Genomic DNA, 566021 nt, shown 5'->3' with positions numbered 1-566021 from the left:
GCTTCTTCCTGGTTATGGAGGGAAAGTCTTCTCAGACAAGAGGGCCTTGCAATGGGGCTGGAAGGGAGTCAGACTGGATTAGGCTGCTGTCAAAGAGCTCATTCCAGACCTGACCTGTTTCTAGCAGCACTCGCTCATTGACTCTGGATTGCTTCCTTTTACACCCATGTGGATCTCACCCCCTTTTCATATTTTGACTGTAAGAGGCTGAGTTCAGCTCTCATTAAAATCAATACCTTTGTTTCTAATTGAGAGCAGCCGCAGACTCCAAATCTCTTGATTAACATGGTTAAAAAACTAGTAAATATTTTCAAAGCTGGTCAACAGTTTAGGCCCTGATTCAACAAGGTGCTTAAGGACACACATATCTTTAAGTGTAGGCATGGGCACAGTGAGGGCAATGCTTCAAAACCTGACTGAATCAGGGCCTTGCAGCCTAATCCAAAGCCCTTTGACGTCAATGAAAGCAAGCCCATTGAGTTCACTGGGCTTCACCGAAAGGCCTGAGGGACTTAGAAAAGCAGAGGACCAACACTGCGATCCTTCATCAAGCCTGAGTTAGGTGCCTAGACTCACTACTACACACTGAATGGAGAGAGGTAGGTGTTCAAGTATGCAACCCATAAAAGCCAGCTGGCAAGGCAGGGAGTGGCCTAAATCAGCCAATGGGAGATGCTCAGAACAGAGGTGAGTGCTAAGCCCCGTCCCCTCTCGGGGATGGGTGCTTGGAGTCAGGCAGCTTAGCTGGAGGAGGAGGCGGCATTCACCTTATACCTTTAAAAGCCAGTGGCTAGAGCACTTGCCTGGAGACCCAGGTTCCCCCTCTCTGCCTGAGGGGGCGAGAGGATTTGAACAGGGGTCTCTCACCTCTCAGGAGCATGCTGTTACTGCTGGGCTCTGAGATATTCTGAGGTGGGGCTCCCTTATCCTCTCCTTATGAAGCTGTCCCATAGGCGAGCTGTTCCTGCACCTTCTCCTGCTGCCGGTAGGCAGCTCCTGTCGATGTCTACCAGAGAAGTCACATGTGGGGCCTGAGGTGGCCAAATGCCAATCTCTCCTGGTTGTGACTGGCTGTGGGGCTTAGGTGGCTGGGTGCCAAGAGGGAGGTGGTGGTGCACACTCCCAGAGGCAGGAGCATGGACGTATAGGGAACTTTTAGTTTGAAAAACTAGGATGCAACAGGAGTTTTGTGGAGCCAAAACTGGGATTTAGGCCCCTAAGCCCAAGACTTGAACAGCGGCGTACCTCTGCGGACCTGGGCCTTCGTGTCTGAACCTGCACCATGAAGTCACTGGAAGCTTTCCCACTGACTTCAATGTATGCAGGATGAAGCACTCAATGAACTTATCTCCCTTAAAAAAAAAAAAAAAATCAATGAAGAGGCCAGATGGGACCACAGAGATGAATCCCTGACTCCTCCCTCACCTTTCATGGGCTATTTTCAAAATGGAATATAACTGAAATGTTCATTAACCAAGAACAAAGCCAGACAGCTGCTTTCTATCTACCTATCCTAGGTACTTGTATAGCCTGCGGTAGTCTCTCAGCACCTGACAAGCTTTAATTTATCAATTCTCCCGACAGCCCTGAGAGGCAGGGAAGAGCGCCCATCCCCTTCCGCTATCTTCTGACACAGCATAGCCAGAGGCTAGCGACCGTTGTAAAGCATACGCCCGCCTGTGGAGAATGAAAAGAGCTACACGGCTGCTCTGTTGCGACACAGCTGTACAAAGGGAGCAGAGCCCCACGCAAGGTCAGTGCTAAAATGCCTGTTGACTTAAGTGGGAGCAGAGCTCAGTTAGGCCAAGGCTGAGTGCGGTTGAAAAGCCCACTCTTAATTTCTAGAGCAAAACCAGGTGAAGATACTGCTCTCCCTTGGAAAGCGTCCGTGAACAACCACCCAGCGCATCTGGCTTTTATCAAAATGGTTGGCCAAAGCTCATTTTCAACTAGTGTTATTTATTTAGGGTGGGGCCTGCTGTGTTGCTTTCCAAACACTCCACCACAGCGGTTCATGGCATGAGCTTTCTCTCCAGCCCTTTACCCTCCCCCTCCCTTTGTTAAATGAGGGGGAAACGAGCCAGAACTGGGTGACTCATGTGGGAAAGGGAGTTCAAAGAAACACGCCTTGCCTCAACCAGACAGGTAGGGCCACACTACACCTACGGGACCAGGCTATTTCTAAAGCTTGCACTAAATGCACAGAGAGGTTTGCAAAAGCATATGGGGGAGGCATTCCATTCACTACCTTCATACTCTTTTTGTCTTGCTGGATTGAACCACAGGACGAGTGTGTGTGTGAAACAGGCACACCTGGCCAAAGTCTGGTTCGTTGGGCTTTGTTTTGCTGGACGAGGGTTTACTATTTCTCAAGGGTGCTCCAAAATAGGCTAGCCTGTCTCCTTCACAGCGAGTCAAAATCCTGAAATGACTGCCAGCCCAATTGGTAGTTATATGTGGTATAAAGCAAGGCAGAATGGAGCAGCCTATTGCATACAAAAATTAAGATGGCTGTGCTGTTTGTTTCAACTCTTACACTGAAACTTTTCTTCAGCAGGTAGGGTGACCAGATGTCCCTATAAAATTGGGACAGTTCCCTACATCTGGGGCTTTGTCTTCTAGCTGCCTATTACCCCTCCACCCGCTGTGCTGATTTTTCACACTTGCTATCTGGTCACCTGATCCACAGGAGCCAGGGGAATGTGGAAAATGTGAATTAAAGCTGATGGCAGGTTTGTTTCTTCAGCCTGAATTAGGGTTTCCTTAGAACTTCCCTTCCCTGCAGTTTTCTGACAGCTCTGGCCAACTTGGAAGAAGCTAGCAAAAAAGGAGGAACAAAAGATGAAGAAAAGGAGAGGGGACAGGGCAGCACAAACAGCAGTGAGCTGGGCAGGACTATCATTCCTTTCTCCAGTTATTACTTGGCAAGGCAGGATCAGAGTTAACTTCCAGGGATGTTTAGCCCTAGATTTTTCAGAAGCAATCAGCACCCATCATGCACTGAGCTCTTTTGAAAAGCTGGCCCCAGAGGTAGGTGCTGAGCACAGGACTGTCTAGACTGTGGGTGTTAATTTCAAGCCTGAGTACTAACAGGGTTGCAGCTGTGGAAGCCCTTGTGTTGCCTGTGGAGCCCTGAAAAAGGAGCAGGTGGGTTAGATGAGACCTCCCCCCTGAGTAGGGAAGGGGAAGAGTTGTTGTCTGTTAAGGAAACTTGTTTTTCTGTAACTCTGGATTGATAACAGGAAATCTGGTCTGTTTATCTGGTGTGGATGTATCCTTCTTTTCTTCATTCTGCTGGCTGCCTGCCTCCCTCTTCCTGTTGTTTGTAAGGTGGATAGAGAAGCAATTATGGTAAGGTTGTGTTCTTTTTAGGCCTCCTAAAACAAAAGGGCCCCTGTTAAGTTGCTGGAGTTCCCAAACTTCATTGCACAGTGACTCTCTTCTGACAACAAAAATTACTACATGACCTCAGGAAGGGGGACTGAAGCCTGAGCCTGCCCCCGAGCCCTGCCACCCAGGGGAAGTGGGGGGCAAAGTCCAAGGGCTTCAGCCCCGGGTGCGGGGGCCTGTAACTTGGGCTTCAGTTTTGGCGCCGGGTGGTGGGGCTCGGGCTTTGGCCCTTGGCTCCCAGCAAGTCTAACACCAGCCCTGGCGACCCTATGAAAATGGGATCATGACCCACTTTGGGGTCCTGACCCACAGTTTGAGAACCACTGAGTTAAGGGCTCAGAACAATGAGGCATAACTTAAGAATAGAAGTAAAGATCATCTTGTGTTTAAAGTACTGGTAGGAAATCAGTGGATATGTGTTCTCCCTCTGTCCTGCTGCAGGCTTCCTGTGTGCTTACAGGCAGGTCATTGAACTTGACTGTACCTTATTTTCCCAGTCTATAAAATGGGGTTAATATTTCTCTACCCGTACAAAGCTATTATGAGACTGGATGTCTGGAAAGCATGTTTGATCCTTCAAGAGAAGGTGTTTTACAAATGGAAGTATCTTACATTGTACTAGTAAAGTTCTGCTGTTTGGTTGCAAGCAAGGAGCTTGTTGTCTCTGTTCTTGCATTTTTCTGCAATAAATGCATCTTGTTTAAGGGTCTGGGATTCCATATATCATGAGAGCAAGGAGGAAGAGGGTAGAATTCAGGAGAGACTGAGACGGAGTCTAGGGAAGGGATGATAGAAACATTCCGGAAACAGAGAGCGAAGTCGAAAAGAGCAAAGAAGGTGCAGGGGGCGGGGAAGAGACCATGCGATGTGGGGAGAGTACAAAGGGGATAAACATCTCAGACCCAGCATAAGAGGAAGGGACTTGTTGCTTTTCTTCCTGTGCTTCTACTTTTTCTTTCTTTGAAAAGAGAATAATTATTTTAAAAAATCACTCTGAAGAATGGCGGGAAAAGAAAATGGCCGGGGGACGATGATTTAGAACTGAAAGGAGAGGGAAAGCCTGGGCTAAAAAAAATAGAATAAGGGAAAGTGAGACTTGTAGGTTAGCAAATGTTCTTTACGCGTCTCTGTTTGATGGCACTTTCTTTGCAGACATCTGGTACCTACACACTTTGGGGCAAGGAATGGATAGCCTTTTTCTGCAGTTATTGATCAATCGACTCCAGAAAGCATGCTAGAGCGATCTGTCTGGAGTCTGTTGATAAATAACTGCAGAAAAATGGAAAGGAACCTAAAATTCAACCACATGCTCCAGCAGATGGAAACCTAGCTGTTTGTTTGTCTGGAGAACTGTCTCAGCACAAAACTGACTTTACTGTTGATGGCCATGCTCTGCAGCCAAGGAAGTGGATCGCAGCTCAGAGATCCATCCTCTCACAGCCATCTGTTTGTTTAAAATTAGTCAGCTAAATCTGATTAGGATTATTTCAGTGCTGCACCCCAAAACCCAAAGGCCTCAGTGTGAGGAATTGGGCGCTGTAGATGCACTGAGGACTTCAGGACACCCACCTGAGTATGAGAAAGAATGGCCCAGAGGCAAGGCCACTAAGAGGAGTTTGGAGACCTGCATTCGAGACCCTTCTCCATCACCCTTCCTGTTTGATTTCGGGCAAATCGCTTGCTCTCTGTGCCTCAGTTCTCCATCTTTAAAACGTGGATAATAGCACGTCCCTGCCTCACAAGGGTGTAGTGAGTACATTAAAGATACTGGGGCCATGGAATTACCTTAGACACATGGAACCCTTTTCCTGAACACTACACGGGCTTTATTATAAATATATTCACATGTGTTTGAGCCCTGGTCTCCGCTTGAAGGAAAGAGGACCATTTCCAGCACTTTGCCCACAGCTTTGACCAAATGTTTTGGTAATTTCCAAGAAGCTGATACAATAATAGTCACTTTCCATACATATGTTACCATATGTAACTCTTTCTTTTTATTAAAAAAAGAAAAGGAGGACTTGTGGCACCTTAGAGATTAACAAATTTATTTGAGCATAAGCTTTCGTGAGCTACAGCTCACTTCATCCACTGAATGCATCCGATGAAGTGAGCTGTAGCTCACGAAAGCTTATGCTCAAATAAATTGGTTAGTCTCTAAGGTGCCACAAGTACTCGTTTTCTTTTTGCGAATACAGACTAACATGGTTGCTACTCTGAAACCTTTCTTTTTATTGCATCTTGAAACCAAGTGTTTGTACCAAAGAGATAATATGATACAGTTGGGCTGTTGCATAATTGCATAAAACAATAAAAAAATCTTCACCAATAATTGAACATAGTGGGGGGAAGGCAAAGGGATCGTAATAATACCACCCATGGTGTCTCCATCTTGAAAATACAGACTTGAAGAGTAGATGGATCGAATTCAAAACCCAGCTGTAGGGTTACTTGAAAATTTTCTGTGTCTTCTTTCTGATGAAACATTTTGGCTAAACAAATTATTTTGTGTGGAAAGCATCTGCTTTTCTCAAAAAAATGTGGTTTTCCCACCTCAGAAAACAACCTCCCATTAAAACTGGGTGGCGGGGGGTGGAAGTGGGAAACATCTGAAAATATTCAGACTTTAGTTGCCAAAAACTGGGGCAAAAGCAGCTTTTGGGTTTTAATAATATTCTCTATGGAAAACTTGACAAAAAATGAAAGCAGCTTAGTATTAATCAAAAATGTGGGGGCAGGAGGGATCAACGTGTGTTCTGACTAGCCCTTCACAGCTCTGACCGGCCACAAGGCTGAGTCAGTAGAGAGCCAAACACTTTCACATAATGTCTGGGTCTGGACCTTAAGTCCATTTTTAATCCTCGTAAAGGAAGAGCAGCAGTGAAGAGTAGTTTCCCCTTCATAAATAGGGAATGTGTCTTTGAATCTCTAAGTGTGTGCTCGCTGCGGCGGGTCAGGGCTTGGAAAAGTGAAAGGCTCATAAATTCATACTTAGCGCTGCTTAAAATCAGACAGGTGTCTGGGCACCCAATAGCTCCCATTGAGTTCACATTGTCATTGTCTTGAGTGGGAGCGGCTGGGTGCTTAGTACTTCACAATTGGGCGGGTGAGTAATGGTGGCTTCAGGGGACTCTTGGTTTTGAATATCTTGGCTTTGTATTTTTATTTTTAATCATCCCCAAGGAAAAGATTTTCCTCATCTTTCACTGCTGAAATTTGTGGCCCGCCCTCTCTCTTTCATAATGGGAAATCTTATATGAGATCCCTCAAGTTCAAGTTGCAGTGGAAGGAGAAATCTGCAGAGGCTCTAGCTGCCTGTCACTTCCAGTTTACGCGAGTGATCCTGCTGCCAATTGTTCTAGATTCTTTGGAAGTCAGTGGAGGGGTGACAGTTTATAGCACCTGAGGAACTGGTCCCTGGTGTCTTAGTCTGGGTTTCTGAATGGGATCACTTCTGCTCTGCCCCATACCCTAGAAATCGGGCAGGAGGATTGAAGAGCGGAGCAGAATTCACTCTTGGAATTCACTCCCCCAGACCTGGCATGACTAGCACAAGCATATTCTGATCACGCACAAAATATTTCCTGTGAGGGATCTAATAGCCCAGCCTGGCGTTGCAGGTGCGGGTTGTCACTGTGTTTCAAAGGAGACTGTCAATGACTATTCGTGACCAACCATTACAAGAAATACTCTGGGGTTCTTTGCAAGATAAAGGGTATTTAATACTCTAAAATTCTTCATGATAAAGGCAGGCCTCAGTAGTGAGGTTACTGGACACAGACCCTCTAGTTCTCTCTGTTTCCAGTTCTCAGGCTGGCTAAACGCAGCCTCTGCTGCTGTGTATCACCACACAAGGCTCCTCCAAGTCCTGGACTAAAATAAGCAGTCATGGAAGGGATTTCTGACTACATTTCAAACCCCATTGCCCTAACTAAATTCTTATATTCCTTCTGCAACTTAACTGGATGGGGTATTTTGCTTTCTTGCTTCACTTCCTCTCTTAAATTGTTTTGTAGTGTTATGTGATGTTAAACAGCTTCTGCATTCTACCCCAGAGGTGACTGCATTTCACTGGTGGGTGAAGTGATTACTGTCCCAAAAGCCTGAACTTGCTGGCTCTTCCCAGCTGGGAACCGGCAACAGAAGCAGGTGGGTCACAGCCCACAGTTTGTAGTGTACTTTGCGATAAAAGGGACTTTATGCACTTGTGGAAAGTATTATATAGGGTTTTCCATGTTCAACAGCAATTTTCCCATTGGCAAGAAGCAGACAAGTTTCTTTCTGACTGGCCTTGGTTTTGGGAAATCATTTCTGCAGTTTTCCAGAAGCTTATATAATGTTTCTTGTCCTTATTTTTTCTTGATGTTTCCCATCCCATGAAAACACTTAACACATTTGTGTCTTGAAATCCTGTGTCTGTGTGCATGAGAAATGACATAGCACAGTTACCTAAATGACAGCAAGGAAAGAAAACAAGCTTTGCAGTTTAACAATTTAAAAGAGAGCAGAGAGGAAGGAGAAGATCTTGTGGTAATGCTATCAACTGTATTGCTGTTTTTATTTTTGTATTTACGGCATCATTCTTCTTCTTTGGCTGATTCAGCAGATGTGACAACATAAACAAAACAATTTGCCCGTGTTCCCAGGGACCTGTAAATCAGGCAGCATAGATATTATCTTTTGCAGCAGTAGGAGAGAAAGTCTGTGAAGTAGAGCAAAAGCAAGTGTGTTGCTTGCAAAGGGTCATTAGAGCCACCTGGTGGTTGTGAGCTGGAATATGCGAATACTTCAGGGAAGAAGGTTCTTAAAGATTCAGATCGGGTGCGGCCAACCTGAGCCTGAGAAGGAGCCAGAATTTACCAATGTACATTGCCAAAGAGCCGCAGTAATACGTCAGCAGCTCTCCCCACCCGCTCCCAGCTTCTCCCACCCACTGGCAGCCCCGCTAATCAGCGCCTCCTCATTCCTCCCCACACCTCCCGATCAGCTGTTTCGTGGCATGCAGGAGGCTCTGGTGGGGGAGAAGGGGAAGGAGTGAGGGCACGGCAGGCTTGTGGGAAGGGGTGGAGTGGGGGCAGGGCAGGGGGCTGAGCAGTGAGCACCCCCCGGCACACTGGAAAGTTGGCACCTGTAGCTCCAGCCCCGGAGTCGGTGCCTAGACAAGGAGGCGCATAGTAACCTCTGAAGAGCCGGCCACTTGTGGCTCTGGGGCCCCAGGTTGGCCACCCCTGATTCAGATCTTTTTGGGAAAGTCAAACAGTTGGTACTAAAACAGCACCCTTTGCCAAGCTCAATAGACTAGTACTGCATTAAAACTGCACTCCTGGAGAAGTAGCTATTAAGTTATCCATGCTATTGGGTTTCTGGGAGATCTGAAGAGTTTAAAAAATAAAACATTAAGTTTCACTCAGCTACAACACAAATTTGGTATTTTGAGGTCCAGTATAAGTTTGTTGAAATGCATATGTTATTCTTAGCTGTTTTGTACATAGTACAGAATGGAAAATGATCTCGCACATAGAGTAGTGACTGTAAGAGAGGGAGTCACCTATGGTTGGAGCAGGAGTCAGGTCTCCTGGGTTCTGTTACTTACCTTCTTCAGAGGGGTAATCACTTCATAAATGTTTCCAGAGATCTTTGAGATCAATGGAAGATGAGATCAAGTGCAATGTAGTGTAATGCTCTGCAGCTATAATTGCAATGATTCTTTCCTATGTTCTACCTACCATGGAACAGTCACATGTCCAAAGACACAAGGAAATCAGTCCTCATCCTCCTCCGGTCTGGCTCTTCCAGATTGGACCTGTTCCTCTCTATCCCCACCCACCTCTTCAATCAAGTTTAATTACGTGTACCGGTTTTTGGGCTCTCTCTCACTTGTGTTCCCAGCTCATAATTTTTCTCATGAAGCTGATGATGAGAATATTAGTGTATGCAGACAAATGGTGCCCTCTTGTGCTGAAAATGAGAAACAAATGAAAAGATGGAAGTAAAACAGAAAAGCAGTCCTAACGAAGATGCATAGTTACGCAGCTCATAAAGGAGAACATGGAGGAACTTTTAACGGGAATATCCTCCAGCCCACAATTCTTATTTACATAGAGAGCACATGCTGTCTTTCTTCTAGAGTCCACTTCTCGGTTGACTTAGACGGAGAGCTAGTGGGACTTTAGCTATTGTGGACAGGAAAATAAGTTGTTGTGTAACCCAATATAATTTCACAGGGCTTTGTGCCTGGTGTGGACATGGCAAGTCATCTTAAATATGAGTTAGCTGGTCATGATGAACTGTAGGCTCCCTGCTAGGCTCTCGATGTGGTCTGAGAGTGCTATTATATTCAATTGGCACTGGGCTGACAGCAAAAAAGACTACTGAAAAGCACCAAGCAATGTATCAGGACTATTTAGGGGTCTCTCTCTCTCTCTCAAATGCCTACTGTTAGCAGTTGTATTCAGGTGCGGTTTTTTGGGAACTATTTATTTGGAAAGCATTAACAGGTTTACAAATCCTCACCAGAAACAAAACCATAATCATTACAATAGTAAGCCTCTTTAAAGAGAGGCTATCCGGGAATATAGTCATCAGAGCTCTCTGTTTAAGAGGGAGTTACCATGTTGCAGGGTGAGAATCATTGCAATACCCATGACATGTCATTTTCAGTGACTTTTCTGAAATTGAAATCTCTGGTCTGTTCAATGTGTACCCAGGCATGTCCATCAAACATTAGTATTTCAGAAATGCATAGGCTTGCTTTTTTTGGCATGTGAATGCACTGCGTCTGAGTAGTGAATAAATAGGAACCAAATATCTGAGCATCTGTTTGTCCGTTGTCTATTTTGCTGGGTATGTAACTGGGTGCACTATTTTTTCTATAACCCCTCCCAGCGTGCGTGATTTGAACCATCCCTCTAAAGCTGGATTATTTTCCTTTCTCCAATGAGAGCCGAGCTCAACTGCTTATTTATATGCACATGAGATCTGCCAATGGGTGAGTAGAAGCAGCCCCATTTTGCCATGGAATTACTGTTATTAGTTTACGTTACAGGCTTTGCTGCCTGTGTGATCTGTAGTGGGGACTGTGGATTCCCTGCAGTCTGCGGAAAACAGCTTTCCTCCCTTAACAGGACACAGCGTGACTGATCAGGTTTGGGCTCTGCAAAATGGGCAGCCCTGACACCCTGTCCCTGTAATGGGGATGCTGCTGTTCCGTTCACGTATAAGTATGCGGCACCTACATGGTAAGGGACGTTAACTAAAGCTCCCAAGGATGAAAGCTGCACTGCTCGGCTCTGCGTCAGTCAGCGCTGGTGGTGTGTGCGAGCGCGTTGGTGAGGTTTGTTTTCGGAGGGGAAGAGGTAACGGTGATACCTGTCGAGGTAGTGCTGACTGCTGCTGGCAGATCTTCACGTTGGGCCATTGACTCGATCCTGCAAGCCTTACTCATGTGGGTAATTCTTACTCGTGCAAGAAGTCTCCTTGTTTTCAGTGGCACGGCTCGCTCGAGGAACACTTCGAGCCCTTACTGTTCCTTGCGTCACGACTGGACCATAGGCTGTCTCTTGTGGCCGGAGCCCAGTCACTGGCGCTTCGGTCAATACCAGCACGTAAAGTGGAGGGATTTTCACCTGCGCTCTGGATCTCACCACTTGAGAGTGGGAGGCGAGGAAGAGAAACCCCAAAGAGGCATTTGGGGAAGCGGTGACTTCCAGTGCCCCCTTCTCTTTTGAAGTGCCGCTCTACCAAAACCTTGGAAGAACGAGCCCGGGGGTCTGTCAGGAGAGGGTGGGTGAAATACAGACGCCTGCCCTCTAGAGTTGTTAACTTTTTGGAAAACCAGCCTGTCACGGTTCCTCCCCCACTCTGAACTCTAGGGTACAGATGTGGGGACCTGCATGAAAAACCTCCTAAGCTTCTCTTTACCAGCTTAGGTCAAAACTTCCCCAAGGTACAAAATATTACATCCGTTATCCTTGGACTGGCCGCTACCACCACCAAACTAATACTGGTTACTGGGGAAGAGCTGTTTGGACGCGTCCTTCCCCCCAAAATACTTCCCAAAACCTTGCACCCCACTTCCTGGACAAGGTTTGGTAAAAAGCCTCACCAATTTGCCTAGGTGACTACAGACCCAGACCCTTGGATCTTAAGAATAATGAACAATCCTCCCAACACTTGCACCCCCCCTTTCCTGGGAAATGTTGGATAAAAAGCCTCACCAATTTGCATAGGTGACCACAGACCCAAACCCTTGGATCTGAGAACAATGAAAAAGCATTCAGTGTTTTACAAGAAGACTTTTAATAAAAAATAGAAGTAAATAGAAATAAAGAAATCCCCCCTGTAAAATCAGGATGGTAGATATCTTACAGGGTAATTAGATTCAAAAACATAGAGAACCCCTCTAGGCAAAACCTTAAGTTACAAAAAAGATACACAGACAGAAATAGTTATTCTATTCAGCACAATTCTTTTCTCAGCCATTTAAAGAAATCATAATCTAACACATACCTAGCTAGATTACTTACTAAAAGTTCTAAGACTCCATTCCTGTTCTGTCCCTGGCCAAGACGACTACAGACAGACACAGACCCTTTGTTTCTCTCCCTCCTCCCAGCTTTTGAAAGTATCTTGTCTCCTCATTGGTCATTTTGGTCAGGTGCCAGCGAGGTTACCTTTAGCTTCTTAACCCTTTACAGGTGAGAGGAGCTTTCCCCTGGCCAGGAGGGAGTTCAAAGGGGTTTACCCTTCCCTTTATATTTATGACACAGCCCCTGAAATTTTGGACTCCCCACGCTGTTGTAAGATGATGACATGCAGAGGCCATCAGTACTGAGCCTACTGCTTTCTAGGCTGCAACGGGGGCTCCAGGGCAGCACGAAGCCTTGTTATTGTCTTGTTTTAAACACAAAGCAACCCCGAGGAGAACTTAGATGGTAAGCTTCTGGAGGTCGGGACTGCTCGGTGTTTGTGCAGTGCCTGGCACAATGGGGTCCTGGTGTATGACTGGCACTCCGAGGTGCTGGGAGAACACAGATAGATCGTAGAACGCTATGGCATTCATAGAATCATAGAATATCAGGGTTGGAAGGGACCCCAGAAGGTCATCTAGTCCAACCCCCATCTAGTTCCTCCCTCTTTCAAGTTTTTTTTTTATATGCTCACTTCAGGTGTCTGAGAGAGGGAGTTGGGTCCAGTGGTTAGAGTGTCAGCCTAGGTTTGATAGACAAGGGTTCAAACTCCTGCGGTTTCGTGGCCAAGATCTGGGTTCAGTTCCCTGCTCTGCCGACGACTTCCTGTTTGGCCTCAGGCAGGTCCCTTAGTGTCTCTCTGCCTCGGTTCCCCACGTGTCAGTTGGCTACAATCCCAGTAAAACACTGCATCCTCCAATCTCTTGGAGGTTTATAGGAAGAAAGGTTCTGTAGAGGCAGGTTATCCCATAACTGCTGTTGCAGTGTTTCTATTCAGATTTTTCACCTTCCTCTGAAGCATCTGGTACCAACTGCTGTTGGGTGCAGGCTGCTCGGCTGGATGTACCACCAGTCAGATCCAGTACGGCAATTCCTCTAACTAGTACTGGAGTGACACAAGGCAAAGCTGAGGGTCATTCATGTCCTAACCCTGGGGTACTAAACCTGAGGCTCTTGAGTCACGTGTGGCTAGCCCTGTATGTGGCTCTCTTGGAGGGCCTGAGTGAGGCATTGCTTGAAATCCAGACATTAATACCATGGAGGGAGGGAGAGGGCAAGACGTGGCCATTTAGAACAAAGCGACATGGGCCCATGTAGCAGAACAGGCTGCTCGGTCTCAGGCCCTGAGCTCACAGCCGTTAATTGCAGCAGTGTTGTGAAGAGAGAAACAGCAGTGAAATCAGAACAGCCTCTCTTCCCATCTAGCTAGGTACAAGTCCTTCCTGAATGCTCATTGATTGATCTGAGCTCCCAGACCATGCACAGGGAAGGTCAGCAGCGTATGGGGAGGTCCTTTATTAGCAGGGTGGTGAGGCTCACTTGCTCAGCCCCTGCCACTCTTGAATGGATCTGTGCCATAGAGATTGGAATAGCAGATTTTTGCCCAGGGACTAGATTTAGTCAGAATGGCATCGTTGGCCCTGAACCCCCAAGGGCCAGTACACCCTATTGCAGCCTGACTTGGATCTCTCTGGCACCGGTGTCAACCAGGAGCAACTCCGTCAAAGCATATAGCTATGCTGGTGTGAGAGGAGAATCAGAGGTTCTCTCAGCAAAGCTGAGAGGCTTATGAAGACAGATGGGTTATATCTGTACTTGTGCTGGTAGCAAGCTAAACTATATGACCCTTCAGGTTTGTGTGGGTTCTGGCTCATATTCTAGCCCTTGATTTAGCTGTTCTGATGAATGTAACCATCATTAATTACTGGAATTTCTTGCCTGGGGTAAGCAGAACTCTGCAAGGCTGGAATACATCTTTCGGACTCTTTGTGAGCCTGTGAGATGAGAACATGCTGCCTCAGCGACTGGAGGTTGACAGCCACACCGCTAGCCCGCCACTTGAGAATTGCTCGTTAATAAATAATGGCAAACAGATTATTGCTGCATGCTGAATCCACTGGATGGCTGAAGGTGTAAAGTGAAATCGTTGGACTCTATGGCAGTGGGGTGTATGCCCTGATCTAACAATAGCACAAAGAGAAATATGACGCATCAGAAGGCCGTACTCCGGGTCTTCACTGAAAACGTTAAACTAGAGCAAGCAGTTGTGAAAAGTAGTGCAATGGAAGAGGAGAGTGATGCAATGATGTGAATTGCAATTATGGTTCTAGAGAGGCTCTCCTGTGCAAGGGATCCACTGCATATACGCAGATATATTTATTTGATACCAGTGGGGGATGGGTATAGACTTGTGTGTAGACTTCAAATTATATAGAGTATTATAAACCACAGGAGCTGCTCCTGCTCTACATACACCTGCTGTGAGTTAATAGGAGATGACAAGGGAATGCTGGTCCTTGTTTGTAACACTTTCACTCGCTGATGAGACAGGACCTGCAGAGCCATTGGGCTGAACACACGCACAGGAAGCCAACTGTCAGGGAGATATAAAAGTTGCATTGGCCACATGGGAACAGGGCAAGCAAAGGTGAAAAGCAGAAAACGTAACTGACAGATCTCTCTATATGTGTATTGACAGAAGGGGAAATCCCTCTTTGTTGGCTGGAGATGTTAGCTTCTGATACCTCAGTACCTGTCACTTCACTTTAATTTTCAGCTGCGTGAGCAGGAACTGCTGGTGGATCTCCAAGCTCTGCATTGCCCTGGAGTTGTGGCAGTGTTGTCACAGGGACCCATCCTGGCAACTGTGCTCTGGGTTGGTCATACAGATTCGCAGTTGGTCACCGAAACTCAGGTGTAGGGTTACTTCTTTACTGTCCAGTTCGGTGATGTCTGCACTCTCTCTGCAATCAGTTTCCTCCCCTCTGATCAGAACATGATTCCTTTTGTTTTCCTCCTGCTGCTGGTCCCAGCTGTTTCACTACTTTATGCTGATCATTCGTTCTGAGTGGATCAAAGATCTCTCAAGATCTCGTGTTCATCTGCCATTATTCTTTTTGCTGAGTCACATCGACTCTTACAAGAGACTACCTCCCAAATCTCCTGTAAAATGAGTAATCTCAGTGGATCCTCCAAATTTGTTGCACTCTGAGTGGAAGTGAAGAGTAGGGATGAATATGCAGACTCCATAACATTAGCTTGAGATGCTGGGTGGAATTTCTTTGCAATAAGACTTGAAACTGTCACAGAAACTTCTGGTGCAGGCGGGGCAAGGCTGTGCTTGCTATAAAAAGCTCTTATTTGCTCTGAACCTTTGAACGGAGCTTCTCTGAATATCCAGTAGTTGTTTTCCTCCACCCTCATTAGCTCCAATGTCTCACTCCCTCTACTGATGTAAAAGTTTAGAAGCATAGAACAAGTTTTGAAAAGTTAGGTAGGGTTCTGAATTGGAACTATGGATCCAAATATGACGTTTCCCTCCACCTCACCTTCCTACCTCCCAGACTTTGGGGAAATTTGAATCTGAGTCTGAATCCAGACTTTCGAGCTTGACTCCATCTCTAGCATCAAATAAGAACAACTTAGAACCACAGCCAAAGTCTGAAATTGATTTTTTTTCTTGGATGTCCAAAAATTTGAGTAAACTTAAAAACATACTCCTTGTACTTGCTGGTCCCAAAAAGAATCAAAGAGCCAAAATGCCACAAGAACAACTTTTCTGGTGGTGTTTACAGCACAACCAGAAGCAGGTAACACTTGTAATCCCCTGAAGGGTTTTTGTGAGGCCCCTTGTCCAATTTTGCAGACCCAACAGCTTCTGATGCTGAATAGAAAGATTCAGATTAGGATCTGAATTTCTGAGGGCTGAGCTGAATCTGGGAACTGTTTAAAGTCCATCACTGGTGCTGAGGGGGCTGTGGTTTTGGTTGGCTTTGCACATGTTAATTCTGAAGAGCCCTATAATATAGTCATCTCTTGATTTGATTTTTTTTATAGTGTGTTCACATGACTTCATGGTTGATCAGAGAATGGTTTATTTCTCCTTCTAACAGCTGTGGAGTTTAACTGTAAATCTGTGAGTCTGAAATCTTTGGCCAGTTTTCTTCATATTTATCGGCACACAAGCACTTTTGGCCTTTGATCAAGATTAGATTGATTAAAAGATGTCCGTATTTATGACACTTCTGCATGTAATGTTGTCACTTACTGGGAATGGCCAGAACTACCAAAGTGTTGATTCATTACAAAGCCCAACATCGGACACGCACACAATGTCTTTTGTAACATTTCATGACTGGTTGGACATTATTAAAGGTAGTTTCTAGTCTTTTTAAAAAAGGATGAAATGCCCCGGGGAAAATGGCATTTTCCCACATGTTTGGGGGAAGGTAGCTAGGTAACACCTTCTTCTGATGTGCCTGTGACCATTGATAGTACATGCTGATCTAATCATGACTGTAAAATTCCTATGACATTTATTAAATGGTTAATATGTTGTTATAACTGGAATTTTAACAGAAAGGGCGACCACAATTTCTTTACAAGGGGTAGCTGATTTGTCAAATCAATTAAATCAAACTTTACAACATGAGTTTTAAAGGGGCAGAGTGACAAGTGGCCAGAGCACTGATTCCTGACTCTGCAAATGATTTATTATTTGACCTTTGGTAAGTCACTTAGGATCCCACCCTGCAAAGACTTACCCACATGCTTAACTTTATGCAGTGTGCTTATGCCCATTGATGTCAGTGGGGCTACTAAAAGTGCATAAAGCTAAACATATCCACGAGTCATTGCAGGATCATGGTCTGTGCCTCAGTTTCCCCATCTTTAAAAAGAGTGTGTGGAGGGCAATAATACTTTTCTCATGGGATGGTGGTGAGGTTTAAGTAACTAATTGTAAAACACACTGAGATTATCATATTACGTGCACTCAAGGTACTAATACAAATAATAATCTTAAATGAGCATTGAGAAGTCCAAGATACTTAATTCCCAAAAGTTTCTGAGGTAGGAGGCTTGAGTACTTCCGCCTCCACTCCTGCCCTTTACTATGTAATATTTTTCTGTGTTTTGAATTTAGTAACTCCTTATGGGCACATACAGACAAAAATCACTCTTCCGTTTCTGCTGTATCTATTCCAGAATAGAATCCTGAACACACCTTCCTGCCTACCCCACAATAACACCTGCTTATTATTTGGGAATTTGCAAGTTGAAGAAGAGGTCACTCTCTCTTATAAAGGGCACCTTACTCTTTAGTGCTTCTTTGTGGCCTTGATCTTGCAATGAGCTTAATGCAGGCAGACCCCTGTGCCTGTACAGACCTTCAATGAAATCAGTGGGGCCTCACCTGCCTGGAGCTTGCTGCAGAACCAGGGCCTTAGATGGAACAGTTTATTCTTTGCTATGCTCTCCTCCTTTGCCACCTGGTTCTTTAGATGAGTCTGACCGTGGATGCTGGACAACTGGGTTGGGTGTGCAGTTCTCTCTTTGGTGAGAGCATCTGAGTTCTAAAAGCAGCTGCATTAACTTGTAAGTGCATTAGTGGCGTATCTCTAAAGCTTTTCTCATTAGTGACCAATTAGGCAAGCCCTGATATTTTCCTAGTGCGCATTTTGGGGGAGGAGGGGCATAAACTCATTGCAAGGGACTGATGTGTTGTTTTTTGTTTTGTTTTTAAAAAACCTCAGGTGGGCTTTGCCTTTCTCCTGCCTCTGCTTCCATTCCCCTGTCCTCTCTGTAGTTCGTTCCCAGCCGTACCTGCCAGGGCTCTCCCCGAAGTGTTTATGTTGCACCTGCAAATGAGAATTTGATAAGAAATTCTTGCAGTGATAAAAAAAATGCTCCCAGGTCAAAGCTGCAGTGGTAAAATTAATTGTTCAGAGACCATGTGTCTCAAGCCATCTATAAAAGCAGTATAAGTTACTGCTTGCAATACCACCTGTGTGATGCAGCTGTCTCAGCCACTTTCCTGGCAGAAAAAAAATGATCTTTAGGAGAGGTTTTATTTGGGTTCAAGCCATGCTCTCTGGAGGTTTTGTTTTTCAGCTAATTGAAAACATCTACAGTACTCCTGCCAAAGAGATGCTAGCGTGAGCCAACCTGGCTAAGAGGGCCCCTCGCCTCAAAACTATGAATCACTGATGATTGCGTCTCAAATCGAGACCTGAATATAAGGTTCTGCTTATCAAATGAAAATAGTAGCAAACAGCAGGATCAGAGGGGTGACAGCTTCTTGAGCTTGATCCAAAGAATTGTCAGTACATTCTTGTTCCTAAAATTATTTTCTGAAACAAGAAGAAACTTGGCTGATTTCAACTACATCCAGAAAGGCATCTGTTTCCATAGATGCCATATTGGCCCTCTCCCGCAGCCCTTAATTACACGAATAGGCTCAATGACTTCAGTGGGGCTACTCACTTGAGTAAGGGGTTGGAGTATTGGGCCTAAGTGCTTTATGAAGCAGAGATTTGGTTATATTTGTAAATTTTCATCATCATTAACCATTTTATTTAAAAGGGCGGATGGTCTGATGGTAAAGCCCTGGTCTGGGACTCGGGAGGTCAGTTTATGATTCTGTAAGACTTCATGTGTGACTTTGGGCAAGTCACTTAATTCCTCTGTGTTTCAGTCACTCATTTCCATTTTACAAGTAATATTTCTGCTCTCCAAGGCAGGGGTTGTCTTTTACCATGTGTATGTACGATGCCTAGAGCAATGCACCTTCGGTCTCAGGTTGGTGGTGCAAAACCAAAATGTAATAAATAACCTAAAATACAAAACCCGAATGTAATCAATATACAAAACTCAGAGCAAATGTTAAAAAGCCAGAGTGAGCAAAGCTTCAGCCCCTTGCAGCGCTTTCTGGCTGTGTCTGGTAAGGGCAATGTGCACTTTTTTCTTTCTCCAAATTTCTGATCCAGTTGCCCTTTCGTCTATGGGAAAACAAAACAATCCCTCAGACACAAACACGTCATTTCTTTCTTTCAGAAGGCACACAAGAGATACCAACAATGACGGGGCTGGAGGTGGGCAAGGATGGGACTTCAACATGGGCAACATTTTCAAAAGTGCTTGAGTGTCTTAGAGCCTACAGTCGGGTTTAGAATGGATTTATAAAGTTAGGTGCCTAACTCCCAAGTCACTTTTGCTCTTGTAAAACCCATGAGGCAACTATCTGAACCTTTAGGTGCCTGCACACCTTTGTATACCTGGCTCTAGGTTCTACTTCTAAGGCCCGGTCTCCACTAGAAAATTAAGTCAATTTAACTACATTAGTTAGGGGTGTGAAAAATCCAAAGTCCCCATGTAGACAGTGCCAGGACGACTGAAGAATTCTTCCATTGACCTAGTTACTGCCTCTCGGGGAGGTAGATTACCTATGCCGACGGGAGGGAGTCTCTACACTGAATCACTACAGCTGCGCACTGTGCTGTGGTAACATTTTAAGTGTAGTAAGCACTTTTGAAAATATTACCCCAATCTTTAAATAACGTTCCTGTATTCATTACCCATCAGATTGGAAAGCCAGAGTTTTCTATTCTGTGGGGTGATTAGAGCAGAGGGAAACACTTTCAGCAAATAGTAATTTCGCTAAAAAATACTCTTCCTGAGGCACCAAAAGTAACTCATGAGTTCAGGTCTTATTCAGCAAATCGTTTTGGCTGGGGGGCAGGGTGAGGGGAAAAATTCTGAAATGTCAATGTTTTGTGTCACATTTTTGAAACAATGTTTTGACATATTCTGTTTCAAAATGACACGTTCGAAACAAAGTGTTGTTTCCCATCAACATTTCCTTGAGGAAAGGTGTTCAAAATGTTTCGTTTGACTCAAACAAAATGTTTCCTGTTTATTGTTTGACAGGAGAATCTGAAAAGATTCAAAACAAGCCTATTCTCTCCCCCCGCCCCGTATATATGGTTTCAGTTCTGCCACTAAACTGAAAAAAATCCATTATTTGCTCAGCTGTAGGAGCTTTAGTCCCGCTTTATATCACTAGCGAAGTGTGTTACTGGCCATTATCAAAATTTGTAATGATGAATTTCAAGAATGTGGCAAGGGGAATCCAGCTACTGAATCTGATCGGCATAGAGGTGGTAGTCTCCTTTAACCCTTTGGTTCACTCAGCAGGAGAATAACCAAATATGTGTAACTGCACAGACCCTTTATGGCTTCACCTTGCTGTGGGTTTTCCGTTTCTGCTGCTGGTTTTTTGTTTTTTTCCCCCTGAAATCCATTGTCTAGTCTAGTTTGCCTTGTGGAGTTTTCTCTCACAGACTTGGTTTAAAGGGGAAAATGCAGTATATGGCCACCGAGCTGTGATAAGATCACTGGATTCTGCAGGCATCCGTAGATCACGGAGATGTAGGACTGCACAGACATGACACATGCCTGGTCCAAAGCTGTTCAGACGTTGCAGAGAAATGAGACAGAATTAACTGAAATCTGCTCTAACAATCTTCCTCACAGGTGTGTCAAGAGGGGGAAATTCTCTTTACTGTTTGTAAACTGTTTTTTTTTTTTTAAATCCTCAGATGAAAGCTTCTCAGCTAGTGTAAATCAGCATAGCTTCTTTGAAGTCAATGGAGCTATGCCAATTTATATCTGCTGAGAATCTGGCCCAGACTGCCTGTGGGCCCATGTGAAAGGCAGCATTTCATAGTGAGGTTGAACTATAATAGAGCGGGTTCTGCTGTTTACTATGAATAATGCAGTATTACCAAACACAAACATTCAAAAATCATTAGTCAGCCCTCCCCCACCCCCAAAAACCCATGATACTGGCTTAAAAAAACATGAGATTTTAAAAAATAATACAGTTGGGGTCGTTTTTACTTGCCTTCTGGTTTTTGAGCCAGTCGAGGCATGTTTTCAAGATTTTTCTCTGTAGCTATGAGGTCTAAAAATGTACTTTTAAAATGAAAACACAGATTCTCAGGTAATCACAGAATTCCAGGAGCAGGTGTATTAAGAGTTGTCAGTACTGATAATGCTAGTTACCGGTTACCCCTTTTTGAACGAATGAATCCTTCACAAACTGACCCTAAATCACTGAATAGTGTTTTCAGAATAGATCTTTGCTTTGGCATTGTTTGAAAACCATTCCCTTTCACTCTTTGCCATTTCATATTCCTGCTATGTGGGTGATCACCTTCGCCGCATGGTATTGTTTCTGTTCCCTGGCTGGTCAATCTCTCGTTAACAAGTTTCCTTCATCCAGTGATGAATAACAAACCAAACACTTCCAGGAGGAATTCTCTCTCACAAGCCATTTCTGCTAAAAAGGATAAAACTTTCAGGATTCATGAAAATTGATAGGAGTTCTCAGGCATCCAAATACTTCCCAAAGCAGGATTTTACAATTTATAGGAACTGGCACTGTGCATTTTTATGAGTGAAAATGTACATTATTGTTGTTTATGTGCAACGCAGTAGCTGCCGGAGGTCTCCCACCATCAGGAATCAGGGTCCCATTAGTGGTAGACACTACACACACACACAAGAGGAACATGGTCCCTGCCCCCAAAGAATGTATAGGCTTGAATAAGGTTTATTACTGTTAATCCAGCTCTAATTGAATTATAACCCAACTCCAAAATATAACACATCAAATACACAGAGGAGTGCATGCCACAATCATGTCCTACGGAAAGAAACTTTGGGCCTCTTGTCAGGGACGCAGGTTGGATATTTGTCACTGCAGCTAGTTGCTGTGAAAGGTTGTAGTGAAACTGTTACGGTCTGGCTGATGGACATTTAAAAGACAGAATGAGTTGGGTTTTAACTGTCACTGAAATGTTTGTGCGCGCACCCACGCAGTCCTGGGAGACGATTTTAAAACTGTCCCACAATAGTGAGGGAGCCTCCCTCCAAGTGAGCATGACTTGGCAGGTTTTTTGCATATTAGTCCCCTGACTCTTTAAAATAAGCCCCAGGGTCTTTTTTTTAATGGTTAAGAAGTTTGGACTGACTCTAAAACTTTGCATGGGAGGTATTTGATGTCTTGTGTTAGTATTTGTCTTGCCCCATTCCCTCTGTATGTTCTTCTGTGTGGGCCCCTATACTTGGTAGAACCTCCCTGAGTGCCTCTGCAAGGCTTTACTCTGCCCATATTTAAGACTCTTATCCACCATGTTGCATGTAGTAGACTTCTCACCCACTCAGGATCCAAAGAGGTTTTTTTTCTATTATCAGGCTCATTCTTTCTCACCTATGCACCTGCACGTTGCATAATTAGGAGGGCCTCATGGGTCATCTTTTGTATGTGTCACAATCAATATCTAGATTGTTGAGCCCACTAACTGCTGCTTCGTCAAGGGTAGCAAGAGCTTGCAGTCCACTCTCCAATCTTCTAATTGTACCTCCTCCTCCACGTGTTTGGCTGTCTGCATCACTGCCCTGCAGTCACACTGTGAAGGTTGGACTATGCCAAATTTCTGCATTGTGGCAGCCGCTTCGGCTGTTTCAGTTAGCAGCCTGGTAAGCCCAGTCCAGGATCTGTGTCCCAAGTTGCAAACAGGTGGATGTAAAATAGGGCTTCTGAAATTCAGCCTGCTTGTCTTATTACCCCATCACGCCATAATCCCTAAAACTTCATGGGAAACTATGACTGATGAAAACAACCACAGCATGCAAGGCATACACTGGTTCCAATAGGTGCAAGCAGGCAACACACATTTCCTACAAGAAGATCTGCCCACCTCCAGAAGAGACCACCTACAGCTGTGGTTTCTCAGATGAACAATGGCACGTCAGGGCCGACAGCCGTGCCCTCACATGGCAGAAACTCTGGGATAGGCCTTGTGGTTAAACCATGTGGCCGGAGTCAGGAGATCTGGATTCTGTTCCTGGCCAGGCCACAGACTTCTTTTGTCACCCTGTGTAGGATTTATACAAGGTTTATGCGCTTGGCAACATTCAGGGCACACCCGGAGTGTTGTGCTGGACCTGTGCACACACAGCTCCTTTCAAGGGCATCAACCTTGGAATCTCGCCCAGATGACATGAACCGTGGGAAGCCTCCCAGGACTGGGCTCAAGGCCCGAGAGCAAGGAATGCGGTAGATAGAAACTGGTAAATAAGAATGTGAAACAAAGCCAGTGTATTCCTTTTATCTGTTGGAGAATGTAATGCGCGGGGGGAGAGAAAGAATAAAGGGGGAAGGTGGAAAGCTGACAGGCAGAAGCCCGTTAGCAAACCAGCTGCTTGCTTGCTTAAAGCTCTGTGCTGTCTTGTCATTGAACCGCCACAACTGGCGCCAAACGTGGGGCCCTCAGCACTCACCTCGCCCAGCAAGGGTTTCAGACGCGTCACTCATCCGCTTCGCGGATCCCGGTGAGTATTTTTCATTGTGGTAAGTATGGGAAGCTCCCTCTCTGCTTTGCAAGTGCAACACTGCAGTGAGCTACAGTATTTGCTGCGTAAGGCTCAGCACGACTGCCCCACTCGAGAACTCACTCTCCTGCTACAGGAGGTGAGTGCCCAATGCCCGTGGTACCCTGAAGCTGGAACCCTTAAGCTAGCAGACTGGGAGCGGTTGGGCCAGACATTGCACAAAGAGCCTTGGGCGCCCATGCAGGCTTTACATGCCTGGCACCTCTGCCGCGACGCGATACAGCATGTCGCCTCGGACAGGCCCTCCCTCGCGAGGCTGGTGATCTCGCCACTCCCATCCGCTCCTGCAGCCATCCCCCCTCCTGGCGATGCGACACAGCGTGTCGCCTTGGAAAGGCCCTCTCCCGCGCCAACAGAGGGGCTGCCGATCCCGCCACCCCCGTCCGCTCCTGCAACCATCCCTCCCCCTGCTTTGCCCCCAGTGCCTCTATTACCACCGCCTCCCTGGCCTTCCCCACCGGAGCCGGTGTGTGATCACCATCCCACCGTGGTGCCCCATGTTCCGGGGCCGCCCGGAGGGTCGTCCGCGTCTGCTCAGCGGCTTTCGCTGGTGCAACAAATGGTTCACGCAGCGAAGACTCGCTCAGATATTACAGCAGAGGAGTTGGCTGATCTGGTCTCAGTTTGTCCGGTGACCTGGCAGGATGATGGCCAGGGCAACCAGGTTGCGAACTGGGTCAGTTTGCCCTACTCGGTGATCAGAGACGTAAAGAAAGCGATTCGCGAGTTCGGCCTCACTAGCACGTATGTAAGTGGTCTCATTGAAGGGCTAGGTACTGGGTACACCCTGGTCCCGGAAGACTGGAAGGCGCTGTTGCACATGATGCTGACGCCAGTCAGTATGTTATTTGGCTTAGTGAATATCGGCAGATGGCGGAATGCCAAGCCCAGGTATATAGAGAGCAAGGTGTCATTTATGAGCAGTTGGCAGGGGAGGGGCAGTTTGCTACTGTTCAGATGCAGTCTCAACTCCCTCAGGCCGTCTTCCCCATTATTTCCACCTGCGCCCAGCATGCTTTCCGGAAGGTCCCGGATTCAGGCAAGCCTACCAAAAGCTTTGCCAGTATCCGTCAGGGTGCATCAGAGTCCTTTATGGATTTTACCAACAGATTGCAGGAGGCTATCCTCCGACAGGTGGATAACCCTGCGGCAGCTCAGGAGATCCTGTTAAAAATGGCGGTTGAAAATGCGAACGAGGATTGCCGCCGTGCTCTCCAGGCTGCACAAGCCTCTGGGATTCTAGAGCTGTCGGACATGCTGCGGGCGTGCCAAAACATCGGCACACAAGCACATAAAGCTGGAGTTCTGGCTGCCGCCCTGCGGAAAAGCAGGAAGGAGGGGAAGCGTTGTTACCGCTGTGGAAAGGAGGGTCACTTTCAGTGGGAGTGCCGCTCATCGACGGCGCCCGCCCGCCCCTCAAAGAAGTGCCCCAAGTGTGGGAAGGGTTATCACTGGGCTAATCAGTGTCGTAGGGGGTCGGGAAACCGCGCAACGGGTCCACCCCGAACCCAGGGCCAAACGGGGGTGTTTCCCACTCAAACAACCGTTCCTCTGTCTTAAAATCTGTAGACTCTATGAGGGTGGTGACTGCTGGAAGTGCAGGGCTTGATTTGATCATGCAGGAGGATACTGACTTTCGGCTGCCAGGGGAGGTCTGCCCCATACCTACGCAGGTGACGGGACCTCTCCCTGCCGGCTTTGTGGGTCTCGTTCTCCCTCGCTCACATGCTGGGAAACAGGGCTTTTTTGTCATTCCAGGGGTCATTGATGCTGATTACACCGGCATTATTAAGGTTCAGGTGTGGACTCATCTGCCACAGTCGCTCCCGCGTGGACGCTCAACTGCACAATTGATTTTAGTCTCCTATCAGGTGCCAGCTGCCGAGGATCGAACTCGGGGCGGAGGCGGCTTTGGATCAACGTTGTCTCACTCGTCGTCTCACAGCACGTCCTCTCCACTTGTTGCTCTGACAATGTCAGTCCGCCCCTCGAAACCTCAGTTAACACTTCTCTTAAATAATGTTCCTTTTACAGGGCTGGTGGACACTGGAGCTGACATTACGGTGATTCGTGATCTGGAGTGGCCGGTCGGTTGGCCAACAGTTCCTTCTAAAGAGTCATGGGGGATCGGGGGTAGCAAACCCGGGCACCAAAGTTTGTCTTGGGTCACGGTCTCTAAACCAGGATTGTGCCCTTGCTACAATCCGCCCTTTTGTGCTCCCTGTCCACCTCAATATTTGGGGCCGTGATTTACTTACAAAGCTGGACACCACCCTCGATATTAATATATAATGGCCCGAAATCCTCCCTCACCCACCTTGCCATCCGCATTACCATTAGTATGGCAATCCTTAGAGCCCGTATGGATTGACCAGTGGCCCCTCCCCCTAGAAAAGCTGAAAGCGCTTCATTCACTTGTACGATAATATTTGCATGCACAGCGCTTGGAGAGCTTTACTAGTCCTTGGAACTAGCTGCTGTTGTTTTGGCCTTTTAACTTTTTGCTGATTGTCCCTTTAGTTTGATCGTGGACACGCATTATGTTTATCAGGTAATTGATCATTTACCCCTTGCCCTTATTACCCCTCAGGTCGATGCAGACCTCCTCCGTCTGTTTTTGTCCTTACAGTATCTCCTCACCACTCGTAATTTCCCTTATTTTGTTGCTCATATTCGCAGTCATACCCCTCTGCCTGAGCTACTCACTGAGGGCAATGCGCGCGCCGATCGTGCGTTACGTGGTCAGGTAAATTCCCTTTTTTCTGACCCCATTGAAAGCCATTCCTTTTTTCATCAGTCTGCCTCTGTTTTGGCCCGACAGTTTCATATTCCTGCTGATCATGCACGTTCTATTGTTCGTTCCTGCCCCCACCGTGCCGCTGCTGCCCCTACCTTTTCTTATGCCGTTAACCCCAGAGGTACCGCAACGAATCAGCTGTGGCAAATGGATGTCACTCATGTGCCACAATTCCGCCCCTATTCGTTTTTACATGTTTCCATTGATACCTATTCAGGATTCCTCTGGGCAACCCCACAGTGTGGGGAAGCCACTCCCAAAGTTGTTCACCATTTGCTAGCCTGTTTTGCTGTTATGGGTCACCCGAGCCAGATAAAAATAGATAATGCCCCAGCCTATTGCTCCACAGCCCTCTCCATCTTTTGTGCCCAATGGGACGTCTGTCTCAAACACAGGATCCCTTATAATTCCACAGGCCAAGCTATTGTTGAACGTGCAAATTGCACACTAAAAACCTTGCTCGACAAACAATTAAAACAAGGGGAGCTGCGTCTCCGAACCTTAGGAGACATTCAGCAACAATTGCATATCCTTTTGTTCACTTTAAATAATTTAACGCTGAACGCAGATCAGCAGCCCCCCACGGATCGGCTTTTTCACAAATCCGAGGTACTGGGAAAGACCGCGTGTCTATTACCGTCAGCTGCCCGATCCGCAATGGCTGGGCCCAGTGCCTCTAATTACTTGGGGTCGGGGATATGCTGCTGTGTCTCTCCCTGCAGGACCGTTGTGGGTTCCGGCCCAGTGTGTCATTGACGGCACCAGGGGCTGTCAAACCCCATACCGGAGTTTCAGCTGACCTTGGAGGAGAACGCAGTGCCTCCCGGGTCGACAACGGCGGGACGGAAACGGAGGAGGCGTAGCGTCCCAAGCCAGCCTGTGACATGGGGAGCAGTAAAAGCATTGGTCGCCGTGGCTCAATGAAGACTGGCAGCAAACCAACAGCCAGAGACTTCTGAGACTTTGTTTGTGGCAATTCTTGCCCAAATTACTGCTAATTCTGTATTGATTGTATGCCTTTTGTGCCTGCTATTTCCTGTAGGGGTTGCCTCGGAAGCGCTTTCTCCGTTACGAGCCCGAATGATATATAACCTATGGGAAAGATTGGCTTCAATAGCAAATGTTACCCACTTTTGTTTATTTGATTTTGTAGCAGCTGAAGAATTGTTAGGTACGTGCCTTAATCCAGTATGTCATCACCCTGAGGAAATTGGAAATGAGATGATGCTCGCTGCTTACGCGAACCTCTCTTCCCAGTACTCTAGCATGGCTAATTGGGGCCTGGCCAATTACACTTTACCTTCTTGAGCTTATTTTTTGCTGTTGCTGTGTGCAATGTATTTCCTTTTTGTTAAGGCTTTGTCGAGAACCGCCCTGGCAGGCTCCACGAGTTATGACCTTGTCTGTCTGGGAGTTAATTGGCTTGCAAAAGCAAATTGATGGCTACCATGAGATGGCTGAGCACAAATAAACAAAAAAGGAGGGGATGTAGGATTCATACAAGGTTTATGCGCTTGGCAACATTCAGGGCACACCCGGAGTGTTGTGCTGGACCTGTGCACACACAGCTCCTTTCAAGGGCATCAACCTTGGAATCTCGCCCAGATGACATGAACCGTGGGAAGCCTCCCAGGACTGGGCTCAAGGCCCGAGAGCAAGGAATGCGGTAGATAGAAACTGGTAAATAAGAATGTTAAACAAAGCCAGTGTATTCCTTTTATCTGTTGGAGAATGTAATGCGCGGAGGGAGAGAAAGAATAAAGGGGGAAGGTGGAAAGCTGACAGGCAGAAGCCTGTTAGCAGACCAGCCACTTGCTTGCTAAAAGCTCTGTGCTGTCTTGTCATTGAACCACCACAACCCTGGGCCAACCCACCTGCACTGGGCTACCATGATCTCTGGCATAGTTGCAGGCTTCCATGCTCTATTCTGTTGTTCTGTGCATACTAGCAATAGTTCCTTAATTATGCTAAAGGACTGTAGCACAGTGTAGGTTATGTGTTATAGACAAATAATAACATAAGGGAAGCTTCATGTCCGCTCAGGAGGTATGTTTCGCACTCGTGCTGCAGAGTTCTGAATGACTAATGAAATTCCATACCAGCCTGTTGTCAGATACCATAGTGATGGATGGGTACATTACAGACAGATTAACAACTAGCTTCCTAAATATAATAGGCCTGAACTACCGCTCTTAAGAATTTAAAAACAAGCCCCATTGATTTTGTACTTGGGCCTTTCATTTATTTTTTTAGGCTGGGACTTTCATAAGTGTCTTAGGGAGTTGGGTGCCTGAATCCCATTGAATCTTGTCCATCTCTGTGTGAAGCGGAGGGGTGGAGCCAAGGTTCTCCCTGCCCCTCCCTATATAACCCCAACCTCCTTGTTCTGGAGAGGGTGTCAACAAGGGAGCAACCTCACTTATTCCTGGGTGCCTGGACCAAAAGTCCCATTATCCTATGCAGAGATGAAACGGGAGGTTATTCCCTTGTGCAGGCAGGTACTTCCCTGTCGTTTTTACGTTGAACCCTATTTGTGAGGCTCTGAGTTGCCTCTTTCCTTTACTTAGTAGCCTTGGACTACCTTATCCTTTGATACATTCCACGGTCCATTCTATTGTTATGCCAGTGGTGATTATAAAAACGATAAACCAAATGTAGGTAATCTGTTAAAATGGGGCACTTGAACCCTACTTCCTAGACTGTTGGACTGTTCCATGCTTAAGTTAAGCTCATCTCCCACTGCATGGAATTAAAGTTCTACTTCCACAAATACTCTCAGAGAATATACACACATATATAAAACAATAAATCTAATTTAGCATTTTTATTATGGCCCTGAAGAGAGATTTGAAGGCCCCCTCATTCTCACTGATTTCTTTTTTACAGCTTCGATAATCAGTGAAAGAAGTTGTTTTTTTTCTTTTTTTTTTGTCTAGCTCCCCAAAGTGCCTGCAGTAACATAGCCCGTCCATAAATCTATGGCATTGCCTGCCAGGCCTCAAACCCAAACCAAACCACCTCTTTTACGGTAATATATGAGGGTCCTAGGCAGGGATGTTCCCAATGTCCGCTAAATTAAAAGTCATTGGAGCAGGTATGTTTAAACAACAGATTTACAGCAAGCTTCAAATGAAACCAGGATCCCACACAGCTGTGCAACATCTGCACCCAATTTTCTCCTATCCAACGTATACTGAAGATAAACAGTCTCCCCCCATCCCTCCCCTCCCCGCCTTTCCACCACTGCGCACACAGAAATACACCAAGCTCTGTGGACTTTGGTCCTATGCTTACTGGAGTCAACGACAAAGCTCCCATTGGCTTTAATGGCTCAGAATCTATATGTGAGGATATGGAGAAAGGAACTCTGACCACAGCTTCTATTGCATCCTTTTGTCCACTTCTCCCAGCTCAGATCTGCTTCACGGCGCTGGCCCAAGCGATCAATGCAGAGCTATTCAGAACCTCACAGTATTTGCCTGGATATAGAATAGCTGACACTAAGCTAATCTGTGTAACAGTGAGAGCAGAGAGTAGCTGTTCTAGAACTGCTGTGCTCTATTATTACTCTTGTACTGAAGAATAACATAACTTGTTGCAATGACATACATAGGTGGTATAAGTTTGTTGAATTATCTCATGACTGATCCCAAGATATCATATTGTGAATGTCTCACAGTAACTGTTAAGAAAATGGGTTATATCTACAGATGGGCTGAAGCTAAAACACTAGCACAGAATATCACTTGCAAAAGAAGGATGGATGTGAATACAAATCCAGATCTGGAATTATGTTTTTCATAGCTTAGCCCCTCTCTTTGATGGGCCAAACCCAGAATTCAAACACCCTTGCAGTGGTAAGAGTAGATAGGAGCTAAAAATCCAGATCTGAATTTTACAGATTGAGCTCTCCATTAGTTATAACAAGATGTGGAACACTTCAGAAGTTAACTCCGATCACCAGGGTACATAGAGAGGCAATGGAGTTCCAAGGGGTGTAACTCGGGGCAAGGGAAGGGAAGGGAGTGAGACTGTATTTGTGACTATACTGTATTCTCAGACATTCCATTAAACTGGAGTTAAGGTTGACACTGTATCAGTAAAGGCAGGGAAACAAGAAAATTGTGGTTATCAAAAAACATTAGAAGGCCAGACAATTCAGGTCACTCTGTGCCAACTGACTTCCAACTGCAGTGTTTAATCAGCTCTAAAATGCAGTTGTAAACTTTTGATCCTGTGCACTGTTTCTCAACTAGATGAATTCAAGAAACCACAGCTTAATTCTCTCCCGCTTTCCAGTTAGGATGCAGCCAAAACGACAAGAGTTTTCTAACTCTTATGAATATCTACTTTCTACATTTGTAATAATTTGTAATCTGCTTGTCTTATTAAAATGTCAGTGTTGATGGAGCCAATTCTCCAAGGGCCGTAGACTCACGCTTGCCAATTCGCTCGCTCCAATTCCATTGCTTGTGGATTTTGGAGGGGAGGGAAGTGTGGTGGGCAGTGGGAGTGGCAAAGTCGGGCTCTGGTGCATTCCTGCCTGTTTAGGCCACTCTGACCATGTGAAGAAACTGGAAAACAGCCAGTTGAGAATTCTCCTGGCATGAGGAGCTTTTCAGCTGGTGCAGAGGCAGTGTACCCAGCCCCAGTAGAAGGGGCATGTCAGATGTGGAGACAGTGTGTGGCTAGCACGTGGTATACTCAGGCTATTTTTAGGGACCATTACCAACTGGTGGAGTTTAGAGCAGCTCAGGGTCTGCTCTAAAGTACACTGGGGCCAGGATTGATGCAGAACCAGCTTGAGAATCGGAGAGCTATAGCCTGCTCCCTGCTGCTCTCAGTGCAGCAGAGAGTATGGTCTAATTATGGGTGATGGTGCTGCTGTCCCATAATATTAACCCTCAAAGGAGGCAAGGATTTAAGGGACACCGAGGCAAAGCTATCCTCTGGTCCTTAGTACTGGTTGCTCTGTGTCAGGGTTGAGGCATACTGGGGGCAGCTCGCGGTGTTCTGTTTCCGAGGCTAAAGAAAGAATCGGGACTGTCAAACCAGCTGCTTTCAGAAACACTAAATAAAAAACTGTGATGGTGGGGGAACATCATGCATGCAGGTGGGGAAAAGGTTTTAAAATCTGCACCGGGGGTGTGTGAACCCCCAAAGGGCCTGGTTTAATTACAAAAGGCTTGAACAGACCCCAGTATAAGTTTGAGCAGAACACACTGGTTTTGCATTATTTGTATGGTTTAATGTGTTCCCAAGACGGGCATTTATGTGTAACTTTTCTTGGAGAAAGAGTTTGTGTATCACAAATAGGTATTAAAGACCATAAAGAAAGCCGATCATAGAGAGACTGCATCAAGGTGAAAGGCCTCCCTAATGGAGGCTGGGAGGGGTTCTCTTTTATCAGCTCACAACTCCATCCTGGGTTGACTCATGGCCAAAAGGACACCAAGGCCCAAATGCAGCTAACCAGCCATTCAGACAGAGCCTCCTAAAGGAGAAGTTGTGCAGGTACTTGGTGAACTTGTTTTGTAGAGGTGAGGAGGAAGAAAATGGGTCTCTGAGGTCTGCCTGCCTTAATTTGTGTAGAAGGTGGGTGTGGTTGAGGCAAGCATTATGTTGGTTTGTTGGGAGGAAAAAGAATAAAGATATTGGAATTTCTTCTCTCATTCTTGGAGGAATGACCCAGGTTTCATCCATTTCCGTAATTTCAACCAACCCTTCCCCCATCCTCCCCCAAGAAAGGTGTGGAAGGGGCAGCCAAAATCCAGATGCAGAGTCTTGGGGTGAAATCCTAGTGTATTGAAGTCAATGGAAAAGCTCCCAGTGACTCCAGTAGGGCCAGGATTTTACCCTTGAAGCCTTGAATCTACTGGGCCTTAAAGAGCATTTAATTCTGGATATGGCATAGCCCTAGATTCAGCTTTATAGTAAAGGGATAAATTGTGTCTACACAGACTGCATGCTATGCCAGGGAGTAAAGATTGCCCCAAGCCCCTGTGCAGGCTTGGAATTGGGGTTCAGGTGTCTAAGAATAAGCTGGTCCTGCTTCACTGCTTACTCCTGTCAGGTCACCGAATGAGCAAGGCTCTTATTGTCTATAGTTCTTATATGGCTCCTGTTTGTGTGGTACTGGAGCACAACACCATCTTGAATGTCTTCATCCTCTCAGCCCTCCTGTGAGGTAGGGGCATTATGCCCATTTTACAGACATGAAGGTAAATGGGCATTATGCCCATTTTACAGGAAATGAGGCATAGAGAGATGACGTGACTTTCCCAAACTCACACAAGCAGTCTGTGCCAGAGCAGAAAACTGAACCTAGATCCCCCGAGTTCCAGGCAGGTACCCTAATCACAGGACCCTCTTTGCTTCCCCACTCTCTGGCTAGTGCAGCTCAACACAGTAACTTGCTGCTCATCTAAGAAGAACAACAAATGAATGCCCAGCAGCATCTCAGAGCAAGGAGAGAAGCAGGGAAGGAATTGTCACTCGGGGCAGTGTCTGGGTCAGAAAGCCTCCTTGGATGATACAGTTTGTGCACCACCCCATGCTCTGCACCGTGCCCAGTCTAACACACAAAAATCAATTCGCCCTGCACATAGATCATGTACTCCATCTGAAAGGTCTTTGATCTTTGGGTTAGACCACATATGTTGCTTAGTCACTTCATGCTGCCAATACTGTTGAAATAATCATTTTAACCGAGACTATCTGAAGGATCTACAGTAAATAGATCAATGTGGACTTCATATTATTCTGTTTCAAGCTACTGGTCTGGGTGCCATAGAACTTTGGCTTCAATACGAACAAATAATATATCTAAGAAATAAAATATATGTTAGTTCGGGTGAGGAGGGGGGTGAAGCCAAAATAATCTTTCAGGAAGCTATTTGAGAAAATAAAATTCCACAGATTTTCTATCTCTGAAACTTTTAATTTACAAAATTCTCTTAGTTACCTTTGAAAACAAACAGAAACTTCATGGAGAAATGGGATGATCCCCTTCAGAATTAAGAGGATGGACTGGAATTAAGAATTTATAGTCAGTTCGCTCTTAAAAAATTGTTTTGCTGGGTTGGCCTTCTATCAACAGTGTCTGCTTTGATCTCGCTCCCCTGCCTGTGCATAATATACTTTAAAAATGATTGAAAATACTGAAATGTAATCACCAATAAATGGAATTTATGGAATTAAATGCTGAAAGGACGAACATGAAAACAAAACTCTTGGAAAGAACTGCTAGGTTTTAGACACAGTGAAGTCTTTAAATCATGATTGAAGGATTTCAGTAACTCAGCCAGAGGTTATGGGTCTATTACCAGAGTGCATGGACGAAGTTCAATAGCCTGCAATGGAAAGGAGGTCAGAGTAGATCAGGGTTGGGCAAAGTATGGCCTGCAGGCCGGATCCGGACCACCAGCCGTTTTAATCCTGCCCTTGAGCTCCAGCTGAGGAGTGGGGTCTGGGGTTTGCCAGGCTTCAGCCAGGGAGCAGGGTTGGGGGCCCGGAAGCAGTGGCATGTCATCCCCCCCAAGCTCCTACGTGTAGGGGCAGCTAGGGGGCTCCAAACACTGCCCCCTCCCCAACCACCACCCCCGCAGCTCCCATTGGCTAAAAACCGCGGCCAATGGACACTGCAGGGGCAGTGCCTGCAGATGGGGCAGTGCGCAGCACAGCTGCCGGAGGGTGGGGGGCAGGCCACTGCTTCCGGGAGCCACTTGAGGTAAGCACCACCCAGAGCCTGCACCCCTGAGCCACCCCCTCATGCCTCAACCCCTTGCCACAGCCCTGATCCCCCTCCGAACCCTTCAGTCCCAACCCAGAGCACCCTCCTGCATCCCAAAACCCTCATTCCCGTCCCCGCCCCCGCACTCCACCCCCCTGCCCCAGCCCAGAGCAGCCTCCCACACCCTGAACTCCTCATTTCTCGCCCCATCCCCAAGCCTGCACCCCCAGCCAGAGCCCTCAACCCCTCCCACACCCCAATCCCAATTTCATGAGCAGTCATGGCCCGCCATACAATTTCTATACCCAGATGTGGCCCTCAGGCCAAAAAGTTTGCCCACCCTTGGACTAGATGATCAGGATGGTCCCTTCTGACCTTAAAGTCTATGAGCCTTCTGCAAAGGAGTAATTGATTATGAAATATTTCTTAGCTGAGCTTTTGTATTTTGGGTTCTGGGAGAGTGTTTAATAAAAAGAAATGTTAAAAAAGGACATCCATCCTAAATTATAACCAGAAAGCTGCAGAAGCATTATATAGCTCAGATCTTTGAGGGCTAAATATTTAGAGTAAAATATTTTATTATTGAGACTTCAGTGAACTAATCTCTGCTCATAGACTTTGATGAAATCTGCCCCAGTTATTTCCTAGTGATGAGATGCTACCATAGTTTGTATTTTGCCCTTGTTCTTTGCAACTTTTTTCCCTCCCTTCCTTTTAGCAAACACAGTCTCAGTGTTAATACACACACAGTTGGTATGTGATTAAATGGCAACCTCCTTTGGTCGGGGATCTTGTTTTCTTGCTTGCTTGTAAAGTACCACACACAGCTATGTCACTAGATATCCCACTTAGTAAAAATAGCTCAAAACTAACAATCAGTGAGACAGTTGTTTGTTCTGGAATTTTATATGAGACAGACCCTTAAACATGTTAACGGTGGATAAAGGGGCGGTGGAATTTTACAGATATGCTCCGGGTTTGGGAACAAGGCAAACCTTATGGGATGTTAAACCTGTTCCTGAAGGGAGGAAAGTTGTTTAAAAGGAGGAACAAGATGAAGCAAGTAAGAAAGAAAGGGACAGAGGCAACAACAGCAACACGAAGGGAATATCTCTGTTACAAGTGCTACATTGAGAGCTGCAGGCACAGCACGGTGGACACTTGCCACAATGATGGAAGGGGTTTCCCATCGCTGTAGTAAATCACCTCCTTGGGAAGCAGTAGATCGGTCAACAGAAGAATTCACACCCCTGAGTGATGTAGCCAGGTTGACCTGAATTTTAGGTGTAGACCAGGACTAAACTTAGAAAGATCTAAAGGGTTGACTTAGTTATATGACCTTGTTTTTTGCTTGTTACTAAGTATCTAACAGCTTTCAACATTTGGGGTGGGGGGTGAGGGAGGCGGGAGCTTTAAGGTCAATATCTTTAGTAATTTTATCTATGCTACTCAACATGAGCTCCAGCCGGGGGACAGAGTCCTGCTGCGAAATTTGGGTATTGCTGGCAAACACAAGATAGCTGACAGATGGAAGGCAATACCTTACCTGGTGATGGAAAAGCTGGGAGATCTGCCGGTCTACAAGATCAAACCTGAAGACGGTCCAGGGCAAATAAAGACGGTGCATGGAAACCTTTTGCTCCCTGTGGGAGAATTGGTAAGCACCCCTTATGAGATGGGCCACGGCAGGGCCGCCGGGCAGAACAGAGGTGCTAGACCAAAGCCGCCATCCAACACAGACAGTGGGCCCCCTGCAGCTAACTTACCCCTATTCTGCACATCTGAGAGTGAGTCTGAGGAGGAAGACACAACCCTGGTGTATCCTGGGATGGAAACAAGATTTCAGTCTCGATCAGCTGAACCAAACGAGAGTTTTCCCTCTTCCGCCCTAAACACAATGGCGGAACTATTTAGGCCCCTTTCTGATACCCCGGTGCTGCTGATGAGACCCCCCTGTGATGACACACACAGGTTATTGGACAATGGGGACAGACAGGTAGAGGATGTCCTGGGCACGTTGGACCCTCCAGCGTTAGCACTAGGAGTGCAGGAGCCTACGCCAGTAGCCGAGGGACCCTCCAGGGAAGCCTCTCCATCCGTCACTCAAGAGGATGTTCCCCCTACCTCGGCAACAGAGATTCTCAATAGACGAGACAGGGTGATAAGACCAGTGAAACGGTTAACTTATGATGCACCTGGGGTGACTAGTGAGGAGCCAATACATTTAGCACACAGGCTTGTGGAAGCTAAAGTGGGCTTCCTGAGGCCCTTTGGAGGAAACCAATGAGTTGGTATAAAGGGAGTGTGATTTGTCGGGACGACAAAGTCTCGGCTGGGGGGAGGATGTAAGCAGTGTCAGGATGAGCTCCACCCTGACATCTGGTGGTGAGGTGTGGCAAGTTGTGGAAAAGAACTTCAGGGGCCGATCTCATTTGCATAGGCACACCCACCACGCCTAGAATGAGACCATAGCTGCCCAAATGGTCACTTTGGCTGCTGTGGGATCCCCAGTGTCTCTGTTATTGGGGCAGGAAGAATAAATTGTTATTACCCTGATTATGGGAACTGTGCTTGGAACTGTACGTGGCCTTTTGTTACGATGGAGGGATTCACCATCAACTAAGTAGCACTCGCTAGGCAAGGGTCATGGGTTCCAAAACTGTGTGAATGGAGAGAGGCTGGGGACAAGTATTAACACTTGGTGGCATGGGCCCCTTGGTGAGGGCCTTACATGCTGATTGCACTTCCTCCTCTCTCCACTGTGGAATATCAGAGCTAATTTTGGTTTCATTAGAAGTCTAGTTATAGGCTGCTGAGCTCACTTTGGGCTGACAGTGCACCAGCACTGGGGCTCCCCTACTATAAGCTGAATTCACCTAAGAGCTGAAATCACTGAGTGTTGTGTTAAGTAGTGGGGGAGCCTGAAGATATATTGTGGAGCAGTTTGCGGGACGGCTGGTGAAGCAGTTTGACGCGGAGCAGTGTGTGGATGGCAGGAGCTGCTTGTGGGCCGTGGAGCTGAGTGAAGGAGTTCGTGGGGCGGCTGGCGGAGCGGAGCGCAGCTGAGTGAAGGAGTTCGTGGGGCGGCTGGCGGAGCGGAGCGCAGCTGAGCGAAGGAGTTCGTGGGGCGGCTGGCGGAGCGGAGCGCCGCTATGGAGCTATGGGGCGGTCAGCTTCAGATCATGTAAGGTGCCTCTTACCCCCGTCCCATTTCCACCCAGGTTGGGAGGTAAAGCTCCGCAGATAAACTTTCGAACTCTAGGGCTGCCCTGACCAGGGACAGAGACTTTTGGGGCATTGGACTTTTGGGACTTTGGGTGATTTGGGGTTGCTGGACTCAAGAACCAAAGGAAAAAGGGCATGCCCCAATTTGCTTGGGGTGGGTTTTTTTTGCTCATGGGTTGTGTTATGAATCCTGTTGGTGGTGTGTCCCAAACATAATGCCACATTGTTTCTCTCTGTTATTAAAAGGCTTTTGCTACACTCAGACTAGGTGCTTGCGAGAGGGGAAGTATTGCCTCTTGGAGGCGCCCAGCGGTGGGTGGTATATATTTATCCCAGGTCACTGGGTGGGGGCTCGAGCCGGTTTGCATTGTGTTATTGGAATGGATCCCCTAGATATTGAACCCGGCCCTTGTTGCTGCCAACTCTGACAGGCAGAAGGGTTACACTTGTTACTAAGTATCTAACAGCTTTCAACATTTGGGGTGGGGGTGGGGGGTGAGGGAGGCGGGAGCTTTAAGGTCAATATCTTTAGTAATTTTATCTACGCTACTCAACATGAATGCATAATTGCTCTGCTTCCTATGTATTTGTAGGCAGATTCACCTCTGGTTTACATTGACTTGTGTTGGCATAAATCAGGCTGCATAACTCTTCCTATCCTTTTAGAGATTTCTCCTGACCGGGCTCCTGTAGGCTTTCTGTAGGAACTCAAGCTGTCCATGAGTGATGGTCATGGAAACTGATCCTCGCTGTCATGGGGAGGAGCAAAACGCATCTCTCCGCACCAGGCAGGATTGAGCTAGCCTATTCTTGGCAATATAGAGAATCTACTATAGTAGCAATTGGTGGGGAGGGGGAAGTGTGATAAGTGTTTACTTGGCAGACAGAGTTCACAGATACAGTGTCTGATCCTTCCATGCCTTGCACCTTGAGTGATCATTTTCTCCTATTCATTGAAATGTAAGGTGACACTGAAGCAGGAACAAGTAAACCATGACCATCTCTGGTCATGACAGGTGTTCGTCCAACCTGTTCTTAAAAACCTCCAATTCCACAACCTCCCTTGGAAGCTTGTTCAAGAGCTTAACTACCCTGAGAGTTAGAAAGTTTTTCCTAGGATCTAGCCTAAATCTCCCTTGCTGCAGATTAAGCTGAGGATGGACTTGTCCTTCCTTCCGTGGACACAGAGAACAGTTGGTCCCTGTTCTCTTTGACACCCCTTATCATATTTGAAGACTGTTACCAGGTTCCCCATCAGTCTTCTTTTCTCAAGAATAATCATGCCCAGCTTTTTAAATCTTTCCTTATAGGTCAGGTGTTCTAAACTTTTTGTCATTTTTGTTGCTCTCCTCTGCACACTCTCCAATTTATCGACATCTTTCCAAACGTGTTGCTCTCGGAATTGGATGCAGTATTCCAGCTGAGGCCTCACCAGTACCGAGTAAAGGGGGACAATTACCTCCCTTGTCTTACACATGACACTCTCTTGTCGTTAATACACCCCAGAATGATACTAGTCTTTTTCAGAACTGCATCGCGTCGTTGACTCAACTTGTGATCCACTGTAACCTCCAGATCCTCCTCGGCAGTACTGCTTCCCAGCCAGTTATTTCCTATATTGCAGTTGTACATTTGATTTTTCCTTCCTAAGTGTCGCTTTGTGCTTATTTTCCTTGGATTTCATCTTGTTGATTTCAGAACAATTCTCTAATTTGTCAAGGTCCTTTTGAATTCTAATCCTATCCTACAAAGTGCTTTCAACCCCTCCCGTCTTAGTCATTGGCAAATTTTATAAGCATACTCTCGACTCAGTTATCCAAGTTGTTAATGGGAAATAGTGACTAGTACCAGAACCACATGGCTGACCCCATTAGATACACTTCCCAGTCTGACAGCGAACCATTGATTAACTACTCTTTGAGTGCAGTCTTTCACCTCGACCACATTTCCCTAGTTTGCCTATCAGAATGTCATGTGGAACTGTGTCAAAAGCCTTACTAAAATCGAGATGTATCACATCTACAGCTTTGAGGCCAGTAACCCTGGTTTTAAAATTTGGTTTAAAATGCTCCTGTTTTGATTTAGTGGTATTTGATGCCCACGTCACACAGGTGTAAATGGCTATGCAAGGTATAAGGCAATGGACAATCAAGCCCATGTATAGCTTAAATATGGTAAACAAAAAGAAGCCATCTTCTTGCAAGCAGAGTTCAGAAGCATCCCCATGTGATTACTCTATTAATTATTGACTAGGATGTGTTTGTGGCTGCCGCCACAAGGAGCTGTCTGTGATTTCCAGGCATACAAGAAGAGGTGTTCCCTGCCATGAGGAACTCCTGACCTAAAGAAGGAAGAGAGACTGAGAGGCGTAGGTCATAGAATCATAGAATCATAGAATATCAGGGTTGGAAGGGACCCCAGAAGGTCATCTAGTCCAACCCCCTGCTCGAAGCAGGACCAATTCCCAGTTAAATCATCCCAGCCAGGGCTTTGTCAAGCCTGACCTTAAAAACCTCTAAGGAAGGAGATTCTACCACCTCCCTAGGTAACGCATTCCAGTGTTTCACCACCCTCTTAGTGAAAAAGTTTTTCCTAATATCCAATCTAAACCTCCCCCACTGCAACTTGAGACCATTACTCCTCGTTCTGTCATCTGCTACCATTGAGAACAGTCTAGAGCCATCCTCTTTGGAACCCCCTTTCAGGTAGTTGAAAGCAGCTATCAAATCCCCCCTCATTCTTCTCTTCTGCAGGCTAAACAATCCCAGCTCCCTCAGCCTCTCCTCATAAGTCATGTGTTCTAGACCCCTAATCATTTTTGTTGCCCTTTGCTGGACTCTCTCCAATTTATCCACATCCTTCTTGTAGTGTGGGGCCCAAAACTGGACACAGTACTCCAGATGAGGCCTCACCAATGTCGAATAGAGCGGAACGATCACGTCCCTCGATCTGCTCGCTATGCCCCTACTTATACATCCCAAAATGCCGGGTCGGGGAAGGGGGTCCAACAAAAGGTCCTGTATATGCCATCTACACATCACAATCTTCACCTTCGCCAGGAAAAGAGGGGAATGAAGTCATGCATCCTTTGCTACCTACACCGACCATTCGGAATGATCAAGACATGTCACTTCTGCTGGGATATGTGCCACATTTTTTAATTCTTTAAATTTGGGAAGCAACCTCTATTTCAGTGGTTTTCAAACATTTTTTCTGGGGACCTAGTTGAAGAAAATTGTTGATGCCTGCGACCCAATGGAGCTGGGGATGAGGGGTTTAGGGTGTGGGTGGGGCTCAGGGCTGGCGCAGGGGGCTGGAGTGCAGGAGGGGGTCAGGGCTGGGGGTGCAGGCTCTGGGGTGGGGCCAGGGATGAGGTGTTCGGGGTTCAGGAAGGGGTTCCGGGTTAGGGGAGCTCAGGGCTGGGGCAGGGTATTGGGGTGCGGGGTTTGGGCATGGACTTACCTCCAGCGACTCCTGGTCAGCGGTGCAGTGGGGCTGCAGAGGCAGGCTTCCTGCCTGTCCTGGCCCCATGGACTGTGCTGTGCCCCGGAAGTGGCCAGCAGCAGGTCCGTCTCCTAGGCAGAGGCGCGCAAGTGGCTCTGTGCGGCTCTTGCCTGCAGGCACTGCTTCCCCAGCTCCCATTGACCAGTTCCCAGCCAATGAGAGTGCGGAGCCGGTGCTCGGGGCAGGGGCAGTGCACAGAGCCCCATGGCCCCCCTGCCTAGAAGGCGAACCTGCTGCTGGTCACTTCCGGGACACAGCGAGGTGTCGGAACAGGTGGGCACTAGCCTGCCTTAGCCAGGCAGCACCGCCAACAGGACTTTTAACGTCCCGGTCAGTGGGGCTGACCAGAGCGACCCAGTGCCTTACTTGCTGCGACGCAGTACTGGGTCGCAACCCAAACTTTGAAAAACACTGCTCTTTTTGTGACTGAGGGGTATAGCAGAGAACTAAGTAACTATTGGCTCCTTCTATCTCTGAAGCGGCTGGTGTTGCCTTCACCATCTCACCCACTAGATGTCAGCACTGCACAGAAGAATAAAAATACAGTGCCAGGAAAAACAAGAGCATTCCTGAAAGGGAAGGAGAACAAAGATGCAGCAGGGAAAACATTAACCAGATGTGCAAGGTCTGGATCCCCTGCCAAACTTCCTTCAAACTGGGGGTGCTTGGGGCTGTCTCTAGTTCAGGTCTAGTTTCACAGTCTTGTTTCCAGTACTGGGAAGAGCTCTGCCAGAGGAGATAATCACCCTCTAACTGGACCTGCTCACATACGGATACAATTTTGGGTCTATATTGTGCCAAGCTTTTGCACGTGTGCGTAAGGAAGGAGGAAGTACAAGTACAAGGCATCTTTCCTTCCTCCCTTTGCATGGCTATGGAGAGGCTGGACGCAATAGTCCTTGAACTCAGTTGTGCACAAGGATTGCAAGAGGCTATTATGATATAATAATATTGAGGTGATCATAATGATACCACATAGCTGTTAGACAGCACTTTCATCCATAGATCTCAGAGTGATTTACAAAAGGAGGGAAGGATCGTCATTCCCAGATTACATATGGAGGAACAGAGAGAAATGAAGGGACTTGCTCAAGGCCCCACTAGCAACCATTGTCAGAGCTGGCAATAGAATCCAGGTCTCCTGAGTCCCAGTCCCGGGATCTAATCATACAGGTAATAGCAACTCCAGCTGGTGGAGGTAGGCATTTCCTTGCACTCTGCTGTGGCTGCCCAAGGAGAGGAACAAATGCCATATTGTCTAGTGGGGGTTAGCAATAGCCAGGCTCACGGTATGCATCAGGGAGCTTCAGGAGGCCGTTGTTCCTCCTTCGTGCTCCCTGGACCGACCGCAATGTTGGACCAGGGCACAATCTTTCCCTGGGTGGAAACCTATCCTCTGATGAACCAGGAACCCTTGACACTGAAAACACCTTGAAGAGGAATGTCGAAACAGTGCCCAGCCTGTACAGTAACCTAAAAGCACTGTGCTTTCTCTGTGACTTTCAGTACGGCCCCTGCTGCTCTCTCTGTGTGTGTAAATGTTGTCTTCCTGTTCTTGCTCACGACACAGTTTCTCCTCTTGCTTGACTCTGCAGTGTAGTCATAATAGGGCATTTACGATATCCGTCTGTTGCCGGGGAAATAATTGTTAGATCAGTAATTCAACATTTTATCTTCACTGTGGGATGGAATAGGAGAAGATGGTTGTTAGGGAGAGAGGCCAAATACAAATATCTACAGTCTAGGGCCAGACCTGAACCTCCCTGAATTCTGAGGCAGGATTGGCTCTAAGTGCCTGGCTCCAAACTTCCCTTTACTGTTTTTGTTCTGGGTGGAATCCAAAAACTGGAAGGGAACCAGAAGGCCAGAAATTGTGACAATTATAGAATCATAGAAATGTATGGGCTGGAAGGGACCTCGAGAAGTCATCTAGTCCAGCGTCCCCCCCCCCCCCCCCCCGACCAAGTAACCTTAGACCATCCCTGATAGGTGTCTGTCTAACCTATGATGATGGGGATTCCACAATCGCCCTTGGAAGCCAATTCTAGATCTTACCTATTCTTATAGTTAGAAAGTTTATTTCTAATAGCTAACCTAAATCTCCCTTACTGCAAATTAAGCTGATTATTTTTTATCCTACCTCCAAAGGACATGGAGAACAATTGATCATGTCCTCTTTATAAGAGCCCTTAACATGTTCAAAGACTATTAGCCCCCCCACCCCCAGTCTTCTTTTCTCAGGCTAAACATGACCAGTTTCTTAAATCTTTCATTATACGTCAGGTTTCAGAGTAGCAGCCGTGTTAGTCTGTATCCGCAAAAAGAACAGGAGTACTTGTGGCACCTTAGAGACTAACCAATTTATCTGAGCATAAGCTTTTGTGAGCTAGAGCTCACTTCATCGGGTCAGGTGTTCTAAATCTTTTATCGCTTTTGTTGCTTTCTGACTCTCTCTGGTTTGTCCACATCTTTCTTAAAGTGTGGTACCCAAACCTCTACACAGTACTGACATGAAGCAGAGGATGAGTGGGCATTGCTATTTATTTACCTGTTTATGTAAGAACATAAGAGTTTCTTACTGGGTCAGACCAATGGTCCATCTAGGCCAGTATCCTGTCTCTGACAATGGCCAATGCCAGAGTTTCAGGGGGAGTGTACAGAACAAGGCAGCTGGCGTAATCCACCCCATCTTCCCCGCCCAGCTTCTTGCAGTCAGAGGGTTAGGGTTGCATCCCTGACTATCTTTTCTTGTAGCCATTATGCTCCATGACTTAGCTAGTTCTTTTTTTAACCCAGTGCTACTTTTGGCCTTCACAACGTCCCATGGCTCTGAGTTCCATGGCTGACTGTGCATTGTGGGAAAAAGTACTTCAACCTGCTGCCTATTAATTTTATCAGGTGACCCCTGGTTTTTGTATTGTGGGAAACGGTCAATAACATTTCTCTCGTCCCTTTTTCCAGATCATTCATGATTTTGTGAGTCTTAGTACCAGGACGTTCTCAAACTAGTCTGTGGAATTGTGTGTTTTATCACTGTTACCGTACTCCTTCCTTTTGCAAAGTCATTGGCATTAATCCAGATTTTCACTGGTGTAACCAAGACAGATTCTGGCCCATAATAGTGCCTGTGAAGCAAATCTATTTTGGTACTGGTTGTCCAAGAGAAAACAGAGTCAGCTATTTGATACTCCTGAACACTCTTGTTTAATTAAGACGTATAGACTGTTGCAATATCCCAGAACCGTGGATCGGATTGTCCACAAAATATCTCCTACCTGAGGGAGGGAGATACTGCTTTTCTAAGCAGTTTAAACATGTCAGCCTGATCTATAGTAGAGAAAATTGCTCAATTTAAAAAATTCCAGCCAGTTTTCAAACCACCTGGAACTGAAGTTAGATCAGAGCAGAAGGGTGATCCAGTGGTTAGGGTACTAGCTGGAGATTTGGGAGACCTGGGTTTAATTCCTTGCTCTGTCACAGACTTCCCATGTGACCTTGGGCAAGTCACTTAACCTCTCTGGGCCTTAGTTTTCCCCAGCCATAAAATAGGCAAAATGGCACTCCTTACCTTCATGTTGGGCTCATAGCTGGTCTATATAATAATGTAGTCTTATGACTGTTTCCTCCCCAACTTTAATGGATTACCAACACCACTATAAAACAGAAGCGTGGGAATGGCGAATCGGGCTCATTGTTGGACTCTCTTCTCTAGTTTACTGCATATAAATTACTCCCATTTACATCATTGTAAGGGGGTGGCACGCAGGCCTGAAGAATCAGGCTAGGACCAGCAGTACTGGATCAGCCCCACTGGTCCTTTGTGTCCAGTCTATTGCGCAGAAAGACCAGTCGACCTTTTGGCAGTGCCGGCTAGCTTTCTCCAGAGTGAGCCAAAACCCTTCGTCCTTGTCCTGCTATCTTCCTCCACCCCTATTTAACTTGTTTTCCTTTTTATGGTCGTTAAGTGGGGAGGAAAAGTGCCGACTAAAGCGTCTCTAACGCTGCAAATAAAACAACGAGCTCTGCCCGATGTGCATGGTGGGATGGCTGCACTGTGAAGCAAGGACCCTCTCTGCCCAATTTGTTTCACCTCTTCTTGTGCTGGACCCCGTCACATGGTGCCAATGCACTTGTTTGACGCATGAGAGCCAAGCAGGTTCAGAACTAGCTGATAAACCTGTTTATCCCATGTTAAAGGGGAAAATATCGCTACTTGTCATGAACGCAGCTGGAGAGAAACATCCCTAGATAAAACCACATAGACGCGCAATGGGGGGAACGAGGGGGCGGGGACCTTTCATGAGTGTGGAGGCAGCCAGCACTCTGCATGGTTTATAGCACTAAATTAATGCAGCGCCCAGGTGGCAGTGTAAGGCTGAGAGCCATCGACCAAGCACTGAGTTGTCTAGCTGCAGCACAGCTACACAATCATGTGTGCTGATCACAAGAACTCTGTTGGTACTGGTGAGATTAAATCCACAGGGTCAGATCCTCAGCTAGTGTAAATTAGAGTCACGCCCACAGTGTACAATGGGAGCCTAAATGTGTAATTACTTATGTATGGGAGTAAGGACTATATGTGTATAAGGACAGCTTTGCAGGAAAGGACCCAAGTTCTCAGAAAGTATCTTTTTTCACATCAGCCAAATAATGTATTAAACTGCAGTGTTAAAGGATAGTAAAATTATTATTATCCTATTGTTTCAGCTGGTCAGAATTTGGGGGAAATTTTGAAACTGCTTTGCAGGGGTTGGAATAAACCCATGTTCTTTTCTTTTTTGTTTTTAATGAGAGATTGAGACCTTTTAATGTTTTTAATTGTTTTTAATGTTTTAATCACAGTCTAAATCATTAACAAAAATTTTCATTGACCCAAAACAGCATACTTTTCTTTTATTGAACATGATTTTGATAAAAAATTGAGACAAAAAATAATGAATGTAAAACGTAAAAATGGAAAATTTCAAAAATGTTAAGTTCCTTTTCATTGTTGAAAATATTTTTTTATGTTTAAAAAAAAAATTCAGCTTACTGATGATCTGATCTCAGTCGTCAAAATCTCCACTAGTTAAACATCCCTGTTCAACAAACTGTCAGGGTTTTATGTGCTACATATCATCCAGACACCTGATTATCTCAACATATTTGATGTTGGCCAAGTCAGGGAGGTAATCACGGTTCTGCTCTACGTAACATGCAAATCATGTTGCAGTGCTCCCATCTGTAAAGGCCACCATATTTTCCTTTACGCATCACTATTTAGTCTTTCATTTCTCCATGTATAATAGATTCAGTACATTTTTTTTAAAAAGGCACAAATAGATTTAACAACAACGTTTTATATTCCATCTTTCTTACACACGGTAGGCTGGGCTTTGCTCTCACGTTAGTTTGACACCAATGTACCTTCCGTGGAGTGACTCACAACTTATACTAGGATAAGGAAGAAGAAGCTCAAGCTTGTATCCAAAAATACTTCAGAGTTCTACAGTACAAAACAGTAGACAGTGTAGGGTATAAGTTACAGAAAGATGTGTTGTATAGTAAATAAATAAATAAGAGCATTTGGTAATCATCATGCCACTCACAAAGGACTTGATTCTGCCACCCTTTCTCATAGAGTCGCTTCCTACTCTGTAAGGAGTCCCGTTGATTTCCCAATGTTTTCTGTTTGGAAATAAGGATGAAATTCAATTTCCTTTTGCATAAAAGCCTCTTAATGTCACAAACTTTTATTCTCTTTACCAAGAGGAGCAAACTGCTCAGGACATTGAAATGCCGGTCAACCTACTGATGAAATGTAAAGGCAGGGCAATAAATTGTGATGAAATTTGCCCAGTGCTCTAATTAGTGAAAGATTTAAAAATTCAGATGTCATAAAAACAAGGTGATTAGAAGCTGCCATTGCTGAAAGCCAGCAGAAGAGAGGCTTAGTGACATGTGCTAGTAGAAGAATAAACAAGCAAAATCTCTCATTTTCTGTCAGCTAATATCAGAACAACTGCACCTCAAGGCAGGATCAACAGTGCAATCTTCCAACCAACAGAAAGATTAGTTTCTAGGTCAATCACTATCTGTTCTAAGATATGAACAATAGCCTGTGAAGTTGACAGTAGTGCAATGAGTTACTAGCACTGTATATTTAGCTTATTTAAAGAATTTAAAGAATTTAAAAAGAATTGTGGAAAGTCATATGTTGTGGGAGAGGAAGCCACGTGTTGTGTTTCCAGATTGATGCCCCCTGGCTCCCCATGTCCGTGACACCAAAAAATCCTGATATACCATTTAGAGTGCGGGTTTTTCAAACCTCGGTGTCCAATAGTACAGCCAAGTCAAAAGTGGTACGGCCTTGGAGGGAGATTATTAGTATGGAAAGTTCAAGCAAAGAAGACATCTCCCGACACATACACACAGGGCAGGTGTCCTTGAATGGTATTTCCCACATTTGCCCAAAATTTAACCTGAAGACCAAATGTTGTCCATTTCTGACCTCATCTTGAGCGATGAAGCGTGACTTACAAATCTTGGCATACAGTCTTTGTTCTTGATCTAAGCAAGAGTCTATTTGGGTCAAGAGAGACTACTGCATGCTGGGACCTGTAGTCTTTAGGGCTGCAACTGCACACTCAAGAGGAGAGCATGAAATCTGCTCTTTAACAGGAACATTTGGTGCGTGTCAGCTCCTATGTCAAGTTGGACAAAAACTGGGAACCCTGCCCCTACATTAGTAGTTGTGCCATTAAACTTTCACTAAATTCTGCGGGAGTAACGGAATTAGGCCCTTGCCTGGGACAAGGAGAAGTCTGGTGGCTGCCAATACACAGAGTGTGTGTGGTTTTTGACAGAAAGGATGAAAGGGGTTTTAAAGAGAGGAGATATATTTGAATACAAGGCCAGTTAATAAGTAGTATGAGTGAGTGCCTCTCTCTACCCAGCATTGCTGATATTCAGCTTTGGAAACCAGATATAGGAGATTTCAAATTCAAACAAACAAACAAAAAAAAGAGAGAAGAAAACGCTCTCTTCCCTGTAATTCAGCATACTGCCTGGAAAATCTAAGTTTTACATCTGGTTGTCATAGAAATCAGTGGGCATCCCTTGTGACCCATAGAAACAGATTGCTGGAAACAGGACGCTGTCTTGGAAAGAGTAAAGTATATGTGCCTCCTCTTGGGTAAAACTCAGGCAGTATAAGTGATGTGGCAGGAGAGCTTTTAGGGATCAGACACAGAGTCAAGTCAGAGTCTGAATGATTGGTTAGTGAGGAGAGACGTGAGAGCAAAATCCTTTCAGATGAGCTGTCGGACAGCTGATATTCACTTACTGTATTGGGCTCCACAGAATGTACTGGTCTCTAAAGACAAGTATGACACAGGAACAAGGAGCTCCATCTGTCCCACTGTCTGTATTACTGGCTTTATGGTGATGGATATAGAGGACCCAACTCTCCCTTCACTGCTGCCTAAAACTTTACTGAGTGTGCACTCCAGTAACTGAATGAAGTCCCTTCATTTTCTTGTTTGCCTCCTTGATGCTGAAGGGGCTGAACTGGGCAGACCACTTCTTGCTAATCTGTGAGTGCGTGAAGAATTTACTGCCTTTTTTTACGCCAGTCTTCACTAAGCAGGGGAATTGTGACCTGGTGCTTAACAGAATTAATATTAACAAGGGGGAAGGGTCTCAGGCCAGAGTGGGGAAAGAACAGATGAAAGAATACTTCAGATAAATTGCATGTATTCAAGTTAGCTGGGCCGGATGAAACTCGCCCGAGAGTACTTAAGGAAGTAGCTGAAGCAATCTTTGAACCATCAGCAATTATCTTCGTGAATCATGGAGGATGGGCAAGGTGCCAGAGAACTGGAGAAGGGCAAACATAGTAACTTTTGTCAAAAAGCGGGGAAAGGAAGACCTGGGAGATTATTGACCAGTCAGCCTATCTTCGATACCTTGAAAAATACTGAAACCAATTATTAAACCATCAGTTTGTTCAAACCTGGAGGTGATAAGTAATAGCAACTTTGCTTTATGCTGGCTGGTGACTGACTAACCCGGCCATTGCCATTGACCGAGCAGAAATGCAGGTGCCAAACTGAAGTCAGAATTGCTGAAACCATCACAGTGATGTAAGTGGGGACCTCACCAGGAGATGATGGTGTGGTCCTGGTCAGAGGTACCATTAACTAGGGAAGTGTGGCAATTTATATGGCCCTTCTGAGCACCGCACAATCTTTAAGGTATTTCTCCTCACAACACCCATATGAATAGGGTAGAGCAGTATGATTATTCCCATTTTACAGACTGGGAATTGATGCATAGAGAGTGAGTGGCTTGTTCGAGGTCACTCAGGAAGTGTGGAGCAATGCAAGGACTTGAACCCAGATCTCACAACTTAATATCCTAACCATGATACAATCCTTCCTCTCAAAAGAGCAAGCTCATTCCCAGGGCTGTATCTGCCACTGGGGCTGCAGTGTAGCACCCAGTGGAATTTAATGCTTCCCTTCCCAATGTGAATTCTTGAGAGAAAAGGGGTGCAGTGGAACTGTCCTTGTTATCCTCTAGTTTGAATCCCCCCATCCCAGTGAGCAGTGGCACCTGCTGGTAAAGGGAGGTGAAACTTGCAGTTCTGTACTGTGAGGTTGAATCTGGCCTACTGTAAGTGGCATGTGACGTGAAATAGCTAACAGGTGGCAAAACTGGATAGAATTTGGATATGGAAAAAAATTATTAGGGCTAAATTTTTCCCTTGGGTTCATGCACAAAGATTCCAAGATTCCATTTATTTCAATGGGAGTTGTGCGCATGTTTGCAAAGGAAGAACATGACTAGTTATTCAGACAGATGTATTCCTTTCTCATAATGAAGAGTAAGCGAGAACTTGGACAACACGCTACATTTACATGAAATATCCGGACTGCAATAGTTACTACTTAATGACAGTGATGGGATTTTAATGTCTATAGGGGGAGAATACTATATCCAACTTAAATTACAATAGGGCCAGCCCAGTGGCTTGGCAGAAGCTCTGGTAGTTGTAATATGGAAGATCCAAGCTTTGTAAATGAGTTTGGTTGCTTCCCGCCCTGGGTTTTGGAAATCTAAGTACAAGTGGGGAAGGATGATGAGTTGTTGCTACTTAAGCTGGCCAGAGCCTTTCACCCAAGTCTGTTTGGGTAGCAAAATAACTTCATCACCACTGTCGCACGAGGAGAAGGGGTAAAAGGAATGCGGGTGTGCCTCAGGTGTAGATGGTAAGAGAGCAGGTGTTCCCAGCGACAAAAACAAAGTTCAATAGATAAAAGAAAAAAGTAGCGAGAGGGAGGGAGTGACCATATTGAAGAGGTGACTTTCTCGCAGGAAACAACTACAGGACTAACCACTAATGGCCTCATTCATCTCTCATTCACGCTGGTGTAAATCCAAAGTAAACCCCTGGAAGTCACTGGAGTTACACCAGAGTAAAATCAGCGTACATGAAATTGGAATCTAACCTGACCATAAAGCTACGTTTTTATGTATGTTCTTAACCCCGTATAAATTAAAAAGTGGGAGGGAGTGGGTTCAGAAAGCTACGGAAGCGATAATGGACAACATAGAGGCAACTTGGATGGATCAGTGAAATGTATATTGTTTCTGAAAGAGCAGAAAATAGCCTGCTTCTTCTTATCTGAGCAGGCACTGAAAGGCTGTGGATTCTGGCCCTGCTGCAGTATGATTTACTCAGCACAAAGCAAAAGCCCCAAACAGAACAAACCAATACCGACCTACACAGAAGACAGTTGTGCAGCTGCCTTGAGGTCACGTAAATATTAGTTCTCTGGCTCCCATGGTCTGCTGCTCCTGATTTTCAGACTTTTAAACTCCTCACTGCTGCTGCTGCAAAATGCTTCAACTCTAGGCTTAGGCCTTTCCCGTTGTTAGTTTCTATTTCTGTGTCGAGCTCCGCTGTGTGGCTGCCTGCCATTATGGGAACGTATAGATAGAGTTAAGATGAGACTTTCACGGGTGCAGATTATTCCCCAGCTGGCTCCTGCAGCGTTTCGTGGCCTTTCCTCTCTAGAAGACAGTGCTGGCCACTGTTAGAGAGATGATTCTGGAGCAGATGACCCACAGGTCTGATCCAGAATGGCAGCTCCTGTGTTCATCTGCTGCTAGACGACATGTCGTGGCGGGGGAGCAGTGTCACTTAAATTAAAATGGAAATGACAGGAGTAACTGCTCCGTTCCTGACCAGTTTTAAAGGGTACACATAGACCTGGCTGTCCATAGTCCTTTTCTTGCTCATATTTCCAGAATGAAGTTGTCAACCAAGGAAAACACCAGTAGTTTTGCTCAACAGCCGCTTTAAAGCCCAGTTCAGCCAGGTACATAAGCACATGCCAAACTTTAAGCCTGTGAATAGTCCAATTGGCTTCAGCGGGGCGACACTCACATGTAAGTGCCTTGATGAATCAGAGTGGAAATTTCTTCCCCAGGTTCTTGCCCATGAGATCAGTTGAGGAAGAATTGTGCAGCAGGACTTTTAACTACGCTCAGTGGAATCTTCCTATGGCTTACCTAAAAGCTGACTGTCGGATGTAGAGTCATGATGGAAGGCTGAATTAAGGTACTTCACAGCTGCAAGAGGATGTTCCCTATTAACACACATCCTTAGAGTAAGGATTAATCCAGGAGACCATAAACTTTCCATAAGTCAAGAGCCACAGAGGCAAATCCTGCTGGGTTAGGCCTTAGAGGATTCCCTTATTATCAATATAAAAACCACTACTGTTTTTCCCTGAGTAGGGGTGCAGCATCAGGGCCTGAAGGGCCATTGCTGTTAGCTGTCGTGTAAAGCAGCTGTATAGACAGCACTTTGAAGCTGCAGCTTGGGCTGGAGCATGGTCTCTGAAGCCTGTGGAGGGGGTGGATGTCCGAGCCTGAGCTCCAGCCTAGCCTCCAACTTCAAACCCTTTAAAGCCTGACTCAGAAGAGACCTAGAAACATCAGTCTTTATGATAACAAAGATCATAAATGGCAGTGCTTCCCCTTTTCAGAGTCAGCCCTCCAGGAGTGGAAAAGGACCGGGCACTGAGGATGGTTCTCCTGACACAGGAAACAATGCTGCTTTCGAAAGGGGCAGGAAAGGTAAGAAAAATACAATTAAAACACTGCTGTCCCTTCAAGAGAAATGCAATGAGTAGAGTAATTGTGGGTCTGTCTGCACTGCAATATATGCTCAGGGTTAGTAGAACTTTATGTAGCGGACTCTGGCTTTGTTAACCTAGGGCTTGAGCAGCCTTTGTAACCCTCGGCTAGGAATTGTTGAACCCTGGGTCCCAGTGTGGGGCTCTAGGATATGCACTGCACTATGCAGGCCCTTGTCCAACCACCCACATCCAAGATTCAGAGTAACAGCCGTGTTAGTCTGTATTCGCAAAAAGAAAAGGAGGACTTGTGGCACCTTAGAGACTAACCAATTTATTAGAGCATAAGCTTTCGTGAGCTACAGCTCACTTCTTCAGATGCATATCGTGGAAACTGCAGCAGGCTTTATATATTGTTTCATATTCTCTGTGTATATATAAAGCCTGCTGCAGTTTCCACGATATGCATCTGAAGAAGTGAGCTGTAGCTCACGAAAGCTTATGCTCTAATAAATTGGTTAGTCTCTAAGGTGCCACAAGTCCTCCTTTTCTTTTTTCCACATCCAAGAGTTTGTAGTACGCTCCCAAAATATGGCTGCTTTGGCCCCTTGTTTGTAGCGCAGTGTGGGAAAACTTGACTGTCCATCAAATTTGGGTGTCCAGAGGACAAAGAAAGTCAGCCCACAGGGTACTTTGGGCAGATTCCCAGAGCACAAGTCTAGTGGGGCTGTGTCTACAGTGCAGAGCAATAGGGTTTGAATCCTGGGTCCCTGCTTGACTTAGGCTTGGACCCTCCACCTGGGACCCTGGGTCCGAGCCTTGGATTAGCCTGATTTGTGTGTAGACAGAAGTGGTGGGTTAGGGTTGAGCCTGAGTTTGAACCCTAGGCTTACACTGAAATGTAGACATACCCAAAGTCTTATTCTACAGCTTTCTACTATTGTTTGCAGTGTTGTTGTAGCCGGGTTGGTCCCAGGATATTAGAGAGAGAAGTTGGGTGAGGTAATCTCTTTTATTGGACCAATTTCTATTGCATAGCTCAAAAGTGTGTTTCTTTCACAAACAGAAGGTAGTCCAGTGAAAGATATTACCTCACCTACCTTCTCTTTCTATAGCTTCTAGGCAGAATTATAGAAATCTCATTTCACTTTTAGGTTGTCATTTTCTCCCTTCCACTTGCTTTCTTGTTATCCAGGTGTCTAATTCTATGGTTCCTCCTCACTAAAATAACCCTTTGACGTCAATGAATCTGTTCACGTAACAGTCATGTGATCACCCACTAGGAATGTGATATGTGCCTTGAGGAAAATGACAGCCATAAGAGTTCAGAGTATTTGGGAGAATGGGACTCGTCACAGCCTGATAATAAATAATTTGCAATGATTAGAAGTCTGTTTGTGGAAGTTTTGTAAAAAGCCAGCATCATAGTCTCTACACAGAGATCAAGCTGCAAGCATTTTATTTGCCAGTTTGGGCTGTTTTCTTGCTTCAAAATGGGAATATCAGGTATTTACAGTGCACCCCTAAGCTGTTGATGTTCAACCTAGTGATTATGAGCACCATTCAAGCAGCCAACATTATTTCAAGTTATTTTTTGCCCCAAGTCAAACCACAACAGGATATCTTGCTGTACTGTGTATATGATTCAATGGAACTTCAAGTCTTCAAACAAATATATTCCTAAAACAAAAGCTGGCAAATAAGACAACAGAAAAATTAGCAATTATAATATATTATCACTTTCTAAAGGTCAAAATCTGCTTGCCTCATTCACTTGAGTAATCCTTTCACTTCACTGGGACTGTTGGTGTGAATAACAGGCACAAATGTGGTTCATTAATGTATATGGAGTTAAATCTACACATTGACTGAAACTGATGTTACAGCAGGGATCAGTTTGGCCCTGAAGACCAGATTCTTAACTGGTATAATCAGCGTTTCTCTGTTGATGTCAATGGAGTTAAGTAACTAAGGATCTGGCCCTAAATCATTAGTTTTCGCTGAGTCTGATCCAAGCCTATTTAATTCAGTGGGAATCTTTCCATTAATTTCAATGAGCTTTGAATCAGGCCCTACATTTAATTTTCTACAGCCACAATTTTTATGTTTTAAATGATATTCACTACATCATGAGCATAATTAGGTATATTTATATGTATTTTGTAAGTGTTTCTAAGATAAGTGCATCTTTGTAGGTTGCTAAAGTTACAGGCTAGCTACCAAATTAAAAGCCCAATTCCCTGGGGATACTGAAAAATATTTCCAGAAACAGGAAAGAGGTGGTACTGGTATTATATAAATCCCTAGCTGCTCGAGTCACAGCTGCAAGGAAAAACAGTATTTTTAATACCATAGAGTTTATTCCACTTTATTATATAACAATACAATGGAAAGCAAGATCCCGCTTTTCCCTACTGTGTAGGTAATATTTCTCTGATTAATTTCTTGATAGAGACAGCAGTGCAAATGGAAAAGATAAAACTCCAACAGTTGTACTGTATTTTATGCTTTTATTGTCATCGCAGCAGTTTGAGAACAAGAATGAAAATTAGGTATTAAAACCTAATTATGTACATCTTTATAGGGGCTGATGGAGAGTTAGAGGTAAATTGGTTTTCCAGAGTGACATCAGTTCTGTCTGCCTGCTTTTGAAAGGCCAGTTGTGTGAACTTTGTAATACTTCTTTCCCATCGCTGTAATAATTTTGGGTCAAGAGGATCCTAGTCAGTGTCTTTTGTATCCAAGAACTCCTTTTTGTGTTTCCCTGTACCATCTTCTGGGACACCTCTCTGCTTAGGTTTTGGTTCACCTGAATGCTGCTGGAATACCCAAGGCAGTATGGGATAGCCCATGGCCTTGTTGTGTGCAGTGTTTGTAGAGTACTCTGTTTAGACTGTATTCACTTCTGTACGCCTCAGTCCTGCAGTCAGTTCTTTTAGCATGGACAACTGTACCTTTGCAGAAGCCATTGAAACCAATAGGGCTCCTACAAGTATGGCTGTCATCCCTTTTCTGGGTGCCTCTCCTGTTTTCTTCTGCTGCATTTTTTACTCTTCCCCCTTCCTCACTTGCTGCCCCTACTCCATGGTATGTACGTTCTCCCAAGCATAGCTGGCAGCTTAGGCTGAAAACCAGACCACTCACTCAGGGCCATGAGTGGAAGTGGTGAGCTGTTTCTCTTGTCAGGTTCTTCTCTATGTCTCATCTATGCATATGACCATCCCAGCCTTCTTCACCAGCTCCCTCACTTTCTCTCAGCTCCTTCCCATGCAATTATTGCTGTTGAGATTACTGAGAGCACTCAGCGGGGGCTCTGCAGGGGCAGTCCATGCAGTGGCTACGTCTACACTTGGAGCTGGGGGTGTCATTCCCAGCTTGAGCCTAGCTCTTGTTGAGCTAGCACCACTAAAAATAGTGGTGTAGCCACGTGGCCCGGGCGAGCTGCCCCAAGTCTGGGCAGGTTTGTATAAAGAACAGCTAGCCCATGCCACTGCCCGCCAGTATCCATGGAACCACGGCTAAGCTACTATTGCTAGCATGCTAGTTTGATGATAGCTAGTGTGAGAACGTGTGTGTGAGCTGGGAATCACGCCCCCCAGCTCCAAGCAGAGACACAACCAGTGGGTGCACAATACATGTATAATATGACATGTATGATATATTCAACAGGGTCACGTTTGCTTCCTTTCAGATGGCCCCAGCCTCCCATCCCATTAACCAGGGATACTAGTCCAGTGACCATCCTGATTAATTTAATGACCGGCCCAGTTACCACGGATATTCTGGGAAACTATTCCAATTAATTTATTGAGAAAAATGTCACTGAAACCTAGTGCTTTGAAAATGTAAGAGTTGAAATCATTAATACTGCAGCGACTGTTTTGGCCACAGTGTATGTGGGTTTCCAGTGATCCTCCAGGCTCTTCCTGCAGCCTGGTATAATGCACATTGCTTTTATTGACATTTTATGCAAACGCCAAAGCTTTGTGAAAATGACATTAATAGTCCAGTTTGACTTAAAATGGTCCCGAGAATTTTTTTCAATACACTGGTAGTTTCACATATAAAAACATGTTTTCTTCAATATTAATTACATCGTATTATGGATAAAAATGCCTGACTGATCTTTTTGCTCAAAATAGTTGTTTATATTTAGATTAGGTTTAATGGCATCTGAAAGCCTTTTTCTGAGACCTGGATTGTCTTTAGGAAAATCAATGAAAATGTATGAAAAGAAGAAAAGAACTGTAGTACATGTTTGTTGCAAAATCTGAAATTACATGGAATTTGATTGGTTTCAATTTTGCTTTACAAATGCAAAACTTAGCTCAGATTCACTAAGGGATCCACAAACATTTCATGTGACCCTAAAGCAGCATAGGGTTTTGTGTGAAAACCACACCATGATTTTGAGGCAAAGTCTGGAGAAAACTAGTGGTTTCACCTGGAGTTTATTTTGGAAGTCTATGGGAGCCCCATATTCAAAGCAAAATTCCAGGGAGTGTAATCATGTGGACTAAAACTGGACAAAATGGTTTAGCACCGTGGTACTACCACAGTGAGACTTTATCTATAAAATTGCAGCCTGGAACTTTGTGGCCTAGATCATGCCCGTGAAGAACAACAGTGAAAATGCTGAGAGCTCTTTGAGATCCATAACTACAGCATTATAAGCCTATTGCTGTCATAAATAGGGATTGAGGGAATGGCCCTCAATGCTAAGTGACATTGCAGGAATGGAATGCATGTTCCCAATTCAGGACAGAACTTATGTATGGGCTTTACTTTTAAGTGCTGTTGTGAAAAGAGACAATTTCCTTAATCTTGGCCTCTGCTTGTAAATCAAGGACATCAAGAAGAGCCTGAATTCCCTATTTCATGTGAAAATCATAGAACAGCTTCACGAGAACTGGACATAATTCAACATACAATTGATTTGGACCAAGGGTACAATCTTCCACTTGCAGAAGTTTATGGAACCATTCTTTAATTCTGACTGCAGGTGGGAAAGTCAGGTCACATCATCAATTTTTGTCTATTGATATAAAACAGTCAGGTTTCTTGGTGTTTCCTTATAGGAAAAATCTGTGCTAGTTATAATCTTTGTGCATTCTCTTCAAGAACACCTTAACTGAGGTATGGTTATTTTCATTACCACATTGGATGGCAGCTGACTCTGAATCCAGCTATAGGTTAACTTAACAGGCTTTCCTGACTAGAAATTTGATTTCCACCAATGTCTGTTATAAAAGGCTCTTGGGATTTCTGTGTGTTGGCAGTGGTATAGATCCTGACCCCAAATGAGGAAACAAAGGCCTTTACATCCAACACCAGTCTCTGACTCCTGGTTTTGATGACCTTTCCCATCTGCTCTGGAACATGAAGCTATGCCTTTCCATGGCATTAAACTCAGGTGGGCCACCTCTGGCATATCACACTATAATCATATCTGAGTTGAGCATGTAGCCAGAGAACAGTGGTCTCAAATGTGGAGGGTTGCAATGCCTCCATGAATGGCAGCCCCCCAGAAAATACGCTTTATATTAGGCTATCCCAAACCAGCACAACTGATGCTGAGTGTTTGCCTTTGCCACACCCAGGTAATGGATGAAAATCTTTTGGTGACCTCCCATGTCACCGGCATCCCTGATAACTCATGTCTCCTCCTTGGCCTTTAGGTTCCTCCCCTTGCGTATACATAGTCCTTTGCAACACGCCCTACTGGGAGAGGACACCTCAGTCCATGTCCTTTTGACTGAGACTGATGTATGGTTTGGGGCTTCAGATGTACCTATTTGCCCTGCCTCTCCCTCCTTGGAAGTTTTGAAAGACTTGGCTTTGTTGAGGGCGGATGGCATGAAACAACCATACAATAGTAGTTTTCTTAAAAACCAAAATGCATTCAAAATAGAGAGAGAGTCAGATTCAAACAAAAAGGGGTGCACAACACACCTGTGATGGGGTTTACAAGCTCCGCACAAAACACAGGCAGGAAGGGGTTAAGAACCCTCCTGGTCTGCATGTAAGTTAGGACAGACCGCCCGCAGCTGCTGTAGCTAATGAGGGCAAGCCCAAGCATAAAGAGGGAGGGAAGGAAAAGAAGGGAAGAAGGGCGTGAGGTAGCAAGGGAGCGACACTTGCTGCCAGAGGAGCACCAAACTGCCTGTGAGAGTCTCAGCATCTCCTGGAAGTACAAGGGAGCTAGCTGGAGATGGAAGCCCTGGTAACCAAGGGATTTTCAATTCATTTGTTATGTTTATGGACTCTGCCTTTTTTCTGGTTGATTTGATTTAAGCTGCTGCTGTTTGGGTCCAGGGTCGACCCAGGCCACTCGAGCTGAGACTTTGCACAAGGCAGTGTCCATCTCTGCTGACAATATCTCATCTATCTAAATACTTTGTAAAATCCCAGTGCGGCAGATTCCGTTTAGTTTAGCTACAGAAAAGAAAGAACAATCTCACACGCGTAGAAAGCAGGTCTCTTCTCTGACCTCCCTTCATCATGCTGACAGCTTGTCACTACTGTGTCCAGACAGCTTCCTTTGTTTGTCTCTAAGATCTGTTTATGAACCCCTCAATCCAGGGCAACATCCCTTCTAAAACAATTTTCTGAAGATAAAACACACACCAGAGGTTAGTGAGCAGTTGCCTTCCCTGGTAGATTGCTTAGGGAGGGGAAGAAAGTTTTTTAGCTGTGATTAATAGCTGCTTTTCCAATAATTAACTACTGAAACCAAGATCACACATTTAATCTGTTTGCAGTTAATCCAAATCTCTTTACATTTTAGAATAATTTTTTCCTTGCTTTGTAACTTAAATTATTGATAAATCCCAAGCCTTCTGTTGCACTCTCATCTGAAGTTGTGTGTCCAGTTTTGATCGACTCACTTCAAGGAAGAGGTGACTTCAAAAAGGACTAGAACAGAGCAACAGAACAACGGATGAGTATTGTTGGATTTAGAGCTGGGCTTCAGTGAGATTACTTGCATGCTCAAACTCCAATGTTTGCAAGAACAGACAGCTATTTAGGCATCTCCGTGGCTGTTTCCAAGTGTAAATGCCCAATTTATGAACCCAGCCACAGCATCTATGTGCGTGTTTATGCACAAGAATCTCATGGTTTTGAAAATCTAATGCTAAAAAAGATAGCCTGATATATTTTTATTATAGAGTTAATCCAAATTACCAGAGAGCAAAGACCCAGGGTAAAACTCAAGCCATTAATTAATAAGAATAATAATGATGATTAATGTTATAGGTGTTTTTCGTGGAACTATTAGAATGCTAACTAGAAAGAACAGTCTTGCCCTTTGTGAAAGAAGACCCAAATTGTGGACAGCAACCCTTTTGCACTAACCTGCCCTGAAGGAGGTATGAGACACGGGAAGGGAATAAAACTAGAATCAAGAAAAATGTAATAAGCTTAATTTATATATGTATGCCAGATAAAGTTCTTTCCTAAAGCTACATCAATCAAAGCATACCCAGAAATGTATTCACTCATCTTGGGGGAACTAAAGAAAATGATCTGAAAATATTTTGCTCCTGAAGCAGACCTCAGTAACTTATTTAACTGTCTAGTTTGGTATTTCTAGAAATATTACCGTCTTTGAGAGCGCTGTAATAATTCTGTACCAGGCTGCCTTTCTGCACCCCATTATTCTGTCTCTCTAAATTAATTGCTTTTCAGTTCACAGATTCTGCTGTGGATATGAATCATTTTCAGCATAACCTAGAGGAATTTCTGGCAATTACACTATTTAATGATTGGTTACAGATAAATACATGTTACAGAAAGTATGAGAAAAATATGCAGTATTGTAAACCTGGGTTCTGTTCCTGGCTCGGCCTCTGACATGCTGTGTGTGTCCTTTGGGTAAATTGTGCTATCCCTCTGTTTCCCCACACACGCTTTGTCTCTCTTGTCTAGTTAGGCCATATCTGCACTACAAAATTATGTCGATCTAACTTACATTGGCATACAGCCTCCACAGTTATAAAATCACTTGTGTGTGCACACTTGGCTCTTTTAGGGTGACCAGATGTCCCGATTTTATAGGGACAGTCCCAATTTTTGGGTCTTTTTCTTAAATAGGCTCCTATTACCCACCACCCCCTGTCCCGATTTTTCACATTTGCTGTCCGGTTACCCTAGGCCAGGGGTGGGCAAACTTTTTGGGCCAAGAGCCACATCTGGGTGGGGAAATTGTATGCAGGGCCAGGGCAGGGGGCTGGGGGGCAGGAGGGAGTGTGGGATGTGGGAGGGGGTGCAATGTGCAGGAACCGGCTCAGGGCAAGGGATTGGGGCAGAGAAGGGGTGCAGGGCGTATGAGGGGGCTCAGGGAAGGGGATTGGGGTGTGGGAGGGGTGCAAGGTGTGAAAGGGGGCTCAGGGCAGGGAGTTGGGGTGCAGAAGAGGTGCAGCAGGGGGGTCAGGGGAGGGGGTTGGGGTGCATGGGGGTGCGAGGTGCGGGCAGGGGGCTTAGAGCAGGGATTTGGAGGGCGGGGTGCAAGAGGGGTTCGGGCTCCAGCCCGGGGCTGCTTACTTAACGTGGCTCCGGGGTGGCAGTGGCATGCACCGGGGCCAGGGTAGGCTCCCTGCATGCATTTTCGGCCCCGCACTGCTCCGCTCCAGGAAGCGGCCGGCACCACATCCCTGCATGGCCCCTGGGGGAGGGGGAGGCACAGGGCTCCATGTGCTGCCCTTGCCACACCTCCAGGTACCTCTCCTGAAGCTCCCATTGGCTACAGTTCCCCATTCCCGGCCAAAGGGAGCTGCAGGGGGTGGTGCCTGGAGGCAAGGGCAATGCACGGAGCCCTCTGCCTCCCCTCCCCCAGGGGCCCCAGGGATGTGGTACCGGCTGCTTCTGAGAGCGGCGCACGGCCTGCGGCACTACGGGGGTAATCCCACGGGCCGGATCCAAAGCCCTGATGGGCCAGATCTGGCCCACGGGCCATAGTTTGCCCAACTCTGCCCTAGGCTCTTTGTGCGGGCGGTGCACATCCTCACCAGGAGTGTTCGCATCGATTGTATTGCCAGTGTGGAGCATTGTGGGACGGCTCCTGAAAGGCAGTAGCAGTCGATGTAAGCAACATGGTGTCTACACTGAGTTGACCTAATTACATAGACTCTGATGCTACATTGCTTGGGGAGGTGGTGTTATTAAATCAGTGTAGAGAGAAACTTATGTCGGCAGGGGCCAAATTTAAGTGAAGACACTTGCACAGCTCGGTTGACACAAGGCCGCTTACGTTGACCTGACCCAATAATGTAGACCAGGCCTTAGGCTGTAAACTCTTTAGGGAAGGAACTGTCACTTACGGTGACTGTACAGCACCTCACACAATAGAGCCTTGATCTTGGTTAGGAACTCTTGAAACATGTCATAAAATATGCGGTAGAGGTACAAAAAATTTCCAAAATCAGATTTCCAGAAATGTCTATATGCCAACCTTATCCATTCCAAGTAGTACCTACCTCCTGGTCCTATGTGATCTCTAGGCCTCAAAATCCTGGCTTTGATGGGTTTTGCCTGAGTCCTGCAAACATCTACATGTGTGGAAGCAATGGGATTACTCACAGTAGTAACGTTAAGCAAGTGCATAAGTGCTTTTAGTCCTGAGTCCTTAATCTGAGACTGTAACTGCCATTGATCTAAGTGTATGATTATAGATAACAGACTGTAAAGCTAAGTTAAATTTGTGCCTAAAGATAGTCCCCTAAAACTGTACGCAACCACCTAAATTATAGACTTCAGTAAGTGTGCAGCACCTCTGACAATCAGGCCACTTACTGGGGAGTCTAAATATGGTGGTGGATTGCACATCACTCCCCCATCCATTTGCCGTGACGCTGCAATCCCCCAGGAAGTCCAGCAAATTGAGGAAGACCATGGAGGGCACCAATCCTTAGGTCTCATCTGTTTGCTGGATCAGAAAGAAGGCCCTCAACCATAAACTGGTTATGTATCCCAACATCCTTTCTTTGTCTGCTTTGTCTAGAGAATCCCATTTGAACCTTTGAAGAGACCGTGAATAGGAAATCTGTCAGACAGTGGGTCTCCTACCCAGGGCATAGGTGAAGCTTCAAAGGGCTGATAACCAGAGGAATTACATTAGCACAACCCTTCCTCCAAGAGAAGTTACATACAATGTCACAATTTCACTTTTAATACAGGACCCCAAAGGTATTAAAATTAATTCAGTAAGATTTGTCCATCATATTGCAGGAAATTGCCACATGCCCCATTAATTTGGCTACAGTGCTATTTTTATTCACTGTGGGTAAATTTCACCTTAGTTGCGAGGCTTTCTGAGCTAAGTTCTACCACATTAGAGCTATGCTTAGGGCTGTAGATGAAACCATTTACAGAGGTTCCTCCTCACAGCATGACAGAAGGCCTCTGGAAATTAGCATTACCCTCGTAGACTCTGTTGTTCTCTCATTCTGCACTGGGTCTTTCACAAGGTATTTGTTTGTGACTTCTTGTGAACACCATTCAGCTTTCCAAGCTTCATCAGGGTTGAAGTCACATTGTCGAAGGTTAAACGTGCAGGTCCACAAGGGCTTGCACAACTTCAGGTGATGGTGAGGGACATCACTGAGGTCCTGGTGGATGGGGAGATATTCATTTTCCTCAATTTGCTGGACTTCCCAGAGGGTTGTGGCATCATGGGGAATGGGTAGGGGAGTGATGTGTGACAGCACAGGCAGCCAGGCTGTTGGAGTCGACTTGAGGGTTCCAGTGATGCAGTGTTCAGTTGGACATCAACAAGTTGAGTGTGGCTACTTCTGGTTCATACCGGTGCACAGTACTTGGCTACAGAGTACACAAGTGCAATTGCTGATGTCTGTAGCACTGATGCTGATGCTCTCCAGCTTGCCAGTTTCTGGACCAAGTGGACGCTTGTCTTCATCTTGGTGGCGACCTTCTCCAGGTGGTTGTGAAAGGTTAGCGTGTGGTCCAGCTTCACTCCACAATAAGTCGGAGTGGGGTCATGTCACAATGTTGCCACGGAAGCTCACTTTCAGGTTGCGCTTAGCATTCCTGGTATCAGCATAGAATTCAGTGACTGTTTTATAGGGGTATGGCTTGAGCCTCCATTTCAGAAACATTCCTCCCTGGTGTTTAGGTCCCCATTCAAAGTTGACTCGGTATTGTTGAAGGTGGTTGCTTGTGTTGCCAAGGCAAGATCATATGCAAATTTGTGCAACTTCATTGGCAGCATGTCACTCATATAGACATTGAAGAGCGTCGGCGTGAGTACTGAGTCTTGTTGCAGTCTGTTGTTGAGGAACCAGGGCAAGCTGACTTTGTTGGCTCCAAATGGACACATAGCTGCCTATTGCTCAGCATCATCCATAGCAGCTGTAACATTTTGAGGCAGGAGCTGATGCTTGTAAGCTTCAGCATCAGGTCTTTAATTCAGATCATGTTGTAGGCCAATGACAGGTCTACAAAAGCTGCGCTGGTCTTGGATTTCTTCTGGAATCCAGCCTCAATGTGCATTGTAAGGACTAAAACTTGGTCGTAGCAACTGCATTTAAGCCAGAATCCCTCTTGTTCTTTGGGAATCGCTGATTCTCCGGAGGATGATATGTTCTAGAAGTTTGTAAGTCATGCACAGGAGTGATATTGGTCTATAGCTTTCCCGGTTATCACTCAGCTTGTCCAGTTTGAGTATAGCAGTGACCATTGCCTCCCTTCATGCTTTTGGGATGCATCCAGATTCCATGGTTTTAGTGTACAACTTCGCCAGCCGTTGGAGTCCCTTGGGGCCCAGCTGATGAAAAAATTCTTCAGGGGAAACCATCTCCGCCGGCTGCCTTTCCTTTGTTCATTGAGACGAAACTCTCCTTTACTTCATGTGTGCTGATGGCGGTGGGGTATTGTGGAACAATTGAGGCCATTGTCCAGTGTAGTTGACGATGGATTTCTTGCTTGGTGTTGGGCCTTTTGTGCTCTCCACCAGTTTGGAGGCTATGGAGTTGGGCCGGATTTCTGAGGTCCGATATGCCATCAGATTAGTGGCTCCAAGACGTAGTAGGGCCCAGGCAGGGTGGTTAGCGTGTGTGAAGTTCAGACCTTCAACGCACTCAATTCACCACTGGTGTGTGGCTCAGTCTACAAACTATGGTAGGGCCTTCACAACCTGTGGGCTGCCCAACTGGTTGTACTGCTGGAACAGGTCCTTGGTCTCTTTGTCCAGCAGGGAGTGCATTCTTCCTGGAAGCCCCAGGGGATGCTCTTCTTTGCCACAGCAACAGAGAGACCAACGAACCAGTGATAACATTCCAGTGTTGTGAGGATTCAGATCACCACTCTTTCTACAGCTTCCCTATAGCAGAATCTGCAATCAGTATAAATCTGGAGTAACCCTACTGGTCTCTCTAGAGTTATTCCACAAATGGAAAATTAAAAGCTCTCCCATTTGCAAGTGTGATCATCCAGAACAGACCCTGGAACATATAACGACACAATGCCCGATTCACATATACTGAAGGAGGCATCACAGCGATACACTCCACTATTCCTGATGCAATTTCATGGTTTAACCATTTACATGTTAAATTATAATTGTTGTTGTACATCTACATCAGCCATATGAAGAAAAGATTCTCTCATTTAATGGTGGTCCCTTCCCTCCAAGTCAGGACTGAAGCACATTGGCAGTGCAGCAGATGAAAGTTTATGCAACTGGTGGGGCTGATCTGGTGGATTTCAGTCTCCAGGGTGAGTAGTCAAGCACCTTTGACTCATGAGCACTAAAATCCATACCACACTTTTTCATTTTAATGTAGGTATTAGAAGCATGTAATATTACCTGCTATCCACTCAACGCAGGGAATAATAGTGAACTAATGAATACGGTGTCTGCCACATGCACTGTTAAGGGCTTCATGCTCCTCTCTGCCTGAGGATCTGTCTGCATTACTGTAACTTGGAATCCTATAAAACTTTGATCAGTCTGGTTCCCTGAATGTCTGTCTATTCATACCAAGCAGCTGTTCAAAAAAAAAAATAAATAAACTCACGACTTAAATGATGAAAAAGGAAAAACATCCCTGCACTGCATCCGAATGGTTTAATTCCCCTCATAGATTCACACGACAGAGATTAACTTTGATGTTCTTTCCTTCCAACTCTCACCAAAGCATGGGCAAATTGTAGAAAGGAGGATCTAAGCACCACTATTGAATAAGTTGAGAGTTAGGACACAGTAAAATGGCTGTTTCATGTTACAAACATCTCCTTTCTAACTGCAAAGATCACTTCTTACTTGAGCAGTAGAGGGAAGAGTGAGCGTTTCATGCTTCTTTTGTCACTGTTTGTTTTATCTCTGCGATCCTGACATCAGGATTTCAGTTTCATGTGTGAATTGCCTGGCAGCTGCCCTTAGATTGTCAAAGCTGAGCAGCAGGTAACACACACCTTTGGTTTGAAATGCTTAGAAATGCTCTCTATATACACGTCCCGGCAGGATTAAAAAAAGGAAGAAAAGAGTTCAAATGTCATTTCCGCTTCTTACGGAGTTTAAAAAAAATCAGTGTACATCATTTTCATCAGCCACTTAAATGTTTAGCTCATTAGTTGTCATCCAATGTTCCAACCAGAAACTAAATATTAAGCAAAAGCACCACTGTGTTCTTTCCTATGTCACTGGGCAAAATGGGAACCGGCTCATTGAAACCCAAGCAAGTGGAGTGGCCAGGTTGGCATGCAGCAAATGTCTCCATCAGTTCTTCTGGCAACAGCAAGTTGTTGGAGGAGCCAGGGTTGGGCGTCCATGCAACAGGGAGAGCTTATGTTTTTGAAAGTAAGGTGCTGGAGCTGAGAAGAAAAGAGGAAGAGTTGTGAGAGAGCAGATGTTGCACCATAGAGCTCCAGGAGCAGCTGGCTAAGCAAACCAAAGCCATTGCTAACCTCCCCAAGGAACTTCAGAGCAAGTGTCCCCAGCTGAACAAGCTGTTAACACACGGGCAGGGAACTCCCTCCCTTCATCATAAAGTGGTTTTTAGGATTAGCCAAGCTGTCTCGGACTTGTTCTCTGTTAATAGGAGAGATGCTAAGGAAGGCATATGTGCAGAGCCAAAGACCAGGACGCAGGATCTGAGCAAACAGCCCAAATTTTCCTTTCAGAATGCAAGACTCCAGGTGAGCTCGTTCCAGGGCATTTGTAACTCTCTGATTGGTCACTTCTACCATTGCATTTCCTCTTCCCATTAACTCACTATTTTTCACAGGGCATCTTCGTTATACATGATGGCTCAGTGCATCCATCTGTCTTAGATTTTCACATCATGCTTCTCACCATAGTGTCTAAGCGCTGACTAGGTTTACGTTTTGTGCTGTGCAATGCAGTGAAACAATTTGGGACTTTCATTTTGCCTCACTGTTTCATAGAGTTCACTGGGCCCCACTCTGTCAGCATCAACGCTGAATTTTGACAAGAGGACATGAGAGCTACTTAGGCCTAGATTACGTCTTTAAAGGCTGATCCAAAGCCCACTGAAATCAATGGGAGTCTTTCCACTGGCTTCTTTGGGCTTTAGATCAGACTGTAAAGGCCCATCCCTCTGGAGGGGAATTGTGGGAACTTTGCTGCAGTAGGAGCTCTGCCATCCTTTAAACACATCCCAGCCGTGTCCAGCAAACTCTGCAGACCTAGGGGGAAGGAGAAGTTCCTTCCATGGCCCTACCGCTTGCTCCCTTTGAGGGAAGCCGCCACTATCTGGCAACAGAGCCTCTGTTCCCTGGCCACTTTGTGCCTGTCTCAAGGCACAAGGACAAGCAGGAGAGAAGCCCGTTTATACCTCTCTCACTCTTACACGCCAGCTCAGGTCTAATGGCAATGTGGCCCTTTAAACAGCAGGCAGCTACTAGCATGCAGGCTGCAGTCTGTCCTCCCTCTTTCCCCAAATCGTGCACGCATCATGAATTTTCATTTTGTGAAGAATTCATCTCTTCTTTGAATCTGTACAGTAAAAGATGCGATTAAAAATGGTCATGCTGGATTTAGCCCTCAAACATGTCCAGCATGCTACGTTAGAGGGTCATGCATGAGCCAGAAAGGATGGATAAGTCATCTCCAGTAGCTGATGATGGTAACCCAGAATAGGTTAACACTGGTAGCATGAAGCTCAGTCCTTTGCCATTTGCAAAAATACTTGTGTTTTGAAGAAGGGTTTTCTCCCTCGCTGCGTATCTTCTCCCATCTTGACATTGGTAGTAAAGTCCAGCTGCTGAATTTCAGAGGCAGGGAAGCTAGGGTATGCAGAAGGAAGGTCTGACTCAAACACATTTATTAGTGATAACAACAAATAGAACCCAGGAAAATACAGTTCAAGTCACCCTAAAGGGCCAGGGTGTCTCTCCCCCTTGGACTAGCAGCACAGCCCAGCCAGAAGGTAGCCATCATTGGTCCCACCTGGGGGATGTGTCAGTGGGTGTCTCCAGCTCCTCTGCCCCCAGAGTAAAGATTGGGGTGGGGGGTGCTGGGACCAGAGGTGGATTTCAGCTGCTCTCCACCGATTCTCAAGGAGTGTGCAGTCCTTTTGGGTAACAGAGGCAGCATGGATGAACTCGAGCAGCCCCGTGGCTACTCTTACTTATGCTGGGACTGGTGGAGACTGGCCCACAGCTCTCACTAGCTCCTTGACCTGAACCCCCTCGACTCAGGTGGATCTAGGTGCAGGAAAGAATCTGGCCTGGGCTATGTTCTTTCTGAGTTTGCTCTAATGTGAAAGTTTTATTTTAAAAGTTGTAGTGGGCTTCTGAAATCCTTCCATACGTTTATGTCAATGTCCTCAATAGATACATTGGGTTATGAAAGTGTCCTAGACAAGTGTAGAGGAAGGCTTGCTATCTAGGAGTGTTCCTAAAGATTTGAGTCTGAGCTGCACTGATGAAGACATTTCTGGTTTCTCCGTCAGGCCTATACTCTGTAGCAATGAGGCTGTGGAAGCCCCAGAGACTCCATGGCCAGAAATCACACTTTTTGCTTGGCCAGGAGTCTTTCAGAGTGATTTTGCAGTATGGTTGTGGGAAACTGACTGTGCAACTCCCATTAAGTTGCGCTGATAATTTCACTGCAGTGAAAGTGAACTGGCCACTGAATCAGAGATAATGATCACCTATCAATAACAGATGGGATGGTTCTATATGGTTGATGCTCCAACCGGCAGAACGGAGGACATGGATATACTGGAGAATAGCAACGAGTCAGTTTAAATAAGACAAAGAAGGGGAAAAAAGTGAAGGGTAAATTATTACTTTTTGTGTTTTTACAATATGCCTGGCTTACCCGCCGATGCGTATGCTGCCTCTGCTAGCTGCAAAACAGGGAAGTGAAAAAGTTTTCCCTTACAAATTGACAGGAATTGTTAGGCAAAGAGAAGAACTATGTCTCAGAGGAGTGTATCTTTTAGGAGGAGAAACTATGGCAGAACTATGATTTATATGGTATTATCAAAAGTCCTCTAACATCAACGGCTCGTGAAGAGGTACATTTTCCCACATTTCTGGCTCTATTGTTTAAAATTGCAACCTTAACGTTACATTTAACAGTGGGTTTGACATACACACCATTGGTTTCTGAAGACTAATTCAAACTGTTACATTCGGGAGAGTTACTTCACCTTCTAAAAGATGATTATCTGGAGAAGGTGGGAGGGAGGAGAGGAGCTGAAAGAAGAGCTAGTCCAGCTGAGTGAGAGTTCTCTCTCCCTGCACCAGCCCAATCCCTCAGCCTGCATCACTCTTGTGTGCAACGTTTCTTTTTCATTAGTTTACAGGCTAAATTTTTACTATCTTCCAATAGGGTTTTAAAAAAAAGAAGAGAGAAGCTGAAATTTTAAAGTTAAAACTAAAGAATTTATGTGTGTGTGTGTGTGTATATATATATATATATATCAAAATGTGTTTAAACCTTCGTTTTATTTATTTCCTACCCGGTAAGCTGGATGCTTAATTGAAGGCAAGGGTTTATTCCATCAAGTTTGGTCAGAGGAGTTGATCTTCAGGTCTGCAACTGACGTGAGAAGCAGATCACTAAACTTGGCCCAGTGAAAAACCTGGATCTGCAAACTAAACACACAAGTGAAAAACAAAAATGGTGATGGGGTGTTTGAGAGAAGGCAGAAGGGGAAAATATCATGCAGTTGATGGAAAACATAGAATAATAGGATCCTGCTTTTCTTTTCATCCCAGGCCTGGTAAATCCTGACTGAGGCCCTGGGATCAGACCTTATTTTTGTGCATAAGCAGCAGAAAAGTGTGTGCAGATATGCAAGTTAGGGGTGAAATTAACCCAAGTCCAGAGAAGCTGCACAAATCCATTTAAGTCACGTCAATTTCCTTCCTCTTGATCTTCAATAATTTAATTAGCCCTTCAGAACAAGGACTATGCGGCTAACATCTCAGGATTCCTGATTGGATGTGAAACACAGTGACTGAATTTTTTTGACATCATGGTCATGCAAAGAGCAGAATTCCTGCTATTCACAGTAAGTGCTGAGGTATGTGTACACCTGCGAACTGGACCATACCTACAAAGTCTGTTGTTAGGTGTGCCAGACTTGACCATGTTCCCATCGCATTTATTTGAAGGAACAGGTGAAATCAATAGGTAAGGAAGAATATCTAAGCCAAACACACTTATTACATGTATGTATTTAGTGAGATTGACCAACAGCGTTTACATATTTTAGTAGCACTTCTCTCTTATTTAAAAATATTTTATTGATGCTGGAATATAAGAGACTTCAATAATGCAAAACAGTCATGCTGCTGCATACATACACATATAAATGTTCTCAGCACAACTTAGTTGATTTATATACATTTTTCTAGTTCAGGTGAAATTACAAGCCAATATAAAACACTCACATTTTTATAGTGCATGATAACGGTTTTCTTTTCCCTAAAGGGTCTTGGTATAACACAGCTAAATAAAGCAGAAATTATTTTCCCTCCCTATAATTTTTATTTCTTTTCTTTCCCCTTTTCTCCCCCCCCCCACGCAAAATTGTTTTAACCTCTGAATCAAAGTCCCATTGAAGTTAATGGAAAGACTCCTGTTTATTTCAATGGGTTTTTGGATTAGACCTTTATTTTGTTCATTTTGATCCCGGTTTTACAGAAGTCAAGTGATCCTTTTGACACTGACTTAAATGGGAGCAGGATGAGGCCTTTTGTCTGCTTTTGAGCTCTTTCATTTCCTTCCTTCTCCCCTTTTAGCTTTGTTATTACTTTATTTTTGCCTGTATTTCTTTTTATTCCTCTTTTCAACCTTCCTCCTTGTCCCATTCCTTTGGATGCTCTTTATATTCACGGTATTTCTTCCCCCCTTTCTCCCCACTCCCCTGCGTCTAGCATCCCATGATGGCAGTAAATACTGAATTGCCTGCCGGTTGTCTACTTCGTATTGTCCTGAGTGGATGTAATGTGGAAGCAAAGTGGAATTCCTGATTTTTGTTGCATTAGACGCTACTATTAAGTATCTAAACTATCCCAGAATGATTACCATTACGTATTATTTTCCATGAGTTCTTTGCAAAGGAAAATCTTGCTTCTCAGATGCACTTGTCAATAGAAAGTAAAAATGCAGCTGATTTTGGATATTGAAGCCGGGTTCAAGATTTGATATTAAAATACTAATTTGACAGAGCTGGCTAAAGGCTTAGTTAATTAAAGAACACACATAGATTTCCTTCATAGGAGCCAGAATGATTCCTGAAGAAAAACACGTATGTTACTGTACACACATTGTATTTATAAGGCATACTGACAAGGGGTCAGAACTAAGATCATTTTAATTTGGGCACATCTTACCTTTTGCATACTCAACTTTTTGAAATCTTAATAATTTTTAACATACTTTTGCATGATGTTCCCTAAGTTCATTTCAAATGAAAAAATCAAAAATATCCTGTCACATGCCACTATTCACTAGGTAGCTTGAGAACATCGGTTGTGTTCTATTCCTGGCTCTGGGAATGGAGTGTGGTCCAGTTGTTTGAGAAGAATAATTACCGGTAGTGATAGTTAGAATTGCGGGGGGCTATTTTTTTTTATAATGATGCTTTGTGTTTATATAAAGCTGACTCATTGGCAGGTCTGAAGCACTTCAAAGGTGGGTGTGTAGGAGTAGCTCCATTTTACAGACAGGGTAGCCACGTACGTCAATTTGGCATATTTTGTTTGGACAAGGGGAAAAACTTGAGTTACCAATTATAACTTTCAAATTGTTATTCTTCTCCTACAACCAACCTAACATTAGGTTTGTGTCCATGCTAAATTTCAGGGTTCAGACTTCAGCTCATTACCCTTTTTATTTTGTTGAGAATTTTTTTACAAAGAAAAAATGTATACTTTTTTCTCATTCTTACCTTAATTGAAAATGTCACAAGAGATTTTGCTCGCTGTTTCTCGGAGTTAAAAAACACCACCCCACCTTTGGGCAAGTATAGTCAGTGTTAGCCCCCCAAAGGAAATAATTTGGAAAGTTATGAGGTGTACGACAACTGTCAAAAACCCTGTGTTACAGACGTAAGGATGTTATTATGCATATGTATTATCTCTGTTTGTATTATTTATTCTATATATTGTTAAGGCATCCATCACCATAGAATCATAGAACTGGAAGGGACCTCGAGAGTCTTGCCATTTAAGTCCTGCCTTGAGTGCAGGGACTGGACAAGTATTATAGGCAGGACTATAGTATCTGGGCACCCTTTAGAAGGACTAAAGCAACCAAGAAACAACTCTTCCCTCCTTCCGTCAGAATTGCTTTCTTAAATAGATTAAATCCAGATAGTGGCCATCCATATGACCATTTGCTAATGATCCAACAGCTCTGGGGAAGGCTCGGTATCAGGCCTAAAGGTGGCAAAGCCTGGCTCAGGTGGCTCTTGAGAAGGAGCAAAATCCGTGGACAAGGACTGTCTATTGAATGTCCCGTCCATTGTAATTCTAATTGTACAGTGATATTGCTGTGCCTAGATCTTTGCTGCAGTTACAAAAACATGTACAGACAAACTGGCATAAATGGTTATTTTTCATTAGGAGCCAGGTGCCATACTGTGGTCCCACTTGTATAAAATACTTGCAGAATATTCCTACCCAATATGGAAGGAGCAATTTCAGCAGGAAGGGGGACCTACATAAGTAATAATTATTGATTTTACATTAAGTTCAACTCTTACAAAATGCAAACCACTTTCTGAACCAACTATAAAAACACGTCATTATCACAAAGTTATCATATTATGTTTTCAGGACTTTTGAGTAAAACTTACTGTATTGTAAGTAAAAGGAGATTTATTTATTTATTGTAGGGGATGACTGAGTGTGAATACTTTTTACGAGAGTTTGGAAGCATGACTATTTTAGGTGTGAGGTACGTACAAAAATGAACGGTTGTGATGGCTTTAATTTTCAGGCCTTAGCACTAGAGAGAGTTAAAAAATGTCTTCCCCTCCCGCCAGAAAAATTTAATTTTTTGGTGGAAATTTAAATATCAAAAAACTTTGGCCAAAAACCAAAACATTTTGGGTCTGGGGACATTAAGTTTTGTTGAATGAAAAACTGAAATTTTTCTCGGAAAGCAGACGCTTTTCACAAAAATAAATTCAAAATCTCAAACCACTTGAGATGGAAAATCTTTTCCTGGCCCTACCTAGCATTTTGACTCCAGTTATTCATGTACTATAATGGAGGAGCAACATTTTGGGGAGAGGAGGATCACAGATGATTCCGTTTTCCCCTGCTCACTTGTGAAGGCTCTACCTTGCAGCTACTGTCCTCCCCCAACCCGTCAGCAATCCTTAATATGCCTACCCAAAAGGGATGATAAAGAGCAGTGGAAAGCTATCCCTCCTGCTGAGGGCTGACAGTGATGACCCTACTTCGCTTACCATTTTTATCCAATCAGGAGCAAGAGATCAAGCTTGAAACTCTCAAATAACCAATGGATACTGAGGCTGTCTTGTGCTTGATTTGTAACTGATGCTGTGTGGAACATCTGATCTCTCAAAACATTGTTTAGCATGGAAACAATCCTATAGGTGAAGCTAATGCTACAGGAAAGGTGTGGTACACCTCTGTATTTGCGAGCATTTGATCCATGTTATCTATCATAGAAATCATTACCCAGAAAATCCTAGTGTCCTGTGGACCAGATTCTCAGCTGGTGTACATTGAAGTCAGAGGAGCTCAACTGATGTACACTGGTTGAGAATCTGGCCCCAGGATTTTGTGAAAAATGTTAAAGTATATATCTGGCATCCCACAACCAATTGAAAACTTTGCTTTTACAAAATAGCATAGTCTAATTGCATTCCAGAGTAAAACAGATAGCTTTGCAGTAACATCAATGCTTGCATAGAAATATCTGTTTATCAGACACCTTTCTCTTTTTTCAGCTATTATGTGCATAATCTAGGAAAGTGCATGCTCAACAAACAAGGTTTCTAGCACAAAGTGAAATGTAAAGATTGTATTTTGATATTACAGCATTGCTTTAGGGAAAAGCTACATTCTTAGGATTTCTATATCAGCACATAAGTACAGTGATTACCAGGCCTGTTTGATTTTTTTTTTATCCTCTTATAGTTGCCATTACTCATTTTCAAGCATAGGATGAATAATGAAGCAGATAAATCAAAATCCTAAAGGGAGATGATCATTCACTCTGAGATTGCCCTCTGAAGATCCTCCGACATGACCTTATCCCAGAGACAGCTTTATATCCTTTTATGAATCCAAGCAAGCATGGACCTTGGAGGCTTTTGGAGTACTGAGGTGGGATTTATTTTGTTAGACCCATGAATGCATAATGACAGCATGGGGACTTTAGGACATAGGTTGCCCTTCTGTTGAGCTAAGGATTAAGATCTGTTCAGTGATGGATTTGTAAAATCCAGAGTATTGCCCCATTCAGTTTATTGCATATTCCGGTTGGCATGTGTGCAAATCTGCTTTAAATTTAGTGCTGTCTAGGAAGGCTGGAAGCTAAGTGGTTATTCTCTGCATTGCAATGTTGTAAGCCTCAAGTTTTGATTCTCCCCTGAGTCTTAATTCCTTGTTCCTGTAGGGGCTGAACGAGTTCATACTGGGTACTGACAACCACCCCTTGAGCTGATTTGGGAGAGGCATTGATTGGGTGGTGGTATACCCCCCACCCCCCGAATGGATTCACCCAATGGTGACTTCTTTCTATCCTCCCCTTCCAACTGAAATCCAAATGCTACTTTTCCAGAGGCGGCTGAATTATGTTGTGTTCTCCTCAGAACAACTCCACTCATCCATCATCATTTACGAGAATTGAAAGTTGCTTTGGGAGAATGGTCCCTTTGTCACAGGTCTTCAGATTATGCACACTTTGTTTTTTCCCCTTTGACGGTTGTAGACACTCTTGTAAGCCAATTTCATCAGCCTCTCCCTGGACAGCAGTAACTTGCTATTGGCAGGCATCTGCACTTGGGTGTGACATAAGGCAAACACATTACTATATACCCAAAGGTACTGTACAATAATAGGGGTGTTTGGATCTCAGATAGCAAAAGGCTTATTGGTAAGGGATGATTGTTTACATATGCACTGGCCCCTAGTCCTCCCTGTGGCGTCCTGTACTTTTCAACTCCAAGTGTTCTGAAAGGCAGGAGCAGGGTTTTTGTGTCAAGGTCTTCTCTTCCCTGGGAGTCTGCTGAAACTCAGCTAGGGTGACCAGATGTCCCGATTTTATAGGGACCGTCCCAATTTTTGGTTCTTTTTCTTATAGAGGCTCCTATTATCCCCCACCCCTGTCCTCATTTTTCACATTTGCTGTCTAGTCACCCTAAACTCAGCAGATCCATATAGAGGACGAATTGGCTCTCTGGGTGGTGTCAGGCAGACAGGGAGCAGCAGGCCCACCAACATGGGGGCAAATGGGGCAATTGCCCAGGGGCCCGGGCCATTTAAAATGGCTACTGCAGCAGTGGCAGTGGCCAGGAGCCCCGGGCCCTTTTAAATTGCCCGGGCGGCCCGCCAGGCTCCTAGGTGCATGCGGGGTGGTACCGGTGGCAGTGAAGGCAGCTGGGCGGGCATGTGGAAGCCCTGGCCACGCTGGAAGAGCGCCCGTTGACTGTCCAGCCCGTACCTCTGTGCTAAATCCAATGGTTTCTAGTCTGTAACCGACTTCAAAGCCTTTATGAAGCAGATGGAGCACAAGCACCTAGAAGGTTTCATTACACTCCCTGCATTGTTCTTTCTAAGTAAAAATGTCTCTATGTTCCTGTGAGAAAATAACTTCATTGACGTTTTCTTCTGAAGTTACCCTACCCCCGCAACGAACAACTTGTTTTATTGTGTATAAAACTGCCGAACGTAGTCTGGCATCACGACAGTACAACAGCCAGACCTGACTATTGTATAGTGTATATCACACGCATTTGTACTGAGTCTAAATTAGAGATGGATCCAAGCCAAAATGCTAAAAACCTAGCCCCCTCCCCCTCACACATTTGAAAATGCAAGCCTGTCTATTTTGAAATGACCTTTTTCACTGGCAGTATAGGGCAGAATTTTCAAGCGAGATCACTGCCCGTAATCAGGGTCAGATATTTCACAAGAATTCAACTCCCGTTTAAGCCCAAAAGAAGCGGTCAGTTTTTCAAAGTTGCTCAGTGTAACATGGGAACTGCTGGGTGGCCAAGCACTTTTGATGATCTAAATAAGAGGTGGCTCAATGGGAGTTGAACTCTCCTGAAAATCTGGTAGCAACTGTGGGTGCTGGACACTTGAAAATCTGGGCCCTGATCTCTTTTGAAAATATGACTCTTTACTATACAGTAATCCTAGTATCATTCCACAATGTCTTCCATTAAATCACGAGACAAAATGGCTTTACTTTTTCTAAAGCCATCACTAAGTTCAAGACATGGGCATTGGACAGAGAGGTGTTCCAGAACATCATGAGAAAGACAACACAGACAAGACATGAACCATGCTGTCAAGGTTCCTCCCCCACTCTGAACTCTAGGGTACAGATGTGGGGACCTGCATGAAAAACCTCCTAAGCTTATCTTTACCAGCTTAGGTCAAAACTTCCCCAAGGTACAAAATATTCCACCCGTTGTCCTTGGACTGGCCGCTACCACCACCAAACTAATACTGGTTACTGGGGAAGAGCTGTTTGGACGCGTCCTTCCCCCCAAAATACTTCCCAAAACCTTGCACCCCACTTCCTGGACAAGGTTTGGTAAAAAGCCTCACCAATTTGCCTAGGTGACTACAGACCCAGACCCTTGGATCTTAAGAACAATGAACAATCCTCCCAACACTTGCACCCCCCCTTTCCTGGGAAATGTTGGATAAAAAGCCTCACCAATTTGCATAGGTGACCACAGACCCAAATCTGTCCAGATCTCCTTGGATCTGAGAACAATGAAAAAGCATTCAGTTTTTTACAAGAAGACTTTTAATAAAAAATAGAAGTAAATAGAAATAAAGAAATCCCCCCTGTAAAATCAGGATGGTAGATATCTTACAGGGTAATTAGATTCAAAAACATAGAGAACCCCTCTAGGCAAAACCTTAAGTTACCAAAAAGATACACAGACAGAAATAGTTATTCTATTCAGCACAATTCTTTTCTCAGCCATTTAAAGAAATCATAATCTAACACATACCTAGCTAGATTACTTACTAACAGTTCTAAGATTCCATTCCTGGTCTATCCCCGGCAAAGACCCAGCATACAGACAGACACAAAGACCCTTTGTTTCTCTCCCTCCTCCCAGCTTTTGAAAGTATCTTGTCTCCTCATTGGTCATTTTGGTCAGGTGCCAGCGAGGTTACCTTTAGCTTCTTAACCCTTTACAGGTGAGAGGAGCTTTCCCCTGGCCAGGAGGGATTTCAAAGGGGTTTACCCTTCCCTTTATTTTTATGACACATGCCGAAAATTCCTTAGAAGCTAAGTGTAATGTAGATCCAGAAAACAGTTTAAGATACCTGGAGTATTCTTGAAGATCTTAAGAGATACCTGTGCAGATGCAATGATACAGTCAGTACAATTGACTGTCAAATAGCATAAATTCAGCTGTGTTGCATTTTTTGGATTCACAGAAACAATTTTCTGATTTTGATATGTTCTAAAACAAAATATACTGGATATTGGATGTTCTTTAAGCTAGTAGGCAAAATGCACAGCAAGATCTGGAATAGCTGGAAGTTGAAGTTCATAGAAATTCAAATGGAAAGTAAGACAAAACTTTTTAACAGAGAAAGTAATTAACTATTGGAACAGATTATCAAGGTAAGTGGTAAATTCATCACCACTTGTAGACTTTAAATCAAGACTGGATGCCTTTCTAAAATATTAGTGGCTTCATATACAAGGTATTGGGTTTGAAAGTCTTCACGTATGATGCAGGGAAGGGTAATTCCCTCAATGGAAGGACTCACAAGGTGAAATGCTATGACCTGTCTTATGCAGGAGGTCAGGTGAGATCTCCACAATGGTCCTTTCTGGCTTTAAAACCTGTTCATCTATATTTTAAAACTAGGAAATTGAAAACCAAAGCAAACATTACTTTAAACAATTAAGAAAAAATTGAGTTGCTCTGTGACCATAATCAGCCAATATTGTTAGTTTTTCTTTTTTTAATCTCCTGCAAAAAATGAATATTTAGGTGTAGTTCCCAAATGAGCTATCAGATCTGACCCTGTAAAAGATGTATTCTAGGTTCATTCCTTCATTGCTTGTCTCTATATTTGGCATGCTTCTCTAGATCTTTTTCTCTTGTGACCCATTTGTCAGAGAGGCGTCAACTCTTGATTCTTTGTCCTGTTGTATTTTTTTCTTGTTGTCTGCAAGAGTAGTAAGTTATCATTGCAGTTGGATTCTGTTTTAACAACAATCTTATCTTTCGGTTTGACTCTGCATTGTCTTGAATGCATTTGAATACACTAGAGGGGTCATGTGTTTGTTTATGTTTGACATTGAACCCCTGGATTCTTTGCACATCTTTTAAACTTCAAACCAGTCCGTGCTACTATGAGAACTTTTTTCTATCCAAGTACATGAGGTAGATTTTTTTAAGATACCATGTACTTTTAACTTGCTTTGTTTGATCAGTGTGTAATCCCAGGAAATGCACGTGTGATTAATACTTGAGCCATCCAAGTTTGTGGTTATTACACGTGGTATGCTTTGCATTTTTTGTAGGTGTTTATGCCAATGTTAAATACTTATTAAATACTATTAGAGCAGAATGGTAATGATTCACCCCTATTTTGCACTGATGTAAATGATTACCAGGATTTTGCCTTACTTAGCAAAACGATTGATACAAAAACAGCGTGGAGAAAAGATCTGGAGGAAAATACAAAGGTTAACTACTCGAACTAAGTGTTTTGTTTTGTGTTTTACTTTGAAGAGTATCCCTTACCTCAAAAGGGGGAGGATAGCTCAGTGGTTTGAGCATTGGCCTGCTAAACCCAGGGTTGTGAGTTCAATCCTTGAGGGGGCCATTTAGGGATCTGGGGCAAAAATTGGGAATTGGTCCTGCTTCAAGCAGGGTGTTGGACTAGAGGACCTCCTGAGGTCCCTTCCAATCTTGATATTCTATGATTCTATGATAAACTAGCCAAGTGTATAGACTGCTTGGAGTGATAAGAGATTTTAAAACTAAGCTAAAGATTCTAACATACATATTTTCAAAATAATCAACATTAGCCTAATTACAGCATTAAGCCATACAGAGGTACAAGTACCATTGTTGCACAATAAACATGGAACCCAGTTATTATGATTTTCAAAGTCCAAGATGAATTCACATTTGGAGTTAGGGAAATGCAAATGAAATAATTTTATCTGACCCAAGTGTAGTCTATGCTATTCCTCCAACAAAATCCACTGTTACACCTACGGTTTAGATTTTAGTTAAAGACTTCAGAGACTTTAGTTAAAGAGCCCAGAATCAAACTTCATATATAACCACACCTGTAATTCTGATATAATACGCTACTGAGTTTATTTACTTGATTTAAAAGCCTATGTAGTTTGAGAGCCTAGGAATTGCATCATGGTATAAGGTGCCTGTAAGCTGCCACATTAAAAATATACTGGAAAACCTTCCCTGTAAGGTTGGCTAATAGTAAGTCATGTTTCTGTCAATCATAAAATATTGTGCAAAGTAATAACTCATTGATAAGTACATGTGGGCTATTTTTTTACTTAAGTGTAAATTACACCAGCAGAGTTCAGTTTACAATTCATGGAAACCTTTCCCCGTAGTTTATCAGGAATATGCGATGATAACACTGTTCTGGCCTACCAAGATTTCCGTTATGAAGTCATTTTGGATAGAACTGCTTGCTCCTTGTCCCCTGGGTATGTTAACTCTGTAATATAAAACTATCACAGGTGGTACAAATTAATAATTCATCTTAATTTCAGATTTTTTGTATTCACCAAAGAGGGCAATATTTTTCTTTTAAAGGAGAAAATGTGTTTCTAATATAGCATTTGTAGAGAAGTCAGAAGGGAAATCCACACTGACAGCAAATAATAAAACTTAGTGGCATTAAAAATAAATGTATGTTTGTGATATCTCTGGCATCTACAAGAAGTACAATTCATAGATAAAAGGGTTTAAAACCCATTATTAATTAGGATCTAGTCCAAAGTTGCTGTCCAAGGGCTTGATTCTCTGATGCCTTAGTCATTTACACCTGTGAAAACTGGTTTCCTACACTACCATTTGCATCAACATACAGCGTGAGGTAGTGGAGAATCTGTCCCTAAGGCCTTAATGTATCAAACCAGCCTTAGCAAACTTCACTGTTCTTAGAGGGCTGGATCCACAGTTGTGGCTACGCTGTACTAAGGCACAGGGCAAAGGTAGCTTTATTATAATTTATTATTTGTCCTGGGATAGCGCCCGCAAGCCCTAGTCCTCTACTAGGACCCCAGTGTGCTAGGCGCTGTACATTCACCAAACAAAAAGACTGTCCCTGCCCCCAACGAATTTAGAATCTAAGTATAAGATAAAAGACAACAGGGGGCTGCAGACAGACAGACTGGCAGGGAGGCACAAGTAAACAACTAAACAATGCCAGGCATGATAAGTGCAACAGCTGCCTTACTCGGGTCAGGTATATTGACATAACACAGTTAAAATCAATGAAAAGGCAGTGGAGATGGGAAAATATCTGCGCCTCTGCTCAAAGCCAATGTCCGTTGTTCAGTTTCACATGTGTGCATTAAATTGTTATGGTTTGACTAGTAGTGGTTTCTGTGAATGCCTTGAGGATCTGTTTATGTAACAAATAAATCTCTGACATCCCATCGTTATTATAAAAGAAGGTGTAAGTTTATTTATAAAAATATGTGGTGGGAATTCTCACAGACCTGAATTAATCCAAAAATATTCAAATCCAGAATATTCAAATTGTCAGTTAAATTTGCTTCCAGGCCCCTTTGTGTTAATCTTCTGTGAATATTTGTGTAAAAGGTTGGGTGAAGATTGAGCCTGGAATGCAGGGCATTTTGTCTCTCTGGCTCACAATTCTCTATTAAAAAATGGAGGGGGCTTCAGGCTAATGATGTGTGATACCAAGGTTCTTGAACAGTTGCTGCTGCAGGTCCCAATCCAAAGCCTATTAATGTCAGTACCATTGACTTCAATGGGCTTTGGCTCAGGTGGCTCAGTTAAAGCAAATGGAAAAGGAGTACTTGTGGCACCTTAGAGACTAAGGAATTTATTTGAGCACTGAATGCATCCGATGAAGTGAGCTGTAGCTCACGAAAGCTTATGCTCAAATAAATTGGTTAGTCTCTAAGGTGCCACAAGTCCTCCTTTTCTTTTTGCGAATACAGACTAACACGGCTGCCACTCTGAAACCTGTCATTAAAGCAAATGCTGTTTCCAAGGGAATACAATAAATTGCAATGAATGGGGAAATATCCCCTTTGGGAATCATGTGGCGTTCTTGGGGGTAATAAAGTGCATTGCAATTGGCTCAATAATATTTGCCCAGAATAATATTGTGCCCTGGGCATACAGGCTGATGAGTCACTTTTCAAGTATTCATTTCTAAGCTACAGACAAAGTGACCTTGCCATAGCAAAGCATGCAATGCTTCAAAACAGTGTGCAACTCTAATGTGCTTCTGAAATCTTTCTAATCTATTTCAGTTCCTAGAGATGATGTCAGGTCAGCAAACCTAATTGCCGAGGAAAATGATGTGCCATGCTTTGTTATAGATAGTGAGTAAGTACCATATTGTTGTTGAACAAAAGAGCAACCTTTTCTTTAACAACTTTCTCAAAGAGTACATGTCCTGTTTCACTTGCCTCCACTTGAGTCCTGTTATGAGATCTGACAACTGATTACATCGGAAGTTCTCAAACTTTTTTTCCATGGTGTGGACCATGTCCCAGTGAAGAGATTATTTTATGGACAGCTACTCTCCCATACAGGATTGTATAACAAACTACAGCAAAAGGATTACCTGGAAAAATAATCTTAGGAGAATATGTATTTTTAGCTCCCTTTAATGAAATGAGTGGACATCTATAGAAACAGCTGGAAGACCAAGCACCAGGTAACCTGCCAGCTTTCCAAAAGTTACCATTAAGTGTTCTGCAAAGCACAAGCTGTCCGCAGACCACACCTTGCAAACTGCTGAGCTAAAATCTGTTACAGAAAATTTCGGCCTCTTCTAAATTGTAGAAGCCCATATCTGCCAGAGATCTATTATATAGTATCTCTTATGATACTTGTTTATGTATCCTAAAAGTATGCTTATAATTTGCAGCTATTTTCAAAGAATGGCCATGCAACATTGTCATGAAAAAGACTGGATATACCTGTAACTGTATGGTACTACTTGGATTCTAACTGATCTTGCCAGCTAAAAGGAATTATACCAGCTTTGGGTTGGAGATCTCCAGGAAATGCCTAAGGGTATGTCTACATAGCAAAAGAAAAACCTGCAGCTGGCCTATGCCAGCTGACTTGAGCTTATGGGACTTGGGCTGTGGGACTGTTTTGCTGCTGTGTAGACTTCCTGGCTCAGGCAAGAACCCAAGTTTTGGGACCCTCCTGCCTCTCGGGGTCAACACAGCAGTGAAATAGCCCCACAGCCCAAACCCCATGAGCCTGAGTCAATCACGGGTCTCTAGCTGCTTTGTAGACATACCCATGATGCTGTAGAGCAGTGCTACTCGAAGTGGTGGTCTGCGGACCGGTGTCGGTCCGTGGAACATCAGCTGCCGGTCTGCGCGCACATTGGGAAAAAAATTGCTGGTCCCCCACGTCAGATAGTTTGAGAAGCACTGCTGTAGCTGACCCTCTTCTCTTTGTGATGGCCAGATTCTGTCATCCTACTCACCTTGTGTAGTACCTGATTCGGTGACTAGTGCTATGGGGCTATGGGTGGAGAAGGGTACTACTGATCATGAGTAAGAGTGGCAGAATCCGGTCTCAAATTCAATACTGAACAAATGCAGCACCTTAGTGTTAAGGGGTTCTGCGCTTCAGAAGGTTTGTTCTTCTGGCTGAAGTGTAAAAGCAAGGTCTTGACCAGCTGTGGCCTTTTAAAACCCTAGAGCACTTACTATCAGAGTTTGGGGTGGACTCAGCCTGGGTAGTTAGTTGGTGTTGACCTAAGTACTGTCTGCAGTGGCAATTGGATAGAATATATATTTTGCTTTCTTTCTTTTCTTTTTCTGGATGCTGTTAGATGTCCCCAGAAATGACTGCATTTAAGTGACTAGCAAAGTGATCCCTCGACATAGTTTCTGTATGTTTTCTAAACTTTGAATTCCTTTGGGATGGAAGGCCCAATATAAATATTATAATAAATAAGTAGTTCTTAAGACTAAAACCAATATAACTGTTTCCCATTAGGTGAATGACTGATATTGATTAAATTTTAAGTGTGTTTAATTTCTGAGTATATACTGAGTAAACCCAAAGATTAGAGCAATAGCCCCACTAGGCAATTAGGTTTATTGCTACTAGAGGAAGTAGCTAAACGAGAAGTCAGATGTAGAATGAAATAACAATCAGACATTCATCAGAGGCTAAGTTTTTATAGTGGTGACTCATCCTTTCACAGTGAACCAGCACCATCTAAAGGGTAATGTCTCACAGCCTGTGTCAAATGACTCGAGCTGATGGGACTGGCTCCGCAGGGCTAAAAATAGGCATGTAGCCGTTTAACCTTGGTATGAAGCCGGGGCTTTGAGATCTTCCCCCCCCACACACACCACCCTCGCTGGGTTTTAGAGCCCAGACTCCAGCCTGAGTCCAAACGTCTACACTGCTGTTTTCAGCTCTGCAGCACCTGCCCTATAGCCTGCATCAGTTGACCGAAGCTCTGAGACTTGCTGTCATGGGATTTTTTTTGGGGGGGGGTTTTGTTTTCTGTTTTTTGTTTTTTTGCTGCATAGACATACCCTCATATATATTCACAGTTGATCTGGAGAAGCTAGTATTAATACCAAGGGAAATAGATTCACACCCATGTTGTTCTGTGATGTCTTCAAAGAATAAAAGATCCAGCTATTGCAATGTGGTTCCAGCAGTTTACTATGTTCGTTCATTCACGTTTTCGAACATTCAGTCAGACTGTCGGAACCTTCAAAGAACTCCAAAGGCACCTTGAGGGTTATGTGGCTAACCTGGCCCATGCTGATGGGAAAAGTCACATACTAAGTAAGTCTGGTACAGTTTGTCAGATGTGTCTCTGCTAAGAGATCCTACAGGAGTTAGTTGTTCTTATTACGTCACTGATAGTGGGTAGTAGGGATGGAGCTTAGATACTACAGCAGTGCGTTTCTTAAAAATGTACAGATAGATTATGAGTGAGTAAAAGTCTTCTCTGAAAAAATAAGGACCTCAATATCTCAATTTCCAAGCCAAGTGCTAAATACAGACAAGGTGGAATATATGGGTAATTGGTTATTTTTGTGTAAATGAACATAGATACAACAGCTGTCTCCTTATTTCTATATATATGTGCCTTACCTTTCAGACAGAGAGAGAGTAGGCACCAAACTAAGGTAATTATTAGAGCTGGTAGAAAAATTAAAAAACAAATTTGCAAACATTTTTGAAGTTATTTCCAATTTTCAGTTTTCTTCACTAAAAACCCATCAAAACCTTTCCTGAAAACATTATAGAGCTTGTTATAGAATTTTTTTAGTTAATCAAAAACTAGATTTTTGGTTAATGGAAAATTTATAGAGCCATTTTTTTCTAAGTCACCTAAAGTTTTCTAAAGTTCTAAAGACAAACGTAGAGAAAATCAACCATTTTGGGGGTTTGTTTTGGATTTTTTTTTAAAAAATTTGGTGTTTTAGGGGGAAAAATGATTTTTTTGATGGACTAAAGTTTTCATTTGAACTTTTTGCCCAGCTCTAACAATTCTCAGAAGGATCCATATTTCTGAATGAAGAACCCTAATTTAAATGTTTAAAAGAAGATGTTAATGCTGGTGACCAGATAGTTAGTCCAAAGCTGACCAGGAATTGTTCCAAAGGGATCTCACTAAACTGGATGATTGGGTGACCAAATGGCACATGAAATTCAATGTTGATACATGCAAAATAATGCACATGGGAAAAATAATCCCAATTATGCACACAAAATATGGGGTCTAAATTGGCTCTTACCACTCAAGAAAGATCTTGTAGTCTCTAGAGAATTAACCAGTTAATTGTATCTATTACATCATCCTTAAAATGGTGATATGCATAGCATATCGCTTGAAAGAAAGAAACAAAAAAAACCTCCTTTTGTATCCTATTTTTCAGATTTTAATATATCACTTAGGTATATAATTTTTAACTCTGGTCAATTCTTGAAACAGAAGTTTCATCGGGGCCGCAAGGACATGGTGCTGGCCACTTCCGGGAGCAGCATGGGGCTAGCGGCACCATGGGGGTGGCAAGCCCCGAGGGGCTGGATTGGGTCCAAGGGGCTGGATTGCCCACCCCTGCTTTAACCGCTTATGCTTTAACATAAAACACAGCAATTACAGTAATCTTTCACTGTCTCAAATATGTGAGGCCAATAGAAATTTGAGCCTCTCATGGGTTCTCTCCACCCCTAAATGTCCAGCAAAAGGGGCAATCATGAGCTACCTGCATCAACCCTGTCATATACTAAACAGGCACAAACACCTACTTGCACCTTTTTTTCTCTATGGGGCCCTCCCTGTACAACAAACCCCTTTCTAGAAAAAATCTGCCCTTTCCTTTCCCTGCTGGGAGCTGCATTCCTCCCCTCAAATTCCCTTTGAGTCTCACTCAAGTTCAGAACAGACTAAGGCAAAGCAACAGAATCTTCAAACCCTTTCTCTGGAAACAACCTTTTCCTTTCAGCTGGTGAGGGACTGAGGGCATTTCCCGCCCCTCCAGCCCTTCCTGCTGGCCAGAGACAAGTAGGTTTACCAACTTCGGTTGGATGAATTCCTGGAGGGTTTCATCACATGACATTATCTTTAATTAAAGATTAATCTTTAATTCCTGGAGACTTCAGGACAATCCTGGAGGGTTGGCAATCCTACAGACAAGCCAGGTGAGGCAGAGCCAAACTCCTTCTGGCCGCAAGTTATGCTATTAACCTGCTTAGGCATGGCTAGTATAGTGTTACCAATTAAACCACCATTGGGAAGTAGATTTCTAATACCACCAAGAACTCCTTTAAAATTCTCACACTCAATTTAGACGTAGGCCAAAGGTACAGTTACAGGCAATTTGGCCACAGCCAATAGACTGAAGTTTTACCAGGAATTCTATCTTCCTCCCTTACCAAACTTTCCCTGACCCAAGTGACTTGGGACACAGTGTCCCTCCAGCCCTTACAAGCTATGCCAATTACCTTAGCATTTTTAATGAATTCTTCACTACCCTCCCAGGCCTCAGTCCTAATCTAGTTCACAAGGATTTCTTCCAGCCCCGCCACTGCCTATGGAGAAATGGTGGTGGTACTCACAGGGGAAGGTAGGGTTTGTGGATTGTGGGGTTACTTTGAGCCTCAGGCAGTTTAGTTTTATATGGCCAGGAGCCCCACAGTGATGGCAGACTTATTGCTTTCACTTTTGATGAGATTTTAAACCCTGGGCTTCCTTGGGGTTTTTTGTCCAAGCTGGGTTCCAATCCCCTCTTCCCATTTAACCTGGTGACATGGGGAATTCCCTTCTCCTGGGGTTTGTGGGCCCTTGATTCTACATGTTCATCAGCAATTTCTGCAGCCTCTAAAACTATGGGTGTTTTTTTGTCACAGATGGCTGCCTTTACTTCGTGTGTAACTCTCCATAACGATTGCTCCTGGGCCGTCAGATCAAATGGTTTTCTATAATCACCTTCAGCCCCCCTCCCCCATTTTCTCATAAAATTACATGTTGATGTACATATTAAACATGAGTGACACTCAAACATTCTGAGGTTTCTATACTTCTCTCAATGGGGTACTTTTAGATCTTTTCAATACATTTTCTTTAAATTTCTTGTATACCTCAGCATCACCTTCTTCCATACTATTTAAAACTTGTCATGCTTTCCTAGTTAATCTGACTCTGTTTATCCTCTGGAATATTGCGCGTCCCACATCGTGTCTGAAAGGTCGACAGGTTCTCTTCTCTACAGTCACTTTATAAATTGGGCAGACTTTCTCCCACTCCCTCGTGTTGTGGGGGGTATACGCACTGGATGAGAAGCCCCTTTTGCTGCTCCAGTATTTTGAGCTGCATTGCTGGAGCTTCCATCAGCCTCCTGTGGGCCTCTCCTGAGCTTCTTCGTTGGCGTTAACTGTTGCTGTTTGTTCCATGCATCTCTGATGGGCCTGGGATGCTCCGGTGTCCCTGATCCACAATTCCACTAACAGTCTCTGGTGATTGCATTCTTCCTTAGGTCCCAGGTGCTGCAATTGGATCAGTTCCATTGCGGTGGTCACTTCTGCAGGGTCTGGGACAGGATGGTTCTCACCTTTTGGATCTGGCTCCATTTCATCTTCTTCCTTTTCCACCGAATCAAACCGATGAGTAAAGCTCTCAGCTCTTGATCTGGGGGTTTCTCCTTAAAGGATATTCCCACAACAAACATAAATATTCAAGGTTTCACACTAAAGACAAAGCTCGTAGCCAATCCTACATGAAGATTTATTAAATAGGAAAAGGAAATTAGAGTGATATTTACAAGGTTAAAGCAAGCAAACATAGACAAACAAATGAGTTAGTCTCAGGTTTCAAAAGTTATTATAGGCTTCTATAATCAGTAAACTCTACTTGTCCTCTAAGGCTAACCCCAGCTAAGCAGGTGGGGAATCTCTTGTTTATGCTAGAAACTCCTTGCACCCCACCTTCCCCCCCCCCCTGAGTCCAAGCAGCATAGAGATGCTTAGTTCCTTTGGTTTGGGGATTTATCCCTCTCCTTCCAAGTACTCTGAGCTGCAACCTCATCTGATGAGAGGAGTCCACTTGCATGACTCATCTTCACAGGGAGGAGAGCAGAACAACAAGAGTCTTTAGTCCTTTTGTTGATGGGTTTTCAATCCAGATGTAGGGAGTTTCCAGTTGTAAGATCCAATCCTAACCCATCTGGTATTGAAGGGTCTCCTCTTTGGGGAGGGGCATAACAATTTGTGTAGAAGAGCAACTCCTCACACTAATTAACGTCCCTTTCCTGTTTGGTGATTTATACAGTCACAGAGGCTCACAATACACCCACTCAAATATTACGTTACAATATGGACCACGGATATTGCAAGTAAGATTAATGCATTGTTGGGGTACCATTAAAAGTAACTATAAACCAAGGCCTAAAAAACCCAGAGCACCTAAAATTTTGTAACAGGAAAAGCACTGATAAGATTTGGCTGTACAAATTTTTTTGGACTTTGAGTAAAATAAAAAAATCGCCTGACAAATTTGTGTTTGCAGAAAATAAGAGATGTTAATGTTAAAGAATCCTAGTCTGCTCTCTAAAATTCCCTTCTTAATAGACTAAGGGGAAGGGTAATATACACAGACTGATCTATAACATTGAAATGAAGGATTGTTAAAGATAAGATTTAAAAGCTTTGTTAGCTAAATTTGTAATGAATTGTAAGTAGAGATATTGAGTAATTAGAGATAAGGTAACAGGCAGGCCCAGGTTTTGCCTGGCATGAGTATATTTTTGTTAATTTATTTTTGATATAACTGGCTGATTTGTTTAAAAGGCTGTTGACAGGATAACTAATGTGTCATGTTAGAAGATGTAAGTAAAAGATATGAATATGTAATGATAAACAAAATCTTCCTTTTCTGGGAAACGTAAAATCAGGATGCCCCAGGGCAAAAGGACCCAGAAACTGTAAATTCAGTGGGAAAACTGGACATTAGGTCATTAATGTTTGTGCATGTGTAATGTACAGGTTATATAAAATTCAATGGATAATGTGTTGAATGCTGATGGGAGGAAAATTAGGAAGTGAAGAATGTAAAAATGCGTAAGAATGCATGTAAATAGCTCCCCCCAAAACTGGAGAAACACTGGATTAAAAGCTGAAGAACAATAGTAAAGGACCAGAGCAGGAGCTCAGAGGAGGTGACGAATGTCGTGGAGGAAGGATGGACTTCTTGGCGCCCTGGAATGCGGTCATTTGAGCCCATTTATCTATTCTGTCTTGTCTGTTATTACTTGTCTGGCATGAATGCATGTGCCAGACACTACAAGTGGTAATAATTCTGTCTGAAATTGTATTGAATAAAGGCAAAACTGATTGAGTCTAAATGTGGGGGGAGGCGGGGATGAGACTGTGCTCCCCAAAACATGTCACAGCTCACAACCATTCAATAGATTTTGAACACATTCTTATGCCTATTTCTTCACTATTAACCCACAAGTGAGCCAGACACATTCCAGCTATGTATCTGTCAGTGTCAGGTGAGACATGGGGACCTCGGTATGGTCTAGCACCTGGCCTGCCAATGTCTCTGCAGAGACCCACAAGGCAGCTGATTTGAGCTCATGGTAGAGTGGTTTTGAGATATGGTCACTTGTTCAAAGGGAACTGGCTTAAGACCCCCAAACTGCCATCAGGGGCTGTGGTTTTGAGATATGGTCACTTGTTCAAAGGGAACTGGCTTAAGACCCCCAAACTGCCATCAGGGGCTGTGACCTTTTGGTTATGAGACTTGGGTTGGGTGTGAACCAGTCACCTCAAGAAGGCTCTATATTTCCTAGCCATCCAGTCCCCCCCCACACCCACAGTTTGAAGGATACATCATAACGGAAAGCATCAGAGAGCTGCTAAAGTTTTCAATTACTTAGAGCGAGAAAGCGAATAGCAACACGAGCACAGCACATTTCGGGCACCTGTTGTGGCTGTGGGGTCTGCCTGCTGCCTTGTGACACCGGTTCAAAGAGAGACAGGGGTGGTTATAAGGTGCCAGCTGTGTTGGTACCTGGAGCCTGCGGGTACTAACGGCGCACAGAGAGCTACCCTGGGAGGCTTGGCTGCTCCCTGACGTTCCCTATTTTTCAAGCACCGATTCTTTGTGCCTCCCTGAACCCCAGCATGGAGCATTCCACTGAGCAGGTGTTTCCAAATGAACTGGAGGAAGGAGGTTCTGCCAGGCACGGTCCCTCACATTGGCAGTGCTGTCAGGTTCATACCAGTGTGGGATGGGAGATGAAGCCCCCCCACCCCCCATGCACTGAGAGGGGCACAACTGCCTGGACGCCAAAGTACTTGACTTGGAGTTTGAGCAGCATGTGTGGTTAAAACCCCTCTTGCCAGCAATCTGCCATGGGGATCTCTGCCTGGCTTAAAATACCCATGTGGAGTGGCAGAGCTATGCCACGTTTGAGAGATGTTGGAGCGAATTGGTTACAGGCTGACCAGTCGTGTTACCGGTGCTCCCAACACCCAGTGCTTTCTGTGTCCTGCAACATCTTCCCTTCCCTCACCACGTGGGTTCCCCGCTATGTACCATCTCTGCTGCCCCCGCTGCTGTGCTAGGGGCTGCGAGACTCCCATCATGGCCTGTTCCCCGTTTCTGAAAGGGCTGGGGGATGCCCGGGTCTTGTTGGCTGGTGTGTGCATGGTGCTAATGACACCAAGAATAGGGGCTGCCTTTGTGCAGCTTTTGGGGATCTGCTGTGGAAAGAAGAAGCGAGGGAGACTAGCTAGTCCTCAGTCAGGGGCTAGCTCAGTGCTTAGACTGTGCTGCTAACAACACCAAGGTTGTGAGTTTGGCTCCCTGTGCAACCTTGGTGCAGTCCTCAGATTGTCGCTCCTGCTCTTCTGCTGCTGCTCAGTGAGAGGCAGACCAAAAAAGAGGGAGGCAGCCAACAATGAGCTATTTTCTGCTGGCGAATGACCCCGTGTTGGCCTCTACCTGCTTTACAAAATAGCTGTGGGAGGTGCGCAGCTTGTGGCCCTGCTAGCTCGGTTGGTTAAAGCGTGGTGCTTGCGACCCCTGAATAAACCCCGTGTCCTTCACGCTCACTTACCTTCCTGATGCCCAGGTGACCCCCCACGACCTCCAGCCTTGCTCGCCATCACCCCACGTGACCTCACGGCCTTGATACCCAGCCACACTGGTCCCTGTGTGACACATTGACTCCAAATGCACCCTGTGTCACGCCACTGTCGCCGGCGTGACGCTCACTGACCCAACTGATAACACCCGCTGCCTCCAAAATAATCGCCTGTGAGCTCTGGGAGACCCCCCATTGACTCCAGCCAAGCCCTCACTGATGACTGTGTGACTTGACCTCTTCCAGTGTCACCATCACTGATAACGTCACAATACCCAGATACCTGTAAGTTTAGCCACTAGGACCCAATGTGACCCCAATTGCCTCCAAATTATTCCTCAAAGACCCTGCATAACCCCCACCTTATGGGCCAAGTCCTCACTGACCTGCTTCATAATCCAATTTATTTCTATATTTAGCTTCAGTAAGCTTAGATGACCCCCATTGATACAAATGATCTCTGGATGACCTGATGTGACCCCTCTGCCTTAATTAGAGCCACATAATCCTTGTGCTGATATGACCACGCTGCCCTCATTGACCCCTTCATGACCCTAATTGCTTGGAAATTCAGCTTTTGTGACCTTAGATGACCTCATTTATTCAAAATATTTCTTTGGTGACCCTGAATAACCCCCTTCTTAATCAGACCCTTGTGCTACTTGTCCTCATATGACTGCACTGACTTCATTTCTGCCCCATTGACCTCTTCATGACCCCTCTTGCTTGTAAATTCAGGTTCTGTGACCCAAGATGACCTCATTTGTTCCAAATAGTTCTTTCATGACCCCCACATGAATCAGAGCCTTATGCTTCTTGTACTCATATGACCTCACTGACTTCATTCTTACTCTCATTGACCTTTTCATGACCCCCAATTGCTTGGATAATCAGCTTCTGTGACCATAGATGACCTCATTTATTCAGAATATTTCTTTGGTGACCCCACATGACCCCACATTAATTAAAGCCGCCTGCTACTTGTCCTCATATGACCTCTCTGATTTCATTCCTGCCCCTATTGACCTCTTCATGACCCCAATTGCTTGGAAACTCAGTTTCTGTGACCCTACATTACCTCATTTATTCCAAATATTTCTTTGGTGATGATGACTAACCCCCTCATTAAACAGATCCCCAAGGCGAACTCTCCTCATATGACCTCTCTGACTTCATTCCTACTCTCATTGACCTCTTCATGACCCCAATTGCTTGTAAAGTAAGTTTCTGTGACCCAAGATGACCTCATTTGTTTCAAATATTTCTCCGGTGACCTCGCATGACACCACATATATCAAAGCCTTATGATACTTGTCCTCATGTGACCTCTCAGACTTCATTCCTGCCCCTATTGTCCTCTTCATGACCCCAATTGCTTGGAAACTCAGGTTCTGTGACCTTGCATGACCTCATTTGTTCCAAATGTTTCTCCGGTGACCCCACATGACCCCACATGAATCAGAGCTTTCTGCTACTTGTCCTGATATGACCTCACTGACTTCATTCCTTCTCCTATTGATCCTCTTTATGACACAATTGCTTGGAAACTCAGGTTCTGTGACCCTACATGACCTCATTTATTCCAAATATTTCTTTGGTGACCCAGCATGACCCCCACAGCTACAGAGCGTTTTGATACTTGTCCTCACATGACCTCACTGACTTCATTCCTACTCTCATTGACCTTTTCATGACCCCAATTCCTTGAAAACTCAGCTTCTGTGACCCTAGACGACCTCATTTATTCAGAATATTTCTTTGGTGACCCCAGACGACCCCACATTAATCAGAGCCTTATGCAACTTGTCCTCACATGACCTCACTGACTTCATTCCAAGCCTCATTGACCTCCTATTGCTTGTAAAGTAAGCTTCTGTGACCCAAGATAACCTCATTTGTTCCAAATCTTTCTCCGGTGACCCCGCATGACCCCACAGATATCAGAGCCTTAAGATACTTGTCCTCACATGACCTCACTGACTTCATTCCTAACCTCATTGACCCCTTCATGACCCCAATTCCTTCTAAATTCAGATTCTGTGACCCTACATGACCTCATTTGTTCCAAATATTTCTCCGGTGACCCCGCATGACCCTACATGAATCAGAGCCTTATGGTACTCTTCCCGATATGCCCTCGCTGACTACATTCCTACCCTCACTGATGTTTTCATGCCTCCAACTGCTTGGGAACTCAGGTTCTGTGACCCTAAATGACCTCATGTGTTCCAAATATTTCTCCGGTGACCCCGCATGACCCCATACATATCAGAGCCTTATGATACTTGTCCTCACATGACCTCACTGACTTCATTCCTACTCTCATTGACCTTTTCATGACCCCAATTACTTGAAAGCTCAGCTTCTGTGACCCTAGATGACCTCATTTATTCAGAATATTTCTTTCATGACCCCTCATGACCCACATTAGTCAGAGCCTTATGCTACTTGTCCTCATATGACCTTTTTGACTTCATTCCTGCCCCTATTGGCCTCTTCATGATCCCAATTGCTTGGAAACTCAGGTTCTATGACCCTATATGACCTCATTTGTTCCAAATCTTTCTCCGGTGACCCCGCATGACCCCACAGATATCAGAGCCTTAAGATACTTGTCCTCACATGACCTCACTGACTTCATTCCTAACCTCATTGACCCCTTCATGACCCCAATTCCTTCTAAATTCAGATTCTGTGACCCTACATGACCTCATTTGTTCCAAATATTTCTCCGGTGACCCCGCATGACCCTACATGAATCAGAGCCTTATGGTACTCTTCCTGATATGCCCTCGCTGACTACATTCCTACCCTCACTGATGTTTTCATGCCTCCAACTGCTTGGGAACTCAGGTTCTGTGACCCTAAATGACCTCATGTGTTCCAAATATTTCTCCGGTGACCCCGCATGACCCCATACATATCAGAGCCTTATGATACTTGTCCTCACATGACCTCACTGACTTCATTCCTACTCTCATTGACCTTTTCATGACCCCAATTACTTGAAAGCTCAGCTTCTGTGACCCTAGATGACCTCATTTATTCAGAATATTTCTTTCATGACCCCTCATGACCCACATTAGTCAGAGCCTTATGCTACTTGTCCTCATATGACCTTTTTGACTTCATTCCTGCCCCTATTGGCCTCTTCATGATCCCAATTGCTTGGAAACTCAGGTTCTATGACCCTATATGACCTCATTTGTTCCAAATATTTCTCCAGTGACCCCGCATGACCAAACATGATTCAGCTCCTCATGCTACTTTTCCTCATATGACCTCACTGACGTCATTCTTACCCTCATTGACCCCTTCATGACCCCAGTTGCTTGTAAATTGAGAGTCTGTGACCCTAGATGACCTCATTTATTGAGAATATTTCTTTGGTGACCCCGCAGGACCCCACAGACATCAGAGCCTCATGATACTTGTACTAACATGACCTCACTGACTTCATTCCTAGCCTCGTTGACCTCCAATTGCTTGTAAAGTAATCTTCTGTGACCCTAGATGACCTCATTTGTTCCAAATATTTCTCCGGTGACCCCGCATGACCCCACAGATATCAAAGCCTTATGATACTTGTCCTCACGTGACCTCACTGACTTCATTCCTACCCTCATTGACTACTTCATGACCCCAGTTGCTTGTAAATTCAGATTCTGTGACCCTAGATGACCTCATTTATTCAGAATATTTCTTTTGTGACCCCGCATGACCCCACATAAATCAGAGCCTTATGCTACTTGTCCTGATATGACCTCACTGACTTCATTCCTTCTCCTATTGACCTCTTTATGACCCAATTGCTTTTAAAGTAGGCTTCTGTGACCCGAAATAACCTCTTTTGTTCCAAATATTTTTCCGGTGACCCCGCATGACCCCACAGATATCAGAGCCCTATGCTACTTGTCCTCATTTGACCTCCCTGACTTAATTTGTACACTGATAGAGCCCTTCATGACCCCAATTGTTTGGAACAGAAGGTTCTGTAACCTGAGATGACCTCATTTATTCCAAATATTTCTTTGGTGTCCCTGCATGACCCCACAGATACAGAGCCTTATGATACTTGTCCTCACATGACCTCAGTGACTGCATTCCTACTCTCATTGACCTTTTCATGACCCCATTGGCTTAAAAACTCAGCTTCTATGACCCTAGATGACTTCATTTATTCAGAATATTTCTTTGGTGACCCCGCATAACCCCACATTAATCAGAGCCTTATGCTACTTGTCCTCATATGACCGCTCTGACTTCATTCCTGCCCCTATTGACCTCTTCATGACCCCAATTGCTTAGAAATTCAGGTTCTGTGACCCTAGATGACCTCATTTGTGCCGAATATTTCTTTGGTGACCCCGCATGACCCCAGATGAATCAGAGCTTTTTGCTACTTGTCCTCATATGACCTCACTGACCCCTTCTTGACCCCCACTTTCTTGTAAATTCAGCTTCTGTGACTCCAGACTACCCTAATTGATCCAAAGGTTTCTTTGATGACCCCGCATGACCCCCCCCCCATTAATTATTGTCATATAATCCTTTCCACATATGACCTCACTGACTTCATCCCTACCGTCGTCAACTTCTTCATGACCCCAATTGCTTGGAAAGCCAGCTTTTGTGACCCTCGATGACCCCAATTACCTCCATATTTTTCCTTGTTGACCCTGCATGACCCCACCTTAATGACAGCCTTATGCTACTTCTTCTCATATGACCTCACTGACTTCATTCCTACTCTCATTCACTCCTTCATGACCCCAATTGCTTGGAAACGCAGGTTCTGAGACACTAGATGACCCCAACTCCTCCAAATTTTTACTGATGATGCTACGTGACCCCTGCTTTCCTTAGAGTCACATAATCCTTATCCTCATATGACCTCACTGACATCATTCCTACCCTCATTGGCCCCTTCATGACCCGAATGGCTTGTAAATTCAGCTTCTCTGACCCTAGATGACCCAAATTGCCTCCAAATTTTTCTTCATTACCCTACATGACCCCCGCTTTAGTTATAGCCACTAATCCTTGTCCTCGTATGACCTCACTAACTTCATTCCAGCCCTGATGGATCCCTTCATGACCCTAATTGTTTGAAAGTTTAGCTTCTGTGACCCTAGATGACCCCCAACTGCCTCCAAATTTTTCCTTGATGACTCTGAATGCCCCTTAATCAGAGTCTTATTTTACTTGTTCTCCTGTGAACTCAGTGACTTGTATGTACCCTCACTGAACCTCGACATGACCCCAATTGCCTCCATATGTTTACTTCATGACCCTATGTGACCCCCACTTTAGTTAGCGCCATTAATCCTTGTCCTCATATGACCTCAGTGACACCCTTCCTATCCTCTTTGACCCCCTTCATGTCCCCATTTGCTTATAAATTAAGGATCTGTGACCCTAGATGGCCCCAATTACCTCCACACAAAGCAGGCACTCTATGACTGATGGTAATCTAGTTACACTGGTACTCTTATCACCTGCTCAGACCATGCTTGGCCCCGAAAGTCATTGTGGTGTATGTTGCTTTTTCCCAAAAGTGGCAGTGTAGGGCTAATCTTTGTGGTCAGTCTAGCTCAGCTGGTCAGAGACTTGTGTTTCAAACACTAACATAATGAGATGAAGCCCCAGACTGGCAACTCATTTTCAGGAGGTGGTCAGTGCTCTTTGGCTGCTCTCCAGCACTTTATCCTTCTTGTGGGCCAGCTCGGTCATCTGGTTACCATGTGGTGCTATTAACACCTTCTAAAAAGAAGGAGCAAGCGTGTCCTTCCGTGTCTCCTGACAACCTTCTGCTGGAGAACAGGATCCATAGTGCCAATTACTGGGGAAATGGGTGCCTTGGTTTCATGAGTGCAAATGAGCAAAACACATTTTTGCTGAGTAGTTTATTTATTGAAAATGCTGTTTTGTTCAACCTGAAACTATTGGTGAATTCATGTCTCATTTCCTCAGCCTTGTCCAGTGATCCAACACACAGCAATTATATTGTTTGGAAACATCAAAGCAAAATATTTTGTTTCCATTTGAGTGAAAGTTGTTTGGTTTTTTGATTCACCAACACATTCATACGCATTACTTTGTTTTGCCTACCCAAGCAAACCTGTTTTTAGTTTGCCAAAATTGCCAGCAAATTGAGCAAGTCATCCTTCCCCCAGCTTTATTTGTGAAGGGCTTGTTTGGAGTCACGTGTCCAATTGACAGGCAGCAAATCTCTGAGGGTGGGTTGCAGCCGATTGTCAGGTGCTGGAGGGGATGTCAGGGGCAGGTCTTGTACTCCTTGCGGCCTTTCCCTTCCTGCTAAGGACTCCCTGTAGAAAACTCCCTCCATCCATTTGCCACTCACTTTCTGTTCAGCCTGCTCAGCTACTGGTTGCTCCCCCATGGGTTACATGCTCTGCTCCCTGCTATGACCTCAGCAGGTCACATCTCTGTATTAGCCACTCAGCGCGCACTCTCCCAGCCTATCCCAGCCCTCCTTGTCTCCTGATCAGTCTAGTCCTCACACATGCAATGACCTGCATCGGCTCTGCCCTCCTATGCTCTGCACTACTTCTAAGCAGCCTGTTCTTCCCCAGAACCATGATCCATGTGAGAGGGCCTCTCTGACCATGTTTACTTGAGGTGGGACCATCGCTGCCTCTGGCTAACCTGCAAGATAGTTTTCTCCTCACTGACGTCACCTCCTTAGGTGAACCCTTCCTTGCTCCCAGTCCCAGCCCTGACTCCCACCTGGGCTACAGGTGCCTGGACAGTCCCAGGTTCACTTCCCTTTTCTGTACCACCTCATTTATCCAGATGTGTTCTCTGCTGCTACATCTGGCTGGGAGAGGTCTTTCCAGTGACCTCCCCTGGCTGTCTTTTGGCACGTGCACTCAGTCCAAGAGCACCCTTGTGCTTTAGAAACAACCAACAGATGCCTTAACACAGGAGTGGCAACCTATTGGCCACTGCTTTATCCATTATGCAAGAAAGTATGGGGGTGCCTGGCATCCCTTTTCTCTCCTGAGTTGGGTGTGGTTCGGTGGTTCACAGGTTAGTCCTTTGTGCAGGTCTCAACTGCACCTGTCTTTTTTGACAGATAATGTTTTTTGCTGCGAAGTGGTTGAAAGGCTTGATATGAAATTCCTAATTTAAGAATAGTTGAATATGAAAACCAGCACTAGTCGTTCAGTGTGAAAAGATACGGATACCTTTTGCAAGGTTCCTTTGATCTCTGTGGGCTGTTTGACATTTCAACAATTTTAATAAAATTGTTGCATTAAAAAGGTCAGCAAAGACTTATTTCAAAAAAATTGCATGCAAATGAGTCACAATCAGCGTAGCATAAAGTTGCATTAACACATAGCATGTCAAACAGCAGAGTACATCAGAAATCAAACTTCTGTGGTCATTAAAAGTCTGTGTGACCAATACAAATTAAAGGTAGCAAAAAGGAGCCACAGGCAGATATTTTAGCTATGAAGTAAAACAACTGTATTGAATAAAGGAAAGATAAGGACACCAGCCTCCTGAACACCACCCTAATGAGTGATGTGTCTGAGTCAACTCCCCTGATTGGAACAACTTGAGCTTTGTGGTGAAGATCCAGATACGAATCTGAATTTCACAGAGAGCCAAAACCATGACGGCAGAATTGAGCACCTGATTTACACTAAACATTTGAATTTTGTGACCTGAGGCCTCTCTCTCATAACTGCTGTTTGTATTCTATAGCACTTTAAATATTGGACCAGATACTAGTGTGTAGATTACAGCAGTATTCATCAGACTCAACGGTATCCTGATGTTTTGTTCTATCTCCTCAGGACAGCACTCCATCTAGTGGTGATTGTTCTATACTGGCAACTCACTCCCTGCACATGAATGGACACAGAAGTGAAATAGAAAACATGGGTAAGTGCTTTACTGAAGATAACTGGAAAGGGAGACAGGTCATCAGCACTTGCAGGTGTAGTGAGACCTACAGTTAACTCTGTCCCCTACAGCACAAGCTAATGCACTAGATGCTTTGAGCATGAAAGTTAGCCAACAGAGCTAAATCACTTTGACGCAGAAGGAAAGTTTAAATTCAAATATACATTTATTTAAAGAATCCCTATCCTTCTGCCATCCAAAGTTATGCTGGTAGGCAGGCTTAAATCTCAGAATAGTAAACATTTCCCATGACAAAAGAGCCAGGGAAAACTTGGATTTTGTCTGGTTTGTACATAATTGATACTGTTTCCTTCTAACTTCAACTAGTTTAGTTCAGGCAAGAGATTCAAAGCAATAGATGTTGTGTGGAAAGACCTAGAGTAATTCAGGCAGCCAGTAGTTTTTGTATTGATTTCCTTCAGCTTATAAAATGCCCCTATTGAGTGCTGTAGATCTATATATGACCTCTAAAACCAATACATGTTGACCTACATAAAGGGTGGTGGGGAAGTCAATAATGTGACTTGAAGATCAGCAAATTCAGCCTCTCTTGGGAATAGAGGGAGAGTAAATCCCAAGCCCAAGACATTCCACTGGGAATGCTTTCCTTCATAGAATCATAGAATCATAGAATATCAGGGTTGGAAGGGACCCCAGAAGGTCATCTAGTCCAACCCCCTGCTCGAAGCAGGACCAATTCCCAGTTAAATCATCCCAGCCAGCGCTTTGTCAAGCCTGACCTTAAAAACCTCTAAGGAAGGAGATTCTACCACCTCCCTAGGTAACGCATTCCAGTGTTTCACCACCCTCCTAGTGAAAAAGTTTTTCCTAATATCCAATCTAAACCTCCCCCACTGCAACTTGAGACCATTACTCCTCATTCTGTCATCTGCTACCATTGAGAACAGTCTAGAGCCATCCTCTTTGGAACCCCCTTTCAGGTAGTTGAAAGCAGCTATCAAATCCCCCCTCATTCTTCTCTTCTGCAGGCTAAACAATCCCAGCTCCCTCAGCCTCTCCTCATAACTCATGTGTTCCAGACCCCTAATCATTTTTGTTGCCCTTCGCTGGACTCTCTCCAATTTATCCACATCCTTCTTGAAGTGTGGGGCCCAAAACTGGACACAGTACTCCAGATGAGGCCTCACCAATGTCGAATAGAGGGGAACGATCACGTCCCTCGATCTGCTTGCTATGCCCCTACTTATACACCCCAAAATGCCATTGGCCTTCTTGGCAACAAGGGCACACTGCTGACTCATATCCAGCTTCTCGTCCACTGTCACCCCTAGGTCCTTTTCCGCAGAACTGCTGCCTAGCCATTCGGTACCTAGTCTGTAGCTGTGCATTGGGTTCTTCCGTCCTAAGTGCAGGACCCTGCACTTATCCTTATTGAACCTCATCAGATTTCTTTTGGCCCAATCCTCCAATTTGTCTAGGTCCTTCTGTATCCTATCCCTCCCCTCCAGCGTATCTACCACTTCTCCCAGTTTAGTATCATCCGCAAATCTGCTGAGAGTGCAATCCACACCATCCTCCAGATCATTTAGGAAGATATTGAACAAAACCGGCCCCAGGACCGACCTTTGGGACACTCCACTTGATACCGGCTGCCAACTAGACATGGAGCCATTGATCACTACCCATTGAGCCCGACAATCTAGCCAGCTTTCTACCCACCTTATAGTGCATTCATCCAGCCCATACTTCCTTAACTTGCTGACAAGAATACTGTGGGAGACCGTGTCAAAAGCTTTGCTAAAGTCAAGAAACAATACATCCACTGCTTTCCCTTCATCCACAGAACCAGTAATCTCATCATAAAAGGCGATTAGATTAGTCAGGCATGACCTTCCCTTGGTGAATCCATGCTGACTGTTCCTGATCACTTTCCTCTCATGCAAGTGCTTCAGGATTGATTCTTTGAGGACCTGCTCCATGATTTTTCCAGGGACTGAGGTGAGGCTGACTGGCCTGTAGTTCCCAGGATCCTCCTTCTTCCCTTTTTTAAAGATTGGCACTACATTAGCCTTTTTCCAGTCATCCGGGACTTCCCCGGTTCGCCACGAGTTTTCAAAGATAATGGCCAATGGCTCTGCAATCACAGCCGCCAATTCCTTCAGCACTCTCGGATGCAACTCGTCCGGCCCCATGGACTTGTGCACGTCCAGCTTTTCTAAATAGTCCCTAACCACCTCTATCTCCACAGACGGCTGGCCATCTCTTCCCCATTTTGTGATGCCCAGCGCAGCAGTCTGGGAGCTGTCCTTGTTAGTGAAAACAGAGGCAAAAAAAGCATTGAGTACATTAGCTTTTTCCACATCCTCTGTCACTAGGTTGCCTCCCTTCAGACAAACACTTTAGGGAATTCACAGCTGGTGTGTCCCAGCTTATCTCAACTAAGCAAAAACACAAGGAGGGAGGAAGTCAAGAAACCCATACTCAAACCCAAACCCATACCAAAGCTCTTGTAGTTCAAAATCAATACTGTACCTTGGGTTGCATCTGGAGTTTTGCTGGAAACCAGGGCTGATACTGGAGTACAGGTGTAAGCTGCTCTCTGTGGGGAAACACCAAGCAAATGGACAGATGTATTTTGCACCAGATGGAGTTTCTGAGAACTCTCCAGGTGCAGCCCTTTATTTTTCACAAGGGGTTGTAACTTCAGAGAGCATTGCTCTGACCCAGTCTGGAGGCAAGAAAGGCATTCATGACTGAGGAGGGGTCTGCATCTGAAAGAAGAGGATATAATTATAGGTCCCTGAGCACAGCTGAGAAAAGCAATCTAACCACCCAGAAGCAACTGAGGATCCTACCAAGTTGCAACCATAGACTGAGAACAAAAAGCAGGGAAGAGACCAGAGACACCCTTTATCTTTTCTTCCAGCCTACTGACACGCTACCTGTGGGTAGATATTACCCCAGTTAGCACAGATCTGACATGCTTTCAATCCTCCTATGAGGTGGGGAAGTTGTACTATCCCCATTCTGCAAATAGGTAACTGAGTCAGAGACTAAAGACCTGATTTTTTCAGAGGTAGATTTATCCCCTAGAGATGCAGATGACTTGTATTTGCATCTTTGGGTGCCTACATACCTTTGAAAATCTGACCCTAAGTGACTTACCCAGGGTCCTTGAGGAAGCCTGAGACAGAGGAATAGAACCAAAATCCTCTGAGTCTTGTGCTAGTAGTTTTCTATCAACCAGCTCCTCCTCCTCCATTCTCTCTGGTTTTTGCAGCATAGCACAGCCATGGGAGAGGCTTGGGGTTTTTTATTTTTAAAGTGAAATACAATCAAATCAATGCCTATTGCAGTCTAGTCATTCTGCCTCCTTAAAATTACCTTGGCAGCTTCAGTGGGATTAGGACTCTAGCATTTTCCGTTAGATTCTTTACTACATGTACTAGGGCTAACTGCAGCCTTGGAATGAGTAGGAATAACTCATTAATATATTCCAAGTGTCTATTTGGATTGACGTTAATGGAGCTACATCCACTGACTGTTGGACATTTTCCACATTTCACCCTAGAGGTGGCTGCATTTCCATGTGAAATTAAATGATCCCAGTGTATAGTTTTTTTAGCCCAGTGTTTAGGCTTTTTGGGGCTAAAAGGTGCCTTATAAATGTAAGATTAATGATTGGCCAGATTCTTAGCTGGTATAAATGGTGTAGCTGGAGACAGATAGATTTACACCAGCTGATGAGTTGGCCCTTAGTCTATTTTCTGAGCAGTGCAACCATTTTTTTTATCCTGTAGAAGTCAAATGTACTGTGACCAAAACTGCATAATTCTTCCCTGCAGATGGAATGCAGGGGGCAGGTTTGTGGGGAACAGAAATAAGAGGGGAAAGCAGTAACAAAAGCTAGCACTGCGGTGAGCTAAAACATATTTGATGCTAAATTAAATCCAGCAGTCCCTGGTTACTGTCATATTTCAAAAAGACACAGCACTTTCTGGGCAAATTCCCTTGGAAATCACTCTAGCCTGCGGCTTGCTAGAAAAGGCTCGTTGACCAGAATTGGAGTCTGTGATCTGCCTTACAGTAAAGGAACCTCAAAGTGAAATACAAGGCTGAGAAGAGGGACGCATCTTTTCATAGAGAGGGGAAGAAGGTTTTTATATGAAGTTTCACAGATCAAAGTTGTTTCCCTACAGTCTTAGAAATACACTGTGTTGCCGCAAATTTCAGTTTAATTGAGAAAGCTGCTGCAAACAGGCAGATAAAATGTTTCTCTCAAAGGGAGAATTTTTTTTCACTTGTGTATTTTGATTCATGGTTAATGAACCAATCCCATGCTGTGGTGATAGCTGCACCACAGGTCAGGTTGCATTTCAGAGTTCAGCTATAATAGGAGCATTCAATCTTCATTTTGTAGACGTCTTATTGAAACGGTGCAACCCCAGCACAGAATATAAACTTTGGCTATAGTTGAATTTTTCCAGGTGGCTTGAAAGTTCCCTGAGCTGGGAAAGAGAAGACCAGGAGTTCAAAATCTAACTTCTAAGAGCTGGTTAAATTTCCATGCAACCTACTACCCTTTTGACTAACTGCATAGAACCCGAACCAAGGAGACAGGGAAGTCAGGATCTAGAATGTCCCTTCAAATACACCTGGAGCCAAATGAAGATCAGTCTTGCTGAGATCCCAAGCAATATCACCCATACTTTGAGAACTACAATTTGTCCTCCATGAGCCTCTTGTGGCTGGAAGGTTGGGGAGCCACTGTTTTATCTCTAGTTGGCCGCTCAAGTGACTTCCTCTGAGACCAGTGTTCAGTGGATTGGACCAGCTGGGGAAATTTTCTTTTCTTCACTCCCTCCCTGATATTCTAGAAATCAGAGGACTGAGATACGATCCTTGTTGCCTGTATTGTGTGCAAAACAACTCCCTGGGTAGCCAGTTTAGTTCCAAGAGAGTGAAAGCAAAGGTACTGGAGTGATCACTGGGTCATAACAAACCACTTTACTTTTCAGCTATGAGAGAGGTAGTTAGTGATTTGCTTCAAAGAATGTGAACTCTTTATTTGCACTTCCATGTCAGCTGCCACAGGGATACAGTTGGGAGCATTTCAACAGCAATCCAGTCAGACAAGATTTGCGCTAGATTTGCATGGCATCATGCATCCTTTGATAGAGCTCACAAATCAGAGCTCACAAAACTGAGATCACTGTAAATACTCAGACTGGGACCAGTCCTCAGCTTGTGTAAATTGGTGTAGCCCTGTTTGAAGTCATGAGGTGAAATCCTGGGCCTACCGAAGTCTCCCATTGACCTCAGTGAACCTGTATTTTACCCATGGAGTTGTAGTGATTTGCACCAGCTGAAGCTGTGACCCATTATTGGCAAATGTCACTTCACAGTAGAGATGATTCACTTTGTTGAGCCAGAAGCCATTACATATGCAGAGCTGTAGTCAAGGAATGTTGACAGCTGAAATGAAGACTGCAATTACATTATTGGCCTGCTAGCATTAGACACAGCTGTGAAATCTATTTCTTTAGTCACTGGGGGAGTAAATTCAGTCCCATGTAGATTGGCTTACATATTGCATTGCTAAACAAAAACACCGTTGTTCAATAAATAAGTCTGTCCCTTCACATTGCACTGTGGCTCCAGAAGACATCGCGCATACCACATTCAGTTGTTTCACTACAAATGTCAAAGGCTTATATTACTGGGCTTTCCTGACCTACTTAATCAACAATAAATATTATTATTATTAATAATAATAATAAAAAGGTCAAGCCCTTTATTGCTCATCTAAACCCACACCCATGATAATTTACATTAGTGGTAACTCCAGGAAAGTGGCCCAATTCTCCAGCAGTTTCAACTGTAAATACTTAACATCTTGCCCAGGTCAAACTCTTCTGTAGTGGGGTAGGTGTCCTAGCTGGTTAATAATTCTCACTGGATTAGCTTCAGATGTGCCTGAGGCCACAAATAAAGTGGATTTTGATGCATTATTTCCATACTGTCACAGCTGCAGTCAGCAGGGCTCTTGAGTCAGATCCCCTTTATCAGAGACAGGGGAAGCTAGCAGGACAGTCTGTGAAACTTGCTTCCCACCTGGATCTGAAATAGCCCAGATTTCTTAACTTTCCAGCCAGGGTGCAAAATGTCTGTTTGTCAGGGCTTTTGGAGGGGGCTGAGGGTGTTTCCTATAATGCTGAAGGGGTGGCAAGGAGTCTCTAGAGGTGGCTGTCTGGTTGCATTGCTGTTGAAATGGTCACTTTACTGCTGCTAGGAAATTATTGATTGTTTTATAATGCTAGGGTACCTAGACCAAGAGCCTCAAAGGTATTTAGATGCTAACCATTTTAGGGGACCAGATACCTTTGAGGATCTAGCCCTCAGCAGCTTGGATAAGTGTGTTTTTTTTATTTTAATTCTAAATATATTTTAAAAATCTGTTTTACTCCCCAATAGACATTTGCCCACATTATGAAACGTTGCTGACTACTCACACTACCAGTTGGAGTCTGTGCTCTGGAGAGGCCTGCAGTGAAATGCTGTCAGAAGGGCTGTTTCTGGTGGATGCTGGCAGAGCTTTGTGTGGAAAGCGGCCAGTACTAGCTACCCTATAGATGGTCTTTCTCTGGTGCTTGATTTCTCAAGAGTGGGAGTCACAGGTAGACGCACCAGTAATAAAAGGTGTTCTTACAGAATATAAATGGGCTCGGTAGCTGGCATGTGGCGTAATGGAAAAAGGGATCAAGTCCATTCCTGGAATAACTCTGACAACAGTAAGTTACTGCAGGGATGAATTGCTCAGTCTTACCTGACCAATGTGGTACCCATAATAGCTTGTGTAGAAAGAACTCTGGTTTGGTACATATGAACTCCCAGCATCAGCTACCACACAGACCAATTCTGCCAGTACTAGGCTGGGAAGGGAAATCTGCCTGTGAGTTGGCGGGAGGGTGTTGGGAGCAGATAGAGGAGTCAGAATTTTACTGTGGTATGTGATACCACTAGGTGTTCAATGAGGGTCCTGTATCACCCAGCTGCCTTTATTTATTCTATCAGTAATGGATTGTGGGGCAGTAAGACAATAGGTTTGATCCCCCCTTGGTGCAGGTGGTGGGTGTGTGTGGTGACAAGGTGAGAAATAAGCTGCATCAGTTGTGGAGGGCCTGGGAAATACCTAAAGCAGGAGAAGGGCACAGAAGTTATTGTAATTGTAACTATCTGATTCTCTGCATGCAGGTTCTTTGCTGTCCTGCATTGCCATAGTTTCTGTGCACCTCCCACCTGAAAAGGATGCAACACTGGCTCTCTCCTTGTTAGGCACAACCCTGTGTTGAGGTGGAATGGAGCTGTCCCTTGCCAGGACAATGCATTTCTGAGGCTGGCGACGTAGTGATGGAGATCCTCAGCGGTACCCAGGGCTCCCTGGACTGCACTTCTACCCATCTCTGATGTGCTCCACACAAGGAGGGGAAGGCTCTTTACGCTCTCTCCACACTATGCACTTGTGTAAGGTCCAGGCAGAATCCCTGAGAACCTCTGGATGTGGCCCAGTTCTAAAAATGCATCAATACTTCCATTTCAAATGTGAATTCATGGTATCCCACAAATGTAGGGCTGGAAGGGACCTCGACAGGTCCTCTAGTCCAGTCCCCTGCCTGAGGCAGAGCCAAGTAAACCTAGATCATCCCTCATAGGTGTTTCTGACCTGCACGTGTGAACTTCCAGTGATAGAGATTCCACAGCCTATTTCAGAGCTTAACTACCCTTCGATTTAGAATTTTTTTCCTAATATCAAACTTAAATCTCTTTTTTGCTGCAGATTAAACCTATTACTACTTGTCCTACCATCAGTGGACATGGAGAACAATTGATCACTGTCTTTATAACAGCCCTCAACATATTTGACTGTTATCAGGTCCCCTCAGTCTCCTTTTCCTCAAGACTAAAGGTGTTTAGTTTTATTGACCTTCCCTCCTAGGTCAGGTTTTCTAAACCTTTTATCATTTTTGTTGCTCTCCTCTGCACTCTCTCCAATTTGCCCACATCTTTCTAAGTGTGGTGTCCACACAGCTGAGGCATCACCAGTGCTTAGCAAAGCAGAATAATTCTGTTAAACTCCAGAATTATATTAGCCTTTTTTGCAACTGCATCACATTGACTCCTACTCAATTTGTGACCCACCATACCCCCTCAATTATTTTCACCAGTACTATTGCCTAGCCACTATTCCCCATTTCGTATTTGTGCATTTAATTTTTTTCTTACTACAAGTAGTACTTTGCACTTTCTTGAATTTCATCTTGTTGATTTCAGACCAATTCTCCAATTTGCCAAGGTAACTTTTGAATGCTAATCCAAAATGTTAGTAACTTCTCCCAGCTTGGTGTCAACCACAAATTTTATAAGCATACTCTTCACGCCATTATCCAAATCATTAATGAAAATATTGAATTGTACCAGACCCAGAAAAGGTCCCTGCAGAGCCCTACTTGATACATCCTCCCAGACTGAGAGCAAACCATTGATAACTCCTCTTTGAGAAGTCTTTCAACCAGTTCCAAACCTACATTATAGTCATTTCATCTTGATCACATTTCACTAATTTGCTTATGAGAATGTCATGTTGGACTCTGTCAAAAGCCTTACTAAAACCAAGTTATTTCATGTTTATTGCTTCCTCCTACCCACCAGGCCAGTAACCCAGTCAAAAAGGAAATTAGGTTGGTTTGGCATGATTTGTTCTTGACAAATCCATTCTGACTATTTCTTATAACTCTGTTACCCCCTAGGTGCTTACAAATGGATTGTTTAGTAATGTTCCAGTATCTTTCCAGGAATCAGTTAGGTGGATTGGCCTATATTTCCCTAAGTCCTCTTTCCTCCTACTCCTTTTCTGAAGAGATTGCTTGCCTTTCTCCATATTTTGACTTTTTGTAGGATTCCTTTTTTATTTCAGGTCACTAAAAAAAACAAACAAACCTCCTGACAGCACCATGGTGGCCTACTATTCTGCCCATCTTTCTTTCACCTGGGGGGATAATTTGATAGCCATTAATATGATCTCATTGAGAAACTGCCAGCTCTCTTAAATTCCTTTATCCCTTTGATTTTCTTACCTACCAGTTCTTTGCATTTGTTAAAGTTTGACATGGGCAGACTCAAATCTAAAATGCCTGTTCCGTGGTAACTTCCTCCACCTTTTGAAACAAAATCGGCCCCAATACATTCCAAGAACTTATTAGACATTTTGTGTTTTGTCATATTTACTTTCCCAACAGACACCTGGATAGTTAGTCCTTCATTACTACTCTAGTTAGATGAGGCACCAAAACAAACCCTTGTATCAGAGGCCTGGACTAAAGTAATGGTCAAGACTTTGTAACATAAAGCAAAGTTAAGCTGTGAGCAAGAGGCAGGCCCTGCTCAGAGTCTGGCAAGGAGAGGGCTGATGTTGCAAAAACACACATACCTAAAAGGTACTGGACACTAGAGATATAAACATATGCCAGGATGGTAACAGAACACTTGGATACCAGCACATTCCACACAATAACCAGGAACATGCTGACCCATCCTAAAGACAGGGGCAAAAGGGTAATATGATGGATGGGGTTGTTTTGATCAAACCAACATGTACAAGGTGATAGGCAGCACCTTACTATGTAGAGCGGTTGTACCTCAATACGTCAGGAGTGAGGTGTAATTTTTTTGTACCAGTGTATAAGAATGCACCTCTGAGGGGTGTCTTTGGCTAAGGGGGCAGCAGTAAACCCCTATGACTGACCTGGTCCATTGTCAGGGAGCATATATGTACTAGCAGAACTGTAGACATTTGATGTAGGGAGCTAGACACTGTGTTTCATTTGGCAATAAACCTGGCCGGGTGCCTTCGTACCTTATCAGAGTCTGTGGTCCTTGGGGTTCCTCTTGGGTCTACTGTGCTATCTATCTGTGCAGAGCCGGGGCAGCACACAGAAGGAACACACGCACGCAGCCGACTGTTATCGACATTGGATAGAGCAGAGCACCACACTGGTGATGCTTGACAACAACTACCAAGTCTTGTTTTGGATATTTTTGTTTAAGAAATATTCATTTACCTCCTCTTCCTGATTTGGTGGTCTACAGCAGTGGTTCTCAACAAGGGGGTATCAACTCATCTAGATATTTCTAGGTTTTTTGCAATAGGCGACATAAAAAGCACCAGCCAAGTCAGTACAAACTCACACTTTATACTGCTTATTACAAATTATATGAACTATACACTGAAATGCAAGTACAATATTTATATTCCAATGGATTTATTTTATAATTAGATGGTAAAAATGAGGAAGTGAGCAATTTTTTAGTCAGCGTGCCAAGACACTTTTGTATTTTGTCTGATTTTTATAAGCAAGTAGGTTTTAAGTGAGGTGAAACTTAGGGTACATAAGACAAATCAGATTCCTGCAAGGGGTACAGTAGTCTGGAAAGGTTCAGAGTCACTGGTCTATAGTAGATCCCTGTTTTTTCTCCCCTTTTACCTTTACTCAGAGACTTTCAACTGGTTTGCCTTTCGTGACCTACTGGGGACTGCATCACATTCAGGTGCATTGCTGTATGCCAGAATACTAGTTATAGGCCAGATGCAAATCTCTAAGAAATGGAAGGAATCCCCTTGACTTCACTGGGCTGTGGATCAGGTCCTACACACTACAAAGGAGCTGTAGCTCACGAAAGCTCATGCTCAAATAAATTGGTTAGTCTCTAAGGTGCCACAAGTCCTCCTTTTCTTTTTACTACAAAGGTGGTTATTGTCAGAACAGCTAACCATTAACTGAACATTCAGGGCCCACTCCCCAGCCATGATTTACTTCATTTAATGAATGCAATGTCTAGTTGAATTTTTGGCTGCATTCCCAAGTGCTGCATGTATAAAGCACTGCAGAGTAAATAATCCTTTGAAGACTCAAGTACAAAAGGAGAAAATGAAATTTCAAAGTGATTTTATTTATTTTTTTCATAGTTTGTTGTGAGATTCCCATTATTGAAGGGAAAGGATACATAGTGGGCAAGCTTACACATCAGTAGTGAAATGTGTCCTTCACAGTGTCACTGCAATGTACCCTTGTGATCTGGTCAAGGATCTATCATTTCATCTTGCAACTGTTGTGCAAATTGATTTGTCTGAACAGCATCAAAAGATGGGAATTAAATAAATTAAAAGCATCTGTAAAAGTTTTTTTCCATATACAAATAACTTTTTTTGGTAACTTTTTTTTAAACTTACTGATGCTGTCTGTACACACTAACTTCTAAACTAAAAACATTTACAAAGGTTTGGTTTGTTTACAAGGAGAAGATGGGTCAATACTTTAAAATGACCCTGCAAACTGTTAAGCATCTCCCAAGAGATGGGAACGTAAGGAGGTGGGCCTTTGGTAAAGGGAGTTGGGCCTTGGAGGCACTTAGCACCTCTTGGCAGATGCTCAGAACTCACAAGGTCAGGCCTCCAAAAACACCCACTCTGGCAAATCTTCACACGGTGGAGTGGTCTCGTTGGCTCTACTCCTGTGTGAGTAAAGATACTCGCAAGGATTTGCAGGCTAGGCCTCATACTGCACAATGTATTATGCAACTCTAAGGTTCCTCATTTAGGCTTGAGGGTAGCTCAGAAGCCTTCAGCACTGACCTCACTCTGCTCCCACAGGGAAGCTTTACTGCTGTCTTCAGGGGACCAGAGTGAGGCCAATTCTGAGTGCTTTTGAAAACCCAGCTAAAGAGGCATAGGGCTGTAGCTCAAGTTGTTCTCTTGTTTGTGTTCTGAGCGAGCCACAACAATAATGCACTAGTATGAGATGCCATTTGTTAGTTGAGAGGCAGAGCCATTTATCGAGTAACACAATTACCAGACTATGGGCAGGGTGGTTACCCCACATTGAACTAAGCATGAATCAAATAGGGGAAAAATATTATTTGGAAAATCATTTTAAGGTCCATATTGATGCAAAGCGATATATAGAAATTGCCCACATGGATTAATAAATGGCTAAGGAGACATTGCTTTATTCAGAAGCTTTCACTGGAAAGTACAAATGAAAAAGTTTTGTGCACAAAACATCTGTCACTTATCCATGGTTAACAAGAGAGGGGTTTCCTGGGGTGATTGCAGTGTGCATGTGAACACAGGTGAGAAAGTAGTAGGTCTGATAAGAGTCAGAGATGGTTATTTTTCCTTTGTAATGATAGTTTGAATTTGAACTTAATTACACCACTGCAAATTCGGTTTAACACCTTTGAAGTCAATGGCATTAAACCAGTGAAATTGAGCATCAGAGCAGAATTAGGCAAAATAGAGTTGCAAACATTAGACTAACTAAAGCCACTGATGCTGTAACCACTTCCACCATCAACTGAATGTGACTCCTGTTTTAAAAGTCATAACATTTAAAAAACAACACAACTGTAGGACACAGTTTGAGACCTTATAATTAGGTCTGGATTCTGCATTCAGTTACGCCAAGCAGAATTTGGACCTCAGATAGTGGCGAAGCATTCCATGGGACTTCTGTTAAAATCAATGGGACTAGTCACATAAATAAGAATGGCAGGATAGGACTTTCTTTACCCTTAATCACTACCAGTACCCCAGAAGGGGCATCAAAAGATAATGAACGAAATCTCAACAGTGCTGTACAACAGGATGGTTGTAAGAAGCCAATAGGACCATTGACTGCAATGGCATTTTGAAAAGCAGATTGTGAACTCATGTACCCTTTGATAATTGAAGGCCTTTCTTAATAAGAATTTGACAGGAATGGAAACAGCAAGAACAACCATGTTCAAAGTCAGCTCCTTGCTCTACTGAAAAATCTAGAGAAGAGAATCATGGAAGGAAGAGAATTCCTTCTAGGAGCTGGTAAAGGCCAGCTCTCATGTTTGTATACTGAACAGTTATGTATTGCGGTAGCCATTTTTAATTTGATACACTTCTGTGGTGGTTTGGAATTCTTTATTGTTGCTTTTGCAGGTACAGAACTGATGGAACATGGGGCCAAAATCCTGAAACTCACATAAAAGTTGTAAGTTCCGAGACAGCCTATGAAACAGATAAGTGACAGCCAGATGGTGCTCTGTTACATGCCTCTGCTAATTCAAAGTAACTGATGTTAATGGGGATGCTCTGGCTTGGACAGTTGTAACTGAGAGCATGTCTTCATTGCAGATAGAAGGTGTGTTAACTCAGGTTAAAATGGCATTGTTCATTGAAGCATACTCCTCCCGGTTAAACTCATCCTGTGGCAGTCTCTCCTTCTTTTGGTCAGACGCAATGACCCTTTCCTGTCTTAGGCTCCAGGCTTACACCCTACACTGACAAAGGCTATATTCTTCTTTTGCATCTTTACTAGAAGTCTGGGTGTCTTGACTGCCTAAATTATGCCTGCCTAACTGGTTGAGATGCCTTTTACATTGTGGCAGGATTTAGGCCCATGAGTCTGTTCACTCTCTTTCTCTCAACAACACACAGCACATAGAAAACCTAGGATAAGAATTTTCTAACATTCCCTCCCCACCCAAACTGCTGTGGAAAAAATTCTGGCTGGCTGTGGAATAATATTTTTCTCCATTCCAGGTTAATGAAGTCAATAGCATAAAATAGTCCCCATTTCTTAATAACAAGAATAAAAGTCTTTTTTTCCTAATAGAAGTAGATACATATATTGACTAAGACAGTTGCATAACAATTCCCTAATATAGAACTGTTAGAATTGCAGGCTTTCTGGAAGGATGTTGGTAAATAAATCATCCCTACTGTAGTGTATGGCACAAATTGTCTGCCCTGTAGAAGGAAAAACATTGCAATACTTACAAAGACAAATTTAGGACAAAGTCCACCCTCATGTACAGATGAACGGCTTCCACTGTCTTCAATGGAAAGTGAGGGTGCATATCACAATAAAGAACTTAGCCCCTAATGACCATCAACAATATTACATGGGAAGAGATGGGAAAGAAACTGTGTCTTCAGCTGGCACCTAAACCTAAAGGAAAAATATCAGAACTCCTGACTTAGCTGCCCACTAATGCTCTATGCAATTTTCTTTTTGACAGTTTTGATAATGATTAGTGACTAGAGCTGGTCAGGGTTTATTGTTATAGCAGCCACAGACGTACTTTTTGGATCAAATATGGATTTTTTTTAATTTAAAAAAATTTCAAATGGAGGTATGAATCCCTTTAGCATTCTTAGACATAATCTGCACCCCTCCAGGGGTCTGTGGACCACAGTTTGAAAATCACTGTGCTAGGCTTTTGGGTCAACTGTTTCCCAATATACTCTGGCATGAGAGAATAGCCTCTCTGTGTGACATCACAACTTCTCATGCAGCATAATTGGGACTTAGATCATCTAAACTGAGGGGAGGAATGTCACATGGGCTGAATTCTAAAGAACATGCTAAACAAAAATGAATATACATGCAAAATCAATGATGTCATATCAAGGAAATAAACGTTTAAGCTGGATTTTCTAAGGCTCTTAGGATAAGTTAGATTTGTTCAGGTTATTTAGCACCTGCTGAGCTGTTCAGTAACCCAAGGCCTAGCTTCAAATGTATAATGTATTTCTTAATCTCCCTCCCCATTAGTCATTAGAAGAACAGAGACAAAAATCAAACAGTGGCTGCCATTTTCAAAGCCTTGTACAAAAATAAGTCAACGTTGTCCTCCTGCCAGTTCCAAAAAATCTTGAACAGTCCTTTGTAAATTTCACTTTTCGTTTGTACATTACAACAGAAATAGTTAGTCCCAGTTGCCAAAGCTTACTTCTCAGTCGGACCCAAGGGTGAGTTAAGTTTAAAGTTCCCCTGCCTGGGTATCTCCATTCAGTATCTTCGCTCTTATTCAAGTTTTTATAAACCTATTTTTTGAATGAAATGCATTGGCGGGGGAGAAAAGAAAAAGCAACAGCTCAATTTAGACATTTCAAAGGGCTCATCTGGGATGTTATCTGCATGCACAGGACTCCACTGTCATGTTGGGGTAGACCTTAAGCACCACATTCTTATTTTCGTCAAAGAATAGGATGCTGAGAGAAGACATTTTGTCAGGAACGCAGCAAGGCTCAGGAATACCAGGGATGACCCCAACTGCTCTCACTATGCTCTGGATGGTGGCATGGTTTGATGGCTTCAAGACCTGCATAAGAAAGAACAAGAAGAGAAGGAAATTATAAGGTGCATGTTAAAATGTAACTGTACTGTTTACATGGTAACACTGTTCTTCATTGTTTGGGTCAAAATATAGCCAATTCCCTGAAAAAAGACAGCGATGACCCAAAAAGGCTAGCTAGCAGAAGCAATTCTGCGTACCTCTTTTAAAGACTTCTCAATTGTCATGGTATATCCCTGGAGATATCTTCAGGGAATACCACTCTTGGATTAATTTTACTGGCCACTAGGTGTCACTGTTGCTCTACAATTCAGCTAGAGTTTTCTTACTCTGAAGAAAGTGGCCCTTCACTTCTTGCAGGAGATGCCTTTTAAAGGGACACATCCCATCTCGGGGCAACGGCTGCATGAGAAACATAGACCAAGACACTTTGTACTGATGGAAATGGTGGTGTAAATTATATGTCGGATGTAACTTAGTCAGAAAAGCAGCGCAAGTGGGTATAAATGTACCTCTGATTGGTAACTTACACCATCATTGCACAACTAGACCCAAAGAATTCCACCAGTAGTACACCTATTTACACTAAGGCAAAATTCTGCTCTCAGTCACTAGTGTAAACCTGAAGGTACCTGGAATTACATTTCTATAACCGAGCAGAATTTGGCCCACTGATTATAACTAGAAAACAAAATCAACTGAGTTAACTTCATTGTCCAATATGAGTAAACAAATTTAGACCAAGATTTTAAAGACACTTTCATTTTCAGTAACTTAACTAGGCGTACTAGTAACACAGGAAAACACAGTAATACAGCAAAAAACAACAATATGATTTTTTTTGTTGATACTGTCCTTTAAGAAAGATATTCAGAACTTCATTTTATAACTCATCTCAGACCTAAAACCTGGGAATCAGAGTTAAAAATACTCCTAGTCAAATGTCAGGCATGTATACAACAAGGTTCAGTGGACCAAATATTCAGAGAGCCTGCAATTTTTCTGACACAAAAGATAGAATTTGTGTCTGCAAACATCAGGCTCAGGGATGAGCCATCTAACTACCTGATTTGCAGGCCCAAATGATTTTCCATGGAAAAAAGCAGAGGAAAAATTTGGAGATTCTGGCTCATTATGTCATAGGCACAATATAATTAGGAATATCTACTTGTAGTGAAGTTGGTGATGTGCAGGAATCTCCAATGCCTGCCTCCATTTAAGCAAACAAATGCCAACTGTATTCTTCTGCTTTATCTCAGAGACAGGTGATCCTTAAATTCCAAACACAATGAGTCAGAATGGACATTTTCCGTATCATGTTGCTAGAACTATTCTCAGCGAGCAAAGGAACCATTTGATGCAAGATTCAAAAGGATCCATTTGGGAACATCCCACTGTTGTTTTTGTGTTAGGGTTAACATAATCCAAACTTTTTTTTCTTCTACAGATGAGAGAATCTATCTCTGCACTCTGAGTGACTGAGCAATGCCTGGGACCCATCTTGAGTTCCCTATACTCCATTTTAAGGTAGTTAGATTTGAGGGCAGTCAGGCTCACAACTTCAAACGTATTTAGGCACCTACCTTCCACTGAAATCAATGGGAGTTAAGCACCTACATACCTTTAAGGATCTGGGCCTCAGGAAGCACTCTGTATCTACCAGCAACAAGGCCCTTTTTTATTTTTATTTTTTTTATTTTATTTTTTTTAAAAAAACAAGAGTTCGGTCAAATTCTCTTTTTAATTTCTTGCAGGAAGGTTCAATAAGCTTTACATTACTATGATTTTAAATAGAAAAAAAAAAAAAAACTACCACAGACCTCCATGTCCCCAGTGCAATAAGGCATGATGGAGTGCCTTAAAAGCCAGGAATTCTACGGAGAGCCCTCTTTACAGCCATAAGCCAAATATGGTTGAAAAGGGACTCCTCAAAAGTACAGTTATCCAGACTCATGGATCCTGAAGCGAGACAGCTTTTTAAAGAAAGAGAGACTGATTTCCTCTGCAACATTTTATAGAGCATTTTAAAATTTCACTGCTCCCACCACCGAAGATTTTTGTATAAATTGTGAAGTCAGAAAGCAGGTGATAGATAAGGTTAAGGTTGCGTTCTGCCCCTGTTCCAGACACAGCTCTCAATGAGCATTCTGCACAAAAAAGTCAAGGGGCGCTTATGGCCCTTGATAACTCAGGGTTCCTGTTGCTCTCGCCAAAAATCAGTAAGAATCCTATTATTGATAAAACATCCAGCATGTCTATTGGATGGAGAGGAATTGAAAATGGATTTTCATATTTTTGCTCAGCTTCTTACTGGGAGCCCTGAATGGCTCTTCAGACAGGGAACGTGTGCTACCACAAACTCACTACATGAGGCGCAAGGCAGCAGAGGATCACTGACCGCTCACCATCACTGAAATGGGGTGTAAAGTGGCGGCCGTTCTGCACTAAGAATGCTTCTCAACTATCTGAAGGAGGGGAAGTGAAGATGAATCACTTCTAACAAAAGTTGCTATTTGGTGTTTTCTTTTAGTTTCCTAAAGACTTTGCATTTCTCCCCACTCTTATGGTGTCCTTTGGTCAAGTTTGAAACTATCAGCCATAATTATGTCATGCAAAAGAGGAGAGCGGGGATTCACCGGTTTATGGTACGCCTGTCCTTAATAGCGGAGGTTTTGGTTCAGCTAATCAGTAGATCTGACTCGGTTTGGGTGGGGTTTTAAACTCAAACCCTGGACTACTCACTTTAGATGAAGCATTGAGCTATACAATTGCATCTCACTAATGCTCTGAATTAAACAGATTAAAGTACGTCCGTTTACAAGATTTATTCCAAAAATGCTCAGAGCAAAGGGCTGCCCTAGGCATTGGAGGGAGCTTTGGGTGAGGTGGATCATCTGGCAAAAGGTTTCAGTAAGTGTCAACATTATTTGGTACTGGGCAGATCACACCTATTTCCTTAAATATCTGACATGTCTTGTGTGTTACCCTCTAGCCCACAGAAAATATGCAGCCCCTAAATCTTAAGGGTGGGATTTTCACGACACTCAGGCTTGGGCTAACTTTGCTCTCATTGAAGTCAAAGGCCAACTTCACTGGCAGTAGAGTCAGGCCAAGGCTGAGCATTTTCAAATTCCAAACAGAAAGGGTTAAACTGGCATATGCCCTGCATCGGGAGTGTTACATCATCTTTGCCGGAAGGCAGCCTGCTCGGTCTGGTTCCTACTAATGAAAAGCAGGCGTGATCTCACATGAGATTTTCTGTTAGAGTGGGAGTGGCGTAAGGGAAAAACCCGGTAACCTCCAAGCGGCCAGATCTGTGAACGAGTCCAGCTGTGGTTAGGGCTGCACCTGCTAAGCTGCACACATCCTTGAGAGACTTGCTGCCCAGTTGAATTTCATTAGAGATGCATTAGGAGTGGAGAGAATGATGTCAGCGACAAACTTTCATTCCTGACCTGGGAGAGGGACTGTCTGGCCTGTATGCTCTATGGTATTCTGCAAGTTCAGCACATGTGGCTTTGCCAGCACTCTCACCATTTAACCGAAACAGGGAGAGGGTAAGGCTGGGAATTTGGGATGGGGATGGGAGGGGAAGAGGCACATCTTTTGTTAATTACCCACCAGGTTTGTCAACCAGGCTAGATGGAGCTCAGTTCTTCTTCACCGAGGGACCGCTGTCGAGCCATCAGCACAGATGAATTTCTGGTATTACCTGACAGCTACAGTATCCGTTTGCAAATACACTGCTCTCATGAATGTCAGTGGGAGTTGTGTGCATGGATCAAGAATACTACATGGCTCTCAACCTACCTGTTTCTCCTTGTCATGTATTGAATTTTCATTCTCACTAGAAAACCAAAGTGGATTTTGGTTCACATGGTGCAAATTGTATTTCACACTGCACATGTGCACACCAGGCACAGTTTGGATCCCAAAAATCGATGGGAATTTGCGGTTGACTTTCATGGAACCAGAGGCATGACACTGTCACCTACTTCCATAATAAACTAGATACGCTCCATTTGTACACAGGAAAGAGTTATTCGAAGGTCACGTTTAAGTTTATGTTAAGGAGCCAATCCGACATTCCTTATGTACCCCAAAAGTGGGAGTTTTGCATGCTTAAGAAATGCAGGATCAAGCCCTACATTTGGACCAAGCCTTTAAAAATATGTTCAGAGATGAAGAATGGGTTTATGGTTAAGGCACTGACCTTGGACTCAGGAGATCTGAGCTTAGTTTATGACTGTCACAGATGTCCTGTGTGACGTTGGACGAGTCATTTAATCTCTGTGCCTCATGTACCCACTTGTAAAATGGGGTTAGTAGTCCTTCCTTTGTTCATCTCATCTATGTAGACTTTAAGGCAAGGCAAGGCAAGGACTCTCTCTTACTTGTTTGTACAGGGCCTAGCACAATGGGACCACTGGGCACAAAGTAATACGTACAATAAATAGCAACCATTACTGTGAAGTGCATTTAGTTCTCAGAACCAAATTAAGACCTGATGCAACTGAGCTCAACCCTCTGTGGACTCACACCTGCTTTCACTGAGCATGAATTTGACTCTAAATGTTTAAAGAAGACTGTTAAGAAACGACTACGGTTTCTCCGGTAAATTGGCAAAAGATGGGAAATCTTCTCTGAAGTCTGGATAAGCACACTGTCTCCCTTTAGCTTCTCTACACATCAAATGGCAGCTTTGTTAGAATCAATTCATCTTCACTTCCCCTCCTCCAGACTGCTGAGCAGCACGTGTAGTGCAGAACGGATGCCACCTTAGACCCTATTTGGTGGTGAGTAATCCCTTATTCTAGGTTTTCCACCTCCTGTAGTGATTTACACTCGTGCAGTGAATACAAACTAGTTCCGATAGTAAAATGATCACAGCAGAATGGGAGGGTTGCATTTGCTTTTCACTACCAGAGGTGCAAGGCCCTGGGAATCAGGCCCAAGTTTTGTGAAGTGTTTTTGGGCCCTTCAGGGTGCTACACAAAGAAGGTGCTACGTACAGAAAGTGCATGTTCTTATTACCCTTTCCATTTTCTGGGGTTTGGCAGTGTGTGGGATAAAGGGACCTCTCTTTTACCTCGGGATCTCCATATTTAAAAAAAAAAATATCGTAAATCCTTATAGGAAACTTGCTTTCTTTGTTATGTTAACAGGCATTTAGCAGCAACTGTGGGTGAAATTTTCAGAAGCTCTCAGCATTGGCCAAACCCTTGACTTCAGTGGGAGCAGAGCTGGCAAGAAGCGCTTCTGACAATCCCACTGTGCACCTATGGTGTATTGAAGCTCAATTTGCAAAAGCTCATTTGTTGTTGAAGGTGCACGTTCTTATGTACATGAAGTTTGACCCAAAGCTCATGGATTTCAATGAAAAGACTCTTATTAACTTTGATGGGCCTTCAATCAGGTCTATTTTGAATACGTGCCATTCACCTGCTACATGGCACAGGTGCCTTCTTACCAAGCCATCACGGTACCATCAGGTGAATTCGTGTTTCTGAATGGGTGCCAATTTTGAAATGGCCTGTTACTTATTGGATGTGAACTGTTTAGCTCAGCCCTTGGTGGAGTGTCTCTTCACTGGGAGTTGAAGGCCCAGATCTTCAAAGGTATTTAGGCACCTAGCTCTCATTGAAATTAAGGGGAGTTGGGTGCCGAAATACATTTGGGGATCTGGAGCCCTGCAGAATGAAGCCATAAGAAAATACTATTTTTTTAAATCAAGAGACCCTAAACAATGTCCAAGGAACCGGTCCACTTAACTATGCAGATGCAGCTTCTATACCAGCACACTGAAGTGTAGTGTTTATAGGGAAAAAACTGTTGTCCACAAACAGAAAAATAGCGTCGTCGTCGTCAGACACGATCCAAATCACATAGAAATCAGTAGCAGATTTCCAGTGGGGTTTGAAGCAGTCTCATACAGAATAACTGGCAGCTTAAAATTGTTTTCCTTGTTTGTTTTACTTCTTTCAAAATATCCATCTGTTTGCCCATATTACCCGGCTCACAACATGCCCAAGTTCGTTTAAAATGTAAAGCGCTTTCAGGTAGAAGGAGCAGCTGAGAGAATTAGTTTAAAAATTATTTGTGTTTTTGCATTCCTTTAAATTAAAATAGCCACACTGATCTATTTCAAACATTGCTACATATATGAATTATTTGCTCTCGGTCCAAGGTCAATCCCCAGAGCAATTTTTTTTTACAGTTGCGTTTAAAAACCTTATAAACAAGGTTGAAATTGGAAGTGCTGACACAGCCCTTAACCAGAGTGATGCCCAGGGCATTGTTATAACTTAATGTCCTTAAAGTTAACATGGAAAAAGTCCAGCTCAAATTCCTGTTGAAGTTAAGGGTCTGTTTCAAACCCATACGTGGGGATACAGGTATGATAGAACATGGATGCTATCAATCACAGAGGGAGAGGCCAAAAAGACCCAGTAGAACATTTTACTACCACTGAAAGACAATCATCTTGTTAAAACCTTTTATTGGACCAACTTCTGTGGTAAAAGAGACAAGCCTTCGAGCTCCACGGGGCTCTTCTTTAGGTCACTGTGGCGCTCAAAAGCCTGTCTTTTTCACCAACAGAAGTTGGTCCAATTAAAAAGGTTACCTCCCCCACCTGTTCTTTCTAATAACATGGCTACAAGAACACTGCAAACCTCATTTTCCGTTTGAACTCTTGGCAAAGGCACAAAACTGAAGCCAGCCCTCAAAGTTTTAGAGGCTGATCCTGCAACCTTAATTCAGGTGAGCAGTCTCCCTCAAATCAACAGAACTGCTCACATAAGTAAAGGCTTTCTGATCAGGCCCATTTCGGACTAAATTATCCTGGATGTTACCATACATCTCATCCGTCTTTCACTGAAAAAAAAAGACATCATTCTGATTAATCCCAAAATTCGACCCCGATTTGAAATCATTTTGCTTTCAGTGCCAACCATTAGTTACATGAAAAAGAGAAAATGGTGAAGGTAAGGCTATGGGAAGAACCGTGAACCCTACGTCTACTGTAGTTTCCAGCTTCCAGGAATAATTTGTGTGTGTCCCCCCTCCCCATTTTGGGTGTTTGTTACATACTGCATCCAAGGCTGGGAGATGTGGGCATGACCCTCCAACGGAGCTACGCCAGAAATAAATTTGGCCTACTGATTTCAAGAAGCCAAGCTCATGCAACAGTTTTGGGGCCAGATGATGGAACCCTTACTCACCAGAGTAACCCTTACTCATACCCATAGTCTCAAAGCCATAGGGGCAACACTAAAGTAAGGGTTCCAGGATCAGGTCCCCTGTGCTTATGTATGTATCTCAGGATAGCATTGGACAGAGGATACAGCTCTTTGGGAAATGACTGTTAAGATTTTGATTTGATTAGCTCCTGGGCTGATACTCAGAGTCCCATCTACTTCTAGGACTCTACGCCCCCCTGCCCCTTTCAGACCAGCTTTTGCCCCACTCTGCAAATATTTACTACCAAGAATAGTGCTTACTACTCTGAGTGGTCCCATTCATTGGTTTCTATTGGGACGAACTCAGTATGGTAATTGCTATACTTGGTCATAAGCATTTATAGGATCAGTCCTTTATTATGCTTGATTAAACTGGACGGTCACCAGTTCACACATTATTATTACCCAATAAGCAATTTACAGCACATTTGGACTCTGGACAAAAATAATTCTTCTATAGAACTTTGATTTTATATCTTTGCATAAAGCAATTCTGACTTCATATTAGCTATTTTTAACAACCATCCCTTAAAGAAGAGAAATAAAATATTACTTATTTACTACAGTCTAGAGCTTAATAGGAGCCAAGCCGATGTAATTTTACTGATGTAAACAAATATGTGCAGTTCATAAAACCTAGATGTGTTTTCCTGGAGATAGGAGAATAAGGCAGCGAGAGGAAAAAAAAAATACTGTACCTTTGGAATGGGGAATTGGCATTCACCTGAGCAGTAATATGCATCAAAGGATTTAGGGGAAATAATCCATTCGCTCCAGCCAATGTCTGCAAAATCCACTTTGAGATAGCGTCGCGTACAGTGTCTCGGCTCGTTCCATTGCTTCCTTCTTGCCTTCTTCAAGGTTTGCTCGTCAAACTGGAGTGTTTGGCTCTTCTGGTGGTTGTTCTTTCTCTGCTTCTTCTTACCCTTTGTCCTCTCTGCCAGCTGCGGCTGGAGGGTTTTGTAGGGTTTCCTGTCTTCCCATCCCTCATCCTCATTGTACTGGTACTCGGCACCTGGGAGCTCGTTGTTCTGCAAGAGCAACAGGATGTTGGTGGAACGTTTCTGTCGCTGTTCACCAAGGCTGCTCTTCGAGTGGCTTTTGGGTCTGGGGAAGCCCTCAACCAAGGAATTTCGGTGTCCTTGCAAGCTAGAAACAACACTCTCTGGTTCTGAAATAGCAGAGTCATTGGCGTACACCAGGATGTAAGGTTCATAGCAGGACGGCATCCTCCTCCAGGAATAGCGGCCAGTCAAGGCCATTTTCACACCAATCAGAAGTTCATCATTCTGTTTTGCCTCACTCAGGATATGAGTAATGTCCTTCCACTGCCAGGAAAGGACATCCCGATAAGCTGTGGAAACATTTATTAGAAAACGTCCCAGGGTTCGAGTTTGGTTCCCATCAGAAGGAAAGCTCAACACTGAGAGATCTATTTGAATTTCAGGTTTCCTGTGTCCATAACGAGAGCAGCCTCCGGATCGGGGACAACTCCAAGTAGCATTTAGAAGGTCCCCAATATAATAATGCAACGAAGCTGACAAGATATTTTCAGACTTGGTTAGGGAGGTCAGATTAAAAACATGTGGCTCTTTGCTTCCTGGGCTCCCTAGAAGAATAAATATTCACATGAGAACATAGGAAATTCTAACACCACAAAAGACCAAAGGGCCAGTGTTACCTGTTGCTTTGTATTATCTTCACTAATCCCATGGATAATTCCCCATTGACTTTAATGGGAGCAGGAGCAGAACATCGCATTTGAATATACAATCCCCACACAGTCCTCCCCATCCTGCGTTCGATTTTAAAGAACACACTTTACTGTTCAGTTCTCACTGGCCAAGTGTCCGCATCACAGAAAATTCAACAGCAACTAGCAGTTTTGTTGGAACCTCAGGAAAGAGGCCAAGGATTGACTGAACTTGGAAACTAACCAGGTACTTATACATCATTAGACTATTTGAGTGCCTAGCACATATCAGTGAGTGCATCCACACTGCACCCTTCTGAGGTCAGGAAGCAAACAATGTCACAGGAAGCAGGATTGCTTGAAAGGATACACTGAAGATTGCAAAAGAACATCCAGGAATTTGACAGCCAAGTGTATTTTTTAATGTCTGTTTATTTAGCATGTGTGCAAATGGCTAGCTTGACACCCTTAGAGAACAAACATTCTTTCTCTGTCCAGGAGAGGTCTGGCATGGGCAGTTGCAGTTTAGACCTCATCCAAAACCCACTGAAGTCAATAGAAAGAGTCCTAGTTGACTATACTGGACTTCAGATCAGTCTTTTTAAGCTTCAGCGTATCCAATTACCAGTATGCTTCAACCCTAACATCTTCCTACCAACGGAGGATAGGTGTAGGGAATGAGCTAGAACTTAGAAGAGTTGGGCTCAATTCCCAGCTTTCTTGTGTGACTCAGGCAAACCAGCGGGGCTGGCGTTATCAAAGGTGCCCAATTGAGTTAGGCACCCAAATCCCATGGAATTTCAATGGCGCCTTTGAAAGTTCCATCCTTAATCTCTCTGCACCTCAGCTCCTCATCTGTAAAATGGGGACAACAATTTTGGATCTTTATTTTTTGTTTAGTGTCTAGGTGTCATTCAGAAACGTACGTGTACAATGTGCCAGGATAATTACTAATATAAATTGGGATGTGTTACACTTCCTTCTTCAAAATATTGTAAACTTCAAAAACTAAAAAAACAAACAAACAAAAGTTAAGCGCTATAAGTGTTCTGCTACATCAGGGCCCGGGCACAAAGTCTACATATCATGCAAATCCCACTCCGAATAGAACCCTAGTGCTGGCCCTTTAACCAGGGTAAACTTCACCCTGTATTTGTAGATTGGTTCCCGGCATGCTAGAGCAGTGGCTCTCAACCTTTCCAGACTACTGTACCCCTTTCAGGAGTCTGATGTATCTTGCATACCCCAAGTTTCACCTCTCCTAAAAAACTACGTGCTTACAAAATCAGACATAAAAATACAAAAGTGTCACAGCACACTGTTACTTAAAAATTGTTTAGTTTCTCATTTTCATCATATAATTATAAAATCAATTGGAATATAAATATTTGACTTATATTTCAGTGTATCGTATACAGAGCACTATAAACAAGTCATTGTCTGTATGAAATTTTAGTTTGTACAGACTTTGCTGGTGCTTTTTATGTAAAACAAGGCAAATATCTAGATGAGTTGATGTACCCCCGGAAGACCTCTGTGTACCCCTGGGGGACATGTACTCCTGGTTGAGAGCCACTGTGTTAGAGCACTACATGTCCATTGGGCTAGAGACTGGAACAGCAACAACTACAAAATTAGGAGAATAATCAAAAACATATACCTAAGTAAAAACAAAGCAAGCCTCTAAAGATGTGGAAAAGCAAAAGGCTTTCTCTCTAGTCCCACCAGCCCTCAAAGTACATCAGGAGCCATAGTATGGTTATTTTAAGGCTTGGGTAAGGCAATAAGAGAAGAAATATTTCTGCACAATTGGCTAATCCATGACATGATATTTTACAGATCTTTATTACAAATTAATGGCATTCGTACAGCATCCTGGTTTTAATGCAGACCACAGTCCACAGCATAAACTTTCCTCCAGAATAAGCGGGTCACGTTTTGATCCAGTGCACTAAATGATGTCACATTTTAAGGTGCAGAAGTCAAAAACAACCTGTGCACAATGTTTTAGAGATAGGAGGAGGCTGCTAAAGAAGAATCAAGATCTGAAACAAGGTGTTAATGAGAAAAGACATTGATGTTATTGGAGTGGAAGGGTCAAACACACCCTCTTTCCTGTATGCATAATCAACAAGGAAACAAACCAAGGGCAATAATTCCATATAGCCACAATGTTACCGTGCCAGTGAGCAGGTTCTTGTGGAAAGAGGGATTTCCACGGCTTTCAAACTACAGAGGTCAGTCCAATAGGTATCTCGCACAACCCAAAGACACACTACAACAGGGGCCGGGAGTCACCAGGGCATTTAAGCTTGTGTTTGGATTATCAGCATAAAAGTGATTCCATTGGGTCACAACGAGCAACAGCAGGTTTTCTGTAAAACAAGTTCTATGCTCAGATTGCGATGACGTTTATATTGGTCAAACTGGCAGAAATATAGATTCTAGCGTTAAGAAACACCGGAGAGCTGTAAAATTGGGCTGTATGGAAAATACAGCTATAGTGGAACAGGCAACAGCCCCCAGAAGGACTGGAAACAAACCAACACATTAAGTTTAAACCTTCTTTGACGTCATGGCAATCCACCTTCTCAAGAGTCTGAGGAGGGATTTTAGCTCACAGGGTTTTGAAAGAGTTCCTTCACCTAAAAGAAATGACAAAATAAAATCCAGAAGTGCCCATGTAAATAGGGATGAGCAGGTCTTTGGATAAAGAAAATGACTGCTGATATTAACCTTTGCCCAAGCACTTCAACTGAACACAAATCAACACTTTCTCCCCCTCTGATGTTCCAAAAAGTTTGGGGTTTTGGGGGAAGATGGAACTCTGGGCTTCCAGATTCTGACTGGCAACATAAAAATTGCCAGTAAGGTCTGAATAAAGCCAGCAAATGAAGTAAAAAAACCACATCTCTTTCCCATTTTTTGCTAATAGAGCCCAAGTGTTTTAGGAAAAGCGGGTAGCGCACAGTTAAGGGATGGAAAACATCTATTCTATTATGTTCATTGTTCTGCAAAGGCAAGGAAGAATAGTTTATGCAAAATTTCTGACCCAGCAGGAAGAATTGAGAATCCCACGCAAACAAGAACCTGTTTTCACATGCTTTCTGATGGGTTTTGTGGATTCGAGATGTTCAGGTAGGTCAACTTCCAGGTGCTTAGATTAAATGAACTAAACTGCAGAATGCTTTGAGATTCACCCAATTTGTGTCTATGAATCATTATCTGAACACTTGGTTTTCAACAGATTAGATCCTAATTTATTTTGTTGTAGAAACAGGGCAGGCACCGTCTCTTACTACTTGTCTGTACAGCACCTAGCACATGACCACCTGATCTCCGTTGGGGTCTGTATGAACATGTGAATAATAAATACATCTACAAATAATTAATTACATCAATCTATTCATAGGGACAATTATGTTATGAGTGTATCTGTTGAATGAGCTTATTTTTACATGCAGAGTCAAGTTTTTCCTTTTTGGATTTTAGCAATTCTATTCATAACAAAAATGGTAGCAGTTCAGAATCTCGGAACAAAAGAAAATGGGAACACAAATTAATCTGTTCTTGCTTAAAAAAGAAAAAGAACTAACTGATTTGTGATACACATGAAGGGGGCAATATGTATTTTGATTAATAAGCAAAACCAGACAAGCCATTCTTGCACTCTTAAAAAAAAAATAAAATAAAAAATATTTACCATCAAACATCACGTGCTACCAATAGATGGTGCTGCTTTCATACAACCCGCTTATGGAAAGACTGCAAGGAACTAATCCAGTTTCCCACCTGCATGTAACTCATGCCGGCTGATTATTAGCTATTGTCACGAATGTGTTCTGTATTTGGTTTTTGAATTAGATTAAAACAAAAAAATACACAAAAATATATGTCTTGGTTTGACATCACTTGGGAACAGAGTTCAATTCACCCTTCATGCAACAGGGAAAATGGATTTCAAAGCATGGGCAGCAGACAAATTAAAACAACCCCCTGAAGTATCAAACAAAGGATGAAGATTTAAAAGAGGGTTTAGGCACAAGGTACCTGATCCTGCAGTTTTTTTCTCAGGTAAAACTCTCAGGTAAAACTCTCATCGAGACTGCAGCACTTAAACCCGAAGAACATAAGCTACTAAGCACTGGCTCCCACAAACACTACAGTTCAAACTCTTGATTAAAGTCAAGAGCTACTGAGGAGCATGTTACAGAATAGGAAGGTCCTGTAGGATTTTTTTTTCTTTCTACAGTCATGAACCAGACCAGCCTTTCTCCCTACTGACTTCAATAGGGAGACTGACTTACACCAGCTGAGGATTTGGCCTTTATCATATGAATAATGGCTAAGAGGTTTCTTTGTAAAATAAATATAATTTTTTTTAAAAAAATGACACTTTGGGCCTGACTCCCATTTACATGGCAGAGTGGTTTAAATGAAATTAGGCCTGATAATACCACTTAGCTCTTATACAGGACTTTTCATCAGTTGATTTCAAAGCTGCTAATCGATTTCAGGTGTCCTGAGCCCCAGTTCAGTGCTCAATCTGCTACTCCACACTGTCTCCTCCCAATAAGAGGATTTAAAGAGTTTACATACAGTATAATCTATTGAAACAGCAGTCTATGTCTCAAACAAAATAATTCTACAGGTCAGAAAATCTAAGCACTCTCAAGGGATGGCATCAGAACAGCCCTTTGATATGCTTTCCACATCAAACAAAATGGTGGAACACTTCACTGCCTATTTGCATAGTCAATCCTTCCCTGTTGCTATTCAGTTGTGTATGAAATGTTCATCAACAGACCTGAATACACATCTCCGGGTATTTTATGCCGAAGAGAGAAAGCCCAGAGCGGAGCGTTTACAATACTGGAGATGGGCCTGGTGCCCTACACTCCTGCCAATGCTTTCTCTCAGGATCAGGCGGCATTGGGAGAGGAGGTCTTACAACGGTTGAGTATTACTGCTTTGCATATGGTTACTGAAGCGGATAATCAGAAGGAGAGATCAGTTTATTGGCTGAAAATATGGAGCCAGATTCTCCCCTGGCACCTAGATACCACAAGGTCAGATTTAAAAGGAGACGATTGTTCCCATTAAGGCATCTAAATGAAGTGGCCAGATTTTGCCCTTGTATGCTCAGCACTTCGGAAAATCAGGCCCTATGGTTTTCAGCCCCTTGTAAATTGCAATGGACAAGACAGACTTCAAACACACTTATTGTTATTATTGTGGTACCATGTAGGAGCCCCAGTCTGGACCAGAGCCCCATTGTGGTAGACACAGAACAAACACACTTTATTGCTTACATTCATGGAGTATATTCTGGGGAGGCAGATGTGGTCCAACCACTAGGGCATCAGACTCACCTGGCCTTAACTCCGAGTCCATATTGACTCACCATGTGACAGTGAACAAGACATTTAACTTCTCCGTCTCAGTTTTCCTGCGTGAAATCCTGACCTCATTGGAATCAATGGCAAACCTCCCCTGGAGCCAAATCGCACCCGCCTTCTGTAAGAGCACAAGAGATGGAGCTCCACAAAGACGGGTAAGCCTTGTGCGATCTATAGCAGGAAGGTTCCCTCTAAGTAGAACTAAATATGTACATATTCTGTGTTTAGTACGACAGACTTGTAGACAACACCCTTAATCAATTCAGCATTTGCCTTCAGGGGAGGTCTACACTATGGCAGGGTTAGACGCTCTGAGATAGATCCACTGGCGGTCGATTTAGCCGGTCTAGTAAAGACCCACCAAATCAACTACAGATTGCTCTCCAGTCCATCCCTGTACTCTACCCCCAACGAGAGGAGCAAGCTAAGTCGATGGGAGATTTTCTCCCATCAACCCCCTGCAGTGTAGACCCCACGGTAACTAGACATAAGGTATGTCGATTCAAGCTATGTTATTCACATAGCTGGAGTTGCGTAGCATAGGTCGACTTACCGCAGTAGTGTAGACATAGCCAGTTTCTACACAGTGATACCAGAGATGCTCGTGAAGTTACCCATACTTCGAATGGGAAACAGACCCCTGATGGCACTGTGCGGTACCTTTTCGTATATGACGATTCTTCAAAGGCAACCGTTGTGCTTTCTCTTCCTCCCACAAGAGCCCACAGCTGTTTGTGCTGCTTACTGCCCTTACTAGCATAAAAAGTATTTAAAAGGCAAAACTGCGAAAACTGACATCACCAGCATAAACATGTATTCATGTTACAAGGGGCATTCCCAGGCATCAATAAGCTGGAACCAGTCCACTAACATGTGGTGTGTTTACCTTTATAGAGGATATATTGACATTTTTATGGACTGCCAAATCTATCCCATGGGTGAAAAAGGATGCAATAATGAGGGCTATTTAGCTATACAGTCATCATTATCCATAGTTTAAATTAGATATTAAAGCAGTTTACTTGCACCAGTATATAGTTAAGAATGTATCAGCATTTTCATTATAAAACCCTGTTTTCATGGGTTCATAGCACAATTGAGCTGAAACTTGGAACAGAACATCTCAAGGCCGGGAATACAATTTCTGATGCCAAATTTCTTTCCCCCCTAACTTTACCCTATCCCTTCCTATCAACCTTCTCCCAAACTCCCCAATTAATTTAGATGTTTCTAAATTTTGCATGTAAAAGTATAAAACTTCCCAATTTTGTTAAACATAGCACTGGATTCATTTTTTTAAAAGAAGAAGTTTCGGCTGTAATATTGATCTGATGGTTGATACCTGGAATTTAAAAAAACCCCCATCCTTCTATTAAAGTTATAATAGCTTTAATAAAAAAAAACTCGGAAAAGCAACAAACATGCAAGCTCAGTAACTAATTTACAGGAGGTGTTTTATGACTGGAAAGATTTTAGTATGCATCTTACACGTCCTAAATGTACTATGTCTTTTGTAAATTAAACACAGAGGTCATACCAGCTCTGAAAGTAATATATGGTTTATAGTACCCATCCATGAACTATGGACTTCTTTCTTTAAAAAGAATTGTTCCACTATATGGGCTCAATACTGCAATCCACATGTAAAGTAACTGCAGAGGTAGGTGTGTGTGTGTGTAAAATCATCTGTAAAAGTGGATAATATGGACTCAATACTGCAATCCACATGTAAAGTAACTGCAGTTATGTATAAAATCATCTGTAAAAGTGAATAAATAGATTTTCATGCCTGGGCTTGTGGATTTTCATCCCAATTTCATAAGGGTGAATTTATTTGCTCTTTGATAGATATACATAGATATATAAGGCCTGATTCTCCTCTTGTTTACACCAGTTGTACAGTACTGTAATTAAATTTCCTTCAGGTGAGTTACTTCTTATTTACACCACTGTGAGAAGAATGTCAGACCCATAGCGAGTGTACTCTTATGTAGCAGAAAGACTAATATCAGTAAACTGGTTAAACGATGGGTTTTTCAACTAGATAACACATAGGGCCTGAGTCTCCTATCACTTACATTGGTGCAAGTCAGGAGTAACTCCACTGAAGTCAATGGCAATACATCAGTCAATAAATCCAGCCTAAGACCAGAATCTACACCAGCCAGAACAAATTCTGGGCATGATCCTGCAAGCCCTCGTCCTGTGTAGCTCCCATCAGTTTCCAAGCAGAGAAGGTTTATCCTGGGGAGGCAGATGTGTTGCTAACTCATAATGTCTCACCTTTCAAGTTTCTTATACAAAGAACCCGATTTTGTTTGTATTTCGTCTGAAGTGGTGGGACTCAAGGGGTCACCAACAACTTAAAATATATATATGTCACACTTCTATCAGAATGTTTTGAAAGCTGCTGTTGCAAATGACCCCTGAAAGAGGTTAGAGGACAAAAAGTAGAGTTTTCTTTATTTTGTTTTTCAGTCTGACTGCAGTTAATGATTAGTCAGTTTCACTATACTCAGTTTCCCGAGGTGTCCATGCGTGGGTGTTTCGTGCCACAACAAAGGGAAGGAAAACCGTCTTAAAAATAGGAAAAGGTGGTTATAAAACCACAAAAATTGGCTCATGAGCAGATGTAATACCTGAAATTACTTTAAACACATTTAAAAAAACAAAAACAAAACTGACTCCATTTCAAGTTGATGGTCTCCCCTTTCATGATGCTCTGGTAAAGGTGTTTTAGTGTGCATTTCAGAAGTCCCATCTTCCAAGGTTGATAACTCAGACAAACATTTTTTCTGGGTTGTAACTTTTCATTCAGGGCCAGAACCTCACGTAGTGTAAATTAATACAGTTCCATTGAAATCAATGAAGCTACACCAATTTACACCAGCTGAAGAGCTGGTCCCCTAATGTCCTAGAAACCTGATAAAAAAAAACAGGTGGGTTTTTTTTCCGTTTGGTTGGTTTTTTATTGTTTTTTCTCCCCCCTCCTATCTTTCTTCTTACAAATGTGATTGCAACAGCACTTAACGAGCACTAAGAAACCATTAAGTTAAAATCAAGTTTACATGTCAGACTTATGTTTACAAAACTAAGAACAGTACTTCAGCTATAACTGTACATTTCCTTAATCTACCCCTTGTTATGCTTAAATCTTCTAGCTCATGTGGTATGGAGAATAACTCACTCTTGGGATGTTCTGAGACAAAGAACTATAAGCCTTATTCTCTGCCTTACTCCGGCGAAATTTGTCTTTGAAACAAATGAGGAGTTTTATCGGAGCAAGGACTGCAGATTTCATCCCATGAATATCTCACTACTATGTTTCTGACTGCACTCTAGTTTACAGTCTGATCCTGCTCTCATTGAAATCAATGGCTGAACATCCATTGAATCCTATGCAGGATCAGCCTCATACACAGGAAGAATCAAGAGTAACTCCATTCAAGTCAGCGAGAGGAAATTGTGCCAGAATTTGACGTATTAAATGTGTTGTATATTCCCACATATTTAAATTTAGTTCATTGTTTTTACTTGGTGAGGGACTTTTAAGGTTCTTACTGATTGATGTAAAAACTCAACAATTAAACTTTTAAGTTGATTTAACTGTATTTTTAAAAAAATATTTTTATTTGCCTAAATGAAAAAGAACATGTGAAGAAATATCTAAATCAGAAAAGAAAAACAATTACATAATTCAGTCCATTTCTCTGCCATTACAAGATTATCCCCCTATAAGCAAACAATTTCAGTTCAGCGTAGGGTGGACTCTTCAATCCCAACTTCCTTACATACTTCTGAAAACTCCATCCGTAGCAGGCAAAGTTTTAATTTTACAATAATCATTAAGTTTGTTTTCATTACTTATTTTTGCATCCATATTTTCAACTGCCCTTGTCACTTCGTAAGAATTCAGCTTTCAAAAGTGATGCCCTTTCTTTTGTTTGGCTAAAAGATTGGTAGGATTTCTAGTGATGGTAGCCAATTTTTGGACTCATTAGACTACATGTGTTATCTTTATAAAGTCCAGAATGTTTGCCAGCTGGGTTAGTTGGAAATCTAGCAAAGAACTTTCCTTTATGTCATGTTATCAAAATTGTATAGTAGCCAAAAGTTCTTAATGAAGGTAAAGTGTTGTGGACAGCAAGCTTTCAAGAACTTCCATATGTTTTATCATTTGCTATTTTTGATAACTGTATTTTCAGAAAAATTAATCTACCTCCTTTCTCAGTTACACTGTAAATTAGATCAGTGGAAATATCTTTTTCTGAACTCTTGCTCTGGTCCTATGAAGGACCCCATTCCATCCTCATAACTGACACAGGCAAACCTGCACTGATTGCCATGGGAGCTTTACTGGTCTCATGAGTATAAGATCGGTCCCTTATCAGTTAGGGATATCATCCTAAATTATTGAGGGAATGGTGGCAATGAAATTTAAATACCGTCATATGAACAGGAATGGGAGGGGGGGAGAGAAGAAAGGGAGAGTTGAAATTTACACGGAGAATGTCTTAATAAGCTAAGGACAGAATCTGGAAACAAAACAGCTTAAAAGGGAAATACTGTGAGTGTCCTAATTCTATTGCATTATAAGCCAAATATTAACTACTTTTAACCTTAAGTAAATATAAGATTTTTTTCCCCCCTGCCATCCTCCCCCCCATCATTTGATCTAAGGTTTTATAGAACTGCAAGTTTCTGCCATCAATAACCTTACAAATGAGCTGCTGTATCCTAAGGGAAAGGGAAGACAACCCCTAACTGGTTAAATATGTTGCATAAATACTTATAAAAGTGTCAGAAAACTTATAACCACTTCAAATTTATTGCCTTGGCACTTGAACTGTGAAAGTATTGGGGGAGGAGGAAAGGGGTTAGTGAACAGTGTGTTCATAGGACTGCTGCCACCCACAGTCAAGTAACAGTATAAATATAATCAGAAAGACCACAGAGATAGGATTTCAACCAAAGGCCTTCTAGGTTTAGAACAATAAATACCTTTAATCAGGTGTGTTTAAAGGAGCAAATACCACTCAGTCCAGATTGTACCATTCTCTTTTTCAGCATATTTCAGAATCAGGACATGTGCATCAATAGGAAACATTGAGAAGGCTGCAGCCCGCTGCGTAAGAGACCATGCTTTTAAAAAGATAGGACAGGTAGGATTAAAAGTAGGTATTCCCTGTCCCTCAGCACTAAAACCGTACAGAAGCAGCTTAATTGGAACAATGTAGGGAAATCTGTACAGACCTCAGGTCCACAGGCTCTGACACCAATAGATTTAGGGTCTGACCCTGCAAACACTTATTATGGGTTGTCCTGGACAGACCATCTCACAGTAGTAAACAAGCAGTGAATGTTTTCAGGATTGGGCCTTAAGTCTCTTGCTTCCAGAGGAATTTGGCTACTCACAGTAGTTTGCACTATGCCCAGTGTAAGCACGATCAGGTCCTTAACAACCAATCCATACTGTAGCCTTTAAAGAATCAAAGGCTGGGATTTTCAAAGAAGCCTCGGGGGGAGTTCAGCAGCCAGCTCACTGAATTTCAATGGGAGTTGGGGAACTACTTCTCTTAGGCGGTTGTGAAGTCCCAGACAATGATTTCATTGGGACTTTTGCATGTGAAACGACAGCAGGGTTGATCAATTAGTGTCATGAAAAATATCTGAGTAGTAAATGAGGCTTTATAATGTGTCTATAGCAAGGCACATATTGTAGGGATGGAGAAGTCTAATGGAATATAATAGTTTGGAATCACAACACTGTATTTCAGGTTTCCAGCATTTTTTTTTGACTCCTACATATTAAAAGCTCCTGAAATGACCAGATAGCCAAACAATCAGGAACAGATGATACTTCTTCCCCTTTGCTGTTAACGCTTGCTTCTTTTGGTACATAGTCTGGGTGGATTGCCAACGTACAAACACGCTTGGGCAAACGGTACAATTTCCAAAAGCATCTACGTGACTTCAGAGCCTGAGTCCCATCGATGTGCTTTGGAAATATTTAGCTATTCATTTAATTTCATAACAGCAAAGATGTGCAATTTTTCAAGCTTTCATTTTTTCTTTAAAGATCTGAATTAAAAAAAAAAACCTAGCCCATCAACGATGTGCTACTTCATGGCAAGAACTAACTGCAAAGGGCAAGAAGCCAACAAGTTGTGTCAAAATAGGCAATGTAGATTTTCCCCTCGCTTTAGACAGATATTCCCAAGTAAGAAGCGACTTTCAATATTGATAGGTTTACTGGTGCATTTCAGTTTAAAGCCGAAACCCCAATTATGCCAAAAGAGATAAACTCCACTTAACAGAGCTCCTGAGGGGTAAATTATTCTGTATGCACGACTGTATTTAAAGTAAAACCATCTTCTTCTTCCTGTATTTGTTACTAAATAGACCTTTGCTGCAATCAACTTTAAGTAATTATATTTCTATATCTAGCTGCCTAAGAGAGCCCAAAGCCACTTTACAGTCCTAATATATGTGCAAAATACTCCTTGAGTTCAATGGGAATTATAGAACAGCTATAGGGATAACCCTTAATAGGATATACACAGTACAACTTAGCTAAACTTCAACTATCTGCAACTTCCTGTTATCCAAAAGAGAGTCATGTCCCCTACTGCCTGTTAATTACACTGAAAATCCCCTCAGTTATGCAAATCCTTGATTAGACAAAATCCCCATGATATTTGGTTAATCAGGGTTGTACTGTATCATACATGGCACTCCGCTACCAGAGGGATAGGAGCATTAGCAATATAAAAGTATATAATTAGAACAAAATAGATAAAACACTAATTAAACCATCTATATGATGCAGCGTATGCATTACATCAGAAGACATATTGGTATATGTGTAGGGAGCAAGACTTGTTTGTTTCTTTCACCTTCAAGTTACAGTCCCTGAAGTTCCCTGTCAGTTTAAACATGATGTACTCTAGGGCCCTGATTCTGCAAAGACTCATGCACATGCTAAAGCTAGGCCCCCACTCTGCAAGACCTTATGTGCATGCCTATTTCATTCTCCTGAGCAGGCTCATTTTAAATGAGTTGCTTTCTTGAACCGTAAATCCTGTATACTACAGAAACATCTTGCAGTTTGCAGTGCAGCGGCCAAATGCTCACAGGTCATCCTAATGCTTTCAACAACTGAAACGTGCAACTTCAGTTTGATTTGAAGGTGTAAGTCAGGGCAGCTAGAAAGAGGGGATTTTTGCATTGAAAAGTCTAAATGGTATATTAACTGTAAATGTCATTTGGCCAGTAAAGCTCCAGAGTGTATTTATATAGTCATCCTAAGGCTTTCACTGATGAATGGATTTTTCAGGAGCTGTGCATGTTAGAGCTTTGGGGAAATCTCTTCACAGTGGTTTCAGACGGAGGACGAACATTATCAGCACCTTAAAAATTATGGGCCTGATCCAGTCCCCATTAAGGTCACTGGCCAAACTCCTATTGACTTCTACAGTGCAGGATCGTTTATTAACGTTACTTGACATTTCCTGAACTCGAACTGGATACAAGTGTTGTCAATTTGACATTACATATATTTGGTTTTATATGCAAATACTTTACTAAACAGCTTATTTTCGGCTGTGTTGAAAACAGAGCGGGATTAACCTCTCCAGCTGCTGAAAAAGGAGCACCCATCTCTAAACTCATGTAGGATCCAGCGATTATTATACGCACATATCATCACAGGGTACGGCTAGAAGGTCTCTGGCATGGGCATTGCACAGCCAGCCCTGCAAAATACACACACCAAAGCCAAACCCCCAAAAGAAAAAGGAATCTCGGACTATAGGTAAACTGTTTCCAGATGGAGCTTCTCTGCTTTTTTAAAATTTGGATTATTCTCACTCTGCAGACCTACAAGCTTCCCTCCAGTGCTCAAACCCAGTGCAAAGCCCGTTACATTTCCCCCAGCCCCTTTGCATGAAGTGTCAATTGCCTTTTCAATGACAGCGCGGTCAGCTACACCAACAGCCTTCACCTCTCTCCTCCCACCCTCCACAAGTACTCACAACCACACAGCAGCTATAGATCTACCAAGCCGCAGTGGGAGGGAGAAGCCCCCAGTTTTCGGGGGGGGGTGTCACATTTAGGGGGTTCCAGTAAGGCAGCCTTAGAAGTTTCTGCCTCTTGTGAGGAGGGCTCGGTGTGGCTTTCCAGGCGGGCGAGGCGCTATCTTGAATTGGACCAACTTCTACCGGCGACAGAGAGGAGCTTTGGAGCTTACTCAGAGCTCCTGACATTTCAGATGGGGGGGGGGTCTGTTCCCCCCATGCATTGCCCCTGCTTTTGACAGCCCGGGAGACACACAATGGCGAGAGACTCGCCCTGGGATCCAAACACCTGCCGGGGCTCCGGGGAGGGGACCGAGGCCGCGGGGCAGCGGAGCGGGCGGAGGGGAGCAAGGGGGCCCGTACTCACCCGCTGGCAGGGCGCGGAAGCTGCGGACCGTGTTGCCCTCCCGGAGGTGCGGGGGCTGGCGGCTGGGGAGCTCCTGGCGCCGGGCGCCGCTGTATTTGTCGTAGAGCCGGAGCATGTGTTCCGAGACCTTGTCGCCCGGCGGCGGCTGCTGCGCGGGGCCAGGGTCACCTGCCGCCCGGGCTTGGCCGCCCGTGACCCCTCCCAGGGCAGCCTTCCTCCGCAGCCCCACCAGGTGAGCTCGCAGCAGGTCCCCCAGCGCCAGGCACAGGCAGCTCCAGCCCAGACAGAGGCACAAGAGCGAGCGGGGCGCCCCAGCCATCCTGGCCAGCCCCCCTTTCCGGACAGCCGGGCGTGCAGCGAGCCCCCTTCCCGCCCACCCCACAGCCCGCAGGGGAGCGGATCGCCCGCGAACCAGCCCCGCAGCGGCTTCACCCCCCGCCCCAGCCAGAGACAGCGGGGACCAGCCCGCGGCGCGGAGCGGGGCAGGGGGGGGGACGGGGCAGTTGCGCGCTCTGCAGCGGGGCTACGGCTCGGTGCTGCAAACCCCGGGATCCTGCAGGCAGGAGGCTTTAAAACAAAAAGGCATGCGTGCAAAAAAAAAAAAAAAAAGGAAAAGGAAAGCAACCCCCCCCCCCCCGGCCCCGGTCGCCGCCTTGCCTGGTGTTTGCAATGAGCTCCGGGGCGGGGGAGGGGGGTTCCCCTTCCTCGGTGCGGGTGGGGTGGGTTGGTTGGTTTTTTTTTTGCAGGGGGGGCCGCGGTGGTTACTATTATTGCAGGCGGGTGAGGGGGCGGTGCTCAAGCGGCGGCGGAGCGCAGTCTGAACTCGCAGCCTCCCCGCTCCGCGGGCTCTCGCTCCGGCCGGGAAGGGTGCGCGGCGCGCCGAGTCCCCCGGCTCCCGGGGCTGAGCCCGGGGTCACCCGCAGCCAATCGCGCCGCCGGCTCGGCCGGAGCCGGCTGCGAGCCAGAGGCAGAGCGAAGGGGGAAAAGCAGCCCGCAAAGGCAACCCCCCGCGCGAGAGCGGCGGTGCTCGGCGCGGCCGGCTCGGTCACTCGCGCTGGTCGTGTCCCGCGGGGCAACGGGGGGAGAGAAACCTCCACCCGCCCTCTTCCAAGAAAAAGACCCGGGGCGTGGGGGGCGGCTTGCGGCAGTCGGGCGGAGAGAGTTTGGGGACGTATCAAGGGCTGGAAACACGTGCGCCCCGCGCCTGTGCTCCAGGTGATCGGTAACCCGGGAGCTCTGCCCACCTGACTCGGAGACCAAGCCCCGCTGCCCGGCCGTGGGACGCCTCCTTAAACGTGCCTTGGTTTTGCCCCGTCCCCGGCTAACGTGCGCAGCGTTGGGAAAGGTGGCCAAGCACGTTGCGAGAGAATCCCAGCAGGGGGCTGAGGGAGGAACAGTTTATTCCAAGCATTAAAGCCTCTTTCTTTCTTTTTCGATGCGTTCATGGGAGTTAAAAGCAGGGAAATCCTGCGCGCCACAGTCTGATCCGGATGCAGCAGGGCATCCCACCTGAGCAAGATCCATGCAAAGGACTTCACGTGCCTCGTTCATCAAACCTTTTCACAGTCACCCAGAGGGAAATAATCGCCTCCCTTTGCCACCCTCCCCCCCCAACTGCCACAATATACTCATTGTACGTGCAATAATATCCCTTTCAACTCAACTCCGATTACATTCTGCAAGAGAAATGCAGTCATTGTCATCTGGAATCCTCCCTTCACACATCTGGAAATGAAAACATACAAACAAATCAACACATGAAACGAGATAAAGTAGAAAAATCCCCGCCCTTCCAAAGTTTGTATATGCATCTGTTCAGGCTTGGAAAACAAGTATCTTTCTGGTCTGAAGAAGGGAAATATGAAATGATACTGCATTTAGTACATGGGATTTATCACTCAATATTTTTGCCATTGTCTTCATATTCTCACTCTGTACAATTATGCATTACTAATGTATATACTGTAGTTTATATCTTTCATGTGCATATTATATAGCCATATAAACGGCAAGCCCATACACACCTATAGGCTAAAATTTTCATCATTGCATAAGAGAGTTAGACACCCATCTTTAATTGATTTTCAGTGAGAGTGGGGTGCCCAACACATTTAAGAGTTTTTAAAATTCCCACCCATTAACTACAATACACGCATGTATATATGTATGTGTGTATATAAGGGGACAATCTTAGTAACATCACTACTGTACCATATATATAATATGGGGGCAGGTTAATATACCACATATATGGTATATTAACGTGCCCAGTTCCCTTCCTCCTCTCCCTCCATCCACAAAATTGACTAATTATTTTGGATGCCTTCGTTTCTGGGTGGCCAAATCAAAACAAGATCAAAGGATATGATTTTCGGAGGATGGGTGGTCAGTGATTCGTTCAAAAAGCTAGACACTTCTGAATATCTCAGATGTATACATATGCAGTAGTATGTTACCTCATGCTTTTCATTTTACATAAGCATGTAATTATCAACATACATTAAATTATGGCAATTAAACACACAAAAGTGACACAATGCAAAAGTTAAGGTGTTATGGGGTGGGTTTCTTTCTTAAAGAGAAAAAGTATTCCTTGCTTCTGAAACTGAAAATGACTTGAATTGATTTTAGCTAAAAATTTCAACATACACAATCACATCTAGGTGAGATCAAGCAAGGAAATCTTCAGTCTAAAACAGGAGCAAGTAAAGATATGGGTTAGAATCAAAGTGCCATTTCAGCTTTAATTATAGTGTTTAATTATAGTGTTCTCTGCTGCTGCTGGGAGATATCATGAGAAAACCATTTAAATAAAACTGTAAGAGAGTGACACAGTCTGGTTTAAGCCTACACAGGCAAAGTCATTCACAGTTAAAAATGTACTTTGTTGTGCCTAGGTGTGAGATGACATTTCCAAAGCGTGAAGGATCTTACAGATTCTGGCCTTGATTCTGTTCTTACATCAGCATAGATCAGGAGTGACTCCCCTGTCTTCATAGCGGTATAAAACCAGTATAAGAGAGAGCAGAATCATACCCACTGTGTGTACAGCCTAAGCAAAACTGGGTTAGCTAAGGAAGGAAACCCATCCTGGCATCTCACATTCCTTTTGTGGATTTATTTCAAATCCTTTAACTTTGTTGTAAAGCACTGTTTATGGGTTCATTTCTTTTGTTTTTATTTAGTTTTTAAAGATTGCAATAATTAATACAAACCAAGCATGTATGATAGTTTACACAGTAAACCACAATGTGTCTACTCCACAGCTATTACAATCAAGGATCTAAGAATGTATTTAGGGACCTGAGAAACAATAGTTACACTGACTCTTTATGGTCTAGTATGTTAGATCCTGAATCAGGCCTTCTTTACACACAGTTCTGAGCCCTGATCATGCAGTTCTGATGTATTTAAACTCCCATTGACTTCAGCTGAAGTTATACATGTGGAAAGCCTACAGGACTGGGCTCAGACTATAATTATGAACTTATTAAAAATGCTACATAAATACAAATTGGGGGTCAAATTCTGCTTGTTTATGAATAGTTCCCCTGACATCAATGGGACAATGTATGTGAGTAAAATCAGCAAGACTGGCTCAGTACCTGTGTTTGTACTAATCTGCAACATTTGGAGTTCAAAAAACAAACCAACCAACCAACCTCAACCCCCCATAGACTGAATTTATTAAATAAGCAATAAAGTTCCTACGAGTACGAGGCTAAATAGAGAGAGGGGTGTTTTTTCTAGGGGATTCATTTCAAAAGGAGGAAATTTTAATGTCTTGTGGTCTGATTGTGCAACTCGTACTCAAGCTGAATACAACATAGTCATGCAAGTTACTGGTAATCATCATGAATAAGGGTTGCAGATTTAGGTCCTTAGACTTTTGGGGTCTGGCTGATTCCTGTTTCACAGGTTTAACACCAAAGTATTTTTATTAGTATTATTTCTATTGCAGTAGTGCCTAGGGACCATTATCATGGACCTGGACCCCTTTGTTCTAGGCGCTGAACAAAAGGACGGTCCCTGCTTCAAAGAGCTTAGAATCTAAACTTAACTGTTGATTTACACCAATGTGAGCTAAGCATCAGGCCCTTGAAGTCTACGCAATTTCTGCTGCTATGTTGAGGAATTGTGAGGATTTGTGGGAGGGCTAGGTTCTTAGCATCTAAAAATTGGCATTGTGCTTATGTTATAAACATCCTGGCAGTTAGAGAGCCTCATAGGACTGACAGGTTCACCCTCTGGGTGCCCATGAAATGATCTGATAGTGAACTTTACAGAAGCAGACCTCACTGGGGAAGGTTATTCGATCGTTCCCCATCTCGAAATGCCATTGCATCCATATATCAATGCAGCACATTCATCTTCCGTGAACAATATTCCTAACTATACGACACATTTCTGTGTGATTGTAACAAAATCCAAACAGCAGATATGCTGGGTTATTTAGGCTTAAATCAAGTCCCATCTGTTTGTATAACCCTGTATGTGTCATTTTTGGGAGGGGAGGGGAAGTGGAAAGAGAGAGAATCCAGCAGTGGACTGGGAGAGCGATACAGCCGGAGGAGGACATGGATGATGAATTTACAGCCTGCCTGTCTACGCTATCAGCATCTTTGACAGGATCATGAAATCAGCATCGTCAAAGCATGAGTCTGCTGTACTGTTGCTGCTGCTCTGATTGACTGCAAAGAGCACAAGAATATACGGGACCAAGAAAAGCCGGATTCAAATGTGTTGGGAATATTCAGACTTTCAAGTACCTACAAAATACATTGAATTGCAGGGTCTTTGTCTAAAGTCCCCTTTCATGAGTGCTTGTTGAACTACCCTGTAATCTGGGGGCAAGACGAGTTTTATTTTTCCATGGTTTGCCATATTTTGTATTGCTTCGTGTCTTCCGATTATGGACTGCTGCTAAATTCTAGCAAGATAGCGATAGGGCCAAATTCTGGCTCTCCACACCTCCGCTGTGGGAGGAGTGGAGCTGTATCAAGTGAGAGGAAGGTCCCTGAAATGATTCTAGCTGCACAGGGCAGATGCAAAGTGAGGTCCCTTAAGTTGCCAAGGCAGCTGACCCAGGAGCTGTTCCCACCAGGTTTATGCCAGCAGAGAGTTTTCTCTTCCCCGTCTGTACAAAGGGACAGCTGGATCAAATTTCAGTGGCATTGTGACTATGCAGCCTGCTCTGGCAGCAGCCGTACGGATTTAGTATAGACCGCTGCTTAAAAGCAGTCAGGCCTGGCCCTGTGCACCCCTCTCTACCCCAGCTCTGCGGCTTAAGGAACTTTGAGCAAGTGAAAATAACCTTGGGGAGGAGGGCTGTTGTTCGCTCCCTCACTCCCCCCACTACCCCAGCTCCTGCTAATTGGTGCCGTTGGAGATAACACCAATTTTTTGTGTTGTAGATGCCTGTTCACTAGGAGCCGGCCTGAGATCACCAACCCGTTTCACACAGGATGTTGCAAAGATGACAATGAGTTCAAGCCACTGCCAGTCTGGACCATATCCAAGCCAGTAATCTAGAGCGGAGAGGTTCCATATCCTACTGCCAATCCCCCGAGACATCTAGGTCTCACTGGTTGTGCTTAAGTAAATATCTAGTGTAGTGCTTATTGGTAATGACCTAGTAAGTGAATAAAAATTTGGCAGAAAGAATCTGTGCTTAATTCAAATTATATAACTTAAACTTTGTGATGGTGATTTCGTACCCATACTATTAACTGCAATTTGTTTTATGTGACTGTAAATGTCTGGTTACATTTTACAGAAAATGTTACAGGCTACAATGCCTACATGATTACCCTGTGGATTTTAGTCACAGGAACTCTTACACTGTAAGGGTGGGAGTTAGGTGCCCAACTCCCATTGAAAAACCATGGGAATTGGGAGCCTAACTTCTACTAATGCTTTTGAAAACCTCTTCTAAAATCTTACAAAATAAGGGCTCAGTTTTGTGCTACTGAAATCACTGGGTATTTGCTATTGACTGGGGAGAATTTTCAAAAGCAGCTAGAGGATTTAGGTGCACAAGTCCCATTGACTTATCACTTGAAAGCCAGTGGGATGTATGCTTCTAAATCTCCTAGGTATTTTTGAAAACTCTTCCCCTTAAATGGGACAGACTCAAACCCTAACATTATTATGTGTGGGGCACAATCATTTTATGTTCAGGGTCAAAATCACCCCACATTGGAGGGAGGTTTCAAAGCAGAAAGAGAGGGTCAAATCCTGAGCCTCCACTATGTCCCCTTTGAGCTGTTCCCACTCCTCTCCCAAGGTGTCATGAGTTGCGTACTCCAAAATGGAGGTATTCAAAATAAGTCTTGACATTTTGGTCTTGTCGAACAGGAGGCAGCCAATCCAAGAGAAGCATCTCAAATCACAGGTTTTGAAGACCGTTCTTTCACGAATATAAGCCTATTTGTGAATACCAGTTTCAGCACGTTATGGTTTTTAAGGGTATGTCTGCACTGCAGCTGGGAATGAGCCTCCCAGGCTGGGTAGACAAACATGTGCTAGAGGGGCTCAAGGTAGCATGCTAAAAATAGCCATGTGGACGTTGTGGCAAGGATGGCAGCTCGGGCTTTCAAGCCCACCCAAGCCCTTGGTCTGAGCTCGGGCGGCTAGCCCCAGTGTCCAACGGAGCTGCTAGTTTTAGCATGCTAGCTCAAGCCCTGCTAGCACAAGTCTGCTGACCCCAGCTGGGAGGCTAGCGCCAAGTTGCAGTGTAGACATACCCTAAGTGGCTGGCACAGAGACCAGTTTCCTATCATGTCCGCTGTGGGTTGTGTTTTTTTCTGTCAGTGTTTATTGCGAAGATAAGGCCACATTAAAAAGAGAGAGAGGGAGAGAGAGATGCATGGAGATTTGGCAACGTGAGGAAATGGGTTCCTTTAAAATCAAACATTTTGATTTGAATAAATTGTGGTTGGTTGGTTTGGAGTCTTAGTATGGCCCCATGTGAAATTCTCAATGGGCACCTTTTCAGCTCGGTTTCTTGAATAACGTTTTGCAAACGGTAATAAGGGCTGTGGAAAGAAGCTGTGGTTTGGTTTGTGGTGGATATTTTGATCCTGGTGCTACTTTCAGAATGGAAACGTAGTAACGCAAGGCTTTTATAATACCAGCTGTGGCCTCAATCCTGCTCCCAACGAAGTCAGTGGGAGCTTTGCCATTGACTGCAGTGGGAGCAGGAACAGAACGCAACAATAGATTTAACAGTATCATTGGGCTTGGCTTTAATTTCAGAATGAAGCTGAGAGACGCCCTAATACATTTGAATGAGCCTTTCCCTGACTAAATGGATAGTAATTTTTTTATTGGGGCCTTAGCCTCCTCTGGTTTTAATTTAGTTATTATCTAGTCCAGTGGTGTTCAACCTTTTTTCATTGTGGACCCCTAAACATTTCAAATGGAGGTATAGACCCCTTTGGAAATCTTAGACATGGTATGCGGACCACAGGTTGAAAACAACTGATCTATTCCATTAAAAAAAAAAAAAAGACTTCAGAGGAATGAGCTAAATGCCCATCCGGCAAAGAGAAAAAGGATGCTACTTTTAGAGACGAGCTTCTGGAAAGAAATTCCTTGAAGTTCCTGTATTAGAAAGAAGGACGGATCTCGGCCAGAACTTTGGGGAGATTGTGACTTTCTCAACTGACACCTTATCTGTAAAATGGACCAAACCAAAACATTGTATCTCAATTTCTTCCAAAAGTTGGGAGAATCCAGATCTTGACCAACCTGGTCAAGAGATATCTATCAAGAGATCATAGAGCCAGTATAATAACTAATAGCAGCTAGCTGAAGCTAAACACCTCTGTTGGTGTCAACATGGTTTCTAAGAGCCAAATTGTGTCTGGCCCTTATGCGTTTGCATAATGGGGTTGAGCGCAGGCTGGCCACATAAAGTCTCCCCTACTGACTGTGTTAGAGCCAGGCATAATTGTTAGAACGGTAGGTGCCAACAATTCATTTTCTGAGGAACCAATTGATACATCTAAGCTGCTTCTCAACTAAAATACGACAATTACTGCAATATAATTTAATTCAGAGAGCATCTTCTGTATGTACATTGTTAATATAGGGTCAAATCCTGTGGATCTTACTCAGGGCCAAATCCTCAGCTGGTGCAAATTGGCTTATCCATTAAATCCATTAACTTCAATATAGCTGATCTCTTCATACCAGCAGACTGTCTGGCCCTTGTTTATCTCCCCCTTCCCCACCCCCAGCCCTAATTAATGCAAAACTCCTATTTGGATCCTGGGGGATTTTCTCAATGGGCTCAAAGCTGAGCAGGGGCCTTAGCATTTGACCTGTAATTATGTTCACAATAGGTGCCCTTAAACATTAACATTTACTACACCGTAGTATTTTTACTTTAAAGCAGGTTTGCCTACATTTTAAAGGGCCCAACGCTATTCCAGTTGAAATCAATAGGAATGTTTCCACTAAGCTAAATGGAAGCAGAATTGGGCTCAAAATGTGTAGCTCTTTGAGGCATTACAGCTTAATGTAATGTAAATCATATTGACTTTTTGGGTCAGATCCTCAGCTGGAGTAAATCAGTGTAGCTTCATTGACTTCAGATTCACCTGGTGCAAACCAGTGTGTGTCTAGCCCTTTCAAGAGCAGCAGCTGTTAATCACAACTGTTAAATTTAATACTGGGAAATCTACTTTCTGGGCCATAAACACCACGGGTATAAATGGGCACAGTTCCACTGCATTCAGTGGAAATGTGTTATGTCAGCCGTGAATTCCACTTTCTTCCTCCCCTCTCCCCCTTTCTTAATGGGTATTTGTGGTTTTTTCCTGAGATCTCTCCAGGTGACCACACCCAACCATGTATTCTGATGGGCTTTGGAAGTCTTCATTGTCAAAGAACAACCAGGTCATCTGGAGGAAACCCAAAGGGTTAATGCGTTGAACTCTGGTTGGTGTTGATGGAGGAGCCGTAAAAATGATTTGTGGGCAAAGTGCAATGAGATCTAGTCTGAACTTGGGTGTAATAGCACTGTGCATATTTTACATATTTAATCAAATAAAACATCACTGTTCTGATTTGCCCAAGACAGTGACTCAGTGGCATAATCAAAGCAACTGAATGGAATAAAAGCTTACCGACCTTTCCTTTGTTTATAAAAACAGGACAGACTTTTCAAGATGATACACTGACCGCCTCCAAACCTCAGAGGGAATACAACTTTCTAAATCACATCTTCGGTACAAATGTAAGAAGCAGGTCTCCGGCAGCCTGGAAGACAGGTCTCTGCACAAAGCAGCAGAGGAGGCATGCAAAGCTAAAAAATATGAAGACAGGCAAAAATTACAAACCTCACCACATGGGACAAATTTTGCTCACACAGTGGTGTAAGCCTCGAGAGACAATTAGTCTCAGCGGAGTCACTGCGGATTTACAGCAGTGTAACTGAGATCAGAATCTGGCCTGCTGTAGACTATGAAAAAAATGATATGTTATCAGAATGAATAGAAAAGATACAAAAGGGTCAAATTATAGCCATGAGGGGCCTGATCCTGGATGGGGCAGGTGCACACACAAAACTCTAATTGGCCATTATGTATCTGAAGCAAAAACTGGCTCAGAATATTTAATGTAAAGGAAATTCTGGCCATGCATATAAGACAGCCTGGATACTCTTCCTCCCAGTTTATTAACACATGGGCAGCTTGCTTTATCATTGGAGGTGACTTGGCCACCCTCTCTCAAGCTGTTGTAGGCTGGGTCATTTTGCATTTCTCATTTCTCCTTGTGCTACCCTGGCATCAAACACAAACATCACCACCACGGAAGGTCCTCACACATGGCTATCGGTGCAACTCAAATCTGACCTACTCTTTCCACCTTGGCCCCAACCATTCTTTGCCACTGAACCTCAATCCTGTCTGCTGTCTCCTTGCTGAGATTCCATTTTGTGGTCCATACGTTCTGCTACTGCGGTGCACCTTGTAATAAAACACAGGAGTGCTGGGAAGGAGCTAGTCTTTATTTCTTGGCCTCAGTCACATTATGGGTCTCAGGGCCAATTAACTTCATTTGAATGATGTGTAACCCTTCTGCCAGTGTCCTCAGCAGCAGTAAAAGCCAGGTTCAATGCTCTCTAGCAATTGCTTTTAAAATAACAAAAAATGAGCGGAAGCCTTCGCTTGAAATCTTGAGCCCCCATTCCCTGGCTTTAAGAACTTTAAATTTAACACACACACACCCTGTAGGGGTGTTTCTTTCCCCTTCCCAACCACTTAGGAGTCCTTGGGAATAGGAAACCACACAGACCCTTTTTGGGGGGAAAACAAGATAAATCTCTGTTTACATAATAAAATGAAATTAGCAAAATCCAAACAGTGCATTTGGGCCGACCACACCAAAGTACTTATTAATTGCCCAGAACTCATATTCACAGAGCAAAGCCCACTCACCTGTACCTCATTCACAAATTCAATTAGATTTGGGGTGGTCATGTGGGCATCAGGAGGTGGCTTTCCTCAAGCTGTCCACTGCAGCCAGCTGAAGTTCGCACCATCAGCTCCTGGTCAGGCCTGCTGCTGCCAGGTCCTAGTTCACTGCAGTCAGCTGCTCCAGCACAGTTGCTGTCAGGTCCAGTCCCGCAATAAACTCTACAGCTACTGCCAGCCCGTCCAATCTCATAAAGACAGCTCCATGCAGGTCCACCATCTCTGGACAGGCAACCGAAAGCAAAACCCTCCCCAGGGCACAGCCTCCAATCTTTCTGACATAGTCTCTGCTCCCTTTCTTGATTTGGGCTCAGTACACTGCTGTCGGCTCAGGGTGATTCATTTTCCCCAGGCTAAACCATTCACAATGTCTCCCTCCTTACATAAATATATTTCCATGCACTATTTAATGGAGTTTCCAAAACCCAGAACACAAAGTAACTCCAAACAATACATCATAAACCACTGTATAGAACCATGCTGGGGCAAAATTATAACTTGCAAATTAATCCTGCCAGATCTAGCGTTCCATATTCTCCGATGGGGGAGCAGAGAGCTTCTTTTCCCTTCAAGACTTCTAGCTCTGGGGCTTACAGATGTGCAAAAAAAAAATAGATTTCTGCTAGACCGGGCACCGGGGAGAAGCTGGCACCAAGCAACATTCATTGGGGTGCTCAGTGTATCCTGTGCTTGTTCTGGTAGCAAGTACTTCTCTACCCTTTGGTGGTGATCTCCCAGTGTAACTCTTCTAAAGGCCTGAAAGATCCCATGTTTCTCTGATCACAGAGAACATCCGCTGTGGGCTCTGGAATAATTCTGCTTTGAGCTATGAGATGGGATAAAAGGAACCTCAAGAGAATCTTGGCCAAATAAGAAAAGCAATGGTTTTCCTTCTTGTAAAGAGTGTGTACTATACACTGGGCTCTAATCAGCATGGGCTTAGTGCATTTTGCACCTGTGTTTTTGTTTTCTTTGCAATGGGAACAGTTGCTTGGTCTGTGGTGCATGTCCCTGCCTGCCTCGCAGAGAGCAGACCGCAAGTTTTCTTCATTTGGGTCAGGTTTCTGTTCTGTATGTTGAACGCTGGTGTTAATGGAGGGATTTACTCTTCAAAACTCATTCAGTGATGGCCAATTTGAGAATACCATCAACAGCTGGAAAATAAAACATTTATAAAGTGAATGAATGTGTAAGTGTTGCATCCCATTGGAGGCTTTGTGAGCAGTTTACACTGGGTGGGGTGAGTTCTTAACATGGCACAGGACGCTGTCTCTTGCATCTTATTCTCTCTGTTTCCTTTGTTCAGCTTCATGGGACGTGGCTTGGTTTGCGAGGCTGCTGCTGCAGTTGTGCACCTGAGAGTGCAGAAAAGGCTGCTCGGCTTCCCCAGCAAATGCCTTACTATGTAGCTATAATGTTTGAATCTGGGTCCTAACTTCTGCCAGCGTTCAGGGCTGTTTGGCTATGGGTGTTGGACTGGATCATTATGCTGGCAGGAAACCTGCCCGTTGCGGAGATTGAAACGTCAACAATGTTAGTGCTGTTCAGATCTCTGTTACTACAGTGGAACAGTAATATAGTTATCACCAAAAACAAAGGGCATGATTCTTAGACACACAAACTCCCTCTGCTAGTGTAAGGGGACATAGCGTAACTGAAACCCAGGGCCAGAACGTATACTTGTGCCCTAGGAAAGAATCAGACATCACAACCAGGGAAAAGCTTCCAGTGTGATAAACAGAAACGACAGCCACAAACAAAAGAAAAAGGCAGATGAGTCTAACCTGATTCCCTTAGTGAGACATGCTAGGGAGATTTTTTTAATTCATGCACAGTAAGGGTATACATGGAAATACATCAGAAAGGAATTTTGTACCTCAACATCTAGTATATATTTTTAAACCCACTCTGCTATACGGTCTTATTTCCTCCTTTCCCGCTGTCTTTTCTGTGTCCATAAACACTGAGTTGTGGATCATTTCAATCCATTAATTTTCTTTTGAACTTAAAATTAAGAAGGTGAATTTTCTTTTGTACTTAAAATTCAGAAGGTTACGGTAGCAAAAGGCATAACATATATGGCAGCTGATGGGTAAAGATTGAGTAAGGACCCTACATTCTTTAAGGGAAGTTATGTAGCAGTTGGCATCAGTTTAAAAGTGAATCAAGCTACAGTAATGCTATGGGGGACTTATGTACTTGGAGACAGGCACTGTTGTTCAGTCTGCGAGGGGAATAGGCTATGTTTCTGGGGGAAGGGGCCTACGTGGTTTGCCAAGATCACCCCAAATCTTTATTTTCAGTTGAAACTGGTGTCCTACAGGTTTCCAGCTCTTGTGGTTCAGTTTATTTAGTGTATCAGAGAAGGGTAGGCAAGGAAAGCAGGGACAAGAATGGAGATGTTAACCAGGAAGAAATTGCCTTATATGATGTTCAAAGCATTGTTAAAAAAACAAAAACCTTTGTAAAACCATGACTAGGGTCCAAGGTCCATGCAGTTTTGCATATTTATATCAAATTCCACATAAAAACAAGAATATCAATTTCTAGGGATAAAGTAAAAGAGCAGAATACATAACGTACACAAAATAATATTTATAGACCTTAGCTATCTGTAACCAGTTTAAATATGCTTCACACAAAAAAGCCACTGGCATAAAATAACAACTGTATAGATCCACTGTTGTTGTAATATAAATTCACAACCCCCCCCCACCCCGTAATTCAGTGTAAACTCTAGTACAATTGTATTGAATGTACACTTGCTCTATCTTACATAACTGTCATGGTCAGAGTGGATGGTTTGTATTCATTGCTGCTGAAAAGTTAGAGTGCAGGAGGGACATTCAGGGAGTTTTCATGCAGTTATTTCTTGAAAAAACGATTTCTTTGATTACCATGTTTGCCACACTGGTCTTGCTATGTATCTAGCCAGGGCAGCACAATGACATGATATTGGGAAAACTCAACAGTCACAGGGGAAAGGTAATAATTTAAAGTGTTTCAAATGTTGAAGGAACATATCGGCGGTTAGGGAAAATTAACCAGATTGTATGAAATCTGGGCCCAGATTTTCAAAAATGCTCATGAACAGATTTTCAAGTGATCCCCACCCATAATGGAGGCTAGATTTTCCAAAAAGCTTAGCTCCTAGGGAGACACCTTAAAACTCAGCCTTGCCATGGGACTAAGTTATAATCACTTCAGATTTTGCATTAGTTAGTATCATCCTGGTTCTAACTTTTTAATTTGATTGCATGCAGGACACTAAGGTTATCAGTTTTTTTAACAACCATTGGATTAGCCCATGGTCTGTGGTGGATGTGGAGACTTCTCCATGATTGGTCGTTTTGACTGGTTTACGAGGCTGCCAGTGATTTTGTAGATTCAATAATATTCCCCTCCTAATTACATATAGTTTTATGTTGTTGTTGTTAAACTTTTCATCAGAATCTTATTTCAAATTAGAAACTGCGCAAAATCAGTATTCCCTAGGAGGCTAGTGTCAACTTCAAAAGATGAGGCTGTTTATATTTTACAAACATCTCAGTTGTATGCCTTTAAAGACACACAAGTCAACTGTTGCTCATTCATTAGTGCATTCACTGATCATCACATTAATATGTACAGGCTGTAATTTAAAGCCCATTTGAATCCAAATTTCCTTCTTTCCCCCTGCAGGCACAGACATGGTGTTCTCCTAATCTTGCTGTAATTTACCAACATCAAAAGTGTTGGTTTATAGGACAAAGGTTAGAGAAAGCTGAATTCACCTTGAAAAAATTATTTCCACAACTCTGGAAGTTTAATTCTGTTTACCTTTATTTCATCTCCCCCCACCCTTTTATTCATAATTTCCTCCATGTTCCAGGGGCTTTTCCCCACCTTAGATTTTTATAACTTTAAGATCTGATTAGACCAAGAAAGAATCATTAAAATTCATGGGTTCAGAAGTATGAAAAATTCAATCACACTTGTTCATTTTCTTTCTCAGAAATGTCCCATCCACCAGCCTTTAGTGTTGGGGTTTCCTCTTCTCCGGCTTGCAATGGAGACAGTATCAGTATTTTACACTAGCATAACTCCATTGACTTCAATGGGATACTCTTGATTTACACCAGTATGAGTGAGTGAAGAATCAAGCTGTCACAGTTTCAGGAGAACTGCACCTGTGTTCTCCCCTCTGGGGTCCACTGCAGGAGTGCCCAGTCAGGTCTCAGGTCTCCAACCATCACCTGTCTCTGTGCAAGGATCCTTGTCCCACTTCCTTTTGATCAGAGGTTTAAAGGCTGCACAGCCCCTGCCTTAAACTGTGATTTCCCCAGCAAGCCAGGCTGCTTAATGGCCAGCACCCATCCTTCGCTCTCTCTCTCCAAGTTCTATGAACAGTGTATTGTGAGTGTCCACACAGCTCTTTCTAAGCAAGCATCTTTATGCTTAAGGTAAAAGCATGATAGAGAAAACCTAATAAAAACCATAAACAGATTTAAACATGCATTAAAGATACCAGGAGTCACTCATCAGTCTTATGGCGTCTTTGTGGGCCAACATCTTTCAAACCTTCTGCAAGGGTTGGGGGCCCCATTGGACAGGAGGTCCTGTCCATTTGCTGGGTCAGAAAGAAGGCACTGAGTCAGTTTAAATGTAGTATTTTTATATCAAAAGCCCTTTCTTTGTTTGTTGGGCTGTGAAACATCCAATTTGAACCAGTATATACAAACCTCCCACCTCTCTGGAGGTGTTTATCACCCAGAAGATTCACCTGAATCACCTCCCACCATTTTTGGTTCATGGAGGAATTGTGGTAACCCTCCCCCTGGAGCTGCATACAACCTCTGGTCCACAGTGATACGTACATTTAATATAATATGGTCTCCAAAGGTATTGCATGGAGTTGCAACATCTGTCACATAGACCACAGATTTTTATTGTAAAATTAGCAATAGCCCAGTAATTTCATTTTGCAAAACTTTCATACCCAGCTAAAATGCATCAAAAGATTTTATATTTGGATGATTAAGATACACAACATAAAAACATCTACTTCACTTGTGACCAATATTGTAAAAAAAACGCCAACAACTTGGGGATAAAACCTTAAATGTGATACTAACAATATTCCACTAGGCCTTAAGATTGTTATGTATGTTCCTTATCTGAAATATACTGCTGCAATACAGGTCTAAGAGATTGTGTGATGTTGCTGTGCACAGATAGGTTTCACCCAAGACTGGCTGCATTTCAGTGGTAAATGAAGTGAGTCCTGGGGGTGGCCCTCAGAGTGGTCACTAGGGGATCAATTGTGCCACAGAGGCACAGCTCTGTGAAGGGGAGCCACACTGTCCAAGGGGGAGCTCCAGGCAGGAATCTGAACCTCCTGCTAGACATGGTAATGTTCTTGCTACTGTACTTCCCCACGTATTCAGCCAGATCTGATGGCTTGTGTGAAATGGGAAGGAGTTGGGGCCATGACCTCACTTCTTCACTCCAATTTCCTTTGCAGTGTCATGTGCCCCAAGAGCACTAGGAAAGGGCAGTACTTGTGATCTGGGGAGTGCAATGGCTGTGATGGCACTCCACTACTTCCCAGGGGCATGGTAGGGCAGGGTCTCCTTCCGCTCAGCATCCCTGAAGTAGCCTAACCCAGGCCAAAAATCACCATCCCATTCTACTGGAAGATCAGTTTCACACATGGTAAAGATCTCTTCAAACTGATTTATTTCTCTTACAGCTAGAATAAAAGTTGGTAAACAGATGCTTGAGGGAAGAGCCAATGAGCTGGTGTTTAGGTCTTTCTTCTGAGGATATGGTCATAGATGACTACTTGGAGGTAGAGATCTGTCGCAATAGGTGTCCGAGTTGTGCTGTCTCCTGGGTAAGCCTGAGACATGGAATATTATAGTTAACCAAGCTGTCAGGACAGACAAAATATAAACCATAAGAGTTACATGTATTTCCTCCTCGCTTCCCTGAAATATGGAACCTACCAACTCTGTTCAGGTTAGGTATGTAGTTTCTTAAATGCAGATTAATGTCTAAGAGCTAGCGAATAAATACCACGAACTTACCATCATTTCATATAGGATAACTCTAGGTAAAAGAAAAGGCACACTTGTGCAATCAACTGATCAAACAGATCCCAGTTGTAGAAAGCACACAGCATTGGCTTAATTTTGCTCAGACTGAAACCAATGGTAAAACTCCTTTTGATTTCAGTGGCAGCAGATTTAGGCCAATGTTAAGTGCTTTTGAAAAATCTCTCTACTTGGTTAGTGTTATAGAAAAACCCAAGACAGATGGACAGACAGATAGTTGCTGGGGATGCACATACACTATATTCTGCAACATACAAATACACAGTACATATTTCTGCAGTGTTTACATTTTTAAAAATTATAAATGAACAAAATATGTTACTTGGTGTAGCACTGTGAGTGCAAGTATCTTTCACGTAGAAATAAAATATCTGGTTATTTGTTACAGATGTTCTCCAGCTGCAGGGCATTAGATCAATGGCCCACTTTCAATGCAACCAAACACATTTTTAGGTATGCATTTTTGACTGTCTAACAAACCAATGCACTCATTTTAAAATGTGTATAATTTGACATTTTATACTGTTGCTATTCATATGCAGCCATCTTTCAAGGGAAGCACTTCAAAGAAACCATCATCCTAGATCTGTTCTGTACAAACCCAAACAAATTATTGCCCAGCTTATTTCACATTGGTTTTGAGAGGAACCAAAGCATGGGTGTGTTTGTCATATTCAATCTACAGTCCAAGGGCTCAGATGTAAAGTTTAAAAAAGGGCAATCAAGATCAGAAGACTATTGTCAATTGATTTCAGAGGAACATTGTTTATAGGGTTATAACCCAGTCCTCTTCCAACATGCAAGGAAATAATACATGCAGCAATTTAAATAGCCTTCAGCGATGGCTCAAAACGGGGAAGTCCTGTGTGACTTTATTGTACACAGTATGTTTATTTTGTACAGATTTCAAAACACTTCACAAAGTTAGGTAACCATCACAGAACTAGATAAATAGCAGCAAAGTCAGCTAGAAAAGGGTGCCGACAAAGGAGAAAAGATGTTTTCAGCTGAGATCTGAAATGAGATGGAGAGTTAATGAGGCTGAGAAATACAGGAAAGATGGATGTTCTAGATGGGAGGCGCTGCAGAGAAGTGGGCTTTTGCATCAGCGTTGGTGACACTGGGCCAAATTATACCCTCATTTATATCCACGCAAGCACATAGGGTTGAAGCACATAGGGTTGCCTAGGTGTAACTGAGGGCAAAAGTTGGCTCCAGACATGGAATGATAGAGAGGAGGCCAATGCTACTCTAGAAGAAGAGATGCAGGAAAAGAAGGGATAGACTCTAAGTCTAGGAGGTAGATTGGAACAAGTCAAAGGACAAATTTTAAAACAAAGAGGGCAATTTGGATGCTGCAAAGAATGGGTATCCAGCAGAACAGTACGGGGCGGGGGGTGTGTGTGTGTGAAGTCATGCTCCATTGTACATATGAAAAGCTCAGAATGCAGTTCACGGACAGTACATGCTGCATCTTTGGGAACAGAAGTAGGAACTTCCATTTGTTCAATCAATTCTGCCAAGTTCAATGTAACTGGATAAAAGTCAAAACCTCTGTTGGTCGTTTTGACTTACCTCAGTGACTGTATAACCCAATATCCCCAGGAGCACTATATTACATTTTGAAAGCAAGTTTGTTTCCTCTCATCACTGGTCCAGGTTCAGTGGGTCAGATTTTCCATTGCCCTGCTCTTTATACCTAGCCATTTCCACCAGGGCCAAGTCAGTGTAAAACATGACTGTTCTGATTTGGTAGTTTTGGGCCTAAGAGTGTGAAGTGCCCAACTCCCTTTGATGTTCAATGTCTAACACCTGTAGGCCCCTTTGAAAATCCCAACCCTTAGTTTTTTGAATGTTCTGGCTGCTCAACATTGACATCACATTAACATAGGACTAAGGGCATTTTAATGTATACTACATCCAACAATGACCCGTGAGTGATTCCACACACACACACCCCTCCATTTTATGTTTTCAACAATTGTTCGGCATAATTATTTTTAAGTAAAAATAAGTTTTTTAGAATAAGGAAACCAATTCTGCTTCCACTGAAGTCAATGCCACAGCTCCTATTGACTTCAATGGGAGTAGGATCAGATCCATTATTAAAGAAAAAAGCAGTCTCTAACATGTGCTTATGCCACATTTATTTTATGACACAGAGTCTACAACATTGTTGATAAAATTCTCTTCACTCATTACCATACTTTTCCCTCTCAATTTCCCTGGTACACAGCCTTACGCAAACATCAGTCTTGTCCTGTGTTTGCTTCAATTGCAAACACTTCTGTGCTGGGACAAAGGCATTTTGCTATGCGGATGAGACTAACTTATATCCACGAGAGGGAGCACATACTGACAATTTTCTCGTGTGTGTGGGACAGCGTATTAGATGTTTAACCCTTACTCTGACATAACCACCTCAACCTTCTTCAAGGCCAGTGTATTTTATGGGAGTTTCTTCCCATAGGAATTTTCAACCCGGATAACTCCCTCTTTACACTACTCACTTGGCCGGCCACATACTGTGTTTTGTATTTTCCGGAATGATCAGAATCTTTTACTGTCATCAGACTGTTTTTGCCTCTCTGGGAACATGAACAAAACATCCAGCCAAAGGATATTAAAAAAGTCCTAATTCTTTAAGCACAGAGTCACACGCTCTGATTCCATTGCATAGCAAAATAGACAAGTATACCTTTCTGATTTTGTCTTTATTTCTATGTTGCACGCAATGCTCTGACAGTTGACTTGAGCTACGTTTTGTATTAATCTGTAAAATGTGGACAAATCTGGAAGCATCTGACTTTTAGATTTCACTCAGACCCACTGGGCCAAATTTTTTCAACTTGGGTGCCTGAAGTCAGGCAGCAAAAATCTCTGCAAGTCTACTAAAATGAGTGGCCTGATTTTCAGAGGTGCCTGGACAGTCTTTCAACTTTTGAATTTTTTAAAAAGATGTGGGGTTGTGACCCACACTAGCCCTGCTCTCTGAGTGCTTCTGAAAAGGAATCCATTTTGTTTCAGTTCACTGAAGAAAAACAAGGCATTAGGCTGTGATTCCAACGGACAGTTCCCTCTGGATTTGGTGGCAGTGGATTGCCCAGGCAGGAGCTGGGATTTTATAAATGTTCTATGGCTCCGCCCTTGTTCTGAAGGAACTTCACATTTTTTTATCCACTAGTCGGCACATTTCATAAAGGAAAATACAACTTTTAAGTAGGGGTCAAATTTGGGCCTGTCAGCCAAGTGATATGCTGCCAACATTTTAACAAGGGCCTCCCCTCAACAATTTTCCACCTCTTCTGGAGATGCATGTGATGATCTCTGGATAAAATACCCCATTCCCTCCCCCCACTAAAATCCATCTGTCCCTTCCCCAATCCTGTATTCTTCCGGGACCCAAATCCATCAGTCCTTCCAATCCCTCCCACCTTCTGCACCAGCACCTCTCAATTCACTAAAAGAAAAAGGCGGACTTGTGGCACCTTAGAGACTAACCAATTTATTTGAGCATAAGCTTTCGTGAGCTACAGCTCACTTCATCGGATGCATGATTCACCTTCCTCAGCACTTCACTCAGGCTCCTCTAGATGGCTTCCTTACTTGGAAGCAGGAGTGGGAGGAAGCAGGCTGTCCTGAGGCCTCCACTGGAAGCAGTGGGGGCAGGTAGATCAGAGACCTGTCCTGAGGCATCTCTTGGCAGTGTCTGACTGGAGGGGGATTGGGTGGGTGGGCAGTAGGTCACCTTCGGTGGTAAATTGGGAATGGGTCCTCTTTGGTTCTTGAAGTGGACAGGTCTCTCCTGACAACTGGGGGTCTTCCAGAGCTGGTGTGTGGGAGCGTGAGGGAGCGGATCTCCCTGGCTGCTGTGTAGAGGAATAGAGTTCCAGGCTCCCTCCCAATACCAGCTCTTCAGACTCTGGCCTGGGGTTCGGGAAGCAGGCACCAGTGAGAGGACAGGTGGGCCACGGTAGCTGCACAGGTCCCACTTGGTGCAGCAGCAGCTTGGTTTTCCTCATGTGCTACTGAAGTGCCTGACAGAGAGGGGAGAAGACTGGGGTGGGGGTTGCCTGCTACATGCTCCATGCAGATATAGGGGCATTTGTGGGAAAGACACAACTACCTCAGTAATAGAAACAGTGGGCCCCACGCAAAAGGGGTTGAAAATTCTAGCGCACAGAGCAGGTTTTAGCATTCCTAGGCAAGCACAATCCATTTCTGCCCAGGATTATTGCACCGCTACCTCCAGGGCTGGCCTTAAGATTCTGGGGAGGGTAAAGGGATTCACAAAATCAAACTAATTGTCTCATTTACCATAAAAAGCATGTGCGTGTGTGAGAGAAGCTTTAGGTCCTCTCCCCACAGTTTCCTGCTGCAGAAGTGGCACGGGCTGCATAGTCCTTTCAGTCTTAGGAAACAAACAGTTTATGTTTTCACTGCTGTCTTCACAAGGAAAAGGTTCTAGAGACTTGCTGTTAAAAACAGAGTGAGCTGAGGTTATCCTTTACGGGACCTAGAGGCCAGCTGTGTTAGTGAGGGGATTGCATGCGTGTGAGCCTGAAGTATAAGGTGCATATTGATAAATAATTAGTTTGTAACAGGACTTCAACAGATATGGAATCAAAGAGCCTTGTGTAAAGGAAACTCTGAATATTGAAAAAAGGGATTTACCTTGGGATCCACATTGACGATTTTCCTATCACATTTGTTCTTGAAGAGTAATCCACATGCATTTTCGGCAATCACTTGGTAATTTGGACTGGCATTTGAAGTGCTGACATTTCTATCCCAGTTGTAAAAGCTGTGAAAATATAAAACATAAATGCTATCACTTTAATTGATGTCATACTTTCAAATTAAGAGTCTGATTCAGACCACCTTACTGATGCAAAGTAGTTCCTTAGTCCACAAATATCCCCACAGAAGTCAGTGAAATTCACTGTGGAGTGAAGTGCTACTAAAAAGAGTAAGGCTGTCAGAATCTGCTTCTACATGTCTTTTCTGTTGCATTCAGTTGATTAAAAAAGAGCCTCTGGCAAACTAAAATTGGACCCTGTGGATGCTAGCATAATATATTTAGTAGTACAGTACTGCTACTAAAAGATTCATGAACAGGGTTACCTATTGTAGGAAGCAGTGTTGGTTGAACACTACTACTGTGACAGAAACAGCTCTGCCAACCACCTGAAAGTGCTTAGACCACATTGTGGGAACTAATTACTTCCTCTTTGTATCTCATTGTAACTTGTCACTGAATGGTTGCTTTCTTGTTCTCCGATTAATGTAATTTTGGTAGAATTTTAGCTGCTGTACTGCTCCTTTTGGGCTATATACAGATCGGGTGCTGAGCATGAGTGTCCAAGAGGAAATTCATTAACACGATGAGAAGCTCCTTAAAAAACCTGCGCACTTCAAGCCTGTGATTGGTTCTAGAGCCAATATTCAAATAGGCTTATTATGCTTGCAGGCCTCTTTGTTACATGCCTTGTGTGTGTCAGTACTGAACTCCAAGCAAGCGAAAAATCATAATTCTAATGTGTCAAATAAAAAATTAAAACAGAACAATTTGAGTAATCAATTAATCAGTCTTTGCTAGATATATTTTGAGATTTCTGAATTCTAGCAGACTCATATCTCTTATTTTCCTCCTTCTAATTTTAAGAAATAATTCTTTGGGCAAGTGACAATGAAACCAGTGAAGGATCTGCCAAGTTTCCGAGCATGTGGGATGTACCAAAATGGCTGAGAGATTCCAGCCCTGCTTCTGCATTTCTTAACAGTGCTGATTTTATATTATTTGTTGGCATAGTAGTGGTGCAGCATGCTGTGTTAGGGAAATCTAAAGAGAAGAATGTGAGACAGACTTATTTCTCATCAACCAGCTCTAGCCTGGGCAGATTCTCCCCTTGGAGATAGGCAGGGTCGGTAAAAAGGCCCACCCAGATAATGGAATGAATAGCACAGGCACTGAACCCACTTTGTGTTCTCTTTGTACCTGGCACTTACACAGCATCCTCAGTCTAAGGATCTCAGAGTGCACTGCAGATATTTATTAAGCCTCATCACGCCTTTGTGAGATAGTTAAGACAAGTATTATTAGAGCTAGTTAACAGAAGGGGGAACTGAAGCACAGAGAAATTCAGCGATCTGCCCAGGTTACACAAGTCAAGGGCAGAGGTGTGACCAGAACCCGGGAGTCTAGAAGCCCAGTCCTAACCAGTAGAGGGAACCCTGTATCTTTGGATGGAGTCCTGTAGCTGTCTCACACTAGTTGTAGACTGTGTCAAGGCTCTTCAGCTGTGACAATCCGGGTGAAAGCTGTACACTGGATTTTGGTCCCCACTTGCATTGGAATCTGGCTGCTAACCTATTCCAGGGGGTGAAACTCACCCTAGTGAACAGGACCTTGCTCAAGGCCGGATGCTCTCTACAAGTTCATTATACAAGTTTAGGTGAGGCTTCAGTGGTATATAGGGCCCTCAGTGCACTGGGGTAAGATTCACCCATAATGCACCAAATGTCTGACACTGCCATGAAAGTGATATTTCCTACAGAGACTGCCAATCACCTGCTGACCAAAAGAAACAGTGACAGACACCAGCTGGGTATGGGCTTTGTTGGCCCAGACTTAGCACTGGCCACTTAAATCAGCAACAAAAGTAAAAAGCAAAGCAAAGCAAAGCAAAACAACAACAGTGTAAAAAGGATTTGTGCCTGTTCTAGCCCCACTCCCATCCCATGGGGTTAGATTATACTATAATGGGTTATTTTCCTCAAAACAAGGATCAGTTCCTTGATTCGGTTCTCTAGTATTCCCTCCCTACCACACATATACCAAGATCAAACTATTCCCAATAGCAGATTGGGAATTCAGTCAAAAGCTAATTATAAACAGTGATGGCTTGACAGCTTTTTCCAGTTTGTGATTCTATGAATTTGCAATGTGAGCTATCCAACTTCACTTCCCCTTCCTATAATTTAACTCCCGACTTTTTACAGTTTGGCAGCAAAAGAAGGGGTGGTGACGGGGGAGATGTAGGACAATGAAGGACAAAAGAAATGGAAATCAAAACCAAAACACTCACCGTTACCCTGAACTAAATGACATCCTCATGATTTGTGCCCTCCAGTAGTATCATAGCGGTAATCATTTTAATAGGGGGAAAACTGGCATTCTTCACGTGCTTGCCAAGTATGATGACGTATCAACGTATTTAGATTGGGTTTGGCCTTTCAGTCCTTTCATAGCTTTCTGGAGCAAGTGAGGTCAACGTCTCAGTAGGACATGGCACTGTGTGATGGAGCACATGTGCCTGACTCCGCCCCAACCACTGGTTTCTAACAAGGTGCATGGCTCAGGCCCCTGGTTAGACAGAAACATGCTACTTTTTTCAAGGAAAACAGGTTAAGACGCTGGGGTTTGGCTTTCCTTTTAAACTTTAAGCAGCTTTGATTGAAATAAGCACATTTGCCAAACGGTTGCCATGTTACAGTGTGATTCGTCATGGTGCTTTGGAAAACCAAGGCAGTTCAATTTGCTAAGTAGCTACTGTGCAGTGTAACTGTTTTTCATGAAGGTTTTTGCTTTGATCACTGTTGGTATATTGTTATCATAAGAACGGCCAGACTGGGTCAGACCAAAGGTCCATCTGAGCTGGATGTCTTCCCACAGTGGCCAATGGCAGGTGCCCCAGAGGGAATGAACAGAACAGGTAATCATCAAGCGATCCATTCCTTGTCGCTCATTCCCAGCTTCTAGCAAACAGAGGCTAGGGACACCATCCCTGCCCATCCTGGCTAATAGCCATTGATGGACCTGCCCTCCATGAATTTATCTAGTTCTTTTCTGAACCCTGTTATAGTCTTGGCCTTCACAACATCCTCAGGCAAAGAGTTCCACAGGTTGACTGTGCGTTGCGTGAAGAAATACTTCCTTTTGTTTGTTTTAAACCTGCTGCCTATTAATTTCATTTGGTGCCCCTAGCTCTTGTGTTATGAGAAGGAGTAAATAACACTTCCTTATTTACTTTTCCACACCAGTCATGATTTTATAGACCTCTGTCATATCCCCCTAGTCATCTCTAGTTCCAGTCTTATTAATCTCTCCTCATACAGAAGCCGTTCCAAACCCCTAATCATTTTTGTTGCCCTTTTCTGGCCCTTTTCTAATACCAATTTATCTTTTTTGAGATGGGTTGACCACATCTGCATGCAGTATTTAAGTTGTGGGCGTACTATGGATTTATATAAAGGCAATATGATATTTTCTGTCTTATTATCCCTTTCTTAATGATGCCCAACATTCTGTTCGCTTTTTTGACTGCCACAGCACTTTGAGTGGATGTTTTCAGAGAACTATCTACAATGACTCCAAGATCTCTTTTTGAGTGGTAACAGCCAATTCAGACCCCATCATTTTATATGTATAGTTGGGATTACGTTTTCCAATGTAAATTACTTTGCATTTCTCAACATTGAATGTCATCTGTCATTTTGTTGCCCAGTCATCTCGTTTTGAGAGATCCTTTTGTAGTTCTTCACAGTCTGTCTCAACTATCTTGAGTAGTTTAGTATCATTTGCAAATTTTGCCACCTCACTGTTTACCTCTTTTCCCAGATCATTTATGAATATGTTGAATAGGACTGGAGGAAGAAAAATACCTGTTGAAAGTTAGCTAAAAAGATATGGCCTGATTCTCCTCACAATCCAGTGTAAATCAGGAGCAATTCCACTGAAGTTAGTGAGTTGCGCTGGTGTAAATGAAAATCTGGCTCACGGGGTCAAATTATTTCTGGATCTCATTGGGTGGTGGGATAGGGTGACAGGAGTCTTTCCCCTCTCTCAGTGCACCTGCAAAATAGGCAGCTATGAAGCTGGATTCTGATACCTTTCATCACCAAGTCTAATACTGTACTCATGACTGGTCCCATTGAAATCAATGGGATTGCTTGTGGAGGGAGGGGGTGATGAAGGGTCTCAGAAGCTGGTCTATAATTTGACTCCTCACTGTGCTCGGGATTGCAAAAAGCGAGAGGGTGTCTAGCACTGCAAGCAGAGCCAACCTTTGAAAACATTTCAGCTCTGCCTTTGATAACAAGATAACATTACCATGGTGTTAGCTGTATCCCTGTACCAGCGTGATTGGAGCCATAATGTTATTTAGTCACAAAGGCATTTGAAACGTTTTCAAGGATGACCTACTGTATCAGCCCAGAGGAAGTACACCTGAGTAGGGAAGGGATGCAGCCATGGTTCACCTGCCTGCTAAAAGCTGGACAGCTCCTGCAGGGTTGCTCTGGGGCAGTACAGATCAGACCTTTTTAAAGGTGTTGCCAGAGTCTCTTCTCTGTATTTTCCCCAGCAACCCTGGAAACATAATCAGGGAAATCCTGGCTCCATTGAGGTCAATGGCGCTAGGATTTCACTCAGTATCTCCCTCCATCACTACTGGAATGCTATACATGCATTTTAGCCCATCACTCTAGGAGATCACAGAGCCACTGTGTGGTCCACAAGCACACAGAGTAATACAACTCCATCAGAAATACGTCCATACTAATCAGTAATGGCGCGTGTTTTAAACATGTCCTGCCGCTATGCTAACTCCAAAGGAGCTGTCAGATGTATCTATCCTTTGCTTTGTCCCTTTAAAAATCCCTAGATTTGTTTTTACTTAATAGGCACTCTAGAAAGTCGCTAGGTACACATTACATGAGAGCTCTGAAAACATCCGTCTACTCTGTCCCGCCTAGATCATCCAGGGCAGGTTTCCATTCACTTTGAATAATAAAAGGAAATGATCAAGCACACAAATCTAGACAGAGAGCCAAAATCCTGCCCCAGCACCAGCAAATCAGGGCAGCGAGGATCAGCAGACATGCTGGCAGGTGTGTCCTCTGTAAACAAATGGTAAAGATTAATGCCAATATATCTTTATTAAGTGATGGGAGGTGTCCAGTGGGGTGCCACAGAGATTGGCTTTAGGCTTGATTTTATTTAACATCTGAAGTGGCGTGCCGGAGCAGTTCTAAGATCAAAGGGTTTGCAGAGATCCTGTTGGTGATGTAACCCTTTGATCCTACTCACTCCTCGCTCCACTGACTCCTGATCCCCCCCAAGCCACATGCTGCTCCACCTCCCCTCTTGGTTCTGCCTCTTAGATTGCCCCTTTTCACCTGCACCAAGTAACAAGAGAGAGGGCCTAATTTTTAATGAGGAGGAGAACCTGCAGCTGCCATTGACCTGATTTGAAGCTATGTGCATGCTTAGCATGTCTGAGAATCAGGCTTGATTGTTTATGGTGGTACATGGGCATATTACTAGGAGTACAGGGATGAAATTGAGCAGAGATAAATTTGTAAAGGTTGTACCGTGAGGGAGAGGAAAGTGATGAAAAACTGAGCCACTTCATGTTTTTTAAACTCTAAAATATTCTCAGATAGTTTTTTGTAAGACACGTAGAAGGTAGAGACTATTCGATGCTGTGATGTGATACAGGATTGGCACTTGTTTGGGATGATCTATGTAACTCACCTGTGGTTTCACTACTCGAGAATTATGAAGCTTCTTCCAACACATGCTGCTAAAACCTTTATATGACAACCATGCCTGGATCTGTATCTTTACAGATATTGGATCAGATTCTCCCACTCCACCTCAGAGATACCTACACCATTTCGAAGTGGGTGCAAAGTGCTGGCCACTGTCAGAGACCGGATACTTGACTAGATGGCCCACAGGCAGGGCCGACTCGAGGCACCAGCAAAACAAGCAGGTGCTTGGGGCGGCCTATTTCTAGGGGCAGCATTCCGGCGCCGGCCATGCCGCCCCTAGAAATGTGCCCCCGCCGCTCCAGCTCGCCTCCGCTCCACCTGCTCCCCTGAGCGCACCGCCGCCGCTCCGCTTCTCCCCCCTCGCTCCCAGGCTTGCCGCGCGCCAAACAGCTGTTTCACGTGGCAAGCCGGGGAGGGAGGGAGGAGAAGCCGAGCAGCAGTGTGCTCGGGGGAGGCGGTGGTGGTGGAGCGGAGGTGAGCTGGGGCGGGGAGCGGTTCCTCTACCACCCCCCCCTGTTACTGCCTGCGCTCCCCCCCTTGCTCACCTCCACTCCACCTGCTCCCTGGAAGGCGCTGCCTCTCCCTCGCCTGAGAGGGAGGGGGGAGAAGCGGAGCGGCGGCATGTTCAGGGGAGCAGGTGGAGTGGAGGTGAGCTAGGGCAGGGGAGTTGCGGGGGGGTAAGCTGCAGGAAGCAATGGGGTGGGGGGAAATGCGGCGCACCCAGGGGAGGAGGTAGGGCTGGGGATTTGGGGAAGGGGTTGGGAAGGGGTGGAGTTGGGGTGGAGCCAGGGGCAGGGGGAGAAAAAAGCGTGGGCGGCCACAAATTTTTTTGCTTGGGGCGGCAAAAATCCTAGAGCCGGCCCTGCCCCCAGGTCTGATTCAGTTTGGCAATTCCTAGGTAAAGTGATGTGAAATGCTACCATTCTGATTTACTACCATGTTATACCCACTTTTCACAAATATAAATTACCACACAAGGTGCAGTGGAGAGGCAGGCCCATAAATTGATTGCTCATTTTTTGCTGAATCAAGGGACCTGGTGATTCCGGTGAACAGGTCCTCTCTGTTTTCATTGCACGGGCAAAACCGGTGCAAGTTTTCTTGCCATTGTTCTACTACTACTACATGTCACTGTTGCTCTGAAAGTGCCACATCTAGGAATGAGGAAATACTTCGTTCCCATTTAGTTCTCAACTTTTCTGCTGGAGTCTGCCAACAAAGTTGCCACTTCATAACAATTGTGAGGGTGGGTTTGTGTTGTGGACATTTGTCCAGTAAGAACAGCCTGGAGACAATCAACTGAAAGACAATCAAGTTCACTGAGGACATTGAACAGCCAGGAAATCTGGGGCTGGATTTGAACCGAATACCTGTAGATCACGTTCTTTAACTCATTCCTAGTCATCTGATCTGTAAATCAGAAGCAGCCAAATATTGGCCAGCTGAGGGTTGCAGACTAATTGTTATCAAATAAAGTACCTGTTGCTCTTTTCTGTAATATTATAATGTGGCCTTTATAGACTGCAAGACCTAGCATGCAATACTCCCTCTTGACCAGTATAGTCTCTACTGTGATCAGAATGGAGCATTGCATAGAAATTTATGGTATTCTCTGCCTTCTTCACTTCTAAATTAAAGATGTGGGTGGCTGCAGGTCACCTTATAGGAACTCTGAGCCACATCTGGTATGTGAACTGAATTTTGGTCAGCCTTTCTGTAACTTAATGTGGCCTTACGGAGCTGGCCTAGCATACAACAGCTCTGAGCTGTAAATCAATGTGCTTTCATTTTTTGTGGGCATTAGTAAGTGTCCTGAATATGATAGTATTTAGAAATCATTCTGGTAGCTGAGATATTTTTCATGTAATCTGCTCAGCACTTGCATCATTTCTTTTGAGCTATTATTGTATGGCATTTGCATTTTGAGGATGAAGGGCAGAATTAATAAAAAAAATATGAAAGCAATAGAAAGAAAGGAAATTAAAGTCCTCAGGGTTCAGGCCCAATCCCAAGACATGACGAAATTCCTGTCAGATTCCAGAAGCTGTCTTCTAATCACTCAGAATTTATTATCTTATTAGTTCTCACCACTTTTAAAAGAAGAAAAAAAATATAGCCATGGAAACCAGAAAGCTTTACCTTGAATCCAAGACAAAGAAGCTAAATGGGAGCATGCAATGACTGAAGGAACAACAGGATTAGTAGTTTATACATATTGTGCAACCAACAGAGTCATTGAAGACCTTTTGGAAGTTATATATAGCTAATAGATATTAACAGATATCAGCAATGTCTTTCTTCTTTTATATCCAACTATAATTTAAGATAAGATAATTAATAGCCAATAAATCAAATAATTTGGGTTTTTTTCTTTCATTTTTTAAGAGTTTTGGTAGGAAGCACAGAAAACCAAAAATACAAATCTCTATTATGGAAGATTCCACGGTCTTGTGTTAAGAGTGCAAAAGTGTCACTTGCAAAATGCAGATGCGCAATCCAATATGTTCTAGTCTCACAATAACTGTCCCAATGTGTCAAGATTTTGGACACTATTGTTTTGACACCAATGAATGTTGAGTTGACTTATTATTGATTTACTGAAATCATTCTTTCATTATCAAAGAAAGGGGACATTATAATAATTGATAGTGGCTTATCTGGAAATAAAAGCAAGGGATCACAATAGAGTTCTTAAGTTTAAACAGCTCATTATTAGTTTCCTTTCCATATGAATAAAGACTGATAGGCGCTGATTCAAAGAAGCACTTAAGGTCAGATTTTAAAGGTGTTTAGGCACCTGAAGATGCAGATAGGTGCCCAGTGGGATTTTCAAAAGTGCCAAGTGCATAATTGCCAATGACATCAATGGGAGTTGGACATTAGGCGCCTAGCTATATCTTTAAGGTCCTAAATACCTTTAAAATCTGGCCCTAAGCCCATGCTTAACTTTAAACACTTGCTTAAGTTGCATTGAAGTCAGTCCTTAGGTGGATCAGGACCATAACATGCAATGATGAGCAGGAAGACCTAGGGAGAGGGAACAACTAGAAAGGTAGGGGACTTTGTAAAGGAAATGTTACAGTATTGTATTGATTTCAATATGTCTCTTCTTCGTGGGGTTGGGCCAGCTTCCTGAATATTTTTCTTTTTGAAGGAAGCAGGGTTAATATCCATGAATAAATCAATCTCTTAGATCAAAGTTTGATAAACTCTCCAAGATGGAAACACTGGATCTTTTTGAAGGCATCCATTCAAAGCCTTACACAATATATGCATATATCTCTCTGTCTTTCTTTCTATGGTTTCTTCAAGGGGTTGTCTTCCTTTTCAATTATAATCTCCTTAGGCACTGAAAAAGCTCAGTCCAGAAACAATCAATCTATAGAACCATACACTAAAAATTCCTGCCACTAGCCACACTGGCAAAATAAATAAATCACAATTTTATGAAAAATCAACACATTTTTGGGCTTTGCCTCAAATATACGCACCTCTTTTGACAAAGCCACCCTCCATGCTTGAAAATTACCCCTCTCTCCTGCCCGGGTAAAAAGGTTCAGAAGCCTCACTTCTGGCAAACATTTTAAGACCCATAGGCCTGGGTCACCAAGAGACTCCTCACAACTATTTGTTCCCTTAATCATTGCAGAGGAGCTTTTCAAAGCAGTCGAAGGGGGATTTAGACACATATCTGCCATTGAAATTATTGGAAGATGTATGTCCGAATTCTCTGCTTTGAGATTCTCAGTCCAACTGCATCTCCAACTTGGTCATCCTTCTCGAAGACCCTGAAATAGCCGGTGAGCTAATGGTATTTCTCACTGTGTTCTTTTCATCGTCAGCTGTCAGCTGTAGCGTAGACCAACATTGGAATGAACACCACAAAAGCCTCTACAGCCTGAAAGGATTTTCAGAGATCTCCAATAGAAGATGATGTAACTTGGAGGTGAACCAATGAACCTAAGAATTGTGTTGATTTCTTCAGTGAGTGTAGCCCTTTCTATACTAGGGAATTAAAAAAAAATCCCGCTACTGTTAATACTGGGGCAACACCATCAGTTTTAGAAATGCTGGGAGGCATCATGGCTCTCTGGCTCTTGTAGCCATTTTCAGCACTTCACTACTCCAAGAAGTCTGGTATCATCTGAACTTTTTCATCAAAATTTGGAAGACAGATTTTAAGTACCTAAGCACAGCTTCAAAATTCTGCCCTATCTCCCATCTTGGTATACTCCCAGGACTTTTATCTGTTTCAAGGTGACCTCAGCTTCAAAATATGGGAAGAGGAGTGATTACCACATGATAGTGATTCCCCCTCCCCCCACAAAAACAATGAGTTTCCAGCAACTTAAATTTCAAACTTCTCTCTACTGACTTCTGCATGTGTTTGTGAACAAGACATTTCTGATGTCTATTCGGGAAAGATATACCCACATCAAGGAAAAATTCTGTTGGAAGAAGATTTCCTAAGATGGTTAGACGGTAGGGGCTTTTATCAAATGTACTCCTTAACAAAACACACCTAAGAGAAGGCTATGAATTGCAAACTCTGGGCACAGGATGTGAAAACCACCATGGGCAACAGACAATGGGCATGTACTTTACAGCACCCATTAGAAACATCAATATTTCATACTTACAAGGAGACACATTTTGTTAGTATCAGACAAGGTTTGAGCACTCTGCAGCCTCCATTGAAGTTGATGGAAATTGCTGGGTGTTCAGGAGTTTTGAAAATTAGGTCACTTGTTCAGGTGCCTAAATATGGTCCTAGAAACCTAACCTTAGGCACCCCTCCATTAAAATCATGGCCTTGATATTTTTAATTATATTTTTAAATTTGTATTGACCTTTCAGGAAACACATGGACCATTTTTCCCTGTTACATATCCCATCTATCATACTTTACACATTTCAGCTGTTGGTGTGATGCACCATAACATGACATGAATGGCGCAAATCATCATTTTTATATTGAAAACAGACTTTTTTTTATCTTTCATGTCGAAAATCTGCTACCAATCTGGAAGATTGATATGTTCAGTTTAAATGTACTTTTAGCAGCAGCGCAAACAGATGATATAGTTTCTCTGTAGTCAACTGTTCTATTTCTATCCAAACAACGTGGCATGTCTGGGTTATGAATAACACAATATGGTATAAAGAATGAATCACATTCCTTTTATCTTTTCATTCTACAACAGATTTATATTCACTGCTTCTAACCTGACTGCAAAGATCCTGTACACGAGACACATACCTGTAGCTAGATTTTCAAAATGTTGTCATCTCCTTGCACATGTTAAAACTAGAAACAGGCTATAACCAGAACCTTGAACCTAAACCTCTTTGAAAGTCAGAGGGAATTTGGATTCAGACCCCAGAAACTGAATTCACTAATACAGTTTTGGTTCTGGGTTAGATAAAAACCCCAAAAGGGCTTATTTTTCAATTCCAGCTCAGACAGCTGCTTTCACAAGATTATAGCCCATTAGGACAGACATGAGAACAGCTGATCATGCTGGCTTTTTTCACTTTTAGTCAAAATCTTACAATACCACTGAACTTGAACCATGGACTAAACCTACTCTGGATCTGAACAGGGTCTCCATATCCCATCTCTAGTAAAAACAATGAATTGTGTGTGGCAGTGCACATCTGGGCCATGGAACTAAAAATGTGCGACACTGATGACTTGACCGCAAATGCACACATCTAAGTTACTTTTTTTCTGCACAGCTCAGCTAGGAGGAGAATGAATGGCACTTTCTGAAGATTGTTGGACAAGTGTGGGTTCTCAAAGAAAAAGTTGTGCAAGAAGCTTTCCTTTATCTTTATCAGGCAACTTTACACAGAGGAAAACCTCAACTGAGTTAAACTTGTTTTTATAGAATCGTAAAAGTCGCAGCAAAAGTACTTCTAATTATTATTATTGTCCATCCATAGCACTTTATTTTACACAGCACTTTACAAAGAGCTTACCATTTAAATAAGACCAGGTGTACAGAGACAGTCCAAGACACAGGTGTTGGAAGGGGGTGGAGATCACTGACAAGGAGAGGAAGGGAAGAGGGGTTTAAGAAGGTATTGAGGGAGGAGAGGGCTCTTGGTAAATAAAGCCAGAAGTGCTGATTCAGCAAAGAATTTTAAGCACATTGAATACAATGGGACTACTCAGTGTGCTTAAACTTGCCTTGGGACCTTATTGAATCAGGGCCAAAGAGAGTGTTCAAGCTGTAGCGGGCTGCATGAAAGAAAGCAGAAAGTATGAAAGGGAGATGAAAGTAGGAGTAGGGCACAGGGACTGGAAGGCGTGAAAGGAGAAGGAAGGGTACATCAAAGAAATGAGCAAAGATGTTTGCAAGAGTTTGCAGGGTCTTGTAAGCGAGGACAAGGATCTCAAATCTGATGTGATAAGAGACAGGATGTCGGTAAAGAGATTCAAGCAGGGAGTGAGTTGGCCAGAGTAATAATTACTCATATTAGCTGCAAAAATACCCTAAGGTGTTTGGATCAGAGAGAGAGCAAACAAAGAATATACATGTCCTTGCAAGGAATGGGAGTGAATACCCAGCATGGGGATAAACAGATACATAAGAATATAGCAGCTGTAATTTTTTTTAACATTCCAAGGGAACAAGATTCATATAAACATATGACAAAGAACATTTTGTATCTGTATGAGATTTGATGAGTCAAACACACAGAAGAACTACACTTAATCTGCAATGATTAACATTATGTCACCTGTAGTTTGTTAAGGAACAGGCTTATTATCTGCTACAGAGCCCATTATTAGAATATTGACAGAACATCGCAGCTGTCTTCTTCTGCAGGTAGGTTCGGAAGTCTGCAGCAGTAGTCTTTCACATATCTTTTTGACATTTATGATTATTGTTCCAACTCAAAAGGGTTGATTCCTGCATGTTTTTGAAGGTTAATGTCAATTCCTATTTAATCAAAGCAATGCACTCATTACTAGCCAAGACAATAAGTAACTAACTAAAACAACGACAACTACTTAAACTGAAGGCGCTAGCCCAGGTCTGGAAGGCAGACAAATACTGTCAGGTTCCCTAGGGTTGCGATAGCGGTCAAGGAACAGAGGTGGTTGGAGGATATTTCAGATGGGGGCCCGTTCCAAGGAACACGGCTTTGACAGAGGTTCTGCGAGCTTAACACGAAGGAGCACTGTTCCCACAAGTGGGAATGCATACCTGCCTTTGAAAAAGAACTTAGTGATAATGGGTATGATTGTCTTCTAACTTACCCTTGTTTTATAAAAGTCAAAATCTATCAGCTCCAGTGGAGTTACTTCTAATTGACATTGGTGTAAGTGAATGAAGAATCAGGCCCAGGATCTGAGACTGGGAGATTGGGATAGTGTCCTCTAGTCTTGGGATGGTGTCCTAAGGCTCTGTTTGCCAGAAGCTGGGAATGAGCGACAGGGAATGGATCACCTGATGATGACCTGTTCTGTTCATTCCTTATGGGGCACCTGGCACTGGCCACTTGTCGGAAGACAGGATACTGGGCTACATGGCCCTTTGGTCTGAGCCAGTATGGCTGTTCTTATGACTGTCCAAAATGTAGCATTAAATCAGAAAAACTTTGTTTTAATCCCGTTTTACAGGAGATGTGGATACAACATTTAGGAGAAATAAATGACATATAAAATCCCATGAAATCAATGGCAATCTTACAACTGAGTTCCGTGGGCTCTGGATCTGGTCCATAAAGACCTTCGGTTGCAGTAGTGAAACTGGAATGGGGTGATTTGAAAAGGTTAGGAAAGAGGTGTTTACTGAAGTTTTGATACGGACTTGTCACTTCATGGTTTTGGAAACACTTCAGTGGATTTGTTTTAAAAAGAAGATAGCATCAGCTCTACAATATACTGCAGTGGAACTCGTGATCAGCAAATGAGAGCAAATGTATTCTCAAGTGCCCTGATTCTGAGAGAAGGACAAAACAACTTTTAGAAACAGGGTACAGTCCTACTCCCATTGAGGTCAAAGGCAAAACTTTGATTACCTTCAGGGGGAGTAGGGCTAGGCTTAGGGAGGAGCACACACTTTTTCCCAGATCTGCACAGACCATAAATGAAATCATGTGTCCATTGCTGTCCATGGTAAAACTCCCATGGATATCCATGGGGCCATGATTTTACTATATACTGTGTAAAGACAATTCTTTTCTTTGTAATACTAAGATTTTTTTTTCAGTTACAAATCCTGGAAAGTCATGTATTTGCTGTAAAGACACACAACAATACATATTTTTATTCTGATCATAACGTGCATAAATTATGATGATATATTTAAGCACTGATAGTGTGGTCAGTGCTGTAAAAGACAGAAGAAGAAAAGGTCCCTCACAATCTAGGTTGTGAGGTAACATGATACACAAGGAGAGTACCCCGGGTGGCTAGAAAAAGATTATTTGAATTTTAACTAGTGGGCAGATATGATCGCGAGGAGTTAACATCAGTAGGCTTGGTGGAAGCCAGAGACTTGAAAGACAAGGGGATGGTCATCTGTCAGAACAGAGTGAGGAAGGAATTCATGGTGAACTGAGTAACATGGAAAAAGATGGGAATAAGAGAAGAATACAAAACAAACAATGAGGTGAGAGGCATTAGCAGAGCAAAGGAAAAGAGCTGGGGTGTAGAAGGAAATGAGACCGCAGTATGGGCATGAGTGGAGATGTGCAGGGCCTTGATGAGGAGAAGAAACCTGAAATACATGCAAGAAGAAAGAGGAAGCCATGGGGGAAATTCAGGCAGAGTAGTGACATGTTCTGAGTGGTGGGTAAGGAAGATATTTTTAAGCACAGTATTTCGGATTGACTGGAGGATAGTGTGGTGGGAATGAGAGGAGAAGGGGAAACTACATAGTCAGTACATGGGGCATGGGAAAGCGTTTTAAAAGTAAAGATGCAAAGGAAGGTGCAAACTGTTGAGATGTACAGAAAGAAATGAAGGATTGGTGATACTGATGTGGGGGTGAAAGAAAGATGTGTCAAGATGGACACCAATTCTACCAATCAAAATGATGGGTGGAACAGTGGTGTGAGTGACAGTGATGAAGAAGGAAGAGGAAAGAGTTTAGGGAGGACAAATGATGGAAATTAAAATCCTGAAGAACACAAGGAATATTCATTCTGTGAAGACAGAATATAGATCTTCATTTTCCTTTATATAGCTGTATATCCTCCTAAACTCTTTCTTCTTCATCACTGTCACTCACACCAATATTCCACCCATCATTCTGACTGGTAGAATTGGTGTCCATCTTGACACATCTTTCCCTCAATCCCCATATTAATATACATATTTTGTCCACCTACTGCAGCCCCCCCCTTCTCCATCTAATCTGATATCACTGATGTGGGAGTGAGGGAAAAAGATATGTATGGAAAATGTAGATAAATTACTCCCAAAAGAAGAACTTGGAATTATGGTATGTACTCTATACCAGTTTAAGAGCAGAAAAATTAAACTCATAGAAGGGTTAATTGAGTTCTGGCAATCTAGCAATCCTGAATAATTAAAAAAAAAGTTTAGGAATTGTTAAATTAGACTCCCTCTCAATGTTTTCAGCTGGGCTTTTGCATATTTTTGTTTATAGAAAAAGATTACCTCAGTTATATGTCTGCTTTATGTAGTTTATTATGAACTGATTATTAGAAATTTGACAATTGTGCTATATATGCTACAGAATACTGCTGTGTTATATGTAATATTTATAGAGATAGGTATAGTCCCATCCAGATGTGCAGGGATTTACACTTGCACTGAACTGAAAATATGCACTACAGCACAGGGTCTCCTGCCTCTTTCTGTGATACATGTATTTATTTATTACTGGAATGTATCCCTCTTAAAGAGAGGTCTTTCCAAGTCAGGCATAGGGAACAATCCATTTTGCAGTCGATCATTTTATATGCCGTTTCGATTCTTTCAGTATATATCTTTTGATGTGTGTGCTTGTAGGCGTGTATCAATAGGTATATAAGTATATGTGGAAAGTCAGCATAGAATTGAACAAGAAATTCCACCAATATTTATTGATTCTAATCTAACATTAAAAAATGCCTAACCAAGGCTCTAGGCACCCTGACTAACTGTTCAAAATGCAATCCATAACAGTAAAATAACAATAGGAGAAGCAGCAGCAGATCTGATCAAATGCAGTTCTTCAGCAGAAACCCTGGGCCTCAGTTCACACCCAACCCCTGCCCCCAAACTTCTGCCCTCCCTAAATGCTCGTCCAAATAGTTGAGCTTCCCAGTGTGCAGTGAAGGTCAACAGATTTAGGTGATTTCAGACCAGGTGAAGTGAATTCCAAAGTCAAAGGGCTCCCACTGAGAAAGCCCTGCCGTTTGTCATCTCTCTTATAAACTTATCAGATGCCAGCTTGAGCATTTCTGTTGCGCACATCTGTAGCAGTATCCCATGCAGAGAGAGGCCCTCTCTCAAGTGGGCAGGTCTCAGGCCACTTAGGGTACATATACAGTCCAGCCTCGAGCGAGCCCCCAGCCCAGGCAGTCAGACTCATGCCAGCAGGGCTCGAGCTAACATGCTAAAAATAGCAGTGTGGATGTTGCATTTCCAGTGGTGACTTGGGCTGCTCACCTATGCTCAGACCTAGCGGGTTGAGTGGGCCTAGGCCACGGCCCGAGCTACAACAGCCACACTGATATTTTTAACTGATATTATTTCCGTGGGTCTGTCTGTCTGGGCTAGGAGGCTTGTTTCCAGCTGCAGTGTAGACATACCCTTAGGGTATAGGTCAGAACCAATGCCTTAAGCTTCAGTTCATGCTTTCAGTTCAGTGTGAGCCTCAATTATAGAATAATAAGGGTGGCTGACATTTTCCCATCAAAGCTGGTTTTTCTATTGAAAATTGGGGGCTTGACCACCAAAATTTGTCACAAAAAATGTTTGTTAGCTGGGGAAATTTTCAGCTTTCTGTTTATGGTCGAAAACTTCCAGTTTTTGGTTTGTTGACAAAAATTTGAAATGTTCTGCAGAGAAAATCCCCTTGTTTTCCCACCAATGCCAATAAATAGTTTAGCTAAGGCCTGTTTTCAGAGCAGGAGAATTACCTTTCCTTCCCCACCTTAAATCAGACCCCCTGCTTCCCCCCTGCTATTATTCAGGAAATATTTTCCGTGTGGTTACAACATGTGTGATCTGCATCTGCACAGAAGGCCATAAATCCATATTAGCAAATGTTTATCTTAGCTTTTGAACATCTTGGAGAGCCTGGGTATCAGCATCCCGCAAACCTCAGGGTATACCAGTGCTGAGGAGGGAGCTGGCCAGATAGCACTGTAATTACAAAGAACATTTTGATCCAGGGATGTAATGAGAAGCAGCACTTAGGGAACGTTTTCTCCATGGCGGCGGTAATGTGTAGGTGCAGGTGCATCACCCAGACGGAGTGCTGAAACAATGCATTTCTGGCATGGTGAGGACTCCAGTTTGGCTTTCTTCTCCACTATTTCATATCCAAACCTTGTTACTAGATCAGGTTGGAATGTCATTCTAAATCCATAGTCTCCAGATATTAATCAAGGAAGGAAAAAAAGTCCTCTTAAAAACGAAAAGTAAAGGAAAACACACTATGAATATGCCCGATCAGTGAAAAGAACTAAGCTGCCTTTCTAGTTTGTGGTGGTTTTCAGAGATGTAATAAATATAACCTGTGGGACCCATACAGTACCTGCAGTTAAATTGTCATCATGTGCAGATGTACTGTGTCTTGACTGCAGCAGTACATTACATTATTTCCATAAATTGGTCTCATACTTCAGGCCCTGGAAAAGCTCCAGAAGAATTTACAAGAGCTGAGAGATTCAAATTGTGTTGAACAAGCCCCTCTAGGCTCACTTAGAAAAAGCTTGGGAACTCCCTGCGACTCGACCATTAAACTCAGGATAAAAGACAAGCTGAAAAGCTGCTGAGAATTGCGCTGAGCCGCCGCCAACCTCCAGAATAGACATCGCTGGAAGCATAGAAACCAAGCAGAGCTGTTTCTGGGCTGCTGAAACGAGATCACGTCCTGTTCCGGCTGAGATCAGCGTAAGTACGACTGTCCTGATGCATCTCAGCATCAGAGGGCAAGCAGAGGGAGCCTGGATTGGATGCGATCGCTAGTTTCAGTTAAAGCTGAGACATAAGAAAGTTTTACATGGCTCCATAAAACAACGAACAGTTCAGACTTCTGGCCCAATGTTGTGAGCACCTGATAAGCAAGTTGAAGTGAGAGGGTGGAAGAGGAGGATTTAGATTAGTTCAGAGACCAAGAGGACGAGGAAAGGACTCGACTGAAAGCAGAGCAGAAAAAGAGCATGTTCGCGCTCTCTTTTTCATGTTGGAATGGGAGTGGGACGGTAAGGGAATGACCAGACAAACAGCGGCACTGTGCCTAGCCATCACATGCTTTTTCACTTACAAGCTTTCAAAATGGATTTGGTGACTAATAATAATTTTGTTTTTTCAGACAGTGAGCCTGGTTTATTATTCCTTCTTGGAGATTTCTCTGCTGGCTTTAATTAAGTTGCCCTCTTTTGAAGTCAGTGGGACTTCAGCATGTGTTTAAATGCTCTCCTGAGGCCTCAGTGAGTCAGGCACCCAAATTCCATTGACTTTCAATAGGAATTGGATGCCTAAGTCCCTTCAGGTATTGAAAATCCTAGCCTTCCTGTGTTTCATCCAAAGATCTTAACAAACATTAACTTGGACTGATAACACCCAATGAAAGCTACTATTCCCATTTTCCAGATGAAGTAACTGAGGCACAAAAGAAATGAAGTGATTTACCCAAAGAAGTCTGTATTAGAGCCCCAGGAATCTGGAATCGAAGTCTTGCTTCTTAACCACAAGACTATCCAATGCCTAGCCAAGATATACATTTTAAGACAAGGAAATGCTGTGGCAAAGCAAAAACATAGATGTGGCACATGTGTGTATCCTTTAAGAGTAGTTATTGAAGCAAATTAAGAACAGCAGCAATTCTCATAGATTAAGGCCAGAAGGGATCATCACAATCATCTAATCTGACCTCCTGCACATAGCAGGCCACAGAACCTCACCCAGCCACTTCTGCAATAGGCCCATAACCTCTGGCTCAGTTACTGAAATCCTCAACTCTTGATGTAAAGGCTTCAAGTTACAGAGAATCCACCAGTTCCAGTTCAACCCAGCAAACAACCTGTGCCCCTCGCTGCAGAGGAAGGTGAAACCCCCCAGATTTCTTCCTGTCTGACCTGGGGGAAAATTCCTTCCCAACCCCATGATCAATTAGACTCTGTGCATGTGGACAATTATACTACCTTCGTCTGATCAGTTTCTGACAAAGAATTTCTTACACTAATATCACTTGCAAAATTTTACACAGAAAATAAGATATTATAAAATGTTGTACTTGACTGTACAGTTATGTAGGCCAACATAAAATGTTAGCTGTTCATGTTGATAAACACACTTACTCTTCATCAAAGGGATCCAGAGAGGGGTGATGACAATGATTAGCATGAAAGCCCTCTATATGAAGATGGATTGATTGGGACAACTGTCAAGGTTCCTTCTCCACTCTGAACTCTAGGGTACAGATGTGGGGACCTGCATGAAAGACCCCCTAAGCTTATTCTTACCAGCTTAGGTTAAAAACTTCCCCAAGGTACAAACTTTGCCTTGTCCTTGAACAGTATGCTGCCACCATCAAGCGTTTTAAACAAAGAACAGGGAAAGAGACCTCTTGGAGTCGTCTTCCCCCAAAATATCCCCCCTAAGCCCTACACCCCCTTTCCTGCGGAAGACTTGATAAGAATCCTCACCAATTGGTACAGGTGAACACAGACCCAAACCCTTGGATCTTAAGAACAATGAAAAAGCAATCAGGTTCTTAAAAGAAGAATTTTAATTATAGAAAAGGTAAAAGAATCACCTCTGTAAAATCAGGATGGTAAATACCTTACAGGGTAATCAGATTCAAAACACAGAGAATCCCTCTAGGCAAAACCTTAAGTTACAAAAAGACACAAAAACAGGAATATATGTTCCCTCCAGCACAGCTTATTTTACCAGCCATTAAACAAAAGAAAATCTAATGCATTTTCTAGCTAGATTACTTACTAACTTAACAGGAGTTGTAAGGCTGCATTCCTGATCTGTTCCCGGCAAAAGCATCACACAGACAGACAGAGCCCTTTGTTCCCCCCTGCAGCTCCAGATTTGAAAGTATCTTGTCCCCTCATTGGTCATTTTGGGTCAGGTGCCAGCGAGGTTACTGTAGCTTCTTAACCCTTTACAGGTGAAAGGGTTTTGCCTCTGGCCAGGAGGGATTTTATAGCACTGTATACAGAAAGGTGGTTACCCTTCCCTTTATATTTATGACAACAACTTAGTCTAGACACGAGACACATAAGAGGGGACGAGGCAGAGTTACACAAAATAATGAATGGTACTACTATTTACCCATTATCCTAATTCAAGAACAAGAGAAAACTCAATGATATTGAAAAGTAACTAATTTAAAAGTGGAAATACTTTGTTACACAAGGTATAATTAGCCTGTGGAACTCCTTTTCACAATTTTTAAGAATTTAAATCCAAGAATTTAGTAGGAGTCATTAAAAGATTAGTATTAAAAGAATAATAAGAACATGCACATTTAAATTACATGCAAATACTCCCATAACATTCGACAGCACCTTTCAGATGGCATAAGCTATTTGTTCTATTTGATCTGAGAGATCTTACCAGCCACTAAAAGCAGGTCAGAATTGAAGGTGAGAATAAAGACGAGAGCATTCATAGCAATATGTTTTAAAGACATCATGATCCAACCATCTGGTTTAGCTACACATCACTGGAGAGAACAAGATTCTGAGATTTCCAGTGATGTTTTGTATTACTTTCTGTTCCTGGACGTTAACAAGATATTCTGATATAGTCACTGGGTCCTTTAGACTAGGTGCAGGCCAACTGCTACTCAGGCCAGGAGGGCTTCAACATCCCATCCTGGAGAAAATTTGCTCTCGACAAGACTCTGTAAGTGTCCAGTGAACTCTATAAGGGTCCAGTGAACTCTATAAGTGTCCAGTTTAGCAACATCCAGACACCAAAAAGGAACTCCTTTATGTAGAGCACTAGCAATCAAGACAACCCAATTATTTATCAACATAATCCAGAAAAAATTGATTGCAGTATCTAGAGTATGTAAGCACCAACTAAAGAACGCACTAGTTATTCAGTACAACCAAAAGTCAGGACATACTAACTGTAACCAGTTATTTCATATTCTAAGCATAAGAAAAAATGTTATCTCAGATACCATTATTTGACAAAAGGCACACACTATTTGGTGATCTCCACACTGTACTGTGAATGACATAAAACAGTGAAGCTGAAATCACAATGTTTTCAGTAATATTATAGTCACAAAACCCATACATTGTCTCTATACATTGTCAATCTAAGCATGTCATACACTTGTTTTGGTGATAAATTATAACCCAATGAGCCAACAAAATGTACACTGAAACTTTGCACACTGAGTCAAAGCAGATTCATTGATGGTGTATTATGATGGAAAGTCCTATTGTCCTATCTATATTGAAGAGTTGCATGCGTGACTTGTGTTGACAAAAATGCATGATTTTCCAGTGCTACTTAAATTCTGCTTCCCACATTTGTTACTCTTCTAGCTTTTGTATTTAATTTAATAAATAATAATGAAATAAACCATGATACGTAACATTTAGCACTAATGTAGTGCTTTACATTCTGCAGAAACATTAATAAATTAAGGCCTCAATTCAGGAAAGCATCTCTATTCAGGAAAACGCTTAAGCATGTGCTTACCCTTCCCTAAATAGGGATGAATTTAGGCATGAATAGGGATTTTGTCTGAATCCTTTAACTATTGTTATTATTACTAGTATTATTATTATTGCTATTACATATATTATACATACACATAACAAAAGGGCAGGCCCTACTCCACAGAACTTGTAGGAATGAGGCTCTGGAGCTGCCTTCCCATTGAGGTAGTGGGGGCAAATAACATAACTAGTTTTAAAATGGAGTTTGATAAGTTTATGAACAAGATTACACAATGGGGCTGTCTGAAATAGCAGGGGACAGGACTCCATCATCCAGGAGGTCCCTTCCAGTCCTGTATTCCTAAAGTATAAGATGAGATACAATAGGTAGAAGCAGCAAATAGATGGGGAAGCACAATTTAATGAGATGATTAAGAATAGCTTGATAAATAGCAGTCACAGAACACCAGTGCCTAGGCATTGTCAAGATTAATCTAATATACTTTCTGGTCCATATTAAGAGTGAACGAAATCTGTAGTGCTTGTAGGCATTACTATATATATATATATATATATAATATAAGATCAAGTACTGTGTGTGTATGTGTGTGTGTGTATATATATATACACACACACATACTACTTGATCTTTTGCTCTGCAGAGCTTTCTCTGAATAAGTGAGTACACAGATGATTACTGCAAAGTTTTCCCTTTATTCTCAGAGAATCAGCAAGAGGAAAGAGAATAATCATGTTTAGATCTGATTTCCTCGTGCATCTGTCCGTGCATCATAACACTGTCTTCACCGAAGTAAACATACATGAATCATTTCAACGGAATTGTACATAGAAGTTGCAATCCAAATCAAATTCAAATCAAGCATTTGGCCTGTTTGTAAAATGTTTTCCCTATTGTTCTGCATTTTCAGATTACCATAATGCTGCATCTATACAGATGACAGTTAATCTTCCTACATTTGCAATTTTCCCCTTTTGGAATTTTGACAATTGGCAGGTTCCGTTTCCTTATTTCAGATGTATAGAGCTAATTTGTTAAGTGCTGTAGAAAAAGCCTATCTTTCCACTGAGATTTTTATTTTTTGTTAAAACTGAAATTTGCATTGAAAAAGGTGAAATTAAAAGCGAAAGAAGTAATATTTACAGTATTTAAACACAAGCCAGATGTGGAAGTATATGTCTCCAAATTAAACATTTACTGAGTTGGCACACAGGAGTATTCTCTCTTCATCCAGCCAAATATGTTAAGTTTGAATGGACTCTAATTTCTCCTTATGCCTGGACCTTCTGTTAAAGGCATTCTGTTGCCTTGTATATGGACTGGGTGACCAGGTGTCTGGTTTTCGACTGGAACACCTGGTCGAAAAGGGATCCTGGTGGCTCTGGTCAGCACTATTGTCCAGGCCATTGACTCTCCAGTTGGTGGCGCTGCGCAGTGGGGCTGGCAGGCTCCCTGTTAGCCTCCACACGGCTCCTGGGAAGCAGTCGGCATGTCCTCCCTCAGGCTCCTATGTGTAGGGGCAGCCAGGGGGTCCGTACTCTGCCTCCACACCGAGCGCTGCCCCTGCAGCTCCCATTGGCTGGAACCGTGGCCAATGGGAGCTGCGGGGGCAGCACCTGTGGATGGGGCAGCGTGCGGAGCCACCTGGCCGTGCCTCCATGTAGGAGACAGAGGGGGGACATGCTGCTGCTTCTGGGAGCTGCTTGAGGTAAGTGCCACCTGGAGTCTGCACCGCTGACCCCCTCCTGCACCCCAGTCCCCTGAGCCAGCCTGGTGAAAATGAGCAAGTGAGTGAGGGTGGGGAGAGCGAGTGACAGAGGGAAGGAGGCATGGAGTGAGCGGGGGCGGGGCCTCAGAGAAGGGGCGGGGCAAGGGTGTTCAGTTTTGTGCAAGTAGAAAGTTGGCAACCCTATATATGGTAACAGTGACATTTAGGCCAGGTCTACAGTAGGAGCACTTTGCTGGTATAAGCATACTAGCATACTATACCGGCAAAGTGCTCCTAGTGTGGACACAATTTACCCAGGTATCGCTTATTACCCCTCCCCTCCCCCAGCAAAATAAACTATACCTGCAAAAGTGTTGCTGGTATAACTGCATCTACACTAAGGTCTTTTGCCAGCACAGCTATGTTGGATGCAAATCATTCCCTGACCAAGGTAGCTTTGGCTGGCACAAATCTGTAGTATAGACAGAATCTCAGCTACCACTACCTTCTAGATTTCTGCACACATACTTCTCATGTGAGTAGAATGGCTTTAATTAGTCTCTGCAACGCTTTAAGAGTATGGCTGAAATTTGTAATTCTGGATGCTTAAGGTTCCAAAACTCACCTACGGGCACCTAACTAAAGGTGGCATGATTTTCTCAACTGCTGAGCACCCGCAAACACTATTTAAGGCAATCGGAGCTGTAGTGACACAGCGCCTTTGAAAATCAGGCCATTTTACTTAGGTGCCAGAGGAGCCTCAAGTTAGGCTTTTGTTTAGGCACACAATATATGGGGCCTGATTTAAAAGGGCTGAGCAGGCAGCAGCTCCCACTGACTTCAGTTGGTGTTGCTGGGTGCTCAGCAGTTTTCAAAATCGGGCCACTTATCTGGGAAACAAGTTTCTGTAAATCTTGGCCCCACGGTTGAAAAAATGTTGGTTTATGAACACATCCCAGAAGTCCTCACACAGGTAAAATTCCCACTGGTTTCAATCAACTTTCTGGCTGCATTAGTTTTGCAGGATTGGACACTGGGACCAGATTCTGCCCTAATTTAAATCCGCGTGTATGCATGCAGTTGTAGCAAGCTATATTAAACATCAAAACGGCAATATTTTGTTCCCATACTGTGAAAATTATGGGGTGCTCAAGTGATCCTTCTTACTTCCCTAGGCGAATGTCAAATTTCATTTGCTTTCTTGCTTTAAGGCATTAGTTAGCACCACACCATTTACCATTCACTCATACATCTTACATAGATAGCTGAAATCAGCTGGGTATCATTTGGAAATGGTAACAAACATGAAGAAAGAGATCAACAAATCTTAATCAATGAATCAGATGTTTTTTATAAATAGTAAGTATGATGGTAAAGTTCAGAAAAAAATATACATTTACTTTGGGGGGGGGTAACAGAAATTCCTGTTTTCATCAAATTCTTCCTTTTCTGCAGGAAAAGAGCAACTCCTTTACAGGAAATCAGTGTGATCCTGCAGGTCTGGAAAGCCCTTCCTGGGAAAGTGCAGTTGCACATGAGACAGGGCTTTGCAGTCCTGAATTATTTTACACTATATTATTAGCAGTATGGTAACCCCTGCAAATTAGGGGCCAGATTCTATCTTGCCCTTCTCTGGGTGTGCAGTGAGATGAAGGGGAGTGCTGGGAGGGAATAAGGAGCTTTCCCTCACTGCTGGGCCAGCCCTGAAGTCATGGGCACACAGGAACTGCTCTCTCAGTAGTCTTCTGGGTACACATCCAAAAGGCATGTCAGGGTGATGTGGCCGGAGAATTTGTAGCAGCTCATCAAAGGGAGGAAGTCAAGTACAGTACATGGAGCTATATTGTAACGTACAGCACTGTACATTCAGGGTAAACCCAACAACAAAAAGGTGGCAGCAATGGCCAGAATGCTCAAGCCCGGGGGATGAATGCTAATCGCCTAAATCCATAGGCAAGAACTTGAATAAAAGTGGTCTGATTTTCACAAAGGCTGATCATCCACAATTACCACTGAAGCTTTGGAATTCAGCACCTCTGAAAATCAGGCCATTTCTATTTCATTGCCTAAATATGGTTTAGGTTTAATGTTAGGAGCCTAAGAGTCACTATTTGGTCTGTGTCCTTAGTACCTCATTTTCAGAGATGCTCAGCACCTGCAGTTCTCACTGATTTCCACTGGAGATGCAGATAAGCAGCACTTCTGAAAATCCGGCCCTTCATGCCTATGGCTTTGGTCGTTGGAGAGCAACGTCAAAGAGAGAGTCTGTGAATGGATTTCAACAGACTGAGGTTACACTGGATGTCGTCCAAGGATGAATGCGGTCAGCTGAATGACTTACGAGATTGGTTTCCTTGTTAAAGCCAAAAGAGGATTGGTCATGTCTGTGCAAAAATCATTTAAAATAGACACATTGGTGCTATACAATCATCATAAACACAACAAAAACGTCAGTAAGTTATAATAATCACAAATGCTTCCTAAGCCACCAAAGCAAATACCTCTTGTTCCCTTCCAAAACTATTCAGAACCCTCCTCTGAAAAAAGCCTGGGAAAAATAAATAAGCCTCAGTCAGCCCTCAAGGTCACCAAATCCAAACTCATTCAGACCGCTGAGCATGGCCTGCCACCAGCCCACTCTCGTCTAAACCGAGGGGCTATTAACTTGCATGCCTCAGCAGAGCACAGCCACCATGGTATCCCAGGAGGGAAGTGACTTTTAAAGCAGCCAGGACCAAATAATAGGGCTAGATCACGGGATTACCACTCGCCCTGCATCATACGCGGTACATAGTTGTGCCACCTGGAGCAGAACAGGGAAAGTACTGTTGTTCAGAAAGTCAGAATTCAGTCCCTGGTTCCCCCAATTACACCAGAAGGGAATGCAGCTCAGGCAGCCCGTTAGCTCGCACAGCTGACTCCCCGCTCCATGCTGGCTGGCATGTTGAGGGAGACAGATTCACAGCTCTGCCCATTCGCCATCCTCTGCTTCCTACATGTGCAGTGAGGGAAGATGCAGCCCTGCAGAGGCTGCTTTCCCACTGATTCTGTAACCTATGAGGGGAGGACTCCTCATACAGCCCATCATACACCCCGTCTCCCCTGCTTGGGAACATACCTTCACTCATGATCTGGTTTACAGGGCTTTGTAGCTGAAAAACTACACTTTAAAATGGACCTGGATATAAAATAGCAGCTATATCCAATCACAGCCACATTATAACTGATGATAAGGCTAAAAAGATCTCGGAGTTATCTGCAGAGGGATAGCTCTCTACCACTAAGTTCAGCCATGCTTTGAGGCTTTGGATCTGCTCATCTCAACTTGCTTTGAGTTATTAGACAGTGTGCCTGGAAAGTAGCCATTCTAGTTGTGCCAGCCTTCTTGTAAATTCTTTGCTGTAGACTTAATTTCAGGGCAGAATATCTGCTTCATCAGCTGCATAGATGGCATTTACTCTGATGAGATAACAAAGTCTTATCAGCTTTTTGTAAGGACACTGGGACTCTGGATCACTAACTGTATATTTGCAGTCATGCTATTCAATCAGCCTGATCTCAGTTCCCAAACTATACCGAAAGACCTTTTCAGAGATTATGGCTAAATTCTGCCCTCACTTACACACTCTCAGTGGGGGTTGCATGGATGGCAAGGCAGATTATGTGATTCAGTGATTCCTCTTAGTAACAGAAGGTGTGTTGCTTCTGGAAGTGCCATTGCATCACCATGTAGGGCATTTTATGATGAGGCAACAATGGTCACCATATTCATATGGGCAAAAGAAGGATAAGGACCCGGTATAAAGTCTCAGCTCCTATATACAACTCGTTGCTTGTTAAATTTCCATTTTACTTTTTATTGCACAGAACGCAGGGCCACCACTTGTAATATTGCAGGTTGGACGTAATTTCTGTACACAAGTAGGATATTGAAACAGTTGCATGCACATGAATTATTGGGTACTCTTCATAAATAATTATGGGTTACACTAAAAAACACAAGGAAATATCTCACATGCATCTTCCAAAAATTAAAAACGAAGCATGTAAATAAAAAGCAAAAAAGTTCTGCTTTCAAAGCAGTTAGTACACGCATTAATTCTATTTTATAAAATGTCAGTGTGATGCCCATAACAGCAAAATGGATAACCAAGTATATTTTAAGAGCAAGATTTTCCAAAGTGCTCAACCTTGGCCTAACTCTGCTCTCATTAAAGTCAATGAAAGTTTTACCATAGATTTCAAGTTCCAGTATTGAGTACTTTTGAAATTCCCACCTGAAATGTATTTTTAAAAGGCCAAGGAAAAGAGATGCAATGAAAGGCATTAGTGTTTGACTGGTATTACTTTCTACCAGTCCGGACTTGAAAAGGATCAGATCCTGTTCCCACTGAAATCAATGTTGCTGCTGCTTTGGATTGCAATGAGAGCGGGGTCAGATTCATATTACCTTATACCAAGATATTTCAAATAACTTTACAGAACATGTATAATAAATTAATTATTAAAGCTTCAGGAATGACAACATCCCTAACATCCCTAATATCACTGGGTGGGGATTTCCAGAGAGAAGGTGTATAATGACTAATGGCCTGATACAGCAACTCACATGCATAAAATCATACATGTGCTTTCTGGTTTGCTGGGGCTAAAAACAACAGTCATTGAGAATAACAAGTTTCATTACAGATGAGATAAGAAAATGATTTCAGCGGACATGTCGGAGTGTAACTAAAAGGAGTTACCAGAGCAGAGAAAAATCTTGTCCCAACGTTCTACAGTAAATTACTTTTATTTTAAATCTGATGGGCAACTCATATCGATGCATCTGACCTGATATGATATGGTTACATTTCCTGGTCCCATTTAGAGAATTGCAAGGAGATACAAATGAAAAGAGTGCAACCATGATGGAATTAGGGTACGGGTATATTGCACCTAAAAATGTGATTTTCTGTCATGACACTGAATAATATTGCAAAATTAAGGCAGGAGTTCAGACAGAGTTGAAACAGGCTAACACTATCTGACAACACACAGCTAAACCTCATTTACAAATGGAAGTGGAAGAAATAGTTAAATGATGGTTTATCTGGCAGAAGTCAACCCAGAATTTGTTTGGTCTACTATTCATCATACCACAATGCCCTCTCCTGCTACAGTAACATCACTATCTTTGACAGGTTAATAGTAAAGATTTCCTTTATTTCATTTGTTGTCCTTGTTTTCTTTCACCAGAATTTGTGGCATTCTACATTCTGTGTGAACAAATTGTATTACACTTGTTTTTCATCAGATTATATAAATTAGCTTAGAGGGAAAGGACTCGATTACAATCCAGATTCTAGGTCCATATTTCAGCTCAGCCTCTTAAGTACTAACTAATTGCCTAACACATTCCTTTCGATGTAATAAACTAGAACCAAATGAGGAATGTAACACAGAAATAATACTCCCTCAATAAAGTAATACAATAAAATGGCAAAGCAAGTCTAAGGAACCATACAGATCAAATATAGGACCCTCTGGTATTTAAAGTATCAACATCACTGTGATAGGGCCCTCAGTGGCCAGGCAGCCTAGTGGCTAGATCATTGGTTAGGGGGGCTGTAGGAGGACCTGACCCCTCCTTCTCCCTCAGGTCCCAGCCCAGGGTCCTGTGTTGCTCAACCCCTAAACAGGGGCGATGGATCTTTCTCCCAGCTGTGAGGGGGCGTTCAGGGCCTGTTTTCCTGGCCTGCTTCTCTGTAGGTTCCCCTTGGCTGGGAAGACTTACTTTCCTCCAGTGGCTGCGTTGGCAGGCAGGTTGCATTAAAACTTTAATTGTCCAAACCTTTCAATTTGTGTTGTAAGAGAGAGTTTGATGTGGAGGGCACCTAAACACCTGGCTTAATGTCATCTGACAGCCTCACACAGCTAATGAAAAAATGCGTTGCACCAAAGGGGGAAACTTTGGGTCAACAGAAAGTATTAATTTCCCTATGTACAGAATAATCATTTAACAGTTTTGCTGCAATACTAATTCCTCCTGCAACTTCAAAAATCTGCGTGTCAGTTCTCCAACTGACCCAGAGTAAGTATCAGTCATGAGTGGGAGAAGTGTCAATCTTTGATTCAAACTGTTTCCCCAAATATGCTAATTCCTTCATAAGGCAGCCCTGCATTTTGAAGTCACTTGAACAGATATGCCAAATTTTGGGAGCAACCATTCTTGAGTGAGATAACATGTGACAGATTAGTTGGGTATCTTCACAAATGGGAGGTACTACGACGACCAGAACATTCTGGTACCTCTAAACCTGGACACATCCATTAGAGGAAGAGAATTGTGCAGAAACGAAGATGAATTTGACATCAAAGAGAAGAAGTCATTGCAGAGATTCAGAAAGGGAGCAACATGGTCCTAGTTACAGCTGAAGATCATAGAGTCTTAGTACTGGTAGGGATCTTGAGATGTCATCTAGTCCAGTCTCCTGCACTCAAGAACTCAAGATGATGTAATTACCAATCCCATTTTGGATATACTTGAAAGGAATGAGTTGGGAAGTGAAGAAGCCAAAGGGAGGAGGCTGTCAAGATGAGAGAGATCCAGAGAACAGACAAAGGTTTTATCTGAAAAATGAAAGGAGCCTAAATCTATTTACATTATCAAAACAAGGATACGAGGTGCTTTTGATCACAATCTGTAAGTACCTACATGGGAAAAGATGGAGTACTCTTTAATTTAGCAGGCAAAGGCAGGACAAGACCAAATGGTTGGAAGTTAATGTTCAGACTGGAAATAGGAAACTTGAAGTTTTTAATGGAGAAGGGAATTAACTATTGGAACAGATTGCCAAGAGATGTAGAAAGCTGTCCATTAGTTAGAGTCTTTCAATCAAGACTGGATGCCTTTCTAAAAGACATATTCTAATTCAATCACAAGTTGTTGGGCTACATCCAGGAATTATTGGGTGAAATTCTATGGCCTGTGTTATGCCAGAGGTTAGATTAGATGATCTTCATGGTCCCTTCTGCCATTAAAACCTACGATATCCAGAAAACTGGTGGGGTAGAAAGAAATTATGGTTGTTACAGCTTATTGAATGGCCTAGAAAATACAAGAAAAAGAAGGGATCCAATGAAACTGAAGAGCAACATACTTAAAATGGCTAAAGGAAATACTTCTTACACACTGTATTATTAGGAGGGTGGTGAAATGGTGGAAGCCTTGCAAGAAGAGATTTCCACCATTTTGGGTTACCTGCTGGATATGAATTCAGACCCAGCCTGCTGCTGTGGTTTGGAAAACAATCCAAACTTCACATTCTAACTTTGGCGGGATCCTGATGTGCACACCCCTGGATCAGCTCATCTGTGAGATAGCTGGAGTTTTATTCTTCCTTTATTTCAAAATATATTTCCAGGATTGATCATGTTTCTATTATATGCTCAGGACATCATAAAGAATCAAAATATTCTGGGACACATAGCTGAGGTTCAGTGAATCAGACTCACTCTGCATTTAAACTTTTTCAGGCTTAAACCACAATTAGAGGCCACCTTTGCTTCTGCCCAATGCTCTTCCATAAGTAAGGCTGCTGGACACTGTAATTCTTACCCAGAGTGAATAGAAATAAAATTTTGGTTAAGTACAAAATGTTCTATTTACCACCAAAAGTGGTGAAGAGAGGAAGTGGAAAGGGTGGGTCAGGATATTGAAACACCACACTCTTAACCATAGACACCAGAATTGTTTAAAGGTATGCAAAAATCCCAAGGTCTTCCTTCTAAGGAGTTGTACGAGACAACCAATGCCAGAAGGTCCACAGGATGTGAAAATGATACTGAGCGCCAAAGAGAAACAGTTTAAGATTTACCTCACTGACAAACATGATACATTTAAATTAAACTTCTACATAATACAGTTTTGATTTTTTGGTAAACTACTCTGTGATAAATATATTTTATTTACACATTACACATACTCTCCACCAATAGAAGGCCAGATTTTCAAAATGCTGAAGTCTACACACCTTTGTGAATTCACTTTTGTTATCTATTTGTTATGTGCAAATAGCTGTGCGCGCACATGGTTGTGGAAACTGTGTATGCCAAGTGGGCAAACAATTCAAGTGGACCATAGGCTCTGACTTTGTGAAAGTCAAGGCCAGGATGTTCATGCTATACTTTATAAAATGAGGTGATCATGTCACAAGAGTACTGTGAGTATTAATTAGGCCCAATTTTTGAAACTTGGGTTCTTAAAATTAGGCACCTAAATCCAATTTAGCACCAAAGAAAGCAGTCTGGTTTTCAGAAGTGCTGAGCATTTGAAGCTCTGACTTCAATGACAAAAAATTGCCATCACTGGAAAACATCATACTTTGTTGCTACATAACTGCACCTTTTGTTCTAAGCCCTGTCATCATCTTTAGCTTGGAAACACCACAAACCATTGCACTCCCCAGCTTCAAAACCAAGATCCAGTGAGCTAGATTTGCAAAATGCCCAGCTTCTGTTTGTAATACTGTATGTAATATATATGTCTAGAGATGTTCTGGCATGTAGACTGTATAATTATAGTTTACACATCCTCAGATATCTGTACCTAGTATTAATTGTATAATTAGAAATAGTTCTTGATCCTGACACAAAACTCCCATTGAAGTCTATGGGCTAAATTCTTCCCTCGTGTAATTTAATGTAAACTAGTTGGGTCATAGAAAAGATGAATTGGCCAAATGAGTGTTTGCATGTGTGAAGTTTGTAGGACTGGGTATTTAAAACCCACTGCCCTGCTGATTCAAAGCATTTCTAGTCCGTATTAAAATGGAATCTGTTTGCTGATGAAGGAGTATAGCTCTGGGATGGATGGAAATGGTTGTGGGGTTTTTTTCTATGACATGGTGGTGCTGGTGCATTATAGTGGCTACAGGGCCAGATTTCCCCCCTCCCTCCTCGTTCTTTTCCTCTTTCAGCTACTTTGATTCATGTGTAGTCTGCTGAGGGCCCTGTCTGCTCCAATATTGCCGCGTATTGCTCCATATGTGCTGGCTTTCCTAATGAAAAGTAGCTTCTTCAGTTAAATTCCATGTTTCTCTTTTGAGTGTAAATGTAAGACTCAGTCTTCAGATTCTCCAGATCAAAATAATGGCCCAGCAGCAACATTCCTAGATCCCCTGGCTTGCGGGCTCTGGCTTCTCCTAAGTGAAATACCTGGGACACAAATGATATACCCAGAGTCCTCAGCATGCTCACTAAATGCCTCCCGCTTTCTTTGGGAGAAGCCGTTTTTTGGATGAATCTCTCTCATGTGATTGGTATGGTAAGAACCTGTGTATATGGAATGCATCAGAGCTTCATTGTGTCAACACTAACATGCCCTGACTTCAATGTGTCCTGTGAATCAGGTATGGCGTCTCTTCGTGTGTGAGAGTATAGTTCTGTGCACTTTGAGATCTCCTTTGTTCACATTTCTAAGGGGAATATTGTTCTTGTTAATTTATATCCAGAATAGTTCACTGAGGATGATTGATTCAAATGAACTCACTAGTTTACATGATTTAAATCTTGCACACTGCTCAAACACTGGCCAGAGGGAATCAAGTTTTTCTTCCCTGCACTTGAAGTGGACAGCAACTTTCCAACAGACCCTCGCAAGAGGAGACGTGGCCATTTGAAATCATATCACTCAGGGCATACATACTTAGAATCATAGAATCATAGAATATCATAGAATATCAGGGTTGGAAGGGACCTCAGGAGGTCATCTAGTCCAACCCCCTGCTCAAAGCAGGACTAATCCCCAACTAAATCATCCCAGCCAGGGCTTTGTCAAGCCTGACCTTAAAAATATCTAAGGAAGGAGATTCCACCACCTCCATAGGTAACGCATTCCAGTGTTTCACCACCCACCCAGTGAAAAAGTTTTTCCTAATATCCAACCTAAATCTCCCCCACTGCAACTTGAGACCATTACTCCTTGTTCTGTCATCAGCTACCACCAAGAACAGTTTAGAGCCATCCTCTTTGGAACCCCCTTTCAGGTAGTTGAAAGCAGCTATCAAATCCCCCCTCATTCTTCTCTTCCGTAGACTAAACAACCCCAGTTCCCTCAGCCTCTCCTCATAAGTCATGTGTTCCAGTCCCCTAATCATTTTTGTTGCCCTCCGCTGGACGTTTTCCAATTTATCCACATCCTTCTTGTAGTCTGGGGCCCAAAACTGGACACAGTACTCCAGATGAGGCCTCACCAGTGTCGAATAGAGGGGAACGATCACATCACTCAATCTGCTGGCAATGCCCCTACATATACATCCCAAAATGTCATTGGCCATTTTGGCAACAAGGGCACACTGTTGACTCATATCCAGCTTCTCGTCCACAAAAACCTCTAGGTCCTTTTCTGTAGAACTGCTGCCGAGCCATTTAGTCCCTAGTCTGTAGCGGTGCATGGGATTCTTCCGTCCTAAGTGCAGGACTCTGCACTAGTCCTTGTTGAACCTCATCAGATTTCTTTTGGCCCAATCCTCTAATTTGTCTAGGGCCCTCTGTATCCTATCCCTACCCTCCAGCGTATCTACCTCTCCTCCCAGTTTAGTGTCATCTGCAAACTTGCTGAGGGTGCAATCCACACCATCCTCCAGATCATTTATGAAGATATTGAACAAAACTGGCCCCGGGACCGACCCTTTGGGCACTCCACTTGATACCGGCTGCCAACTAGACATGGAGCCATTTATCACTACCCGTTGAGCCCCACAATCTAGCCAACTTTCTATCCACCTTATAGTCCATTCATCCAGCCCATACTTCTTTAACTTGCTGAATACTGTGGGAGACCGTGTCAAAAGCTTTGCTAAAGTCAAAGAACAACACGTCTACCACTTTCCCCTCATCCACAGAGCCAGTTATCTCATCATAGAAGGCAATTAGATTAGTCAGGCATGACTTGCCCTTGGTGAATCCATGCTGACTGTTTCTGATCACTTTCCTCTCCTCTCAGTGCTTCAGAATTGATTCCTTGAGGACCTGCTCCATGATTTTTCCAGGGACTGAGGTGAGGCTGACTGGCCTGTAGTTCCCAGGATCCTCCTTCTTCCCTTTTTTAAAGATGGGCACTACATTAGCCTTTTTCCAGTCGTCTGGGACTTCCCCTGATCGCCATGAGCTTTCAAAGATAATGGCCAATGGCTCTACAATCACATAGAATCATAGAATATCAGAGTTGGAAGGGACCTCTGGAGGTCATCTAGTCCAACCCCCTGCCCAGAGCAGGACCAATCCCAACGAAATCATCCCAGCCAGGGCTTTGTCAAGCCTGACTTTAAAAACTTCTAAGGAAGGGGATTCCACCACCTCCCTAGGTAACGCATTCCAGTGTTTCACCACCCTCCTAGTGAAAAAGTTTTTCCTAATATCCAACCTAAATCTCCCCCACTGCAACTTGAGACCATTACTCCTTGTTCTGTCATCTGCTATCACTGAGAATAGTCTAGATCCATCCTCTTTGGATCCACCTTTCAGGTAGTTAAAGCACCTATCAAATCCCTAATCATTTTTGTTGCCCTTCGCTGGACTCTCTCCAATTTCTCCACATCCTTCTTGTAGTGTGGAGCCCAAAACTGGTCACAGTACTCCAGATGAGGCCTCACCAATGTCGAATAGAGGGGAACAATCACGTCCCTCGATCTGCTGGCAATGCCCCTGCTTATACACCCCAAAATGCCATTGGCCTTCTTGGCAACAAGGGCGCACTCCTTTAGCACTCTCGGATGCAGCGCATCCGGCCCCATGGACTTGTGCTTGTCCAGCTTTTCTAAATAGTCCCGAACCACTTCTTTCTCCACAGAGGGCTGGTCACCTCCTCCCTATGCTGTGCTGCCCAGTGCAGTAGTCTGGGAGCTGACCTTGTTCGTGAAGACAGAGGCAAAAAAAGCATTGAGTACATTAGCTTTTTCCACATCCTCTGTCACTAGGTTGCCTCCCTCACTCAGTAAGGGGCCCACACTTTCCTTGACTTTCTTCTTGTTTCTAACATACCTGAAGAAACCCTTCTTGTTACTCTTAACATCTCTTGCTAGCTGCAATTCCAGGTGTGATTTGGCCTTCCTGATTTCACTCCTGCATGCCCAAGCAATATTTTTGTAGTCTTCCCTGGTCATTTGTCCAATCTTCCACTTCTTGTAAGCTTCTTTTTTGTGTTTAAGATCAGCAAGGATTTCACTGTTAAGCCAAGCTGGTCACCTGCCATATTTACTATTCTTTCTACACATCAGGATGGTTTGTCCCTGTAACCTCAATAAGGATTCTTTAAAATACAGCCAGCTCTCCTGGACTCCTTTCCCCCTCATGTTATTCTCCCAGGGGATCCTGCCCATCAGTTCCCTGAGGGAGTCAAAGTCTGCTTTTCTGAAGTCCAGGGTCCGTATTCTGCTGCTCTCCTTTCTTCCCTGTCAGGATCCTGAACTCGACCCTCTCATGGTCACTGCCTCCTAGGTTCCCATCCACTTTAGCTTCCCCTACTAATTCTTCCCGGTTTGTGAGCAGCAGGTCAAGAAGAGCTCTGCCCCTAGTTGGTTCCTCCAGCACTTGCACCAGGAAATTGTCCCCTACACTTTCCAAAAACTTCCTGGATTGTCTGTGCACTGCTGTATTGCTCTCCCAGCAGATATCAGGGTGATTGAAGTCTCCCATGAGAAACAGGGCCTGCGATCTAGTAACTTCTGTGAGTTGCCGGAAGAAAGCCTCGTCTACCTCATCCCCCTCATCCCGTGGTCTATAGCAGACTTCCACCATGACATCACCCTTGTTGCTCACACTTCTAAACTTAATCTTAGATAAGAAGTTCTGCATGACAAATACAAAGGCCCATAAGCTACATGATAAATGGCTTAGGGTTTAAAGAAGCACTGTACTATGATGCAGCTAACACCTTGGCATCATGCTACATATCCCGGAATTAGAGGTTTCTTCTTGGGCCTGATAAGTAATGTGGCAAGAACTTCACAGCAAATCTGATTAAATAAGTTATCACATTAGGGTTATCATGCACTGACGCTGAATTTCTCCCAAGTTCAGGTGGGTGGCTCAGATACAGAGTTTTGTGTGGTTTTATCTCTAATAATGACATAGCATGCACAGCTAATGAAACCAGAGTTAAACAGGAAGAAATTGCATTATAGAAATCAATGTGTTGTACTGTAGGGTACTATGGTAGTCTAGTTGTTCATGAACTGCCTTATAGAATCATAGAAATGTAGAACTGGAAGGGGCCCTGCTAGGCCAGCCAGTCCAACACCCTGCACTGAGGCAGGATCAAGCATCATCCAGACTATCCCTGACAAGCGCCTGTCCAGCCTGTTCTCAAAAAGCTTCAGAGACGGAGACTTCACAACCTCCCCAGGCAATCTGCTCCAGTGCCCAACTTCCTTACAGTAAGGAAGTTCCTCCCAATATCTAACCCAAATCTCCCTTAATGCAATTTAAGTCATTACTTCCTGTCCTGTCCTTCAGCTGCTCAAGTCCACGGCATGAAAAAAGAGCAAGGGATTGAAGTGCTAAATAAGACACTGTGCACTGCAATACAAAACAAACAGGACTAATTAGAATGGTTGGACGCAAGAATGAGTGCCCACCATAGGGATGATTTAAGAAACTTATCAATAAATCAATCAATAAATCTCACTATACAGTGTAGACAATGTACTGCCCATTATATTTTACAGCAGTATTTAGCAACAGATACACACATTCTCATGGTGTAAGTGGGTGAAAATGGGCACGTTGACTGCCATCTCGTGTAATGCAAGAGAACTGCACTTCTATTTGAATGCCTCAGTACTGACATCTAGTGCCAAGTAAATGAATACAAGGAAAGTTTACCGACACTGGCCATTTTTTATATATCATTATTTCCAGATCATCACAGTATAGGAGGTTGTGCTGTTTCCAGAGAGCTGTTTGCATTCAAGAAAAAAAAAAGGAAAATGAACCCACTGAAGATGGCAAAACTGCAGAAGCTTCTTCATTTATGGGCAGTACATCTTGTGTTCAATGTGTGTTCATTTTAGGAGTCTAGAATCTTATATAACATTATGGTTACACATTGTCCGACTCATGCGTTTCACCCTGACCCATAATAAATTTACATTTAAACAACAAACATTTTGTCCATAGAAACTGCCATGGATGCTAGGATGTCTACCCAATATGCCGACCTTTTCATGGCCCACGTCAAGGAAGAATTTCTGGAAAAATGCATCACAAAACCAATGATAAACCTGAGATACACTATTGATATTTTGATCCTCAGGATAGACTATTTAAACTCTGTCATAGATTTCTACCACAACTTCAGCAACAACCACCCATCCATAAAACTCTCTCTAGACCAGCATCAACTTCCTCAACACCACAATCAGTTTCAATAATGGAACCTAGCAGCCAACTATATACAAGAAATCCACAGATCACTACACTTACCTACACAGATCCAATAACCACCACCAGTTAGTCATTCACAATTCCTAATTTTTCACAAAATGAAATGAAGTTTTCATGGCTCAAAAATAAGATTCTCATGATAACTTCACAAAACTTGACCCACTGTGAAATTTCCACCATTTCTGCCCAAAACTACCAACACTAATATTTATTTGTTATTATTGCTGGGGCAATGAATATCATGGCTCCATTGTGCTAGACATCATCACATGCCCCAGTGAGGATCAGAGGTCCCTTGTGTAAGGCATTGTACAAACACACACAATGATACCATGTCCACGATTTATTTGACCCACCCTCATTCACAAATGGAAACATTTTCAAACTCCCTGACTCACACTTAATTGTGTATTTATTAGTATTTGGGCAGTATTTGGGTAGTTTTGAAGAAAATAGATTTTTAAACAAAAAAGTTATTCACAATCTTTGATACTAGTGACCAATTTCATATTAGCCATCAAAAGACTTACATATGAGACAAGTATTCAGGGTGAACCATGCTGCTGAGAACAGCCACTCAGGCCAATGAGAGTTGGTGAGGGCAGGGACCATGTGGAGTTCACTTACTATGCTAGGTACAAAGTTTTCCAGCATATCAGCTTCCTATGAGTTTGCACATGAAGCTTTATATACAAATACTATTTACAGACTCCTCAGGGAAGTGAAAGCTAAAAGATCCAGTCATACAACCTAAAGAAAGTTTAGCAGCTCCACAATATCCTTGGTTAGTCCACGGGACTAAAGTTAGATCAATACTGAGCACTTTTGAAAATACTCACCCTAAGTGAGTAGTTATGAACAGAAAATTCCATCAGCGCTTGGGTTTTTTTTCAATGTTCAATTTGCATTATTCATGCAAAATTTTGCTCTTGGCAGAAACAAGAATAAAATCAGAGTAACTCCATTCCAAATAAGATCTAGATCTAGATCTAGATCTATTTTTGTATAACTGAGGACAGATTTTGACCCCGATGTTTATTTTTCAATGAAAAACACTTATAAAAATTATTTTCTTATTTAACTATATTCAACTACATGTACATTTCAGAAATTCAAATAAGTGAAAAGAAAATACAGAAAAATACCTCAGATCAGTGCGTCTTGGAAAAAGCTTTTTCTTTCCATTAAAATAAATCTCAAATTCGTCAACCTTCAGCCTGTGTGCATAGTCAATGTAGGCAGACACCTCCTGACCACGAGAATTTCGGTCACGAATGAAGATTATGGACTGGAAAAAACAGAGAACTCCACAAATAAGAAATACAAAAAATACATTAGTAAAATAAATTTTCATCTGCATCACTGACTTTTACAATTTGTTCCCTTTTTATTTTGGCCTGATTTATTTTGGCCATTATTGGGGCCAGATTTTCAAAAGAGCTCAGCTTCCATTTAGGCACCTAAATGCAGACTAGATTTGTAAAAGTACTCAGCATTCAGCATCTCCAAATCAGACACTTATGACCAGATTTTCAAAAGTGCTCAAATGTGCTGAGCTCTTTTTAAAATCTGGCTAGGTATTTTGATGTCTAAATGAGAGAAGAGTCCTTTTGAAACTCTGCACCATATTGTATAATGCATAATACATAACTCCAAAGAGCAACTTCCCGAATTAAATAAAATTAATTAAAGAGAATATAGCATGCCAATCACTAAAACAGAGTGATAACTAAAATTGAAATAGAAATGGATCATAGCTCATCCAGATCTGAACTTCTCCACAGTTTGGGGTGTTCAGATCTAGGATTCTGATCTCACCCAGTATACAGACAAGGTCCAAAATAAAAGTTTGGATCCAGAATAGCATCTGAAATATTAAGTAGCATATGTGTGTTGGATCTATGGTTTGGGACATCTCTGTACATTAAAAGGCAACATATATTCAACTCAACATTCATAGCCAAGTTAAATCCACACAGAAGGGTTATTTATTGGTAATCCTGTTTGTCATAGTCCTCTCTTCTTCTATTCTACCATTAGATTCAATGTTATGGCTCCAATTATCAGGAAGTAGGAGGAAAAAACTGTCAGCCACCCAAGATAAGGTCCAGTCCACTGTTAGCGACTACCAGAACAAAAATTGTTATTGTTAAAGAAACCAGAGTAAATTCTGTGTAATAATCCATGTGGTAGCCCTGGGAAATTCAAATTTACAAGTCATACGTTGCTTACTGGACATCCCCCTCTCCTCCTGTCCTACTCAGTAACCATTATGCTTAGTTATTATACTAAGCCATAATCTTCAGAGAAAGCCTTACCTAGAGTGCAACTAGGAGCTTGAGCTGCTGAACTGTGACTCTACCATACAGAACAAGTCCAATTAGTAGGGGCACATTAAAGCCTCCCCCCTCACAATCAAAGGTTTCTGAACCCCTATTACCTCTCAGCGCTGGTTTTCATTTTTCTTCTTGTGACTTATCATTTTTGTCCCAATAGAATGAATGGGGGAAGCTGGGTCAGTGAGAATCCAATAGAGTTACTTGGAGTCAGGGTTAGACAGAAAAGGAGTACTTGTGGCACCTTAGAGACTAACCAATTTATTTGAGCATGAGCTTTCGTGAGCTACAGCTCACTTAGACGGGAGTCAGATAGAACAGAAAAAGGAGCCTGGAGGGAAATCTCTTTTGGGAAGAGAAGAAGGAACCACAAAGCATCTGAAAATGAAAGGACTGCCTATGAAAGGAGAATGATTGTCAGAAACCCTTCCAGCAGGAACTGCAGGATAAGGTCATTAGCAAAGAGGGTGAGTCACATGGACTGAGGAAAAAGGATCTTTCTGGGATTCAGAATGTTCCTAACCACTTTGTCTTGATCCTCCCGAAAAAGCTTTAGGCCCCTGTATGGTAAGTCCACCAATTCTGTTTTTGATCCTACACATTCCAATAGTGAAGTCAGTGTGGCAATGGGCCAGTGGATAGACCTCTATATCTGGTGACAATCCTGGGCCTTTAAGGGAATCCACTCCTAATGGCTTAGAGGGATTACTCATTGGGATGCCAGTGTCAGGGGCCTGAGACAAGTATGGTAGACTAATGTCCCTTGGTTTTTCTTCCTTGCAAGGTGGGGGGGGGGGGGGGCGGGCAGGAGGACCGAGGCAACTCTCAACACTTCCACAATGCAAAAGAAGAATTGGCAGGACAGGAGTGGACTGGGGCTTCTATAGCTTGGATGTTTGATAGTTCTTGCCTCCTGGTTCCTAAAGGTTATCAGATAGCAGAGACACACAAGTATCCATTAGACTATGTCTGTTTTTTTACCCAGCTGAGATCTGAATGGGTTTTTTTTTGTACATCCATGAAAAATGCACATCTATGAAAAATGGCATATCGAAATCATATCGAACTCTTATAACAAAGATTCTTTATTTTAACATCACTAAACTAATGTAATGGTGTCTTTGGCAAAACATTGGGTTATTCTTACAATACTTTTCCTTTACTACCACATTCACACTCAGTTTCCATAAAGGGTTGTGTTACCACACTTTGCATCTTTTGTACCATAAGCATCTCTAATCGGTAGATCCAGAAGAACCTTTCAATAGGTGGATACCTCCAGCTACTTCAGCATAATGTGACTTCTCCCATCCCCAGCATACTCAACCTTGTGAGATGCATAATTGAGCTGAATGTTATGCTAAATCAGAAAAAAACGTTTCTTTTTAATTGACAACAAGTGCAACTACAGTACACTGCAGCTGTGATTAGATAAAAGACTAGAAGCTTGTCATAAATATCTGAACAATTGATTCATCATCTCTTTAAAAATTCCGAAGTTACAGTTTAAATAATTTGAATTACATGGGATAGTCCAATAATAAAAGAAAAAAGTTGGCAAAATGCATGTACTATCTGCAGTATAAAACATAAAGGACATCTTTCAACTCTCTTCTGATTATCAAATTAATTTCCTTAAATAGGTGTTCACATATAATCAACTATAAATCAATACAGATCTACAGTAAAGTCAATAACTGTTCCTATTAATGTCCTCAAAACTTCTTTTGAACTTCAAACACCCAATCAAAATATTTAAAACAAAAATTTCCTGTAATAAAGGTACAAAGGATTCCCACTGAAAACTAAAAGCTTTTGATCCTATCTCATCTGTCAGCATTATTTTTCATTTTTCTTCTTGTGATTCATTTCTAACCACCTATAAAGCTTTCATTCATAAAACTATGAATGTGCTTGAATTTTCTTAGGTTGTTCTATCACTTTTTAATTTTGCCACACCTTTCTGCCTCAGAGAAGGATTTTTATACGTTTGTATGTCATTTTTATTAACTGAAATGATCAACAGCGGATAAAGCTTTCATGTTAATTTTTTTTTTAAACAGAAAATGTGAAATTTAAAACTTACTTCCTACAGTTCTCTTTACTTTTCACTACAACTTCCTTTATTATACATTTTAATGTATCCTATTACTAGAAGAAGAAACACATTCATTTACCGGTAATCAGTTGCCTCCTGAATAGAGCTGGTTGGGAATTTTCCAACACAACTTTTTTTCATCTGAAAGTGTCAATTCACCAAAACCAAAACTGTTTCTGAGACAGCATCAGTTCAGTTTCAGTTTTTCACTCAAAATGACTTTTTGTTTTGAAATTTTAGTTAATTTATACTAAAAAATTATTTAACAAATGTAAAAAGGCGTGCAATATTTAAAATATCAGATGAGAGAAAAAACTATTTTAATAATTAGACAAATTTTAAAACTAAAGGAACTATAATGCTAGATTCAACAGTAGAATAGACAGAAAAGATTGCGTACAAGTTTATTTCTCTGTGGGCGGACACCAGAACTATCACAACAAAGTACCACCCTCACCATTAGTGTAAGTAGATGTGACTCTGTTGAAGTTAATGGAGTTGTGCTTGATTGCTCCAGCCATAAATTTGGCCCTTTGGAATATACAAGCTCGCACGTTCCTGCAGAAAATCATCAATGATATTAGTGCAATTAGAGAGCCACATAATTCATCTCTTGTGTTGAAAATGAAAGAAATCAGCTGTCTGCCAATCTGAAAATCCAGTGCATACTAGGGTGCGCTTTTGTGTGTGATGGGAACAAACAACAGTTTTAAAGGGCTGCATTAAAGGCCTGTGACTCACCCAAAAGAGCAAGGAACACATTTTTCCTTCTAAACACTAGACGTGTCTCAAAAATGTGGCTACTGTATTTGGAATGATGCCAGAAATGGTGCTGTTCCAGTATTGACATTGGAAGAGGATCCAGTAGCAGGATGAGCATTGTAAGTGGTGCTAGTATGTGAGCCAGTGTCTGTTGAACAAGCCAGGGCAGCTCCTGGTTCCCCAGAACAGATTTTGCCACAGAATGGGGAATTCGTTTTAAATCTTCCTTCTCGAGGTTCAAGGAGCTCATAGAAAAAGCTTTGACTCTCAGAAGGGGCACCATAGAAAGTGTAAAACTCTGGAGAAGAAAGATGATGCCTCTGCAGAACTTCTGTGACAGACTGTGCAAGAGTTGGATGGGCAAATATGTTGTGCCTAAATTTGAATCTCCTTGAAAATCATAGGTTGGAAATTAAGAAGAGGACTCAAACCAGTTTGCTGCTCCTCTCTGTTAACATGAGTATTTTTCCCTTTTAGCTTGGTGAACCGAACATCCCCATGTTGGATCAGATCACCTTAGGCATCATATTTTTACATTTTTTTGTTCAAGGTAGTTGGCGAGATAACAATGTTTTGGTTATTCCAGTTTTCCGTTTGTATATGTATGATAGCTCAGTGGAGGAGGGCAGGAGGGATAGCTCAGTGGTTTGAGCATTGGCCTGCTAAACCCAGGCTTGTGAGTTCAATCCTTGAGGGGGCCATTTAGGGATCTGGGGCAAAAATTGGGGATTGGTCCTGCTCTGAGCAGGGGGTTGGACTAGATGACCTCCTGAGGTCCCTTCCAGCCCTGATATTCTATGATTCTATGATTCATCAGTGCTCCATACAGACAAAAGTAGAACATACATGTGGAGTTGTACCTTAGTCATGAAAAGTATTGTTAGCATTTTCTCCAGGAGCATATTTGCACTCTAGAGAAATGTGAGTGGAACAAAACTATGAATGCTCAAACTAGCTTGGAAAAATAATGGCCTACTCCAAACTTCTCTTTATTTTTAGAACTAAATTCACTCAATCTTTTTTTAACTTTCTGAAATATTACTTATTTTTTCCCCAGCATTGTTGCTGTCTTTGTATTCCTCTTAATTTAACGGTTCATGAAGGGTGTTGTCTCAAGGCCTGATTCTCCTCTCTCTTAGGTCCTAATTCAAGGCCTACGAAAGTCAACAGAATAACTTACCCTGACTTCCATAGGCTTGGATCATGCCCTACACAGGTGTAAATTACAAGCACTGCCACTGAAGTCAGCAGAGTCACTGCTATAAACTAATGTAAGTTAGAGAAGAATCAGATACAGAGGACTTCCAACTTAGTCACAAGCACACTACCAGAAATTTAACAAGACAGCCTGTTTCCACGAGATTCATAGCCAAGTTGTTCACATTCAAGAGGTTTCAGTGAGTTTGGATAAGAATGCAAACTTTTGGGAACATATCTGAACCAAACCCAAACTACAAACCTTGTCAGAGTCATACACCATTACACAACCTAGCCTACAAATCTATATATTGACAAATACTGTAAATGGTGGGAGGACTTTATGTCAGGCCTAGTCTACACCCTGTGACTCACATAAAGTTCCACCTTAGCCTCCAGAATAAATTTCTAAACTGAACAGGCCTTTAAGCCATGTTTCACCCAACTAATTGCAAGTAAGGACAAGAAAGTGTGTGGACTTTTTGTCACACTCAGAATCCTTAAAAGAAAAAATCGTATTGGAAAACTCTACATGTCAGAAGAACACGCAGATTGATTTATGCACTGCCTGGAGAGGACAATCTGCATGTTTCCAAACAAACAAAGCTGATCAAATTAGTGGCTAAAGAACTACGATTAATTAATGTGGGAGTCTAATCCAAAGTCCATTGGCTGCAATGGGCTCTGGATCAGGCCCTTGGTACTTTGCAAAACATTACGGGAAGAACAGTGACTTGCATAACCTACAACATGTTACATAATCTCTCTGTGCCTCACGTTTCTCTTCACTAAATTGGTGCTAATATCTGTCTCTAAAACTTTGCAGTCCTCAAAGTGAAAATGTATTCTTATTACGGCTGTAAATCCTGTGGCCTGAAGCCTTAGAGAGAAGTGAATTCACTACTGCCATCTGTTGGTGACCCCTTTTGCCTTTGAAAATCTCCCCCTAGTACAGCTGATAAGGCTTTTTGTCCACAAGCGCAGGGCCAATCAGAGGGGGGTGGGCGGGGGGGGGGGGGGGGGCAGGAGGGCTATTTCGCCTGGGCCTCAAGCTCAAAGGGGGCCTCATATTTAGACACTTGTTAATTTTTTGGCATTTGATAAGTTTTGCAACTTGTTTTCATGTGCATCCCTATTGGACCAAAATGTGATGCACATTCTCAGCTTATAGCTTCAAATTTAAGCAAATAAGAGATGTGATTTGGTAAAAGACCATTTTTTTTTAACTGATATAGATTTTGTCATATTAAAGAGTTAAAAATGTTCATAAATGTTCATTAAAATATATTGGTTCTGATGGCACAAGATTAGACCATATGTTGTCATTTTTTATTTTTATTATGGCTAAGGGCCTCAAAAGCTGAAAGTGGCCCATGTCTCTCTGGACCTCTGAGAGATCCTGTGCAAGCGTCAACATCACAAAAACCAATCATTACCATATCTATTAACTGGGATCTTTATTGAACCTTAACCTCCTTCCTTAACCTCAGGAAGAGACCAGCTGCTTGAAGGTGGCCCCTTTTGGTCAAGTGGGAAGTACTTAGGATGGTATTAGGAACCTTGCACTGCCTGCATTTCTAAGGATAAACAGAGACTTGCAGTTCTAGCACTGTCAAACTAGTGCCTTACAAAAACATTAATATTCACACACAAAGTAAATAAAAGGGACAAACCAAAAACAGTTGAAATTCTTAACACAAGCAGCATAGTGCTATAGAGTCCCATGCCCATTGCAGCTAGTGCAATGGGCATGGGACTCTATAAGGACAAATACAATAATGAGTGACAGGTTTCAGAGTAACAGCTGTGTTAGTCTGTATTCGCAAAAAGAAAAGGAGTACTTGTGGCACCTTAGAGACTAACCAATTTATTTGAGCATAAGCTTTCATGAGCTACAGCTCACTTCATCGGATGCATACTGTGGAAACTGCAGAAGACATTATATACACAGAGACCATGAAACAATACCTCCTCCCACCCCACTCTCCTGCTGGTAATAGCTTATCTAAAGTGATCACTCTCCTTACAATGTGTATGATAATCAAATTGGGCCATTTGCAGCACAGGTAGAGGTTTTCTTACCCTCCACCCCCCACAACACAAACTCACTCTCCTGCTGAGTGGTCACTTTGGATGGGCTATTACCAGCAGGAGAGTGAGTTTGTGGGGGGGTGGGGGGGAGGGTGAGAAAACCTGGATCTGTGCTGCAAATGGCCCAACTTGATTATCATACACATTGTAAGGAGAGTGATCACTTTAGATAAGCTATTACCAGCAGGAGAGTGGGGTGGGGGGAGGTATTGTTTCATGGTCTCTGTGTATATAATGTCTTCTGCAGTTTCCACAGTATGCATCCGATGAAGTGAGCTGTAGCTCACGAAAGCTTATGCTCAAATAAATTGGTTAGTCTCTAAGGTGCCACAAGTACTCCTTTTCTTTTTACAATAATGAGTGGTTACTTCGAAATAGCCTCATGAGGAATCCATTAACCTAACCTTGCCGAAATGCTAGGAAATATTATTAGCCCAGCCTCAAAATCTGCACACCAGCCCTTTACCAAAGGGATGAAAAAAGAAAATAAACATTTCAATCTCCAGTAAAAAAACAAAACCCTAAACCAATTACTCTTTCTTTGCCAGTGGGTGAGTAGAATTTTGCAAGGCTAAACTAGACTCTTGGGGGAATATTTTATACACCATACATTGTCACTGATTTTCTGAAGACACAGTAGCAAATGACATCCCCACAGCTGGGATCTGTATGTAGGTTCTGATTCAGCATGGGCTTAACTCCGAGAACTCACTTAAGTCTATCGGTACTCAGCAAAGCCTGTGAGCATGTGCTTAAGTCCCAGGTGAATGGAACTTCAGATATGCTTAAGGGCATTGCTGAACTGGGACCTAAGAGTTGGCAAATAAGCCAGCATGATCTATGAGCCACAGTATTGAGAGATCCCTCTTATGGATTCAAGTTAAATGTGGTATAGAAGATAGAATATGGGGAAATTAAGGGGCCAGCCCTGCTGTCTGGTGAAACATACTTCTAACAAAAGTACTTTAAAGTCTGACTAATGGAAGGTAAATGGCAGGAAAGGAAAGACAGACAATATTTAGGTCAATTATTAATTATTCATTCTCTTTTCATGTGGACAGTATCACAGGTGGGGCCCCAAGGGCCCAAGCAGAATTTGACTGAAAGGGACAGGCTTAAAATGCATTATAAGTTAAAATACATGTTTAATGACTAGCAATTTATTTTTGTTGCATGGTGTTTGGCCTTATTTGCCACCTGAAGATCATGTTACATCTAATAGAAATACCAGCGAGCAGTGGAAGAAAGGCGCTCACCTCCATATCTGTAAAACAGATGCCATTCGCATGTCTGCTCTGCAAACAGGAATAAATTCCTGACCCTGACCCCTCACAGGAGTGAAAACTGTGTAAAATGTAGCGTTCCATTTTTTGATTTTATCTTTAACTACATTTTATTTTTAGTGGGGGAAGTATGAGGCTTAATTTCTTATAAACCAATTGAAACATTCTAGTAAACTAAGGTGTAAAATGGATCTATAACTTGCTGTGCACAAATTTTCACTGTGTTCACACTTTCATCTGGAAATACTGTTCTCTTTCTTATTCTAGCTTTCAGATTTTTCTAAAATGTGTAATAGTAATACATCTGGTAATACACGTGTACATTTTTCTACATTTTTCTAAAATGTGTAATAGTAATACATCAGTCTCCTTTTCCTATGCTCAAAAATGCAATTGGTTCTTCAGAAAACACATATCTTTTACTTACCTATAATTCTACAAAAGAATTAAAAACAAGGTGCATGAGAATAAGCACAGGATCACAGCAGACTTAATCCCGAGTTCTTCTAATACATCCAAAATAAGCAGGATATGGTCTAAGGGCAAGTGCAATTCAAAAAATGGAGATCTTAACATAGCAAAAAAAAGTTAAATGTATGTTTGTCTTGGTTTTTCCTCACTTAAAATACCTCCAAGCCCTGACCATTTTAATTAGCTCAACATCACTTATAACCTTTCACGTTTTAGATCTAAATGTTGGATTCCATTCCCCTAAACAGCAGTGATTGATGCTAGTTTGGAACACCAAAAGAAATACTCTTTGATACTTTATTTAGTTAGCAGAAATAGCCAAACAAAAACCCAGCAGTAATATAAAGCAGATATGTACTCTACCTTGGGTTAAACGGTAAAACTCTTTTGTGGTTCTTAGTACTCATAGGAACCTATTTCATATTGGTGTTGCAGGAATAACATTGTGTCGAGACCACACAGATGCTAAAATCGTTACTCAAGGCGCAATCCTACAATTCTTCACTATGCATAACTTTCACTGAGTTACATGGGAGTTCTCTGGGTTGAAGGACTGCAGGATCAGGCTCTTATTAAAAGACCACCTACATCCTGTCAACTGTGTGCTAGATTTAGGTACAATAGTTTAGGGAGTCTTTTCAATCTGTACAAGTAGTTAGGCAAGATACCAAGAACAGGGCTGCTCTTGCAGTTCAGACACTGGGATTCTGGAGATATAGGGCACTACTGCGCTACATCAGTACAGCTGCACTGATGCAGCTGCGCTCCTGTATTATGTCTGGTGAGGATATGCTATGCTGACAGGAGAGTGCTCTTCTATCAGCATAATTACTCCACCTCCACGAGAGGCGGAGGCTATGTTGGTGGGGAGTGTCTCCTGCCGACATAGTGTGGCGTGGACAGCACTTAAGTCGATGTAATGTATGTCGCTCGGGGGGGTGTCTTTTTCACACCCATGAGCGATGTAAGTTACATCGACTTAAGCGGTCGTGCAGACCAGCCCCTAGGTTCAATTCCTAACTCTTCCACAGACTTCTTGTGTGTCATGTAGAGACACATTTTACAAAGAGCTCAGGAGCCAGGTTTTTAAGTTCTCTGCACTAAAATCTGGGCCCAGATTTTCAAAATTGCTTAGCACCCAGAAGCTCCCACTGTGACACTTAGGGCTGGACTTTCAAAAATTCTCATAACCCCAACTTGCTGAGCACTTGTGAAAATCTCACTATATATTTGGGTATTTAAGTGGGGGCTGAGCTCTTTGAAAATGTGGCTGCAACTGCACAGGCTGAGCTGTGTTATTTACTCATTCACTTAACACAAGAACCAGGGGCCACCAAATGAAATTAATAGGCAGCACGTTTAAAACAAACAAAAGGAAGCATTTCTTCACATAACACAGTCAACCCGTGGAACTTGTTGCCATGGGATGTTGTGAAGGCCAAAACTATAAAGGGGTTCAAAAAAGAATTAGATAAGTTAATGGAGGATAGGTCCATCAATGGCTATTAGCTGAGATGGTCAGGGATGCAACTCCATGATCTGGGTCTCCCTAACCTCTCACTACCAGAAGCCAGGGGTGCTGGAACAATTTTTATAGTGGGGGTGCTGAGAGTCATTGAACCAAACTGTAAACCCTGTATATGATGAAAACCACTTCAAGCCAGCAGCACCCCAAGCACCCCTAGTTCCAGCACCTATGCCTAAAGCTGGGAGTGGATGACAGAGGATAGATCACTTGATGATTGCCTGTTCCATTCATTCCCACTGAAGCACCTGACACTAGGCTAGACGGACCGTTAGTGTGACCCAGTATGGCCTTTTTATGTGCTTATGTTCTTAGAAAATCCAACCTTTAAACTCTCTGTGCCTCACTTCCTCATCTGTAAAATGGGGATAATAATCCTTCTTGTCTGTTTAGCTTGTACACTCTTCGGGACAGGTACTGTTTTACTGTATTTTTGCACAGTGTCTAGCTCAACTGGGGACTCTATGAACTACTATAATGCTACCAATAACATCAGCATAGAAAGAAGTCATATGATAGAAAGTACCGTTGGCTAATGTGACAGCCCTTGCACTCCAAAATGGGTGTGGTCTTTGAGGTATCCCAAACTAGCTAGCATAAAATAAACCTCAGCTCAGGTGATAAACCACTGTTATTTGTTAATACTGGCAACCAACAGCTGTCAATATATTTCAGCTGACTTGTGTCTTGCTCAACAATTCTTGGTACGTGTTTAATTTGTGTGATTCTAGGCAAATATACATAGCAGAAAGTTCACAGGCACACAAATAAAGTGAAAGAAAAGAAAAGAAAAAAGCTAACCAGACTTTTTGAACTGGAGAAGCACGGTTTGAGGGAGAGAATGGCTGACTGAGAAGCAGATGTTCTAGCTTTTAACTCTTCAGAAAAAAAGTATGGTTACCCTACAGAAGAAGAAACATTTGCTGTGTATGTGAAGCATGTGCTTCCCAGTCACCTATTTATTCTTAGTGTTCAGCAGCTGTTCTCTAACTGGACTCTGGATTTGCTTCTCTGTGTAAACACGGTGTTGACTTGGTTTGGAACCAATATTCAGACTGAGAACAGGCTGCTGAGATAAGAGTATAGGTTACATCTGTTGGTGTTAAAATAAAGGTGCTTATTAAAAAAGGGAATCGTTCTCAGATCATTAATCCATAACAGGAATATTTGCACTCAAATGCATTCAGAATCCAAATTTCACTAAGAAAAACAAGACAAATTCAGCTCCAGCAGAGAGAAGATGGGCCTCTCCATTCTGTAACCATGCATGAAACCATGTTTAAACAGGAGCAAGACCAAGGACAGGGTAGGCCCATTACTCATGAGGGGGGAAAGACAATAACAGAAAATGTGGAAATGGCAGAAGTGCTAAACGCCTTTTTTGTTTCAGTTTTCTCCAAAAAGTTTAGTAACAATCGGATGTCTAGTGCAGTGAATGCCAGTGAAAATGAGGTAGGATCTGAAGCTAAAACAGGGAAAGAACACGTTAAAAATTACTTAGATGAGTTAGATGTCTTCAAATTGGCAGGGCCAAATGAAATACATTCTAGAATACTCAAGGAGCTGACTGAGGAGATATATGAGCCATTAAAATTATCTTCAGAAACTCATGGAAGACATGAGATATTACAGACCAGCCAGCTTAACTTCACTATCTGGACAGATAATGGAGCAAAATTCAAGCAATCAATTTGCAAACACCTAGAAGATGATAAGGTGGTAAGTAACAGTCAGCATGGATTTGTCAAGAACAAATCATGTCAAACCAATCTAATAGCTTTCTTTGACAGTGTAACAAGTCTTGTGGATAGGGGGTAAGTGGTAGATATGGTATATCTGGACTATAGCAAGGCTTTTGAGACTGTCTCGCATGACCTTCTCATAAACAAATTAGAGAAACATAGCCTAGGTGGAGCTACTATAAGGTGGTGCATAACTGGTTGGAAAAATGTTGGGAAAACTGTTCTCAGAGAGTAGTTATCAGTGGTTCACAGAAGGGCATATCAAGTACAATTATAAAGTTTGTGGAGGATACCAAGCTGGAAGGGGTTGTAAATCCTTTGGAGGAGAGATCAAAATGATCTCGACAGACTGGAGAAATGGTCTGAAATAAATAGGATGCAATTCAATCAGGAGAAATGCAAAGTGCTCCATTTAGGAAGGAACAATCAATTGCACACTTACTGAGTAAGGGGATCTGGGGGTGATAATGGATCACAAGCTAAATATGACTCAATGGTGTAACACTGTTGCAAAAAAAGCAAACATCATTCTGAGATGTATCATCAGGAATGTTGTAAGCAAGACGCGCAAAGTAATTCTTCCGCTGTACTCTGCACTGATAAGGCCTCAGCTGGAGTATTGTTTCCAGTTTTGAGCACCACATTTCAGGAAAGATGTGGACAAATTGGAGAAAGTCCAGAGAAGAGCAACAACAATGATTAAATGTCTAGAAAACATAACCTATGAGGAAAGATTGAAAAAGTTTGTTTGGTCTGGAGAAGAGAAGACTGAGGGGGGACATGATAACAGTTTTCAAGTACATAAAAGGTTGTTAGAAGTAGGAGGGTGAAAAATTGTTCTTGTTGAGCTTTGAGGATAGGACAAGAAGCAATGGGCTTAAATTGCAGCAAGGGAGGCTTAGGTTGGACATTAGGAAAAACTTTCTGACAGAGTAATTAAGCACTGGAACAAATTGCCTAGGGGGGGAATCTTGTCATTGGAGGTTTTTAAGAACAGGTTAGACAAACACCTGTCAGGAATGGTCTAGTTGTTAGCTAGTCCTCCCTGAGTGCAGGGGACTGGACTGGATGATCTCTTGAGGTCCCTTCCAGTCCTACTCTTCTATGATTCTGTGGTTATGGTCAAAGTAGGTCTCCATCCACACACAATACAGGTAGAGCCAGCTTATATTCAGCTGGGGTGGGGATGGTATGAAATCATAGTGGCTGTACCCAGTCCAGAGGGGATGAGAAGTGACAATGTGGAGTTGGGTCCATGGCCCCTCATACCAGCCAGCAGAGCTCTGGTAAAGGCAGGGGAGTATTTGCCACAATCCCCCAAGAGGTGGTGCAGTAGGTATACTCCCTTTGATTACTGGGAGGCACTCTACTTTCTGGTGTTTCCTCTGGGGCAGTGTGTCAGACTCTATGCTCCCCATCACTCACGGTTGTGTCGATCAGACATATAGAGCCCTTAATGTTGCAGCTGTGTTTAGAAACCAGTCTGGACCTCTTCTACAGTGCAGGGAGGATGGGAGACATTTATAGCATAGTTTCTGCTATCATAGTCCAGCAGGGAGACTGAAACCATGCTGAAACTGTTGGCTACAACCAGAGTCTAAAACAATTGTCAGTGAAGACAGCAAGATCCTCTTTCCCAATGGGTACAGGGCTGTAAAGAGAGGAAAAACCAAGTACCCATCTACACAACTGTAGTATTCTAGACTCTGATGTGGATTGGGGTTAGCAAAAGTTATACACTATCACATAGCAGGATTCAGTATCTACTGACTCCATTGCTTACTCTTATAACTGCCCGCCAGATTCCTGACTCCCTCATTTATCAGACTCCCAGTTGCCGTGATATTCTTTCACATCCTTTTCATTATTGCTAGACTAAGTATTGCAGTAAGTGGCAGGTAAAAGACTCTCAAGGATATAAAGGGTGTTGGTTCTTTGCTGAGAATAGAATGCAATTAAACATAAAATTGTCTGGTGATCCATTTATTACTAGTCTTCTGATAACTGCCTATACTTGGTGACACCAGACTTTCCGTGTCTTTATCTCCTTTTGGCATCATAGATACAATTTGTTGATTCCAGACTTGGCAAGTTTATTGCAATCTGTTTTTATGCTGTAACCATGACTAGGTAGCAAAATCTGCTCGGATAGTCACAGATCTGTATTGCTAGCAGAAGGCCCACCTGGGCACCTGCCCATATGCCTGCTTGCAACTTCGATTCCTTGCAAGCAGCTAGTACAAGAGTTCAGCTGTTCAACAGACACGGATAATGGCAACTGAGGTCAGTCCTGTGATTGGTTGCAGTTATGACCAGGCAATATAAATCAGCGAGGGGCTTCCTGATTACATAGGCAATAGGATGTCGGACACAGTGTCAGAGTAGTGGGAGTATCTGGATGCACAGCACTCTTGGTAACACATGGCGTAGTGCACACAAAGATGATTATTAGGAAGAGCAGCAGTGGTGACACAGTTGTTTGTTTCTGTTAATACACATGCTGCAGTATGGTTCCGGAACAATAACCATATGACAGTTCTGGCCATGACCAGCTATCCTTATGGGCACTCTTTGGGACTCTGATGGAACCATGGTGTTTGTGGATACAAACTATTTACTATTTGTCCACTTGCTCTGAGTTGCTTACAAACACTGTTGGCACTGTGGTCCATTGGGTAGGATGCTGGACTGGGATTCAGGAGAGGCCGGTTCGGTTCCTGACTCTGCAACTGGCTTGCAGTATGACCTTGGACAGGTCACTTCACCTCTCTGGGCCTGTCAGGGAACCAGCTGAAGCAAGGTCAATCTCCTAGCAACACGCTGAGTATAACTGATCTTGGCAGGGACTGCCTGGTTGGCTGCACTTCCTGAATGTGGAGGGGAAGAACTAAGCCGCACTTGACCTAAAAGCAGCCAGTGCACACTGGTTCCTCAACAGGTTCCATACCATGGTGGTGCTTAATTCTGCACCCATCCAGCCTGTGCCTGTCCTGCCCAGCTTGTTCTTGTTCCTGCTTCTAGTGCCTGTTCCTGCCTTCCTTCTCCATCCTTGATACTCCTGGCTCCAGCCACATCTCTGGTTCAGCCATTAGCTCTGGCATTAAGCTTCTGAGCCTCGGCTCTGACCTTCAGCTCTGCACTTGATTATGCCCCTGTTGTCCCATGGCTCTGATTCTCAACTCTGGCTCAGCTCAGCTGCTCTCTGACCTCCAAGTCTGGCAACCCCAATAGCTCTGAACGCTAGGACCAACTGCCCAAGTCCTGGTTGTGATCCTGACTGTGCCCCCATTCCCCCATCTTTTAAATAAGGATAATGATACTGACCTCCTTTGTAAAGTGCTTTGAGATCTATAGATTAAGAGCTAGGTATATATCATTCTACAAAGCTACCATATAGACAGGGCCTAGAAAAATTACAGAAGGTCACATATTATGTTCACGTGAAGAGGTGGGAGGGAAAAAAAACAAATATAAAGGCAGTTCAAGATTGTCTGTATAACTGAAAAATATGACAAAAACTCCATTTAGTTTTAAAGTTAAAAAAAAGCAAAAAAGAAAATGAGTCATAACACCATGGATGCCACCACAGACGCTTTCAGAAACTCTACTATGAAAATGGACTTTATTTAAAATTGCAAGCCTCCTAGTGAACCAAAGGGACCAAATTAGTACAAAATGATTGACTTCTGCATCTCAAAAGCCTCTCCTCCAACGAAAGAAAAAAAATCAATTTTTCATCTATTATTGAATCAGGCCCTGGGAGAGAAGTCAGACGGAAAAAATGTAAAAATGAGATAAATGTTATAATATGCCATTACTTAATTTTAAAATTTTTCTTAAATACAAATCGCTCCATGAGGGTACTTTTGAATCTTCTACTTCACCCAGGTGTTTGAACCTCTGTGGACAAAACTATTTCATTCCGGCTTCCTTTACAAGGGGTCAAAGTATGTCATGTGACATGACATGACCATATATATAACCTCTTATAACCTGATGTAATGCAAATTATAAAATGTGAGGCTTTCCATTCAGGGAATAATCCATGGGTAGCACTTGTGCTTGAATATTTGAGCCCTGGACAGCTTCTTCAGAACATCTTGTGACAAAGTTCCTGCTCTACCTTGGTGGGTCTTGTGCTTATTGGCGGATTTGCTCGCCTTGGAGCTTCAAGGCAGCCCTCAGCTTGGCCGTTTTTCTGAACTCACAGTCCAGGTCGACTCCTCCTGTGTCTGACCAGGAGTTGGGAGGATTTGGGGGGAACCCAGGCCCGCCCTCTACTCCGGGTTCCAGGCCAGGGCCCTCCTGGAACAGCTGTGCGGCAGCTACAACTCCCTGGGCTACTTCCCCATGGCCTCCTCCCAACACCTTCTTTATCCTCACCATAGGACCTTCCTCCTGGTGTCTGATAATGCTTGTACACCTCAGTCCTCCAACAGTCCGCGTTCTCACTCTCAGCTCCTAGTGCCTCTTGCTCCCAGCTCCTCACACGCACACCACAAACTGAAGTGAGCTCCTCTTTAAAACCCAGGTGCCCTGATTAGCCTGCCTTAATTGATTCTAGCAGCTTCTTGATTGGCTGCAGGTGTTCTAATCAGTCTGTCTGTCTTAATTGTCTCCAGAAGGTTCCTGATTGTTCTGGAACCTTCCCTGTTACCTTACCCAGGGAAAAGGGATCTACTTAGCCTGGGGCTAATATATCTGCCTTCTATTACTCTCCTCTAGCCATCTGGCCCGACCCTGTCACAATCTCTAATAAGTAGTTAGACATACAAAATATATTTTCAAACCAGATTGTCCATGGAGTTTTAAACACAGGGTTCCAAAAGTTACAATATTTTTGATGGAGAAGGACAAAGCCACGGTATCTCAGCAAAACATGTTCTTCCTTTCTATGTCAGAACTGTAGTCTGGCTAATTATCAGCACTAAGGCATTTATCCTGCAAAGACATACGCATGTACTTGACTTTAGACATGTGAGTAACCCCATTGCTTTTACCGGGATTATTCATGTGCAAAAAGTTAAGCACACGTGTAACGCTCCAGGCTCAGGGCCTGAATTTGGTTAGTTTAATTTTTCCCTCATCTTCACTTGGCAAAGTAAAGGATATTGATCTCTCTGAATCTGCCACTGGTTAGTACTGACAAATTATTTAGCAAAAAAAAACAGCATAAGGAAATCTTATGATTTATAAGGAATCATGAACCAAGGGCATTGTTAGAAATTTGGACTTGCCCGCCGTTTGGAATAATTAAATGATATTTTCTACCTGCTCCAGACTAGGTTTTCTTCAAATGTTTCTGTTGCAACCTCATACACGTTTTGGTGCCAAAGTCTCCAGGTGGAAAAATCAGGCTCATCTTCAGCCCCACACATTTGTTTTTGGAGGAATCCCTCCTCCTGCTCTTGCTTTGAATTTAATGATGGACTGTCACGTGAGAACAGACTTCACAAAAGAACATTTATGCAAAACGCAATGTACTTGGCTAGTAATTTGTTGAGTCTCCCCTGCTATGACTGCAGATGTTTTTTTGTTTAAATAAGTGCTCTCTCCATCACCAGCCAGCTTCTTCTTCTGCTTAATTCAACAGTCAACAGTTGATCCCACGTTTCTGATATCACAACTTGCTGCCATGGAAAAGAAAAATTCCACCAGAAGATTCAAGAGGGAAAGATGGGGTGTGACTCCATATTTAAATACTTCAAGTCAAAATTTCAAAGGTCCTCAGCCTGGTCTCCATTTGTAAATATACAATTTTGTTTGTCTAGATAACTTGCACATGCAATTTTTGTGCATTGGTGACAGAATCTACATGCATAAAATCAATTTGAGAGAGAGAGAGAGAGAGAGAGAGAGAGGATATATTCTTGTGTGATATACTTTGTTGTCGTGGATCTGGGTTGGTTGCATTACTTGCAAGTGACAAAGCCACGAATGACATCCCAAAGGAATCCCAATAAAACCTTCATACTACACCACACTACCATAAATTCTGTGTATGGCTTAGTTGTTACATAAAGATTATTTTAGGAACACTTCAGAGAGTTTTAAACATTATTTCAAATCCATCTTTCGATGAAGCCAGGTACCTTAATTAATCAGAGTGGGAGGGAAGCACTGAAAGATTGGGCCTTTTCTGTCTGTTGAACTAAGATGAAAAGTGGAGGTATGTTCAAGATTTCCTCTATAGAACAGCCTCTGTGTCCTTGACAGCCAAGATAATTAATACAATATTTAGAATGCAGGGTGTAATAGTGCCAAATCTGGATCAGTCCCTTGGTCCTGGTCCGTAGCTCCTGATGTGGGGGACATATCAAAGGAGGGAGAGGGCATGTCAGGAGGCTGTCAGAAGAAGCATGGGTGGCAGAGTGGAGCTCCTTTAAGGTCCCTAAATCAATGGCCTTGCCTGGCAACAGCTGTAAGTGCTCTTGGGACTGGAGCCAACTCTGAAGATCAGGAAACCACAACCAGTTACCTGACCCCCCCTCCTCAGCTGCCCCCCCCCCCCCCCCCGCACATGACTGCATTGAGCAGAACTCTGGCACACAAGAGCAATAGGAAATTATTAACATCACGCTCACTATAGTATCAAGGCATCATGGGTAAAATTTCCAGAAGCGCCAAAGTCAATGAGAAACGGGTGCCTAAGTCACATAGGAGATTTTGAAAATTGTACCCCATATACATAAGTGAGTCACCATGAATTCTTTCAGAAAAAACAACTTGGACTTTCTGTCTTGCCTTTCTTTTAGCCACTATCCTCGTAAGGTGGAATCATCTTGGTGGAGGACACAGGCATTTCTCATCTACCAACTAAAAATTATTAATTTTGCAGAGATTGTATAGCAATAATAAGATCAAACTAACAACAGTAATGTTACTACTACTGATCGCAATAATCTCTTGTCAAGTGCTTTTTATCCACAGATCTTGATGCTCTTTAGTAATATATGTGTGCAAGGTACTTGGATTGGACTCATACAAATAAAAAACAGCAGTTTGTATGACTAGAGACTTGATACCGTGCAGTTATCCTCAGCAGCGGACAAAAGAGATGAGAAAGACAGTCAGAGGAGGCCAACTGGATGATAGGAGAAACTGAAATATGTGGCTAAACATGTGTGCCTTATAGTAATTTCTGAATGTGTATTTTCTGGTGCTAGTAAATTTCAGAGGCAGTGGTCTGAAATTGAGACCACCTTATCTCCAGCTCCCTCAAGCAGCAAACTTGGAATGTTTAGATTAAGTAATCCAGATGATCGCAGGCTGTTTGCTTGGTCAGAAAGGGGAGGCAATCCCACAAGTAAATGAACGTAAGGTAATCTAAATATGTGTAGATCGCAAGCAGCTCCTTGAATTCACCTAGTATAATGCAAGAAAACACATAAAAGGAGATCATATAGAAATTCAAGTCACCCTCCTATTTAAACATTGGCTTCTTTCATTAAAATGACTCTCTCTCTAGATATAGAGATATAGATATAGTGGACATAGACACATCTATTCATCCTTCTGCCATTTATAAGAGCTGTTTAATTATGATATAGAGAAACTATGAGCAAAATTAGCGAAAGATTTCAAGCTGGAAAATCTATGAAAAGAAATTCACTCCTCTTTCCAAGAATCCCAGCTTTCAAAAGTCTGTAAATATTGCTTAAAGTTTTTTTGGATTACTCTCCTGCACCTGCTTCATCAGAAAGGCATCACAGTATTTTCACTGGCAAACATCTAATTTACGAATAAATAAGTAGCTGGGGCCTGAGAAACTAGAATAATAAGGTTGTGCCTTGAAAGTTTGGTGAAAGGAGCTGCTCAAAGCCTGCCCAAACGTTGTGCAAATTAGTTTTCCATTGAGGAGAGCGCTTCAGAGACAACAGGGTGAGTGCAGAAAGGGTGCTGTTTTCACATTAGTCATTCTTTTTCTTCCTCATCCTTTTTTCAAAAGGGATTCTTTTCTATTAATTGGTTAGACAACCTTCGAGGGCCCCAGAACTGTTCTTGCACAGATCAAATAATGTGCATGTGTGAGTGAATACCAAGCCACTGGAAGCCTACCCACCAAGCCTCAGTTAAACTGTTTCCTCCAGGATGAACAATCATGCACTGTAAAGTTTTCTGCAGGTGTCTAGGGGTGTCAGCTGGCGACTGTTTATTATTGGTTTTCTGTGTACAGGGAGGCAGGCCAGGCCATCAGTAACAACTCTGTGCAAATGGGTCAGGGAAATGAAAATAAAGCCTGTACAGCAGGAACTTTTAGGGTCTGGGGTTTTGCTGGCAAGGCCTGCCTTAGTTCCTCTTTAGGTGCTACTTAAAAATTGCTACTTGTTTGACTTGGAAGCAACTTCACATAACAGGGCCTGTGTGAGATACGTAGTAGGGAAACCAGATGTAGGCAGGTGTGCTGCTTTTTTATTTTAAGTTCTACCAAAAGAATGCTTCCTCTGCCTAGTTCTGAGGGGGTTTTCTTTTTAGAAGTCTGTTTATATAATTTGTTTTCCAGCAGGGGGAAATTACTGTAAAAATAGTAAAGGATTAATTTGCATGATTTTGCACTTTAGTTTTTTTGGGGAAAAAAATCTCTTACTTATAATTAGATGAAAAAAATTAGCAAACACCTGCTTAAATTTAAAATCTTTTTCTATTCAGCCCGATCTTCCAGTGACCCAAGAATAAACTCAGAATTTTCTTAGCAATATAATATTGATGTATATTACCGGATCCTTTGTGACTGTTTTGTTTGGATATTATAAAATGGAGTTAAGGGGCCCACGCATGGTTTTGGGACTAGACAAATAATTCAAATTTAACAACTCAGATATCTCTAAAAGCTGCTCTTAAAAATCGTGGTCCATCTACTATGTAATAAAAGTGACTGAGATCACACCTCTGATCCTAGCCCTATCACACTCTGAGACAGCACCACTGCTTTGCTTTTCCGCTGTAGGAAAGGTCACTTTAAGATATTCCCGAAAAGGTATATTGTCCCTATGAATAGGGCACGTGGATGCAGTCACCATAGAATAAGGAAGGAGGTAAGCTGCAACTGACTGAAGATCAAATATGTGGGCTGACAGAAACTTCTTTGGAAATTAAATAAAGAAGACAGCTCTTTATGCTTACACTGCTTGATCTGTCAGTGGCCTTGGACACCACTGACCAGAGCTGTTGCGATTATGCATATAAGATCTAGCAGAAGAAGAACTATGAGGGATCCACTCATTCCTCTCAGACAAATCAAGATGGGCACCTCCTCCCCTTCACCAGGATACCTCATATGTAGAGTCCTGCAAGATTGGATTCTCTTACCCCTTTAACAATACACAAGACCACTCACAATACATGAAATCCACTGTCACCACAATGCATACAAGACTCAGTGGTATCTCATTCTCAGTAGATGTAACCTTTGCAGTCACGAAGATATTGCACAATGCCTAGAAGAACACCATGAGTTGACAACCTACAGCTCCAATTATTACAGTGGATCACAGCTCCTGGGTTATATTGGACTTTTCCCTTCCCTTGGATACAGAGATTATAACAGTGGTAAGAGCTGCATTCTTCCACCTCCAATTGGATAGGAGACTGCTCTTCTATAAAGAACCTTCCCACTGTGATCCATGCCTTCATTGCTTCAGATTACACCAGGGGTCCCCAACATGGTGCCCGTGGGCGCATTTCGGCACCGAGGTGTCTGGTGCCCACCACAGTCTTCTGGGAATAGGAATATGCTATTTCCACAGAAAGGTTGGGGACCACTGGATTAGACTATTCAATTTACTCTAGCTGGGGATGAAAGTGAGTGCCACAGAGAAACAATCTGTACTACATGCAGCAGCCTGCCTTTTAAGCAGCAAAGACAGATGTAAGCTTATCATTCTGGTGCTCACAGTGCTTCAGGGGTTCCCTGCTCCTTCTGGAAACAATTTCAGAAGCCTGGTCCTGATTTAGATGAGTTAAGATCTGCTTTTCTGCAACCCCATCACTAACCCTTGAAGGCAGCTACACTAGAGGTTTAGATTTTCAGGTGGAAGGTGCTCTCCATGGTGTGATGCAGGCTGTGGATCTCCTTATCAGAAGAGATCAGACTAAGCTCAGATCCGACCATGTCCAGCTCAAGATACAAGACCCCTTTTTACTACAAAATTCCAATATCAACTTGTCGTGAGCAGCTTCTGATGAAGTTAGAGACACATAAGAACAAAGTAATAAGGGAAAAGAGGAAAAGGAAGAGAAGACAAAGGTAAAACAATCTTGGTGCTGTGGAGAGATGAGATCAAGGGAGAGTACAAGACAAGCTGATAGGTGTTGCGCTTGGATACCATGGCAACAGACATCATCTGGGCACTGTGGGTCTCCTGGAGGTCATCCATACAAGCACGTACCCAACCCAACTCTGCTTAGATTGTGAGACCTGAGAGGATCACCGTGTAAGTCAGTAGCAGGTGGAAACAGGCAAACCTCAAATAGTTCCAAGTTAAGAGAAGGAAAAGCACCTACAACTGCAGTTCTTTACCCATACCCTTGGTTCTATTGGGGGGCGGGGGAAGAGCTTCACAAAAATAAAAAATAATAAGAAAAAGAGTTCATGAAAATTTCCAAACCTCAAAAAAGGTTTGGCTTGGTTTGAATTTTTGGGAGGTTTCAGGAGAGTTTTTACGTCATACAAACTGTTTCACCCTTTCTTGTTATTAAGCAAACAAGTCAACATGTTAGTTGATTTTGAAACCTTAACTAAAAAGCTGAGTTTCAGATACATCTATCGGATCAGATTTTCAAAGGTACTCAGTGTTGGGCCTAAGTTTGCCCCCACTTAAGTCAATAGAAGCTGAATGAGATCAATGCTGAGGACTTTCAAAAATCCAATCCTACACATCCACCTGCAGTGGCCTTTCACAATCATGCAGCTTTTCAAAAGGGAATGAAAAGGTTTAAAAGCTTAGTGGCTCTTTCCCTCTCTTTCTTTTATGACTGAACTTTCAAAACAACCCACCTCTCTAAAGAATATTCCTTCCTGGTACTTTGCAAAGTATATTTGAACAGATTTGACTGTATTGCACTTCATCCATTACCCATTTAACTAAGCTAGTAATGTCCATTCTTTTTTTATAATGTTTATTGAAGCAGTCACACATGTTGCTTGGCAACTTCAGAGCTTGACATTAAATACAGTACACAATGTATGTGTACTTAACATTAAGCTATGCTGTAGAATCCAGGAAGAATTTTCACATTTTCATATAATTTATTAACCAACTAGTAATACATTGTTCCATTTCAACAGGATTAGGAAAGGAGTGGGTCCATTTGGAGTCCAACATTTTGTATGTCCATGCTGGAAGAAAGACAGGCGGCCATGGGTGTAGTTTAATTAGGCCATGCCTTTATTAACTTATAATACCTTGGTGTATCCATCAACAAACAGCTCAGAGAGAAGCAGTTGGCTCGCCACTCATCTGGACGTAGGAGCCCCCAAACCCCTTTCCTCAGCTCCCATAAGGGACGCTTTCCTCCCAGTTTTTTTCCAGTTCATTTAATCCAATCACCATATTCCTTCCATAGCAAGTACCTGCGCTAGACATCCACCAAAAGTATTAAGTTGCAACATTATAACCTAACCCTCCTACTCTCCTCAACCAAGTCCCAGACCAACTGTGGGGAAGGCAAAGAAACCCACCCCATTGTGGCCAATCTGGTGGTGAGGAAAAAATTCCTTCCCGCCTCCCCCTCTCCACCCCAGGGAAAAAGGGCAACTACCACAATGCCCACTGCAGGTCCAAAGAGAACCGGTCCTTTGGCCAAGTTCATGGGAGGGTGCTACCAGCCTGATCATGGTAAAGAGAGCCTCTTTGTGGCTGCCTGGGGTATAAATACCTCTCCCATACTCTTATTGTCAGCAGGAAGGGCAATGCATTTATCTGGTCCAGGCCTGGCCCCAATTGCTTCCTGCCCTTCCTGTTCATCCCTGTAAACTTTCCCCCTTCTCTCTAGCTGCTGTCAGACAGCCCTTAAAGGGACGACACTCCTTTTCTTCCAGCTAGTCTGACAGGAAGCCACTTACATAAAGGTTGGAGTGGGCACATTAAACACACACATTTTCTTTTTAGCACATGAAGAAGTTCAGCTAAACTCCTGAATTTAAATTTTGAACCTGAGGGCTAGATTTTGATTTCCACTCTGGCTCCTTTACATCACTCCAATAATGCTAAGGTACCTTAAAATGGGGATAAATTATAGTTACACTCACTTTAAGGCTCCTTTATGCTTCCTGAGTGGTATTAAAGGGCCTTAATGTAAATGAGAATTCAGGCCTGTGTTTTAAGTTGACTTGACTCACTGATGGTGGTTTATCTTTAGCTCGTACTTAGGATATAGTTTTAAACCAAATCGCCCCCTACCACTCAATTCTTCCAATAAAACTTCCTACCTTCTCCTTATTTCCAACCATCTCTCCACATTGTTCCTTTTCCCCAAAAAATGGTTACCTATTTTTGCGTAACTGTTCTTCAAGATGTGCTGCACCTGTTCATTGCACGGTCGGTGTCTGCGCACCCCAGGCACAGTAGAATAAAGTTAACATTCAAACAAGTCTAGTCTCTTTAAATCTCTTCCTTTAGGCATTGATGCCTGGTCCCGTTTCTCCTGCTCATCAACTACTGCTACTACTATGTTGCCATGGGGAGGATGAGAATACAGATGCTCAAATCCTTTAGAAGGGACAGAGTACCTCCTCTCCTCCCAGTTTGCTGTGGGAGGGAGGGAAGAAGAGGTCTTCCAAAGTGCCTTAATTAGCTCCAGGATGGCTTTGTTAACTGGCAGAGCCACTTTGGAGGGAGCTGCCAAAGCCAGAATGTCTGCCAACTTATGAGATTTCTCATGGACCTCTTCCACTTGAATGTGCAGAACAGAGGCCACCCTTCTCAGAAGATCTTGGTGAGCCCTGTAGTACTCTGGTGGCAGTGAATTGTTTATTGCCTCTACATACTCATCTGGTGATGAGGAAGAGGATGCACCAAGATGCTGAGGTATAGCCTGCTCTACAGCTTGCAGTGGGGGAACTGCCTGAGTGACTTCTAGTTACCTGGCACTGATCCTGGCACTGGGCTCCAGAGTATGTTGCTTGTAGTGCCGATGCTATTGCTGTGCCCTCGAAGAAACCAACTGAGGGAAGTTAAGGGAAGTCCTAGGAGGAGGAGAAACACCCCAGAGTGTCCAGAAAAGCCGTTGACATGGGCCTCGGACCCATCCTTGTCCAGAACATTGCCCCTTAAAAGGAGGCCATTGTTGTGAGTTATGGCCTTCAAGTCTCTGACAAAGGACACACACCCTGTCTAAGCTGGGACACAAAATACCACACCTGTTGATTGGAACCAGAGATAGGTAACCAGAGCCCAGGGATGGTGGTACTGGGGATATCATTGCCTCTTAATTGCACCAGCTTCTGAGGTACCAAAAGCATGGGAAGTAACGAGACCACATACTCATGATGAGGCAGAGTAGGAACCGCAGACATCGGTACCAACTGGAAACCTTCCTGCACCATTGGGCACACTGATACTGAGAGGTTAAGCAGTTCTCTTGCATCTGCATATGCCTCCAGTGTTGTCGGTACTGGTATAGATTCCTGACCCTGGTGACTTTGTAAGGACACTTCAGAGGTCAGCCTTGACAGATCTGGCACAGGCTCCACAGTTGATGATCCTTTCCTTTTAGATGAGGAATGCTCTATGGAGCACCTCTCCTCAGAATCTGTCATAGAGTCCTTGCTTCTAGCTGACTTCTGTATCAATGATCTTTCCTTGAGTACCCAGTCTTTAGAAGGCCTGTCTCCTTTCTTCTTCAGCACCGTTGATGGAGAGTGAGGTGCCATAGACATCTCTGGTGGGGCGCTACATACCAAAGCTTCAGTAGTCAAAGTCTGTTCCAAATGCGTTGGCTCTGCTGGTCGGGGAAGTGCTGCCCCCATAAGTAGACACTTGAGCCTGTTTGCTCTATGCTTCTTAAGGTGAGGCTTGAATGCCTTGCAGCTGTGACACTTGTCACTAATGTGGAACTCCCTCAAACAATATAGGCATCTGGGTTGTTTGTCGCTGACTGGTATCAGCTTACTACAAGACCAGCAGGACTTAAATCCCAGAGAGCAAGGCATGGCTTCAGTCCTGGTCCCAACATTTGAATTTGGTCAACTTTAAAGACCTAAAACCTGAAACTTAACATTAACACATATTTACACTTCACTTTAGCTAACTAACCACTAACTTATAAGAAAAATGGGCTATATGCAAGGAGGGAGGGAAGAACTTGCAACAAGTCTGGATGCTCTCCATGTTCTGTGTGTATATAAATCTCCCCACTGTATTTTCCACTGAATGCATCCGATGAAGTGAGCTGTAGCTCATGAAAGCTTATGCTCAAATAAATTGGTTAGTCTCTAAGGTGCCACAAGTACTCCTTTTCTTTTTGTGAATACAGACTAACACGGCTGCTACTCTGAAACCTCTCCAACAACCGCTACTGATGGAAAGAAGGAACTGAGGGAGTCGGGGCAGTTCCCCCTGCTATACTGGCATGCAGTGGCATGCAATGGCAGAGAGTGCTCGAGCTGTCCCCAGGGGTACTGCTGAGAGAAAAACTTCTCTGACAACTATGCATGGGGTGCACATATGTGTACAATCACTCAGAGAAGAACTATTCTTTCTCTTGTCTTAACTGCTGTGCTGTCCTAGATCCTGGCCACCTATTATGAAGCACATGTGCAGAAGTCTGCACAATACAAGAATGGGTCCTTTAATTGTAAACTCTTTGGGCCAGTGAATTGTGGTACTATATATTTGTAAATTTACAGCTTCTTGTTAATAATAAATATAAATTATAACACCTAGAGGAATGATAATTGTGGGGTCCAGGACAAATCCTACACTAAGTAAATACACTCTACTACCTACATTTCTTCTGCCATTCAGCTGGCTACAGCACCCTGTTTAACTTTTTATCTTAAACTATTACTGCCAAAAATGGGCTGAAACAGTTTAATAAAGATTAGGTATGTCCAAACAAAGGCAGCTTGCAGGAAAGTGAACTTCTTTGTAGCTGTCACTGTTAATAATACCTTGAAATGTATGTTTATAGAATCTTTCATCCTAGAGCACTACAGAAATTTCTTACAGCCCCACTGAAATTCAGCCACCTCTGTGACGGGAAGACAGTAACCAAACAGTACACTGCATGCTATAGGGAATGGGAAAGAATCATGGACAACAATGTGGACACTCTTGTAGCAAGTGCAATGAGATTAATATCCAACGCAGAGGGTAGACAGAATCTTGGTTGTTAAGCTCTTATCCAAAAGACTCCCATAACATATTGCTTGGAACTCAGGAAAATGAAATGGTGAGTTAATCCTGCCTGCGTTTGAACCTGTGGCTGGCAGTGAGTCTACTTATTACATACTTCATGTTTAGAGCACAAAACCAACCAACCAAACTAACATGCCATTGTCTAAAGGTTTGATCCAAAGTCCATGTAAGTAAATAGAAAGACTCCTATTAACTTTAATGGATTTTGGATTAGGCCCAAAATAGAGATGCTAAGGGCACTTTCAAGTTAATGCATTATGAACACAGACACTGAACCTCACAGCAATATTCCATTTTCAAGTGCTTGTGGATTTTACACCTGTGGTTTTTATTGACAATGCACCTGTTTGCTGTGTGGGAAATTCCCAGGTTTAATGGCAGTCCTATATCTTCTTCCGCTCTGACCATTTCTGGCTAGCATAGCACAGTTAAATCTTAATTTAGATTGTAATTTGTTCAAGTCCTGCTCCCACTGTGACAGAACTGGGGTGAACACTTCTCCCTAAGGTTGAAAGGAGCATTTGAAAGTGTCAACCATAAACTAGCATCAGAACATTGAACCAACAGCTAAGACACTGAGGGTTTTGTAAAAAGGGCTACATTAACTGCAGTAAGACTGGTAGTTCAATTGATGCAGCCTGCAGTAGCAATGCAGTAGGTTTAGGGCACAGGAGCTAGGAATAATTTATAAGTGTTTCTACAAACGAGGAATCTGAACTGTGTGGAAGGTTTCACAAATTCATCTATGAAGGATTCAAGGTAAGCGAAGAGCTATTAATTTAAACAATTTTGTACAGTTCTGAAGTTTTTTCTTTTTCTTTTTTTTTTTTTCAGTCTGTGGATTTGTTCTGTCAACCTCCCATCCAAACCTAGTGAAAACAATGCGTCCCTCCTAATCATGTTCAGAAGAATACCAGTCAAACACAACTATCAACAAAATCACAAGAGAGAGATCTCTTCCCATATAATTACAGGGTGTGACACTGTGCAGATGTCTTCATGTAAAGTTTCAACAGCCCACAATTAACCAGAAGAATCCTGCAGCAAATGTGGTTGGAAGGGAAAAAAAGTTTATCCTAAATTTGACAGATCTGGCTATAAATAGTTATATGGCTTTGTCAAGCATATCTTTGCTGTAGCTAGGCAATTTCTGCTTAAATGTTGTTTCAATGTGATTTTGTCCCATGTGAATATTTTGTATTTGAAAATGGTCTCACTAATCCATTTTAAAGATGCCTCAGTGCATTTGCCTTGCATCTGGAAGGTATGCATGTGGATTTATCATGCTTATGTGAAGCATAAGTCAGTGGTTAATCCATTTGATTGTAAATCACAGGACTATGCACCATGACCACATTAAAACTTTGCCATGAATAAAAAAGGGAGAACTAGAACTAACCTATAATTTTGGTTCACTGAATCAAGTCTCTTCCATGGACTCACACACATTTGGTCCTAGATCTGTCACACAAAGAGGATATTTGAAATTCACATCTTTTATGACTTACATGTGCAGGACATGGGCTGACAGACTTAGCATGATTTACTTATTTATTTTTTTAAATGGCTAGTTACTTGATAAAGGAAAAACAGGAAAGAATTTAGGCTAGGATTCTCAAAGGGGCCTATCTGAGGAAAGAGCCTAAATCCCACTGACTTACAATGAGAGTTACATGTCTAACTCCCTTAGGCCAAATTAAAGGCATCCAACATAAAGGAAAAACTTAAAACCCGTTTTGGAGACTTTGACAAATGCATTCCACCGAAACAATTAGGGGGCCATGGTACTTCAGATCAATATTTTGAGTTAACACTTAAATTCAGTATATTTGCATTTACCGTACTCCTACTACCGTACTCCTATGCTATTATAGACTCATAGATTTTAAGGCCAGAAGGGACCATCATGATCATCTCGTCTGACCTCCTGCACACGTCAGGCCACAGAATTTTGCCCACCCATTCCTGTAATCGACCCCTAACCTCTGGCTGAGTTACTGAAGTCCTTAAATTTTGTCCTTTAAGTCCTTCAAGTTTACACTGTTAGGGGGCTTATTCCTTCACCCACTTACTTCCCTGGTCCTTCTCGCATGAACAGAGAGCAACAATACCCGAAGTCCAAAGGTGCAAACAATTTGATGTTTATTGGGGTGAACTTCCAGCAAGCATGATTCCGGTTTCCTTCCTTAGTGTCCCCCTTCCCAGCTCTGACACCGCAGAGCCTTACCTGTGTCCCTGTTCCCATTCCCCTCCTTAGCAAAACATGATTCCAATTTCCCCAGCCCCATTCCCTGTTCCCATTCTCCCCTTAGCAAAACATGATTCCAATTTCCCACCCCCATTCCCTGTTCCCATTCCCCCCCTTACTTCCTGATTGAATGCAGACTATATAGTAAAACTTGAGTTCTGCTTAGCTATACCATAACCTATCATTTTACTGAAATTTAACTAACCAATCCTAACATTTTGTAACATGATTATTTAACCAATTATATCCCACCACCTTAATTAGTTTACACCCAGCAAAATTAATTATACTGCAGACAGAACCAGATGGAATCAGAGAACCAGACAGAGATTATACAGACAAACAATAGGGAAATGGGGACTACAATGATAGAACAACACAGAAATGAGGATTTCACAACTACATTTATAAAGACATAGGGTTTCCCAGCTGTGTCTATTGATAAGTGAGTTCTTACCAGACAGGATGCTATCAAACTAAGTTTCCTTTTACATTTTCTAGACACTTCCCTTTCTCTGGAGGTGATAGGCATTATCAGGACAGGACTGTATTCCTAACAGCCCAATAGCAGCTTATTTCAATGAGACTAGTTTGGAATGTAAAGATGAGACCATTCGCTTTCCAGTTTATGGCTGCCTCTGCTGCTTAGCCAAAGATCTTAGCCTAAGAACAGGGCTTCAGACTGTCACAGTGAGACAGTGACTTTGATTCTTTCTTTTATACCTCTATAACTAGCTAAGTGATAAAAATATGCCTAAATTCTTAGAGTGTAGGCCTTTACAGACAGGCCTGAATATCTATATCTTAACATACACTAGTTTAAATCTGCAAGAGACCTGTGCCCTATGCTGCAGAGCAAGGTGCAAAGCCCTTCAGGGTCTCTGTCAATCTAACCCAGGGGAAAATTCCTTCCTGACCCCAAATATGGAGATCAGATAGTCCCTGAGCATGTGGGCACGACCCACGAGCCAGACACCTGGGAAAGAATTCTCTATAGTAACTCAGAGCCCTCCCCATCTAGTATCCGATCACCAACCACTGGAGATATTTGCTGCTAGCAGTCACAGATTAGCTACATGCCATTGTAGGCAGTCTCATCATACCATCCCCTCCATAAACTTAGCAAGCTCCGTCTTGAAAGAAGTTAGGCTTTTTGCTCTCACTACTCCCCTTGGGAGGCGGTGCCAGAACTTCACTCCTCTGATGGTTAGAAACCTTTGACTAATTTCAAGCCTAAACTTGTTAATGGACAGTGTATATCCATTTGTTTTGGTGTCCACATTGGGGCTTAACTTAAATAACTCCTTTCCCTCCCTGGTATTTATCCCTCTGACGTATTTATAGAGAGCAATCATATCTCCTATTAGCCTTCTTTTGGTTAGGTTAAACAAGCCAACCTCTTTGAGTCTCCTCTCATAAGGTAGGTTTTCCATTTCTCTCATCATCCTAGTAGCCCATCTCTGCACCTGTTCCAGTCTGAATTCATCTTTCTTAAACACAGAAGACCAGAATCGCACACAGTATTCCAGATGAGGTCTCACAGTGCCTTGTGTAATGGTACTAACCATTATGCCCCAAAACCCCAAATACACATAATACCAGTATGTTTTGTATTTCTGAAAAACATGTCAACTTTGGAGCATTTCCTGTGAAGACTTTTGATAAAGCGTTAAACTTCACAAAGCTAAGGAAATTTAACTAAACCTCCGTACTACACAAAGTAAGAGCCCAGTTCTGCAGCCCTCATTCATGTCAATATTCCCTAAGATATCAACTACTCTCAGGAATCAAGGTAAAGGAACACATCTGTACAGTTGTATAGAATTCAGCATTTTGACCTTCCATATTTTCACAGCAATACCATGTTTACTCACTAACAGTAACTTCATACCACATTTATTTAGTTTACAAGTAAGACAAAGTATTTTTGTACATGTCAGTACTGCAAATGCATGCTGGGATCTGTAAGTCATGCTGGGTTCTTTCTGTTTCAGGCTTCATCACCCATTATAAAGATTTTGCAGCTGCATCTTAGATAATTCTATTAATGATGAATGAGCCTGTTTAGAACCCAACAAACTCTCCCATAGCGGTGTTGGTCCTGCAGAGCTAACAGAGATAAAAAGCATTATAACTCATCTCTATCAGGAAACACAGAGACTTATGTATGAAATACTGTAATATTTACATTCATATCCAAGTTTCCAAGAGGAGCGAAAAGTTTTTTTAAAATTTTACTTTAATTCTAAATAAATTATCATGGTCAATTTGCAGTTCTAAATTATGAATTTATTACAGTGGTAAAGCAATTTATGGATTTTTTTTGTACTCGGTGGTGGTTAGTTTCAAAATTAAAATATGGTGAGAAATGAAAATCCACAGACAGATACAGTGTGTATTTATAAATGAATTTTCAGGCAGAATGAACCATTATAAAGTATTACAAGTTGGGGGTAACATTCTACCCCCTGGGTTTAATTCTGCCCTCAGTTACATAGGTGCAACTCCCATGTAACTAAGAGCAGATCTGGGCCCTATATGATTATTTCTGTGTGATGGGTAGGAAACTCCAAAAGACAAAATTCCAGAAGAGGCCAGGTTTTGCAATCCACGGAAGGGACATGGGGTTGGTAACTCCCTTTAACTAGCGGATCTGGGTGATCCATGCGGATCTCAGGTGATCTACAGAGGCCCAGATCTTCACATAGCCATCTTTGCTGGATTTCCTTACCCTTAGCAGAACGAACTCATTCAGAAACCATGCTGCCATTGATTGACTCCCATCAGCTGCAAAGTAATAGCTGGAGAAGGGAATCCACAGGTGCTAATACAGCAACATTAACACCCGACTGGATTTCTGACAGAAAAGCAGGGAGTGGATGGGAACACACCACAGAGAGGGGCTTGCTCCCTGATGCCACACAGTAATTAATTTGTGACTCGGTGATTTTCTTTCATGAAGTGGCTACTCAGCTCTTCAAGGGTGAGCAACCCTGCTCTATTTTGAAGCATACCAAGAGAGCCAAGAGCCAAGGCCCTCTGTACTGTTGTGTCACAGCCTATTAACATTCAGACCTGTTCCAGATTTCCAAATCCAAATTTCAGCACTTCGCAATCCAGAAACAGTTACCTCCACAGGCAACTAATGATCAAAACTGCCATGCACTGTGTACCACCAAATGGTTTCACTGTGAAAATGGAGGGCGAACTCCCGTCTTGATGAGGACTGAGGAGGGGGATGGGAAGTCCCCTCAAGATCTGTAATGTTCTAAGGGTTTCCCCTTTGCATCTTGTCTGTTTCCTTAGCGAATCTTCCAAACATTGGCAGTATTCCAACATCAAAGAAAGAGAAAACCACAGTGCAGTGCTCCACTATGGGAGAGTTAAAACATTTCAGAACATTCAAAGACTAGCATTAATGAAACAAACATCAATGTTATTTATACTGAAAACATTACAAACTTTATTTATGAAAAGTCCTGTATTTGTTACACTTTGGAAAAGAAATATGGTTGGGGGGAAGAGAGAAGAAAATGTAAACATTACCATACCCTGATCATACACAAATGCACTTGAAAACACCCACACAAATACTTCTGAAAATACATCAGGTGAACATAGACAAGCCTCATATGAGTCATGTTTTCACACATGCAAAGGAGTGTGACCACATTTCCCCCATCTACAAACCTTGCCACTGGCTCCCTAACTCCTTTTAGGATCCAGATAAAAAAAAGTCCATGGTTCTGTTATTATCAATTATATTCATTTTGATGGTGCCTAAGGACTAACTGAGAACAAGGTCCCACTGTCCTAGCCATTGTACAAACTCAGAGTTATAAATAGTCCCTGTCTTTCAGTGATTTGTTCCAGATTAATTCACAGATCTGGTCTCTCTTAACTACCCTCTACCGTTCTTCCCATCATCCAGCACCAGCTTCATTCAATTACTTCCCACAATGTGGCCATTGTGAGTACGTCTACACTGCAAACCCTCCTCAAACAAATCAACCCACGGTAGTGAATCTCAGAGCCTGGGACTACAAACTCGGGCTTGCACTATGCTACTAAAAATAGCAGTGTAGATGTTCCTGCTCAGGATGGAGCACGAGCTCTGAGATCAAAATATTGATCTGAAGTACCATGGCCCCCTAATTGTTTCAGTAGAATGGCATTTGTCAAAGTCTCCTAAAGGGGTTTAAAATTTTGCCTTTATGTTGGATGCCTTTAATTTGGCCTAAGGGAGTTAGACATGTAACTCTCATTGTAAATCAGTGGAATTTAGGTTCTTTCCTCACATAGGCCCCTTTGAAACTCCGAGCCTAAATTCTTTCCTGTATTCCCTTTATCAAGTAAAAAAACCAATGTTTACTGGTGACCATCATAAGTTATTTTGTAAAAAGAAAAGGAGTACTTGTGGCACCTTAGAGACTAACCAATTTATTTGAGCATGAGCTTTCGTGAGCTACAGCTCACTTCATCGGATGCATACCGTGGAAACTGCAGCAGACTGTATATATACACACAGAGAATATGAAACAATACTTCCTCCCACCCCACTGTCCTGCTGGTAATAGCTTATCTAAAGTGATCATCAGGTTGGGCTATTTCCAGCACAAATCCAGGTTTTCTCACCCTCCACCCCCCCACACACAAATTCACTCTCCTGCTGGTGATAGCCCATCCAAAGTGACAACTCTTTACACAATGTGCATGATAATCAAGTTGGGCCATTTCCTGCACAAATCCAGGTTCTCTCACCCCCTCACCCCCCTCCCAAAAACCACACACACAAACTCACTATCCTGCTGGTAATAGCTCATCCAAAGTGACCACTCTCCCTACAATGTGCATGATAATCAAGGTGGGCCATTTCCAGCACAAATCCAGGTTTTCTCACACACCCCCCCCACCCCCATACACACACAAACTCACTCTCCTGCTGGTAATAGCTCATCCAAACTGACCACTCTCCAAGTTTAAATCCAAGTTAAACCAGAACATCTGGGGGGGGGGGGGGGTAGGAAAAAACAAGGGGAAATAGGCTACCTTGCATAATGACTTAGCCACTCCCAGTCTCTATTTAAGCCTAAATTAATAGTATCCAATTTGCAAATGAATTCCAATTCAGCAGTTTCTCGCTGGAGTCTGGATTTGAAGTTTTTTTGTTTTAAGATAGCGACCTTCATGTCTGTGATTGCGTGACCAGAGAGATTGAAGTGTTCTCCGACTGGTTTATGAATGTTATAATTCTTGACATCTGATTTGTGTCCATTTATTCTTTTACGTAGAGACTGTCCAGTTTGACCAATGTAAATGGCAGAGGGGCATTGCTGGCACATGATGGCATATATCACATTGGTGGATGTGCAGGTGAACGAGCCTCTGATAGTGTGGCTGATGTTATTAGGCCCTGTGATGGCTGACAAAGGAGGTGCTGTTGTCATCATGAATAGGACGGAATATGAACAAGAGGCTGCTCGGCAGCTCTCCAACACGAGTTTCTACAAGCCATTACCCTATGATCCCACTGAGAGTTACCAAAAGCAACTACAGCATTTGCTCAAGAAACTTCCTGAAAAAGCACAAGATCAAATCCACACAGACACACCCCTGGAACCCCGACCTGGGATATTCTATCTACTACCCAAGATCCATAAACCTGGAAATCCTGGGCGCCCCATCATCTCAGGCATTGGCACCCTGACAGCAGGATTGTCTGGCTATGCAGACTCCCTCCTCAGGCCCTACGCTACCAGCACTCCCAGGCTACCTTCGAGACACCACTGACTTCCTGAGGAAACTACAATCCATCGGTGATCTTCCTGATAACACCATCCTGGCCACTATGGATGTAGAAGTCCTCTACACCAACATTCCACACAAAGATGGACTACAAGCCGTCAGGAACACTATCCCCGATAATGTCACGGCTAACCTGGTGGCTGAACTTTGTGACTTTGTCCTTACCCATAACTATTTCACATTTGGGGACAATGTATACCTTCAGATCAGCGGCACTGCTATGGGTACCCGCATGGCCCCACAGTATGCCAACATTTTTATGGCTGATTTAGAACAACGCTTCCTCAGCTCTCGTCCCCTAAAGCCCCTACTCTACTTGCGCTATATTGATGACATCTTCATCATCTGGACCCATGGAAAAGAAGCCCCTGAGGAATTCCACCATGATTTCAACAATTTCCATCCTACCACCAACTTCAGCCTGGTCCAGTCCACACAAGAGATCCACTTCCTGGACACTACAGTGCTAATGAACAATGGTCACATAAACACCACCCTATACCGGAAACCTACTGACCGCTATTCCTACCTGCATGCCTCCAGCTTTCACCCTGACCACACCACACGATCCATCGTCTACAGCCAAGCTCTGCGATACAACCGCATTTGCTCCAACCCCTCAGACAGAGACAAACACCTACAAGATCTCTGTCAAGCTTTCTTACAACTACAATACCCACCTGAGGAAGTGAAGAAACAGATTGATAGAGCCAGAAGAGTTCCCAGAAGTTACCTACTACAGGACAGGCCTAACAAAGAAAATAACAGAACACCACTAGCCGTCACCTTCAGCCCCCAACTAAAACCCCTCCAATGCATTATTAAGGATCTACAACCTATCCTAAAGGATGACCCAACACTCTCACAAATCTTGGGAGACAGGCCAGTCCTTGCCTACAGACAGTCCCGCAACCTGAAGCAAATACTCACCAGCAACCACATACCACACAACAGAACCACTAACCCAGGAACCTATCCTTGCAACAAAGCCCGTTGCCAATTGTGCCCACATATCTATTCAGGGGACACCATCACAGGGCCTAATAACATCAGCCACACTATCAGAGGCTCGTTCACCTGCACATCCACCAATGTGATATATGACATCATGTGCCAGCAATGCCCCTCTGCCATGTACATTGGTCAAACTGGACAGTCTCTACATAAAAGAATAAATGGACACAAATCAGATGTCAAGAATTATAACATTCATAAACCAGTCGGAGAACACTTCAATCTCTCTGGTCACGCAATCACAGACATGAAGGTCGCTATCTTAAAACAAAAAAACTTCAAATCCAGACTCCAGCGAGAAACTGCTGAATTGGAATTCATTTGCAAATTGGATACTATTAATTTAGGTTTAAATAGAGACTGGGAGTGGCTAAGTCATTATGCAAGGTAGCCTATTTCCCCTTGTTTTTTCCTACCCCCTCCCCCCCCCCAGATGTTCTGGTTTAACTTGGATTTAAACTTGGAGAGTGGTCAGTTTGGATGAGCTATTACCAGCAGGAGAGTGAGTTTGTGTGTGTATGGGGGTGGGGGGTGTGTGTGAGAAAACCTGGATTTGTGCTGGAAATGGCCCACCTTGATTATCATGCACATTGTAGGGAGAGTGGTCACTTTGGATGAGCTATTACCAGCAGGAGAGTGAGTTTGTGTGTGTGGTTTTTGGGAGGGGGGTGAGGGGGTGAGAGAACCTGGATTTGTGCAGGAAATGGCCCAACTTGATTATCATGCACATTGTGTAAAGAGTTGTCACTTTGGATGGGCTATCACCAGCAGGAGAGTGAATTTGTGTGTGGGGGGGTGGAGGGTGAGAAAACCTGGATTTGTGCTGGAAATGGCCCAACCTGATGATCACTTTAGATAAGCTATTACCAGCAGGACAGTGGGGTGGGAGGAGGTATTGTTTCATATTCTCTGTGTGTATATATACAGTCTGCTGCAGTTTCCACGGTATGCATCCGATGAAGTGAGCTGTAGCTCACGAAAGCTCATGCTCAAATAAACTGGTTAGTCTCTAAGGTGCCACAAGTACTCCTTTTCTTTTTGCGAATACAGACTAACACAGCTGTTACTCTGAAATAAGTTATTTTGTGTGGTTTGTCCCTTATACAACATAAAGTATATGAAGGACAATAATCCAACTTGACAAAATCTATCAATCGATCGGCATTTCCAGTAGAATCTAACTGGTTACTCTGCTTCATTTTCTCTGTCAGGTAGGAATACCAAACTACCCCCTTCTGGTTTATATCAGCAAAAACTCTTCAGTCAATAATTTTAGAATCAAATGTAGTTTAAAGCACAAACAGTAGATTTTGAAAGACAAACAGACAAAAGATGGGATATTCCCCAGTTTAAAAAGTAGCTGATTTCACCAGAAATGTTTCCAAATATTCACTAGTATTTAGAAACAGTTCTCCAGACATGTACTTCATTTTTTGCATGTCCTTTCCCTTACTCCATGAAGATCATTTGTCCCTTAAGGATTGATATGCTTTTGCTTTTATCCCATATCTGAAATCATAACCCCTTCTTTAATTGCTGTGGATTTAGGATTTCAGGTGAGGAATATAGAGACTTTATGACTTCATGTGAAGAATCAGCAGCAGAAATATATGAACTGCTAAAAAGAAAAGACCCTGTTTTTATGTAAACATCCATACAGAACAAATGAAGGGACATAAAGGAATACAGAAGGAACAAAGGTGGATCCTGGACATCTAGGATATAAATTGCACTGTTCTGAAGTTTATCTCAGTGCCAACTGTTCTTTAAAAAACAAGGGCAAATCTTCATACTTCAAATTGTCCATTACTGAGTCATAAATAAAGACTCATTGGAATAGCTAAGAAGAACAAAAACTATTTCAGGCCCTATGATGCTGGCCCTGCAGAGATATGCTACAGTTGGAGAGGTCTCCAGAAGCCTTCCGCACCCAGCACACCCACACAGGAGACAGCCAGTATTTTCAATGATTGTGCAATGAGGTAGGCTGGCTAGTATCTATGGCAGTGCTCTTGGACCTAAAAAAGCATGTCTGTGCAGGGACAGGGCATGCCACATTACTGCTCTCTGCATACTACCTTGCACTGCAGGCTACATTTGTATAACAGATGCAGTAATGTGGACAGTCAGAAATCCCTGGAAGTATAATGGCTAAAATTGTAAGATTTGGGTACCTAAATAAGTGGCCAGATTATCAGAGGTTCTGAGCTCAGAGGGCCAGATTTTCCAAAGAGCTCATCACTTGCAATCAGAACTAGCAAGTGTAAAGAGTTCAGCTCCTTTTTAGGCAGCAAAACAAATCTGTAGACCTTCCAAAACAGTTCATCACATTGAGTCTTGCCATAAGTATCACAATGGGAGAGGCTGGATGCCAAGCAGTTTTGAACACTTGACCCTTATTTAGGTGCCAACCTGGGAGCTAAAATCTTTTGAAATTTTTGGTCCATATTTTGGGTGGTGATCACTTGAAAATCTGGCCGATAGAGATTCCAGTGAAGTTAGTTCAGTTTAACCCAGATGGAGTTCTACATGACCCTTTTGCACAATCCTAGTAAGCACCTTTATAACAAGAACCATAGCTCATTAGTTGGTGTACCTAGGCAGTTTACCTCATCCTAATCAACGGGGCCAATCTCTGTGGTATAGATCAGAACAGCAACTGTAAATGGCTAATGTGGACCTGTTGTATGCAGTGTAGTTGTAGCCATGTTGGTCCCAGGATATTAGAGAGACAAGGCTGGTGAGGTACTCAAACACATCCCCAAACTAATCCATTTCATCCTCACCCATGACAATTTGACTTTAAAAAACAAACAGTTTGTCCAAACCATGGAATTAGGATGGCTCCCCAATATGCCAACCTCTTCATGGATTGCCTTGAAGAAGTAGTTTTGGATAAATGCACCACGAAACCAATGATATACCTGAGTTACATTGATTACATGTTCGTCATCTGGATAGAGGGCTTAAACTTCCCCCTAGATTTCTACTACAACCACCACCTGTCCATTAAACTCTCTCTGGAACACTCCCACACTAGCATCAACTTCCTGGACAGCACAATCAGTTTAAACAATGAAAACCTGCAGACAGCGATGTGCAAGAAATCCACAGATCACCATACCTACCTCCACCGATTCAGTAACCACCCCAAACACCCCAAGAAATCTGTTATCTACAGCCAGGCACTCAGATACCACAGAACATGCTCCAAGGAGAAAGTCCAGGGTATACATCTTAACACACCCAAAACCACCTTCACCAAACAAGGACACTCCACCAGAGAAGTAGATAGCATCATGGAATGGACCATCCAAATATCCTGAGAAAACACATTTCAATACAGAAATAAAACCCCCTGTGACTGAACAGCCCTAGTTGTCACCTACCACCTCACACTGGAACCCATACATGGTATCATCAAGCAGCTACAACCCATACTTGATGGGGACCCCATCCTGAAAGAAATCTTTCCTGAACCGCCACCTCTAGCCTTCAAACAATCTTCCAACCTCTCCAAGCACATCATCAGAACCAAGCTTCCCACAGACCAGGCTACACCAACTCAAAGTGGCGCCAGATTCTGCTAGAATAACAGATGCATAACCTGCAGACATATCTCCACTACTACAATGATCAACGCCCACCACAACACACCTTTCAAGATCCCTGGATCCTACACATGCCTATCACAACATGTGGTGTACCTCATCTAGTGCACTAAATGCCTGGTGAAACCAGACAATCACCACATTCTCGAATAAACTCACACAGGAAAATGATAAAAGACAAAAATACCCTGTCACTTGTGGGTGAACGCTTTTCATGAAGTGATCACTCTGTGTCTGACCTCTCAGTCTTCGTCCGCAAGGGAAACCCGTACAACACTTTCAAAAGACAAGCCTGGGAGCTTAAATTAATTATTGTGCTAGACACTAACAATCATGGACTGAACAGACACACTGGATTTATGGTTTATTATAACAATCTGTAACCCACTAACCCCACTTTTTGTTTTATGACTGCAGAGGTGTTAATGGGCCACTCTATCTTGAATGGTCCCTTAGACTATATGCTAACTGTTTATGCTAAACAATCTGTTCCATCTTACTTTAGCTGTGACACTCCGAGTACTTTTCCCAAACCTGAAGAAGAGCTCCCATGTGGTTTGAAAGCTTGTCTCTCTCACCAACAGAAGTTGGTCTGATAAAAGCTATTACCTCACCCACCTTGTCTCTCTAAATTGGAATTAAACATTAAGATGTTCTTCTATGGTACCATGGCATGCTTGAAGACAGGTTTTCAGTTACACACATGCTAGGAATATTTGCATATTTTACATACACAGTGCTTCCAAAAATAGTTGCCTAGCATCTAGTTTAGAAGCTTCATGCTTCTTGATATTACAAATCTACAACTTTATTAACAGTAATAAATGTTTATATCCCATCACTTGCAACCTAACCTGGTTCCAAATTCAGAGTTCAAAACTGTACTCCCTGAGTCTAGTTAGAATCATCACCCCAGATCCAACGTAATGATCCAACCAGTCACATCATTACATATTTATAAAAGGTGAAAACTTCATATAGTTTTTTGCTTTTAACTTAGGCAATTCTGTAGATTGCAACTAATTTAAATGGTGCTAAATCAGGCACAGCTCAGATTCAAAGACTTTCTATTAAAATTGTAAGGGGAGACTGAACAAAATCTCTCCTTAAAATGTTGACGATATAGGCTACAGAGAAACATAGAAAATTCAAAGGGCATACAAGCTAACATTGAGTGATGTTTCACACCAATAGGCCAAATCATTTTAGAGAGAAACAGGAATGTATGCCCCATAGAATGCAAACCTAATATGGAGTCACAACCCAGTGCGGCCATAGTATAATGTGCATATTCCCATTAGATTAAATATGTTATTTTTGAAATAGGTAGCACAATAGCCAACCTTGGCACTGAATATAATAATGTTATTTTTCTCAAATTCATGAAAGAATAAACATCTACAGAGAGATGTCTTTATTTCCCTTATTATTTTACTTTGAAATTGAGTTAAGTGTGGCTCTTGATCAAGAATTTACTTGTGCACCTGAGCGTTCTTAAGCATAGGCCCACAGTAAACGTTACATGCAGTTCAAATATAAGCCTGGGGATTTCCTTCTAAATACCTATATTAACCATGCATGAATTTTTCAAGAGCAATTTTCAAGAGAAATTGAAAAGATAAGGTTGACAATCAGCATCAAATACATGGTTAGACAGACAAAATTTAAAGCAACATAACCTACAAAGAAATATTACACGTAGACTTTCTGTTGAAATACATTTTATAACAAAATGGAGAAACACAGACATAGACCATTAGAGAAAATAATAGTAGAATTGGCAGCTTGAGTCAAACAGGACTATTATACTTTTCTGGGTAACATCCGATGAAGTAGGAGCTATAGCTCACGAAAGCTTATGCTCAAATAAATTTGTTAGTCTCTAAGGTGCCACAAGTACTCCTCGTTCTTTTTACAGTTAACAAAGTGTCCTGTAAACCCAGTTGAAGAAATGATGCTCTCCTTCCTGTATAACTCATATTATCATCACCCACTACCCCGTAAGTGTGGGAGAAATCAGGTCGCTTTAGACAGAAGAAAGTTATTTTGTTCAGTACTGAAAATGGCAGAGAGAAGATCCAGGATTAAGGCCTATTCTAACCTACTGTTATATACAAATACACAATCCCTTATGATTATAGCTCCATGGGTGGCAGCTGCATAATTAAAGTTGTGACCAGTTCTCCCATTCTAAGTCCTATTTTTGAAAATTCTCATGCTCAGTTTCAGACCAGAAGAGCAGGTTTTGGAAAGAGTGAAGAACACGGACTGTGTTGTTTTTGAATGATAGGCCTGTGAAAACGTTATAGATTTATTCCTGCTCTTTTACCTACTGAAGGGACAGGGAAACTAATATGTGTGCTGGTCTTATACTTGGTAGTCTCCTTGCACCTCAGGCAGTGCCCAACAACCAGCTCCTACCTGCCCCCCTTCCCTCATTCTACAAGTCACTTATCAAGTAACAAGTCAAGCCTTGCTATGCTGCTCACTCAGTGTGTGTCCATGTTGCACGAGCAGCAGGCAACTGACTATCAGCTGCTCACTCTGTGCTAACAAATGTGATGTATAACAACATAAGGCCCAGATCACAAAGACATAAGGATTTGCTCTTAATCCGAGTCAACACCATTTACATACATAACAGAAACCTTTGAGGATCTTATTTATAGCAGGCTAAAAGGGTGTGTGCAGGTTACATCATCATATAACTAATGATCATAGAAGCATGATAGACTATAGTCTAAAGGGCAGGCTTCAGTTTAGCTTGGCAACAGGTGAGGATCTCCAATTCGTAGGTGGAGGATGAGCAGGGATGCAGGAACAGAGTTGACTAGTACTGGAATCTTCCATGTGAAATTCTTGAGTTTCACATTTAAATTTAATACAAGGATATAGGTGTATTTTATGTAGCTTTAAAGCGTGATACACAATCTTAACTCTATATCTTCATACCATCAACACCAGCAATGAATTACAACATCTCTCTTGTTGGCTCAGCTGCACTGGCCAACCAGATGGGGGTGCAGCCATTCTTCCTAGCCCTTCTCTATCTACTCCCCACCCACACTCTCCAGGGAGGGAGTTCACAGGCAAGTGCCCCAACCTACTCCTGTGTGCCAGGATGAAAGATCTGGGTAGTCTGAATAGGGGCAGAAGGATGGTTCTTACTGCTTGTTACTCCCTTGTACGGGTGTGTAATCCAAATCACATGTTAAATCCTTTTGGGGTTTTAAGATTTTTTAGCAATGAGTAATCTACAAGTCAACTAATGGAGTTGGAGTCCAACTCTAAGGAAGTTGGAAGTTTGGTGTTTTGCCTTTTCTTTGCGTGACTTCCCTTAGCTGAACTGTATCATTGTTCTTGGGTCATAACGGAAACAGTACCATCATTTCCACATGAGGATCGCAAGTGGGAATCTACTTTAAGTGCACAGGGCCTAAACTCAGCGCATAGGTCTAACTATCTGATGAATGATTGAAGTACAGTTTGTAATGGACCAAAACAAAACTGTAAAATCAATGTCAAAATCATTATGGTGGAAAATGTTATCTCAGAGATTTATTTCACAGTAAGTTGAAACCAAATTGGTGACCTAAACAAGTAACTGTGCATGCCAGTATTTATACATTAAATATCTGGATATAGGGTAATGCTCAAAATGTAACCCAAACTGATCCATTCTTCCATGAAGATTTTCACTTACATGTTTTACAGATGGTTCTATCTATTTAAAATTTTGTTAAAATTCTATAGTTGGTTAAAAGTCCCTCCACATAACTAATTTCTCCTACTAATCCTACAAATACCATACCTGCCCCCTCAAAATACTGTCACAAATGTCAAGTAATTCAAGAAGTAAAAAGATATGCAAAGACAGCCCCATCTTCTTCTACATACTAAAAGAAAAGGAGTACTTGTGGCACCTTAGCGACTAACCAATTTATTTGAGCATAAGCTTTCATGAGCTACAGCTCACTTCATCGGATGCATACTGTGGAAAGTGTAGAAGATCTTTTATACACACAAAGCATGAAAAAATACCTCCCCCCACAAACCCACTCTCCTGCTGGTAATAGCTTATCTAAAGTGACCACTCTCCTTACAATGTGTATGATAATCAAGGTGGGCCATTTCCAGCACAAATCCAGGGTTTAACAAGAACGTCTGAGGAGGGGAGGAGGTAGGAAAAAACAAAGGGAAATAGGTTACCTTGCATAATGACTTAGCCACTCCCAGTCTCTATTCAAGCCTAAGTTAATTGTATCCAATTTGCAAATGAATTCCAATTCAACAGTTTCTCGCTGGAGTCTGGATTTGAAGTTTTTTTATTGAAGAATTGCAACTTTCATGTCTGTAATCGCGTGACCAGAGAGATTGAAGTGTTCTCCGACTGGGCTCAGGCATTGCACCCTGACAGCAGGATTGTCTGGCTATGTAGACTCCCTCCTCAGGCCCTATGCTACCAGCACTCCCAGGCTACCTTCGAGACACCACTGACTTCCTGAGGAAACTACAATCCATCGGTGATCTTCCTGATAACACCATCCTGGCCACTATGGATGTAGAAGCCCTCTACACCAACATTCCACACAAAGATGGCCTACAAGCCGTCAAGAACACTATCCCCGATAATGTCACGGCTAACCTGGTGGCTGAACTTTGTGACTTTGTCCTTACCCATAACTATTTTACATTTGGGGACAATGTATACCTTCAGATCAGCGGCACTGCTATGGGTACCCGCATGGCCCCACAGTATGCCAACATTTTTATGGCTGATTTAGAACAATGCTTCCTCAGCTCTCGTCCCCTAAAGCCCCTACTCTACTTGCGCTATATTGATGACATCTTCATCATCTGGACCCATGGAAAAGAAGCCCTTCAGGAATTCCACCATGATTTCAACAATTTCCATCCCACCATCAACCTCAGCCTGGTCCAGTCCACACAAGAGATCCACTTCCTGGACTCTACAGTGCTAATTAACGATGGTCACATAAACACCACCCTATACCGGAAACCTACTGACCGCTATTCCTACCTACATGCCTCCAGCTTTCACCCTGACCACACCACCCGATCCATCGTCTACAGCCAAGCTCTGCGATACAACTGCATTTGCTCCAACCCCTCAGACAGAGACAAACACCTACAAGATCTCTATCAAGCATTCTTACAACTACAATACCCACCTGAGGAAGTGAAGAAACAGATTGATAGAGCCAGAAGAGTTCCCAGAAGTCACCTACTACAGGACAGGCCTAACAAAGAAAATAACAGAACGCCACTAGCCGTCACCTTCAGCCCCCAACTAAAACCCCTCCAATGCATTATTAAGGATCTACGACCTATCCTGAAGGATGACCCAACACTCTCACAAATCCTGGGAGACGGGCCAGTCCTTGCCTACAGACAGCCCCCCAACCTGAAGCAAATACTCACCAGCAACCACATACCACACAACAGAACCACTAACCCAGGAACCTATCCTTGCAACAAAGCCCGTTGCCAGCTGTGCCCACATATCTATTCAGGGGACACCATCAAAGGGCCTAATAACATCAGCCACACTATCAGAGGCTCGTTCACCTGCACATCCACCAATGTGATATATGCCATCATGTGCCAGCAATGCCCCTCTGCCATGTGCACTGGTCAAACTGGACAGTCTCTACGTAAAAGAATAAATGGACACAGATCAGATGTCAAGAATTATAACATTCATAAACCAGTCGGAGAACACTTCAAACTCTCTGGTCACGCGATTACAGACATGAAAGTTGCGATATTACAACAAAAAAACTTCAAATCCAGACTCCAGCGAGAAACTGCTGAATTGGAATTCATTTGCAAATTGGATACAATTAACTTAGGCTTGAATAGAGACTGGGAGTGGCTAAGTCATTATGCAAGGTAACCTATTTCCCCTTGTTTTTTCCTACCCCCTCCCCTCCTCAGAGGTTCTTGTTAAACCCTGGATTTGTGCTGGAAATGGCCCACCTTGATTATCATACACATTGTAAGGAGAGTGGTCACTTTAGATAAGCTATTGCCAGCAGGAGAGTGGGTTTGTGTGTGTGTGTGGTGGGGGAGGGGGGTGAGAAAACCTGGATTTGTGCTGGAAATGGCCCAACTTGATTATCATACACATTGTAAGGAGAGTGATCACTTTAGATAAGCTATTGCCAGCAGAAGAGTGGGGTGGGGGGAGGTATTTTTTCATGCTTTGTGTGTATAAAAGATCTTCTACACGTTCCACAATATGCATCCGATGAGTGAGCTGTAGCTCACGAAAGCTTATGCTCAAATAAATTGGTTAGTCTCTAAGGTGCCACAAGTACTCCTTTTCTTTTTGCGAATACAGACTAACACGGCTGTTACTCTGAAACCTTCTATATACTGTAACTGTTCCAAGCATTTTGAGTAACATTTTCAAAAGCACCTAAGTGAATCAGGAGCCTATGTCCCATTTTCAAAAGAGACTTGGGCACTTAGGAGCCTAAGACTCATGGAGGGTCAATGGGACTAACTGCCTCAGTCACTTTTGAAAGTGGGACTTAGATTCCTAAATCATTTAAGTGCTTTTAAAATTTGTACCCACCATCAGCTCTTACTAGATAACAGCAATTGCAATAATCATTATTAATTAAAAACACATGAAAAAACTTGGACTGTTTTTTCATATGTTTGTTGAAATTCAAATTAAATCCCATGCAATTGAAAATAGAGTGTGCTAAAAATGCTTCACAATGTACTTCACAATTCACGTCTATCAAAGGAAATGTCCTGTTTCTTTTTTCCAAATGTGCCCATCTGTCTACTGCTTATCTGTTGCTGTCTTGAGTCAGCACATACCTGTGCTTTCCTAACGATACAAAGACAGGTATTTGCCTTCCTAATAATACTTATAAAATTCAGCTTAAGGTTTCCTTATGAGGCTCTTGTAATATGCAGAAAATTCACCGGTACCTTTGGATATGTCTAAAGCTGTACATAGGATCCTGACAAGATGCCTCAGTTAGAATCTTTAAAATCATACTCACTGTGTATAGGCACCCAGACACAAAAGCATACAGATGATGAAGATTATTGCACAGACCTGCACTAAGATAATTGGCAGCCAGACATTTGTTCTTTAGGCCACGGGCCTGCTCCGCTTCTGAATATAGATGCATGCTAAATGGGCACCTGCACGGGCAGCCTCTCCCCATAAGCAGCCATCAGTGAAACGTGTCTCGGGTGATTCACTGAAGAGATGATACTGTGACTCAACCCGGGAGTGAGTTTCATATCAGCTGACACCACCCCAGATGTAATTTGTCTGTTTCAGCCCTCTGCTCCTGCAGGATGCCAGAACAAAACACATAAGAATTGATAGGCCTGAGGTCCCACTCCACTATGCCCCACTCTCTGGACAGGCTCAGACCATCCCAGTGGTGCTCCTTGACTTCCAGGCCTGCTACCATCTGAGAAGATGCACCCATCACCTCTTCAAGACACCCCGCTTTATTAAGCATCCGGTTTATATGCCCTGTCTGACCTTCCAGTCCTGAGTGAGTGAGAAGCAGTGCTACTAGGAATAGAGGGGATGAGGAGGGAGGAAAGGAGAGAAACATTTGTGTGAGATGGGAAGAAGACAAATTAATCTGCATATGAAATAGTGTGTGGGATTTGTGTGGGGAAGTCATCGAATAGAGGGAGTCAGTAAGTCACAGGTGTGTACAGAGGTGGGAAAGTGTGAAGAGCTTCGGAGAAATGGAAGGATGAAGGGATTTTCATTCACAAAACTTATATTTCAACAAATAGCCTGTTACCATGGAGGCAGAGCTGTGAAAACGCCCAACTTGTGTGCCTAACTGACTACAGTGACTGCACGTGCAAATTACCCATGCAATCATGCTCACATTCTAAAATCAGATCCAGTAAGTTCCCCTTACTCCCTTGTCAGTCATTTTCCCATTCTGACTCACTTTTTCTTTTGTTCAGTTATGCATGTTGGTGTATGTAGTTTCTTTACTCTCTCATGCACACAGCATAATTGCAATAGTTCTCCTTATCCCCAAAGTTGTTACTGAAAAAGGAATTTGCAGATGATAGTAAGGCTGGTGGCAATATAGTATGAGGGAGGATGGAGTTAAAGCTGAATTTTATTCATTGTTCTAATTTCCCTGTCTATCAGCCTCTTGACCATAAGAAAAACAATGAACCTGGCATGCCGAATCCTTAAAATTAGAACCATCTGAAATGCCTTCCCTCTCACTCCCTTAGTATTGTCAAAGGATTTTTGTATGCTCCCCATAATAGTGCAACTTCATCTTTCACAAATTCAGTAAAGCCCTTGAAAATAGCTTAGAATCCAAAAGAGGACTAAGAATGTTCTATTAACCACTGACGAATCGGTGATGTAATATGCAGTTTAACCAAGCAACGGCTTCAGCATTAAAGAAGCCCTTTTGTCTTGGATGGCTGTAATACAGCTACAAATTTAACATGCACTCATTTTAAGCATTCCAAAATATTGTTTTGTGATGGTCCTGACAATGTTCCAGTAAAAAGCAGTTGTCAAAATAGATCATTCGTTATACCAGCAGACCTCCGCCACAAATGCTGTTGCTATAATTATGTTTTTGGGGTGTTTTTTTGTTTTTATTCAGCTTTAAAGTCATTCGCGGAAAACATAATTTTCAGTTTGGTTAAATGAAATGTTCAGAGCACATTGAGTCCATAATTATATTTCAATTTGAAAAGGACGCGTTCTGTTTGAAATAAAGCAAGCAGCAGTGTTGAGCTTTCTCATATGTAACTGCCTATCTTCCAAAGCAGCTTCCTCCTTTCACTTTCATGCAGTGCGGGCTTGATATTGAAATTTGCACACAGACCTCTACAGGGTCTGGCGCAGACCTGCAAGAATCCATCCTCCCATTTCATAGCCCATGTAAGGATCAATCACAATACTAATCCCTGTGGTGGGGGCCTGGTCTACACTACAGAGTTAGGTTGATGCAAGGCAGCTTATGTTGACCTACTATGGAAGTGTCTACACTTAAATTTCACTCCTGACGATGTAACTGCTCCGCTACACTAACTTAGTAACTCCACCTCCATGAGTGGCATAGAGTCAAGGTCAATGTAGATAGGTTGATGCAGTGTCTGTGTAAACACTGCGTTGCTTATGTCAAGCGTGACTGGCTTTCAGGAGCTTCCCACAATGCTCCAGAATGACACAACACAAGGAGCAAGGTGTAGATGCACATGAGTGATGTAATTACTGTGGTAGCAAACTAAGTTAGGTCAACTTAATTTTGTGGTGTAGACACGGTCTAGGACTGCTTGCCCCCTACTCCCTTGATGAGGCGGAGACTGAAGAATGGCCCGGTCCCCAGCCCCACTGCTCCAAACCTTCCTGTGGAGCAGAGTCAATGCAATGAGGAGAGCAATTTGCATCACCCTAATGGATGGTGTAGAGGGCACACACTGAATAATCCCATGATATACTTACTCCCAGTCTAACTCGTAAGCTAAAATAGCTGTTAGGTAGGGCTGCACTGCAACCTGCCCTCAGGTGCTTAGGAGGGTGAATTCTATTTCCACCATCAGTCCTGTGGAAGCTCTCTCACAAAGTCCAGTCACTCACACTTGAGACACGGATACATTTTGTCTCCCTGGAGAATCTGATGTACATATCAGGAAATAAGCCAGGCACATAAAGAGGAATTGAAAAATGAATGTCCAAAAAGGACTTGAGAAAGTAAATGAAAGGAAGCACACTCATCAAATTATGCATAGTGATTACAATTTTCAAATAAATTAAAAATAAGTGGAAGATACATGTCTAAACTGCCTAGTGACTTTGAAAATATCAACCATCATTCTCTTCCAAAATAGGGTAAATTGAATATGGTAATATTCAACCATATTAAACCACAACAGCAAACCATATACAGATTTAACTTGCACAGCCTGCACTTACTTTATACATCAGTACTCACTACTGTAGGGCCCCCTGATCTTGGCCAATTTACTGGGGTTGTATTTTCATTTTGATGAACTGTACTTTAACAATCTCTCCATTGTACTAGACATAAAGAGACTTTTCTCCCACATTTCTTCAACTTATTTTCTACTTATTTTTCCTTTCAGCAAAACGTGATGCACAGAAGCCCTTCTCTAGTCATGCTTGAACTCCTCTGTGCTATTCTTACTGTTTCACCAGGCAGAAATGCAACGAAGTACCGGATAAAGTAAAGTCTTGTTCCGTGCTTTTTGCGGGGGAGGGAGGATTGGGGTGGTGGAATCCCTTTGCCAAGGATCCTTATATCTTTACTGTTCAGACAAATGCAGTTCTGTTTTTCAGAGGTCGTGCAGGTAGCGGAAGAGACGATCTTAGCTTTGGCATGCAGATTCATAATACACTCACTGCCACATCTCACCTGACTGTACAGTGGTACTAGCAGCAGAGCATGTGGAAGCAATAAATGTTCAAGAATCCTAAAAGGCAAAGCATCAGCTTCTGATGCAGTGGGGGACTTAACTCGTTATTTCTTTCAGTTATTTATTTCAGTTGCCCTTTTAAAAGCAACTGGCTGGATATTTTTGTTTATCAATTTGATATTTTAAGTTATAAGACAGCAAAAGTGTCTGAAGAGTCCTGATATATTTAGTTAATGGCTCTGTAAATGACGTAATAAATTACTACAAAAGGCAGGAGAGAATCAGGCTCATTGTCTTTACTCTTAGCCTAGTGTATGAACACACACAATAAATAAAACAAAAAGGCTTTATAACTGAGGCTCGGATTTTCAAAGGAGCCTAAAGGAGTTAGACACTCAACTAATTCAAAGGGAGTCAGCACTTAATCCCTTAGATAACTCTGAAAATCACTGCCTAAATATATATGTCTGACAGCTTCACAAATGGTACCATGGAGATGAGTGTTGTAGAAATGCCTGTAAATAAACCCAACATTCCAAACTGATCTAAAACAGGCCCAGGCTTATCTAATATAATACAAATCAATTCACATTTTTCATAACAGATGCATGACAACGGTTGAATAATGGTAGGCTCCTTATATAAGCCTTAAACTCCTATGAAGTACTGCATCATCAGTTAGACAGTTTGTTGAAGCTCAAGGCTGTGACATTATAAGCAGCTCTGGAGGCATGGATTGTACATCAAGAAAACATGACACACCTACAGTTACAGGAATTTTAATAAATATATTATTATTCTCCTTGCCTTCTGTGTGTGTTCCAAGCTCAAAAGCACATTTATCTCCTACATATCAAGCTCTAGCCAAACATATTCACAACACACAAACATACTATGAATCACCACTGATCTTTTCGATAGTGTAGTTGCTTACACATGTCCCATAGAAAAAGAAGCTGAAGAAAACATAACAGAAGAAGGTAAGAAAAAGAAGGACAAGAATCAACAAACCAGTTCACCAACTAAGACACCACTTCACTTCCACCATCTGAGTTATAGTCAATGGGGGACGGACTAACTGAAGTCAGGAACCCCTCCCTGTCTTCTCCAGGAATATCAAAAGAATTTATAAATCTTATAAGGATTAGTTTACTCTACGATTGTAAAGAACTTTGAGATGGATAAAAGGTGTAAGGTATTAATTATTATTTTTATAACAAAATATACACCTATGCTGGTGTGCAGACACACTTGTAATTCTCTTTCAGTAGCTACTCAGAGTGTAGTCACATAGTTCCAGATCCTCAGATGGTGTCCATTGGCATGGCTCTGCTGAAGTCAATGTAATTATACTAATTTACATCAGTTGAGGATTTCCCCCATTCTCCTTTTACAGGAAAGCAGCGCCCGCACACTGCATTGTTTTTCAGAAATTTGAAAAACAACAGAAAAGACCAACCGCTTTTGCACAATATATTCTCATTGGAATAATATGTTCCCCACCATCAGGATATATACTTATGCTGAATAGATCATTTAAATGCTGCTGAGATTTAAACTGAATTGTGAATGTGCGCTAGGACACCTCAGTCTTTGGAGAGGAACTTTGTTTAGTTACTTTTTCTAAAGCTAATTAGATATATTACACATTAATATTGATTTTTATGAATGTAGGTGAGTTTTTTTCTTACAGTATGATAATTTCACAGCTTTCCTTTTTAATGGCTTCAGCTGATCGAGTAAAACACTGCCATTGTCTCCATCTTTATAAAAAGTAGGAAAGGAAAAGGAAAAAAGAGAGAGAATTTAATTGAGGCACCATAACAAACAAAACATTGTTGTTCTTGTACCCTACTAATTATGCTACATTTCTTTCATTACTCATATATTTTCCTTTTCAATTCTAAACTTTTGGGGGGAGTGGAAGGGTGGGGAGCGAGAGAACAGTAGAACTATTTGCTCGCTCATATCAGTATGGAGTTGGCTGTCTATGGAATGTTAACCCAATAGAAATATCTAGTAGATTGTCAAAAAATAATTAGGCTAGATTTACACCTTTACTGTGTTACTGAAAGGTATGATCAACAGACTGTAGATAAACTGAGTCTCCGTGGGAAGCCAACACAGCATATTAACTAAAACTTCCACTATAATTACCTGCTGCTTTACTGGACCAACACTAGGGTTTAATATGCTTTTCTTCAGCCCTTTCAGTTAGTCCTATTCAAGACCATAGCCAAACTCGGCCAGGTGGTCTTGCACCAAAGAAGCAAAACAGGGAAGTATTTGATAGAGATCCATTCTAGTGTTTATAATATCAGATTTCTGTGACATGAACGACAGAAGCTAGCCATTGTTCTTAGGTCCCGAATGCAAACTTTGGTGCTTATCAGCCCTACAGATCTAGCATGTTAGTGTAACATGAATTTCTTGGTTTCTTTGAACAAGAAAGACACAAAGTTATCATGGGCCTTCATAAGCATTACCTTAAAGCTACTGGTGCTTATTCTGACAACCCTGTAAAAATGTTAAAACACAAAATACAGTCATCACCCATGACCTAAAAATTCAACCGTATTTAATTTTGCTCATCAATGATTGGCTCTGGAGCAAAGATCTTCCTTGTTTAACTTCGTAAATATCCATTCTCTACTGTGTGCAAGATGTATGTAGAGGGGTAAAATTTTCAAAAGCACCTGTCTTAAGAGACTAAGTTGCATTTTCAAAAGTGGCCTAGACAGTTAAGAGTCTAAGCCTCAATGAAATTTAATGGGTTCATCTTTGAGTAACTGTGCCCCAACTTCTGGGTTGGCTTCAAAATCATGGAAATTTGTAGTTTTTCATGTTTAAAGGGTGATATTAGGTAAAACTTAGGTGTTCTGTGTATCCCCCAATTTGGTATTTGAACGACACCAAAATGCAGTGTGAAATTTGGGGGATGGATGCAATCCCGCATTGATTGAAAAGGAAAACATTTTTTCATGAACTTCTGTGAAGAGAAACCACGAAGTTTTGCACATAACTAGTAGTGGACATAAAGCTAAAGCTACAAGAACACCTCTTTGACACTGCAAGCATCTCAGTCAGTACAAGAGATATACATCATGTATAAAGCTACCAATAAAAATAATCATTTAAAATCCTTGTGAAAGTCTAGCCAAGTAATATATTTTGACTATTTCTAGGGCAGCTAGATTACAATAAGTAAATGTTTAAACTAAAAGCCCCATGATTCATCCCAGTGATGAATTTGGCACATGAAGCAGATCATGATTATCATGGATATCAAACAATATTGGACCCTGATCCTGCAATTCACAACATCACACAGGATCACACAGAGCAAAGTCAACAGAAGTCCACGGGGGCACAAATATCTACCAAGACTCATATACTGCAAGCCTGATGTCCAACATTGTTTGACTGCTTTGCAATTATTACCAGGATCTACTTCATGAGCCAAATTTTCTCTAGGGTGAATTTGGCCTCATATATTTAACATTCAATCAATAAATATATTGACTTAGCTTCAACAATTTACAAGTGTGGAAGATTTACCTGATTAAGAATTTCAAAACTGAGACCTGTACGATTTAAAATGTGGATGTTTCACTATAAAAAGTTTCAGCTGTATGTACTGTCTCAATTCCTATGTATATATAATTGGTAGGCCCTTCAGCTTCATGCATTAGAAGTGATTCAGCATAATATTCAACCAGAGGACAGTAATAGAGAACAGTAATTTGAAGTGGTAGACGTGTTTAGTAAAAGTTGGGTCATACTCAAATTAGCTGTTGTTTTCCAAGATGTTTAGGGTTTAAATGACGGGAGAATTTGAAGCTAGTGAGTGTAAAATCAGATCTTTATACTCATGCTCTTACAAAGATTCTTCCAGGAAGTAAGTGCTGGAACTGCAAGATGGGTCATGATGATGTTCAAATACTGTATATTGGGCCAAATTCACCCCTAGTATCATTCCAGTAACTCCAGTCAAGTTACACTGGGGTGAATTTGGTCCACTAAATTAAGTACACATGTGGTATGAAGGATACCTTTTATTAAAAAATTAGGAATAAAATGTTATATACCATTGGCAATTGCCTCTTTTAACAATCAACTTGGCCACTTGACGAAAAAGCATGACAGACCGTCACTAAATATAAATCATAATGAAAATGCAAAGTCTGTAACAAGTTTATTATACAGTAATAGTTACCCATGAGTAATACATTAATCAGAACACCTAACACATTACAATCTGCCCTGAACAGGGAGTGGCATGTAGCTTGACCTGCCCTGGGGGATACCAAAGAGACAACTAAGATTGTCGGAGTCATAATTCCCTCCTGAGTTGCCACACTTGCTCCAGAGGGGAAGTAATTTGCTATTGATCTACACCAGTAGCAGATTACCTCTCACTCTGTGCCAACTCAGCTGCTACACTTGGTGCATAGGAGGGTGGGGGCAAACCAAGGCTCTATCCAACCCCATCCAATACACTTGTGAGGGGCATGGGGAGTAGCGATCCTGTGGAAAATGGTCTCCCTGCTGTGCTGTGATCCCCTTGCATGCTGCTATAAGAACAGGTCACAAACAATCCTGCCACGAAGGTTATGATTTCAGTGGGGGGTGGTTTATTTTAGGGATCACTTAGTTATTTGGTACCAGAATAAATACAGATTGCACACATCCTTGACATAGGTGCAAGCACATACATTTAGAGAGCTGGATAATACTGAGGCTGTATTCTGTGTGGGTGGGGCTGTTTACATCCGAGATCACTGGCAGAGTATTATCCAATGTACCAGACAGTTTTTATTGTATAGCTCTCATGTTGAGATTGAAAGGATACAAAGGCTGTATAGGCAGGCATGGGGTATAATATTTCATAATATTTGGGGCCATGGAAATACCAGATAAGCAAATTAAATCAAAATACCTAACCAAAAAGTTAGGTCTTTTCTTGCTTTTTCATTAATTTTACTTCTTTAGCCCTTTCCTTTTTCTTCTGCTTCTTATTCACTATCTCCTTTCATCTCCATAGTGTTCTCTCACTTCTGCCTTTTGTCTTCTCTCATTTTTCCCTCTCCTTTACCTCTGCTTTTCCTTGTCCTTCTTTTAAAAGTAGCATCTCCTTTCCCCGCATTCTTTGTTCTTTTACATATTACTCATTCATTCTCTTTCATTAAATAATTCTCTTTCCTCCCTTCCCTCAATTCTCTCTGCATCTGTGCTCCCACCTTCTCTTTTACTAAATACTTGCTAAAGCCCTCTTTGCTCTGTGTTTTGGACAATGAGAGGGCCGAGTAGAGAGCTAGGAGCTGGCAGAGGGCTCAGTGAATGGGACAAAAAGACAAGCAGCCTTTTCTGCCTTTAAAGTGAACAAAACAGCAGCCCCCAGTAGTCAGAGAATATTATCCTCAAGAAACCCCCGCTTCCTTGACCCAGCCAGCAGCACAGCCCATCTTCTGTAACACCTTAGAAGCAGAATTTATTGCCATTTCTAAAAAAAGATCTGTGGAGGGAACGATGTCCCTTTCCCCTTCCCTGGATGTTTGTGTATGAAATCCTTGTGGTTTTGTTTCAATTTGTCCCTCGCCCCCAACTGCAGCATCAATGGTAGGATGTTGCAATGTATCAAAACCACACAGACATTGTGGAAGCTGGGACTAGAACTTCTGTCTTTCTATTACAAAAATATAACCCTGGGTGACTTGAGCTAAAGGATCTTTCCCCTCTTTGGCAGTAGTAGTGGGTCTCTTATCCTCTTTGTGGGCCAGTCATTAGATGACAGCATCACCCACTCATACACACAGCCACTATGCTTCCTTACTCAGAACCAAACAGAGAAATCTGGGATTAAATACATGTGACTTGATCGACACAACTATGTGTTACAGTAGTTTATTATTCAATTTTTTAAAATGCCTATCTAGGCACTGAACAAAACTTCAGTTACATCCCATTGAAAATGCACAGCCTGAATACATGATTATTCCTAAAGTATGATTTTGGAAATGCTAAAGCCTCAGGATACCTTAGAGCACTTCTTGTTAATTTCAATTTCAAATATATTGCCATGGTGTTACGGTTGGCAACAGTGCCTCGGAACTGGCAGCAATGGCCTTGTCTACAGCACTAAAAAAAAAAATTAAAAAAAAAATCATCCTCAGCCAGAACCATCATCTACTCTACAAGACACAAATTCTTTCATAGGGTGCCAATACCCTCAAACGGCACAAATTGTAGTATGTATTTTGTTGACTCAGTGTGTTTCTAAATTGCAACTCGGGTCACTTACTGGAATACTTTGGTGTATTAAAATAATATGAAAGCACACATGGGCCCTTTCTCACTCTATCTCATGGATTTGTTTACAAATGAGCCGGACAGACAAGCCTTTTTTTAAAAATAAGGGCAAGATTCAAGCTTGTCCCAAATTTACCCTCATTTTATGGCCCTGCTCAGGGGCCAACCATAATCCCAGTTCCAGAGTGCAATGCCAAAGTCATTAAAAGGGGCAGGGAAAGAGGAAACTGGATATGGTCCTGTTCCTTATCTACAGCAGCCCATGGAGCACAGATTGTGGGGTGTGGTTACACAAGGAGCAGTTTAAGGCTCTGATCCAAAAAACCACTTACTTGCATGGTGAACTTTTAGCATGGGACTAGTCCTATTAACTTAACTGGAACTATGCCGAAATATACCAATTTTAAAATAATTCCTCCTGTATTTCCTCTCTGGGTTTGGACTGTTGCACAAGGGGGATACATTTTAGTGGAAAATCTGTAGTTCTGAGATGGGAGAGATTATATCCGAAAATTTATAATCTTGATGGTGACCCTTAAAAATATGTAAAAGTATGTAAGACAGTGGTTAAACTTAAACCCATGCTGTAAGCAAGGCTAGTGAGTACCCGTCGTTCTTAAATGCAGAAGGAGAGAAAGAGCAGTGATTTCCTGGAGGACAAAAAAGAAAGTCCACAGCATACTTGTGTCCTTTCCATCTGAGCAATCGTTATGAAGATTGTATTTTCTGTAGAATGGTTTAACTGTCTGAGCTTTAGATATGCCTTCAAAATTCTCCAATATTGGGAGTGTAGGGAAAGGATATACCATGGGTGAAATCTATGACCTCCTTGGTACTGCTGAATGGAATGTAAAGTTGGCTGCAAGATACTAAGGAGGATGGAAGTGGTGGACAGCTGAATAATCTTCATGGATGCAGTACTTCTTATGTGGCTTGATGGGAATGGAAAGGGCAAAAGACGGCTGGAGCAAAATGTTCTTGGCTGGCGGTTTCTTTATTGGCAAGAACCCAAATGATCCAGCTCAAACCTTCTCTGTTCATAATTATTGGATTTCAAATAATTTTTAAATATTTTAATATTCTGGGGATGCTATGAAAGACAGAGTCATAACACCCAAACGGATCAGAAACATTGCAACAAGTAGATCCTCTCCAAAAATCACAAAGCCATAACTGGGAAACACAAAACTCAGTAGCTAGAAAATAAAAAAATACCAGGAACTGACTGACACTCCGTTTTCTATCTGTACAAGAGAGAAAGCAGTTAGTTTTGACATATCAGTTAACATTTTTCAGGAATGAATTGCTACTGATATACCAAAATGTATCATCTTTTTATGGTATGGGAGTGGCAGCATATAGGTGGCTCAGATGTGGCATATTTTCCATATCTCGCCCTTCCAAAAAAACTAACTGACCGCTATCCACCATGAGTAACTAGTCATTAATGTGAAAGAACAAAACAATTCTGGGTTTTCTAAACAGATGATTTGTCTTTTTAAACATATAACCGGTATATATAACCGTCTCCAACGGGTGTAAATCAGCGCACCTCCACTGATGTCAATGGAATGACACCGGATTACCTTAGGTGAAGATTTGGCTCTATTATTATTTTTTTAAATCCTTTTTAAACTCATATTTTCTATTAAACTCACCCCAGACTCACTCATTGTTTCATTAAAAAAAAGAAACAAAAGGTCACTCAAGTTATTGGGCTGGATGCAGGAATCACTGGGTGAAATTCTGTGGCCTGTGTTACACAGAAGATAAGAGCAGATGATCACAATGGACCCATCTGGCTTTAAAATCTATGCATTTGTAAATGCCAAAAATATACCTGCCCCCAACATGCAAGTTTTTCATAAAGGCAAACTTGTTTTCCACAGAAATACCTCACTTATTCAAAGGCAAACATGTTTTAAAATAAAGTCACTTAAAAAAAAATCCCCAAAAACCAGCTCATCAAGGGTGAAATTCAGTGCAGAGAGCCCAAACAAAGTCCCATTATGCCTGTTAAATCTCAACCAGGACATTTCTCCATCTTTACATGCAGGAATTAAGTGAGGCCTAGTTATTGTAGAGGAACCTCTTTGCCCTAAGGCAATTTTTGCCCAATAAGAATATTTTTCTGTCCTAAAATCCACCCCTACCAAGGTGTGAAACTCATCGTTTACATCATTCCATCTTACAAAAGCTAACAACAACACAAGAAAACCCCCAAAACATACTTTTCAGAAGAAGCAACTGTTTTTTCATACAGCCAGGTCTGTTTTTTTTTTTTTTAATCTTAATCCATCAACATGGCCCTCTCTTTTAACAAAAGCAATTTACCATTCTACAGAGGGACAGCCCACTCCAGAGTCAAGGACCCTCATAATTATTAGGGGTCTGGAACATGTGACTTATGAGGAGAGGCTGAGGGAACTGGGATTGTTTAGTCTGCGGAAGAGAAGAATGAGGGGGGGATTTGATAGCTGCTTTCAACTACCTGAAAGGGGGTTCCAAAGAGGATGGATCTAGACTGTTCTCAGTGGTACCAGATGACAGAACGAGGAGTAATGGTCTCAAGTTACAGTGGGGGAGGTTTAGGTTGGATATTAGGAAAAACTTTTTCACTAGGTGGGTGGTGAAACACTGGAATGCGTTACCTAGGGTGTGGTGGAAACTCCTTCCTTAGAAGTTTTTAAAGTCAGGCTTGACAAAGCCCTGGCTGGGATTGGTCCTGCTTTGAGCAGGGGGTTGGACTAGATGACCTCCTGAGGTCCCTTCCAACCCTGATATTCTATGCTTCTATGATTTTTTGATAAGGACTCTGCAAACATTTCAGTTCAATGGCACCTGATTGGCATGACAAGTAATAGAAGCATTACCAAAATGCTAAAAAGAGACAGATCCCTCCCATACATCAGAGGTAGGTAAGATTGACCCTCAATAGGTTGATTGTATTTGCGTGTCTCTCAGGTGACCAGATCCCACATCTCCAACTTCATTATACCTGGAAGCTAGTGAGCAGTCATTGCACATTACAAAGTACAATGGTGTGTTTTGTGGTGCTGGTGTGAAACTTTGCTTAACAAGTGATTATCCAATGATTATGTGCATTAATTTATGCTTCTGAATGCCCATGAAGAGCACGTTACAGTAGTCTACTCTTGAGGAGACAAAAGCATGAACAACTGTAGCAAAGGTTCACAACTAAAGGAAAAGGTCATAATCTTCTGGCCAACAGCAGATGGAATGAAATGCTTCCACAGGCACCTTCCATAAATAACCTTGTGTCTAACAAGATCCTAGGTTGTGCACCTGCATAAAAAATGGCAACATGCCCCCTCAAATCAAGGGTGCAGATTTAGTCCTTCCTGATTCTTCTCTCTGATCCCCCAGCCTATCCACATTGCCTCAATCCTGTCTGGGTTGAGCATCAGTCATCTAGCACTCATCCAAGCCTCAGTCTCATACACGGTCATGGGTTCTAAGGCACCACTCCAGCTAGAAAGGATGGAGATGCTGTGGTGGATGTCATCAGCATTTAGTTTAAGGCCTTAGCTTCTCAGGAGATGAGAAAAAGTGAATTCAAAGACATGCAGTAAATTGAGGGGGGTCACAATTTATCAGACACATTAAGAACCACCAAACATACACAAAACTGAGCAGACCAAGATATTCCTGGGCTAGAAGATGCACACAGCATTTCAAGACTGTGCAAGTAATTCCCTGGGCCCCACTAGATCACCAGGACCAAATGTGCCCAGTGGTAAAGAAGCATCTATTTAGAAATACATTTGTTATGAATAAATCCCAGTCTGAGGGTCAGAATCCATGAACCAAGTTGAGAGAAGAGAGGTGGGTCAGTATAGGGCTCTTAGGGAGGCTAGTAAAACAGGATCTGGTGGGACTGATTAACATTGCTGCTATTTTGAACCCAAACATAAAATGCCATTGTGGAATGTGGTTTGGCAGGCTCAAAGCCCCAGTATTTAGGCAGGTTTGGATTTTTATTAGAACCTTTCACCTGACTCCATGCCAAACCAACGTCTGTTTTTGGGGGGCATGGCAGTGGTGGATTCCCTCTTAAAATCTCTAGTAGCTTTAAAATAACTAGCAGAAAGCAGTGACTTTTGGAGTCAGTATTCTGATCTTTATGGGACTGAAACAGAGTTTCTTTACTTCAACATGTGAAAATTCACATTGTGGCACCTGGCCCATTTGCCTCCACATGTGCACATGTAGGTGAAACCAGCAAGGAAGGATGTGGAAGCAGCCGCTTTTATAACAACAAAATTAGCAGTTTCAGCGGTCTCAGTATACACATGACGTACTGATCATTCTTCCATAGCTTACTACAAAATCAACCCCATCTTACCTTATGCTCCAATGGAAGCAAAATCTTAGACAGAAATGAGATGTGAAGTGCACAATCCAACTTAAGACCTGCAGAATTCCCTTGCAGTGGTAAATAAGGGACTTTTTAATCTGTATTTACCATCTGTGCTCAAATTCACATCCAATGCACCTCACAAGCGGAAAGCTCCCTCCTCTCCTCAGAGTGAATTTAATTTTTGTTTTAAGAAGAACCCTAAGTTATCATTGTAACAGGAAATTGATTATCCTAGTAGTGACCACAGGAAGTGATGGACAATTGTGGTATGATAACTTAAATACCTTAATTGTAAACAGAATTCCATTGTATTTTACTTTATATCTGAGGGACTTACTACATATCCCAATGTATAAAAACAGCCCGTGCTATGGTGACCACCCAGAAGTGAAGTACTGAATTCCAAAAGGTTCTGGGGGAACATACTGTTTAGTTACACACGTGTTCTTGTTTATATAATTCTTTAGAAAAAAATTAAATTGAGCTTTTTAAAGAAAATAACATACAGTGCGGTTGATGTCAATGATGCAAATTTCTAGAACATCTGTGTGGAGAAACTTAATCATGCTAATTAAAACACTGGAATAGTATTTAGCCATAGTACTCAGATTTCTATGAAAAGGGAAGGATTTTTTAAAATTGCAACCCTATAAGAAGGGTTCCAAAAAAGATATAAAGTGCAAGTTACGTAATTTTTTTTAAAGAAAACAAAAAATACAGAGGACCAAATTCTGACGTCATTGCATCAACATGGAATTACTGCACTAACTCCCTTCAAGTCCACAGAGTTAAATGCCAACTTTACTCCAGTGTACCTGAGAGGAGAATGATTATTATTTATTGTCTGTGTTACCATACCATTAAGCGCAGGTCCCCATTATGCCACATGCTGTGCAGACATATAGGAGGAGAAAGTCTCTGCTTAGGAGAGTTTAGAGTCTAATAGACAGGGCAGACAAAATAAAGATCCCCATTTTAGAGGTGAGCCACAGAGAGATTAAAGGTTAGAGCCTTAGTAAGTGTATACTGACAGAGGTCCATTGACTTCTTTGGAGCTATGCTGATTTCCACCACCTGAGAAAATGCCTCTAAGTGACTTGAAAAATGTCACATAGGAAGTGTGTCACGGATCTGGGCACTGAACCCAGATCCCTTTGGTTAGGCACCTCATGATTACCTTTTCACTCTCATGATTTGGCCCAGTATCTGTTACTCATAATTTAAATCAGAGGGTCAGTGAACCAGTCTGGATAAAATAAGAATGGAGCCAAATCTTTATTAAGATTCAATACAATTTGTTAATCTTTCTTAGTACTGCCTGGTTTTGGCAGAAGTGGAAATACCTAAGTACCTCAAGAAAGCTCTTCTCATGGTGTTTCTCAGTCAGCAGAAACCAAGACGGTTTTCAAGATCCAACCTGTGGCTAAATCCTGATCATACTCAAACAAGTAGTCACAATGGCTTAAATGGGACTACTTGCATGAGATAGGATAACATAGACCCTAACATTTCCAGCATGATTTCTGAATCACAGATGTCTGGCTACATTTGGTCACTCCTCAGATAATCATTTGGGTGTCTCAAGGTTTAGCCAAACTACAGCTTTGAACTTTTGAGGTTTTCCCCCTGCTACAATGAGAGTCATTAAATTTTTTACAAAGCGATTCTGCCTTATTTTTGCCATATTGTAAGATTAGGGTCACTACTGAAATTCAGCAGAGATGCTAGGTGATGTTATTGTCATTTGTTACTTTCTAATCTTTTGGCCTTTTTCACTAGAAGACTGTAGTTTATACAGAGCAGTGCTGACAGAGATTTAACTGGTTCCAGGCATTATAATCAGAGTACCACAGTGTTAAAATTTCTTCAGGAGTTTTGTATGAGATTTTAACATTTAAAAGTTCTATATTATATTACACCTCCATTTATGTTCCTAATCTTTCTATCCAGCTAGTCCTCAGTTGAGATGAAATACTAGACATGGAGGAGATCAGTGCTTTTATAAGCCATGAAATGAAGAGGAAATGAAGTAATTACTGTATTTTTATGTTGAAAAGTACCATGCTCGACAGCAAGTTCCTGTGAATAAATACTGTATTCTCTTTACAGCACGAGTGTTATTTGAACTTCTAAAGACCACAATAGAAGAGCAACGAACACAGGAGCAGGACTGCATTTTCCCAGTGTGCCACAAGGTTTATAACACAGTAATTTTCATTCATTGCTTGTATGTTTATTCGGAACTATCTAAATCTATTGAGGCCTATATTGGCCTCATGAGCCTCCTTTTGCAGACAACTCCTCTCCCCATAACCATCCCTGAGGCATTTCCTTCCTTTTATATTTCATTGTCTTCTTAATAGACAGGAGGACAAGGGTCTATTACTCCAGTCTAGTTTATCTTGCATATGACTAGTCTACTTCCATTCTAGAATCTTTATGGGATATTTCCTCTTCTTCCCAGCCACACAGGTCTATGTTTGTACAGTGCCTGACACAATAGGGTCCTGGTCCGTGATTTGGGCTCCTGCATGCTACCGCAATACAGTAAGTTTAAATGACTTCTGCTGAACTTCCTGAGCTCAAAAATCCAACCGAAGAAGCTACAATGACATTTGTGCTATCACTTCACTTTAAAACGTTCACTGACGTGAAATATTTCACCGGAAACTAAGCTCTGACACAAGTATTTTACACACCTCTAGGGTGTAACGGTTACAAAATTGCTGCAATGCAAATACTACTACAATGATAGCAGAACAGCCCCAGTTTTAATATTGTATAAGACCTACAACATTCAATATAAGTGTGTGCAATTTCTCACTGATGCTTAGAGGAAAAAGCAGAACTGTGGTTCCAATCCTACGTTCCTCATTCTGGCAACGGTCCCATTGACGTCAAACATAAATATTGGAGAGTTCAGCAACATAAGCCTTATGCAACACTGAAAACATGTATAATTTTCAGGACTGAAATACTTGGCAGGTTCCTAAAAAGAGCTCAGATGCAGTACATAGGTCTGCCCCATTCAAAGAAAGGGCCTGATGGTGCACTGTTCATTCAAGCAATGCACCTGCTTATGTCAAGTGACTAGAGAATCAATGGCAAAAGAGACAATCAAAAGAGAAACTGATTGATCATGTAACCTCTGTTTAGTTCCCCCTGTCATCAGCTATGCTATCTCAATGGTAACAGAAGCCTGTGCACAAACATGATTATATGAGAAACCACTGCAGATATAAGATGGCCCTGGGTATTATCTATAGTAGCCAATCCACATAGAGTAGTAGGCGTTCTTCACATATATTCTCCTCCATTGATTACATTCTTTTATTATATATTTTTAACTACCAAAGTATAAAATATAGCCAAGACCGAAAGAAAAATGTCTTGATTAAGCATTTGGCATTTTTCCCCCAGAAGCCAAAATGTTTCAGAAAGTTAGGATTGAGCAAGCTTCTCTTGCATTACAGAGAATGTACCTTCTTCAACCTTTCAAACTGTGTATGACAAGAGCAGCATATAAGCCAATACCTTCATATTTCTTATAAGTGAAGTGTGTTAACAATGCAAGGTTATCTGACCGGTTTTTTTTTATTTTTCCTGTTGATTCTCAGTTTTGTAGGGTTAAAGTCAGTGTCAGAGATCCAAAGTGCAGCCAGAGCCTGCATTTGAGAATGCTGAAGTAGAGCAAAACTGGTTAAAACTCTGACTGTTGCACTATAAGGATCAGTAGGATTGTACATGTCTGTTCTAGCCGGGGTAGTTTATATTTATTAGTGCGGAAGCGTAAAAATATTTGGTGGTAAAATGAACCCAATGGATGTTTTTGCTGGCAACAGACTCTTAATGGCAACTGTGAAAAGCGTTGTGAAAGCGTAAGAGCTGAGCATGTGCGTGTTTGAGTTGCTTTAGCATTGACAAAGAGGCATCCAATATTCTGTGATTAATTGAATTATGGTGGCTTTCCACTTCCCACCCAGATCAACTGGCGCTTTAAGATACTCATTTATCACTCCAAAGCATGAAGGGTTGAAACGAATAATTTCAAAAATGCAATTTTTCCAAATATTTAATCTAGATTAAGACTTTTCTAATCTCATTCCTTCGGAATTTTACTGCATTTTTACTGTGATGTCACACAGCAAAAGAATCCTTTAGTATAAAACAAGTTAACAGTGGATATATACAACTCTTCAAAGTCAACTCAAGTAAAATACTGAAAAATAAATGGAAGTGCTTTTTGAAAAATAAGGTAAAACAAACGCTTTTAACTTTGTGTTTAATATGGAGTTAGAGGTAGCAATCCACACTAAACCAATTTCCATTGTAACCCTAATTCTAACCTTACCTATATCATGGAAAATAGTTCCTTCCATATGATATTTGCAGGGCCATCTCTAGGGGGGTATGGGGCCTGGGACATAGGTGCCGAGTTTCTAATCTGCCTGGGGATGCTCCCTGCCAGCTCTGCCCAGGCCCCGCCCCCACTACACCCCACCCCTTCTCCAAGACCCCACCCCTGCCCTGCTTCTTCCCACCCCCACTCCCCCCCACCTCTTCTTGCCCCCGCCCCGCCTCTTCCCCACCCAGTTCCGCCCCCCACCCCTGAGCGTGCTGCGCCCTCGCTCCTCTCCTCTTCCCCCAGCGCTTCCTGACACCATGAAACATCTGATCTGCAGCAGGCGGTAAGTGCTGAGAGGGCGGGGAGGTGCTGATTGGTGGGGACCACCGATGGGCAGGAGGTGCTGGGGGGAGGGGAAGGTTCTGGTAGGAGGGCTCCTCCTTGCACCCCCCGGCCCGACTCTCCGCCTGCCGCTCGCCTCCCCGTTTGCCTCCTCACCCTGCTCACCCGTCTGCCTCCCACCTCACCTCCCCACCCGCCTCTTCACAATTTTATCTAAGCATGGGGCCCCCCAAAGCATGGGGCGGTTACCCCAATTCATCGTACCCAAGGGATGGCTCTGGATAGTTGTTAGATGTGGTCTTCTAGACACAGATGTTTCTGTAGATTTTTGTGATTACTTGGGGGAGACAAGGTATGGGACTTTTAATTTTGGAAGAGTTTTATGATAGCATCAGGTAGAGACATTTCTGAATTACAGCTTCATTTAGAAACGACACACTTGCTTTATTCATTTATCCTCAAAGACTATACAACTATAGGTTGATTATAAACAGGGGTTCCCGGAAACCTAGAGATTCTTCTGGGGGGACAGAAATACTTAACTAAAGGAAAAGATCACAAGGCAGAAAAGACCAAGCTCTCTGCCTGTACGCTGCCTACACAGGAGTACGAGCAGCTTGTCAGCCTAGGCAAGTGAGGCACAGCCTAATCAAGAATTCCCAGAAGCTATAAAATACATTTTACATATTCTTTTTTATTTAATTGACATACATAGATTTAAGGGCAAAATTTGATTTAAATGTCAGTACTCACTCTCTCCAGTAGCGAAACACAGTGCCAGAAAGGTCAAAGAATGTAGTGCTGCATGAGGCTCAAATCTTGGTATAGCCAATAATACCTCTCCAAACTGCCTTGTTACCATGGGAATTTGCCATGCCCAGGAGTCCCTTTGTAAGAATGACCACTGCTTGATGAGACCACAGCAGGATTGTAGCAGTTAAGCCTGGGCTGCAGGAGGTTTGAAGGGGGTTGGGATGCAAGAGCCTTGCCCCTCCCTGGTGCCCCTCCTGGTCCCTCCTGCATGGGGGCAGGCCGTGTGCATGTGTGCAAGAAGCCACTGCTGAGCCTCAGGTCTGCCTCCAGCTCCACCCCCAACGTTGGCCAAGGTAGCTGTGGTATCTCCAAGTCCCAGGTCCATCTGCTGCTTCTTCACTATAAATAAGGTAAGCTTTCAGTAGCTATATAATTATACATTGGGTAGGGGAAAAAACAGCTATTTTGTGATTTGAACCCCACCTGCCAAAAAAGTCACAAACTGCTACTGCATAGGATTGAATGGGACCTCCTGGGTCATCAAGTCCAGGCCCCATGGGCTTTTGGAATAAAGTGTAGGCATCACTGAAGCTCGAACGTGACACACATTTGTCATGCAGAGCTACAGTACCACCCATTTACAGGACTAACTCTTGAAATGTCTTCTTCTCTTTGGTAGTAAGTCAACAATAGGGCTCCGGCATGTTGAAATGTTACTGAAATAAATAAGAAACCACTATTTTTTTCCTTAAAAAATAATAAAAATAGAAATATGTCACTCCATTTTTTTTCTTGTAATGGGAAAAGAAACTAGGAGAAAGTGAGATAAAAATGACACAGATGAGATCCTCACTAACAAAGGAGTAAGGGAGTGTAGGGTACTCACGTATGCATCAGGAAGGAGGCCACTGATGTTCAACACATTTAGTAGCACACAGCTCACCTTCCTAAAATTCCAGAGATTCTAGAATCTTCAAGGCAGTTATTGTGAAAAGTCCAAGAAATACAGATTAGGACAATCTGAATTACCTTGCCATGTTGTTGTGAGGATTAATTAAAACTTGTACCACACTTTGAACTTACAAAGTGCTATCTATATAAGTACTAACCATTATAGCTACAACACAGTAAGCCAACCTGAAGAATCACTCTGTCCTTTTTTTTTTTCCATAGAATATATTTAGTTTTTACATGGGCTATGCTGATAATCTGCTTTATGTTTTTGTGTCAGAAACAAATCTCTCTCCACAGTGATCAATGCTGCTTTTTATTTGCTTAATAAGTTTCTTGCATTTCCAGTGCACGGCTCTGTGTTGACGGTAACTGAAAGGAAGTTGCATCTATTGAAAGTTTAAGAATTGTACTTAACAGGTCATAGAGCTATTGCTTAGACTTCCTTAGTTTTTAACCTGCCTACCCCTAGTATGCTACTAGTAAGGAAATGTGCTTTTTTCCAGTTGGCTCCAACAAGTGATAAAACCACAGATTCTTGCCAATGTCATTCACAGATGAGCCTCAACTATTTAACATGACCAAACAAATCACAGGCAAAGAAGCAAGTGAGTTGTATTAGGCTTAATAGTTCCAAACCCACAGAATAATAATAAAAAAAGAAAGGATATAATTAATATTTACTGGGTTTTTTAGTCTTAGAGGACAGGTGCTCCCTTACTGAATCCTAATAATTGTGGTTGAATTGCAAGAACACAAAGCACAAGTGGAATCCAATTAATCCAAGGTTTATGAAACTCAATAACTAAACCACTGTTGTCGCTAATGCCAGGAGACTGATGATGCCAATAATTATTATTCTCTAGTTGGGTTTTGTAGAGGTAATTAAACATGGCCACATGAAACAAAGGCCAAGCTAAGAACAAATAAATGTTCTTTTTCAGAAATCATCTAGAATCCTGAACTGGTTAAATTATAGCAGTGTGCAGACATTTGTGAGTAAAGCACAACCCAGTAACAGTAAATTGCAAATGGCAGGGACTAGTGAAGATGGAGATGGATATCTGGATTTTGGCCAACTGTCTGCAACTTTATTACACTGCAGCACCTTAGACAGGATACTTCCTCAAAGCAATTTGTCCTGGCAGTAATGAAAAGGCAAACACAACAGCATCTCCTTTTGATGCTCAAATCCAAAATATTTTATATGCTCCAGACTTCACCACCACTTAAGCACAATGCCCTGTTGGATCCTGCCTAATTCCAGGCCTAACCAAGGCCTGCAGCCTATGACGGCTACTGCACAAGGAAACCACGAGACCTCATAAAAGCTCATAACCTCTTCCTGTGTTGAATGTGAGGTGATGGATAATTTACAGGAAAGGTCATTATTCTCTGCTTCTAGTCTCTGTGGCACTGGGAGAAACCAACCACCTCCCAACAAATCTATCTCCATTAAGGAATGTAACTTCTACAGCCAGAGGCCTGATGCCCAAATTTACAATACTTCAATACAAACCATCAATTAACCATAAAACTAGTGCTTGTTTATATGCACCTGTGAGATGCACGCCCCCATCCCTTTATGAGGCCATTTAGTAAGAAATACAAGAGGCCCACAAGAAAAAAGATCTCTTTTGCTGCAATAAATGGCACCTTTTGCCAAACCTCTATGAACATTTGCCAAATGATCCTTGAATTAAATGACCACATGGGAAATTTTAGCATGTGGAATTATTTAAACTTAGGCTGACATTTTCAAACTTGGGTGCTTGAAGTTAGGCTTAGAGTCTGTAGGCTCCTTCCCAAAAATGCACTGACGAGAGTGCGGAGTGCCTGGAACTCTCAGCTAAATCAGTCAGTCCTCTGAAGCTCAGCACCTCTGAACAACCAAGTCACTTTTATATTTAGGTGCCTAAACATGAATGTAGGCATTCAAATTTGAAAACGTTGGGAACAGTGAATAACCAGTCTCAGTGATGACTCTGTCACCCTCTCTCTGCTCTGTAAGCAGCTGTACATTTTAACCCATTTTTAATAAAGAAGCCTTTGCCTCAGATTTCATGGATAATTTCCTTGAGAGTGTTATAAGGAACCTTATGAAAATCATTTTGAAAATCCAAATAAATTATGTCTTTCAGGTGAACTTTATCTACAATTCCATTTACTAAAAGGTTCATGAGGCATGATTTACCCTAACGGAAGCCATCCTGGTTTGATCCAGCTGGTACAACTTCTACAAATGTTATGCTATACTATTCTACACTTGGTTAGAGTTTTGTTTATTTCTTTCATGAGGGTTAATGGTCTGTAATTCCTAGAATTTCAAATAGGCTTTGGATAAGCATTTCTGCTGAGCTAAACCTATTCACCTTTATCCACTGTTTGTTTCTATCTATGGGTCTTTTAACATTCCTGTATGTGATACTGTCTACAGTGTCCTGAAACTGTTCAAACTTTCATACTAATAATTTTCATAAATGTAATCTATTCCAAAGAAACATGACTGTTCTGTTATGGGATTGATCCTGGACTGGTTATTCACGTCAACTCCCATTAACTTAGTTGGAAGCTCTGCCTAGGTAAGGAGCAAAGGATCAGTACCTAATTTCATTTATTGAACCTGGCTGACATCCTTGGATCATAATTGAGCTGGGTGGGTCTTTAATTAACTAAAGCTTTTTACAATCACAAGTTCGTACAAATCTTGTTGTGAATGGGCTGCCAAACATTGGAGCTGTAATTCTAGAAATCAGTTCCATTTGCTTGATCATCTGGGTGTCCCAGGATGTTGCCAAATGACAATTACATAAGTTAGGTACCACATGGGATAACTTTGAAATGCCAAATAAAAAAAAATTATACAAAAGTTTATCTTTATGATGTGTTGCCAGTTAGGATTTGGAATCAATCTAAACACAACCCTGAACTCTCATCTCATGAAGGGAAGTTTTTAGAGCTACAGCTCCCTGAGGTTATCCTGTCTCTGTCACATAGCAGAGTGATATGTTTTACGTACAAAAAAAAAATCCATTTAGAAGCAACCTTCTAAGTAAATTAATTATTACAGCATATGTATTATGATCATTCAGGTTTGTTTCCATTGAAGACAAATAGTAGTGTTCAGACATGTCCGTAGCATTTGGTTTCACTACCACATCAGCCTGTTAATGGTTTGTAAAAGTAAATTTTTTGCCTTAGGCATTTTGAACATGAATAGCTACCATATATATGTATTTATTTAGAAATTTGGTGTGTTTTTTTTCAAGAAGGCCAACCTGGAAATATAATTGTTTTAGATTATTTTAAAAATTATTATTGTAGGTTTCTTTCTTCATTTTTTTACTCTAATATAAATTATATGAATGGATTATATCCAAGATGTATATTGAAGGTTGTAATTGGTAAGAGAATTGGCTTTATATAACTGTATATAAACGTGGGTATAATCTAGACCATAAGCTCTTTTGGGAAGGGACCATTGTTTGCTCTATGTTTGTTCTGTGGCCTATTGCTACTGCACTAATTGCCATACTGGATCAGACTAACATCTAATCCAGTAACATGTACCAAAGGAGAGCAAAATCATAAGCCATGATCTGTATCATATAATGGCATTTTGTTTACAATTTACAAGGCTTATTCTATCCCATCTTTTGAGTCCATCTATGCTTGCAACCACCCATAGAGCATGTTGGTAGGTAAAGACATTTCAGAGGAAGAATGATCCTATAATTTAAATGATGTTAAAATGCTTCTGTTTCTTGAAGAGTAAAGTACCCCAAATTATAGTCTGCACAGATTTTAGGGCTCTCTCCTATAAAAATCAGAGCACCACCAGCAAGACGAGGAATGAGCATAACTTTGGGAGTTGAGGGTGCTCAACAGCTCATGGGCCAGTAGTAGAGTTAATTCCTAGGGTTAATTCAATGGTCATTGCTTTGTTGCTGGTGCAGTTTAAGGGGGAAGGATAGTTTAAGCGTGCAGTACATAGTGGTTCTGTCCATTTTGGTCCTGTGTGATCTCACCTAAAAAAGGCAGTTTTCATTGGGCTATCAGCATTCCTTTGATTAGAAAACTATGTCATTTTGTTATGGAATCTAAGGGGCTGATTCAAAAGCACTGAAATGGAAAGATCCCCATTGACTTCTATGAGCTGTAGATGAGGCCCTAGAAGAGTACTCACTGTCCACTAGAAGAGTGCAAGACCATCTAGAAGTCTAATTGCCAGAGCCTTTGGAAGATCTGGGTAATAATTTAAATAAAAAAAACTTAAAAGACTATTTGCATTGTTTCAGTTCCCCATTTATATGACTGAGACTTAGGATTTGGTGAGGCCTATGGCTGAGATTTTCATATCCAATTCAAAGATTTGGATGCCCAATTCCCCGCCTTCCCCCAAAAGATGAGTATCAAAATCCTCTAGGTGACTCTGAAAATTGCAAGCCTACATTGATAAATTCACTTGATTACTAGAACTGGGTGGGAAATGTTTTTCCCATCCTGTGAGAATTTGAGATTTTGAATTTTTTTCCCTGTCCTGAAATGTGACAAAAAGGTCAAACATTTTTTGTTTTCAAAATGGGACACTGACAATCTCAAACTTTTTTTCAAAATGGGAGATTTTTTGACACCAACCCTTTCCTGCAAACAGTTTTGGTTTCAACTAGTCAACATTTTCTGATGAAAAAACAACCATCTCTACTGATTTCTTGCAACTTTGTATTTTCCATGAAGGGGAAAATTGCTGTTTTGTTATTGCTGTGCTCTTATCACAGTTATAATATGTGTAAAATGTTCAATGTTGTATATCAGCAATTCTTTTCTTAAAAAAAAATTGAAAATAAAAACAAGACACTAACATATCTTCCACTGAACATAAGATTTCATAGAAGTTCTTTCATATCCATTTAATTTTTACATACAAAGGAATAAAAGGAGACATTACTTTTCATAATTTCAGTTCTACCACAGATTTGGACCCAGAGTCTAACTAATCTCTGAGGAAAGAGGAACACTATCTAGTAAAAAAAATCTGCTATTTTGCTACAGTTGATCAAATAACTTCTACATCTTCAATTACTGTATGTTTCCGTCTTCATTTCATAAATATTCTATGTGTCTATTGCTTGATAGATTGATGCTGGATATTTACAATTATGCTTTGAGCCCATCATTATATTTTAATGCAGAACTGCCCAGCAGAAAACTCATAGGCCAATCTCATACCCTGGAGTAATTAAATCCCTCCTACCAACCATTAAGACATCTGTCTGTTAATCACAGCATCAGAGCTTTCCAGTGGAAGCAGTGGCTGCTGTGGGAGGAAATAACAATTTCAGTTGTGTGTATGAAGGGGAAAGAGTGTTTCACAGAGGGAATTGTTTAACAAGAGACTGACAGAAAATGTTTTGTAAGTATAGTTTCATTTAAAAGCTGGTTAGTGGAGTCTTCCTCTAATCTGGAACTCAAACAGCAGTGTTAGGCTCCAATCCTGCAGTTGAATCTGTGCAGGCCAGCCCTGGTGCATGCATGGAGTCCCATTCTCTTCAACAGTATGATCAAGGCTTCTATTGCATTATGGTGAAAGTGCATTTGGAAGGACCTGGGAACTAGAACTGGGCTCTGAAGAGCCTGGGACAGCTGAGACTCCCACAGTGCCACTGGGAAGCCCAGAGTCACAGCCAGGGAGCACTATGGAGAGTAGGAGTCGCAGGAAGTACAGCCCAAGAGACGCAGAGTGAGGGTACCCTGTGGCCCACCCCTCTGACTGGCCAAGCACCCTATTTAGCCCCAGGGGTTGCCCCAGGAAGTCGTCCGGGCAACCACACAGACTTTGGCCTGCTGCAATGCCAGACTTAGCTTGATCTCTGGTGTCCAGCTCCAGCCTGACTCTGACTTTGATTCCTGCTTCTTGACTCTAACCTGGTAGTATCTCTGATCTTCAGTCTCCAACCCCAGCCTGACTCTGACCCTGACTCTTGCTTATGGAATCTGGCTCGTGCGATTCTTCCAGTTCCTGCCTGGCGACGACCATCCTGGGTGGGCAGACCTCAGCCCAGCTGTTACCACTAGGCCAGCCACCTACACTCCAGTCTCTTACAGCACTTTAATGCAACTCACATCCACTCAAATTACAGCCTCAAACCCCTGTGCTGCAAGGCTTGATATCAATCATGCTAAACATTTGAGGTGAAATTAGAAAGGTGTGTAACCCTTAACAGTAGTTCCTCAGTCTCCCCTCAGTCTCCCAGCAAATCACTGTGAAATCATGCCAAAACATGTCACAGGGGGATTTCAGCTCTGACTTCAAGACATACTGAACTGTCTCAGAACTGAATTTAAAGTAATCGTCGAAGTGGAAGTGCCTCTGTCACTCAAACTGATAGTAAAAGTAAGGTTAAATGCTCTTCTTTGTGTGACACCAGGAACTTCACTTTCTTACTGTCCTATTATAAGTTGTCATCTGCTGCAGTTAAAAAAAAAACCAATCTTGTATGAATAGGTCAAGTCTTGAGAGTTTACAAGGAAGTCCATTGCTCACAGCTAGGTAAATATTTCACCACTTGATTGAGTAGCTCTATCATTTACATAAAATCCTTCTTTGTTATATCATCAAAAGACTTCTACCTAGTGATTAGACAGCCATAAAAAAGATCCCGAAGATCATCCCCTATTCTCATAAATTATCCAATGTAAAAAAAGGATTGATGTTTTGGTAGCATGTATTTTGTCAGCTCACTTTTATTAGCCCCTTTAAGGTTCACTGAATTAGGCCTGGCTGCATTCAATATACAGTATTCATCTTGTAGTAAGATTGCAGAGAATTTAATTACCCACTCAAGAGGACAGTTTTGACGTTAAATTCTGTTCTTCGACTCCACAATTGGTGGAAAGTCCTGAAGCTGGTTCAAAGAGCTCAGGGAAGATAGTCCCCCTGTAAGGGTGACCCAGTGTAGGTGCAGAAGCAAATTAGGGTGTCCTAGGCTGCTCCCACTCCCTGTTGATCGAATAACAGAGGAAAAGGGGGCATATCTAGAGGAAAGGGTTGGAACACTCCTTGCTAATGCTGCTTGTCTCACTCAGTGCAGGATCTGCAGCCCTTCACAGAGCAACACCAGGAACAGGGCAATGCAAAGATGAGCTTCAACCCATGACCTGCCCTATATGTAGATCTCTGTTAATGCATACATCTCTGATGCATGATGGGACTAAATAACCCATCTGTTGTCTCAGATATTTTAGCTGTTAGATCACCAAGTATTCCTACCCTCAGTATTCTAGCTTGAGGTAATTAAGATCAATAAACTTCTCCTCAGTACCTGAGCCTAACTCCATCCACACAATTGAAACTCACTCTCCATCCCCACTGCTGCTCCATCCCATTTCTTTCCCCTATCCAACACCGTGTAATCCTGCTCCCCTACTAAGCTCTGAAAAATGGCCTCTTGGGGAAGATGGTGAACTACCATTCTCCCACCAACTTCAGACCCCTGTGCCCATACAGCCTCAAGACTGGGGCCTTGGTTTTTAAGGCACCTCCATATGCAGTTCTTCATGCAGATGCAATCTTAAGGGATGGAAATCTCTCAGTGAAGCAAAATGTTGGCAACCTTTATTCAATAGAACAAGAATGGACTGGAAAAGTAAATTGGATGAACTCTCTCAGAAACACTTTTAAACAAATTTGAAGTTTGCTATCTGTGCAAATATTCCTATCAAACCATAAACTTTATGGGATACAAAGTCCTTTTCTTTTATCAGTAGGCTGACAAGGTGCTACAATATATCACATTTTTGTTTACTGTAACAGAATTTGGCACACTGATAACATGTAACTTAAACAAGTTAGTTAAAAGCTTGATAAAGAAGAAATTACTCCTTTCCAGCAGGTATGTTTGCATCAGGTTGCTAACTGGAAGGCTGAAGTAAGGAATCTCAGGGCCAAATCCTGAACCCAGTGTGCAACCTGAGTAGACAGGCCACGCTCTGGTTGGATGTATTGGGAGCCAGGAGAGAGAGAAAAAATTTCCTCCCACAGGGCATGGAGCAGAGGTGGAACCACTCTACGGAGGCTACCAAATCCCATTGTCTGAAGTAAGCAGTGGACTACATCACCTTCTACTGAGCTCCTGGTAGAGCAACAACGGGAAGATTCATAGTACCCCTGGTGCCCCTCACCCCCCAGCTTGCTAATGCCCAACTAAAACTGTGCCAATAACTAGTTTTTTGGTTCACTGGCAGTTCAGAAAAATTGAAAAAAGAAAACAGTTTTGGATCGAACAGCAACTGAGTTTTTTCAGATTTTTCAGTGAATCAAAAAAGTTGGAAAACTTTCATAAGGGAAACATTTGGGGCATTTAACAATAGCAAAGGAAATGACAGGCTAGATTAACAAAAACTTAGGAGGAAGTGGGGATGCCCCACAGTGTAGCCCTGAGCCTAGGGCTGTCATTTGGGTTTGTGGTATTCTGGCATGGGTCTCTCAGTCTTTCCTGGTGAAGCTGTTCCACTTGATATAAATTACTTGAATAGATATTGGGCCAGAGAGTGTAGGATTGACTATTGCCCCATGGTTAGGGCACTCTCCTAGAAGGGAGGACAGTGGGGTTCCAGTCCCTGCTCCAATGACTAATTATTTATATACAGTGGAACAACTTCAGCAGGAGAGACCGAGAAAGACCCATTCCAGAATGCCCTATAGCCTGTTGGTTAGAGCACTGACCTGGCATGTGGAAGGCCTGGGTTTCCTACATCACAAGTGAATGACCTAACCACTAGGCTAACGGTTATCAAATCCCTTTGTGAATCTAGTCTGAAAAATCGAAATGATTCATTTCATTTTTTTTTCTTTTTGACTGAAACAATTCACCACAATCTACATAAATTTGTGAAATATTTTGGTTGACTTTAATCTACATTTTTCAGTGAAAAAAGTTTCAGCCAAGTTTCAAAAGTTTCACCCAACTCTATGCCCAGCCTACTTTGGTTGCTATGGAGCGAGCCCCAACAGAGCAAGGTTGCAAGTAGAGGCGCATACCCTTATATGACTACCTAAAACTCTGCCTTCCCTTGTACATAAAAAAAACCCAAAACACTCTATGGGCTCAGTGCTGCCCCTACTAGAGTCAGGGGACATAAAAGTCCTGTGTGAGGAAAGTGAGTATTATTATCCATTTTTCACAGGTTGGGAGATTGAGGCAGAGAGAAAGGCTATGACTTTATGAAGACCATTCAGAGAGAAAAGAATGGAAAAATATAACCATCTCACTTCCGCCCCGTATATTGACTATACAGAACCAAAACGGTATCAGGATCTCTTTTCCATGTGGTATCTGAGCACTTCACAGTCTTTAATGTATCTTTCCTCACAATACCCCTGTGAAGGCAGGAAGTGCTATTGTCCCCATTTTACACATGGAGAAGTGAGGCTCAGAGAAACAAAGTGATTTAGAAGCAGGGAATTGAACCTGGGTCTTCCAAATCACCACCACTGCACCATCTTTCCTTTCCCCAGATCTTAGTATCCCCAACTTTTTCAGTAAGGAGGGGCTCGCTGTACCCTACTGCAACAAAGCTATACAAATAAAGGCCTTTGTTTCAGTACACTACTACCATGTCCTGCTAAAACATGAACCTGGTACAGTAGGGCTTGATTGTACCCTGGCCTGTACAGGTGCCAAAGAGGCTGGGGAACAGGTCACAAGGAGGAGATGCATATTCCCAATGTGGAGTGCGCACTGCCCCTCTAAAAGGGCTAGTGCCTACCTGAACCACACCACCTCCCAGAACGCATGCTGCGGGAGGGGAGAAACATAGCTTGGCAATACAGAGCTGTGCCTTCTAGGCACTGCTGAGCTGTAGGATGGATTTGCAAAAGTGCCCAAGTGACTTAGGCCTTGTCTAGACCAGAAAGTTGTACCACTTTAACTATACTGGCACAGTTAAAGTAGCACCACCCCCCTATCATGGATGCAGTTAAATTAACAAAGGTGTTTTATGGCAGTATAGCTATTTGTGTATGGGAACTAGAATAAGCTATAAAGGCACCTTTATCCCAGTATAACTGTGCCGACACTAGTGTGTGTTCTGGTATATGTACATTAATAAAAAAATCACGCTCATAAACTCACACAGTTCTACCAGGACAACTTTCAAGTGTAGATCAGGCCTAACGAGCCTAAGTCCCATTTTCAAAAGTTGAGTTGAATGGAGTTATGACAATTTACGCCAGCATGAGATTTCCCCTTAGGCTTTTTGTTCATAAATTGGGGTTCCTTGAAGAATTGTGCCAATGCCAGCTCTTTCATTACATGTATGCACCCACCTGGGTCAGGTGTGGGGTGTGTCATGGTTTATCTGCTCTGTAATCACTATTGCTGGAAACCAGTCCTGTTGAATTTTTACACTAAAACCGATGGTTAGAAAGGGAATGGCTCTATTTGTAAGCATTGTCAGTCCGTGAGAGGTAAGAACATACACCTGTGACTTGACAAGTCTTTGCACGCAAAAGGCCTGGGAAGCAAAGTCTGTTCCTAAACTTTGCTTTTCTCTGTGTTAATAAAAGCAGCTGTGCTGTTCATCACTCTGCTTTGGAACGTCTATTTAAATGCAAGCAAAAACCTTGGCAATTCTTGTATACTTGGCATTCTGACGAGTAACTGGACAGTTTGCAGTTCTGGGGGAACAAATGGCAGGACATACTGTGCACCTGGAAAGGGAAAGTATATATAACTGAATAGTTCAAGGTGTGCAGAGCTTAAATCAAGCCTTCTGAGCACCTACGGCTGTTCTCCAAGTAAACAGTAAGATTTAGAAGGGGAAACCATAAAACTGAATAATTTCCTTCAAATCTTCCGCCTCCTTTGGCTCTTCTCCAGTTAGACTGGTCTCTTTCCCAACTTCCTGCTCCAAGTGTCTGTGTACCACACATCACATCACACCACACACACAAACACACAACAGTAACGTTCTAATGCAGGGGCATTCTTGGATGATAAAATCATTTTTAACTAGTATGTCAAGATTGCAAGAAGGGAACATGATGTGGAGTCTCTTTATAATGAGTACAACAAGATGCTTACAAATCTTGGAGACGTTTACATTAAAAATGAGGAAAAATCAATGAGATGTTATCCATTTCACTGGCACATGGATCGTCACAAAGGATATTGCATACAAGAACATGTCTGACAGTGCTAAAAAAAATTATATGGTAATACAAGCCTGAGAAAACAAGGCACCTATCATTAACAGCTGGTAAAACTTTTGGTCAACTGAATCTTTCTGCAGTAGTAGGCACTTGAACCTAAAAATACAGGGTAACAACCTATTTACTTATGGCAAAAAAAATTGCCTTGCTAATTAGTCTTATTACAGCAGCTGTTTAAAAAAAAGCATGGTGAAGTAGAGCAGATGGACCTGGCATCTGTAACACCTAGTGATAACAGCTTTAAGCCAAACAAAAACTTGCAATAAAATAACTTGCACCTGCAGCCATTAAAGTTTGATAATGGCTGTAGCACCCTGAAAGAAACCAGAAAGCTGGATTCCCTCTAACTGGAAAGTTATTTTGCAAGGCACTGTTGTAAACTCTGCCTTTTAGTATCAGTGTAGTCTTCAAGGGAAATCACCATGGAACATATTCAGGATGCAAATACACACAGGATGACTTGACATTGTTTATGTTTATTTATTGACCTGCACCTCATTAGCATTTGTTTTAGCGGCACTGTGCTATGGAACATTAGTTTTAACAACCAGCTCTTATTGGTCTTCCATGAGCAAAGTGTTTCAGTTCTTTCAGTAAATGCATGATTGCATAAATTCTCTTAAAGAAGCAAACACAGCTGGGGAGAAGGTGGTGGGTAGTTTGGTTGGGGTCTCAAACTTTGACTGAGTAATAAAAGAAAAGGGGAGGGGGGCAGTTGGAAAATGTGTTTTGAGTTGGTGGTTTGGTTGTTTGGAATATCTTACAATTAACCCCATAACAGATCCTTCAGGGCAGAGAATTTTGTACGTGTGTATGTGTAGTGTACATTGCTCATCACATTATTATTGTCAGCACTACAAAATATTATTATTAAGGTGGCACTATTTTATTAATGAATCCCTACTAACAATCTTTTATTGATCACTTCTAGGCAAAAGTATTCACTACCTCTCATGCAGGTGAAAAGGTCAGTAATATATGGCCCATATGTATAAACACAAGTGGGCATAGTTATCACTTCTTTGAGGAGCCAAAAGTATAGGATTTTCATAAGCACTCAAGAGTTCATCTAACTTTGGTCTCATTCAAGTCAATGGGAGTTTCATGACTGACTTCACTGGAGGCAGAGTTAGGCCAGTTTTGAGTGATTTTTGGAAATCCTACCCATTGACTAAGTATTGGGGCAAAATACTATTTACTACTAATGAGAAGACCCTTCATGGTTTAATTCAGTTACTGGATTCATTTTTCACTGATGCTTATAGCAGTACGTTGCTGTATAATAAACATCCACGTACTTTAGGGGAATTACTCTTAATTTACACAGGTGTAAATGTGGTAAGAATCAGGCCCAGTGCTTTTGGAAAAACATTTACGTTAAAGAGAACTTCAATCCATATAATGTCATTTTTATCCAAGATATTCATAGGTATATAAATAGTCAGGACAAAAGTTATAATGCGAGTTTGGTAATGAGAAAGTTTACGTGAAAACTATGAGCATGTTCTCATTAACAGCAATGAGTGACCTTGGGCAAGTCATTTCACTTCACCTCTGTTTCCCTATCCTATATCCTTTTGATGACATTCAAACAGGATATAAAACAAAGGATGCTCTCCAGAAAATAGGTGCCTTGTTTACTTATACCTACTCAGAGGGAAAAAGGCCTCACAGCCTCCTCTTGAAGATTTCTATAGCTGAAGCGATTGAATGAATCTTCAGAGGTGTCAGAGTAAATCAGGGCATCTAAAACTTTGGCATGTTTAAACTAAAGGCAACCTGTGAACACTTTGTGGTTCACTCATCGAGTAGGTATAATAAAAGTCAGTATTTTTCAGCAACCAAAATTGTATTCCCTTAGGACCTGATCCAAAACCTGGATAAATCAATTGGAGTCTTTCCACTGACTTAACTGAGCTTTGGCACTTATAGGGTGGTGTGGTATAAATTAAACATATCTATCTTTTAATACTTCATCCTGCCATGAGCGCAGGGAACTGGAGTAGATGACCTCTCGAGGTCCCTTCCAGTTCTATGATTCTATTGATCTTCTTTAATATGCCAAGTTTAAACCATTTTAGCTGATTGCTTTCCCTGTCTCCACCACTGATAAGTAATGGAGTCAGCCTTAAAAATATTTTAATTAATGAAGAAATGGAAATGCACAAAAGAGACTGTGTGGCAGCTCAGATCTGTAGAACATGCCGAATACCAACTGCTTGACTCAGAAAGAAAAACTTCACAGCAAAGTTAAACCAGAGTTGTATTTTCTTCTCACTGTTCTCCTTAATCTGCCTCTCCTTCTACTGTTGCTGAATGTTCCTTCATCGTTTTGTGGCAATAGTACTGAACTTGAACACAGATGGGTTATTGTGGGCTTGTAGATGGTTCTTATTTTTCTAGAACTTATTAAGGCTCCTTCTCAGTACTTAAGCACATGCATAATTGTAAACACAGTTACGTCATTAGGCCTACTCACATGCTTAATGCTAAGCACATGCTTATGGTACCTTGTTGAACCACAGCCTAGGCACAGAGAAGGCATTTCAGACAACTAAAAGCAACACAGGAGAAGGATCAATTACTACTCTGGAGAGAAAAGGAGAGAGAAAAAAGTCCAGTGTGTGAGGAGCATCTGGAACAGGAAGGAAACTAGTAAGACATGAGGTCTATGGGAGTGGAGGGTCCCTGCTCTGAAGACCCTGCAATCTCAGTTTAAGGTGTAACTTGACAAAAGCTCCCATCAAACACTGCAGGGGGTAGGGGTGGGGATGGGGCAAGGATTTCAACAACATCATGCTGCTGCTTTAATTAGCAATGTGCACTCTTGAGAGTTTCACCACACACACAAAAATTAGATCCTGTTACTTTAAGGAGAAGGCTAGGTTTGTAGAGGCTTCAAGAGAGCAGTGTGTCTTGAGGTAAGAACTGAAGGAAGAGAAAGGGATTGTGGACATGGCCCAGGGTTGCATCTTAGAAGGCACTGAGATGAGACTAACTTATTTTGAGGGAACAAAGGGAGAGGTGAGGCAAGTGCTGAGGGCCCTACTTGAGCGGTCTCCTCTCACAGCTATACACGCAAAAGGGTGCACATACAGACCTACACTTTTGCAGGATACTCAAGAAACAAGGCCATGCTACAGGAGAAAACTAATATTTATGACACCCTTCAGGAAATTAAAAAAGGTTGTTTTCTCTACATCAGAAATATGAGAAAAAACTATGTCACTCAGTCTGCTGTGGAGAGATTTCCCATTATCATAAAGTGAAAGCAAAAAAGCATCAAAACAAAACGTTTTGTAACCAACTTCTCAGCCATTAGCAGCAGCACACAGACAGGAGTTCTGTGTAGGTTTCCACTGAGATCAAGGTGATTGACAGAAGCCAGGCTGTAATTTTGTCCATGAAATAGAGTTGAAACAAGGTTGTTCATTAACAGGCAATGAAAAGTGTTGTGCTTCCTGGTACTGATTATCCACCCAATTCATACAGTACACGCAGCCAAGTCTCAGGGATGTCATATCTATACAGCAAAGTTTGAAACACCCATTTCCTAATTTAAGTTGATCAGGTCATCTTGAAAACATCTGCACAATTTGGTGCCGTGTCCAGGTATTACAATCATTTTGGGAAGGAGAAACTGAAATTTTTTAAGACCAGGCACTACCTGGGTAATTCTGAGTCTTAGGAAAGATATGCTCTTGCTAATAGTCCTTCAACACTTGCTGAGAGTCAGCACTGGGGAATGGAGAACTCTGAGGCATATTTTTAATTATGGTTTTGATTACACGCCATTTAAAAGAGTTAGCTGTCAACTCCGATCATTTCCTTTTGTATAATTCACACAGCGGATAATTTCAGAAGCAAAAATATTATGGGTTTGAGTAATTTAGCTGCTGAAGTGCAGTTGGTACTAGCCTCTCACATCTGGTGGTCTGCGCTGGGTGCTTAAGCTGATTATATGTTCATCCAAAAATATAGGTGGTATGACAGGATGTTTTCTCATGTACACACATTTTGGACTAATGCAAAAAAAACCCTGCTCCCCCAATTAAACATAGGGACCTGAGAATAAATCCCTCTCACAGGATACACCAAGTGTGATTATCTTCTTGTTAATAGAGGTAGTAACTGGAGTCTGTATTAAGGCAGGGCCCATTTAGAGGACAAAGAGAATTCCAGTGTTTTCAATAATTCTTATTCTTCCCCCTCCCACCAAATGAAATAAAACACTATCAAGGGGTCGATTCACTATGGCATTAGTCCAGTTTTATACCAGTATAACTCTGCTGATTTCATTGAAATTATACCAGCATAAAACTGGAATGATGCAGTGGTGAATTACACCCATAGCGCTGAGCAGTTACAGCCAGAAAAGTGACTCGGTTTAAAATAAAAGGCACCTTTTAATGACATTCAGAAAACTGGAACATTGAGAGCAGTCTGACTGGCCAGCTACATTTCAAACTGTGAAATTAAGGGCTAAAAATCACATGGCTCAGAAGAAATTAACTTAGCTTTGTTATTTTTTCCATGAAAAAACCAATTACAACATTTCAAAGGGGTATAAAACATTTTGGGGGGTGTGGGTTTCCATGCCTTTGCAGCTGTCAGCCAGTCTGTTTACAACAGCCACACAATGTCATGATTTTAATGGCTACTATGACAACCATGGGATTGCCCCAGAGGGTTGCTGACTGTCAGAAAATTGGGCACACTTTGAATTTGGTGTTTGGGTCAGCACTGGATATACTTGTACATACCACAAAATAAAATTAACCGAAGATAGAATTCAGGATCTTACCCTCCAAGAACAGAGGTCTCAATAACTTGAGCCAAAGAAAATAATCATTGCTATAATACAAGGCCCTTTTGCCTTATTAGGTCCTATGGGTCAGTAACGAGAGAATGAGATGACCCCCGTTCCCATAAGTAGGTCCAACAATCTAGCCAGCAGAGGGCAGCAATACATATACACACTAGTCAGTCCCTGAGAGACTGTTGTGGGATAACTAATCTTTCTGGGTGTTTAAACCTCCTGGCCTTTGACCTTGTGCCTTGCTACATGCCCAAGCCATGTAGTTATCTCACAACCACATACCCTGCTGTATTTTAGTAACTAAATATCATCTGCTTCCCTTATGCCCTCAAGTCATATTTAATACTGACAAAAACAAGCTTTGACTACTGCGTATATTGCAGTCAGTACATCTGTTAAAGAGCAAGCTGGATTCTGTTCTGTTTTCTGCATAATTTGGAACTGTGTTCTGGTACAGGATTCTACAGATGACAAGTTGTATTTGCTGTAAGAGCAGTTAGAAAGCCTTGTCTTAACTTGTAAACTGAACAAATACCCTATGGAAGTCAGAGAAAACAAATGAAACATGAAAGTATAATTTTTAAGGGTTGCTTTCACGTTTTCGCACTAAAACCACGCTTCAAATAGGCTCAAAAAAAGGGTGAATGTGGGAATCAGCAAATATTTTGTAAATTTTTTTCACAGACTTGGAGATTATCTGTTCAGTAATTAGTTCAATATTTTGTATTCACAATTACATTATAAATAATTTGTAACAGGATTTTTTGTTTTGTTTGCGTTTTTACTTTTACTCTACCATGAGCAAAAGAAAAAACAATAGAAGGAATCCTGAACACAAAAACTAACTAAAATTCATCCTCAGGAATTTTGTGTTCCTTTATTTTTTGAAGCAGATGGCTTGAAGACTTGGTATCATAGAATCATAGACTTTAAGGTCAGAAGGGACCATTATGATCATCTAGTCTGACGTCCTGCACAACACAGCCATAGACTCTCACCCACCCACTCCTGTAACAAACCTATAACCTATGTCTGAGGTATTGAAGTCCTCAAATCATGGTTTAAAGACTTCAAGGTGCAGAGAATCCTCCAGCAAGTGACCCATGCCCCACGCTGCAGAGGAAGGCAAAAACCCCCCAGGGCCTCTGCCAAATTACCCTGGAGGAAAATTCCTTCCTGACCCCAAATATGGCGATCAGCTAAACCCTGAGCATGTGGGCAAGACTCACCAGCCAGACACCCAGGAAAGAATTCTCTGTAGTAACTCAGATCCCACCCCATCTAACATCACATCACAGCCCATTGGGCATATCTACCGCTAATAGACGAAGATCAATTAATTGCCAAAATTAGGCTATCCCATCATATCATCCCTTTCATAAACTTATCAAGCTTAGTCTTAAAGCCAGATATGTCTTTTGCCCTCACTGCTTCCCTTAGAAGGCTATTCCAAAACTTCACTCCTCTGATGGTTAGAAACCTTCATCTAATTTCAAGTCTAAAACTTCCTGATGGCCAGTTTATATCCATTTGTTCTTGTGTCCACATTGGTACTGAGCTTAAATAATTCTTCTCCCTCTCCAGTATTTATCCCTCTGATATATTTATAGAGAGCAATCATATCTCCCCTCAACCTTCTTTTAGTTAGGCTAAACAAGCCAAGCTCTTTGAGTCTCCTTTCATAAGACAGGTTTTCCATTTCTCGGATCATCCTAGTAACCCTTCTCTGTACCTGTTCCAGTCTGAATTCATCTTTCTTAAACATGGGAGACCAGAACTGCACACAATATTCCAGATGAGGTCTCACCAGTGCGTTGTATAATGGTACTAACACCTCCTTATCTCTACTGGAAATACCTTGCCTGATGCATCCCAAGACCGCATTAGCTTTTTTCACAGCCATATCACATTGGCGGCTCATAGTCATCCTGTGATCAACCAATATTCTGAGGTCCTTCTTCTCCTCTGTTACTTCCAAGTGATGCGTCCCCAGTTTATAACAAAAATTCTTGTTATTAATCCCTAAATGCATGACCTTGCACTTTTCACTATTAAATTTCATCCTATTACTATTACTCCAGTTTACAAGGTCATCCAGATCTTCCTGTATGATATCCCGGTCCTTCTCTGTATTGGCAATACCTCCCAGCTTTGTATCATCCGCAAACTTTATTAGCACATTCCCACTTTTTGTGCCAAGATCACAAAAAGATTAAATAAGATTGGTCCCAAACCAAACCCTGAGGAACTCCACTAGTGTGACCCATTGTAGTCTCCCCTTTAACCAGTTCCTTGTCCACCTTTCAATTTTCATATTGATCCCCGAAGTGAGCGTGAGATGGGAGACGTGAATCTGCTGTTCCCTCAGTTGGTCTCAGTTCCTGCGTGCCTCTCATAGTGTGAGCATCTCTACGCGCTGTTCAAACCTCCCGTCGAAGAGCGACAGCCTTCTGATGAGAAGGAATTCAAAGCCAGCCAAGGTTGGCTTAACAGTTTTAGGAACCGCTTCAACCTCAAAAAGTGCAGACGACTGGTGAAGCTGCAGCTGCCAATGAAGAGGCAGCAAAAGCCTACCCCGAACAATTAAAGAAAATCATAGAAGAAAAGGGCTATCTTCCAAAACACATTTTTAATGCTGACGAGACTGGCCTCTTCTGGAAAAAAATGCCCAACCGCACTTACACTTCGAAATCAGAAAGTCAAGCCCCTGGCTCCAAAGCAGCTAAAGACCATGTGACTGTGTTGTTTTGTGGCAATGTGGCTGTGCATTTAATAAAGCCGGGCTTGCTCTACAGGGCTGCAAATCCCCATGACCTAAAAGGCAAGAACAGAAATCTCCGGCCTGTGTTCTGGCAATCAAATAAAAAGGCTTGGGTGACGGCAGCATTATTTCTGGATTGGTTCCACAAGTGTTTCATTCAGGAGGTCAAGCAGTACCTCGAAGAGAAAGGACTTGACTTTAAAGTATTGCTGATTGAAGACAATGCTCCTCGCCACCCTGCAGCACTCCAGTTTGCGCATAATGATGTTGAAGTCGTCTTTCTCCCCCCCCAATACCACCTCCATCCTCCAACCTCTCGACCAAGGCGTGATTCGCTGTTTCAAGGCCACGTACACGAGGCTTACGTTCCCACAGATACGTAGTGCTATGGATGCTGAGCCCAGTCTTAATGTGATGGAGTGTTGGAAGTCCTTCAACATTGCCGATTGTATCACTTATATTAAACAGGCAATGAATGAAATCAAGCCTGAAACAGTCAATGCATGTTGGCGAAACCTATGGAAAAAATGTGTGAATGATTTTAAGGGTTTCCCGACCATGGACAAAGAAACGAAACATGTTGTTCAGGTGGCCAGGCAAGGGGGTGGTGATGGCTTTGTTGACATCCTTGAGGAAGAAACTGAAGAATTAATTGAGAGCCACAGACACACACTGACTAATGAAGAGTTAGAGGAACTGGTAAAATTGTCTACAGAAGATGAAGATGATGACGACGAACAGGAAGAGCCAGCAAGTTGGAATCTTCATAAATTTGCTGACGTGTTCCAAGCAGTGAAACACTTGAATGATTTAATTTCTGAATACAATCCCACTATGGAACGAAGCCTCAAAATCACACATAGTATTATGGACGATTTGAGACCGTATCAAGAAATGTTTGAACAGCTCAAGAGACAACAGCTACAGTTGCCGATCACCATGTTTTTCAAGGAAAAACAACCAGCAGCAGATGAGCCTACGCAATCAACTTCTCGAGCTGAACCAGAGCCAGCCACTTCGTCTACGACTCAGTCTCCGTCACCCAAGCTCTCCGTCACCTCCCTCTCCTGGATCGACATCAAACCCTGACAACCCCCTGTAACTACCCCCCTGTAATTACTCCCTGTAATTAAAAATACAGTACTGTAAAATTATATTTTGCATATGTACTTTTTATTATATATTGTACATTACTGTATACATTATACATTTATACATATTACTGTACAGAGTTGTATACACAAAACCATATACAGTATACTGTACTTTATGGGCGATTTAAAGGATTTTCAAGGGTAATTTTGACTATACGGGATTTTCGCCTTACGCGCTGACTTTAGAACCTAACCCCCGCATAGGATGCAACTCCACTGTACTAAATTTTTTGCTCGAGGGATCGGCCTCTTCTCCCAAAATCTCTTTTCCAACACTAGCAACTCACATGGGCAAAGGTTGGAAAGGAAGAGACATATTTGTCCATCAAATGTTTGATCTTTCTCCTTTAAAGTATGTTTCTGCTCTCAAAAGTAACTCAAATATGGTATGAAGGGATTTCATGTTTATTATACCTCAGTTATTTCCAGATCAAATTTGCTCTATTTGCATGTAAAAGGATGCTTTTTCTGATTGCTACCCCTGCAAACTCAATCTGGGATCTGAAAGTCAAGCTGGATTTTTTCCTTCATTACCAGTAATAAAAATTTAGGCAGGCCAAATTCTCAGTTATAACTATGCATTCCCCACTGCTTTCAGTGGAGGGCTGAATTTGACCTTTCCAATGGAATTTAGTTAATTCTGTTGGAGATGTGGGAGAGTGAATATACTCCAGGTCACTACTTTCCCAAAGCTGTGGGATCTTTCAGAAGGAGAAGTGTTTAAAACTTGTTTTTTGTCATTATAATAAGCAGATATGACCCAGAATACACTCAAGAGGAGATCTGTTGAGAAAGTTACATTTTAAAATAGCTTCTTTTCAGAGCAGAACTTTATATTAAAGACTAAGTCCCTGCCCCTCATCTCAAAAAGTCTATTAAGGTACCTTTTTTTAGAATTTTTCAGGAACTCAAACTTCTCTATATATCTGAGTTGATCCTCGGATTAAATTGCAAAAAGGAAATGCAAAGATCTTTCCAAAGTCACTGACTTTGCCAGCAAGTTAAAAAAGTATGGATTGGATGAATGGACTATAAGTTGGATAGAAAACTAGCTAGATTGTTGGGCTCAATGGGTAGTGATCAATGGCTCGATGTCTAGTTGGCAGCCGGTATCAAGAGGAGTGTCCCAGGGGTCAGTCCTGGGGCCGGTTTTGTTCAGCATCTTCACTAATGATCTGGATGATGGGATTGATTGTACCCTCTGCAAGTTTGCAGATGACACTAAGCTGCGGGGAGAGGTAGATACACTGGAGGGTAGGGATAGGGTCCAGAATGACCTAGACAAATTGGAGGATTGGGCCAAAAGAAATCTGATGAGGTTCAACATGGACAAGTGCTGAGTCCTGCACTTAGGAAGGAAGAATCCCATGCACCGCTACAGGCTGGGGACTGACTGGCTAAGCAGCAGTTCTGCAGAAAAGGACCTGGGGATTACAGTGGACGAGAAGCTGGATATGAGTCAGCAATGTGCCCTTGTTGCCAAGAAGGTCAACAGCATTTTGGGCTTTATTAGTAGGAGCATTGCCAGCAGATCGAGGGAAGTGATTATTCCCCTCTATTCAGCACTGGTGAGGACACACCTGGAGTACTGTGTCCAGTTTTGGTTCCCCCACTACTGAAGGGATGTGGACAAATTGGAGAGAGTCCAGCGGAGGGAAACTAAAATGATTAGGGGGCTGGAGCACATGACTTACGAGGAGAGGCTGTGGGAACTGAGGTTATTTAGTCTACAAAAGAGTAGAGTGAGGGGAGATTTGATAGCAGCCTTCAACTACCTGAAGGGGGGGTTCCAAAGAGGATGGAGCTTGGCTGTTCTCAGTGGTGGCAGATGACAGAACAAGAAGCAATGGTCTCAAGTTGCAGTGGGGAGGTCTAGGTTGGATATCAGGAAACACTATTTCACTAGGAGGATGGTGAAGCACTGGACTGGGTTCCCTAGGGAGGTGGTGGAATCTCCATCCTTAGAGGTTTTTAAGGCCCGGCTTGACAAAGCCCTGGCTGTGATGATTTAATGGATGTTGGTCCTGCTTTGAGCAGGGGGTTGGACTGGATCACCTCCTGAGGTCTCTTCCAACCCTAATATTCTATGATTCTATGATAATAGACCTATAGTATCCTTAGTTTCCTACACTGCATTTTATTTTCAAAATGAACCATTCTACAAATATAGACCAAATTTCTCCTTTATCAGAAGCTTTCAGTGAGAATTATTAACAGGTACCGTTTTTGAACAGATGTCACTCATTTAAAGCCATTTTGAGTATCTTTGATATTCATTAATATCTGTTTCAGTCTCTTTCAAATAGAAGCTCATCAGAAACCTTTTATACCTAACCGTAAAGGCATTGGGGAATGTTTTGGGGCTGGTACAGGCCAAGTGGTGTTATTTTGGCACTTTCCCACTCACTAAGTGTTTGTGGAACTGTAACTATATTTCAACATCTATGCTATAGTCTTAAGGAACTAGCAAAACAAAATGATTCTTTTTTATCCTAATTGAGATAGGAAGCTGTTGAGGCAGGTCCCTTCTAAACTACCATATCTGTACTGGCAGAATCAGCACCTGTGTAGCGTATGCTACATGCATTCACTTGTCAGACATCTTTTGATGTAATTATTTTAATGCTACCGTTTGGCAGAACAAAATCTCAATGAAGCATGCCCAGTTAGAGAAAATAGGGTTTGTAATCATGATATTTAAAAAAGGCAACAAGTACAAAACAGCTGCATCTTTAAATGTATGGTTATACTAGTTATGATTCACTCAATAAAAATGTCTTCCCTGTGTACAGCAGTGCTTGAAGATGCAAATAGGTTGGTTATATTAAAGAGAGAAAATAACTTACAAAATTCAAGTGACATATCATACAATGATATCCTCTTATTGGTAGCTCTCTGGTGTGATTTGAAAAGAGGATGGATAATTTTATCACCACTAAAAACAGTTGTTAATATTAATAAAGGTAATCAAATTTCATGCTCAGTAAAAAGGCAAGTTAGAAAAAAATGCAATGAAATTTGGACCAGACACAGACACAGTTTTGGTTAAGACCATTGTCCAGACTGTGTAACATCACTTTTACAATTTGCATGTCATGAACAACAACCCGTAACTCAGTATTTTTTATTTTGCTTCTCTAATTTTTCTTGCCTCTACAGATTCCTTCAATATTGTCTCTAGACAGTTTTAGACATCATTAAATGGCTGTTTATTTTTATTCTACTCCACCTGTTCAATCTCTTTCCTACTATAGATTTCTTTCTTTGTCGTTCTATTCCCCCTGCATTTGATCTTTTTTTTTTCTTCCCTTCCTTTTGTTCCTGTCTATTCTGCTTGGAAGGTCAGTTCCTCCATTGCCCTGCACCTTGTACAGTCATTTATATCACTTCAAAGGAATCCTTACCATAGTGATTTAGTAGTGCTTTACACCCAATTTCATAGATTCATAGATATTTAGGGCAGAAGGGACCATTATGATCATCTAGTCTGACCTTCTGCACAATGCAGGCCACAGAATTTCACCCACCACTCCTGCAAAAAACCTCACGCCTATATCTGTGCTATTGAAGTCCTCAAATCGTAGTTTAAAGACTTCAAGAAGCAAAGAATCCTCCAGCAAGTGACCCGTGCCCCATGCTACAGAGGAAGGTGAAAAACCTCCAGGGCCTCTTCCAATCTGCCCTGGAGGAAAATTCCTTCCTGTCCCCAAATATGGCGATCAGCTAAACCCTGAGCATATGGGCAAGATTCATCAGCCAGATACTACAGAAAATTCTTTCCTGGGTAACTCAGATCCCACCCCATCTAATATCCCATCACAGGCCATTGGGCTTATTTACCATGAATATTTAATTACCAAAACCATGTTATCCCATCATACCATCTCCTCCATAAACTTATCGAGTTTAATCTTAAAGCCAGATAGATCTTTTGCCCCCACTACTTCCCTTGGAAGGCTATTCCAAAACTTCACTCCTCTGATGGTGAGAAACCTTCGTCTAATTTCTAGTCTAAATTTCCTGGTGGCCAGTTTATACCCATTTGTTCTTGTGTCCACATTGATACTGAACTTAAATAATTCCTCTCCCTCTCTGGTATTTATCCCTCTGATATATTTATAGAGAGCAATCATATCTCCCCTCAACCTTCTTTTAGTTAGGCTAAACAAGCCAAGCTCCTTGAGTCTGCATTCATAAGACAAGTTTTCCATTTCTCGGATCATCCTAGTAACCCTTCTCTGTACCTGTTCCAGTTTGAACTCATCCCTCTTAAACATGGGAGACCAGAACTGCACATAGTATTCTAGGTGAGGTCTCACCAATGCCTTGTATAACGGTACTAAAACCTCCTTATCCCTACTGGAAATACCTCTCCTGATGCATCCCAAGACCGCATTAGCTTTTTTCATGGCCATATCACATTGGTGGCTCATAGTCATCTTATAATCAACCAATACTCCAAGGTCCTTTTCCTCCTCCGTTACTTCTAATTGATGCGTCCCTAGCTTATAACTAAAATTCTTGTTATTAAACCCTAAATGCATGACCTTACACTTCTCACTGTTAAATTTCATCCTATTACTATTACTCCAGTTTACAAGGTCATCCAGATCCTCCTGTAGGATATCCCTGTCCTTCTCTGTATTGGCAATACTTCCCAGCTTTGTATCATCCGCAAAGTTTATTAGCACACTCCCACTTTTTGTGCCAAGGTCAGTAATAAAAAGATTAAATAAGATTGGTCCTAAAACCGATCCTTGAGGAATTCCACCGGTAACCTCCCTCCAGCCTGACAGTTCACCTTTCAGTAGGACCCATTGTAGTCTCCCCTTTAACCAATTCCTTATCCACCTTTCAATTTTTCTATTGATCCCCATCTTATCCAATTTAACTAATAATTCCCCATGTGGCACGGTATCAAATGCCTTACTGAAATCTAGGTAAATTAGATCCACTGCGTTTCCTTTGTCTAAAAAATCTGTTACTTTCTCAAAGAAGGAGATCAGGTTGGTTTGGCACCATCTATCTTTTGTAAAACCATGTTGTATTTTGTCCCATTTACCATTGACTTCAATGTCCTTAACTACCTTCTCCTTCAAAATTTTTTCCAAGACCTTGCATACTACAGATGTCAAACTAACAGGCCCATAATTACCTGGATCACTTTTTTTCCCTTTCTTAAAAATAGGAACTGTGTTAGCAATTCTCCAATCATACAGTACAAACCCTGAGTTTACAGATTCATTAAAAATTCTTGCTAATGGGCTTACAATTTCATGTGCCAATTCCTTTAATATTCTTGGATGAAGAATATCTGGGCCCCCCGATTTAGTCCCATTAAGCTGTTTGAGTTTCACTTCTACCTCAAATATGGTAATGTCTACCTCCATATCCTCATTCCCATTTGTCATGCTACCATTATCCCTAAGATCCTCTTTAGTCTTATTAAAGACAGAGGCAAAGTATCTACTGTACACGGAATTCAAGGAAATGGAATATCGAGCCGGCTGTGTTTTTATTTTTTATGGATAGTTGCTTTCTTCCCTTTATTTTACACTTCTTTTATTCCATTTTCTCAGGGAAACCTTTTCCAGGACTAACACGCTATCTCCAGCCCTTTCCCTCCTCATTCCTTTCCTCCCTGCTCCGGCTTCTAAACAACAATATATATGTTAGGAAATCATCTACTTCTTTCTCTCTTTTACCAATGCCTTCTTTCCTCTGTTTCTTGACCTTTCCCTCCCCCTTCTTAATTTAATATGCTCCCCTCTTGCCTCCTGCAGGCCTCAGAAATACTACTTCGCTGCACTCCTCCTCTTCATCTGCCAGGTCCCTGAATTCCCTCTCTTCTCCCAGGTGACACCACTGGGAAAGGAGGGGGTGGGCAAGATTCCCCCCAACCACACACGTCTCTGTTGACTAGTCTGTTGATGTCCCACTCAGTGCAGCTGCAGGACACCCACAGATCTGTGTGCAGCACTATCTCCCAGTCACCATTTCCTAGCCCCTCTGTTCAGACTGCCCAGGACCTCCTTTGGAAGCTGGGCTTCTGTCACCGATGCCCCTGGCTGCTTCTCTTCCTATTGCAGTGGTTTACAGAGCTTTTTCTTACAGCATGGCCAGTCACCATGGGAAAAGCCAGCAGTGCCGCAGAGAGAAGCTATTTGTAGTACCAGCAGAATGAGGCATGGAGCACAGGCACTGGTGGCAAGAGCAGGGCAGCACATGCCTAGAGTTACTGCACTGTGCTATCTGAGATGACCACAGCTCTTCCCTAGACCTGGAACAGGAGATATTTTTTCTAATGGAACACTGTTGGTTGACTGATAAATGGCTTCTACTGTATACAGTGGCTGAGGATAAGGATGTCAGCTGATGGAGTTACAGACTGTGGTGTCAACAGTAGCTGTGAATACAGTCTTACTAGACTAGATAGATTTAGCGTGGGTGGTACTGATCACCAAAGAGACAAATTAGGAGAATATTAAATAAAACATTAAACAAACGAACAACAAAAATCCCCACTTTAACTGGGACTTACTGGGTGCAAAGATCCAGACTGTTCATATGCATGTATAGTAAGTGTTCCGATGGTATATATATGGTATCAAGGGAGGAAATTATATATTGGGCATTTATGAATTGGTGCAGCTCCACTCACTACAACAGCTAAGTGTCTGGTCCACTATATTAAAAGGCCCAAATTATTGGCTCAGCCTTGAAGTTTTGAAAATGAAATCTGATATCTGGCTGCAGATTCAGGAGAAAGGGCACAACTTTCAACTCCTAATGGTCTAGGAATTGTTCACGTCCAGCTATTCAACCACTCAGAATTAGTATGTTGTATTTTTGACATTCACCCGACACAGGGCACTTTGCATATTTGGCCTCTCTGGAGAATATGGTTTGGGTAAAGTAACCATGCAGTGGGGTCTTCACACCTCCTATGAGCTGTATAGTCTCTGTGCTAGCTACAAACAAGCTGCCATTGTCAGAGGCGTGCAACCACCCCCGAAGGCAAGACAACAAATAGGAGAGAATGATGGAAAGCCCAACAACAACCATCAAACGATAACAGCGGAAAACTCCAAGATTACCGCCACTAATGGACTAATGATTACAGGATGACATTGCAAAATGCATGGACTCAAATGGGAATTTACAAGTATAAAGCTGGGGTGTTTTGCCATGAAACTCTGGGTTCAGTCCTGCCAAAACCTCAGAGCATCGGATCACGACCGACAGAGCCCAGCTCCTCACTCGTGTTCAGTCTAACTGGCCACTAGATTGACTCGAGCTACAACAGACTGGTAACTATAAAAAACATCAACTGGCAGGACTGTGTGCATGATGTGTATGCGTGTGTGACAGAAAAGCATATGCTAACTGTTGTATTCTCAATAAATGCAGTGTGCTGCCTTCTCCCCTATAAAGATCCTGTGTGCTTTGTATAGCATTAAATAGGGATCAGACCAAGGAGGGGCCGCCCGTTCTATTATTATACAGATCTTCTGTCCAAACCACCCACACATCAAGTCGTGTTGAGCGACTGTAGCTTTTATTTTACCTCACTGGCTGGATTAGACTCTTCCCAGGTGCAGTTCTGCACCCTTGCCTTGGGCCACGAGAGGATTTCACCAAACCACATAACCTTTGCCCAAATAAAGTTAGATTGCTCTGCTTTGTGAGGAAGAAGTGTATTTCACCCCGTAGCCCCAGTCCTCCAAGGAGCTCTAGATAGGCAAACACCTGCACTGAGACTTAGATTGTATTAGGTATGCACTATAACCATATAATAACCACATTAGCAATTACAGAGGCCTTTGATTGTAAAGAATTTGAATATGACAACTTCCAAGATCTTTTTTATTTAGTATTTTTGCTAAGTGTCACTATAAAACTGACACAGACATTAAGAAACTATTATGTGCCTGATAGGTGGCTTATAAATGCCTGTGGGTGATATTTAGATCATAATACAGGGAGATCAGATCATTTACTAGATAAAATCTTATTGTCACTGTAACAGGGTCCACGACCCGCCCCTCTTCCTGGGGCCCAATAAGGCTCAGAGAGGCTTCAGGGTTGTGCAACACCCGTGTCTTTATTTACCTGCAGTTATCCCACCACCAGTGTTTCTCTATTTACAAGCTGTACAGGCAGTCAGCCTCCAGCTAGGAGGCCTCCAGTTACCTCCCTGACTGACTTCTCTCTAACTGCCCCTCATGGCTTCTGGCTCCCTCCCAGCCTTTTTGCCCCTGGCTTGTCAGGCCAGCAGGTGCTGCCCATCCTCAGGCCAGCATCAGGCCTTTTCCATCAGCCCCAATTTGTTTCCCCTGATTGGAGCTGACTGGGCAGGGGCTCATTAGGTGCTTTTGCACCAGCACCTTGCTACAGTCACTTAGGAAATATAGAAGTCTTAACACTCACAGTCTACAAGGGGTGATCACTTCCAGTTGATGCAACATGATCATTCGAAAGAAAACTCATCAACACTGAGGTACATAGCTGTACGGAAAAAAAGTATGCCAACATCTTAATAACAACATTAAACGGAGATAAATAACAGCCTCCAATAGGGATCACTGACGCTGGAAAATACTATCCAAAATATCTAGAGTTAGTAATACATTAAAATGTTTTGGTAACAAACAGGTACCTTTTTCCTGACAGTTAAAGGCGTGGGAAGAAGCTTGCAGCTTTCGCAATTTCAGGAAAGTTTGATCTTTAGCCAACCAAAACACTGAGTTATATAACTCTGCTCATTAGTGGCTATATCAATCACAAATGACATCATACAGAGTAGGTTAGGCCTATATCTTTAGAAAATAATCTATTTATGTAAAATGGGAAATTATAAACTGAACAGGATAATCATATACAAATTGCACCTCTATAGCATCTTTATTCTGAGTGTCTTAAATCACTTTCCAAACAGCAATACATTAGTCCTCACACCACTCTTAGGTATTATAAATAGAGCTGTGTGAATAACTGATTTTTTTGGTTTTCTCGGGCAAATCCAATAAATCAAACAGTTTTGGATTAACCTGAAAATGAATTTTTTCTAAATTTTCAGTACATCAAAAAGTAATAATAATAATAATAATAATAATAATAATTCAGGTTGAATGAACATTTCACTTGAACTGAAACAAAACATTTAATTTAGATTTCCAGCCTTTTTTAGGTTGTAAGTTTAATAACATTAAATTAAATTGAAGGAAATTGAAAAACAAAAGGTCATCTTGAGTCAGAAACTCAAAATTTTGTGACAAAAATGTCGAAATGAAATGTTTCATCTTCTTTGGATATTTTCCCCTGAAGATAAACAATTTGGTGAAACCTGACGCAAACTGAAAAATGTTTTGGTATTGCCAAATCTGCATTTTTGGCTGAAAAACTGTCACCTAGCTCTAATTATTACCCACTTTACAATGAGGAAAATGGAGCCATTGATAAGTTAAGGATTACATTTTCAAAGGTGTCCACTAATTTGGGTGTCTTAATTTTTGCGTGCTCAAGTTCAGTCACATCCGGTATGTTTTTCAGAGATGCTGAGCACCTTCATCTCTACTTGAAGTCAGCGGAAACTACTGGTGCTTAACACCTCTCAAATTCATGCCCTAAGTTTGGCACCCAAAAATTGAGGCACCGAAAATAAGTGGAGACTTTTGACAATGTGAGTCTAACTGACTTCCCAAGATTATATGCAATCTAGAGTTGTTTGTGGTGGTGAAATAGCAGTGGAGGAGAGTTGTTATAATAAAACATGTTGCGGTGATAAGGAGCTGGCAATGTGATTGGTGAGGTGATAAGAAGCTGAGTGGGTGTGCTCTGAATCTCTGATGGCTGTATATCCCTGTGATGGGTTTGTAAGTCCTATTTCTGCTCAGCTTTCATGTCTCTCTCCATTTCAATATGCCTGAAGAGCAGGAACAAATGTTAGCTAGCAAGCCAAAGCAGCATTTGTGACAGGAAACGGCAGGAAAGTGAAATGTGTGTAATCAAAAAGCATTTTAAAATATATATTTACAAGTTGTTCAAGTCGCCATTAAAAAAATGCAGTGCAAATATCATTCAACTACATCACTGCACCAGGTGAGCAGCATGATTCTTGGGCTTTTCAAGTACTGTGCTTATTTTTCTTGGGTCTTTGAAAATTTGAGATTTTTAATAGTTCAAGTCAACAACTGAACAGAATGAAACTGGAGGAAAAACAGACAGAAGTTATGCTGCATGCTACCTAGGCTGTAAATTACATCAAAAGTAAAACATCTGCCAGAAAGACTTTTTATGTGGGTAACCTGTGTGAGGGCAGGGGAAAGTGCCCAGAAAGAAATGTATTACCATACAAAACTGTTCTTTTTCCACAATGGCTCCCATAGGGATCTGTAAAGAAAGATGGTAAGATCCCGGAAACAGTGTAACTTTCAATAGGGCCCCAACCTTCTCTCAAAGATCATTTTATTAGGGCTGTCAATTAATTGTAGTTAACTCATGTGATTAACTTAAAAAAATTAATCGTGATTTAAAAAATTAATCACGATTAATTGCAGTTTTAATTGCACTGTTAAACAATAGAATACCAATTGAAATTTATTAAATATTTTGGATGTTTTTCTGCATTTTCATATATTTTGTAGTCTGTGTTTTAATTGAAATCAAAGTGTACATTATTTTTATTACAAATATTTGCACTAAAAATGATAAACAAAAGAAATAGTATTTTTCAGTTCATCTCATTCAAGTACTGTAGTGCAACCTCTTTGTCATAAAAGTGCAACTTACAAATGTAGATTTTTTTTGTTACATAACTGCACTCAAAACCAAAACAATGTAAAACTTCAGAGCCTACAAGTCCACTCAGTCCTACTTCTTGTTCAGCCAATTGCTAAGACAAACAAGTTTGTTTACATTTACAAGAGATAATGCTGCCCTTTTCCTATTTACAATGTCACCAGAAAGTGAGAACAGGCATTTGCAGGGCACTTTTGTAGCTGGCATTGCAAGGTATTTACGTGCCAGATATGCTAAACATTCGTATGCCCCTTCATGCTTCAGCCACCATTCCAGAGGACATGCTTCCATGCTGATGACTCTCGTTAAAAAAATAATGTATTATTTAAATTTGTGACCGAACTCCTGGGGGAGAATTGTATGTCCCTTGCTGTTTTACCCACATTCTGCCATATATTTCATGTTATAGCAGTCTCGGATGATGACCCAGCATGTTGTTCATTTCACAAAACGCAAAGAAGGTACCAGTGTGAGATTTTGTAAAGATAGCTACAGCACTCAACCCAAGGTTTAAGAATCTGAGAGGGACAAGGTGTGGCACATGCTTTCAGAAGTCTTAAAAGAGCAACACTCCAATGCGGAAACTGCAGAACCCGAACCACCAAAAAAGAAAATCAACCTTCTGCTGGTGGCCTCTGACTCAGATAATGAAAATGAACATGCGTCGGTCAACACTGCTTTGGATTGTTATGGAACAGAACCCATCATCAGCATGGACGCATGTCCCCTGGAATGGTGGTTGAAGCATGAAGGGACATGCAAATCTTTAGTGCATCTGGCACGTGAATATCTTGCGACACCAGCTACAACAGTGCCATGCTAACGCCTGTTCTCACTTTCAGGTGACACTGTAAACAAGAAGCGGGCAGCATTGTCTCTTGCAAATGTAAACAAACTTGTTTGTCTGAGCGATTGGCTGAACAAGAAGTAGGACTGAGTGGATTTGCAGGCTGTACAATTTTACATTGTTTTATTTTTGAATGCAGTTTTTTGTACATAATTCTACATTTGTAAGTTCAACTTTCATGATAAAGAGATTGCACTACAGTACTTGTATTAGGTGAACTGAAAAATACTATTTCTTTTGTTTTTTTACAGTGCAAATACTTGTAATCAAAAATAAATATAAAGTGAGCACTGTACACTTTGTATTCTGTGTTGTAATTTAAATCAATATATTTGAAAATGTAGAAAATATCCAAACATATTTAAATAAATGGTATGCTATTATTGCTTAGTCATGCGATTAATCATGATTAATTTTTTTAATCACTTGACAGCCCTAAATTTTATCCTTGTCCTATATCTTGGTAAACTACTGAAGCCAGCTACATACTGGGATAGATCAGAACTTTTTGCAGGGGCAATTTTGCACCTACAAAATGGATTTCAGATGCAAAGCAGAGTTGTTGTCCATCTCCCCAATTTGAACCTGCAGTTAGATTGAGATTCAGTTACTCAGATTCCCACCTGCACTTCAACTTCAGGTGCAAATTGTCAGGCCACCATTTTGAAAATATGGCCCAATCTGCCTTTGTTTCCCTCACCCCATATATTTGGCAATACATTGGGCAAGGAAAAAAACATCTAGCAAGGTCATATGTATACTTAAACACATGGTTTTTTGATAAGTTTATCAAGTCAGCCAGTATACCTAACTGTTTTAAGTTCCTGGCAAATCATATATAAATTTATTTTAATTTTTCTGTAGTGTTGGAATCACAGGAAAACATAGTATACAGACTTTCATAAAATTAACCCAATGTCACAGCTGGCTAATCCTAGCAGAAACCAACTGTGGTAAGCAATTCAGGTTTCCTGTAAGGGATAATTTAAATGTGTTAACATTGCTGCTAAAAACCTAATATTATCATTCAGTATTATTTCTCCAGGTAAGGAGTCATCTCCCTGATCTCTCTTTAGAGATGTAACAAAATAAGCATGCTCCCCAGGGCAGATTTTAAAAAGGTCTGAGGGCCACATTTTCAAGTGCTCAGCACCCACAATTGAGGCCAGATTTTCAAAAGAGCTCAGCTCCCATTTAAATAGCGAAATAAATGTCAGATTTTCCAAAGTGCCCAGCACACAGTAGCCACCACTGTGATACTTATGGCCAGATTTTCTGAAGAGCTCAGTACCCAACAAGCTAAGCTCTTAATAAGAGCTTGCCCTTTCTATTTATAATTATTCATTAGAGGAGGTTGGAGGAGGAAGAGCTTGGAAGACAGGTTATTACTAACACTCATAACTGTGGACTGAATAAACCTGTCAGACGGTCTGTTTTATATAGAGAAAACTATGAAAAGTCACTCATTATATAAAACCCCATTATTTGTCCTTCTCTAGAACGAAACAACGCTTAGTAGCGAGAACTCCAACAGTCTCTTAAGCCACATTAAACGTATTTTCCAGTGTATCTGCACCAATTGATCTGGATAGCACAATCATCCTTGAGACTGCTTTGGTTGGCTGGTCTGTGTCCTTTTAGTGGTATCCCAGCAGGATTTCCACCAGCAAGGACATCAGACCTTCATTCCTAGAGGTTTCCTATGCAGTTCTGTCAGAACATCAAATTAGTTCCACAAGTTCTACACACTGTGTAACACAGTCTCCACTTGAAGCTTTATTTCTTAAAGCTGTGCTGTTAACTGTACGGAAACAAGCCAATTCTCAGGTGGATGCAAACTAGGGATTGGCTGATTTCCAGTATTTGGGCCAAGGTATGAGGGGATGAATGTCAGGGAGGAGGGATTCTTTCTGTTGGAAGAAGACTCTTAATGAGAGTCTTTCTTCCCTGTCCTCCAACAACCTGGGAGCAGTAGGTGAAAGCAACATGTGCCTATAGAAGAAGGGCAGGAACTAACTGACCTGAAAGCCAGAGCAGCTCTGGGCTGAAAAGCAGGCCTTCTGCTGAAAACAAGTGGGTGGGGAGATGGGGAAAATGAGTCTGGCTGCCACCTGGCAGGAACCTCTTTAAACCAACCATAACCGAGGCTGGGAAATGCAAAACATGGCCAGGAAAGTGGGGAAGGGCTGATTTTGAAGACTGGAGTGACATGGAGAGAACTTTGCTGACATGGAGACAAGTAGGCAGATAGAGCTAGAAAAATCCAGAATGATTTAGCAGAATTTACGTGGATAAGCTTTATTTGTTATTAGCATCTTGTGGGTTAAGTACCACTCAGTCACTCGACCACATCTGTCTGTCTGTTTTCCTTCTTCTCCCACCTGTTTAGTGCGCTATGTGCTGGCAGCTCCTCTTGGGCTAACTCTCATTCCATCTACATTCTGGCTGTGTGACAGTAAATCTTTGGGGAATAGAATCTGACTATACACAAAGAAGGTAAATAGTTCCTTTCCCAAATGGCAGGTATTTGGCACATTTTGTTTTTGGTCCTGTTTAAACAAGTTGATTTGTAGCATCACATTGGCAAGATCATTGTTTAGCATCATTATATTTCATGTGCCTGAAAAATCTGCAGAACAAACTCAATGTGCTGGGAGCTCAGCATGAATCAGTATGTACTTCCCACCAAAACACTGCCTCGCCAAAATAAAGGGGGAAATGGATAGGAGTGTAATCTAAGTGCGGGGGCTTTAAAGCCCACCAACTCTGCTACAAGTAAAAGATTTCTGCTAATAATTATTCACTTCATTAACCATACTCTTTTTTTGTGTGTGTGTGGACAAAAGAAAACCAAACCAGCAAATCCCACAGTGTTTCCTGGCTTAACTCAATGTTGATTAAATGGGTTCACAGCTCACAGGATACCATTTCAGTGGAGTTCCTCATTCCTTAGCTGACAAAGGACTATGTTAGCTTGCACTGTCACTTAGTTCCGATTGCAAAATATTTCTATTTTCCCCAGATGATTAGATATTCCTCGGTGTAGGGACAGTGAGCTCTTAAATGACACCTTAGTCATGGAACTTTATTTGTATAGTGGTTACCATTAAAAACTCAAAGTATGCCACAGCTGTTTGTAATGGACATCAGTTATCAGATAGGCAATAACTGTTATTCTTGATACCACTGTGTTGAAACTGTTGGGAAACCTGACTTTTAAAACACTGGGACCATGCTGGAATTCCAAATGTTAATATCTGTGGCAGAGTGCAGCAGCAGATTGTCCAAAAAGATCGGCAGAACGCAGTTCACAAACAATTGTACCACAATTTTATTTTAAATCAGGAAAAAACCAGCGAACAAAAACAACAAAGGATACCTTTCTGTAACATACCATAGTCCATTTACCTATCCAAAGTACTCCATGTGTCTTATAACTGACCAAGTTACTTCAAATGATCCTTCCTCACCAGCATTGCAACTGTGACTCTCAGCTGTGAGAGAGCCAGAGGGTTTCCAGAGGTCTTCCCTTTGTCTACAAAGGTTTCTGGGTAGGAAGTGCCCGCTCTGTCTCACTGGGTGATTGATTCCCTAGTCAATCATTTCTCTTTCTCTCAGTTCTTGTTCTATGAGGGCTTTCCCTCATCACTATATTATTACTACTACCACGGGTGGTGGGGTGAATGCACCGTTAGGGGAGGCTAGAATCCATCTCCTCCCTGCTCCTCCTCTTCTGCCCCCCTTCCCTGCCAGAGCCTGGAACACCGCCCCCCACCATGGCTGCTGGCTCCCCACGCTCCCCTGGAGCACTGGGAGGGCCGGAAGCATGGCTGGAGCGCCCTCAGCTCTGGGCAGGTGGGTGGCACGACCCCAGCACCCGGTGGACAGACGGGTGGCGTGGCGTGGCCTCAGTCCCAGCGCCCCCAGCCCAGGCCTTGTGTGCACCGGCCCCAGCCTGCCTGCCCCAGCCTCTCAGCCACAGAAGAGCGGGAAGAGAACTGAAGTAGGCAGGAGGGAGCCTGGGGGCAGAGCGTGAGCGGGGCCATGCCAGGCTGTTTGGGGAGGCACAGACTTCCCCTGCCTATGCTACCCACCGCCCATGACTACTACTATTATTCTTACACCAAATGCCTAGAATCCCCAACCAAAATTCAGGTCATATTGCACTGGGAACTGTACTAGCATGCAAGAAGAGCTAGTCCTTGCCTCCAAGAGCTTACAGTCTAGATAGACAAGTAGGTCGCAGGATGGGACGGGAGGAAGAAGGCACAGAGGGGCGGGTTAACTTGCCCAAAATCACACAGCAATTCTGCTGGTGAGCCAGTAATAACACCTTGGTCTCTTGACTCCCAGTCCAGTGCCCTATATACTACACCATACTGTTTCCTATTGTTTGGGGAAAATATTTCTATCCATATCCACATTTGGTCAGTTACTGCCAAAAGAATGCACAATATCTGATACACCTTTTGATCTTATGTGTAAATGAGGGAGAATAAAAAAAATTTGAGGGCCTTTCTGACCTGTATTTTTGTTCCTTTCCCCTCTGGTCCTATCATAAGGCAGTGTTCTCTAATAGGCAATATACCTGGTTTATATTCCTCACCACTGATTTGCTGTGAGACTGTGAAATCACTGAAGCACTCTGTGCATCTGCTTGCCCATCAAGCAGAGATAATTCGGACATATCTAATTCACAGCAACACTCTAAGGGTAAATTAAATGATGTTTGTAAAGCACTTTGAAATCCATGTATGCAAGACTCTGCACATGTGCAAGAATTATTACTGAGGCAAACCTAGGTCAATGGATTAGTTTTTCTTTTGTGGAGGTAAATAAGGGTATGGTTTTTAAAATTTTAAAATCAACTGCATGCAGAGGTCACCAGTTTATTCAATTAAATGATTTAGCAGACCTGGCCATGGTAATAGAAATAGGAAACCAACAACTGTTCCATAACTTGGAAAGTGATATGGAAAGAATCTGTTAGTGAAAATGTTCTGTTTTCAAGAAACACAGCACCCCATTACGTTTGTAAGGGTCCCTGGAAGCAGTAATTGACAAGAACATACTGTTTACAAGCAGTATGTCCCTTCAGTAACTATGCTTTCCTATTTGGAAGAATTTGTCAGTAAGAAAGTCGGTCAGAGAATATATTCCGCATTGGAATTTTTATTATTTTTATTTGTCTCCACCAGTTTCAAAGATAGAGAATTGCATGTACTTTTCAAAGGACAAATTAAAAAGCAATTTACCATTCACTTCCCTTGTAATATGCCTTTGGTCTGATCCAATGTCAAGAATTAAATATGTTCCAAATTCTGAAGTTTACTGTGATTTTATTGGGCTAACAGAGGTTCACAAAGAGAAGTTAGACACTTACTATTTTAAAGTCTTTTAATCTTCAAGTACTTACCCAATTGCCCCAAATTTTCCAGAATACATATTGGTTCCCAGTAAGACTTTTGAAGAACAAATAACATTTTGTTACATCACAACTTATACACCATATCTGCACAGCTGGGCCTAAAATCCTAGTCCCATAGCTCCAAACATTCAGGGCTCTGTTACTCAGGTAAAGGTAAAGGTAAAGGTCTATTAGCTTTCAGCTACAGAAGAGGCTACATTCTTTCTAACCTGCAATCAGCCAACGGAAAGCAATTTACACAGAAATATAGTGCTTCATCCTCTTCTCACTGGATAGGCCTATACTATGAGGAAAACCCATGGCAAATCAATTGACTCAGGCTCAAAGGGCTCTGGCTGCAGGCTAAAACAGCAATGTAGATGTTCCCACTCAGGCTGGAGCCCAAGATATGAAACCCAGGTCTTGAAATTCGGGGTCAAGCCTGGGCAGGAAATCTACACTGCTATTTTTAGCCCTGCAGCCTAACATCTGAGAGCTCAAGTCAACTGACTCAGGTTCTGAGTCTCGGCACCACAGGTCTTTACTGAAGTGTAGACATACCCAGAGAGGCCAATGGTTAAAAAAGATCCAATCTCACATTGACATCAGTAGGATTCAGGACTGGTCAAAAAAAGTCACTGTAATCCATGGGAAAAGGCCCCAAGTATCCACAATAAAAAGAAAAAACAATAACTTTTATTAATTACAACCTGTTTTTCTCTGAATATAGCAGATTTAGGAGTTTTTAAGGACATAAAAAGTTTGAAGAGTAAATAAGCCATTTCTGAAGTAAGGGAGACAAAGAAGCATTGGATAGACATCAACATTTCAAATCACGGTAATTATTTTGAATGATCTGTAACTCCAAAGCGATTTGACCACAGTTTCCTACTTTGCCTTCATAGTAAATGTGGCAATCTTCAGGCCAAACCCACTTTTCAAGCCAAGTTACAGAGGTGTCGAAATAGGGCTTTGTAATGTAATGTGGTTGCAACCTTCACTATGGAGAAGTTACTGCTCCCCATTATATATTTACTTGATTTCAGTAAAGCGGACCCTGGTCACTTTTTGGCATGGTCTTTGAGTCAAAACTAAAATCCCAACCCAGCTGTCCCAGCTTGTTGTTTAACTGCCCTCACTGCTGTTGGAACATGCATGTGTTCTGGCAATGGTTTCCTCGAGACATGCATTCAAATCAACATTGGCAGATGTCTCAGACAAAACCTGCCTAACAAAAATGAAGAAAACAGCCCTCAATTGCAGACTTTAACTGGCTGTTCGGTTCACTCATTAATTCTGATGGCAAACGATAGCTCTCAAAGCAAGTGCTATCCTTGGTTATCAGAGCGGGACTCTGACCCCAGGGATGTCCTGATCTGAATCAAGAAAATGCCTTGATGAACACTTCCTTGTTTCTATTTGTTTACAAATAGCCCAGATGTTTACATGTAATGCAGCATTAATAGCATGCCCATCCCCAAAATAAGTGTGTGTGCTTGCTGGAAATGGTTTGATAGCATTAGCTGCTTTCGCCTAAATCAATTCAAATTAAAAGAATATTAGGACATTTCAAGGAGGGAAGAACGTTTGCCCCTCACACTGCATCATGTGCATTGCTCAGCTCTAAATCAACTAACACAGTTGACATTTACTGTAAGTGTTTTAAACTACTTAGGCCTATTGTGCTGGCTAATATCGTCTCATTGTTTCCTTGTACTCTCCTGTCGGTCGTCTGTCCCCATCTGTTTTCTTTTGTCTTAGATTGTAAGCTTTTGGGGGCAGGAACATCTTTTTGTCCTAGCACAATGGGGTCCTGGTCCATGACTAGGTTTCCTAGGTGATATGGTAATTATTATTACTATTAAATGCCTGCTGGGAAAGAGGGGAAGAAGCTGCAAGGCACTACTAAGCACACTTGGATTCTCCTTTGAAAAGGAACTATCTGTGCATCCAGATCATCCACTCTGCAAACTGCAACATCTAGGCCTATTAAGGGAGAGGCTAAGACCTGCTGGTAAGCCAAGGTCCTTTGTGATTAGGGTGAGCCAGCTGGACCCTACTCTTATTGCTCTCTTGAGGGCTAACAGAAATTCTGCACTACTGTCCTCCTTAGCGCTCCACACAAGCTGAAGCCAAGATCTAACCTTAAGGCTTGCAAAGACATATGGATGTGCTTAACTTTAAGTACATAAATAGTCTGATGGATTTAACTTGGACAACTTGGTGCTTAAAGATAAGCATGCACATGCCTTTGCAGAACTGGGGCCTGAATTTGTCAGCAGAAGAGCTATGAAATTTCTGGTTCCAAATGATAGTGTAGATGCCTGGGCAATATATACAAGCCCATGAAAAATCTCTAATTCCTCATTTTCAGCAGATTCTTTCCCCCTTGAAGGTTGCATAATTACTATGCTCTTTCCTCAGTCATCCTGCTCCTGTTGAGTAGCGTTTACTCTCATGAGCAGTCCCCAATGAAGCCAATGGGACTAGTAGCATGAGTCAGTATTAATGAAAAATCAATGGGATTTCTCATGTAAGTACTTCTCTTTAAGAGTATGGATAGCAGAATCTGGCTCTCAGTTATTACACAGTTGCTGAAGGACAGTCAGACTCTACGCCTGCCCCATTTGAACCTGGAACATTTACATTATATCTTTATACACACACACACACACATATTTGTACTTGCACACCCTTTCATGATCTACACACACACACACAAACAGTTCACATATATCCACTGTGTTAAAACAGATGCCAGACATGTCACAAAATAAAACATTGTTAGAAAAACTAAGGGCCAGGATACCTTTGTGAATAGAGTAAATCAAACACCCAATAAAAGTTTGGTATATTGGCTCTCTCTCAAGAACAGAGATACAGTAATTAATTCTCTGTAAACATTTAGGTGAAATCAGTCACTGTTTAAAATAACTGGCCAATCATTCATTAATTAGTTTTCTGTAGTTACTCCTGAGTCAGGAACTGTCTGTGTGGTGGACTGAATGCGATGGGTACTGTAATCACACAGAATTCCATTATAGTTTAGCAAATAAATTAGTAGTACTACAAAAAATGCGGATGTTATACCTGTGGTCTTTCTGTTACTTTATTTCACATAAATACTTTATGCACAAACATTTTAGTTGTTATTTATTTTCTTCCCCACAATAAACTCTGCTCATTTAAAAATAAGGTCGCTAAACTGCAGAGCCCAAAAATGCAAAAAGCAATGAGTTACAACTCTCTCCTCTTTCAGCCCATATATATACACTGACTAGCTCCCTGGATTGATGGGTTCTTCCCTCTACTCCCATTCCCTAACATCCATTCTGACTAGAAACTTATTTTTCTTATTATTGCCTTCATTTTAATGATTGTGTGTTGTCGTTATAGGTCACTTTTCCAGAGACAAATAAATGGTTACAGAAATGAAAAGACATTCACAAACATTTTCTATGTGGAAGATGGTTTAGGAGAAATAGGAATGCAGGGGAAGCTGGGTTGATCACTAGGGCCAAGGAGCTGGGCTCTGCAGCAAGGATTGGGAACAGCAGGCAACATGGAGCACAGAGTAAATCAGTACTTTTGCGGCTCAGCTCTGCTGTCCAGATTATCCAGTCCCCCAAACATCTAGCTTCCTCCCTCATAGCTGCTAAATCAGAGGTGGGCAAACTACAGCCCGTGGGACAGTCCTGCCTGGCCCCTGAGCCCCCGGCCCCTCCCCCGCAGCCATGCCGCTGCGCCACAAGGGGCTGCGCGGTCCCGCAGGGCAGAGCAGCGGCGTGTCTGGCTCTGGCCAGCCGGTGTGGCTGCCAGCCATGCTGCTCTCAGCAGTATGATAAGGGGGCCGGGGCCGGCCCGTGGATAAGGGACAGGGGGTCCCAGGGGGCAGTCAGGGGACAGGGAGTAGGGGGCGGTTGGATGGGGCAGAGATTCTGTGGGGGGCAGGGGACAGGGAGTGGGGGGGGTTAGATAGGAGTGGGGTCCTCGGGGGCAGTTGCGGTGAGGGTCCCGGGAGGGGACAGTGAGAGGTCAAGGAGCAGGGTGGGGGGGAGTTCTGAAGGGAGCAGTCAGGGGGCGGGAAGTGGGAGGGGGTGGATGGCGAGGGGTCAGGCTGTTTGGGGAGGCACAGCCTTCCCTACCCAGCCCTCCATACAGTTTCACACCCCAATGTGGCCCTCGGGCCAAAAATTTGCCACCCCTGTGCTAAATCCTACTGCTTAGCCATATAGCCCAATAGACTGCCACAGCTCTATAAAAAGAGGCCGCCCTCTGACACAGTGGTTTTCAAAAAAAATTTTCTGGCGACACAGTTGAAGAAAACTGTTGATGCCTGTGACCCAACAGGGTTGGGATGAGGGGTTTGGGAAGGGCTCAGGCCTGGGGCAGAGGGTTGGGGTGCAGGGTTGAGGGCTGTGGGGTGGGGCCAGGAATGATGGGTTCAGTGTGTGGGAGGGGGCTCTGAGCTGGGGCAGGGGTGTGGGAGGGGGTCAGGGCTCTGGGCTGGGGGTGCAGGTTCTGGGGTGGGGCCGGGGATAAGGGGTTAGGGGTACAGGAGGGGGCTCTGGGTTTGAAGGGGGCTCAGGGCTGGGGCAGGGGACTGGGGCACGGGCTTACCTCAGGAGGCTCCCGGTCAGCGGTGCAGTGGGGGTGCTAAGGCAGGCTTCCTGCCTGTCCTGGCACCTCGCACCACTGGGAACCAGCCAATGGGAGTGCAGAGCCAGTGCTTGGGACGGGGACAGCACGCGGAGCCCCGTGGCCCCCCATCCTAGGAGCCGGACCTGCTGCTGGCTGATTCCAGGGCGCAGTGTGGTGTCAGAACAGGTAGGGACTAGCCGACGGGACTTTTAATGGCCCGGTCCATGGTGCTGACCAGAGCCGCCGCGACCCAGTGCCTTACATTCCGCGACCTCGTACTGGGTTGTGACCCGCAGTTTGAAAACCACTGCTCTGAGAAACCACTGGAAATGGGTAGGAGGGAGGGGGCAGCTGCTGCTCTTGTAGCCGAACTGGACACTGCAGGCCTCTGTTAAGTTGGGCTTCAACTCTGCTCTTCTCCCAGCCCCTTTTCTGACCTCTTGTTACTAAAAGGGGTTAAAACTGAGTGGGATGAGTTAAAAAAAAAACAAGAGGAGAAGATTTACAGTACAACTTGTCAGAGATCAAGAGCTTGCTGCTCCGCTACAAAGGAAGCTGTGCCCTGCATCATTAGAAAAGGGAAGTGGCTGATGAAGCTGAGCGATGTCAGCTCATTGTGATGTAGCTCCATTAGGTTAGCAGTGTGTGGCTGTGTGTGAAGTTTGTAGGGATTGTTGATATTTAACTAGAGGAATCTGAAAAAATATGTACACAGGACAAACTTTCAAAGAAAGAGAGCAAATTTATTAAAGGTGTCCTTGTCTACACTACGAAATTAGGTCGATTTTATAGAAGTCGATTTTATACAGTCGATTGCGTATGTCCACACTAAGCACATTAAGTTGGTGGAGTGCATCCTCGATACTGTGGCTAGCATCGACTTACAGAGCAGTGCACTGTTGGTAGCTATCCCACAGTTCCCGAAGTCTCCGCTGCCCAATGGAATTCTGGATTAAGCTCCCAATGCCTGATGGGGCAAAAACATTGTTGCGAGTAGTTTTGGGTACATGTCACCAGGCCCCCCCTCCCTCCCTCCATGAAAGCAATGGCAGACAATCGTTTCGCGCCTTTTTTCCTGGGTTACCCGTGCAGACGCCATACCACGGCAAGCATGGAGCCCGCTCAGCTCACCGTCACTGTGCGTCTCCTGGGTGCTGCCAGCAGATGCGGTACTGCATTGCTACACAGCAGCAGCTCCTTGCCTTAGTGGCAGATGGTGCAGTAGGACTGATAGCTGTCGTACGTCTCCTGGGTACTCCTGGCAGACCTCGGTGAGGTCAATCGGGGCGCCTGGACAGACATGGCTATCCACCTCTTAGAGCACTGAATAGGAGCCAGAGACTCCAGGTCACTCTCTTCTTTAAATTTCGTCTCATGGAGATTCAGTCCTGCCTGGAATATCATGCAAGCTGGAGGCTTCTGCCTCAGTCTGCTCTCCCAGCTGGCAGCACCACGCGATTGCACCAGCCTACCCCTTTCTCCCATGGCTCCTGAAGCCTGGACAGTAGTAAGGAGCAGTTCAACTATAGGCTGAGCAAGTGCAGAATGGTGGTAGAATGTGCCTTTGGACGTTTAAAAGCTCGCTGGCGCTGTTTGCTGACTAGGTCAGAGTTCAGCACAACCAACATTCCCATTGTTATTGCTGCTTGCTGTGTGCTCTATAATATCTGTGAGAGTAAGGGGGAGATGTTTATGGTGGGGTGGGAGGTTGAGGCAAATCGCCTGGCATCCGATTTTGAGCAGCCAGACACCAGGGTGATTAGAAGAGCACAGCAAGGCGCACTGCGCATCAGAGAGGTTTTCAAAACCAGTTTCATGACTGGCCAGGCTTCAGTGTGACAGTTGTGTGTGTTTCTCCTTGATGCAAACCCGCCCCCTTTGTTGATTTTAATTCCCTGTAAGCCAATCACCCTCCCCCTCTTTGAAATAAAGTAACTATTGTTTTGAAACCATGCATTCTTTCTTTATTAATTAAAAAAAAGAGAGAGATAACGGACAAAGTAGCCCAGGTGGGGTCAGGGAGGAGGGAAGGACAAGGCCACATTGCTTATTGTAGCCACACTAAAAATCAAACTGTTTGAATGACAGCCTTCTGTTGCTTGGGCCATCCTCTGGAGTGGAGTGGCTGGGTGCCCGCAGCCTCACCCCCCATGTTCTTGGGCATCTGGGTGAGGAGGCTATTGAACATGGGGAGGAGGGTAGGCAGTTATACAGTGGATGCAGCGGGGGTCTGTGCTCTTGTTGGCTTTCCTGCAGCTCCAACAGATGCTTCATTATGTCCGTTTGCTCCCCCAACAGACGCTTCATCATGTCTGTTTGCTCCCCCATTAGCCTCAGCATCGCATCCTGTCTCCGCTCTTCGTGCTCACTTAATTCTTTCCTGGCCTCTGCCACTGAATGCCACCATGCCTTAAGTTGTGCCCTATCAGTGCGGGAGGACTGCACAAGCTCGGAAAACAGGTCATCACGAGTGCGGTTTTTTCGCTTTCTAATCTGCGATAATGTCAGGGATGGAGATGATAGGAGGAGTAGGACAGTAGAAACACTCTATGCTCTACGATTCTAGGGGGACTGCATGGTCACCTGTGCTGCTGAGTTCACCATGCTGACCAAACAGGAAATGAAATTCGAAAGTTCCCAGGGCTTTTCCTGTGTACCTGGCTAGTGCATCAGAGTTCAAAGTGCTGTCCAGAGCGGTCACAATGGAGCACGCTGGAATAGCTCCTGGAGACCAATACCGTCGATTTGCGTCTGCACTACCCCAAATTCGACCCAGCAAGGGCGATTTTAGCACTACTCCCCTCGTCGGGGAGGAGTACAGAAGTAGATTTTAAGAGCCCTTTAGATCGACGGAATGGGGTTGGTTGTGTGGACGCAGTCATTTTTAAATCAACTTAACACAGCTAAATTCAACCTAACCCCGTAGTATAGACCAGGCCTAAGATTTTACTGAAACATACATACAAAATTCAATGCTCCTGTAAAGAGTTTGTGTGCCAAATTTTGAGACTAAATTCAATTGATGAAAGGTGAAACAAAGTGTGGTCCTGATTTAAGTGCAAATCTCAGCTACGGTGTAACTAGCAATGCCGGCATTAGTTATAGGTTTTTCCATGGCACTCATTACAGTAGTGTTGGAATACCTCATAAACATTAATGGGTGAAGCCTCAGAGTACCCCTGTGAAGAAGAGAAATATCCCCTTTTACAGATGAGGAACTGAGGTATAGAGAGGATAAGTGGCTTGCCCAAGGTCACAGAGAAAGTCTGTGCAGAGCCAGAAAAATAATCTAGGTGTCCTGAGTCCCAGTTCTGTGCCTTAACCATAAACCCATCCTACCTTTCCTACCTACTCAAACTTTGCACAGCAACCAGGTGTTCAAACTACAATGGATTTTCCCGATATAAACGGAACTGGGATGAGTGCAACCCTATGACAAAACTTTGACTGATTTTATCTTGCATTTTGGACTAGAACAAGACCTGCATGTTGTACTGTGCTGTTTGTGTCCTCTATGGATGGCATGTAAACATAGTTCAGAATTTACCTTAACAGTCGGCAGATTTTCAAACAATTGTAGTAAGCTGTGTCTTTCAACCATCAGTAACTCTGAATGCACCTGTTTCTCTGAGAGAGAGAATTTAAATAGTTATTTGAAAGGAAAAACTCAAGCGGGAGATTTTTCAGTGACTTAAGGTAACCTACCAACTTATGTAGATACATCTGCACTTAAGAACGCTCCCATAGGAACGTGCATAAAACTTCAAAACCACATTTCTGCAGACAAACATTTCCAGTGAATGCTTTCGGTTTTCTTGAAAGTGCACACACTACATAATCAGATGGACACACCACACCAAATGCAGATCTAGATCATGTGGGGGGAACCAAGTTTTCAATTGTGTGTATAGGTGTGGCCATTAGCTATACATTAGCGGAAGACAACTTCCATCCCCTTTCCCTGGTCCTATGGCGAAATCTCAGTGGGGTCTAGAATTCATGCTTGGAGAGGAGGCAAAATATGGCAGGATATGGTCATGGGATGTCCGTCATTCACCTCCCCCCACCCAAAATTGCGGGTAATCTGGCAATATGTTAATACATTCCCACCCTGTGCTATAAAACTACTTCCCCCTTCCACATTTGAGGTCACTGTGCAGTGGTGGGCAGAGCATGGCTGGCAGTGAGGCTCCAGTGGAACACCACACAATCAAACAAGGAGATGCTTTAGACAGCAAGTTCCTTTCCAAAGCCAATGAATTTAATGTTACTAGTGGCTGCATGAGCCTTCCATGGTTTCCACTCACTTTGGAGGTAGAGTAAAGTGAAATTACATGGGAGGAGAAAGCCCAGGGACGATAGACAGTGATCCAGATTTCCTTGTGGATCACTGGACTTCACATAGATCAAAGACCTGACCCTCTACTTCCTCAGCAGAGCTGAAAAGTGAGAATACCTCAAAAACTCAGAGCTAATTCACTGAACTTTCAGAGTATTTCAAATTCACAGCTGAAGGCAGCCATCTTGCAGGAAATTAACCTCACTTGTGACCCCTCAGTTAGGGATTCCATCATAAGGAATTAGAAATCCTGTTGGTTTTATCCTTTTTAAATACTAGCTGAACATTAGATGAAACAATGTACTATGTAAACATTAAAGATTTTGCTTAAATATTAAACATGAAAGGGCTTTGTTTTGTTAAAGAAACATCAAAGCTGAATACTAAGCCCCTGCATGCGCTCGTTGCCAGAGTTTAAAGAGATTAACCTCCTTCTCAGTCTGTGCTGACCCCCAGAATGAATCAACCCTATCTTCTAGTAATGTTTCTTCAGATGTTCTGGTAATATTGTTTGTTCATTCTTATCCGAATGCATTATGTGCCATGTCTGTTCAATGAGAGGTTTATGCAGGAATTCCTGAGTTCTAATCCTAGCTCCGATACTGACACACTCTTTGACCTTGGAAAAGTCATTCACGTTTCTCTACATGGTTGAACATATATAGTATGGAGACAATAACACTTACTATAACTACCTTAACGAGGGTGTTTTCAACAGTATTTAGTGGAAAATCCTGGTCCTAGCTCAGGTAACTACCCATCCATTCTCAAATGTTACATATAAAATTGACTGCTCAGGAAATCTGAAAGTGGCTTAAGAAATCAACCAAAATGGGAAGGCCTTTCCTGTGTATAAATACCGAGATGTATGTAACACAGGACAAAATCCTGGATTGCTCCTGTGGGTAAAGAACTGCTGAATACTGTATAAACTCCATTCTTGAACTGTGAAACTAACACTCCACAGCATTATATAGAGATGTCTTCAGGGGAAAAATGGAATCTGAAATTCACACCCTGGCAAATATCAAAAGGGTATTTGGGGCCACATCCTCAGCTGGTATAATCAGAGTAGCTCCAGGTGCACAGTATTTGGGTTTAAAGTACGTTTGTAGACTTTAAACCTGATTTTCTTAACTGTGCATTTGCAAATGTGTTTGCACAACTGAATACAATTACCATGATTGGGGAATTGTCCTTACAAATGGCCAGCTACACATCCAAGTGGACATCTGCATCACAGAAATTGTATATGTGATGAGATATGCAATTATGCTTGTTTTGTGAGTTGCTCAGAAACCAGGACCTATGAATCTACACATATATTTAGTTACTAATGTAGAATCAGAATTTTTGGCAATTAAAAAAAGAGAAATTGCAGTTTACCAGCAAAACAGAATTCAACTTACCAGAGTTGATACTTAAGAACTGAAAGAATAAAACTTTACCTACACTAGAGATTAATTCTACAATTGCCTCATGATAACAGGAAAGACCAATTTGCATTTCAGAATGAAGCAGCATTCAAACAAAATTGCAGAAAAAGAAATGACCCAGGGCCCAGTTGAATTCTTTACTCCAGCAAAATTTGCATTGACTTCCATGAGAATTTAGCCTGTGTTGAGGTGTTCAGAACTGATTTCAAAGTATGTACATTGTCTAGTATATCTTGCATTATAATAAAAACTTCACCTGTTACTGCAGAAACTCTTTGTACCATATCACCAGGAATGATTTCGAATCCAGCTTTCTAGGATACATTATGATGTTCCATATTAACACGATCATCACTCCAGACAATGGAAATCAATGTAGCAAGCAGCCACCACTGTACATCAATATCAGAAATACAAATCATTCTGTAGCCTTTCATAGAGCTGCAGCAAACATTTCACCAGAATTCCAAACTCTGCCAAAAACCTTGCAATGTTAATGAGCCTTCTGCTCTTTGCTCGGTGGCTACAAAATCTTCTGGTAACCTTACTGTGCCTATTAAACCTGTGATATTCAGCAAGTCTAAAAAACATGTTGAAAATCACATCACCAAGAATGGGGAAACAAGCAAGGAGATAAAGCATCAGTAACAAAAAGCATTAAGGGCCGTCTAAGTTCTCATATCATCATGCAACTTGGGCTTAGCATTCCCTGGGCATGACTTCCCTAGGCAGTTTGTTTGATTGTCCAGTTTGTCCTACTGTTCTCACAGCCAGGAAGTTTTTTCTGAGATTTAATCTAAATGTGCTCTGCCGTAGTTTGAACCCACTGCCTCTTATCTTGCCCTCTGTGGTGAGAGAGAACAATTTTTTTCCCATCTTTTTATGGCAGCCTTTCAAGTATTTGAAGACGGCTATCATGTTCCGCCTCAATCTCATCTTTTCCAAACTAAATACACCCAGTTCCTTCAGCCTTTGTTCATATGGCTTGCATTCCATCCCCTTGGTTATATTTGTTGCTTGCCTCTGGATCCTTTCCAGCTTCTCTACATCCTTTCTATACAGTGGTGGCCAAAATTGGACACAGTATTCCACTTGAGGCCTAATCAATGCTGAGTTGAGTAGTATTATCACCTCCTATGACTTGCATGCTATACCTCTGTTAATGGAACCCAAAACTGCATTTGCTTTTTTTTTGCAACAGCATCACATTGTTGACTCATGTTGAGATTGTGATCCACCACAACTCCCAGATCCTTCTCTGCAGTGCTGCTGCCAAACCAGTTATCCCCCATTTTGTATTTGTACACTTGGTTTTTCTTCCCTAAGTGTATCACCTTACATTTGTCTTTGTTGAATTTCATTTTCTTGTCTATAGCCCAGTCCTCCAATTTATCAAGACACCTTTGAATTTTAGCTCTATCTGAGTAAAATATGACCATATAGATCATTGTTGCAACCACTGTTATATATTTGCAACAAATCTTGTACAAAGGTTGTCAAGTAAGGTGTTTATGGAAAGGTTATGAGTTGCTGAATATAATTATGCTATTCAAATGCATGTATCATTTTTGTATTCAAAGTTATGAGTATTGGCTCTATATCTGGATTTCAAATGTTTGCTCCTGGGGTAACACCCACAAGATAGTTAGCCAGCACATCTTGGAGGGACTATTCAAATTAAGTGGCTCATCAAGGAACACTTAACCAACAATGGACCAGGGGAGATGGCTATCTACAAATAATGGGATTTCCTGCTATGACTAAGAGAAATTATGCAGGGACATGTGACTTGCCCATGTGACTCCAAACACTATCTTGTCACCTGTGATTTTCCACTAGCTGTTCTGAGGGCTTTGTTTGAAACAATGGGTTTCCCTCCACATGGTAGAAGCTATAAAAGGCCCTGGAAACACCTCTATTTTGCCTCTTTCCTGCTCAAGCCTCTGGACTTATACTAATGGGAGCATTCTAATCAAGAAACTGATGACCTTCCAATGATTTGGAAGCAACCAGAGACTTGACATAAGCCAGCAGTTTATTCCATCACTGCTACAAGCCTGAACCAAGAACTTTGCAATTATTGTATGTATTTGATTCCTTTAACCAATTTTAACTCTCACCTTCATTTCTTTCTTTTTATAAATAAACCTTTAGATTTTAGATACTAAAGGATTGACAACAGGGTGATTTTTGGATAAGATCTGAGTTGTATATGGACCTGGGTGCATGGCTGGTCCTTTGGGATCAGAAAAAATGTTTGTTATATTAAACTGGTTTTAAAGAACCATGCATCTTTAAGTCTAGTGTTTTTGGTGGTAACACAAGGACTGGAGTGCCTAAGGAAACTTTTTAGCCAGTGTGGTGAAACAGAAGTTTACTTTTGTTGCTGGTTTGGTATATCTCGTGGGAGAATAACCTCCAGTTTTGGGGTGTATCTGCCCTATTTCTCAGCAGTTTGTCCTGAATTTGGTATTCTCCGTTGTGACCCACAGAGGCATGGTTACGGCCCCGTTCTCCAATTTATCAGGATACCTTTGAATTTTTGCTCTATCCTCCAAAGTGTTTGCAACCCCTCCAGCTTTCTGCCATCTGCAAATTTGATCAGGATTCCTACATCTAGGTCATTAATAAAGATGTTAAATATATATTTTATATTTTGGCTTAGTCTAACATTTTAATCCCCAAAAGGATTCTCTCTGCTACACATCTTCATAAATTCAGCAACCACTTCAAATTGTAAGCCTAGAGGATTTAAAAAACTTTCTGTTCAAGGAGTCTTCTAAGGTGAGTTACCCATGTCCTTGCATTTAGCCATTTCATATATTTTATTTTCATTATTTGTAAATAGCCAGGGAAAAGATTTATGGAAGTTTTTACTGTAAAAAGTTTTACCTAGATTCTTCGCTCCAGGAGTCAAACTAGTAATAAACTATTAGGCCAAATTATGGAAAGGGACAAGGATTATGTAGAAAGTTATAATGACATATAAAATGATGGTAATGCTCACTTTGGCCCTAATTCAGTAAACCACATCTATTCAGCAAAGTTCTTAACCACATGTTTAACGTTAAGCGAATGCTTAAGCACAACTGACTTCAGTGGGACTTAAGTACATGCTTAACATGAGACAAATCCTGGAGTCTGAACATAGCTTGAGCAACCAGAGTCAGGAAGGAATCCTCTCCTCCTTATACAGTCTTGGGGCTACAATTACTCCCACTGCAGCTGTGTCCCCTTCCAGTTGTGTACGGGTGTAGGGGATGAATCAACACATAGCTCCATTGGCACCTCCTGACCCAATCCACCAAACTCTGGGAGCTTGGAAGAGACACCACCCTATGCTATGCTCCGTTGAGGATAGGGTGGGGACTCAGACTCCTTAAGATCGTTTGATTAATAGAGCAAAGGAAGGCATGGGGCAAAATCCTAGTCCCATTGAAATCAATGGGAATTTTACTATTGACTACAATGTGGTCAGGATTTCATCCATGGCCTTCATGGGCACACAGACATCTAAGACTGTCACAGAGAATGTATGGGAAGAAGCTATTTAGCAGGGAACTCAGGATATGTGTAGTGAGGTTATACAATAGAAAATGAAAATATTCTTATAACAAATCTCCACAGCAAATAATTTGAAAGCAAAAAATTGCAACAGGAGGACATTGACAATTCTTTAATTGTAAGTTCTTTGGAGCAGGGTTTGTCATTGTGTTTGGAATTTGTATGGCATCTCGGACAATGGGATCCTGATCCATGACTACAGCTCATAGGCACCCCAACAATATAAATGATAAATTATACATAAAATAAAATTCCAAGATTGTGAACATCTGTCTGTGAAACCTCTGAAACCTAGAATGTCTGATGAATCTGTGTGAAGCAATGGAAACAGCTACAAGCATGTCTGAGGGCTCTTTATGTTCAGAATATCATCAGGTTCTGTCATCACTAGGATTTGCAGTCTGTTACCATCCAATTTGTAAGTTCTCAGCCATTTTGACTTTACAAATTATACCCATGTGACAGAACAGGCTTTCAGTTGCAGTAAGCCATATATGTATGCCAGTCCTTCACCATGGTGATATCAGAGGTAACTCAACCAATCATCACCCTTTCTCTACAGCTAATATATATACAACTAGACCTAACTGGCAGACAAAGTAAGGAGAGGATGGGCTATTCTGCCCCTCACTTTCTTTTTGGGGTCCTCAAAAAGAGACTTTAGGAGGAAAAGCTAGTTACCACAATGCTGGATGACTGAAAGGCAAGAGAAGGGGAAGGAGTGAGCTTCACCATCATGGCTGCCATCCCCACCATCTCCTGACCAGACAGAGAGAGGGAGCCAGATGTCATCACCACCTCTACTGACTCTAGTTAATTCCCAAATACCATGGGGGTGTGAGACTTTGTGTCCTCCTCGTTTCCTTTTCCATGCGATCTTTTCCTTCCCCACCTTATTTCTTTTCTTTCCTATCATTCTCCTTTTGCCTCCTGTTTAATAAGAGTCTGGATTAGCTGGCCAAGACTATATTTTACAACACTGCTGTAAGCCTGTGATCGGAAAGAGACAGCTAAAGACAATGCCCTAAACAACCTGAAACTAGTTCAAGTTTGCAAAGTTTCAAAGTGGTTGATAAGACCGTGTGCTAGGCCTGTGCTTTTCCAACAACGAGATTTGCAAGTGAAAGTCAACAACAGAGACAGAAGCTGCATTTTCTATCCTTGCTATTCTTTTCTCTCCCCTTTTGTGTGTTTATCTTGTTCTGATTTTTTAGGAAACAAGATTGGAGTTAATAATGACAGCAATAACAGCAGTGTTAGCTGTTTTTCCTTCTTTTCTATATCTTTAATAAAAGGTTGAAAGGATTTTTAATTATGCATTGGCCATGGTACTAAGCAGGCTGAGGTCTCTGTATACCAGACCCTGAGCCTTGTTTAAAACTGTTTAATGTTGGACAGTGATTGGGTTATGCTAACTCCTTTTACTCTTTGGGCCCATACATTCCATCTAAATAAATACAACACACCCTGTAACCAGAACACACATAGTAAATGAGACCCAGGTCTCTGGCACCCAGTAAATTCATTATTTAGGCCCAGTTATTCTTGATATAATTCTTGAAATCTACTTAGTGAATGAGATGACTATTGCAAGTAGCTAGAGCCCCTTGATGAGTGGAAATCTATCTGAAAGTCAAGGTGGAGTCACAGAGATAGGACCTAAACATGGCTGCTGTTCCATTGCCCCTTCTATCCAGTTTTTTTCTCCAAGGACCACAGGATTCACCAGGTAAATACCAATGGAAATGAAAATTAAATTTGATTTTAGTTTAGAAAACAAAAACTCTTAACAGGGCTCTCAAGTCCTAGTGTCAGGACCCAAACAGGATAGGTGAATGTCAGAAAGGCTAAATGAACAAGCAAGGGGAAGAGAAAATAAGGGGAAGCAGTAAGGTGGATCATAGCACAAAAGAAATGCTTGACCCTGTATTAATCTGATAGAAAATGAGCCCCACCTGAGAATTGTGATACTGCCCATCAGGTAGGCTACCTTACATCTGTGCTCAATATGCCCCAAGCACATGCAGCCAACTCTCTCTCTGTTTCCCTTTTAGGTGGACTGGCTGAAGAAGTTGTCAGGTATGAGAACAGGTTCATATTAGAGTTTTGCCTAAGCATGAGCATCTGAGTCATTAGAACACAGTTATTGGAAGACACCGTACTTAGCGTGGGGGTGTGCGAGAGGTTTGATTTCATGTTCGGGCTTTGGCAACACACACTAACTAGCACAAATGTCTGGCCTCCATGGAAGCAATGTAGAAAAAATGTCTGGCTCTTAAATCAGACTTCAGCTAAGTAGTAGTCATACCATGTAAGCCCCAAAAGGTTCCTCTGCCAAGACCATGGAAATCAGACTTTTGTGTTTGCTTCGAGTTCTAAAGAAAAGAATGCATTTCTTCTGCAGTCTTGGTGGAACTGAATGATAGGGTTCCCATAATATGACAGTCCCTAGAGAAGGGAACCAAGTCAAACAAGCAACAGACAAGACAGCAAGAACAATGTGAAACACATATTCTGGGGGGGAAAAATCCACATTTCTGATCACTTTGAGCCGTTTATGAATAACTTATATGTAAGGTATTTTTCTCCCCCAAGGTGATCATGTGGAAATGATAATAAGCAACAAATTTTCTTAAAAAGCTGAGGCTTGTGCATTTGGCCATGATCACTTTCCATCCTAAAATATCAATTAAATCTCATTCTCTTTTGGCAAATAATAATTCACTCCCCCAGCCAGCACACAGAAACTGGCAACTACACTGTACACCTGTTATTATGCATTACAATAAAATTAAAATATTTAAAGAATTTGGCAAGGCTATGCCTTTGAAACTATGCTGATAGTTGTAATTGTGAACTGCAGAGATGGACACTCTTCCTGCTTGCTAGAAAAATATTGCTGTGTATAAAACTACTGGTGGCCAGCAGCTGGCCTTTCAAGATAAGAATCAGAAACACACACATCCAGTCAGATCGCATGGGTGCTGAACCTCTTGTTATTCAGTAGAAACAATCGGAAAAGAGCTGAAGAATGCCCCCCTTGCAAGACATATGCATTGACCTCAATGGGTGAAATACAGAGCACTATTTATTCAGGTGCAATAATACAAAACTTTGTGGGCTGTTCTGCAATGATAAAACAAAGAAGATTCCAAAGAATGCACTCCATCTGTAACTTCCAGAGCTCCACTGTAAGCACACTGTATTTGCAATATCAAGTGACAGCCAGAAGCAAAATTATTGTCGTTCGGGGCCGTTGAGTGTAGAATTGGAGCAGTGTTTCAAATTGGAGAAGTTTTATGGTGCTACAGAGTGTAATTGGGAGAGAGGGAATAACATAGGGATATAATGGAGGTAGGGTTATCTCCCCCAAGTACTTATTTCAGATGTCCTGGTCTTTTCATGTGAAAATAAATGGTACAAAGTGGTAATAAAGTGACCACTTATGTCATTTCTTCTGTCTTTATAAGCTGGTTGTATCATTACTGTATACATAAGCTATAAACTGTGGCCAATGGCTGAATCTTGTACTTAATTAACTTTTTTTTTCATTTAACGATCAAGCAATCATTTATTTTCACTGTGCAAATATGATGGCGAATGTGTGAGGAAGAATTCAGAATGGATTGGAAAGTATTTCCAACCATCAACAATGGAATGCCATACAAACAAGTAGAGATGGCTCCTCTAAATATCAGTTCAAAGTTATTCTAAGGTCAAATCTTAGGCATGGAGGCTATTTTTCCACTATGAAACTGATGCTAATTTTGAGTAATCAACCATTCTTGTCTGTTCTGATGTTGCCGAATTGCTGGTATTTATAACATTAGTACGGTTATTTTAAGCCCTTCCACATAATGAATAACAACTGTAAGGTTTGAAGAGAAAATACCTAAAGGATGGGTAGCTTCTAGATGAAACAGTAGTTGGTTGACAAGCATTACCCAAGTTGGATCCAATCTGATAAATTCCATAGGGAATTAAATTCAGTAATCTTAGTTCAGTTTTATTACAGATTGCATCTGTAGAAGAGCTAAGCTGCAATGGGCACAGTTCAGGGAGAGGGAAGGAGCAAAGGTGACTTCAAGCCATCCTCATGTATCCCTGACTTCTGGGACCATCCCATTACACAAACTGGCGCACTCCATGAGCCATTCTAAAATGCACTGACTCTTAATGGCCTCTAAGGGGCTACTGTGGAAGCCAGGGATCACTGAAGTGCAGAAGTACTCTATCCCTGTGCCTCTTTTCCAAGCTACGATGCTGACATACACCTTTTAGCAGGCTCTCCATCTTGTTTCCCCAATAAAGTGTAAGCAGATTCTCATGGAACCTGCCTTTTATGGTCTGTTTGGCCAAGAGACCAAAGACAGATTGTGAATAATTAATAGAAAACAGTACACACTGTGACCAAGCAATATAGTGGAGTATGCATACATGAGAAAAATACCCTAGGCTGGCAATAACATAACCCCAATAGTGAGTCTAGCCTGATAAATCAAGGGTCTATATAAGTTAGATGCCTACAATAAAGGACCCCATCCAGAAACACCTAGAGTTTCTGTAATCTCTGCAAACTTGTAACACACAGGATTAAATGGACTTTAAAATGTATATTAGACACTCTCTATCCAAGATGGGTTTGGAGGCCATTTTGTAGCCAGGCACATGTTTTTCTTAAGAACTCAGTAAATCATTATCATGATGCACTGACGGCAACACCTGGATTGTTTAGCTCACAGCTGCTCCCAAGTGAGACAAGTGCTTCCATATGTGTGCTATTTTGCCTTTCACTCTGTCTCTCATGAGACACTCACCCCCCACTATATGAGGTTCCCACCCCCTAGCCACAACCTTCTATGTGCATTTTCTCCTTTGTGAGACAGCCCACTCCCCTGTTACACTCTTGTCCTTCACAGATGTGTCTTCCCCTTAAAAATTCCCTCACGTGCCTGCAGCCCTATGAGAGACACTGAGCCCCAATAAAAGCTACTCTGAATGTTAAGAAAGGAGCAGCCTTTCTCATCTTAAGTCCTTCCCCAATGGAGGAAAGAGAAAAAGGAGTAATGTCTCCATACTCTGGTGCTCTTCCCCTCCACCCCCACTGAATTGTGGGAAACCTCTAGTGACCCAGTTGCCCCATCCTATTGAAAGAGAAAACTGGCAGAGTATGCCCTCTGGTAGGCTGATTTCCTCCACACACACTAAAAATGATGGAGAGACAACTGACTATGACTTGATCCCTCCCTACCCCCAGCCAAAGAGAAGAAATAAAAACAAGGAAGCTGAACTGGGAGCCTTTTATGGCTCAAACCTCAATACCTAACTGAAGAACATAAGAACAGCCATACTGGGTCAGACCAAAGGTCCATCTAGGCCAGTATCCTGTCTTCCGACAGGGGCCGATGCCACGTGCCCAGAGGGAATGAACAGAACAGGTAATCATCAAGTGATTCATCCCCTGTCACCCATTCCCAGCTTCTGGAGTAGAAGCAGATGCTCTTTTAACACTTTCCCTTAAATATGAGAGGCGAAAAGATTATGGAATGAAGCAAGAACAAAACATGAAATACCCTCTGTGCTCCCCTTCTCTTTCTGGGGTTGGGGAGGTGGAAACTCAGGCCAAAAGGGGCTGTATCTGCTCCCTCCCTGCCCAGATCTTGGTCACCATCAAGCCCTCTATCATGAGAAACACCGTTCTCAAATATGGTGCATATACCTTTAGAGCAGTATTTGTTCCTTTTCAAGGGCCCAGGGTAGTCTCATCACCTCACTCACGGCTTTTCAGGGGGTGTGTTTGGCGGGGGAGAGGAAATGATCAAACTGTGAGAGGCCATTCCTTCTCTCCTGGCTTCTTCTTTTTAGGAATAAAGCTTGCCCCACCTCTCATTTCCCTTTCTCCAACTGAGGAGAAAGAAGAAACAGGAGGTCTCATCCTGTGATCCTCAAAGATCTGTCATCCTCATTTTGAATTGAGTCTAAGAGCTAAATTCAGTCCTGGAAAAAGTGAGCATGATTCCACTAAAAGCAATAATGTTGGAGGGAAAAATTTGGCCCCAAATAACCTGGAAAAAGGGTCAGCATATTTGATGTGAATAAATAAAAGAAAAGGGAAAAATGTGATTTTTTTTATTAGCTGCTTTTCAGATTACCTTTTTAAATAGGTGGAAAACCAAAATAGAGAGTAATGCTCAATATTATGGGGCCAAATTGCCCTCTGAGTTACAGCTGTGCACCCTACTGAACTCAGTGGGGGTGCACGGGCGTAGCTGAGACAAGAATTTCACTTAATAGCTCTAGCTGAGTGCATAACTAAGGCATCAACAGTTTGATCTAAGATCCTTTTGTGAAAAATACTGTTTGGCCAACATCTGTTTTTCTAGAAATGTTAGAGCATAAGCTAGCAAGTTATGCATGTCTCTGTTCCACTATGTATTTACCCTGGACATTTCAACTCACTTTTGCAGATCTCATTTTTAGTGAGGTTCAGCTTTTCCATTTTTTTTTTCTTTTGTGAGTGAATGTTATTCCTGGTAAAACTGCTGGATTAACAGCCTTGTGGACCAAACTCCTCCATCTGTACAACGCAATTCTCAAACCCACCCCACCAACTTGCTTCAACCCTGACATGTAGGAACCACCAAAGCGAGTAAGGTAAGTGTTCAGTCTTCAGGTCCCTTTACTCCTTAGTTCTTTGCTGAGAATTCCAGCAAAGGTGACATTTAGTGTCAACTGTGATGTTTCCCTTTGTAGAATCTGTCAACCAGGGACTGGATTGAGATCACTAAACACATAGGCCACTGAGTTGGATAAGTAATTTATCAGAAACTGTAGTTCTTTGAGTAGTTACTTAAACAGTAGCTGGAAGCTCCTCAGGTATGCATGTACACTTGGCATGAAAACTGGTAGGATCTAGAAAGAAATTAGCATTATAGGGGTGCACATGCTACCTCATGGACTGGAATGTTATATAGTCTCAGACAAACAGGTTCTACAAAGGAAAACATATCACAGTTAACACTACATGTAATCTTTACCGGAATTCTCAGCAAAGTTTATTCTTATTTTGGCAACAGCTCAGAGCTCTTTTCACAAATAAGTTGTGTACTCTGGCTTCCCTTGGTGAACCGCAAAGTCTGAGGGGAAATATTGGCAGAAGAGGTCAGACATTAGCCCCCAAAGGCTCTCATGACTTCATGCCACCAGGTAAGAAGGTTTCAGAGACAGATAGTAGCATAATCATCCTCCCATAGGATTAGACAGTGGTTCCATTAAGTTGGTAAGGACTAGATTCAAGTCCCATGAAAGTTATGGTCAAGCACTGGTGAGAAGGCGTGAATCAATCCTTTTAGAAATCTTTATAACAGTGGGATGTCTGAATATAGAATTTCCTTCAACAGGGACATGACAAGCTGATATTAATATAATACGAACCTTGACTATACTGAATGCAGGCTAACTAGATAGCAAGATGTCCAGGATGGGAGAGATGGTGGCAGAAGCTGAAGTAAAATCTTTGTGGACTACTCAAAGAAACTTTCCCACTTTGCTGCCTGGGTCTGTCTCATGAAAGGTTTGTGTCTCAGCAACAAAATTTGAAGTCCAAATATGTTAATTTATCATGATCAAGGCAGCACACTGAAGACATTTTAGATACAAAGGGACATTGTGACCCTGTTTTTGAGACATTGTAGGAAAGTTGGCATATGAACTGAGTGTTCCATTGTCAGCTAAGAGGTATGTGTACTGGAACAGGTGATCTCAGCTGAGAACTTTTGACAAAATTTGGGCCTTGTCCTGCCTTATCTTCTAGATCACTACGAGAAGTTAGGGTATTTGGAGAAAGCATACAGAAAACCCCACAATCAAATCCAGAAAAAGGAATGCGTCAAGGAACCAAAGTCTCTTTTGCCTCTGGAGCTAACCTTCTGACACTTGTGCTCTGATTCAGATTCCATTTACATTACTGTAAATCCAGATCAAATCCATAGATGTACTATTTTGGAGCAAACAGATCTGAGTTGTTCCTCATTTTCACAAAAGTAACTGGAATATTACATCTTTCATTGACAAGGCTGAATACTGTAATTCTGAGTTAAATCATACCCACAGACATTGTCTTTGCCCAGGTGATGAAAATGTACTGGGGCAGGATGCTGAAAACACAACTTCCAGAGTCAGGTTGCTTTCTAGAACAGAAGACTTGAATGCCTTCTTGAATTTGAACCCTGCTAATTGATAAATATGCTACAATAGTGTTATCACAATCTGAACCATTTCCGCTTTCATTTGAGGAAGAAATATACTGAAGAGTGGATTAATTGACTTTTGCTCTAGAACTCCGATATGTAGTTTGGTTTCTGTATATTTCCAAAGTCCTTTCTTGGACAAATGACCAAGATGAATTCCCCCAACTGTTTCCAAGGCAACTCTCACAATTACAAGCCTGGAGAAATGAAAGGCATTTCCCTGATGTGTTCTCCTTTGTCCTGATGCCTCTAGGTATTGTGGAAGACCAGAGTTTTTAGTTATGAAAACTCTCATTGTCAAAGCACTGGCAATAGGGCTAGTGGCAGTGTCAAAGGCACTGTATGGCCCAAAAAGACATGCTTAAATAAATTCTGGTCTTCAAATGCAATCCCTCTTGGTTTCTTCCTGGCATCCTCAGGAAATTACTCCAAGAATTGCTGATGTGCTCATACCAGGGCAAGTTATAGCAGGCCAAATATACACTGTATACTATAGCTGGCAATGATTATCTTCAGTGTGGCTGAAGAACAGGATTTCCTCCTGATGAAAGTGAAATGAGTGTGACAGGGCAAATGTGGTGGTAAGAGGGAAGTGAAATGAATTTGAACCACAGCTCCTTATTAACCTTGGACTGAATGACTGGATGCGTGAGGAACCACACGGACTGATCACATGGTTATCTAGAGGGTTCTGCCATTGATGCCTAAGGTGTGTGCATGCACCCTTGAGAGTATGCATTTAGGCGGACAGCATTTAAAAAGAACTTGTTTTGAAAGCAAACACTGCACACACCTGTCTTTGTAAATCATATTGACTTTGGAAAAAGACTACCATAGTTATTTGCTGTGATGCCCAGATACAGACTTTTTAATAATGTGTTTCAGTGGGGATTCACCTGGCCAGGTATACAGGTGTTTAAACATTTTTTTACTCTTGTGTATTTATGAGAGAAAACATATTGATACTTAATATGCAGTACAGCTGGCAGATGTCAAAGTCTGGATATCATTGTTTCATACCATTGTTGGGCCATATGGAAGGGTGTTGCCTCTACATCTGGAGATATGAACAGAGGTAAATCACAAAAATAAAATGCCTTCCCTTGAATAAGTGCAACTAACGTCAAGCTGAACACATATTATATCTTCATTAGGTTTGTTGGTCTATGTATAAGCTACCAATTACAGTAAATTAAAATCACTTGTATCACAGGCACTCACCTCATCATTCAGTTTTTAGTTCTTGTAATAAGCATGCTGAATGTGTCTAATAGGACTAACATTTGAGACTCCACCCTTTTAAAATACTTATTTTAGCCCCCCCAAAATGACAATTGTAGCAAAGAATATCTCTTCACCAAAGGAAAACAGAAAGGATAGGAAAGTAGAATAATTTTTGCTGTTCTGATTAGCCCTTTCCTTCTGGTATTGTGATTCATGATGCCCCAGTGTTATTCCATTCAAGTGCAGAAGAACAGAACTTTGACATTGTAGCAGTTTCCAGTATTTTCATTGTTCAGATTTCAGATACAAGGTATTATGCATGTTGCTGAGATCTTACAATTACTGGGTAAGTGACCAAAAAACCTCTTACACTATAATCATTCATATATCCGCTCATGTTACTTTAAGATACTAGTTGGGGACATGTCAATGTCCAAACAGCAGCCAGTAACCAACTCATTTTTCTGTATGTCATTGTCCAGTGTTACACAGTATTTCTGTATTTTCTTGTACCTTTTTACTTCCTCAGTTCCAATCTCAGAATGTTTTATTCTTGGCTCCTAAGACCTGTGTTGAAATCAAATTCTATCTGTTTTGGCCAAAAGGAAGAAAAGGAAAGGGGTGAAATGACAGAAAATTATATACTAACCACCACTTGCCTCTATGTATTTGCTAACTGGTGCTCAGAAGTGCTGTGTGACATAAACAAACTGTCTTGCACAAAATAAATTAGTTCATAAGGGCCCTAGTCTGAGAATGGGATTCCACTGCGCTAGGCACTGTACAAACCAACCCAACCCCAAACCAGTCAAAGCAAACAGACCATGCCCCAAGAGCATATTGTGACAGTGATCACTCATGGCCAGATTCTCAAAAATGATCAGAACCTAGTAGCTCCTATTAAGCTCAATGGAAGCTGATCAGAACTGGGAGCTTTTGGCAATCTGATCTTTGACAATTGATTTTAAAATCCAAAGTCACTTTTGACATCTATTGACTCTGAACTTTTGATTGGCATATGGCATATCCACATGAATTCAATGGGAAAGAGTTTTTTGATGGATAACTAGATGGGTACCCATTGTTATTACTGTATTGAGAGTGATTGACATGTGACATTGCAATATACACTAATTTCTCACTGTGGTAGCAATGACAGTGAGAGCATCAAAATTAGTATACAGAGAGTAGAAGCTCACACTGGACCATTGTATATCCTGCTCACAGGACATCCTGTTGAGCAGGACATCCAGGAAACTAAGACTATACCCAAATAGTATGACATACTGGTTGGATTAGCCAAAAGTTACTGTATGCTTAGCCCAATTTCAGGAAGGAAGCTGAGGCATTTACGAGTGACTAACAGCCAACTGCTCAAACAGACAATAAAACAGTCCCTGTAAGACAAGAAGCAGCTTAAGCCCAGACATAGAAAAAGTGGGCATTCGAGGAAGGAAAACAAGTAGATGAATGTAGAAGAGATATGCCATCAGCTCTTAAAAGAACCCTTCCCATCCCCACAGCTATCCATGAGACTATGAGTACTGCTGCACTCACTTTAGATTACAGAGAACTGGTTTATTGTAAAAAGAAAAGGAGTACTTGTGGCACCTTAGAGACTAACCAATTTATTTGAGCATGCGCTTTCGTGAGCTACAGCTCACTTCATCAGATGCATGCCGTGGAAACTGCAGCAGACTTTATTTATACACAGAGAATATGAAAAAATACCTCCTCCCACCCCACTGTCCTGCTGGTAATAGCTTATCTAAAGTGAACATCAGGTGGGCCATTTCCAGCACAAATCCAGGTTTTCTCACCCTCCGCCCCCCCACACAAATTCACTCTCCTGCTGGTGATAGCCCATCCAAAGTGACAACTCTTTACACAATGTGCATGATAATCAAGTTGGGCCATTTCCTGCACAAATCCAGGTTCTCTCACCCCCTCTCCCCACTCCCAAAAACCACACACACAAACTCACTATCCTGCTGGTAATAGCTCATCCAAAGTGACCATTCTCCCTACAATGTGCATAATTAAGGTGGGCCATTTCCAGCACAAAGCCAGGTTTTCTCACATCCCCCCCACCCCCATACACACACAAACTCACTCTCCTGCTGGTAATAGCTCATCCAAACTGACCACTCTCCAAGTTTAAATCCAAGTTAAACCAGAACATCTGGGGGCGGGGGTAGGAAAAAACAAGCAGACTGGACTTCTACATAGAGTGCTTCCGCCGACGTGCACGGGCTGAAATTGTGGAAAAGCAGCATCACTTGCCCCATAACCTCAGCCGTGCAGAACACAATGCCATCCACAGCCTCAGAAACAACTCTGACATCATAATCAAAAAGGCTGACAAAGGAGGTGCTGTTGTCATCATGAATAGGTCGGAATATGAACAAGAGGCTGCTCGGCAGCTCTCCAACACGAGTTTCTACAAGCCATTACCCTATGATCCCACTGAGAGTTACCAAAAGCAACTACAGCATTTGCTCAAGAAACTTCCTGAAAAAGCACAAGATCAAATCCGCACAGACACACCCCTGGAACCCCGACCTGGGATATTCTATCTACTACCCAAGATCCATAAACCTGGAAATCCTGGGCGCCCCATCATCTCAGGCATTGGCACCCTGACAGCAGGATTGTCTGGCTATGTACACTCCCTCCTCAGGCCCTATGCTACCAGCACTCCCAGCTACCTTCGAGACACCACTGACTTCCTGAGGAAACTTCAATCCATCGGTGATCTTCCTGATAACACCATCCTGGCCACTATGGATGTAGAAGCCCTCTACACCAACATTCCACACAAAGATGGACTACAAGCCGTCAGGAACACTATCCCCGATAATGTCACGGCTAACCTGGTGGCTGAACTTTGTGACTTTGTGCTTACCCATAACTATTTCACATTTGGGGACAATGTATACCTTCAGATCAGCGGCACTGCTATGGGTACCCGCATGGCCCCACAGTATGCCAACATTTTTATGGCTGATTTAGGACAACGCTTCCTCAGCTCTCGTCCCCTAAAGCCCCTACTCTACTTGCGCTATATTGATGACATCTTCATCATCTGGACCCATGGAAAAGAAGCCCTTGAGGAATTCCACCATGATTTCAACAATTTCCATCCCACCATCAACCTCAGCCTGGTCCAGTCCACACAAGAGATCCACTTCCTGGACACTACAGTGCTAATAAACAATGGTCACATAGACACCACCCTATACCGGAAACCTACTGACCGCTATTCCTACCTGCATGCCTCCAGCTTTCACCCTGACCACACCACACGATCCATCGTCTACAGCCAAGCTCTGCGATACAACCACATTTGCTCTAACCCCTCAGACAGAGACAAACACCTACAAGATCTCTGTCAAGCTTTCTTACAACTACAATACCCACCTGCTGAAGTAAAGAAACAGATTGATAGAGCCAGAAGAGTTCCCAGAAGTTACCTACTACAGGACAGGCCTAACAAAGAAAATAACAGACCACCACTAGCCGTCACCTTCAGCCCCCAACTAAAACCCCTCCAACGCATTATTAAGGATCTACAACCTATCCTAAAGGATGACTCAACACTCTCACAAATCTTGGGAGACAGGCCAGTCCTTGTCTACAGACAGCCCCGCAACCTGAAGCAAATACTCACCAACAACCACATACCACACAACAGAACCACTAACCCAGGAACTTATCCTTGCAACAAAGCCCGTTGCCAATTGTGCCCACATATCTATTCAGGGGACACCATCACAGGGCCTAATAACATCAGCCACACTATCAGAGGCTCATATACCTGCACATCCACCAATGTGATATATGCCATCATGTGCCAGCAATGCCCCTCTGCCATGTACATTGGTCAAACTGGACAGTCTCTACGTAAAAGAATAAATGGACACAAATCAGATGTCAAGAATTATAACATTCATAAACCAGTCGGAGAACACTTCAATCTCTCTGGTCACGCAATCACAGACATGAAGGTCGCTATCTTAAAACAAAAAAACTTCAAATCCAGACTCCAGCGAGAAACTGCTGAATTGGAATTCATTTGCAAATTGGATACTATTAATTTAGGCTTAAATAGAGACTGGGAGTGGCTAAGTCATTATGCAAGGTAGCCTATTTCCTCTTGTTTTTTCCTACCCCCCGCCCCAGATGTTCTGGTTTAACTTGGATTTAAACTTGGAGAGTGGTCAGTTTGGATGAGCTATTACCAGCAGGAGAGTGAGTTTGTGTGTGTATGGGGGTGGGGGGGATGTGAGAAAACCTGGCTTTGTGCTGGAAATGGCCCACCTTAATTATGCACATTGTAGGGAGAATGGTCACTTTGGATGAGCTATTACCAACAGGATAGTGAGTTTGTGTGTGTGGTTTTTGGGAGTGGGGAGAGGGGGTGAGAGAACCTGGATTTGTGCAGGAAATGGCCCAACTTGATTATCATGCACATTGTGTAAAAAGTTGTCACTTTGGATGGGCTATCACCAGCAGGAGAGTGAATTTGTGTGGGGGGGCGGAGGGTGAGAAAACCTGGATTTGTGCTGGAAATGGCCCACCTGATGATCACTTTAGATAAGCTATTACCAGCAGGACAGTGGGGTGGGAGGAGGTATTTTTTCATATTCTCTGTGTATAAATAAAGTCTACTGCAGTTTCCACGGCATGCATCCGATGAAGTGAGCTGTAGCTCACGAAAGCGCATGCTCAAATAAATTGGTTAGTCTCTAAGGTGCCACAAGTACTCCTTTTCTTTTTGCGAATACAGACTAACACGGCTGTTACTCTGAAACCTGGTTTATTGTAGACATTTTTTCCAGGACAGATGGACCACTGAAAGTTGTAAGTCCATTTTGGATATAACATGCCTCCTTCCAGTCCCTTCACATCCCCTTTGGCTGAAATTTCCCCCCATACACACTTACAGGGCCAAATTTTGTTCTCTGTTACTCCTTTACAATCCATTTTGCTTCTTGTATCTAGCTGTGAATCCACAACTCACTCCCAGGAGAATCTCTGTGCCTACAGCACAAAATTCAAAAGCCACTTTTTTGAACTAGCCTTCTCTCAATAACACCACATTAAATAGTCCAAATCTAGCTTCTGCTGGCTGAGAGGGGAGAGACAGAAGGTGAGAGAAATATATCTTGATGTAAACACCTTATAATTTTGGGAGGTTCTCAGATACTTTGGTGCTGAAGGCTTTATAAAGGACCTAAATTAGATAGATAGGATATATTGCCTGTCTGTGTCAAAAGAAAAACTCCATTGATTTGAATGAGAGCAGGATCTGGGCCCAGTGAGAGGACCTGTTGCTATTTCGTTTTCAATTCAACCTCTCCCAGCAGATGTTTTTCAAATGAAATAGCACCAAGGGGGCTTCTGAGAAGTGGAGGGAAAACAGGAAAAATCCCTGCACTAAAATGTAATAAGCAATGATAACAGAATTCTGTGGGTTTCATAAACTACTGCTTATATACTTTGATAAATAAAAATAACTCTCTAAAATCCCCAACAAACACAGAGCAGTGATTTCACTCTGGTGTAATACACTTTGGCTTTGACCCTACATACATATGGTTCAAATTAGCACCTGCATACCTCAGTTATTAAATAAAAACAGCTCTCTTTACTTGACCTATGGAATTCTTGTATACAAGAACGTATCCAACAGCATTATGTCTTCCCTTATCAGATGTGTGTGGTATGACATAATGAATGTAACACTACAGTACAGTTGGCAATATTTCAATTCCCAAGCATTGGGTCACATTTCCCATCACGTTGTTTTCAAAGCAGACAGTAAGGGTTGGGTGGCTAATGGATGAAGCCTTGGAATTTTACTTCCGATAATTCAGATCTAACCTAAGTCTGATGAACTATATTAAATCCCCAGAGAAAAATGCATCTGTCAAAATCATCACTTACAGCATGTGGCTGAAACACTGAAAGGCATACACCAGCAATTTTTATCTTGATTTGTTGCACATAAGCTTAGGTGTCTTATGGGTGTAGGATTTCAGATGAAAAGCTGAAACTCTAAGGAGAAATATTTTCAAAACAGTGCACGGGGATTTAGATGTGTGGAAGAAGAACTGTCTTGTGGTTGGGCACATGTCTTGGTGTTAAGGAGGCCTCGGTTCCATTCCTGACTTTGCCACAGACTTCCTGCGTGACCTAGGCAATTGACTTGACCTGTCTAGGCCAGATCCTCAGCTGGTGTAAATCAGCACAGCTCCACTGATCTACGCTGATTTCCACCAGCTCATGATCTAGCCCTCTAGTTCTTATTTTCCTTATCTGTAAAAGATAATTACCTCTCAGTGGTGTTGTGCAGATATATTCACTAATGTTCCTTAGCAACTCTGAGATCCTGGAAGGCGCTACAGAAATGCAAGTACAGCTTGACTCCTGCTTCTGCCACTGGGAGCTAACGCCCTATGTAGTTCTTTAAGTTGCATTCAAAAGTTAATCACCAGGATATAGGGGAGGGCCCTTCATTGACAATGATGAGCAATACTGAGGAAAAAAACAAAATGCACTACACCTCTTTGGCTATTTCTTTGAAGTCCAGTAGAGGTTTGTAGGATTGAATGAGAGCGATTAGGGTCTGCGTCTGCTCTTTCATACTTTTGTACTAAAATTGATATGAATTAATCCACTCAGCAACTGAACCTTCCAGTGTATTTTTTCAATGCTTCAAGATATTTCTCTAGAGGCTAGAAAGGTGTTTACTGATCTTGAGGAGTGTTTAATAATACCATAATATGGCGAATTAAACATTTTTCTTCATGAAGAACATCTGCCAATAGCCCTTGCCATTTTTCTTTCCCAGGAAATTCAGATTATTTCCAACGTCTTTTAATATAACTTATGACTCTAGGTTTTATTTTCTTTATAGCGGGCTTCATTTAACTCTGGGCTTTTCTGTGACAACGGGGCCTACAAATTTATCCAAATTATGAACTCAACTGCAAAAAGTATGTAAAAGTTTATGTTACAATAACCAATAATAACAAATGTTGATGGGAAAAGGTATGAAAGCGAGACAGAATAACTGAATTAGTCTCAACAAAAAGGCCAAGTTGATATGATTCAAAGATTGCACTGAAATTATGCTTGTTAAAAACAAGAGATGTGGATCCGGAAGTTAATAAGCCAAAATTGGTATGTCGGATATTAGGCCTAATTGGTGAACAAAATAGTGAGGGGATAGGATATTCTACCATTTTGTGTCCTTAAAAGAAAATGATTTTGTGCTGAAAGTATGAAAGAACAAAAAGAACAGACAGAAAAAACAGACTGAGACTACTGGAGTGAGCTTCATCATCAGGGCTGCCACCCCACTGTTTCCTGGGACACCGGGCCTTCATCATCCTTATCCTGAGGAGTGTCCTGAACAGAATAGGCCAGAAAGAAAGGGATTCAGATGACATCGCTACCCCTACTGACTCCAAGTGAGTCCCAAACACCACAAGATATGACAATTATTGACATTTTTGATACCATCTAAGAGACTGTCAAACAAGGAGTTTTTCCCTTCTAAAACTTTCTCGAACTAAAGGAAAGGGAACAAAAAAGTTGTTAAAATGAAAGCCTTATTTAATACTTTATATTGCAAATGTTTTAACTGATTTTCCTTCTTTTCTCTATCTTCAATAAACCAGTACAAGATTTTTAATACTGTATTGGCCATTGTGCTAAGCAGGCTGAGATCTCTGAATACAAAGCCCTGGACCTTGTTTAACACTGTTTAATGTTGGACAATGACAGAGTTATGTTAGCCCATATATGACATCCAAATTAATGCAACATCCTCTAACACAATCATACCAGTTCCAGACATAGCTCCACTTTTGCAGACATCACTTACCGAATAGTAGGGGAAGTAGAGTTCCAAAATGGAGAAACCTTATCACAATGGCGTATTAATAAAGAACTTTGAACTTGAAACATATCAAGTACAAATGACTACAACAACAAACAAAGTAAGATCATCATTGAGAAGATCAAAAGAAGAAACAGGAATAGAAATCAAAGAATACATAGTGAACATGAGTGACAAGCTAACATATGACAATGTCTCTAATTGATCCATGCTGGAGTTGGGCTTCAGTGATGAGTTTTGATTTGATTTAAATCTGAATCAGGACTTCCCCTACTTTTGGGTATGGTTTTGTTCTACCATACATACAGGCCCAAACCAAGAAATGTGGATCTAGTTCTCAACAGTTTAAAGAAGGCTGGATCTAAGAGTTAGAAACAAAAAGAAGCATGAATAGAATTCTTAGACTATGTCCTTAAGTCCTTCCTCAGGCAAAACTATCATAGACTTCACTGGGTATAAAATGAATTCAGACAGCTCTAATTATGAAATATTTTTCCTAATGTTCTAGGCTGCTGATGATTCTGAAGGTAAAATATAAATTCTGAATACAGGCCTTTTCAAATTTACCATAGTCTATGGTTTAAGAAGTCCCATAGCAATAATAGTTCACGAAAGTTCAGCCAGTCTCAAACCGTAACAATAATTTGTTCTGTATTTGCTCAAAACCTGTATAAAAAACTTTCAAGTGCAAACACTGAGACATCCAGGAAGATTAGATTAAGTGTCTCCCTTTTCATCTCAGCTGAATACTGGCCAATATACACTCCAAATGGTGTTGTACAACTTTATGCAGCTGTTCATTATGGGGTGGACAAGAGGAAATCACTAAAGAAAAACTTCCAGACTTCCAGCCACTTGACTTCCACACCAAAACAGAAGAAACAAGTGGTACAGATCAGGAAGCTGATTTGCATGGTAGCAAGAGATTTGCCAAATGTAGCTTTCCTTGTAATGCTAGTGAGTGTTTCTCTATAATGCCGTTGACAGCTTTCCAGTTTTGTTCTCCTGGGCCCCCATGTTTACAATTCCAGTAGCTGGAATTTACATAATTGCAATTTCACTTTGCAAATATTGTTGGGCTCTTTTTATGCTTGATTTTCTGAACAGCTGTTTCTTGGAGTTGAAGTCTCTTCTAATTATTGCAAACATTTAACGGGAAAATGCAAACCATATTTGATACAATTATTACATGAAAACTAAAAGAAAAATTTCTCATGGTTTTGGAAGATGATGGAACTGCTTCCCCCCCCCCCCTTGTTTGCTCTTCAAGAACGACACATGCAAAACATTTGTGAAGCCAGCACAGCTGCAGGGCCCACTCACCAGACCACTACTGTCTACTCAATATCCTTTCTAGCTTTTTATAGATACAAGTTAAAATCGCCATGAAATTTATTTCCTGAAAAAATGATCCCAAAATATTTGCTTTAAAAGTCGTTTCAGCAAAACTCTCCCAAGAATGTGTGATATTCAGTTACATGGTGTTATCTTAGTATTCCCCCCTCTACCTTGACTGATACCTTTTTAGACTATCCATGCACCCTTACACTTTCCCTTCATCAGTCTCTATGATGTAGGCATCTAGGCTGGCAAGTATGAAGTTATAATTGCCCAAGAGAACTGTCCATCACAAATTATAAAAGATCAAAACACAATATTGCCTATCGGTAAACACTTTTCAGAAAGCGATCACTTTATATCTGACCTATCAGTTCTCATCCTCAAAAGAAACCCACACAACACTTGCAAAAGATGAGCCTGGCAGCTTAAATTAATAATTGTGCTAGAAACTAAAAGTCATGGTCTTAATAAAGACAGTGGATTTATGGCTTAATACAACAATCTGTAACCAACTAACTCCCTTTTGTTCTATGACTACAGGGGTGTTAACAGGCCACTTCACCTTGAATGGTCCCTTAGTTTAGCCTAAGTAGTTAGCACATATGCTATCTGTTCAATCTTGTATTTAGCTGTGATACTTTCAGTACCTTTCCCAGACCTGAAGAAGAGCTCTATGTAGCTCGAAAGCTTGTCTCTAAACAACAGAAGTTGGTCCAATAAAAGATATTACCTCACCCACCTTGTCTCTCTAATATCTTGAGACCGACATAGCTGCATCAACACTGCATATATCACACATGTGAAAGGCAATGCGGCTCAATAGATAGGGCACTGGCCCAGGGCTTGGGAGTCCTGGGATCTGTTCCTGAGACGGCCACTGACCTGTTGTTTGACTGTGAGCAAATCACTTCACCCATCTCAGTTGGGACCTCTAAGTTCTAATTTAATATAAGCATTAATAATAAGGGGTGGCACATTCAGGTTCTCCCGCTCCATTTACCCAGTTCACCCTAAGACACCAGTGTAATTTTCTTACATCCCACTAATGTTAAGCTTGACAATGAATGTTTGGCATTGAACAAATGACTTGAAATTCCTTAATCGTTGTGAATTAAGAACAGTAGTGACCCAATTCATAGGGTTTCTAATTCTTACACAATACAGATTGCTACAGATTGTTTATTCATATGATTGATTGGTACTACTTGACGCTGCAATTAAATCTACGTATTCATACCCAAGAAGGATGGGCTCTAGAACTAGACAGGAAATGGATATGGCTGCAAATAATGTGAAATCCCCCGTCCTGCACAGAACTCAAGTAAATAAAGCTTTGAACAGGAATCTGTAGGGATGCTTGGGGAGAGAATTCAAGCAACCTTAACGAACAGGTCAGTCCCTCTACAACCGTTCTTCCATCCAATAGGCTGGTATAGTGGCCATAGGCCATTCTGCATCCCCTGGAAGCTGCCCAAGTCACTTGAAGTATTTAATTGCCAATCCATGGCCACAAACTCCCTTTAGGTACCAGCCTATTAAAGAAAGGAGGGCATACAGGCCTCTCCATGACGCAAAGGGGGCGCAGAGACTCCTTGCAGGACAATTCTGTTCGTGATCACTGCACAGAGCAAAAACCTCCCTCTCTTGGTTTGGAGAATATCAAGCACACCCGATTCATAGATTCCAAGGCCAGAAGAGACCACTGTGATTATCTAGCCTGACATCCTTTATAACACAGGCCATAGAGCTTCCCAAAATAATTCCTAGAGCAGATCTTTTAGAAAAACATCCAATCTTGTTTTTCCCAAATACAGAACAGAAGTATGTATTGAACACTTCTGCATTTTGTGCATTATTACTGATAATTCTACCATTTCCATCTAGTATTGGACCAATACCATTGTTAGGATTCTTTTTGTTTTAAATATACTTTAAAAACTCCTTCTTGTTATCCTTAACTCTGCTGGCCATAGATTTCTCCCTGTGTCTTTTTTTCCTATACATTATATAGGTGCATAAAAAGAGGGTTACCCTGTTCTCTAGTGTGATTTGTACCAGACTTCAATAATACCTCCTCTTGTGCTTTATTTATTAGGATATTGAATCATAAGCATTCAATATCCTTTTTTTTTCAAGTTATCAGTGACTCGGAAAAAGGTAATGCCATTTCTGACAGAGTGCTACACCCCCTCCCATTTTGCCCATTCAATCCTTCCTAAATAGGTCATAACCATTGATTTTAACATTCCAATCATTGGAATCATCCCACCAGGTTTCAGTAATACAAACTGGATCAAATTTATGCTCATAAATGAGCAATTCCAATTCCTCTTGGTTGTTACCCAGGCTCTTACCATTGATGTACAGACAACTAAAGAATTTTTCTCCTCATCTCAATTGGTTCCTTGATTAATTTTGTTCTCAATTTCTTGATTTTGTGCTGAGTGCTCTATCCCTCTCTCTTTTAACCCTCTCCTTTTGTTATTAGTTTAATGCATTCCAGACTACTCTAGCCAGCCTGTACCTGAGAAAATTGGGCCACCATCTACTGAGGGAGAGGCCATCCAAACTATACAGCTCCTTCTCCCCATAGAAGGTAAACCAATGTTCTACAAACCCAAAACTCTCCACCCTACACCACTTACCTAGCCAGTAGTCCACTTCCAGAATATTCTGCCTTTTATCTTTGCTCATTGAACAGGCAGGATCTCAGAGAAGATCGCTTGGACATTCTTCTTCTTCAGCCCACTTCCAAGTTCCCTGAAATCATTGATCTGCAAGTTACCCTACAATGCACTGCCGTTACTGTTGATATGAACTATCACCAATGGATCCTTTCCCACTGATTTCAAAAGCCTATCCAATTTTAGAGTGGTGTCTCAGGTCTTCGCTCTTGGAAGGCAAAACACTGTTCTGTTGCCTGCTTGTTCCTTGTAGAATGTTCTTTCAGTTCTTCTGACTATTGAATCCCCAACAAGGATTGTCTGTTTTCCTTGGATTGTTGGAAAACTCTTTGTGGGCAAGTTTGATTTTCTTACAAGTTGGGCCCAACTGCTATCCACAGCTGTGTCCTGCACATCTCTCCATTCCCTTGGACCAGCTGGATCTTGAGAAGTATCTTGCACAGTTTCCAGGCAGAAATCTGGTATCAGCTGGAAACTTCTAGCTGTATGGAATTCTTTCTGGTCCTCTTCTCTCTGGTGACCACAGCCTGCCCATCCTCGTCATTCTGCAGCCATGAAGAATGCCACCATGACCTCTTGATTCTGGTGGTTATGAACTGCCAGGCTTCCTCTATGACGTGCTCTCTCTCCGACTCCTTGGTGGCCAGCTCCTTTCTTCCTTTAACCTGGGATACTGCTGTTTTCTGGCTGTCGATGAACTCCTCAGCTTCTCTGATTTTCAGTAGCATTTTTACTTGCCCCTTCAATTCAAGAATCTCCTCCTGCACAGTCATCCACTTAAGTCCCTTCTCATGGACGTTACAAGGCACTGACCAAGGCTCCAAAGGTTAGAGCCTCGCAGCCCTTACCAAGGCACCAAAAACCAGACCTGTCTCAGGAGCTTACTCGGGGGCCCATGTTACGCAGCACCTAACAAACAGTCAGACAAACAACATACAAACAGACCAAACACACCACTCACCAAGTCATGCTCCCTCTAAGCCCAATGTCTGCAACTCTCCTATTAGCTGCCTCTGTTTGCTGTTACACTAAATAGGCTAAAATAATCTTTTTACAAATAATAAAACCCCCTTGCTTCAGGATATAAGCCAAACACTCAATTATGGACGTTAGGAAGGAATTTCCCCTATGATCCAATTATTCCGTAACTGCCCAGCATCAGATTTTTTTGTCTCCCTCTCTGACGCATCTGGAACCTGTTCACTGTCAGAGGCAGGATACTCCATTAGATAAACAGTGCTCAGGTCCAGCATGGCAATCCCCATGTTATATTACTTTACAATTCCTGGTTTAGACATAATATTTTCTTCCATAAAAATGGGCTGGAATTTAAAAACAACCCATGTATTAAACAAAATGCAGACAGGCCTAGAGATTGGGGAGGAGGGAGGAAAGAAGGGCTTAGAGAATGAAACGATTACTTCTTTTTCTAGGATATGGAAAGAAAATCTTGGCGGAGGCAGGAGTCCTGGACAAAAACATATCATCATATAATTAAAGATTTTATCACGAGTTATATGCACATAAGTGGAATTGAGGGCTACCTTAATTCTAACTTTTTAGTACTTTGCTCTGCACCCTTAATAATGTTTTTTAAGCATAGATTATTGTATGGCTTATATAGAGGCAAGAACACTGGTTCACAGGTACATGGCACAATAATGTTCTACAAAAATATACACAGGTTCTTGAGGCAGAATCATGAATCTTCACATAAGTCTATGCACTATTGGCACAACATTATTATACCGAGAGGTCTAACATATTGGGTTACAGTTTTATAAAACAGGTAACATGGGTATTTTGGGCAGAAGATTATTACTATTTGCATCGCGGTAGTGCCTAACAGCCCCAGCTGTGGATCAGAACCGCACTGTGCTGTGCGCTGTACAAACACAGAACAAAAAGATAATCCCTGTCCCCAAAAAACTTTCAGTCTCAGGTAAGTCTGTAGGTATTATTCACAGAACACACGAGAGATTGCTCTAGTTCTAGATATAATGCAGTGCAGCTTCAGCTTGAGGTTATTTTTTTTCTGTATTTCAAGTAGATCAGTGGCTAAGGCTCAGTACTCCTCAAAACAACATTGGCATGGTCTAATCTTAACTTTTTCAGCAAATGAGCAATGTTTAGTCACATTGTTATTGTCGGGTTTTTCCTTGTGAGCCATAGCATAGCAAAATCCTTCCTTGACATTATAGGCTTGCTAATAGCACCTTGTTATTTGGGGTTCTCCTTCTGTACCATAGGCTTTTTTGCTGTTCTTTTATGTGTTTTATCAAAATGTGTGTCAAAGGACTTCTGTAGCATCTACATATATATGACCAAAATACTGGACTTGTGGGAAGCCTGAAAAGAATGCATGATAACCTACTTGACCACATACTTTCCACCAAAATTGGAGGCTGTGTGAGTTCATTTTGTGAGTGAGTATTGGAGTAGACAAGTAATATGTGATTCCTTCTTTCTGGAATTCATTTCAGGAAAAGGAACGGGTGAGGTATGTTTGCTTTGGAGGATATCCTTCCACAAGTTGTGCTCTGAAATTCTCATACCAATTTTTCATTGTATCTGCTGTGATTTATCTATTTCGGTGCTATTTAGTATTACACAGAGAATGGCAATTTGTCATTGAGATCACCAGGTTTTCTAGGTTCCCTCCCCCCCATTTAGTTTGAATTCTGGACATCGTTTGCTATAAAACTATTCAATCCATTCTCATGTGACAGTAACTTGTTGGTTGACACTTATAAAAATCTGGTCTTTGAAGGTCGCAATTGTTGAATGAATTGTTCAAATGATTTCAGAGCTGGAATCTGAGAATATTCATTTAAATATGTCATCTTATTGTTCTCCAATCTGCTGGCTAATCTCCTGGGTCCTCATGGGAGAAGCCAGTGGCTATGCCTGGGATGCTGGAGACATTTGCTAAATGGAACAGGAAGTTTTATCACCCAGCTTCTTTATATGTTTCCAGAAAAACATTTTTGACCTTTATGTGAGCCTGTACTTGTGTTTTGAGCCTTATAGCATATACACAGGGTACTGATTTTCAGTAGAGCAGTGAAGGGCTGATTTTGCCACGTAAACCCAAGCTGTGTGTGTAGTCTCTTGATATCCAGACAATGGAGGCTGCCTTCTGTGTGGTGAAATTTGAGAGACTCAAATTTTGTATAATTGTTATCTGACAAACAAACAGGCTGATCACTGATATTTGTTGCTCTCCTGCTGTGTGTGTTTACAATGCTGCTAGATATTAACTATTTCAATGAACTATTTCAATATTTAATATCATGATATTTTATTTAAAATATATTATATAAATTTATGAACTAAAATATGCTGGATATGAAGAAGGGAAAAAGAAGAGGCATAGTCCTGTAACAAACATATTTTAATGCAATAGACATTACTTGAAATGCTTTTACTTAAAGCACAGTCAATAAAATTTAAATTGGCAATATCTACTATTTGACTTGTAACTTTCTAGTGTTTTAACTATACCAGATCCAGACTGACAATCTGCAGTTCTGATTAAAATTGAATGTCCCAGAGCATTATTTTGAACATATTTATTCAATTTTATTGGTCACTTACAAGATAAGCATGTGGGATCAAATAAGCCTGATTTCATCACTACATCTCTGTCTCAACAATTTATTCAAATATAAAAAATAAAGTAGAAAAGCACATGGCCAGCAAGAATTTAAATAAAAACATTTTCATATTTATTGTTTGCAGGTGCCAGTTTAAAAAAATATAATTATTTTGGGTTCTTCTTTCAGTTTTTCAGGAAACCATTAAAAATAAATAAAGGCAGGCCTGTCTTGTTGGATCATATTAAAGAAGTTCTGTATTAAAATCACAAATGAGTTTGATTCCCCAGAGTTTAAATTCCAGGGTATTACTAATTAAGAGGTCTCTTGGTTTTTGGTACTGCTTCTCTCCCTCTATGTGTGAAACTTGCAAGCTGCTAATTGCGTTAGTACATTCTAAGACAGAGTCTGTTCTCAAAGCAATTCACAGAGAGAGAGACTCAAAGCAATACTCTAACAACAGAAACAGCACCCAGAGACTCCCCACCCTTTTGTTGTATTAACCATTGTGATTAAAATAGAGATAGAGGATGTATGTGGATGGATGCTTAGTGTGGATAATAACTGAATGATCAGGGAGGTGCCAGCCTAAGAATCCAGTGTCCATCGGCTGAAGAAGGCGTCAAGTGGAAATAATCAGAGGAGATCCCGCCCCCCCCCCACCCCCCACCGGTGGGCAGACTGGAATCCACCCAACAGCCTCAAGAATGGGAGAACCAAAGAACAAGATAACATCTTGGAGCCGTCAGGAATGTGCTATCTGCTGATTGATTCAGCAACAGCATGATGAAGCAATTCCCATAGACTGGCATAGGAAGAAATTCCTATAAAAATAGATTCTAAAAAGTGAGAACTTTGGGGTCTGATTCTGCAAACCAACTTCCAGGAGCATCAGATGAGCATCTGACAAGGCCCTGCTCCCTCCTCATGTCCAGGCCACCTGGCCAGTGGCTTGGCATGAGCAACTCTAAGGCTGGTAACTATGATAACAACCTTGCAGAACCTGTATGTGTGGGTGTGTATATGTGTGTGTGTGTGTTTGTATGAATGAATGTGTGGATAAATATGAGATTGAATGGAATGTTATAGCTATAACTAACTGCTTACTATGATTCTTTCTGTATTCACAATAAATGTGGTATTTTGCCTTTTTCCCTTTAATAAGATCCTGCTGGTTTTTATTTTATTGGTACAACAGTCTGGGTACATAAGTTAATTTCTACTGATTTGAAAAAACACAAAAGTCAGTGGCCAAGGTTTGCAAAAGTGACAAGTGATTCTGGGTACCAAAACTGAGACCATTAAAGGAGTCTGATTTTCAGAAAGTGCTGAGCATCCATCCTCTAAAAATCCCTCTTGAGGAGACTCAAATTGGGCTTTGATTGGACTAAGGCTACTGCTTTTGGGGGAGATTTTCAAAGGCACAAATGAAAGGTAGCTGGCTACCCATCATTTGTACTTTTGAACATCACCCCCTTAGTCTTGTTCTGCACAGGAAACCCATAGTCATTGATGGGTGTGAGATTAGGAGTCATTAGTTTAAACTGAACGCAGGTGTTCAGGTCAGGAACAGTTACTGAGTATTAAAATCATGGTGAAAACATTTCCAAGCTGACTAAATATCCCATCTGTATGAAGCATGTCCAATCGTTTCTTTTTCTTTTATTTCACAAATATTGCATGGGACGAAGGAATGTCAGGGCTGAACTCTCCAATACAGATGTAGAACACATGCATTTACATCAGCTCAAATCAAGATTACCAACACTGGAAAGCACTATTGTGGCTTGGCAGCTGAAATCTTCCATTTTAATTAAGTTAGGGTCCAAACAATTTTAGAAAGTCTCTATCATGTTGTACGAATTAGGCTGATTTTTCATGGCTGATTTATTGAACGGATTTCAATGATGTAAAACTACGAAAAATAATGTTCAGCTCAACAAACCCCCTATAACACAGTTTTTACAGGATGAATATTCATGAAACTAGGGTACAAATTCACCCCGAGCAGAAGTGGAGGTCACAGAGCTGCAGCCATTCTTGCCAGCAACAAATTCAGCGCTTAGACTGTAATATTTGTAACCCATACACTGATTAATGTCTTTGGTCCCCAGCTGAGGGTCAGATCCGGGTGTGCTGCAAGGGACCTTTCCTCATTTCTTTAGTTGCGTTCCCCACCTATTTTTCTCCGTTTGGTTTGATTTACTTATAATTAATTTCTTGCTCTTCCTAGTTCACCTTCAAAATGCTGGCTCTGAGGCAGGATCAGCTCAATGGCTTCAGACTACTTTTCTTCCCAGGCTGACTACCAATCAGCAAGAGAAGACTCCACTCAAAGATTAGGACACTGTGACTTCCCCGACACCCTGACTGAACCTCTTGGAAACAGGACCACACAGAATGTCCACTGAATTGGCTGTTCTGCAGCCAAAGGGATTGACTAGATGCCCTACCAAAGATCTGTGGATCAGCCTAGCATTGAATTTTGTCTAGAGCAGACCTTCAATATTCAGAAAATTAAAGAATCTGAAGCTCACAAATGTGCTATCACAAGTAAATACTCATACAAACCCCTGGTTTTCCACATCAAAATCAAATATGTACTTAAACATACCAACCTCATAAGCACTGACCCTTTGTTTAATAGGTAGAATTTAAAATGCCATAGAAGGTGAAATTTTACTGCATCCTGAAATAAAATTATAAAGTGGACACCAGGAAGTGCTGCAACCAAGGTGGAGGCAGGTTGCTTGGGCTCTGAAGCGGCCCATGAGGAATCCCCAAACATCATCCCCTAAAATCCACTATGCAACACCGAGAAATATTGTGCCCAGCTAGTGAAATCCCTTCTAGCTCTGCATATTCTTCTCCAAATCCAAAAGCACCAAAAAACCAGAGATCTGCCTTCCACACGCCTATAAACAAAATGGTGTCTGAGCCAGATGGAACACAGCTGATGGCTGTACTACAACAGGTTGAAATTAAATCTACAGTTTCCACCCTACAAACCACTATGACTGAAATTCACAATGCACTCCAAACTATACAGATGGATGGGTGATGCAGAACCCAGAATTTCTGAAGTAGAAGATGATTTCAAAGAGAAAAAATTACAGGTTATCAAGAATAATAAGACCAAGCAAATTGATCTTGAAAACCACTCAAATTGAAAACCACTCAAGACAATATAACATCAGAATTGTGGGAGTCTCTGAGGGAATAGAAAAAGGTAAGCTCTCTGAATTTGTCCCTAACCTGCCAACTAAGTTGTTGGATCTGCCAGTAGATTTTTGTTTTGACACAGAATGGGCACACCTGCCCATGGCCCCAAGGCAGCTCCAGGATGTTGGCCTAAAGCTTTGATTGTGACACTCTTGAAATTTACTTCTAAGGATCCATTGCAGGAATTCAGATGAAAAAAAGGGGCTGTGATGGGGAGAACCAGCAATTAACATATTGCTGTTTCAAGATTATGCCCATGACATGGTTGCAATAAGGACAGCTTTAACAAGCAAAACAATAGGCCAGGAAAATGCACTTGAAGTATTTTATTAAATACACAGCAATACTGCATATTAAGAATGGTGAAAAGATAGTATTTGTGAGTTTTCCTCAGGAGTCAGAAAAATACCTCAGAAATCTGCAAACTCCTCCTTCACAAGAGGAGACATCTATGGAATGATCCCACTGTATGGAATTTATGTGTTGCATTCTGAGATCTGATATGGTTGCTCTAACCAAGTTAATGGGCACTATCTGATATTGATGTGTTAGTTCCTTTTCTTTTTTTCTCTCTCATAGGGGTCGAAGGGTTATTATCAATTTACTTCCTAGGGCCTTAACTCATAGAAAAGGCGCATCAATGTAAAATCTATCATTTGATTAATAATTATATATATTTTAACATTGCTTTATTACATCGTGCTTCCTTATGGACTAATGTACCAAGTTTTTATTGGTCATAGGTGATTACTTTCGTTGTAATGTTTGTGGGCCCCGGAGCAGTGAGAATCTCCAAGTTTCACCTGATCCAGCCACCCACTGTCGAGATCAAGTGTGTATTTTTGGACTGTTTAAACAGATTCTTCTTTTTGATTGAATGGCATTAATGTGTATTTCTTTCTCCACTAACTTTTCACTTATTTAATTCCTCTTTTTGTCACCCTACTGGTACCCTTCCATACCGGGAGTTTCCTTCCCACTCCTGTAGAATATGTATTGGGAAGTGACACCATACCCTGAATTATAAAACGTTTGCTGATTAGATATGCAAGAACTGTATGCTGCTAAGGAAAATTTACAATTTCTCGTTTATTCACAAAGCGACTTTATATTTTACCTGGCATATTTTAACAATGATGGTGCTGATAATTAAATGTCTCACCTAGCATATCAATGGTTTTAATGACCCCATTAAAAGAAAAAAAAAGGCAATGCTTAAAAATAGAGAATGTTGACATGCCCATGATTCAGGAGACACATCTGACAGAACCTGAAGTTTGCTTCAACTGATTAGAGATTGGCGAGGTCTCTCAGTTTCTAGTTGCTCTAATTCTAAAGCAAGGTGTGTTGCTATACTAATAAATACAAAGTTGAATGTTAATATTATGAGCACAAGGTCTGACAGTGGGGCAGATTTGTTGTCCTCAAGACTGAAATTGGCAATTCTATAATCATCTTTGCCAATCTCTATGGGCCAAACCAGGATGATCCCAAATTTTTTCATACATTTTTATGAGTATAAATGACATGGACCATCATACTATTATTGTAGCTGGAGACTTTAACAAACCTCTAGACCCAGTCCTTGATAAATCTTCTCCATCTCCATATAAAAATACTAATACTCATCAGGTACTTTGTTCATACCTACATGGCTGATTTAGGCTTATAAAATGTGTGGAGATTGGGTAAGCCTATGGCCAGAGACTATAGTGTTTTTTTATCCTGCAGCTTATTCAAGATTGGACTATTTCTTAGTGTCACAAGACTCGACCAATTCTGTTACTGATTCTAGAATTAGTACTATTGTTATATCTGACTATGCTCCTCTACATGTCTTTTAGGCTTCCAGGGTATGCACCCCCAACTAAAATGTGGAGATTAAATACCTCTGTGATGTTTAATACATCGTTAACTCTATCCAGCAGGAGTTAGACCTTTTTTAAAAAACAAAACAAATGCCCCCCACCACTTCTTCAGCAGCCACATTTTGGGAAGCCTTTAAAGCCTTTATCAGAGGCTGTATCGTCTCTTATGTCGCCTTTAAAAAGAAATGGAGAGAACGTAGAATTGATACCCTTGGGAAGGAAATTAAAGCTTTGGCTGTGGACTATGCTTCTGTCCCCTCCACAGAGACTATCAGAACCCTCATCAATCTAAGCTATGAAATCAACAAATTTCTGTCCCAAAAGGCTGAGTTTGCTTTATTCTGTTTGAAGCAAAACTACTGGGAATCTGGCAAGAGAGCTGGCAAGCTGCTGGCATATAGACTTAAGCACAAGAAATAAGACAGCTCCTATTTGAGACAGTAGCGATAAATTATATAACAACACAGTCAGAAATGAATAAACAATTTCAACAGTTTTATTCAAAACGATATTTAGCTGAAGAGGGAATCAGTAAGATGCCCGAGATAACTTTTTTAGTGGATTGTGTCTGCCACAGATCTCTGACTCTCAGGAGGAACTTTCAGATGCCCCTCTAGAAATTGCAGAACTGACTCAGGCTATAAAAGAAATGAAGGTTGTAAAGACTTCTGGCACAGTTGGGTCCCCAACTGAAGTCTACATAAAGTTCTCTGAAACTTTAACACTTAGACTATTGAACATGTTCAATGAGGCCAAGAATGAGCTAGCTCTCCCGCCTACTCCAAGAGAAGCTGTAATTTCACTTATTTCTAAACCTGGGAAAGACCCTGGACTCTACAGTAATTCCAGGACAATTTCTTTAATCAACTGTGACACTAAGATTTTAGCTAAAGCTCTTGCTATGCAATTGGACAAAGTTCTCTCACACATTATACACATAAATCAGGTAGGTTTCAGAGTAACAGCCGTGTTAGTCTGTATTCACAAAAAGAAAAGGAGTACTTGTGGCACGTTAGAGACTAACCAATTTATTTGAGCATAAAGCTTTCGTGAGCTACAGCATCCGATGAAGTGAGCTGTAGCTCACGAAAGCTTTATGCTCAAATAAATTGGTTCACCTCTAAGGTGCCACAAGTACTCCTTTTCTTTTTATAAATCAGGTAGGCTTCCTTCGTAGTAGACATGGCTCAGATGATATTATGCTTTGAGAGATACTAAACAACCCTTAGCTGCCACTTCCTCAGACGCCAAAAAGGCCTTTGACCGCATGGCCTGGGACTATCTTTTTCATGTGTTGGCAAAATTTGGATTTGGTAACCAATTTATTGCTTGGATTAAGCTTTTATACTCTAACCCAACTTCCAGGGTAGTTACCAATGGTATTATTTCTGCCCCATTTCCATTACAGAGCAATACAAGGCAGGGCTGCCCCCTTTCTCCTCTTCTGTGCAATTTAGCTCTAGAACTTTTAGCTACTGCCATCCTAGCAAATCAACACATTCATGATATCAGGGTGGGCCAAACAGAGCACAAAATTACGCTCTGTATGGATAATGTTCTTATATGGGTATCTAAGATGGGGGTTACCATATCTAACCGTCTATCCACTATTAATAAGTTTGAACTCCTCATGATATAAAATTAATTGGGGTAAATCCGAAGTCTTAGGCATTAATAAATATGCCCACAAAGGCTTTTTCTCAAATTGGGACTTTCAGTGGCAATCCGTTTATATGAAATATTTAGGAATACTGATTCCCAGAAATATTCAGGATGTCCCTAAGAATAATATACAACCAATTATTGTCAACTGGCTAATGATTGGGGGAGATGGAGCTTGTTAACTCCCAGTTTGTGGGATAAAATTAATATACAGAATTTTGTTTGTCCTGAGGGGTCTATCTATTTCTATTCCTCACACTTATTTTAAGAAATTCAGTATTTTCAGAAGGTTCTTTTAGGGTGCAGGTAAGAAACCTCGACTGGCTCTGAACAAATTACAGCTCCTCCTAACTCTGGGAGGATTTTGTTTTCCTGCCCCCTTTTGTTAGAGTTCCATTGCTACCACACTGTACTTTATTATTGAAGGCAACTTCACCTCTGATTGACAACCTGCCTCTATACATATTCCAAACAGGACTACGTCAACACGCACTAAGAAAAAGTTAGGGTGTGCCAGCAGGGTCCATATAGACAGACAGACAGAATTTACATCCCAACTGGGGTTCACCAATGCATCATGTAGACAGCCCCTAAGTGACTTGCCCAACATCACAAAGACTGTGGCAGAGCAGGGGCAAAAGCCAGATCTCCCAAGTCCCAGGCTAGTGTCCTAACCACTGGACTATCTACTATGCCATGTAACCTTGGTGTTAATCGCGACTCTAAATTCTCCTTCTCTTGCCACATCTCTTGTGCCTACCAATGTCTGTCACTGACTTCTCAACTTTGCCCAGGCATACCATTGCCTCTATACCATTACTATTGAAAGGCTTATCCATACCTTCATTTCCATTCTCTATGGCCTCTCCAAAACTCAGAGCTCCAGACTTCAGTAAGTGTGCAATGCCACTGTCCCCTTGTCACATGTAAATGAAGTGTAACAACATGAATCCCAACCTCAAGCAACTCTACTGGATCCCTCTTCCTTTCAGGATCCAGTTTTAAAGCAGGCTCCCTCATGAACAAATCTCTTTCTCCCTACTATCTATACCAGCCTCGTCTCCATTTTCTGACATAATCTTTCCAATATTAGTGAAAAAGTATTCTCGGCTGCAGTTCCTGGTATTCAGGACAGATTTCCTGCATCTCTCTACCTCCTCAGCTCTCCATTTCATTTCTGGTATCAGTTGAAATCATAACTTTTCTGCCTTCTTGTTACCTTCCAATTTTTCTCTTTCAGTTACTTATTCATTAACTTTAAATAAAGTATTTACGTACTTAACTCCATATAACAATTTGCAAGATGATAAACTTTGTTTGAAAGACCCTATACAAATAAAAGGCCAGATTCCACAAACACATACACATCTGAGTAACTGCACTCATGAGAGTAATCTCAGTGGAGTCAGTTACTAATGAGCATAAGTGTTTGCAGGCTTGAGCTACACCTGCTGAAGACATTGACTGCAATGGGACTATTCCCATAAGTAGTAGTATTCACAAGTTTAAGTATGCAGCATTGTGCCCTTAAATTGAATTATGAAATGAATGTAACATTTTCTGTAGTCTTGGTGTGACTCAGTTAGTAGTAGATTCAACTCTAGGCCAGAACACTGATCACACAATTTCCAGATGATGACTTGGACACATTCAAAGCTCACTAAAGTCAGTCGAAAGATTTCAACTGACTTCAATGGCTTTGCATCAGGACCGCAATGCTGATACTTCAGTTCATTAGTAAGGGAGTGCTATGTTGTTAGAAGTGTCTTGTCTTCACATGAGATATTACAACAAAATCCCCTACCACCACGGTAATCTTCATCCATTCCAGCTCTCAGTAAAATAGACAAAATATCCAGGATGGCATGCAAGCTACTGTTAAGTGCAGAAGGGAAGTGCAAATCAGATTTGCAACATCTATTTCATTGCTTGTACATTTCTGGAGCACTGCAATTCTACTGTCCTGTAAGGTAAACTCATTTGAATGACAATGACTGCCATAAAAAGACATCCTCTGCCTGCATAGATGGTGGAATCTTAAGGCTCCTGGACAAAGTATTGAAATTAGAGTGACAAGGAGTTATATATATTGAATTCGGGTCTAACACTGGAATAAAGCAATCCTTCAAAGTGGGATTGATCCTGCTCCTATCGAAGTCAATGATGGAACTCCCTTGTAACACAACGGTGCAGGATCAGACCCACCTCAAGTAAAGATTTTCTTTATTCCTGTAAGATAAAAAAAATTACATTAAAATGTTGGCGAAAAACACACTAGAAGAAAAAAGTGCTGCCCAGGGGGCCGTATAAAAATAATTGATAATTATATTATAATGATATTTGTACCAACTTCAAAACACCGTTTCCTTCAGAAGCCAAAGTTAATATGCAATCTCATAACAGAGCTCAAATTTAGAATGGATTTTTTAAAAAAAGAAATGCTAGTGGGGTCATATCCTTCATTATTTTGCATTTACTATTCACTTAAGTCACCGGATAAGCCTGTCCTAGTCTACTTATTTTCAAGGCTACCTTACCGAGTTTTCATACCTTTCAAGTCATCCTTGCCTTCTCCCTTTAGTGCCCATGACAAGGGCAAAGGGTTGGGCTGTGGAAGTCTTTACAGAAAGCTGAAATGCAATAGTGCTGGGAATTCCTCTTTAATTTTAACTTTAAACTTGATCTTTCGGTTGCATGACTGACCACCTTATTATTACCTCGGCTGAACAAGGTCCCATCGATACTGAATGTCCTGGGTCTGCAGCCCAAAGACAAACACTGCCATTGTGTAGTGTGTCAAGAAAATGCATAGGCATTGACAACCATTGCTTTCCAAAGCACAGGAAAGAAAATGCTTGTCTATCAATTCTGCTCTTTACTGTACATTATATTGTCTCCATTACCAACTGCTGACAATGACATTTTTTCTCATTTTCAATCTGATTAGTTGGAAAAAAAAGCAGACAAGAGTCCTTTTTTTTTAATAAACTTTCAGTAGCTACTGGATTCTACAGTGTAGAATTTTTATTTTAAGGAATACGAGACTTCTTAGTATAATCATGTTTTACCGAAAGGCCATGCTCTTCTATCATCCACAGATGAAGAGTGGTCCCACTTCAAGGTTCCAACCTCAAACAAGTCCCTTCAAAGCTGCATAGCTCAATAGTGAGATACATTTAAATTCCTCTTTGCTTGTTTCCGCCCCTCTTGGCATTTCCCAATTTAATAATAAAGTCAGGCCATTCATTACTTACTGTCAGACTTTGTAAGGCTCCTGCTATCTGCTCAGGGTTTTATGGCTTTTTTTTTTTTTTTTATTAAACAACACATTAGCAAGGTAAACACATGCTAAAATGTGGCTTTACTTTTACATCTACAGAGAATGAAGTTGTATTCTTACTGTAATATATTTTTTAAAAAGCCTAATAAGTTACAGTGCCCAATTAAAAGGTTGAGAGTTGAAACAGAATTGATCCCTGCGGGACCCCACTCATTTTGACCTTCCAGCATGACTGTGAACCACTGATAACTACTCTCTGGGAATGGTTTTCCAACCAGTTTTGCACCCACCTTATAGTAGCTCCATCTAGGTTGCATTTCCCTAGTTTGTTTATGAGAAGGTCATGCGAGACAGTATCAAAAGCTTCACTAAAGTCAAGATACAGGGGCTAATACAAAGGCCCCGTGGAGTCAGTGGAGCTCTGTGCAAGTATAAATGCCCATTTATGTGGATCAGCTGCAGGATTGAGACTTTTGTTTGAAAACTGGGCTATGATATTTTTATTAAATATATGTGATTCTTAAAAGCTACTTTCACAAAGCAGGATTTTCACAGTGTGGAAAATATTCAAATATATCCAATTTTATTACCTGACACATCTATAATTATCTTCTCTGCCATTTTCATGTAGCGTTATTTATTTAAAACAACCGTTGCCTCTCTTACAATTCAGCTATTCTTTCTGCGCCTCCTTAATGCTGTTCAGGTCATGATCCTGAACTTGTGACTTCATAATCATTTCCATAACAAAACACATATTTCCAACAAAGGATAATGATTTCACTGAAGAAGCAAGCAGTAGAAGAAGCCAAACATGTTTACTGAAAAAAACACGGACCATGTATCTGCACTGATAGCTCCAATCCACTCTACAGAGGTTTTGTTGCTCTGCTAGTGTAGAGCTTTGTGCTGCCCCATCTATCTGGATTCCCTCCCAGCAAACACATCTAACTTCTTCTGTGTGGTTTAGGTTTATATTTCATAGACTTTAAGGCAACAAGGGACCATCATGATCATGTAGTCTGACCTCCTGCACATCGCAGGCCACAGAACCTTGCCCCACCCCTCCTGTAATAGACCCATAACCTCTGGCTGAGATACTGGAATCCTCAAATCATGATTGAAAGACTTCAAGATACAGAGAATCCACCATTTACACTAGTTTAAACCTGCAAGCGACCCATGGTCCAAAGGAAGGTGAAAACCCTCCACGGTCTCTGCTAATCTGACCTGGGAGAAAATTCCTTTTCAATCCCAGGTATAGCAATGAGTTAAATCCTGAGCATGTGGGCAAGATCCCATATCTAAATTAACATACAATGTCATTTGTATTTCTCCTCTCAAGAATGAGACAATGGGAGGTTTTCCTGTGTAAGGACTTCAAGACAGGTCCCTATTTATGGTCCGCGAGCAATTCTGCCAAGCTGACATCTGGGGTTATTTCCCGTTCAGATTTTTCTCATGGAAAAAAAATCCAATATTTTTTTGAGCCAGATACAAACTTATTAACAGATAGCTCACTAAAAATAAAACTATGAACATCAAGATGCAGTTATTTTAATAACTTAATTTTATCGGACCTGAATATATATTACTACTTTGATATGAGAGGCCTCAATCCAGCAAAGCACTTAAACATATGCTTAACTTTAACACTACTGACATCATCAGATTATTAATATCCCCAAATCAGCAAGTTAATTAAGCACATGCCTAACTTTAAGCACATGAACAGTGCTCTTGATCTCAATGAGACTGCTCATATGCTTAAAAGTTAGGCATGTGCGTAAGTTCCTTGCTGAATAGGGCCTGAGTGCTTATAGTTAAGTACATGTTTAAGTGCTTTGCTTGTTTGAAGCTTGAGGTAATTGGGCATGGCTTAATTCATTTTGTTTTTATTCTTTTTAGGAATTCCAGTATTCACACTTAGTTTATTACTGTATCATACTTTTGCTGTTGCTAAGTTTCTCCACACAGAACAAGTTTTATCTTCCTGCAATCAAAGACTGACAGGAATCCTGAAAAGAACAAAAAAGACAAACAAAAATTACCTCCTTCAGAGTCACACCAAGCAAAAAGGAAATGTTTCTGTCACGTACTGTAAATTGGAATTCTGTATGAAGCCATAAAAGCTCCTCAATGAAGATACCTCTAGTGTTTCACTCTCTGATGTGAAAGGTTTTATTTGTAAAGTTAAAGTCTTGCTTTTATTTTCAGTTGTTAAAAAGGCTTAGCCAATGGGTTTGGGTTAATAAGTAACATGTAGGTCACTTTTTTTGACTAAACAAAATTTGCAGTCATAAAAATAAGGCAAACTCTTCAGTTATTTACGCAGTGGTAACATTGGATTTGATCATTTTTACACAGTGTTAAGTGTTCTGTGAATCTGAGTACGCTGAGAAATATGGGATAGGAATCTAGACCATTTTCTCAATAGAAACCTCTTGTCTTATTCTAACATACTAACTAATCGAATATACTGAATGAAAAGAAGCATTGCCCTTATTTGTCTAAGGAAAGCTGTCAATAAAACTGGGATAACTGATTGTAAGTACATGCTGTAGATCAACTCCACGTGTTTTAAAACAGGTACAGAAATTCACACAATGGGACGTTATCAGAACTTATTCCTGATGCAAAACCCATAGAAGATGTTGGGGAAGGCTTTACTGCCTTTTCATCAGTGGTTCTTAAACTAGGGCCACTGCTTGTTCAGGGAAAGCCCCTGGCGGGCCGGGCAGGTTTGTTTACCTGCCGCATCCGCAGGTTCGGCCAATCGCGGCTGCCACTGGCTGCAGTTCGCCGCTCCAGGCCAATGCGGGCTGTGGGAAGGGCAGCCAGTACATCCCTCGGCCCGCGCTGCTTCCCGCAGCCCCCATTTGGCCTGGAGCAGCGAATCATGGCCAGTGGGAGCCACTATCGGCTGAACCTGTGGATGTGGCAGGTAAACAAACCGGCCCGGCCCACCAGGGGCTTTCCCTGAACAAATGGCGGCCCTAGTTTGAGAACCACTGCTTTATATTACAACAAACTCCTTTTCTCTGATCCTGACAAATGCAATTTTGCCCCATGTAATATACAAATTTAAAGTGTTTCTAATTTTTAGAAAGAAACCCTAGTGCTAAGACAAAAGGTCTAAAGAAGAACAGCAGCTCACACTTAAAAGAAATACACAGCAGTCTTCTTTACTCCATAGTAATAACTACTTATACAGCACAGAAACATGTAGTGGCTTTCTTTTGGGAGACACTGATCCTTTTAACAACCAGAACCCTCATTTAGTCAGTGTTTTGGAGGTAATCTAGGCTTCCAGTAAATTCCAGGTGCAAAGAGCGAGTGGTAGGCCGTTGGCATGCACTGGCATTTCTGATCATTAAGAGTGGAATGGAGATGGGAGAACAGCCAGAGTTGCCACTCAGGAATCTAAATTTTCTGGAGGGCTTAAATTCCAGGTGGGAGATAAAGGGAATATACAACAGCAACTATATTTTAAAACTAAATTAAATCTCGAAGCATTTTAATGTCAAAAAATAGCTCCCTTCCTTTTCATTCTCTTCATTTTCTGCCTTTTCTCCTTCACACCCCACTTCTCATTCAGTTGTCTTACCTTTAATCAAGGCCCTTTCCACTTTTCTGATTACTCTGGACATTTCCCAGTTCCCACTGTTCATAACGTAGAAGGCTTGTTATTTCGGATGGTGTGATTTTCTTCATCTTTCTCATCTGTGTTTTCTTCCTATTTTTCATCTTTCCACTCACAGTTTCACCTGCCCCATTTTTTCTCACTTCTTATCTTGCACCTTATTCTCTCGCATGCCTCTCCTTCTGCCACTCACAATGAAGTACTATTTTTAATGGACGCAAGTAGACAAAATGCCTCCATAAAAGATAAGCATTGCATCTGGACTGCGTGGATCTGATTCTCCACTTAAAATTGGTGTATAGGGCTCAATAAGTGTTTGCTGACTTTGTTGACACAAAGCGATGGCTTAGTATAGTATTTTTGCAGGAAAGACATGTGCAATGTTGATAAGTGTGACTTCCGGACAGTGGGAATGGTTTCTAGGCCCATTTTACAATGCAATGAAATGCATCAGTGGAACATACGGAAGACCTATGATTGGCCATGAGACCTATACATTCAGATAAGGAAAAATATCTCCGATTAATCTCTCACAATATTTTTGTTGATAAGTGTGTGAGAATTTAGCACTTGACACAGATGCTCTAGGCCTTAGAGAATGGAGGCCTTCTATTTATCCAGAAAAACAAGTACAGCAGTGGCAGTGTAGTCTGATTCATACCATCCGGTCAACCTGCTTGGGTTTGGCTTCAGACTTCACAGGTAATCTAGATGTGAAAGGCCCCAAAACTCAATGACCATCCCAAGAGCACTTCTGAGTTATTCAACTCAGAGAATCTTACTAGATGATTTCGCACACAGGAATTGCCATACTGGATCAGACCCAAAGTCCTCTACTCCAGTACCCCGACTTCAGCAAAGGCCAGTCCCAGGTACATCAGAGGAAGATGCAAAAACCTCACAATAGGCTGATGTGGGACAATCTACTATCCACTTTAAGTCCCTTCCTCAACTGTAATAGAGAGTAGATTAAACCCATAAGGTATGAGGTTTAAGATCCCTTTCAAAATTTTATTTTAAAATAACAACCCTGGATATTACTGATATCCATATAATGTCCAATCATTTTTATGTTGCTCAGCCCTGGTCTACACTAGGACTTTAGGTCGAATTTAGCAGCGTTAAATCGATTTAAACCTGCACCCGTCCACACAATGAAGCCCTTTATTTCGACTTAAAGGGCTCTTAAAATCGATTTCCTTACTCCACCCCTGACAAGTGGATTAGCGCTTAAATTGACGTTGCCGGCTCGAATTTGGGGTACTGTGGACACAATTCGATGGTATTGGCCTCCGGGAGCTATCCCAGAGTGCTCCATTCTGACCGCTCTGGACAGCACTCTCAACTCAGATGCACTGGCCAGGTAGACAGGAAAAGAACTGCGAACTTTTGAATCTCATTTCTTGTTTGGCCAGCGTGGCAAGCTGCAGGTGACCATGCAGAGCTCATCAGCACAGGTGACCATGATGGAGTCCCAGAATCGCAAAAGAGCTCCAGCATGGACCGAACGGGAGGTACGGGATCTGATCGCTGTATGGGGAGAGGAATCCGTGCTATCAGAACTCCGTTCCAGTTTTCGAAATGCCAAAACCTTTGTGAAAATCTCCCAGGGCATGAAGGACAGAGGCCATAACAGGGACCCGAAGCAGTGCCGCGTGAAACTGAAGGAGCTGAGGCAAGCCTACCAGAAAACCAGAGAGGCGAACAGCCGCTCTGGGTCAGAGCCCCAAACATGCCGCTTCTATGATGAGCTGCATGCCATTTTAGGGGGTTCAGCCACCACTACCCCAGCCATGTTGTTTGACTCCTTCAATGGAGATGGAGGCAATACGGAAGTAGGTTTTGGGGACGAAGAAGATGATGATGAGGAGGAGGTTGTAGATCGCTCACAGCAAGCAAGCGGAGAAACCGGTTTCCCCGACAGCCAGGAACTGTTTCTCACCCTAGACCTGGAGCCAGTACCCCCCGAACCCACCCAAGGCTGCCTCCTGGACCCAGCAGGCGGAGAAGGGACCTCTGGTGAGTGTACCTTTTAAAATGCTGTACATGGTTTAAAAGCAAGCATGTGAAAGGATTACTTTGCCCTGGCATTTGCGGTTCTCCTAGATGTAGTCCTAAAGCCTTTGCAAAAGGTTTCTGGGGAGGGCAGCCTTATTTCGTCCTTCATGGTAGGACACTTTACCACTCCAGGCCAGTAACACGTACTCGGGAATCACTGTAGAACAAAGCATTGCAGTGTATGTTTGCTGGCATTCAACCAAAATCCGTTCTTTATCTCTCTGTGTTATCCTCAGGAGAGTGAGATATAATTCATGGTCACCTGGTTGAAATAGAGTGCTTTTCTTCAGGGGACACTCAGAGGAGCCCATTCCTGCTGGGCTGTTTGCTTGTGGCTAAACAGAAATGTTCCCCGCTGTTAGCCACAGGGAGGGGGGAAGGTTGAGGGGGTAGTCACGCGGTGGGAGGAGGCAAAATGCGACCTTGTAACGAAAGCACATGTGCTATGTATGTAATGTTAACAGCAAGGTTTACCCTGAAAGAGTGTAGCGACTGTTTTATAAAATGTGTCTTTTTAAATACCGCTGTCCCTTTTTTTCTCCACCAGCTGCATGTGTTTCAATGATCACAGGATCTTCTCCTTCCCAGAGGCTAGTGAAGCTTAGAAAGAAAAAAAAACCACACTCGCGATGAAATGTTCTCCGAGCTCATGCTGTCCTCCCACACTGACAGAGCACAGACGAATGCGTGGAGGCAAATAATGTCAGAGTGCAGGAAAGCACAAAATGACCGGGAGGAGAGGTGGAGGGCTGAAGAGAGTAAGTGGCGGGCTGAAGAGAGTAAGTGGCGGGCTGAAGACAGGGCTGAAGCTCAAATGTGGCGGCAGCGTGATGAGAGGAGGCAGGATTCAATGCTGAGGCTGCTGCAGGACCAAACCAGTATGCTCCAGTGTATGGTTGAGCTGCAGCAAAGGCAGCTGGAGCACAGACTGCCACTGCAGCCCCTCTGTAACCAACCGCCCTCCTCCCCAAGTTCCATAGCCTCCACACCCAGACGCCCAAGAACGCGGTGGGGGGGCCTCCGGCCAACCAGCCACTCCACCACAGAGGATTGCCCCAAAAAAAGAAGGCTGTCATTCAATAAATTTTAAAGTTGTAAACTTTTAAAGTGCTGTGCTTAAAGTGCTGTGTGGCATTTTCCTTCCCTCCTCCACCACCCCTCCTGGGCTACCTTGGTAGTCATCTCCCTATTTGTGTGATGAATGAATAACGAATGCATGACTGTGAAGCAGCAATGACTTTATTGCCTCTGCAAGCAATGATTAAAGGGAGGAGGGGAGGGTGGTTAGCTTACAGGGAAGTAGAGTGAACCAAGGGGCGGGGGGTTTCATCAAGGAGAAACAAACAGAACTTTCACACCGTAGCCTGGCCAGTCATGAAACTGGTTTTCAAAGCTTCTCTGATGCGTACCGCGCCCTCCTGTGCTCTTCTAACCGCCCTGGTGTCTGGCTGCGCGTAACCAGCAGCTAGGCGATTTGCCTCAACCTCCCACCCCGCCATAAATGTCTCCCCCTTACTCTCACAGATATTGTGGAGCACACAGCAAGCAGTAATAACAGTGGGAATATTGGTTTCGCTGAGGTCTAAGCGAGTCAGTAAACTGCGCCAGCGCGCCTTTAAACGTCCAAATGCACATTCTACCACCATTCTGCACTTGCTCAGCCTGTAGTTGAACAGCTCCTGACTACTGTCCAAGCTGCCTGTGTACGGCTTCATGAGCCATGGCATTAAGGGGTAGGCTGGGTCCCCAAGGATACATATAGGCATTTCAACATCCCCAACAGTTATTTTCTGGTCTGGGAATAAAGTCCCTTCCTGCAGCTTTTGAAACAGACCAGAGTTCCTGAAGATGCGAGCATCATGCACCTTTCCCGGCCATCCCACGTTGATGTTGGTGAAACGTCCCTTGTGATCCACCAGAGCTTGCAGCACTATCGAAAAGTACCCCTTGCGGTTTATGTACTCGGCGGCTTGGTGCTCCGGTGCCAAGATAGGGATATGGGTTCCATCTATAGCCCCACCACAGTTAGGGAATCCCATTGCAGCAAAGCCATCCACTATGACCTGCACATTTCCCAGGGTCACTACCCTTGATATCAGCAGATCTTTGATTGCGTGAGCTACTTGCATCACAGCAGCCCCCACAGTAGATTTGCCCACTCCAAATTGATTCCCAACTGACCGGTAGCTGTCTGGCGTTGCAAGCTTCCACAGGGCTATCGCCACTCGCTTCTCAACTGTGAGGGCTGCTCTCATCTTGGTATTCATGCGCTTCAGGGCAGGGGAAAGCAAGTCACAAAGTTCCATGAAAGTGCCCCTACGCATGCGAAAGTTTCGCAGCCACTGGGAATCGTCCCAGACCTGCAACACTATGTGGTCCCACCAATCTGTGCTTGTTTCCCGAGCCCAGAATCGGCGTTCCACAGCATGAACCTGCCCCATTAGCACCATGATGCATGCATTGTCAGGGCCCATGCTTTCAGAGAAATATGTGTCCATGTCCTGATCACTCACGGGACCGCGCTGACGTCGCCTCCTCGCCCGGTATCGCGTTGCCATGTTCTGGTGCTGCATATACTGCTGGATAATGCGTGTGGTGGTTAATGTGCTCCTAATTGCCAAAGTGAGCTGAGCGGCCTCCATGCTTGCCTTGGTATGGCGTCCGCACAGAAAAAAGGCGCGGAACGATTGTCTGCCATTGCTCTGACGGAGGGAGGGGCGACTGACGACACGGCTTACAGGGTTGGCTTCAGGGAGCTAAAATCAACAAAGGGTGTGCCTGTACATCAAGGAGTATTTCAGGCAGGACTGCACGGAGGGTTCCAATAAGAAATGGTGCACCTAAGTTATCGTTGTTATTGGAACAAGGAGGTTAGCCTGACCTCTGATTGATACATGGCTAGATTTACCTCGCTGCACCTTCTCTGTGAGTGAGTGCAGTGTGATCTAGACAGGGGAGGAGGCAAATGAGTACAAAACAAATCTGGTCTATTTCTTGTTCTGACCCACTCCATCTATCTTTTACATCTTTGGCTGGCAGCAGACGGTGCAGAAGGACTGCATGCCATCCACATCTCATGGCTGCTCGGCAGAAGATGGTACAGTACGACTGCTAGCCATCTTCATCTCTTGCCTGCCTGGCAGAAGATGGTACAATACGACTGCTAGCAATCCTCATCTCTTGCCTGCCTGACAGAAGATGGTACAGTACGACTGCTAGCAGTCCGTATCGCTTGCCTGCTCACCATAAGATGGTTCAATAGGACTGCAGGACTAAAGAGAATGACCTGGTCAAGTCATTCCAAATTTAGTCCCTGCGCCCATGTCTGCCCAGGCGCTCCCAGCCGACGTGGCCAGGAGCACCTCGGACACGACGAGGACGACTACCAATCGTATTGCACCGTCTGCTGCCAGAAGGCAATGGGTTGCTGCTACTGTGCAGCAAAGCCGTACCGCGTCTGCCAGCACCCAGGAAACATAGGGTGACGGTTACCTGAGCTGGCTCCATGCTTGCCGTGGTATGGCGTCTGCACAGGTAACTCATGAAAAAAGGCGCGAAATGATTGTCTGCCCTTGCTTTCACGGAGGGAGGGAGGGAACGGGGGCCTGACGACACGTACCCAGAACCACCCGCGACAATGTTTTAGCCCCATCAGAGTGCTCCATTGTGACTGCTCTGGACAGCACTCTCAGATGCCCGATTGTTTGCCATTGCTCTGACGCTGGGAGGGGCGCTTACAGGGTTGGCTTCAGGGAGCTAAAATCAACAAAGGGGGTGGCTTTACATCAAGGAGTATTTCAGGCAGGACTTCACGGAGGGTTCCAATAAGAAATGGTGCACCTAAGTTATTGTCCTTATTGGAACAAGAAGGTTAGCCTGGCCTCTGATTGATACATGGCTAGATTTACCTCGCTGCACCTTCTCTGTAAGTGACTGCAGTGTGATCTAGAAGAATGAGTCCCCTAGACAGGGGAGGGAGGGAAGCAAATGAGTACAAAACAAATCTGGTCTATTTCTTGTTTTGATCCACTCCATCTATCTTTTACATCTTTGGCTGGCAGCAGACGGTGCAGAAGGACTGCATGCCATCCACATCTCATGGCTGCTTGGCAGAAGATGGTACAGTACGACTGCTAGCAGTCCGTATCGCCTGCCCGCTCACCATAAGACGGTTCAATAGGACTGACTGCAGGACTAAAGAGAATGACCTGCTCAAGTCACTCCAAATTTAGTCCCTGCGCCCATGTCTGCCCAGGCGCTCCTGATCGACCTCACAGAGGCGACCAGGAGCACCTCAGACATGACGATGACGGCTACCAGTCGTACTGTACCGTCTGCTGCCACAAGGCAAGGGGTTGCTGCTACTGTGTAGCAATGCTGTACCGCGTCTGCCAGCACCCAGGAGACATAGGGTGACGGTTACCTGAGCGGGCTCCATGCTTGCCGTGGTATGGCGTCTGCACAGGTAACTCAGGAAAAAAGGCGTGAAATGATTGTCTGCCCTTGCTTTCACGGGGGGAGGGAGGGAACGGGGGCCTGACGATATGTACCCAGAACCACCCGCGACAATGTTTTAGCCCCATCAGGCATTGGGATCTCAACCCAGAATTCCAATGGGCAGCGGAGACTGCGGGAACTGTGGGATAGCTACCCACAGTGCAACGCTCCGGAAGTCAACGCTTGCCTCGGTACTGTGGAAGCGCTCCACCGAGTTAATGCACCTAATGCACTTAGAGCATTTTCTGTGGGGACACACACACTCGAATATATAAAACCGATTTCTAAAAAAACGACTTCTATAAATTCGACCTAATTTCGTAGTGTAGACATACCCATCAGCTTCAACAACTTCCTGTAGCAATGTGCTCTGCAGTCTAATTACACACTGTGTGAAAAAGTATTTCATTTTATCATTTTTTAATTTGACACCTTTTAATTTCATTCAATAGTCCCTTGCTCAAGTGATCTAAGACAGGGAGAACAGAAACTCTTGATCTACTTTCTCTAAACCATTCATTATTTTATATACTTGTATTTTGTCCCCTTTCATCTCCGTTCTGAGATAAACAACCCCAATCTTTTCAATTTCTCTTCAAATGAGAGTTTTTCCAAGACTTAATTGATTCACAACATTCCATTCTGTATGCCGTCTAATACTGAAATATCCTTTTTTGAGATGTGGTGAGTAGTATTGTGCACAGTATTCAAGATGAGGCTGTACCATTGATTTACATGAAGGCATAATACTCTCCATAGTATTACCCATCCCACTTCTTATGCATTGCAGCATCTTGTTTATGTTCTTGAACACAGCTGCACATTGAGCACAGAACTTCATTGAGCTGTCTACAGTGATGCCCAGGGTTAATTTTATGAGTTGAAATGGTTAATTTAGAACCACAAGGTGTTGAGTAGTTGACATTTTTCATTCCAACATTTATTAATTGACACTGAATTTCATTTGCCACCATATCAACCATTCACATAACTTTGTCAGGTCTCTCTGAAGTTCTTCTTAGTCCTCTATAGTCCTGAGCAACTCCAAACATTTTGTTATCTCACAGCTCAGCCCCTTTCCAGGTGATTAATAAATATATTGAACCTGGGATTCAGTATGGAACCTTGAAGCACACCCTGCTATTAACCTTTAGTTATGAAGAAAATTGACCATTTAATCCTACTCCTTGCTCTCTGTCTCCTAGCCAGTTTTTAATCCATTTTTGCCACTCTCCACATTGCAATTTCACTTTAGTAGCCTCTTGTGAGGACCTTTCCAAAGGCCTTTTGGAAGTGCAAATAAATTAGGTCCTTTGATTCTCCTTCATCTACTACTTTATAGACAAGGTCAAAGAATTCTAAGATTAGCAAGATATGATTTTCCTTTGCAGTTTCCTTAGGTTACATCTTATATCATAATCTTCAAGGTGTTTCATTATTCTATTTTTAAGTATAGTTTGAACCAATTTCCCAGGTACAGATGCAAGATTTACTGGTCTAGAATTCCCCAGATTACCCCAAAACTATTTTTAAAATATAGGTACAACATTTGTGACCCTCCTATCCTTTGTAACAGCGGCTGTTTTTAAATAAGAAACTGCATATTTTGTTAACCACTCAGCCACTTCATACTTAAGCTCCTTTTGAACTCTTGAGTGTGTGCTGTGAATAAAATATTGCTTTTTAAGTTATCAGTTTGCTCCAGCACCTTTTCTTCTAACACCTCATGCTCTGATAGTGCCTCATCTTTATTACCAGTAAGGAGCCAGGTCTGGGGTAGGACTCTCCCCAACAACCTCTTTGATTGCTTTGCATCAGTCTTCACCATTTAGCTTGTCAGCAATGTCCTTATCTTCCTTAATTGCTCTCATTACCCCTAATTCTTTCATAGGCTTCCAGCTTCCGATATACTTGAAGAATCTTGTTTGTTTTTACACCTTTAGCTATTTGCTCTTTCAAATCTATCTTGCCCATTCTAATTTCCTTTTAATATACTACATGCTGCAATTTGTGCTCCTGTTGACCTGTTTCGCTACGGTCGGATTTCCAATTTTTTATCTTTGCTGCAAAATAAACAGAATAACTCAGTGTATTTGTCTCAGAATATTATATACACTACAGTCAGTTTTGTCTTAATTGTGAAGTACATTCATGATTGTAAAACATACAGTGAGTTCTGACATGAAACAATTGATTTCAGGTTTAGATTTTTCAGAATTTGCCGTTGTTTGTGGATTTTTAATCGATATGAGCTAAATTTGTGATTTTCTTAGATTTACTTGTGTAATAAATACCATTAACTTTTCTTTCTTTCTGCTCTCAGTACAAAAGGGGAGTTTTGGAGAAATTCAAAGAATTTTGTGAATTCAAGAAATTTTGCAAAGTTATACATCTTATTAAAAACCAAGGATATTATGACAAAAGTAAGTTGGGTATACAAATCTATTCAGTTACAATACTACATTGTTTCTACCTCTCAGGAGTGTTTTTTATTTTAGTTTTATAATTTTTTCGTAAATATGTCTTAAATTCCATTCCACTCAGATTTGTTATACTTTATTAGCCGCTGCTGCTGTGAGCTGCCTAGTACTGGATCAATGATATTTAAAATGGGTGGAGTCCTGTAGTCCAGTCCTACAGAAAACATATTCCATTCTGGCCTCTAGCCGACATAACATTTTACTTTTAGTGAACAAACTGAAAATAAGTAAACTTAGTGATTACACATCGTTTAGAAAGCAAAACCACATTGTATTGATCAACTTTTTATTCTAAATAATAATTTTCTATGTATAAAGGACAGCATACTTTAGACTGTCCTTTTGATTTAACTGGGCATAAAAGTGTAGAATAAATCCATGCATTCATGTGAAAAAGGTATGTCCTCCCTGCCTCGACTTTAAAGTCATAGTTCCCCAACCTGGTTTGGTGCTCTACTTCCTACTGCATGATTCAAGAGACTTATCTGTATTTCTTCCTGTGACAGTTGTATGGACACCACTCAGTAATCCTTTTGCTTCTGGTAGCATCACCACAACTGTAAAATGAGCATCTAGTAACAGGCACATCCAGTCCATAATCTGGTTTATGGTTGGAGAGTGCATGCCAGGAAAATTTATACTAACTTTTTCACTGCACTTTATATACAGGTACTGCAAATACCGGAGAAACAGAACAACTTGCTGAGCTGAAAGGTCTTTCAGATGAGGCAAGAGAAACGTTTCACTGTATGCTGAATGGAGAATGGCATTTAACAGTGCTGCCTTTTGTGGTCCAACACTCAGGAGCACTGACCTGGCCTGCCAGAAACAGCACCCTCTGTGAGTCAGCTGATTTAGAGATGCCTTACGGTGTGCTAATTTAGCACAGGCTCACTGGTAAAGCAGCAGCAGAGATAATGGATTTACTTGGTTTAATCAACAGAAAAGATACAAAACCACACATGGAGAACAAAGGAAATAGAGGGAAGAGAAAATAGGCAGGGTAAATAAAAGGAGAAGGGAACCTGTGGAAAAGGAGGTCGTTCTGTCTTTTTTCAGAAGAAGACTGTTCAACCTCCTTCCCTGTGTTCAACCTGTGTTTCAAATTAGCTCCTGAAAAGGTAATTCCAACAGAAATTAATTGTACACAAGCTCATGGGTGAAATCTTGGTTCCACTAATGTCAACAGGAGTTTTGCTCTTGACTTCAGTGGAGTTAGAATTTCACTCATGTCACCTAGGAGAGGACTATAGGGTTGGTGCTTTTTATTGATTTGTCTGTGTAGCATTCAAAGATCTCCATCTTCTCTCACTTCTCTTTTAAATCATTCTCCAGGTTTGGCATTACTCTGTAAATTGCATCATGTATTATATGATTATAGGTACTGGGCTAGACGGATCATCGGTCTGACCCAATATGGCCGTTCTTCTGTTCTAGAACATTTAACTGAGAGTTGTTGATTTGCTGATGTATTTCCCCCTACACCTCTGTTCCACTTAAATTACAATTTGTTCAGGCTCTGTTCTGTAGCGTGCATTTTCCTCTCATAAACAATGTATACAGATATGGAATGAGTTAGGCTTGCTGAGCCCCTATCATTGTCCACTGCTAAAGAAAAGGAGTACTTGTGGCACCTTAGAGACTAACCAATTTATTTGAGCATAAGCTTTCGTGAGCTACAGCTCACTTCATTGGATGAAGGTGCCACAAGTACTCCTTTTCTTTTTGCGAATACAGACTAACACGGCTGTTACTCTGCAACCTGTCACTTCTAAGGAGTTGCGTTGAAGCTGGTAGAGCTGGACTAGTCAGCAATTCTTATTATTTATATTACAGTAGCATCTAGAAGCTGCAATGAGACTGGAGATCTCATTGTGCTACACACTATAGAAATACTTAGAGATATTTCCCCGAAAAGCTTCCAATGTAAACGAACAGAATAAAGAAAGAGTGGGAAGAGAACTGACTGCCTTGAAGTCACATAGCACATCAATGGCTCAGCCAGGTATACAACTCATGTTTCCTGAGTCCAAGTCGAGTGCCCTACCCACTAGCCCACACTGCCTCCTGTTTACAAACTGACAAAGCATTGCTAGTGATCTGCACCCTGTGATTATTGCAATAAAAATGTCAGAAATTTGAAAAATTAAACCTCAAAACACTGACGTGACAAACCATCTTACATTTCTATCCCGGGCATAACAGCGTGAAATATTTTCTTTGGGGGTGGAGGATGGGCAATGAACTAGGTTTTCCTTTTCCACCATTATATACATTACAGCAGCCATCTTAAAAACAACAAGAAAACCAAACACTTCCCTTAAGGAAGGAAAAGAATGTTGGCAGCTGCTGAGCAAGAGCGTGTCAAATGAGAAGGGAAGAGCACCGAAGAGATTGGTACTTGAAAAACCTCCCTAGACATATGTCTGCCACCTTGTGGCGAATACATTTAATGGCATTTGTTTGTTTTAAGTCCACTTAGGCATTGTCACAGCCAAGCATTGTGAAGTCTCAGTAGCCTAGGAGGAAATGCCAGCTGCTCTAAAGATCAAAATTATTTTCACATTGCATTTTTCATTTTTGCACGTCCTCATGGTGAGTTATTCAAAACCTTAATAGTTTTATAATGACAACAAGTACAAAAGCAGTCACAAATAAACTTTAGTCAAGGTTTTTAAAAAGCACTTATTGTCATGAGCCAAATCCTGGCTCCCTCACTCCAAGAGCATGGTTTTCAGGCACAGCTCCATGGCCACGGAGGCAGCAGTCAGCCCTGAGCAGCCGCCATGCCTCCTCTTGGACACCTGTCCCTTCAGATTTCACCCCCTCTCCATTTCCTAGTCCTCACCAGTGATCCTCCCTCACCGCCAACAGTTGCAGCAGTCCAGCCTGAAGTAAGAAGCAGGTCATCTTCTATTTATTCAGCCTTAAAAATAATTTTAAACTGTGCTTTATATCTATGTGAAAATAGCTCTGTAGGGCTCAGCCGCAGGTAACCAGAAAAAGGGAAAACAAGCATCAAAGGGCACAAACTTCTCCTACTTAAAAAGCACAGGCCTGTCTGTGCAGAGCATTTCTCCACCCAAACCCACAGTAGGAGCAACAGAACCAGGGCTTTCTTCAGAAGGAAAAGCAAGCAAACGGTGGTTTACTTTAGCCGAACACAGCCTTCAGCTCCTAGATCTCCACAGTATACTACTTCTAGGTAAAGAATAATTGGTTTTTCCCTGCACCTGTTCCTGGGAAATGCTTCTTCTCTCATGGCCCTCTTTCACTATCTCCTCCTTACATTCCTGCTATAATGAACCTCTAGTTAACTCTTTGTTAACATGTGACATGATGATCAGGCAAATGTATGAGATAGGCACTTGAGCCAGAAATGCTGCAGAAATAGCTTGGGTTCTGATCGAATGCCCCAATACTCTATCTGGTGGCCTCACGCTATCCAGCTGGTAACACAGGCAAATACAACCAGATACCCATGACAAAATCCTTTGCACCCTTTGCAGAGTGCCCTTCATTCTGTCTGCAAAAGCCATGAACAATTGAGACGAAGACCTGAAAGGTTTACTCCATTCCAGACAAAACGCTAAAGTGTGCAGTCTCTCCTCCCCCCTTATTACCATGAGGCTCTGGGAAGAAGGTTAGTAAGCAAATTGCTTGGTCGATATGAAAAGTGGAGACCACTTTAGTAAAAAAGCTTGGCTGGGAAGAAGATAGACTTTACTTGCATAAAAAAACCATATGTAGGATAGGATACTAGCGCCCTCAATTCCCCCCCCCCCTCACATGGGTGATATAATGACTACTGAAAATGCTACCTTCACTGAAAGGTGCAACAGAAAGCAGGTCGCTACAGGCTTGAAGCAGGGACCCATCAGCTTTGTTAATACTAGATTAACTCATTGGGCTGGGAAAAAAGGGAGCAGTTATCAACAGGTTGGTGGGATGCTGATATAGCCGCTTGGTTTACCCTGATTGAGCTAACCACCAATCCCTGATGTTTCAGATACAAAAGGTAGTCCAGCATGTGCTGAATAAAAGCAAGGATAGGGGAGACCCCTTTCCGACTCAACTAGACAGAAAACCTCTTTCATTTAGCAAGGTAAGTTGTCCTAGCTGACAGTTTTCTAATATTCAGCAGTACCTCCTGCACCTTTCCAGAGCAAGACTCCTCCAGCGAAGTTAACCATGAAGCCTCTAAAACTGTCAGGTGAAAGACCTGAAGATCGGGGTGGAGGAGACAGGCATGACTCTGAGAGATTAGGCCTGAGTGAAGCAGGAGTGACAGTGGGGGCTGACTGAGAGGTCCAAGAGCTGTAAAAACCAGAGTCGATGGGGCCGTGCTGGGGTGATCAGTATGAGACAGGCCTGATCCTGCTTGACTTTGCACAGAACTTTGAGCAGAAGAGGGATGAAGGGAAATGCGTTCAGCAGACCCTCTGACCATGGCAGTAGAAAAGCATCCATCCATGAATCTGGGTTGTATCCTGCTCTGGAGCAGAACTAGAGATATTTTGTGTTGTTGTTTGTTGCAAACAAATCCACTTGGGGAGTCCCTCAGAGCTGGAAAGTGGACCTTGCTATGTCTTGGTAGAGACTACTCTCGGTGATTGATGAACAACTTGCACAGGCAATCTGCCGGCAGATTCTGAACCATGGGATGTAGGCTGCTTTCAGAAATATAGAACTGTCGATGCAGAAGTCCCAGAGTAATATTGCTTCCCGACAAATTATCAGGACTAGACTCCCTGCTACTTGTTTACATTAACCATGGTGGTAGTATTGTAGGGCAGCACCAATATGCCCCTTCTCTTGACATGAGGAAGGAACACCATGCAAGCCAATCAGATAGCTTGCAACTCCTTGATGTTTATGTGTAGACTGAGATCTTGGGGATACCAGAGACCTTGCATCTGCAGGGGTCCCTGGTGAGCCCCCCAACCCAGGTCCAAGGCATCTGTGACTAGGGTAAGAGATTGTTGAGTGGAATGAAAGGAGCTACCTTGCAGACACTGGTCAGGTCTACCCACCAATCTAAGGAAGATAAGATGTGACTTAGTATGTGTACTAACGTGTATGGGGTGATTTTTTTGGCGAATACATGGCTGCCACCCAGCCTTGAAGGAGTCTGAGAAGCAGCTTGGTGTACTGGACCATGTGCCCCAGCAGCCTTAAACAGTTTCTCACCATGGTGAAAGGATAAGTCTTTGAGTCCAGAATGAGGCTTTGCATTGTCTGAAATCTTACCTTTGGTAGTATGGCCCTGGATATCGTCGAGTCCAGGACCACTCGAATGAATTTTGTTTTCTGCACTGGAGACAGGAATGACTTGTCTGAGTTGATCAGCAGGCCAAGCACCTTGAAGGTGGATCAAATTATGCTTATGCTGGACACCACCTGTGAGTTGGATCGACCTCTTACCAGCCAGTTGTCCAGGAAAGAGAATACATGGACCCTGGAGGAAAGCTGTTATCACTGCCATGTAAAAACACATGGGGCAGCCGAAAGACCAAACTGATCATGGCGACTGCTGACTGTGAACCTCAGAAATTTTCTGTGACTCTGATGAATCGCCACATGAAAGTAGGAGTCCTCGAAGTTGAAAACAGCATATCAGTCCCCTGGCTTCAGGGAAGGGATGATGGAAGCTAGAGTAGCCATCTGGAATTTCAATTTTTTCAGGAACTTGTTTAACTGCTTTAGACCTAAAATAGGCCTGAGACCTCCTTTTGCCTTCAGGGTCAGGAAGTATCATGAGTACATCCCTTTTCCCCTGAAAAAAGGAGGGACCTCCTGTATAGCTCTTACAAGGAGGAGCGATTGTATTTCTTGCAGCAACACTGCCTCGTGAGAGGGGTCCGCCAAGAGGCCTGGGGAAGAGTGATAGAAGCAGGGATTAGATATAAATTGGAGCTTCCATCATGCTTAGAACCCACCAGTCTGTTGTGATATGAGCCCAAGCATGATGGAAGTGAGACAGGCAATTTGCAAAAACTGAAAAGAAAAAGATGGGACTCTTAGAACTGGTAAACTGCTCTCAACTTGTCCATCAAAATGAGCTCTTGGAAGATGACGACTGACTTGATGAATGGGTGGCTGCTGAAGCAGAGGGCAGTGGTGAGCATCTTTTGTAACCTCTGCTTCTTTTCCTTTGCAGGTCTTGTGCTCCAAGGGCAAACCCCTGAAAATGATGGCAAGCATGACGATGGAAGGTTCAGATTCTAAAGAAAGGGGAGCCAGGGAGATGATCTGTGGCTTTCTCCTAGATGGTATCACTTTAACTGGTACCCTGATGGCCAAATCCGATGGAACTTCCCTGTGCAGAAGCGAAGGTGCTCACAGCCTTGGAGGCTGGTGATGACATAGCAACATTCTCACAGCCTCAAATGCCTCAGGAGTAGATGGCACCATGAAGACTCTCTGCAGTACGGTGTCATGAGGGGATGTTGAAAAATGAGACCAGCTCCCAAAGCACAACAGGCCTGTACTGGGCTCTGGTGTCAGATTAACTCCCCTGTTTAGGGATGTGGTCTGGGGAGTGTTTCCTGCCAGAACGCACTCCCGAGTCTTTAGACAAGCTCAACCTCTTCGCCTCTTTCGATGATCTCAGGACCTAGTCCAATTTCTGATGCCTCTTCCTTGGTACCGACTCTGCCGATCTGACTCCCTGTTCCGGTAGTGCTAGAGGTGTGCTAGTAGTCGATGCCAAGGTGTTTGGTATCCGGACCAAGGTAGAGGGCTCAGTTGGAAGATGTAGTACTGATTTGAGAACCAAATATTTCAGTCTGGCTACCCTGTCTTTTTTAGAAGAGGGCATAAAGCTCTTACAAATGGCACACTTGTCACTCACATGAGCTTTCCCCAACCAATTACGGCAGCTGGGGTAAGGGTCACTATTAGGCATTGCCTTACCACAAGAGTGGCAGAACTTGAAACCTGGAGAGCATGGCACATCTTCGGTATTGAGGCCAGTACCCAGACTGGGTACCAGAATCACACAAAACAACATTTTCTTTTAAATTAACGACTAAATAACTAACTACTAAAGTACACTAACTATACAACGGGTACTATTTCCAGGATTTGCCTAAAGACTCACAGCAGCAAAGACAGGGAGCTCCAACAACCATCATGGGCAACAGGAAGGAACTGAAGGGGGGTCAGCGTGGCTTGGCCCTTTATGCCTGAGTGTGGTGTGTGAGGACGCAGAGGGCACTTGTGACAGGTACTGTGAAGGGAAAAACTGTGCACTCGAGCGCACAAACACCTATAGTGGAATAGACCTGTGCACATCACTTGAAGAACAGCTTGGCCCTTCAGTGTGTTCAAAATGCAGCTGGTCATCTCCTCATTCTATCCATAGCTACTACACATGGCCTGTGTGACAACCTCTCTATGGGTTTTATGGGGAGCCAGGGTAGGAGCAGAAAAAGTTTCACCAGTTCCCCCTGCTGTTTTCCCATAGATTCCTTACCACAATTCTCTACAAATTTGTGATCTGCTTTATTTTACCAATGGGCTAAGAAACAGTGGTGGAACATGCTAGAAATGTTGTTCCAATTTGGCCAATCTCATACCAATGCATTCTAAGAATGGGATTTGCTATAGTCAAACTGATTTACTGCAAATCTGATTTATGGAGAATGAAGCAATTACATTCCATTGTTAAATTTTCAGATGTGATAATTGCACTAGTGACTGTGAACTCTGGGTTTTTTTGCATGCACCCAAATAACTGTATACGACTGGATATCTTTCAGATTACTTTTCATTGCCTTTGGAGAGATGTGCTTGAGTTCCAACATTCAGATTCTCAATTTAGCTGCATTCAATGTGAAAACCTGTGACAAATATACACATCCCGCATAGCCAATGATCTGTGAGGACTGGAAAATGTGTGCTTGTTGTTTAAACTGATATGTGCTCTGTACTCTTCTTTGTCATGAAGGCTCAGGTTATCAGGATGAACACTCAGAATAAGATTTATACTTCTGACACAATGGTGTGACACTGGACATTACATTATTTCACCTCAGCAACATAAGACTATCTCGGATAGCCTCTTTGCCTGATGTGCTTCACATTTAGAGTGATGGTGACTTAAAGGATTCTTGGGAGTTACCCGCATTCCTTTTCACCCTGACTTTAAAGAGTGAACGGCAGTGAGTCTGCAAGCTTTTCCAAGACAGCCTTGGAGGGTTTGTTCAGCAGTTTGTGTCTCAGACAAACACCATCATGCAGCTCTAATCTGAACCTTGACCTCCTCCCAGTGTCCCAACACATATGTGACCTGCACTGGGTAAAACATTAACTTTGTTCTCCGTGTTAACAAAGTGGAAGCTGCTTCGGTGCACCTGTTTGTTTGGAGTTACTGGCAACCACAAGGCTATCAGAGCCTAACTTTAAAAAAACAACCCCTGTGCTAAGGGGCAAATTCTAGACTGGTGTTGTAGTTCAGTGAAACAATAAATTGAATCCAATTTTCTCATCTCAATTTAGTCTTTATGTTCAAGTACAGGCAGATGGAAGAGATATTACTTTGCACCTAATTACAAAGGCATGTGGTCCCCATTCTTGCCTGGCTTTCCAATTCAGATGAAGTTTCACCCTTTTTTTTCCCCCTCCAGGATAACAAACAGGAAGATAGTTAACACAGCTCGAAAGGAAATGCGGCTGCTCATTAGCATCTATGGAGGAACATGTCTCTTGTAATGCCTTTTGTAAAATGACAGAATGATGGAGTAATGAGAACATATATTACTGACAGGTGTAATTTCACCCCTGCTTGAAAGGCTAGGACTTAAAAAGGAGATGAAAGCCTCAAAGTGATGAATGGGGATGGAAAAAACCTGACAGGAATAACATTCCCTATCTCAAGGGAATTAAGTCATGTGATAATGCGGTTTTCCATTTGGCTGAAGGGTCGTAAAGATTTACAATGTGTTCTGAAGGGATTTGCTAGAAGTTTATTTGATGGCTGCTAGAACACGTCACTGCACTTGTAAACAATATGAGAAGCATAGCTTCAGAGGGAAATATCAAGAAAATGGCTATAAACTACTTCTTGCAGTGGTTTTTATTCAACAGCACTAATCTACCAGCTAGTTTACAAGAGGATGTCTCCCTCATCATGAATGATATTGGGTTAAGTCCTGTCAACTCCAATTTACCATGTAAAACAGTGTGCCTCTCCCCTCGCCCCTTGTGCATTTATATATTTTATACTTTGGTCATAAAATGTTTTACATCTTTGGCTGAGATGATACATGGCTGAGATTACACACACACACAATCTCAGACAATGGCTGAAATAAAATGTATGATCAAAGTATTAGAGATACATGGGCATACATATGCACCCAAGTACTGGATTTTCAAAGGTGCCTATGTTTAGGCACCTAAATTAAAATCCTCTGATTTTCAGAGGTCTGACCTGCAACTCCCACTTACCTTTCCTCGTTGAGGCAACATAAGAACCAATTCCAAACCCAAATCTTTTTTCAGGTGCAGAATGATTCAACTGGTGCTCAAAAGGAGTTTAACTTACACACCAAGGGCATGGATGGGAGGTTGATGTGGCATGAAAATCAACCAAAGGAGAGTGAAAGACAGGTAGGAAGACATCATTTTATCTTACACTCTCCTGTTAATTTGTTTCTTGTTATATACACGTCCACTCCCTGAATGTGTAGGTTACACTTTTCACATCACTAAAACGTAAACTGACATAAATTACATTGTTTTCCCAACTTTAAGAATTTACAACCAACGTGTAATTTACACCAAGATCTGGACCATTGGAGAATGGTCTGGTTCTTGTGTTCAGTTACCATGGAAATGGACAATGACATTACTGTTGAGGACCCTGATTTAACATCTTAAATGTGTAATTACTCTAAAAAGGCCCTTTAGTGCTTCTGATAATATTTACATTCTTTAAACTGAGGCATCAATTGGATTTTTAATTCTGTAATACCTTTGATGAATCCATAACAGCCTTTGGCTTGTTTCAAAAGTTTGGAAAACCAAGATAGAAGGCCACATACCCAAATATTACAGGCAAAAGCTCTTGCTTGGTTGAAAATACTGCATTTCAAAGAAACTTCACGATTTACAACAATTAAATGTTACCTGAGACTTAATTTAACATCAGTAGGTCGTCTTAACAAACCTCATCAAAGAACATGATATAAACTAATAAACAGACTTTTCTAAAATTAGAGCTACTAATTGTCTTGTACTTCTGAATAAAAATAAATAGCAAAATATGTCCATAATTATAAATGGATGAAAAAATATTTTCTGTAAGGGTTGTTCTTTGACAGGAAATAGAAACACACTCCTCATTCAATGCTATTTGCATATGCATTAATCCAAGTATCTTCTGCTCAAACTTTTGAGCTATTAAAATACTTTCCTCCCCACTAAGGTGCACCTTCCTGCTCTTCTCCCATTACTCCCTCTTGTTCTCATTTCTCACAGATCTTCATCTCATGCTTCAAATCTTCCTTGGTTGAGGTAAGCCCCAGCCTAAACCTTCCTTAAACTCCTACCCTCTACTCTCACAGGGTCAGCTCCTGCCAACCTTAGCCTAATTCCCATGTTCCTTCTCCTGTCCCATACCAAAGAAGCCTGTCTCAATCCATGATCTGTATCTCCAACTCTCCATTGGAAGAAACCTGGCTCTTATTCTTCACTTCTTCCCACTCCTTCAGAGATCTTCCCTTTTTCCACATCTCCTAGCCTTGAATGCTCTGGGTGGTGACAGCAGATTCCTCTTCTAGTTACTTTGAGTCTGCCCCTTCCTTCCCCCTTCCTTTGATATCCTTTCTGTGTGGTTTCTTTCCCCTATCCCTCCATGTGACTGCCAATGAATACCTCTAGCTCCTCCTCATCCTTCCTCTTTAACTTCAATAGCTGATTCTGCTTTTCCTTAGCTCAGTTCCCTTCCCTGTTCCAGAATAACTTTAACTTCCATAGTGACAACCTAACCAGTCTCCGCTTTCCTCCTTTGTTCTGCAGCTCTGCAAAAGCATGTCTACTCAATCCCTTGCTCATACTCTCCTCTAGATCTTCATTATCTATTCCTCTAGTCTTGGAATCTGAGTGCTCCCTCTCTGATAGCCACTTCATCTCCTTTAATAATACTCACTCACTCATCCCTTTCATAATCTCAATTCCATTAACTTTTCTGACTTCTCTGAAATTTTTTTGCCTTCCTCTTACTATTTTATCATTCCCTTTTCCCACAAGTGGTCCATAGCAGTGTTGGATAAATTTGCTCTACCCTCACATCTTCCTCTTCCACTCCTCCGCTGAACACCACAAAGAAAGGTTTCCTCTATTAATTCTTGCTCTCTGCTTCACAGTGCTTGTGACCTTCTTGTTAAACATCTCCACTTCATACTTCTTGACTCCTTTGCCTTCAAACCCAGTTCCCTTCTGTTAGCTGTAGGGATATTGCAAGCACCCCACTTCCAATTTCAAATTTATTTCGTTAGGAAATTCGGCAAACACATATTTCCAAATATGCCAAAGCCACATGTCTCCATAACACAAAACGCACAAGTTTGTTTCTAACTACGTTTAGAGGAGCTTGCAATATCTTTGAACATTTAAAAATATGTTTTGGTTAACCATTCAGTGTCTTCGATTATCATTAATAGAGACAGATAAAGGATGTGCTTGATGCTACAAAAGCAGAAAGATTTCTTCAATTAGTTTGCTTCATTTGTAGATCTTTTTGGAGCTAGAAGGAAATACCATGGACAAAAGTTTTATGCGTTATGCACATTTTTTTACATGTCTCCTTCTGTCTTGACATCTGTCTCCCTATACGCAGCAATAATGTCATTCCATAGTGGCAGAGGAATGTAGTATTTCCACTTGATAGCATACATTTGAATGCAGCTTTTTATTCATAACTTCCGTTTTACAGAAAATCATTTTAAAGATTTTGCTATTTTTCTCTCACTCCATTGCTGTTTACAATAAATTCACAGAGACAAGGTGGGTGAGATAATATCATTTATTAGACCAACATTACCTCACCCACTTTGTCTCTTTAATATCTTGGGACCAACACAGCTACAGCCCTGTAAGCAATAAATTCACAGATAGTCTTATTTTGGGGGGAGGAATATATCAGGTGATATAAACTCCTCGGGGCAGGGATTCTGTCATATTATGTTTTTTTACAGTACATAGCACAATCTGTACTGGAGATTTGCAGTTTTACTATAATATAAATATTTAAAATAAATAATTGTTATTCAAAATACAATTTACCAGAGCAGAAGCAGACCCCATGTTAATTTTTAAAATTCAAAACAGTAAAATATCTTGACTAGTTACTGTAAATATTTTTCATTTTACAAAGTTACTACTTGAAAACAAAAATTTTCTTGTATATAGTTAAGTAGTATCATCAATCACAATTACACTCATGAAATGATTGTAAGTCCTGTAAGTGCTTTGGTATTGTGAAAAGTATAGATTTCCCCCAGAGATGTAGTTAACCAAGATTTTAGGCTGGAGTGAGTGAAACCTGCCTGCTGTTTAGTGAGCACTGCAGCTGAGGTGCAGTAACTATAATTTGATTGCACACATGTGCAATACAAGTGATATGTTTTATAACCTGTGTCACATTTGTGATGTCCACCCACTAACCCAATATAACATCATATAACTATATAAAGCTTAAGATTTGTTTATTTTATTGCAGGCCAATGAGTGAAAATGTATTTTAAAAATACCCATGATTGCAATGCCTTCCATGAGATAAATACTTGGTATTCTCCAGTATCATTTAAAGGGAAAGGTTTTCGTTTTCATAAATCATGACCCTATCTCGGGGGAGGAGGAGGTCAGCTCCTAAATGTTGCCTCCCTTCACAGGGGTTTCCAGTTTCACAATCTTAATATATATTTTCCCTTTCTCTTCAAAGGTTGTGCATGTTCTTGGCCTTCACCCATGATGTTGTTACTGATCTTGAGTTGCCTCTGAGTCTGCCCAGTGGACTACAACTTTTTCACAAAAGGAGCTTAGGAACTCCTCCTGCTTCCCAGAAGCAGAACTGATTGATCTGATGTGAATAAAGGAGTGCCAACTAGCTGTAAAATCCCACTCTTTATGTCTGGAAAAGTATCTGCAAATTGCAGAGCTTTCAAAGACAACAGATTTCTTGCTATAAATGTTGCTCTCAACCACTTGGGAACTCTATCAAGAGTTCACTGCAAGAAAGAAACATTCAGATTTTGACTGTCTAGTAAGTTGTACTGTGCTCACTAAATCCAGACGAGTCCCCTTACAGGCTTAGCATATTATAGAGATAGAATACATGGGATTAATTAACCAATTCATTTAGTTAAGTCTTTATTTTACATATTTTACAGATTCTCTGTGCAACAGAACTGATGCCCTACCATGGCATTTGGTTGAAGTCTGTCTAATTTTTATGGTCAGTGCTTGTTTCAAATTTCCATAATTGCTCAACTCCTGAGGAAGACTCTTTACTTGAAATTGCATTCATTTAAGTGACTTGTTTAAAATCATACAGATCCAGACTTACAGTTTCGTCTGCTTTACTCAACAACGCTCCCTTCACATGTACTTAGAATAAAATTCTGAACCTCCATCAGTACCCTGGAACAGTGATTCAGCAAGAGATTTATACCTAAGGTTCTTATATGGCCCCCATCACCATAGCATTAGAGTTCCTCAAAACCCTCAGCATATTTATCCTCCTAACACCCCTGTGAGGTAAAGAGGTACTATTATCTCCATTTTATAGATGAAGAACTAGGGCACAGAGAGACTAAGTGACTTACTGAAGATCAAAGAGGCCATCTGTGGGAGAGCAGGGAATTGAACCTGGGTCTACAAAAGGATGACCATGCCAGACCAACTTGATCTCTTTCTTTGAGAAGATAACTGATTTTCTAAACAAAGGAAATACAGTAGATCGAATCTATCCTGGATTTCAGTAAAGCATCTGATACAGTTCCACATGGGAACTGTTAATTAAATTGGAGAAGATGGGGATTGATATGAGAATTTGAAGCTGGGAAAGGAATTGGCTAAAGGGGAAACTACAACAGGTCATGCTGAAAGGTGAACTGTCAGGCTGGAGCGAGTTTACGAGTGGAATCTTATTTAGCAGTTTCATTAATGATCTTAGCACAAAAAATGAGAGTGTGCTCATAAAATTTGCGGATGCACAAAGTTGGGAGGTATTGCCAATATGGAGGAGGACTGGAATATCATACAGGAAGATTTGGACGACATTGAAAACTGGAGTAATAGAAATGGAATGAAATTTAATAGTGCACTCTGACAATTTATCACTTGGAAGAGACAAAGGAGGAGAAAGACCTGAGCATATTGGTCAATCACAGGATGACTATGAGCCACCAAAAAGGCTAATGCTATCTTAGGATGCATCAAGAGAGGTATTTCCAATAGAGAGTGGGAAGTATTACTGCCATTGTACAAGGCACTGGTGAGACCTCATCTGCAATACTGTGCAATTCTGATCTCCCATGTTTAGGAAAGATGAATTCAAACTGGAACAAGTGCAGAGAAGGGCTGCTAAGATGATCAGAGGAATGGAGAACCTTACAAGAGGAGACTTAAGGAGCTTGGCTTATTTAACCTAAAAAAATGGAAGGCTGCAGGGAGACATGACTTCTCTCTATAAATACATCAGAAGGATAAACACCAGGGAAGGAGAGGAGTTATTTAAGTCAAGGGCCAAAGTTGGCACAAGAACAAATGGACATAAACTGGCCAAAATAAGTTTAGGCTTGAAATTAGATGAAGATATCTAACCATCAGAGGAGTTAAATTCTGGAACAGCCTTCCAAGGGGAGTAGTGGGGGAAAAAAGGACACTTAGTTACTTACCTGTGTCACAACTGTTGTGCTTCGAGATGTAGCTGCAGATATGTATTCCACTTAGTTGTGCATGCGCCCGGTGCACCAAAGCCGAAGAAATTTACCTAGTGGTATCTGTAGGGGTGGCGCTCATGCCTTTGTCTCATAGCAACTCCCTGACTATATAAAAGCAGGGCCACCTCAACCACCTTCAGTTCCTCTGAACTGAACCTCAGGCTGAAGGCTCCGTTGCAAAGGGGACAGAGGGTGGGTTGTGGAATATATGTCTGCATCCACATCTTGAAGAACAACAGTTACTACATAGGTAAGTAATTGTCTTGTCTTCTTTGAGGGGTTGCAGACATGTATTCCATTCAGGGTGACTCACAAGACATTCAATGAGGAGGCGGGGCTCAGAGACTATTTAAACAGAAGCTGCAGAATTGCCTTCCCAAAGTTTGCATCAGGCCTTGATGCCATGGTGATCACGTAATGTCTACCAATTAAGCTTTGTCACTGGTCCTTGATGTGGTCTTTCAGGAGGTCTCTACTGCCCCATGACTGGCTTTCTTTGGTTAGCCCCTGGTCAGGACAGTTCTTGGCCTCTGGCCTCTAGTCAGGCCTAAGGGTCCACTTCAGTCCCTTTGGGCTGTGTTTCTTGAGGTGTCCAGGTGCAGGGGCTTTGCTCCTTTGCTGTCCCAGGCCCTTCTGCCTCACTTCCTTCTCTGAGCTTTCTCCTTTTATAGCAGGCCTTGTTTCCCCTATTGATTTCATCTGTGGGTGTCTCCATGACTGGCAGTGGTGGCAGCCGCTTGGGGTCAGGCTGCTTGTCAATAGGCAGGAGAGGTTACCCTCTCTGCCTCTGCTCAGTATGGGGTTTGTAGACTCCATTACAGGCTAGTAATTCACTGACTCATCTAGCAGATGTTTTAGCTACCAGGAAGATCATCTTCTGGGAGAGGAGAGCCAATGAGCACATTCCTATCGGCTTGAACAGTAGATCTATCAGTGCAGCCAGCACCATATTAAGGTCACACAATGGCTCCATTTTTGTCACCAGTGGAATGAGACGGTCAATGCCTTTCAGAAATCTCCCTGCCATAGGATTTGAAAATACTGACTTTCCCCAGGGTGGAAAGCTGAAATCACGGCCAAATGAACTTTCAAGGAGCTAAGAGCCAGGCCCGAAGATTTCAACTGCAACCAATAGTCCAAAATGTTCTGAATTCAGGCTGACGTAGGATGCGTTCCCTTACAGGTCGCCCAAATAAAAAACAACTTCAACAAATAGGTGGCCCTCAAGGATGATTTTCTACTACTAAGCAGAACTTCCTAACCGCTTCCAAACACTGCGTCTCTTCCTCATCTAGCCATGCAGCCGTGCAGTAAGGTGTAGACTGTCCAGTGCCGGATGAACAACCTGGCCGTGATGTTGAATCTAAAAGCTGGGGAGAAGAAGGAGAGACCTGGAAGGATGAACTGGTAGGATACAAAGATCAGAGAACAAACATGTCTTGGCTATGCTGGTGCACTCAGAATCAGTTTGGCATGGTCTAATTGGAGTTTGAGGATAACTTGAGGGATCAGAGGGCAGGGTGGTAGGCGAACATCAGAGTCAGACCCCAATAAACATAAAATGCATTGGTGAGGGACCTCAGACTGAGCCCTGTTCAGGAACAGAACTGACAACGTTTCCTTTTGTCCTTTGTCATGAATAAGTTGATGAATGGAGTGAAGCTGGCAAACCATGTGCCAACTCTTGCCAAGGCTTTAGGCCTCAGCCAAGCACTGACAAATTCACTGGTGGAAACCACTTAATTTCACCTGTGTGTTAGTATGGATAAGATGGGTATTGAACTTATAACAATGTGTTTATATTTTACAAAATGCTTGTAAGTTGCTGCATGCATTACTGTCACATACCTTTATCAGGTAATATTTAAGGTAATCTTTATCAGGTAATATTTAAGGCCACTGTGGGACATCACAATACAAAGACTTTGTTAATTGCCCTTTCACACCCATGAAGAGGCTATGTGCAAAAGGGTTCATACCATCAGCTTGAATTCTGGAAGAAGGAAATAAAGATAGCTGACAAGAAAATTTTTCATCTCTCTTTGGCTGTTTGGACACTCACAGGGCTCGCACTATGAAACAGAAGCAGAGATCCCCAGGGTCAACATGGCTTAGCCCTGAAAGACATTTAGAGCTGACAGATTACTACAATTCTGTCACCTTTTAAAACCATAGACTGTAACACATTTGTGTATATATGCTTGCTTACTTCAAACCTTGTAATAACTCTCTCATTTCTTTTTCCTAGTTAATAAATCACTAGTTTATCACAGGATTGGCTACAAGCATTGTCTTTGGTGAGGGATCTAAGGTACAATTAACCTGGAGTAAGTGACTGGTCTCGTGGGACTGGAAGCAACCTGAATATTTTGTGATATTTGGTGTACATCAACCAACTATCACTAAGTCCAGAGTTGGAGAAGTGCTGCGGTGGGCTAAGAAGACCAAGACCCTAGGTAAAGGGACACCTGGTTTGTGCAGAGGGAGGGCAGGAAGCCCCACAAGCTGAAGGGCAGGAGAGGGAAGTAGCCCAAGGGAAGGAACCTCAGTTCTAGTGGTTTACCGTTATCCCTGGGGCCCCTGGGCTGGGACCCAGAGTAGAGGGTGGGCCCGGGTCCCTCCCTCTCTACTCCCCTCCTCTAGGACACTAGTGGGACAGTTAACACCCCAGTTCAGGGGCAAGAAATGGTGCCCTGAACTCTCCCCCACCCCAAGAAGAGAAAGCATGAGATCCATCATAGTAGTGCCGGCAATTTGCCACAATAGATATATGCAGCCATATGGCTTAATAGTTTCAGGCACACATTGGGTATTGTACAGGACGAGACCAGAGGCCTTACACAGGCACTGAATTGTCTGGAATCATTCACACAGGAGAAAGGCCCTCAAATTATAGAGTCTAGTGAACTCAATTTTTTTGGGTAGGCTTCAATGTTAATTTATCATCATTAAGGATCAGGCATAGCCAATGAAAAAGATCCAGCATGACCTGGACATGACTGAACACTTGCTTCTCAGACTTGCCTCTTATTAGCCAGTCGTCCAAGTATGAGAAGACAAGAATTCTACTCCTCCAGAAATGGGCAACTGCAACCATCATACATTTGGTAAAGACGTGTGGAACTGAGGACAAACTAAAGGGGAGAACTGTGTACTTGTAATGTTGACAGCTGACTAGGAAACTCAAGAACTTCCTATGGCCCTGGAAGATAGACACATGAAAATAAACATGTTGGAGATCGAGAACAGCACACTGGTCATTGTAATTCAGACCAAGAAGAACAGTGGCCAGAGTAACCATGCAGAATCTTATATATTTGATGCATCTGTTGAGAGTGCAGAGACCGAGAATAGGTCTCATTCCTCCCTTGAACGTGGGGATTTGGAAGTATTGGGAATAGACTCCTTTTCTGGCAGGCTGATGAAGGACCTCCTCTATGGCTCCCAGGGCCCACACAGGCTGAACAAGCAGTTAGTTCTGAAAGGGGTCCCTGAAAAGGGATGGGGGTGCGGAGTTGAATCTACTTGACATGTATTATGTTAAAAAAGAAAGACAAAGTGAATACTTTTTTCCATTCCCCCTAGACTCTTTCTGTTAAATAACAGGAATAATAACAGATCCGGTAATGCTTTCAAAAGCTATCGATTGAAAATGCTATGCGCAACACATTTTTATTATTATAAATGCTTTTTTTTTCTTTTCTTTTTTTTACCAGAAAAAGTGGCAATAGAGTTAGTTGCCATGAACATTATACAGTACAAATACTGGTGGCCAAATTCTTTGCCCTCATCTGCATGCAATCCCCTTTGGGTTTAATGGGAATTGTCTAGGTAACAGCGCAGAATTTGAACCTGAAAGGTTAAGGAGATAAATTATTCAAGGAAAAGTTATATGGTTATCGGCAATACCTCACTGGCTCTTTTGTAAAGCAATATTAACATGGATGATCAAGCATAACAATTACACACGTTTCAAATAAAATCACATAACACTCAGAAAATATGAGAGTCTTAAAACCAAATGATTGTCACACATGCTTATGTTCTGTGAACAAATACAGAAAGTATGTGTGAAGAAAAGACTAATAAGTCAGTTCAACCAGGGAGTAAAAAGAAAACGTCCTTTAGATAAGTTTTTCCTTTCAATAACTCCTTTGCCTACAAGTACAGCTGCTCTTTTTAAACACACTTAAGAGAACCACCAAAATGCCACATTTATTTGACTATTCTGTTTTTTCTAATTTTGTGTGATTTGACTTCACTTGGACAAAAAGCCCTGATGGGTTAGGATATATTAACTCACCTTTGCAAACAGAACTGTTACTATATCTGTTCTATAGCAAGCTGCACTGTATTTGTAAGTGACTGCGTATGGCAGCTGTGGCCCAGATCTTGCATCTTAACACATGCTTAACTTGACTCCTATGAGTAAGTCCTACTGAAAGCAATGGCTCCATTGAAACCAGTGGCAAGACTCCCATGTAAATCCATGGAACTAGCTCATGGTAGAAGAGTAAAGTACTAGCACAAGTGTTAGTGGAATCTGGGTCTAAGCCACGTTCTGTTTTGTTTTAAGGTTCCAGCATTAAACAAGTAGAAATTGATTTTGATTCCTAGCTCTAAAAACCACACTAAAAACCACACTACTCAGGACATAACAATAACATGAATTTTTAATATACAGGGTACATTTGGTGAGGAAAAACTAGAGAAAGAGAATTAATCATTTATAGGATATTGGTGTCTTTCAATGGCAGTTGGGAATCTAACTCCGTTAGGCCCAAAAGATTTATCTATGGCACTGGTGCATACATTGTATATGTGTCTCCGCCTTTAGCATAAGACTGAACTGATAGGTTTTTCTTATATCCGGCTAAACTCTTTAGTTAGAAAAGAGAAAAAAATAAAGTGATTAACCAGAGATTCTAATGCCCTGTCAATATCAAACCCAAACATTTAAAAGGTGTTCTAGCTTTATGTTGTATCAGCATAAATTCCACATAAAATGGAAGGTTTTTCCTGTATGATAGCCTAAATTTCAGGGGTTATAATCTCTTTGTCATATTAAACAAACTATCATGCACCATCTTTGTCAAAAGATAGGGTAAGTATTTTTCAAATTTATGTATATGACTGAACTGAACTGTTTTCTAGGTCTAATAGTTCATTTAGATTTAGTTGTATGCTGTGATGAAGTGGAAATTTTCTGTCATATTTTAATGAATCCTATGTGTGCCTCAGTTTCTCCTATATTTTGTATTGTTACCCAGTGTGGGGAGGGAAGGATTGTTTGCTCTCAGGGCAGGCTGACAGAGATAGATATGAATAATGCCTAGCTGCCCGAGCCGGAATTAGTCATTGAAAAGAACTTGCCGAGCCCGACCCCATGCCAATGGAGAATCTGAGAAGACAATGGCAAATCCAATCACCAGGAAATTGACACTTAGCAACCAACAACGCAGAAGGAGATGGATTTCTCTGCCTCTCAACGGGGAAGCTAAGCAACATCTCCCAGCTCAAGAATAAAGGACTGGGAGGTGTAAGGTGGGGCCATAAAAGTTGGGTGCTGGAAAGAGTCAGGGCTCTGACCTGAGAAGTGACCAAGGAGATTAGATTGGGAGAGAGAGACAGACTTTGAACAGTGGGGTTCACTACAGCTCGGCTGGGCTCACCTCTGGACTAACCAGAAGGGACCTGGACTATGCTTTAACTTTCTTTTCCTTCTGCTAACCTAAGGACTTCCTATGCTGGGACTAATAAACCCAACTGTTTTGACAACACTGTATGAGTGTCACTGCAAAGACTTGGTGAGGTGCTTTAATCCCTGAAGAATATTCAAGTCTCTGCCAGTCTCTCCGATGGACCTGCTGAGTAAAACTCATTGTGTGAAGTGGGAGTGTTGAAGCCACAGAGGTTCAGTCACGGAGGTGGTGAGGCTGCTGGGCTTACCCTGCAGGAAGAGTGACGTGCCTTGGGGTCTGGCACACTGAAGGGGTTCCTCCTACAGACTGTTCCAAAGCTGGGAGTGTGTAGCACTGATCCTCTGGGTCTGTGACATATGCTTCCTATGCAAGGACTTCTATTTAGTATTCTACGATAAAAAAAAAATCATGAAGAAAACATAGGCTGTATTGACTCATCATGTGATGGTTTAAATTACTTTTTTTTTTAATCTAGTGACAGTGTGATGACTTGATTCAAAATAGTTACACCATCAAGTGTTTCCAGCTGTAAATATTCAATCACAATGATAAGTAATTGCTACACTCCTAATTAGTTCTGAAAACATATGAGTGTATGCAACGTACGGCTATAAATTTGTAGAAATTAACAGACTGGGTGGCCAAAAACATTACTCAAATTTTAAAAAGTGGAAAATTAAGAATGCTGAAATGATTATTTATAAAAAGACATCAAAATTATTTGTTACACCTCACTTCTCACTCCAACTATTATATTACTGTTATTAATTATTGTTATTATTATGGTAATGTTTTGAACATCCTTTCTTAGAGATGGTTTTTACAAGAGTGTCACTTATCAAACCATTAGTTAATTTCAGCAGATGAAATGTTCTGTTAACAGAGTAGCTGTTTATTTAATTCATTTCGTCCATTAAAAGATTTCATACATCAACTCTTTCTGCCTTTCCTCATTGTTTGCTTTGGAGGTAATCATTTTTAATGTGAAAGTCATTGTGTTTGGTGACATTAGGCAGCTAGATGGCTGGTTTTTGTTCCCTATATTTATGGATCTGAAGAAAGAAATATCAGTATTGTACAGGATCAAGGGCTCAGTCTACTAATGAATATACATGAGTACCATTGCTTCTGAAAAGTCTGTGTCCAAAAAAAGGTCATCTTTTAAGAGTGCAAATGTTGCCTTTGTTTTATTAGTACCAACTTGTTTCTTTTTTACTTACGCAGTTAAGAAAACAATTGATGATCGGAATCTGAACTTGCACCACCCAGATTATTTGTTTTCTACTATTAATATCAAAAAACAAACAAAGGTAGAAAATGCCCCGCCTTTGAAGAGTATTTGAATGCAAGAAGTGAAAGCTTCTTAAAAATGCCCAGAAAGTATTTCAGAAAACATTTTTCCAATTAAATTATTATTTATGTATTATTTGCTGAGTGCTGACAAACTGCTCAGGGCCAGGTTTACAAAGATATTTAAGTGCCTAAAGATGCATTAGGTGCCTAATGGGTTTTACAAAAGTAGCTCTGTGAGTTGGGTGCCTAACTCCAAATTGACTTTCAACTCTACTTAGGTGCTTTTGTAAATTCCACTAGGCACCTATCTGCATCTTTAGGCACATAAATATCTTTGTAAACCCTGGCCCTGAGCACTTTGTCAGCGCTCAGCAAATCATAAATCTGACCATAAATAATAAATTTGAAAATCTGTCCCTCGGTGTTTAATACAACATGAAATAGACAAAGAGCTGAATTCCACTTCCAATTACTTGATGTATTTCCAGAGTAACTCAATTTACAGTAGTGGTGGTTATTCTGGATTTACACTGTCATAACAGGGAGCAGGACTGGGCCCAAGATCCTTACCCATCTTAAATTGTCCTTTCCCATTCTCATGCCCATTATTGGAGGAACCAGACTAGGTGGCATAGAGCCAGCTATTTTGTTTCTACACTAGACAACCTGTTTCTGTGTTGAGTTTCCCTCACCCCAAAAGCTGCTATGAAATTCTGACAGGTACTTCTCAGCTTACAAGTATATTAGTGTACATATGGGGTAAAATTCTGGCTCCACTGAAGTCAATGGCAAAACTCCCACTGACATGAATGGGCCAGGATCTCACCGTACTTGAGAGCGGAAGCAGCTGGTGAGCTGCCAGCCAGTAAGGATTTTAGCATCCTACTGTGTAGTGTAATGATTCCAAATAAAAATAATACAGAAAAAAGAGGTATATCACTAAAACACCTTGCCAGCTTTATAAATTGTATTAGAAGATTCACAACTGATCTTTCCTTACTTTTAACTTGATATGCTTTTGTGATACTAAAATAACAGATACAAAACAACATCCTTTTGCCTAGATGTGATGGCTCTACAAAGTGTGTGACGCAAAATGCACTATGCTCACTTTAAAAGTTTGACAAACTTACAGCTCTCAAAGAAACCCTGCATTACAAGAGACAGAAAATTCCATTTGACCAGTGTGGAGCTGCCATCTTGGAATTCCTCCTTTTGAGAACAAGATTCAGTTAGCCGGTTCTAAAGCTTTGTTTCCTGTTACATAAGGATTTGCCCCCATGTTGATCATTCTCATAGGAATCTTTCCCCCATATTGTTTAAATATGCCCCTATGGTTCAACTCAGCATTTACCACATACTCTTGAATCACCAAAATGCTGCTTGAACTTTCAGAGTGATTCAATACACTTTAGGGAGTACAAATTGGGAAAGACCTAGAGTACTGGCCAATAGGAAAAAGAGTACCACCACCAGTATCCACTGGAAAGGTTCTATCTCCCAACTGCTGCTGCTTTCCCCAGTAATGGGAAGAAGTCCTCTTGGCCACCCGATCTGTCAAATGACCAGCATCAGAAGTGGGGAGTAGATAGTCCCCCTGACACAAACCAGCAATGGACATGTCAGATGGACTCCCTGATCAATTCTACAGACTATCTTGCACAAGATGAAGTGATCAATCAGCCTGGTTGCCCCCTAAAGACTGATTTTTGTATGTATAACAGGTGTGCAGACAATTTGGCAGCAGCAAGTGGAGATGAATCTTCTCAGGACCTCAGAATGAATGAGCAAATATTCAAGTTGGTTCTAGTTCTTGCTCAGCTTGAGCTAGTTCCATAGTGTCACAGGATATACACAGGCTATACTTTTGGGGCGGGGTAGGGTTGTGATACCGCCACCGTCACAGCCTCCCTGACAGACCTTAGGCCAAAAGCAGTGTGGCCCAGAGGATGGAGACAGTATAGCGGCCCTTGGGGTCAGGGAGTCAAGTGTAGTAGCCCTGGCCTTTCAGGATAGCTCAGCCTAGCGGCCAGAGTCGATTCCAGCAGCCCTCATGTTCAGTGCAGTGCGGCCTAGTGGCCAGAGTCAATTACGGCAGCCCTCGCATTCAGGGTAGCGCGGCCTAGTTGCCAGAGTCAATATAACCACCCTCAGGAGCAGGGCAATATGGCCTAATGGCCACAGTCCATATAACAGCCCTCTGGTGCGAGGTAGTGTGGCCTGATGGCTAGAGTCAATATCGCGGTCACTATGTGTGGGGCAGTGAGGCCCAAGGGCCAGTGTCAATATAACAGCCTTTGGGTACAGGGCAGTGTAACTTAATGGTCAGAGTCAATATCACAGCCCCTAGGCGTGGGACAATGTGGCTCAATGACCAGTACCTGGGGAGGAGGAAGGGGCCGCCACCAGGGGGACAGCAGCCCAGGTAGGGAGGCCCGGGCCCACCCAACTCCACCAGGCCTCAACCCAAGGCCCTGACAGTGGTGGAGTGGTACGCCACTGGGTCAGCGGGGACTCCCACCGAAACACGCTGATCTCACATGCGTGGGAGATACCACTCACGCACCCTCCCCGGGTCACTTCCTATTGCACTTCCAGACGCTGTAGTCCATTAAGCATCGAGGTTTCCGGGCTCCTCAGCATGGGTGATTCCCTGCGGCTCTATCAGCCGCAGCCCTTCAGTCTGGCTCTCAGGGTCTCCAGTTCCCACAGGCAAAGGCTGTGATGACTCTTCAGTTGGAGCCTCCGCCCAAGGTCCTTCCCCTCCTGCAGTCAGCCCAGAATGAGCTGAGCTGCTTGGTTTTGTACTGAGGCAGTAGCTGGAGCACGCCCAGCAGGGTCTGAGGGGCGCGACTTCCACCACTCTCTTGTGCAGTGCGGGGTATACACACCCGTCACACACAGTTAATGCTGTGCACTATCTGCAGGTCACTTTTCTTCCTTGTCATAGCCACAGAATTATTAATATGGAATTCTTCTATTACTCCGTCTCTCAACACCATCATGACATTCCATACTGGAGCACTGAGGATGTTCTTTAAGCTTCTCTATTCTTAAGACCCTTTGCCATTGTAACCATGCTTTGCACCATGGAGGACTTGGGCTGGGACCCTGATCAGAACTTGCCAATGCCCCTTCTTAATCATCTAAAAAGGTACTTTAATGTTGTGAGACACTCCTTCAAGACTGAGAATCAAACCAAGTTCTCACATTAGGCAGGACAGTCCATTAGCACTTTCAGCCATTCACTTCCATTGAATTTTCCATATAAATATCTGAATGTTATAAAGGTAAACATTTTCTCGCTGCCAAATTCAGGCTCATTGCTGCATAGCAAAGATTTCCCCCCTTATCTTACTGAGTTTGTTTTTCAAGACACAAGGTAAGAAGAATGTGACTGTGTTTACATTAAATACTTTTATCAGCAAGTTACATTTTTGGCTCCCTTCACATTATTTAAAACCTGTAGTGAAAACTAAATATTTTAATCATTTACAATACAAATGATTAAAGTGCAGTTATGTACGCTTCCTGTTGATCAGGATCAGTCTTCTTAAACAACACAAATCCCTATAATTTTAAAAAAATTGAGAGATTATAGACATTCTATAAGAATGAAAAGGCTGGATTTGATTTTTTTGTTTTGTTTGTTATAATACCTAATCTTCAATTTTTTCTTGGGAGATGAGATTTTAAGACTCTACAAAGTGTTAATCATTCCAGGAGTTTTTGTCCTTTTGAGAATATTATTTCTTCAAAAGCCAATGAGTCTGAGTGGAATTTTCTCACTTCATGTGCTCGCCATGAAATATGTCCCAATCTTATTTTACAAATCAATATACATTTTTTGAATCTGTAGTCACATCTCTGGTATTATCTGTTGAAAATAAGGTATTTGTAAACTAATCTCTTTGGGCTCTATTCAGTGGAAGTCTTATATGGACCTCCGACATACATGTGGAACCATTTCCTGCCAGCTATTCAGTTGCCTTCATAGGGACCAAATAACTCTCACTGAAGCCAATAAAAATATTCGCATTGACTTCCATGGAAGTTGAATTCAACTCATAGATAGCTACAACGATTATTAATAATAGTGGTTTTAAAATATCCATTTCTGATTCAATTTGTACATGAATCTAGCCCATGCGAAGATATTCAGAATGATTCAGATAATGGGTCAAATTCAGACCAACAATTTTGCAGATATTACCCCTGCTTTCACCAAATCAGAACTGCGAACAATATTTTTTTAAAAAAAATGTATGGATAACATACATGTATCTGTCATGTATCTGTTGTATCAGCTAAGTACTGGTGTAGTGATCCAATTTGTCAGTTATTCAAAATTCATTCAGCCAGGCTGTTTTTGGTTCAAGGCCTCTATTTTTGATCTTGTATGAAAAAAGAATGAGTGAGGAAAAGAGACATAATGCTCGGAGATTTCTTTCATTTTGAAATATTGATCCAGTTAAAGAAAGTGTACGTTTCGCAAATTTCTTGTGAAATGCATGGTTTTTGTAATCATGTGATTTGTAATTGTTTTTATTAACCTACAATGCACATATTTATTAACATTAATTTAGGATTTTTTTCATAGCAAGCTCATAGCAATTGACAAATATGGACCATTTTAAAAAATATATGAAATAGTTACCGAAAGCTGAAATATAGAAATATAATGTAATTGTAGTCCTGTCTTGTCATGTCAATAACAGTTTAAAAATATTAAATACAGGATATTGTTTGTAAAGCAGATTATATAAAATACAAAAATAATTTTAGAGAATAATATAAGAGCAGTTTTAATTCATTGTTTATTGTTTTTAAATAGCATTTCTTTCTTTCATCATTATCTTATTTTTATAGCCAATAGTTGCTAACACTAAGGGGAAAATATTGGAAACAAGAGCACAACATGAATAAACGGCTACTTGCCCAACAGGGTCAGTATGGGTCAGTGGATTCATGGATTCTCTGGCCATACTCTCTGTCCCATTCTCTGCCTCCAACCATGCTCTAATGAACTGGGCTAACATGGATGAGGACTTTGTAGTGCATGGGGATTGATGTATCTCTCTGCACAGACATCACGAGAGGTGCTGTAGAACTACAGTGGTTTTTAATTTATTATTATGGGCCTTCTATTACTCAAGGGTCTACCAGGAGATAGAGTTTGCTAAGAATTCCACACACGGCCACAAACAGTGCCTAGATATCATGTGCCTTTACATTTGATTACGCCTACTGCCAATTATGTGACAAACAGAATGTATGAACAGTAAAGAAAAAAAGAACTCATGGTTTCTGAAGAGAGCTTCCATAAAAAAAAAGTTAGGATTTAAACTAAGGAAGGAACTTCTGACAAGGTCTATGTATCTACACCCTAAAAGGCTAGCCTCAGGAAATAACATAATTTTTTTTTCTTTAAATGTGAAGAAAATCAGGATTGTGGATCCTTGTACAGCAAGAAGACACAGATTTAATCAACTTCCAGGAAAAAAAACTGGTTATTACTTTTCTGTAACTGTTGTGCAATGCATCTTGAAGAACATGTCCATTCCACTTCAGCTATGTGTGGCCCAATGTGCCAAAACCAGAGATGTTTTCCTCAGAGTGGTACTCATCGGGGTGGTGCTTACTGAGGAGATGGATCTGTCCAAGTAAAAAGCTAGCACCTTCCTGACTTCCAAAGTATGCAATGGCTCTTTATCCTTATGAAAGTGAGGATTTGGGAAAAGGTTGGTAAGTAGATAGTTTGACTGAGGTGAAAATTTGAAAATACTTTAGGCAGGAAATTAGGTTGGGGACATAAAGAGACTTTGTCTTTAAAAAAAAACGGTATATAGAGGTTCATCAATCAACACTTGCAACTTTGCTGTCCTCCTGGCTGAAGTAATAGCTGTGAAGAATGCTACATTCATAAAGAGGTATAATAAGGAACATGGAGCCCAGGTGTCAAAGGGTGGCCCCATTAAAACTGTTCACACCAAATTTAAACCCCTGTGATGGGAGGAAATAGCCTGTCCAAACCATTCAAAAATTGCACCATCATAGGGTTAGGAAAGGTGGATTGCACCTCTACAGGAAGATAGAAAGCCTGAATAGCCACCAAGAGAGCTCTCAGTGAACTGACAGACAGCCCTTTTCCTTTCAGGTAAAGCAAATAATCCAGAATAAACTGAAGGGAAGACTGTGAAGGAGAAATACCTTTCTGTTCAGACCCCACAGAGAAATGCTTCTATGATCTCTGGTGGACAATTTTCTGCTATTGAGGAGGATGTTCTGAACTTCTAAAGAATATTCAGCCTTCTGAGGTTTTAACTACTGAGCATCCACACTATTAGGTTCAGAATGGATGGGCTGGGATATAACATTGGACGGTGATTCTAAGAGATTAAATTGGATTCTTGAGGTAGGGTTATGTGAGCCCAAAAAGAGAGATTCAGGAGGTCCAAGAACCAGTGTTGACAAGGATAGATTGGTGCTGTTAGAATCACAACAGCACGATCCTTCCTGAGTTTGTGACACCTTCAGAATTAGAGGGATAGGAGGGTAGATATGCAGGAGCTTTCTCTCCCACAACAGCAGGAAAATATCTGTCAAAGAATCCAGGCTATGCCTGGCCAGTAAACAAAACAGATGGCATTTCCTGTTCAGCCGAGTAGCAAAGAGATCTCTGTCTGGTACTCCCCAAGTCTGAAAGATGAATTTTACTTCACCTGGTCTGAGATATCATTTGTAATTCCTGATGAATGATCGACTGAAATGATCCACCAGGCAGTTCTGAACGGTTAGAAAGTGTGAAGCTTTGAGTGAGATTGCATTTTCAATGTAAAAATTATAGCTTCCTGGCAGGAGGCAATTTGACCTGGTTCCTTCCCCCTCCCACCTGTTCAAGCCGAACCTGCAACATATTGTCCTTGAGGAGTTGGATTGTACAACCCTTGATGTGCGAGACGAAAGCCTAACATGCCAGGTGAACTGCTCACAGCTCCTGAACATTTATGTGGCGAACAAGATCTTGGTCTGACCACAATCCTTGAGCCTGGCAGTCCCCTAGGTGAGCTCACCCAACAGAGATAAAACATCCATGACCAGAGTCATCAAGGACAGAGATGGGGAGAAGGGAACCCCCTTGCACACTTTGGATCCATCCACCAATCTAGAGCGCACATTTTCTAGCACGAGTCAGCATGTCCAGCAGATTGAGAGTAAACAGACTTCATCCACCTCTGCATTCTCCTGAGGTGAAGTCTGTCATGCTGAGTCATGTACATACGAGTTGCCATGTGTCCCAGAAATCTGAGGAAATTCCCTGCCTTTGTGCAACAATGGGTTTTGACGTCTGAGCAGAGATCCAAAATTGCTTGGAATCTGGCTTCAGGTGAGAATGCCCTCACCAGAGTCGAGATCTGCTCCTATAAACTGTATTTTCTGCACTGGGTCAAAAACTGACTTGTCCGTGTTGATTAACAGGCTCAGAGAACAAAAGAGGGACTTGATCTTGCATACCTGCATGTCTGCTTTTCTGAGATAAGCTGCTGACACCATCATGCACTTTGTGAAGACTCGTGGGGCTGAACAAAGACTATAGGGCAGGACAGCAAACTGATAATGAACATTGCCCACAACAAATCTTAGAAACTTCCTGTGGCTCTGGTGGATGGCCACACGGAAGTAGGCATCCTACAAGTCAAGGGCAGTGTACCAGTCTTCAGGATCCAGAGAAGGGATAAAGGAGGCTTTGGTAACCATGTGAAATGTCATCTTCTTTATGTACCTATTTAGATTTTGCCGGTCCAAAATAGGTCTGAGACCCCATTTTGGATTTTGGAATGAGAAATCCGCTGCAGGGAAAGGTTCCAGTTGTGGGGAGATACCACAGCCTTTCCCTGATGCCTCCCCCCAGCCAGAGCCTCTCTTTGCTGCTGGAGGCTTTTCATTGTGGTGTAGGGAAATAGCAGTGTAGAGATAGGAAGCCTGGCTTGGGCATGCAGAGAGCTCTGTAGGGTATCTACTCTAAGGTTCTGGTGCATCTTCACTCACGTAAGCAATGCCTCTCTGTCTACACAGATATTTATACCAGTGCTAGTGGAGCATGCAGTATATATACTCTATGTCCCCCACCCCATAAGTGTAGACATAGCCTCTGATTGATCAGGGTGTCTTGGAGGGTAAAAAGGATGCCTCTGGACTACTAGAGGATGCAATTGCTTCCTTTTGGGGCATGGGGTATAAACACCCAGTGATCGAAGGGTTGCCTTAGAGTCTTTCAGGATATGCAGAGCTTCATCTATTTTCCCTAAAACAAATTAAGACCCTCATACTGAAGATCTTCTATTGTCTCCAGAAGAAAGCCTAATGACTATAGCCCAGGGAACTGGAGCAGAGCAACTGCAGATGCCATCATCATCGCCACAGAATTGACGCTATCTAGGGCTGCTTGAAGGGAGGTCCTGGAAACCAGTCTACCTTCAGGAATCACGGCTTGGAATTCCTGCCTAGCATCCTCTGGTAATTTGTCAGATGATTTTGACAGATTATCCCAGATGGAATAATCGCATCTGGCCAAGAAAGCCTATTTGTTCATGATCCTGAACCGTAATCCAGATGTTCTCTTGGCTGCAGAGAAGCTGGTGTCTCCCAGAAGACCCTTGTAGGCTCCGAGATGGCTTCATTAATAGGTAAAGCCACTCTACTAGGCTCTGGGGTCTGCAAGATTTCTGCTAATTCTCCTATTCAATTTGTATACCAAGAGAGCTAGCCAGTATGCCAAGAGAGCTAGCCAATTGTATGTCTTATAATCATCCTGGACAGGTAATGATGCCTCTAACACTGTCACTCATCACTCATCTGTCATGTCAACACTAACACTCATCTGGAGAGGAGGATGACTTATTCAGGAAAGGCTTAATAGGAACATCCTGAACTGAAGGATGCTGTCAGGCTGAGCCAGCAGGGCTAGGTTCCAGCTGAGAGGACTCAGAAACCTGAGAGGCATCAGCTGAGATTAGTAGTGGGACCAGCGTCCAAAATCAGACATTGCCTCTGAGGTGACCTAGATAAACAAAAACCTGGAGATAAATGTGAGGGCAGAGGCATACCCCATGGATTCCAGTGGGGCCACTGATAAGGCAAAAGGGCCCCAATTAAAAGTGTCCCATGGCTCCCTGTCTCAAGACTGACATCCATGGGAATGTCAGTGCTGAGCTCTCAATCTTCCATAGGCAGGTGGAGAAATCTGTGATAAGATTGGGATACATCTGATTCCACCTCTCACTCTGAAGAAGAGTTGGAATATTCAGACGGCTGTAGTGGTGCGGTATCATGCAGCATAGGTGCCTGGGATCTATGAACAGATGTGTTAGGTACTGGGGAGAGCATCCATAGCTTACCCCAAGAAGGTACCAGATAGGTAGGCTATGATTGCTCACCATCAGTACTGAGGTCTGATGCACGGAAGCCGAGAGGAATACCACCACTGATACAGATGGTACCAGAGTTTGCGAAGTAGTTGGCACCAATAATTCTACGTTCTGAACAACTGGAGACTCTGGTATTGAGAGGCAAAGCACGTCTCCAGCTGCTGCCTATGCCTCTGGCATTGTCGGTATTGAGAGGCTCATACATTCAGACATCTGCTGCACAGACAAATAGAACGTGCAGTCAACTGATTCAATCTCAACAGCACCGGGGTCTGTTCCAGAGTCAATGACCCTATCTGGTGGGTCAAGGGAGCATGCAGTACCAGTGAGTGCCTAGACAGAGCTTGTGCTCTACCTCCAGTATCTGCATTCCTGCTTGAGGATCTTGCCAGAGACCTCAATCTTCTAGAAGAGGAAAATCTTCTAGTTTTAGAGACACTTGCATCATTTGACTTCTTCAGCCTCGTGTATGGTACCAGGGAAGAGGAATGGCCCTTCCCTTCTGAAAATCTCCTACTGGAAAAACTGCAATGTACAGAGGAGTGCTCCTGGACGGCGTGGAGTGCCTCTGAGTACATACAGAGCAGCGTGGTTCCGAGGAACGACTTAAGGCAGCTTCTATTAGAATAAATAGAATAGAATAAAGGAGAACCACTAACAAAACTGACTCTAAACAACTATTACAAGTTTTAATAAAGAGAAAAGATTGTACAGACAACACTGACATTCCAACTACCGACCACAGGTGGTGAGGTGGAACAGAGAGAATTGCAAAGGCAGCTCCACCCCTTTATTCCCTCGCCTAGCAGAGTAAGTGCATGGAGGGCGTATGCACAGCCCCGATAGGTACAGCTATGGGAGAAACATCTCTGACTTGGGTGCACTATGCATGCACACACACCTGAAGTAGAATGGACACGTGCAATCACTGGAAGAATAAAAAGTTTAACCTTTTATAATGTACTTCTTCTAGTGAAATGGAATTTGATATGTATTTTATATTTCAAGCACAGAAGTGATTTGTTTGAAATGAAGTTATGATTACTTGCATGACTCATACAATTTCCATAGGGGTTTATTAATTGGACAAACATGGGTTCAATTAAAAGGGAAATAAACATTTGCACAATACCCTCTTTTTCTTGAGAAGGGAGCACTTTATAGACGTTGGAAAATAGTAAAGGGGGAAAAGATCATGTCAGCACAATATTGTTGGTCACATACAACGCAATCTTATGTTTCATAGAGTTTTCAACACAGGAAATGGGTATATTAGAAACTGCCTGATTCACAGGTTTTTCTGAGTCAGCTACAGTGGTTTCTTTGAATGGCTCTGAAGGAACAAGCTGTAACCAGTGCTTTTATACCAGCTTCAATAATACACATTTCAAAGCCAAAACGGCCCAGTCATGTAACTGTTTACACAGTCAACATTCAATGGGAAAATTAGCATCAACAAGTTCTACTCTACCAAGCCTGAATTGCATCTGATCTCTTGATTACAGTTCTGAGGATTGTAAGGACAGAAAGGACAGATTTTATTTTTGTTTTTCTAATCAGTAAAACCGGGGGAATCTGTAGCTTACTACTGTTTTCATGAAAACAGAAAAGATTCCATCTACCCACTGAAAACATCAAAGTTTGCTGATGCTCAGATTGGTTGGCCCAAAGTCCACAAGGTCATCTATCGTAGTAGGAAAGTGTTCAAATACAATTCCATTACCACGTCTATCCAGGTACTTATCTAGCCAGGTGCCTCATCACTGTTATATCAGTGAAAAAGAAGATAAGATAAGTCAATTTAAACAAAAAGAAAAGGAGTACTTGTGGCACCTTAGAGACTAACCAATTTATTTGAGCATAAGCTTTTGTGAGCTACAGCTCACTTCATCGGATGCATACTGTGGAAAGTTTAGAAGATCTTATTATGTACACACAAAGCATGAAAAAATACCTCTTCCCACCCCACTCTCCTGCTGGTAATAGCTTATCTAAAGTGATCACTCTCCTTACAATGTGTATGATAATCAAGTTGGGCCATTTCCAGCACAAATCCAGGTTTTCTCACCCCCCACCCCCCACAAACTCACTCTCCTGCTGGTAATAGCTTATCCAAAGTGACCACTCTCCTTACATTGTGTATGATAATCAAGGTGGGCCATTTCCAGCACAAATCCAGGGTTTAACAAGAACATCTGAGGGGGGGGGGGGGAACAAGGGGAAATAGGCTACCTTGCATAATGACTAAGCCACTCCCAGTCTCTATTCAAGCCTAAGTTAATTGTATCCAATTTGCAAATGAATTCCAATTCAGCAGTTTCTCGCTGGAGTCTGGATTTGAAGTTTTTTTGTTGTAAAATAGCGACTTTCATGTCTGTAATCGCGTGACCAGAGAGATTGAAGTGTTCTCCGACTGGTTTATGAATGTTATAATTCTTCACATCTGATTTGTGTCCATTTACTCTTTTACATAGAGACTGTCCAGTCTGACCAATGTACATGGCAGAGGGGCATTGCTGGCACATGATGGCATATATCACATTGGTGGATGTGCAGGTGAACGAGCCTCTGATAATGTGGCTGATGTTATTAGGCCCTGTGATGGTGTCCCCTGAATAGACATGTGGGCACAGTTGGCAACGGGCTTTGTTGCAAGGATAGGTTCCTGGGTTAGTGGTTCTGTTGTGTGGTATGTGGTTGCTGATGAGTATTTGCTTCAGGTTGGGGGGCTGTCTGTAGGCAAGGACTGGCCTGTCTCCCAAGATTTGTGAGGGGGGGGTGAGAAAACATGGATTTGTGTTGGAAATGGCCCACCTTGATTATCATACACATTGTAAGGTGAGTGGTCACTTTAGATAAGCTATTACCAGCAGGAGAGTGAGTTTGTGTGTGTGTGGGGGGGGGGGGTGGTGGTGAGAAAACCTGGATTTGTGCTGGAAATGGCCCACCTTGATTATCATACACATTGTAAGGCGAGTGATCACTTTAGATAAGCTATTACCAGCAGGAGAGTGGGGTGGGAGGAGGTATTTTTTCATGCTTTGTATGTATATAATAAGATCTTCTAAACTTTCCACAGTATGCATCCGATGAAGTGAGCTGTAGCTCACGAAAGCTTATGCTCAAATAAATTGGTTAGTCTCTAAGGTGCCACAAGTACTCCTTTTCTTTTTGCGAATACAGACTAACACGGCTGTTAAGTCTGAAACCTGTCAATTTAAACAGTATCCCAAGATATATACAGTAATTATGGGGCTTACTTTGACACATAAAAATAGGTCTGTAGGTATTACACAATTCTTATAGGCTTTCTAATACCACAGATGACGTGTGTTTTGAACAGTTTATCACCCTGACTCAACAAAAAATATGTTATGCATACCAGCATATGGGTGAGGTCTAGGTACAGAAAACATACAGCTTTGTGAAGAAATGAAGAACTTTCTGCCTTCAGAATGAGTTTGATCATATAACTGAATACTGGAATTTAAGTGAATTCTTATTCATGAAAGTAAGAGACGCTTTAGCTGCACATTCAAAACAGGGACGAATTGCCACCTAGCACCCACTCCACTCATTCTTTGAATCCACTTTCTACTGATCACTTCTTATGTTTCCTTCTAATCTTTTCTGGATCTCATTTTTGAATGGGGTGGTAATTGAGGGAATGCACAGAACACCTTTGTCATGACCACCTCATTTTTGTAAACACCATTGTCATAGACCAATTTGATATACAGATAACCTGTGCAAACTAAAATTCATAGGGAGAAAGATACAGTTTGAGATTAACCTACTACAGCGCAGAGAGGTTTTGAAATCACAGTCCAGAGCTATTGTGGCAGTAAACACATTTTCTTTCCCGCCACTCCTGAAAGAGCTTGTTTAATCTGCACTGGCTCCCCTCAGAAAAATAAACTGATACTTTACTTTGTGAAGCATTTTTTGTTATTCTTTGCACATTTGATAGCTCAGATAGGGATGGAGTTTGCCACTGCAGTGAGGTAGGTCCACAAATCAAAAATTACCCAGATCAAAAATTGAAGTGCTGGGTCCACTGTTGCTTGAGTTTGACAATACCACCCCACAATAATACAGAGTGCTGTGAACATCTGGGCCATGCTCTAGACTATGACAACCTCTTCAATTATAGCCCTTTTCTAATTTTATTCTTGTGAGGAAAGTATTGAGGCTGCCATGACAGGACAGCTCTGATGTGGAGACTTTCAGGACAAATCTGATATTGTTCAGAGCCTTCACATTTCCTTGGCTCCTTTCAGTGTGATGTTTGGCTCAGGTATGGTACAACAAATGGATTAATCGCTGTAAAAGGGAAGGTTTCAACAACAATAAAACAGCAGTAATCAGGAAGAATTTTCAGCAGTAGCAAAGGGTTGATAGCATTAATCAAAGCAAAATAAACATAAGTAAAAGATTCCGCAAGCTGGTGTTCACTTACCACCTATGGGATCCTCCCTTTACACAGGCATTTTCCCACTTTTGCTTTCCACCAGCCCTTCCCAAGCCCTGCCACAAAGGAAGTGACAGTAAAGCTAGAATCAACCTTTGTGTACTGAGGGGCAGGTAAATGAGCCTGCATCATACCACAGTTTCTTTGGTAGACAATCTCCTTCTAGCAACGTAGAATGGTTACATGGCCATGCTGATATGTTTAAGTATGTCGCAATTCTTTACCACCACTGACCATCACTTGCAGACCCTAGATGGAATGAGAGGTATTAGTCTCAAGTAGTTCTGCTCTCTTCTACCTGCTTGGTTGCAAAGGGTGGTTTGGGGCAATTGCTCACTGGCTCAGAGAGATATGAAAGTTTCCACTTTGTCATCTCCTGGTCAAAATGCATGAGGCCACTAAGGACTTGTGTGAAGTGACTTGGGCTTTGTGACACTCAGCTGTATGTATCATCGGAGCCAGGTCGTGCAGTGACTGCGCTCCCCCAGTGCTTAGCTGGAGCTGTCATAATTCCCATGGCCTGGACAGCTCCTGCATGAAGAAGAGAAGTGGACCTTAGACAAATAGCATATGCTGAGAAGATGAGGCAGGGAACTCATTTGCGTAAGTTTCTCATCCACTGAGCACCTCCAGAAATCCTGGCATGTAACTGATATTTGGGAGCAGTTTTAGCCTTTCAAAATAAGCAGTCATTTCTCTGGATAGGTTGGTGTGCTCAGCAGCCAGCCTACTTGGTCTTGCAGACCCAGTATAACCCAAAAGACCATGTATAATTTCAGCTGTATAGAGCCCTATTAACAATACCAGTGGCATGTGTAAGATCAATAGTTACATAGCTTCATAAAGAAATTCTTAAGGGCTAACCAAGTATTTGATAGAAAAAATGATAATGTCTTCTCTGTACATTTATGACTGCAGCCAACAAGTTTATGTTCTATACCAACATTTCTGAGGTATGCTTAAACAAAGGTGTATTAGGGAAACATTATGGATCTGATTTAAACCAACAAAATTCAGGCGATACAGAGTTAAGGCTGAAACAGCATATTTAATTTACTCTGTTATATGTAGTCACACACTGGATAGCTTGAATAGTATTCACAGTTCCAGAAACTCCCGATATATAACCAAAGGCCATTTTAAGGGTCCACAAATCATATAATTGCAGGGGAGTCTCTGAAACTGAGTCTAGATGTCTCGATTTTGGTGGGATGCTTTTTTTTTTTAGGGGCTGGATCACATTCTAGCTATCTTTATTTAACATATTTAAGCATATCATCTCATTATCTAGAATGGTAATACCAGGGGTGTGCTTAAGGCCTATCTCACACTGCTGTGATGCTCCTGCTCTTCTCTCCAGTCCATTGTTGTGTGTGTAGTGTATATGGTAAACTGTCTACAGAGCAGATGAGCAGAGAATGAAACCAAGTCAGCACAGAGGAGGCAGGATGGGCCCTGCAATACTGGAAAGATCCTTTAGTGTTGTTATCATAAGGATTGGGCAAACCCAGGGCTTGAAAAGTTTACTTAATATTTAAGACTGCTCACCAGGCCAAAATACACCAGTTCCCTGAACTACACCTCCTCCTGACTAGTCTCCTGATGGTTGAGTTCCACCTTCTGCTTGAGCCAGGAGACCCCAGTCTCGCTTTGGCTCTTGAATTAATGCTATGCTCCACCCAACACTAAATCAATCACTAAATCAACAATGCTCTCCCCCAGTGAATAAATACCAGGAACCCTCTCACATTAAACCAATTTATACTGTTGCCCTCTACACAGACTACAAAGAGTCCTCTGCTGTAGCAGGAGTCCTCTTGCTACTCCCTTTGCCCTCAAAAGTCTGGCTAAAGTAATAGGGGGATAAGGTTTCCCTCTTCCTAGGCTAGATCCTAGGCCTCCCAAAAAATGAGGAATAAGGAGGCCACAGACAGTCTGAGGATCAGTGGTGGTGGATCCCATGCCTCCTACCCTTACAGAGGACTCTTGTATTGGGGAGAGGGAGCCTCCCCACTATGACCAGCTGCCCAAGCAGAGAACAATGTCCAGGGAGAAGGCTTCTGCCACCCCAGCAGAAGATTATGTGGGAGAGAGGCCCACAATCTTTCCACCCCCACCTTGACAAAATCCTCTGCTTGGCTAGGGCAACTGGGGTCCCCAGAGTAACCACTGTTCCAAGGGGTGGGAGTGGCAGCTTCTCACATCAATGGTCAGCCCTTCCCCCATCAGCTGTCTCACATGGGGCAATTACCAGATCCCTTCTTTTTCCTAGCACTAGCAGCCATCCTTCATCCCTACCCACAGTTAAGTGAGCTGTAGCTCACGAAAGCTTATGCTCAAATAAATTGGTTAGTCTCTAAGGTGCCACAAGTACTCCTTTTCTTTTAGTGCTGGAGTTGTCTTTCTGAGGACTTAGGCTATGTTTTCATGGCAAAAAAAAACTGTATATGGTCCAACTCTATAACTCCCAATTGGGGTTCACTACAACGAGCCACCTCACGGTAAAACTACAGTGCCTTGCCTCCACTAGCATTTTACATAGAGATAGGTATTTCTAGTTAGCTAACTCAGTGTAAACACATGCATCTTTTTGCATTGAAGACTTGGCTTTAGGAAGAATCAGTAAATCACCCACATTCGGTTCATGTCTGGAAGGTTTCTTCACAATCATAATTGCTCAAATTTGTTTTCTTTAGATGAAAGTTTAGATTCCTGAGAAGGCGATGGCATGTTCCTGGGAAAGCTTCCTACTCGCTCTAGGGAAGTGGACTTTCCAAACTCTGGGCAAACTGGTTTGGCTCAAACATAAGTTCAACTTTTGATCCCATCGCAGAATGAACTAAAAAAAACCTTTCTGCAGGTTTGAAAACATTTGGGTAATGTTTTGCAGCTCAGTGAAGAATTGTGTACCTCTGCACTAATTGTTTTAATAGAAACATAGGGGCAGATACTTCTGCCAGTGTAAACTGGCACTGCATTGTAGACATCAGTGCAACGGACTTCCATGCCCATTCACCCATAGTAATGGCACATAGTAATTTCCAGACTGGTTCAAGTCATTTGTTTATTAAGTGAAACAGCCAATACCAAAAACTTCAGAGAAAGACCAAAAAAAAAAAAATCTCCATAATTTATCTAGTCGATTATTCAGTGCTATACAGAAGGGAAAATTCTTTCCTGATCATCCACACATGAGTCAGCTTACACACATAAGATTCAACACTATTAGCAAGTCTAACTACAGTGTTATGTTAAGTCAGGAATTTATTCAGTCCTTTTCAAATCCAATTATAGTTTAAGTCTATACCCTCCTGTGGTAATTAATTCTCAGAAGCTGTCTATATTTATTTGCAGCTTTAAATTTACTATGCCTGTCATTCATTTTGTCTAGTGACCCTTTTCCTTGTATCATAGATTAGATTTTGAACAAAGACTTTCACATGAGCTTGCAAAACTGCCTCTTTATTACTGTTTTTATAAAAAGAAGATTCCAAGATGGGCACTTATCCTGTAACTTCTGAAGCACATTTTTAAGGTAGATGTTTCTTCCAGTGGACAAAAAGATATTGGGGCCACTGGTCTGCTGGATGATCTCAGGAAAGTCATGCTGCTCTGTGCCTCAGTTTCCCCATCTATAAAATGGGAGTGATCATATTGACCATCTTTATAAAAATTTTGATGAAAAAGCACTACAGATGAAAAGAGGTAGGAACTATTATTAACAACTGAATTCCTTTTATAATATTCAATACCTCAAACAAATCTCTTAATTCTTTCAGAGTAACAGCCGTGTTAGTCTGTATTTGCAAAAAGAAAAGGAGTACTTGTGGCACCTTAGAGATTAATCAATTTATTTGAGCATAAGCTTTACGAAAGCTTATGCTCAAATAAATTGGTTAGTCTCTAAGGTGCCACAAGTACTCCTCTTAATTCTTCTCTTTTTCACACTAAATCATTCTATTTTTTCCAATCTTTCATCATATGTAAATTGAGCCACACAGCTAACCATTTACGTTGCCTTTTTCTGGACCTTTTCTGGTAGGAAATCCCTAACTACCACAAGAAACACTTTTCCCATGGTACTTCTTAACCAGCTGAAACCACAAGGCGTTTGAAGCCTCAGGAGAAAGCTTGCTCACGTAGGTTTTAGAACCACATTTTCGGCAACATTTCCTCTGAAAATTCTAGTGGCTAATTAGCTAGCCATAAAAAAGCAGATATGGATCCCAGAACTGCATAGGAGAAAAAAAACGCTTTTACTTTAATTGTGAGAAAAGACGGGGGAGGAGGGAGAGAAAATACTGTATATATTTACCATTTATCTGATCAGCTTCAAAAGCAACCAGAGTCAGGGAAGATCAAAATCATTGCAACCTCCCATAAAGCCAATGTTATTTTTGCAGTATTATTTTAACACAAGGAGAGGGAATCTAGTGTCCCTGTGAGCACAGAATCAAATAACTCTCAATGTCCCACATAGGAGGGATGAAAAAGCATAATTTCAGTCCATATGCAGCAGCAAAACCACTGTAGTCTTTATTGTCTTATCAGTCCAGTTGTGCCATGAATAGTCAAGTGAAGTGGACCCATTACAAGCAGATCTTACTCTCTATATAACAAAGCTAGCAAACATGAATCAAGCCAAGTATGAAGAATCTTCTTCTCCTCAACTATATTCATATAGAATAGTATGTATCAGTATTCAGGTCTAACAGATATTCCTACATGGTGACTATTGATAACTCATTACTTTACAATACTAACTCTGACAAGAGGCCTGAACGAATTGTGACAAAAACTGATAGTGTGACAAATCCAGCCCTGCTGTTACTCAGTTTGGTCCAATTTGCTATAGCACAATGGATCCCAAACTTTATTTGTTTAAGCACCGTCTTCTTAAAAAATTGTTGTGAGATAAACGCTCATGTACCATAGTCTGAGGATCCTTGCTGTGGTGAAAATCTCCAACGGCCTGTAAACTAAACTAAGACCCATAAGGTCTAGAGAATCTAGACAAGTTTCCAAATTTGGGGGTAGGGGGAGGTGTCTCTCCTGTTACCAAAACTTTGCCAATTCCTACTTATCTCTCTGCTGAACAATATTTTATTAGTGCCAACGTAACTACATATTGCATTTGTTTGCATTTTTATAGATAAGGCTAGAGAGAGTGGAGGAAAAGAAAAAAAGGAAATATATTGGCATCTTCTCTAACTTTTGTTTTCTCTTTTACAAGGGAAAAAGATGGGAACGAGGGCCAGCAAAAAAATATAGGGGTAGAATAGAATTTAGATACAGAAAAGTCCGACTCAATTTTCCAATCTGTCCTCTAACATTACAGGATTGTTCCCCTGACAATATTCCAGAGTGCTCTATCTCATCTAAGTCTAGTGAAAAGGGTTCCACCAGTTCCCACAGTCTAACGAAATTACGGTTAGGAAATCTTTTGTGATATCTAGCATAAATTTTCCCTTGCTCAGTTTCATTCCATTATTTCTCATTGTTCCTCCCGGAAACATTCTAATCAAGTCTTACATGCCTCTTTAGCTCAACCATTAATCTCAGATGTATAATTTTATCAAGAGCTTTTGGAAAATCAAAATATACTATCATTTCCCTGATCTGCGAAGGCAATCGAATTTTCAAAGAATTCCAATGGGTAAGTTAAGCATGACCTAAGTTAAGCCCCAGTTCTGCAAACCTGTGCATTTTACGTGAGTCAATGAGACTATTTATTTATTTTGATTTAAAAATATAAAAAGATGCCTATCCAAGGCTCTAGGCATCTTAACATCATTAATAATACAACAAAATCCCAACAGTATTAGAGAAATAATTTCACGGGAACTCAGCCAGCCAACCACCTACAAAAACTCCATTCTACTTCTTCAGTGTTATGGGAAGCATACCCTCAGCCTTCTCCAAAATTCCTATCAAACAGATGTCTTTTGCAGCATGCCTGGAAGGCCACCAAATTCAGTTTTTCTGGACCAAAGGGGGAGTCATATTCCAGAGTCCTGGAGCCCCTACAAAAAATGCCCTGCCAGTCACTTCCTCTCTTTTATGAGTGAGACCCGGTTTGGGCACTTAATCTGACTACAACTGCGGCAATATGGCCCGTGTTGAGAGGCAATCCTTCAGGTACGCTGGTCCCATGTCATATAGGGCTTTATAGGTCATAACCAACCCTAAAGTCTCTTGGAGGCCAACAGGCAGTAGATTCCACAGCACTGGTGTAATGTCATCACAGAGAGATGCCCCGCTCAATAAGGAAGCTGCAGCATTCACATGGGTGTAATGTTATATGTGTGCTTAAGCAGCCACAAGATTAGTGCCTAAATCGTTAACAGGGATAACAAAATCAAAATGTACTTCTTTAGGTGGTCTCCTATTACATCCTTTTGTATGGTTTCCAAGATGCTCTCCACCAATACCGTTAAATGTACCTGTCTCTAGATTCCTGCTTTGTCTTTTCGTGCATTTTGTCAAAAAACAGACCAACGGTATCATTTGTCACTTTTCAATCCTCAGGGAACCTCACCCAAATAGACAGAACTTTTAAATGCATGACTCGAGGAAAAAAAGAGTTTTGCTATAAATTACACTAATAGATGTTTTCATGAAAAATGCAATATGTGCTACAAGGTAAAGATGGTAGCTTTAAATGTAATTTTTCAAACTATTTATTACTATAGGATTTCAATCTAAAATGTACTCACTGCCATTTTCCCGTTGCGGTTGGCTTCCTCCCTTTCTGCCAATGCCTTCAGAAAATTATCCTTCAGTTCTTTTCCTGCACTTGATAACGTTCTAGAAAAACAAGGGAACATGTATTAATTATTATTATTATTACAGTAGTAATCAGTGGTCCGGACCCCATTCTTCTTGGTGCTGTCCAGATATATATTAAAGTAACAGTCCTGTTGTATTAATATTTATGGTATAAATGGGCCCAGAGAGTCAAAGGTGTTTACATGACCCTGTCTCTGGCATAACACTAAACTGCCAAACAGGGTTCAGGATTTTGAGTACAGAGACCTCAGCCTGCTTAGTCCCATGGCAAAGACAGGATTAAAATATTTTAAAACTTTTCTTAAAGGTACAGAAAAGAAGGGAAAACAGTTAAAGTAAAGTATTAAGTAACGCTTTCATTTTAACAATATCCCTTTTCCTCTTTTGCTTTAGCTGCAGGAAGTTTTTATAAGGAAAAAGACAACAGACAGTGCCCTAAAGAGCTTAATTTTTTGATTAAACCATTCTAAGTACCTTACATTCCTTACACAATAATTGTACATGTCATACCAATTTAAAAAATAATAATTTTTCATTAGCCAAGGTATGCTGTGTAGAAAACCTTGATTTATGATACTTTTATTTGTGTGATTCCTAGTACATCAGGATTAATGAAAACAAATATGTTACACCTAGGGAAGGTGTGGCTAATGCCATACTTACATAAGCATATCAATTGTCGTTAGCCTGTAGGTGCAAATTTAAACTTGGACTACTCTATACTTCACCTTTCAGTCAGCAACCTATCACACAGGGTACTGATCTGGTGCTCACTGAAGTCACCGGAAAGGCATTGGATTAGGATTATAGGGCACAGAAACACGTTATTTTATAAAGTGGAGAGAATAACAGCATTAGCACATTTTATTCAGGTTCTTGATGCTTCTGCTGGTTTTTCTACTTCTGTGCTATCAGGAGCAGAAGCAGATGGATACATGGAATCGGTTGTGTAAAATCATGCATTATGCCCATTCTGAATCTTGAAATGCTAACAGGAACAATGTCTCTTTTTGCTCCATAAAAAAATGAAACAAACGGTGCAGAAAAGTTATTAAATCCTAAAAATTACTTACTGGCCTTTTGAGTCCTGAAGAGGTACCCCAGAAATTAGACAATAATTAGGAATGAGAGCCTGACACCAGATAAAATAGAAACCCACACTGAACCTTTGACAAAACCTTCAACAAACAATTGCTGTTTTTAAACAGGTTATACAACTTTTATGGGTCTGATCCAAATCCACATGAAATCAATGGAATTTCTTCCACTGACTTAAATTTGCTTTGGATGAGGCCTTATAGAAGAGAAGAACATGTCTGAATCATAACAGACTCTTAGGTCCACGCTCTCACACCCAACTGATGTAGGAACTAATGAGATTTGTTCCCCTTTTCAATATTAAAACCTGTGATTGCTTATTGGACTCTTCTCTGTTAGGTTGCCAAAGGTCAAACAGTGCCTCCTAGTTCAGTGTAAGTCTGTAAACAAGACAATATTACAACTTTCTCCCACTGAAAATACTATCAGTGTGAATGTTTTAATAAAAGCAACTATATCTCTCAGACTCAAGTACACAGTGTACCATGTCAGGAAGGATCTCTTGTGTCAACTGCCTATTCCACAATGTTTCAAATAGAACAGTGTAATGAAAACTCAAGAAGGAAAAATAAATGGGGCATCAAAACATCCTTGTCCTATCTAGTTATTATTTCTAGCTTCCCAGACACTTCTATAGAATCCATGAGAAAAGTAAAGTTATCAACAGTAGATCAACATTTTAGATTTCAAATCATTTGAACCACTTTTCCAACAATTAAACCTTCAGAGCTTTTTATAACTATTTCTAAGTATGATATTATCTCTACACCAGAACATACTAGCATATAGCAAGCCATGTCTATTTCTGAAATCAAAATTGCAAAATAATCAGAAAAACAGTTAGATAAAAAGGACAAATTATCATAATCCTTCTAAACCTAACTCATTTGAAAAAGTAGGAAGCAGAATACCAAGGTACCTCCAAAATGCACAGATCCCCACTATCTTCCCACCATTATGAACATAAATCCAATAGACAGTTATTGCATCACCCTTTTAAGCACCCAAAATCATTAATATAATTATCTCAAATAGGCCCAACCTCTGATGTGGTCAAATAGCAATTTCACATACATATTATGGGACTGCCCATAATTTCAAACATGTGGGTCACAATTCGATGAAAACCTAGCCTACTCTATCTGGAGACACATATTCCCATCTACACAATTGAAAAAAAAAAGAAGACATTTATTCATATTTTTAACAAGATCAGCAACCACCACCAGAGAACCAGAAAAATGTAGGGCTGGAAGAGACTTTGAGACATCACCTAGTTCTTCCCCCTACGCTGGAGCAGGACCAAGTATGCATAAACCATTTTTGAGAGGTGTTTGTCTAACCTATTTATAAAAACCTCTAATGATGGAGATTCCACAACCTCCCTTGGCAACCTATGTGAGTAGCCAACTACCCTTACAGTTAGAAAGCTTTCCCTAATATTTAAGTGAAATCATCCTTGCTGCAGATTAAGACCATTACTTCTTGTCCTACCTTCAATGAACATAGAGAACAATTGATCACTGTTCTCTTTATGACAGTCCATAACATATTTGAAGACTTATCAGGTCCCCCTCACCTCAGTCTTCTCTTCTCAAGTCTAAACATATTCAATTTTTTTTACCTTTCCTCACAGGTGAGATTTCTAAACCTTTTATCATTTTTGTTGCTCGCCTCTGGACTGTCTCCAATTTGTCTATATCTTAAAATATGGCATCAAGAACTAGAGACAATACTCCAGCTGAGGACTCACCAACGCCAAGCAGAGTGGAACATCTATCTCCCATGTCTTATGTATGACACTCCTGTTAATACACCCCAGAATAATATTAGCCTTTTTTTTTGCAACTGCACTATATTGTTGGCTCATATTTGTGATCCACTATAATCCCCAGATCCTTTTCAGCAGTACTGCCACCGAGCCTGTTATTCCCGCATCGCATTTGATTGCATTCCCCCATTGCATTTGATGTGTCTTTCCTAAGTGTAGTACTTTGCCTTTATTGAATGTCATCCTGTTGATTTCAGACCAATTCTCCAATTTCTCAAGGTAATTTTGAATTCTAATCCTGTCCACCAAAGTGCTGGCAATCCCTCCATCTTGTTGTCAACCACAGATCTTATAAACACAGTCTCCACTCCATTATCCAAGTCATTAATGAAAATATCGAATAGCACCAGACCCAGGACCGACCCCGAGGGTCCCCACTAGGTATATCTCCACGTTTAATAGTGAATCATTGATGATTACTCTTTGAGAATGGTTTTTCAACTAGTTGTGCAGACACCTTACAGTAGTTTCATCTAGATCACATTTCCCTAGTTTGCTTATGAGAATGTCATGTTGGACTGTGTCAAAAGCTTCACTAAAAATGAAAAGTCTACAGCTTTGCCCCTATCTACTACAGTAAACCTGCCAAAGAAGGAAATTAGGTTTGCTCTGCAAGACTTGTTCCTGTCAAATCCATGTTGGCTATTACTTATCACCATTAAACTCTAGGTGCTTACAAATTGATTGTTTAATAATTCATTCCAATATCTTTCCAGCTATCAAAGTTAGGCTGACTGGTCTATAATTTCCCAGGTCCTCTTTGTTCCCCTTTTTAAAGACAGATACTATATTTGCCCTTCTCCAGTTTTCTGGGACCTCACTTATCCTCCATGAGTTCTCAAAGAAAATCACTCATGTTCTGAGCTTAGCTAATTCCTTGTGTACCCTAGGGTGAATTTTGTCAGGCCCTGACAAAACATCTAACTTGTCTGAACATTCTTTAACCTGTTCTTTCTTTATTCTGGTGTGTGTTCCTTCCTGCTTGTTGTTGATATTAATTGTGTAAAGCATCTAATCACAATTATTTTTTTAAGTGAAAACTGAAGCAAGATAGGCATTAAACACCTCAGCCTTCTTGGCGTCATCCATTATTAGCTCTCATTCCCTGATAAGTAATGGACCTACGCTTTTCTTCCCCTTCCTCTTACTGCATCTTCTTATTGCTTTTTATGTCCCTTGCTAGGTATAACTCATTATGTTCCTTAGCCTTTCTGATTTTGTCCCTACATGCTTGTGCTATTCTTTTTCATCCTTACCATCTTATTCATCCATAGCCATTTATTCATGTTCCCACTTTTTGTAGGATACCTTTTTGATTTTCAAGTAATTAAAGAGTTCCTAATGTAGCCATGCTGGCTTCTTACTATTACTATACTATTATTACTCTTACTGTCTTACTTCCACATCAGGATAATTTGCTGTAGTGCCTTTAATATTGTCTCTTTGAAAAACTGCCAGCTGTCCTGAACTCCTTTTTCCCTTAGGATTTTCTAACCATGGGACCTTAGTCACGAGTTCTAGGAGTTTGTTAAAATCTACTGTCCTTAAATTGCCATTCTCGTTCCTTCCTTTTCTGAGAATCATGAAGACTAAAATTTCATGATAACTTTCATCCAAGTTGCCTTCCACCTTCAGATCCACAACCAATTCCTCCCTATTAGTCAGAATCAAGTCTAAAATGTCTGCCCTCCTGGTTACTTCCTCCACCTTCTGAAACAAGTTGTTGTTCCCAACACATTTGAAGAACTTATTGGACATTTTGTGTTTTGCCATATGACTTTTCCAACAGATATCAGGGTATTAAGCCTCTCATTACTACCAGGTCTTGTGTTTTGGATATTTCTGTTAGTTCTCTAGAAATGGCTCGAGCATCACCTTCTCCTGCTTTGGTGGTCTACAGTAGACCCCCCACCTTATTCCCCCACATTTATCCTTACCCAGAGAATAAGACCCACAAGAAATAAAATCAACAATTACAACGTGGGCAAACAAAATATGAGAAATGTAACACATCACACTCTAGATTAGATAGACCTAAGACCCTTCGGAGGAGTGCTTGGTATTAGCTAATTAATTCCAGTAACACAAGAGAAAAGGTAAACAATGACTTTAAACTGAAATTACATTTCTCCTATATCTCGGAATGTGCCAAACACTCATTTGGAGCCAAATCTGTAAAGGTCACCCAGCTTAGTCAATCAAATATCCCAATGAACTTTGGGAAAGTCAGATTTGGGTATCCATATACCTATTGGCAAATAAGGGAAACAAGTAGCATCTATTTGACTGTGTGTATATAACAATTCTGCATGAAATACCCATGTGTTTGTCGCACTGTCAGCTGAGTGCTGATATGATACTGATATGTTTGCCACATCTTTTACTGACACTGAAGCATGGTTAACTTACTAGTATGAATATTACAGAATGCATTATTTGTATAAAGTGATGTCTGATTTTGTTATTGCTGTTGTTACATATTGCAGCTTAGCCTTATGCTTAGGACTGCAATGGTTCTCACTTCAGGCAGAAAGTACGCTGTTTCTAGAATTCTGCATTTGCTTTTGGACTGAGCTCCAGGCAGCAGGAACAATATGTTACTTCCAAATAGAGCCCTGGCTTTGCAGTGTACAAGGCCTGTGCTGGATCAAACAGACATCAGCATCCATGAGGAACGGGGCAGCCCATACTAATCTGCACCTTAATAAAATAGAAGCAGCTTCCAGACACTGAGCAGCAAAGTTTTAGCAGGACTGCTACTAGGAAATCTGGTAGGAAAAGGCTGCATTGGGGGAATTTGCCACCTTAAAATGTTATTACAAGGGAGTGTCATTGTCAGTCGATATCCATCTGGACTATCAAGGCCACTGTGTCATAATATGAGCAATAAAAGTTGTAAGTTACGTAAGTTACATAAGTGTAAAGTTACAATAAGTTACTAAGGTTCAGGCTCAGTGTTCATGCCAAGAAGAGGAGAGATTCACTCTAAGAAGAGGGTCCTTGGGCAGACTAGCATACCCATAATGACTAGAACCCATCAGACTGTAAAGCCTATTTCAAATCAAGGGATACATTTTTTTAAAATAAATTAAGAATCTGTGTCACTTTACCCTGAATAACAATATCATAGTACCCACAGCGATGCAAAAACTGTAAAATAACTATTCATGGACCTATAAGCATATAGAAATACTGCACCAAATTCCTTAGAGACTAACCAATTTATTTGAGCATAAGCTTTCGTGAGCTACAGCACACTTCATCGGATGCATACTCTGGAAAGTATAGAAGATCTTTTTATACACACAAAGCATGAAAAAATGGGTGTTTACCACTACAAAAGGTTTTCTCTCCCCCCACCCCACTCTCCTGCTGGTAATAGCTTATCTAAAGTGATCACTCTCCTTACAATGTGTATGATAATCAAGGTGGGCCATTTCCAGCACAACCCTGGATTTGTGCTGGAAATGGCCCACCTTGATTATCATACACATTGTAAGGAGAGTGATCACTTTAGATAAGCTATTACCAACAGGAGAGTGGGTTTGTGGGAGGCGGGGGAGACAAAACCTGGATTTGTGCTGGAAATGGCCCAACTTGATTATCATACACATTGTAAGGCGAGTGATCACTTTAGATAAGCTATTACCAGCAGGAGAGTGGGGTGGGGGGAGAGAAAACCTTTTGTAGTGGTAAACGCCCATTTTTTCATGCTTTGTGTGTATAAAAAGATCTTCTATACTTTCCACAGTATGCATCCTATGAAGTGAGCTGTAGCTCACGAAAGCTTATGCTCAAATAAATTGGTTAGTCTCTAAGGTGCCACAAGTACTCCTTTTCTTTTTGCGAATACAGACTAACACGGCTGTTACTCTGAAACCTGCACCAAATTCCTGCATGTAATCTTACGCAGAACACCATTGACCCAAGTACCTCTACTCATTTACTTAGTTTGAGCTAAACAAAATAAGCCAGTCACATAGACCAAATTAAGGGTGCCCAAGCTGGGGTTTGCACTGATTTAATTAAATTGGTTTAGAAATTGGGTTAAATTAAAATGGTGCAATTTTCTCATGTAGATAAGGCCTTGCATGCATTATGATTATTTTGCACACTCTTTAGAGTCATTTGGTATTAGCCACTGCTAAAGACAGGACTAAGTAGGTTTTATTTCCCCCTGGCATAGCAACTTTTACATTCTTAGAGTTGTGTTACTATTGTTTCAGAGAAAAGATCAAACACATTCCACTCTGAAAAAACTGCCTCACAGATAAACAGGCTGAAGATTTGGCATGTGACTAGCTTGGAATTCAGCAAGGCTACATAAATGTTCGTGCCATCTTCCTGCTGGGCTACACAAGCAAGTTCCCAAGGATGGGAGGGATGAAGGAAGGGAAAAGAGCTTGTGGTGAGGAACTCTGCAGCCCCCACCGTGCACTGCTCCTATTTAACTAGGTTTATTTAACACTCGGTGACCTGAAAAACCTTGTTTAAATAAATAGCCCCCAAAAAAATATTTCCTCAAAAAGCTGGAGTAAGTTCCTTAAAAAGTTGCAGGGTAACAAATTTGTATACCTGTGTGTAAATACTTCACTGCACGGAATCATGCAGTTTACCGCTGCCCTTGAAAAATAGGGTAGAAGCAACATCAATAAGCTAAAAATCAAAAATTGTGTTTAATTATTAGCCTGCAAGCTAGGTGTGTAATTATAGCATCACACAATAACCCTAACATGCAATGTGCTTATCACTCTCCACTTCAAACCACTCCTGCCATTCATTTCATGCCTCAATATATTTTTTGAAGGGGGTTTTACAATGCAGCCACTTTTTATGAGCTGGCATTATCATTGTGAAAGGCAGCCTCTGAAGGTAATTACCAAGTGCGCACATGGCTAAGTGTCAAATGAGTGGCAATTTGTTTTTTAGCTAAATACAGCATTGTTTGTTTGCTTTTTAAAAAAAAACATCTTCACAGATATTGATCCCTGTGTTGCAAAGGAAGGATAAAGAACTGACAACACTTTCAGGAAAGTCTGTCAGGAGATAATGTGGTTTCCTTAGGTTTCTTCACACTTGGCCTGATTCAGTACCCACTGAAATCAACATAAAGGTTCCCATTGACTGCAGAGGTACCAGATCAACCTTATTGTGCCTGATCCCAATTCTCCCCTTGGGCCCTTTCATTCCTCCTTGTGCACCTGTGCAAGGAGAGACATAATCTTGCCATGACTATATTTAGTCTTCCTTCAATTTTCAAGGTATTTAGAGCCTGCCCATAGTCACTCCAGAACTACATTTAAACACAGTTCATGTAAGCGGGGTTCTAAGTATGATTATTTCTATTACAGGGGCAGAGTCAGTAATCGAACTCCAACCTCTTCAGTTCTAGCTCACTGCCTTAAACACAAGACCAACCTTCCTCTCAACTTGAATAATATTGTTTCCTTGAACAGCACAGAGAAAGCGATGAACTGTGATATAAATTATTTAACCACGCTGTGCTATAGGACCCCTGTGGTTTATACCATACTTTGGTTGAATGGCTTATAAAATGATACTTTTTAGCAACCTTCTAGCAAATGCTCTTCAACGATAGTTCTTGAATTAACATTGCCCTATTTATTTCTTCTTCTATCATGAACACATATGAAAGGTTTTCCTGTGCAAACAGAAATGAGAGAGGGGAAAGCATTAGCCTCCCCGCTGCAAAGCCCTTCACTGTGGACAGTGCTTAAATGAAATAATGCAGCTCTGAGAAAATTACAGGCATACTTTTCAGCAGGAGCTGAATTGGGAAAGTAGAACCCTACGGGGGGGCAGAAGTCCTGCCTCTTCCTTCCTCTCCTTTCTTCTGGTCAGCAAATTTTTCCCTTTCTATTTTCGTTTTCTTTTAACCATCCATCCCCTTTAGCTGGCACAATGTACATTAGAAGACAGGAAAGTAAGAGCTGCATTCAGGGCCAATGATCTGTGAAGACAGGAAATTCCCTGAGTTTAGGAGGTGGCTCTTCCTGAGACTCAAGGTGCTGACATTCAGAGATGTTAACAACAAATTTGGGGGATTTGTCTTTATTTCCATAAATACATTTCTTGTTTGACAATACTTCATGTTGCTATTATGACACCATCTTTTCTCATGCAAACTCACTCTTAGTGTAAGACTGTGTCTATACTTCTTTTTCATCCTTATGGGGGCGGGGTGGTGGAGGGGGGATAAACCCAAATCTTTTCAGGTTTCCAGTTTAGAAGTCTTTTCCTGTACCTCCTGATGGGTGCTCATTCAGTCTTCAGCTATTGGGATGTTTATATATAAAGAGAAGAAAGAGTTCTTTTTGAACTAGGTTAGTATTCCTTGATTCTTATTTTGATTGGGCCAAGTTGCCTTTTTCATTTTGTTATTGTTCCCTTGGGTTTCATTTACTTGATTTTCTTACCTCTTACACCATGTGTTTTTTTTTAAAAAAACAGCAGTAGAGTCACAGTTGGAAATGAAGCAACTCAATTTCGGTTTTAGAAAGCCTGTGGACCTAGAGAATATTTTTTTATCAAATTGAGATAATCAGAAGAGCATCTAACAGTCCCACTGTTGTTTTTAAAAGTAGACAATATCTTCCAACTCAGCAGAAAGTCTGGCTAGTGTGCCCATTCTCATATAAGATGTTAGAAAGCAGCTGTGACTTATTTACAAACACCTGCCCCATAACTAACACACTCGCATGCATATGTTTGGAACTGTATTTTTATCTGTAATTCTCCCCCATCCTAAATCACAGACCGGAAGAAGAGGTTTGTGAAGCTTGAAAGCTCATCCCTTCCACCCACAGAGGTTGGCCCAATAAAATGTTTGCTTACTTTGTCTAATTTTTATTTTAAAATATTGAAAGTTTAAACCTCCTAACACTGAGCATTTCAAATGGTGAGTTCAAAGGTTGAATCACGACTTCAGCACTGATTGTACACAAAGTGCACTATCCTACAGAGGAAGTGCAGTCCAGTGGTTAGGGTACTAGCCTGGGAGGTGGCAGATTTGACTTTAACTCCCTTCTCTGTTGCAGATTGTGTTTGTGACCGTAGGCAAATCAATGGAAGTTAGGAGCCTAAATACCTTTGCGGAGCTGGACCTTAGTCTCTTCTGCTTCAGATCCCTAACTTTAAAATAGTAATAGTACTTTACGAGCTCAAAAGGGGTGGTATAAGGAGGATAAATAGATTTAAAAGATTGTGAGATGCTCAGGTCCTATGGTAAAGGGGGCCATACAAAAAGGAGTGATCCTCTGGTTCGTGTTCCATTATTTGAATTGTGAGTTTGAAAAAATCTATTTCTCAGTGAAGTGTAACGTCTTCTGCAGCTCCACAAAAAGCTGCTTATCTCCACAGCAAATTATGTCACGTGTTCCTCTGCAGCCACATGTAGTTCAGTCAGAATCTCCAAGTGGTTCTTGAAATGTATGAGTTTGAGCAGTACTGCTCATGCTATACCTGGTCTCTGGCAGAAGAAAGAGTCTAAGTTTGCCTGACACGTGTGACACATGCATGGTGCTGCTGAAACTTAGACCGGGATTGCCACTAACCATCCCAGCACCCAGAAAAAGGGGAAAAAGAAGAAAGTCTCCTCCATCTGACCAGCCACAAGTGGACGGGTTGAGGTGGGGAGAAAATGGAGAAGGTACGTTGGTGGGCAGAGACACAGGAAATAATCCTGGTGCCATGACTGGACACCACTGCATTTGTGCTATTTTTTGTCATGATGCTGTAACAATAGACCATGACATTAAGTTGACACGATGCCTTGTGATTACATTGTGAGTACGTTAGTTGATAAAACATTGAGGTTAAGAATCTCTCATCTAAATCAATCAGGTCTAGTGAATTAAACAGAATGATGAACAGGAGAGAAAATGTTAATGTCCTGGAAATATTGGGCCAAATCCTTTCCTCGGAGACCCAATCCTGCTCTCCATACTCAAACAAAACTTCCATTGAAATTAGATTATGGAGGGCAAGACTGGAGCCCAGATATGCATACGAGGCCCTCACGAAATCTACACGTATATCCAGAGGCAGAGTTGGACCATTATGTAAAAAATATTACTGCTGCATTTGAAAGAAAAGTGCTTTGTTCTCAAATAAGCATTGTGAGGGGCAGACTGAAGGGGATTTCTAGCTTCCAACACCTTCTTTGTTTCAGATTTGTCAAATACAGGACTTCTGCTGTATCATCCACTCTTGTATGTCACAATAAGCCGCAATGGAATGGACTGGAGCCTAAAATCAGTCTTTTTTAAATATATTTTCTCTGTATAGAGTATTCTTAAAAAGGTTTTATTTAATATTCTTTTAACTTAAAAAAATGCTGGGGGGGGTGGGGGGGAAGGGAGAGTACTTTTCTCCCTAGAAAGACCACATTCCCCAGGTCTTTCAAAGCTATTGTGAAGACATCAGCAAAGTGCATGCTGTCATGCTGAGAAGGACTGCATGGACTGCGAGAGATATGCTATTTGCAGATAAGAAACAAAACCAACATTCAAAGTGTACTGAAATGTCCCCTTTCAGTATCTTGTTTATTAGGGGCATCCAGGTCTTGATCCTAAACCCACTAAAATGAATGAAAAGGCTCAATGATTTCAATCAGGCTCTCAAGACATAGCTTTAAGTTTACAGTAAGAAGTAACAGTAATACCCATCTTTATGATGGAAGAAATGGGCCCAATATTTGCTGGTCACTGTCTGAAATTTTTGGAGCTGAATCCTATCCCCATTAAAGCCCACTGCAACCCCACCCCCGACTGAACTCCTACCTGCAAGATTCTGCTCATGGTGTGTGGTTCTGCACATAGGAATGTGTAGAAGAGCTGTATGCATATACAGTATATTTCTATTTTGCTAAATGTACCATTTGAAATACATTTACATTATGTGACTCTGTTACAAATGACCTATCCTTTATCAGAAGTAATTGGATTAGGAAGTTGTTTTTTTTTAAAGTTTAAAACTCTTAGCCATTTTGACATTTTTGGCATGTATTCAGTTGAGAAATCTGCTGTAAAATATTTGATTGCTACTTACATAATCCAATGTACAGGAAATATCTTTGTAAGGGCCTTAATACCACATATTTTATTGTTTAATGAAATGAACAAGTAATTCTAAAAACTACACTTACTACATGATATTCGAAACTCCATGGAGTAAATGATTTTTTAAAAAATATTACGGTTGCTTATACCCTTCACTTGAACAGTTTCCATGGTTATCCCAGCTTTGGCTTGCACTGAGAAGCCCACACCTGACAAAACATTGGCACCGTTATTTCGAACAGTTAACAGAGAGCTACCAGCAACATGGCCCTGTCACTTATCCAACATTCACAACCTTTAAAAAAAGAAAGTTCCTTTATCAGCTCAGGGCTAAGTTCATAAAAACCACTGTTGCCAACTTTAAAAAAAAAAAGTATTTGAGAGTGTTGCCTAATGTGGTTAACATAGTTTACAATATATCAAGAGATGACTTTGTCCTGAATATTATACTTTTTAGATTAAAGGTAAAGAACACTATTAGCAGTCCTTACTCAAGCAAAACTCCTATTGACTCCAGTGGGAGATATATGTTGAGAAAAGATTGTGAAGGGATACAGTGTTATTTTCACCTAGGACAATTTCATATTTTTTAGCAATGCCAACTATTAGGGAATAGATCTAGCTTTATAAAAACACTCCTGATGAAAAGGGCCACATATGAGCTAAGCATTAATATTGTTATAAGTTTTTTAATGATAATAATTTTATTATTATTTATTTGTGTTGCAGTAGCACCTAAGAGCCCCAGTCACAGACCAGGACCCCAGTGTGCTAGGCACTGTACAACCAAGCCCACCCATACCCCAAAGAGCTCACAATCTGAAAGGCAGATGTTGATATTGCACAAAGATAACATGAAGATGTCTTGATCCAAGTGGTCAGTTTTAACGATAGACTAACTATTATGGTTCAGTTAAAAACAGAATAACTGTGAAAACAAAGTTTTAAGAACACAGGCCCCGATCCTGCAACATGTCATGCACGACATTGGGTCTACAGTAGGCAGCAGGCTGACTGTGCACTGCAAGGGACCATAAATATTAATTTCTGGGTATAGTTACAGTATAGTACAATAGTTGTTTTCAAGATGCAATTCAAAATATTGAGTTTCACATACTGGATTCTCTGAAGTTGCTTATACTTTATTTGTCATGAAACACACCTTTTGCAGGGAAAAATTTAATCCAGCACTTCAATTTATAGACTTTGTTTCTGACACATTAACAGTAACCCAGATCCTTAGCACAGCTGGGCAGCAGAGTGCAACTCAGAAGCATGGAAGGGTATTTCAAAATTGGCTGTAAACCACTTTGTGCTCTCCCAATCCTGGACTGACTCTGCACTAAGCCAGTGCCATGGCATAAGTTAGAGCAGACTTCAGACCTAGAGTTGGCTTCCAACTGTCCCAAAGGGAGGAATGTGTAGGAGCCTGCTCTGTGCCATCGAAGGAGGTTCTCTTCTATTTGGCTGATCTATACCAGCTTTAGGGCCACTTTGCACTGGCAGTGCATTGTAAAAAAGCCACAACAGAATGTGAGCCACCATTTCTTCAGTGGAGAAGATCAACTTGCAACTAGGTGTGTTTGGGTGTCTTCTCCACATTCACGTATCAGGCTGTCCTTCATTTTCCATTTGTGTACTAGGTAACTACAATTGCCCACATGAAGTTCGCTGTGATCCATATCTTAGCGGGCATGGTGAAGCCAGGTGGTTAGTCTGTATGATCAATGATGAGGTCTCAATTCTTGACCCAACTGTTTTTCTCACACCCACTGAAACTTGTCTTTTAGTGACAGTCCCAAGGTTTTGAGAGTTTTGGCCACTAACAAGGAGTTCCTAGACTTAAGGTGGCATCTTGGGGTGGAGGTCTTCGTAGATGGGCAAGTCTGCATTTGTTATCCTACAGTTGTATTCTCACATTATTGCTGCTTCTCTTTGGAGGGATGGCGGTAAGATACATGCGAGGACTGGGAGCCAGACTGTCAGTATTCACTTCACCACTCCTGTGACAATTCTCAAAGCAGCATTCTGTTGCATGTCCAAGGCCAGGTAGGGTAACCTTAGGGCTAATTTGAGCCACCAGAGCAACACAGGGCAGGCTTAATTGCAGGGCAGGATCTGGCACCATAATCATTGCTGATAATTGCAAAAGTGATACTAAAAAAGGTATGTAGATGGCGGTTAACGATTGTAGCAATGGAGTCACCCAAAAGTATCTCTGCATTCACTCGTGAAGTTTTCAAGACATTTTGGACTCTAAGGTTTTCTAACTGCAGCCACTCTTTTATAAAGATATATGTGTGGATGTGGTTGTGGGAGCCTCTAATCTTGTTACAAATATTTTTTCACAAGTGGTTTGGGGGAAAGAACCGTAAATCAAAACGAAGCAACTCAGACATCAAACCTATGAAAATTACATGAATCTTTGGATTGTACTGTACAAGACGCTTACTATAAATTTTACCTTTTTAAGAACAAATAAGAACATTAATCCATTTTAAAGAAAAATAAAGTACCTATAACTATTATGCATTTTAACAGCATGAGACAACAGTTTTGGCAACATATTAGAACTTGGGTTTGGGATATTATTAGTAATGGAGAAACTTATCCATGAAAATAAAGTTACTTATCAAGATCTGGACTCTACTTGTTGAATATTCACAACAGAATAGATCAGCAAGAAACCTCAGTACACTTGCCACCTTTCCCCAACAAAGTCCAATGTTTTAACTAGCCATGCAAACAGAGGCCCTGATCTTCCTTCAAGTCCTTACTCAAACCAAACTCACCCTGATTTCAAAAGGAGTTTGGACTGACAAAGAACTACCAACTCTTAGCCTTTAAATAGAACTTTCCATCCCTAGATTGTAAAACACTTTACAAAGTAGATATCATAAACACTATTGTATAGATGGGGAAACTGAGGCACAGAACGGTTACATCATTAGTCCAAGGTCATACCTCCGTGCTTCCAAATCCATTGACGGCTAGGGGACTTAAGCATATGTTTAGTGGATCAGGGTCAAAGTGCTCATTCTTTACAGGATTAAGTCCTTGATATACAGTTGGCCAAGAATGGCTATATGCAAGGACACTGTTAAGACAAATAATACGCTATGATAACTTATTACTGAATTGCAATTTTCATTCATGCTATATTTTCAAAATTCTTCACTATGATAGCATGGTAAGCTATTGTAGTGATATTTTCAGTTATCTATTAGCAAAAATACTTTAAAGTTTTATACAGCTTTCTATCTGAGAAACTCCAAGTACATAATACAAATAAACATTAATAGGTTTCGCCTCAAAACATGCCATATAGGGTAGAAATGTATTTTTATCACACATTACAGATGAGAAAACTGAGCCATGGAGATTCAGGAACTTCCCCATGGTCACACAGAGAGCCCCACCTGAGAGGGAAACAGCACACAGGAATCCAGACTCCCAGTACGCTGCTGTGATCACACAACCATCTTTCTTCCCCATACACAGATGCAGGACTCTTAAGCTACATCTGCTCTGTGAAGCAGGAGCACGATTCCCTTGCTTGTGTTCACATACCTGTGATAACGCTCATCGAGCTAGTGACAGTACAAATAGCAGTGTAGCTGCAACAGGTTGGGTAGTGGCAGCCAAGGCATGGCTTAGCCGTGCCGAGAACAAACCCACCTGAAACCAGTGGGCGTGGGCTCGGCTTGGCTAAGCTGTGCCTCCCCTGCAACTACCCTTTCAACCACAGCGACGTTGCTACTCATACCTGCGTTAGCCCAATGAAAGTACATGTATGCGTAGGCTAACAGAGGGACCACTCCCCTGGCCTTAGAATCATGGACACGTCCACAGTCGGGGGAGAGGGGAGGGCGTGTGCGTACACAAACACAGAGGCACTTTTTTTGATTTCATGCAAGTGTCTTAAAAACAAAATTTCTCTGTAGGAGCCAGCATTACATTTGACAGTCAGATAACCTCAGTTTTCAACACAACACAGAATTTAGCATAACTATCAACTCAAAAATCTACTTTGCTGCATGAACTCCAATAGATAAAATACTCTTTAGAGAAGCTGGCCTCAGTCTCATTCCAACCTTTACTCCCTGTTATTGTCACATTGCTGTTATAGACACACTGGGGACAGATTCTGATCTCATTTACACTGGTGTAAATCATTTACACTGATTTCAGTGGAGTTACTCCTCATTTATACTGGGAGGAACTGAGATCAAAATATGGATCATTGAATGTTTTCACAGGATAAACTGGAGTCCTCTGAATGCAGAGGGGAAAAAAACCTTGTTAGCAGAGAAGCTATACAAAATATTTTTTCATCCGCCTATACAAAATGTATTTAGCACTCCTCATTCCTCTTCTTATTTTCACAGTCTAGCGCCCAAAAGAGCGATCATGTGAGAGAAAGCGATTTCCTTTTAAGGGGAAGGGAGGCCAAGGGCCAAAATCTGCTCTGTTACGCTTGATGTATCTGAGAGCAGAATGTGACTCATTGTTGGAAATAAGATTTAAACAAAGTACTCCAGTAAAATACATTTAAATTAATTGGGGGAAAATACACACCTGTGCCCTCTGCCTAGTAAATGCTGGGTTAGCAACTTCCACTTTGAAACAATACACTTCCAAAGAAGAAAGATTTAAGGAAACATACTTAAATGTGGTGCTGTTTTCTTTTTGTGCTTGGCTGACTAACCAGTCTACACTTCAATTACCTGGCTGCTATTATGCAAATGAGATGGATGCCAGAAGTCATGCACCTGTGTTTGCCTCTTTATTTAATATTCTTAATAAGTCCTTAAACCCCATTCTGTGGTAGAGGATTGCTCAACTCAGGTTACATTAAGGCAGGTGAAGAGCTTTTCAAACTGTGACAATGGTTACAAGGAATTCAAAATGACAGAATGTGTACACTTGGTCTCATGGATGAGAAGAACAAAAGCACTGTATGTTACTGAAAGGTTTGCGTTTAATATGGTTGATAATTTTTACCCAGTTACATTAGAGCAACAAAAAACAAGATAGACCCTGAGCCTGCCAAGACTGATGCACATGATTAAGTTCATGTGTAGTGGGTAGTGAGACATCGACTTAGACATAGAACTAAGCATGTACTCAAGTCTTTGCAGGATCTGTGATAGACACTTTCTTGTTAACTTTTCAGTGAAGAGAGAAGTATTTTGTACTTCCTGCCACTCTTTTTAAGAGTTGGGTTTGTAGTTATTGTTGTGTGTTTCTTTTTTGTTTTTGCTAATTTACCTTTCAATTGCACTCTCAACCTTCACCTTAACAAAAAATAATTATCTGCAAATCTAAAACCGTTGAGGTTTCCTCAAGCCTGAAGATTGACAGAAATCGCTGGAGAGGGATGGTTAGCCCAAAATTCAGGAAAAGCTTTGTGAACAAAGGCCAATCTCTCACACCCAACCTGGGCTGAATGTCAAATATTAGTTGTGAACATTTCACACAGCACTGTCTATTTACAGACGCCAACTTCCATTGTTATGAAAAAATGTATTGCTTGAATGCTCCTTGATGCAATTTTAGCAGGGCAGCGAGATGTGTTTTGCTTAGCTGGTTCCCAACACAGATGTTTAAGAACAGGTTAATACCATATAAACTGCTGCACTGATTTAATAAGTTTATATTTTTAATTATTTGTTCTATGAAGAAAGAGAAAATACAGAAAACATGAAAATTGATAGCACTGATGTGTCATGAAGGATAAACACCACATCAGTGAAACATTCCTGTGTACTGAAAATCAAAAACCAAAACCTTTTAGAGAAAGTCTCCCTCTCCTTTTTGCCAAGGAAAGCAAACAGTTTCTAGACTCCGAGAACTCACTGATTGGAATCCAGCTATGGTCCTTGATGCATAAAAACTACCTCACCCATTCCCAGGGATTTATAAATTTGATTTAGAATGTATTAGCAGAGCTGGTATGAAGTTTATTGTCTGGAGAATAGGGAGCCATCCCTCAGCCTGGTCTTCTGCTCTTTTTCACAAAATGAATTTTTCACGTTCTTGGCAAAAAGTATTTCATACAACTTCTACTAAAATGCATATCAGGTGGGGAGAAGACGAGGGAAATCACTATATGATACATTTTTATGGTAGAACAATAAATGAAAAGCTCAAATCTGTCATAATATGTTTTACCTTTCCCTCCTTCCTCCCCCCAACTACTAAAAATGTTAGAGGTAATTTGACAGTCGTTGTGAGGAGCTAATAGCTCTGGCCTGAAACAAATACATTATAGATAGGTACTGCACAGAGCTTCCCAACCTAGATCTGCTGTCCCTCTCACTGAGCATCCCTAGCACTCCTGCTGTTACAGTCCTGGGCCTCTCTTGCCCAGAGGTTACCAATCATGCCAAAACAGGTCAAATTGCACAATAATACAGGTTTTCAATTACTCCGTTTTCTACACCACTCATTCAGAACACAGTGAATATGGTAAAAATGAAGACGCAGCATTCAGATTACCCTTTTTCCTTTGACAATAAAGTGCTACATTCCCTCACCCCCCATTTTATGTTGGTTTCTGCCAGTGTGAAGCAGGCACATTGGAGGGCAAATGCAATGCAGCTCAAGAAGTGGGAGGTGCTGACCAGGGTGCTGGCTTGGTCCCTTTTCCAAGCGAACTAATTGAAAAGGTAGGTTTCAGAGTAGCAGCCGTGTTAGTCTGTATTCGCAAAAAGAAAAGGAGTACTTGTGACACCTTAGAGACTAACAAATTTGTTAGTCTCTAAGGTGTCACAAGTACTCCTTTTCTTTTTTTGGAAAGGTAGGGAAAAACAGTCTGCCATGGTGCCTGTCAGTACCAGCATCCTGGATTGAATCATAGAATATCAGGGTTGGAAGGGACCTCAGGAGGTCATCTAGTCCAACCCCCTGCTCAAAGCAGGACCAATCCCCAACTAAATCATCCCAGCCAGGGCTTTGTCAAGCCTGACTTTAAAAATATCTAAGGAAAGAGATTCCACCACCACCCTAGGTAACGCATTCCAGTGTTTCACCATCCTCCTAGTGAAAAAGTTTTTCCTAATATCCAACCTAAACTTCCCCCACTGCAACTTGAGACCATTACTCCTTGTTCTGTCATCTGCTAACACTGAGAACAGTCTAGATCCATCCTCTTTGGAACCCCCTTTCAGGTAGTTGAAAGCAGCTATCAAATCCCCCCTCATTCTTCTCTTCCGCAGACTAAACAATCCCAGTTCCCTCAGCCTCTCCTCATAACTCATGTGTTCCAGACCCCTAATCATTTTTGTTGCCCTCTGCTGGATGTTTTCCAATTTTTACACATCCTTTTTGTAGTATGGGGCCCAAAACTGGACACAGTACTCCAGATGAGGCCTCACCAATGTGGAATAGAGGGGAACGATCACGTCCCTCGATGTGCTGGCAATGCCCCTACTTATACATCCCAAAATGCCATTGGCCTTCTTGGCAACAAGGGCACACTGTTGACTCATATCCAGCTTCTCGTCCACTGTAACCCCTAGGTCCTTTTCTACAGATTGCTCCCAGTCTGGCTTTACACTATGCCATGGCACTGGGAAAACATTTGTTGCTCTGGTGGATGATGGCCTGCCCACTGAAAGGTGATTTACCTCCATGTTCATCTGCTTGCAATCTCTGCAGCATCTGAGGCCATTACTAAACAAATTCTGAAGTCCTGTCTTCAGCTGGGTGATTGCAAAATTACACAAAATTGCTCAAAACTTTCCTCTTAGACCAAACCCAGATGGTCATAATGGGCTGCTCCTCCACCTCCAGAGCCTTCACATGTGGAGTCTCACAAGGCTCAGTTCTCTCCTGAAACTTATCAATATCTACATAAAAAGCCACACAGCAGTTTGGAGGGTGTTGGTGAGACTACCTAGGCAGCACACAGAATACGCTTAGCTCTATATCGCTTAACATCCTATCACCATCCTAGCTGAAATCAACATCAGGGTGGAGAGCACCCAGCTACCCCTAAGCCCAGGCAAGACTGAGGTGAAATTGGCAAGGGAAGAGCTTATTATTGATTGGCAGAACCATCCATCATAGGGGTCTTGGAAGTATCTACCACAAGGATGGCCTCTGCCCGAAGTTATTCAAAGTCTAACGATGGACAGACAGGAAGACAAGTAGGGACATATCAGGGAAGGGTAAAAATAAAGGGATTTTATACACAAATCAACAAAATTCACTAGAGGCAGAGAGCTGTTAAGAAGTATTTAAAAGCAGACAGAGGATATTTGTGTACTTCTGGATAAGTTCAAGGAAATTAAACCACGTAAGAAGCTGCCTGGAAGGAGGTGTAGAGATGACCGTTTGAGAAACTAACCAGTAGGCAGACAAGGGAGGGAATGCTAATGCTAACCTACCTCCTCTATAATGTCCTTTCTATTAACAGCATATACTTTCAGATTGGTATGTTGATCTGCAGCCATGGAGTCCTTGTGGAGCCTTGGAGTCTGAATAAACACACCAGCAAAGACATGCCCTCTTTCATCTCTGACTGGCCAGAAGACTGCTCTCCATCCTACTGGGAAAAGATCTGACTATGGTGATCCACACATTCATGATCTCCAATCTTGATTATGCAACTGGTCTCTGAGACTGAAGACAAAACTTCATACCCTGAAAAAGCTTCATCAATACAAAACACAACAGTCTGTCTGCCAAGCCACACAGGCCACCATGAGCACATCATACAGATGCTCCCCCCTATGCACTGTCCTGATCCAAAGTCCTCTATGGGATTAGCTCTAACTACCTGCAAGACTGATTGATGTTCCTCAATCATAACAACTGTGTTCCCTGAAACCCTGCAACTGCCAGCTAGCAGGGGAAGATGTGTGAGCACAGGAGACAGAACTGTCAGAGGACCAAGGCAGCAACTTCCAGTGTCACCACAGAGCAAACTGACCACAGGACAGAACTAAATGCGCACCTCACCTCTGTTGCAGATTTTCCTCAATGACTTCTCATACAGACAAACATTTAAATCTAAACACATAAAATACAGTTAAAAACAAGGGCTCAGTCATAAAGCTTGGGCAGCTGAGATGGGGGAGACAAACATGGCTGTGTTGTGTGCATTTAACATGGGTGAGACTATGGATAGCTTTGAATGAATAGCTATTGTTTGTCTACTTTAAACAATAACTATGTGACGAATTAGATTCACCATCATGGGCCCGCATTGAGGAGCCTTAGGATACTTGTAACCTGATCGTCTGACATCGGGTTCAGACTGGCTCTGCAGGGTTTCTTTAGTGAGCAACAATCTTTATATTATTATTTCTCATCGTATTAGAGAATTAGGTTAATTAGAAACCGTCCTGAACCTTGTTTATTGTTATCCTTTTTTGGTTATTGCCAAGCCTAGAATGATGTAATACCTTTATTTAATTTAAGGGAACTTAAAATTTGGCATTTTCTGTATTTACACGGACACACTTCTTCTGACAGAATGCCATAAAAGTAGTGGAAGGCAATACTGGATATTTAATGGTAAATTCACCCCTTTTATACATATAAATTCAGAATGATTTCAGCGGGAGCAGGATTAGACCTTAAGAGTGACTATATAAGCAATTTTGAAGTCCCTCTGTGTGCAATGCAGAGAATAGTATATGGTCACTTTTAAGGCCTGCTCCCGCTCCCACTGAAATCAATCTGAATGTTGCTATTGACTTCAAGTGGTATAGGCTTGGTCTCTAAGTGATTAATAGATTTTAACTCCAGAATGGACAATTAAAATCTCTACTCCAACCTCCTGTATAACACAGGACATAGATTTTACCCAGTAATTCCTGCATTTTGATCAACAACTTGTTGTGGAATAGCAGAACCCCGTTTAACCAATCTAATTCGGACTGTGGCCAGATTGGATAAAAAATTTAGACAATCCGGAGAATGGGAAAGTACAAGGCTATAGCACAGTCTAGTGGCCACAGGAGAGATCGCCTGCTTCTGGAACTGTGAGCGCGAATTGCTCGGGGAGGATCAGATAAACAGGGTTGTACTGTATATCTTTTAGAAAGCCATTCCATCTTTATTTTAAAAGTGCTCTGTAACAGAATGTGTAATAAAATAATTAATAGTAATACATAACACTGTTGTCCAAAGGCTCTCCCAGCACTTACAGGCATTCACTTAAGTCTTACAATACCTTTGTCAGGAAGGTAAGTGAGGAAGCAGATTACCTGTAAGGATTTCAGTACAGTACATAAAACCACAGTCTCTTCGTACTTAGGTCTTTTTACTGAGATGTATTATTTAAATTACAATAATTTTGCATATATGGAAACGTGGAGCTCTACCCAAACTACATCAAGAGAACGTTAAAATTGCTTAATTATGCACTCAAAAATCAGGTAATGAGAAACATACACACCTCCACACTGCACCATATGCATATTGCAGAGCTCTGCTTTGCAGGGGAGAATTAAGGCAATCTGGGATTGTAACTACACCCCATTTAACATACACATACGCACCATGGTCCTACTCCTCCATGCAATGGCTTCAGATTTCAGAGTTAAGATGAATGGAGCTGTTAACACCTCTTGGGACCAATTGTTTCAGACTGTCTGCAAACTCAGACTGGCATTAGTTACTGTAGCAGGGTGGTCACCTGCTTCTGCCTTAAAAGGCTCCTGCCTAAAGGCTCCTGGGGAGAGTGCTGTGGCAGGGAAGCAAAAGCGGGGCTGATTGGGAGAAGCTGAGGGCCAGGCCCCAATCAGATTGCAGCTGGCTTAATCAGGGCCCAGCTGGCCCTTATAAGAGGACCGTAGGCCAAGAGCAGACAGAGTCTCCTCTAGCTGTGGATGGAGATGGGCCTGGCTGCTGGGGAGCATACTAGGGTACCTGAGGTGAAGCAGGGCTGGGGAAGGCCAGAGGAGCTGGGAGGCTCCAGACTGGAAAAGCCCCAGGCTGCAGGCCTGGCAGATGGCCTAAGACAGGGTACTGGGGTTGCAACAAGGCAGCCCAAGGATAGGCAGAGGCAGCAGGTCCAAACCCCCACCTTGCCTATGATGACTGGCTTATACAGACTGCAGTCAGCCCCAGTGAAAGAGGGCTAGATGGTGACTGGCAGTAGCCCATAGGCTGAGGCAAGGTGGGGATAGAGGGTAGGGGGTTCCCCAAGGAGGGGACACCCAGATCTGTGGGGTATTGCCTGGAGGGTCAGCACCCCAGGTAAAAGAGCATCGGTGTCCGGGAGGGACACGTGGGCCAGTGACAGCGAGACACCAGCAGAGGGCGCTCTGGAGCTGGTAAAAAGAGCTAATTCCCACACAGCCAGCAGGCGGCACCACTGGGTGAGTCTGTGCCCCATTACAGTTACACTTAGGTCAGGTCTACACTACAGACCTATGTCAGTAAAACTATGTCACTGAGGGGTATGAAAAATCCACACTCCTAAGTGACCCAGTTATACTGGCTTCAAACCCCCACATAGACAGCACTGTGTCAATGGAAGAGCTTCTCCTATTGACATAGCTACCGCCTCTCAGGGAGGTGGCTTAACTACACAGACAGGAGATCCTATCCCATCGGCATAGGAGCATCTTCACTTAAGCACTGCACTTGTGCCAATGCAGCGATTTAAGTGTAAACCTGCCCTTAGTTCACATTTTCAAACATTTCACTTCATCCATGAAGGCTAGAAACATTTGTTTTTTTAATGAAAGCTGAGATTCTGATATCATGAGACTCTAGCAGTCAAGACCCTAGACATGGGCATATAGTACCAGTGCCTTATGCAACCATGCTGCTCTGTGGCACATCTCTGCATTGCACACCTTTTAAGCAGACCAAGGGAGGGGGAAAGGGCTTGGTCTTTTTGTCCACAACAGAATGGATCTTCTCCCCCAGCAATGAAAGAAGCAGCCATATTCTGCAGACTTGAGACTGAGTAACCTCATCAGCATACCTGTGGATGGGGGAGCATGTCGTGCCACATGGCAAACCTCATGTGCTCAGGTTTTGCATAGGGTTGAAATATTGCATTATATATTGTATGACGTATATACATATACCCTCTCTCCCTCTTCCAGCCCACATCCCCAAGATAATAGACAAAATTGAAAATAATATCAATCAAATAATTTTTTTTCCTATGTCACTGACTTGCAGCACATTTTGCTCAGGATTTTCAATTATTATGTGTGTGAGTGTGTTTTCTTGGGAGTAAAATCATCTTGAAAGGAAAAGTCACTTTTGAGGTGGGGATAACAGCTGGGTTAGAATTTACTCTTGAGAAAAAAGAATTTAAAAAATGTTATAGTTTCCATTTGAGAGACTGATTTTTATTCTATTTTTTCATTTATTTAAGTTCAACAAAAACATCCGTACTTTTTAGTACGTTGCAGGTTTTTATTCCTTAGGAATAGGAAATGCTGGAAATTAAAATATATAATGAATGAAGAAACAACTCTTAGGTCCTACAAAATTTAATTCTTGTAACCATGAATAGCAAAACCCAAATCTTTTGAGGTGGAAGAAGTCATAATATAGTTTTTGTTACATGTTGTTGATACATGTTGCCCCTTGAAGAAATTCAAGAAACCTTAACAAATATTTTATTCAAAAGAGAAAGAAACTTAACAAAAGTTCTGGGTAAAACATTCTATGCATTACATTTTCTAAAATGATAACTGACAAAGTTAGTCCACACGCCGAGAGAGAGAGAGGGGGAAAAAAAGCACACAGCTGAGTTACTCCTGTGTCTATATAAGTGAAAGATAAAGGCTTTGCTTTGTTACAAATCCACTTTTTTACTGTTACATTGTATAAATATCAGCATAAGTAGTTCATAGCTCAAGAGTGCACTCTTTCTTATGTTATTACTAGGAAAAATTTGTATACTTGATTAATACAACTCTAACCTGGATATATTCTGTGATTCTTAAAGTGACTGATTACCTTCTATAAAAATGACCACAGGAACTGTAGCAGTTTATTAGTAAGCTAACTTCCACATTCTGTTCAAAACTACCCACTATTCTTTAAGTTAAAAATAAACTTTCTTAAAGGCTACAGGAAGAAAGAGGCACTTTACAATGTACGTTTTGGACCTAACAACGGGAACCAAAATGAAAGTGAGTGTAGCAATCTCACTTTAAGACACCAGCAGTCAAGGGCTTATATCCCTCAAGCAAAATACATTATTGTGCTTTGGATAATCTAGCCTTTGTTTCATAGCCATGCAACTCAACTATGACTCAAATACCCAATTACAGGAAGTCCCTCCGGGCTAGCAAAGAGATGTTTCTGATAACAGCAGTTTAGCAAAATGGAGAGCACTGTGTGAGATGTTTTCATACACTAGATCTGCATTGTAGCAGACCAACGAACATGAACAAATGCTAATGATACTGTCACAAAAACTGACTTTAAGAACCTAAATGACATTGTGCTCATATAACTGTTCCAAACCTATCTTTGGGTAACATGATATAACTTAAAGCTACAAAAGAAAAGACAATGCCCTACATGTTTTCAATACTGAATCGAGATTTTGGATGCTCAGCCTGAGAACTTTAAAAGTGGCTGGTTTTCAGGAAGTGTTGAGCACCCGGCCTCTGAAAATCACATCTCTTGATGGTGTTTCAAGTTGGACATCTAAAAACTGTACTCTGGTCAGAAAATCGATTTACTGCCTCAGTCTTTGGGGCCTTTAAAGGTCAATAGTCATAAGATTTATCTTAAATAGCCAGGAAGATAACACTTACAGCCATTATATTTCTACAACTGACATAAAACAAAGCAGCCTATTAATTGGCAAAATCTGGATTTAGGATGGGTTTAAAGAAGGTTATCTGTGGCCCTGCTGCTAACAAGTTTTCTGTCCCAGTTCACGTCCTCTTACTTCATTGTTGAACCACACCACAAGAAATCTAGCTCATAAGCCTGAAATGATCAGTAGAGTGACAAAAAGATCAACTTCCTCTGAACCACGGTGAAAAAGATCTAACGTATGAAGAGGTGAAAGTAAGCCGGTCTGGTCTGGTACGGCATACCGGCAGAAGCCGGTACACAACAGACTGTACCGGCAGCGGGCAGCTTCCCCAGGCTGGCAATTTAAAAGGGCCCTGGGATCCCAGCAGCAGCCGGAGCCCCTGGCCCTCTAAATCACTGCCAGAGCACTGGGGCTCCCGGCCTCTGCCACTACAATGGGGCTCCGGTGGTGATTTAAAGGGCCCAGGACTCCTGGCCGCCACTACTGCAGCCCCAGGCCCTTTAAATCGCTGCTGGAGCCCTGGGGTAAAGGTGGTAATTTAAAGGGCAATGGAATTTAAAGGCCCCGCCCCTTGCTCAGGACCCCGGCCCTGCGTACCAGTAAGTCCCTTAAGTTACTTTCACCCCTGGTGGTATGAGACAGTTAACTTCCACTGTGGCTCACAGAAAATCAATCTTTTTGACTCTTTTTCTGATCAGGAAACTGCAGATCGTTTTTTAGGGAATACCCCTTCTGTCTGTTGAGGAGGTAGACTCCTATAGGCCTACTGTCCAGCATCAGTATGTTGCCTTGTCTACAACAACAAAATTGTTGATTGATCACAACAGGGGTCAGCAATGGATGTAGCTAAAACAGTGCTGAGTGTAATTTAACTGCATGTAGGATTATATGCAGGACTCTTTCCGAAACAGTGGTGGCAACTGGTAGAATAATTTTTACTGCAAACATTCAGAGATCTTTTGCCATGCTTTAGTATACATCAACTGAGTCTGTGCCACTTCTGAGGGACTGAAGTGCCAATGTTCACCCAAGCACCCAAAAATCACTCAGCACCCAAAAGTAGTAGTCAGGGCTATTCTGGTAAAAGCCCCTGAGTTTGGCTAAAAATGCCAAAACCACTATGAAGGGCAGGAGATGTCTTTGAAGAGCAGCCGGTAGAAAAAGTCCCCTGCCGTTCAGGATCTACCATACGGTGAATACCACAGGGACCCCTCAGGCAAGGGGGTGTGTGTTGAGGGGTGGGGGGAGGAAATGGGAAGGAACTGACAGTTGTGTGCTCCAACGTGCTATAACTACCACCTCTACTGGAGGTGCATGCAGCTGCTGCCCAAAAAGCGTTCCAGAAATTTCTGAAAGCTTAGAGACCACTGCCAAAGCAAATGCTATACACTGCAAGACCTGAGAGCGGATTTCTGTGAAGGATAGTTATCATTAGGAAGAAATTCTGAGCAGTCTGAGACTTTTATTTTTAGTTGAACTTTTTGTTTAGATCTGGATTCCAGAGTACAAAAGCACCGGGTATTAATGTTTTTTTTTTCCTATGCTTTTGGCACAAAGCCAAGGGATATGATAGTCTAATCTCAGTGTCAACATATTTGCATTCATAATGCTCTAGGAATCATAATATATATATTTTACATATCAGCCAAGGGATATGATGTGATAGTGTCCAAAACAATCCAAGAAAATTACTTAGGGCTGAGGTAAAAAGCCATTTGAAAATGGAGTGGATCAAAGCACAGAGTTCAGCTTGCCATGCATTAACTATTCATCGAGACAAACCATTAGCTAAAATACAGTACTAAAGTTGACAGTAGCAACACTTGGACAACTTTGACTGATGGCTAGTAATGGCATCAAATCGTTTCTTTTTAGAATGAGGGATTCAGGTGACTTCCTTTGCTATAGTTTTGCCCAAGTTATAGTTTTCTTCTTGTCACCCTGTGATGAAGGTGTGACATGCAGGAATGCTGGTATGAGACTGAACTTCATTTCCTGGCCCTGGTCACATGTCATGGCTCAAGATGACAGAAGGTCATAAGTCTGTCTAACAAATTTATTTGAGCATAAGCTTTCATGAGCTATAGCTCACTTCATTGGTGAGCTGTAGCTCACGAAAGCTTATGCTCACATAAATTTGTTAGTCTCTAAGGTGCCACAAGTACTCCTTTTCTTTTTGCGAATACAGACTAACACGGCTGCTACTCTGAAATAAGTCTGTCTGACTGCCATGATCACTATCCAGGAGACAGCAACCCGGCAGTCAGCCTTGGTGCTGGTCTGACAGCTTAGAATGGCTGACTTCTTTCTTTTGATCTTTTTACCTGCATGTTGTTCAAGCAGCATGTTTTTACTCCTGCAGAGAATAGTAGTGACAATAAAAGATAAACATATGTAAGAACAGAAACATATGATGAGTCCCAAATTATAAATCCTCCTTTTTTTGTTCTTTTGCAAATGCAAGGAATGAAGGTCGGCATAAGGCGCAAGGAGATGAAAATAAGAAAAGGGAAAATAATGCTGAATATCTAGGGAAACTGTCCCCAGAATGAGATCTAATAGACTGTGAAATAGTGTCATCAAGGGAAGTGGTAAAAGCCTCTTTGCTAAAGGCGTTTACAACTACACTGAACAAAAGCACTTGAAAATAGAGTAGGGAATAAGCTTGCATTATCAGGGGAGAAGGACTAGATGACCTAATAAGTCTTTTCTATCTCCAACTTCTATGATTCTGTGCCAAGCTGTTTCCATTGCTCACAAACATTCCCTGCTGACTCCTTTTCAAATAACTTAAAACTAGCAATTCTACTGATTACAGCATGACATCTGGAGCAGGCACCAGTGCATCTTACAAAATGTGCAGAGAACTGGTTAACAATAGATTCATTTTTCTTTACTTTTGTGAAAGAGGAAAACAAAGTCGGTGTATACATGTTGCCCTAAACTGATTATTTTAGAAATGGGCTGAGCTACAACATTTGGCTGTAGATCCAAACTTTTCCAAACTTGGGGCCTGACATTATGTTTGGGGGGGTCATCCCTGTTATCTCTGAAGATCAATGCAATAAACCACATAAATAAAGGAAGCAATTCCAAAATATCAAACTATATAATTTAACAATCCTTCTGTTATATAATTAAGTGTTCTTTGCACTTACTAAACTAAAAAAATCAGTCACTGAATTTTTTATTTTGTTCTTGCCTTCTTTATTTCATCAACCCTAGTGAGAAACCGAAGTATTTTCAACACTGCAATTTAATTGTGTTAAAGTTTCCCTTTGAACAACCTTCTAAAAAGCCCCCTTATTAGCCTATACTACTTGCTGAAAAGTGTTGGTAAATTTGTTGCTTGTTGTTAAGTACTTTAAAGGGAGTTTGAGTTGAGAGTGAGGCATTCAATTTGAAGAGTTATTGAAGTCCATGATACACAGATTGAACAGATAAAGACCTATATCACAGTGGAATAATTATAGCCATTGTGTTTTCTATTGCAAATGCTAAGCTTGTAAACACAATTCCCTTACTGTATACTAGTGAAGTGAGATCAAAATAAAGGCAACAGAGATTTTTAGCTCTTTTATTTATAAAATGTGTTGCATAACTAAAAGTGTATTATTATAAAGGGTTTGCATTTCAATTGGAGTTGCTTACTTAATTTCATTTATGAACCCTGACCCTTGAGTGTGAGTATTGGTTCTGCATGTAGCATGTTCTAAAAAAGTTGCTTATTTTTGAAACAGGGTAACTAGCAACACAGTTCATCAGGTCATAAATAATTGGAGGAACATTACTCCTCCAAGGAATGTAATTAATACTACTCCACATAGAATTAACTGTTGCAGATGTTATTAGCAAATCAGCTTCATTTTTGGAGGAAAGAAAAAAAACTCCTGCCAGACCAAGAGTACGCACTTGTTTTATAATTAGAGATGGGCTTGAACTCAGAAATAGATTTCATACTCCACAAAGTTCAGCAATGTCTGGGCCCAAAGTTTTGGCTGTCTGTGAAATTCAGATCCAGATGAAAGTTGGAATTCCAAACTGCTACCATGCCCAAGTTTAGGAGTGATAGTATCTGAGATTTTGGCTAAAGCCTATCTCTAGCTATTATACATAGGCTTGGCAGAATTAGATTTTTTTTATATATCTAATTTTGATGGATACTATTGATTATTTTTAGCATTTTTTCTATTTTTATCAATTGAAATTTTCACATTTCCATTGTGGGACATGGGGGGGGGGCAGACAATTATTTATTGACAATAGACACTGAGATTCAAAAAGTTAAAGCTTTATAACCTTTAAAACACAAATTGTCAACATCATATGTCAAAACATACCAGAAAAAATCCTTAAATCAAACTCTTAAGTTCCTGAGCAGCATTTTTCTTCCATTGCCTATCTGTACATTTTGATCATCATCTATGGCAATATATTTTCATCTGTTTGTGCGTGTACGGTGAAATCGACATTTATCAATAAAAATCTAATCCTGCCAAGCCTAATTACATGCAGTACTCTGATTTAACAGATGTACAGTTTGCCAAAGGAGACTGACACTTTCATGCTCCAGTACCATTTGTTTTCCAGCATATATAACCTGTTTTATTACACATGGCTTGCGTTACGTCTTGTACAGTTACAAATTTTGACTTAATTCTGCTCTCTTCTCTTGTACAACCCCATTGGACTCATACCTTTACTTACTTTATTTAGCATGGTGAACAATAAAAGAGTACCTATCTCCTGTTCAAATAGCTCCTCTATGTAAAAATACTCCAAGCGCTGCAGTTCTGATGTACAGACGACACAGCTGTCTAAGACTTTCCATTATAACCCTCTCTTCTCAGGTGCTATTTATATATGTAACAAATACTGAGCTTGTGAGTCAAAATTTTCCTGTTTTAGTTCTACCTCAAGTTGATTTTTGGGTGGGGGATGGGGAGTTTGATTCAAAGGGAATCAGCTGTTTTTGAGAGTAAGGTCAATGAAAAAAAGTAAGTTTTAAAAAGAGCTTTTGGCTTTTGTTATCCTAAATACTTTCAGTATAATTGCAATGTCAATGAAATAAGTTAATCAGTTTTCAGAAAATTATTTAGAATTTTATTGCGCCTAAAGGTGTGCTCAGTGTTTCACAGAAGTCATTGAAAGATATGGTCCGTGCCTAAAAGCTTTACAATCTTTCATTTTACCTTGCAATCTAAATTAGTTTTTACACACACTAATCTTAAATGCAGAACTGCTGCACCACTAAAAGGGATTACTTTGTATGTTATACATGTGCATGTAGGTTTGAAGATCTGGAAGATTAGTCTTCTTTGCATACAAGTGCCTAATTCCTGTCTTGAATGGACAACATAGGAACCAGTCCAGAAGAAAATAGTGTGTGTGCAGAATACCCAGAAGGTCATGGACACTACAGTGGGGAAGAGTGAAGGGGAAATGGTCAGAATGCTGTGGAAGGGCCAAAAGAAAATAAAGTTCTTTGGTATTTAGTTTTGAAGCTGCCCAGGAATTTAAAATATGAGCTTCCTTTCTGTCAGTCTCCAGAGTTTTAAACTTCTGGGTCATTCATCCCCCTTTCACTGCTCCATGGAGCCACACAACTGTTGGGAGTTAAGTACCCCTGCACAGCCTCAAATAGGGAGCTGGGCTAGAAGCTGAGTTTGAAGTGTTTCTACATTATGCACATGCATTCTTGTGCAAGTAGAAACAACTCCCTCCTTCCAATCCCCATTGTGGTATTAGGATGATCCCTCAGCATTAGTGTGCAAGGAGGGGCCTCAACACAGTATCACTGCTGAATGTCTAATCTGCTAGTTTGTGGTCACTAGCAAAGTGGTCTTTCTTTTACGGGTGGGCAAATTGAATGCAACATTTCCTGAATATGATGACTATTGACCATGTTTGTGCTGCTGAACACAGTTGAGCAATCTCAGCTGATACTTGAGTATCTGGTTTGAGCCATGGGAAGGGAAACCCAGCAGTTTCCGGGCTTGGGGGCTGGAGGAGTGGAACATCCTATTCACCCCCTCTGACAAGTGAGCAAAGTTGCCTGGCTACTTTGGGAAACTCATACTTCACCTGCCTAAAGAGCAGCAGGCGTGCTCCCCCTGCATCCTTGGAACTCAGCATCCCCACTGATGGAGCACAGTTCTGCTTCATCCCTAATATGGGACAGTAAATAACACTCATAGTCTGGCCACTGAAGTGTAGTTCTACTCTCAATATTCATTATGTAAGAATGAAATGTTAATACTAAACAGATCTGGTCCCTGTGTGTATTCAGAGCTATATCTGCCTGCTTTATTGACAAAATTAAGGTTTCACTCCAGAGCTAAAAGAGCTTCTCTGCATCATATTAGGACTGGACAAATGGTTGGGTGGAAGATGAAAGACACTATATTGAAATCTCTATTGGTTCAAACCCAAACTTAATTTGCAGTTTACTAGATAGGAATTCTGTCATGCCCAATCACAAGAAAAAGCCTGTGTTCCAGAAGCCCATATCTGAAACACAAGCAGAATGGAGGCAGCCATGTTTGGGTTCTGCAAGCTTGGATTTTTGCTGAAATCTGGTCAACAGCAGAACCAGAACTTGAACTAGTCTGGATTCTGGCCCCACTCCAGCACACCACCACTAATGTTTATCAAATGCAATAAAACAAGACGTATGGGGCATTTCCTGGCATATTGTCTCATTTCTTTCAATCTCTTTGATTTTGTCAGTTTGGGAACCACTTCTTGGTGTGAAATTTTACAAGGAGAAGTGCGAAATTGACGGCCAGAGCCAGGGTGATTGAGAGGAATTTTTAAAGTTGTATTACAACATGCTGTAACTATAGCACAGATAGACGTAATGTAAACTGATCCAGTTTGTGCCACCAATGACCTCAACCCTAATCTGGAAAAAATCACTCTACCAAGGGGTGAAAACCAGTTCATCTCACTGGACAGCTTCATTAAGTGTCTTTATTGAACAGAGATTGCCAGTTGTACAAAACTCTGCCAAACCACGTGTGATGGTTTTCAGACAACTACTAGAGACAGCTAAAGAACAAAGTTCAGGCAACCAAACTCTACTTATAGTGGAATTGCAGTCATTTTGCTCAGTGTCATATTCTGAAATTTCATATAATGAGAAGTATATATAAAATAGAAAACCATAAAATAAACCATTTCATTGTTATTGCTATTTCTGAGCCTCCTGTCAATAGGCCCAGATTCAAGAAAGCACATGCCTAAATGCTTTCGTGAAGTGAAGCCACATTTCTGAAAAATGCCACAATCTAAAATGCTGCAGCTTGCACCCTCAATGTGAAAAATTACAAATCAATTTCCTTCAATATCAATTGACCAAAAAGAAACAGTTTGGGCCCAGAATCTGCCACACTGTAAGCCCTCAGGGGTCTAGCAACCAAGCCTGCAGAGCAATCAGGCAGATAACATCTCCAGGCTGCCATCCAGCACCAGCTGTAACCAACCTGCACACCATGACCTGCTGTGGACACAGACTTGGGAAGTTCCTCCTCAAGGGTCTGACAGGCAGCAGCCCTGTGGCTCCTTGATTTGGCTCTCTGCTCGATATAAACCCAAAAGGCATTCCAGGAAGTGTCCAGGCAACAGCACAGATCTTCTATAGCTGCTACGACTGTTCCTGGTCTATGCTCTTAAACTCCTGGCTTGACCTTGGCCTGTTTTGGACTTCGTCTCCTGACTCGGACACTGAAGCCTAACTTGGACTCCGATCCTCGGTATCTACCCTGGCCTGGATTTGACTATGAAACTCCTCGGCTACTCCTAGCCTCAGGTTTACCATGCTTTGACTCTTGGCCCTGACTGCTCTTGTTGGGCCTCTGACACCCCCTTTAGTCATATGGTGTTATTTAAATAGTCATCAATTCACTGACTAACTTCTTAAACAAATAGCACTATGACAATTTTCGTGACAGAGGTTAGTTGGGTTGCTTAATGTGCTACTGGAAGGAACTCAGATACTATGGTAATGACTGCAGTATAAGAAACTAGATAGAACAGAACTCACAAATACCCAATACTATCATCTATGAATCACGGTGAATTAGATACAGTCATTTCTACTTGGAGTATATATTGCCAGTTTTAAACTAATATGTATGAATGAATTTTACTTGTATTTGGATGCATGATATGGCAAAAATCTACATTCAATAAAGGTGGATGTTTAATGACAAAATATTGTACGAAAAAACAATTCACGCTCGTGAAAATTGAAAGAAAAAAACTCACCTCTGAATCTTCCCCCTACCTGACTAGAGTTACCAAGTGTCCCTGAAAACTGGATGTGTCACTGTTTTCAGGTTTGTCCTGGTGTTGGTTTTACAAAAAATGATGAGTTTTGTCCCATTTTTAACCCCTCCTGCAGATTGGCCAAAAGAAGAAGCCACCAGCTATCTAAGCCAGTGAAACTGAGAGAAAGAGAGTGAGTATGTGGGGCAGGGAGAGTTGGGGAGGTTGGGTTGGGGGAATAGGAAAAGAGGAGCATATTGAAGGAGTAGGAGAGAGAAGAAACAGTGGAAAAGAAACTGTGGAAATGGAAATAAAGAAGACAAAAGCATTAAAAATATAGAAGCAGAAAACCCAAGAGGAGGTGGTGAGCAAAAGAGGGCAGAGAAAAATGGACAAGGCAAGAAATAAAGTAAGATTCAAACAAGGGAGATAATTTTTAATACAGAGCTGGACAAGATAGAAAACATAAAGCGGATGCAGTGAGATAAACCATTTTTTCATAACCCTCCCTTTATGGTAGCATGACCATTTATTATTTTGAGAGGCAAGAAATTGGTGGAAAAGGACAGAGAAGTTAACTTGCTTGGTTGACAGGGAGAAAGCAAACCTTTATATGCACACCTCCCTGTCCCCCCAACCTAAACCATCCTCTTCATTAACCCCCTCTACTCCATCCCACATTATGAACCATGTCCTAGATTTTTAGTTTGAAAACCAACCACCTGACTTAAAAATTTTACACAACGTCCTGGCCTAACTTTCTAGATTACAGAGACCCTCTTTCCAAGCCTTCCATAAACTCTGAGCAACAAAAAAAGCAGATTTCAGAGTAGCAGCCGTGTTAGTCTGTATCCGCAAAAAGAACAGGAGTACTTGTGGCACCTTAGGGTATGTCTACACTGCGAAATTAGGTTGAATTTATAGAAGTCGGTTTTTTAGAAATAGTTTTTAAATAGTAGATTGTGTGTGTCTGCACACAAAATGCTTTAAGTGCATTAATTCGGCAGAGTGCTTCCACAGTACCAAGGCTAGCGTCGACTTCCAGAGTGTTGCACTGTAGGTAGCTATCCCACAGTTCCCACAGTCTCCGCTGCCCATTGGAATTCTGGGTTGAGATCCCAATGCCTGATGGGGCAAAAAACATTGTGGCGGGTGGTTCTGGGTACATGTCATCAGGTCCTCCTTCCCTCCCTCCCTCTGTGAAAGCAATGGCAGACAATCGTTCCGCGCCTTTTTTCTGTGCAGACGCCATACCACGGCAAGCATGGAGCCCGCTCAGATCACTTTGGCAATTAGGAGCACATTAAACACCACATACATTATCCAACAGTATATGCAGCACCAGAACCTGGCAAAGCGAAACCGGGCAAGTAGGCGACGTCAGCGCGGTGACGAGAGTGATGAGGACATGGACACAGACTGCTCTCAAAGCATGGGCCCTGGCAATGCAGGCATCATGGCGCTAATGTGGCAAGTTCATGCCGTGGAATGCCGATTCTGGGAACGGGAAACAAGCACAGACTGGTGGGACCGCATAGTGTTGCAAGTCTGGGACGATTCCCAGTGGCTGCGAAACTTTCGCATGCGTAAGGGCACTTTCATGGAACTTCGTGACTCGCTTTCCCCTGCTCTGAAGCGCATGAATACCAAGATGAGAGCAGCCCTCACAGTTGAGAAACGAGTGGCAATAGCCCCGTGGAAGCTTGCAATGCCAGCAGCTACCGGTCAGTCGGGAATCAATTTGGAGTGGGCAAATCTACTGTTGGAGCTGCTGTGATGCAAGTAGCCAACGCAATCAAAGATCTGCTGATATCAAGGGTAGTGACCCTGGGAAATGTGCAGGTCATAGTGGATGGCTTTGCTGCAATGGGATTCCCTAACTGTGGTGGGGCCATAGACGGAACCCATATCCCTATCTTGGCACCGGAGCACCAAGCCGCCGAATACATAAACCACAAGGGGTACTTTTCAATAGTGCTGCAAGCACTGGTGGATCACAAGGGACATTTCATCAACATCAACGTGGGATGGCCGGGAAAGATACATGACGCTTGCATCTTCAGGAACTCTGGTCTGTTTCAAAAGCTGCAGGAAGGGACTTTATTCCCAGACCAGAAAATAACAGTTGGGGATGTTGAAATGCCTATAGTTATCCTTGGGGACCCAGCCTACCCCTTAATGCCATGGCTCATGAAGCCATACACAGGCAGCCTGGACAGTAGTCAGGAGCTGTTCAACTACAGCCTGAGCAAGTGCAGAATGGTGGTAGAATGTGCATTTGGACATTTAAAAATGCGCTGGTGCAGTTTACTGACTTGGTTAGACCTCAGTGAAACCAATATTCCCACTGTTATTACTGCTTGCTGTGAGCTCCACAATATCTGTGAGAGTAAGGGGGAAGACGTTTATGGCGGGGTGGGAGGTTGAGGAAAATTGCCTGGCTGCTGGTTACGTGGAGCCCAACACCAGGGCAGTTAGAAGAGCACAGGAGGGCGCGGTGCGCATCAGAGAAGCTTTGAAGACCAGTTTCATGACTGGCCAGGCTACGGTGTGAAAGTTCTGTTTGTTTCTCCTTGATGAAACCCCCTGCCCCTTGGTTCACTCTACTTCCCTGTAAGCTAAGCACCCTCCCCTCCTCCCTTCGATTACCACTTGCAGAGGCAATAAAGTCATTGTTGCTTCACATTCATGCATTCTTTATTAATTCATCACACAAATAGGGGGATAACTGCCAAGGTAGCCTCGGAGGGGTGGTGGAGGGGAGAAGCACCAGGAGGGGTGGTGGAGGAGGGAAGGACAAGGACACACAGCACTTTAAAAGTTTAAAACTTTAAAACTTATTGAATGCCAGCCTTTTTTTGCTTGGGCAATCCTCTGGGGTGGAGTGGCCGGGTGGCCAGAGGCCCCCCCCCTCCCCACTGTGTTCTTGGGCGTCTGGGTGAAGAGGCTATGGAACTTGGGGAGGAGGGCGGTTGGTTACACAGGGGTTGTAGCGGCGGTCTGTGCTCCTGCTGCCTTTCCTGCAGCTCAACCATATGCTGGAGCGCATTAGTTTGATCTTCCAGCAGCCTCAGCATTGAATCCTGCCTCCTCTCATCACGCTGCCACCACCTTTCAGCTTCAGCCCTCTCTTCAGCCCGCCACTTACTCTCTTCAGCCCGCCACCTCTCCTCCTGATCATTTTGTGCTTTCCTGCACTCTGACATTGTCTGCCTCCATGCATTCGTCTGTGCTCTGTCAGTGTGGGAGGACAGCATGAGCTCAGAGAACATTTCATCACGAGAGCATTTTTTTCACCTTCTAATCTTCACTAGCCTCTGGGAAGGAGAAGATCATATGATCCTTGAAACACATGCAGCTGGTGGAGAGAGAAAAAAGGGACAGTGGTATTTAAAAAGACACATTTTATAGAACAATGGGTACACTCTTTCACTGTAAACCCTCCTCTTAACATTACATACACAGCACATGTGCTTTCATTCCAAGGTAGCGTTTTGCCTCCCCCAACCATGTGGCTAGCCCCTCACCCCTCCCTGTGGCTAACAGTGGGGAACATTTCTGTTCAGCCACAGGCAAACAGCCCAGCAGGAACGGGCACTTCTGAATGTCCCCTTAAGAAAAGCACCCTATTTCAACCAAGTGACCATGAGTGATATCACTCTTCTGAGGATAACACAGAGAGATAAAGAACGGATGTTGTTTGAATGCCAGCAAACATACACTGCAATGCTTTGTTCTACAATGATTCCCGAGTACATGCTACTGGCCTGGTGTGGTAAAGGTGTCCTACCACGGTGGACGGAATAAGGCTGCCCTCACCAGAAACCTTTTGCAAAGGCTTTCGGAGTACATCCAGGAGACCTGCCAATGCCAGGGCAAATTAATCATTAAACATGCTTGCTTTTAAACCATGTATAGTATTTTAAACTCACCAGAGGTCCCTTCTCCGCCTGGCAGGTCCGGGAGGCAGCCTTGGGTGGGTTCGGGGGGTACTGGCTCCAGGTCCAGGGTGAGAAACAGTTCCTGGCTGTCGAAAAAACTGGTTTCTCAGCTTGCTTGCTGTGAGCTATCTACAACTTCATCATCATCATCTTCCTCGTCCCCAAAACCTGCTTCTGTGTTGCCTCCATCTCCATTGAAGGAGTCAAACAACACGGCTGGGGTAGTGATGGCTGAACCCCCTAAAATGGCATGCAGATCATCATAGAAGCGGCATGTTTGGGGCTCTGACCCGGAGTGGCCGTTTGCCTCTCTGGTTTTCTGGTAGGCTTGCCTCAGCTCCTTAAGTTTTACGTGGCACTGCTTCAGGTCCCTGTTATCGCCTCTGTCCTTCATGCACTGGGAGATTTTGACAAATGTTTTGGCATTTCGAAAACTGGAACAGAGTTCTGATAGCACGGATTCCTCTCCCCGTACAGCGATCAGATCCCGTACCTCCCATTCGATCCATGCTGGAGTTCTTTTGCGATTCTGGGACTCCATCATGGTCACCTCTGCTGATAAGCTCTGCATGGTCACCTCTGCTGATGAGCTCTGGCCAGCGTGGCAAGCTGCAGGTGACCATGCAAACAGGAAACTGAAATTCAAAAGTTTGCGGGCCTTTTCCTGTCTACCTGGCCACTGCATCTGAGTTGAGAGTGCTGTCCAGAGCGGTCATAATAGAGCACTCTGGGATAGCTCCCGGAGGCCAATACCGTCTAATTGCATCCACAGTACCCCAAATTCAACCCGGCAAGGCCGATTTAAGCGCTAATTCCCTTGTCGGGGCTGGAGTAAGGAAATCGATTTTAAGAGCCCTTTAAGTCAAAAAAAAGGGCTTCATCGTGTGGATGGGTGCGAGTTAAATCGATTTAATGCTGCTAAATTTGACCTCAACTCCTAGTGTAGATCAGGGCTTAGAGACTAACAAATTTATTTGAGCATAAGCTTTTGTGGGCTACAGCCCACTTCATCGGATGCATAGAATGGAACACATAGTAAGAAGATATATATTGTGACAAAGCTCTGTCCTTGCCTCCGTGGGTCCCACATTTCCTGGAGGATTTCGCTAGCCTCAGAGGCTCACTGTGACCCTCCACGTAACCCTTCTCTCTCTAGAGACAAGGGTCACAGTCTACTGAGCCATTTTCATCATGAGCCAGCGAGGGAGGTGAGGAGAAGTTATCCCTCCTTGCACAGTCTCTGTTGTCTCCCAGTCTCAGTGATTAATCAGGGGGCAAAGGGAGGGGGGGAGACCAGGCCCACCCTCTACTCCGGGCTCCAGCCCAGGGACCCTAATAGTATCAGCTATGGTAGCTGACCTTTTAGAAACATGACACGTACAATGCCCTGGGCTACTTCCCCCACAGCAGCCCTCACTTCCTCAAGTTCCACTTCACCCTTACCTCAGGGCCTCCTTCCTTGTGCCTGATATGGTGTGTACTACTCAGTCTCTCAAACAGCGCAAATTCCTCCCACAGCTCCTGACATGCATGCCCACCTGACTAACTGGGAGGCTTTTAACTAGTTTCAGCCAGCCCCTGATTGGCTTCAGGTGTCCCAATCAACCTAGCGTTCTCCCTGACTTCTGGAAAGTTCTTAATTGGCCCCAGGTGTCTTAACTGACCTGGAGCAGCTGCCATTTCACTTATCCTGGTACCAGGGATTTGTTTAGCTTGGAGCTAATATATCTATCTCCCACTACTTTTCTATAGCCATCTGGCCTTGCCCCGTCACAATATATACATACATACAGAGAACATGAAAAGTGGAGTAAGAGGCTAATTAATTAAGATGAGCTATTATCAGCAGGAGAAAAAAACTTCTGTAGCGATAATCAAGATGGCCCATTTAGACAGTTGAGAAGAAGGCGTGAGGATCCTTAACAAGGGGAAATAGATTCAATATGTTATTTATTCAAGCACTGTAAATATATATCTTCTTACTATATGTTCCATTCTATGCATCCGATGAAGTGGGCTGTAGCCCACGAAAGCTTATGATCAAATAAATTGGTTAGTCTCTAAGGTGCCACAAGTCCTCCTGGTTTTTTAACAAAAGCAGACTTTGTTAATGCAATGTCCAGCAAGTTAGGCTCCAAAGCACCGCTGGCTACTGAGCTACTGCAAGCTCTTTTTTTATCTGATAACTTCAACAGAAACTATACGTTATCCATCGAGGTTGCTCTGGCCTCATATAATCAAATGATAAGAGAGACAAGGTGGATGAGGTAATATTTTTTACAGGACCAGCTTCCATTGGTGAAAAAGGGAAGCATGAGTTCACGCTTGAAAACTTGCCATTTCACCAGCAGAAGTTTGTCCAGCAAAAGATATTACCTCTCTCACCTTGTCTCTCTAATATTCTGGGATCAACATGGTTACAACAACACTGCAATAATTAAATGATGTTGTTTTCCTCTGCACAGCCTGTAAAATGTTTTCGGATTATATTTTCAAGCATTAAAAAGCAAAGCTAGAAAAATGAGTTGGGCAGGCATAAAAATACATGAAACCAATCAAGCCCAGACCATTAGAAAAGAGTTAACTGTTTAAACACTTCTGTCTAAATCATTCAATAAATCCACACAGAAGAGCTCTGTAATGGGTAAAATAAGCCAAGTTAGCCCTAAGTGCATTTTGTTTAATTTGACCTGTAAACTGTTAACCCTTTTCAGAAAAGGTTACTTTTACAGACATTATGTCTTTAAGTGGCTGAATTATACATTCTCTAACCTTTTTTTAAATGAGATTAATTTTTCTCCTTTAAAAAAGTAGTAAGAACAGACTGAAATTACACTGAATAAAAAATAACGTTAACAAGATTCAGAGTCATTACTTTAAACTTGAAGCAGGCACTTCATGCACCAGGCTACGAAATCACTGATTAATAGCCACTGAAATTTACAAATATTATTTTGGGCACAGGAGGACTATTTCCTATGAGTGCAACAGAAATATATTTATTATGATTTATATATAAATAAAAGGAGCCTGTCATAAGCTCCAGGCAGTTTTGACAAACTTTTCAATATAATCAATAGAAAAATAATAAATCCAGAGGCTTATTTTTATCCACTGTGGGGTAACACCCAAAATGTATTTGAAAACATAAAACACGGTAATGAGCCAGCAGGTTAATTCCACCCCAATAATAGCTACACATATTTAACTCTTCTCTTCCCAAATACGGAAGAAAACAAATGGACTCTGCTGTGGACCCTGGAAGATCAAAAAAATGCAGATTTTTCAGACCCAGAGAAACGCTGACTTCTCAAGTCAAGGGCAACCCACTAAAAATTAAGTGAAATGCAGTTGTAGTCTTGACTGAAACTGGAGCAGTACCAGGTAGGAAAAGAGGACGTTTCTCATGTAAACAGGTCTCAAGTCATTTAGGTCTTTGTAGGTCAAAAACACTATCTTGAGTTCTAATGGTAAAGCATATCAATGATGAAGCACTGGTGTAATACGATTGCAGTGACATACTCCATTAAACAATCAGGCTGCCACATTTTAAATCACCTTCATTTTCCAAGTGGATTTAAGGTATAGACCCAAGTGCCAAAGTCTGATCTCAAGGTGACAAAGACACAGAACATGGCAGCAAAGGACACAACTCCTAGACAGGAGGAGATGGGGAAAAAGTAGTCTAAGGGCTTGTCTACATAGGGATACAGGCAAAAACAGAATTAATGTTTAAAATGGATTAGTTAAACTGCATTAAACCCATGTGTGGATGCTCTTATTCAGAATTAAAGTGGGCTTAATTCAATTTAGCTTAATTTACTTCCAAAGTGAATAAACTAAATCAAATGATGTCCACTTTAATTCTGAATAAGAGTATCCACACAGGAGTTTAATGCGGTTTAACTAAGCCATTTTAAATTCAGACCTTTAATTTTGATTAATTTTCCTGAGTGTCCCTGTGTAGCAAGCCCTTAGCCAATGAAAGTACCTGGTCTTCTAATAGTAGCTGAGGATCTAAAATGATCTTTTCATTGTAAACTCAAGTGACAAATGGCAAAACACCCTCAGTCAAAGGACAGATATAAACATAGCTACAGTGCATGTGATCAAAGACATGCGACTGACACAATGGACAGGATTCATAGAGTCACAGATTTTAAAATCAGAAGGGACCACTATGATCAGCTCGTCTGCTGCAAAACACAAGCCATAGATTTCACCCAGTGATTCCTGCATATAGCCCAGCTACATTTTAGAAAGCCATCTAGTCTTGATTTAAAGACTCCAAGTGATGGAGAATTTACTACATCCCTTGGTAATCTGTTCCAATGGTCAATTATTCTTGCTGTTAAAAATGTGTGTTTTATTTAGCTGTTGCATTTGGTTCCTTTCCACTTCCAACTACTGGATTATCATAATACTCACAAGAAGTGGCTCAATCATATTAATTACAAAATACATTTTTTTTAAAAAAGGCACAAGAAGAATGTTAGTCATTCCTTTTCTGGACTTCGAAGTGGGTTTTAGCTTCTCTGTGCAACTCTCTTGCTTATGTAATAAACACTTTGGGGACAAGAATCATCCTTATTCTGTGTTTTGTACTATGCTGAGCACACAGTCTTCTTGTTGTCTTTAGTGAGATCTAAGCCCTAATGACTGTCTCTCCTTACACAGCATTTCTTAAGGGTGAGGTGGTCTTGTGTGCATATCCTAATTTTCTCAGTATATCAACCTGTCTGTGATTTTCATTAGACTACACACTTTACTTGGGGGGACTAGGTAAAAAGGCCCTTAGCCACTATCTAGATAGCACGAAACTTCTACTTGACTTCATTGACTTCTGGCAAATGGTGACAAGTCCACGGAAAGTGTATCATAACTCAGAAATTGTATAAATGAATCAAACTTTGCATACAGAGTAGTTATGATGCTGCATGTTTCTGAAGCTCTTAGAATACATTTCACCAGGTCTAAAGCAACCAAGAGGTAGCCTGAGAAATGTTTACACCAGGGGGTCTCAACCTTTTTCTTTCTGAGGCCCCTCCAACATGCTATAAAAACTCCACGGCCCACCTGTGCCATAACAACTGGAGCCCACACCACAAAGAGCCCTGTGAAGCTAAGTTGCTCAGGCTTCTGCTTCAGACCCAGGTGGAGGGGCTCAGGGTCCCAGGCTTCAGCCCTGCATGGCAGGGCTTAGGCTTTCTGCCGCAGGCCCCTGCGAACCTAACACTGGTCCTGGTTGGTGGACCCCCTGAAACCTGCTCGTGGCCCCCAGGGAGCCCCGGACCCCTGGTTGAGAACCACTGGTTTACACCACAGAAATATGCAAGACTGTTACATGGACTTCTATTAATATGCTTATGTGGGGTTAAGCCCTCAATATGGTAGCTAGATCTGATGCCCAAGCTGAAAAGGACATCTTTCAATTTGTATGCCACCCAGAAATATGGATTTCTACAGACCATACCTAGAAAAGGTTACTGGCCAGTAATTACGGTTCTTAGAATAGATTCTCCGGGCATGATTCTGATTACATATACACTGATGTAAATCTGAAATGAATCTACTGAAGTCAATGGAGTTACATAAAGTATAAACTGGTTCAAGAGAAGTCAGACTCAGGCCCTCTGTATAGATGTACACTTCCCACTCTCCATCTCCACATCTTTGGGCCAGAATCTCAGCAAGTGTAACCTGGTCCCCTCTTACAACAATTTACACCACCTGAGGATGCAGCCCTTTCATTGGGATTACGAGTACATGGAAAGCACAGAGTGGAGCAGGACTGTGACTGTTTGTTTAAACTCAAGCGAAGGGGCAGATTCTCAGCCAGTGTAAATTGTAATAGTTTTACTGCTTCAGCTGGGGATCTGCCCCTAAACGAGCAGCCTCCTTTGATGTGTACAGGTACGGCCCCAATGGCCATCACTTTCCAGAGTTTTGAATCTATAGTAGATATGTATGATAATCTATTTGAAAAACCAGAGTTTCTAATAAGTAACCTTTTCTTTTACATTCCAACTAAAATCTCTAGCCTGCCTTCATTCGAATTGGGTCTGCAGAATTTCCATACAGACCTTTATTAATGTCTCCACAAATTGGCACCTCTCAGAATGATATTTAAATGCTGTACTGGGATGATTAGGACTGTACACAAATTCTGTTAGAATAAGGTCCCAGTGTTTGGCATTGTCAGGCCAACATTCCAGATTCCCCACCATGTTCAGTGCCTTTTCGCTATCTTGGCTTGATTCTCAAATTTGTACTAAAGTACACGCACAGCTCAGCCCTGGATAACATGCTGACTGTAGTTCTGTATTTGAGAGCTCTTTATGATAAACAGCATCTTGACAACACACCTGTTTGGCCCAGTTGTGGATTGTTTTTAACATGTGGATACTGCACACCTGTATAAACAAAGTACTGACAAATAGGGCCTCCATTTTTTTCATTTTCCGTAAGTAGCAGCATTTGAATAAAACAAAACTAGCCCTTTCCAAGAACATTAAAAATGGGTATCAAGTTGTTTCTGAGCAAATGCTGTTCTTTTCACTGATTATTTACTACGAGATAAATCATTTACTGTTGTTAGCCAATACATATATGTTAGACTTTGTATTAATATAAGTGTTGGGATGTTATGTTATGAACATATTATACTCTCCCCACAGTTCTGTTCACCAATGTCAAGTATCCCACAATGCCTTGCATTAGCCTAAGTATATAGGAAACCTGTCAGAACGTTTTACCACAGCAACAGGTAGGGAGTCACACTCACAGGTAGTACTGGAATGTGCCAAAGGGAAAGTACAAGATATGATTATTCTTCCCTGGTACAAACCTAGCAGGTGCTGTCACTCCTCTTGGTACCTGGAATGCATATGTTCAGAACAAAGAGATAAGGGGTACACCATGGTATCAGGAAAACAAGGTAGAAACCTGACTGGTTTCAAATGACTCACATAATACCTTTATACTTGTAAGTAGGATGGGTATGATAAGGATAGCTTTAGGAGTCAGGTTTCAGAGTAACAGCCGTGTTAGTCTGTATTCGCAAAAAGAAAAGGAGTACTTGTGGCACCTTAGAGACTAACCAATTTATTTGAGCATGAGCTTTCATGAGCTACAGCTCACGGCACCTTAGAGACTAACCAATTTATTTGAGCATAAGCTTTCGTGAGCTACAGCTCACTTCATCATGAGCTGTAGCTCACGAAAGCTTATGCTCAAATAAATTGGTTAGTCTCTAAGGTGCCACAAGTACTCCTTTTCTTTTAGCTTTAGGAGTGTAACTTTGGGAGCACACCTTCTGCGTAAGGTGAATATAACAATGCTGCATGAGACTGCTTCTTGGAAATTAGTATTGTGTTAAATCTTTCTTCCTGTATTATACTAATATTGACTTTTACCAATAAACCTGACAGCGGGTTTTGGTCTCCACAACATGTTTCATACTTAACCAAAGCATGGACAAGCAATTGACTATACAATTTACCAACACTGTGCAACAAGTAAAACATGCCTAATCTTTTTACAAGCCATGCCAATCAAAGCAACTAATCACAATCGACAGACCTTCATGACTAATAGACTAATCAGAAACAGAAAATTGTTTTAGAGTGAGTTGTTCCTACATTATTTCCATTTTAAAAATGAAGAAAATGTTCAAGCTCACTGAATATTTTGGACCATTCACCTGGGAACAGAACTAAAGTTTCACAGGGTCTTCTGCTGTGAATATAACAATTGCTGATGAACAGTGAAACCCAAATGGCTCTTTCAGGATAAATGGATAATATCTGGAACCAGCGTATGAGGGGATATTTCCAATCATTAGCTTATCACCTAACTCTCTTTCATTTCTGAAAATAATATTGTTGCAAGGACACCCTCAATCTCCCCTTAATTCACCCCATATTAACAACTTCATTTATTCAGGAACTATACTGTTATTACCATATATAATGTATCTCGCTACTTAGTTTTAATCATTCAGAATTATATTGCTACATGTCTCACATTCCTATTTTGAACCTCTGTGAGATAATAGCTTTCTGTGAATGATTCTCTGGTGCAATTGTCGATAAACGAGAGCTGCAATAATGGAAGATTATTTAGCTGTAATTCTGCTTCTTCAAGATATGAAATAGATTCAAACACTTATGTCTGAGCTTTAGTTCATGACTTAGCTGGATGTCCCAAGTAGGGTTGCCAGGTATCTGGTTTTCAACCTGAATGCCTGGTTGAAAAGGGACCCTGGCAGCTCCAGTCAGCACCGCTGAGTGGGCAATTAAAAGTCCGGTCGGCTCCCTGCCTGCCGTGGCTCCACATGACTCCCAGAAGCAGCGACATGTCCCTGCTCTGGCTCCTATGCGTAGGGGCAGCCAAGGGGCCCCCGCCGCAAGCACCGGCTCTGTAGCTCCCATTGGCCGGGAACCAATGGAATTGGCCAATGGAAGCTGCGGGGGTGGTGCATATGGATGGGGCAGTGCGCAGAGCCACCTGGCTGCGCCTCCACATAGGAGCCAGAGAGGGACATGCCACTGCTTCCGGGAACTGTTGAGGTAAGCGCCGCCTGGAGCCTGCACCTCTGCCCCAGCCCTGATCCCCCTCCTGCCCTCCGAACCTCTTGGTCCCAGCCCAGAGCACCCTCCTACACTCCCACCCCAGAGTCTGCACCCTCAGCCAGAGCCCTCACACACACCCCATGCACCTTAATCCTCTGCCCCAGCCCAGAGACCCCTCCTGCACTCTGAATCCCTTGCAGCCCCAGCCTGGAGCCCCCTCCTGCATTCCAAATCCCTCATCCTCGGCCTCACACCAGAGCCCACACCCCCAGCCGGAGCCCTCCCACCCCCACAACCCAACCCTCTGCCCCATCTCAGTGAAAATGAGCGAGTGAGTGAAGGTGGGGAGAGTGAGCGAAAGAAGGAGGGGGGATGGAGTGAGTGGGTGGCAGACCCTTGGAGAAGGAGCGTGGCAGGGGACAGGGCAAGGGTGTTCGGTTTTGTACAAGTAGAAAGTTGGCAACCCTAGCCCCAATGCTATTTTGCTCCACTCCTGCTTAACCATCTTATGGAAGTTCCCACAGTGGGCTACCTTCCAGATACAGTGACTCACTCGGTGTGGCCGAACAAAGGCTGGTAAGAAAAATGAATCCTTCAAGAGGGGACAAAAAGATCTCCTTCTTTAAAAAAGTGGGTGGTAGTTTAAGGCTGTGAATTTTCTGACTTCTGTTTTACATTAGCTAGAAGCATCATGACACCTTGCTTACATCAGTGGATTCTCATCCCCTCCTATCACAAGGAGGACCAGACTGAGCACTATTGCAAAATCAAATTCCGAGAACTCACGGGTCTTGAGGATCAATGGACGCCAAGCACATAAAATGGAATGGGGCACAACAACCATAAATTATGAGGGGAACAAAGAAAAATAAAATAAAGCTGTGGCTCTTCGGATTCGTACGTATATATCCTCTCAGCATCATTTCTCTGAGGGGAAATTTACGAGAAAATTCCGAAACACAAATCCCACAAATGCGAGCCATGTGTTAAGAAATACCATCTTACCAAAAGATAGGGCTAAGGAGACCAAACCAAGCAGGACTCTGATTGATATACAAAAAAAGTTCAAATTGTATATGGAATGCTTCACATCATAGCTCTGTCAAAAGCATTTATACACTGTGGTTCAAGCTATGTCCAGCTATGTGTAAATATACAACTGAAGGGTGCTGAAAAAAAAATCAGCCCCTCCAGTTCTCTTCCTGGCAAGGCTTGTAGGATGAAGAACTTGGATACTGTAATCCTCCCGGCTCAAATTAACCAATATGCACTTGGTGCGCTTGTACAGAACCGCCACTTCAGCTCCCCATCCCCCAAACACTAGGGTAAAATCCCCACCAACAAAAAACCCAACCCAAGCCAGGAAAGGGCAGCGCATCGTGGGAAGAGGGCCCCAACTGCATGCTGTGATGAGAGCCAACAGGCCAGAGCAGGGAGTCAGGCCAGCCCTACAGGACAGGAGCTGCTGCAGGGTGTATACAGGGCAGGCTCACTCTCCGACACCCCCTCAGGCCTGCCACCCCTGAGGACAGGAAAGGTGGGGGGGTCCCCCAATTGTCATATTGCACATTATCACAAAATTCTTTTATCTGGCACTGTAATCCTTAATAGCTCAGCAGCCTGCTGTGGTGAAAAATCCTGGAGGCTTGCAGCAGCAGCTCCTTCCCATGGATCTTGTCACTGGGGTGACAGTATAGTGTAAAATCCTCAAGTCAACCAGCAGTGTAGCTTCAAATACCCCAAAGCATCCAGGTAATGAAGATTAGGTTAAATCAGCACGGAAAATCAAAGCACATAGTCTCAGTGCCCAGAAGAGGTGCTGAGTGTGAAAACACTGGTCAAAAGCAGGAAGTGCACATCCTCAAAACCTTCTTAACCACAGACTAGAGCATGCTGCTGCCTTTGAAAGGAAGCAATATTGTGTCTGAGTCTCTGTGCTATGCAGAAAGATGTGTAGATGCCTCTCAGTCAGGAGGTGCTAGAATCTTGATGATCACAAAGGAGTGGTGACGTGTTTGCCTCCACATGCAATGCTGCAGTGACGTCTTGAGTCCCTAAGGTGCTCTGATTCCAGAATCTGAGCAGACTGTTCTAGCCATTTTTGCCCTCTGTTTCCCCCCAACCACCTCTCTCTCAGCCAAGCCCAGGAATGGAGTAACTGAAAATTGGGTCATATGTCCACAGATGGATGCACAACTTTTGCACGTTGCTCACACACAAACACTCAATGAAGCAACACCCGTATTTTATATTAAATCTGCTACTGTATTCGGGGACAGGCCCAAAGGAAGCATCAAAATGCTTTGGAACAGACAAAAGTCTGGAGAAACTGAAGAAATTTTGAAGCAGCTCAAATATGTCAATACCCCAGAAATGTAAAAGGGGAAGAGAAATTGTTAGAAACCAGCTTCTTAAAATGAGAAGGAAAGAAAACGTAAGAAATTTACCAGAATTCTATAAATCCTCTAAGAAAAAACAGCTTTTACTCTTTCACAAACAGCAAAAACTCTACAAAGGTCCCCTACACGGCACAAAATCCCTTTGCATTTGAACTGCGTTTGGGCTACCACAAGTTAAAAAGGAACCAAATACTCTTAAAGTCATGATAACAACCTATACAAAACTTCAAATCCTTTATTTGAACTGGTGAAGGACAACTACATAGGAGAATGTGTCAGATGGGCAGTTTTCTGGCAGGAGGAGTCAAAAAGAAGATAACTAGAACTGGTAGTAGTTTCCCTAATCTGACAAAAGTTTTTATTGAAAATTGCATTTTCAACTCCCTCCCCCCATAAAACTCTTTTTTTTTTGTTTTTTACAAAAAGCTTCAGTTGGGTTTTCCAACCAGCTTTAGAACTGGTTGGACTTTTTGATAATCCAAAAATATTATCGGCTAAGAATCCTGGGGTACCTTATAGACTAACAGACGTATTGGAGCATAAGCTTTCATGGGTGAATACCCACTTCTTTATGCTCCAATATGTCTGTTAGTCTATAAGGTGCCATAGGACTCTTTGCCACTTTTACAGATCCAGACTAACATGGCTACCGCTCTGATACTTGACAAAAATATGATGAAATCTCAAAATTTTGATAAAAAATAAAATTTTAAAATTCCCATAAGTTTTTTTTTAAAACGGTATTTTTTCTACCACCTCTAGAGATAACAATGGAGGCATTAACGGTTCTATCTGAAGTCTGGTAGGGGTACAGGTCCAGTGCTCAAAACCCTCTAACTCTGTGAGTTCCCATCAAGTCTTGTTTCATGAGAAAGATGCAAGAGTGTGTATCTATTCATTTCTTTGTTTTTCTTTTTGGAGAGGTCAATTGACTTAAAAAAAAAATGGACTGTCCAAAGATATGTAAGCCCTGTGAGACATAGAGCAGCTGTAGCATTTGATTTATGAATAAGCTTAAAGTCTCATAATTTAAAAGTGACAAAATCATGAGCAACTTCCAAATTGTTTTCATCCTTGAATGACACTAAGGGCCTGATCCCACCTCCAATGGGAGTTTTTTCACTCAATTTGTTCTGTTAATACATCAGTTAAGTAATCCTAATATTTATATCATCGTTGAATGTCAAAAGTTAATAAATGGCGTCAGCCATGAAGTGCAGCCCAGCTGCTTTGTGATGTCATTTTCAAGAGTCTTTAACACAACAAAAGAGACACGACTGATCAAACTTGCCGCCTTATTGCTGACAGTCTAAGAATTTACAGTCTAAATATTTTGACTTAAAATAAAGAAGATTATTAGCAGCTCTATCAAAGAGCATTATATGTATAAACGTTAACCCATATGGTTACAGCATGGAGTGCTTTTTACACTGCATGAAGTCATTATTGAAAGAGATTGCATTTTATTTCAAATTATTAAAATTAATCATTCTACATTCTGTTCAGCCAAAAGTCACAGGTTTTCTGGTTTTGGCTCAAAGACCTTCTATGGCTTAGTTCCCTTAATAACTAGGGCATAGGGACTCTGCAGCTGAACTTTCAGAGTTTAATTATGGAATCACAAACCTAAAACTCAGCTTTGATTTCAAATATGTTGTCAAGGTTCCTCCCCCACTCTGAACTCTAGGGTACAGATGTGGGGACCTGCATGAAAAACCTCCTAAGCTTATCTTTACCAGCTTAGGTCAAAACTTCCCCAAGGTACAAAATATTCCACCCGTTGTCCTTGGACTGGCCGCTACCACCACCAAACTAATATTGGTTACTGGGGAAGAGCTGTTTGGATGCGTCTTTCCCCCCAAAATGCTTCCCAAAACCTTGCACCCCACTTCCTGGACAAGGTTTGGTAAAAAGCCTCACCAATTTGCCTAGGTGACTACAGACCCAGACCCTTGGATCCTAAGAACAATGAACAATCCTCCCAACACTTGCAGCCCCGCTTTCCTGGGAAATGTTGGATAAAAAGCCTCACCAATTTGCATAGGTGACCACAGACCCAAACCCTTGGATCTGAGAACAATGAAAAAGCATTCAGTTTCTTACAAGAAGACTTTTAATAAAAATAGAAGTAAATAGAAATGAAGAAATCCCCCCTGTAAAATCAAGGATGGTAGATATCTTACAGGGTAATTAGATTCAAAAACATAGAGAACCCCTCTAGGCAAAACCTTAAGTTACAAAAAAGATACACAGACAGAAATAGTTATTCTATTCAGCACAATTCTTTTCTCAGCCATTTAAAGAAATCATAATCTAACACGTACCTAGCTAGATTACTTACTAAAAGTTCTAAGACTCCATTCCTGGTCTATCCCCGACAAAGACAGACTATAGACAGACACACAGACCCTTGGTTTCTCTCCCTCCTCCCAGCTTTTGAAAGTATCTTGTCTCCTCATTGGTCATTTTGGTCAGGTGCCAGCGAGGTTACCTTTAGCTTCTTAACCCTTTACAGGTGAGAGGAGCTTTCCCCTGGCCAGGAGGGATTTCAAAGGGGTTTACCCTTCCCTTTATATTTATGACACGCCCCCCCAAATCTCAGCTAGGGTGAAACACTGGCTGGGATTTCTTCCTGGAGCTCTAGGAAAAACAGAGTTAATAAGACACATGCATCTCTAAATATACTACCAAGTACATAAAGACTAACAATATTTTCCACATCTCAAGGACGATTTTAACCAGTTGATTCGGGGAAACTTTCACGGGAGAGTGCATCAGCCACTTTGTTAGAAGCTCCTGAGATGTGTCGGATGTCGAAATCAAAATCTTGGAGAGCTAAACTCCACCGAAGAAGTTTTTTGTTAGTTTCTTTGACGGTGTGAAGCCACTTCAGTGCAGCATGGTCGGTTTGCAGGTGGAAACGCCATCCCCAAACATATGGGCGTAGCTTTTCCAGAGCGTAGACCATGGCGTAACATTCTTTTTCAGTGACTGACCAGTTGCTTTCCCTCTCAGACAGTTTTTTGCTGAGAAACACTACAGGGTGGAATTCTTGATCAGGTCCTTTCTGCATTAAAACTGCTCCCACACCACGCTCGGACGCATCTGTGGTTACTAGGAACAGTTTGTCAAAGTCTGGGGCCCTTAGTACAGGGTCAGACATGAGTGTCACTTTAAGCTTGTTAAAGGCCTTCTGACACTTTTCGGTCCACTGAACAGCATTTGGCTGTTTCTTTTTGGTTAGGTCTGTCAGTGGGACGGCGATTTGGCTGTAGTGCGGTACAAATCGTCTGTAATAACCGGCCAAGCCTAAGAAGGATTGAACCTGTTTCTTTGACTTTGGGACAGGCCACTTTTGGATAGCATCCACTTTGGCCTGTAGGGGGCTGATAGTTCCTTGACCCACCTGGTGTCCAAGGTAAGTCACTCTGTTTAGGCCTATTTGACACTTCTTAGCCTTAACAGTTAGTCCTGCCTCCCTTATGCGCTCAAGGACTTTGTGTAGATGTTCCAGGTGGTCTGCCCAGGAATCCGAAAATATGGCCACATCGTCAAGGTAGGCGACTGCATATTCTCCTAATCCCGCTAGGAGACCATCTACAAGTCTTTGGAAAGTGGCGGGTGCATTTCGCAGCCCGAAAGGGAGTACATTAAATTCATACAGCCTGAGATGTGTGGTGAAGGCTGACCTTTCCTTGGCAGATTCATCTAGCGGTACCTGCCAGTACCCCTTGGTTAAGTCCAAGGTAGAGATGAACTGGGCCCGTCCCAGTTTCTTTAATAGTTCATCTGTGCGTGGCATTGGATAGTTGTCTGGGCGAGTTACAGCGTTTAGCTTACGGTAGTCCACGCAAAAACGTATTTCCCCATCTGGTTTGGGAACTAGAACCACTGGAGATGCCCATGCACTTTCAGAGGGGCGGATTACACCCATCTGTAACATATCCTGGATTTCCCGTTCTATAGCAGTTTTAGCTTGAGGAGACACCCGGTAAGGTTGGACCCTAATTGGGTGAGCATTACCTGTGTCAATGGAGTGGTATGCCCGTTCAGTCAGTCCTGGGGTGGCTGAGAACATTGGCGCGTAGCTAGTGCACAGCTCCTGGATCTGCTGTCGCTGCATACGCCCAAGGGTCATGGAGAGGTTCACCTCTTCCACACCACCAGCACATTTCCCTTCGTAGTAGACACCTTCAGGCCACTCAGCGTTGTCTCCTCCCTGGGCTGTAAATTGACAAACCTTTAATTCTCTGGAATAAAAGGGCTTTAGAGAATTAATATGGTACACCTTAGGCTTTCGGTTGGAGGTGGGGAATGCTATGAGATAATTAACAGCTCCCAGGCGCTCCTGGACCGTGAATGGCCCTTCCCACGATGCTTCCATTTTATGGGCCTGGAGCACCCTTAAGACCATGACCTGGTCTCCTACTTTGAAGGAACGCTCTCTGGCATGTTTATCATACCAGGCTTTTTGCTCTTTTTGAGCATCCTGTAAGTTTTCTCTAGCAAGGGCTAAAGAGTTTCGGAGGGTGTTTTGTAGGTTGGTTACAAAGGCCAGAATGTTAGTTCCTGGAGAAGGTGTAAATCCCTCCCATTGCTGCTTCACAAACTGCAATGGCCCCTTAACCTCACGGCCATATACAAGTTCAAATGGGGAAAACCCTAAACTGGGATGTGGTACAGCTCTGTAGGCAAAGAGCAACTGCTGCAATACTAGGTCCCAATCATTGGAGTGCTCATTTACGAATTTACGTATCATGGCCCCCAAAGTTCCATTAAACTTCTCCACCATGCCATTTGTTTGATGATGGTAAGGAGTGGCAACCAAGTGATTTACCCCATGAGCTTCCCAAAGGTTTTTCATAGTTCCTGCCAGGAAATTAGTCCCTGCATCTGTGAGGATGTCGGAGGGCCAACCTACCCTGGCAAAAATGTCTGCTAGTGCCTGGCACACACTTTTAGCCCTGGTGTTGCTTAGAGCTACTGCTTCCGGCCATCGGGTGGCAAAATCCATGAAAGTCAGTATGTACTGCTTTCCTCTGGGTGTCTTTTTCGGAAAAGGACCCAGAATATCCACAGCTACTCGCTGAAATGGAACTTCAATGATGGGGAGTGGCTGGAGAGGGGCTTTGACCTGGTCTTGGGGTTTTCCCACTCTTTGGCACACCTCACAAGACTGGACATAGGTAGAAACATCCTTGCCCATTCCCTCCCAGTGGAATGACCCCCCCAAACGGTCTTTGGTCCTGTTCACCCCAGCATGGCCACTAGGGTGATCATGGGCTAAGCTCAAGAGCTTGGCCCGGTATTTAGTTGGAACTACCAACTGTCTCTGAGGATGCCAGTCTTCCTGGTGTCCCCCAGAAAGAGTTTCCTTGTATAAAAGTCCTCTTTCTACAACAAACCTGGATCGATTAGAAGAGCTGAGAGATGGTGGGTTGCTCCGTGCCGCCGTCCAAGCTCTCTGGAGGCTTTCATCTGCTTCCTGTTCGGTCTGGAACTGTTCCCTTGATGCTGGAGACATCAGTTCCTCATTGGATTGGGGACCTAGGCTTGGTCCCTCTGGAAGCGATATAGGGGATGGAGCTGTTTCTGTTGACTGTGAACCGCTCTCCGCTGGTGCACTATGTTGGGATTCAGGCTCCGGCTGAGCCTCTTGTGTCGGGTTATCAGCTGCTGCCAGTTCAGGTTCGGTGAGGCCCTCTGGTGTTGAGGTTGCAAGTACTGGATTCAGTGCTGACACGGGGTCTGGTGTTGGTTGTTCATAGAATCATAGAATCATAGAATCATAGAATATCAGGGTTGGAAGGGACCCCAGAAGGTCATCTAGTCCAACCCCCTGCTCAAAGCAGGACCAATTCCCAGTTAAATCATCCCAGCCAGGGCTTTGTCAAGCCTGACCTTAAAAACCTCTAAGGAAGGAGATTCTACCACCTCCCTAGGTAACGCATTCCAGTGTTTCACCACCCTCTTAGTGAAAAAGTTTTTCCTAATATCCAATCTAAACCTCCCCCACTGCAACTTGAGACCATTACTCCTCGTTCTGTCATCTGCTACCATTGAGAACAATCTAGAGCCATCCTCTTTGGAATCCCCTTTCAGGCAGTTGAAAGCAGCTATCAAATCCCCCCTCATTCTTCTCTTCTGCAGGCTAAACAATCCCAGCTCCCTCAGCCTCTCCTCATAACTCATGTGTTCCAGTCCCCTAATCATTTTTGTTGCCCTTCGCTGGACTCTCTCCAATTTATCCACATCCTTCTTGAAGTGTGGGGCCCAAAACTGGACACAGTACTCCAGATGAGGCCTCACCAATGTCGAATAGAGGGGAATGATCACGTCCCTCGATCTGCTCGCTATGCCCCTACTTATACATCCCAAAATGCCATTGGCCTTCTTGGCAACAAGGGCACACTGCTGACTCATATCCAGCTTCTCGTCCACTGTCACCCCTAGGTCCTTTTCCGCAGAACTGCTGCCTAGCCATTCGGTCCCTAGTCTGTAGCTGTGCATTGGGTTCTTCCGTCCTAAGTGCAGGACCCTGCACTTATCCTTATTGAACCTCATCAGATTCCTTTTGGCCCAATCTTCCAATTGGTCTAGGTCCTTCTGTATCCTATCCCTCCCCTCCAGCGTATCTACCACTCCTCCCAGTTTAGTATCATCCGCAAATTTGCTGAGAGTGCAATCCACACCATCCTCCAGATCATTTATGAAGATATTGAATAAAACCAGCCCCAGGACCGACCCTTGGGGCTCTCCACTTGACACCGGCTGCCAACTAGACATGGAGCCATTGATCACTACCCGTTGAGCCCGACAATCTAGCCAGCTTTCTACCCACCTTATAGTGCATTCATCCAGCCCATACTTCCTTAACTTGCTGACAAGAATACTATGGGAGACCGTGTCAAAAGCTTTGCTAAAGTCAAGAAACAATACATCCACTGCTTTCCCTTCATCCACAGAACCAGTAATCTCATCATAAAAGGCGATTAGATTAGTCAGGCATGACCTTCCCTTGGTGGTTCAGCTGGTTCCGGTTCTGGGACTGGTTCCGTCTGGGTCTCTGGGACTGGATCCACTACTGCTGTTGCAGACATTGGCCTGGGGTCCGGGTCCATCACCTCTGACTGGGTCCTGATAGAAGTTTCCGGAACAGAGCTAGGCCTCACGGCTTGTTTAGACTGGCTGCGGGTGACCATTCCCACCCTCTTGGCCTGCTTCACATGATTGGCCAAGTCTTCCCCCAACAGCATGGGGATGGGATAATCATCATAGACTGCAAAAGTCCACATTCCTGACCAGCCCTTGTACTGGACAGGCAACTTGGCTGTAGACAAATTGAAAGAGTTGGACTTGAAGGGTTGAATCGTCACTTGGATCTCTGGGTTAATTAAATTGGGGTCCACTAAGGAAGCATGGATAGCTGACACTTGTGCTCCGGTGTCCCTCCACGCGGTGACCTTCTTCCCGCCCACACTCACAGTTTCCCTCCACTCCAAGGGTATCTGGGAGGTATCTGGGCCTGTGGACCTCTGGTGTGATTCCGGTGCAATGAACTGTAATCTGTTGGGGTTCTTGGGGCAGTTGGCCTTTACATGCCCCAGCTCGTTACATTTAAAACATCGTTCAGCTGACGGGTCACTGGGGCGAGGAGGGTTGCTGGAGAACGGGGTGGTGGGATGATAAGGGGTCTGGAGGGTTCTTTGGGAGGTAGGTGGGGCTTTGGGCGGCCCCCGGTAATAGGGTGTGGTCTGGGGTGGTCCCTTCTGGTCTCCGCTCCAACTGCGACCAGTTTTCTTCTTCTCTGCCACCTCCACCCATCTGGCTCCAATCTCTCCTGCCTCGATTACAGTTTTGGGCTTCCCGTCTAGGATGTATCTTTCTATTTCCTCAGGAACACCCTCTAAGAATTGTTCCATTTGCATTAGGAAGGGCAAATTTACTGGAGATTCAACACTTGCTCCTGATATCCAGGCATCCCAATGTTTCACAATGTGGTAGGCATGTCGGGTAAATGACATGTCTGGTTTCCACCTTAGGGCTCTGAACCTCCGACGAGACTGCTCGGGTGTTATTCCCATTCTGACTCTCGCCTTGGATTTAAACAGTTCATACTTGTTCATGTGTTCTTTAGGCATTTCAGCTGCCACCTCAGCTAAGGGTCCACTGAGCTGCGGCCTCAGCTCTACCATGTATTGGTCAGTAGAGATGTTGTACCCAAGGCAGGACCTTTCGAAGTTTTCTAAGAAGGCCTCAGTATCATCACCTGCCTTGTAGGTGGGGAACTTTCTGGGATGGGAAGTGGTACCTGGAGAAGGATTGCTAGGGTTTGTTGGTATATTCTGCCGGGCCTTTTTCCTCTCCACCTCCTCCACATGCTTCCTCTCTTTTTCCTTCTCCTCCTCCACATGTTTCCTCTCTTTTTCCTTCTCCTCCTCCACATGCTTCCTTGCCTCCATTTTCCTCTTGTGGGCAGCCTCCTGTACCTCCTTCTCCAGCCGCATGAGTTCTATCTGTCTTTCATGTTCCCTTTGTTTTTCCTCAGCCTGAAATTTGGCTAATTCCAGCTGTAGTCGAGCTGCGGATTTGGTCATTCTAACCTCTCTGTTTTTAACTAACTTTACACCCGAGGTTTAGAAATAAACAAACAAAACTTGGCTGTAAAATTTTGCTGTGCTGGAATAGAATACCTATTCTCTGATAGTGATTGTCAGCCTACAGAAAAAGACAATTCCCTTGTCTCTGCTCTGGGCCCAAATTAAAGCAAAAAACCTCCAACTACTTGGAAACCTGCTTACCCAGCCCAAAGAAAAAGCAAATGGGTAGAACACACACCCCCTATTTACTTTTAGGAAGAAAAGAAAAAAAAAACTCTGGGTTGGAAGACTGTGAATTTCCCTGCAGGAGTTAAGTACCCTGCCTCCAGGCAAAGAAAACCTGCAATTCACAAAGATAATCCCCTTTCGTCTCTGCTTGGCCACAAAGCAGAGAAAAAACAAGCTGCTTTCAGTTTCAGCTGCTTTCTGGACTTCCTTTCCAAAGGAAAAAAAAATCCTTTTTAAAATCTGTATTTCTAGTTCAAAAAATCTAAACTGGATCTCAAAATGATTTCAGGTTAATCCCACCACTATGCCACCATGTCAAGGTTCCTCCCCCACTCTGAACTCTAGGGTACAGATGTGGGGACCTGCATGAAAAACCTCCTAAGCTTATCTTTACCAGCTTAGGTCAAAATATTCCACCCGTTGTCCTTGGACTGGCCGCTACCACCACCAAACTAATACTGGTTACTGGGGAAGAGCTGTTTGGACGCGTCTTTCCCCCCAAAATGCTTCCCAAAACCTTGCACCCCACTTCCTGGACAAGGTTTGGTAAAAAGCCTCACCAATTTGCCTAGGTGACTACAGACCCAGACCCTTGGATCCTAAGAACAATGAACAATCCTCCCAACACTTGCACCGCCCCCTTTCCTGGGAAATGTTGGATAAAAAGCCTCACCAATTTGCATAGGTGACCACAGACCCAAACCCTTGGATCTAAGAACAATGAAAAAGCATTCAGTTTCTTACAAGAAGACTTTTAATAAAAATAGAAGTAAACAGAAATAAAGAAATCCCCCCTGTAAAATCAGGATGGTAGATATCTTACAGGGTAATTAGATTCAAAACATAGAGAAACCCTCTAGGCAAAACCTTAAGTTACAAAAAAGATACACAGACAGAAATAGTTATTCTATTCAGCACAATTCTTTTCTCAGCCATTTAAAGAAATCATAATCTAACACGTACCTAGCTAGATTACTTACTAAAAGTTCTAAGACTCCATTCCTGGTCTATCCCCGACAAAGACAGACTATAGACAGACACACAGACCCTTGGTTTCTCTCCCTCCTCCCAGCTTTTGAAAGTATCTTGTCTCCTCATTGGTCATTTTGGTCAGGTGCCAGCGAGGTTACCTTTAGCTTCTTAACCCTTTACAGGTGAGAGGAGCTTTCCCCTGGCCAGGAGGGATTTCAAAGGGGTTTACCCTTCCCTTTATATTTATGACATATGTGGATGTGCATTGTGCACCCATTTCACATGATGATAGGGGCTCATGTATCTAAAATCAGTACTAAGTCTTAGGAATTATTTTGTAACCAAAGGTCTGCCAAAGGAAAACAAAAAAAAGTGCTTTCAAAGCACAGACTCTGGGCTTTAGCAACATCTCGCTTTCTTCCTGGGAATTTGAGGTATTCTTCTCCACCTACATACCTATATAAAGGTTTTACACTGCCATTCATCACTGTAGTATCTGAGTGCCTTGCACATAAAATCAACAGTAACAGTGAAGTCCCTAGTGGACTTTACAGACTTTGGGATCTTCATTGTTCCAGGGGAGTGCAACTGTATAGTGACTCAAAGACGGAACTTCAGTCTGTAATGTAGTTGGAGCTTGGTGACTTAATTAAAAAAAAAACAACAAAAAAACCTCTGCAAAGAGCACTACAACGTTTTCCTTAGCAGAGCAGTTTGAATGTTCAAACCGCAAGATGAACTTCTCACTGTGTATAAAATGGGAGGCGCACTCTGCAAACACATTTTTAAAATTAGAACCAGAATTTCTGACTATCCTGTTGTCAGCGAACAGCTTGCTGGTAAATGGTACTGTTTGTGACATACGCAGTGTGGGAGCCTGGTGTTACTTTGTAAAACAAGCTTTCGTCCTAGCTAAACATTAGAAGAACTTCTTGTGTAAATGTTAAACATATAATTAGCTCGTGCACAGTTAATCAGGGGAGCCAATTACACTGCTGAAAACAATATTAAACATCCTGGCAGTTCACTGTGTTTGCAGTATCCCTGGAGGAAAGATTGTGTATGAGCTCTATGTCCTGACTGTCAGAAAGGTTCCGTTAGAGGAATAATTCAAAGCATAGTACGCAACATTGCTGAATAAAAGCAGGGAGCAGGGATTAGAATACAAATGGTCCATTTATCTCAACAGCGGCTATGAACTATCTTCTGTATAACTTGTACGATTTGTTAACATTTTTACAGAGATATACTCTACAGTCATCATTCTAATCACACTAGGGTTCTGCCACTGGAAACATAAGCTACAGGCCCTGGGAGTTCCAGAGATAACCAGCACAATCCCAAAAGTGGGAGACTTTGGGGAAGGGAAAATAACCCGGGAGCTATGGGGGGATACACCAAAGACTTGATTCTATGATGAGACCACATAGATGAACCCCTGCTCCAAGTCAGCAGAGCTCCACACAGGCACAGAGGACAACCTGCTTGATCACATTGTAAGATCAGCACCTCTGCCAGCAGGGTTTTTATGTGGGCCTTGCAATACTTTAAAGCTGCCTTCTCCCTGAAGGGTGAACCCCATCAGCAGTCATCCCTGCTGATGCTCCAATAAGAGTGAATCAGACCTGGTAACTCCGCTTTCTACAATTTTACTTGCTAATCTTTTTCCATTTCTTCAACATACCACTTGTGATATTCCCATCACAAACAGAATTGGACAGCTGCCTTATCTACAGTAATTTTCCTGTTTTCTTTTAAGTCACTATGATCCATTTTCATTTGGTTATTCAAGTAAATTAAAGAAGGCTTTAAAAAGGAACCCAAAAACATATGCACCACAACGAGCATGTAGGCTTGGTAAGGAAAAAAAGAAAAAGAAACCAATTGCTTCCTGTGGCTAAGGTTTTAAAATTCATTCCAGAACAGACTGCCTTGATATTGTGGGTTTTGTTGGTATCTTATAGGAAATAAACTTGCATCTGTGCCCTGCTTTCAGTAGAATGCACGTGTGAAACAGATGGGATTGAATTATATTTCCAGCAAATACAACTGAAGACTTATATTGAAGATGCTGCCAGATGCCACAAAAACTAAACAGTTTCCAGAAGAACAGAATTTACTGTTGCAGTGACAGCACTCTCCAACAAAATAACAGGCTACCCCAACAAACTAAGAGAATTCAGCTTATGCACAGAAATATTTTTCTTACTAAAGTAATTTATATCTTTTTATTTAAAAAATCAGATCTCTTAAACATTCAGCTTATTCCAATTAATTTTGATCAGAAATATTAATACCAGTATGTATGCTAAATCAGATGTAAGGCTTCTACAAACACGATAGCAAATTCTTGCATGACTGACTATTCCGAAAGACCGTCTTCCTAACCTCAAGAGATATGAAGTTTGAACACATTATTTCTACACTCTTTTACTAGGTTACCTAGACAAAGCCTAGACTGAGTTATTGATATAGTCACATCCCTTTACTTTTGCTTTTCACTCCTTATATATGGGCAGACTATTATATTGGATGCTTTATTTTGTTATTGTAAACATTTATAAAAAACACCTAAAGCCAGGGACAGGCATTTAAATAATTAATCAAAATAAATAAATTAGCTAGTATAGAAACTTGTTATTAATTACCTAATACTAATGAGTATTGGATGGGAGCCAATGAATCTGCCTGGAACCTGGCCAGATTCCACCTTAACCCCATTGACATGTTGGCAGATGTCAGAGTATCCCACAGTGACACTAACCAATCAGGCAGATGCCTGGAAGATACTTTCACAGCCTGGCACATGGGTATTGTTATTGGTAATATGATGCCTCTGGTGACAGCCTGAGGAATCATACTATACCAGTTATGTAGTACACTAGTCCCCAGACAGCTACCCAGCCTTCCCATTTGCTTCCCGATGCAATTCAAAGTGCTGGCTTTTATAGGTAAAGACCTATATGGTTTGGATCCTATCAATGAAAAAAAACACTTTTTTCCCCAAAACATCAAATCAGTTGAGGTCAACTAGGGTGTACGGACTAACAGTACCTAGATTTTAACATCACGGGTCAATGTCAATGCAGGGCTCTTGTCTCAGGAATTTGCTCCACAAACTGGTCCATTAAGGCCCACATTAATTGGACTCTGGAATATATTGCCAAGCCCATCGGTTTTCTTGCCTAAGCCAGGTGAATTGTTTAGGAGAATTCTCCTTCTCTCTATTTGCCTTTAATAAGAAGTCAAAATGTATGTGTAGGTTTCATCTGTAGTTATTGTTACATTATGTACATGTGCTTTGAGACGACAGCGAACCAGATCCCCAGCTGAAGCAGAGATATAGTCAATGCACCTAACTGGGAGGCAACGGTGACTAAGCCACTTTTGTCGATCCCCATTTCTGGGGCCACCTGGGGGTCATCCCAGCCCATGGTAAAACTTTGAGCATCCCCAGGGCTGCTCTAAGTTATGCCTCGCTGCCCAAGAGGCTATTCTGACAGCTTGGGACTGTCAAGGTGTAAGCATGCTGCGGCTAGTCCTCTTTTCCTCTCGGACTACATCATGCACTACTGCCTGGGCTATAACAGCTCTATGCCTCCTAGACTGGGTGACTCCACCAGGTTTTGTGCTACTGTAGCAATGCAAAGAGGCCCAAATATGGCCAAATCTCTGGCCCTTTAATATTAAATCAGGGGATAGTATAATGGAAAATGATTACATTAAAAAAACTTAACCTGCGCAAACTGAAGGGCTATGAACAGGGCCCTGCCAAATTCATGGTCCATTCTGGTTAATTTCACAGTCATAGGATTTTAAAAATCTTAAATTTTATGGATTCAGATATTTAAATCTGAAATTTCATGGTGTTGTATTCACGGGAGTCCCGACCCAAAGGGGGTCATGGAGAATCACAAGCCAGCATCCGCCGAGCTTCCTGCAGTTGGTGGAGGTTCCTGGAGGTGGGTCTCACCTGGCCCTGGAAACAGCCCATGAAGGGAAAAAGGAAGTTTCATTCCTTTCCAGGCCGGCTGGGACCAGGAGCTGGAACCCAGCACATGGTAGGAGCCCCCAGCCGGGGCACCCCAGCCCTGCTCCTCCCCAGTTCTGGGCCCAATGGTTAAAGGGCCCTTGGGCTGTCTGTCTGTGTGTGTTCGGGGGTGGCGGGGGGAACCACAGTGCCCTGGGTGGTTGCCCACATCACCCACCTATAAGGTCAATCCTGTCCCCCCCAAAAGTGATGAGACCCCCGCCCGCATACCATGCCATGTTCATTTCTGCATAGCTGATGGCTGCAGTGCTGCTTTCAGAGCGGGGTGCCCAACACCCCTAAAATAGTCAGATTTCATGGGGGAGACCAGATTTCACAGTCGTGATGCATTTTTCATGGCTGTGAATTTGGTAGGGCTCTAGCTATGAACTGTGACAGGAGTCTGATTTGCCTTATTAAAGTCACTTACATCCCAAAGCTTTTGTTATGACCTCTCATAGAATCCTATAGACATTCCTATGAGCCATTCCTACTTAATCCCTTCTGTATACGGTCCTTGTATTGACTTCAGTTAAGTTACAGACAGGAAATACCTGATGCACTGGGCCTATTTAATATTAGTTTGGCTTGGGAGCAAAGTCTGTAAGCCGCAAGTCTTGCTGTAAGATGGCTAGGTAAAGCACCTGTGCTGAGAGGAAGCTTTCATCAACTCTTACCACAATGAGCCACATCTTTCCTTTTCTTTTGCACTCTTCAGCACAGACTCCTCAGCACAGAGCAGCTTATCAGTTCCAGTACTGAATGAAGGCCAAAAGGACTTGCTGAAAATGCTTAGAAGTAGTGCTCACCTTGGGAGTTCTGGATAGGTGGCCTGTACTGATCTCTGACAGTTTTTCAGGGGTCTGTGAAGCAGGCTGGCAAATGTACTTAATGGGAATTTTCCTTAATTAGCCCACAAGGGTACAACGCTCTCTTGGAAAGTGCTGTCCACGTCTGTGGTTTTTGGAGGCCTACCTAGCAGACAGCTTTTAGAAGAATAATAAAGGGACTATTGGTACGATGTACATAATATATTTGTTTTCTTGGATTACGCTAAATGTGACACACTAACTCATTATGCTTTTGGGGCTCACTTCCCTTGACACATCAGATATGGTTTTTCCTTCCATGTAGGAAATCATGTAGGATTTTTTCCAAGTAGGAATCATTTAAAAATTAGACCGGTTTGAACACCAGTTTGGGAATAAAGATGGGGTTTGCTACATACAATATACACATCAGGCCAAAATCATCCTATGTATAATTCCACTGACTTCAGTGGTGAAACCTAGATTTGGAGGTTGCTCAAATACAATTCTCTAATCTGCTAGCTGCTGTAATGCACTCATGGAAAAGCTATCTTCCATGAGTTGACGCAACAGAGTGGTCTTCATTATTGACTACAAGCAAAGTTTTGCCTTAATAAGGATACAATAAAAACTGAAAAAGAAAATATAATGAGCTGGCCCATTCTTTATTTATTTAAAACACGTGACAGAAAGTCTTCGAAAAGGTTAAGAGATTCTAAACTGAGAAGCTTGCAAAAGTCCAAACCTCTTTGGTCTAATAAAAGAAGTAGTAATAATGATGTACTTTATACTTCTATGCTAAATTTCATTAAAATATCTTAAAGTTCTTACAAACAAGAGTGACTCTCACAGCTTCCCTGTAAGTTATTAAAGAAAGTATATTGAGTCAATAAAGAATTTCACATTCCACACATCACTGAAACTGAAGTCCAATCACTTCTAGGGAGAAATGTGGCAGCTATTTAACACCACATATCAACTCTACACAGCTATTTTTACAACAGGAAGTGAATAATAGTGTATCCAACTGAAACTGTAGCGGGGTTCAGGAAGTCACAATATATTGCTTGAATTGAAATTTGCCAAGACACCAGACTTAACATCCCTATTCCTATAGATCAAGGGCTCAGGGCCTCTGTTCTACATCACATTCCGAACAAGGCTGAAGTCACCCAATTCACTGGCATCTGTGACCTAAACTTAGGTTTAAACCTAGCGATTTAAAACATGAAAAGCTGTGCTACCTCTTTCACAACTTTCGTACACATTCTGACTGTTTTCAAACGGAAAAGATGTCAGAGTTACTTTCTCTCACCTAAAGAGAAAGTTAGTTAAAAAGCAGGAGAAAGTACTACTTTTTTGAGTGGCCTCAGCGTACTTCCATCTGTGGAATACGGCTCCTCTGCTGTTGAGCTGTGGCATTTTTCTCTGTGTACTTTTACTGGAGCGATTTCTGTTGGAGAGAGAGACAAACTTTTGAGCCACACAGATCTCATCTCTTTCGTCCACAGAATTTGATCCAATAAAAGATATTACTTCAATCATCTTGCCTTTTCTATGTTTAGTTTGTCACTTGGGAAGGGAAGTTTGAGCTAAACTGAAAGAAGACACTTTTATTCTGGAGTGATACCAATATAACTACACCTGTATAACTGGTCAACTCTGTTCTGTAGACAAGGGTTTCCTACTGATTTTCTTGTGGGATAACTTTTTTCCCAACAGGAAAATGCTGACTGGGAATTTTTCCCATGAAAATTCCCATGGGATAAATTTTTATATCCTGGGCAGCTCTAACCCTTTACATTTAATCTTATTTTTAATTACCTTGCTTGGTACTGTACCACTCCTGCATGAGCCAAACATCCTTTTACTAAATAACTGTAGGAGCAATTCTGCAAGCAAAAATAACTAGGGGCACATTTTATAACATTTAGACATCAAATTACCCAATTGCTCTCTCAAGTCAGAAAGTCTAATATCTACTGCCACAAAATGACAAATCTAGATGATCTGAGGGTCCCTTCTGGACTTCATCTCTATGAAACTATGAAAATGTGCCCACAATTATTTACAGCTGCAAAATAATACTCAGAACTTCCAGTCACTGAACTGTGGGAGCAGAATCAGAGTCATGAAAGTCTTGAAAATCAGAGTCTTAATGTGTGTAGCTGGTTAAATACCTCTAAAAATACAAGATAACTCAAAACCCAATGGCTTAAAGTTAAATGTGCATGTAACTTTTTGCAGGATCAGGCACTTAATCAGGTAGAACCTAATGATCCCAAGAATTCAATACTTCATACAGTATATATTTTACTGGGGTTTTTTTTCAAAATATATAACAAGCTGAGCAAAGATTAGGAGACTGTGAAAAGGTACTTGGAGTTGTCTCATTCATATAATATATTTTCATATTTATTTCAAAATGTTAAATTTGGGTATTGTACAAAACATCTGAGCAATAACTAAACCATGGAACAGGCAGGAAAGTTTTCCTGGACTGCCCATTGGCACAAGGTTAGGTATTTTAGCCCCCGCCCATCACTACAATTCTCAAATGGAAAAAAAAAAAAAAAAAAAAAGCATGCAAACAGCTAAACACAGCTCAACTATTGGAGCTTTATCTAATCTAGTTTACTTTTCATCTTAATTTTTCATGTCCAAAATCTTTTTCTTTATGTTTTTAATTATGTGATTTCTAAACCAGATTTTTAATTATGTGATTTCTAAATCCTGGCTTCACTGAAGTCAATGGCAAAACTCCCACTGACTTCAGTGGGGCCAGGATTTCACCAACTGGCTTTCAAATGCTTGAAATATATTTAATAAACTATATCTGATGATTGAGAAATCACTGGATTTTCAGACTTTTCTGTCATTGATCAGATCGCACTTATTAATTATGAGTAGTAATCAATTTTTTTTGCAGAGGAATACAACAAAATAGGATCAATTTCCTGAATAAAATATAACTTTCATACAATTTTAGGGCAAAATCCAGTACACCATGCACTTTGTGAAAAAAATAATGTTAGAGTGGACTAACACTATGTATATTTCTCAGCCTTGTGTGTTACAGAAAATGAAGTCGTTTTGAAACTGCAAAAAGTAAGACAACAAAAACATAAGCTGTATCACAACGATAAATTTTGCAATCAAAATTAAACATCATAACTCAGTATGCAGAACTGTATATATGACAAATTAATTAAGAACTTTTACATGAATTGTAACCAGTTTATAAAATCCAGAGCAATCCCAATAATTCAAGTGCCTTAAATATATCAGGTGTTGAAAAGGTAAAATAAGACTGCTGAATTAGAAGAACTATGACTCTTGATCACAGCATAAGGAGCAACTGTTAGTGTATGAATAAAACTTTTAAATTTTAAATATTTTTTCCACGCACTGAGGCATATATTTAGAAAAGGGGACGGGGAAGAGTTTGATTAGGTGAGACAATTCAGAGGATTACACTGTTAACATCCAGAAACTACAGTTATATGTACTAAGCTGTATCTATTCAATTTTGGATATTTGCCACGACAAGAATTCAAATCCAAGCCACCTGGCTATAAACTGCAAGTGTAAACCTCTTGAAATTCAAATATTTAATCTTTTTCTCCTAATAAATTTAAAGTAAACACTCCAGGAACGTGAAATCATCATTTTGTCTCTTTGTATTAATCTGAAACTCCAGGTAATTATAAAACAGAATCCCTTACACTAAAATTTTGAAAGTAGTGTAGTCATTAATATTTGTGTTTGATTTCTCCCTGACTTTTCACACTCTTGTATGTTAGGTATATGTTTTGACATAACTGAGTATGAAACAGGGTCACCCAGGGGCTTTACGAATAGGGCTATGACATTATCATTCACCACTCCAGGGCTGAGGAGGAACTTTGATTGTTCTCTTCTGTGGGTGGAAAGGAGGACCTAAGTGTCACATCAAAAATAATTTGTCCCAATGATGAAGTCATCAGGCAACACTATATAGGCTCCTTTCAGCAATAGCACTTAGAGTGCACAAACAGATACGAAAGTGGCCCTTAAATCAACGGTAAATAATCGGAAAACAAAATGACAATGCAGAAGAAAACCTTCCACTTCCCTAGACTGCCCAGTCTATCTTTACCACATCATTTGTGCAAGTGGAAAAGGGAGAGATTTTGATGCTTGTGGCCCATGCATGGTAAAGAGAGATTACGATATATCTAAAAGACAAATAGGTGAGCATGGCATCCAGTTATACTACAGCCCTTTAAATTCAAAGACAAGTTTACCAGAGATAGCATATAAGAAAGACTATTGTTTTTAAAAATTGGAAAAATGTCTCTGACAAAGCTAAATAATATAGGTGTTGAGAGGATATATGTGTAAAGTGGAGGAATCGCTGAGCAGAAAAAAACAGCCGCAGTCAACAAGGTCTTCTCTTCAAGGGTTAGGCCCTGATACTCCATCGGCCTGCACCTGGCCAGTACTACAATTTCTGAACAAGGTGCAGCACAATGCAGAATCAGGCCCTTAATGTTTATTACAAGGTAAAGTACTTTACCGTGATCATCAAGTAATCAGAGTAGAATCCCAGTTTAGGATTAAAGACAGTCCACAATCCCAAGTCCATCCCTAAAGAGTTCTCTTATTTTGTATCCCAAAACAGCTACTCTTAGGGTACGTCTTCACTACCAGCCGGATCGGCAGGTAGTGATTGATCTATCGGGGATCGATTTATTGCGTCTCATCTAGACGCGATAAAACGATCCCCAAATCAACGCCTGTACTCCACCTCGGCAGGAGGAGAAAGCGGAGTCGACGGGGGAGCTGCTGCGGTCGACTCGCCACTGTGAGGACGGTCAGGTAAGTCGAACTAAGATACTTCGACTTTAGCTATGTGAATAGCATAGCTGAAGTTGCGTATCTTAGTTCGACCCCGCCCCCCTAGTGTAGCCCAGGCCTTAGACCCCCACGTTCCTTCCCATAAGCACCTCTGCCTACTGGGAAATGAACTGGAGTTTAGGCCCTGAATTCCAGCACATTTACACTTCATTATTTTGCATAGTAATTTGAACACAAAGTGGTTTTTCCCCCCTCATTAAACTGCTTAATGTCAATATTTCACTTCTAAGATTTTGCTGCACATCTCCAACAGCTTCCCATACACACAAGGGTAGAAAAAGAAGAGAAACTGGAAGAAAGTTGTATGTTCACTCTCTTTAAATTATGAAATCTTGAAATAATTGAGTAAATTTGACTTGTCCCCAGATAGCTTTAACTTGCCTGCTTGCAGTTTACCATAAATTGCACTGATTTTGGCAATGTTTCACAAGTATTATAGTATTCCAGATGAGGGCAAACCAACAGTTTATATTACATTACAATATCTTCACTACTATTCTCTAGTCCTTTTGTAATGTTTTCAGTTAGCTTATATGTCAGAAGGTAGGTACGTGTAAGTCAGTGATCTATGTTATCTTATGCCCTCCTGTTAGTTGCATTACACCCTCTCCTTAAAGCCCTGTCAATCTGTAAATTTCAGATGCCTCCACTTGCTAACACCCACTTACTGGTATGTAACTTACACCACCATTTACATCACCTCTGAATTTGGCTAAAACATACCTGTCAATTTTTCAGAAGAGAAACCAGGGTGATGTAGTCTTCAAAGGAGTGACCTGGGGAATTTTCATGGTTTGTTTTTCGTTAAAGCAGAGAGCTCTGCCAATCATGAAATCAAAACCAACACCACACAACTTGTGACAAATCAAAAAAAGCAACCAATCCAGGGTGAAATTAAAAAACTATACTTGTCACAAAATATTGTGGTCATTCCAATATGAAAAAAATCCAAATTAATTTTTGTTGAATCATTTTCCAAATTGTATGAAATTCCTCCAGTTTGACGGTTTGTAACAATACTTTGCCCCAGTATAACTGTTGGAGATTGACCAACCACCGCTATGTCTCTGTATGGAAATTCCTAGGCTTATGAATCATCCAGGGATTGTCCTATATCCACATATTTTCATTGGCAAAAGTTTAATTTGTGCCTGTACCTTAGCGATATGATTTTTCAGTTTCACAGTGGCTCCACACCAAAGGCTGCTATGCATCAATTGTTCCATATTTTGTACCTAAATGGGTCTTCATTGCAGCTGGTACCAGAACAGGACAATGCAAACTAGGTGTGCTTGGAGATAAAAATACCTATTTTGGTTGGAACAAAAGGAGATCCCTTCACCCCCAACATGTTAAAGAAAACCAAAAATGACAAACACACAAATTACATGCAGGACTGAGCCTTTGGAAATGTACTCTTACAGATCTAGAAGTCCATCTCTCATTTAAAATAATGGCATGCAACTTGGTTGTCCCCAAGGAGCTCCTGAACTGCCTTGCAATGCCCATTGTTCTCTACAGCACTTTTATTTAAAAAGCTAAGTGAAACTAAGTACAGGCTTTTGCAGGTTCTTGCAAGAACCACAAAATGCTCAATAACATTTTGGATTAAATCCTTAGAAGGTGCAAGTGTCAGGGTATTGTAAAGCTTTAAAAGTTCCATTTCAATTGAAAATGTCTATCTGAACATTGAAACCCTTAGGATCTGATCTCAGAGGAAAGCCCCTATTGTATCTGGGTTTGACATTTGCTCCTCCTGTGACAGTTTTCCATACCTACTTCTATTAGAAGCAGTCATGTGGAAGTCATGTAACGTCAGCTGAATAACTTCATTAAATTGGTGGTTTTATACACTTCCATGGAGATTGTACACTTTCAAGGAAATTATCCTATGTCAATAAAACACACCTAGAGTAAATGTTTTTAAAATGACTAGTCTTAAAGAAAACCTGTCCATGACAGAATTGATATACAGCTTGCATTTCTGTCAAGTAGAGTTACACATCATGTTTCCAACACATGTTAATGGAAATATACAACTAGGGACTAATTGAAACCTACGGGCCAGATCCTCAGCAAAGATAAACAGACAGTCCCATTAACTTTAACGGCGCTATGCTGATTTATACCATCTAAGCACCTGGCCCACTCGCACTATGAAATGTACTGTAGTTGGCTGTGCTGAAATCTATGCACTGTACCTGTGGAACTGAGGTTCCAGGACACATGGGGAAAGGAAGGAAAAGAGGAGCGCGATGGGCAAGACAGGGAAAAGCAAAATAAAAGTAACAGTGCAAATTTAACGTCACTTCAAATGTTTTATTTTTGTTTGTACATTTGTCTATCTTGCCTAGTTAGATTGTAAACTCTTCAGGGCAAAGACTTGGTTTTCCTATCTAGTGGTACAGTAGTACATTTTGGGCACAACTGCAGTGCATAGTAAATAAAAGAGTAATTCCAAGGAAACTCTCACTTTAGATATGCCAAAGCATTTGACTAGGATTTGTATTGTGACTGTTGCAAGACTGATGTGTACACGTGTAATCATTTACTAGTACACTAGGACACACATTTGGTGTGAGATCATTACATAAAGCCCCTTTCCTTTTAATCACGACATTTTTCACCAACGGGAAGTTACAGTGATGGAAATAATTGCAAGACCTTATGGGGTACTAGTTATGCCTGCGAAGCACTCCAAATAACTAGCTCATTAATTTGTCAATGTACTAGACACATCCAACAAGGAAAGGGTTAATGAGGAGCAAATTGTTTTAATAAATAGAAACTGCTAGATGTTTCTATTTTCTGCAATTGTTCAGTATACTATATCAGTTACTATAGCTTCAAACAAAACAACTAAAACACATCTGAGAACCACTACAGAGTTCTGCTATCCCACACAATTATCTCCACAGCTAAACTTGCAGCTAATGTGTTGCAATATGCTATTCAACACCAAACACTTCCTTTCCTATGATAGAAGATAATCCTGGAATTTAATTTGTGAATTCCCAGGTGGCTGAGTTCCACCTTGCACATGCCTGAAGACAAATAAATCCTTTCATATTTTTTGCACCCTCAGGTGCATGTTCCAGACTCATTCCAAAAGGAGCTCTCCTTCATGTACCACATCACACAATCACAGACCTAAGAACTCATTTGGAAGCCACTATAAGATTATATTAAAAGTTAAGCACATTATTATTTAAATATTTTGTATGTATTTTGTACTCTGACTTTCAGTTTCTTCTCGGTATCATAAAAGAATATGCAAAGTTTGCAGTCTATTCTCATAGAAAGGACAGTCTTGTAAGGGACAATATAGCAACAGACTCAATTCCACTGCATATTTCGCACATCTTTAAACCCCTTTAATAATATTTTATAAATACAACCGGAATCAATATTCAATAAGTGTTTGTGAGGAAATTCTGACTGAAACAAAGTTTGTTAACCTGTTTAAAAAATTATGTGACTATTAGCTTAACATAATTTTCAGTACTTGAAGAAACTAAACCTGGCCTACTATTGAGAGTATCAAGAATGCTTTCAAGTATCCAGGTAGGTTTTAAGTAATTGAAAAGTGCAATCTGGTCTACAACTTTCAGTACTGGTACAAAAAATCAAACACTACTATTGATATTGAATAAAAGAGCAACTTGAACATTCAGTTCAAGTGCATTAATTACTAAAGTATACAGTAATGTTTCCACAGTAGATCAAAAGGTCCTTCTCAAATCATTAAAATGCATTCCAAGACCCATCAAAGATACCATACCTTTGACTGAAAAAAGGTAGTGGAAATCAAGAACACCACAACTGTTAAAACACGTGACATATAGAACACCCCCCTTCAAGTTGAGAAGAACAACCAAAGCTTTTAAATTTGTATTAATATGGGAAAAAATAACTTCAACTTCAGCTTTCTATACACACATACAAGCTAAGGGTCAGATCCTCCGAAATCAGATACTTACACCATTCAGGATTATTTCCATGTTTTTAGTCAGATCCATAGATTGTGTATGTACAGTAGTTACTCACGTGTGTAAGTCATTTGTGTGTATATGATCAAACCTTAATATTGGAGAAAATTATAAGGTAAATGCAAAATCAATATTAAAAGGGCTAAGTGGCATGTCAAATACTGCACTTACATTTTATTTTGAGGTCTTCAGTTGAAGACCTAGTGGAGCAACAAGAAGTTAGTTTGGCAATCTCAATCCAGTCTCTGCTGGATACTGCACCATATTATAAAGTCACCAGTCAGACCCGTTAACCTTTCCTTGAAAGAGTTGCCCTACAGTGTTCTGGTGTGGACATCAAATTCTCTTTAGCCTTTGATCAGGTGGTTTTCTACCAATTCTTCTTTCATGCAAGCAAATAAATCAGGAGCAACTCCACTGAAGTCAAGAAAGCTACAGTAGAGTAAAAGTGGTGTAAGAGGAGAATTAGAACCATAATGCAACAGGCTTGTATTGAGGGTATTTTGTATGCTTGGCCTGTTTGTGAGTTAAGAACTTCACTTATCCATGTTGCATCAACTCCTTAATTGAAAAGGTAAAACAAAAAAAAGTGTTGGGTTTTTTCATATACAAAGAGCACAGTATCTACTTTCAGGGCTAATTCTCTACTCCATTACACCAATTTTATGTCAGCGTAACTCCATTGAAATCAATGGAATTAAACAGGCATAAAAAAAGATAATTAGGTCCTTTAGTAAAAGAAGAGCATAAACCATGATATTCCATAATACAACTTCATCTCTGCAGGCTGTATGTAATATCCTCTGCATTAACACAAGAAACAGAAAAAGACACCCTTTAGGACTGACAGACTACCACCTATGTTTAAAACATGTCATTCACCTCAATCTGAACACACCATGCTTCTGGTAAAGGAATTTCATGGATCATAAAAAGCCAGCCTTAAATTCTATACTCCCAGACAGAATCTCCACCAGTGTAGTTATTGAGCCATTTTACAAGCTTTTCTGATCCTTCAGTTATCCTTACAGCTATCTAGTTTTCCACCATACTTCTTCCCATGCAATCATTCCATTGCAAAGCATTCCTTATCTCTAATGCAGGCTTATGAAATTCCCCGGAATCAGACAAGCTTTGCTCTGTTCTTGTCAACACTTGAAATAGAAAGATACATATTTGCACCAGGTAAGCCTGATTCAGTGAAAAAAACTGATTAGCCTGAAAAATGTCCAACTTAATCACTCTTAGGAACAAAACTATTCCACGGGAATTATTCAGCTTTACGGCAAACCAAAGATAGCAACTAAGACCCGATCCAAATCATAAGTTTCCACCAATTGTGAAATGGTTTTCAGAATCCATTCTTGAAAATTATTTCATGAACATTCATCTGTGTTGAAAGGAAAACATGTTTTAAAAATGATTGTTGAATACTGATCTCGAGCTTAAGCCTTCTTGGTAAAATCTTGATCACAGTGGAATTAATAGGAGTTTTGCCACTGACTTCAGTAGGGCCAGGATTTTACCCAAGGAATGTAAAACTGTTCCTAGGAATTGATCTGAAAAACTATTTCAGGATCAGAGAAAACATATAGGACAAGGACCAGAATGTACAAGATAGTCCTCAAAAATCATTTGAGGCCAGTCCATGGAGTCCTTACTCAGGTTGATTAGTGTTTATTCACTCAAGTAGTCATACAGAAGCCAGCGGGACTACTCAGAGAACTTCACCCTAATTATAATAAGGATTCCACAATCTGACCTGTGGACACTACTGACCTGAAGCAATACACATTTGGGGTAATATTTTCAAAAGCACCTAGGTGACTTAGAAGTCTGTCCTATTTTCAGAATTGACTTAGGTGTGTATTCTCCTAACTTCCGATGACTTTCAATGAGAAATATGCTCTTAAGTGCCCAAGTCACTTTTGAAAATGGAATTTAGGACCATATTTTTAAAGGTATTTATGCATTGCTACACTGAGCATTACAATGTTTAGCTGATTTAGAACCTAAAACTCTCATTTTCGAAAAGGATTTAGACACTTAGGAGCCAAAATCCCATTGGGCTCCTAATACCCTAAATCTAAAGTGCCTAAGTGTCCTTTTGAAAATGAGACTTAGGGCTTGTCTACACAAACTATTACAGCAATGCATTTGCTCCGCTTCAGTGAAGATGCTACCTATGCCGATGGGAGGAGTTCTTCCATTAACGTAGGTAATCCACCTCCCTGAGAGGCAAGGGTTAGGTTGGTTTAACTGCTTCAGTCAGGGGTGTGGTTTTTTCACACTCCTGGGCACCATAATTATACTGACCTAATTTCCTAATGTAGACCAGGCCTTAGGCTCCTAAATCAGCTAATCACTGCAATGCTGAGTGTAGCAATACCTAAATACCTTTAAAAATGGCGGCCTTAGGCTTTTACTCTGTTTGCCTCTTCCGAATTTTGTCCAAGTGCTATATAAAGGGTCTAATTCTTAAGACTTGAAAACACCTATCAACTGTGATGTTATTGTTACTTGTCCTCCCAAGTGTGATATCAGTAGCACACCTAGGTACATTCAGTACAGATAGTGCCATTATAGGGATATTGCTAAATCCAAAGTCCAAGTTCTAAGGGGCTAGACTGAAGGATCACTCATTCTGGAATCACATCTGGGTTCAACAGCAGCTGAGTATCTGCGCTCTTTCCAACCTTGCCAAAAGAAGTTACTCACCGTATGCAGTAACTGCAGTTCTTGGAGATGTGTGCCCCTGTGGGTGCTCCCTGTAGCTCACATCCCTGAGCCTCAGAGATGTCAAGTGTGTGCAGTGGTGCTTCCCTTTTATACCGGTGCAGTTTTGGAAAGATGGTTGGGAGGTGGATAAGTTGATTTATCTGGAAGACTGAAGGTATTTTTGGTAGGAATTTGGCATCTGGTCACAATGTGACCTTATCTTTGAAGACACTCTTAAGGGGAGGGGTACGCCATTAGGGCCCCTATCTCTCGCACTCTCCAAGCGGACATGATGGCCACTTGGAATGAGGTTTTCATAGAGAGATGCAGAAGCAGGCAAGTGGCCATATGTTCAAGGGGACCTTGTAAGACAGTTTAAGACAAAATTAAGATCCCCTGCTGGTGTAGAATCTCTGATTTGAGGGTAGAGGTTACTCATGCCTTTAAGAAATCTTTTCGTCGTATGAGCAAACACAGAATGATCATCTATCTTCTGATGGAAGGTGTTGATGGCTGTGAGATGTACCTTTACTAAGCTTAGAGACAGACCTGATTTCTTTAATTCTGGGGCGTAGACTAGCATAATCTGTAAAGGAGAAGATGTAGGGGTAACCTGTCTTGAATTACACCAGAGTTGGAATCTCTTCCATTTTTGAATGTACATGTGATGAGTAGTTATTTTCCTGCTGTGTAAGAATACCTCCTTCATATCCTCAGAACAGTCCATTTCTAAGCTTTGGAACCATCGAGGAGCCACTCTTTGAGTTGGAGAACTTATTGATTGGAGTGATGGATCTGGCCCACATCTTGAGAAAGAAGATGAGGAACAGCGTGAAGAGTAATTGGTGGACAAGCCACCAGCTGAGAAAGGCATGGAAACCATGTCTGTCTTGGTCAGATCGGAACCATGAGAATAACTCTGGGCTTTTCTTTATCTTGAGTATCACTTTGGATACTCGTGGAATTGGTGGAAAAGCATACAATAGATGTCTGTTCCACCTGACAAGACAAGCATCTTCAAGAGAATAGTAACCCAGACCTGCTCTGGAGCAGAATTGGGAGCATTTCTTGTTCTTGGCTGTGGTGAATGGTAGTGTCTACTTCCCATTCGTGATCTTGGGGGAAAAAACTGCTGAGAATATCCACTGTAACGTTCTGTATGCCTGGAGGTAGGTTGCTGAGATGCTGATATGGTGATGAATGCACAATAGTTTTGTTGCCTTGGCACACAGGGAAGGTGATCTTGCTCCTACCTGGTGGTTTATGTAGAACATACATGCAATGTTGTCTGTGATAATCTTTACATGTTTGCCTTTGATCAGTGGTAAGAAGTGTGAACAGACATTCCTAACTGCTCTGAACTCAAGTAAGTTTATAAGTAGTGTGGATTCGAGAGGGAACCATTTACCCTGAATGGTGTAAGTGTCCATGTGGGCTTCCAAACCCATTAGGGATGCATCTGTTATCAACAACAGAGGTGGTTGAGTGAAGGGGACTCCCATGCAGACATTATGAGGATCTGCCCACCAGTTAAGAGAGTTTTCGACCAATAAAGTCAAATTTAAATTGTGTCTGCTGGAGACATATACCACCCTGAAAGGCAGTGCATGTGGAGTCCCGTATACTTTATGAAAAAGATACCTGCCACCATATGCCCAAGATATTGAAGACAGGTTATGGCAGAGATCTGAGGACTGACCTGAACTGTTGAGATTAAGCTGGCTAAGGTGTTGAACCTGTACAATGGGAGGAAGGCTTTGGCCACTACTGCATCTAGGTAGGCTCCTGTGAATTCTAGCTGTTGCACTGGGGTCAAAGTGGACTTTTGAATATTTAGTTGTAGTCCCAGTTGTAGGAATAGATCTATAGTCTTTTGTGTGTTTCTCAAGGAGTCAGTAAAGGAGCATGCTTTGAGTAGGCAATCATCTTGATACGAAAATATCATGATGCTTTGTTTGCAGAAGTGTGGAGCTACCCCAGAAAGGACTTTTGAGAACACTCTGGGTGCCGATGATTGAATGGGAGCACATTGTATTGGAAGCAATCTTGACCCAGAGTGAATCTTAGAAACCTCCTGCATGATGGGTGGATTGTGATATGAAAGTAAGCATGTTGTAGGTCAAGGGCCAAGAACCAGTCCCCCTAGTTCAGAGATGGGATTATTGCTGCCAAGGTAACCAACTTGAAACGTTGTATTTTTATGAATCTGTTGAATGCCCTTAGATCCAGAATGGGTTTCCAAACACTATTCTTTTTCTATATCAGGAAGTGTTTGGAATAGAAACCCTTCCCTCTGTGTTGGGTGGGAACTGGTTCTATAGCACCTATTTTTAGGAGGCAGCTTGTTTTCTCGCATAAAAGATGCTCATAAGAAGGTCCCTGAAGAGGGATGGGAAGGGGAAGTGAATAGAGGGGAGGGAGAGAGGCAAAGTGGATTGAATATCCCTTAGTGACAATCTCTAGTACCCACTTGTCTGTGGTTATATGCTCCCAGTTTTGATTAAAAGAAGTAAGGTGGTCTCTAAATTGGTGAATATGTTCTGGTTATTGGAGCAAATTAAACGGGTTGGTAGCTTGGGGCCTCGACCAACACATCAAAATTGTTGCTTGAATGTAGAAGGCTGTGATGCTGATGGTTGTGGGACAGTCGGTCTCCGTTTCTGTGATCTCTGCCTCTTTCTCTGAGGTTCATAATGCCTCTGGGGAGAATATCACCGTAGCCTATTGCGGGTTCGGTGTACTCAGTACCAAGTCTCTATAAAACTTTGTCGGTGCCATTTTAGAGGAGCTGGCTTGTTCTCTGCAACTACTCCCCTCCCTCCCCGACAGTACCAACGTATTTGAGCCTTCATTCTTATCGTCTTTGACCTTACTGGCAGCACCAGAAGATCCTGCAGCCTCACAGGTACCTAGTGCCAAGGTCGTTGACCTTATCAGAGAGCTCTTTCTCTTGACTGATTCCCTACTTGAGGAACTTGTGGTCCATATTTTTAGATCTTTTGAGAGGAATCCAAGGATTTCTTCTTTGAAGTCACTGGAGAGTGCTGATCCAACAACGTTGACGAGACCAGTCTTGATGGGGACCGAGGTACAGTGGGAGGTCTGGGTCCGGAGTCAGAGGCTGGTCGAAGCAAGCTTTCCATCGTGAGCAGTCTTAATTTTAGCTCACTGCTCTTTCTGGTTCGGGATTTTAATTTGAGGAAAAATGTGCCTTTCTGAGTCACATGACTCTCTAAGGCAGCGAATGCAGTAGGAATGGTCATCACTGACAGGATTGGCTTCCCAACTGGAGAGGTAATGTTTAACCCTAGGGGAGCTGGGCATGCTCTTTTCAGGGCTTTAACTATTCTACAAGCAAAATAAATAAAAACTGGAGAAATAAAAAGAGAAAAGGAAATATTAACACCAACTGATCACTACTGAGGAAAACAAGAAAGAAAAAACACTACAAAGAAACTCCGCCAACAGACTCTGCTAAGGCACCATCTGAGGCATCATCTAAAATAAATTTGTTAGTCTCTAAGGTGCCACAAGTACTCCTTTTCTTTTTGAGTATATATTTATGTATTTAATTGCAATAGCAGCCCTAGGCTCCAAACAGACTTGGAGCCCCATTTGGCTAGGCACTATGCAAATGAAGGAAAACAGAACTTAAACTCTTTGGGCAAGAGACTCAGAGAAGGGGGCAGGGGGAACAACCCACACAGATGAAAGGTGGGGTAATAGGATAAAACATAAAAAGCAAAGTGCTCAGAATGAAGGCAAGTACTTTTTATTATTATTTTATGTGTGTTTTACTTATACCTTATTTTAAAAAATAGCTGTAGGGGTTTCTGTTAAGAAAGCAATCCAGACGAGTGGATAAAGGAAGAGGGGAAACTCAAGGGGACGGAGATGGAAGGGGTCTGTAAACAAAAACGTGGGATTTACGTGGCTTGCTGAAAAGATATGCAGGGATGTAAGGCAGACTTCCACAAAGTGAGCAGCAAATCTGGGGTGAGAATTTGGCAGTGCAGAAAGGTTGAGGTCTTGGCAGAGCATGATGGAGGGAGGATGCTAGGAGGGTTTTGTCATCTGAGTGGAAGGTTTGTGAACTTGTCTCTGGGACAAAGGAGATTTCAGTAGCTAAGGGGGTGGGGAGACGATAGGTGGGAAGGACAGTGATGCTTTTCACTAGTGGGCAGGTGGGCCTTTAAGTCTACTTTTCAAGATGATGGTTAAGGGCAGGCCAACAGACAAGGGGGGTTATAGATACGGGGTCGGAAGGAGGGCCCCCAAAGTGTAGCTAGACACAATATATGCCTAAGGCCAACCTTGAAAAAGTGACTGTCTGAATAGTAATTTAAACATGTTAGCTATAATAGAAATTAGAAAATGGTATATACTTTAAGTTCACAACCATTTGGCACTGGGATGTCACCAAGAGAGCCACTAGAATAGCAGCACTGAAATCACTAATGAGCAGTGCTAACAAATCCTAATTTTCAAACCATTGGAGTAGCCCTTGGTATTACGTAGTGTGAAGCTCCCACATTAACACGCCATATTGGGAAATCAGGGTTCCCACCATCAGAGTTAATTATATATTTGCACCAAAAAGAATCATTTAATACACCTGGATAATAAACTCATTTGAGGCTGTGATGTTTCTCAGAGAAAAAACTCATGTGCCAAAGCACAGCACTTGAGGAAAATGATCTCATGTCTGGGCCTAGGGAAACAATATTCTCCACTAGTTCCAATGCATCAGCGCTCAGTGATGGGAGCTTTGGTCCCACCCTCGCCAAGAGGTTTATTTATAATTTAAATGTGTGTGTGCTCTAGTCAGCCAGTCTCAAAAGAAAGAGAACCTAGGCTTCTTGGAAGATATTCTGCTTTTCAAACCCTAATGTTTGATGGTTGCAAATCCAGCTTATCAGAATAGGCTCCTGTCCATCTTTTGCACCTCTTCCCATATCTTTTCTTGCATGCTGCGACTGCCACACTTTGTTTTCAGAGAGGAACCCATGCCATCTTTTCAAGAGTGCTATCTGCTGGAGGCTGACAAAGGCTGCAGACTTGGGTAGATCTCTTATATTCTGTAGTGGCCCAAACTTAAACTTGATTGTGCAAAGCAGTAGTCAACAAAATAGATCAGAATCTCAGCTGCTGTAAATCAGCAATGCTCCATTTGAGCTCCATTGATTCACACCAGGTGAGGATCTAACCCAGTCACTAAACACTGCAATAGTTTCCAGTGTGCAGTCTGTCTGAATCCCAAAGGACCATAATAGGACCATAATAACTCTTAGGTTTGGTTGCACTCTCCTGCAAGCAAATGCGACCCGAATAAGGACAAAAGGGCCCCAAGACCAAAGCCAGTGAAAGGAGAAGCAGGAGCGCTGTAGCGTATTACCCTGAATCCATAGAAATCTCTCTCGCTGAAACATTCCACAACAGGAATCTGCACGGTGGGGATTAGCAAATCAGTGCTTAGGTGAAAGTACTCTGGGAGATGAGTCGATCCTGAGCAGGCCCTCTGTGCAGCATTCGCCTCTCAAAACCTGGCGTAAGTCCAGGTGGGAGTTAATACTGCTCAACACAGCATTAACTTCTACCTCGCTGTCTTCTACTCCCCTCAAATGGAGGGGAGAAGGTGCAGCATGGGTAGCCATGATCGTCAGACTCTTCAGGGAGATGTGCCGCTAAAGTGAGGACAGACACAGAAACAGCAGAGGAAAGGGGCATCTTCCCAGGATCTCCAGTATTGCAGAAGCTCGTTTTCCTGTACAGATCTGAGGATCTATAGGGTAAGAAGGACACACCTCGCTCTCTCTCCAGGAGGCAATCAACCCCTCCTCCATACTAAAAGGGGTAAATGCAGCAGCAGTTCTGCCAGGCTCCTCTCATGGAGTATACAAGCCAGTTTTCCTCTCCCATGGGTTTTTCCAGAAGAGGGGGAGGATTTGGCTCACGTTACTTTTTTTACTGCCTAACTCGCAGAGTAATTAAGTCTAATTTTTAAATTTTGCTCCCTTCTTTTCCATCAGAGTGACAGATGAAAACAGTGAAATGAAATCATAAGGCCATAAAAAAAGGAAATATCATATGAAAACAAAAAAATTCATTAAAAAAAGAAAAGTTCAACAGTATTTATAATTCATAATCAATTCCAGTTTATGATTTAAGTAGATGTCTGTGCAACATTCTCCAATGGGAGGGAATGTCCAACAAACTGATTTATATTAAATTCCAAGCTTGGGACTCCTAAATCAACACTCTAACAGTGCTTGCTAGTGAAAGTGCAGGGACAGCGTTTCTTGCCATGGCTGAAAGCAAGCTGAAAGCTGTGAGTGAAGGATTGCTTGAAGGTCATGTACTGCCAAGGCCTCAGCGTAAACACAGGTGTTGTGGAAAGAAGTGCATGGGGCTACCCTATCTAGCAGCTAAAGAAACACAAACAGTTATGCTTCTGAATTTCAATGCTGAAGTTAAAGAGAAACAAAGTAATTGTAAAAATTCATAATTTTCCTCAAACCCAAATCATTTAATGCACTTTTGTTTTGGCAGTAGCATGTTTCTGTAGCATTCCTGGCCATTTTTGTAGCTGAAGGCTGGGAAGGCTGAGATGGAGTTGGAGCATTTTCTCTTTTCATGCCGTGTAAAGTAGTCTGAGGTTATTGCCACCTCATTTACTGGCCTTTAACAAGGATTATATTTATATATGTGAGGTTAATGCTGCTGATTTATTTAACATGCAATTTTGCTAAATGTCAAGAGGAATAGTATTTTCTATTACATAGGTACATACATTAAAATTATATATATGTCTTGTCAACTGCAGGATTACATGAAACAAATGTTACTTATTTTAACTATTTAAAACACTGTGGATGTTTAAATATTTGTTATTTTTACTATTAATATGTGTAATGAGTTTGATTACAAAATACTCCAGATCCTTAGCTGGTGTAAATCAGTGCTACTCCATTGAATTCATTGGATCCCCATTGATTTACACCAGCTATGGAGTTGGGCCACCATGTATAAACAAACCTGGTTTGAAACCAAACCCTGTATCTCCCTCCCTCTTCCTATTCGCCTTATCCTCCTCTCCCCTTCTCCTCTGCTACAAATTTTCAAGTTATCATAAGAAGCGGGTCCCATGGATAAGGGACCCAGCTTTTCCACAGAAGTCAGCAGCAAAATTCCCAGGTCAGGATGAAACTTTAAGCAAATGCTGTACAAATGTGAGGTATTATTGTAAAAAGGATTAAAGTTGAGATAGGCTTGAGCCACCATGTTCAGATCTGATCTAATTTCCCCATGATTGGAGGTGTTCTGATTCAGAGTTTTGGGATACCATGAAATATAAAGGGCCTGATTTTGTAATGTCTGTTTTTACTGAATTCTCACATTGGCATAAATTAGGAGTCACTCTTTTGAAATTTATGGAGTGAGGTGTAACAATAAGTGTGATCAGAAACAGGCTCAAGACTTTAATTGTGGAAAATTACTGTTCTAACTGAAATCAATTATATCAAGTAAATTTGGAGTAAAGTCTTCTGAATTGAACTTTGCCCTTTGTGTGTCACATTTTAAAAGGCATATGCAGCCCTAATTTAGTGTGTCCTGACCAATATCAGATTTCCCTCTGATTTAAGAGAGTTCCACGTTGTGTTATGCATGATTGCCATAAGAACTTGGATAACAGAGCTGTACAAGTAAAAGTTGACCCTCATTAGCTTTAAAAGGAGACTTGCAAATTCAAGACCAGCGGTCTGGTCCAAAGCCCAGTGAAGTCAGTGAGAGATTTCCCCCTCCTCTCCCCACCCCCAAATGATCTTTGGATCAGAGATAAAATCCTGACCCCACTGAAATCAGTGGTCAAACTTCAATTGACTTCAGTTGGGCCAGGATTTCACCTTAGGTGTCTATGGAATACTAAATGAAGGAGAAAAAAATTGAAATTCACTGAAAGAAAATTGTATGGATGTATTTAAACAAAAAACAGAGCTTTGAAGTGGTCCCCCTTGCTGAGATCATATATGATTAGCTCTAAACACTTTAAATGAGTGATCCAGTTCTCCTTTTGTATCAAGTGCAGTTACAAGAAGCAGAATATATAGGTTGATTTACATTGTGCATATAACTTTGGAGCACTTTGTTCTTATTAGGTTAAAAAAAAGCAAAGGTTACTCCATGCATACACACACAAATACCAGTGGGACCCTAGCCTTCATAATGCACAAATGACCTGCAAAAATTTCATTTTAAAAAGCAAAACTGCTTTTTAATTAGAATAACACACACAAAAAGACATGAATCTGGCCAAAATACTATTGGTTTTGGCTGCCTTTGACTAAACAGTTAAACTGATTTTGACCTTATTTTATTTTTTGGGGGGTTTTTTGTTTTGTTTTGTTTAAAGAAAAAAAATCATTAAAGCTGGGAAATCTTATGCCAAGTTAAAGCCTCAAGCCAATTTAATGGCCAAGTTATAAACCTCTAGCAAGGGGTGTCTATAATGCAAGGCTGACAGAATGTTAACTACGATAGTGGTGCCAGCCATCACTAAAATATTTAGCTCTATTAGAGGTACATCAGGGAAAGGAACCTGTACAAAGCTACATAATTTAACACACATGGGTTTGTATTTTCTGTTTTATTTCCATATGAATGTTTCTCAATGCCAGCATTACAGAGAAAAAGGAAGATATAGCAGTTAAGATACTATAGTGATGAATGACAGAAAAGAACAGAAAGAGATAAACTGGACCGGTTATACAGTATTAAATATAAATATTAGACTGACATTTGCATTTTAGGCAGTTATTTCTATATATCTATTCATCCCTCCTGTGATTTAGACTGTAAGCAATTTGAAGCAGGGACTATTTCTTATTCTATGTCTGTATACCGTCTAGCACAATAGGGTCCTAAGGCACACCAAGTCAAAAGACATTTGACTTGATATTGCATGACATTTTGATTAAAAACTAGAAAGCTATAAAATTAACATGACACATGTTAAATGGATTAAAAGCTGGCTGACTGATAGGTCTCAAAATGTAATGGTAAACTAGAAATCATCATTAAATGATTTTTCTAATGGGGTCTCTAGTGTTTTTTGGGGGTGCCCCAGGGACTGGTTCTTGGCCCTGTGCTATTTAACATTTTTATTAATAACTTGGAAGAAAACACAAAATCATCCCTGATAAAGTTGGCAGATGATGCAAAAATTGAGGGAGTGGCAAATAATACAGAGGTCATTGATACAGAGTGATCTGAATCACTTGGTAAATTGGACATATATGTTTTAATATGGCTAATTTTAAGTGTATACATCTAGGAACAAAGCATGTAGGCCTCTATGATGGGGGACCCTGTCCTGGAAAGCTGTAACTCTGAAAAAGATTAGGGCATCATGGTAGATAATCAGCCAAACATGAGCTCCCAGTGTGATGCTGTGGCCAAAAGAACTAAAGCAATCCTTGGATGCATAAACTGGGGAATCTCGAGTAGGAATAGAGAGGTTATTTTACCTCTGTATTTGGCACTGGTGTGACAGCTGCTGGAATACTGTGTTCTTGTGTCCACAATTCACGAAGGATGTTGATGAACTGGAGAGGGTTCAGAAAAAAGCCATGAGAAGGATGAAAGGGTTAGAAAAACCTGTCTTTATAGTGACAGACTCAAGGAGCTCAATCAATTTATCTTAACAAAGCGATGGTTAAGGATCATAGTCCATAAATATCTACATGGGGAGCAAATATTTAATAATGGGCTCAACCAGTCTAGCAGAGAAAGGTATAACACAATCCATTGGCTGAAAGTTGAAGCCAGACAAATTCAGATCGTGGAGGGTTCATCACTGATCAATTTTAAATCACGATTGGATGTTTTTCTAAAAGATCAATTCTAAGAATTATTTTGGGGAAGTTCTCTGGCCTCTGTTATATTGGATGATCACAATGGTCCCTTCTGACCTTGGAATCTATAAATCTATGAACCCTGTTTGGGGCCGTTAGGTGCTACCGGAATACACAAAGGAGCCAGAGAAGAGCAAGTAATAGTTGAGATGGGGGAGAAAAACAGAGCAGGAGGGAAGGAAACAGGAGGAGATGGGTCCAAAGTCAAGAGGTAAGGTGGACAGAAGTCAGAAAACTTCAGAAACAGGGATATTGAAAAAGAGAAGAAAGGGAAGAAAAGCAAAGAGTAGAAAGAGACTTCCAACTCCTAGGGAGAGGAGTAGAAGAACTGTTTTTACATAGAGCAGAGACTTGAAGATGGTGAAATATTGCTAGGGATTATTGCTGATTGAGGAAAACCATGAATGATACAGAATGTGTTTCTGAGGTTATCACTTGGATTTTTTCTCCCATCAACTGACAAATGTTCCTATTCTGACAGGTGAGGTTTCTCCTGCTGAAAACAACAGACAGTGACAGTCAGTGTCTGCTAAGAAAATGCATTCATCTTTCTGAATTTAAGATCTGCCACCACTGTTTAGAGGGAGGAAAAAAACTGTCATCCTAGATCAGGACAGAAGAATGACGAATATACTATTTATCTATGGTGCACAGATGAGTGAAATTGGCCTTTTGGCCAAATTGGTTCAGGGTTATTCAGTTCAGTTCTGAGAATTTTAGTACATTTGAAAATCAGAGATTAATAGCACTGGCTAGAATCAAGCATTATGTAGGCAGGTGTTGGGCAACATTCCCCACATATAGTATATGTGCCAATGCTCTCAAAGCTGAAAAGGCTTTTGATAGTGTCTCCAGAAAGCTTATATTAAAGATTCTGGGGATTATTTTTCCTGGATAAGTTTGGTCCTTGGTTTCTGGGATTACCAGTGCTCATGTCTCAGACACGCACACTGCAGTGTGGCAGCTATTAGGATTGTCCCTAATTTCCATAGCTTTACAGATTGGTAACAGAACCTCTAGCTCCCTGGATGAGGCGGTATTGAGAAGAGTCAAATAGAAACTGTCTGTGTCAAACATTCTATTATATATAAAACCTAGAATAACCCTTGCCAGTGTCTTAGCAGACGGCTGGGATCTTCCCTCTGGATATCAGTTGAAGTGCAATAAATCGGTTATTGTTTTTCCTCTGATGGGTCATGAAATCTCTTCCCAACATTTTCCCTCTTAGTTTTAAAGGAATAAGGAATCCTGTGTCAGATCCGCAAATGATATGCCCCAGCTGAGAATCTAGCCCAGTGTGTGTTATCCTTGGAATCAACACCTCTAGAAATGTCAAAAACCTTTACAATCGGAACTATCTTAAAGACAATCTTGGTAAAGGGCATTTAATTCTTCTCTCAGAATCCTAGGTGTTCGATGGAATGCCTCATGCATTCTGCAGAATACTGCCATTACTGTGGCAATGTGCATTTAAACAGCATCCATTAAATCATGTTCCATCCCACTATTGATTGTGGGACTCATTTTAGTATTTGAGACAATACTACCGTCTGATTTTGAATTATTTCACACTGTTTCACAAATTGCAATTCAAAGCAGAATTCGCTGCTGCTGGGTGGAGAAATGAGGAAGTCATGCCTCAGATATGAAACCTAGTATGCCACGCACAAAAGCCAATGGGACTACTCTGCAACAGCCTTCCAACGGAAGTAGTGGGGGCACTAGTTTGAGGTTGGAGCTTGATAAATTTACAAAGGGGATTATACAACAGGGTTGGCTTCAATAGCAGGGGACTGAACTCAATGACCCAGGATGTACCTTCCTGTCCTGTGTTCCTAGATCCCAAGGGGCATTATGCTCTATCACGCTTCATGTACTTGCACCCTGCCAGAGCTGGCTGGCCAACACGACATCACACACAGCAGGGGCAGGATTATGGCCACAATCCTACCAAAAGCAGATACAACCCATCAAGCAGTGGATCTGCAGCCCTGTCCGATCCCCACACCTTGTACTCACATCGCACAGGCAACAGCATTTGTAGCTCCCATTGACCGTAATAGCCAGATTCCGCCTTAGACACCTTACATGTCAATCCCACTGACGTCAATAGCAGCTTTGGCTACGTAGTACAAGAGCAGGCCTGGTGTTTGGAGTTGCACAGGCTTATCCAAGGGTATGTTTTAATGCCAAATCAGATTTGGTTTACTTGCATTAGATCAAAATCTCTAGGGTGCTCCATTCCCTTTGTAATTTCACGTGGTATCTTCTGTTATCCACTCTCAACTTTGGACAAAAAGCAAATATTCTCCACCTTTCTTCCAGTCATATTTCTAAAGGATGAACTTTCTCATCTTATAGATTATGAATTACTCTAAACACCTGTAGAATTTAATAAAGAATGAGATCCTTTCCAAAGGTTTTTTTAACCACTTGTAGAATTCTGCAGGAGGGATAATTCCCTATTAAGTTCTAAATGATTGGTCAAAATTTATTGAAAAATACATAATTTTCTACTAAATTTTAAAAGACTCTATAAGGATTATCAACATAATCATCCTGTTTTTGTTGCAAGATAGAAGAATGTGGTTTTAAAGATTGCAATATCATATTAGTGCAGGGGCACATATTCTGAAAGAGAGTATTGATTTCATTTTTAAAAGAGTTCTTATGCCAAAATACGATTACTGCATGCTACCATTCAAAACCAGTACACTACTATAACACAGCTGATACCAATCGTATTTTAGTGCTGACTCCACCTGCCAGTAATGAGGACATGTAGGACCACATATACATGCAGTCAAATGGAAGAGACCGGAAACTTGATTGTACTACTACCTACTTTGCACAGGTGGAAGTGACAACACAAAGTGAAAGGCAATGAAGATTCAAACCTACATTCATGTATTTACAGCAGGGGTGGGCAAACTATGGCCCGGAAGCTCCCGCTCAGGAGCAGGATTTGGGGCTTGCCCCACTCTGGTGCTCCAGCCGGGATGCAGGGTCAGGGGCTGCCGCATGGCCCCGTTCCAGCACAGCCTCACCCCAGAGCCCACACCCCCAACCACAGCCCTCACCCCGTCCCACACCCCAACCCCTACGTTTTCAGCATTCATGGCCTGCCATACAATTTCTATTCCCAGATGTGGCCCTCGGGCCAAAAAGTTTGCACACCCCTGATTTACAGAGATACATACTCAGAGTCAGCAGTTAAGGAAATCAGTGTGGTGAACTGAAAGAATTATTCACTTTCCAGAAATCAAGGAGTCATTTAAAATATGTTTTTGCACATATGACAAATACAAACATGACAAACAACCATTCCTGCACAGATGACAGATCACACAATCACAAGCAAAATCAGCACATTACAAAAATTAGCCATGTCATGGCCTACATTAAGAGTAATCAGTGCAATTAAGAGCAACTCCACAAAATATGAATACTGAAACTCAGATGAACAGTACAGATGAGATTGCTGCATCATGTGACATGAATGTTGGTGAAGAAAGAGGCATGTTACACATCATTTTCTCTTCAGATTATGTTGTACTATTCTACCCCACTGTCCAAACATATCTGGTATGTAATACTACATGTCCACCTCAATGCCTGTCATTCAATTCATTACAGATACATTGTGGATGAATTTGGCTTAGTCTCTTTGTAACTCATTGGTAATACGGACACATGAAATTATACAATGGTTGTAAGTTTGAGACTTCTGGAGGGAACATACTGAATTTTGCTCTGTATAAAATTCTCTCAATTCCATAGCACTTCTAAATGCTAAATAATACTCAATCTCCTCGTAGCAGTCACTGTATATTTTGGCTTGTTCATCTCATCACTGAGCTACAAACCAAATGACAAACACTGAGGTTGACATTTTATACAAAAACACACCCAGACAATGGAGTAGAATGACACAATATAGAAAGGGGAGAAACTGTATGTGACATGCCCTTCCCCTCAATGAGTGTCAAGTCACTTCTGACCCAGGTTATGCAGGGCCTGTCAAATGTTATTTGACCGCACATACATTTGACTGTTGAGTGATCGTCCTATGAGCCCACATATATGACATAAGCCACACAATAATAGATGCATAGCTTGAAGAGTTTGCTCCTGGAACTGAAATACATTACTTGATGCACACACAGGGTTTCAGGATATTTGCCCCGTTTGCTGAATCTGACACAACTGTTGTCCTGGACAGTCAGTCAACACATTGCTGGCACATGTCCTTATGCCACATGGCACTTATCCTTGCAACAAAGCCCGTTGCCAACTGTGTCCACATATCTATTCAGGGGACACCATCACAGGGCCTAATAACATCAGCCACACTATCAGAGGCTCGTTCACCTGCACATCCACCAATGTGATATATGCCATCATGTGCCAGCAATGCTCCTCTGCCATGTACATTGGTCAAACTGGACAGTCTCTACGTAAAAGAATAAATGGACACAAATCAGATGTCAAGAATTATAACATTCATAAACCAGTTGGAGAAAACTTCAATCTCTCTGGTCACGCAATCACAGACATGAAGGTCACTATCTTAAAACAAAAAAACTTCAAATCCAGACTCCAGCGAGAAACTGCTGAATTGGAATTCATTTGCAAATTGGATACTATTAATTTAGGCTTAAATAGAGACTGGGAGTGGCTAAGTCATTATGCAAGGTAGCCTGTGTCCTCTTGTTTTTTCCTACCCCCCCCCCCCAGATGTTCTGGTTTAACTTGGATTTAAACTTGGAGAGTGGTCAGTTTGGATGAGCTATTACCAGCAGGAGAGTGAGTTTGTGTGTGTATGGGGGTGGGGGGGATGTGAGAAAACCTGGATTTGTGCAGGAAATAGCCCAACTTGATTGTCATACACATTGTGTAAAGAGTTGTCACTTTGGATGGGCTATCACCAGCAGGAGAGTGAATTTGTGTGGGGGGGTGGAGGGTGAGAAAACCTGGATTTGTGCTGGAAATGGCCCACCTGATGATCACTTTAGATAAGCTATTACCAGCAGGACAGTGGGGTGGGAGGAGGTATTGTTTCATATTCTCTGTGTATATATAAAGTCTGCTGCAGTTTCCACGGTATGCATCCGATGAAGTGAGCTGTAGCTCACGAAAGCTTATGCTCAAATAAATTGGTTAGTCTCTAAGGTGCCACAAGTACTCCTTTTCTTTTCACGTTTATTAAGAAATTACTAATGAAGATCTGCTTGGTCACATCAGTCATGGATGTGCCTTGCAGAGGGAGGACAGGACAAGAAGTCAGGTTTACTGAGCTCTATTGCTGTTAATGACTTCCTGTGAGAGTTTGGATACATCACTTAGTCTCATGTCTCTCGGTTGCTTGTGTCTGTAAAATGGGGATAACAGAATTAATCTTAATAAATATCTCTAAAACACTTTGAGACCTCAGATGAAAGGTCCTATACAAGAGAAGAGTATTAAAATACAAAGCCATTATGACTGAAAGGTAGATTTTGAAACAGCACCGTTGGCAAGATATCTTGGGCAAGTACAATTACATAGAATCTATGGCTAGAAGGCACCATTGTGATCATCTAGCCTGACCTCTTGTATAATACAGGCCACAGAGCTTCCCCACAATAATTCCTAAAGCATCTCTCTTAGAAAAACATCCAATCTAGATTTAAAAATGGTCAGTGATGAAGAATCCTCCACAATCCTCGGTAAATTGCTCCAATGGTTAACTCACTCTCACTGTTAAAAATTCACACTTTTTTTTTCCAGTCTGAATTTGTCTAGCTTCAACTTCCAGCCATTGTAATGCCTTTCTCTGCTAGACTGAAGAGCCCATTATTAAAGATTTGTTCCTCATGTAGCTACTCATAGACGGTGATAAGTCACTCCTTAACCTTCTCATTCTTCAGCTAAATTGATTGAGCTTTTTGAGTCTATCCCTGAAAGGCAGGTTTTCTAATCCTTTATTCATTCTCGTGGTTTTTCTCTGAACCCTCTCCAAATTTATCAACATCCTTCTTGATCGGCGGACACCAGAACTGGACGCACTATTCCAGCAGCGGTGGCACCAGTGCCAAATACAGACGTAAAATAACCTCCCCACTTCTACTCGAGATTCCCCAGTTTATGCATCCGAGGATCGAATTAGCTCTTTTGGCCGTAGTGTCACATTGGGAGCTCATGTTCATCTGATTATCCATTGTGCCCTCCATCAGGGAAGTATGGCCTACACAATTTGTTCCTAGATGTATACATTTATATTTAGCCATATTAAAATACATATTGTTTACTTGTGCTTAGTTTCCCAAGTGATCCAGATCATACTGAAGCAGTGACCTGTCCTCTTCATTATTTGCCACTCCCTTAATTTTTGTGTCATCTAGAACCTATGCGTGATGATTTTATGTTTTCTTCCAGGTTATTAATAAGTGTTAAATAGCATAGGTCCAGGAACTGATCCTTACAGGACCCCACTAGAAAGACACTCACTCACTGACCATTCCCCATTTGCAATTACATTTTGAGCTCTCAGTTAGCCAATTTTTAATCCATTTAATGTGTGCCATGTTAATTTTTATCATTTTAGTTTTTTTTAATTGAAATGTTATTGATAACAAGTCAAACACCTTACAGAAGTCTAAGTGTATTACATCAACACTTTATAAGTTTGGTTGATAATGTCATCAAAAAAAGATATCAGGTTAATTTGACAGGATCTATTTTCCATTAATTATATTACCCTCCTTTAATTCTTTATTAATTGAGTCCCGTATCACCAATTCCATTATCTTGCTCAGGATCTATGTCAGGCTGACAGGACTACAGAGACCTGCTTAGCAAAAGAACACAATGAAACAAAATACACCTCTTTTGGGTAAGGAGTGCCACATATAGGTAAAACACTGTTCTTGAAGGCATGCTTGCAACTTGGATTGATTTCAATGGGAATTAAAAATGCTCATTTAAGGGTGGATTTGACCCTATACTTTCAAACTTCAAAGTCTTGGGACTGGAGAAACAATCTGGCCTTTAGAATTAAGAGTGTATTTCCTACAAACCATTAAATATTTTAAAGGGCAGGAAGCAAGATTCAGAGCACCACGAATGCATTGCCAGCAGCCCTTCTTTTATAAGAAGGGGGGACCAGATAGACATTAAGATAGGTGATCTCTCACTCTCAGACCTTGACTATGTGGATGATATTGTTCTTCTAATACAGAGCCCCGACAAGTTACATAAGGTACTCCAGCAAATGGAAGAGGAGTCAGCTAAGGTTGGCCTCCATGTTTTGTGGCCAAAAGACAAAGCTGAAAACTCTAGAATCACATCAACCTGGGACTCCAATCTCTTTGAATAATGAAACTGTCAAAGCAGTCTCCAGCTTTTGCTATTTGGGTTCTATATTCACCAGTTCCTCCAACTCTCACATGGACGTTTTCCACCAGATGGGCATCGCAGCATCTGCCATGGGTCATTTACAATGAATAGGAAATCAACATCACCTTGGCATGACAACCAAGTTCAGGATCTATTCAAGCTGCATCCTCTCTGTACTGTTGTACGGTTGTGAAACCTGGACACAATGCTGCTCAGACTGGTCAAAGCTGGAGGCTTTCCACACAAAATGCCAATGTTGCATATTGGGCATAAAGTGGAATTATTTTATTTGTAATGCAGATGTTTATGGTTGTTAAAGTCTACACACTACTGGGGCCATTGTCTGCAGATTGCATCTTATGCTTTTTGGACGTGTCATGAAAATGCCTCAAGTTGTTCCAGTGAACACCATTCTCCAGGTGGCTTGTAACATCCAGGATAAAATTCCACCACCCAGGGATGGAGGTGGCCCAGAGGCAGACCCCCTATTACATGGGTTCATCAAGTGTGTTCAGACGTTGGACTCTCGGCCCATCAAGCCCTTGTGGCCACACAGGAATGGGCCAAATGACGAATGATCACCTCAGCTGACCATTCAGCTAAGCATTGAAGACAACAACCAGCTGACATGCCTCTATTGATTGAAGCAGTAACAGTATGTCACCAGGAGAAAGATAGTCTCTTGGGTAGGTAGATCTCAGGCCCTTTGGAGATGTATAGGTTACGACAAACATCTTAAACTCCATTGGGTCACCAACAGGTGGCCAGTGCACATCTTGGAGTAGCACTCCCAGCAAGATGCCCCACTCAATAAGCACTTCATACCTTATGCTTTTTTTCAGTTCAAATACTGACCAAATGAGAGTACTGCAGGTACACATGCATTTAAAAATTACAAGATACTACACTTGTATCAAAAGGTAGAAAATACAGTATAACATTAAGTTGTGTTTGAAAAATAGCACATGATCGTTAAAGACTATCATAATGGATATACACAAGGGGGTAGAGCTAAGATTGCATGGGCAACCTTACCTTTAGTATCTCCTTACTTTGGCCATTTAACATTCTCTGAATGTAGGTTTTATATGGAATCAGATACCACAATGATGGGCACTACATAAGAAGATTAGACAGATGGATTCAGCAGACAGTTTGACAGTCCTTACTAGACCATCCCCTATTTTGTCCTTTCCAAATATCTTTTCTGCATGAAACTGTAGCTGTGTTGTAAGCTGTATCACATCAAAGCAAATCCAGGTTTTGGCTTATGCTCATGGTCTCTAGGCAGTTTTGGTAGGAAACTATTCTGCTTTTGAACATAAGTCATGACAATATACGTTTATTAGTACAATGTATGTTTTCTATAGACATGCAGGGTAAAAAAATCAAGTATTGTGAAAGAATCCTTTCCAAGTAAGGACAAAGATAAATCATTTAAGGTTTAGGTCATTCTGGTTCATCAAAAATGTTTTTGAAATCTGCAACTGAAAATGTTTCATCACTTTGACAAGTCTGTCTTTGCAAATAATAAGTCATGGCTGTATATCTGCAAACTCAATCTGTCATTTTTGGCTGTAATCTGTTAGAACATCAGTGATACACACAACAAGCTGCCAATTGAAACAATCTTGCTTTTTAGATGCATCCTTAAACTAGAATCCTTTTCAACAACGCAGTGTTATACTTGCACAGGGAACTACCCTGCTGTGTGAATTCCTTGCATTGACTCCCATATTTTAAAAAAATGATGTCAAACCTGCAGCTGAGGCTAAAGATGTAAATTACAGTAGGCATCTGGTAACCTTCAAAATAGTCTTCTACACTGTAGAGCCACCAGTTCAATTCTGCAGTTAAAGTTCTAGCTATATAGCTTTCTATTATAAAGATGATTTTGTTAACAAGAAAAGCAACTTTCTGTTTTATATATGAGCTCCCACTATGGGCAAATTTGGGGTAAGTCTGAGCCTCAAGGGACAATGTATTTTGGAGACATGAGAGTTGAGATTCTAGGCTCTTCTGGCCAGAGTTTTAAAAGTATTTCGGCACCTAAAAATCCAAATAGATACCTCGTGGGATTTTCAAGAGAACCTGTGCACATAACCCCCTCTGATTTCAATGGGAGTTAAATGCATCAGCACTTTTGAAAACTCTGCTAGGCATCTATCTGCATCTTTAGGCACCAAAATACCTTGAAACATCTGGTCTCTTGTGGCAGAAAGGGCACCAGGAACAGCAGCACAAGGTGCCTGCACTCTCTATTCACAGAGGGCCCTAGGGTGAGATGGTGCCACTCCAAAGGTGACTTGGGTCCGCAGGGAGTGCATGCAGACAACTCAGTGGAGATAGGATTCAGCATCCCTTCTGAGGAGACTCTGCATGCAGGGCTCTTAAAGCACCCCAGCTAGAATTTAAAACTGCCCGCCGAAGCCAGAATCTTCCCTCTGCTTCCATCCCCCCTCCAGCACAGTCATCCACGTGAACGCAGAATTATGCAAATTGTATTCCCTGCACCCACCACAATGAGTTAAGCACTAAGTGTTCTTTCATGTTTAGCAGTAGTCTAACATTTGCTTGAAACACCATCTCAGACAGTCCTGAAAGAGGACTAACATGTTTGAGTATTTTTAGAGGGTGCAGTGGTTTATTTTGGGATGATTTATCACATTTTTTTCTGCCTGTGAGAGTTCTATGAGCTTAAAATTTATTTTATGGACTCCTTAACACCTGGATTGATGAACTCGAGTAACTGCAGAGACTATTATCAGGGGGTAGCCGTGTTAGTCTGTATCCACAAAAACAACAAGGAGTCCGGTGGCACCTTGAAGACTAACAGATTTATTTGAGCATAAGCTTTCGTGGGTAAAAACCCCACTTCTATGGCTCCTGAACCCAAACTGAGTGACAACACTTCTTAGGATGGAGCCTCTCTGTTGTGCCACTTATTTCTTCCTAACACCCTCTGTACATCATCTTTTAAGTACAATACAAATGTAATTCTCTCACACACACACTGACACAGAGAGCGAGAGAGAGAGAAATGAAACAGAGTTATGCCCTCTGACAAAGGGATTGCCACTGGGACTGAAACCCAGCTGACTTATAAATTCTGTGCACTTTTCTGCTGAGTTTGTAATATTTGCAGTGTCCCAGACCCTGCAGCATTTTCTTTGATCAGAGGCTTACCTCACATAATACAGGCTGGGGGTCAACACCGGACAAGAGAGTTTCAGTTTACCTGAACTGTACACTACCTTGTTATGGGTACCAGATCTCCATGCAAAGTGACAGAGTCAGTTTGCAATTAGAAAGAATCTTCTCTCTTGGTTGAAGAGCCTATCCACTGGTATAAATGACAGTGATGAAGCTCCAACTGCCCCTGAGAGGTGGACATTATGCTTCACTTATCAGTGTCTATACACAGACAACAAACAACTCTGATGAGAGGAAGGCACAATTTTACTTCAATCTAAATGAGCTCATCGATTGACTCCCTGTGAAGAAAAGTTGATTATCCCAGGTGTCTTTAACTCTCATGTCGGCCGTGATGAGTCTATGTGGTGGGACGTCAGCAAGACAAGCAGTAAAGGCTTACTTTTGTTGCCAACATGTATCGAGCACCGATTAGTTATCACACGCACACTGTTTTCTGGCTCCCCAACAAACACAAAAGGACCTGAATGCACCCTTGCTCACATCATTGGCATTTGGTGGAGTATGTGTTGGTCAAAACAGCAGGGCCTATGAGATGTGTGTAAAAACTCTAACTGTTGCCTGGCTGAAAGACCAGTCAACCACCAAAAAATTCTCCACAGAGTTAACTACTGTTTTAGAAACTTTTCCAACAATCGGGGAGGATGTATCTGCTGAAAGGGAATCTATGATGGGGTGTTCACCCCAAGCCAGCACAGACGAGGTTAATGAGGCTGAGAAGGAGTGAATTAATCAGATCTGCCACAGCTGAGGGGAGTTGGGTGACCTAAATAATTCCCCCAACAGTGACGGAGCCCAGCTGAGAAGGAAGAGGCAGGGCTAGGACAAAGCCAGGAAGCTGGCAACGGAAAGAGACTGCAGGGAAAAAGTCTGCAGTCACTGCCGGGAAAGAGGGAATTTGAGTTGGTGGCAGGGGGAAGGGGAGAGACAGAAGCTGTAGGAAGGAGTCCAGGGAAAGAGAAACAGAGTCTGAGGGAAAGCAGACCACAGTTGTTTGTTATAGACTCCCTGAGTTGGAACCCAGTGTAGAGGGTGGGCCTGTGTTCCCCTACCAACCACTGATCTGGAGAGACGTTGTTACCGTGGAAGGCAAGGACTACAGGGACCTGGCCGGAGGGCCAAGCCACAAAGAGAGTGAGAGAGATGGCACGGTGTGCAGCAAGCAGCAGAAGGGGGCTTTGGATCTGGAAAGAGCTGATCCCCAGATTGGAAAGGGGGAGGTGCCCCTAGTGGTGAGTGCACTCTGTGACCGTATTCCTGTGTGATACAATCTACATTATAGACTGTTGTGAACTGTGCTGGATATACAAAACACCTTTATGAAGATGGGTTTGAACAGAATGATCCTGAAATAGCACATCTTCTTGTTGCCAAATGGCAAGCGCATGATGTGCTCTTAGCTGATCCATTCTCTGAGTTGAAACAAGCCAGATATAAAGAAGCTTGCAGCATGCTCCACCGCAAACTCCGCCATACGCAAAATACGTGGTTTGACCATAAAGCGGATTAATTGCAGGTCCTTGCTGAAAAACATGACTCCAAAGGCTTCTGTACGATGCAGTCAAAGCTGCATATAGCCCTACTCGATCTGCCTCAACACCACTAACAAGAGCTGATGGTGAATTTCTCATCACAGATTTGCACTGCCAAATGGTGCCATGAACCCAATAGTGAATTTCTAAATCATCGGTCTACTCTTTCTGATGAGTCCCCATTTCCATAAACTGCCTACATCTAGCACTTGCTGATCCACACACACGAGCTGAGGTGCTGAAGGCTGTCCAAGCAATGAAAAACAACAAATCTCCTGGGCCTGATGCCATTCCAGCTAAAGTTTTCAAACATGGAGGAAATCATCTCATTGACAAGCTTTTTATGTTTTTCCTCACAGGTCTGGCTTCAAGAAATCATATCACAGCAGCTGAAAGATGCAAAGATCATCACTATCTACAAAGACGTAAACACGCAACTGTGTTAACTATCGCTGCATCTCCTTGCTTCCCATGGCTAGTAAGATTCTTGCATTCATCCTCTTGAACTAGCTCCTGGTCCAAGTTATCAACAGAGTTCTGTCTGAGTCACAGTGTGGCTTTCGTACATTTGCTGGAGTGTATGCTACTCCTCAAAGGAGCAGCTAATTTAACTCGTCGCCTGTGTCCCTCTAGAACTCCCCATGGAATCTGCCTGGACCAGCAACAATGAAGGAGCAGAGGCTGCTAATGTTTTCACTACCCTGAAAAGCACCAGCCAAAGCAAAGGCTGGCCTTATGTCCGTTGCATGCTCTAATTTTATCTTCAGAACACACCATCTTCACACTATGGGTATGTCTACACTACAAAATTAGGTTGAATTTATAGAAGTCGATTTTTTAGAAAGCGATTTTATACAGTCGATTGTGTGTGTCCCCACACTAATGCACTAAGCGCATTAAGTCGGTGGAGTGCATTCACAGTACCGAGGCTACAGTAGCGTCGACTTTCGGAGCGTTGCACTGTGGGTAGCTATCCCACAGTTCCCTCAGTCTCCGCCGCCCATTGGAATTCTGGGGTAAGCTCCCAATGCCTGATGGAGCAAAAACATTGTCGCGGGTGGTTTTGAGTACATGTTGTCAGTCGCCCCTCCCTCCGTGAAAGCAATCATTTCGTGCCTTTTTTCCGTGCGGGTGGCCATACTGCTTTCAGCAGACAGTACAGTGGGACTGCTAACCGTCGTTGTCACCCACCGCTTCCGCTGCCACTCTGCTCTTCTGATGCTATGAATCCACCTCGCAGGACTGTCATCATCCACCGCTTCCACTGGCACTCTGCTCTCCTGGTTGTCTTGCAGGGCCTCTTCCGCGAGAACTCTGCTCGGCTGCTCTTGTCTTGCCATACCACGGCAAGCGTGCAGACTGCTCAGCTGTTGTATCCTGGCAGCAGATGGTGCAGTAGGTCTGCAAAACTGGTCATCCAACCACTGCTTCCCCTGCAACTCTGCTGTCCTGTACGCCATACCATGGCAAGCATGGAGCCGGCTCAGATCACCGTGGCAGTTATCAGCATTGTAAACACCTCGCGCATTATCATGCAGTATATGCAGAACCAGAACCTGCAAAAGCAGGCAAGGAGGCGATGGCAGCGCGGTGATGAGGACACGGACTTCTCTCAAAGCATGGGCCCTGGCAATTTGGCCATCCTGGTGGCAATGGGGCAGGCTCATGCCGTGGAATGCCGATTCTGGGCCTATGAAACAAGCACAGACTGGTGGGGCCGCATAGCGTTACAGGTCTGGGATGATTCCCAGTGGCTGCGAAACTTTCACATGCGTAAGGGCACTTTCATGGAACTTTTTGACTTTCTTTCCCCTGCCCTGAAGCACAAGAATACCAAGATGAGAGCAGCCCTCACAATTTACAAGCGAGTGGCGATAGCCCTCTGGAAGTTTGCAATGTCAGACAGCTACCAGTCAATCAGGAATCAATTTGGAATGGGCAAATCTACTGTGGGGGCTGCTGTGATGCAAGTAGCCAACGCAATTATGCTGCTATCAAGGGTAGTGACTCTGGGAAATGCGCAGGTCATGGTGGATGGCTTTGCTGCAATGGGATTCCCTAACTGTGGCGGGGCCATAGACGGAACACATATCCCTGTCTTAGGACCGGATCACCAAGGCAGCCATTACATAAACCGAAAGGGGTACTTTTCAGTGGTGCTGCAAGCACTCGTGCATCACAAGGAACGTTTCACCAACATCAGCATGGGATGGCTGGGAAAGGTACATGACGCTCGCATCTTCAGGAACTCTGGTCTGTATGAACAGCTGAAGCAAGGGACTTACTTTCCAGACCAGAAAATAACCGTTGGGGATGTTGAAATGCCTATAGTTATCCTTGGGGACCCAGCCTACCCCTTAATGCCATGGCTCATGAAGCCATACACAGGCAGCCTGGACAGCAGTCAGGAGCTATTCAACTACAGGCTGAGCAAGTGCAGAATGGTGGTAGAATGTGCATTTGGACGTTTAAAAGCGCGCTGGTGCAGTTTACTGACTTGGTGAGACCTCAACACAACCAATATTCCCATTGTTATTACTGCGTGCTGTGCAGTCCACAATATCTGTGAGAGTAAGGGGGAGATGTTTACGGTGGGGTGGGAAGTTGAGGCAAATCGCCCGGCCACTGATTACGTGCAGCCAGACACCAGGGCAGTTAGAAGAGCACAGCAGGTGCACTGCGCATCAGAGAAGCTTTGAAACCAGTTTCATGGCTGACCAGGCTATGGTGTGAAAGTTATACACCATAAACCCCCCATCCCTTGGTTCATTCTACTTCCCTGTAAGCCAACCACCCTCTCCTCCCCCCTTCGATCACCACTTGCAGAGGAAATAAAGTTGTTGTTTCAAATTCATGCATTCTTTATTAATTCGTCACACAAATAGGGGGATAACTGCCAAGGTAGCCCGGGAGGGGTAGTGGAGGAGGGAAGGACAAGGCCACACAGCACTTTAAAAGTTTAAAACTTTAAAACTTATTAAATGCCAGCCTTCTGTTGCTTGGGAATCCTCTGGGGTGGAGTGGCAGGGTGGCCGGAGGCCCCCAGCCCCCGTATTCTTGGATGTCTGGGTGAGGAGGATATGGAACTTGGGGAGGAGAGTGGTTGGTTACACAGGGGCTGCAGTGGCTGTCTGTGCCTTTCCTGCACCTCACCCATACGCTGGAGCATATCAGTTTGATCCTCCAGTAACCTCAGCATTGCATCCTGCCTCCTCTCATCATGCTGCTGCCACCTTTCCCTTGATCCCGCCACCTCTCCTGTTGCTCCCACCTCCTGTCCTTGAGTTCATTTTGTGTCTTCCTGGACTCTGCCTTTGTCTGCCTCCATGTATTCTGCTGGGCTCTTTCAATTTGGGTGGACTGCATGAGCTCAGAGAACATTTCATCGTGAGTGCGGTTTTTTTTGCCTTCTTATCTGCGCTAGCCTCTGGGACGGAGATGCTAGTGGCAGCATTGAAACATTTGCAGCTGCGGGAGGAAAAAAAGGGAGAGTAGAATTGAAAAAGATACATTGGACATTTAAAAGGAGCAGCTGATGTTTTCGGGTTAACATGCAGCACAAACCCAACTAAACCCTCCCACACACCCAATTCTCTGGGATGATTGCTTCATCCTGCCCCCCACCACGTGGCTAACAGCAGGGATGATTTCTTTTCAGCCACAGGCAAACAGCCCAGCAGGAACGGGCACCTCTGAATGTCCACTTACTAAAACCACCCTATTTCAACCAGGTGACCATGAATGATATCACTCTCCTGAGGATAACACAGAGAGATAAAGAACGGATATTGCTTGAATGCCAGAAAACACCGGGACTACACGCTGCCATGCTTTCTTATGCAATGATTCCAGACTACGTGCTACTGGCCTGCCTTGGTAAAGTGTCCTAACATGGAGGACACAATAAGGCTGCCCTCTCCAAAAACGTTTTGCAAAGGCTTTGGGAGTACCTCCAGGAAAGCTCTGCTCCATCCCCAGACACGTTAACAGACTTTTCCAGTAGTTGTACTGGCCGCAAATGCATCCCAAGTCTTCAGGGCAAAATAATTAAACATGCTTGCTTTTAAATCGTGTATTATATTTACAAAGGTACACTCACCAGAGGTGCCTTCTCCGCCTTCAAGGTCCGGGAGCCCAGGTTGGGAGGATGCTGTCTCCAGGTGATCAGCAGTTCCTGGCTGTCGTGGAGAACGGTTTCTCCACTTGCTTGGTGTGTGCTATCTTCAACCTCCCCCTCCTCAACATCTTCCTTGTCCCCAAAATCCTCATCCCTGTTGTGTGAGACTCCCTTGCAGGAGTCCACGTACAGGTGTGGGGTAGTTGTAGGGGCACCCCCTAGAATTGCCTGCAGCTCATCATAGAAGCGGCATGTCTGGGGCTCTGACCCTGAGCAGGTGTTTGCCTCTTGGGTTTTTTGGTAGGCTTGTGTGAGCTCCTTAAGTTTCACATGGCACTGCTGCAGGTCCCTGTGATAACCTCTGTCGTTCATGCCCTTGGAGATTTTTTCAAATATTTTGGCATTTTGTCTTTTGTAACTGAGTTCTAATAGCACGGATTCATCTCCCCATATAGCGATCAGATCCAGTACCTCCTGTTCGGTCCATGCTGGAGCTCTTTTGTAATAGTGGGACTCCATGATCACCTCTGCTGATGAGATCTGCACGGTCACCTGTGCTGATCAGCTCGCCACGCTGGCCAAACAGGAAATGAAATTCAAAAGTTCACGGGGCTTTTCCTGTCTACCTGGTCAGTGCATCCGAGTTGAGAGTGCTGTCCAGAGAGGTCACAATGGAGCACTGTGGGATTGCTCCTGGAGGCCAATACCGTCAAATTGCGTCCACACTAACCCAAATTCGACCCGGCGATGTCAATTTCAGCGCTAACCCCCTCGTCGGGGAGGAGTACAGAAATCGATTTTAAGAGCCCATTAAGTCGACAAAAATGGCTTTGTTGTGTGGACGGGTGCAGCGTTAAATCGATCTAACTCTGCTAAATTCGACCTAAACTCATAGTGTAGACAAGGGCTCACACTGTATGTCAGCAAGATGTGTGTGACATTACTGTTAATTACTGCTTCCTAAGTCTTCCCTCTCTTCATTGGGGAAAAGGTAGGTAAGGGAAAATGCTCTTCCTTCAAGGTCTGATCCAACTCCTTGAAATCAGTAACAAGACTCCTCTTGACTTCGAGAGGGGTTCTGATCAGGCCTTTACTGCCTATTGGTAAACATCCTTTAAAAATGTTGAACACCTGCAGGCTTGGGGTAGTAGTCAAACTGTTCTGAGAATTGTTTGCACCCTTCCCACAGAATTTCCCCTAAGGAAGGGATTAATTTACCACTGTCAGTATAGTTTGAGTTGTTGTCTTAGTTTCCTCAACCTGGCCTCCTCCTCTTTACATTCAGAATCTTTTGTGAGTGCAGGTATAAATAGAAGTGCTTTCAATTAATTGCAATCTTGCCCATAGCGGGCCTCTGATCACAGCTGCTGTACCCCTGCAGTAAGAAAATACACTGAATTTTAATCACCTGTCACCTTGTTACATATTACACTGTTTAAAAACATTTCCTTGATTGCGGAGCTGTTTGTAAAAGGGTGTTACCAGTTGAACACAAATGGCCTGGGGAGTGATTTTATAGTTTATGCAAAAATACAACAGATAATTTAGGTTACAGTGACTAAATAAAGAAGTTTGAGAGAAGCTGGTATTCTTAAATGCATAGCATAGTAATGGTACATTTTGTATTTTTCATCCATTTTTGCAGCTTTTGCTTAAAACACAAAACAAATAGAGGAAAGCAACTTGATGTGGTGTGGCATTTTTCAGACATATTGTAACCCAGAATGATTCAGATTTCAACAAGACAGTTAAAATTCATCAAAATCTGAACATAGAGTATGTATGTGAAATAGGGGAAAGGTTTTGAATTTATTTTAAAAGATAAGGATTCCAAATACCCTATCAAATATGCTGAAGACCATTGTAAATAGTTATTGGCTAAGGCTCTGTTTCAGCAAAGCACTTAAGCACATGCTCAAGTTCCATTAATTTCAACGGAATTTAAGCATGCATATAAGTAAAAGCCCAAATTTGCGAGATGAGAGAACGCTTCCAAATCAGGCCCAAAATAAATGTTTCCTATCTTTATTACACCACATGAATATTATGGGACAGATCCTCAGCTGCTGTAAATTGGCACAGCTCCATTGACTTCATGTGTCCATGTGTCCGTCCCCCGCCAAAACGTACAGTTTTCTACTAAACCTGACTTACTGTATTCAAAATTCAAAAACTGAAATTAATAGGGTTGACTCCTTTGCTTGCTACAACTCCACAGTGCAGCTTACCTCAAAAAGAACACAGGCAGGTTTTCTTGACATTTTTTCCGAAAAACTTGGACGATGCCATAAAAATCAGTCATCCCTTTGACAGGAACAGCTGTTTGACTAAGTTGCTGAACCAAAGAGCTTATTTATTAGCCTTGGTGGCCAAAGAAAAGGGAAGTGGTGAGGAAGTCCTGGGAAGGAGTAAGTTATCCAAAGTAGTTCTCTCTCTCTCTCTCTCTCTCTCCGAGTTTTGGAAGAAACTGAAGGTAGAAACCAAACCAAAAACCAACTGAAAGTCAAAGTGAAAAAAGAAATTGAAATAAATGAAACAAAAATTAATTGTCAGGGACGCTGAGGTCCCACAGCAGGAACAGAAGTCAGCGACTCAGGACGTGTCTCTAAGAAGAAAGCGTAGATGTTAAAGGATGGTACATAACAGCAGCAATAAAACTGAAGGTCTCAAATCAAACAGAGGAAGAAATAGGAACCGAAGGGATTATGGAAGCAGGAGAAGATTAAGGAGAAAACAACCCCCCCACCACCACCACCACCAAGTGCTTTAAGGTGTGATGGAAGGGGAGAAAAAGTGAAGCCTTATGAGGTAAAGCAGAACAAGAGGAGCATTAGCCACAGAAAGCTAGAGTGTTACAGGTTTTCCTGAGACACTAAACTGTCAGAAAATTTCATAGACTGCATCCAAACTACACAAAAAGAACAGGAGTACTTGTGGCACCTTAGAGACTAACAAATTTATTAAAGCATAAGCTTTCATGAGCTACAGCTTGCTTCATCGGATGCATAGAATGGAACATATAGTAAGATTTTATATATATACACATATGTACACATACAGATAAGTTGGAAGTTACCATACAAACTGTGAGAGGCTAATTAGTTAAGATGAGCTATTATCAGCAGGAGAAAATAAACTTTTGTAGTGATAATCAAGATGGCACATTTAGACAGTTGACAAGAAGGTGCGAGGATACTTAAGGAAATAGATTCAATATGTGTAATGACCAACACTCTTTTGATTCTTCCTTGCAGTCATAGTAATCATTCCACTTACAGAGCTTTTCTAAGCTTCCATGCAGCAACTACTGCATACACCTCGGACAACATCACAAGATGCTCATTGAGGCCCAGCTATCCTTTAACGGAGAACCAAAAAATATTAGGAGTTTCAATGGTAGTTTACCCAGTTTTATTAAAAACACACAAACATTGTGCCATGGAATTTGGCAGGGCAGAGAATGTATCTGAACCACCTTTACTTACTTTATGTACCAACTATAGGGTTTGAACCAAAACCCTGGAATTGTACACTCTGGACAATCTAGTCTAGAACTTTATAGCTCTGACCATCTCCAAGCAAGAGACCAAAGCTAGAGACCAAAGATATATATGTTTTATGATTACACAGGACAAGTGAATTTTGGTTTATACAAGTCTACAGCTGAACAAGAACAGACATTTTTATGGGTAGTGGGGAGAAGGGAGAAGCCTGCTATTTTTCAGTTCTGAACTGCTGGAGACCAATTATGGATTTAGCCTAGGCCATGAGAGTTTAAACATAAGTGGGCAAAAAAAGTTCTTGTTTTGTCCTGGTTTTGGCATTTCCTATTTTGAAAAGGAATTCGGCTTCCGATTTCTGAAAGTATGCTTCAAGTGGTGAAAAGTTCACCACGAACATACCTGCGGGTCTCTGCTATGCATATTATAAGTACAACATTTTAACTGTAAAGCTATATTAATCCTTGTTTTGAATTTCATCCAGAACTCGCCTAAGGAATTTTTTCAGATGCATGTAATTTGTATGAAAATGAAGGGCCAGATCTTCCACTAAAATTAATAGAGCTATGCTGATTTACACCAGCTGAGAATCTGGCCCCACATCTTAATTGAGGGTATGCTGAATCATTCAATTTAGGATTAAAGCTGTTGAAAATCATTAAGCTAAAATAAGGTTTAATTTAACAAACTTAAGAGTAATGTAATAGTTAGCAGTGTGTTTTTGTAAAGGGGTCTTGTAGAAATGAGAGCACTACTTGGCATTTGTTGATATGGGAATGATTCAGTAGAATCAGTGGAAGATGCAGAAGGCTACAGAAGCTGGGTCCACAGCAGACCAACACAAAGAAGAAAAGTCAACTCATTGTGCAAGGCAAAGAGCAAACCAAAATAGCTCAGTGTACGAAAGTTACATTGTTTCTACCAAGTTTTTATTAGTCGTCAAGACTTCAAGACTTGACCCAACAAAAAATATTTGCAGATCTACAAAAGCCGGTGGATACCATAGCCAAGTGGTTCTCAACCTTTCCAAACTACTGTATCCCTTTCCAGAGTCTGATTTTTCTTCCGTTCCCCAAGTTTCACTTCACTTAAAAACTACCTGCTTACAAAATCAGACATAAAAATACAAGTGTCACAGCACGCTAGTACTGAAAAATTGCTTACATCCTCATTTTGTCTGTATGAAATTTTAGTTTGTATTGACTTCACTACTGATTTTTATGTAGCCTGTTGTAAAACTAGGCAAATACCTAGATGAGTTCATGTACCCCCTGAAAGACCTCTGCGTACCACCAGGGGAGTTGAGAACCAGCGCCAGAGCCTATAAACGTGATGTTTGTTTATGTAAAATTGAAATGTGAGTAAAGAATAGATTGTTGGGCCTAAATATGGGCTTGACAATAGTGAGGTCTAATTACGGGTGAAATAAGTGAAACAGTTCAGATGCAAGTTGGAAGTAAGTTAGGGTATAACCGCAGGTCATGCTGTAAAAATGAGTTAGGATCAAAATATGTTTACAAATGTTTTAGATAAAATGCTAATGTTTTGGAAAATGCTATCTATATTGATAGTTCACTGATGTTAATTAATATGATACTTAATGTTAAATAGCCAATGAGAAAGCAGAAAATAATTATGGCAAAAAGGTGGATTTTATGCTAATTAATTAAGGGGCATTATTATACTTGATTGTAAAAGAGCAGTACATGGATTTTAGATAGGTGCACCCATCCACCACAAAGGTACCATTAGAGAAAGGATACACTCATTCCGGGCCTGATCACCCCTGAATGCACCATTTCATCTTAGAATGTATCAATGCAGTGTATAGTTATATTGTAATGCCTGTTTGTGTAACTATTTTATATTAAATAGTCTTTAATTCTATTACTCATTGTGTCATTCAGAGTCCTCCCCTAACCTGAATTATCTGTAACCACTCTGGAAGCTCAAACCTTAAAGAATTCAGTTTAGTTGTATGTCTTATTTTTAAACTACTAACTGGGAACACATAAATCAAGGTTACAAATAATACTATAAATATATAAAGTCAGTATTTAAAGGTTTGCCCATTGCAGAGGATAATGAATCTATAATTCCTGTAGCCCTGCACCAAGGAGTTGCAGTGCTGTTCACTGTAAACGAGCGATTTGCCTCCTGCATTCTTGACTTGGTTCACGTAGCCTGCAGTGCAATGCTTTCCAGTGTCTATTGTGGCAGCAGTGTGGAGGAGAGGGTTCTCTAGTTGTAGATGTATTGTGGGTAAACCCCTGTTGCTGCTTTCTGTGAGAAGATTTGTAATCTTTGGAGGACACAAATCCCATGGTGTGACATGGTGAGCCCTGTAAAACCTAGTTTGGTTGACAGGTGCTTTGAATTTCTTCCTCAGTCAGCAAGGGAAACCTCCAACCCCTTGTTATCTATTTATTAAGATTCAAGAATTGTCACTCTGAAGCCTAGAACGTCTGTTGAGTCAGTGTGAAGTGATGGAAACAGTTACGAGCATGGCTGAGAGCTCTCTTTGTTCAGAAGATCAACAGGTTCAATCATTACTGGAATTCACCCCCTGTTACTATCCAATTTTTAAGTTCTCAGCCATTTTGACTATTAATTCTATCTGTATGATAGCTGGGCATGTATCTATTCCATGCCAAGAGTCCTAGACCACAGTGATATCAGAGGTAACTCCACCAGTTGCCATCTTTACTCTATAGCTAATTTGCATGCAATCATTTCATTGGTTGTACGAAGAAGATTACATAAACAGTGGATTATTTGGCCCAACTGCCTAGATCTTCAAAACCACCCACACAACAACACAACCAGTACACACAATAACCCCAAACACACAATGCCTCTCACCACAAATACCTGCCCTTTGCCACCTGCACAAATCAATATAAAAATCTCTCAGCACAACACACACACTCCACACAACACACTTCTTATAAAAATCTATGGACATGAGTGGCAAAGTCATGGATCACCGCTAGTAACGTTATAATATGCAGCTCTCATCTAGCACTTTTCATTAGTAGATCTCAAAGTCCTTCTAATGGAGGTAAGGAACTTATTTAGAGGGTATTTATTTAGCATACTCAGTCACTTAGCGCATGTAGTTCAGACACGTTATCTGTACCCCACACAAGGTCGTGTGTGTGGAGGGCCAAACGCAACTGTGATCCCTGCATTCAGGCTACCTCAGGGACCACATCCCTCCCCAGACCCTTGAGAGTACATATCACCCCAGAAAGGGTGAGACGGGGGAAGTCAGACCATTACCTGGCCTTCCCACTCCTTGCACCATTCTCTGTGGGCTGGTACAGCCTTCATATACCTGCAGAGCATTGGGAAGCTTGGGGAGAGATTGTGTCCCTCTATCCCCCTCCCCAAATGTCCACAAGGGCAGTGCAACTACCTACTGCCCTTTATTGAAGGCTGTGCCTTTAAAGGCAGCCTAACTTTAGAATACTTGTGCCCCTGTATTTTCTTCCTATGCGTCTGATTCTTACATATGGCACTCAAGAATATGACTGCACCTAGGAACGGACCATCTTCAGTCACAACACAGATATACCACAGTCATTATAACCAGAGAAATACTCCATTGGATATTTTACTATTACAGTTACAAAAATACATTCCTTGTTATTGCTAACTGTCGGGACCATACGGAGGTTGTATTGGGCCTCCAGCATAGAGTTCTAACTGAGCAAGTTTGGGGCAAGATTTTTTAAACCAAACATTTAGGGAGAACTCCCTGCCCTGCATAAAAGTTTTTTTTTTTCTTCTACCAAAACCAATGTATTCTTGAAAAGTGCAACCCTAAACGTGGATTAAATAGTTTCACTGAAATTCAGAAATAAGTGAGCGGTATTGCTGGTTTTGCCTGAAATAAATACATTTACAATTCAATGTAAATAATTACCAGTTTATAAATTCTTCCTGAAAATGCAGTTACTGGGTTTAAGAGATGGGAGTGAGCTGTGACGTTCTGATGCAGGTCTGAATCCAAACCTCTCCAGGATTCAGGTGAATTCCAGTTTTGTGGTTGGTTTCCATGTGACAGTAATTAAAAAAAGAAATCACTTGAAACACATAGTAAATCATTTCTTTAATCAGAGCTAGATTGTGACTTCACCACTAGCCCCGGGAAGGGGCAGCACGGAGCTGCGGTACTGCTTGAGCAAGGTTGGGAAGGAAACAGTGACTTAGATTCACTGTTTATTTCAAAAGCACCTTTTTCTTTACATGAGATCTGGGCTACAGATTGGGAACTCTGCTGAGCAGACACCTTGGGTCTATAAAGTGCCATGCATATGTATGGTACTGTAGAAACAACGTGGTGCCAATAATAAAATATTGCCTCTCTAACCATCAGAGAGAATGGGGTGCATTTTCAGCACGGTGCGTGGGGAGTTAGATTCCATACTTCTTCCCCATGAGTTGTCATAATTTTATTACAAGGCACAAAAGACGTTGCAACTTCTCTGCTGGGACCCCACCACTGAGGAATTAAAACCTCACCTGTTTTTGAAGCACAAAGTGCACACTAAGTCACGTTAACCCAGGGAATAGAAAAGCAGCAGTGTGTCCTGAGACTGAACACCAGAATTGCTGAATCGGTTGCTCTCTCTTCCTGTTACAGTAACTTGTGAAGGCGAGGGTTTGGGAGGGGAGGGGAAGGAACTCTGACTGAAGACATTCCCTGAAGATTCCTGCATGGAGGTAGAAAGTGGTCCCAGACACTTAACCTTTGCACATTTACTGGAGCCTGTCCAATGCCATAGATTTATATATATAACTGAATCTAATGACAGACTGGTGTGTACAAAAATGGGTTAAACTTTTTCTTTTTAAAAAATGAATGAGATCATTTTAATCTAAGGGCATGGAAAATCTGCAGTTAGTTTTGTAAAATAAAAATGCAAACAACTGAATGTAAAGAGTAAAAATTAGAGTATAACTAAAACACGCAAACAATAAATTGAAATCTAAGGTGCTATTTTAGTTATTTGTTGAACACTATGAGTTAATACAGAGAAGTCCAGTGCTTAATTTGTGCCAGGACTGAGCCCTGGCACCTCCAGGCTTGCTGCATCAGTTATGAATGTAAAAAAATTGCTTGAGCCCCAGCACATCTTTCATTACAAATTAAGCACTGGGAAAGTCCTACGGCCTATGTTATACAGGACATCAGTCTAGGGGACCATAATGGTCCCTTCTGTCCTTCTTTCACCCCCCGCCCTTTTTATTTAATCTATGTCATAACAGGGCAGATTAAGATTTGTTCACACATTTTCCCAAATGAAAACATCCATCAGCATCTTTGAGTTTTCTATTAGTTGCCAGTGATGTTAAATTCACAGATTTAAAAATTGTGACATTTCTTGAAGGCTAAAGATAGTATGATAAATGACAGTAATAACAGATGGCCAAGATCGTGCATCTGATACTTAGTATATTTACATTCACATATCCCATAAATGCAGCAGTGAGCTTGTGAGCATAGGAAAAGAGTAAAGAGACTGAAGTTGACACAGACTGCCTGCCAAGTACCTGTCGTGGAAGAAGCCTGTGACAAAATTCCAGTAACTCAAGTAAAAACTGGAATCTTAGTAAGCCAAGTGTGACTGTGGGACAGAGCATCTACAAAATCATTCTCTTGGACTGCAGACTGAGCCTCTTATTTGCTTTGACTCAAATTATAAACCGTGGAGGCCACACTGCTTCCTTATTTGCAGTACTGGTAAATTGCAAAGAGATTTCAGCACCTTCACAGCCACTAGCAGATGATGGAGGAATTTTGCTCTTCCAGTAACAGGTACATATTCACACCTGGTGTCTTCACATGCTCAATTTTGCCTTATTTCAGTAAAGATACAGCCGAAATGCTTCATATCTACATCTTTACACTGCAGAAAGAAAACATGGTGGGAGGAAAATAAATAGAAAAAATGCTCTTTGAATGCCTAATTTGCAACTCCTGAGTCCTGACTCAGTGAGATTACAGAGCCCCTTTGCAGCTTTAACTCAACACAAAGCTAGCACCAATCAGAGAAGAGAACCATGCACAATCGGACTTACAATGAGCTCAAGCGCTGAGGAATAACAAGAAAAGATAAACAACCTATTTGTTCCCGGTCAGATCCACAGATCTTCCTGGGCATACACATACCCTGGCGTTGCATACCTGACTGACAGCAATTGCAGGAAATGCAGTATGTCATTCTTGACAGGTTTCAGAGTAACAGCCGTGTTAGTCTGTATTCGCAAAAAGAAAAGGAGTACTTGTGGCACCTTAGAGACTAACCAATTTATTTGTTAGTCTCTAAGGTGCCACAAGTACTCCTTTTCTTTTTATGTCATTCTTGTTATCCACATAAAATACAAGGTTCTCTTTGGAATCTTGCTAAATTCTTGGCCTTAATAGCATCCTGAGGCAATGAATTGCCCTCCAGGGTCAATACATTTGTGTCATTAGGTTGTTTATACTGAAGCCAATCACCTGCAACAATTTGGTCAATTGTCCTTGTAGCTGAAACAGCCTGGAGTTTCTCTGCTGGTTAGGCAAAAAATGACCATTGAAACCATGTGACCATTGAAACCAGGGCCATTCTGGTATCCTGCATGTTGATGGCAAGTGTACAGATCACTTTAAGAACCTACCTAGAGATCAATCCAGGTGGCTCTTGATCTGCAAGGAGGCCATGTCCCTTTCGGAGTTGCCACAATGATGGTGGTAGCAATGAGTTCCACAGCAATTACATGTGCTGCTAAAAAGTTCAGGGTTTATTTTATTTAAATCAGTTTCAAATTTGCCACCTCATAGCATAGACATTCTCACCAATGTCTTTATCTTCCTTAATTGCCTGCTTTAACCTCTGGTGATCCGGTGGATTCTTTCACTGAATGTCCCATTGTTCTTGTACTATGAGATAAAGAGAACAGAATCTCCTGATCAACCCTCTCTAGAGCCTTCATTATATACTTTTATCACATAACCTCTTGTTCATCCCCTTTTCAAGGTAAAACAGTCCCAATCTTTCAAATCTCTCTGCACAAGAGAACGAGTAGGGGCATGGAAAATCTCTCACAATCCTTCTCCAAATCCCCTTGAGTTCCTTCCTGATATGGGATGACAAGTACCGAATACAGCATTCCATGAGGGTGAACCCTTGATTTCTATAATGGTATTATAATATTTTCTTCATTATTTTCCACCCTGTTCTGTAAACACCATAACATTTTGGTTTTTTGACTACAGCTGCACGTTGAGCAGAGGTCTTAGTTGAGCTGTCCACAGTAATGCCCAGGTCCCACCTCCTTCCCCTCCCCCCCCCCAGACTCCCCTCAATTGATATTGTTAATTTGGAGCCCTGCAAGGTATATTAGTAATTCAAAATTTCCCCTCCTATTTGCTTTAGCCTTGCATTTATCAACACTGAATTTCATCCTCCAGTATACTAACCAAGCCCCTCAGAGTCTTCTCAGCACTTGACTAATCTAAATAATTTTGTTATCTCACTTTCCAAACCATTAAAAAACATTCAGCATCAGTCCAATACGGAGTCTTGAGGCACCCTGCTGTTCGCCTTTTACCAAGATGAAAACTGACCATTTATTTCTACTGTTTCCGGGGTGTTTGTGTGTAAGTAGGTTTGATCCCCAAGACTACTCAGATTCTTTAGTTGCCTTTTCTGAGGGACCTTTGTCACAGGCCTTTTTAAAAAGTCTTAATAAATTATGTCAAATTATCTTCCCTTCATCCTCTATTTTACTGACATGTTCAAAGAATTCTGATACATTAGTGAGACATGATTTTCCTTCACAGAAACTGTGCTTGTGAGACCCTATCATATCATGATCATCCAGGTGTTTTGTTATTCGATTTGTGATTGTTTTGAGCACTTTACTAGATACAGATGTAAGGCTTACTGGTCTGTAATTTGCTAAATCACCCTCAAGCTGTTTTTAAAATATTTATATTTACTACCCTCCAGTCACCCAAGATAGTAGCTGATTTTAATAAGCAATTGCATATTTTTGCTAGCAGCTCAGTCGCTTAATTCTTTATTTCCATGAGAACTCTTTGGTGGGGTTCACCAGCTTGACCTGCTGATTTATTGCTTTGCAGTTTTTACCGTTTTCTTCCAACACCTCCGTTTCCAACAATGCCTGCTCTCTTCTGGTAACAAAGGTGAGGTATCTCCCCAGCATCCTCTGTAGTGAAGACTGATGCAAAGAACTCATTTAGCTTCTCACCAATGTCTTTATCTTCCTTAACTGCCTGTTTTAACCTCTGGTGATCCGGTGGATTCTTTCACAGGCTCCCTGCTTCTGATGTACTTACACAACTTCTTCTTGTTATGCCCTTTAGCTATTCTCTTCCTAATCCATATTAGCCCTCTTAATTTCCACCTTATATATTGCCTGCAGTCATTTGAGCTCCAGCCTATTGGCTTCACTAACATAAGATTTCCAAATTTTGGCGGCTCTCTCTTTGGCTCAAATAATGTCTTAAACTTTGCCATTTAGCCATACTGGTTTACTTCTTTCCTTCCTAGTTCTTTTCTTTTGTTCAGAGGTATTCCTGCCTTCTGAAAGTATTACTGTATCCTGAAGCAGCATCCATGCCATATCTAAGGTTATTTCTATCCTGCAATCATGGGGTATGATTGCAACTCATGTACCTATACCCAAACTAGCTTTAATCTAGCCAGCTAAGGTACAGGAACAGTGAAGCCTGAGCAGCACACGCTTCAGCCTGGGCTACCTGTCCAAGTAATTACCCAGGGTTAAGGGTGCACTTGCACAGCCCACACTGAGGGAGCTTCACTGTTGACGCCTGAGGTGAGCTAGATTAAAGCTAGCTCAGGCACAGCTATTCAAGCGACAGTCTTACCCCGTGATTGCAGTATAAATGTGCCATACGATTTATGTTTCCTTTTACTTCCTCGTGATAGTTCTGAACTGCAGAAGGTATTGGATTCTGCAGCTGAACGGAGGCATTCCAGGATAGCACAGGAATTTACAGCTTGGAATAATTCAGTGCAGCCTGATTTAGCAGCAGCCATGACAGCCAGGGCATTGAGTCACAAGAACTCCATGTGTCAGAAGTGGTCTTCATCTGCCCGCATTTTCTGCTACTGATGCTTCAGTTTTCTTCCTCCTTTTTCTGTCACTGGTCATCTGAGAACCACAGACTCTAGGGAAGGAGTGGGTGCTTTCAGGTCAAAGAATGAGTGAGTCACTATGATCGTTCCTTGTTAATTTCTAACTCTTTGGTGGAGCACAGTTACCCTTAAGCCTCAGTGCTGTGCTAAGATGCATTACTTCCAGCTACCTGTGATCCCAAGCAGTCAAAGTTTGACGTGTAGCACTATTCCAACAAGGCACCCTTTCCCATGGCCACATCAAGACACTGCCTTTGAAGGAGTTTGTGTAGTGCCAGCTGTGTGGAGGATCTCCCTATGCTGGAGGAGTCCCCAGATAGCTAGGTAAGCTGGCTTTATAGCTCCTTTACAGCAGAGCAAGTCACAAGCTATAATGGGGGCCAGGGTCTGGCCTGTTATCTACAATTTAAAATTTTGTTCTCCCTTTAACACACATCTTAATAATAAAAACAGCAAAATGTTTTCAAAATACGTATCTTTTCCTTTATAGCAAACACTCAAGGTTAGATTTTCATAATTAATCAGGAGAGTAGGTTTTCCTAGGCTAGTGGCCAAATGCATTACAATATTGGCAGCATATATGTAATCTCAAAAATAAAAACACATGAAAAATTGACTCATTGTACATGTATTTAAGACTACCACACAAGCGTACATGCTCATATGTTCAACAGCCTACACTGAACAAGAAGGCACATGTGCGTGTCGTCCATTTCTTCCTGAAACTTTGTGCAATAGGACATAATAGGAACTTGGCTACTGCATGAATTATTATAGTTTTGGGCATTATATCTGATCTGTACATAGCTAAAAATGATACTTTTACCATTTACCAAGCATTATTTCATCATTGAACATTGCCTTGTGTGGTTCCTAGACCTAGGACCACTGCAAAACTCGTTAAATCCCATTGTTTGTGCAGTGCATGCTGTCAGGGTTCATCAAAACAAGCATAGATTTCAGTTTTCTTCAACAGATTACAGTGCTTAGTGACAACTGATTGCAATGACTTCTTTGGTTTGTTCCTATAATGTCTCCAATAGCTGTCCTGTGCTTAGGACACTGAGTAATGTTTTAGCCATTAGATCACGACTGCCATGATATGTTGATCAACTATCACTTCAGAAGATTCAGAGCAGCATTTAAAGCTTAGGTGCTTATCTGGAACTCCACACAAACAGTATGGACCAGGGGACCGACAAATCCTCCCAACAATGGGGAGTAGAAAGCTTTCACTGGTGAGCAGGTGGTCTCCCAGCATTTTCTGGGACAGATCCCCAGCTAGTGTAAACTGGAGTACCTCCACTGAAGTTAACTGAGGTTTGCTGATTTACAGCAGCTTGGGATCTGGCGCGCTCTCTCTCTCTCTCTCAAAGTTTTTTTCTAGGACTATAAATGTATTACAGGTGGAGCTATACTTATCTAATATTTTCAATATCAATGTAAATGAAGTCAGAAGTTAAACTTTACTGTTTACATCCATTAAAAGGAGAAGTCCATGAGGGTACAACAGAGTCTAGGGCACACCAAATCCTGAAGCACAATTAGCAGGACATTTGGTATGTCCCAGATTCTAGTCCCACCACGGCCTCCAGGTTCAATATGGAGAGTAACAGGGCTCATCTTGGCCCAGCGTTCAGTAGTTGGAAATCTTTAAGAGAGGGAGCATGGAAAGTGAGGAAGCAGCACTGAGGGCAATGAGCAGCCTGCCACCCAGCAGCAAGAGTCTGCAATCTGACCTCCTGACTGCCAGACCCTCCTGTATCTCAAATAAAATTGCCCGCCTGAACCTCCCAAACCCTTCCCACAGTTAAGTGACATCCTTTCAAAAGAACTAAAACCTCTAGGATCTGTTGCATCAAATAGCTTTATTTTTATGTCAATAAGAAGGGGATCTAACTATGATCCTTGTCTCTTTCAGGTTTACAAAAGTATCAATCTTGCCACTAAAAAAATACCAGGGCCTTCAAGGAAGAGACATAAGTAGACACCAGGAGTACCACTGGAATGCCATAACCAGGAGTGTCAAATCAAAGCTATAGCCAAAAGCTGTTCACCTAGTTTCCTAAAATCAAAGGTTTTCCCCAGGAAGCATTTAGGCTGAACTGACATCAGCCTGGATAATTCCTCTTTAACCCTTCGGGCATTGGCCAAACTTGAAATGTTAGGCATCTTAGAACTGGACTGTTTCCTGGGATTCCCTAAGGCTATCTAGATATCACTGTGGCAGGAAGGGCCCAGTTGAGGGTCCATTAGCTTCCTTTCCCACCCCACCCCCAAAACGAGATCCACAGCCCAATTCCAGCATACATACATACACAAAGAAAACAGCATCTTCTGGACTACCACTTCTAATCCATCTCTCATACTCTGAAGCAATAAAGAGGTACCTTATGCATGTGGAGGCAAACCCCAGGATGGGGGAGGGGAGACGTTGATAAAGACCCCAGAATAGCTGCAAGCAATGAGGCACATCTTTGGCCAAGACAAGGTATTCAAGAAGCATGACCTTCTGGCAAGGGGGAAGCATCAGGGAGGCCTCTGTGGCTTATCACAGAGGAGGGTTCTGAGGTAGGAGGCGGGAATGGGATAGACCAGGGCAGAGAGGGAGCCAAGGAAGCGGCTGTGAAGAGGAAGAGAGACAGCAGTTGAGTTAACTTAGCTGCTGTACTTCACCTTACACTCTTACGTCTGAGTGTTTTAAGGGTTAAAAAAATCATAGCTTTATTATTTGTTTTAAATTAAAACCACCTCAGTGTATGCGTTACTAGATAAAAATACACGCTAGTCAATTAAAGGATTGTTTCTAGTAAGATATCTGGAAAAATGTCCAAGGCTAGAAGCATCTTGTTCCATAACTGGTGATCAAAGAGTGCCATTAATTAGCCACCCTCATTGAAAAAAGTTCCTCTGGGCTAAGAACAAGCATGAGAAGAAGCTTTAGCCCAAAGGGTAATTTTTTCTCTCTTTTTGGAAAGCTCTACGCCACTAAAGATGGAGGTATACAATAAGTGCTTTCTCAAGCATTACTGCTGTAACATACGCACAATGCCAAAAAAAGGTTATAAGTATTTACAACTAAACCTCACACCACAGAAAGAAATGAAGCATAAGCATCTAGTCGAGAGCCCAACAGGCAGAACAAACAGCAATTGACAGGACAAGCTCTGTCTCTCTTAACAGACATGGTCTCAGCATTCTAATGCACAGATGTTGGACTCAAATCTAATTAGGCTATTAACGTATTTTAATGGTTCTGGTCACATGCAATTCTGAGAGAGGCGATCTCTAGTGGATATTTTCAGGAAAGAACACTGTGGGCCCAACTCTGATCTCATTTACACTACTGTAAACCAGGAGTAACTTTACTGCAGTCAGTGGATTTATACCAGTGAGACTGGAATCAGGTCCCATTTATAAATCTACAACCAGAAGCAACAATTAGTAAGTAAAACAAACCACAAATTCAAGCCACATGCAACTATTGTCCTTCTGAGAGTTTGGAATGTTACCTTTCACAGCCCTAATTCCACTCAATTTAGGCATTATTTTAATTGTAGAGTAGGTTGGGAATCTTCTGATGAAACTGTCAGAAAATGCTGATTCGTCAAAACTGAAACTTGTGCAGACACGTGTCAGTTCTGACAAAACTTAAGGGAGACACCAAGGAAGACAAAGCATACCCCACCTCAGAATAGCCCCATGATCAGGGCACTCATCCAATCTGTGGGAGACCCAGCCAGGTGCAAGCACAATAACCACTGGGCTACTGTCAAAAGATGTGCCTGCCCTCTAGCATCCCCTAATGGCCAAGGCAGCGCAGCCACACCCTGCCTCAATTTCCCCTCTTGGACTCTTTACAAACTCCACACGGGCTCTCTTCTTTCAGCAACATCCTGGTTTATCATCAATAAATTGTCCCAATCAAAATAAAGCCCTCAGAGTCCAAATTTCATCCTTCCCGGCCCTACCTGGCTGGAGTAGTCTTCTACTCCCCGGGAGTCTGCTCTCAGCTCCAGCTCTCCTCCTTGGAGCTGAAATTGTAATTTAGGCCAGCTGCAGAGCCTCAGCCGGCTTCTCCTCCAGCTGGCCCTTTTCCCCACTCAGTCCTTTCGCCCTGAGAGTAGGAGAGTTCAGCAAGCAGACTTTCCCTCTTGCTCTGCAAGAAGAGCTGGTAAAGACACAATCTTCAGACAGCTGGTCAAGACTGGCTGGGGGTGGGGGAAAGTGCCCCACCCACTCTACCAGGCTCCTAGTCCTGGTCCCACAGCCCTTGAAGAAAGAGAAGCCTGGGTTTCCCCGCTGCCCCAGGACCAACTTCTCCCGGGATGATCTTCTGCTTTCCCAACACCTAGCTCTGCCTTTCTTAGGAAGTCCCAGGTCGTAAAGGGACACTCCGCAGAACAAGTGTTACCTTGTCACTAATCCTTACTACCCAATAGGGGACGATCACCCTATTACAACTATTCTGGAGCGGGCTGCTCTCCTGGGGTGTCGGTTTTTTTAAACACAAAAAGTTTCATAAGGTCTTAGTTTCATCCTGACATAGAATGTGAAAATTTTTGAAATCTCAAATATTTTGCAGGATAGGAAAATCATTTCCCATTCTGTTCTATTTACATTTTTCTGATACAATCCTCAGATATTCCTTAATTTTAGGTTTACAGAAAATATTCCATATTGCCCATTACACAGAGATACTGTACAGTTAAAAACCCAAAGGAAGCTAAACTTAACAAGTTACAGATGTGTCAAACTGGGGGGAGGGCTTGTGTGCACACACGCCTCTCTAGTCAGTGTTCTGCGCCATAACCCAAAATATATAAATTTCACCCTGCATGAAACTCTGGAACTGAATGAATTAGTGGCAGTGGAGAAATCAGATCCTAAAATGAATTATTATTTTGCTATTTAAATTGCATAGTAGTCAGAGTGATATCCCACTGCAAGGAAAACATGACATTACATTTAATCTAATTTTGGCTAGGAATGCAGTATAGGGGCAATATGTGGTTTCTGTAATTCGCACACTTCTAGTAAGTGTGCAGAAGATTGCCGAAACCCAAGATTCACTATCCACATTTACTCAATGTCTCCATTGGGAAAAGTGACACTGACAAACTAGATCGATTCCAAAAAACAGCTAACCTGCGCCCCACCACACGCACACAGACACACACCACTCCTTTAAAATGCAATATTAGTATTTACCCTGGCTTCAGGTGTCTCAGAATTAGAGAGTAACACAACATGACCAAAAACAATTCAAATGAGCAATCGGAATTTCAACCAAACAAAATTCCCTCACTATAGGCCCAAATCTGCCTAGTGCTGCACTGACTTCAACTGAAGTTGAGGGCTTTCAGCAGCACACAGGATTGGACTGTAGGTACGGAGAGAGACAGAGAGAGAGTGAGCAAGCGAGAGAGAGCGTACAGAGTTTGACAACTGAATTCCATACTAGAGTGGTTTGGAGAAGCTTAAGTGGTAAGAAGGGGCGGGAAGATTACTTTTTTTAAAAAGGTGAACTAGAAAAGAAGCAGCTATGAGGCACCAGGGCAGCACGGAAGGAGTAAAAGGAAACATTTCATTCAGAATTAGTGGGTGTAGGAATATAGAGCTGGGAGGGGAATGTTTTAGACATTTTGAAATTGTAATTACTGAAGGGCCTGATCCCTAGAGGTGCTGAGCTACCACAGCTCCCATTCACTTCAGTGAGATTTGAGGCTGCTCAGCACCTCTCAAGAACAGGCCGCTAGAGTCCTGCACACCTCTGCCAACCGTGGCTCATCCATTACCAGTGTTGCTTCTCGTTCATTTGCCTCTCTCACTCATCCACCACGCTGAAAAGATTCCACCCAGTTAGAGAATCACCTTCCATTCAATGACAGGAATTGCTGCACTGAGTCCATATATAGCACAGCCAGAAAGAGCAAGTGGTGCTACGTACAGATGAGCCACTTCTGCAGGCAAGGTTAAAGAGACAGCAAAACTCGAGGCAGTCATGGCAACATGGGTAGCCATCTCCATTCCTCTTTTCCCAGCACGCATCTCGGCGGTGTTTCAGTGGAAGAGCTTCACCAACTAGAATTTTCACAGCCTGACAAAAAATAAACACTGGGTGAATATAGAGTGGCTGATAAAAATCCAAGTGGCATAGTTTTACATTCAGAGAGTTTCCCAAAAAGAACTTAGTCTGGGCTTTTCAAAGGGAGTCAGGCCAACTCCCACGGACTCCTTTCTCATGGCACTGGAGAGAAATCTTAACTTCCAGTGAACAATCATGATGGCAGAATATAAAGGGCTGCTTTTCACTTAGTTAATTACAGTACACTTGTTCCCTTCTTGGATGACTTACAGATAATAAACCGCAGCAGCTGCACACCTACAGAACGAGCCGTGTGCATGCGTTGAAAGAGTCGACTCCCTCCTCTCATGGGGAGGCACGTCTTGCGCCTGCCAATGCTATTTGTCTTTAGTTTTTATTACTTTAAAAGTCAGATGCTTCAGCAAGTTTAGTTGTGATGATTTAGCAAAGTGGTTCTCAATCTGCGGCCCAATCAGCACAGAGCTGGGGCCCATGTGACATCCTCAGGGCCATACAGGTAGTATTGGATGCGGCCCACAATGGTAAATAGGTTGAGAACCACTGATTTAGCACCTGTGCAGTAGAACTCAAGAAGCCAGAACGTGTACAGATTGTGCTATGTATTTATACACCGCCCCGCACAATGAGCCCCCAATCTCGACTCAAACCTCTGCATGCTATAGATATACAATAATAATACACATTGTCAGCAAAAACCTTCCCCGATTGACACCCCAGGAAATTCCTTGACTTCAGGAAGGCTACATGGGGTGTAAGAGAGAAAGATTTGGTCCTATGAGCCCCATTCTTCCCTCAGATTTCACATACAGCTTCCACAGGATTGCATAAAGGTATGAGAGAGTAAAACTGGGTCCTAGAAATATAAACAGGGGAAGTATGTTACCCCCATATCATACATCCAAAAACACTAACCTGTTCCAAATGGCCCCCAAAAGTAGGCATCTCTGGACAGAGTGATATTGTCTGGCAGACAAATGAAAACATTACATAACGCCCTACTCCACTAGGTAGCACGAACCAATGTGCAGAAAAGGCTAGGTTCTCAGGTCATATGCCATAAATCTCATCAGTTGCTCCCGTTTGATGGCATATGGCTTAGGTGTCATCAGTTAGTGGTACTGCACAGGCTGCATCCAGCTCTTGAAAAGACACATACCAAATGGGAGTCAACTTCCCTTTGAGAAGAATGTCAATGTACAAAAAACTTGAAACAGCCAGAACTCCCAGCATAAGGCACCAAAGGGGAGAAGTTCAGTGGGGGAAAGGAACCCTTACAACTTCCAACACCCAACTGGGCTTGAGAGCTGCACTTACAAGAAACTGACATCAGGAAAGCCAGCCACGATCACAGACATGTGCCCAGGGGTTAAGTCAACACTCTGGGCATATCCTCAGCAAGTGTAAACTGGATTCGTTCCATTTGCTTCAGAGCAGAGGGCTTACCCAAGCAGAGGGTTTGGCCCAGTATTTTCCCACAGCTACTTGTTCAATGCCAAGCACTATGCTCTATCCATGCCTGCCTGCTCCTCTCCTTTCCCTCCACCGTATGGGATTGACTCAGCTCGGCACTGTCTTCTCACCGGACACTCAAGCCCTCAGATGCGCTTTGGGAGGAGGAATGTTGATCTGTTCCTTTGTTTTGCTAAAAAAGTTCCAGAATTTTGGCTCTCTTTGAAGATGCTGATTCAGGGAGAAGATGAAAGGAAAATCAGCCTCATTTCACAAGTTCCAGCATGACTGCTTCAGCACAGTTGCACCAAAAAGAAGTGGATCTCTGAAGAAGAAAAGATAGGAAAGAAGAGCCAAGTACTGAGAAAAAGGAAACAGATTTTAAAAAAGCATTGTGCACATAAATCACCACATCAGAAATCTAAGCCAGTGGATCACTCACTGAAGAAATCCATACACAGATTATTTCCTGTACTCTGGTTTCATTTGCTTGAAGATTATTAACTTGTTGCAAAAAAAAAAAAATCCCTATAAAAGGGAAATATTTTGCAACACTTATTTAAACACATTTCATTTATTTATCCCAGGGCCTTTCCTGAAACTATTCAGAATTTAAAAAGCAGAAAAGAAAGAAACAGGACTGATTCATTCTTAAGCAGAGAACATTGATTATCACTGCCCATTCCCAGGTGCAAAAACATTTCTGCTAATGTAACTAATTCACTACTTAGAGTAAAAAGCTATCCAAACACACCTGGCCCTTTTCAAAAAGGATTTAATATTGCATTAAAGTAAACAAGTTAAGGACATGAACACTTAGAGCCATCAGAAAGTTCCTCAGTTTAGGCCTGGTCTACACGACAAACTTAGGTTGACATAAGCCACGTTAAGTCAATCTAATAACGTGTGTGTCTACACTACATAGTTCCTTCCGCCGACCTAAGTGGCCTGGAAAGTCTACTTCTGTACTCGACCTCCGTGAGAGGCGTAGTGCTTGATTCGACATCCACAGGTTGACCTGAGGATAGCATAGACACTGCACTGTGTAATTCAAATGAATTGTCCTCCAGGTGGTGCCCCACAGTGCTCTGCTGTGACCGCTCTGCAGAGCGCTTTCAACGCCAATGCACATCAGCCAGGTACACAGGAAACAGACACTCCCCTGTTAAAGCCCTGGGAACTTTTGAATTTTCATGTCCTGTTTGATCAGTGTGGAGAGCTTGCCAGCACAGCTGATCATGGAGACCCAAGGCCGCAAACGCGCTCCAGCATGGAGTACAAAGGAGGTGGTGGATCTTATTGCTGTGTGGGGAGAAGAGTCTGTGCAGGCAGAGCTCCGATCCAGCAGCAGAAATGCTGACATCTATGCCAAGATCGCGCGGGGTATGGGGGAGAAGGGTTACACCAGGGACATGCAGCAGTGCCGCGTGAAAATAAAGAAGCTCCAGCAAGCGTACCAGAAGACAAAGGAAGCGAACAGTCATACTGGTTCTGCCCCACAGACATGCCGCTTTTATGGGGAGCTGCATGCGATTCTCAGTGGCAACCCCCACCACTACCCCAAAACGCTCCATGGATACCCTCCCAGGAGCCCCGGACGACCTTGAGCAACAATGAGGAGGACATTGTTGATGAGGAAGAGGAGGTGGAGGAGGAGAATGTGAGGCAAGCAAGCGGAGGATCCATTTTTCCCGACAGCTAAGAACTGCTCTTAACCCTGGAGCCCATCCCCTCACAGAACCAGTTGATGGTGGAATGTGATGCTGGGGAAGGCACCTCCAGTGAATACACATTTCCAATCAAACTGTAGGGGTTACATACTATTATTTTTTGTTTAATCTGAATAAAAAAAGTAAGTGTAGTGGGTATTGGTGGCCACTCCAGCTACGCAGAGGGTGCTCTCTGAAAAAGTCAGTTTATGTACATGGGGATGGCCGAGGAATCCTCCATGGAGAGCCCTAGGAAGCTTTCATGGAGGTTCTCTGCAATCCTTTGCAGAAGGCTTCTGGGAAGGTCTGCCTTATTTCATCCACCACGGTAGGACACTTTCCCGCGCCACTCCAGTATTAACTCTGCTGGCATCATTGCAGCATAAAGACCAGGTCCGTACCCAGAGGCTTGCAGCATCTGCTTCCTTGCTGCCGCTGTTACCCTCAACCCTCAGGAGAGTGATATTGCACAGGGTCACCTAGGGGAACCGAAGTTTTCAATGCTAGCCCATACACCTCCAACAATTCAACAAGTAATCCGCCCCGTTTGGTGAAATCTGGGTCACACAACCACGCTTTCCCAAACATGCCAGGGTTGTGGTTGGAAGGGCTCACCATGTATGCAAGCAGCATTGAAAAAAGGGGAGGGGTGGCAGCTTCCTGTTTGTCTCTCTTCCCCCGCAACCTGGTGCCACTTTTGTAAAAAACAAACTATTTGGGGGGCTTTACACTGGTGCCTGTCTTCAAGCACCATCCAGGTTGCTAGGGGAAAGGGGGCTTTTCTCAAGTTCCAACCTCTGATCCCAAGGATGTTGTCACAAAAGCAGCAGCACAAGCCCTCTTGCCCATGCCTCGTGGCCTTACTCACTGAGACTGGAGCAGCAAACCGACTCCTGCAATAGCCTACAGTTGTGATTACATTGTGACTTGCAGGGAAGTGTATTGAGGGGTGGTTTTTTTATTAAAAAAATTCAACTTGCATCAGAAACAATGTATGCACTGTCAATGCTACCCTTGGGCTTTGCATTCCTTGCAGCTTGCCTGTCAGCGCATCCTCCACACTGGGCCAGAGACTTTCCCAGATTAGAAGGTGGAAAAAGACGACTCGAGACGACATGTTCCATGAGTTGATGCGCGCCTCTGAGAGTGACAAGATGGAGCTCAGCGCATGGAGGATTACACTGTCCGACAACGTGCACACGGACAGGAGAGCATGTAGGGAACAGGACCGTGCCACGCAGAAAGAGATGCTGCAGATTATGAAGGAGCAATCGGACAAAGCCCTGGCTGGGATGATTTAATTGGGGCTCGGTCCTGCTTTGAGCAGGGGGTTGGACTAGATGACCTCCTGAGGTCCCTTCCAACCCTGATATTCTATGATTCTTTGTTGAGGTTCAAGAAAGACAGCTGGATGTTAGAGTCCCTCTGTAGCCTATGCTGAACCTGTTGCCATCGTCGCCCAGTTCCACATCCTCCTCCCACAAACATCCTATGAGGTGGGAGTTCGGTATCCCTTGCACTCAACACCAGGGGAAGGTACAAGGACCAGAAGGCACTCATTCTCACATCTTTGATTGTTACTGCAGTACATCTGTAAGCAAGCGGTCCTTGTTTCCCCCCCACACCGTGCTATCAGCCCTTTTGCCCCAAATTATCTTACTTTTCTTTGCTGTCTCTGTGTGTTTGGGTGCATAATAATATGTAACGGATTGAAGAAAAAAAGCTCTTTATTCATTCAACACATGGTGGTTGGTGGGGGTGGAGTTTACAGGGAGAAAATGCAATGGAGGGGACAGTTTGGTAAGGAACACCACAAATAAGGGTCATATTGCTCTGGCTCATTGCTGAAACTGGTTTTCAAAGGCTCCCAGAGACACAGGGCCCCTCAATGTGCTCTTCTTATTGCCCTGGTGTCTGGCAATCTGCTTCAAACCCCCACCTCCACTCCCACCCCAGCAGAAACTTTTCTCCCTTTGGTTCACAGATATAATGGAGCACACAGCAGGCAGCAATAACAATGAGGATATTGCTCTCACTGAGGTCTAACCTAGTAAGCAAACAGCGACCTTTTAAATGTCCAAAGGCACATTCCACCACCATTCTGCACTTGTTCAGCCAATGGTTGAACCAGTCCTTATTGCGGTTTAGGCTGCCTGTGTACGGCTTCATAAGCCATGGAAGCAAGGGGTAGGATGGGTCTTGCAGGATCACGATTGGCATTTCAACATCACCACTGGTTATTTTAGTCTGGAAAGAAAGTCCCTGCTTTCTGAACAGACCTGTGTTCCTAAAGATGCGCGCATCATCCACCTTTCCCAACCATCCCACGTTGCTGTCGGTGAAACGGCCCCTGTGATCCACCAATGCTTGCAACACCATTGAGAAATACCCCTTTCGGGTTATGTACTCTTTGACAAGGTGGTCTGGTGCCAAGATAGGGATATGCATTCTGTCTATTGCCCCACTGCAGTTAGGGAGCCCTATTGCGGCAAAACCATCCACTACGTCCTGCACGTTGCCCAGAGTCACTACCTTCTTAGCAGAAGCCTGTTAATGGCCCTGCAAACTTGGATCACAACAGATCCCCCGGTAGATTTACCCACTCCAAATTGATGCCTCACTGACCGGTAGCAGTCTCGCATTGCAAGCTTCCACAGAGATATCGCCACTCACTTCTCCACTGTCAGAGCAGCTCTCATTTTAGTACTGCTGCACTTCAGGGCTGAGGAAAGCTCTGCACACAGTTCCTGGAAAGTGGCCTTACGCATTTGAAAGTTCTGCAGCCACTGCTGGTCATCCCATAGCTGCATAATGATCTGGTCCCACCAGTCAGTACTTGTTTCCTGGGGCCAGAAATGGTGCTCAGCCATGTCAAGGTGATGCGTGACTGTTGCCAGCAACTGCGAATTGCTCTGCTCTATGTCTTCCAGCAGGGCTGCTTGCGTGGCATCACATGTTTCCACGCAACAGCTCCTGTATCAGCTGTGTAAATATTGCAGGATAACGCGTGAGGTGTTTGTAATGCTCACAACAACAGTGTACAGTTGAGCAGGGCCCACGTTTATGGTGCTATGGCATCCAGGCTTACGAAAAAAAGCACAAAAAAGGCCTGGTTTATTTGCCGTTGATTTCAGGGAGGGAGAGAGGGAGGTAAGTGCATCATGGGAGGCTAACGCCATGTTCCCATAACCACCCGCGCCAATGTTTTGGGCCCACGAGGCATTGCAAGCCCAACCCAAAATTCCACTCAGCTACATGCACTGTGGGATAGCTACCCACAGTGCAGTGCTCCATGCATCAATGCAAGCCCTGCCAGTGAGGATGCACCCCGCCGACACAATGAGCATAGTGTGGACATGCAAGATCGACTTGCTTAAATCAGAGGCTCAATGTCGACTTATATGAAGTCAACTTAACTTTATAGTGTAGACATGGCCTTAGTGTGCTATTTAGGAGAACTGCTGTGTGTGTTTTGCACTCAATGGCCCCTAACTGCTTAACACAAGAATTAAAGCTTTTTGGCCACCTCCCCTTTTTCATTTAATTTTGCTGCATCCAATGACTATATTATCTGCTTTCCCTAAATTATATCTCCAGCAGACACCATCTGACAGCATGTCTGTATCACTTTTCTAGGTGTAAGTTTGTAGTACTATGCAGGCATACCAATGGGTTGGGAGGCAACTTGCTACCACCTCCCCTTAACAGGAGGAAGCCTTGCCTGCGTCTGCTGTGGTTCAGTTCTCCAACACCACCAACCTCTGGCAACACAAACTCTACCTTCCAGGCCTCTGCAGGCCCACTCTCTCTCTCCCTCTCTTGCCTCAGTCCTCTGAGCATCTCCCTGGAGTGGTCAGCCCCTGAGCCACAAGACACTCACAGAATTCTCAGATCCTCTATTCCCAAAAGAGCAGACCACAGCTTACCAGTTACACCGTTGAATGCAGCACCATTTAACACACAGTGCTTAAATTTTTTGTAGAGAAAGCAGGTCAAAACGTATTGAGTGAAGAACAGAGAGTCAAATGATAGCAAGCAAACTATTGGAAACAAAGGGTTACATAGAAAATAAAACCCTAACACACATACTAAAGCCTAAACTTAACTAATAAGACATTGTCATGTTAGAGAGAGCAAAAGATCACTCAAGATCCTTCCAGCGTGTTACAGCCATGCTTGGCTTTGATCTTCTGTTCATGAAACAAGCATGCTGTCCTCTTGCCTCCTCAGTGGAAAGATCCGGAGTTTTCCTCTGTCCTTACAGCTATTGCCCCAAAATCCAAAGGGCGTAGCATGCTCCCACCCCATCCCCCAAGTAGCCAAAAGGGCTGTTCTCTGGAGTCTCAGCTTTCATTTTTTTCAAGTTAGAGTATGTCTAGCTGTTACAGGTTTGGAACACATCTTAAACATGACCTGAGTATAACTGATGACTGACATTTGCTTGAGTTTGCAGAAAGCGTAAGACAATCGTTCTGAGTATTAAATGCCCCATTCAATAAAATGAGTGGCAAGTCAAACAAGGATACTTGAGATTTCAGTATTAACTATTTCACTGCTCATCAAAGCATGTAAGAAAGTAGAGGAAGTATGTCACACGTACTTCAAGTGACTGCTTGTATAGCAATGAAAGTTAATGGATTCATTTTCCTGATAGAGGGCTCGGCTTTTGAAGTCTGGGGCTCAATTATGGAACTATTGTATTGGAAATACGATAAATGCAGAAAATTCACAATTTTTGGAAGGACGCAGCCCAAAGCATCGATGCCTTCCGAGTTGAAAGTGAACCACTGACCCTGCAGATTAATTTTCTTGTAATTATGCTGGAGGACTTGACAAAACCGAGCCACATGCTAATCTCTTATGCAAAATCTTGCTTTACAAGCAGAATGGAAATTCCAAAACCCACCCACTTTTGAAGACTGAATCACTGAAATTTCAAGTCGCAACACAAGCAAAAAAGAGCTAGTATGTACGTAGAAAGAGAAGCAGCATTAAAAGACATGAAAATGTTGAACTCTGAGCATAATCAAAAGCTACATCCTCTCGCGTTTCTTTGAGGTTCTGAAAACGTATCCATTCCTCAAACTATATTATTAGGATTTCTATCTTGTACAGATTTTATCCTGCAACTATGCGGAAGAAGAAAAGAATTTTTAGAAATCTACCTCAGTCCTGCCATTTGGTTTTTGCTCAGGAATGTTTTTAATCCAAGTTCTGATTCAAGTGGCTGCAGGGAGGGAAAAGTAGGTGAAGACTGTAGGAAAATGAAATAACTTACCAAAAAAGCAATTTCACTGGGACACAATGGCCACTGTAAATTGTTCCTAAGCAATGCTGTCGGAGTTTATTCTGTTTTCCTGAACATGATTTATCTAGTGATGAGCAAAAGTCAAAATGCAGAAAATAAACGTTTAAATATTCTGATGTTTACACACACACACACACACACACACAGAGTGGCCTGCTGTACAGTGGTACTGTACACACTGCACCTTTCTTTAGAATGGTATTGTCTGCTCCTCTGTGTGTCCAGCTCAATTTGTTGGCCAGAATGGAAGTAGAAGAGGCTAAAGTCCTACTATCCCTCTAGTCTGTTTGAGGCAATGTACATCAAGGGAGGAGCAGTCCCTGTAGATCTGAGTGGGAGCAAACTCCTTGCCTCCTACCCACATCCTTTCTGCCAGCCTCCGTGGGAGCAGCCAGCCAGCCAGCCAATTCACACAGGATGAGACTATTAAAGGTACAAATGGCAGGTCAGTGCTTAACTGCTCCTGGGTTTCTGTGGGATTTAGAAACCTATTTGCCATTTGTACCACTGAAGATCTCCTATAATCACAGTAAACATACAACCTGCATTCAGTACTGGAATTATGCTAACCAAGCATGCTAAGAGTCCACAGCCCCGATCAGTGCTAGAAAGGAGATAGTGGAGATCAAGTCTTTGACTATCCCTCTGTCAACTTGCTCTAGTTCCATTTTACTTCCTTATGTATTGTTACAAAAAAATCCTTAAAACCATCCACATACACGTAAACTCCCTCTGCCCAAAAAATAATTTTGTTGTGGTTTATAGACGTTCCGTTTAACATTACACATGTACAACTGATTTGGGATTTGGCATTTCCTGAATTTCCATCCACTGAAATATATGGAAAGAATTAGTCTGCTAATAAATGCAGGGTCCTGGTGTTTAATTCTTTCCGCTCTATTTCAGTGGGCGGATTTACAACACTAAAACCCAAGGCAATGTTCAAAAAAGAAACATCATTTTTTTCTTTTAAGTTCCATTTTTGTGGGTTGCATTATATCTATATATATAAAAAACACAACATTTTTATTTTTATATATATAAAAAGGAGGAAGAGAAGAGTCAAGGACCTAGTTTTGCTCTCTGTAGGGAGACATTTGTATCCCATAAAACTTACTTAAATGCATTTGTTTTTGTAAGAGAAAACAAATAGCATCTTTTGCATGTGTACAAAGCATGTAAAACCACGGAGTTGGCTATGGCTATGTGAAAGGGCAGGTGAAAAGCTTTCCCCCAACGCCCTATATGTTGCTGACTTGCTAGCCTGAGCAAAAACTGAAATGGAGATTTGCAGTTATCCTTTGCATTTCTTGGTATTGCCTAGAGCCTGCAAATTGATAGTGCATGAGGGTACTGCTGTGCCCATTCAGAATCCCATTTGAATTCCATGGGGCACCACATGCCAATGACCTTCAGTACAGTAAGATTAGCCATTCAAGTGTAGTACAATAAGAATTTTTAATTTGGCAGTAATTAATGCAAATTTATCTTACTTCTGATATCTCTAATGAACATCTATGTGGACAGTGCAGTATTGTATAATCATGCCTAAGTGGTACTTCAGTTAACTTATACACTAGATCATGACTTGATCAAATTCCAGAGAGAGCTGTTGCTTTCATTTGTTTTCTTAATGCAAGTAAAATACAAGTCAGTAAGGGGTTAAAGATGAAGAATTAGACTGTCCAAATGGACAGAAAGAGAGGCAAAACAGAAAGGAAAAAAGCCAAGTACATGATATGATCAGGTATCCACACAGCAGCATGCGCTTTCACAACTCTAAGTAACAGATGGGGCAGGACCAAAAAAAGAAAAAAAAATCAAATAAAGCCGCACTCATGCCTAAACTTCTCCCGTTAGAGATTTTGTTTTCCAGTTTTTTGAGACTAGATTGGCTCTTCTGCCAAGAGGTCCACCTCAAAGTCTTTACAAAGTAAAAACACTATCGCATAAGAAAAAAAATAAAGAAAAAGAGTGGGCTCCTTGTCCTGCAGAGACGCCTTAGTACCACCAACACCTCCCTTGTCCGCTGGAAGGATGCTATTGATGTAGTCCCCTTAAATCCCAGCATGCTTCACCTCGGCTAGAGCTCATGTCACAGCTGCTCAGGGAACTACATTTCCCAGTAATCACATCTGCTGGATCTCAGGGAGAGACTGGCTGAGATGACCTTGTCCATGACTATGGAAGGGAGAGGAGTTACAGCCCATCCTACTCATAGAACCTCAGTCTTGGGCCCTAAAAACAATCAGCAGAATGGGTTGTTCCCCCAAACCACCTCCCTGACACCATATCTTCTCTCTCAGTGACCACATCCCTGTCCCAAAGGTATTGTTCCTGCCCCATGAACATACTAGCCAAAGAAGTTTCCTCTACTCAAACCTTAAAGTGTGGGCGTACCTGTTGCCATGGCTTTTAATAGAAAGAATGAATAAAAGATTGATGCATTGAGTATTATAATTGTTGCTGAAATAACATCTTTTAAAAGGCATCTTTTCAAACTTCCTCAATCTTTTACATGAAATAGACCATAGACTTAGAGATTACACTCAAAAACAAAAGTTCATTTCGGCTCCCATCCATATTCCTGACCAGGATTTTGAAAGAAAGGTAATAGGAAGGTTCTGCACACAGGAGCAATCTCAGATTTTATAAAAATGTCCCTTGAAATGTTGGAACATGATTTTCAGATGTCTAGTTTGCACTATACTATGCATCCAGCTAGAGGGAAAGTGATCAATAAAAATTGGAAGTTCTTCATATTAATTATGAGTCCTAGTTTATTATTAATTCCAAGGTCTAAATATCTGGTGAAAAACATCTGCATTACTAGGTAAAATGGACTATATCCTGAGGATAAGTTTATATCCCCCTAACTAACAGAGCTAATGTGTGGTAACTAGTGTGGTAACTGTCTTCTCCAAAGCACCTTTCTCTGTAAACCCCATGTGCACTGATGGAAGAATAGCATGTCCAAAGATCAATTACCCATAGCATCTGAAAAATCAATGTTCTAATAAAAGAGCAAGCTCTTGATGTCTCTCTCCGTATAGATTTGTTAGTCTTGCCTTTTATCCTCATATGTTCTTGTACTTTGACGAGGTTAGTTTACTTCATGGTGATGAACAGACCTATAATGGACTACCTAAGATTTATAATCTAGAAGGTAGAATTACGACATTACACTTGCCCAAATGCTGCACCTGTTATTATTGGAAGTAACACCTATTGTAAGTACGGGTGCTGCAAAATAAAAGGAGAAAAGGGATTTTCAAAAGCACTTAGGGAAGTTAGGTTCCCAAATTCCATTGAAATGCAGGAAGACCTGGGATCCGAACTCAGTTAGAGACCTCTGAGAAGTCCCAGCCTTAAAATCCGGGGTAAGTGATTTTTCTGCAAGAAACAAGTTACAGTCAATATCAGCTTGAAGGTCCAAGTTAATTTAATATCAGCCCTGCTTTAGTCCATGATATAATCAGGATGCAAGTAGGGAAATTGATACTGCTTAATCATTTGTTACACCAATTTTATAGCTGGGCTCCCCTTATGTGTCTATATTTTTTTAATTGATGTTTTAAAAATTAGGGGCGCTAAGGTATGTACGGCCTTACAGCAACTTGACTCCATCTCTTCCACACCCTAATCTTCATACAAGTTTAAGAAATCAAACTCTCACCTGCCCAACCTGCACATTATAAATACCATAAAAAATGATCAAGCGGGCTCCTTCCCCCATCCCACACTTTGGATGTTCTATGAAATGCACCCACTTACTTTTGCTGGGTTCTTTCAGAGAGCCTTGAAGCCTCTGCGGCTGCTTTCCTTGCTTCAAACTCTTCCCTTTTCAGAACCTCACCGCTTCCCCGGAATCCCAGCTCCACCAGCTGGCGAGCCATCTCCTCATTCTGAAGGAGCAAGGAAGAGCCAGCTGTTTCTCAGAAAACAATAATTTAACCACCGCCAACACAAAAAAATCTCTAGAAAAAAGGATTTTTTTTTACTTCTAAAATTAGAAAGTTTACAAGCCAGGAACAAGCTAGGTATGGAAACATCACTTTAGGTTAGCATCCATCCCTTCTACCAGTGATTTTTCATTCCCTTATGTCCACACCATCCTCATTATGACTACGTGAAAAGGATAGCCCCATGAAGCAGAACAGGAAATAAACTCTCCAGATGGGTAAATAAAGATTTCTAGTTGTGTCTAATCAATTTCTATCATTAAAGAGCTGCAGATGCCTCACTGAAAGCTTTGGAGAAAGACATTCTATTTGGAGAAAACTCTGTTTATACATCGTACTTTGCGCTGTTTTTTTAATTGCAACTATTTCTGTTATTAAAATATCACCTCTACAGTGGAAATTTCCTATCTCTGGGAAATGGCAAGGAGTTCAGTCCTCTAAACATATAGAAATCTCAGGATCTATATAGCTCTCTAGCCACTTGCAGGGGCAAGGAGAATTCAGGAGGCAGTGCCCGGTCTCTGCACAGCACCCTGAACTCCACATTCCACCATAGCTACAAAGCACTACAAAGTTGGATACCCAAAACTTCAGCTGGAGGTTGTTTGTAGCTGTATAAAGAAGAATGGAGCTGCAGCTCTGATCATATGCAGCTTGGGGGTGATTTACATTCAGAAAGGGGATAATGCAATACCCACTGGCTACTCCCTGGCGCCTTCATCTCCATTTCTAGCTTCCCAGGACTGTGGTGCCAATATGAAGAGGTACCCATAGAACTGAGAGCTAAGGGTCAGAATGAATCACAGCTGCTGTTCTGTCACTGCAAGTGTGTCCCCTCATTTGGTGCATTTTGCTGCTCCCTTTTCTGCAGAGCTCGCAACCCCATAAGCTCATCTATCCATAAGGTCTAGAAGGGGAAAAGCTGGGAGGAAAGGGAAAGCATATATAACCTGAATGTTCAGTCCTTACACAGACAAAACTTCATTTAAGGCTGTAGGTTAGACCCAATGAGCACATACTTTTGTAAAACACAACAGTCACCATCCCACATCTGCTTCGGTATGCGTGGCCTCCTTTCCTATAGTATGAGCTTCTAAACAAAATACAAAAGTGAACTAATGCTTCCATCTAGTGGCAAGAGACCAGAACAATCTATCAACAGACAGTTCATATACTTGAGTCACAATAGATAAGAACAGGTTTCAGAGTAGCAGCCGTGTTAGTCTGTATTCGCAAAAAGAAAAGGAGGACTTGTGGCACCTTAGAGACTAACCGATTTATTAGAGCATAAGCTTTCGTGAGCTACAGCTTATGCTCTAATAAATCGGTTAGTCTCTAAGGTGCCACAAGTCCTCCTTTTCTTTTTGCGAATAGATAAGAAGATACTTCCCTCTGTTCCATGGTGCAGAGGGGAGAAAATCAAACAGAACTAGGGAGTAACAGAGGAGGGAAGAAAAATACAGGGCGGAATCCCCCTGGAAGTTAGTGCTGCTCCTCACAGTACCTTCTGAACCACTGGCTCTCACTCCCTGTGGAGGATGGCAGAAGAGCCCAGCTGTGGACCAGGAGGCTAGTGGCAGCACAGCCAGTCAGCTGACCTTCCTGCCACGGGTAGGAGAGCTCGGGATACAGAGCACAGGAAGAGGCACTCCCTATGGGCATTCCAGTGATTGACAGGGGTGGGATTTCCTGTGGATTCTTGGGTTGGGTGTGTTGGTAGATCTCTGACCCTTCAGTGTCTCTGCTAATCCATCCCCCTGAGGGAATAACAGGTCCTGATTCCCACTTGTGGAACTAACTGAGTTCTAGATTACTTTTTTCCCTCTTCTGCTGCTTTTTATGTTACAGGGAAGGGATGACACACAAAACACCTCTATGGGTACCTGGATGGTGTATTAAACTTATTGATGTCTTCAAAATTTTAAAGATCTCAAATACTTCAGAGAGTAAGTTTTCATAAAGCACAAGCAAAAACCCTCTATGTGAAGCCAGTAAATAATGTTTTAATACAGAGCCAGAAAGTCCTTTGACAATTTAACACTCAAAGATTGAGTTTCTGCTTTCTGAACCTCTGCAAATTTGACATCTCTATGCTCTGAAATATTAGACAAGAAAGATTCAAGATCTGTCATTCAGTAATTGCTCCTACACAGGCTTTGTGTAATACATGTTGAGTTTCTATTGGTTGACCTCACCTTTTCCATGATATCATACCCTATTGGCATTTCATATCATCATACCAGCATCATGACACCATCTCATTTATTTTGCCAATTCTTCAATATATTAATTTGCTTGTAAGTTATATACCTGTTCCTAATCCTTTGCCTGATTGTGTCTTTTAGACTTTTAAGTCCTAGAAGACAGGTTGTCTCTTATTTATGGCCACTTCCTGCCACGTTCAACTTTTAAGATATGCTCTTGCCCAACCCAACGTTATGAGCTTGATGTAGGCATTACTGGGGTGAAATTCTATAGCACGTGTTGGACAGGAGATCAGACAAAACCACCATAATGGTTTCTTCTGACCGCAAAAAATAAATAAATCTTTGAGTTTGCAGGTAACCTGCCACACCCACAGAGCCCCACTGAAGTCAGCAGGACTCCAACAAGCAAGGTTCATGCCTCCAAGTTGTAGGTTGCAGGTTCTGTAGAGCACCCAGCACAGTTGGGCCTCAATCCCACTGGGAGACCACAATGCAGATGTTTGATATTAACACCATCCCCGGTATGCTAATGAAATGCCATAATGCTATGGAGAAAAGATAGCATCAGGAGTAGCCTAAAGCCTGCAGACTTTCCTCATCTGTCTCATTTTATTAACTATTTGTATTATCATAGCACTGGGGAACCCCAGTCATGGACCTGGACCCATTGTGCTAGGCACTGGACAAACACAGAACAAGATGGCCCTTGCCCCATACAGCTTGCAATCTAAGTGTAAGACAACAAACAACTGATGGAGGGCGACAGACAGACCAACAGGGACTACAAGGAAACAATGGGAGAATATAGGTCAGCATGGTAAGCTATAGGATCAGCAAACCAGTGGCTTAACTGTTAAGTTTTTGGAATGCCTCTCATCTTCTTTCCTCAGCCACCGAACTTGCCTCGGCCACTGCCTGCAAGAAGCCAGGCCATTTTCAGGTTTGTGTCTTGTTTTAAACAGCTAACTCAGGGTTTTACTGTGCTCTAGATTAGACATTTAAAACACCCACTACACAAGAAAGCAGCCCAACCCCTTATGAAGTGTTGATGAATTCAGCTCCAGGCAGTAGGCAGCAGTTTGAGGGATGGGGCATATCCTTTTGTATGGGCACCTAATAAACCCTGACAGGCAAACTAAAAAGAGAAATAGCATGTTTGTCCTCCATCCCATTCACCATTGCCAACTTTTCAGAGATCAGGAAATGCTGACAGGTTTTACTTTGATTGCAGAAGCTAAATGAGGATGAGTAGCTTTCTACCAAAAGGAAGTCTTGAAGCGATCGAGATTGGAGGCCTAAATCACTTTGGCCCTGTCATAAATATAAAGGGAAGGGTAAACCCCTTTGAAATCCCTCCTGGCCAGGGGAAAGCTCCTCTCACCTGTAAAGGGTTAAGAAGCTAAAGGTAACCTCGCTGGCACCTGACCAAAATGACCAATGAGGAGACAAGATACTTTCAAAAGCTGGGAGGAGGGAGAGAAACAAAGGGTCTGTGTCTGTCTATATGCTGGTCTTTACCGGGGATAGACCAGGAATGGAGTCTTAGAACTTTTAGTAAGTAATCTAGCTAGGTATGTGTTAGATTATGATTTCTTTAAATGGCTGAGAAAAGAATTGTGCTGAATAGAATAACTATTTCTGTCTGTGTATCTTTTTTGTAACTTAAGGTTTTGCCTAGAGGGGTTCTCTATGTTTTTGAATCTAATTATCCTGTAAGATATCTACCATCCTGATTTTACAAGGGGGATTTCTTTATTTCTATTTACTTCTATTTTTTATTAAAAGTCTTCTTGTAAAAAACTGAATGCTTTTTCATTGTTCTCAGAGCCAAGGGTTTGGGTCTGTGGTCACCTATGCAAATTGGTGAGGCTTTTTATCCAACATTTCCCAGGAAAGGGGGGGTGCAAGTGTTGGGAGGATTGTTCATTGTTCTTAAGATCCAAGGGTCTGGGTCTGTAGTCACCTAGGCAAATTGGTGAGGCTTTTTACCAAACCTTGTCCAGGAAGTGGGGTGCAAGGTTTTGGGAAGTATTTTGGGGGGAAGGACGCGTCCAAACAGCTCTTCCCCAGTAACCAGTATTAGTTTGGTGGTGGTAGCGGCCAGTCTAAGGATAACGGGGGTAATATTTTGTACCTTGGGGAAGTTTTGACCTAAGCTGGTAAAGATAAGCTTAGGAGGTTTTTCATGCAGGTCCCCACATCTGTACCCTAGAGTTCAGAGTGGGGGGAGGAACCTTGACAGGCCCTGTGAGAGCGTGGCTCCCCTTCTGGCATGGCCTTGCAGGCCTGCTGCCCCCTTACTTTCCCTCTTGCAATAATTTATTCAGACCTAAGAATGGAGAACAAGTTACCTCCTTTGTGGAGTTTCAGTTATTAATTCCTTTAACAGAGGACAACCATCCCCACCCTCCCCCATCCTTCCTCATTGACCCATGAACTCCAACCCTTCTCATGGCCATCAGGCTAATGTCAACAAGCATCCTCTCCTAAATTCAGGAGTAATCCCCAGCCCTCCTCCCCAAGACTGGTTACCATGGGGAAAAAAATTCACACTCCTCAGATAAGGAAGCCACAGCTCTCCTTCTGGAGCTGGGCTATGTTTCAGGCTAGCTAGAGCCCTCACTCAGTTTATCCCCAGCAGGCCTCTTTTTACTTACTCCTTTCACTTATCATCTTGGGAAGGCAAAAAGGCTGCAGTCCTCGTCCTCCTACTCCTAGAGTTTCTGAGAGCTTGTCTCTCTAGGAGCACTTACTTGCAACTAAGCTCTGGAAACTTTTTAGTAACTGTCAACTGCCTAGATAGCTGGTTGGCAGCTAACTGCTTACACGGTGTCCAAAATTGGTTTGTTCTCCTTAAAGGAGCCTGTAACGGATAAGCCGGGCTCTGATTCCCCTTAAAGAAGCCAGGGTTTATCATCCAACTACAGAAGCACTGTATAGCAACAAACAAAGATGTTTGCCTACAGTTGCTAACTGAGATGAATCTGTGACGGGTCCCTTTGACAAATCCAGCCTAAATCATTCTACATATGCTCTGGACATGATAAGATCTACTTTCCCCTAGATAAGATGATTTTGTCTTATTCCCCTAACAAATCAATTTGCTGCTGTTTTACACATCAGAAAACATTGCTGCATGAGTCAACCCCAAAGTTTCGTCTGTTTGCAACTGCGGACAGATACCTGTATTTGGGTATTTGCTATACAATTCTTCTGTAGTTGGATGATATCCACATTAAATGGAGAGCCCATACAAAAACAACAAACAAAAACGATGTTCAGAGCAAAGGATTTCTGGACCAGCTCATCACCCTGAAGTTAGCCAGTGAATAAAACATTGTTTTGGCTAATGCTGTCTCACACTCAGCTTCAGAAATAAAGAGTGTGGAAAGGCCATTAAAATGCATCTTTTCAACCCATCTCTACTTCACAAAACTGGACTTGACAAGCTTCAATACTGTCCTCAGGGCTTGTTTACACACAAGTTATATTGCTTTAACTATAACGGTACATAGTTAGTTGGTACAGTAACACCCTACCTCTAATAGGGATGCAATTACAATGGAAAGGTGTTTTATACTAGATAGCTTATACCTATACAGTAAGGGCAATAAACTAAACCTGTATAGGGCACCAATATAAAGTGCCTCCACACTGGTAAAAGTATTTCAGTAAAACATTACAGTCCTAACCAAAATATTTATAAATATTTAAAAAAAAAAAACCACACCACACATTTAGACCAGGCCTGATGGAGCTATGCTAATGAGGGCATCTTCCTTTAAACAAAGTAATGAAGAAAAATTGCTATTTGAATGTTTTTGCCTTAAGCCATGTCTACACTGCAAACTTTTGCTGACATAGCTATGCCAGCAAGCGGTTGATAAGATGTGACTTTGTAATCAACATAACTGTGCTGGCAAAAGCCCCTAGTGTAGATGCAGCTTATAGCTTTTGCTAGTATAGCTTATGTTGCTCGGAGGGGGAGAGACGGGAGTAAGCTATCCCACCAAAAAGGGCGGTCCTTATGGTATACGCTGGGTCCACGCTAGGGGCTTTTGCCAACACAGTCAGTTGTCGGTTACGTTCATGCTAGGAGTGCTTCGCCAGCACCGTATACTGCTATACTAGCAATACATGCCTGGTGTTGTCTTTGCCTAAGATTCTCTTGGTCTTATACCCTAAAATGATAGTGAGATACGTGTGCACAAGCTGCTGAAACCATTTCACCAAACTGTCATTCTAGCGGTTAGACTGGCAACCAACAAAAGACTGCAATTTTCCACCTCTATTGCATTGTACGTAACATTGGGGCTACACAAATTTTAGCATGTAATGCTTGATAACATTTATATGAAAGCACAGCCCGGCTTCCTTTATTGGTGATGGTTTCAGAAAATAACTGCTAGAAGAACAAGAAACACAATCAGAAGTAACTTCTTCATAATGGCTTTGGAAAGTCTAATAAAACTACAAAATAAAGAGCTGCATATTTGGGATTTAAAGAGGCTTTAGCTCCTCCTCTGTTTTTTATTGCTCCAGCAGTATTGACATTTCCCATGCCAACATTAAGAAACATGCATACCTTTTATAACAAACAAGAAACCTGGGCATGACTGACTGACTATGACATGTATCCAATACTGAGAAAGCAACTCAGGATTTCACAGGAGAGCTGCTCCTGCTAACATCACAGATAGTGACTTCTTTGAATTCACTGAAACATGACAGCACTACAGCTGACTTGAAAAGAGGATTTGTTTTCTCCACCAAACAGCTACTTTCTCTACAGAAGGACATAACTTTTAATGATAGTGGAGATGCAGTTCGATTTAGTGTTTACCTGAAACAGAAGATAAACATGAATGATCCTTATGATGAATTCTCAAAGCAAATATGCCATTAATCAACGATAAAGGCAAAAACAATCCAGTCAATGGTCCCTCGTGTCCTTTCTACTTTGTATCTCAGTCAAGGGTTTGATATATTTACTGGGGAAGAGCTACTCGGTAGATGTATTAATTTTGCAATGCATCTATTTTTGAAAATTAGATTCCCAGTGGAGCTCTTAACTCCCGGGTTCCAGCTGAATTTACCTAATTCTTATCCTTCCATCTTATTTCTAGCACATTTCACGACTCTTCAGCTGTCATTTGCTGTTAATTCTCCCATCTGCTCTTCCATTTTGGCTCCTAGACCACATCCTCCCTGTTCTTGATTCTACCATGAAGTTACTTCCCTCCACCTTATGTAACTCTCCCAAACCCATATGTTTTGACCTTGTCCCTGGCTATCTATGGTACTTATAGGGCCCACATTACCATATCTCAGCGCCTCAATCTTTTAATGTATTTATCCTCATAACACCTCTGTGATGTAGGGAAATGCTACCACTGCCATTTGCAGACAAGTAATGGAGCACAGAAAAGCTAAGTGACTTGCCCAAGATAAGCTAGGAAGCACAGAATTGAACCAATACCTCCTAGACTAGTGTCTTAGACACTGTACCATCCTTCTCCAACTCAGCACCAGGGTACTAAGCACTCAGTAGTTTCGGAGAGTAAGCGTGGGAGAAGGTAGGGAAAAATGAACAAATGGAGAGAGCGGAGCATGCAGTGAAAACAGGAGAAAAAAAATAGAATAGAGGAAAAGAAAGAAGGGAAATGCAAGAGAACATAATGCAAAAGGAAGGGATGCTGCCGTGACATGTAAAAAGAAGATTACGTTTTCCACAAGGAGAAAGGTAGTGGGGGGAAAAAATCATAGACCAAAAGGAGAGAGAAAGAAAATGGAAAAGGAGGTCAAGAAAGATAACAATAAACATGGCAGAGAATAAAAAGGAAAGAAATACATCAGGGGAGATGATATGCATTGTGGTGAGGTTTGTGAAATACATGTTTTAATACAAATTATTCCCCATGTTTTATTACAGTTGTCAGGAAGACATCCAACACCTCCAGCAATTTCAGAGGGATGCAGGAGCGATGGCAGAACACAGTCCCTGATTTCTCACCACTGAAGTCAATGGGAGTTTTGCCATTAACGTCCACGGCACAGAATCAGGCCCATATTTGTTCCTTAGTAGGCTTAATTAAAATTAATGATAAGCATGAAACTAAGAGGAAAAATTGCCCTAATAACCAGTAATTCCCCTCAGCCCACCAAATTTGAAGCCCATTTTTAAATTATGTATTTGTAGAATTCCCATAGAGAAACAAGGTGAGTAAGGTAATATCTTTTATTGGACAGACTTTTGTTGGCGAGAGAGACAAGCTTCTGAGTTTAAACAGAGCTCTTCTTCAGGTCTGGTCCAGAAGAGCTCTGCATAAGTTCAAAAGCTTGTCTCCCTCGCCAACAGAAGTTGATCCAGTAAAAGATATTACCTCACCTACCTTGTCTCTCTAATACCCTAGGAACGATATACCCCCCAGCAACAAGGCCAACAATAGAATTCCCACAGGCCGATATGGCATAGTCAGATGCCTGGAATCAATATATTGGAAATAACTGAAAGTAAACTTCAAATAAAATTCAACATCAATGAACAAGCAACAATTTCTAAAATGTAAAGGAACATGTTGAAGCCACAAATTTCTGTACTTGTTAATAGTAACACCACAGATTAGGGAGTGAAAGAATTGTAGCTATCCAGTTTATACCTCATTATTATATGTTCTTGTTTATACTTCACATCTCAGTGCGGAAAAAAAAAGACTCAGTCAAGTCAGTTTCACTTTTGTTTATAGTCAATTTCACATTCAGGCCCTGGAAACCCTAACTAGTGATGCAAATACTGAGGGGAAACATTTGATTAAAAATAATTGCACAGGGGAAGGGGTGATGGATGAGGGCTGTATGGGGGTGGGATGGGGGGCGGTTCTAGAAGAAGGGCTATATGGGGGGACAACATACATTGGGGGAAGGGCTGCATGGGGGTTGCCTTGGAGGCTGCACTAGGAGAAATGCTGCATGGAGGATTGTCTGGGCGCTGCACTGGAGGAAAGGCTGCATGGAGGGTTACCTAGGGGAAGGCACGGCAGGAAGGGCGGCACCGGGGGTTGCCTGGGGGCTGCCCTGGGGGGCAGCACCAGGGGGAAAGGGCTGCCCGGGGGGGGCTGCCCCGGGGGTCTGGCAGCACGGGAGGGGGGGTGGAGGCAGCACTGGGGAGTCCGGCTGCTCGGGGAGCAGGGCGCGCTGGGGGGCGGGCTGGCCGGGCTGACCCGCGCTGCCGGAGCCGGGCGCGGCGCTGTGCCAGGCCGGCGGAGGGCCGCCCCGCGGCTGCGGCTGCGCCCGCGCCCCCTGCCCACCTCCAGGTAGAACAGGTCCTGCGTGGTGATCTGCGAGTCCAGGTAGTCGTCGTAGGCGTTGAACTGGGTGATGATGTGATCCAGGGCGGCCCCCGCCTCGTCCGCCTCCAGCGCCGCCATCCTAGCAACAGCCGGGCCCCGCCCCCTGGGCGGAGCCGCCCCGCCGCCTTGCGCGGCTCCGGGGCCGCCGCGGCGGTTGTGCGCGCGCCCGGTCCCGCGCGGCCTCCGCGCCTGCGCCCGCCGCCCCGGGGCCCGCGCCGCGCCGCGCGGAAGCCTGTGCTCAGTGCTTGACTTGAGCCCCGGCAGCTCTGGGCTCGCTGCGTCAGTTCGGAAAGTAAAAATAATTGCTTGAGCCCTAGCCTCTCTTTCGTTGCAAATTAAGCCCGGGCTAGACTGCTCTGTGTTGCTTGCCTATGTCTTTGCACAGCTGTGGAAACAGGAATGGGTGCGTATGCACAGTGATCACCCCTTTGGGGTAGTGCTGTGAGCCCCAAAAGTCAGCCGCAGTCTGCCCCCCGCTCCGGCCAGGACTAATCAGGTGTTTGGACTTTCTTTGAGCAACCTGCACAATTGGACAGCAGTCACTCATCATCGGGTAGTTATTCAAACAAGTGGCCTAAATATAAGCCCCTCACCCTCTTCGTCTGAAAACGAAAACAAAAAGTATCAAACCCGGCCACTGCACTCCACTCGTTTTCTGACCCTTGTGAAATAAGAATTTGGAACATGGATTTCAGATTCGCTATGCCCCTGCGATCACCCTGTGTTTTATATCTTATGTTGAACAGCTGGGTCTGAGAAAGCATGCATCATCCCACTAGGCAAGTGTCTACTACAACAGGGGCTTGATCCTTCACCACTGAAATAGACAAGAACTTTGCTATTGACTGCAGTGAGCACAGGATCTGACATAGGAGCAGGAAGAGTCTCCCTATCAGGTTGGTATGAAACTAAGACCTTTTGAAGTTTTTCACAAAATAAAACAAAAACGGAGAGGATCCACCCCACAATAGCCTGAGTGCTTCGAACACTCCCCTGGGATGAAGGAAACATGAGAGAATATCCCATGCAGGTGTCCTAACCACCTGGATGTTGGCTAATTCTAGGATGGGTTCTCTCGCGGTCTCCGGTGGAGTTGTCTGATTTTGTAGAAATAATTACATAAAACATTCAGTGGAGTAGGGACTGGAAGCTGGGTCTCCAACATCTCAGCTAAGTGAGCTAGCTACTGGGCCATAGAGTCAATCTCCTTTGGCCTGACAAATATTTAATTAATACAAAGTGGAACAGCTCCAACAAACAATTAAAGGAGCCTCACACCAGAATACCCCAAAGCCCAGTGGTTAGAGTGCTCACCTGCAATGTTGAAGAGCTAGGCTCAAGTTCCCTCAGAAATAGGCAGAGCACAGTTCCCCATAACTTCTGCATCCCAGATGAGGGCCAAAACCATTGGCGTTTCTAGAAATTCCATCCTGGAGCCTCAGAAACCTTCCTGATGAAAGTTTCATCAAAACTGCCCCTTCACAGGAAAGTTTCAGGTTTGATTAATTGGTATTTTCCAACAAAAAACTGTTTTGTCAAAATGATTCCCCAGCCAGCTTTATGCAGGTGGTCAGAATAGATCATCATCGTGGTCTCTTCTGTCTTTAAAATATATGCATCTTCTTTCTTCTCTGACTGAAACTGCCTCATTAAACAGAATCTTTTACATTAAAAGTAAAGCATGCCCTTACTTCGACCCCAGTTCAGCAAAGCCTGTATGCACATGCTTAACTCTAAGTATAAATCCACTGAAACAAATTAACTATTTTGAATTGAAACAGGTATAACAGCACACTTTGTCCCAAAGCATCTGAGTCTTCAAACATATCCCAAGGATTATGAAGGAAATTCAAGATGGTACCCATGAGCAACTGCCTCTGGCTGACTAGAAAGCTTTATGAGCCAGCAGCAGGTTTTTCCTTGTATAAACACTGACAATTCCTAAACTGTTTCTTTCTGGGGAAGAGGAAAGGGAAGACTCCAAACAGTCTCTAATCCCTTGCAGCAGCCACCTTGGCCAAGCAAAGATAGCTCCAAGATAAGAGTCACTGAGATGTGTTTAGATTAGATTTTGCTGGATGTGTGAGGTCACTACACTTTTAAATTGACAGAACTGAATACCTTGTTTTAGAAAGCCAGGATTTAGATGCTGCACTAGTCAGACAGATGCTGGTAAAGCCCTGCATACCAGTGCTGAAAAACTTAATGGGAGCAATCATCTTGAAGTGGACGAAGCTGATGGTTGATATAAAATGATGAGAAGGAAGACAAACTCTTTTTTAGCAGCACTAAGGTTACCCAGAGAAAGAGTTATCTAATCCATCAAAATACATTTTATTGACCATTTGATTAAAAAAGAATAGTGTAAGTTTCCCGTGAATCACCTTAATATGGTGCAAGCTTGAATGAGAACTTTTTACGGGTGGTCATCAAATAATGATGGGTGCTTGAAACAGTGCACTGCACAGCACTCGAGAAAGCCAGGAATGGTCTCAGAGTCTTATCTGTTCTCCCATCTATAATGCTCAATGAAAGGGACAGAGTCAAGCAGTTTAAGGGTCCCAAAGTAGATTAAACACCCTATAAATAGTTATGAAGCTTTATATGAAGAGAATGGTCTTCATAATGTTATCAATACATTTGAACATTCCCCTAGGAATCCTCAGCAATATCATGCTAATGCATGAGAACCAGACGGGGAAACTAGCAAGCAAAATACGACGTTAGCTAGTGTGGATTCATTGTCTAAGCTGAATGACATGAAAGAGACCCTGACTGCATATGGTAAAAGATAACAAAACATGTAAGGCTATCTACTATGTTATTAGTAACAGGTAGTTCAATTTTTACAGGAATTGTACGTTGGCTGTCCCATTAATAATAAGTGCACCAGCTACTGCTGATGACTTTTTCTTTTCACGATTTGCTGGAGGGCTATACAGATTTTTTTTAATGTTTTCAACTTTATATTGTCATTCATCAAGTAATGTTCCCCACTAGGACTACTGGGAGGTAAAAATACTGCTGCAGCCTTTTGATGCAGAATAAGAATCCATTCCAACTATGAAAGGAAACCAGTTAAAGAGGCAGTGTTTTGTCCTTGAGTTCTTAAATCAAGACACTTATCAAATACCTCCATCTTAAATGTCCAGTGGCTTCCAAGGAGAACTTCATAGGTCCCAGCACCTTTTACTCCATGCTGTAAGTGTACAGGTAGTTAAAACGAAAAACACACACTATGTAAGTACTTAATATTAGCCATTCAAGCATGAATATTTTGGTTACAAAGATGGAGATTTGCTGTGTGCCTTAAATAAGTCACTTACACCCTCTGCAACTCAGAGGACTTTTGTAAAAAAAGAAAATAAAGAGGTAATACTAGCCTAATTTCAGAGTGTTGTAAGAATTCCTGTTGGTTGATCACTGAAAGTACAGTTTGGTCCTCAACCAGCTTCAGTGGACCTATATTGATTTACACCAGCCAAGGGTCTGACGCAAAAGGTGCTATTAAATTGTGAAGTAGAAATCGGAGGGGAGGGTCTTTACGTGTAAGAAGAGATGCTTCACATGAATTTGTAAAGTAATTTGTCAGAAATTTTAATTCCTGGCAGTGAAAGAAACTGTGGATGGAACTGTTCCTTTATGGGGAAAAAAGGTTGCTTTTGTAAGCGGGGGAATAGTCCCGCTATTGTGGGGAACTTTCCTGGCTTCTGCACTACCCTGGTGAAGTGGGCTAGCGAAAGGATCTGAGTCCTCGCTCCCACTTCCTTTACCCAGTGGCCTCCCTGCCCTTGAGGACTCCCCTTCCACTCTCCTGTCTGGCAGAGTCCTCGTAACCCCAGCAAGTCTGCGCCCAGGATTCCTGGAGGGCTCAACCCCCAACCCTGCTGTAGTCACCTAGGACAGGGGCTAGGGTGTCCCAACTCCGGGGTACTCTCTCTGCACTGGGCACTTCTCTGACCCACTGACCATTACATACAAGCTAAAGCAAACACAAGTTATTTAATCAACAATTAATTTTAAAAAGAATAAGGAATAATGGGAAAGGTTAAAGGAAACACCTCAACCCGCTCTGTGGCAGGGAACATCACAAACAGTGTCTCTGGAACGTCAGGGCAGTTCACAGTCTGTTCCTTGTAAGTCCCAGGTCTTCTTCTCAGGCCCTGGCTGTGCTGCAGGGATGCTATGGGTTGGACACTCGCTCTGGTGGTGGCCACATGCTCTCAGGCTCTAAGTGGTAGGACCCTTCTTCCCAGTGTCGCCCCTGCCCTGTCGGGGTTACGATCCAAGCCTGGCCTGCAGAGCCTCTTGGCTGAGGCGTCTCCCTGTGCTGGGCCTGCTGCCCAGGGTCCCCCTCGCTCTTCCCAGCTGCTTACCGCACCCAGCTCCGGACTGCTCCAGCCCCAGCTCCACCACTCTGTCTCTGCACTGCTGCTGCTGCTCTGCCTCCAGCTCCCTGGGCTGCTTCCTTGGCCCCTCTGCCTCTGGTTGCCGCACCTCTGCTCCCAGGACAGGCCTGCTCTGCAGGCTGCTTCTGTGACTCTGCTCCCAGCACTGACCTGCTTCCTGGGCTGCTTTTCTGGCCCCTCTGGCTCTGGTTGCTGCAGCTCTCCTCCCAGGGCAAATCTGCTCTCTCTGGCTGTGCCTCTGGCTTTGGGGCTGCAGCTCTGCTCCCAGGACAGGGTCTGCTCTCTCTGGGATGCTTTTCTGGCCCCTCTGGATCTCGCACAGCTCTGCTCCCCACCTCAACTCAGGCCCCTGCTTCCTCCTTAGCTCAGCCCCACTCTGTCTGACCCAGGCAATTCCAGCTCACATGGAGGACGGGACCTCCCTGGCCTCCTGACTTCCTGATTAGCGTGCCTGCCCTGTCATTCAGGCTGACCTGGAGTATTGGCCTTTCCCCATTGTTCCTGGGGGCTGTCAGTCTCAGGGTCCTGATTCCCCATCGACCCTTCCCCCTTTTTAGTACTGGGAGCTAGCAACGAAGACACCCCCACTGAATGTTAGTAAGGGGGCAATAGTCCCCTTACACATTCTTTACTATTTAGGCACTAGTATTCAGCAGGTTTCAGGCATTTCTGCAATGTAATCACTACAATCGAGTTTTAAAACCTCAGGAAGCCCTGCCTAATGAGTATAGTTGCCATTTATTTCTCCAACATATCCTTTAAGGAACAAATGTGATTGGCAACCTGATTAAGTCTTCCTTGAAAAGAAAAATGGAAAGGATATAAATAAAAAGATTCTTGCACTACTCACTGAATGTCTGGAAGAGTATGCTGAGTGTTATCTGCCATGACCTGTACTTGGATCTTTTTCTTACCATTAGTGTAGAATGCTGCAAGCCTTTGCGCAGAAAAGAAGCCCATGGAAGTCTAGAATACCCACAGAAAGCTAGCAGAAAAGGAATTAATGAGCTCTAAAGTGCTAGTGAACTGTCTGTTCCCATTGTAGGATCTCTGTCACTGTCAGACAAAGCTTTCCTTTGAACATGTATTCTTGGTTTTGGTCTACAATTTTTAAAACCTGAGATTTGGAATTCTTCCCAAGCCGCAGACATTCCAATCTTGACAAGAGGACAAGGAAGGGTTCACAGAGACAGGGAAGCATATTACATGTGCTACAAATAACGCACCCTTTAATAAATTAGAAGTCTCTCTCAAAGATGGCAACAGAAATGGAAAGGTCTTAGGCATTGCAATGCTGAGTGTCATGGTGCCTAACTTTCAGGCATCTAGAAAAATCACAGGAACAACAGTGTAATCCACAAAGCTGAGTTCACTGCAGAGATTCCCTATACAATAGGAAATATGCCTTATGATCTTGGATGGATACTGAGTCACCAGTAGTCTGGCCCATTCAAGCAAGAGGTATGTGTCACCCCTCCTCGGCTAGTGAATTATATAGTTTATTGCTCAATTGTCTGCCCTTGTAACAACATAGAAAAGTCAATGGAAAACCATTAAAGCCAAATTATAAACAATCAAAACCAGTTGGAGGTAAAAAAGGAAAAGACAGGGGATTGCCTTGTCTGTGAATAAAGAAAAAAGACATTCAGTATATCACAGGGTGGAGAAAGACACACTGCATCCATTCACAGAGGAGACATCTCCTTGAGCCGGGAATGTTTCGTGAAAGACTGGATCCCGGTTCCTGGGAAACCGGCCAGCTCTGCAATAGACGGAACTGTTAAATCTACTTTATTAGATAGGAAAGGTAGCTATTAATAAGGGTAGACCCTATTTCTCATTTTATTATTTTGTTCTGTATTGTAACCATTTGTTTCCATCACTCTAGTTTCTGCTGAAACCTCTACCCTTTCTTAACTAAACCTCCTTTTGTTTTATACATGCTGTGCGTTATACAGTGGTGGTGACTTAAGGTAGAACTAGTAAACTGGGGTACACTGCTCTTTTGTAAGCAGAGGATCAGGGATCTCAGAGTAGCTAGTGTCTGTGGCTGGATATAACAGAGGAACATTTCAAGGGGACTCAGGTACACCTCTTGTTAACCTGAAAGGCATAGACAGAGGTGCCATAACCAAGAGGGCAGTGCTTGTGTGGCTGAAAGGCTGGAGAGGGAAGCGAGGGAACACCCAGCTACCACAGGCAAGACACTGTCTCCCTACAGGCAGGGGGTAACAAGGTAACTCAGTCCTGGGTATCCCAAGAACCATCACACAGCTCCTTCATATTGAAGCTATTGCACTGTGGATAAATAATGAAAAAGTGATTGGAGCAGGGGGACTGGAGCCTGCATCTCCCACTTTCTAGGTGGATGCCCTAATCACTGGACTAAAGAGGGAGGCAACAACAAGCATGCCTGGAGGCAGGATAGGCACCTAGGAAATTTTTACTCTGAAAAATTTAGGTCCCTATAGGGTTTGGCATGAGTTTTGTGAGTTGCAATGGAACTAAAGCTGGGGTTTAGGTGCTTGAGTGCCTTTGTGGATCCTACCCAGGCTTCTCTGAGCTTCATGACTTTTGCCTTACATCCCTGTAATCTATGCAAGGTGCAGTCTCAAAACTCATCTGCCTCTGGTATGGCCAGCCCCCCTCATTCTCTGGACTTATCTACACAGCAGTTATTTTATAAATTTTTCCACTATTTAACCACCTGTTTCGCTGGTGTAGACAGATGGCCAGCAGCCACTGGTGTTTTAACAACCACGTCACCCAGGCTTGCTCTGAGCAGAGTCAGATGACAGTAGTTAGAAGATGGCTGGCTGCGAGAAGCAGCAAGAATGAGAAATTTTAGGAAGACAGGGTCTTATCCAGACACTGCCCGATGAAATGGGAAGTCTTCAAGATGAAATGTGACCATGACCAAAGTTTTTTCTTATTTTCAAATTAGACGGGCTGGATTCTGCAATCCTTTCCCATGAATAACACCTAATTCTGCGAATAATCCCATTGACGTCAGTAGGATATACACGTGAATAAAAGTAGTAAGAATGGCCTCCTAAGGGCATGAGCCAAAGTCCACTGCAGTCAATAGAAAGACTAGGCTTCGGATCAGGACCTAAGGGAAGTTTGTCCCAGCCTGGTTCCTAGGGCTGATGCAGGGACAAACAATGGTTGGATTTCATGCAGCCTAAGGCAGTCCTTCAAAGCTTGCAGGAGAGAGAATTGCCAGGTCAAAACACTTCCTTGGCCATCCATCCTCCTACTCTTTACCCTCTCCTTCCTCCAGCCAAATCCTGATTTGATCCACAGCTCACCTCGGTATACTGCCCCTGCACCTTGGCTTCTGCAGGGGCAGTGCAGAGATCCCCTATACTCGTGCAAGCAGGCCATAGAGCAATAGTGAATCAGCCCTCAAGTGTGTATATATTCTCCTTCCTTAGGGTCTCTAATGGCTTATTTCTGTATCCTGGGCAGTACAGCAATGGTTGCTTTATCTGGAAACCAACAATGCATTGATAGGTTTGCTAATGTGACAAATACCACAAAATATCAGCTTACAAACTAATTGGGTGGAATGCAATAAGACATTTGCAACATTCAACTTAATAACCCAGTTGTGTTGCAGCAAGGAATGGTTTCAACACAGAATTTATTGTGTCAATTTTAAATCTGAAATAGCTTGTAAAATAGAGCTGTGAGTTTGCTTTAGAATCATAGAATCTCAGGGTTGGAAGGGACCTCAGGAGGTCATCTCGTCCAACCCCCTTCTCAAAGCAGGATCAATCCCCAATTTTTGCCGCAGATCCCTCAATGGTCCCCTCAAGGATTGAGCTCACAATCTTGGGTTTAGCAGGCCAATGCTCAAACCACTGAGCTATCCCTCCCTCACTTATAAGTGTAACCTTAGTGATGAACTTCCCAGTGTCCAGAGTCTCCATCTCTGAAGAATGGTATTGTTTCACTGTTGAAAAACCGAGGACATAAAGCACAATCCAGCTCCTATTAAAATCAGTTAGAGGACTACCTGGGCCTTGGATATAGCCCATAAAGTGCACCCTTTGAATGGCCCTTTTCCTATTTTTACTAGGACTCTACCAGTAGTAACATCAGGGAATCATGAGGAGTGTTGAAAGCCCACAACTCCAATTAAGTAAGTGATATCCTGAAGCCCCTACTCTGTTTTTACACAGTGGAGTTATTAAGTAAGCTCAGCGTTTAATCACAAATCTTACTAAACACAGGAAGAACCTTCACACCTGAAGGAGCAAACCTCACTGTAAGTAAAACAGAGTTTGCATGAGCGTTGCTTGCATGCAGTTCTTGGTATGAAAGCTTTGGGCCCAATCCCATATTCCATGCACATCTGTGCTCTCCTTTAAGTCACAAATTATTTCTAAGGGGGTTGCAGAATTGGGTCCTGGGCTTGTTTACCCACCGTAGCCATTACATTTACTTTGTGTTATTTTTCCTAAAATGCCTAAACAGTATGTCAAATCACAAGAGATGCTGAGCACACAAGATTCCCTTTAGGCCAAGCCCTGAAGGCCTTATTTATACAAACTCCTACCAATTTCAATGAGCATTTACCTGAGTAAAAGTTGAATGAGAAATTCAAGATAAGAGACATTGAGTTCAGGAGGCATTAACAGATTAGATTTTGCGCAGCCTGTAACACGAACTCTACATTCTCATGGATATTAATTGAAAAGTGTCAGTGGTTGGATAAAATACTAGCTTTATATTGCAAAGAGGGAGTTTGAATGCTTAATTTTGTATTTTTTATTAACATGTGTATTACCTTTTTCTATCAGTGTAGTTATAGTTGAATTGTAACAGATGTGCAGTCTCTCCCTCTCTCAGATTTCCTATTGTCACTCCATCTGTTTGGGACTTTTGATATTTTATATCTGAAAAAGGCCAGGCTGAAAATGACAGAATGGAAGGTAATAAAGAAGCTCATTAGATGTTTCTCCCACCACTGGTTTCCTAACACTGTGGAAAGAGGTTCTTGCAGACTTCATTCGATTAGCACAGTTTTTAGATTTACAAGCAGAAAGTTTGGGGGCAAGGAAGATACAAAAAGTCAAATGCCACTTAATGATATATATCCTACTCTTCAGCATTCCAATAGTTTGGTCTGAAAATATAACTGCTGTAAGTTGAGGTAAAACATTACTTATGCTTAGACTGGATTTTTTAAAAGTAGAACATTTGTCCCAAAATTATGGACACAGGAATGCCCAAGAAAGGGTTCATTTTATACATCTGTTTGAAGAAAAAAAGCTCTGAAGAATTCCAGCTCCATTTCACATCACTTCTTGTGACCTTTCCACCTGCATAGTTCACCTTGGGCCCATAATGAGTTGATAACTGATGGACTAAACCCAAAACTTCGTAGTTTTGGACTGGCTCCCTTTACGATAGAGCCTGCAGTAAAAACTATCATAATTAGCTGCTCAGGCGCACAATCTGATCAGTTACCATGATGCTATTAAAAATAATGTTATTCTACCTTCCTGGCTAAAAACCACAACCACAAGCCCTTACTTGCTTCAAATGGGTGGCCAAATACAGCTTTACATCTTAATGTAGTTGAGTAACAAATACACATCAGAGAATGGGACTGGAGTATTTCTTGTATTTTGAAAGAAAAATAACTAACACCCATGGCAGAGAGAAAATACCTATGATGCTCCCCAAAAATACTATGATGTGTACAACATATATTATTGCAGTCACTTACCATATGTACAGTGTGGCCAATGTTTTCAGACCTAGGGGCAAAACTCCAATTGATTTCAACGAGACCAGGATTTCACTCTTGGGACTAAATCCATATTTGGTCACTTAAGGCACCTGATTTTTAAGAGTACTCAGCAATCAGCAGTTCTCATTTACAAGCTAATGAGCCATTTACTATCTCTGCATATGTTTTAATATTTATCCCATATTAAAGACCTGAAGTTCATCTATATGGAATTAGCTGCAGGATTGAGGCTTTAGGCCTTCAGTCCTGCGGGGTCCCGAGCACCAGCAAATTGGAACGATTTCAGAACCTCTCAGGATCCGGGTTCAAACGCTGCAACTTTGACTTGTGGTCAGTTTCCTTGGCTTTATTGCTATATTTTAGAAATTTCATTATGTGTAATATAATTCTGCATGCCAAGTACCTGTCAGTGACAGAGTCTATAGCCAGCTAATATTGTTTTGGTTTACAGTCATTGTGAAATTTTTAAATGTATTTTTTAGATTATTTACATGGCATTTTTCTTTATAGAGATAAGGGTACTGTCAACATTTTGGAGGTTGAATGTCTATTGTGAAAGTTCCAGAGAGAAAATTTAAGTAAACAGAAAGAAAGGATATTCTGTATTTGAGGAACTTGGATTGCAATTCAGAAAGCAGGCATTGGCCACCAGTCCAGATTTTCCCAGGATTGTCCCTTTGCATGAGGTAGTTGTTCCAGGAAATCTGTAAGGGTGCTCAGTGCACACTGCCACCTATCTAGTTTTATGCTATCAGGATCATCCCAGATGTCCTGGGTTTTTTGGACCTCAGAGATGGCAATCCTATATCCTGGCTCTGCCACAGACTTCCTCTGAGACCGTGGCCAAGTCTCTTAATCTGTGCCTCAGTTCCCATCAGTAAAATGCGGATAAGACAAAGGGTAGAAGGAAGTAGTAGCATCTATTTATACAGTAAAAGCTTTAGGATAGGAATGGTCTCTTGCCTTGTATATGTACAGCACCTACCGCAGCAGTTCCCTGATCACAGTTGGGGCCTCTTGACTGTTAGCATAATACAACTAATAATTAGATGTTTCACCCAAATAAATACACAAAAAACACAGTAGTTTATACTTTGGGGTTTAAAGTCTGCTCCTTGTGTCTTTTCTTCTGTCATTTTAATTCAATAATTTCTAAAACAGCTCAAAATATTCAATACACCACTCTTAAAAAGGTTGGTTTCATAAAATTAAGAGTAATATCCCAACCATTTGTATGGGACCAAACTTGACATCAAGCACTGAAACTTTTCTTTTTCTGCTTTGCAAATTAATACCCTACACTCTTTCCCAGCCACCACAATGTTCCTTATCTCTTGGGACATTTGTAACTAGACCACGTAGAAGATTCCCCACTTTTCATTGAAGCGGCAACACTCACAACGGTCAATAAGTGTTTTCCTGGCAGTTCTCAGACTATTTGCTGTGCATTCAGAGAACAGTTGGCAGGACCTCCTGTGGATAACGTGATATGTGCACTACTTAAGAATTTCTTGAGCAATCCTAAATAGAACATAACAGAATCATATAAATAAATAAACTAAGTTTGATTAGAAAAAAAATCCGGTATATTTTTAAAAAAAAAACAAACAAACAATACTGGTGTGTTAAAAACTAACTTCACTGCTTGCAAGTCCACGAAAATGTTGAACTGCAAACTGCTGACTAGCCAGTGGTTCATACATGTAAACACAATTACTTCGTTCCTGAGATTTTACCACCATTTCAGGGATCCTGAAGCTTCAAACAAACTTCTAAATTCTCAAACTAGTGAAAGATCAATCACCAAACTAGTTGCATTTTCCCCCCAGGGTCTCTACCATATCTACATGATCCTGATTTAGAAAGGGATTAAAGAGGCTGTTTTCAAATTAATAGTGGAACGAGATTTTCCTTGAGCTCACAGACGCTCAGTCATAATAACCCAGTCTTTAATTACAGCACTTAAGGTGAGATTCTCAGAGGACCAGAAGTAAGATTAATTCATAAGGCAACAAATTTTACATCAAGCTTAGAACTGGGAATCATTAGTAGTAAATTAATTAGTAGTAAAGTCAACACTATTCTGCTTTTCCCAGATAAATCTGGCAAAAGTTTACTATAATCCTTCCCAGTGTGCCCAGAAGTAATTTAACATGAACAATAAGAAATTAAAGAGTACGTGACTTTCTTTGGGGGTTTTATAGGAGGCAGTCTGTATTATTAACATACAAGAGAGCAGGGGTGGATTCCCAGTCAAGCCTCTAGACCCCAGGTCTAACATGGGCAACACAGGCACTTGGCATTTTTCTACATTAAAAGAGGAGGTTGAGGTTTTTTAACGATAACCATTTTCCTTATGCAGGGGCACATTAACACCTTTAACTCCATTCTGCTGGCCAGAGACAACATTAGTCCTGTGCCATGAGCTCCTCCACTCTGAGGGAGACCCCCGCCCCTCCAATAACACCCAGGTTCTCAATCATAAGGAGAGATACCTTCATTGCTGTATGTGCCCTGAGGTTTCCTTTGCCTACAGACTTCCATAACAGAGGCTAGGAAGGAAGGAGAGCTGCAGATGATGACAGAGCACAGATCCCAGCTCCGTTACAGAGACATTTCTTTACATAATTAAAAGACATTTATACTAATTCTGAACCTCTTGAACATAAAATAAAGTATCAGGCAAATAAAGTCTTCAGCCTTATCCAGAGTTACTCTTTATACAAGCTGCAGTGATTAGAATACTGTGTGTGATGAGTGCTATATTCTTCCCTAAAACGTTGGCTAAAGCTGCTATCAGACTTCAGAGTGAAACAAGATACTATTTGCTACATTGCCCTAGTACCTGTTTTTTCCCCCAATAAACACTTTCCCAGAATACTAAACTCAGAACATTTTCCTCTTTGCAAGGAGATGTAGCCTTTTGCAGAGAAACGAACACTCAGTTTCATAATCCCAGTGTGCGACTGTCTGTTCTGTAATTGATATTTAAGCTTGATAACATCTCACAACATTATTGGGTTTTTGAACTATAAGGGATGCAATACCTGCAAATGCAAGGGAGGCACAGCTCACTAGGGGAATGGAGGAAGCTCCAGTCCTTGCAACAGTTTTTGGGTGTAGCTTAAAATAACATCACAGCATTTCTTCCTTCCAATTTGAACCGACCAGCTGGCTAATTACATTGGTGCATTTCAGGTAAAGAAAACTAAAGGTCCGTTACCAAGTGGAACAATCCGTAACATAGAAAGGGGCGGGCAGAACCATAAACAACCAGCCAACAAACATACATCCAAGAAACTATCGCTATCAGTATTAGCAGCTTGACTAGCTAAATCAGCACTTATTGATTAATCCCCCTCTCCTTACTGACTTTCTGTTTTACTCCATATCCCATTTATACTATTTCCTGTTGCCTTAACAGGCTAACCTGCTGCAACCATCGCTGGCCCTTGATAACAATACTTGTTTCTCAGGTGTACGTAGTTGGGGCTGTAATCACCCAAACCTATAAACTAACCCGAGGGAAGAGGGTAGAAGCACATACACACCCATTCCCCCTCCCAAAACAAAGCCGGTGAACTAACACCACACAAACAGGTAGCCTCTTAAGGGACATGACTACCCAATCACAGACCCACTAAATATTACGACTTCTATTTGCACATTGAGGCCATGGGAAGGAGGATGGTCTGGGGGCAAAGGCACTGGACTTGGGTTTTAGGAGATAGGAGTTAAATTCCTAGCTCTGCACAGACTTACTATGTGACTTTGGGCAGGTTCCAGGCTAAGATCCTCAAAGGTATTTAGACACCTAACTCCCATTGATTTAAAGGGGAGTTCCCTTTGAGGATCTGGGGCTTAAGTCCTGTGTGCCTCAGCTACTGATTTGCCAACCTCACAAGGACAGTACGAGGGTAAATCTGTAAACATTGGAGTCATTTAAGATAGATACTACAGTGATGGGGACCATAAGGTCCAGTTCTCCCGCTCCAATCACTGTTTTGTTATTTAGCCACAGTAGAACAGCTTCAATGGGAGAGATAGAGGGCGCCTTACATTGCAAAATCCCATAGCTCATTAGTTAGAGTGCTCTCTGAGGAGAGTTCAGATCCTTTCTCCCCCTCTGGCAGTGGGTATCCCTCATTGCAAATACGTGCTTTAACCACTGAGCTAAAAGTCTTCAGGAGGGCATTGGCACACCCCCTCCTTCGGTAGTGGCCAGATTTTGGCCTCATCTGGCAGGCATGCTCAGAGGCCTCCTACCAGCTTGGGCCCTGCACAGGACTCAGGTGACAGAATGCCCTGGTCCATGGGTATTTGGTGGGAGCTAGATAGGCACCCGGAGGCCTGGTGGGGGCTGCAGTTTGCATGCCCACCGGCAGAAACTGAGGCACCAAGAGGACATGTACCCTGAATACTTAGGCACCAAGTGAGTTTTGGGTTCAGTGGAAGTTTTGTGGATTCCAATGAAGCCAAAACTGAGGTTTAGATGCCCAAGTACCTATGTGAATCTCGACCTAGGCCACTAGCTATATGCAGCCAACCTGGAAAATTTGTATCTAAATGGGAATGAGGTAGGGCATAGACTTGAGCTGGAAAATACAATCTGGAACCCTAGATCTACCTTCACAAAGGCCCAAGTGGCCCTGTGACCCCCTCAGTATGTCGTGATGGTGGATGGAGTTGGACAGGAATGTCAGAAGTGGAGTAGATAGCAGTTTAGTCTGATTAACCAACTATAGTTCCTCACACAAAGGCTGAAGTCCCGTAGACTGTAGGAAGCTCGTCAATGAGGATCTGTGGTCTGATGACTCTCCTGTAGTTTGTGAAGCTGGGGATCACTTTTGATGAGCCTTTCATGGTTCATCAGGCATCTGTTCTCTTCTCATGAACCACAGGTCGTTCATCAGAGTGGAGCTGCAGCCTGTTCTAGATTTAACAGACCTCATCCATTTCCTGCCCCAGAACATCTTTCACACAAGTCCGCCAGGCCCCCACTTGATGTCTAGGAATGGATTCTTCAGGGGTGGGGAAGCTGGGATGGTGGCTAAACCAGTTTAGGATTAGGGTTAGAGATGTTGGGATAGGAGATTAGGGAGTAGCCAAAGCACCAGCACCAGAGTGTCTTTGGTGCACCAGTGCCTTGGCACAGGGAGTCTGTGAGGCCCCAATGCTGATACCATGCCTCACTAAGGCACTGGTGCATCAACACCGGCGGAGTCCCTGAAATGCCAGTGTTTTGGTGCTTGTACCCAGTCCTAAAATCCAGCCCTTCTTTCACCATTAGCCTTCCCTCTCTGCACATCCCAGTCCCCTTTCTGCTCGTATATTCCACAGGAACATTGCACACGAGGAACTGTAAAGTAGCTTTAGTCCTAACACCTGCCAGATCTGTTAACACCTCTTCCATTGTATACTGCTATTTAAATTGAGCACTTACATCTGTTTCCTTATTATATAAATGTGACTTAACCCAGAAAAGCACTTTTCCTGGGGGTAGATGTGCCATCATCTAAGGAGGCCCTAAGGCACCATGCAGCCATAAATACAATTTTTTTTTTGAAAGATCCATAAAGCTGAGGTGCCGCCTACTGGGATCACTCGGGAGTCCATGGCACTGTTTGCAAACGTAGGTCCTGATTCCAGTTTGGGCAATTCCAGTACATTTTGCCCAATGAAATTCCCCCTAGTAGTGTAGCACACGAAGAATTAAAGAATTCTTCGTGTGCTACACTACTAGGTAGCATTGCTGTGTTCTCTCACCAGTGCTGCCATGTTCCACCCTGGAGATGGCTGTATTCCCATACACCAGGCCAGAGTGTGCTTATTCTTGCATGGGTGTGCAAGGGATAGAGGAGTGTGACTTCCCGCTTTGAACTCCCACCACACGTCGAGCAAGGCATAATGTAGTCCCTGCACTTTCCTGAGCTCCATCCTAGCACTCCCTGGCCAGGGCCCTGCCTCCTGTCCCCCTCACAGGCCAGCAGAGCTGGCCAGACACACAGGGGAAAGCCGGGGCAGGAATGGGGAATTCTGTCTGCTTAAGGCACCATGTCTCCTGGAGCTCTGAGTAAGACAGAGCTGCTCCACACCACCACCAGCGTGGGCTTGTGCCTCAAAGGCACAATCTGGCCCACAGTTTGCAGACAGCGTGTAGAGTGCTCAGGGATCCTACTAGCGGGAAGATGCCATTCAGACTTAAATAATTCCCATTCAGATGGCAAAGCTTAGAAAGGTAGATGAAAGCCTGAGAACTTCATGCAAAATCCCTTCTTCCCCCTTCCTGGGCAATGAGGGGGAAATGGATCCCCACTATTTTGATTATTGGGGCTACAAATTGTACCCTTATTGTGGGCGAAAATGTAAAAAGTATGGAGAAGTTCACAAGCTGTTACAGTATGTCAAGGTTCCTCCCCCACTCTGAACTCTAGGGTACAGATGTGGGGACCTGCATGAAAAACCTCCTAAGCTTATCTTTACCAGCTTAGGTCAAAACTTCCCCAAGGTACAAAATATTACCCCCGTTATCCTTAGACTGGCCGCTACCACCACCAAACTAATACTGGTTACTGGGGAAGAGCTGTTTGGACGCGTCCTTCCCCCCAAAATACTTCCCAAAACCTTGCACCCCACTTCCTGGACAAGGTTTGGTAAAAAGCCTCACCAATTTGCCTAGGTGACTACAGACCCAGACCCTTGGATCTTAAGAACAATGAACAATCCTCCCAACACTTGCACCCCCCCTTTCCTGGGAAATGTTGGATAAAAAGCCTCACCAATTTGCATAGGTGACCACAAACCCAAACCCTTGGATGTGAGAACAATGAAAAAGCATTCAGTGTTTTACAAGAAGACTTTTAATAAAAAATAGAAGTAAATAGAAATAAAGAAATCCCCCCTGTAAAATCAGGATGGTATATATCTTACAGGGTAATTAGATTCAAAAACATAGAGAACCCCTCTAGGCAAAACCTTAAGTTACAAAAAAGATACACAGACAGAAATAGTTATTCTATTCAGCACAATTCTTTTCTCAGCCATTTAAAGAAATCATAATCTAACACATACCTAGCTAGATTACTTACTAAAAGTTCTAAGACTCCATTCCTGTTCTGTCCCCGGCCAAGACGACTACAGACAGACACAGACCCTTTGTTTCTCTCCCTCCTCCCAGCTTTTGAAAGTATCTTGTCTCCTCATTGGTCATTTTGGTCAGGTGCCAGCGAGGTTACCTTTAGCTTCTTAACCCTTTACAGGTGAGAGGAGCTTTCCCCTGGCCAGGAGGGATTTCAAAGGGGTTTACCCTTCCCTTTATATTTATGACACGCCCCCCAAATCTCAGCTAGGGTGAAACACTGGCTGGGATTTCTTCCTGGAGCTCTAGGAAAAACAGAGTTAATAAGACACATGCATCTCTAAATATACTACCAAGTACATAAAGACTAACAATATTTTCCACATCTCAAGGACGATTTTAACCAGTTGATTCTGGGAAACTTTCACGGGAGAGTGCATCAGCCACTTTGTTAGAAGCTCCTGAGATGTGTTGGATGTCGAAATCAAAATCTTGGAGAGCTAAACTCCACCGAAGAAGTTTTTTGTTAGTTTCTTTGACGGTGTGAAGCCACTTTAGTGCAGCATGGTCGGTTTGCAGGTGGAAACGCCGTCCCCAAACATATGGGCGTAGCTTTTCCAGAGCGTAGACAATGGCATAACATTCTTTTTCAGTGACTGACCAGTTGCTTTCCCTCTCAGACAGTTTTTTGCTGAGAAACACTACAGGGTGGAATTCTTGATCAGGTCCTTTCTGCATTAAAACTGCTCCCACACCACGCTCGGATGCATCTGTGGTTACTAGGAACGGTTTGTCAAAGTCTGGGGCCCTTAGTACAGGGTCAGACATGAGTGTTGCTTTAAGCTTGTTAAAGGCCTTCTGACACTTTCCGGTCCACTGAACAGCATTTGGCTGTTTCTTTTTGGTTAGGTCTGTCAGTGGGGCAGCGATTTGGCTGTAGTGCGGTACAAATCGTCTGTAATAACCGGCCAAGCCTAAGAAGGATTGAACCTGTTTCTTTGACTTTGGGACAGGCCACTTTTGGATAGCATCCACTTTGGCCTGTAGGGGGCTGATAGTTCCTTGACCCACCTGGTGTCCAAGGTAAGTC

General features: G+C 42.3%; 3 protein-coding genes across 3 annotated transcripts; all 3 read right to left on the bottom strand.

Annotated features, from left to right (window-relative positions):
• Positions 1-110166: 110166 nt before the first annotated feature.
• Positions 110167-137284, bottom strand: BMP3 (bone morphogenetic protein 3). Its single transcript, XM_073340488.1, has 3 exons — positions 136063-137284; positions 121227-122137; positions 110167-113314 (listed from the first exon to the last, which is right to left on the bottom strand). The coding sequence occupies exons 1-3, from the start codon at positions 136379-136381 to the stop codon at positions 113123-113125; spliced, it is 1422 nt and encodes a 473-aa protein (XP_073196589.1). The 5' UTR covers positions 136382-137284; the 3' UTR covers positions 110167-113122.
• A 14963-nt stretch (positions 137285-152247) lies between these two features.
• Positions 152248-547812, bottom strand: CFAP299 (cilia and flagella associated protein 299). The gene is made up of 6 exons (XM_073340486.1): positions 547639-547812; positions 537937-538067; positions 405495-405585; positions 196332-196474; positions 157316-157445; positions 152248-152427 (listed from the first exon to the last, which is right to left on the bottom strand). The coding sequence occupies exons 1-6, from the start codon at positions 547756-547758 to the stop codon at positions 152332-152334; spliced, it is 711 nt and encodes a 236-aa protein (XP_073196587.1). The 5' UTR covers positions 547759-547812; the 3' UTR covers positions 152248-152331.
• On the bottom strand, positions 505639-508671 carry LOC140910167 (myb/SANT-like DNA-binding domain-containing protein 7). Its single transcript, XM_073340487.1, has 2 exons — positions 506894-508671; positions 505639-506262 (listed from the first exon to the last, which is right to left on the bottom strand). Exons 1-2 carry the CDS (start codon positions 507428-507430, stop codon positions 506236-506238), a joined length of 564 nt encoding a protein of 187 aa, XP_073196588.1. The 5' UTR covers positions 507431-508671; the 3' UTR covers positions 505639-506235.
• Positions 547813-566021: the final 18209 nt, after the last annotated feature.

Source organism: Lepidochelys kempii, chromosome 4, assembly GCF_965140265.1.
Source record: "Lepidochelys kempii isolate rLepKem1 chromosome 4, rLepKem1.hap2, whole genome shotgun sequence".
In the NCBI taxonomy this organism is placed as follows: domain Eukaryota; kingdom Metazoa; phylum Chordata; order Testudines; family Cheloniidae; genus Lepidochelys; species Lepidochelys kempii.
This window is presented reverse-complemented; position numbering and strand designations above follow the sequence as displayed.

Bases quoted from the DNA above. Each gene is read 5' to 3' on its own strand.
- BMP3 (XM_073340488.1), bottom strand. From the start codon at position 136,381: ATGGCTGGGGCGCCCCGCTCGCTCTTGTGCCTCTGTCTGGGCTGGAGC. The intron at 122,138-136,062 runs GTGAGTACGGGC...TTATTCTTCTAG, and splicing joins CTTCCGCGCCCTGCCAGCGG to GGAGCCCAGGAAGCAAAGAG. The intron at 113,315-121,226 runs GTACAGTATTTT...TTTCTTATGCAG, and splicing joins GCCAATTCCCCATTCCAAAG to GTCTTGAAGCCATCAAACCA.
- CFAP299 (XM_073340486.1), bottom strand. From the start codon at position 547,758: ATGGCGGCGCTGGAGGCGGACGAGGCGGGGGCCGCCCTGGATCACATC. The intron at 405,586-537,936 runs GTAAGTGGGTGC...TTGTTTTTCTAG, and splicing joins TCTGAAAGAACCCAGCAAAA to AACGTTATCAAGTGCAGGAA. The intron at 152,428-157,315 runs GTAAATCCCTTT...TCCATGTCTCAG, and splicing joins TCGTCAATGTGGATCCCAAG to GCTTACCCAGGAGACAGCAC.
- LOC140910167 (XM_073340487.1), bottom strand. From the start codon at position 507,430: ATGGAGTCCCACTATTACAAAAGAGCTCCAGCATGGACCGAACAGGAG. The intron at 506,263-506,893 runs GTGAGTGTACCT...TTCCTCCCGCAG, and splicing joins AGGCGGAGAAGGCACCTCTG to CTGCAAATGTTTCAATGCTG.